Source organism: Callithrix jacchus, chromosome 2 (assembly GCF_049354715.1).
Source record: "Callithrix jacchus isolate 240 chromosome 2, calJac240_pri, whole genome shotgun sequence".
NCBI classification, from domain to species: Eukaryota; Metazoa; Chordata; class Mammalia; order Primates; family Cebidae; genus Callithrix; species Callithrix jacchus.
Window position 1 is genome coordinate 3,280,667 of NC_133503.1, and position 576,716 is coordinate 3,857,382.

At 44.0% G+C, this 576,716-nt stretch overlaps 9 protein-coding genes, 2 long non-coding RNA genes, 2 other non-coding genes and 3 pseudogenes across 90 annotated transcripts in view; 10 read left to right on the plus strand and 6 right to left on the minus strand.

Moving 5' to 3' along the window:
• The first annotated feature begins 670 nt into the window (after nt 1–670).
• On the plus strand, nt 671–39,306 carry GUSB (glucuronidase beta). Of its 22 annotated transcripts, none has more exons than XR_013528436.1 (15): nt 671–918; nt 7,985–8,170; nt 8,471–8,655; nt 8,808–8,950; nt 12,655–12,842; nt 14,184–14,336; nt 14,578–14,756; nt 14,840–14,986; nt 18,690–18,774; nt 21,365–21,541; nt 25,559–25,694; nt 27,912–28,023; nt 28,338–28,608; nt 35,620–35,706; nt 39,127–39,306. XR_013528436.1 is itself a non-coding variant. In XM_078353855.1 (14 exons), exons 1-14 carry the CDS (start codon nt 703–705, stop codon nt 39,140–39,142), a joined length of 2,010 nt encoding a protein of 669 aa, XP_078209981.1. In that variant the 5' UTR covers nt 671–702; the 3' UTR covers nt 39,143–39,306. The 22 variants fall into 22 exon arrangements, 8 of the variants coding, with proteins under 8 accessions (XP_078209981.1, XP_078209978.1, XP_078210012.1 ...); XR_013528440.1 differs by lacking the exon at nt 39,127–39,306 and adding an exon at nt 37,684–37,878 and having other exon boundaries at nt 18,690–18,878; XR_013528431.1 differs by lacking the exon at nt 39,127–39,306 and adding an exon at nt 37,684–37,878.
• VKORC1L1 (vitamin K epoxide reductase complex subunit 1L1) lies at nt 30,234–114,991 on the minus strand. 2 transcript variants are annotated; one of them, XM_054252467.2, is made up of 4 exons: nt 114,684–114,991; nt 73,958–73,997; nt 39,433–39,542; nt 30,234–34,294 (listed from the first exon to the last, which is right to left on the minus strand). In XM_054252467.2, the coding sequence occupies exons 1-4, from the start codon at nt 114,875–114,877 to the stop codon at nt 33,931–33,933; spliced, it is 708 nt and encodes a 235-aa protein (XP_054108442.2). In that variant the 5' UTR covers nt 114,878–114,991; the 3' UTR covers nt 30,234–33,930. The 2 variants fall into 2 exon arrangements, with proteins under 2 accessions (XP_054108442.2, XP_035147857.3); XM_035291966.3 differs by lacking the exon at nt 73,958–73,997.
• On the plus strand, nt 90,822–90,928 carry LOC118151775 (U6 spliceosomal RNA). Its single transcript, XR_004740185.3, has one exon. It is a non-coding gene; the product is annotated as a U6 spliceosomal RNA (small nuclear RNA).
• A 7,377-nt stretch (nt 114,992–122,368) lies between the features above and the next one.
• On the plus strand, nt 122,369–122,746 carry LOC108588770 (NADH dehydrogenase [ubiquinone] 1 alpha subcomplex subunit 1-like; annotated as a pseudogene).
• Nucleotides 122,747–126,809: 4,063 nt separating this feature from the next.
• LOC118151640 (uncharacterized) lies at nt 126,810–192,328 on the minus strand. Of its 11 annotated transcripts, XR_013528559.1 has the most exons (8): nt 191,965–192,328; nt 188,019–188,128; nt 179,457–179,511; nt 176,958–177,042; nt 166,008–166,092; nt 157,075–157,197; nt 156,150–156,337; nt 126,810–127,107 (listed from the first exon to the last, which is right to left on the minus strand). It is a non-coding gene; the product is annotated as an uncharacterized LOC118151640 (long non-coding RNA). The 11 variants fall into 11 exon arrangements; XR_013528556.1 differs by lacking the exon at nt 126,810–127,107 and having other exon boundaries at nt 155,734–156,337; nt 157,079–157,197; nt 166,008–166,070; XR_013528545.1 differs by lacking the exon at nt 126,810–127,107 and having other exon boundaries at nt 155,734–156,337; nt 166,008–166,070.
• Nucleotides 132,845–132,950, plus strand: LOC118151857 (U6 spliceosomal RNA). The gene has a single exon (XR_004740262.1). It is a non-coding gene; the product is annotated as a U6 spliceosomal RNA (small nuclear RNA).
• Nucleotides 168,583–168,682, minus strand: LOC118151893 (U6 spliceosomal RNA; annotated as a pseudogene).
• Nucleotides 192,329–192,432: 104 nt separating the features above from the next.
• On the plus strand, nt 192,433–194,028 carry NUPR2 (nuclear protein 2, transcriptional regulator). Its single transcript, XM_035291969.3, has 2 exons — nt 192,433–192,798; nt 193,814–194,028. The coding sequence occupies exon 1, from the start codon at nt 192,451–192,453 to the stop codon at nt 192,778–192,780; it is 330 nt and encodes a 109-aa protein (XP_035147860.1). The 5' UTR covers nt 192,433–192,450; the 3' UTR covers nt 192,781–192,798; nt 193,814–194,028.
• Nucleotides 194,029–201,276: 7,248 nt separating this feature from the next.
• Nucleotides 201,277–214,704, plus strand: KCTD7 (potassium channel tetramerization domain containing 7). Its single transcript, XM_002743902.7, has 4 exons — nt 201,277–201,615; nt 205,923–206,092; nt 212,473–212,651; nt 213,221–214,704. The coding sequence occupies exons 1-4, from the start codon at nt 201,472–201,474 to the stop codon at nt 213,595–213,597; spliced, it is 870 nt and encodes a 289-aa protein (XP_002743948.2). The 5' UTR covers nt 201,277–201,471; the 3' UTR covers nt 213,598–214,704.
• LOC144579899 (uncharacterized) lies at nt 206,048–231,252 on the minus strand. 3 transcript variants are annotated; one of them, XM_078354012.1, is made up of 5 exons: nt 230,489–231,252; nt 229,249–229,370; nt 220,627–220,767; nt 219,730–219,853; nt 218,914–219,498 (listed from the first exon to the last, which is right to left on the minus strand). In XM_078354012.1, the coding sequence occupies exon 1, from the start codon at nt 231,120–231,122 to the stop codon at nt 230,676–230,678; it is 447 nt and encodes a 148-aa protein (XP_078210138.1). In that variant the 5' UTR covers nt 231,123–231,252; the 3' UTR covers nt 218,914–219,498; nt 219,730–219,853; nt 220,627–220,767; nt 229,249–229,370; nt 230,489–230,675. The 3 variants fall into 3 exon arrangements, with proteins under 3 accessions (XP_078210140.1, XP_078210138.1, XP_078210139.1); XM_078354014.1 differs by lacking the exons at nt 218,914–219,498; nt 229,249–229,370 and adding an exon at nt 206,048–206,179; XM_078354013.1 differs by having other exon boundaries at nt 218,914–219,853.
• Nucleotides 219,796–220,868, plus strand: LOC144579907 (uncharacterized). Its single transcript, XR_013528569.1, has 2 exons — nt 219,796–219,929; nt 220,554–220,868. It is a non-coding gene; the product is annotated as an uncharacterized LOC144579907 (long non-coding RNA).
• On the plus strand, nt 230,866–302,365 carry RABGEF1 (RAB guanine nucleotide exchange factor 1). 19 transcript variants are annotated; one of them, XM_078353937.1, is made up of 10 exons: nt 230,866–230,989; nt 241,036–241,104; nt 259,503–259,691; nt 263,128–263,294; nt 272,275–272,444; nt 286,905–286,986; nt 288,731–288,863; nt 290,719–290,810; nt 295,728–295,984; nt 299,784–302,365. In XM_078353937.1, the coding sequence occupies exons 3-10, from the start codon at nt 259,513–259,515 to the stop codon at nt 300,180–300,182; spliced, it is 1,479 nt and encodes a 492-aa protein (XP_078210063.1). In that variant the 5' UTR covers nt 230,866–230,989; nt 241,036–241,104; nt 259,503–259,512; the 3' UTR covers nt 300,183–302,365. The 19 variants fall into 19 exon arrangements, with proteins under 19 accessions (XP_078210063.1, XP_078210079.1, XP_008979482.3 ...); XM_078353953.1 differs by having other exon boundaries at nt 272,278–272,444; XM_008981234.5 differs by having other exon boundaries at nt 259,506–259,691.
• Nucleotides 278,035–278,132, minus strand: LOC118151997 (small nucleolar RNA U13; annotated as a pseudogene).
• An 8,371-nt stretch (nt 302,366–310,736) lies between the features above and the next one.
• Nucleotides 310,737–349,165, plus strand: TMEM248 (transmembrane protein 248). Of its 14 annotated transcripts, none has more exons than XM_078354092.1 (9): nt 310,798–311,051; nt 331,138–331,245; nt 332,979–333,155; nt 336,011–336,296; nt 339,525–339,675; nt 341,335–341,518; nt 343,816–343,959; nt 345,956–346,013; nt 346,167–349,165. In XM_078354092.1, the coding sequence occupies exons 3-9, from the start codon at nt 332,997–332,999 to the stop codon at nt 346,178–346,180; spliced, it is 996 nt and encodes a 331-aa protein (XP_078210218.1). In that variant the 5' UTR covers nt 310,798–311,051; nt 331,138–331,245; nt 332,979–332,996; the 3' UTR covers nt 346,181–349,165. The 14 variants fall into 14 exon arrangements, with proteins under 14 accessions (XP_078210226.1, XP_078210209.1, XP_078210257.1 ...); XM_078354086.1 differs by lacking the exon at nt 331,138–331,245 and adding an exon at nt 330,470–330,586 and having other exon boundaries at nt 310,818–311,051; XM_078354100.1 differs by lacking the exons at nt 310,798–311,051; nt 331,138–331,245 and adding an exon at nt 310,737–310,771.
• A 7,725-nt stretch (nt 349,166–356,890) lies between these two features.
• SBDS (SBDS ribosome maturation factor) lies at nt 356,891–364,094 on the minus strand. Its single transcript, XM_002743904.6, has 5 exons — nt 363,772–364,094; nt 362,527–362,656; nt 361,214–361,414; nt 359,869–360,033; nt 356,891–357,677 (listed from the first exon to the last, which is right to left on the minus strand). Exons 1-5 carry the CDS (start codon nt 363,897–363,899, stop codon nt 357,549–357,551), a joined length of 753 nt encoding a protein of 250 aa, XP_002743950.1. The 5' UTR covers nt 363,900–364,094; the 3' UTR covers nt 356,891–357,548.
• A 1,521-nt stretch (nt 364,095–365,615) lies between these two features.
• The window catches only part of TYW1 (tRNA-yW synthesizing protein 1 homolog (S. cerevisiae)), a 249,595-nt gene continuing 38,494 nt past the window's right edge, over nt 365,616–576,716 (plus strand). Inside the window, exons 1-16 of one of the 13 annotated variants that reach the window (XM_008981274.5) lie at nt 365,616–365,760; nt 367,051–367,181; nt 368,773–368,910; nt 379,416–379,517; nt 383,011–383,205; nt 386,715–386,765; nt 386,862–387,005; nt 390,968–391,090; nt 416,513–416,630; nt 428,531–428,583; nt 459,755–459,873; nt 475,523–475,632; nt 490,693–490,870; nt 503,570–503,705; nt 556,877–556,987; nt 569,127–569,294. In XM_008981274.5, the coding sequence (XP_008979522.3) occupies nt 365,757–365,760; nt 367,051–367,181; nt 368,773–368,910; nt 379,416–379,517; nt 383,011–383,205; nt 386,715–386,765; nt 386,862–387,005; nt 390,968–391,090; nt 416,513–416,630; nt 428,531–428,583; nt 459,755–459,873; nt 475,523–475,632; nt 490,693–490,870; nt 503,570–503,705; nt 556,877–556,987; nt 569,127–569,294 (1,881 nt within the window). In that variant the 5' untranslated portion in view covers nt 365,616–365,756. Of the gene's footprint in view, nt 365,761–367,050; nt 367,182–368,097; nt 368,235–368,772; nt 368,911–379,415; nt 379,518–382,755; nt 382,889–383,010; nt 383,206–386,714; nt 387,006–390,967; nt 391,091–416,512; nt 416,631–428,530; nt 428,584–459,754; nt 459,874–475,522; nt 475,633–490,692; nt 490,871–503,569; nt 503,706–530,324; nt 530,761–556,876; nt 556,988–569,126; nt 569,295–576,716 lie in introns of those variants that run through there. The other 12 variants (XM_078354037.1, XM_008981271.5, XM_008981273.5 and 9 more) reach the window with 12 other exon arrangements.

The window sequence follows — 576,716 nt, forward strand, 5'->3', positions numbered from 1 at the left end:
GGATTACAGGCAGCCAACACCACACCCAGCTAATTTTTGTATTTTTAGTAGAGATCTGGTTTATCCGTGTTGGCCAGGATGGTCTCAAACTCCTGACCTCAAATGATCTGCCTGCCTCCGCCTCCCAAACTACTGTGATTACAGGCCTGAGCCACTGTGCCCAGCCTTTCTCCCTGAATCGTTATGTGCCTGCAGCGCCAAAAGGGAGCTCCTGGCCCCTGGCTCGGGGCCCCAGAGGCCCAGGGTCAAGGCTATGGCCGCATCCCAAGGATGTTCATCTCTGCAAGAGGCTGCAGCCAGCAGGCAGGGAAGAGGCTCCCCGGGGGCCTGCGCGGAGTCCGGCTGGGGAAAGCGAAGCGAGGTGCTCTTGAAGAAACGGGGGAATCCCGCCGATCTCAGGGGTTCAGTCCCGGCCTGCCGCGCTGGATCGTCCAGCCTGGGCCTCGCCCTTCTTGGCTGGGGCTGAGTGCGGGGGTCCGGCTTCCCCAAAGTCCTAGCCCCGCGTTCCCAGCCTTTGGCCCCCAAGGGGTAGCGCCCGGTTCCGCCCTCCCCTCCAGGCCTGGCACTCGCCCTCAACCAACATGGCGCCCGCGGGCTCAGCACGTCATGCGGAACGCCCGCCGGGCTCCTCCCTCGCTGCGCTTATCCCCGCGGGCTGCGGCCGGGCGGCAGCGCTTGAGGGGAGGCGGCGGCGCGGGAAGCATGGTCCGGGGGCCGGCGGGGGCCTGGGCGGCGCTCGGGCCGCTGCTGTGGGGCTGCGCGCTGGCGCTGGCGCTGCCGGGCGGGATGCTGTACCCCCGGGAGAGCCCGTCGCGGGAGCGCAAGTCGCTGGACGGCCTGTGGAGCTTCCGCGCCGACTTCTCCGACAACCGGCGCCGCGGCTTCGAGGAGCAGTGGTACCGGCGGCCGCTGCGGGAGGTGCGGGCCCGGGGCAGGGCGGGAGGCGCGCGGAAGCCCGGCGGAGTTGGGGGGCTCGGGCCCCCCGCAGGCTTTTCCCTTCGAGCGCCTCGGAGTTGGAGACCCGGAGGAGGTTAAAGGTCAACGGGCTTGTGGGTGCGGGGTTGGCGGACGGGGGCACCGAGGGGCCCCGGGAGGGCCGGGGCAGAGGAGGCGGGAGGAAGGCTGAGCCCGGGCAGCGTCCTTCTTTTTAATGTTTCTTTTTAATTAAAAAGATGTTTTTGAGACTGGGTTTGGCCCTGTGGCCCAGGCTGGAGCTCAGTGGCGCAACCGTAACTTAGGAGCTCACGCCGTCCTCCGGCCCCGGCCTCGCAAGCCAGCTGGGCTTAGTGACACAGAGCAAGACAAAACTAACTCCACGCCTGGCTCAGTGACACAGAGCAAGACAAAACTAACTCCACGCCTGGCTCAGTGACACAGAGCAAGACAAAACTAACTCCACGCCTGGCTTAGTGACACAGAGCAAGACAAAACTCCACGCCTGGCTTACTGACACAGAGCAAGACAAAACTCCACGCCTGGCTCAGTGACACAGAGCAAGACAAAACTCCACGCCTGGCTTAGTGACACAGAGCAAGACAAAACTCCACGCCTGGCTTACTGACACAGAGCAAGACAAAACTCCACGCCTGGCTTAGTGACACAGAGCAAGACAAAACTAACTCCACGCCTGGCTTAGTGACACAGAGCAAGACAAAACTAACTCCACGCCTGGCTTAGTGACACAGAGCAAGACAAAACTAACTCCACGCCTGGCTCAGTGACACAGAGCAAGACAAAACTAACTCCACGCCTGGCTTAGTCACACAGAGCAAGACAAAACTAACTCCACGCCTGGCTTAGTGACACAGAGCAAGACAAAACTAACTCCACGCCTGGCTTAGTGACACAGAGCAAGACAAAACTAACTCCACGCCTGGCTTAGTGACACAGAGCAAGACAAAACTAACTCCACGCCTGGCTTAGTGACACAGAGCAAGACAAAACTAACTCCACGCCTGGCTTAGTGACACAGAGCAAGACAAAACTCCACGCCTGGCTTAGTGACACAGAGCAAGACAAAACTAACTCCACGCCTGGCTTAGTGACACAGAGCAAGACAAAACTCCACGCCTGGCTTAGTGACACAGAGCAAGACAAAACTAACTCCACGCCTGGCTCAGTGACACAGAGCAAGACAAAACTCCACGCCTGGCTTAGTGACAGAGCAAGACAAAACTCCACGCCTGGCTTAGTGACACAGAGCAAGACAAAACTAACTCCATGCCTGGCTTAGTCACACAGAGCAAGACAAAACTAACTCCACGCCTGGCTTAGTGACACAGAGCAAGACAAAACTCCACGCCTGGCTTAGTGACACAGAGCAAGAGAAAACTAACTCCACGCCTGGCTTAGTGACACAGAGCAAGACAAAACTAACTCCACGCCTGGCTTAGTGACACAGAGCAAGACAAAACTCCACGCCTGGCTTACTGACACAGAGCAAGACAAAACTCCACGCCTGGCTTAGTGACACAGAGCAAGAGAAAACTAACTCCACGCCTGGCTTAGTGACACAGAGCAAGACAAAACTCCACGCCTGGCTTACTGACACAGAGCAAGACAAAACTCCACGCCTGGCTTAGTGACACAGAGCAAGACAAAACTCCACGCCTGGCTTAGTGACACAGAGCAAGAGAAAACTCCACGCCTGGCTTAGTGACACAGAGCAAGACAAAACTCCACGCCTGGCTTAGTGACAGAGCAAGACAAAACTCCACGCCTGGCTTACTGACACAGAGCAAGACAAAACTCCACGCCTGGCTTAGTGACACAGAGCAAGACAAAACTCCACGCCTGGCTTACTGACACAGAGCAAGACAAAACTCCACGCCTGGCTTAGTGACACAGAGCAAGACAAAACTCCACGCCTGGCTTAGTGACACAGAGCAAGACAAAACTCCACGCCTGGCTTAGTGACACAGAGCAAGACAAAACTCCACGCCTGGCTTAGTGACACAGAGCAAGAGAAAACTCCACGCCTGGCTCAGTGACACAGAGCAAGACAAAACTCCACGCCTGGCTTAGTGACACAGAGCAAGAGAAAACTCCACGCCTGGCTTAGTGACAGAGCAAGACAAAACTCCACGCCTGGCTTAGTGACACAGAGCAAGACAAAACTAACTCCACGCCTGGCTTAGTGACACAGAGCAAGAGAAAACTCCACGCCTGGCTTAGTGACACAGAGCAAGACAAAACTAACTCCACGCCTGGCTCAGTGACACAGAGCAAGACAAAACTCCACGCCTGGCTTAGTGACACAGAGCAAGAGAAAACTCCACGCCTGGCTTAGTGACAGAGCAAGACAAAACTCCACGCCTGGCTTAGTGACACAGAGCAAGACAAAACTAACTCCACGCCTGGCTTAGTGACACAGAGCAAGACAAAACTAACTCCACGCCTGGCTTAGTGACACAGAGCAAGACAAAACTCCACGCCTGGCTTAGTGACACAGAGCAAGACAAAACTAACTCCACGCCTGGCTTAGTGACACAGAGCAAGACAAAACTCCACGCCTGGCTTAGTGACAGAGCAAGACAAAACTCCACGCCTGGCTCAGTGACACAGAGCAAGACAAAACTAACTCCACGCCTGGCTTAGTGACACAGAGCAAGACAAAACTCCACGCCTGGCTTAGTGACACAGAGCAAGACAAAACTCCACGCCTGGCTTAGTGACACAGAGCAAGAGAAAACTAACTCCACGCCTGGCTTAGTGACACAGAGCAAGACAAAACTCCACGCCTGGCTTAGTGACACAGAGCAAGAGAAAACTAACTCCACGCCTGGCTTAGTGACACAGAGCAAGACAAAAGTAACTCCACGCCTGGCTTAGTGACACAGAGCAAGACAAAACTCCACGCCTGGCTTAGTGACACAGAGCAAGACAAAACTCCACGCCTGGCTTAGTGACACAGAGCAAGACAAAACTCCACGCCTGGCTTACTGACACAGAGCAAGACAAAACTCCACGCCTGGCTTAGTGACACAGAGCAAGACAAAACTCCACGCCTGGCTTACTGACACAGAGCAAGACAAAACTCCACGCCTGGCTTAGTGACACAGAGCAAGACAAAACTCCACGCCTGGCTTAGTGACACAGAGCAAGAGAAAACTCCACGCCTGGCTTAGTGACAGAGCAAGACAAAACTCCACGCCTGGCTTACTGACACAGAGCAAGACAAAACTCCACGCCTGGCTTAGTGACACAGAGCAAGACAAAACTCCACGCCTGGCTTACTGACACAGAGCAAGACAAAACTCCACGCCTGGCTCAGTGACACAGAGCAAGACAAAACTCCACGCCTGGCTTAGTGACACAGAGCAAGACAAAACTCCACGCCTGGCTTAGTGACAGAGCAAGACAAAACTCCACGCCTGGCTTACTGACACAGAGCAAGACAAAACTCCACGCCTGGCTTAGTGACACAGAGCAAGACAAAACTCCACGCCTGGCTTAGTGACACAGAGCAAGACAAAACTAACTCCACGCCTGGCTTAGTGACACAGAGCAAGACAAAACTAACTCCACGCCTGGCTCAGTGACACAGAGCAAGACAAAACTCCACGCCTGGCTCAGTGACACAGAGCAAGACAAAACTAACTCCACGCCTGGCTTACTGACACAGAGCAAGACAAAACTAACTCCACGCCTGGCTTAGTGACACAGAGCAAGACAAAACTCCACGCCTGGCTTACTGACACAGAGCAAGACAAAACTCCACGCCTGGCTTAGTGACACAGAGCAAGACAAAACTCCACGCCTGGCTTAGTGACACAGAGCAAGACAAAACTCCACGCCTGGCTTACTGACACAGAGCAAGACAAAACTCCACGCCTGGCTTAGTGACAGAGCAAGACAAAACTCCACGCCTGGCTTAGTGACACAGAGCAAGACAAAACTCCACGCCTGGCTTACTGACACAGAGCAAGACAAAACTCCACGCCTGGCTTAGTGACACAGAGCAAGACAAAACTCCACGCCTGGCTTAGTGACAGAGCAAGACAAAACTCCACGCCTGGCTTAGTGACACAGAGCAAAACAAAACTCCATGCCTGGCTTAGTGACACAGAGCAAGACAAAACTCCACGCCTGGCTTAGTGACACAGAGCAAAACAAAACTCCACGCCTGGCTTACTGACACAGAGCAAGACAAAACTCCACGCCTGGCTTAGTGACACAGAGCAAGACAAAACTCCACGCCTGGCTTAGTGACACAGAGCAAGACAAAACTAACTCCACGCCTGGCTTAGTGACACAGAGCAAGACAAAACTAACTCCACGCCTGGCTCAGTGACACAGAGCAAGACAAAACTCCACGCCTGGCTCAGTGACACAGAGCAAGACAAAACTAACTCCACGCCTGGCTTACTGACACAGAGCAAGACAAAACTAACTCCACGCCTGGCTTAGTGACACAGAGCAAGACAAAACTCCACGCCTGGCTTACTGACACAGAGCAAGACAAAACTCCACGCCTGGCTTAGTGACACAGAGCAAGACAAAACTCCACGCCTGGCTTACTGACACAGAGCAAGACAAAACTCCACGCCTGGCTTAGTGACACAGAGCAAGACAAAACTCCACGCCTGGCTTAGTGACAGAGCAAGACAAAACTCCACGCCTGGCTTAGTGACACAGAGCAAAACAAAACTCCATGCCTGGCTTAGTGACACAGAGCAAGACAAAACTAACTCCACGCCTGGCTTACTGACACAGAGCAAGACAAAACTCCACGCCTGGCTTAGTCACACAGAGCAAGACAAAACTAACTCCACGCCTGGCTTAGTGACACAGAGCAAGACAAAACTCCACGCCTGGCTCAGTGACACAGAGCAAGACAAAACTCCACGCCTGGCTCAGTGACACAGAGCAAGACAAAACTCCACGCCTGGCTCAGTGACACAGAGCAAGACAAAACTCCACGCCTGGCTTACTGACACAGAGCAAGACAAAACTAACTCCACGCCTGGCTTAGTGACACAGAGCAAGACAAAACTCCACGCCTGGCTTAGTGACACAGAGCAAGACAAAACTCCACGCCTGGCTTACTGACACAGAGCAAGACAAAACTCCACGCCTGGCTTACTGACACAGAGCAAGACAAAACTCCACGCCTGGCTCAGTGACACAGAGCAAGACAAAACTCCACGCCTGGCTCAGTGACACAGAGCAAGACAAAACTCCACGCCTGGCTTAGTGACACAGAGCAAGACAAAACTCCACGCCTGGCTTACTGACACAGAGCAAGACAAAACTCCACGCCTGGCTTACTGACACAGAGCAAGACAAAACTCCACGCCTGGCTCAGTGACACAGAGCAAGACAAAACTCCACGCCTGGCTTAGTGACAGAGCAAGACAAAACTCCACGCCTGGCTTAGTGACACAGAGCAAGACAAAACTCCACGCCTGGCTTAGTGACACAGAGCAAGACAAAACTAACTCCACGCCTGGCTTAGTGACACAGAGCAAGACAAAACTAACTCCACGCCTGGCTCAGTGACACAGAGCAAGACAAAACTCCACGCCTGGCTCAGTGACACAGAGCAAGACAGAACTCCACGCCTGGCTTAGTGACAGAGCAAGACAAAACTCCACGCCTGGCTTAGTGACACAGAGCAAGACAAAACTCCACGCCTGGCTTAGTGACACAGAGCAAGACAAAACTAACTCCACGCCTGGCTTAGTGACACAGAGCAAGACAAAACTAACTCCACGCCTGGCTTACTGACACAGAGCAAGACAAAACTCCACGCCTGGCTTAGTGACACAGAGCAAGACAAAACTCCACGCCTGGCTTAGTGACACAGAGCAAGACAAAACTCCACGCCTGGCTTAGTGACACAGAGCAAGACAAAACTCCACGCCTGGCTTACTGACACAGAGCAAGACAAAACTCCACGCCTGGCTTAGTGACAGAGCAAGACAAAACTCCACGCCTGGCTTACTGACACAGAGCAAGACAAAACTCCACGCCTGGCTTAGTGACACAGAGCAAGACAAAACTCCACGCCTGGCTTAGTGACAGAGCAAGACAAAACTCCACGCCTGGCTTAGTGACACAGAGCAAAACAAAACTCCATGCCTGGCTTAGTGACACAGAGCAAGACAAAACTAACTCCACGCCTGGCTTAGTGACACAGAGCAAGACAAAACTCCACGCCTGGCTTACTGACACAAAGCAAAACAAAAGAACAACGGAATTTTTCTTCTGTACATACAGTGGCTCACTACCTTGCGCAAATTGGTCTCGAACCCCTGGCCTCAAGCCATCGTCCTACGTTGACCTCCCAAGGCGCTGATTACAGGCATGAGCCACCCAGACAGACACTGTTCCGGCCAGTCCCGCCAGAGCGGCCTGCGCTGCACAGAGCTGGGCCCGGGGATCCGGAGGAGGGGGCAGTTCGGACACCGTGAGGTCAGCTCTGCTGGGCCAGAAAGGTACCTTGGTTTCCAAGGTTCAGATAGAGGACAGGATGTGACATCAGGCCAAGGACGCCACCCCTGTTCCCCTCTTGACTTGGATGTGGTCGGCAGAGAAGTGGGACCGGGTGAGGTCTGGGCCGCTTCTGCCTGGTCTACATCCTCTTTTTCTGACTTTGCAGCATTTAGTACAGGAGGAAGAGAGGGGAGGGCTGGGTGCCAGCGGGCACCGCACCCGCCATGTGCTAGGCAAAGCCCCCCAGCCCTCCAAGCGGCCTTCCTCCCTGTGACAGGCAGTGGGTCAGCTGCCTCTTAGTCACGGTTCTGAACCTTCTTTTCTGGGGCTGGGATGTGGCCCTGGGCTCACTCCTGTCTCGCTCTGAGGAGGAACTCCTGGCCACACTGGCCCAGGAACACAAACCACCCTGGCAGTTGACCTGTCGTCACCAAGAGTCCCGCTGTGTGTCAGGGTGTGTGCTAAGCCTGGCGGCACAGCTGTGAAGCACGCTGGTCTGGGATCCCTTTGGGGGCCTAGGAGCTGATCCCCGCTCTTCTCTCCACAGTCGGGCCCCACCCTGGACATGCCGGTTCCCTCCAGCTTCAACGACATTGGCCAGGACTGGCGGCTGCGGCATTTTGTCGGCTGGGTGTGGTACGAACGGGAGGTGACCCTGCCGGAGCGGTGGACCCAGGACCTGCGTACAAGAGTGGTGCTGAGAATTGGCAGTGCCCACTCCTATGCCATCGTGGTCAGTTCGGCTGGGAGCAGGCAGGGTGGGTGGTGGGCACGGCTGCTGAGCAGCATGGGACCCCCAGCTGCCACCTGCAGCCTGTCTCCTGCGGCGGGATGATGGGGGCCCTGCCCTGGGGGCTGTGCCCTATGTAGGGGGATGGGTGGCCTCATCTGCCCCATTGGGATACCATTCTTCCCGTGTGGCTGGCAGGCCTCTGAGCCCCATGCTGCAGGTTATGAGAGGGCGTGTCCAATAGCAGGACCCCTCCTCATGCCCCGGCCTGCCGCCCCTTCCCCATGTCTCCTGTGTCCACAGTGGGTAAACGGGGTCGACACACTTGAGCATGAGGGTGGCTACCTCCCGTTTGAGGCCGACATCAGCAGCCTGGTCCAGGTGGGGCCCTTGCCTGTCCACCTCCGTATCACTATTGCCATCAACAACACGCTCACCCCCTCCACCCTGCCACCAGGAGCCATCCGCTACATGACCGACACCTCCAAGTGGGTACCGTCCTGCCTCCACCGCCTGTACCCACCTTCCCGCCCCACCCCGTGGTCTTCCTGCCAGGGACAGGGTGGCCGAAGAGTGCAGGCTCTGCGTCTAGGGACGACCTGGGACACGGGCCCAGCAAACCACAGCCTTCCCACCCCAGGTACCCCAAGGGTTACTTCGTCCAGAACACAGACTTTGACTTCTTCAACTACGCGGGGCTGCAGCGGGCTGTGCTTCTGTACACGACACCCACCAGCTACATCGATGACATCACCGTCACCACCGGCGTGCAGCAAGACAGTGGTGAGGGCTTCCAGAGGGTCCTCCCTCAGCGGGGCCCAGGTGGCTCTGTTTGTTCCCTGTTTGGAAAGCACTCCCAGGAAAAGGTTCTCCCGTCTTCTCTAAACCCTGACAGGTTCCCATCCACCTACAAAGCCGAAATCCAGACTGTCTGAGCGGGCACGGGCTCCCGAAATCACCTGTGTGGTTGACCTCGCTTTTGAGAAGAGGGGTTTGGCCTAAGGTCACACAGCTCAGGGTGGCAATCCTGTCCCTTCCCATGGTGCTGCTCTCATACCAGCTCCCCTCTGCCCCCTCCCACGGTGCATCCCTCTCTCCAGCTCCCCTCTGCCCCTTCCCACCGTGCTGCCCTCACACCAGCTCCCCTCTGCCCCTTCCCACCGTGCTGCCCTCACACCAGCTCCCCTCTGCCCCTTCCCACCATGCTGCCCTCACACCAGCTCCCCTCTGCCCCCTCCCACGGTGCTACCCTCTCTCCAGCTCCCCTCTGCCCCCTCCCACGGTGCTACCCTCTCTCCAGCTCCCCTCTGCCCCCTCCCACGGTGCTACCCTCTCTCCAGCTCCCCTCTGCCCCCTCCCACGGTGCTACCCTCTCTCCAGCTCCCCTCTGCCCCCTCTCACGGTGCTGCCCTCACACCAGCTCCCCTCTGCCCCCTCCCACGGTGCTACCCTCTCTCCAGCTCCCCTCTGCCCCCTCTCACGGTGCTGCCCTCACACCAGCTCCCCCTGCCCCCTCCCACGGTGCATCCCTCTCTCCAGCTCCCCTCTGCCCCCTCCCACCGTGCTGCCCTCACACCAGCTCCCCTCTGCCCCCTCCCACGGTGCTACCCTCTCTCCAGCTCCGGTCTGCCCCCTCTCATGGTGCTGCCCTCACACCAGCTCCCCTCTGCCCCCTCCCACGGTGCTACCCTCTCTCCAGCTCCCCTCTGCCCCCTCTCACGGTGCTGCCCTCACACCAGCTCCCCTCTGCCCCCTCCCACGGTGCATCCCTCTCTCCAGCTCCCCTCTGCCCCCTCCCACCATGCTGCCCTCACACCAGCTCCCCTCTGCCCCCTCCCACGGTGCTACCCTCTCTCCAGCTCCGGTCTGCCCCCTCTCATGGTGCTGCCCTCACACCAGCTCCCCTCTGCCCCCTCCCACGGTGCTACCCTCTCTCCAGCTCCCCTCTGCCCCCTCTCACGGTGCTGCCCTCACACCAGCTCCCCTCTGCCCCCTCCCACGGTGCATCCCTCTCTCCAGCTCCCCTCTGCCCCCTCCCACCGTGCTGCCCTCACACCAGCTCCCCTCTGCCCCCTCCCACGGTGCTACCCTCTCTCCAGCTCCCCTCTGCCCCCTCCCACGGTGCTACCCTCTCTCCAGCTCCCCTCTGCCCCCTCCCACCGTGCTGCCCTCACACCAGCTCCCCTCTGCCCCCTCCCACGGTGCTACCCTCTCTCCAGCTCCCCTCTGCCCCCTCTCACGGTGCTGCCCTCACACCAGCTCCCCTCTGCCCCCTCCCACTGTGCTGCCCTCACACCAGCTCCTCTTTGCCCCCTCCCAAGGTGCTACCCTCATACCAGCTCCCCTTGTTACACATCGTGCTAAAGGGACAGGCAGTTTCAGGGGGCTGGGTTTGGCAGTTCACGCCTGTCATCCTAGCACTTTGCAAGGAGACCCTGCTAGGAGAATCACTTGAGGCCAGGAGTTCAAGACTAGCCTGGGCAACATAGCGAGACCATCACCCCCAAAATTTTAAAAATTAGCCAAGGGTGATGGTTTGTGCCAGTGGTCCCAGCTGCTGTGGCAGGAGAATCACTTGAGCCTAGGAGGTCAAGGGGTCAGGGAACGGGGACTGTGCTACTGTACTCTAGTCTGGGCAAAAGAGGGAGACCTTGTCTTTTTTTTTTTTTTTGAGACGGAGTTTTGCTCTTGTTACCCAGGCTGGAGTGCAATGGCGCGATCTCAGCTCACCGCAACCTTCGCCTCCTGGGTTCAGGCAATTCTCCTGCCTCAGCCTCCTGAGTAGCTGGGATTACAGGCACGCGCCACCATGCCCAGCTAATTTTTGTGTAGAGACGGGGTTTCACCATGTTGACCAGGCTGGTCTCGATCTCTTGACTTCGTGATCCACCCGCCTTGGCCTCCCAAAGTGCTGGGATTACAGGCTTGAGCCACCATGCCCAGCCTGAGACCTTGTCTTAAAAAAAATTTTTTTTTGACATGGAGTCTTGCTCTGTTGCCCAGGCTGGAGGACAATGGTGCAATCTCAGCTCACTGCAACCTCTGCCTCCCAGGTTCAAGTGATTCTCCTTCCTCAGTCTCCTGAGTAGCTGGGATTATAGGTGCTTGCCACCACACCTGGCTAATTTTTATATTTTTTTAGTAGAGACAGGCTTTCACCATGTTGGCCTGGCTGGTGTTGAACTCCTGGTCTCTGGTGATCTGCCCGCCTCCACCTCCCAAAGTGCAAGGATTGCAGGCGTGAGCCACCGTGCCTGGCTGGGATACCCTGGTTTTAAGAAATTTTTATAGTTCTTTTTCTTATTTTATTTTTAATTAATTTATTTTTTTGAGACAGAGTTTCACTGTGTCAACGAGGCTGGAGTCTAGTGGCTCAGTCTTGGCTCACTGCAAGCTGTGCCTCCTGGGTTCAAACGATTCTCCTGTCTCAGCCTCCTGAGTACTTGGGATTACAGGCACGCACCACCATGCCCAGCTAATTTTTTGTATTTTTAGTAGAGACGGGGTTTCACCATGTTGACCAGGACGGTCTCAATCTCTTGACCTTGTGATCCACCTGCCTCGGCCTCCCAAAGTGCTGGGATTACAGGCATTAGCCGCCATGCTCGGCCAGTTTTTTTGTATTTTTAGGAAAGGTGTGGTTTCTTTACGTTCTGCAGGCTGGTGTCGAACTCCTGGGCTCAAGCCATCCCGCTACCTCAGCCTTCCCAAGTGCTGGGATTACAGGCGTGAGCCACCGTGCCCAGCTGTCAAAAAAACCTTAAAAAAGAGTGCCAGGCATGGGAGCTCATGCCTGTAATCCCAGCACTGTGGGAGGCTGAAGTGGGTGGATCATCTGAGGTCAGGAGTTCGAGAGCAGCCTGGCCAACATGGCAAAACCTTGTCTCTACTAATAAAGTACAAAAAATTAGCAGGGCGGAGTGGTGAGGAGCACCTGTAATTCCAGGTACTTGGGAGGCTGAGGCAGGAGAATCACTTGAACCCTGGAGGTAAAGGTTGTAGTGAGCTGAGATCAAGCCACTGCAGTCCAGCCTGGGTGACAGAGCAAGACTCCATCTTAAAAAAAAAATTGCCAGCCGGGCACGGTGGCTCATGCCTGTAATCCCAGCACTTTGGGAGGCCGAGGCGGGTGGATCACGAGGTTGAGAAATCGAGACTATCCTGGTCAACATGGTGAAACCCCGTCTCTACTAAAAATACAAAAAATTAGCTGGGCACGGTGGTGCGTGCCTGTAATCCCAGCTACTCAGGAGGCTGGGGCAGGAGAATTGCCTGAACCCAGGAGGCGGAGGTTGCAGTGAGCCGAGATCGCGCCATTGCACTCCAGCCTGGGTAACGACGAAACTCCGTCTCAAAAAAAAATTTAAAAATTAAAGGAAAGCAGCAGAAACAAATGGCTGCCTGGGAGTGGAGGCTGCGGGGCGCTCCCGTTGGTGTGACGAAGGTTGTGTTCCTTCCTCAGCTCTGGTCTCTCTTGCTGCCTGCAGGGCTAGTGAATTACCAGGTCTCCGTCAAGTGCGGTAGCCAATTCAAGTTGGAAGTGCGTCTTTTGAATGCAGAAAACAAAGTCGTGGCCGAGGGGACCGGGACCCAGGGCCAGCTGAAGGTGCCGGGTGCCAACCTCTGGTGGCCATACCTGATGCACGAACGCCCCGCCTACCTGTACTCACTGGAGGTAACGGTGGTTTGGGACTTGCTTCAGGGAGGTCTTTTGCCCCCATCTGGTGGCCCTGGCTTCAGCAGGAGCCCAGGACAGGTGAATGGGCCGGTGTGGTCCTCTGAGCTTTCTGATGTTTCCCACCCTTGGTGGGAGGCCCAGTTTTTGTTTTGTTTTTTTGAGATGGTCTCACTCTGTCACCCAAGCTGGAGTGCAATGGAGTGATCACAGGTCACTGTAGCCTTGAGCTCCCAGGCTGCAGCAGTCCTCCAACGATGGCCTCCTGAGTAGCTGGGACTACAGACACATGCCATCATGACTGGCTAATTAAAAAAATTTTTTTGTGCTGGGATTACAGGCATGTTGTGGCTCATGCCTGTAATCCCAGCACTTTGGGAGGCTAAGGTGGGTGGATCACCTGAGGTCAAGAGATTGCGACCAATCTGACCAACATGGAGAAACTCCACTCTACTAAAAATACAAAAATTCACTGGGCATGGTGGGGTGTGCCTGTAATCCCAGCTACTCAGGAGGCTGAGGCAGGAGAATTGCTTTAACCTGGGAGGGGCAGAGGTTGCGGTGAGACAAGATTGCGCCATTGTATTCCAGCCTGGTCAACAAGAGTGAGACTCTGTCTCAAAAAAAAAAAAAAAAAAATGCCGGGTGTGGTGGCTCACATCTGTAGTCCCAGCACTTTGGGAGGCCAAGGTGGGCAGATCACTTGAGGTCAGGAGTTCGAGACCAGCCTGGCCAATGTGGTGAAACCCAGTCTCTACTACAAATGCGAAATTTGCTAGGCCGGGCATGGTGGCTCACGCCTGTAATCCAAGCACTTTGGAGGCCAAGGCAGGTGGATCACCTGAGGTCGGGAGTTCAAGAACAGCCTGCCAACATGGTGAAACCCCGTCTTTAAAAAAAAATAAAATTAAATAAAAATAAAAATAAAAAACTTGCTGGCCATGCTGGCACATGCCTATAATCCCAGCTAATCGGGAGACTGAGGCAGGAAAAACTTGAACCCGGGAGGCAGAGGCTGCAATGAGATTGCACCACTGCCCTCCAGCCTGGGTGACTGAGACTGCCTCCAAATAATTTTTTTTTGGGATAGAGATGGAATCTCACTCCGACACAAAGCGTGGGGATTCCAGGCTCGAGCCACCTTGTCTGCTCAAGGGGAAAGCCTAGTTTTGGAGGGCACATCCCAGGATCAACCAGGGAAGGACAAAGTCTCCGATTGCTGTGTCTCTGCTTGCAGGCCCAGAGGTGGCTGCTGGGGTGCATGGGGCCTTCCTGCCGGAGGGCAGGCCAGATGGGGCTCAGGCTGTCGGGCGCTCACCCCTGGTGCTTTGGCTGTCGTAGGTGCGGCTGACTGCACCGACGTCAGTGGGTCCTGTGTCTGACGTCTACACGCTCCCTGTGGGGATCCGAACCGTGGCCGTCACAGAGAGCCAGTTCCTCATCAATGGAAAACCTTTCTATTTCCACGGCGTCAACAAGCACGAGGATGCGGATGTGCGTTAGGGCTCCTGGGTCCTCATGGAATGCTTCTGGTCACTTTCCACGTTCGCCTTCTCTGTGTCCTGCAGCTGAGGGCAGTTGAGCTCAGGGCAGTGAGGCAAATGGGTCCAAACCGCCCGCGGTGGGGCTGGCACTGGGGCTAGAGAGGGGCTCCTGGGGTGGCTCCAGGGTTTTGACGCTCGGAGGAAGTGCAGCTTCGACAGGGACGGGGTCACTGGGCTCTGCTGTCCCCTAGATCCGAGGGAAGGGCTTCGACTGGCCGCTGCTGGTGAAGGACTTCAACCTGCTGCTCTGGCTTGGTGCCAACGCCTTCCGCACCAGCCACTACCCCTACGCGGAGGAGGTGCTACAGATGTGTGACCGCTACGGGATTGTGGTCATAGATGAGTGTCCTGCCGTGGGCCTGGTGCTGCCGTGAGTCCCCACCGTGCACCTGCTCCGCCTGCCCAGCCCGCGGGCTGCACCATGACCTCTGCCCCTTCCTTCTCGGCCCGCAGGCAGCACTTCAGCAACACGTCCATGAATCACCACATGCGGGTGATGGAGGAGCTGGTACGCAGGGACAAGAACCACCCCGCTGTGGTGATGTGGTCAGTGGCCAACGAGCCTGCGTCCTACCTGGAATCTGCCGGCTACTACTTCAAGTGAGTGCCGCCTGCCTGCCCTGGGCTGGATCCGGAATGAGACCCTGGCAGGTGGCAGGCTGGGGTGGGCATGTGCTGTCTGAGATCAGCCTCTTGTCCCAGCCCAATGGGAGTGCCATCTATACCTGGACAGTTAAATATCTACCTGCCCAAACTGTGGTTTTCTTTTTCTTTTTTATTTTTTTGAGACGGAATCTCTCACTGCCACCCAGGCTGGAGTGCAGTGGCACAATCTTGGCTCACCGCAACCTCCAGCCTCTGAGTTCAAGCAATTCTCCTGCCTCAGCCTCCTGAGTAGCTGGGACTACAGGCACACGCCACCATGCCCAGCTAATTTTTGTATTTTTAATAGAGATGAGTTTTCACCATGATGGCCAGAATGGTCTTCATCTCTTGACCTCGTGATTCGCCCGCCCCGGCCTCCCAAAGTGCTGGGATTACAGGCGTGAGCCACCGTGCCTGGCTGGTTTCTTTTTCTTTTTTTTTTTTTGAGATGGAGTCTCACTGTGCCACCAAGGCTGGAGTGCAGTGGCACCTCCGCCCCTGGGTTCAAGTGATTCTCCTGCCTCGGCCTCCTGAGTAGCAGGGATTACAGGCACGTATGAGCCACTGTGCCCAGCCTGTTTTTCTTTCAAAACGGGATCTCACTCTGGTTGCCCAGGCTGGAGTGCAGTGACACAATCTTGGCTCACTGCAGCCTCGATCTTCCAGGCTCAGGTGATCCTCCTGCCTCAGCCTTCCCAGTAGCCGGCACTACAGGTGTGCACCACCATGCCTGGCTAATTTTTGTATTTTTAATAGAGATGGCGTTTCACCATGATGGCCAGAATGGTCTCGATCTCTTGACCTCGTGATTCGCCCGCCTCAGCCTCCCAAAGTACTAGGATTACAGGTGTGAGCCACCGAGCCCGGCCCCAGTTGTGTAGTTGTAACTCAGCGTTCAGAGGTGGATTTTTCACTTGTGTTAGAGGCAGTGGAGGTTGTAGAAATGCTCCTGGAGGCAGACACCACACCCCAATTTCGTGGAGTGCTTTGGGCTGAACCAAGTCTGCAGCAGGCAGCAGGCTGTGATGAGTCATCCCAGTTCGGGCAAAAGACAGTTCAGAGCTCGGAGTCACGGGGCTGTGCTCGGCAGGACTGGGAGGACGAGAGTTTTGTTGTGAAGGTGATGGGCGCAGACTTCAGGAGCAGGTGCCTGAGGCTTCCAGACAGACTTCTTTCGGAGGTGGCCAGAGGAGATGCTGTTTTCTGGGGCAGACATTGGAGGGGCTGCCCTGGCTGGAGAGGGTCAGCCAGGCTGTCACAAGACTTTGAAGCTTCCTGTCTGAGAGCCTGGCTGTTGGAGAGTGTGGGTTTGGAACTTGAGGCTGGGGATTCTTTTCTGTCCTGTGCCAGCCACAGCCTTCAGACGAGCAGAGCAATGATGGGGGAGGCTGTGAAAGCAAAGAAATGGGCCAGGCGCGGTGGCTCACGCCTGTAATCCCAGCACTTTGGCAGGCCGAGGCCAGTGGATCACAAGGTCAAGAGATTGAGACCATCCTGGCTAACATGGTGAAACCCTGTTTCTACTAAAAAAAATTCACAAATTAGTTGGGCATGATGGGGTGGCGGGTGCCTGTAGTCCTAGGTATTTGGGAGGCTGAGGCAGGAGAATTGCCTGAATCTGGGATGTGGAGGTTGCAGTGAGCTGAGATCGCACCACTGCACTACAGCCTGGGTGGAAGACCAAGACACTCTCGGAAAAAAGAAAAAAGTCTGTACCGTGGAGGCCTCGGGTGGGTGCAGAGCTCTGATCATGGACTGGTCCCTCTGTCCGCAGCTCTTCCCTTCAGCCCTCCTGGGTATCTCAATTCCGCATAAGGGCCGTTTCTTGAAGAGGCTGTCCCTGACTCTCCAGTCCATATTCTGTTGATTGTCTTGTAGAGCCCAGTTCCTGCCACCACTTGTGATTTCTATTCACATTTCTTCCATTGTATTTCAGAGTCAGGGTCTTGCTCTGTTGCCCAGGCTGGAGTGCAGTGGTGCGATCACGGCTCATTGCAGCCTCGGCTTCCCAGGCTTAAGTGATCCTCCTGCCCCTCAACCTCCCAGATAGTTGGAACCACAGGTGTGCACTGCCAGACTAAGATTTAAGGTCCCCGCTTCCCGCCGGCCCCCAGCTGGAGTCTTGCTCTGTTGCCCAGGCTGGAGAGCAGTGGTGTAATCTTGGCTCACTGCGACCTCTGCCTCCTGGGTTCAGCAATTCTCCTGCCTCAGCCTCCTGAGTAGCTGGGATTACAGGTGTGCGCCACCATGCCCTGCTAGTTTTTTATTTTCTATTTTTAGTAAAGATGGTTTCATCATGTAGGGCAGGCTGGTCTCGAACTCTTGACCTCATATCCACCCACGTTGGCCTCCCAAAGTGCTGGGATTACAGGTGTGAGCCACCAGGCCTGTCCCTAATTTCTAAATTTATTGTAGAAACGGGGTCTTGCTGTGTTGCCCAGGCTGATCTGAAACTCCTGGTCTGAAGTAACCCTCCTAAAGTGCCGGGATTCTAGGCGTGAGCCATCTTGCCTGGCACTTGCTCCATTTCTCTGTGTACATGTCTGCATTCCCAGTGCCCAGGACCTGTGGACTCAGATTTGAGTCCCCCCTGAGCACCTAGCACCCAGCCCCGTGCCTGCCTCGCAGCTTGCACTCCGTTTGCTTGATGCATTAGTAGATATCCCATCCCAATCCGCAAGCCAGCCGCTCCTGTGCCCACGGGCTGTTTCAGGGAGTCAGCCCAGTGACTTCAGCTCTGCGTAACTGCAAGGGGGGCCACTCCTGAGGGATAGGATTTGGGGGCCGGGGGAGAGTGAGTGATGCTAGAGAGCTGGGTCTAGGACTAGAGGAACATGCGCCCTTGTTAAAATAAATCTCGTTAGGGAAGAAAGCAGAGGCTCCATGCTTCGTTTTTTCTTTATTTTTGTTTGTTTGTTTTGACACAGAGTCTCGCTCTGTCGCCCAGGCTGGACTACAGTGGGATGATATTGGCTCATTGCAGTCTTCACCTCCTGGGTTCAAGCAATTCTCCTGCCTTAGCCTCCCAAGTAGCTGTGAATTACAGGTTTGAGCCACCACGTCCAGCTAACTTTTGTATTTTTTTCTTTTGAGACGGAGTTTCGCTGTTGTTACCCAGGCTGGAGTGCAATGGCTCGATCTCGGCTCACCAAAACCTCCGCCTCCTGGGTTCAGCCAATTCTCCTGCCTCAGCCTCCTGAGTAGCTGGGATTACAGGGACGTGCCGCCATGCCCAGTTAATTTTTTGTATTTTTTAGTAGAGACAGGGTTTCACCATGTTGACCAGGATGGTCTTGATCTCTTGACTTCGTGATCCACCCGCCTTGGCCTCCCAAAGTGCTGGGATTACAGGTGTGAGCCACCGTGCCCGGCCAGTTTGCATATTTTTAATTCAAAGAATTTAAATTGTAATGATGTGCAGATATGCACCATGCCTGGGTAATTTTTGTATTTTTAGTGGAGACAGGGTTTGGCCAGGCCGGTCTTGAACTCCTGACCTCAAGCCTCAGCCTCCCAAAGTGCTAGGATTACAGGTGTGAGGCATCGTGCCTGGTCCCGTGTTGTGTTCTGGTGCTGGAAAATGCGACAGGGAGGACGGGAGGGTGTCTGAGCCCTACCTGGACCAACGGAACCTGTGTCTTCTGCCTTTTGTGGACAGGATGGTGATCACTCACACCAAAGCCTTGGACCCCTCCCGGCCTGTGACCTTCGTGACCAACGCCAACTATGCAGCAGACAAGGGGGTGAGCCTAGGGTTCCCTGCCCCACTGCTCCCTGCCTTTGCCTGGGCTTGTCCTGAAGCCTGCTCATGGGAACAGCTGGAAAGAACCATGCTCTGCCAGTCTGGGTGTTTTAATTTTGTTTTTTTACTTAAAAAGATAGAGACAGGGTCTCGCCATGTTGCCCACGTGGGTCTCGAACTCCTGGGCTCAAGCAATCCTCCTGCCTCGGCCTCCCAAGGGCTGGGGTGATAGGTGTGTACCACCATGCCCAACTGCAGCCAGTCTGTTTTCACAGATAGCCTTTGGATTAGCGACAACTCTCTCTCTGCTTACTCGCCAGGCAGTGTGGGTTTCTGAGTCCAAGGAGGCTGGGCACAGGGAGATGGGATTTATTTGCTCAATTTGGACTCAGCATTTTTTGCACCTTGAATTAATAGTCTCATGAAATGTCAAAGATTTCAGTTCATCTGGCCCAAACCTGGCTGACCAGAATCTCTAGGGGACATTGTTTTGAAATGCCAGGTCTCTGCATGCTGAGATCCTGATTTAGTAACTCCAGGGCTGGAACCTGAGTTTTTCTGTTTATTTTGTAGACGTAAGGTCTTACTCTGTTGCCCTGGCTGGAGTGCAGTGGTGTCATCACAGCTCACTGCAGCCTTGAATTCGAGGGCCCAAGCAATACTTCTGCCTCAGCCTCCCAGGTAGCTTGGATTCTGGCTAAATTTTTTTGTAGAGATGGGATCTCACTATGTTGCTCAGGCTGGTCTCAAACTCTTGAACTCAAGTGATCTTCCTGCTTTGGCCTCCCAAAGTCCTGGGATTATAGGCACGAGCTGCTGTGCCTGGCTGACCTTAGTATTTTTTTTTCTGTTGAGATGGAGTCTTGCTCTGTTGACCAGGCTGAGTGCAATGGTACAATCTCAGCTCACTGCAACCTTCTCCTGGGTTCTGGCGATTCTCCTGCCTCAGCTTTCTGAGTAGCTGGGATTACAGGCATGCACCACCACGCCCAGCTAATTTTTGTATTTTTAGTAGAGATGGGGTTTCACCCTGTTGACCAGGATGGTCTCAAACTCCTGACCTCAGGTGATCCACCCACCTCAGCCTCTCAAAGTGCTGGGATTATAAGTGTGAGCCACTGCTCCTGGCCAGCAATTTTTTTTTTTCTTTTTGAGACAGAGAGTCTCATTCTGTCGCCCAGGCTGGACTGCAGTGGTGCAATCTCAGCTCACTGCAACCTGTGCCTCCTGGATTCAAGCTGATTCTCCTGCCGCAGCCCCCCAAGTAGCTGGGATTACAGGTGCCTGCCACCACACCCAGCTGATTTTTCTGTTTTTAGTAGAGATGGGATTTCGCCATGTTGGACAGGCTGGTCTCAAACTCCTGACCTCAGGTGATCCACCTGCCTTAGCCTCCCAAAGGCTTGCAGGCCTGACCCACTGCACCTGGCCAGGATTCTTACTAGAAAGAAGTATGTTCAGGAGGTATGAGAGACTAGCCAGTTGGACACAGAAGCCGTTGCTGCCCAGCCCTGAGCACTGCTTTGCTGAAGTTCGGGGTGAGTCGTCTGCTGTGCTCCCAGGAGGGACTGTGCCGGGCCCTCTGCAGCCCACAGTGCTGCCTTGTGAATGCTGCCTCAAGATTCTCTGTGGCGGCCGGGTGTGGTGGCTCACGCCTGTAATCCCAGCTCTTTGGGAGGCCAAGGCAGGTGGACCACTTGAGGTCAGGAGTTCGAGACTAACCCAGCCAACTGGTGAAATCTCATTTCTGCCAAAAATACAAAAAAATAGCACGGTGTGGTGGCACAGGCCTGTAATCGGGAGGCTGAGGCACAAGAAGTACTTGATTGTGGGAGGCAGAGGTTGCAGTGAGCCGAGATTGCACAACTACATTCTAGCTTGGGCAAAGAGCAAGACTCTGTCTTCAAAACCAAAGATTCTCTGTGAGAATGACTGCATTGGCCCCTCGGGTGGGAGCGCTTCTCTAGGGCGAGGTGAGGGGAAGCGTGGTGATGGGAGTGCTGCCTGGGGAGGAGTCAGTTCCAGTGTGGGGGGCCCTGGGCGTTGGCTGAGGACTGCGTTGGCAGGTGCTCTGCCTCTCACGGCCCTTCCCAGCTGCACACATCGTGAGCGCCTGCTTGGAGTCGCAGGCCTGCCTCTCTTGGACCACTTTGTGACCATGTTTCCTGCTTGTGGGGCAGGGTGATTTTGGGATCTAAATCGGTGCACTTGGATGTTCTCAGCCCCGAGAGGCAGCTCTTCCCATTCTAGGATTCTTTTGTAGAATCGTGGCCTTGCGATGTTGCCCAGGCTAGTCTCCAACTCCTGGGCTCAAAAAGCCTCCTCCCTTGGCCTCCCAATGTGCTGGGATTATAGGGATGAGCCACTGTGCCCTGCTAATTTTTTTACTACATAGGTTGTAGAGCTGGGGTCTTGCTGTGTTGCCCACATGGGCCTGGAACTCCTGGCCTCAAGCCGCCCTCCTCCTTCAGCCTCCCCGAGTGCTGGGATTACATACCTGTCTCACCTCGCCTGCTGGAAGCCCCTGCAGCATGTGAGTGCTGAGTCACATGGTCTTCCGGGTGTGAACGGCTCTGCTGCTCTGGTCCTAGGCTCCCTACGTGGACGTCATCTGTGTGAACAGCTACTACTCTTGGTATCACGACTATGGGCACCTGGAGTTGATTCAGCTGCAGCTGGGCACCCAGTTTGAGAACTGGTATAAGACTTACCACAAGCCCATCATTCAGAGCGAGTACGGAGCGGAAACGATTATAGGGTTTCACCAGGTAAGCGGCGTTGAACTCCGCCTGTGTGTTCTCTCTGCGCAGAGCTGTCACTGGCCTCCCCGGGCCTGTCCTGTGCCCACAGCACCGCTTCCCTCCTGCTGCCTCGTCCACGCTCCCTCCCCACCAGCAGCCAGACCTCTGCCCCACTCTCTTGGCCCTCAGACGGCCTCCTTATCGGCCTTGTTTCCAGACGCCTCCTATGGTCCCTGTGGTCTAACAAATCCAAATTCGTGTGTGTGTTTGTGAGACCAGGTCTCTCACCTAGGCTGGAATGTGGTGGTGTGATCATGGCTCCCCGCAGCCTTAACTTCTTGGGCCTGAGCGATCCTCCCACCTCAGCCTCCTGAGTAGCTGGGACCATAGGCACATGCCAAGATGACTGGCTAAGTTTTTTACTTTTGTAGAGATGGGGATCTTGCTATGTTGCCCAGGCTGGTCTTGAACTCATGGGCTCAAGTGATCCTCCTGCCTCAGCCTCCCCAAGCGGTGGGATTACAAATGCGAGCCACTATGCCCCGCCACAAAGCAGAATTTTGGGAGTCCTGTGTGGTTTCCCAGGCCCACAGGACGAAGCGTGCCCTAACCCCTGGCCAGGACACTCCTGGGTTTTCGTCCCCTGCTTTCATCACTCCTGGCCACTGACCGGTTTCCACTGCACTCGTTTGCTCCCCTGCTCTTGCTTGAGCTGTTTTCCCTGGAACGCTCATGTTGGCACCGTAATTGCCAACTAAAAGATCATTTTTCCTTTATTATTTTTTTTAAGAGATAGGGTCTTGCTATGTTGCCCAGGCTGGTCTCAAACTCCTGGACTCAATTTATCTTCCCACCTTGGCCTGATTCCCTATGCTAGCCTTTTTTTTTTGACAGGGTCTTGTTCTGTTACCCAGGCTGGAGTGCAGTGGTGCCATCATAGCTCACTGCAGCCTTGAACTCCTGGGCTGAGGCGGTTCCCCTGCCTCAGCCTCCTGAGTAGCTGGGACTACAGGCATGCACTACCACGTGCAGCCTAGTTTTAAAATTTTTTGTAGAGATGGAATCTTGCTGTCAGGCTGGTCTTGAACTCCTGGCCTCAAGTGATTCTCCTGCCTCAGACTCGGGAGCCTTCCCCGTGCTCTGCCCCTGTTGCAGCTCAAACCTTGCCCTCCCTGCATTCTCGCCGGGCGCTGTCGCTATTTTTTTGGCTCTCTCTGACTGGACTGAGCTCAGGAGAGAGGAGTCCTATTTAATGTTGCTTCCCAGGTACTCTGCAATGTCGACACAGCATGCGCTAAATATCTATCAAGGGCATGAGTGAGATCTTAGAGCCACTTTGTCCTCTTTTTTTTTCTTTTGAGACGGAGTCTTGCTCTATCACCCAGGCTGGAGTGGTGTGATGTCAGTTCACTGCAACCTCTGCCTCCTGGGCTGAAGCGAGTCTCCTGCCTCAGCCTCCCGGTAGCTGATTACAGCGCCCAGCTAATTTTTGTAGAGGTGAGGTTTCTTCATGTTGGGCAGCCTGGTCTCAAACTCCTGACCTCAAGTGATCTGCCCGCTTCAGCCTCCCACAATGCTGGAATTACAGGCGTGAGCCACCATACCTGTTCTCATTTTTTTAAATTTATCTCATTTTTTTTTTTTGTCCTCCTCACCAAAGATCTGTTGCTTTGTCTTGGGTTTTTTTTCACGTGGTCCTGAACCCCATCCAGCCCCTCTCCTCACCCCAGCCAACTCTCACTCGTTTGTCAGAGCTCCCGGGATTCCCATCGACACACCCTTCGTAATGTGCTTATCCTTGGCACAGGGCACAGCCACCCACAGTGGACTGCACCGTTCTGTTTGCACCCTTATTAATCGTGCTTACGGAACGCCGCTTCTGTAAACTAGTCAAGTAGGGAAGTGGCTCATGGACATACACGCTTGCTCATCCTCTTTGAAAAGGTAACAGGCTCTGAATTCTGTTTTTCTTTTTGAGACGGAGTCTTGCTCTGTTGCCAGCCTGGAGTGCAGTGGTGTGATCTTGGCTCATTGCAGCCTCTGCCTCAGTGACTCTCTTGCTCCATTGAAGTGATTCTCCTGCCTCAGCCTCCTAAGTAGCTGGGACTACAGGCGCATGCCATCACACCCAGCTAATTTTTTCTATTTTTGGTAGAGAAAGTGTTTCACCATGTTGGCCAGGCTGGTCTCGATCTCTGGACCTTATGATCTGCCCACCTTCAGCCTCTGAAAGTGCTGGGATTATAGGTGTGAGCCACTGCGGCCGACCAAATTCTTTTTTTTTGAGATGGAGTTTCACTCTTGTCACCCATGCTGGAGGGCAGTGGCATGATCCCAGCCTACCGCAACCTCTGCCTGCCAGGTTCAAGTGATTCCCCTGCCTCAGCCTCCCGAGTAGCTGGCATTACAGGTGTGCACTACCATGCCCACTCACCTATCTTTCTATTTTTTAGTAGAGAGAAGGTTTCACCATGTTGGTCAGGCTGGTCTTGAACTCCTGACCTCAAGTAATCCACCCGACTTGACCTCTTAAAGTGCTGGGATTATAGGAATGAGCCACCATGTCCGGCCCCAGTCTTTTTTTTTTTTTTTGAGATGGAGTCTTGCTCTGTTGCCAGGCTGGAGTGCAGTGGCACAATCTCGGCTCACTGCAACCTCTGCCTCCCAGGTTCGAGCGTACCACCATGCCCGGCTAATTTGTATTTTAGTACAGACGGGGTTTCACCATGGTGGCCAGGATGGTCTTGATCTCCTGACTTCATGATCCGCCTCCCAAAGTGCTGGGATTACAGGTGTGAGCCACTGTGCCTGGCCCAACTCTGAATTCTTAAACTCTAGAGAGGGTCTAGGTCAGCACTGATAAACTCTGTAGTGCTGGGCGTGGTGGCTCACACTGGGAATGCCGGCACTTGGGAGGCTGAGGTCAGATAATCTATTGAGCCCCAAGAATTTGAGACCAGTCTGCGTAACACAGACCCCATCTCTACGCAGAATTTAAAATTAGTTGGGCATGGTTGTTCTTGCATGTAATCCCAGCTCCTTGGGAGGCTGAGGTAGGAGGATTGTTTGAGCCCAGTAGGTCAAGGCTGCAGACAGCCATGTCTGCACCATTGTACTCCCACCTGAGTGGCAGTGTGAGGCCTCGTTAAAAAAAAAAAAAAAAAAAAACCCTTGCAGTGATGGAAATGTTCTATAGCTGCACTGTCTGAAATGGTAGCTATACACGTGGCTATTGAGGACTTGATATATGACTAGGATGACAATTTTTAAAAAAATTATTTTTGAGACAGTCTCACACTGTTGCGCAGGCTGGAGTGCAGTGGCATAGTCACAGCTCACTGCTTGACAGTCTGGGCTCCAGCGATCCTCCCTCTTCAGCCCCCCAAGTATCTGGAACCACGGGTGTGGACCACCACACCTGCTAATATTTTGATTTTTTATAGAGACTGGGTCTCACTGTGTTGTCCAGGCTGGTTTTGAACTCCTGGGCTCAAGCAATCCTCTGCCTCAACCTCCCAAAGTGCTGGGATTATAGACCTGAGCTACCATGCCCAGCCTGGTTTAGTTTAATTTCATTTTACATGCATTACATGCATTTATTTATTTAATGACAGGGTCTCGCTCTGTCACCCAAGCTGGAGTGCAGTGCTGCAGACACAGCTCACTGCAGCTTTGACCTCCGGGGCTCAAGCAGTCCTCCCACCTCAGCCTCCCAAGTAGCTGGGATGACAGGCATTAGCCGCCATGCCTGGCCCAAAGACGGATTTTTACCTCTAGTGTGGTAGCCTTAAGACTGTACCAGCAGATAGAGATGGAAAAGTAAGATGAAGAGAATATCAAATTAGCGTTTATAAATAAAGCAGTTATAATTAAGGTGGTTTTTATAAACCTCTTTTTTTATTCTGGGTTACATCATTCCCTGGCTGTCTTTACCCCAGCAGCAGCGAGCCCCCTGCGAGGACAGATATTTTGGTCACCATCAAGTGGATGCTTATTTTTATCTGCCAGTTCTGACTCTTGCATTCTCTTTGCCGTGAATCCCAGGACCCACCTCTGATGTTCAGTGAAGAGTACCAGAGAGCGCTGCTGGAGCAGTACCATCTGGGTCTGGATCAAAAACGCGGAAAGTACGTGGTTGGAGAGCTCGTCTGGAATTTTGCCGATTTCATGACTAACCAGTGTAAGTGGCAGTTTGGCTCATGGGATAATGTACCTGTCCTCATTTTTTCAGGTTGCCTTGCCAAATTCTGGACAGTTTGGTTGTAAGAGTCCTGGAAACAGCAGGGAAGCTGGTGTAATCCACATAGGTTGGGTTGAGTTTCCTAGGAAAAGTAAGTTGTGCTTAGGAAGCAGGAAAGCGTCAAAAAGCAAACAGGAGAGTCTGCTATAGGGAGACAGAAATGGCCAGCTTGCCTTTCTCTTGTTTGTTTCATAGCCAGGGAGGAAGGAAACACTGGACCTCATCAAGGAGTTCCTTTAAGCCTGCAAAGCTTAAGGTATTTCAGTCTGAGGCCGGAGAACTGCTTGAACCTGGGAGATGGAGGTTGCAGTGAGCTGAGATCATGCCACCATACTCCAGCCTGGGCAACAGAGTAAGACAGAGTTTTTTGCCTCTTGTCGCCCAGGCTGGAGTGCAGTGGTGCAGTCTCGGCTCACTGCAACCTCTGCCTCCCAGGTTCAAGCAATTTTCCTGCCTCAGCCCCCCAAGTACCTGGGATTACAGGTGCTCGCCACCACGCTGGCTAAGTTTGTATTTTCAGTAGAGATGGGGTTTCTCCATGTTGGCCAGGCTGGTCTTGAACTCCTGACCTCAGTGATCCACCTTGGCCTCCCAAAGTGCTGGGATTACAGGCATGAGCCCACTGCGTCCGGCCAAGACTCTGTCTTGAAAAAAGAAAAAAGCAACGTGCTGCGTCATGTTGGGCAAGTCCCCTAAGCTTTTCATAAGCCTGTCGAGTGGGGATAATGCCACCACCTGGTGGGTTACTGTAGGGCTGCATTTGATGAAGTACTTGGTGGCGCCTGTGTTCACTTACGGCCGAACCTTTTGGTGGGAAAGTTCTCCTTTCCATTTAACATTTCCATTTAGTGGCGGTCTCAGGAGGGGCGGTGACAGGTTGTTGCCAGCTGTGCTCCCCAGCAGCCTCAGCTTGGGCTGAATGACCACCGGTGGTGGGCACCAAGCTGGGCGTTGGTGCCAGAGGATTTGAACTCCACGAGTAGGTCCCACGTTGGTACTTGTGGCTGGTCAGGACCCTGCCTCCCACTAGGAGCCGTCTTTGCAGAGAAAGGCCCTAGCCTTTCAAGGGTAACTGTCCTAGATACCCCCAGCCCTCTGCCTACCCACTTACCAGGCAGTTGGGTACCGAGCATGCAAACGTTATTTTGCAAGTAAAAGATAAACTTTGGGAACTTTTTTTTTTGGTTTCTGAGACCAAGTCTCTGTTTCCCAGGCCGGAGTGCAGTGGTGCCATCTAAGCTCACTGCAACCTTCACCTCCTGGGTTCAAGCGATTCTCGTGCCTGAGTCTCCCAAGTAGCTGAGACTACAGGTGCCCACCAGCACACCTGGCTGACTTTTTTTTTTTTTTTTTGAGACAGAGTCTCACTCTGTCGCCAGGTACCAGGCTGGAGTGCAGTGGCACAATCTTGGCTCACTGCAACCTCCGTCTCCTGGGTTCGAGCAATTCTGCCTCAGCCTCCTGAGTAGCCGGGATTACAGACACGTGCCACCATGCCCAGCTAATTTTTGTGTTTTTAGTAGAGACGGGGTTTCACCATGTTGGCCAGGATGGTCTCGATCTCTTGACCTTGTTGATCCTCCCGTCTCAGTGTCCCAAAGTGCTGGGATTACAGGCGTGAGCCACCACCTTTGGCCACTGTTGTGGTTTTTCCCCGTAACAGACTAGAAAACTAGAAAGTAACACACCAGGGAACCTGGGTGTTTGGGCAGAGCAGTGGTATTTAAATATTTCAACCCATAAACTGTCACTTGAGAGCAAGCATCCCGAAACTGTAAGAGGACATTTGGCTGAGCCCTGTGGCTTGTGCTTATAATCCCAGCACTTCCGGGAGGCTGAGGAGGGCAGATCGCTTGGGACCAGCCTGGGCAACATAATGAGACCTTGTCTTAACTTAAAAAGCCAGGCATGGTGGTGCATACCTGTAGTCCCAGCTACTTGAGAGGTTGAGGCAGAAGATCGCCTGAGCCCAGGAGGTTGAGGCTTGCAGTGAGCTATGAGTGTGTCACTGCACTCCAGCCTGGGTGACAGTGAGACCATCTCAAGAAGAAGAAGAATTCTATTTAGTGCCTACTTTGGCTCCAGTGTGGGTCTCACTTGACCCTCAGAAGTTGTCTGAATCGCTTTGTGTCTTTTTTTTTTTTTTTTTTTTTTTAGCACCGCAGAGAATGCTGGGGAATAAAAAGGGGATCTTCACACGGCAGAGACAACCAAAAACTGCAGCGTTCCTTCTACGAGAGAGATACTGGAAGATTGCCAACGAAACCAGGTATCCCCGTTCAGCTGCCAAGTCACAGTGTTTGGAAAACAGCCCGTTTACTTGAGCGAGAGCCACCTCTTGACTGACACCGCCTGCGTGTCCTTCCTTCCGAGTCAGGGCAACTTCCCCACAGCAGAGCACGTGCCTCCTGGACTGTCCACGGCTGGCTGGACTGTTTCTGGCCTCGGTTTTGTGGTCCATCTGTGCTAGCGGGGAACACGAGAGGTGGAAATAAGAGATTTCCTAGTATAAATAAAGAGTTAGCATGAACATGGCTGCTGAAAAGCATCTGAAATCATTTCTGTGTGTTGGGCTGTTTTCAGAGCCTTAACTATGTGGACTTTTGAGAAACTCCAACACCCACACCACATTCAGAGCAGCTGGTTCCAGACAGCATCTGCAGGGATAGCCTCATGGTCCTAGGGCCGCCGTGTTTCTGTAGCAAACCCGGCCAGCCTCCATGGAGTGAATAGAAGACTTTCACTGCTGGTGTTTGACTCCCCAGATGGGCTGAGTCCTGCATGTACCAACAAGGTCACAGAAGTGCTGTCATGCTGCAGTCCGTCACAGATCTGTGCAGCAGTTTCCACATAGGTAAGCAGAAGTCTAAACTGGAAGCTCAGAGGTGACCAGTTCTCCTAGGAGTGTTCTGATCTCAGCCATAGTCAGGTCTTGACAGGAATGGACAGATGAGCATAAAAGCACATTGGCCTTATCGTAACGGATGCCATTGAAGGTGACAAGACCTCTTCAAACAGCTGTGCCTACAAATCAGCATTCCAGGCCTTTACACCCCATAATGACACCAGCTGCCCCTCCCAGAGCACAGGCCTTCCTTAAGGAATTGCTCCTCCCTCTCCTCCCAGGCAAGGTTAGGGCAAGGATGGTACATCAATTCGAATTTAAAGTTTGATGCTTTGGAAAATATTCCTGTTGGTGTCCAGTCTTAGTTGGAAGACAGACCATGAACCAATGCAGTTTTTTTTCGTTCTCGTTTTTGGGACAGTCTTGCTCTGTGGTCCAGGCTGGAGTGCGGTGGTGCAATCTTGGCTCACTGCAACCTCCGCCTCTGGGGTTCAAACAATTCTTCAGTCTCAGCCTCCCAAGTAGCTAGAAGTACAGGTGCCCGCCACCACACCCTGCTAATTTTTTTTTGTATTTTTAGTAGAGATGGGTTTTTGCCATGTTGGCCAGGCTGGTCTCGAACTCCTGACCTCAAGTGATCCACCCACCTCAGCCTCCCCAAGTGCTGGGATTACAGGCATGAGCCACCGCGCCTGGCCTCCAATAACGGTTCTTGCCATACAACTTGATTTCCCCGGTCTTGTGGTTGACTCCCCTGTCTCCACACACAGCCCCCTTTTCAGCTTTCCTTTGCAAGCTCTGTGAAACAAAGAATAGAGATAATTTAGCCTGGTTTTATTAGGCATTATCAGTCCATTTTTTAAAAATGAGAGTGTAGTCAGTTCCAATTAGGAATCTAGGGGTTCCATTTGTTTTTGTTTTCACTGAACTTCTTTCTCTTTAGTTTTTCAAAGGAATGAAATTTTGTGTTCCAGTATGTCAAAATATAATGGGTAAAAGTTGGCAAACATCAAGAAAAATTAAATGTAGGGGGTCGCGGTGGCTCTGGCCAGTTGTCCTGGCACTTGAGGAGGCGAGGCCATGAGTTCAAGGCTAACCTGAGCAACAAGCTCTCATTGATTAACAACAACAAAAAAAATTTAAATAGACATGTTTAAATGTTGTACAAATTAGGGGCAGCCCATTTCACAGGTCTTACGCTTAAGCACAGAACACACCTGTTGCATTTCCATGAAGTATGGCTCAGCTGTATTTCCAACGGATTCATCTTTCTTGCGGATGCTACCTTTTTAGAGGCTTATACGTGGAGTATTCAAGGAAAGCTAAAGTAAAACTGTGGAAAAACGGTTCGTTGATACATTCTAAGTGTTCACAGAACTGTAGGTAGTGACACTTTTTGTCACTGATTCTTGACAATCAATCACATAGATCATAAACCCACAGGAATTCCACGAACTAGAGGTCTGAGGACTCTGAGTCTTCTGCAAGTTACATATCACTTAAGAGAAAAAGAACCCTGTATACCTTAGAAATGAGGTTCCAGCATGGACTTCAAGAATAGAAGGCTCCCACTGAGTCTAAGACTCAGCTTTTCTGGAATGCAGCCCTGCAGTTAAGAATGATGGCAGCACAACTTCCACAGGTAACTTCTACATTTATTTTATACCAAAAAAGTTATGTGCAACAAATAAACATTCTTACATATTTACATTTGGTTTTATTTACCAGTTAGCAAAATGGTGCCTTGAATCTCTGATAAAGAAGACTTCTATCTAGATTATTAATGGGGAAATCTGCCCAGTGAACTCCATTTTAAATGAATGTTTACTCTGGAGCTTAAAGCACTAGTAATGAATATTTTGGATGGAACAGATTAGACATCATACACCTAATCCTCAGGCCACGCTTAATACAGTTTTACAACTAAACATTTCACCTTTTCTGGACAAACTTGTAGTAAAAAGATGATTCAGTAGCCAGGGTTCCCACACCTGCCCCTTTTGTTTGATGGCAGAAGGGGCGTTCTCAGGATTAGAAGTCGTAATGCTGCCTCAGGTGTCTGAGATGTGTCACCAATGCTTGTGTGTTAGAGGAAAGGAAGACAGAAATTGCATATTAGGTCATTAGGTCTGTCTCCCCAAACAGGCTTCCAGAAATCACAGTGGGTCTCCTTGTTGGCATCTGTCTAATACTGATTTTCTAGACAAGCTTTCCTGTCACTCTTGGTACCGATCTAAATTATGAAGTAATTGCTAAAGATAACTCTACTTTTGCAAACAGTCTTTTCAAAAACTAAATGAAAAGCAAAAGTCAACAAGTAGTTTTTCTTTTGAGACAGTTTCGCTCGTTGCCCAGGCTGGAGTGCAGTGGTGCAATCTCTGCTCACTGCAACCTCCGCCTCCCAGGTTCAAGCCATTCTCTTGTATCAGCCTCTAGGATTACAGGCACCCGCCACCATGCCTGGCTTATTTTTGTATTTTTAATAGAGACAGGGTTTCACTATGTCAGCCACACTGGTCTTGAACTGCTGACCTCGGGTGACCCGCCCACCTTAGCCTCCCAAAGTGCTGGGATTACAGGCATGAGCCACCACGCCTAGCCAACAAATAGTTTTAATTTCACTGTGGTCTTGGTCCTCTGAATGAAACAGTCAATGCTTTGAACATTGTTTGAGAGTAATGGATTTAAGGAGAAGACACACATGAAGAACAGTGATTCTGGCCACACAGCTAGTTAAACCTGAGTTATGTCACCAGAAATCTACCTTTACACTGGGAGCAACTAAGTGTAATGCAAACCCAAATGAAACCCTCCCAACCACCTGGATTCCCTGGAATTTATCCTCTAACGCCAATGACTCCTATTTCTTCAAATGGTATTTGTGACTATCAAGTCAATAAATGGTTTCATTTGGAATGAATCACTTCAAAAAAATGAAGCATGGAATTACTGCTAGCAAGAAATGTTTCCCCTAGTCTGTCCTTTACACTGCTGGCTAGCTGCAGTCTTTAAATATTCAGTCTAAAACTGGCACGACAATCTTCCAAGTTTATAACATTGGTGATTCCCCCTCTTCTGGGCAGAACAGAAGGGACAGAAAGGAACCCAAACTCTCCAGGGCAAAAGACACCAAGTTAACACCCACCAGGGTTCTGTTGGTCACTGAGATACCGGCGTTACAATGCTGTTAGTACAGGCAGCACGTGTTCCTCTCAGTGAGAAAAAAGGGTATTTACTCGACGGGGCCATAGGAATGTGGCAAAAACTTTTACACAATGAAATAGTGGTTTCCCCAAGGCTTAGCAAAGCAAAGAAAAAACTGGAAGGGACTGGCTGACGATTTTTCTGTTTTCTCAGGTAAGAGTTGAAGACGTTTTCAAGAATGCAACATCGAGACAAGCTTTAACTATACTTTGCTTGATACAAACTAGGATGAAAACCACTGGATACTGGGACGCAAGGAACGTGTTTAGCATGACTGGTGTAAGGTATACCACAGTTTCAACCCTGAAGCCATTTCCACCGTAGCTTAGAAGAAAGAACCAGGCGACTGCCCTAGGGAGCTGGATGCGCCGCCCAAGGTGGCCTCCCGGCACAGCCTCAAACCGAGGCTTCCTCCACAGACCCCAGACGGCCAGTCGGTGCGTTCTAGAGTTCTTTCACTACTTCAGAACACCACGGCACATACAGACTCGAACGGCCGCTGAAAGATTCACATTCATGGGAAAACACAAGCCTTGATGAAACCTTGAGTTAAGCGATCTTTTAAGAAACTGGTTAAAACTGGTGAAGAGTTCATTACAATTCGGACTTGATACTTGCCTTGAGCCAAAAGACCTATGTTGCGTCCATTATGAGTTGGTTAGAAATTACTGAATTGTTGCTGACTACACATTTTAGTTCACAGAACAGAGTCTGTTCCCTCCCTTCAAGGAGAAGGCAAATAAAGCACTCAAGAGGTACCAGCCTCATTGACTATTTTTAACATAAAACGATTAATCAAATCAGAAGCAAAAACATTGCTGCTTCTCAACCAGAGGAGTAAAATTATCACACAGGACCTTCTGCAGAGAGCGGGTTTTCCACCTGACGGCAAAGAAAGGAAGGAATGAAGGACACTTCTGCCCAAGGTCAACACACAAAATATTTGGTTTGAGATTTAAGACAGAAGGCACTTTTAACATTCTGACATCAGATGTTAACCACAGAAACGTCCTGTCCCAATGTCATTTGGGCTTACTCGAATCCCCTTTCCAAACTCTTCTTACTGCATGTGTGGCATTATGAGAGCAGTGGCGACACGACTCTATTTCACCTTGAGATGTGTCTACCTGTTGCTCTTCCCCCGATGAAGCAGACTGCGCAGCATGTCAGCCCTGAAGGTCGCAAATCCAGGATTTCACTCCAAAAAAATTAGACATCCAAGGGGTTAGTGCAGAGAGAAACAATTAGCAAGAACACTGCTCCCACTCTGGAGCGACGGGACTTGGACTGCTCATTTCCGTCATAATACTGTTTGGTTGACTGGCACCAATATTAAGGAAAAATATCTGTGTGAAAAGTCAACTGGTGGAAGAAACTTTACCTAAAAATGCCATGTTTGTATTTCCAGCTTTTCTCCAAAGGAAAATACCCATCTTCCCATCCTAGTGTCCTCAAGGCCTCGGACTTACTCTGTAAGGTTAACAATTGGTCCAGTTTTACAACCGGACACAAATCTGACTTGAACGTTCCAATTCAATTTCTTCCTTTCAGAAAGAGGGAGATAAAAGGGAACCAACCACCCTATTTTTTTTTTAACCCTATAATTTTTGCAATCAATGCTGCACTCGTGGCTGCCAGCACTTTTCTCAAGATGCTGTGTATGGGCTATTTTCACTGCCTCCTCAGTTAACACTGAGCTGACAGTTCTTCAGTGCTAACTCCAACTAAACTGTACAGTAAGTTCTGCAGGGATGGAGCCAATATTTCTACTTTTATTTACAAATATCACATAAATGGATTCTAGTTGAATCTACATGTTTAAATCCTTCGGCTAAAAACATATTACATATTATAAACATGGCGATATTTAATACAGTATCTATTCTAAAATATTTTCATGTCATGATCACATTTTTATACCTGAAATTGAATTGATACACTTGAAGGAATTACTAGCAATGGTTGCTCACTTTACAATCGAGGGAAGGGGCTAGGGCTACATTTGATCATTTCAAAAGCATCTTCAAAGTAAAGTGAAAGCTTGTCTTTGATTGGCTTGGCGGCTCCTTTTTGTATCCATATTTAAAATGAAGATTGACACAAAAAATAGCGAGGGCCCCTTCTAATTTACAGGATTTTTAAAAACAGTTTTAAGATTCTTAGGGAAAGTGTCTGTTGTGAAGAATTAAAAAAAAAAAAAAAACTGCTGCAAAATAAACTTAATGGAAAAGGACTTGAGACTGTCAGGGAAGAGTCTGTGGAGGTCAGTCCTGCTTGGGCTGCAGCTGCCGTTTCCAGGCCTCGTTCAAGTAAACTAGTCGTTTGTAGTTGACGATGAGGAGAATGAAGTTCAGCACGTACGTGATGACACAGATGATGCAGAACTCCTTCAGCACAAAGTACAGAATGTAGGCCAGGTACAGGGACCCCACGACCGACACGATGGAGGACGTCATGAGGACCAACGCCGCGACGGCACTTGCTGTCATGCCTGCAAGAGAAGAGACGCAGACCCGATTAGGCCTTGACCCCAGAGAGGCTTTCTGAGTGACAAGGCCTAACACTGTGTAACTTGTGGCAGTGTTTGAATGCTGATCTTCCTGCCAAACTCTGAAAACTGAGAACAGAAATACTGGTCTGTTTTGTTAAAATTATACAGGTTGACTCTGCAGACCAAATGCCAGTTTGTTTGTTTTTGAGACGGAGTCTCACTCTATTGCCCAGGCTGGATGGAAAAAGCAGCTCAATCTCAGCTCGCTGCAACCTCTACCTCTTGAATAGCTGGGATTACAGGCATGTATCACCACGCCTGGCTAATTTCTGTATTTTTAATAGAGACAGGCTTTCTCCCTGTTGGCCAGGCTGGTCTCAAACTCCTAACCTCAGGTGATCCACCTGCCTCAGCCTCCCAAAATGCTGGGATTACTGGCATGAGCCCACTGTGCTCAGCCAAATGCCAGTTTTATAGCTGCAGTGTTTTGATTTCTCAATCTTTCAGGTGAAATATTACTTATTTCACAAACTAGCCTGCGTTGAAAATACACACACATAGAAAACATGCAATCTCACAATCACATTAAGCAATAAAGCTGACTTGTAACATCCACAGCCCCAAGTCACTGAATGAATAAAGGGACATGAGGACCACAGCCTTTTTCTTCGGAGCTGCACATATTTGGTGAGAACCTTCTCTGGCCTTTCACTATGGCCTCCCCATCTGTGGAAAGTAAAATTTGCTTTTCCATATTTAGCTCAAATTGATCAAAAATCTACAATGAGAGGTGACTATACCAACAAGCTGCAGAAGAGAAAGAGTATCTTGATAAACACTTCAGGTCACCCTGGTGGATAAGCAGAACCACATTGAGCCCATTGGCTGCATGTGGGTCAAACCTGATCAGAAAAAGAGTGGATAAGTGTGCTAAGCCAGGGCTCTCAAGACAAAAAGGCACCTGAGGCCAGGCACGGTGGCTCACGCCTGTAATGCTAACACTTTGGGAGGCCAAGGCAGGCAGATCATTTCAGGTCAGGAGTTCAAGACCAGCCTCACCAACATGGTGAAACCTATTTCTACAAAAAAAATACAAATAAATAAATAAATAAAAATTAGCTGGGCCTGGGGGTGCATGCTTATAATCCCAGCTATAAGGGAAGCTCAGGCAGGAGAATCGCTTGAACCCGGGAGGTGGAGGTTGCAGTGAGCCAAGATCACGCCACTGCACTCCAGCCTGTGTGAAAGAGTCAGACTCTGTGTTCAAAACAAACAACAAAAAAGGCACCTGAATTCTTCACTGTATTGTTTTAAATTCCCTACAGCCAACAGCATGGAAAATATGTGCATTTATTGTCAAGGACAGAGAAGGCAGAGCATGTTGAACTACGCTCCTACCCAACGACTCACAGGTAAGGATAACAGAAACAGGACAGAGTAACAGTGGGAGCAAGTTTAAAGGAGTCAATTAAAGGGCTGAAATCCCGGTGCCTGTTGGCAAAAAGAAAGGCAACAAGAAGACGCCTGTGGACTGACTGGCTGCAGCTCAGCCAAGGGACTAGATGCTTTCGCAGGCGCATCAAGACTAAGGTGCTGCTGAATTTCTTATCGCGGGACTAGCAAATCTTGGCAGCTACCTGCTTTTGTAAATAAAGTTGTACTGGCATCCAGACACACTCACGCATTTAGGTAATGTCTGTGACTGCTTCCACACTAGAAGGAAGGGCTGAGTGTCTGCGGTAGCTGGCAAAGCCTAAACTACTTTCTGCCAGGCCCTTTTCTGAAAAAGTTTGCTGACTTCACCTATGCTAAACAACTAACATTTCAAAAATTAATGTGGTCACAATTTATCTAAGAAATTTAATTTCAAAATGATACGGGCAAGTTTATTTCTTCCTCCATGCCTCTCTCTTCTCAACTGTAAAACTGGGGTAACAATCATGCCTACTTCCCAAGACTCCCAGACAATTAAATAAGCTAGATAATGCAGGATTAAAGGAGCTAATAGAAAGCACTTAGAATGCTCTATAAATACCAGCTATCCGTTAAATACTATGGTAATGCAGCTAGGTACTTGTGGCTCGGGGTGAAATTCTCTGTGGAATTTAAAATATGCTGTAACTCTAAATAAATGATGGCACAATTATGCAATGGATTATTCTGCAGCTGTGAAAAGGAATGAAGACATTTAATGTACTGATATGGAAAGATTACGATATATCCATCAAGCAAAAAAACGAAAAAAAAAAAAAAAAAAAAGCAAGCTGGAGAACAGTGGATATAGCATCTGCCTTTTATATTTTAAAAAGGAGAAAAATTAAGATTGTATATTTGTATTTTCTTTTATATGCATAAAGAAATTCTAACCAATAACAAGCTACCAGCAGGGGCTGAGGAGCAGTGGAAACTGGGCAGAAAGGGAAGAAGTGAGACAGATTTTTCATTGTGTAACATTTTATATATATATTTTTTCAAGACGGAGTCTCGCTCTATTGCCTAAGCTGAAGTGTAGTGGCTCGATCTTAGTTCACTGCAACATCCACCTCCTGGGTTCGAGCAATTTTCCTGCCTCAGCCTCCCGAGTAGCTGGGATTACAGATGTGTGCCACCACACCTGGCTAATTTTTTTATTTTTAGTGAAGATGGGGTTTCACCATGTGGGCCAGGCTGGTCTGGAACTCCTGACCTCAGGTGATCTGCTCGTCTTGGCCTCCCAAAGTGCTGGGAGCCACCGCACCTGGCCATTTTTAAAAACTCTTGAACCAGGTGAATGGATTACCTATAAAAATAATTAAATTAAAAATGTTGTATCTCAAACAGCTTAGAAGGGAGTACAGATGCCGTGCTCTGGAAACCGTTAGGTTAGTTCGAACGTGCCTCTGACGAAGACCGCAACATTAAAAAGGCACGTGAAGTGTCTAAATGCAAGTCAAAAAATGCGGATGAAAAACAACATTTGGTACATGTGATTTAAAATCTGTATACACCATGACATGAAATTAATGGCATAAACAGAAATTTGGCTGTCAAGTCTCTGTCTTCAAAAGTTAATATAGTCAAAGACTTTTCTGAGGTTCTTTTCTCTTAGGGGAGAAGGCCTTGCATTTGGGCTTATGCTTCATATTCTCTAGAAACCAACACAATGGTGACATACAGAATACAAAGTGACATTTCTCCCTCCACCCCAGCCACCAGACCCTTTTCTATGCATTTAAATGCATGCATACCTATTATACCACAATTTCCTTTTTCCACAAAATAGTGTCTTGATCTTTCCACGATATAAATATAGAGCTCCCTTTTCTTTTAATGGCTGTAGTATTTTCTAACTTATTCAACCATTACCTGTTTCTAAGGTACTTCAACTTTTTTTTTTTTTGCTATTTTAGACTGTACTGCTATGAATATCCTTGTACTTCTGCAAGATATGGAATTGGGCAAACTTGAAAGAACCACTGAGAAGAATTTAGATTGACAATTTGCCTCATAACAAATCAATTTCAGATAGAAAAGTTCCATGTATTTTTAATGAACCAAATCAGAAGAGCTGACAGATAATGAAATAAAATATTAACAATTAAAAATACAAAGGCATTGGTATGCAACTAGATTTTTTAAAAAGCAGAAAAATAAAATGCAAAGGCAAAAACGGATAGATTTAACTCAGAAAGTATAAAAACTTAATAAAATCCCAGCACTTTGGGAGGCCGAGGCGGGAGGTCCAAAGATCGAGACCATCCTGGTCAACATGGTGAAACCCCGTCTCTACTAAAAATACAAAAAATTAGCTGGGCATGATGGCGCGTGCTTGTAGTCCCAGCTACTCAGGAGGCTGAGGCAGGAGAATTGCCTGAACCCAGGAGGCAGAGTTTGCAGTGAGCCGAGATCACGCCATTGCACTCCAGCCTGGGTAACAAGAGCGAAACTCCATCTCAAAAACAAAACAAAACTTAATACAGTTTTTATAACAACAACCAGGGATAAAGAATGCATAAAATGTTTCTAATACATATGAAAATGTCAGGATCTCAATAACTAAATGGGCAATACAAGGAAATGAGAGTAAAGTTTAAAGTAATAGGTACTAATGTGTAACTATTAGCAATTTTTCCAGGTGAAGATTAGTACAGTTAAAAAAAAAATTTTACAAATCACTTTTTAAAAATGAAGACTGCTGGAGCTTCAGGGAAACCAGAGAAGCGAGAGAAAAGCAACATGGTAACACTGATTAAAATGGAAAATATCTGTGTTTTTTGATCCTATGCCTAGAAATTTATTTTGTGGAGACAATTCAAAGAAGAAAGAGCATGAGTTCTTGAAACAAGTTGATCACTGCAGCATTATTTAGAAGCAAAAAGTGTGAAACTAGATGTTAATAACACTTAGGATAAATAACACTATGTTGAAACACAGTTCACATAAAATTATTATTAGTTTTTGAGACAGGGTCTTGCTCTGTCCCCCAGGCTGGAGTGCAGTGGTGTGATCTCGCTTCCCTGCAACCTCCACCTTTTGGGGTCAAGCGATTCTCTCACCTCAGCCTCTCAAGTAGCTGGGATTACAGGTGTGTACCACCGCACTTGGCTAATTTTTGCATTTTCTGTAGAGACAGTGTCTCGCCATGTTGCCCAGGCTTGTCTCGAACTCTGGGCTCAAGTGATCTGCCCTTCTCAGCCTCCCAAAGTGCTAGGATTACAGGCGTGAGCCACTGCGCCTGGCCCAAAATTCTTTTTAAAAGCAGAAGACAATAGAAATAGTGGATATGTAAAGGTGATGGGATTATGAATACGGTTTCTTGTGAATGTTTCCTTAATATATGATGTTTTTAAAAGGCTGCAGAGTCTTTAAAAGAAGGAGAGCTTTACAGAGACGATGGGAGTGATCACTTCTTTGAATGGGACTGGTTTCTGGACATCATGAGATGCTGCTCTCCATGATGAAACAGCATTTGACATCAAGTTCAACATTAATATAATAAAAATCTTAGTGAATCAGTTTTCACAACACAAAAATGTTGTACACACTAGCGGTTCTATAAATAACACATGCTTTCATTTAACATCAAGACACTTCAGGGCAAAGACACAAAGTTCTAAATGGATTATAACAAACTTATTTCGGTATTGATAAATACTTACCAAGTAATAACTGTAGTATATAAAATATAAGTCCAAAGACACTGTTTGGCTGGTTTAATACACCATCCTTTCCAAAAATGGAACCCAAAAGACCAAATCCTCGACCCCATCTGTAAAATAAGGAAAACCAGTAACCCTCTATTTGAATGTCCCTATTTAAAAAATGTCAAATTATTTGAGAATGCTATCCAATTCTAAAATCAACTAAGTTGCCAAATGTCTTAAATGTCCTGTGTGGAAAGAGTGATTTACCCCCAAAGAGGGAGGCCAGTCACTAGATTTCTGATTAAAATGAACATATCTAAAAGTGCCAGTATACCCATCTGATTCTCTAAGTTGCCAATTTCTCTATAGTCCCTTCTCCAAAAGGTAGGGCAAATTATTCTTTTTCCAATGACATTAGTATTTGAGAAGGAGATCTCTCTATGCTTAGCCAGGGTCTCTTAACAGTGGACCACTGACATTTTGGACTAGATAATTCTTTGTGCTGGGGGGGTGTCCAGTGCATTACATAACTAACATCCCTGGCCTCCACCCCAGATATGACTACCAAAAACAGTCACAGTCATTGCCAAACATCCTCTGGGACACAATGGCCCCCAGCTCAAAGTCATAGATTAAGCTATGCTATTTATTCACTCAAAGAATGTAGATTGAAAAATTGTTTCTTCACAAATGTCACCAGGATATGCATTAAGAAATATCCTGGGAATGTATTTTTTAAATGTAGGGCTAGGTGTGGTGGCTCATGCCGGTAAACCCAGCACGTTGGGAGGCCGAGATGGGTGGATCAACTGAGGTCAAGAGTTTGAGACCAGCTTGGCTAACGGGGTGAGATCTCATCTCTACTCAAAATACAAAAAATCAGCTGGGCGTGATGGCGGGCGCCTGTAATTCCAGCTATTAGGGAGGCTGAGGCAGAACCACTTGAACCCAGGATGTGGAGGGTGCAGTGAGCCAAGATCGTGCCACTGCACCCGAGCCTGGGTAAGAGCAAAACTCCTTAAAAAAAAAAAAAAAAAAAAAAAAAAAGTAAGATAATATCAGAAACTGTAGGTCTTTCCTGGAATCCTATCTCAGAAGTAAAAACCCGGATACGTTATATGTCTTATCAGTTTTTATTTGCAATTAACTTTAAATCTTGCATTTGACTGAACATTTTTAAACCCTAATTTTTGTTCTAAATTGTTAATACTGATTTGATAAAACTTGATACAAATATCAACCTAACATTCACTTTGAATAAAAAACCTTTGAAGATAATGTTTCAATTTTGGATAGAACAAGAGTGCTTCCTAAATACTAAAACCAATAACCAGTTGTGTTCAGTCAGTAGAGAAACACTCTAAATAAAATCTAAACTGTGGTTCTGAAAAGGAACTGCCCCAAAACAAGGAGAAATAAGCTATTCAAGGACCAAGATACAGAATAAAACCCCTTCATCACGATGATGTTAGGAGATGAAAATGACCCTGATTTTACAAACGAGTAAGAGCCATGAAGATTTTTATTGTACAATTTCTTTTCTTTTCTTTTTCTTTTTTTTTTTTTTGGAGACAGGATCTTCCTCAGTTGCCCAGGCTGGAGTACAGTCGCAATCATGACTCACTGCAGCCTTGATCTCTTGGGCTCAAGTGATCCTCCTGCCTCAGCCTCTGAGAGTAGCTGAGACTGACACTCAGCTTTTTTTTTTTTTTGTATTTTTTATAGCATTGGGGCTTTGCCATGTGCCCAGGCTGGTCTCGAACTAATGGGTTCAAGCAATCCTCCCAGCCTGGCCTCCCAAAGTGCTGGAATTACAGGCTCAGCTACCATACCCAGCCTTCAGTTGCACATTTCAAGGAATATAAAATAATTTCCATTATATTCATTTATTCTTTCACTCATCTAAATACTTATTGAGCACATACTATGTGCACTGGTGCTAGGGGTTGGGGATCCAGAAGTGAACGAGCAAGACAAGATGTTGCCCTTGAGGAGCTTAAATTCTATTTAGGGAAGAGAAGACATAGACAGGTGAACAATGCCCAAGTTACCTGCAGAAATGGACACAGCTTGTAACAGATACAGGAATTTAGAAGGGGGAACTCTAGATTAGTGCTTCTGGGATTTTAAAACCGCAATCATGCTGGGCGCAGTGGCTCAAGCCTGTAATCCCAGCACTTTGGGAGGCCGAGGCAGGTGGATCACGAGGTCAAGAGATCAAGACCATCCTGGTCAACATGGTGAAACCCCATCTCTACTAAAAATACAAAAAATTAGCTGGGCATGGTGGTGCGTGCCTGTAATCCCAACTACTCGGGAAGCTGAGGCAGGAGAATTGCCTGAACCCAGGAGGTGGAGGTTGCGGTGAGCTGAGATCGTGCCATTGCACTCCAGCCTGGGTAACAAGAGCGAAACTCCGTCTCAAAAAAAAAAAAAACAACACACAATCACTTTCGGGTCTTGTTAAAATGTAGCTTTTCTTTTAGTGGTGTGTGGTGGGGCCTATTATTCTGCAATTCCAAAGAAAACATAACACAACACAAAACACATGCAGGCAATACTGATGCTTCTGGTCTGAGGACCACACTTGGAGCTCCACTGTGGACAGAGAAGGGGTGTAGGAAGCTCCTCTAGCTGGACGGTCAGGAAGGACCTTTCCCAGGAATTAAATTCTGAAGGCGATCTGAGTGATGGGAAGCAGCAAGTCAAAGGCCTTGAGGCAGGACTGAGCCGTGCGTGTGCCAAGGAGGCCATGGAGGCTGGGGCGTGGTGACTGGGGAGGGTGACAGGAGAACTAGGCACAAGTCCAATCATTGACATCACTTAGGGCCTAATGTGTAGCGAAGAGTTTGAATTTTATTCTAATTGCAATGACAGACGTTTGGTAGCTTTCAAACCCGAGAGTGAGATAAACTTACTTAGGATCACTCTTCGCTGCTGTGTAAGGAACAAAATGCTGGGGGCTGGAGTAGAGACAGGGAGAAACTACACATAATCAAACTTTTGGCCTGCTCATCCCAAGCAGGGATTCAAACGTAAGTCACCGCCTCTGGCAACAGAAATGAGTGGCATACTGCCAAAACTGTCATGGCTAAACAGACTTTTTATATATTCAAAGCACTGGTCTGTGCCTGATTATTCATGTAAGATCACATGGGCATCTTCCTTGAAAACAATGTGGTCATCCACAAATGAAGATATTATCAGTTATACATGCATAAGGTTTCAAAACAAGGCAACACCAAGGGCTTCTAATACAGAGCTGTTCCTTCCTCCAGCCCTCCCCAAGTTCGGTTCTTATCTCCAGAGGCATCCACTTTGATGACTGTTAACTGTTTTCACTCTTACTTAACTCCACATTTCTAAAAATGTTTACATTGCTTTTCCTTTTTTTTTTTTTCTCTTTTTGAGACACTCTAGCTCTGTTGCCCAGGCTGGAGTGCAGTGGCACAATCTCAGCTCAATGCAACATTTGCCTCCTGGGTACAAGCAATTCTCCTGCTTCCGACTTCTGAATAGATGGAATTACAGGCACCACCACCACCACACCTGGCTAATTTTTGTAGAGATGGGGTTTCACCATGTTGGCCAGGCTGGCCTCAGGTCATCAGTCTGCCTCTGCGCCTGGCCCTAAATATTATCTCTTGACTTTCTAATATGGTAAGACAGAATATTGTTGGTTGTTTGTTTGTTTTGAGACAGGGTCTCACTCTGTTAATCATGGAGCACAGTGGTGTGGTCTGGGCTCACTGCAACCTCTACCTCCCAGTCTCAAGCAATTTTCCCTCCTCAGCCTCTCGAGTAGCTGGGACCACAGGCAAACACCACCATGCCTGGCTAATTTTTGTATTTTTGGTAAGAGATGGGGTTTTACCATGTTGCCCAGGCTGGTCCTGAACTCCTGAGCTCAGACAACCCACCTGTCTTAGCCTCCCCAAATGCTGGGATTACAGGCATGAGTTACTGTGGCCAGCCAAATATTGCTTTTTTTTTTTTAAGTTTAGTATATAATAAAAGACTTCAAATGCATATACACAAAGTGAACAGAAGAGTGTAATAAACACCATTTATTGTTTTGCTGTGGCAAAAAAAAAAACCCAAATAAAAACAAAAACACGCAAAACAAAGAAACCCCCACATACCCATCACCCAGCTTGAATAATTATGCCTTTCTTATTGTATCTCCACCTCTACGCTCATCACTTGAGAGTTACTTTTTAGTTCTTTAATTTTATTCCTTGGGACGGAGTCTCCCTCTAGCGCCCAGGCTGGAGTGGAGTGCAGAGGCGCGATCTCAGCTCGCTGCAACCTCCACCTCCTGAATTCAAGTGATTCTCCTGCCTCAGCCTCCCAAGTAGCTGGGACCACGGGCATGTTCCACCACGTCTGGCTAATTTTTTGTATTTTTAGACTTCAAATGATCCGCCCACTCTGGCCTCCCAAAGTGCTGGGATTACGGGCACAAGCCACCATGCTCAGCCACAGGTTAAACTTCTGATTACCTTTATTTACTGATTCCTTACTGGTATTTTGGAAATCATTTGCTTTTTTTGTTTAAATTTTTGTTACAATATGCAATTATCTTGCTTTTACCACTTTAATAATAGCAACATTTACTCCTTAAAACAATAATCTTAAAATTCTCTCTACTTTTTAAAATAAATAAGTCAATTAATTTGTTTATTTATGAGACAGAGTTTCGCTCCTGTTGCCCAGGCTGGAGTGCAATGGCGCAATCTTGGCTCTTAAACTCCTGATCATTAAAAAGGGAGAATGAGCTGGGAGCAGTGGCTAACACCTGTAATCCCAGCACTTTGGGAGGCTGAGGCAGGTGCATCACCTGAGGTTGGCAGTTTGAGACCATCCTGACCAACATGGAGAAACCCCATCTCTACTACTAAAAATACAAAATTAGCCAGGAATGGTGGCTCATACTTGTAACCCCAGCTACTTGAGAGGCTGAGGTAGAAGAATTGTTTGAACCTGGAGGCGGAGGTTGCAGTGAGCCGAGATCTTGCCATTGCACTCCAGCCTGGACCACAAGAGCAAAACTCTTGTCTCCAAAAAAAAAAAGAGGAGAATTGACATTGGAAAGCCTAAAATGGTGGGAGAAACATCTGCCAGGCTTAGAAGGGTGCATATAAGGTGTTGTGAGGAGTTTCGTGGAAGATCTGTATACTTATCTGGTAAGCTGCTGTTTTGTTTTCATTATTTTCAGTGTTATTACAGTTATACATATATATAGTTGAACACAAAGCAGCATTCCTCTGACCCCTGAGGAATTCTCCTCAGAAGCAACTAATTTTTAGTGGTTTTTCTCAATATTTACTCACAAATTTCTTTTTACAAAAATGCCTTATTTTTACTTTTTAATTAAAAATTTCTTTTTTTAGAGATGAGATCTCATTATGTTGGCCAGGCTGGTCTTGAACTCCTGGGCTCAAGCAATCCTCCCACCTCAGCCTCCCTAAGTGCTGTTAATACAGGCATGAGCCGCCTGGCCACTTACTGTTTTTGGATAATCTATCACTGTATCCTAAACTAGACTATGATTTGGTAGACTTTCACTTCCCCCTCCCTCTCCCAATTACACCAGAATTTGTACTTATATCGAAACTTCTGGTTTTGTCGGTATATACTGTTTTCATGGTTGTCAGTATATTGTCTGACACAGAGCCCAAAACGGTCCATCCTAACACAAAATTCTGTATTGTGAATCAAGTCATAGGTGATCAGTAAACAGACACAACGCCACGTGGCATGGTCCAGACAAAATTTTCCTGAGCATGTTAAAAGTGTGGTGGCTCACAGCCGGATTCCCAGCACTTTGGGAGCCGAGGCATGTGGATCACTGGAGGTCAGGAGTTCGAGACCAGCATGGCCAATGTGCAAACCCCTCCCGCCACCCTGTGTCTACTCTCTACTACAAATACAAAAATCAGCTGGGCATGGTGGCACATGCCTGTAATCCCAGCTACTCAGGAGGCTGAGGCAGGAGAATCACTTGAACCTGGGAGGTGGAGGATGCGGTGAGCTGACACTGCACCACTGCATTCCAGCCTGGGCAACAAAGTGAGACCCTGTCTCAAACAAAAAAAAGAAAAAGAAAGAAAGAAAAAGAAAAAGGAAAGGAAAGAGAAAAATTCAGCCTGTGATCCCAACACTTTGGGAGGCTGAGGTGAACAGCTCACCTGAGGTCAGGAGTTCAAGACCAGCCTGGTCAACATGGTGAAACCCCATCTCTACTAAAAATACAAAAATTAGGCTGGGCGTGGTGGCTCATGCCTGTAATCCCAGCAGTTTGGGAGGCCGAGGTGGGTGGATCACCTGAGGATAGGCGTTCAAGACCAGCCTGGCCAACATGGCGAAACCTTGTCTCTACAAAAATTACCAGGGCGTAGTGGCGGGCACCTGTAATCTTAGCTACTTGGGAGGCTGAGATAGGAGAATCGCTTGAACCTGGCAGGCAGAGGTTTCAGTGAGCCAAGATTGCGCCATGGCACTCCAGCCTGGGCAACAACAGTGAAACTCTGACTTTTTTAAAAAAAAAAAAAAAAAAAAAAGAGGCTGGGTGCAGTGGCTCAGCCTATAATCCCAGCACTTTGGCAGGCCGAGGCGGGTGGATCACGAGGTCAAGAGATCGAGACCATCCTGGTCAACATGGTGAAACCCTGTCTCTACTAAAAATACAAAAAATTAGCTGGGCATGGTGGCACGTGCCTGTAATCCCAGCTACTCGGGAGGCTGAGGCAGGAGAATTGCCTGAACCCAGGAGGCGGAGGTTGCAGTGAGCCGAGATCACGCCATTGCACTCCAGCCTGGGTAACAAGAGCGAAACTCCATCTCAAAAAAAAAAAAAAAGAAAAGAAAAGAAAAGAAAAAAAAAATTCAACAAGTCTTTAAACTCTGCCAGTATTTTTACTAGGAATATCACTGCTTTTATCATCTGGTCACAAGGTTACCTGGGTTTTGAGTGGTCTGCCCTATTCCTGTCCTATAACTTCTGGTACTTTTTAAAAATACTTTTTATTGGAACATCATTACATATCATAAAGTACAAATGTATAAGCTCAGTGAATTTCTATGAGCTGAACACACCCATGCGTCAGTAGTGGGATCCAGAAACAGAGCAATACAGCTGGGCATGGGGACCATGCCTGTAATCCCAGCACTCTGGGAGGCCAAAGTGGGTGGATCAGTTGAGGCCAGGATTTCGAGACTAGACTGGCCAGCATGGTGCAACCCCATCTTTACTAAGTATGTGGCACCACATGCCTGCAGCCCCAGCTACTTGGGAGGCTGAGACAGAGAACTGGTTGAACCAGTGAGGTGGAGGTTGCAGTGAGCCGAGATCAATCATACCACTGCACTCCAGCCTGGGTGACAGAGCAAGACTGTCAAAAAAAAAAAAGAAAGAAAGAAAGAAAGACAGAAAGAAAGAAACAGAACAATATCAGCACCTCAGAGGCACCCCACTCCATACCCTTATTCCAGTTACCTCTCCTCCCCAGAAGACCACTCTTCTGGGGTCTTTCTAAAAAATATTATATTAAAATTATAATATAACAAACAATATAGTAAATATAAAATAAAATATATTTAATAATGTATTTAAAAAAATTTTTTTATAAGGCACATACCTTTATAGCCACCACCCACATTGAGAAACAGAACTTTGGCAGGACATGGCAGCTCACATGCCTGTAATCCTGCACTTTGAAAGACCAGGAGTTCAAGACCAGCCTGGGCAACATAATGAGACTCTGTTCCTACTTAAAAAAAAAAACAAAAAACACTTGTTAAGTGTGAAGGTATATGCCTGTAGTCCCAGCTACTCGGAAGGCTGATCACTTGAGCCCAGGAGCTTGAGGCTGCAAGCAGTGAGCTATGATTGCACCAGGTACTGCAGCCTGGGTGACAGAGTGAGAGCATGTCTTAAAAAAAAAAAAAAGAAAGAAAAAAGAAAAAGAAAAGAAATAGAACTTTGCTAGCCCCTTTCTATGGCCCAATGCAATTAAACACCTCTTCTTTCCTCTAAAAGCACTAACTATCCCAACTTTTATCCTTGAGTTATCTAAGGATTTAAGACAAGTGAGCATTCCTAGACACTATATAGTTTAATCCCCGCTGCCATTTTACTTGCTATGTTGTTTAGGACTCTCTTAAGCTATAGATTCTTTGCCCCGGTATTTTCAGGGCTCAATTCTGTGAAAATAAAAATTTCCAGAGACATGTTATACTGTCCATAACAAAAATATCTACAATTAACTCTCACTGTATTTCCTTTTCAGCAGAAATTGCTTTTCCTGGAGTTAAAATTTATATTTTGTTTGCTTAGTTTTCTGTGTCACCGTTATTAGTTTTCTGAACCCCTTCTGAGCAATATTTTAAAGAAGATCACCCATGTCAAGAAATGCATGATTTTCCCTGCAGGTATCTCTGCTGGAGCCCTTGGCCTTCCTGGTATACTCTGCATGACGTGGTATGGGCTGGCTGCTCTCTAGGCCTGCTGCAGCTGTCACCCTAAGACGTCCAATCTCTTCCCTACACTGAATCTCTCATTTCTTATATTTGGTGTCTTCTATTTCTCCTTGGTTTACTTTACCTGGTGGCACAATCCTCTAATAGCTTCTTTCCTTGAGAAAATACACACTGGATGTGAAATTTCTGACATACTGGAAATCTAAACATATCTTTCTTCTGCTATCATAATTGATTGATTGATTGATTGTTTGGGTATATAATTATACATTAAAAATAATTTTCTGGCCAGGTATAATGGCTCATGCCTGTTATTACAGCACTTTGGGAGGCTCAGGATTGCTTGAGGAGAGCAGTTCAAGACCAGCCTGAGCAACATGGTGAGACCCCATCTCTATAAAACATAAAAAAAATTAGCCAGGTGTGGTGGCATGCACCTGCAGCCCCAGCTTTTGGGGCAGCTGGGGTGGAATGACTGCTTGAGCCCAGCAGCTCGAGGCTGAAGTGAACTAGGATTGTGTCGCTGCATTCCAGACTGGGTGACAGTGAGACCCTGTCTCGAAAACATAAAAACTAAAAGAAGTAGTAACAATTTACCCTCAGAATGTCTTAAAGACAATTTAGTGTCATGATCAGACTATTACATTTGGCAATCAACTGCATCAGTGCAAAAACCAAAGATGTACATTAAAATTCTTTGTTGGATTGCTTTACAGAGAACAGAAACTAAAATACCTTGTTATACAACGAGTCCAAAATACAGCCCTGGAGTCTTCTGCCCATGCACATGAGCACTGCCTGAAGTACATCTCTGAAGCAGCTGGGCCCTGCCACCACTGTGCCTGGCTGAGTTTGTGAATCCCCTGTAACCTGAGGCTTCCCCGTCCCTGCTCTGGCTAAGCCTTATTTCCTGCAGTAATTAATGCCCTCTGCCTCTGCCATATCTACTGCAATCACCACAGCCATGTTGGTATCAGGGTTGGGCAAAATATTGGCTCCCACAACCATAGGGGCCAGAGCTTCTGCCTCCAAAGATTTTTCTCTTTATGGGTCCAAGATTTGAAGACTGACTGTTCTAACTATCAAAATCACTGTCGCTTCTACCACTTCCAAGACTGCTTCCACTGTTACCAAATCCATGATAGCCACCCCCACTGCCACCAATATCCACCACCACCATGGCTGCCACCAAAGCCACCACGACCAAACTTGTCACTCCCACCAAAACCACCTCCGCCAGTTTCCAGGACCCTTTGGCCTCTGGCTGGATGAGGACTAGTCATGTCCTGCTGCAACCCGGGCTTTCCTGACTTCACAGCTGTGGCCATTGACAGGACAGGACTTCTGAATGACAGTCTTATCCACGCAGTCCGGGTCGTGAAAGGTTACAAAAGCAAAGACCCTTTTCTTGCCACTGCCTCAGTCAGCTGTGATTTCAATCACTTCGGTTTTCCCATCCTGTTCAAAATGATCTCTTAGGTGATGTTCTTTGGTGTCCTGTTTACTGCTGCCAACAAGTAGCTTTTCCACAGTCACGTGGGCACCTGGTCTTTGAGAACCTTCTCTTCAGACAGCTCTTCCATCTACCTGGTATGGCCTTGATTCAGAGCTACACCCGTCTCGTCCACAGTGGCAGATGACCAACCCAAAGCCCACGGAGTGCCTGGAGTTTGGGTCTCAGGACCACACAGTTGTGAGCACTCCCCACGGCTCAGAAGGGCTCCCCAGACTCTTGGCTGTTTCAAGGCTTCCCCAGTTGTTCAGGCTCTTTAGGAGAGGGCTCAGACATGCCCACAGTGGGGAGAGAGGCCTGAACGATGCTTCCTTGGCAGCACTAAAGGCCACAAATCCTTCAACTTTTTTTTTTTGAGACGGAGTTTCGCTCGTTACCCAGGCTGGAGTGTAATGGCGCGATCTCGGCTCACGGCAACCTCCGCCTCCTGGGTTCAGGCAATTCTCCTACCTCAGCCTCCCGAGTAGCTGGGATGACAGGCACGCGCCACCACGCCCGGCCTCCAACATTTTTAAAGATACTCTTCCACCATCCTGCTTTCAGAGTTGGCCCTTGAAAAATGTGATGCTATTCTGACCTTTGAATGTGACCTGTTTCTGCTCTAAGAATCTTCTTTTTAATCTGAGTGTTATCAGTTTTCACAAAGGATGTGCCTTGTTGTGGATGTTCACTTGTTCACTGGGAAGGGATCTTTTCATGCAGAAATTCACATTCTTCAAAACGAGGACATTTTCATATATTTCTCTTTCTCTCTTTTTCTTTTTTTATAGAGATGGGATTTCACCATGTTGGCCAGATCTCCTGACCTTGGGATGCGCCCACCTCGGCCTCCAAAAGTGCTGGAATTACATGTGTGAGCCACTGCGCCTGGCCATTTTCATATATTTCTTTTCTTTTTTTTTTGAGACGGAGTTTCGCTCTTGTTACCCAGGCTGGAGTGCAATGGCGCGATCTTGGCTCACCGCAACCTCCGCCTTCTGGGTTCAGGCAGTTCTGCCTCAGCCTCCTGAGTAGCTGGGATTACAGGCATGCGCCACCATGCCCAGCTAATTTTTTGTATTTTTAGTAGAGACGGGGTTTCACCATGTTGACCAGGATGGTCTTGATCTCTTGACCTCGTGATCTACCCGCCTCAGCCTCCCAAAGTGCTGGGATTAAAGGCGTGAGCCACCACGCCTGGCCATTTTCATATATTTCTTAGCCAAATGTTGGTGCTCTAATTTTCTTTATTTCTTTTTTAAAAATTGATACTAGTGTGAAAACAGATCCTTTAATTTGCTGTGATCTTGTTTTCTCTCTTTTTCCTTTTCCTCCATTTCTAGGAGATTAGCATGACCCTCCCAAACCTGCGAAATTCCTTTATTAAACTTACTGCTACCGCACGTTTAATCTTGGTGCTCTGAGTCTCTGGTTGTTCCTGTGACAGAAACAGCATGTAGCTTTGGTGAAGGGTATCCCTTTCTCTCAGATCTGAGGAGATCCAATCATTCATGGTTTACGCTTACTTTACTTCTGGCTACTTCAATTTTTGGTTGCTCCAAGTTCCTTGGACATGTGTCCATGTGTATCTGTCTCTCATACTAGAGACTTTCCTCAAATGTCTGGGGACCATTCACTGTCTATTCATCAGTAAGACAAAAGCATTAAAAAGTGGAGTGCCAGTCAGGCACAGTGCTTGACTCCTGTAATCCCAGCACTTTGGGAGGCTGAGGGAAGGGGGATTGCTTGAACCCAGGAGTTTGAGACCAGCCTGGGCAATATGACAAACCCGTCTTTATAAAAAACAAAAAAACGATCCCAAACACACAAAACACCCCCACCCCGCAAAATATTAGTTGGGTGTGGTGGCGCATGCCTGTAGTCCCAGATACTAGCAAGGCTGAGGTGGGAGGATCTCTTGAGCCCAGAAGCTGAGGCTGCAGTGAGCCGTGTTTGTGTTACTGCACTCCAGTGTGACTGATGGAATGAGACGCTATCTCAAAAAAAAAAATCTGAATGCCAATTCCAGTGCTGGATAAAATGGACCATGCCAACTACAAGCTGCTCTTCCTGACAGATTACACCTAAAAATTGGACAACACAAAAAGCAACTGAGGATTCTGAGAGAAGTCAAAATTGGAAAACAACTAGTACAATGAAGTTTCTTGGGTTCTTCTCCCAGCTTCTCTGCATAATTGCCCAAGGGGTAAGGGGGGTTGGTCAGACAGCAAATAAACAAAACAAAACCAAAAAATCCACAAAACTTCTTTCTGGCCAGAGGATGAGGAAGACAGATCCATGTGGGCTGGAGAGTATGATGACAGCATGCTTTCACATTATTTATTTTTCCTTCCTGCCTTGCCTGAAGGCTGGCCAGCAGGCCAGGCACCTCAGGGCCTGAGAGAAAGCCTGTCTGTTTGCCTGGAAGAAGCAAGCATGTAAAAGGAATCCTGTTGTTTCTTCTCTGTTCTTTCACTGCCTCACTCTTCGGGGGATGCCAGTCACAGGGAACTCTGTGACAGTAAAGGAGGTTCAAACTGTCTGAGAGAAACCTGTCTTTCTAGCAAGAGCAACAGGGAAGGAGGTACCTGGGAGCCAGAGACTGGGAAGAAAATCCCAGCAAGAAGAGGACCAGAGACGGGAATCCCTTAATTCCATGTAGGAACTAACACTAGTCCCAGACTCACTCCTGAGTGGCACATGCATGAAATAGATCCCAAAGACACAGCAAAGTCTCTCAGAAATATACTACAATATAAACCATCACTGAAGTTGCAGACAAATCACTGAGAGGCGCACATGAGGGCAAACTCAAACGGGATAGCAGATGCTTTTAAAATGGAACTGGCGTTGGACCCATCACCCACAGAAGGAGAGACAGAGCTTGTGGTACTGGACTGCCTGTTAAAACAAAGGAAAATCATCATTCTCCAGATGTTGACAGGACCCAGACTCTTACAGCATAACCTTCAAAACACATTGGCGATGCACTCCAAGACTGTATGACATACAAAGAACCAGAAGAATGTTACCAATTCTCAAGAGAAACAAACGATGATGAACACATGTCAGCCCTGAGATGACACCGATGTTGGAATTGTCAGAATACAATTTAAAACGGTTACTACATCTGTGTTCCACAAGTGAAAGTAGAGAGAAATGACTGGAAAGATGCAGAGAAAAAGTGACCATAAAGAACAAAAACAAACAAATGGAAGCTATAGAACTAAATAATGTAAGATCTGAAATTAAAAATCCACTAGATGAGGTCAATAGCAGAATGGAGACACCAAAGGGAAGACTCAGTGAGCTGAAAGATGAACATAAATCACCAAATTTGAACAACAGAGAGGAAAACAGATTTAAAAAGAGAAGAATAGAGACTGGGAATAATCTTATATACCAAGCTTAAATCTTAAATATAGGATGCCTAAACCATATATATATTTAACAGTCTTAAACACAGGACAGTATCAAAAGGTTAAACATTTATTTCATTGGACTTACGGAAGGAGAGATTGATGCACAAAACAATATGAAGAAATAGTGACTAACTTCCCAAATTTAGACAAATATAAAAATTTATGGATTGAATAACTCAGTGAACCTGAGAGTGGATTAAACTCAAAGAACACCATACCCAGACACATCATAACCAACCTACCAAAAGCCAAAGGCAGAAAAGCTCTTGGAAAGCATCCAGAGAAAAACGACACATTATATAAGCAAACAAGAATTCAAATGCCTACCAATTTTTCTAGCTAATTTTCTGTATTTTTAGTAGAGGCAGGGTTTCACTATGTTGGCCAGGCTGGTCTTGAACTGACCTTGTGATCGGCTCGCGTAGGCCTCTCAAAGTGTTGGGACCACAGGTGTGAGCCACTGTGCCCGGCCTCGACTTTTTTTTAATCACTGAAGTGCTTTAACATTTCTAAGCTTATTCGGCCTTTAAAACAAGGGAGATTCCGTCACTAGTGACATGGATGGGATTGGAGAGCACAATGCTGAGTGAAATAAAGCCGGCACAGAAAGACGAATACTGCATGCTTTCACTTACATGTGGAAACTAAGACAACCGAACTCAAAGAAGCAGAGAGTAGAATGGTGGTTACCAAGGCTGGGCAGGAGGAATGAAGAGCTGGTGGCCAAAGGATACAACAATCTCAGATAGGAGGAATGAATTTTATTTTGAGATCTATTGCACAACATAGTAAAGATAGCAAATAATAGTGTATTCTACATTTCAAAACTGCTAAGAGAATAAATTTCTAATGTTCTCAGTCACAATAAAGGATAAGTATTTGAGGAGATGGATATGTTAATTAGCTTGAGTTGATGATTCCTTATTATACTGGTAAATTATAATATCATGTTTTACTCCATAAATATATACAAATATGAACTGTTAATTTACGATAAAATGATTTTTTTTTTTTTAAATAGATGGGGGTCTCCTGGTCTCAAGTGATCCTCTTACCTCAGCCTCCCAAAGTGCTGGGATTACAGGCATGCACCCGGCTAATTTACATTACGGTTTTTAGAAAACTGACTAAAGATGTATCAAAAGACTTTTTTTTTCAATTTCAAAGCTGTAAGATTGTTGGAAGCAAATGTAACCTTGTGGAGTGGAGTTTCCAATATATGCAGATGTAACACAAATGACAATTATAACATAAGGCGGGGGAGGATTAAGGAATCTTTATGTTAATAGCTCTAAGATTTCTATATTCTCCTTAAAGTTGTTAAACATAAAATCTAACTAGAATATGAAAGGTTATGTGTGCATGCTGTAATCTCTAGAGCTACCACCTAAAAAACAATTCACAGAGATATAAACAAAAAGTCAATAGATAAAATACCAAAAAATACCAATATCCAAAAGAAGGCATGAAACAGGGGAAAGAACAAACAGAAGTGGAGAGGCTGACCTAAATCCAAACACACTAACAAGCGTATTAAAAGTAAATGGTCTGAGAATATCAATCAAAGACAGACGTTGTCAAACTGAACGTAAAAGCAAAGAAAGTCCCAAGTATATGCTGTTTACAAAAAACTCACTTTAAAGATAATAACATAGGTTAAGAGTAAAAAGATAAAAGGAGTTACATCATATGAATACTAATCAAAAGAAATCCAGAAAATGGTCAAAATGCAAACTTCATATTGTAAAAATTTTGCACAAGAAAAGGCACAGTGGCTGTATTAATAGTAGAAAATGCAGTCCCCAGAACAAGGGAGCGTACCAGGGAATAGAGAGACACCCAATGGTCAAAGGGTCGGTTAGCCAAGAGCCCAAAACAGTCATAGATGCATAGGCATCTAAGAAGAGAACTCCCAAATCAATGAAACAAAAACTAACAGAACTGAGAGAAAGACTGCATCCATAATTATACTGAAAGACTTCAATCTCTCTCTCTCAGTAAGGGACAGAACTAGCTGGTGGGCAGAAGATCAGAAAAAATACAGAAGGCCTGAAGAGGACCATCAACCAACTTGACCTGACATTTACAGAATACCGCGCCCAACAACAGTACACACATTCTTTACAAGGTCGCATGGAACTTTCATTTAGACTACACTGTAAACAAAACATAAACATATCGCAAACAAACTTCAAGTTTAAAATAACTGAAATCGTACAAAGTATGTCCTCTGACCATAGTGTAATTAAACTAGAAGTCATACAGAAAGACATCTGCAAAATGTTCAACTATTTGGAAATTGAATAGATTTCTAAAAAAAAATTTATTCATCGAAGAGGAAGTCTCAAGGAAATAAGAAAAAATTCTGAACTGAATAAAAATATAACAAATTAAAATTAGTGTTATGCAGCATAGTGCTGAGAGAGAAATTTATAGCATTAAAATACTTATATTAGAAAAGAAGGTCTGAAATCATTAAGCTTCTGCCTTAAAACTACAAAAAGAACAGGCTCACCCTGTAATCTCAGCACTTTGAGAGGCCAAGGTGGGTGGATTACTTGAGCTCAGGAGAGTTCAAGAGCAGCCTGGCCAACATGGTGAAACCTCGTCTCTACCAAATACAAAAACTGGCTGGAGGTAGTGGCAGCTGCCTGTACTGTCAGCTGCTTGGGAGGCTGAGGCAGGAGAATCACTGGAACCTGGGAGGCAGAGGTTGCTGAGCTGAGATTGCACCACTGCACTCCAGCCTGGGCAACAGAGTGAAACCCTGCCTCAAAACAGCAAAAACAACACAAAGCTTCCTCCTTAAAAACCCACAAAAACTACCAAAAGAACAATTTAGATCTAAAGCAAGCAGAAGGAAGGAAAACAAAACAAAACTTAGATTGGAGCAGAAATAAATGAAATTTAAAACAGAAAATAATAGAGAAAATAAATGAAACCAAAGGCTTGTTCTTTGAAATGATAAAGAAAATCAATAATCAGGCTAGGCGCAGTGACTCATGCCTGTGATTCCAGCACTTTGGGAGGCTTAGGTCAATGGATCACTTCAGGTCAGGAGTTCGAGAGTTCGAGACCAGCCTAGGCAACATGGTGAAAGCTTGTCTCTACTAAAAATATAAAAAGTAGCCAGGCATGGTGGTGGGTGTCTGTAATCCCGACTACTCTGGAGACCAAGGCATGAGAATTACTTGAATTCGGGAGGCAGAGGTTGCAGTGAGCCAAGATAAGCCGACTGCACTCCAGCTCAGGATACAAAGCGAGACTCCATCTCAAAAAAGTAAAAAGAAAGTCAATAAACCTCTAGCTAACTTCTACCGAAAAACCTGTGACAAAAAAATAAAAAGATACAAAATATTAAATATCAGAAATGAAAGGGATATCACTAGAGAGAGTTATAGACATTAAGAGGATAATCGAGAACTCTATGCCTATAAATTTCACAATACTTTGAAATTCACTGACACCAAAACTCACTCATGAAATACAGAACCTGGATATTCCTATTACTAGTTAAAAATCTTACACGGAAACAAAAACTCTAGGTCCGGATGATTTCGTTGGCAAATTCTACCAAATATATACTAAATGAGACCAATTGTACACAGTCTCTTCCAGAAAACATAGGAGGAGGGAACACTTCGCAACTCATTTCTTAGGACAGCTTTACTGTGACATCAAAACCATACAAGAGCAGTAAAAGAAAAAACCACTATAGACCAATATCATTCATAAAAATAGACTCTCAAAACCCCTCAACAAAATATTATAAATCAAATCCAGCAATATACAGAAAGTATAACAGATCATGACCAAGTGGGGTTAATTTAAATGCAAAGCAGGTTCGACATTCAAAAACCTATCAGTGTAATTAATCATGTTAACAGACTGAAGAAAAACCACATGATCTTCTCAATAGATGCAGATAATATATCTGACAAAATGCAACATCTATACATGATTAAAACTCTGCAAGCTAGGAAGAGAGTCTATTTTCCTTGATTTGATAAAGGTCATCTGAAATACTCCTACAGTTAACACCACATTAAATGGGGAAAGACGAAATTCCTTCTCCCTAAGATTGGAAGACAGCAAGCAAGTCTCCTCTTACCACTCCTACTCAACACTGTACTGAAAGCCCTAGCTGGTGAAATAAAGGAAGGAAAAAAAAAAAATCAAACGCAGACACCTCAGGAAAGGAGGAATAAAACTCGATTTGCAGATGGCACGATTGTCTAGGTAGAAAATCCCAAGTGAGGCAGGGCACGGTGGCTCAAGCCTGTAATCCCAGCACTTTTGGAGGCCGAGGTGGGTGGATCACGAGGTCAAGAGATTGAGACCATCCTGGCCAACATGGTGAAACCCATCTTTACTAAAAATACAAAAAAAAAATTAGCTTGGCGTGGTGGCATATGGCATATGCCTATAGTTACAGCTACCCGGGAGGCTGAGGCAGGAGAATTGCGTGAACCCGGGAGGCGGAGGTTGCATGCAGTGAGCTGAGATCGCGCCACGGCACTCCAGCCTGGCGCCTGGTGACAAAACAAGACTCTGTCTCAAAAAAAAAGAGAAAATCCCAAGTGAGAGACTGAATACAAAAACAGACAATGCCTAAACCATATATAAATACAGAACTCTGGCCCACAACCTCTGCAGCCATCAGCCCAGGAAGCCAAATTACAGCCTCTGTAGCAATCAGTCCCAAACAGCCAAAACCTGATCAGTAAGTGCCTGCTTCCCTCATTTTTGCTGTTTCTAATTTAGGACCAAGAAGAGCAAGCCAAATAGGCTCCCCTAACCAATCACACAGGACGACTCACTTCAGTGAGCCCTGCTTCCAGTTCCTCCACGCCAACAACTTCCAGTCTATGACAAATGCAAACGGAACCCATAAGGAAACAATCTAATTTGTTTAAAGGCAAAAGATTTAAACAAACAAGTCACCAAATACATACAGATGGCATATGAGCATATGGAAAGATGTCCATCATCTTTAGTTATGAGAGAAATGCAAATGAAAATCCCAATGACACACCACTATACACCCAGCAGGATGGCAAACAAACAACAAAATAAACATACCCAAGTCCTGGTGAGGATGCGGAGCAACTCAACTCTCATTCATTGCTGGCGATCACACAAAATAGTATGGAAACCAAACTGGCAGTTTCCTGTGAAGTTAAACATCTACTTATGAGCCAACAATCCTCACCCTCTCCACCTCATTTACTCAAGAGAAGCAAAAACTTAGGCTCACAGAAAAGCCTGTTTGGAAACGTTTACAGTAGCTTTATTGATAATTGTCCCACATGGAAGCAATGCAGTTGTCCTTAGTGGGTGAGTGGATGAATAAATACACTGGAACTGTTTCATGTACTGATGCAGGAAACCACATCAATGAATCTCCAATACATTCTAAGTGACCAAAGCCAGACTCAAACGCTAGACCCTATCCAATTCCACTTAAGTGATATTCTGGAAAAGGATAGAGAATAAACGCCAGGAGTTAGGGATGGGGAAAGGCTGACTCCGAGGGGGAAATGTTCTATGCCAGGAGCACATGCCTGTAATCTCAGCTATCCGGGGGGCTGAGGTGAGAGGATCGCTTGATCTCAGGAGTTTAAAACCAGCCTGGGCATTACAGTAAGACCTCAGCTGAAAAAAAAAAGGTAGAAGGAAGGACTGTTGTGATGCTGATGGTAATAGTGGCTACATGACTATAGACATTTCTCTAAACTCAATAAACTATAAACCAAATAGTATCATTGTATAGAAACTTAAAACTTTCTTTCCATTAAAAAAAATTCAGTAGCTCTTGCGGCATATAGAAAATAACCTATATGTGGCAGTCCGTTTTCAATTCTAAGTGTCTTAGTATAGGTCTAAACAGGCTACATGGAAGTAAAGAGATAAAGAAGCAGAGTGCACTGAGCCATCACTGCTCCCCCTGCCCCCACCGCTTCTTGCCTTCCCTTTCACCCAGTGGGCAGGTGCCTATCGGTTGGGGCCCCTTTAGCTACCCTCTCTTCACCCCCCCCCCCCAAAAAATTTAGTTTAGGCTTGCTTGCAACATAAATACTTCTCAGCTAAGTGCAGTCACTAGGGCCGTAAGACATGTTTGGAGAGTCCTGAGACACTTGCAGTGCACGGTGGGCTGCAATAAAATGCAGCAGAAAGATCCTAAAGAACACACTTGAAACCTTAATCCAACTACCAACAGGTGACATCCGGGAAGACTGCAACCCCCAGTACTCAGTCAGTGAGCAACTGGGGGAGGGACCTGGGCAGCAGGGCATAAACTGCTTGCTGAAGCCAGCTGGGTGTGCTGCCAGACACCCGACCCTGCAAGGCCCTCATTAAACATCTCACTTTCGCTGGTTTCTGGGTCTCTGAGTCCATTCTTTGGGTTTGGACAGGTAGGTTTGTTTCTTACGTACAAGAGGTTACTGGTTAACATGGATGAATTATATAATATATAAAATCCCAGAATTCCCTATATATGTAGTGAATCCACATCCATCCTACATATAGTGAATTCTGGGATTTTAATGCACTTGTCACCCAAGCAGTGTACATTGTACACATTATTTTTCCTTTTTTTGAGACATGGTCTCACTCTTGTTACACAGCTGGAGTGCAGTGGCATGATCTTGGCTCACTGCAACCTCCATCTTTGGATTCAAATGATTCTCCTACCTCAGGCTCCTGAGTAGCTGGGACTACAGGCGCTCGCCACCACGTCCGGCAAATTTTTGTATTTTTAGTAGAGATGAGGTTTCACCACGTTGGCCAGGCTGGTCTCAAACTCCTGGCCTCAAGTGATCCACCCTTCTTGGCCTCTCAAGGTTCAAGGTTACAGGCATTAGCCACCATACCTGGCCACCCAATATGTTGCTTACCCCTCACCCTTCTTCCATCCTCCCACTTCTGAATCGCCAAAGTCTAGTATATCACTGTTTGCCTTTGAGTACTCAGAGAACATACTGTTTTTGGTTTGCCATTCCTGACTTACTTCACTTAGGATAATGGCCGCCACCTCCATCCAAGTAGCAGCAAAAGACATCACTCCACGCCTTTTTACGGCTGAGCAGTATTCCATGGTGTACACATACCACATTTTCTTTATTCACTCACGGGTCGACAGGCACTTAGGCTGGTGCCATGTCTTTGCACTGTGAATTGTGCTGCTACAAACATGCATGTGCAGGCGTCTTTTTCATAGAATGGCTTCTTTTCCTCTGGGCAGATACCCAGGAGTGGGGCTGCTGGATTGAATGGTAGTTCTACTTATAGTTCTCTAAGGAATCTCCAAACTGTTTTCCAAAGAGGTTTTAATTTACATTCCCACCAGCAGTGTGTAAGTGTTCCCCTGAAGCTTAAAAATTAATTAAAATTTAAAGGCAGAATAGAATTCTTATTGTTGGGTGTGGCTTTGTCAACACCCAACAGATGTTACCATAGGTTAATAATTAGGCAGAGAGTTAATTATATCATTAGCAGTCCCCAAAGGTCAATATTTGTACATATTTTTTTCTACAAAAAAAAAGTTTCTCACAGAAAAAGAAATCCCAGTACTCTCCTGCTGCTGGGGTACAGATGGGAATGAAGGTGCCTCGCTGCTACTGTTCCTGGACTCTGCCTGTTCTCGTGCTTTTTGTCCTTGTGGTTTTACAAAATTTCTTGTATTCCTTAACTCTCATTACCTTGAGGTTTCCTAAGGGTATACAAAGAAGCACGTACATTAAATCCATTCTGTTTATCTGAGAATCTAAAATGCACTTATTCAAATGTTATCCAACACCTATATAATGAGCAATAGATGTCAGAAGCAATAAGGGGTCTGAAGGTTTGTACCAACTGAACATATAGAGAATCTCAAAGCCCTTACTGCTTCTAACACCTACTGCTTGTCAATGAACCAGTCCTTACCCTCAAAAAGCTTAAACAACTGGGAGAAACATCATACTCTGAAACGTAATATTGTAATAAATATTGCAAAGCACCTATGGACTCAAACGAAGACGCTGAATTCTGCCTGAGGGAGTCAACAGTCACTATGGCATTGGTCTACAGCACAGATGGAAGGGGTCGGAACTAGAAAAGTGAGACCAACCCGGAGACTGTAACAGTTCGTAGCACTGAAGACGCAGCCAAAGACTGAAGAGGTGAGACGGACCTGAAGAGGGATCTGACAACTGGCTGAATCGAGGACGAATGACTGACTCCCAGGTGTCCAGGATGACTGAGTAGACTGTGAGGCCATTCATGGGACAAGGAACACGGGAGGAAGAACAGATGATCTGAGTTTAGTTTTGACATACCTCTGAGTCACACAGATAACTCTGTCCAATAAGCAGCCCAAAATAAAAACCTGAAGGTTTCTAGATGGGTACGAAATGCAGATTTAGAAGCATGGTTCTAAATACAACAGCCATGAAGACTGTTCAGGGAGAATATGAGGGAAAGGGAAGATTAGGATGGAGTGCTACAGAACACCAAAGTGAAGTGAAGGACCGACCAGGAGGGAAAGCGCCCACGTGTGAAGGTGACAGGAAACAGCTGGAGTGGTGCGCCAACCAGGAGAGAGAAGGTAACAGGAAGGCACAGGAGAATCTCAGGAAGACCGTGATACTCAACAGCAAACTCAGAGTACACAGAAACTCTGATTCACAGGGTACAGAGTAGCAAGTACTTACAGCCCCTATGAATAAAAACTAAGCACTCCATCATTTGTTACCACATCTGTAAAAATTACCAGATAGATTTTTACCTGATCTGAAGGCCACGTGTCACATAAAATGTTCACCATGAAGTGAACTGTCAAAGTCTAACAGTGGTTCCAGCGAAGAATACTGGAGGTTTTATTTGACCAGAGGTTGGCAAACTACAACTCATGGCCAAATCTAGCCCACTGCTTGTTTTTGTGGTAAATAAAGTTTAGTCAGAACACAGCCATTGGCATTTGTATTCCTCCGGCTGCTTTCAAACTATAGTATTATAGAACAGTCACTGAAGAGGTGAGACTGACAGGATCTGATAAGTGGCTGAATCGAGGATGAATGACTGACTCCCAGGTGTCCAGGATGACTGAGTAGACTGTGAGGCCATTCATGGGACAAGGAACAGATGATCTGACCAGGTGAAGTGGTTCATGCCTGTAACCCCAGCACTTCGGAAGGCCGATGTCACGTAGTTGGTTGGGGCAACAATCCCATGGCCCGTGAAGCCTGAATATTTGCTTCTGGCTCTTAGCAGAGGAAGCTGGCCAACTGCAGTATTATGTCATTACTGACAGATTGTGCCATCCTAGGATGAAAAGACAGCGCCCAGATGAACAGAGGGCAAAGAGGAGTTTGCTGCTAAGTGGCTGACTGGCCACTAGAGGCCTCATAATGGGTGGTTAACTTGCTGCATTCAACCTGGTCCAGGGTCTAGCTCTGGGTTTTACCGTCTCAAAACCTTGAAAACTTGGGAAGCTGCTATGTGTAGCCTCAGTGAGCCATGTATGAAGACACTAGAACATACGAATACCATATTCCTTACTGGGAAGCCTACCCAGCTAGGTCACCCTCCACTATAGGCTCTAAGTCCCAACACATTAAAACTTTAGGGTGGTATCAACTCATGCACCCTGTAGTAAGGGGAAGCCTTTGTAATCAGGGTAGAAATCCAACCACCATCCTTATCTCAGAAATTAGCAGGACCGATCTTGTTAGCCCTGCAGCATCCCTCCTACCTGTCATTGCCGGAAGGTGAGGCTTCCTAAGTCACCTATCAACACATGAACCTCACACTGCTCTGTACTTTCCATTAAAATCTAATTTCTGATTCCTCTCCTGTCCCAAACCTCTAAGCTCTGTCCTCTGAAATCCCTGCTCATCGATCAATAAGCTATTAACTTTAGAAAAACATTTCTGTCTTTTTTTTTTTTTTTTTTTGAGATGGAGTTTCGCTGTTGTTACCCAGGCTGGAGTGCAACGGCACGATCTTGGCTCACCGCAACCTCCACCTCCTGGGTTCAGGCAATTCTCCTGCCTCAGCCTCCTGAGTAGCTGGGAGTAGCTGGGATTACAGGCACGCACCACCATGCCCAGCTAATTTTTTGTATTTTTAGTAGAGACAGGGTTTCACCATGTTGACCAGGATGGTCTCGATCTCTTGACCTCGTGATCCACCCGCCTTGGCCTCCCAAAGTGCTGGGATTACAGGCGTGAGCCACCGCGCCCAGCTGCCTTCTTTTACTCTTCCCTGACACATGACTTCTCTGGCAGCCCCTTCAGCTGGAAACACTTTTTGGTCTCACACTCCTAATTTGTCAGGGCCAGGAAGGAAAATACCATCCTTCCTTTTCATTTTTGCTGCCATGAGTTTGCTCCTCTTTCCCTCTTGCAAATTGTCCTGCTCCTTGGAGGTGTGTTTCCATATAACTACACATGGTCCAGCCGCCACTCTGTGTTGCCACCTTAAAGTCCCTCTTAAAGTCATAATCACACTGAAAGTCAATCCCTCACGTGCTCTTACTCAAGAAAGCCATTTTGTTCCTGGCTCATCAGTCTTTCTTTCCTCCTCAACTACCGTCATCTTTTTTTTCTTTCTGAGACAGGGTCTCACTCTATTGCCCAGGCTGGAGAGCAGTGGTGCAATCACAACTCACTGCAGCCTCGATCTCCCCAGGCTCCAGTGATCCTCCTGCCTCAGCCTCCCATGTAGTTGCAACTACAGGTGTGTACCACCACACCCGGCTAATTTTTGGAGACAGGGTCTCGCAATGTTGCCCAAGCTGGTCTTGGATGCCGGGGCTCAAGCGATCCACCTGCCTTGGTTGGCCTCTCAGAGTGCCACTGCGCCCTGCTCTTATCCTCTTTTTAAGAGATGTCAGCATCACACAGGCGAACAAACACATTAATTACGTCCTAGATAACTCCAACTCAGTTACGTTTCCTATGATCAAATGCTCCACTTTATCATCAGCAAAAACAGAGGGAAGAATGGGACAAAAGCAAAATTTGGAGATAGAGAGCTAATGGTTAAAACTTTTCCAAAATTGAAGAAAGACACACTGAGCCATAGATTCAACAAGTGTCATTGTAAGAAAAAAAAACGTGTCAAACCCAAAGCAGAACAAATAAATACATATGCACGCAGATCAAAGTAAATGTTCTGAAAACAAAACTAGACATCTTTAAAAGCAGCCAGAGAATGGGGGAAGAACACAAAACTGAGGCTGACAGCTAACACCACCAGCAAGAAAGGAAGCCGAAAGACAGTGAACCACCAAGCCACAATTCTAGATCAAAGTCTAAATTTTGTCTGAAAATTAAGGTTCAAGAAATTTTCTTTTCCAGATGAATCAAAACTGAATTTGCTCACATCCAAGGAAGTTCATCAGGCAAAAGAAACATGATCTGACCAGGTGCAGTGGCTCATGCTGCAATCCCAGCACTTCAGGAGGCCGAGGTAGGCGGATCGCTTGAGGCCAGGAGTTTGATTCCAACGTGGCCAACATAGTAAAACCCCACCTCTACTAAAAATAGAAAAATTAGCCTGGGGTGGCGATGTTGCACATCAGTAATCCCAGCTACTTGGGAGGCTGAGGCAGGAGAACTGCAATGAGCTGAGATTACACCCTTGCACTCCAGCCCAGGCAACAGAGCAAGACTGTCTCAAAAAAAAAAAAGAAAAAAGAGGCCGAGGTGGGTGGATCACAAGGTCAAGAGATCGAAACCATCCTGGTCAACATGGTGAAATCCCGTCTCTACTAAAAATACAAAAAATTAGCTGGGCATGGTGGTGCGCCCCTGTAGTCCCAGCTACTCCGGAGGCTGAGGCAGGAGAATTGCCTGAACCCAGGAGGCGGAGGTTGCGGTGAGCCGAGATCGCGCCATTGCACTCCAGCCTCCGGGTAACAAGAACGAAACTCCGTCTCAAACAAAAAAAAGAAAAGAAAAAAGAAACATGATCCTAGACAGAGCACTGCAAAGATAGAGGGAGAATAATGATAGAAAGGAGAAATTCGAGGGAGACTAAATGAATACTGTGTAAAACAAAATGTCTTGTAGGGTCAAAAATATACAGAACTAAAATAAATGACCATAATGACACAAAAGGTATGTGAGTAGTAAATGAAGCATAAATATCCCAAGGTCCACGCATTGATAGAAAAGTGATACAACTATTAATTTATATTAGACTTCAATAAGCCAAGGATGCAAGGTATAACCAGCAGGGTAATGCTTTAAAATGAGGCAGCTCATGCCTGTCGTCCCAACATGCTGGGAGGCCAAGGTGGAAGAATCCCTGAGGCCTGGAGTCTGAAACCAGCCTGGGCATCACAGTGAGACCTGATGCTAATTTTTTTTTTTTTTTTTTTTAATTAGCTGAATATGGTGGCACGCACCTGTAGGCTCAATTACTTGGGAAAGTGAAGTGGGAGGATTGCCTGAGCCTAGGAGTTAGAGGCTGCAGTGAGCTATCATCTCACCATTGCACTCGAGCCTGGGTGACACAGCAAGACCCTGTCTCTAAAAGGTCAATGAATGTATCTGAATAAAAATGAAGAAGATAATACAGTAGGAGAAAACGGAATCAAAGATGTTTGGTTAATCCAAGAGAAGGCAAGGCAAGAGGAAAATGAACACGGCACTGGTAGGAGAAATAGAAATCCTAAGATGTTAGCTTTAAATCCAAACATATTCATAATTAAATTGAACATATAAAAAGTCTATAAAAATACCTACTAAAAATACTACTATCGACTCTTGTAGGATGTAGCTAACACTGTGCTTAGAGAGAAATTATAACCTAACTTCTAGTGTTCGTGCTAAGTATCAATCTCAAAAAAATTGCAAAAATAATAGCCAGTTAAAACCCCCCAAAGTAAAAGAAACTAATAAATGTAAGAGGAGCAGTCTATGAAAAAGGAAACAAAATTAGTACAAATCAAAGATTAATAAAAGTGGTCAATATGTAGAAAGACCCATATTTAACTTTCTTTCTTCTTTCCTTCTCCTTTTTCTTTCTCTTTCCTTTCTTCCCTCCCTCCCTCCTCTCTTTCTCATCTTCTCTTCCTTTCTAAGAAACAGGGACTCACTATGTTGCTCTGGCTGGCCTTAAACCCCTGGGCTCAAGCAATCCTCTCGCCTCAGCCTCCCAAGTAGCTGGGACTACAGATGCATGCCACCATGCCCAACCTAGCTTTAATTTTTTTTTTTTTTTTTGAAAGAGTTTCGCTCTTGTTACTCAGGCTGGAGTGCAATGGCACGATCTTGGCACACTGCAACCTCCGCTTCCTGGGTTCAAGCAATTCTCCTGCCTCAGCCTCCCAAATAGCTGGGACTACAGGCATGTGCCACTATGCCCAGCTAATTTTTGAATTTTTAGTAGAGACAGGGTTTCACCATGTTGACCAGGATGATCTTGATCTCTTCAGCTTGTGATCCACCCACCTCGGCCTCCCAAAGGGCTGGGATTATAGGCGTGAGCCACTGCATCGACCTTTAATTTTTAAGAGAGAAAAAGTAGTGTCAGGAAAGAGAAAAGACACGATACCACAGAAGCCACTTAACTCTCATCTTTCAGATCCCAGCTTTTAACACTTGGACAAGAAGGGGCCTCCCCACTCCTGCTGTTAGCTTTCTATTTTATCCTCTCCTACAACCAAAGCTGTTTTCTTCAAGAGTTTCAATCTAAAATTATGTACATGAATCTAAGTGTTAATCAATTACTGTGTCTCCTGTACCAGTCTACACTTAAGGAGGAGAATGATCATTCAGCAGTGAGTTCCCAGTGCCTAGCAGGGTCCAGCAGGTGAGAGAGACCCAATAATTTATTCAACAAATACTTACTGAGTGCCCACCATTTGCTAGGCACAATATCAGGTGCTGGTAATACAATAAACAAAATAGACAAAATTATATGCCCTCGTGGAGTTTACACTCTAATGGAGGGAGAGATGAGCAGAAAAACAAACAGAAACAAAGCAGGGAAAGGCGAGTACAGGGTTGAAGGAACTGCAATCTAAACTACATTCAAAATGTAAAGTTGGGTAGTCAGGCAGGGAGACCTCACTGAAGTCAGAAAGCAAGGCACACATGCCTGGCGGGTGTGAGGCACAGCCAGGAAGCCAGGGTGCATGGAACAGAGTGAGCAAATTAAGGGAGGGAAGAGGAACACGAGATACAAGAAAAGAGAAACAGAGTTTCGCTCTTGTTACCCAGGCTGGAGTGCAATGGCACGATCTTGGCTCACTGCAACCTCCGCCTCCATTACACTCTAATGTAATAAGAGTCTTTAGGCCATGCAGATGACTTTGACACTGAATGAAATGGGAAGCCAAGGGGTGGTTTTGGCCACTGTTTGTGTGTGTGTGTGTGTGTGTGTGTGTGTGTGTGTGTGTATAGATCGAGTTTCACTCATTGCCCAGGCTGGAGTGCAATGGCACAATCTTGGCTCACTGCAACCGCCACCTCCTGGGTTCAAGCAATTCTCCTGCCCTAGCCTCCCAAGCAGCTGGGATTACAGGCATGACCCAACATGCCCAGCTAATTTTTTTAGTAGAGACAAGGTTTCCCCATGTTGGTCAGGTTGGTCTGGAACCCCTGACCTCAGGTTATCCGCCTGCATCGGCCTCCCAAAGTGCTGGGATTACAGGCGTGAGCGCCCAGCCCACGGTTTATATTTTTAAAGGATCACTCTGGCTGTAGTATTGAAAATAAACTATGAGGAAGAAGGATGGAAATAAACTCAGTCCACTGCTGCAATGATTCCAGCAGAGACTATGGTAGCTTAGGGCAAGATGGCTGCAATAGAGGTGGTGAGAACTGGTTAGGCCGACAATATACTTTGAAGGTAGAGCCACCAAGACTTGCTCACAGATTGGGCGTGCAGTGTGAGACAAGAAAATGGTCTAAGATGATACAGAGCTGACTTCAGTAGCTGGGAAGGAAAGTTGCTATTTTCTGAGTTAGGAAAAGAAAAGGCTTCAGAGACCAGGAATTCAGGATCAGGAATTCAGTTTTGGACAAAGTTTGAACTGCCTTTTAAATAGAAATGTCAGATAGGGAAACACATAGATGAATTTGCAAATCAAGTTAGAGATAAAAATTTTGGAGTTGTCAGCATATAGCTTGGTATTTAAAGTCATGAGACTGACATCAACAAGTAACCTTTGATAAATGCATCAATCCATTAATCAATGACCAATAAACATATGACTATTAGCCAGCAGAGCTGTCAAGGATGAACAGGAGGTGAACTCTGGGGACCTGAGCTTTCCGTTGGAGTGGAACCACAGCTATGCTGTTGTTTTACTTATTATTATTTTATTTTTTTGAGACAGGGCCTTGCTGTGTCACCCAGGTTGGAGTGCAGTGGCACGATCTCAGCTCACTGCAACCTTCGTCTCCTGGGTTCAAGCAATTATCATGCCTCAGCCTCCCGAGGAGCTGGGAAGGCATGTACCACCATACTCAGCTAATTTTTGTATTTTTAGTAGAGATCAGGTTTCACCATGTTGGTCAGGCTGGGTTTGAACTCCTGACCTCAGGTGATCTTCCTGCCTCGGCCTCCCAAAGTGCTGGGATTACAGGTGGGAGTCACTGAGCCTGGCCTGTTGTGTTGATTTTTAAAGAATCTTCCTTTGCCTTCAGATATTCTCATACACCACCTTGAGAAAAAATTGCATAGCCAATATGAACACAAGATGTGTTTCCTCAGTTACCTCTTATTTGATTTCCAAATTTGGCGGCTTTCCCTTTAATTGAAACCACCTGCACTGAGGTGAGACAGCACCTTGAAATGATGCTGTGCATGTCTTATCGACACCTTGTGGAAAGTGAAGATTACCCTAACCATTCCTTTGTCTAGATTTGACTCTTAAATCAACCCAGGCCACCAGAAAGCTATGTCTTTGGACAGTGCAGTCTCTCCTAGGTCAAAGCGCTTGCAGTGAGTTTCATGTTGGCATTATCTTAGGAATTTCAAAAGGAAATGGTCATATGAGTGCCTTTGCTTCATTTGCTCTAGCAGTCTTGATGAAAATACTATCTCCCTGTCTCTGTGTCCTTTACGTGAAACCCTACAAGAGCTTTCTTTCATAATCAATGGAAAAACTTTACATTCCTTGAAGAGTTACAGGCAATGTTTCCCTTTTTTGGCAATACTGCCATGAAGTATACAGTGTTTGATCCCATTTATACGATCTTCTAGAACAGGGAAAACGGTGGTGGAAATAAAAAATCGCAATGATTATCTCTAGGAGGTTGGGGGTAGGGAACTGATTTGGCAAGAGGCATGATGAAACCTTCAGGGTTTTACTAACGTAGTAGCAAAGTATCAAGGGTCATCAACAGTTGCACTTTTGAGAAAGAACTGTCGCAGGAGCTATCCTTGGACTCTACCCGCTAGATGTCAGTACTACTAATCTATCCCTACCCTGCCTGGACACTGTCCAATGTTCCCTGGTAGGCAAAGCCACCACCCTATATAACTGGACAGAGTTTTGGCTTTCTCAGGGGTACACATTCATCAAAATTCAGAAAATACACATTTCAAATCTGTGTATTTCACTGTATATGTATTTTGGCTCAAAAGAAAATAAAATGTAAGCAAATAATGAACTCATGATAGGCATGCTAGGAGAAGGTTTTTAGCGACGGTTGGAGGATATAGGGGTAGGTATTTGTATGGCAAATAAAAATGCAAATATAAGTGAAAATGTTAACAGTAGAATCTGAGTAGTGGGTATACAGGCATTCTCTAGAAAACCCTTTAAACTTTTCTGTATGTTTTAAATTTTTCCTAACAAAATGTTGGGAAATTTTATCATGGGAGAGGAAAGAGCGTATGAGACCCAGTGAGTAAGTAGCTGAGCAAAGATGAGGAACATGAAAGGTCTGGCAAACTGCAGTTACTCCCAATGCCTGGAGTGTAGTATATCAAGGAAGACAAACCGTGGAGAGGCTTACAGGAATTCTGACTGTCCCATGCAGGCAAAAAGCACTTTACACTACACCTCATAGCCACATGCGCAGCACAACGGAAGGATATGAAACCTAGAGGGACGATGAAGCCTAAATCAGTGCACTGAGGACAGGCAGAGGGAGGGGCTGCAGACAGGAATCATTAAAGAAGCAAAATCAATAGGACTTAATCACCAATTGGATTAGAAATGTGAGGATAAAAAAAAACAACAACAGAGGTGTGAGAAAGCAACCAGGACACTTTTTTTTTGTCTGGTTGGAGCTCTTGTGTGTGTGGGGTGACGTCTCACTTTATAAAATGAGGAAATAAGTAAAGGACTAATTATGTGATATTCTAATACTGTCAACTAATATCCTTGAGACCTGAAACTCCTGGTGTAGGAGAAAAGGCATAAGATACAGCAGAGAAAATAAACACTCTGTAGTCCTGAATTTGAATAGGGACTGTTTTAAAGATAAAACATGTCCTGTTATCTTAGAAAAAAGATATTTCCTATATCTCAAACAATGACCAATCTATAGCAATAAGATCTAGCTTGTGATCTTCTAATTCCATTTATCCTAAAGAATCAATCTAGGACTCCTCAGAGAAATGGCTAGTTTCAGGCAGGAGGCAGGAAGTGCACACAGTGAACTAAGAACATCCGGTCATACCAGACAACAAGTAAGCTACTGAAGGCATCTCAAGTCAGGACTCAGAAGAAGGCAGGGAAGTCTGAGCATCAGTAAGGGTAATAAACACAGCAGACCGAAGCACATTAAACATGTTTAAATGGTCAACAAGGGAAATGCTAGGGAACCAACTCATTATTTTCAAAATTGGTAAATAAAGAGAGAAAAACCAGGCACATAACCTGCCTTTTCTATGCAAACTGTATCACTGGGTAATCAAGTAGTAGACAAAAGGAGGTTTCCATTCTTTTTTTTTTTTTTTTTTTTTTAATTTTCCATAGAGTCATGGTCTGTCACCCAGGCTGGAGTGCAGTGGCACAATCTCAGCTCACCATAACCTCTGCCTCCTGGGTTCAAGCGATCTCCTGCCTCGGCCTCCTGAGTAGCTGGGATTACATGCATGCACCACCATACCCAGGTAATTTTTGTATTTTTAGTAGAGACAGGGTTTCACCATGTTGGCCAGACTGGTCTCGAACTCCTGACCTCAAGTGATCTGCCCACCTCAGCGTCCCAAAGTGCTGGGATTATAGGTGGGAGCCACCACGCCCAGCCAGGAGGTTTTTTCTTATGCAAGTATTGCAGCTAATCCATGAAGAATGAATGATGGAATAGCACCATTTTGCAACACCTAATAAATTAGTGGATTTAGGCACTCAACATAAATAGCCTTGCCCCCAATCATGCCTCTACTATGAAACCTCTAGATCTAACTACCAATTTCCCAGATGGTGGGAAACTATTAGAACAAAAAAACTGGTTTCTTTAATAAACTGCAAGGTGTGGAAAGACAAAGGGAGAACATACAGATTAAAGGCACCATCAGGCCAGGCGTGGAGGCTCATACCTGTAATCCCAGCACCTTGGGAGGCTGAGGCAGGCGGATCACCTGAGGTCTTGAGTTCGACACTCGCTTGGCCTACCTGATGGAACCCCGTCTCTATTAAAAATACAAAAATTGGCTGGGCGCGGTGGCCCACACCTGTAATTCCAGCACTGTGGGAGGCCCAGGTCAGCAGATCACAAAGTCAGGAGATCTAGACCAGCCTGGCCAATATGGTGAAATCCTGTCTCTACTAAAAAAACAAAAATGAGCTGGGTGTGGTGGCAGGCACCTGTAATCCCAGCTACTTGGGAGGCTGAGGCAGGAGAATCACTTGAACCTGGGAGGCAGATGCTGCAGGGAGCCAGGATTGTGCCACTGCACTCCAGCCTAGGGGACAGAGCGAGACTCCAGCTCAATAATAATAATAATAACAATAATAAAAAGAAAATAAGCTCACAATCACAAATTACAAACTGAAGAAAGACAGTATTGGTGTTTTTTTTGTTTTTTGAGACAGTCTTGCTCTGTTGCCCAGGCTGGAGTGCAATAGCATGATCATGGCTCACTGCAGCCTTGAACTCCTAGGCTCAAGTGAGTTTCCCACCTCAGCCTCTCATGTAGCTGGGACCACAACGCATGTGCCACCCACACTCAGCTAATTTTTGTTATTTTTATTTATTTATTTATTTTAATTTCTTTTCTTTTCTTTCTTTTTTTTTTTTTTTTTAAATAGATGGGGTTTCACCACATTGGCCAGGCTGGTCTCAAACTCCTGACCTCAGGTGATCCACCCACCTTGGCCTCTCAAAGTGCTGGGATTACAGGCGTGAGCCACCATACCCCGCCTAATTTTTGTTTTTTGTAGAGACAGAGTCTTGCTATGTTACCCAGGCTGGTCTCAATCAATCCTACTGCTTTTGATCTCTCAAAGTGCTGGACTTACAGGCTGGAGCCACTACACCCAGCCAGAGGGAGAGTAAGCAGATAGAAACAAGAGAATCCTAAGAATGAAAATAATAAAACAATATGAGGGTGGAAAAGAATTAGCTTGAAGACAGCCAGGAGAAGCAAAAAAGAATGCTGTCACCACCCTCTTGGCCTCCATGGTGTGTGGGCTGTGAGAGAATGAGTAATTGTCATTAAAAAGCAGTGCTGGAAGAGGTGAGTTTCACTGAGGTAAGACTGCAAAGGGAAAGATGGGGAGTTAAGGATGCAGGACAATTAATTTACACAGGACTTAGAGGGAAAAGCTAGGAGAGAAAATGGCAAAAAACAAGAGCCTGGGTCGGGCATGGTGGCTCATGCCTGTACTCCCAGCACTTTGGGAAGCCAATGTGGGAGGACCACTTGAGTCCAGGAGTTTGAGACCAGCCTGGGCAACAAAGGGAGATGTCACCTCTACAAAAAATGTTATGATTAGCTGGGCATGGTGGTATGATGGTACATACTTCCATCTCAGAGGTGGGAGGATTGCTTGAGCCCAGAAGGGGGAGGCTGCAGTGCACTGGGATTGCACCACTGCACTCCAGCCTCGGTGACAGAGTGAGACCCTGTCTCAAAAAATTAAAACTCAAGTAAAGGCATCAAAGACTTTGCATATCTATATTACTACATTGTACAAAATTCAAAACACATTTTAATTTTTTTTTAATGCCTGTAAACTCAAGAAATAAGGGCTGGAGTCTAAGAAGGGTCATGGGGACACTCTAATTTCCACTTGCAGTCATTCCAGCTCTGTGTGTTGGCAGCCTTGGAAACTCTCCCATATACCTCGTATTGCAGGGAGGCCCTAATAATTTATTTTGGCACAAAAAGTCACATTAAAATAACTACCCAAAAATGTTCCTTAGTGATTTCATCCATATAATTTCAATCAGACCCTCTGAATGTTTATCCTGGTAACTGAATATTCTCATTCCCCTTCCCCCATATTTTTTTTGAGGTGGAGTCTCACTCTGTCACCCAGGATGGAGTACAGTGGCCTGGTCTCGGCTTACCACAACCTCCAACCTCCCAGGTTCAAGCAATTCTCCTGCCTCAGCCTCCTGAATAGATGGGATTATAGGTACCTATCACCACGCCCTGCTAATTTTTGTAGTTTTAGTAGAGACAGGGTTTCATCATGTTGGCCAGGCTGGTCTCAAACTCCTGACCTCAAGTGATCCACCCGCCTTGGCCTCCCAAAGTACTGGGATTAGAGGTGTGAGTCACCACACCTGGCTCTTTCCCTTCTAATGGCACAGAGTGTTCTATGTGTGAAGATCTGGGTGGAGGAACAGTCTAGCTCCTATTTGACTGCTGTAGTCTATGAACAGCAGGCCCAGATCTCCCTCCATTAGGACACATTACATGAAAAACACAAAGGGCTTATACAACAGCGCTAAAGAAGGGAACCAGGAATGTTCCTAAGACTCAGAGAAGCAACTTCCCTCTACAGAAAATCCACTATCAGAATAAAGAATATCACTTACATTTTCATGAAAATTAAAGTCTTCAGAGTTACAGCAGCCAAGATGTGCTGTGACGTGTATGTTTTGGAGTTGTGGAGGGAGCAGCCCCACAGGATGCTCCTTTGTTTGCAGTTTTGCTGCTGACAGCATCCCCAGCTCTCTGAGATACCCACACCTCCCTGCCCGATCTTGCCAGTAACTACCACAGTGCTACTCACAGTGGCTTCCATGAAGTGGTGCTGCTCCTTCCACTGTTTACTAGTCCATGATGAAAGACACACAGATATGGAAAAGAAAAATTGTCCTCTGTTGTAACATTACAAAAATGTAATTTCATGTATCGAATCTATTCATAAAACCATGGCATATACTTTTTATATTTTTGTCTTTTAAAATGAAATTTTCTAGTACTTTAATTGTATTCTACCAAGTATAGATCCCCAACTGATGGGAGGAGGATGTATTTCCTCGCCGCAATGTGAGAAGCACTGTTGTACTAGATTCTTATACACTAGGCCTCGAGTGCCCAGTTTCGAAGGGTACAGCGATGGCACACCTAGTCATGGAGCCCTCAGTCGTCTGTGGAGGAACATACTGCCTGCCACATGGGGCCTTCATGCGTGAAGATTCAACATGCAGATCCTTTATGAGGTTATTCTCACTGATCCATTACACAAATCACAAGAAAATGACATGCGATGGAGCCAGCTGAGAAACACAGGACATATGTGGACTGAAATGCATCAGCTGAATCAACACTGTGAGCTCAGAAAGAGCCACAAGCTCAGGCACACAATACATGGCTCCCGGCAGTTTCCTGGAGAAGAAACAATATAGCTCCACTAACACAAGCTACTTTTGTAAATTCACACCTCACAAACATTAACGCACAGCTCATGCATGCCTACTTTAAATGTTCTGAAATTCCAGTTAAAATAATAGACGCCTGTAAGTGAATGCACCATTAAGCTTTTGAAAATTAGAGTGCAATATGATGAAATATAAAGTTACGGCATTTCTTTTTTTTCTTCCTGAGACAGGGTCTCCCTCTCTCACCCAAGCTGCAGTACAACGGCAGAATCGCAGCTTACTGCAATCTGTCTCCCAGGCTCAATCGATCCTCCCCCAGCATTCCTTATTGTTTCTAATAAGACAAACACTTTTACCTTGATGTTATATTTTGGAATTATATGTCAATAGTGGGTAATGTGCCCTGTTGCGTGATATAATAGATATCAAATAAATTCTTTAAAAAGATGCAGTGAAATGAGCTATTTTCTACAGACTTCATGCATGTATAGCCCGTAGCTTTCTTAAGAATGATACAATCCTTCGGTCTACTGCCTATCTGGGCAAAACTACAAACCAGTGCTGGTCTATGAGTTACTTGTTAGGAATCCACGATGGGGGTCAGTTCAGAAACTGAGAGTAAGCTTTTAGAAACCTGTACAGGCGAGGCATGGTGGCTCCTGCCTGTGATCCCAACACTTTGGAATGCTGAGGTGGGAGGACTGCTTGAGCCCAGGAGTTCGAGACTAGCCTGGGCAAAATAGCAAGATGCTGCCTCTATTTAACAAACAAACAAACAAAACAAAACTTATACACATTCAACAAAGCCATAACATGCAAGTGCACAACCAATGACTTGTCTTGCTAAAGGGAGAGTAAGAACCTATCTAGGTGCTGTCAAGCTCACGTGGGGAGATGCATATGTCATGACATGTACTAGGCAGGCATGGCAAAATCAAGTTACACGGGATATGCTATGGCTATTTTACCAACTACCTAAATGTATACAAAAATCTGAGAAAATGCACAGTTTTATTCGTTTTTATAAACAGTTAATTTTGCAAACATTTTCATCTTAAGCATGGTTATAAATTTGTAATTTAACATGAGTTAAACTAGAGAAATGAAGTTGACATTCTTTTTAACCATATTTACATATGGATAAACAAGCTTCAGTGGGTTTTGCAGCATCTTTTCCGTGGAGAAGACATGCCTCTGAAAACAGTAAACCACAGGAGGGTGAAGGAAGTAAATCCAAAGAGATGAAGACCAAAAGATGCCACACCACTGACTCAGGAGTGGGACTGCGCCCTTATGTACTGAGTTCAGGACTGTAGCCATAATTAATGAAGTGTAACGTCACGGTGCGTTAACAGCAGAAATGAACCGGTTAATGGAGCAACAAAATCATCAAAACTTAAGGGGCATTTATAAACCAAACATACAGACATAAGCTCAATACAGAAGTCTTTGAAAGAGTACTAAATTTTAAAGGCTAAAAGATGGAGATGAAGAGTATTTTCTCCATAAATGTTTTAGAGGCTTCCTGCCTTAGTACTTTGGATTGCTAAAATGAAAATGCTAAATACAATTGTCAAGAAACAAGTAAATATTACTTACATCAAAGGGTAAATCTGCACTTTCCAATGATAGCACAGCTTGCTACCTCTGGAAACTAATGATACAGAAAACCAACTTATAAAACAAAATTTGCAAAGTGCTTTTTTTCTTTTTTTTTGAGACAGAGTTTCGCTCTTGTTACCCAGGCTGGAGTGCAATGGCGTGATCTCGGCTCACCGCAACCTCCGCCTCCTGGGTTCAGGCAATTCTCCTGCCTCAGCCTCCAGAGTAGCTGGGATTACAGGTACGCACCACCGTGCCCAGCTAATTTTTTGTATTTTTAGTAGAGATGGGGTTTCACCATGCTGACCAGGATGGTCTCGCTCTCTTGACCTCGTGATCCACCCGCCTCGGCCTCCCAAAGTGCTGGGATTACAGGCATGAGCCACCGCGCCCGGTCGCAAAGTGCTTTTTACTGAACCTTGACAAGTGCACAGATATTCTTAATGTGCTATCTGAAAATGATGGTGATATGAAAGAAGAATTCTTGTTCTCAGTTTCACATCCAACAAACACAACTAGTTCTGAACTGGATAAACAAGAGTTATGTTAGCAATAAAACTGGTCTGGAATTTTGTATACAAGGATGTTCTAACAGCACAGTTACAATGACAAGAAAACACTCTGGAGTAGTTCTCCAGATTAAGCCGCTTGCACCAGAAAGAAAATCACACACTGTGCTTCTTTCATTGACAAGCTCTTCATACAAAAAATGTGAGCTGAACTAAACAGTATGTGTGTAGTATCATAATAAAAGTCATGAGAATGCAAATACATAAATTATTCTCTTTATTATGTGCCAATAAAAAACGATATTGTTAGTGAATTAATGGTAAAACAATGCTCATGTTAAAATAATGCTCTGAGGAGAAATTTTAACTACTGAACAGACTCAGTGCTTCTGCAAAGTAAGAAACAAGTTTGTTTCCAATTTTTAAAAATTGTGAACTGGTAAGTCAACTTGTCTAATATCTTCAGTACTTTTAATTATCTTAATAGTTCCTTAAAAGGAAGGAAAGCAACATGCTTTTAACAACAGGTAAGAGTAAAAGGCAAAAACAAGGCCAGGTGAGGTGGTTCATGCCTGTAATCCAAGCACTTTGGGAAGCCAGGGTAAGTGGATCACGAGGTCAGGAGTTCAAGACCAGCCTGGCCAAGATGCTGAAACCCTGTCTCTACTAAAAATATATAATTAGCTGGGTGTGTAGTGGCATGTGCCTGTAATCCCAGCTACTTGGGAGGCTGAGGCAGGAGAAAAGCTTGAACCCAGGCAGAAGAGGTTGCAGTGAGCCCAGATTACACCACTGCACTCCAGCCCAGGTGACAGAGCAAGACACTGTCTCAAAAAAAAAAAAAAAAAAAAAAGAAAAGAAAAGCCACAGTTAGAAGCTTCAAAGAACAGTTTTGACAGAGTATCACCAAATACCTCGTAAATGTAACAGAACATTTTGAAATTTAATTTTCCAACCAATGAGATCCACACACAGGAAACATAATAGAACCAAATCTATTTATTTCACCTAAAGATAATCTAACTCATCATGGCATAAACTGTGAGAATTGGCTACTGTTGAAAGATAAAGAAGACTTGCTTTATTTTGGATAAAATTGGAAATGCGTATCTTGAACTTGGTGAAGTTGTTTTTAAGATCTCTTCTTCAATCCACATCAAGAAATCTTGCTAACAATAGTTCCTCTAACTTAAGAGTATTATTAAATCAAAACACAGCAAAGTTTAGCCTTATATTGTCACCTGAAAGAGGTGCTATGCCTGGGCATGGTGGCTACTGTAATCCCAGCACTTTGGGAGGCAGAGGTGGACAGACTGCTTGAGGCCAGGAGTTTGAGACCAGCCTGGTCAACATGACAAAACCCTGTCTCTACTAAAAGTATAAAAATTAGCCAGCATGGTGCTGCAGCCTGTAATCCCAGCCAGGAGGCTGAGATAACACAATCGATTGAACTCAGGAGGTGGAGGCTGCTGTGAGCAGAGGTTGCACCACTGCATTCCAGCCTGGGCAACAAAGCAAGACTGCCTCAAAAAAAAAAAAAAAAAAAAAAAAAAAAAAACGCTGGGCCGGGTGGCTCATGCCTGTAATCCCAGCACTTTGGGAGGTCGAGGTGGGTGGATCATGAAGTCAGGAGATGGAGACCACCCTGGCTAACAGGCTGAAACCTCATCACTACTAAAAATATAAAAAACTAGCCAGGGGTGGTGGTAGGTGCCTGTAGTCCCAACTACTTGGAGGGCTGAGGCAGGAGAATCACTTGAACGTTGGAGGCGGAGGTTGCAGTGAGCCAAGACTGAGCCACTGCACTCCAGCCCAGGCAACAGAGCAAGATTCTGTCTCAAAAAACATATAAACAAAAAAAAAAAAACCTGTATTTTTTTTTTTTTGGCAACAGAGTAAGACTCTGTCTCAAAAAAAAAAAAAAAAGATATTGGTACCGTCTTCAATCCATCCTAGATAAATTAGTGAGGTAAGCTCATCTATCACATTATTTCATCACTTTTAATTCAGTTATTATTGCCAAAAAACTATATATATGACTATGTCGAGTTTTTATATATTTGTATTGTATTTATTGATATTATTAACATGTAATTCAGCTGAATAAATTACTTCAACTTGTATTTGACATGTCTGATTTTTTTCTTAATACTTCATTTTGCAAACCAATAAAACCAATAGCCAATATCATACTGAATAGGCAAAAACTGGAAGCATTCCCTTTGAACTCTGGCACTAGACGAAGATGCCCTCTCTCACCACTCCTATTCAATATAGTACTGGAAGTTCTAGCCAGAGCAATCAGGCGAGAAAAAAAAAAAAATAAAAGGTATTCAAATAAGAAAGGAGGAAGCCAAATTGTCTCTATCTGCAGATGACATGATTGTATATCTAGAAGACCCCATCATCTCAGCCCAAAATCTCCTGAAACTGATAAGGAACTTCAGCAAAGTGTCAGGACATAAAATCAATGTGCAAAAATCACAAGCATTCCTATACACCCATAACAGACTTAAAGAGAGCCAAATCAAGAACGAACTGCCATTCACAATTGCTACAAAGAGAATAAAATACCTAGGAATACAACTAACAAGGAACATAAAGGACCTCTTCAAGGAGCACTACAAACCACTGCTCAACAAAATAAGAGAGGACACAAACAGATGGAGAAACATTCCATGCTCATGGTTAGAAGAATCAATATCGTGAAAATGGTCATATTGCCCAAAGTAATTTACAGATTCAATGCTATCCCCATCAAGCTACCAATGACCTTCTTCACAGAACTGGAAAAAAACACCTTAAACCTCATATGGAACCAAAAGAGAGCCAAGTCAATTCTAAGCAAAAAGAACAAAGCAGGAGGCATCACACTACCAGACTTCAAACTATACTATAAGGCTACAGTAATCAAAACAGCATGGTACTAATACCAAAAAAGATATATAGACCAATGGAACAGAACAGAGGCCTCAGAGGCACCACCACACATCTACAATCATCCGATCTTTAACAAACCTGACAAAAACAGGCAATGGGGAAAGGATTCCCAGTTTAATAAATGGTGTTGGGAAAATGGCTACCCATGTGCAGAAAGCAGAAACTGGACCCCTTCCTGACACCTTACACTAAAATTAACTCCAGATGGATTAAAGACTTAAACATAAGACCTAACACCATAAAAACCCTAGAAGAAAATCTAGGCAAAACCATTCAGGACATAGGCATAGGTAAGGACTTCATGATCAAAACACCAAAAGCACTGGCAACAAAAGCCAAAATAGACAAATGGGACCTAATCAAACTCCACAACTTCTACACGGCAAAAGAAACAATCATTAGAGTGAATAGGCAACCAACAGAATGGGAAAAAATGTTTGCAGTTTACCCATCTGACAAAGGGCTGATATCCAGAATCTACAAAGAACTAAAACAGATTTACAGGAAAAAAACAAACGAACCCATTCAAAAGTGGGGGAAAAATATAAACAGACACGTTACAAAAGAAGACATACATGAGGCCAACAAGCATATGAAAAAATGCTCAGCTTCACTGGTCATTAGAGAAATGCAAATCAAGACTACATTGAGATACCATCTCATGCCAGTTAGAATGGCGATCATTAAAAAATCTGGAGACAACAGATGCTGGAGAGGATGTGGAGAAATAGGATCACTTTTAGACTGGTGGTGGGAGTGTAAATTAGTTCAACCATTGTGGAAGACAGCGTGGCGATTCCTCAAGGACCTAGAAATAGAAACTCCATTTGACCCAGCAATCCCATTACTGAGTATATATCCAAAGGATTATAAATCGTTCCACTATAAGGACACATGCATACGAATGTTCACTGCAGCACAGTTTACAAGAGCAAAGACCTGGAACCAACCCAAATGCCCATCGATGATACACTGGACAGGGAAAATGTGACACATATATACCATGGAATACTATGCAGCGATAAAATACGATGAATTGGTGTCCTTTTTAGGTACATGGATGAACCTGGAAACCATCATTCTCAGCAAACTGACACAAGAACAGAAAATCAAACACCACATGTTCTCACTCATAGGTGGGTGTTGAACAATGAGAACACATGAACACAGGGAGGGGAGCAACACACACTGGGGTCTGTCAGGGGAAAATAGGGGAGGGACAGCAGGGGGTGTGGAGTTGGGGATAGAGAGCATGGGGAGAAATGCCAGATATAGGTGATGGGGAGGAAGGCAGCAAATCACACTGCCATGTGTGTACCTATGCAACAATCTTGCATGTTCTTCACATGTACCCCAAAACCTAAAATACAATTAAAAAAAAAAACTTCATTTTGCAAATCTCACAGTCTACAATGGTTTGAAAATTTTAAAAACTCTGCCTTCACTGGTTTGACAAATACCAGGCTAGGCTTAAGCAGCTACCTGCATTATGAGTTTGTGTCAACACACTAAATCCAGATAAATACTGAATAAATCTTTTTGTTTTTTTGAGATGGAGTCTTGGTCGCTCTGTCGCTCAAGCTGGAGTGCAGTGTCACCATCTCAGCTCACTGCAATCTCCACCTCCCAGGTTCAAGTAATTCTCCTGCCTCAGCCTCTGGAGTAGCTGGGATTACAGGCATGTGCCACCATGTCCGCTAATTTTTGTATTTTTAGTAGAGATGGGGGTTTTGTCCTATCGGCCAGACTGGTGTCAAACTTCTGACCTAGGTGATCCGCCCGCCTTGGCCTTCTAAATGCTGGGGTTACAGGTGTGAACCACCACACCCAGCCAAACAAATCTCTATCAAGTAAGATTCGGCTAATACAAATTTGAACAGTATAGGAAAACACCTTAACTGTTAATTTCCATGTGCAGAGCAGCTGTGGCCTCTACGTATCACAGGAGTTAACAGATCGGACACAGTGCTTGCTTGTTTTCCCGGTAAGTAATGAAAGCTGGGACTACAGCACATTTTCATACTTAATCCAGTGTTTGCTCCAATGGAAGTGTTGTCTTTGATAGCGGAAAAAAACTGATGAAGGAAGATCTTGAAAAAAAAACCTATCTCGCTTAGGTTAACCAGCTGAATAAAACTGTCATTGGAAATAACGAAATGTGCTGATTGTAATCTCAGACTCCCTAAAGGTCAAGTGAATTTGAACTTGAAAAATAATTAAACACCTGGCTCAAAGATCTGCAGATCATTAGCCTACCTAGTTGCAATGAAAGTATTAAAGCTTTTTCTCTATGATTTAAACAAAACGAAACAGAACAGTAGTATTCACACTGGCGTTTATTGACGTTAATCACAACTGAACACAGGGAATCATTCTGAACTAAGAAAGCAATCTACACTTCTCTTCTAACTAGAAACAAGAATGCTGGGGGCCATCAGAATTATTGCTACCATGAATACTTTTTGGTATGAGGAAATAAATTTAAATCCTCCTTTTTAATTTTTTTTGGAGACAGAGTCTTGCTCTGTCACCATAGCTGGAGTGCAATGGCGCAATCTTGGCTCACTGCAATCTCCACCTCCCGGGTTCTAAGCAATTCTACTGCCTCAGCTTCTGGAGTAGCTAGGATTATAGGTGCAAGCCACCATGCCTGGCTAACTTCGTATTTTTAGTAGAGACGGGGTTTTACCATATTGGCCAGGGTGGTCTCAAACTCCTGACCTCAGGTCATCCACCTGCCTTGGCCTCCCAAAGTGCTGGGATTACAGAAATGAGCCACCATGCCCGGCCAAAAGCCTCCATTTTTACTTAAGGTTTTACTGATTTCACATTATAATGTGAAAGTAATGAGTCTCTAGCAGTCTTATCCTGAAAACTGGGGCTGATTATAAAGCACTACTTTGCTCAGTCCCATTTTCCTTCAAATCACCTATTTTGAGTAAATACACTAGTTTCATTTTCCATCCCTGTATAGGGGCGGTAAATGCTACTAAAAAAAAAAGCATAATTAGCACCAGTACAAATTCAAGGTTTCCAACTTGAGTGTAAGCATTGCTTTGTATTTTTTTTTACCCATCTCAGGATACAGTCTCCTATTACCCCAAAATGAAATCTCAAATGTCCTCCATTCTGCATAAAACCCATGCTGGTCCATCCGTGGAAAACATCAACCATGAATTATGGTCTTTTCACTTTACCTTCACACCACGACTTCTGTTACACTGACTGTCCTTATTACCATGTATGTCTAGCATTAGACTGGACTTCTAGGGAAGACGAACTCACATTCATTTCTCAGTCCCGAGGGCCAAACTCCAAAGGTAATTAAGGAAAGAAATGACTTCAATTCTTTCCAGTTCTGAATTCGTGGTCCTCTGAAAAATGGCAGTGTGTATTCAAGCTCTGCTGGTTTTCCTGATCTGGTTCTCCACCTTTAGGGGTCTTGCAAAAGACCAGGAAGTAAAAAATGTCTAGAGATTACTCCCACATGGTAATCGTTGCAAATAAAACTCTTAAACCTAACTTTAAACTAATAAAAATTTCATGATACTTTTTTTTTAAAACAGGGTTTTCTTGTCACTCAGACTCGAGTGCAGGCTGGAGTACAATCACAGCTCACTGCAACCTCATTCTCCTGAGCTCAAGTAATCCTCCTACCTCAGCCTCCTGAGTGTTGGGGCCACAGGCACATGCCATCATGTGTGGCTAATTTTTTTGTAGAGATGGTGCTTCACCATGTTGCCCAGGTTGGTCTCAAACTTCTGGGCTCACAGGATCTGCCTGTCTCAGCCTCCCAAAGTGCTGGGATGACAGGCGTGAGCCACTGTGTCCATCACCAATACTACAATTGTGTGTTCGGGTGGCTGGATTAAAGGAAGAAATGAGTACTCCATTTTCTTTTATTTCCCAGTCCTAAGGAATTTTAAAACACACTAATATTAAAGTTTAAATGCCCTAGAGCTGAAAAAGAGATTTAAAAACTTGACAAGTCTCATAGTAACTGGTGTAAGTTGAGGAAAAATAATAAAATGCAAGGTGTGTAATATTTTAATAGATCTGAGTGAATTTTGCATCTGTAACAATGAAATCAGAGTAATCTGAGGAAAGATTACAGAGATGAAAAAATTTTCAGAGATGAAAAGCATGGTTTGCCAAATTTAAAACTGCAATAGAAGCAATAAGTAGATGAAATATTACCAAACAAAAATTAGTAACATAAAATGTTACTAATGAATTATCCCACAATTCGAATAAAAAGGACAAAATAGATTAACAAGATGAAAGAAAAAAATGTTAGAAATATACAGATCAACCTCACCAATATTGTGTAGAGAAAGAAAACAGTATTTTTTTTGACAAACTTATTGAGCATCGAGCATCTAGTATACTGCAGCCATGATACAACAGCGAATAAGAAAGACATGGAATATGTCTTCAGAACATTCATATTCTAGAACAAATGAAGCTGAAGTAGTAACCAAAGAAATGACTGAAAAAAACTATGCTTATGAAGAACGGGAGCAGGAAGAAAAGAAAAGGAAAAAAAGTATACATTTTATATTTTAGACAAATTTAAGGCAAAGAGATTCTGACAGAATTTCAAAGATTCCAGAGACAAAGTACATATCCTTCAAGCACGGTGAGGATTGGGTGTCTGGGGTCATCAAGTTTTTAAAAATCTGGGTGGCAATGTTTTAAAATAAATACCACATGTAGACAAGGATAAGATTAAATTGGCACTCCAATACATTTGAAGTGGGAACATAAATTGTTATGATTTTCTAGATGTAAATTTGACAATTCCACTTCACATGCAGCTTAAGAACCTTACTAAGGTTTCTGCCAGACACAGTAGCTTATACCTGCAATCCCAGCAGTTTGGGAGGCTGAGGAAGGTGGATCACCTGAGGTCAGGAGTTTGAGACCAGCCTGGCTAACATGGTGAAACTTCATCTCTACTAAAAATACAAAAATTAGCTGGGTATGGTGGCACATACCTGAAATTCTAGCTACTTGGGAGGCCGAGGTTGCAGTGAGCAGGGATTGTGGCACCACACTCCAGCCTCGGCAACAAAGTGATACTGTCTCAAAAATAAATAAAGGAAGGAAGGAATAAGAACCTTACTAAGGTTCCTTACATCCTTCCCATCCCCTTCCATTCTTTGTGCTACTGTCAGACCTTTTACTCCCATGTGTTGTAAAAGCTATAATGCATTCTTATTTTTGCTTTAAACAACTATCTTTTTGAAGGTACTATTTCTTTAATTCACAATGTTGTGCAACCACCACCACTAATTGCAGAACATTTCCATCACAAAAAGGGAAATCCTGTACCTGTTAACAATCACCTTCAATACAACAGTCTCTTAAAGAGATTAAAGAAGAAAAAAAAATTCTCTTACTTCCATAGTCACCATTTCCAGCACTTCTCATCCTTTGTGAAGATCTACGTTTCCATTTTAAATCATTTGCCTTCTGCCTGAGCAACTCCAACATTTCTTGCGGAGGTCTGCTGGCAACAAGTTCCAGTAGGGCTTTTTTTCCTTGAGACAGGCAGGGTCTTGCTCTCTCACGCAGGATAAAATGCAATGTGGCTCAATTACGGCTCACGGTAGCCTCTGCTTCCTGGGCTAAAGTGATCCTCTCACCTCAGTCTCTCAAGGAGCTAGGACTACAGGTGCACGCCACCATACCTGGCTGATTTTTGTATTCTTTGTAGAGATGGATGGTGTTTTGCCATGTCACCCAGGCTGGTCTCGAACTCCTGGACTTGAGCAATCCTCCTTCCTCAGCCTCCCAAACTGCTGGCATTGCAAGTGTTGGCCACTGCTTTTTAAAACATACTTTAAAGATGTCTCCCCAGGCCAGGTGCAGTGGCTCACACCTGCAATCCCAGCACCTCGGGAGGCCAAGGCAGGCAGATCACAAGGTCAGGAGTTTCAGGCCAGCGTGGCCAACACAGTGAAACCCCATCTCTACTAAAAAGATAAAAAATTAGCCAGGTGTGGTGGCATGCACCTGTAATTTCACCTACTCGGAAGGCTGAGGCAGGAGAATTGCTTGAACCTAGGAGATGAGCTGAGATCATGCCACTGCACTCTAGCCTGGGCAAGAGTGAGACTCTGTGGTGGGGCGGCAGGAGGGGGCAGGAAATTAAAGAAGTTTCTCCATTGTATTTTGATTTGCTAAATTTCTGATGAGAAGTCTGCTGTCATTCTTATCTGTTACTCTGTACATGATGTATATTTTTTCTCTGCCTGCTTTCAAGATTTTCTTTCTATTACTGGTGATCAATAATTCGATGATGATGTGCCATGGTGTGGTTACCTGTATAGTCATTCTCCTAGGGATTCTTAAATATGTGGGCTTATAGTGTTCATCAAATTCAGAAATTTTCTGGTCATTATTTTTTACAATCTTTTTTCTGTTCTCCCCTTTCCCTCTTTTCTGGGGCTCCAATTATATATATGTCAGACTGTTTTTATCTCTAACAACTGTCCTTGTTATAGTCATTGATGTGCTATCAATATTTCCATGTTTCTCTCTGTTCTCATTTTGGACCATTTCTATTGCTCTCTTCAAGGTCGCTGATGTGTAGTGCCTCAACTACTGTTAATGCCATCATTGTACTTTAAATTTTCTTTCCAACTCTAGATGGTCTGTTTAGGTCTTTTAAAAGACACCTTCTAGTTCTCTTCCCATTAATGTTAACCATTTCCTCTAATTTCTGAACTAAGACCATATTTGTAACTGGTGTTTTCATATCTTTGTTAATTCCATCATCTCTGTCATTTCTGGATCTAGTTCTGCTGTTCTCCTGATTATGTCACATTTTCCTGGTTTTTTGTATGCCTGGTCATTTTATTGAATGTCTAACATTGTGAATTTTGTGTTTTAGATTTTGCATATTTCTTTAAATAGCACTGGACTTTGTTCTCACACACAGATAAGATTCTTTAAATCAGCTGAATCTTCCAAGACTTGCTTTTTCATTGTTAGAGTAGGTCCAGAATACCCTTCAACTTAGGGCTAATTTAGCCTCGTTCCAAAAGGCCATGCCCTTTTGATGCCCTTGTATATACTCTAGCTAATGGCAACACAGACTATTCCCAGCGCTGTGTGAGTTCCAGGAATCATTTGGCCTGCTCCTTCCCAGTGGGGTTCTTTCTCTGGACTCAGGTGCTCTCCTGTCATGCATGTGTAGGTCAGAACTCAACCCGACTTCAGGAGACTCCTCCACCTGCCTCTGGAGTTCTGTGTACAACTCCCACCTCGCTGGTACTCAGCCCCACAAATTAGGACTACCTTCCCTCCCTCCCCTCCCCATCTTGTCCTCTCAATTCCGTACGACACCAGGCTTTAATTTGCGTTCCCCATCCCTGCTCTGCACAATGAAAACTCCCACCAGATAATAAATTGGAGCAACCACAGAACTCAGCAGGTTTGTTTTCCACCTTTCAGTGACCACAGTCTCATGTTGCCTGTTACCCAGTGCCTACAAATTGCTATTTCATATATTGTCCAGTTTTCTAGTTGCTTAAAATAACAAGGTAAATCCATTCCTTGTTATTTCATCACTGCTGGACAAAATGTTTATTCAAGTAACAGTTTCTCAATTTTGTATCTTGTTGTTGCTGTTTTGAAACAGGGTCTCACTCTCGCCCAACCTGGAGTGCAGTGGCTCATAACTCACTGCAGCCTCAAAATCCTGGGCTCCAGGCATCCTCCCACCTAGGCCTCCCAAAGTGCTGGGATTACAAGAATGTGCGTGCCATTATGCCCTCAATTTAGTATCTAAAGGCTTAGTCTTCATCAAGCACTACCCCCTTATACCACCAAACAATATTTTCCCTCCCTTTTTCTTGGAATTTGCTCTGCTCTTCTACGTTTGCACTAAATTCTTAATTCTCCTACCTCTTTGGTTATGATTTCTGATTCTTGAATCCTGAAAGTTTTAGGAAAGTTTAGGCAAGTTTCCAAAATCCTATTCTTGCCACATTGTCTTCTATATCTGTGTAGGACCTCACCTGTGAAATTTCAACAACTCTTACAAATTCATTCATGACCTCTTTGGGGCTAACTCTTAGAATTACTAGGCAACTGGCCTTGGACTTCATTCACAGAGGGGGGAAAAAGGTGAATACAAAATATAATTTCTATATTTTAAAGTGTGTGTGACACACACACACACACACACACACACACTCTCTCTCTCTCTCTCTCTTTTATTTTTTTTGAGCAGAGTCTTGCTCTGTTACCCAGGAAGTTCTGTGGCGCAATCTTGGCTCACTACAACTTCTGCCTCCAGGGTTGAAGCAATTCTCCTGCCTCAGCCTCCTGAGTAGCTGGGACTACAGGCACGTGACACCATGCCCGGCTCTAATTTTTTATTTTTAGTAGAGACGGGGTTTCATCATTGGCCAGGCTGTTCTCAAACTCTTGGCCTTAAGTGATGTGCTGGCCTCAGCCTCCCAAAGTGCTGAAATTACAGGTGTCAGCGCCCACACTGGCTATATGAATACTTGTATTTTCAGTACACACATACGCACAGGCACACACACACACACACCTATTTTTTAAGTCCCCATTTCCAAATCATAACTCCAAATGTTTCTGCAGGCCAGAATCTCACACCACTATTTTCAAAAGCAAGTCACTTATCCTCCACCTAGAGCCTGCCTTTCTCCCTCTTTGCCAGTTAATGATACACAGTCCTCCCATAAGCCTCAGAGTCATTTCAACTTGTTCTACTGTTCCCACATCTACTCAAAAATCCAACTGGAAACAATGAATTTCAATCCATGAGAAACAATATTATTGCAGAGGGCTCCAGAATAATGATCTCAAAGGAGCACTAAAAAGCTAGCAGAATGAAAAACCCCCCTTTTTCCAGGTCAGAGATGTGAGAAAAATCTGCAAGGAGGAAGCCATACCATTGGCATACAAGCGGCTTATTCCTGGGGTAAAGAGGTAGATTTGGAAGAGCAGGCCAAAGTTGGACAGTAAGCCAAGGGAGGAAACTGTTGAGCAGAGTCAAGAGGCTGGGGACTTGAGCCTGCATTTTGGGGGTACCCATAGATGACAGAAGGAGAAACACGTCATAAACCCAGCTTGAAATGGTGCTTTGGCATAAAGTTGTATTTCTGCCCAAACTGGCATTTAATATCGGTTGAATTGAAAAACACACCAGCCATCAACTTTTTACCATGTAATTAACCAGCTCTGAATAATGTCATGTCTTTTTACTTTAACGCTCTTTTGAAAATGGGTAATAAATGAACAAAGTACAGAATTCAAAAGTCACAAAATAGTATGACCTGGAGAACATTGTGCTAAGTGAAACAAGCCAGTTAGAAAAGGACAAATACCGTATGATTCCACTTGCAGGAGCTGTCTAGAGCAGTCCAACTGACACACTCAGAAAGCAGAATGGTGACTGCCGAGGGCAGGCGGAAGTACTAAGGAATTGTTTAATGGCTGTGAAAAAGGTTTGGAGACTGGGTGTACAATATGAATATACGTAACACTGCTGAACTGTGCCCTTAAAAATCTTAAACGTAGTAAGTTTTGGTATATGCATTTTATCACAATTAAAAATTTAAGTCACAAATTACTATAGAAAGTACCACCCAACTGTGCCTTCTGGCCATTCTGTTCCACTCTTCACAAACAGCCGGCTGCCATGCAGCCATCTTTTCAAATACATTCTATCTACACATGCTTGCAAATATATGCCTTTTGATATAAAACACGCCCATACAGAAATAGTAGCATACTACATGTACTGTTCATGCTCTTTGGTCTTTTCATTTACTATACCTTAGAGACTTTACTAAATTACTTCATATAGAACTGACTTACTCCTTTTAAGAGCTACTATTAATTCACTATATGACTATATCAGTTATTTTACCAGTTCTCTACTTACGGGTAATTAGGTTTTGTACAAACTTTTATGGTTACAAACAGAGCAATGAATACCTTCGTGCTATTTTTATCCCCATATATGCAAGAGTGTGTGTAATATATATGTTCTATGCCTAGGATAAAACTAAAAGTTATGTGCATTCTTCATGTGTGACTGCATTATGCACACTACTTTTATTTACATAAAAATGTGTACTGAAGTATGGCATACATTCAGAACAGCACATAATTCTTAAGTTCATAGCTCGAGGAATTTACCCAACATAATCCCACCTAACACAGACATAAAAAACAACAAACAAAAGATTATAACCCTCCAAAAGCCCCTCATGTCTCCATCCAGTGAGCTCCCCAAGAGTAATAATACCCTGACTTCCGACACCACAATTTTGTCTGTTTTTGAACATGTATTTCTGTCTTTGGCTCTTTCATCTAACATTATGTTTGTGAGTCATTCACATTGTGTGAATTCTAAGTCATTCATTCTTACTGCTCTATAATATCCCATTATGGCAATACATTACAACTTATCTAAACTTATCTATACTACACAACGTATGTGCATTCTTAAATTTTAATAAATATTACTCAATTGTTCTTCACAGAGTTTAGAATCATACCATTAATATATGGAAGTAGCTATTTTCCTACACTTTAGCCAACAGCTAATCAAACTTCATAATCTTGGTTAATTGGATATTTTAAAAACGCTTTCAGTAGAGTTTCAATATGCTTTTCTCTTTTAACGACTGAGACTGAGAAACATTTCATACACTTACGTACGAAAGCCACGTGTCCCTCCTTTGAACTGTCTCTGATGTGCCCACTTGTCTACTGAGTTGCTGGCCTTTTTTTATCAGCAAGGGACCCTGCTTTGTAAAGGAAATTAGCCCTTTGAACATGCTGCATGGCAACTTTTGCCCAGGTCACCACTGGAATCCCAATTTTGCTTATACTACTTTCTGCCATGCTTAGGTTGTCTGTCTTTTTTTTTTTAAGACAAGAAGTCTTGCTCCATTGCCCAGGTTGGGGTGCAAAAAACAAAAAACATAGCCAGGTGTGGTGGCAGGTGCCTGTAATCCCAGCTAGTTGGGAGGTGGACGCAGGAGAATTGCTTGAACCCGGGCAGCAGAGGTTGCAGTGAGCCAAGATCACACCACTATATTCCAGCCTGGGTGATAAGGACACTCCGTATTTAAAAAAAAAAGGTGAGGTAGCAAGCTAGTAGTTCCCTTTTCTCCCGAGTGGCCACTTAGCTCATCCAGTACTATTTGCTAAAGAATTCACTATTTAAGTGCTTGCTTTGGCAGCACATACACTAAAATTGGAATGATACAGAGAAGATTAGCATGGCCCCTGCGCAAGGATGACATGCAAATTCGTGAAGCGTTCCATATTTTTCTTAAACTTCATATGGAACCAAAAGAGAGTCCGCATAGCCAAGTCAATTCTAAGTAAAAAGAACACAGCGGGAGACATCACACTACCAGACTTCAAACTATACTACAAGGCTACAGTAATCAAAACAGCATGGTACTGGTACCAAAACAGAGATATAGACCAATGGAACAGAACAGAGACCTCAGAGGCAACACAACATATCTGCAACCATACAATCTTGGATAAACCTGACAAAAACAAGTAATGAGGAAAGGATTCCCTGTTTAATAAATGGTGTTGGGAAAACTGGCTAGCCATGTGCAGAAAGCAGAAACTGGACCCCTTCCTGACACCTTACACTAAAATTAACTCCAGATGGATTAAAGACTTAAACATAAGACCTAACACCATAAAAACCCTAGAAGAAAATCTAGGCAAAACCATTCAGGACATAGGAGTAGGCAAGGACTTCATGACCAAAACACCAAAAGTATTGGCAACAAAAGCCAAAATAGACAAATGGGACCTAATCAAACTCCAGAGCTTCTGCACAGCAAAAGAAATAGTCATTGAAGTGAATCGGCAACCAACTAAATGGGAAAAAATGTTTGTAGTTTATCCATCTGACAAAGGGCTGATATCCAGAATTTACAAAGAACTAAAACAGATTTACAAGAAAAAAATAAACAAGCCCATTCAAAAATGGGCAAAGGATATGAACAGACACTTTACAAAAGAAGACATACATGAGGCTAACAAACACATGAAAAAATGCTCATCATCACTGGTCATCAGAGAAATGCAAATCAAGACTACATTGAGATACCATCTCACGCCAGTTAGAATGGCAATCATTAAAAAATCTGGAGACAACAGATGCTGGAGAGGATGTGGAGAAACAGGAACACTTTTACACTGCTGGTGGGAGTGTAAACTAGTTCAACCATTGTGGAAGACAGTGTGGCGATTCCTCAAGGCCTTAGAAATAGAAATTCCATTTGACCCAGCAATCCCATTACTGGGTATATATCCAAAGGATTATAAATCGTTCTACTATAAAGACACATGCACACGAATATTCATTGCAGCACTGTTTACAATAGCAAAGACCTGGAACCAACCCAAATGCCCATTGATGATAGACTGGACTGGGAAAATGTGGCACATATACACCATGGAATATTATGCAGCCATCAAAAATGATGAGTTCGTGTCCTTTGTAGGGACATGGATGAACCTGGAGAACATCATTCTCAGCAAACTGACACAAGAACAGAAAATGAAATACCACATGTTCTCACTCATACGCGGGTGATGAACAATGAGAACACATGGACACAGGGAGGGGAGCACTACACACTGGGGTCTATTGGGGAAAATAGGGGAGGGACACCGTGGGGGGGGGGAGTTGGGGAGCGATAGCATGGGGAGAAATGCCAGATATAGGTGATGGGGAGGAAGGAAGCAAATCACATTGCCACATGTGTACCTATGCAACTATCTTGCATGTTCTTCACATGTACCCCAAAACCTAAAATGCAATTAAAAAAAAAAAAAGAATTCACTATTTTCATCACATATACCACTGTTGACCACACAAAACATTCCTATAAATGAGGCTACTTCAGTGCTCTCAGCTCCATGCCAGTGATCTGATGCTCAAATTGGTTTGGCTTCAACATACACTTTAACATTTGACAGCACCAATACCCGCTTCAGGAACAGAGTTTCATAACTTTTGTGAAAAATTGCATTTTTGTTCTTTCACATAAACGTATGAATCAAGTTTTGAAAAGCCTATTGAGATACTGAGATTACTTTAAAATCACAAATTATGTGTGTGTATGTACATATATTTTTACTATATATATATTATCTATATATACATATAGTGAAATATATGTACATATATTTCCCCCAGAGATGGCATCTCACTATATTGCCCAGGCTGGCCTCAAGTAATCCTCCCACCTCAGCCTCCCAAAGTGCTGGGTTATAGGCGTGAACCACTATGCCTGGCCTATTTCACTAAATTTAAGACATTTTCAATATAAGATGCACAGTTATTTTATGCTGATTGAAAGAGCTTCTTTAGACTTAAACGCTCCTGTTTTCATATCACATCCGACTTCTACTTATAATGAAAGGAAAGTTGTGTAAAATAAATTGGTTAAGATGCTCCTAACCTAACTTCATAATTACCACCTGTCCAGGAGTACCTGGAAGATATCATCAGTTTTAAGGCATATCTTAACTTTAGAAATCATAAAAGGTTAGAAACAAGTGTCCTTCTAACAAGATAAAATATGGCAACTTAGAGGGATACTGCCATCTTATCAATGTGAGAGCTGTCCTATTCAAGAACAAAATATATTTCAGCATTTATTCTTTTATCAGCTTCAGTAAAGTTCTTTACTATTTTTCAGAAGTATCTTTCACTTTCTTATTAATTCTTAAGTTTATCTTACTTTTTCTTTGTAGAGATAGGGTCTCACTGTATTGCCCAAGCTGGTCTCAGACTTCTGGGCTCCAGTGTTCCTCCTGCCTTGGCCTCTCTCTCAAAGCGCTGGGATTACAGGGATGAGCCACTATGCCTGGGCAGTTTATTTCTAAGTAGAATTTTTTCCTTCAAAAATTCTGTTTGGAAAATTTATAAAACCTTTATACAGAAAATTATGTAACAATATTGAGAAAAAAATTAAAGACCAAAACACATGGAGAAATAATGTTTATGAATCAGAAGATTCAATGGTATAAAGATTTCAAATTCCCATTACAGCAGGTGTAACTAAAAACAAAATGAAAAAATTTCAATTGTCCCAAACTGATTCAACACAATTCCAATCAAAATCCTAACAGGTTATGGAACATCACAGACGATTCTAAAACGTATGTGGAAATGCACAGGGACCAGGGCCACATATAACCAAGATTTATTAGCCACTGAATATCAAGACATAAAACTAGACGAGTGATTCTCTGACTTTTCAGTTTGACATTCCTGCAAACTATTGAGATTCTAAAATGCTTTAGTTAACATGGGTTATAGCGGTTACAGTGAGCCGAGATCGCACCACTGCACTCCAGCCTGGGTAACAAGAGCAGAACTCCATCTCAAAAAAAAAAAAAAGAAAGAAAAAAGAAAACAGGAAATTACTTTACTTATTTACTTACTTACTTACTTACTTATTTATTTATTGAGACAGTCTCTCCCTATGTCACCCAGGCTGGAGTGCAGTGGCGCGATCTCGGCTCACTGTAACCTGTCCTTCCTAGCTAGGTTCAAGCAAATCTCCTGCCTCAGCTACATGCCTGTAGCTGGGATACAGGCATGTGCCACCACATCGCGCTAATTTTGTATTTTTAGTAGAGATGGGGTTTCACCACATTGCCCAGGCTGGTCTCAACCTCCTGACCTCAGGTGATCTGCCCACCTCAACCTCCCTAAGTGCTGGGATTACAGGCATAAAGCCACCATACCTAACCAAAACACAAATGTTTTAAATATCAATTCATTCATTTAAAAATAACAAGAAATGTATTATATGCTAACATAAATAAAACTTTAATGAAAAATAACTGTTTTCCAAAACAAAAAAATGAGTGAGAAGAGTGAGTGGCACTTTTTGACATTTTTGGAAATCTCCTTGATTTGGGAGACAGCTTGGTTCTCTAATCTGCTTTTACATTCAATCTATTGCAACATTGCATTTCATGTGGTCTCTGGAAAACACTATTGTACACCTGTGAAAGAATGCGTCTCAGGCAAAAAAAATCACCAAGTGTTACTATGAAAATAGTTTTGACCTGGCTAACAGCATGCTCTAAAACGGTCTCAGGAAACCAGGAATAGAAGAGACAGGCAAAACCTTGTATACACAAATCACCTGATTTGTGACTAAGGAAGCTCTATGGAGCGGGAGGCGATGGCCTTTTCAATAAATGGAACTAATCATCATCATCATATCATCATCATGTGTCATCTAGGAAAATAAACTGACCCCATCTCACACCACACACATAAAAATTCCAGAGATTGTGGATTTATATGTGAAAGGCAAACAATAACGGAAAATAGATTATCTGCACACAGGGATACAAAATCCCCTAATTACAAAGGAAAAGTCAGAAATGTTCAACTACATTAAAATTAAGAATTTCTTTAATCAGAAATGCAAATCAAAACGACAATGAGATATCATCTCACTCCAGCTTAAATGGCTCTTATAAAAAAGACAGGCAATGACAGATGATGGCGAGGATGTGGAAAAAGGGGAACCCTTGTACACTGTTGTTGGGAATGTAAATTAGTACAATTGCTATGTGGATGTTCCTCAAAAAAACTAAAAATAGAACTACCGTGTGATCCAGCAATCCCACGGCTGGGTATACATCCCAAAGAAAGGAAATCAGTACGTCGAAGAGATTCCTGCACTCCCATGTTTACTGTAGCACTAGTCACAATAGCCAAAATATGGAAGCAACCTAAGTGTCCATCGACAGATGAATGGATAAAGAAAATGTGGTACTTATATACAATGCAGCACTATTCAGCCATCAAAACGAATGCAATCCTGCCATTTGCAACAACATGGATAAAACTGGAGGACATCATGTTAAGTGAAATAAGCCAGGCACAGAAAGACGAACATTGCATGTTCTCACTCATATGTGGGAGCTAAAGAAAAAAACTGAACCCATGTAGATAGAGTAGAGGACAGGAAGGGAAGTGGGAAATAAGAAGGGATGGGTAAATGGGTACAAAAATACAGTTAAAAAGAACGAATAAGTCTAGTGTTCAGTAGCACAATAGGGCAACAGTTAACAGTAATTTATATTTCAAAATAACTAATAGACTAGAATTGGAATATTCCTAACAGGAAGAAATGATAAATGCTTCAGGTGATGGGGTACTCTACCCTAATCTGATAATTATGCATTGTGTACTTGCATCAAAATACCACATCTACCCCATAAATATGTATGATTATGTATCTGCAATAACTAAAAATAAAAATTAAAAAAATTTCCTGTTAGAATAAAAAGGCTAGCCACTAGCTAGTAAAAGATAGCTGCAACACAGATATGGGGCAGGTAGGGGAGGGGCTCAATATATTTATCCCTTATACAAACCAATAAAACAAAGAACACCTACCAGAAATTTAGGCAAAAGACTTCAATGAGCTCTTCAAACATACGATATCCAAATGGCAAAAAAAAAAACATATAAAAGGCTGCTCAACCTTATTAGTAATCAGGGAAATGCAAATTAAAACCAAAGTGGAGTGTTAATTAGTACAACCACTTTGGGAAACTGCTCTGTCATTTCTAATAAAGTTAAACACTCACCTACCCCATGACCCAGAAATCCACTCCTAGATGTATAACCAAGAGAAATAAGTATATAAGGATTTTCATAGCAGTTTAATTCACGATATCCAAAACCTAGAAACAATCAGTAAGAAAATGAATAAACAAAGTATAACATAATCACACAACAGAACTCAGCAAGAAAAAAAGAGTAACCAACAACTTGGATAAACTGCAAAAAACAAAGGAAGCCAAACACAGTAGAGTCCATACTGTCTGAGCTCATTTATGTGAAGTTCAAAAACAAGCAAAATGCATGTATAGTGGTCGAAGTCAAAAGAGTGTGGATAGAATAGCAGCTTCTTTCTGGGAAAGGGCACGAGAGAACTTTCTAGGGTGATGGAAATATTCTGTCTCTTCATCCGGTAGTGGTTACATAGATCCATTTATACGGAAAATATTCTCTCATTTCAGGCTGTACATTTTTGCATTTTACTGTGTATGACATATAGCTCAGTTACACACAAAAACCCATTATGTACCTACCAGAATGGTTAATAAAATGTAACAGATTGGCAATTCTAGGCCTTGGCAAAGAGGTGGATAAGCAGGAATTCTCACACGTTGGTAGGAATCTAAATCAGTGTAACCACTCTGGAAAATAGTCTGGCATTACTAAGTAAAACTGAAGATACACAAAAATGTTTATAGTAGCAGTATTCATAACTGCTTTAAACTGAAGACAAATCTCCATCAGAAAGAGTGAAGGCTGGGCATGGTGGCTTATGCCTGTAATCCTAGCACTTTAGAAGGCTGAGGTGGGCGGATCACCTGAGGTCAGGAGTTTTCGATCAGCCTGGCCTACATGCTGAAACCTTATCTCTATTAAAAATACAATAATTAGCTGGGCATGGTACTGCGCACCTGTAGTCCCAGCTACTCAGGAGGCCGAGGCAGGAGAATTGCTTTAACCGGGAGGCGGCGGTTGCAGTGAGCTGAGATCGCGCCATTGCACTCCAGCCTGAGTGAAAAGAGTGAAACTCAGTCTTCAAAAAAAAAGAGAGTGAATACAATAATTGTGTCACAGTCATAGTAGAGTATTATTCAGCAATGACTAATGAACAAACTACAGCTCCATAAAACACAGGTGAATCTCACAAAATGACACTGAATGAAAGCAGTCAAGTAAAGAAAACAAACTAAATGGTTCCGTTTATATAAAGTTCAAAGAGCAGAGAAAACTAAACTACCAACTTTGGGTGCGATCTTAGAAAAGAAAATGATTCTCATAAAGTCAGGAGAGAGGTAACATTTTTGAGAAGGAGGTGGCATATAGTTGCTTAGGGAGAGTTAAGGGAGGGCTTTCAGGAGTGCTGGCATTGGAGTGAATATTGCTTACAGGGTTATGCTTTGTTGATTACAACAAAAGATGCACTACTCAATGATTTTTCTGTATTTTTTTTTTTTTTTGAGATGGAGTCTCACTGTGTTGCCCAGGCTGGAGTGCAGTGGCTCAATCTTGCTTCACTGCAACCTCTACCTCCAGGATTCCAGCGATTCTCCTGCATCAGCATCCTGAGTAATGAGCCACTTCGCCCGGCTAATTTTTGTATTTTAGTAGAGATGGAGTTTCACCATATTGGTCAGGCTGGTCTCCAACTCCTGACCTCGTGATCCACCCACACTGGTCTCCCAAAGTGCTGGGATCACAGGCATGAGCCACCACGCCCAGCCCTGTGTGTATGTGATAGTTCACAATAAAAGAAGGTAAAAACAATCAATGGGACCTGGTGATTGACTGAACTTGGTGGGGGCGGGGAAGAGAGAGAAAGAATCATAGACAAATCCCAGGTTTCTGACTTGCACAATTGCTTGGGTGGTGATGCCTTTCTTTTCTTTCTTTCTTTTTTTTTTGGAGACAGAATCTTGCTCTGTCACCCAGGCTGGAGTGTGCAGTGGCGCAATCTCGGCTCACTGCAACCTCTGCCTTCTGGATTCAAGTGATTCTCCTGCCTTGGCCTCCCAAGTGGCTGGGACTATAGGCACCCGCCACCACGCCCAGCTAATTTTTTGTGCTTTTTTTTGTTTTTTTTTTTTTTTAGTAGAGACTGTTTCACCATGTCGGCCAGGCTAGCCTCAAACTCCTGACCTCAGGCAATCCATCCACCTCCCAAAACTGCTGGGATCACAGTAGTGAGCCACCGTGCCCAGGCGGTGATGTCTTTCGTTAAGATAGGAAACAGCATTTTTGGAGGAAGAATATGAGATAAATTTTGGACATGCTGAATTTAGAATATTTATGAGACACCCAAGTAGAAATGTCCAGTAGGCAGTTAGGCATTAGCAGACAGAGTTCTCAACAGCAGAGGTTGGGGTAGAGATGAAAATGTTGGATTCGCCCATGACTGAGCCATGGACATGGCTGTGACTGCTTAGGCAAAGAAGAGTGACTGAAGGGCCTAGGGTTGATGGGTGGAACATCAACATTTAATGGCCAAATGCAGGGGAATAAACCAGCAAAAAAATAAGAGAGAGAGTCGTAGGAGGAAAATGAAGAACATGTCAGGAACCATTAAGCAGGAGGAAAGAGTGTCTCAAGAGTAAGAAGTCACTGCAGGTTGATGAATAGCTGGGGGTGGGGGGACATGGATTGTGTGTAATTCTCAGCAAGTCAGTTGTTACTTCACCTCTTTCTGGCTGATCTGACACAGGCAACAACCCAACAGAAAACCAGTGCTTCTGAGAATGGCTGCAAGTTTTTATGTGCTGTCTTTTGAGGTGAGAAACCAAGCCTGAGCTCTTCTTTCTCCTGATTCTCAGGAAGGAATAAGGCAGATGTGAGAACACTAGGTCTGTGTGTCACTGGGCAGTATCACTGTTAAAAGGTCAGCACACAGATGAGAGCTCACTTTTCTCCTTCTTCCATGTGACTGAAGTGGTTGAGAAGGTTGTCACTCCCTCCCGTATCCCGCACTGTCAGGGATTGCCGGGGCCAAACCTCCTGCTTCGGCAGAAGAGGCCAGGGCAGGTGTCCAAGGCCAAATCAGCAGTCAGCCAGGACAAATGGGCTCGCTCTGGTTACATGACCCAGGACGACTGACGGAAGGGAGTGAAATGTGGGGAAGATCTCGGTGTATTTGAGAACTGAGGAGATGAAAAGGGTTCATCTCATGGCCTGCTTGAGTTTGAAACAATTCAAACTTGCCTAGATTCCAAAAAACCAGCATTTCCACGTGAACCAGCTGGGCTCATTCCAGTCTTCTACCCTGGAGTTTGCTGCCCAAGTCCTAGTTAAGAATAAAATACCCAGTCCTTTTGTTTTCCATTTGTCAGTGCAAATATTTAATACAAATCTTCTCCCATGGAACCTACAGACTTGAAAACTGACTACAGATTGGAGACAATTCTGATATTCCAGGGATCCCTGACCAGAATAATATGAAATTACTGTAATTTCTCAATTTCTAGTACCACACACATAAATTGCATCACACACACACACACACACAGAGGAAGGCTTACCTAACTCTCAGAAAATTGCAGATTCAACAAGAAAGAACAGTAATTAATGTGTTCCTAATGGCTGAATAATAATGTTAACTAAAACAAGTTTTATTTTTAAACCCACTATTGCCCCCCCCACCAAATATTTAAATCATAAAGTCTAAACTGACAGAATAGCAAATTAATATGGTCCTTTGGGAGGGAAATCTGATGATACATATTAGAAACCAATCCTGTTATTTGTTGCTTTTTAAAAAAAAGATTAAAACAATTACAAAATGCTAAGTTTCATAAATCATAGTACATTCTTACAATGAATACTATGCAAACCCCTTAAAAATGAGATGCTTGCATGAGAACTAGCTTTGAAGGAGACACACGGTATTTACAAATTATTCTATTGAATGATAGCTAGTATTTGTGGAACACCTATGTACTAGGGCTGTGTTGCCTGATTGTACACCCGCTGTTTAATTTTATAATAACCTTACAAGGCAGGTGGCATACTAACCTCATTTAACAAATAAAATGGAAGCAGAGGCTTATGTTCATTATCTAGTACCACTGAGGGAGGACATAGCACAATCAGGATTTAAAACCATGAAACCTTGACTTCAGAACCTATATTTCTACTCACTGTGCCAGTGTGTCATAAAGTATACATACTTTTGAAAAAATTATTTAATATGCATCAATGTTATATATTTCTTAATACACAGCAATGTACATAAAACATCAATGTTACATATTTATCTAATATACATTAATGTATGAGATCACAGCTCTTATCACTAAGGATTTTTGGGTTTCTTTAGTAAATTTTTAAAAAACTGTTACAAATTAACAGTACAGATGATACAAATAAATGACAAAAGTAACAAGGAGGCACCTCAATGACTGAAAATTTGGAGAACAAAACTCTCACCTCAAAAAGCACTTTCTTCTTTATATGCTGCAATACTGTATGAAATTTTCACAACAATTACATATTACCTCAAAGAGTTTTTATAAAAAAACAAAAACAAAACCCCTCCTGAAACATTTTTCAAATAAAACAAGAGTAAAAGCACTATCTTAATGTGTGCTCTCAGAAACTGGAAACATCCTTCATATCTAACATAAGAGCTAAGTACAGTTATCAACTTGATTAAATAGTCCTTAATCATTAAATTAATGACAATAAGAAAAAGGGATCATACCACACTGCCAATTGTTGTAAGAGCCTGAGTAGACATATACCATATATCATGATAAAGACTCTTCCAACCCAAAATTAAAGGTGAAAAAAGACAACAGGGAGAGATGATATGAGGCTTTTCCTTCAACTAATTTACTCTAATACTATCTTTGTAATACATACGTTTAGAACAAAACAATGCTACAATGAGCATCTAGGTTAAAACTGTTATCAGAGCGGCAACTCCAGAGTAGACAGATACAATATACTTCTTGATGGAAAGACCTGCTAGAGAGAACTGACTCGTTCCCATATTCATCTATAAATTTAGCCCAATTCTAATCAAAATCTCAATGGAATTTGTCTTAAAACACATCAAAATAATTCTAAAATTCACTTGAAACAATAAATTCATGAGATAGCTAAGGAAAATTTGAAAATAAGCATATTTGCCCTATCAGATATCAAACTTCTATAAAAAGCCACAGGGGAGGGGAGGTAATGGAATAAACAGAGACAGACCTGTCACTGGAACAGAACTGAGAATCCTGAAAGAGGCCTCATGGATGCAGGAAGACCTTGTGGCATTTGAAATATGAACAGGTCAGTGAACTGAGAGAAGCAAAAGCATATCCATTCGGGAAAAAGTTGGATTCCTACCCTCACACTAGACACAAAAGGAAATTCCACACAAACTAAATGAGCTCCGTGTGAAAAATAAATTTTCATATAAAACATATGAAAAATTTTAAAACATAATCTTGGGATGGTAGAGATTTTGCTAAACACAAAAAAACAAAACAAAACAAAACAAAAAAACTCCAAAAGCTATAAAGAAGTAAAAGATTTTCACATTGAATAATGAAAAATTTTTTTAAGTGAAAGATCTGACCACATAAGTTAAAACTTCTATATAAAGACACCATAAACAAAATTAAAAGACAAGTAACAAATGAGGAGAAAATACGTGTAATACATACAACAAAAGAATAACCACTGTGATTTCTAAAGAACTCCTATAAAGCACTAAGAAGAAAAGATAACCCAGAAGGGGAAAAAATGGGCAAAGGTATGAACAGGCAATATCCAGAAGACTAATGTAACACCTAGTAAACTACAATCTAGGGGATTAAAGAAGCCATGTTTTTTAAAACTAACAAATTACACATATTTACATGATATCAGAATGGGAAATGCCCTTCTAAACTTCAATCTACAGACATAAATTACCAAGAAAAATCATTAAAATTTTCATAGACTTAAAAAGACCTTTGTACTAGCATTTGTCTAAATCAATATGAAAAATTCTAAGATTTATCTAAGCAGGAGAAGAAACACAGTTAATAAAAACATGAAAATCTCATTATCAAACAAGGTGATTATAAATTTAAAAATACTTTTTTAAAATGTGAAAACCATTAAACCTCACTGATGCTTGGGGAAAATGCAAATCAAAACAATGACATGATGGTTTTCATATATCATATTGAAATCATTTTGATATTTGCCAATATATCATATTGGCAGATATCTAAAAGGTAAGAATGCCCAATATTGGCATGGGTACAGGGCACCCAATATTCTCTTACATTACTGGTGGAATTTTTAACAACATGGGAAAAAAGTTGTGATATGTTCTTGTTTTTTTTTGAGACAGAGTTTCACTGTTGTTCCCCAGACTGGAGTGCAATGGCACGATCTTGGCTCACCGCAACCTCCCCCTCCTGGGTTCAAGCAATTCTCCTGTCTCAGCCTCCCGAGTAGCTGGGACTACAGGAGCACACCACCATGCCCAGCTAATTTTTGTATTTTTAGTAGAGACGAGGTTTCACCTTGTTGACCAGGATAGTCTTGATCTCTTGACCCGCCTTGGCCTCCCAAAGTGCTGGAATTATAGGCGTGAACCACCGCGCCAGTCTGTTTTTTCTTTTTTTTTTGAGACAGTCTCACTCTGTCACTCATGCTGGAGTACAACGGCACAATCTTGGCTCACTGCAACCTCTGCCTCCCCGGTTCAAGCAATTCTCCTGCCTTAGTCTCACAAGGAGCTGAAATTATGAGTGTGTGTCACCACGCCCAGCTAGTTTTTGTACTTTTAGTAGAAACAGGGTTTCACTATGTTGGCCAGGGTGGTCTCGAACTCCTGACCTCAGATGATCCACCCACCTCAGCCACCCAAAGTGCCAGGATTATGGCCATCAAGCCCAGCTGTAATATGTTAAGTGAGGAAAAGACATATTAAACATACAGTAAGATCTCAACCATGTTCTAAAATAATAACTATGTATTATGAGTACCTTTATGCCAGGGACCAGGACTGTTTACATGTACTAGTGCACTACATATTTACAATATCTTATTATTACCCTCATTTTATGGAGGAAGAAACTGAGACAAGAGATCAAGTGACAGAGCCACGACTTCAACTCAGGTTGACTCTAGAGTCCCAGATCTTAACCACCAGCACAATGTACATAAATTAATCAAACTCTTTGAACGCAGCAGAGTTGAGTATACTGCCTACTTTAATTCCCTATTTTGTCACAGTTTTCTACTACTTTATTTCTCAAATACAATGATTTTTAAAAGGATCAATAATCACAAGACAGCAACAGTGTCCCTGAAATTCCCCTAGAGATGCTAACAACAAAATAAAACTTATAAATCAGAATCCAACAGCTTTAAGAACATTTTTCAAAATGAAATGTTATGTGGATCTATAACATAAGAAACAGATTAAAGCAGTATTTTATTATATTAGTATATTTTAAAGCTCAAATGTGGCTGAGTATGGTGGCTCACGCCTTTAATCAGCACTTTGGGAGGCTGAGATGGGTGGATCATTTGAGGTCAGGAGTTTGACACCAGCATGAACAACATGGTAAAACCATGTCTCTACTAAAAATAAACAGACACACACACACACACACACACACACACACACACACACACAGCCAGGCATGGTGGCACATGCCTGTAGTCCCACCTACTCAGGAGACTGAGGAAGAATAATTGCTTGAAGCTGGGAGGAGGAGGTTGCAGTGAGCCAAGATTATGCCACTGCATTCCAGCCTGGGCGACAGAGTGAGATTCCGTCACCAAAAAAAAAAAAACCTCAAATGTAGAACATGTATAATGAGAACAATAAAACTCTTCTGATGAACACAAACTTTAAATTATGAACGATTAGGCAGTCTTATGTCAAAATTTGTTTTGTTTTGATTGCATGGTATCAAGAAAAACCTGATTCACAAAGATGAGTGATGATAAAGCATGTTTTGCAAATGATAAAGAATGTCTTGTGTGTGTTTTAAACGGCACATTAATGCTATCTAAGGATTTAATTACACTTGTGTAGAAGTTTTCAAAGTAGAACATTTTTAAATTAATTCTGTAACAGTGTTAAGGAATGTAAATACTTGGTAGTTGTAAACTTTTTGGTAAAAAAGCAAACCTTTACAATATGTACTAATGCTGATACATGCATAAAGCAGCCACGTTACTGCATAATTCAATTTGTTCTACTAGTACTGAATGTGCTTATATAATGTTACACGAGCAAACAAGCACCACCCTAAAATTGTAAAATATCAAAATAAAACTACGGTATTACTAATCAATAACATTTTTATCCTTTCTAGCTCTGAGGAGGAAAAGGAAAGAAAAATTTTTAATTAAAAAATAAAATGGCTTTTTTTTACCCCCATGAGACAGAGTCTGGCTCTGTCGCCCAGGCTAGAGTGCAATGGCATGATCTCAGCTCACTGCAACCTCTGCCTTCTGCTTTCAAGCGATTCTCCTGTCTCACCCTCCCTAGTAGTAGCTGGGACTACAGGTACCTGCCATCATGCCCAGCTAATTCTTGTATTTTTAGTAGAGAAGGGGATTTACTGTGTTGGCCAAGATGGTCTCAATCTCTTGACCTCATGAGATCCACCCAACTTGGCTTCCCAAACTGCTGGGATTACAAGCATGAGCCACCGCACCTGGCTTAAAAACAAAAATGGCATTTATAAAGTTTCAAGTCTATACACAAAGTGAGAAACTCAATTCCAAAGATTGCTGTCCTGGGTATAAGCATTATAGACAATTTACATTTTCTTCCTTTTGCTTATTTTCTCTCAAATATTCAAAATGCATTTTTTTTTTGCTTTTTTACTTATTTTATTTTATTTTGAGATGAAGTTTTACTCTGTTGCTCAAGCTGGATTGCAGTGGTGCGACCTCAGCTCACTGCAACCTCTGCCTCCTAGGTTCAAGGAATTTTCATGCCTCAGCCTCCCAAGTAGCTGAGACTACAACAGGTGCACACCCCACCATGCCGGGCTAATTTTTGCATTTTTAGTAGAGACAGGGTTTCACCATGTTGGTTAGGCTGGTCTTGAACTCCTGACCTCAGGTGATCCACCTGCCTCAGCCTCCCGAAGTGCTGGGATTACAGTCATGAGCCACCACGCCTTGCCGACTTATTTTAAAATTACTATAATTCCAAACCTACAGGAATTTGCAGAAAAGTACACAGGGAGGTCCGAAGTACCGTTGCCCAAATTCCACCAATGTTATAACTTATGTGACTAGTACACTGTCACCATATGGAAACTGACCTTGGTACAATCCCAAGTGTATTCAGGTTTCACCAGTTTTGTATGCAAAATGGGACTTGAGAATGCTAGGATTTGTATGCAGTATGTATGTGTGTGGTTGTAGGAAACTTTATCACATTTGCAGCTTTGTATAATCACACCTGAGATAGAGAACTGCTCCATCCCTACACAGCTCCCTCATGCTACCACTTTATAACCACACCACCATTCCGAACTCCTAGCAACCACTAAATCTGTTCTCCATCTCTCCAGTGTTGTTATTCAATAATGTTACATAATGCAATCATACAGTATGTAATCTTTAACTCTCTCCGGTTTTTTTTTTTTTTTTTTGAGACGGACTCTCGCTCTGTCACCCAGGCTGGAGTGCAGTGGCACAATCTCGGCTCACTGCAATCTCCACCTCCCAGGTTCAAGTCATTTTCCCGTCTCAGCCTACTGAGTAGCTGGGATTACAGGCATAAACCACCAGGCCTGGCTAATTTTTTATATTTATTGTAGAGACAGGGTTTCGTCATGTTGGTCAGGCTGGTCTTGAACTCCTTACCTCAGGTGATTCACCGGCCTCGGCCTCCCAAAGTGCTGGGATTACAGGTGAGAGCCACCATGCCTGGCCTTCACTCAGTATTACTCTCCTGAGATAACATGGCAGTACAAATCAGTTGTCCTAATATATTAAAATTTAGCATGATATGCACTTGAGCGTATATAAACATTTATAATATTTTAATGTTTAAAACATGAAAATGTGAGTCAACGGCGTATGAAATCCCTGTTTCACTGACACGGAACAAGGATTCCGAGATACAAGCTTTGAAAACTGGTAATCTAATACACATCTAGTACAATCCATTACAGGTTGAGTATTCCTTATCTGAAATGCTTTGGAGCAGAAATACGTAGGATTTGGGATTTTTTTCAGATTTGGGAATATGTGCATTATATACTGGTTGGGCATCCCAAATTTGAAAGCGCAAAATTCGAAATGTTCCAAAATCCCAAAACTGAGTACCAATATGACATTCAAAGGAAATGCTCACTGGGGCATTTCAGAGTTTGGATTCTCGGATTAGGGATCCTCAGCCTGTACAAACACTTTAAAGAAAGGCCCGGGGCTCAGTGCTATGTCTTATCAGTGTTTTTACAAGAGTATATGGTTTACAAGAACGCCTGGTTTTGCACTTTTTATGGCCAACCTCTAGATTTCAGTTCTTCCTAACCCAGTTGAGTATGTTACATTCAAATATGACCACTTGCTCTTCTTCTCAAATGACCACAGTTTGCTACGCTTTCCAGTGCTTCCTAATGATCGAGGAAATGAACTCCCCTTAAATTTCCAGATCTTTAGCTAGCACCACACCTCAGGTCCAATTCTCCCGTCTCTACATGCAGCAGGTCCACATGACAAGGCCTCCCTCAGAAAGAGCTACCCCAACCTAGGACAGATTCAAACAAACTCTGCTGCCTGTCCGTCCCTCCAGGTACCTAGATTCCCTATCTCCTTCCTCCCTAGGCTAACCAGCTAAGTCTTCCGGACAGCTCACCCCCACTGCCTATCTGTTAGCTAACTGGGTGTGACAAACCAAGTCCTCACACCGTCAGGTTTACAAGGCAAACCCTCCAGGAACTTATTTCTCGAACACCAGTACCTTCACATGCACTACCCTGCCTTTCCAGACAGTGCTCTAAACAGGTACAAGTTACAATACAAACTCTATATAGTTTTGTCATAAAGAAACCAAAAACGGCAGCTTTTTTTTTTTTTTGAAAAATCTGGTTGATATGGTTATCACTCTAGCAACATTAGATCTAAATGGAATTTAAAGTAGTGGTAAAAGGTTGGTTGTGGTGGCTCACACCTGTAATCCCAGCACTTTGGGAGGCCAAGGTGGGAAGATCGTTTGAGGCCAGGAGTTTGAGACCAGCCCAGGCAACAAAGTGAGACCTTGTCACTACAAAAAATAGAAAAAAATGAGTCAGGTATGGTGGGGTGTGTACCTGTAGACCCAGCTACTTGGGAAGCTGAGGTGGGGGGAGGAAATCACTTGATGCGGGGAGGCTGAGGCTGCAGTGAGCCATGACTGCACCACTGCACTCAGCCTGGGGAGACAGAGTGAGACAATGCCTTAAAAAATAAAGAAAGGAAAGAAAAGAAAGGAAAAAAAAAAAAAAAAGGAAAGAAGGGAAGAGAAAGAAGGGAAGGAAGGGAAGGCAGGAAAAAGGAGAGAGGAGGGGAGGGCAGAGGAGAGAAGGAAAGGAGAGGGAAGGAAAAGGAACAAGGGAGAGAGGGAGAGAAAGGAAGAAAAAAGGGAAGGGAAGACAGGAAGGCAGAAAGGGGTAAAGAGCTTGGACTCTTGAGCCAGACTGCCTGAGTCAGAATCAGGCCTCTGCCACTGTACTCTCTGGATCAAGCGTTAGTTTGTGTGGCTCAGTTTACTCACGTGTAAAATGGTGATAAAAGCTACCTGCCTCATGGGACTGTTGAGACTTCAATCATATATGTAAAGCATTTAGACCACTGCTGAGAACGTAGTAAATATTATCGGAAAGTATCAACATTCATCTCTACTAACGTCCAGATTCACTTCTTTGTGATATTTCTCTATTCCACTTGGACTCAAAATTTTCAGTTCAACCTGCTTCTAAAATTTCCTTACCAAGAAACAATGATAATGTTAAGAATTTTATTTCTTAAATTCATCTTGCTTAGTCAAAACTACTAGAACAAATTCTCATTTACGTTCTAGCAGCTATTAACATTTCACTAAATATAAATACAAGCATTTAAAGTACGGGAGTAATGGAGCAACTGCCAAGCCAAAAGCTGGCTATCTATCAGAACATATACATGACAAACCCCTGTTAAAAAAAAGGGCGGGGGAGGAATAATACGGTCATATGGATGTTTGTCTATGTGTCAAATGGCTCTGAAAAGTTTCCGGGTGGCCTACTGACAGGGAGAACTGTCTGTTTGGGGGAAGGGATATGAAAACTTTTCACCGTACATGCCTTTTTATCTTTCAAATCTGAAGCAGCAAATGCATTACCTAGATAAGATTTAATTTTTAACATGGGGGTGCAGAGGGGAGTCATTAAACAAGTACTCTGGAAGCAGGTGTCGAGCCTCAGTTTGCTACTATTTGTGTTACCTTGTGCAAGCTGCTGAACCTCGGAGTCTCAGACAAGCAAGGAGCAGGAAATACTTCTAGGTTCTATGTTTTTTTTTTTGAGACGGAGTTTCACTCTTGTTGTCCAAGTGATCCTCACATCTCGGCCTCCCAAGAAGCTGGAACAGGCATGCACCACCATGACCAGTTAATTTTTGTATTTTTTGTAAAGACAGGGTTTTGCCCTGTTTCCTGAAACTCCTGAGCACTCCAGGCTGGAGTGCAATGGTGTGATCTTGGCTCACTGTAGCTTTTGCCTTTTGGGTTCAAGTGATTCACCTGCCTCAGTCTCCCAAGCAGCTATTACAGGCGCCCACCACCATACCTGGCTGTTTTTCTTTTCTTTTCTTTTCTTTTTTTGAAGATGGAGTTTCACTCATTGCCCAGGCTGGAATGCAGTGGCGTGAACTCGGCTCACTGCGACCTCCGCGTCCAGGGTTAAAGAGATTCTCCTGCCTCAGCCTCAGGAGTAGCTGGGATTGCAGGCACACACCACCACACCCGGGTAATATTTTATATTTTTAGTAGAGACGGGGTTTCACCATATTGGCCAGGCTGGTCTTGAACTCCTGGCTTCAGGTGATCTGCCTGCCTCAGCCTCCTAAAGTGCTGGGATTACAGACGTGAACCACCACACCTAGCCCTAGGTTCTATTCTAATTCTAGAAGTTGTATTATCTCAGTGGGGTAGTAAATAGATGATACTTTTTATTTTTTAAGATATGGGAGAGGTAATAATCCAACGTTTTGTAAAACAAGGCAACTTTTTTTGGGGACTTGATTTTCAAATATAGTGGACCCTTGAACAACACAGTTTTGAGCTGCATGGGCCCATTTATATGTGGATGTTTTTCAACCAAATGCAGACCAGCATATAGAGGCCCAACTTTGTTAGTCAGGTTCTGCAGGGCCCACAGTGGAGACCTGAGTATGCCAGGATTTTCGTAGAAAGAGGTCCTGTAATCAACCTCCTACGGTATATGTCCTACACATACACTGCAGGACAACCGAACTACTTTTACAGGTTTAAGAAACACAAATTTGTCAAGCCTATTAACCTTTCCAAATCATCTGTACTATTCTTACATAGAAACCCTTCCTCTGAGGGGGTCTAATATATAGGAAATACCTACACAGATTATTCTGCATATAAGGGCTGGGGGCAGTGGCTGATGCCGGTAATCTCAGCACTTTGGGAATCCGAGGCGGGCAGATCACCTGAGGTCAGGAGTTCAAGACCAGCCTAGCCAACATGGCAGGACCCCATCTCTACTAAAAACACAAAAATTAGCCAGGCATGATGGTGGGTGCCTATAATCCCAGCTACTAGGGAGGCTGAGGCAGGAGAATCGCTTGAACCTGGAGGCGGAGGTTCCAGTGAGCCGAGATTTTACCACTGCACTCCAGGCTGGGTGACAGAGCAAGACTCCATTTCAAAAAAAAAAAAGAATATTCTGCATATCAGTTTCTCTTGCACAACTTCAAAATTGTTTTAAATGAACACATTTTTTATCCTATGCCATGAAGTCAGCAATAAAATACATTAAAATAATGTTGAAACATATAACGTCTATGTACAAGAAACTCATTACACATAAAGACATTTATTATCAAACACTGAAAAATAAATTAACATCTCCAATCAATGGTAACAGCAATAACTGAGGAAAGACTTTATTTCAGGAACATGTATGTTATCACTTTTCATCCTAACATTCATCTGGCAAAGTAGGTTTGTTTCTTGAGACAGGATCTCTCTCCACCACCCAGGCTGGAGTGCAGTGGCACCATCATGGCTCACTCCACAGTGACCTCAGCCTCCTGGGATCAAGTGATCCTCACATCTCGGCCTCCCAAGAAGCTGGAACTAAAGGCCTGCACCACCATGACCAGTTAAGTTTTGTATTTTTTGTAAAGACAGGGTTTTGCCCTGTTGCCTAGGCTGGTCTGAAACTCTTGAGCTTAAGATATCTACCAGGTGTCAGCCTCCCAAAGTGCTGGGATTACAGGTGTGAGCCAGGCCCTAAGTAGGTGAAAAAAAATCCCTATTTAAAATAAAAAATTGAGGCACCATGAAGATAAGGCCACAAGTCTAAGAACTGGGAGAGCCAGAAGCCCCCCCAAAATCCCTTAGATTTGAGCTCAGTATACCAAACCAAGGGGGCCGGGAAGGCTAACATAATGTTAGCTGGCAGGTTGGTGCAAGTTTTCAGTAGAATTTTCATCGATTTTTGGGAAAATGGGGAAAAGTAAGGAAACAAAATAAACTTTTTTTTTTCTTTTTGAGACGGGAGTTTCACTCTTCAGCCCAGGCTGGAGTGCAATGGCACTATCTCCGCTTATTGCAACTTTTGCCTCCCGGGTTCAAGTGAATCTCCTGCCTCAGCCTTCAGAGTAGCTGGGATTACAGGTGCACACCATCACGCCCAGCTAATTTTGTATTTTTAGTAGAGGCAGGGTTTCACTATGTTAGCCAGGCTGGTCTGAAAGTAAACTTCTCAATGTAACTAAATGATTCCCTGTAAAGATCTTTTATTCTGGCCAGGCATGGTGGTTCACACCTGTAATCCCAGCACTTTGGGAGACTGAGGCGGATGGATCATGAGGTCAAGAGTTTGAGACCATCCTGGCCAACACGGTGAAACCCCTGTCTCTACTAAAAATACAAAAATTAGCTGGGTGTGGTGGTACATGCCTGTAGTCCCAGCTACTCAGGAGGCTGAGGCAGGAGAATCAGTTGAAAATGGGAGGCGGAGGTTGCAGTGAGCCAAGATTGTGTCCAGCCTGCCAACAGAGCAAGACTTCATCTCAAAAAACTAAAAAATAAAATTTATTATGAGAGATTCTGTTCTTTCAAATTGAGTGGAAATATCCTTTTGTTAAATGGAATGATGGTGACAGGAGACAGTGGTGTGATATTTGTTTTTATTGGCTGTACCTGGTGGAAATAAAGTCAGGCTGGGCCTGGTGGCTCACACCTGTAATCTCAGCACTTCAGGAGGCTGAGGAGGGCGGATCATGAGGTCAAGAGATCAAAACAATCCCGGCTAACATGGTGAAACCCTGTTTCTACTAAAAATACAAAAATTAGCTGGGCGTGGTAGCACACGCCTGTAATCCCAGATACTCGGGAAGCTGATGCAGAAGAATCACTTGAACCCAGGAGGCAGAGCCTGCAGTGAGCTGAGATCACGCCACTGCACTCTAGCCTGGCGATAGGGCGAGACTCCGTCTCACACACATCAAAAAAAAAAAAAAAAAATCAGCGTTTCTATTGCAGCCTCCTAATTTGGGGGAAGTATTTCTTTAGAAATCTAAAAATCTGGCCCTTTACATCATTATGGCCCCAAAATAACAGGGGACTTTACAGACAGGTAACATATGCCCCTCAAGATTCTCTCATTAACCTCTACCTTACTCTGTTTGGATTAGGACATTTGGGGATTGTGAAATGAGAATCAAGTTGAGTGTAAGCAATCCAAAACCATGACCTGACACTGGATCCTGGAGGACTTTCTTCAGAATCTTTTTCATCTGTTAACTTTCTCTGAGATCAAACTTTCTTTTCCTAAGGGTCACATCTTTGAGTACTGCTGCTACCTGGCAATCACTACTCAAAAGAAACTAACTTGAGGTGTCCAATACTCAGCTTTCATTTGAAGGCTCTCTCAGCTTGACAAAATAAAAACTTTGTTTTGTGTACCTACTTCCAAAAAAAATTAGTCTATGTATGTATATATGTGATTATACATGTACATATACATGTGTGATTTTCATCAGCCTGTTTATAAACTATTTTCAAAATAAGTTGACCTGTAAATTCATTTGTTAAATGAGTCGTTTATAAACTACTTGGTTTTTGCAAGTAGCTTATAAACAGGCTGATCAAACCGAACAAATTTCTTAAAATAATTTCACTATATAGATAGCAAGTAAGTTATTTACTCTTGTATTTTTACCTAATCTTTAACAAGCATCTAAGTGAAACTGTTTTATGTCCACAACTACACAATGAAACGCTTTCAGTCACAACATATTAAATTCACATTTAAAGCTATAAAGATAGCCAGTTACCCTTTAGCCTTACATGTTCTTATATATACTTTTAATATACTTCTTGATGTTTTATGATGCACACTCAGCTCTTGTAGGATATATAACTATGAGAATATTTAGAATATATGCTTATTAAGTGTTTCAAAACACTCTTCAAAAAAAAGTCAATTTTAAGAACTTAAGCATAAAGTACTCCTTCCACACCCCAATATTAAAAGGTCCATTTACTTTAGACTACTTGTTTCAAAAAAAAATTTAAATTGGTAATAATTCCGCTTAAATTCCATATTAACCTAGGATCAAAAGTTATTTTTAGTTCTTGTTTCTTAAATACTTGAAATGTGCTGCTGCATGATGTTTTCCTTATATATTTATTCATTGAATTAACTTCAGGAGGAATGTACTTATGAGTTTAAAAGTCCTTTCCCAAAGTGGAAATAACACAAAAATGTTTGCATAAAAGACACTCAATGGTTCGCAAGGGGATCTGAGAGTCTCATCAGCCTATTAACTTGGTTCTGAATACCCAACAAATGTGAGCTTTTTGTCACACCTATGTACTTTCCCCTGAAAACTGCCACTTACACTTTAAATGCATTTTGAAAATGTTTCATCTGCCCATGTGATAATTATTTCCCCTGTAAGAGCAAATGAGATAGAGTATCTGGTCCATGAGAAGGCTAAGTGGAAAGATCTGCTCCCTGAAGTTTGTAACCAATAACAAGACAAACACCAATGCTACCTTGCTCACATAATCAACAATACGTGAGTTGAAATAAACTAGTGAGCTGTACATTTCTGTCTACATGCCAATTTACCAAACAGGAGGGGAAGACATTGCTCAAACGTGACTACCGTTAACAAACAACTAGATATTTAGACATCGTCTCTATTAAAACCGTAACCTATCAATTCTGAAATAATTCCTTCGACTTTTGTTAATATCCCTAAAAAAAAAAACCAACAGCAGCCACCTTTAAAATGTAAATATCTCCCTTTTTCAAAGTAACCTGCCTAGAAAAATTTAATGCATTAAAATAACAGACAAACCAATTACAACATTCAAAAAAAAAAAAAAAAAAAAAAACACTAAAATGATCAGTAACACAAACCAATCGCTCCAGTCTAGCAAAGTGTGTGTTATGGGTATGCTATTATACTAATAAGCAACTACGTTTAAAAGTCCTCCCAATGCCTAAAACACCACCATACACATAACATTTGTCCTTTACTCCAATGAAGCTTAAACTCAGACCCAAACTCAGACCATTTCCCCCTCCTGGCACACTGAAATATACGAGGGGAAATCCAAGAAATCAGGGATGTTAAGAGCCGGTATCTTCTTCCAGAGTAGGGTCAAATTCGTGTTTGCCCGCAAATGTCACCGTCCCAGGAACTCTGCAAATTCTAACTAGCGCTGGAGTACAAACAGGGCCTGACCACGGAAACACCTGTCCCGGCACCAGGAAGACGCTGGGAAACGCAAGCCCCCTGAGTCCGCGCTAGCCCCAAAGCCTCGGCTGCAGCGAGGGGGGCACAAGAGGTGGCCGCTGGCCTCGCGGGTGCGGCGGACAGGGTCCCACACACCCCGTCCGCCTCCCCAGAACCAGGAAGCCTGTCAGGCCGGCCGGGACCCACCCTCCGCAGACCCTCGCGCTCCAGCCCAGCCCGGCCCCGGCCCGCCCGCCCCGGCCTCCCGGCTGCACTCTGCCACCTCATCCCTCCCCGGCGGCCTCGCGGCCCCGCCACCTCCACCGCGCGGCCTGGGTCGGGTCGCCCCCTAAACCCCGGGCAGGAGCGCCCGGCAGCCGCCCCCCGCCCGGCCTCGGACACCGTCCGCTCCCCAGCGGCCCGGTCCCCGCAGCCCCCAGGCCCGAGCTCCCGCCGCGCGCTCCCCACCCCCAGCCTCCGCCCTCGCCCCGCGCGGCCGCTCCCGGCCCACTCCCCCACGCCGGCTACCTGGAGGCAAGGGCGGCGGAGCACTTCACCCACGGCCCCAGGTCGCAGAGGGCCCGGTGCTCGGGGTCCCGCTCCTTCTCCCGCTCCACGTGGTAGGCGTAGATGGAGAGCAGGATCCCAGCAGCGCACACGGCGTACCGGGCCACCCGCTCCCACCGCGGCACCGACACTCTCAGCAGGACGGGCGCCGCCATCTTCGCCCCTCCGTCGCCGCCGCCGCCGCCGCCGCCGCCGCCTCCCTCCGCCTCCGCCTCAGCCGCCGCCGCCCGCCGGGGCCCGACCCAGCCGCCGCCGCCGCCGCCACCGCCGCCGCCGCCGCGCCCCATTGGCTCGGTCGCCTGCTCCGGGCCCCGCCCCCACAGGCGCGCGGCCCAACCGCCCCGAAAGGAGTGAGGCGGGCGGGGCGGGGACGGCGCGCGCGGGCGCGGAGGGAGGGGGCGGAGCGCGCAACCGCCGGGGAGGCCGGATCCGCCGGCGGAGACTGAGGCGTTGCAGCCGCGGAGCGCGAGGGGGGCGGGGCCCGGGTTGATGGGCGGGGCAGGGAGGGGCGGGGCCAGGAGGGAGGGATTTAGGGGAGCCTTGCAAAGAACATGTTGCAAGGATCCCACTGTGGGTGACTGTGTGAGCCCTCGGCCCCTCCCTCTGGGGATGGCAATCAGTTGCCGTCCTTTTTCCCTTTTTCGTCGTTATCACTTGATATTTCTTATCCAATCCAATCTTCCCTGGCCAAGGCTTGGAGCTCCTGAGCCACACTCCTATGACCTGATCTTCCCACCAGCACCTCCGGACACTTTGTGTTCAACTTGTGCAAAACTGTTTTTTTTAATGTGCAAAACTATGTTTTAAATTAAAAACCTATTTTTAAAACATGATTTATGGGCCGGGCGCGATGGCTCACGCCTGCAATCCCAACACTTTGGGAGGCTGAGGCAGGTGGATAACTTGAGGTTAGGAGTCCGAGACCAGCCTGGCTTACATGGTGAAACCCCCGTCTCTACTGAAAAAAAAAAATGATAATAATAAAAATTAGCCAGGCATGGTGGTGCGCGCCTGTAATCCCAGCTACTTGAGAGTCTGAGGCACAAGAATCACATGAACCCGGGAGGCAGAGGTTGAAGTGAGCAGAGATGGCACCACTGCACTCCATCCTGGGCCATAGAGGGTAAGTCTCAAAAAAAAAAAAAAAAAAAATTTACAAATGCCTTGCTTCTCTGTAAGTTGAATTTGAGGTGGCTTATAATTCATATCATATAGAAAATATAGATGAGCTAATAAAATTAGTACGAAGAAAAGGAAAGTCAGCATCAGGCATGGTGGCTCATGCCTGTAATCCCAGCACTTTGGGAGGCTAAGGCAGGCGGATCACCTGAGGTGACCAACATGGAGAAATCCTGTCTCTAATAAAAATACAAAATTAGCCAGGTGTGGTGGCGCATGCCTGTGATCCCAGATACTACTCGGGAGGCTGAGGCAGGAGAATCCCTTGAACCTGGGAGGCAGAGTTTGCAGTGAGCTGACATCGCGCCACTGCACTCCAGTCTGGGCAACAAGAGTGAAAGTGTCTTGTTTCAAAAAAAGAAAAAAGAAAAAAAAGTCAGAATAAAATGAAAGGCCAGGAATAAGAACACAGATAAGCAGGTCATAGGGGCTTACACAGTTATAAAATTGGGTCATACATTTGGCTCTGAGCTTCCTGGTGGCCAAAACTAAAAGGAAGACACATGTATATGCTCTTCTGACTGTCTCTAAGAAGAAACACAGTGTTCTCAGAGATTCTCAGTGTTTCCCTAGTTGCAGCTTTCAATTTTTCAGGGGCTTTATATAGTGATTTTGAGTAATAAGCAATATCCTTGTATTGGTTACTTATTGGTGGGTAAAAATTGCCCCAAATTTAGAGCTTACTAAACAACAAACTTTTTTTTCCTCACAGTTTCAGTGGGCTTGTGAATCTGGGTGAGGTTAGCTGTGGCCTCTGGCTCAGGCTCTCAGGAGGATACAGTCAAGCTGTCAGCCAGGGCCGCAGCTCTCTCCGGGCTTCACCATCCTTTTTCAAACTCACATCCACGGCTGCTGGGAGGCCTCAGGTCCTCTAAGGTTGTTGGCTGGAGACCTCAGTTCCTGTCCACTTGCACCTCTTCACAAGAAGCAGCTGGCTTGCCCCAGGGCTAGGGAGGAGAAAGAGGAAGAGAGAGAAAAAGAAAATGAGAGATCACAGTCCTTTTCTGTAACCTAATCCCAGAAGTGACATCCCATCACTTCTACGTATTCTATTACTACTTAGAAAATAGCACCTAGGTCCAGCCATGCATGATGGCTCACGCCTGTGATCCCAGAATTTTACGAGGCCGAGGTGGGTGGATTACCTGAGGTCAAGAGTTCAAGACCAGCCAGGCTCGGAGGCTCAGGCCTGTAATCCTAGCACTTTGGGAGGCCGAGGTGGGTGGATCACCTGAGGTCAGGGGTTCAAGACCAGTATGGCTATCATGGTAAATCCCCATCTTTATTTTATTTTATTTATTTATTACTTTTTTGGGGGACGGAGTTTCGCTCTTGTTACCCAGGCTAGAGTGCAATGGCGCGATCTCGGCTCACCGCAACCTCCGCCTCCTGGGTTCGGGCAATTCTCCTCCCTCAGCCTCCCGAGTAGCTGGGACTACAGGCACGCGCCACCATGCCCAGCTAATTTTTGTATTTTTAGTAGAGACAGGGTTTCACCATGTTGACCAGGATGGTCCCGATCTCTTGACCTCGTGATCCACCCACCTCGGCCTCCCAAAGTGCTGGGATTACAGGCGTGAGCCACCGCGCCCGGCCCGAAACCCCATCTTTAAAAAAAAAAAAAAACAGTTCAAGACCAGCCTGACCAATATGGTGAAACACCGTCGAGACTAAAAATACAAAAATTAGCTGGATGTAGTGGAATATGCCTGTCATCCCAGCTACTTGGGAAGCTGAGGCAGGAGAATAGCTTAAACTTTGGAAGTGGAGGCTGAAGTGAGCTGAAATCACACGGTTGCACTCCAGCCTGACCTAGAAGGTGAAACTCCATCTCGAAAAAAAAAAAGAAAGAAAACAAACAAGTCTCAGTAGTCTGTAGGTCCAGCCCATCCTCAAAGGAAGAGAATTACACAGGACATGAATATGAGGAGGCTGTTTACCACAGTCCTCAAGAACATCCTCACTCTGCCTGGGTGGTGTGGCTCACAACATTTTGAGAGGCTGAGGCAGGAGGATTGCTTGAGGCCAGCAGTTCAAGACCAGCCTGAGCAACATAGGGAGCTCTGGTCTCTGCAAAAAATATACAAAATTAGCCAGGTGTGGGGGTGCTTGCCTGTTGTTCCAGCTACTTGGGAGGCTGAGGGGGAAAGACTGATTGAGCCCAGGGGTCTTGGGACAGGGGTGTGGGTTGAGGCTGCAATGAGCCAATATTGCCCCACTGCACTCCCACCTGGATGACAGTGTGAGACCCTGACCTGAAAAAAAAAAATCCTTACTTCGCATCCCTAATGATTTTCATAAATCTAAGTGGACTCCTGCAGCTTTCCTTCTTACAGATTCCTTCATTTAGTTAAGGAGATCTGTTGATCATCTTGCTTGTTTTATGTATGCGGGAGGTTTACCCATGTTATTACAGACAGTGAATTATTTTTCATTACTGTGTAATAGACCATTATATTAGATATCCATAATTTTATTTGTCCATTCTACTGCTGTTGGAAATCTGGCTCATTTTTAGCTATCACGAATTAAGTTGCTATCAACATTCTACAAATGAATTTTGGTGAACATAAGCCCTCTTTTTCTTTTTTTTTAATTGGAGAGAGAGTTTTGCTCTTGTTGCCAAGGCTGGAGTGCAATGGTATAATCACGACTCCCTGCAACCTCTGCCTTCTGGGTTCAAGCGATTCTCTTGCCTCAGTCTCCCAAGTATCTGGGATTATGGTCATTCACCACCATGCTTGGCTAATTTTTTTTTTTTTTTTAGTAGGCATAGGGTTTCACCATGTTGGTCAGGCTGGTCTTGAACTCCTGACCTCAGGTGATCCACCCGCCTTGGCCTCCCAAAGTGCTGGGGTTATAGACGTGAGCCACCCTGCCCAGCCAGCATAAGGCCTCATTTCTGTTGGGAATATATCAGGGGTGGAATTGACGAGTTCGATAGTATTGATTGCATGTGTAAATACTGCCCCTGTCAATTCAGGTGCTCCAAGTGACAAGGTGCAGCAGCCTGCAGGCCCACGCAAGCATGAACATTAAAAAAAAATCTTGAATTTCTTCAAGAAAAATTCCAGGCACTTAGCCCTGCAAAGTCATTGAGCAATATATAAGCAAGAAGGTAATAATAGCTAGCAGCACAAGCGGCAAAGTCCCACTCTGGCCAGAAAAATGTGAAAAAGGGTTTGACAAATGTTGGGAAATGATAAGAGAAAGCGTGTGTGAAAGAGACAGAGAGATGGGAAATAAAACTAAAGAAAGAAACAGTGTAAAGAGAAAAGAGAGAGAAGCTTTTTCTTTTAAAAACTCAGGCAGGGCCAGGCGCGGTGGCTCAAGCCTGTAATCCCAGCACTTTGGGAGGCCGAGGCGGGTGGATCACGAGGTCAAGAGATCGAGACCATCCTAGTCAACATGGTGAAACCCCGTCTCTACTAAAAATGCAAAAAAAATTAGCTGGGCATGGTGGCGCATGCCTGTAATCCCAGCTACTCAGGAGGCTGAGGCAGGAGAATTGCCTGAACCCAGGAGGCGGAGGTTGCAGTGAGCCGAGATCGCGCCATTGCACTCCAGACTGGGTAGCAAGAACGAAACTCCGCCTCCAAAAAAAAAAAAAAAAAAAAAAAAAAACTCAGGCAGAACAACTAAGCCTTTCAAAAGGTTTAAAAAGGAAAACTATAAAGTAAAAGTGGAGGGAATTGTGGGAAGTAGAAAAGTTCCTGTGGTCCCAGCTCCATGGGAGGTTAACTGGGAGGACTGCTTGAGCCCAGGAGTTCAAGGCTGCAGTGAGCTATGATTGTGCCACTGCACTCCAGCCTGGATAACAAATTGAGACCCTGCCTTTAACACAGAAAGTCTGGGGTCAGATACAGCGGCTTGCGCCTATATTCCCAGCACTTTGGGTGGCTGAAGCAGGAGGGTGGCTTGAGCCCAGGAGTGTGAGAACAGCCTGGGCAACAGAGTGAGACTTTGCCTCTACAAAAGAAAGAAAGAAAAAGAAGACCAGGCACGGCGGCTTATGCCTTTAATCCCAGCACTTTGGGAGGCCAAGGCAGATGGATAATTTGAGGTCAGGAGGTTGAGACCAGCCTGATGAACATGGTGAAACGCTGTCTCTACTAATTAGCTGGGCATGGTGGGTTGTGCTTGTAATCCCAGCTACAGGTGTGCCCACAATGCTTGACTAATTTTCTTCAATTTCGTAGAGATGGGGTCTTGCTACATTGCCCAGGCTGGTCTCAAACTCCTGGGCTCTGGTAGTGTTGGAAATAGATGCTCGGTGCCGCAAAGAAAAATGAGCACTGAGACAAAGGGTCTTTCGGCAACACAATTTTTACTTCCCGGACTGCAGGAAGGGCACTCCCGGTAGCCATTGTGCCAGGAGAGAACAACGAACAAAGGAGAAACCGGGCGAGCTGATCCCAGTTCCATTCCATATTTGATGTGCAAGAGATTTATAGGAAAAAAAAAAAAGCCTGTGAAGAATGAAGGAAAAGGGGAGCAAGAATAAGCATGGATGGGCCGGGTGCAGTGGCTCACGCCTGTAATCCCAGCACTTAGTGAGGCCAAGGTAGGCAAATCACCTGAGGTCCAGACTTTGAGACCAGCCTGGACAACATGGCAAAACCCCATCTCTACTAAAAATATAAAAATTAGCCTGTTGTGGTGGCAGGCATCTGTAATCCCAGCTACTTGGGAGGCTGAGGCAGGAAAATCGCTTAAACTCAGGAGGGGGAGGTTACAGTGACCGGAGATCACACCACTGCACTGCAGCCTGGGTGACAGAATGAGTGAGACTCCATCTCAAAAATAATAATAATAAAATTAAAAAAAAATTTGTAAAAGGCATGGTTGGACAGAGTGGCTCATGCCTATAATCTCAGCACTATGAGAAGCCAAGGCAGGAGGATCACTTGAAGCCAGGAGTTCAAGATCAGCCTGGGCAACATGGTGAGAGACCCTATCTCTACAAAAAAATAATATAGTTAGCTGGGCATAGTGGTATGTTTCTGCACTCCTAGCTACACGGGAGGCCAAGATGGGAGGATTGCTTGAGCCCAGAAGGTGGAGGCTGCAGTGAGCCATGATCGAGCCGCTGCACTCCAAATCCTAGCTAAAATTAAAAATAAAATGAATATTCATGGGAGTGTACTGAATACAATGCAGGTCTGACAATTGTTTGAGAGCTCTGCAGAGGGCTCAGAGCACACTGTCCACATAGGAGCTGTTTGTAAGGCAGGAATAGCCTGAATCTGGAATCCCTGGCATGCAGGTGCAGCCTGGGAAAAGCGCGCCTCAGCATGAAGCCTCTGTGGGCCCAAGTGTGTAGCTGATGGAGTGTCTTGCTGCAGTAGCCTCCTTTTTTTTTTTTTGAGACAGAGTCTCACTCTGTCGCCCAGGCTGGAGTGTGGTGGCACGATCTTGGCTCACTGCAACCTCTGCCTCCCAGGTTCAAGCGATTCTCCTGCCTCAGCCTCTCAAGTAGCTGGGACTACAGGCGCACACCACCACACTTGGTTAATTTTTGTATTTTTAGTAGAAGTGGTGTTTCACCGTGTTGGCCAGGCTGGTCTCAAACCCCTGATCTCAAGTGATCCATCTGCCTTGGCCTCTCAAAGTGCTGGGATCATAGGCATGAGCCACCATGCCTGGCCCCAATATATATTTTTAATGAATGGACACTCAAAAAATGTTAGCTATTAGTTCTTTGTGCAAACAATAGGCCCACAGCAAGTATCTTTTCCCAAATAAAAAGGAAGTCCTCACACAGAGATTATTTCACCACTCCAGAAAAAAAAAAGATGAAAGCTTTTAAAAGAGTGTTTTGTACACTGGACATGGTGGCTCATGCCTGTAATCCCAGCACTTTGGGAGGCCAAGGCAGGCAGATCACCTGGAGTCAGGAGTTCGAGACCAGCCTGACCAACATGGAGAAACCCCGTCTCTATTAAAAATGCAAAATTAGCCGGGTGGGGTGGTGCATGCCTGTAATCCCAGCTACTCAAGGGGCTGAGGCAGGAAAATTGCTTGAACCCAGGAGGCAGAGTTTTCAGTGAGCTGAGATTGTGCCACTGCACTCCAGCCTGGGCAACAAGAGGTGAAACTCCATCTCAAAAAAAAAAGAGTGTTTTGTGGTGGAGCACAGTGGCTCATGCCTGTAATCCCAATGCTTTGGGAGGCCAATGTGGGAGGATCACTTGAGGCCAGGAGTTACAAACCAGCCTGGGCAACATAGCAAGACCCTATCTCTACAAAAAATAAAAATACAAAATTAGCCAGGCATGGTGGCACACACTGTAGCCCTAGCTATTCAGGGTGCCGAGGCAGAAGGACTGCTTGAACTGAGGAGTTCAGAGCTATAGTGAGTATGATCACGCCACTGCACTCCAGCCTGGGTGACAGAGTAACACCATGTTTCTTCAAAGAAATAATGGCCGTCGCCTTTCAAGGACTCAGAAGTAGGGTTTTGGCCTAGGTAACCGGGCAGAGATGTGGTTCGAGATACTCCCCGGACTCGCCGCCATGGGCGTGTGCTTGCTTATTTCAGGACTGTCTACTGCGTACATCCACAGGTTCATAACGGCGGCAAGGAAAAAAGGGTTGCTCATGTTTAGTATCCATGGAATTTGATGGAAAGAGATAGGCGCATCTCTGGAGCTGATCTTTACTATAAGTCAAAGGGTTTGGAGAACATTGATTAAAGAAGCATTTTCCTGATTGATGAAAAAATAACTCAGTTACGGTCATCTACCCCTGCTAGAAGATTATACAGTATATTATGTAGCATGCAGCGTGTTATGTGGTGCTTATTAAAAATAAAATGAAAAAAATAATAAATTTAAAAAAAGAAATAATGAATGACATGGTGTTTTGCCCTCTGTTCTCTGAAGTCCTCCTGCTTTCCCGAGCATGTCAGCGTCCATGAGCAGGAGCATGCAGTTCACCTGACTCAGCATCCCACGTCCTCCTCAGCTCTGATGACCTTTGCTCCCACTCCCCTCAAGCTGCCACATGAACAGCTCTTGTGATCTTTTGGACGACTAGATTTCTGAAATCTTCAACATTCTTTTTACTTGCCCTCTGTGGCAGATTATATTTTCCAAGGTGGCTGCAACAAGTTCTGCCATCCCATGTGCTCTTACTTTTTTTTTTAATTTTTAATTATTTATTTATTTTTTGAGACTGGAGTCTCACTCTGTCACCCAGGCTGGAGTGCAATGGTGTGATCTCGGCTCACTGCAATCTCTGATTCCAGGGTTTAAGTGAATTTCCTGTCTCAGCCTCCTGAGTAGCTGGGATTACAGGTACCCACAACCATGCCCGGCTAATTTTTGTATTTTTAGTAGAGACGGGTTTTTGCCATGTTGCCCTGGCTGGTCTCAAACTCCTGACCTCAAGTGATCCGCTCACCTCAGCCTCCCAAAGTGCTGGGATTACAGATGTGAGCCACCATGCCTAGCCTAATTTTTACATTTAAAAAATAGGAAACAGTAGAAACTGTGGATTAGTTGATGGAGGAGGAGGGAGAAGGGATGTGGGTTGAAAACTACCTATTGTGTGCTGTGCTCACTACCTGGGTGCAAAATACCCTTATAACAAAACTCATATGTACCCCTTGTATCTAACACAACAGTTGAGAGCCGGTGCAATGGCTCACACCTGTAATCCCAGCACTTTGGGAGGCCAAGGTGGGTGGATCACTTGAGCTCAAGAGTTCAAGACCAGCCTGGGCAATGTGACAACAACTTGTCCCTACAAAAAATACAAAAATTAGCCAGGTGTGGTGTCACATGCCTGTAATCCCAGCTACTCAGAAAGCAAAGGCAGGAGAATCACTTGAACCCTGCAGACAGAGGCTTCGATGAGCCAAGATGATGCCATTGTACTGAAACTTCATCTAAAAAAAAAAAAAAAAATTAGCCAGGCATGGTGGTGAGTACCTGTAGTACCAGCTACTCAGCAGGCTGAAGTGAGGGTTGCTTGAGCCCAGGAGGTCAAGGCTACAGTGAGCCATAATCACATCACCGCACTCCAGCCTGGGTGACAGAGTGAGATCCTGTGTCAAAAATAATAATAAAAGTTAAATTTTTTTTTGAGAGAGAGTTGGCCGGGCGTGGTGGCTCACGCCTGTAATCCAAGCACTTTAGAGGCCAAGGCGGGTGGATCACCTGAGGTCAGGAGTTCAAGACCAGCCTGACCAACATGGTGAAACCCTATCTTTTTATTTAAAAAAATAATAAAAAGGGGCCGGGCATGGTGGCTCAAGCCTGTAATCCCAGCACTTTGGGAGACCAAGGCAGGTAGATCATGAGGTCAAGAGATCGAGACCATCCTGGTCAACATGCTGAAACCCCGTCTCTACTAAAGATACAAAAAATTAGCTGGGCATGGTGGTGCGTGCCTGTAATCCCAGCTACTCAGGAGGCTGAGGCAGGAGAACTGCCTGAACCCAGGAGGCGGAGGTTGCGGTGAGCCGAGATTGCGCCATTGCACTCCAGCCTGGGTAACAAGAGCGAAACTCCGTCTCAAAAAAATAATAATAATAATAATAAATAAAAAAAATAAAAAAAGAGAGAGTCTTGCTCTGCCACCCAGGCTGGAGTGCAGTGACATAATCTTGGCTCACTGCAACCTCTGCCTCCTGGGTTCAAGTGACTCTTCTGCCTTAGTCTCCTGAGTAGCTGGGATTACAGGCATGCACCACCAGGCTTGGCTAATTTTTGTATTTTTAGTGGAAACGAGTTTCATCCTGTTGGTCAGACTGATCTCAAACTCCTGACCTCAAGTGATCTGCCTGCCTCAGGCTCCCACAGTGCTGGGATTACAGGCGTGAGCCATAGTGCTTGGCCAAAAGTCGAATTTCTTTTTCTTCCCCCAAGATGGAGTCTTAGTCTATCACCCCGGCTGGAGTGCAGTGGCCCGATCCTGGCTCACTGCAACATCTGCCTCCTGGGTTCAAGTGATTCTCCTGCCTCAGCCTCCTGAGTAGCTGGGAGTACAGGTGCACATCACCACAGGCCAGCTAATTTTTGTATTTTTAGTAGAGACAAGGTTTTGCCATATTCTCAGGCTGGTCTTGAACTCCCAACCTCAGTTGATCTACCTGGCTCGGCCTCCAAAAATGTTGGGATTACAGGCGTGAGCCACCGCACCCAGCCAGTTGAATTGTTTAATAAATAAAACCGAAAAAATGATCTCTTTAGAGGGTACACGTACAGGTTTTCTTACTGTGGAGCGCCGAGGTCTGGACTTTGAGTGTATGACCAAACAGTGAACATTGTACTCAATAGGGGAATATTCGCCCCTCACCCTCTTCCCATCTTTTGGAGTCTTCAATGTCTATTTTTCCTTCTGTGTACCTATTGTTTAACCTCCACGAATGAGAACAGTATTTCGCTTTGTTTCTGAATTATTTCCTGAGTATAATGGCCTCCAGTTCTATCCACACTGCTGGAAAAGACATGATCTCATTCTTTTTGTGGCTGAGTCTCGTTCCACGGTGTATATGTGCCACATTTTCTTTATCCAGTCATCCGCTGATGGACACGTAGGTTGATTCCATATCTTTGCTACTATGAACAGTGCTGTGATAAACACATGACTACACGTGCTTTTTGACACTTTGATTTCTTTCCCTTTGGGTAGATACCCAGCAGTGAGATTGCTGGTTGAATGGCAGTTCTATTTTTAGTTCTGTGGGAAGTCTCCGTACTGTTTTTCGTAATGGTTGTACTAATTTACATTCCTACAAACGGTGTATAAGCATTCCTTTTTCTCTGCATCCTCACCAACATGTGTTGCTTTCTGACTTCTAATTTTTATTGAGATGGGGGTGGGGTGTCTCATAATGTTGCCCAGGCTGGTCTCAAAGTTCTGATCTAAGTGATCTGCCCACTTTGGCCTCCCAAAGTACAGGGTTACAGGTACAAACCAGCATATGTGTCTGTTTTCTGACTTTTTACTAATAGCATGTGCTGGCTGCAGTGGCTCATGCCTGTAATCCCAGCACTCTGGGGGGCATAGGTGGGCAGATCACCTGAGGTCAGGAGTTTGAGACCAGTCTGGGCAACATGGTGAAACCCCATCTATACTAAAACTACAAAAATTAGCTGGGCATGGTGGCAGGCACCTGTAATCCCAGCTACTTGGGAAGCTGAGGCAGGAGAATTGCTTGAACCTGGGAGGCAGAAATTGCAGTGAGTCAAGATTGTGCCATGGCCCTCCAGTGTGGGTGACAGAGCAAGACTTTCTCTCTCTCTCTTTTTTTTTGAGACAGAGTTTCCCTCTTGTTGCCCAGGCTGGAGTGCAGTGCCATGGTCTTGGCTCACCAAAACCTCTGCCTCCCAGGTTCCAGGAATTCTCCTGCCTCTCCCAAGTAGCTGGGATTAGAGGCATGGGCCACCAAGCTTAGCTAATTTTGTATTTTTTAGTAGAGATGGGGTTTCTCCATGTTGGTCAGGCTGGTCTTGAATTCCCGACCTCAGGCGATCTGCCTGCGATGGCCTCCCAAAGTGCTGCAATTACAGCGTGAGCTACCACACCTGGCCCCAAGTCTCCCTCTTTAATAATAATAATAATAATGAGGCCGGGCGCGGTGCCTCAAGCCTGTAATCCCAGCACTTTGGGAGGCCGAGGCGGGTGGATCATGAGGTCAACAGATCGAGACCATCCTGGTCAACATGGTGAAACCCCATCTCTACTAAAAATACAAAAAATTAGCTGGGCATGGTGGTGCGTGCCTGTAATCCCAGCTACTCAGGAGGCCGAGGCAGGAGAATTGCCTGAACCCAGGAGGCGGAGGTTGCGGTGAGCCGAGATCGCGCCATTGCACTCCAGCCTGGGTAACAAGAGTGAAACTCCATCTCAAAAAATAATAATAATGATAAAAATAGTATGTGCTTCTTCCAATATGACCTTAACATTGCTTCATGATGAGGTCAGGTCTGTGCTCCTTCCCTTTGAATTTGAGAAGGTCTGTGACTGGCAGAAGTGATTCAAGGTATGTCATAAGAGGTGACACCATTTGTCCGTGGTCTTCCCGGGATGCTTGCTCTTTCACCCAGTCGCCATGCTGTGTGGAAGCCCAGATCACAGGGAGAGGCCACATTTTGATCTTCCAATCCACAGTCCCAGCGCAGGTTTCAGGAGACGGTCAACATCAGTTGCCAGACAGGAGACTGAAGAAGGCTTTGCGATGACTCCAGCCCCAGCACTGCAACAGCATGAGAGACCCTGAGTGAAAATCACCTGCCTGAACCCAGTCAACTCCCAGACCACGAAAAAAAAGAAACCAGATTGTTATTTTAAGTGCCCACAGTTTTGGGGTTATAAATTATGCAGTAAGAGTAACTCCAATATCCTCCTTTCCTTCTAGCTTTTCCAATCCCTTACTCACCAAATCTAGTCTATCTTAAAAGACCTTCTCTGCCTTAATCACCATTTTCCCCATAGACCCGGCGAGAGGTAGGCTGGGTTTTCTTCTTACTCTTCGTGGCCACTCATAAACCATTTCTTCTCCTTCTTCTTCTCATTTTTCTTCTTTTTTTCTTTTTTTTTTCTCGATTCTGTCACCCAGACTGTAGTGCAGTAGTGTGATCTCAGCTCACTGCAACCTCCGCCTCCCAGGTTCAAGCAATTCTCCTGCCTCAGCCTCCTGAGTAGCTGGGATTACAGGTGCCTGTCACTGCACCTGGCTAATTTTTGTACTTTTATTAGAGACAGGGTTTTACTGTCTTGGCCCAGCTGGTCTTGAACTTCTGATTTCTGGTGATCCACCCGCCTCAGCCTCCCAAAGTGCTAGGATTACAGGCATGAACCACTGTGCTCAGCCAGATTCTTCCTCTACTTCTTCTTTCTCCTTTTCTTCCCTCTTCTTCTACTTCCCCTTCCTTCTCTTCTTCTTCTTCTTCCTCTTCCTCCTCCTCCTCCTCCTTCTGCTTCTCCTTCTTTTTCTTTTTCTTCTTCTTCCTCTTCCTCCTCCTCTTTCTCTTTGACAGGGTCTCACCTCCCCAGCTTCATGCGATTCTCCCACCTCAGCCTCCTGAGTAGATGAGACCACAGGTGCATGCCACCATACCTGTTTGGTTTCTTTTTTTTTGAGACAGAGTTTTGCTCTTGTTACCCAGGCTGGAGTGCAATGGCACGATCTTGGCTCACCGCAACCTCCGCCTTCTGGGTTCAAGCAATTCTCCTGCCTCAGCCTCCCAAATAGCTGGGACTACAGGCACGCACCACCATGTCCAGCTAATTTTTGTATTGTTAGTAGAGACGGGGTTTCACCTTGTTGACCAGGATGGTCTCGATCTCTTGACCTCGTGATCCACCCACCTCAGCCTCCCGAAGTACTGGGATTACAGGCGTGAACCACCGCGCCCGGCCCGGCTTTCCCTTGTTTTATTATTTAGTTGGTGATTTTTTTTTTTTTTTAATTTTTTTGTCCCCCACAAATCCCCCTTAGTTGGTGATCTTTTCCAATTTAATTAGTCCCACTGATAGAGAAATTTTTAGAAGAGGCCTCTTTGGGTTAAGAACAATGCTCTTTCTTTCTAGTTGCTCTAGGGAAGAGGAAGAAGAAGACAAAAAACAAAGCTCATTTTAAGAAACATTTAGCCATGAGTAGAACACAGCACAATGAAAACTTTCTCTTTAATATAAGAAATATATTTTGGGGCTGGGATCAGTGGCTTACGCCTGTAATCCCAGCACTTTGGGAGGCCGAGGCGGGTGGATCACGAGGTCAAGAAATCGAGACCATCCTGGTCAACATGGTGAAACCCCATCTCTACTAAAAATACAAAAAATTAGCTGGGCACGGTGGTGCGTGCCTGTAATCCCAGCTACTCAGGAGGCTGAGGCAGGAGAATTGCCTGAACCCAGGAGGCGGAGGTTGCGGTGAGCCGAGATCGCGCCATTGCACTCCAGCCTGGGCAACAAGAGCGAAACTCCGTCTCAAAAAAAAAAAAAAAAAAGGGAAAAGAAAAGAAATATATTTTGGCCTGTGGGGTGGCTCATGCCTATAATCCAAACATTTTGGGAGGCCAAGGCGGGCAGATCACCTGAGGTCAGGAGTTTGAGACCAGCTTGGCCAACATGATGAAACCCCGTCTCTACTGAAAATACAAAATTAGCCAGGCACTGTGATGGCTGCCTATAATCGCAGCTACTCCGGAGGCTGAGGCAGGAGAATTGCTTGAACCCTGGAGAGGTGGAGGTTGCAGTGAGCTGAGATAGCGCCACTGCACTCCAGCCTGGGTGACAGAGCAAGACTCCATCTCAGAAAAGAAATAAGTATATTTCACTAAAGCACATTTAACGCAGGCAAATTTTGAGCATCAGAGAAATTGGTCCAGATTCCAGAGACGCAGTGTTGCGTTGGTTGCAAGAGTGGTTCAGGACCCCAGCTTTACCTCATTAATAGCTGCCCATGCCTAGCAAGGTACTTAACCCCCTTTGCCTCAGTATCTTCTCCATAAAATGGGGATGGCAGTAATACAGTGGTCCATGCCTCAGAGGGTTTGACGAGGATCAAGTGGTGGGCACATAGTGCTAAGTAAATGCTCTAGCTATTATCTTTATTCTTGTCTCTATGAGTGAAAGAAAAATCCAACACTGGATCAGATTAAATTCTTCCAGAAGCAATGGCTTAAAATAAACTGCTATTCAAAACCTAAAATTATCATGTTGGGGTAAAGCTATCTAAAATTTAACTAATCTATATTCCAGTAATTCCACAAGATAAATAAATATGTGTACTTACTTAGAAGAACATTTAACAACTGCATTTAAATGTAGATTCTTGGCCAGGCATGACGGCTTACACTTGTAATACCAGAACTTTGGGAGGATGAGGCAGGTGGATCACCTGAGGTCAGGAGTTCAAGACCAGTCTGGCCAACATGGTGAAACCCGTTTCTACTAAAAATAAAAACATTAGCTGGGCATGATGACAGGCACCCTGCAATCCCAGCTACTCAAGAGGCTGAGGCCAGATAATTGCTTGAACCCAAGAAGTGGAGGGTGCGGTGAGCTGAGATTATACCACTGCACTCTGGCCTGGGCAACAGAGTGAGACTCCATCTCAAAAAAAGCAGAAAAAACATAAAAAAAAAAACCAGAAAAATAAATGTAGCTTCTTGGGCTTTGTTTAATATATGATTACCACCAGCAGAGAGACCTAAGAATTTTTTTTTTTTTTTTTTGAGACGGAGTCTTGCTCTGTCACCAGGCTGTAGTGCAGTGGCAATATCTCAGCTCACTGCATCCTGCCACCTGAGTTCAAGCAATTCCCCTACCTCAGCCTCCTGAGTAGCTGGGACTACAGGCATGAGGCACCACACCCAACTAATTTTTTAAAAAATTTTTAGATGGGGTTTCAGCATGTTGGCCAGGATGGTCTTGAACTTCTGACCTCGTGATCCACCTGCCTTGGCCTTCCAAAGTGTTAGGATTACAGGTGTGAGCCACCATGCCTGGCAAGAATGTGTATTTTTATCAAGCCCTGGAGTAACCTTTATGATAAGGCAAACTCAGGTAATAACATTGATTGAAGGGTTGCTGAGTGCATATGTTCCAGGTTAAAATGTTATTGGATATAGAGCAGCTATTCCCCCACTTTTTTTTTTTTTTTTTCTTTTTTGAGATGGAGTCTTGCTCTGTAGCCCAGGCTGGAGTGCAGTGGTGTGATCTCAGCTCACTGCAACCTCCACTTCCCAGGTCCTGATTCAAGCAATTCTCCTACCTCAGTCTCTCAAGTAGCTGGGATTATAGGCACGAACCACCATGCCAAGCTAATTTTTGTATTTTTATTTTTTTAGTAGAGATGGGGTTTCACCATGTTGGCCAGTCTGGTCTTGAACTCCTGACCTTGTGATCCTCTGCTTCGGCCTCCCAAAGTGCTGGGATTACAGGTGTGAGCCACCATGCCCAGCCTATTCTCAAATTCTAATGTGCTTAAGAATCACAAGGAAAGTTGTTAAAAATTAGATATCCAGAGATTTAGACATTCAGATTCAGAGCTCTGGGAAACACTCAAAAATCAGCGATGTTAACCAGTTTCTTCTCTCCAGGGTGAATCATTCAGAGGCACTTGTCTTCATCCATTCTGTGCTGCTGTAATTGAATTACCTCACGCTGCTGACAAAGACATACCTGAGGCTGGGTAATTTACTTAAAAAAGAGGTTTAATGGACTCACGGTTCAGCATGGCTGGGGAGGCCTCACAATCATGATGGAAGGCAAAGGAAGACCAAAGGCACATCTTACATGGTGGCAGGCAAGAAAGTGTGTGCAGGGGAACTGCCCTTTTATAAAACCATCAGATCTCATGAGACATATTCACTATCATGAGAATAGCATGGGAAAAACTAGCTCCCATGATTCATTTACCTTCTACTGGGTCTCTCCCATAACATGGGGGGATTATGGGAGCTAAAAGTTAAGATGAAATTTGGGTGGGGACACAGCCAAACCATATCATTGGTTTTTCCCGAGGTTCCCCCATATAAGTCAATATCCATGCAGATGGATACTTGTGACAAAGGGCACCACTGAGGTCCAGACACTGAGCACACTGAAGTCCCAGCTCCTACCTTGCCAGGATCCCAAGTCCCACCTGCCAGGACCTCTGCTCAACCACCTCTCTGTTCAGGAGGTGCCCGTATATTCAAGAGAGAGTTTTCTTTTTTTCTTTTTTTTTTGAGACAGAGTTTCACTCTTGTTCCCCAGGCTGGAGTGCAATGGCACGATCTCGGCTCACCGCAACCTCTGCCTCCTGGGTTCAGGCAATTCTATTGCCTCAGCCTCCTGAGTAGCTGGGACTACAGGCGCACACCACCATGACCAGCTAATTTTTTGTATTTTTAGTAGAAATGGGGTTTTACCATGTTGACCAGGATGGTCTCAATCTCTTGACCTTGTGATCCACCCGCCTTGGCCTCCCAAAGTGCTGGGATTACAGGCTTGAGCCACCACGCCTGGCCAAGAGAGAGTTTTCATATATTTTTTTTTTTTTTGAGACGGAGTCTTGCTCTGTTACCCAGGCTAGACTGCAGTGGCATGGTCTCGGCTCACTGCAACCTCCACCAACCAGGTTCAAGTAATTCTCCTGCCTCAGCCTCCTGAGTAGCTGGGATTATAGGTGCCTGCCACCATGCCTGGCTAATTTTTTGTATTTTGAGATGGGACTTTTTGCCATGTTGGCCAGGCTGATCTCGAACTCCCAACCTCAAATGATCCACCCGCCTTGGCCTCCTAAAGTGCTGAAATTACAGATGTGAGCCACCATGCCTGGCCAAGATTAGGCCTAATTTCTAAAGTAACCAGAAGGATAGAATATGTTTCTGCAATTATTAGTCTTTTTTTTTTTAGACAGGGTCTCACTCTGTCACCCAGTCTGGAGTGCCCAGGCATGGTCATGGCTCACTAAAGCCTCAACCTCTTGAGCTCAAGTGATCTTCCTGCCTCAGCCTTCCAAGAGCTGGGACTACATGTATGCACCATCATGCCCAGATAATTTTTTAGTTCTTACAGAGACAGGCTCATCCTGTTTCCCAGACTGGTTTTGAACTCTTGGTCTCAAAGAGATCCTCTGACTTTGGCTTCCCAAAATGCCGGGGTCACAGGCATGAGCCACCACACCTGGCCTCACGTGTTAGGATGTATAAAACACCAAAGATCTTTTGAAGGAGCTGAACAAACCAGTAATTCCTACAGAAAAAAGTAGTGGGAGCGTCTACTACAACCAAAACCAGGCATCGAAGTCAGCAGTTAAACATTGCAGGGTGGGCACAGTGGCTCGCAGTTGTAATCTTCACACTTTAAAGGCCCAGGCAGGAGGACCGTTTGAGCCCTGGGAAGCAGAGGTTGCAGTGAGCCATGATCATGCCGCTGTGTTCCAGCTGGAAGACACAGTGAAACCCTGTCTCAAAAATAAATAAATAAACACAGAACCAGTGCTCGCTTGGCAGCACATATACTAAAATTGGCATGACATGGAGAAGATGAGCATGGTCCCGGTGAAAGGAAGACATACAAATTCACGAAGCATTCCATATTTTAAAAAAAATTTTCAGAACCAAGAAAATAAATGTATTAAAAGAAAGGGAAGACCCTGGTGATTCCTTTGATATTAGAAAATATCGGCCAGGCCCAGTGGCTCATGCCTGTAATCCCAGCACTGTGGGAGGCCGAGGTGGGTGGATCACTTGAAGTCAGGATGTTTGAGACCAGCCTGGCTAACATAGTGAAACCCCGTATCTACTAAAAGTACAAGACTTAGGTCAGGAGTGGTGGCTCACACCTGTAATTCCAGCACTTTGGGAGGCCGAGGCAGGCAGATCACCTGAGATCAGGAGTTAAGAGACCAGCCTGGCCAACATAGTGAAACCCTGTCTCTACTAAAAATACAATTAGCCAGGTATGGTGGCAGACAGCTACTTGGAAAGGTGAGGCAGGGAGAATCACATGCACCTGGGAGGTGGAGGTTGCAGTGAGCTGAAATCATGCCAGTGCGCTCTAGCATGTGGGGCAGAATGAGACGCTATCTTAAAAAAAAAAAAAAAAAAAAAAGGACTCCTTCCCTTCTTCCCCTTCCCCTTTAAAAAAAAAAAAGTAAATAATTTTCATTTGCAATTCTGAGTTTGGCAAGAGGAGTGAACTGTGGCCCAGTGACTGGCACACACTTTTAGAGTTCACAGTAAACTGTTTTAGCCAAAATTGTGTCATCATCTCTGGCCACTCACTTTATTCAAAAGCCTTGACTCAAAATGACTATTTATAAAAATCAGCTTCAAGTCTAGCCTCAAAAGACAAAAACGCTGTAGTTCTAAAGATATTCAAAAGAAGGTAATTAAGGTTATTAAAAAACAATGAAGGTCCAGGCACCATGTCTCACACCTGTAGTCCCAGCACTTTGGGAGGCTGAGGCAGAAGGATCACTTGAGGCCAGGAGTTTGTGACCAGCCTGGGCAACATAGCGAGACCCTGTCTCTACAAAATAATTTTAAAAATTAGCTGGGCTTGGTGGTGTGTGTCTGTTGTCCCAGCTACTCCAGAGGCTGGAACTGGAGGATGACTTGAGGCCGGGAGTTTGAGGTTGCAGTGATTCAGGATTGTACCACTGCACTCCAGCCTTGGTGACAGGGAGAGATTTCAGATCTAAAAAAAAAATAAAGGAAGAAAGGAAGAGCTTCTCTTCCAAACACTCCCACATCATTTGGGGCAATTATGAGATTCCAGAAAACGTGGAATCAATTTCATGTTTCAATTTCCTACCTTGAGTACCTTTTTGGATGTATGCTTATGAGAAAACAAATCTCATTAATTAACTCATAGAACAGCTAAGAGGAGGCGGCGGGGGGGGGGGGGTGGGTGGCTCAAGCCTGTAATCCCAGCACTTTGGGAGGCCAAGATGAGTGGATCACGAGGTCAAGAGATCGAGACCATCCTGGTCAACATGGTGAAACCACGTCTCTACTAAAAATACAAAAAATTAGCTAGGCATGGTGGTGCGTGGCTATAATCCCAGCTACTCAGGAGGCTGAGGCGGGAGAATTGCTTGAACCCAGGAGGCGGAGGTTGTGGTGAGCCGAGATCATGCCATTGCACTCCAGCCTGGGTAACAAGAGTGAAACTCTGTCTCAAAAAAAAAAGAACAGCTAAGAGGAAAGGATCCTAGGGGACATATGGTTTTACTTCTCAATTTTATTTTATTTATTTATTTACACGGAGTCTCACTCTGTTGCCCAGGCTGGAGTGCAATAGTGCAATCTCAGCTCACTGCAACCTCCACCTTCCAGGTTCAAGTGATTCTCCTGCCTCAGCCTCCCAAGTAGCTGGGATTACAGGTGCCCACCACCACGCCCAGCTAATTTTCGTATTTTTAGTACAGACGGGGTTTCACCATGTTGGCCAGGATGATCTTGATCTCTTGACCTCATGATCCACTCATCTTGGCCTCCCAAAGTGCTGGGACTACAGGCATGAGCAACCATGCCTGGATCCCTAATTTTAAACATGAGAAAATTGGGTACTAAAGAGAGGAAGTAACTCACCGGGTAGAGAGGGAAGAGCCTCCCTTACCACAGGGGGTCTCTTATTGGAAAACCGGCAAAACTTGTTCCCTGCCTGCATTCTCCGAGATCTTAGCCCAACATAGAATAGAAATGTCTCCACTTTAGAGGACAACCGGTTTGTCCTTTGCCTTTTGCGCCCCTTTCAGCAAGCAGAGTTTCTCAACTTGGTGTTTGTGCAAACCCTTGGGCAGCAATAACTCCTGAGCTGAGAGACACTCCACTTTGTTTGCAGTTGAGGGCAAAGGCTGGGATCATCGGGTACAGCTCCAAACTCCTTCTTCAGAAGTCTGGGTGGCAGGAAAAAAAAAAAGCATTTATTTGTTTATTTATTTTGAGACAGAGTCTCACTCTGTCACTTAGGCTGGAGCGCAATGGTGCCGTCTCGGCTCACTGCAACCTCCACATCCTGGGTACCAGCTATTCTCCTGTCTCAGTCCCTGGAATAGCTGGGATTATAGGCATGCACTTGAGGTTAGGATTTCGAGACCAGCCTGGCCAACATGGTGAAACCCCATCTCTACTAAAAATACAAAAATTAGCCAGGCAGGTTGGCTGGTGCCTGTAATTCCAGGAACTTGGGGGAGTCTGAGACATCAGAATTGCTTGAACCCAGGAGACAGAGGTTGCGGTGAGCTGAGATCACGTCACTGCACTCCAGCCAGGGGGACAGAGCAACATTCTGTCTTCAGAAAAAAAAAAAAAAAAAGGAGGAAAATTGGAAAATTGCATCTAGAGGCATTCAACGAAATTTGATGCTAAGTGACTTATTCTTGTAATCCTAACACTTTGGGAAGCCAAGGCAGAAGGATCGCTTGAGGCCAGGAGTTCAAGACTACTCTGGGCAGCATAGCAAAACGCTATTGCTCCAAAAATGATTTTTCTTTAGATTAGTTGGGTCCAGTGGTGCACACCTGTAGTCCCAGCTACTTTGGGGACTGAGGGTTGACGGTCACTTGATCCCTGGAGGTGGAGGTTGCAGTCAGCCAAGATCTCACCACTGCATTCCAGTTTACGTGACAGAGCAAGATCCTGTCTCTAAAAAAAATTTTAAAAATTGCCCTTGGAATTAAGATTCATATGTATTCCCTATGGTTTCCAGTATATCAATTAAAAAAAAAAAAGGAGACAGTAACCGAGAGAAGAAAAGAAAAATTTGAGCAAGAATGAAAGAAGGGTGAGGTGCAGTGTCTCACACCTGTAATCCCAGCACTTTCGGAGGCTGAGAGGGGTAGAATATCTGAGATCAGGAGTTCAAGATCAGCTTGGCCAACATGGCAAAACCCCATCTTTACTAAATTTGTAACTGTCTTAAGCAGATATATGCAGAGAGACAGGTCATTACCTCCAGCATCAATGGAATTAACCAAGATGTTGATTTTGAAGAGCCGACACTTTCCCAAGAAGCCTCCACAGTGTGACCTCCCAGGGCCTCTACCAGCACTGAGGCTCAGAATTGAGGCATCTGAGGCTGGGCCACATTCTTGCAGAGACCCCGCTCACAACATGGCCTGGAGTGATTGAAAGACGTTGATGTGGCAGCTCCTCACCAGATGTCCTGCTCCCACTCTTGCCCCTCCATCTCCAGTCTCTTGACAAGAAGGTGCAATGTTCTTTTTAGTGTTTTGTTTTTTCTTTGAGACAAAGTATTGCTCTGTCTCCCAGGCTGGGGTGCAGTGGTGTGATCTCTGCTCACTGCAACTTCTGCCTCCCGGGTTCAAGCAATTCTCATGCTTCAGACTCCCAAGTAGCTGAAATTACAGGTGCCTGCCACCATGTCTGACTAATTTTTGCAATTTTTTAGTAGAGACAGGGCTTCACCATGTTGGCCAGGCTGGTCTCAAACTCCTGACTTCAAGTGATCCATCCACCTCAGCCTCCCAAAGTGCTGGTATTACAGGCATGAGCCGATGCACCTGGCATACCTGGTTGATTCAAATTTATTTTTGCAGAAACAGAGGTCTCTGTATGTTGCTGAAGCTGGTCTTAAACTCCTAGCCTCACGTGATTCTCTGCCCTTCAGCCTCCCAAAGTGCTGGGATTACAGGCATGAATCACTGTGCCTGGCCTCATTCTTTTTTAATTAGTTCAGTTTCAATTTCCTATTAGAGAAATACCATCATATAGAAAATGTCACTGTTAAGTAGGATTTCCATGTAAAGGTGGCAAATCACAAAATCTCCCTTCCTTGATACTTATTCCTTTTTTTTGAGATGGAGTCTCAATCTGTTGCCCAGGCTGGGGTGTAGTGGCACAATCTTGGCTCACTGCAACCTCTGGCTCACTGAAACCTCCACCTCCCAGGTTCAAGCAGTTTTCCTGCCTCAGCCTCCCAAGTAGCTGGGATTACAGGGTGTGCACCACCAAGCCCAGCTAATTTTTGTGGTTTTTGTTGTCATTGTTGCTTGTTTTGAGATGGAATCTCACTCTGTTGCCCAGGCTGAAGTGCAGTGGTGCAATCTTAGGTCACTGTAGCCTCCACCTCCCGGGTTCAAGTGATTCTCCTGCCTCAGCCTCCCAAGTTGCTGGGATTATAGGCATGCACCATGATGCCCAGCTAATTTTTGTATTTTTAGCATAGATGGGGTCTCACCGTGTTGGTCAGGCTGGTCTCAAACTCCTGACCTCAGGTGATCCACTGCCTTGGCCTCCCAAAGCGCTGAGATTATAGGCATTAGCCACCACACCCAGCCCCTTGATACTTATTCATTCTAATGACATTTATTGTGTGCCTACTATGTGCCAATTACTAGATTAGGTTCTGAGAATGAACAAGATGAAACTCCTGACTTAGAGAGCTTCTGTTCTGATTCCGCCTGAGTTTGAGAGGAGACCATGCAGACAAGCAATTCAGTAAATAACAAGCTGGTTTTTGAGCATGATATCTGCTTTGAGAGGACCAGGTTGGGCGAGGCAATGCAGAGGGGCATGATTTCCCCTTCACAGGATGAGGGAGGATTTCCTTGCAGAGGTGACGTGTGAGCTGAGGTCTGAAACAAGAGAAAAATCCAGCTACGACAGGAGGTGTGGGAAGGCCATTTCGGGCAGGGAAGAGCACGTGCACAGGTCCTGAAGAGGGACTCCACTTGGCATTTACAGGAGCAGAAAAGAAGCTCAGATGCTCAATGCACAGTGAGCAGGAGGAAAAGAACAGAGGTGGCAGACAGGGTCAGATCATGCTAGGAGTGGTTTGCTTTTTAAAGAGACATGATCTGACTGTCACCCAGGCTGGAGTGCAGTGGGGCAGTCATAGCTCACGGCAGCCTCAACCTCCTGGGTTCAAGGGGTCCTGTCACCGCAGCCTCCCAAGTAGCTGGGACTATTATAGGCAGAAACCCCACCAGGCATGGCTAATTTTTTTCACCGTTATTAGAGGTGGGAGTCTTGCTGTGTTGCCTAGGTGGGTCTCAAACTCGCGGACTCAGGTGATCCTCCCATTCTGACAACAAAAAGCACTGGAATTACAGGTTTGTACATTACATCTGGCCAAGATTGTGGGTATAAAAAATGCTTCACTTTCAATTTTTGTGGTTACATAGTAGGTGTATATATTTACGGGGTGCCTGAGATGTTCTGATACAGTTATGCAATGTGTAATAATCACATCAGGGTAAATGGGATACCCCTCACCTTAAGCATTTATTCTTTCTTTGTTTTACAAACAATTCAATTATGCTGTTTTCCTTTTCTTTTTTTAAGATGGAGTGTAGCTCTGTCTTCTGGGTGGGAGTGTAGTGGAACAATCTTGGCTCACTGTAACGTCTGCCCCTCCGGGTTCAGGTGATTCTCCAGCCTCAGCCTCCCGAGTAGCTGGGACTACAGGCACTCACCACTGCACATGGTGTTTTTAGCAGAGATGGTGTTTCACCATGTTGATCAGGCTGGTCTTGAACTCCTGACCTCAGGTGATCCTCCTGCCTTGGCCTCCCAAAGTGCTGGGATTACAGGCATAAGCCACCATGCCCAACCTCTTTTAGCTATTTTAAAACATACAATAAATTACTGTTTACCATTGTCACTCTGTTTTACTACCAAAGATTACATCTTATTCATTCTAACTGTATTTTTGTACCCATTAACTATTCCTGTGCACCCCCTCCAGCCCATTACCCTCCCCAACCTCTGGTAACCATCATTCTAGTCTCTATCTCCATGAGTTCAACTGTCTTAATTTTTAGCACCCACAAATGACTGTGAGCATGCAAAATTTGTCTTTCTCTGTCTGGCTTATTTTAGTTAACATAAAGATCTCCAGTTCTACCCACGTTGTGGCAAATAACAGATTCTATTCTTTTTCATGGCTGAATAATATTCCATTGTATATATGTACCACATTTTCTTTATCCATTCACCTGTTGATGGACACTTAGATTGCTTCCAAATCTTGGCTATTGTGAATAGTGTTGCCATAAATATAGAAATGTAGATATTTCTTTTTTTTTGTTAATTACATTTTATGTTTTGGGGTACATGTGAAGAACATGCAAGATTGTTGCATAGGTACAACATGGCAATGTGATTTGCTGCCTTCCTCCCCATCACCTATATCTGGCATTTCTCCCCATGCTCTCTCCCCAACCTCCCACCCCCTGCTGTCCCTTCCCTATTTTCCCCAGACAGACTCCAGTGTGTGATGATCCCCTCCTTGTGCCCATGTGTTCCCATTGTTCAACACCCACCTATGAGTGAGAACATGTGGTGTTTGATTTTCTGTTCTTGTGTCACTTTCCTGAGAATGATGGTCTCCAGGTTCATCCATGTCCCTAAAAAGGACACAAACTCATCGTTTTTTATCACTGCATAGTATTCCATGGCGTATATGTGCATTTTTCCTGTCCAGTGTATCATCGATGGGCATTTGGGTTGGTTCCAGGTCTTTGCTATTGTAAACAGTGCTGCAATGAACATTCGTGTGCATGTGTCTTTATAGTAGAACGATTTATAATCCTTTGGATATATACCCAGTAATGGGATTGCTGGGTCATATGGAATTTCCATTTCTAGGTCCTTGAGGAGTCGCCACACTTTCTTCCACAATGGTGGAACTAATTTACACTCCCACTAACAGTGTAAAAGTGTTTCTATTTCCCCACATCCTCCCCAGCATCTGTTGTCTCCAGCTTTTTTAATGATCGCCATTCTAACAGGCATGAGATGGTGTCTCGATGTAGTTTTAATTTGCATTTCTCTAATGACTAGTGATGCTGAGCATTTTTTCATATGTTTGTTGGCCTCATGTATGTCTTCTTTTGTAAAGTGTCTGTTCATATCCTTTGCCCACTTTTGAACAGGCTTGTTTTTCTCTTGTAAATCTGTTTAAGTTCTTTGTAGATTCTGGATATCAGCCCTTTGTCAGATGGGTAGATTGCAAAAATTTGTTCCCATTCTATTGGTTGCCAATTCACTCTAATGACTATTTCTTTTGCTGTGCAGAAGCTGTGGAGTTTGATTAGGTCCCATTTGTCTATTTTGGCTTTTGTTGCCAATGCTTTTGGTGTTTTGGTCATGAAGTCCTTGCCTACGCCTATGTCCTGAATGGTTTTGCCTAGATTTTCTTCTAGAGTTTTTATGGTGTTGGGTCTTATTAAGTCTTTAATCCATCTGGAGTTAATTTTAGTGTAAGGTGTCAGGAAGGGGTCCAGTTTCAGCTTTCTGCACATGGCTAGCCAGTTTTCCCAATACCATTTATTAAACAGGGAATTCTTTCCCCATTGCTTGTTTTTGTCAGGTTTGTCAAAGATCAGATGGTTGTAGATGTGCAGTGTTGTCTCCGAGGCCTCTGTTCTGTTCCATTGGTCTATAACTCTGTTTTGGTACTAGTACCATGCTGTTTTGATTACTGTAGCCTTGTAGTATAGTTTGAAGTCCGGTAGTATGATGCCTCCTGCTTTGTTCTTTTTGCTTAGCATTGACTTGGCTATGTGGGGTCTCTTTTGGTTTCATATGAAGTTTAAGGTGTTTTTTTCCAGTTCTGTGATGAAGGTCATTGGTAGTCTGATGGGGATAGTGTTGAATCTGTAAATTGCTTTGGGCAGTATGGCCATTTTCACGATATTTATTCTTCCTAACCATGAACATGGAATGTTTCTCCATCTGTTTGTGTCCTCTTTTGTTTCGTTGAGCAGTGGTTTGTAGTTCTCCTTGAAGAGGTCCTTTACATTCCTTGTTAGTTGTATTCCTAGGTATTTTATTCTCTTTGTAGTAATTGTGAATGGTAGGTCGTTCTTGATTTCATTCTCTTTAAGTCTGTTATTGGTATAGAAATGCTTGTGATTTTTGCACATTGATTTTGTATCTTGAGACGTTGCTGAGGTTGCTTATCAGTTTCAGGAGATTTTGGGCTAAGACAATGGGGTCTTGTAGATATATAATCATGTCGTCTGCAAATACAGACAATTTGACTTCCTCCTTTCCTATTCGAATACCCTTTATTTCGTTTTCTTGCCTAATTGGTCTGGCTAGAACTTCAAATAGTATATTGAATAGGAGTGGTGAGAGAGGGCATTCTCGTCTAGTGCCAGATTTCAAAGGGAATGCTTCCAGTTTTTGCCCATTCAGAATGATATTGGCTGCTGGTGTGTCATAAATAGCTTTTATTATTTTGAGATACGTTCCATCAATACCTAGTTTACTGAGGGTTTTTAGCATAAAGCGCTGTTGAATTTTGTCAAAGGCCTTCTCTGCATCAATTGAGATAATCATGTGGTTTTTGTCTTTGGTTCTGTTTACATGGTGAATTATGTTTATAGACTTGCGTATGTTGAACCAGCCTTGCTTCCCCAGAATGAAGCCTACTTGATCATGGTGGATAAGCTTTTTGATGTGCTGTTGCAATCAGTTTGCCAGTATTTTATTGAAGATTTTTGCATCTATATTCATCATGGATATTGGCCTGAAGTTTTCTTTTCTTGCTGAGTTTCTGCCGGGTTTTGGCATCAGGATGATGTTGGTTTCATAAAATGATTTTGAAAGGATTCCCTCTTTTTAGATTGTTTGGAATAGTTTCAGAAGAAACGGTACCAGCTCCTCTTTGTATGTCTGATAGAATTTGGCTGTGAACCCATCTGGACATGGGCTTTTTTTTGGGTGGTAAACTATTAATTGCTGCCTCGACTTCTGTCCTTGTTATTGGTCTATTCATGGTTTCGACGTCTTCCTGATTTAGACTTCGGAGGATGTAAGTGTCCAGAAATTTATCCATTTCTTCCAGATTTACTAGTTTATGTGTATAGAATTGTTTGTAATAGTCTCTGATAATGGTTTGTACTTCTGTGGAATCTGTGGTGATGTCCCCTTTATCGTTTTTTATTGCATCAATTTGATTCTTCTCTCTTTTCTTTTTCATTAATCTGGCTAGTGGTCTGTCTATTTTGTTGATCTTTTCAAAAAACCAGCTCCTGGATTTATTGATTTTTGAGGGGTCTTTTGTGTCTCTATATCCTTCAGTTCTGCTCTGATCTTTCTTATTTCTTGTCTTCTGCTAGGTTTTGAGTTTCTTTTTTTATCTTGCTGCTCCAGCTCTATTTTGATGATAGGTTGTCGATTTTAGATCTTTCCTTGCTTCTCACGTGGTCATTTATTGCTATATATTTTTCTCTAGACACTGCTTTAAATGTGTCCCAGAAATTCTGGTATGTTGTGTCTTCATTCTCACTGGTTTCAATGAACATCTTTATTTCTCCCTTCATTTCATTGTTTATCCATTCAACATTCAAGAGCCAGTTGTTCAGTTTCCATGAAGCTGTGTGGTTCTGAGTTCGTTTCTGAATTCTGAGTTCTAACTTGATTGCACTGTTGTCTGATAAACTGTTTGTTATGATTTCCGTTCTTTTACATTTGCTGAGGAGTGATTTACTTCCAATTATGTGGTCACTTTTAGAGTAGGTGTGATGTGGTGCTGAGAAGAAGGTATATTCTGTGGATTTGGGGTGGAGAGTTATGTAAATGTCTATTAGGTTTGCTTGGTCCAGGCTTGAGTTCAAGTCCTGGAAATCCTTGTTAATTTTCTGTCTTGTTGATCTGTCTAGTATTCACAGTGGGTGTTAGAGTCTCCCACTATTATTGTGTGGGAGTCTAAGTCTCTTTGTAAGTCATTAACAACTTGCCTTGTATATCTGGGTGCCCCTGTATTGGGTCCATATATATTTAAAATCGTTAGCTCTTCTTGTTGTATCGATCCTTTGACCATTATGTAATGTCCTCCTTTGTCTCTTTTAATCTTTCTTGGTTTAAAGTCTGTTTTATCAGAGATGAGAATTCCAACTCCTGCTTTTTTTTTTTGCTCTCCATTTGCTTGGTAAATCTTCCCCTATCCCTTTATTTTGAGCCTTTGTGTATCCTTGCATATGAGATTGGTTTCCTTGATACAGCACACTGATGGGTTTTGGTGTTTTATCCAATTTGCCAGTCTGTGCCTTTTGATTGGGGCGTTTAGCCCATTTCCATTTAGGATTAATACTGTTATGTGTGAGTTTGATCCTGACATTTTGATGCTAGCTGGCTGTTTTGCCCATTAATTGATGCAGTTTCTTCATTGTGTCGATGCTCTTTACAATTTGGTATGTTTTTGGAGTGGCTGGTACTGCTTGTTCCTTTCTATGTTTAGTGCTTCTTTCAGGAGCTCTTGTAAAGCAGGCCTGGTGGTGACAAAATCTCTGTGTACTTGCTTGTTCGTAAAGGATTTTATTTCTCTTTCACTTATGAAGCTTAGTTTGAGCCGGGCATGGTGGCTCAAGCCTGTAATCCCAGCACTTTGGGAGGCCGAGGCGGGTGGATCACGAGGTCAAGAGATCGAGACCATCCTGGTCAACGTGCTGAAACCCCATCTCTACTAAAAATACAAAAAATTAGCTGGGCACAGTGGCCCGTGCCTGTAATCCCAGCTACTTAGGAGGCTGAGGCAGGACAAATGCCTGAACCCAGGAGGCGGAGGTTGCGGTGAGCCGAAATCGTGCCATTGCACTCCAGCCTGGGTAACGGGAGCAAAACTTCGTCTCAAAAAAAAAAAAAAAAAAAAAAAAAAATGAAGCTTAGTTTGGCTGGATATGAAATTCTGGGTTGAAAGTTCTTTTCTTTAAGGATGTTGAATACTGGCCCCCACTCTCTTCTGTCTTGTAGGGTTTCTGCTGAGAGATCTGCTGTGAGTCTGATGGGCTTCCCTTTGTGGGTAACTCGAACTTTCTCTCTGGCTGCCCTTAGCATTTTCTCCTCATTGCAACCCTGGTGAATCTGACAATTATGTGCCTTGGGGTTGCTCTCCTTGAGGAATATCTTTGCAGCATTCTCTGTATTTCCTGGACTTGAACATTGGCCTGCCTTGCTAGGTTGGGGAATTTTTCCTGGATAATATCCTAAAGAATATTTTCCAGCTTGGATTCATTCTCTCCATCACATTCGGGTACACCTATCAAACGTAGATTAGGTCTTTTCACATAGTCTCATATTTCTTGGAGACTTTGTTCATTCCTTTTTACCCTTTTTTCTCTAATCTTGCCTTCTCATTTTATTTCATTTAGTTGATTTTGACCTCTGATATCCTTTCTTCTGCTTCATCAATTCAGCTTGTTGAAACTTGTGTATGCTTCGCCAAGTTCTCGTGTTGTTTTTCAACTCCATCAATTCACTTATATTGTTTAAGTTAAACATTTATTCTCTTTTTTTTTTTTTTTTTTTTGAGATGGAGTTTTGCTCTTCTTACCCAGGCTGGAGTGCAATGGTGTGATCTCAGCTCACTGAAACCTCTGCCTCCTGGGTTCAGACAATTCTCCAGCCTCAGCCTCCTGAGTAGCTGGGATTACAGGCATGCACCACCATGCCCAGGTAATTTTTTGTATTTTTAGTAGAGACGGGGTTTCACTATGTTGACCAGGATGGTCTCGATCTCTTGACCTCGTGATCCAACTGCCTCGGCCTCCCAAAGTGCTGGGATTACAGGCATGAGTCACTGCACCTGGCTAAGTTGTTTATTCTCATTAGCATTTCATCAGATCTTTTTTTCAAGGTACTTAGTTTCTTTACATTGGGTTAGAACATGTTATTTTAGCTCAGCAAAGTTTTTTATTATCCACCTTCTGAAGCCTGTTTCTGTCAATTCATCACACTCATTCTCCTTCCAGCCTTGTTCCCTTGCTGGTGAGGAGTTCTGATCCCTTGTAGGAGGAGAGGTGTTCTGGTTTGGGCGTTTTCATCCTTTTTGCGCTGGCTTCTTCCCATCTTTGTGTATTTATCCATCTGTCATCTTTGTAGTGGTTGGTTTTCAGCTTGGGTCTCTGAGTGGTCGTCTGGTTTGTTGATGATGAAGTTATTTATTTCTGTTTCTTAGTTGTCCTTCTAACATTCAGGCCCCTCTGCTGTAGGACTGCTGAGATTCTCTCCAGATCCTGCTTGCCTGGGGATAACCTACAGCAGCTGCAGAACAGTAAGGGTTGCTGCCAGTTTCTTATGCTATCTGTTTCCCAGAAGGATACCCGCCTGATGTAAGTCAGAGCTCTCCTTTATGAGGTGACTCTGGATTGAATTGGATTGGTCAGGGAGCTGCTTGAGAGACAGTCTGTCCTTTATAGGAGCTCAAGTGCTGAGCGGTGAGCTCCGTTGTTCATTCAGAGCTGCTGGACAGGTACATTTAAGTCTGCTGCAGCAGAACTCATAAACCTCCCCCTCTTTTGTTTTTCCCAGGTGCTCGTTCCGGGGACTTAGGGCTTTGTTTATAAGTTTCTGTCATGCTGCTGCCTTTTTTCAGGGCTGTCCTGCCCAGTGAGGAGGCAGCCTCTTCACTGTCTGCCTGCAGAGGCTTTGCGGAGCTGCTGTGGGCTCTGCTCAGCTGCCATGTGAACTTCCCTGCAGTCCTCTTTATATGGGTATAGTTAGAACTGCCTCAGCAATGGCAGCCCACCTCTGTAATCGTGGACTCTCTGTGTAATGGCAGGTTGCCTCAGCAATGGCAGGCTGCCTCAGCAAATGGCGGGCTGTCTCAGCAATGGTGGACTACCTCCATAGTAGTGGACTGCCTTGGTAATGGCAGATGCTCCTCCCCCACAGAGCTGGACTGTCGGGTTGATCTGTGTCTGCTGTGAAACTCTCAATCCAGAGCATTTCATATTGCTGTTTTTTTTTTTTTGTGGGGGTGGGACCAGCTGAGCCTGAACACCTGGCTCCCTGACTCAGATCCCCTTCTTTTTTTCAGTTGAAAGGGCAACTCTGTCTCCCAGGTGTTCCAGTTGCCTGTTTAAAAGGTGCCAGGATCTCTGTGATTTCCCATGCGGCAACCCACTGCACCAGCTGACACACCCTCGCTGAGATTCAGGGCGCTTTTCTGCCTGGGAATCTCCTGGCCTGGCTCCGTTTCAGTCCCATTTTTTATCAGATCAGTGGGCGACTCTGTCTCCCAGGAGCTCCAATCGTTAGCTAAAATGTCGCTAGGACCCGTATATTTTGTGCAGAGACCCATGGCACTGGGATGCTAGGGCGCTGGCCAAAACAGCTGTGCTGGCAACCCATGGGGGTCCTCTGCCTGGGAATCTCCTGGTCTGTGGGCAATAAAAAAATCTGTCTGTAAATGTGGCATCCACTCACCCTCTGCACTTTTGCTGAGAGCTGAAATCCTGAGCTGCTACTAATCAGCCATCTTTGAAATGTAGATATTTCTTTGATATAATGATTTTCTTTCTTTTGGGTATATACCCAGCAGTAGGATTACTTTGCCATAAAATATCTCTCTTTTTAGTTTTTTGTGGACCCTCCAAGCCGTTCTCCATGGTGGTTGCCCTGATTTACATTCCCACAAATAGTGTACCAGGGCTCCCTTTTCTCCACATCCTCATTAGCATTTGTTACTGCCTTTTGGATATAAGCCATTTAAACCAGGGTAGGATGATAGCTCATTGTAGTTTCAATTTGCATTTCTCTGATGATCAGTGATGTTAAGCACCTTTTCATGTACTCATTTGCTATTTGTATGTCTTTTTTTGAGAAATGTCTGTTCTGATCTTTTGCACATTTTAAATCAGATTATTAGAGATTTTTCCCCTTATTGATTTTGTTTCCCCTGAGATCCTTATATACTGTGGTTATTAATCCCTTACCAGATGGACTCAGGATTGAGTTTTTTCTTTATTTCACACCCAATTCTAAACCATTAAATGCTTTCAAGTGGAGAAGTGACATATTTATATTGGAAGATGACTTTGTATGTTTGCTATCTATTGCTGTGTAACATACCAGCCAGGCATGGTGGCTCACACCTGTAATCCCAGCACTTTGAAAGGCCGAGACAGGCAGATCATGAGGTCAGGAGTTTGAAAGCAACCTGGCCAACATGATGAATCATCATCTTTACTAAAAATGCAAAAATTGGCTAGGTGTGGTAGCACACGCCTGTAATCCTAGCTACTCAAAAGGCTGAGACAGGAGAATCACTTGAACTCTGGAGGCGGAGATTGCAATGAGCTGAGATCATGCCACTGCACTCCAGCCTGGGGGACAGAGTGAGACCCTGTCTCAGAAAACAAACAAACAAACAAACAACGAAACAAAAACCATAGTGAGGTATAAAGTTACAATGATGTTTATTAGTCTTCTCACAATTCTGGATGCTGACTAGCCTCCACTAGGCAGTTCTGGCTCAGGATGTGGTTGCCTTTTAAGAGTATGGAGTTAGAATAGTGTCGAAGGTTTCCTTGCTCAAATATTTCCTAGTTAATGTGGGCTGTCAGCCAGCGCCTCAGCTGGGACTATCTGGTGGAACACCCACACCTAACCTCCCTACATGGCCTGGGCTTCCTCACAAAATGGTGAATGGGTTCTAGGCGCACCCATCCCAGGAAGGAGAGCCAAGTGGAAACTGTCATCTTTTATGACCTGACTTTGGCAGGTCACGAGCAGCACTTCCACTGTATTCTACTTACAGAAGCAGGGGTCTAAGCTCATTTTCAAGGGAAGAGAAACTAAATTCTATCTCTTGATGACAAGTGTAAAAAAATTTACAGACAACTATTCACAATAGTGAAGACATAAAATCAACCTAAGTTTCCTCCCATAAATGAAAAAAAGAATAAAGAAAATGTTGCAGCTGGGTGCGGTGGCTCACTCCTGTAATCTCAGCAATTTGGGCGGATCAGGTGAGCAAATCACCTGAGGTCAGGAGTTTGAGGCCAGACTGGCAAACATGGCAAACCCCCATCTCTACTAAAAATACAAAAATTAGGTAGGTGTGGTGGTGCACACCTGTAATCCCAGCTATGAGGGAGGCTGAGGCAGGAAAATCACGTGAACTTGGGAGGCAAATGTTGCAGGGAGCCGAGATTGCACCACTGCACTTTAGCCTGGATGACAGAGTGATTCTCTGTCTAAAAAAAAAAAAAAAAAGTCAAAGTGAACCAGAGCATAAAGAGCTACATTAAAGCAACTGAAAAAGTGATGGAAATTAGAGATAGTAGCCTAACACTGCGTTGTCAACTGGTGACCCCGAGGTAGAGACCCTAAAAACAAGGCAGGGCTGGGTACGGGGGCTCAGGCCTATAAGCCCAGTGCTTTAGGAGGCTAAGGTGGCAGGATAGCTTGAGGCCAGGAGTTCGAGAAAAGCCTGGACAACACAGCAAAACCCCATCTCTAGAAAAGCAAAAAAATTAGCCAAGTGTGGTGGTGCACGCCTGTAGTCCCAGCTATGACGGAGGCTGAGGCAGGAAGATTTTTTGAGGCCAGGAGTTTGAGGCTGCAGTGAGTTATGATGATACCACTTTGTTCTAGAACCTGGGTGACAGAGCAAGGCATTGTCTTGAAAGAAAGGGAGAAATGTAAGAATGGAGGGAGTGAGGGAAGGAGGAAGGGAGGGAGGGAAGAAAGAAAGGAATGAATGAAGGGAGGGAGGATGGGAGGATGGGAGGGAAAGGAGAGTGAGAAGGAAAGAAGGAAGGAAGAAATGCAGAGGTAGAGAAGTACATAATCAGTAGTCAAAGGGCACAGCATATACCTGGAAAAACTAATGCAGAATGACTGGCCTAGAGCCAACCCTGGCTAAGCTATTAAAGTTCAATGAATAAAAAAAAAAGTACTGCACTGGCCTTTTGGCAGGAAAACATAACACACATGTGAGAAGAACCTCCAGCCAGTCTCAGGCCTTCCCATAGCCCCAGCCAGAACCAGATGACAATAGAGTCAGAACTCAAAGAAAGAACGAAAGAAAAGGAAAATGAATTAAGAATATTTGCCCTAGAAAGATGTCATCCAAGTATACATGGATTAAACAGAAACTCTAACACTGCACCAATTTCAAAAATAAAGCAGCTGTGGGTGAAAATAGAAACTGCAGATAAAAATAATCGTGACACTTTTATCTTTTTCATAATTTTAATGAATGTTGAATCAAAAGATATCACTTGCACATAGGCATTTATCTGAAGTTCAGAAATTCTCCACCTTTAGTTTCTGCAGCTTCTGTTGTATCAAGCAAATGAAAGTTATATATTCAAACTAAACACATACGAAATATGCAGTTATTTTAAATCAGTTTATTTATCTAACTACTTATTTGCACAAAAAGTTTTGAATTAATTCTCACTTTTTTTTTTTTTTGAGACAGAGTCTCACTCTGTTGCCTAGGCTGGAGTGGAATGGTACAATCTCAACTCCCTACAACCTCTTCCTTCCAGGCTCAAGTGATTCTTGTCCCTCAGCCTCTTGAGTAGTTGGGATGATAGGCACCCATCACAATGCCTGGATAATTTTGGAATTTTTTTTTTTTAATTTAAAAGCACAATCAGAAGAAATTTCAGAATTTCTAGTAGAGACGGAGTTTCACCATGTTGGCCAGGCTGGTCTCGAACTCCTGACTTTAAGTGATCTGCCCACTTCAGCCTCCCAAAGTGCTGGGATCGCAGGCATGAGATGTCGTGCTGGGCCATATCACATAATGTTGAGTTATTTCTTGGCAACTGAAAATTTTTTGATTTATTACCTCTCTCTCTCTCTCTCTCTACTTTTCTATAGGACTTAGATTTTATATAATAATTACAAATAATTTGTACAAAAGCCATTCTCATTCTAAACTTTTAAAAATTAAACAGTGATTAAGAATGAGCTACAGAAAGTAGGATTTATTCAGCTCCTATTATATACTAGATATTTTGCATATAGTGGATCACCTAATTGACATATCAAGGCAGGAATTATAATCTTTATTTTCCAGGAGAAAAAACTGAGAATTATAATTATTTCTTAACTCTAGAGTTCCACAGCTGCTACCAAAACAAGTGCCCCTTCCAGCAGCCTGCCCCCTTCTGGTTTTATCCAATTCAACCCCCTACTTCTACCTCCACATCTGTGTGCAAGAATGTACACACACACACACACACACACACACACACACACACTCACTCTCTCTCTCTTCTGCAATATTCTATCTGCCTAGGCCAGGAGCTTGTCATGACTAACCAAATGCCATAACTATTTCCTGACCAAAGCTGTTCTTCAACATCTCTATGATTTGGGAAATAGTTTCTAATTTTACACTGATGGGGGTCACACTGAGGTCTCGAGAAGTAATAATTACAAACCATCTTAATCTATGTGAAAGGGTGTGATGTTCAGGTATATTCAGCCCTTTGAGATGCTCTGCTGGAAGCTGGTTGAGCCGCAAAGTACTACGGACGCATGGTCCTCTTGGTCCATGGTCATTAATAATGATTCTTGGTACTTCTTTCGTGTCTGTGCCAAGGGTGGTTTCAAAAGCTGGAAGAAGCTTATCGATTTCTATGCAAGGAAATATCTCTTTCACAATGCATATGTGGGAGTGTGTGTATGCTATGAAAATACATACACACACATATTCACATATAAATACATACATATATTCACATATACATACACACATATTCACATATAAATACCTACACACATATCTACATATGTATTCATAGTGTACTAATTAAAAGGTAACTTCTTAATGATCCATGAAAAGAGAATGGCAGGCCAGGTGTAGGGGCTCACACTTGTAGTCCCAGCACAGCAGGAGGTTGATGGGGGAGGATCACTTGAGCCCAGGAGTTTGAAACAGGCCTGGGAAACATGGTGAGACCCCATCTCTACAACAAATATAAGAATTAGATGGGCATGGCGGCCCGTACCTGCGGTCCCAGCTACTCAGGAGGCTGAGGTGGGAGGATGACTTAAGCCATGAAGGTAGAGGTGTGGTGAGCCGAGATCACACCACTGCGCTTCAGCCTGAATGACGAAGCAGTAACTTGCCTCAAAAAAACAAACAAACAAACAAACAAAAAAATGGTATCCCAGAAGTTTGAAAATCTATATATTCATCAACGTATGTAATCATAGTATATCAATGGAAGAGTAAATTATCAATACTTCATGGTAAGCAAAGGACAGGCCACGGATGATGGCTCATGCCTGCAATCTCAGCACTCTGAGAGGCCCAGGCAAGAGGATTACTTGGGTCCAAAAGTTTAAGAACAGTCTAGGCTGGGCGCGGTGGCTCATGCCGGTAATCCCAGCACGTTGGGAGACCGAGGTGTGCAGATCACAAGATCGGGAGTTCAAGACCAGCTTGACCAACATGGTGAATCCTCATCTCTACTAATAATACAAAAATTAGCCGGGTGTGGTGGCCAAACCTGTAATCCAAGTTACTCAGGAGGCTGAGGCAGGAGAATCGATTGAACCCGTGAGGCTGAGGCTGCAGTGAGCTGTGATCCTGCCACTGCACTCTAGACTGGGCAACTGAGCAAGGTTCAGTCTCAAAAAAAAAAAAAAAAGGAAAGACCAGCCTAAGCAACAGAGTGAGAACCAACCTTTCAAACCAAATCAGAAATTAGTTAGAAATGGCAGCATCTGCCTGTAGTGTCAGCTACTGAAGACGCTGACTTGGGAAAATCAGTGGAGGCCAAAAGGCCAAGGCAGCAGTGGAACCATGATCACACGACGACACCCAAGCCTGGGTGACAGAGCAAGACCATAAGAAAAACCAAAGTTAACTGTAAAAAATATACACAAAGAAGACATGAAACGAGCAGCTACCATGTCCAGGGCAAAGACAAACAGCCCAAGCAGAGGCCCAGTCTGCTGCAAACCCCCAGGAGAGAAGAAAAACCATGAGACATTCAATACAGCAGACAGCACTGTAGAAAGATACAGCAGAGTTTACTACCAAGCCGGCAGAAATCCCCTCTCAAGGTAAAAGTAGACTCAGGCCTTTAGCTAAGGCTGCTGGGAAGTGAACTCATGAGAGTCCAGGGAAGCTTTGGGCTTCAGGATGCAGTTGACAATCAAACACCTGTAGAGCTGGATCCAGAAGAGACCACTGAAAGGCAAGTGCGGGACACAAAAGACCACCGTGAGAGAGGAGATGGGCCTTGAGTGTCCACTAAGAGGCAGAAGATAAGCCTGAAGAGGCCACGGCGAGGCAGGAGCTCGGCTAAAAGAGGCTGCCGTGAAACAGAAGCTGCACCTTGAGAGGCGGACATGACACAGAGGATGGGCCTGGAAAGCCCGACCTGAGGAAGGCTGGGGCCTACGGAGCTGGGCAGGAGTGGGGCCAAACGTTGTCGTTGTGAGGCAGGAGCTGGGTCTGTAGATGCAGCCGGGAGGAAGAGCTGGGCCCGGAGGATTGCCGGGAGGTAGCACCTGCGCCTGGAGGGGCCATGAAAGCAGAAGCACGATCTGGGTCCAGAGAGACCTCTAAAGGTCTTCGAGAAGTAAAGGGTGAGTGGTGCAGAGGCCTTTTTCATGCTAAAGCTGAGCCTTTACATGCCACTGAAAGAGAGAAGCTGGGTCTGGAAAGGTTGACTTAAGGACGTTTTGGGCATATATTGACCCTTGGCAAACTGTCAGGAGCTGGGCCAAAAGAAGTTGTTATGAGGCAGCAAGTGTTCCTGTATCCTCAGCCAAGACAGAGTTGGGCCTGGAAAATCTGCAGTGGAAAGAGCCTGGGTTTTCAGAGGTCAGTGGGAGGCAGGTGCTGGGCATTCAGAGGCCACTGGGGACAGTAAGTGGGTGGAAGTTTTGTGCCTGGAGACGCCGTCCAGGACCAAACCTGCAGCTGGAGATGCCATTGTGAGTTCAAAGTTTTGCACAGAGATGCCAGTATGGGCAGGACCTGGGCCTATCCAGGCTTCCAGGGAACAGACAGCCACCTAGCCAGGGAAGGTTCCCGTGAGGCAAAATCTTCATCCGGAAAGGCACCTGTGAGGCCTGATCTTGGCCTAAAGAGGCCATGGGGTGGCAGGAACTGGGTGTGTAGAGGCTGCTGAAAGGCAGGAGCTTGGCTTCTTGGGGCCATCATGAGGCAGATGCTGGATGTGAAGAGTCTGCTGTGAGGCAGAGGTTAGGCCTGTAGAGGCAGATGTTAGCCAGGACCTGGGCCTGTAGAGGCTGCCGGCATTCAGTAGCTTTGCCTGGGGAGGCTGCCAAGAGGCATAAGCTGAGCCTAAAGAGCCCAGTGTGAGGCAAGTGCTTGTCCTGGAGTTGCCAACTTGAGGAAGACTCCAGCCTGGAGAGCCTGTTTATGGGCAGGACCTGGGCCTGTCGAGGCTGCCAGGAGGCAGGTTAAAAAGTTGTTCGGGGAAGACCTCCATGAGGCAAAGCCAGGCCTGGAGAGGCCACTGTCACTCAGGAGCTGGGCCTGTCCAAGTCATTGAGAGGCTGAACCTAGACCTGGAGAGCTTGACTTGAGGTAGTTTTGGGCCTAAAAATGTCACCAGGAGCTAGGCAGGAGCTGAGATGAAAGAGGTTGTTGTGAGGCAGGTGCTGGGCCTCTAGGCACAGCTGGGAGGAAGATCTGGGACCTGAGAGGCTGACTTGTGGACACTTTGGGCCTGGATAGGCCACCCAGAGTCAGGAGCTGCAACTAGAAAGGCCATTGTAAGGGAGGAGCTGGGCTTGTGAACACTGCTGCGAGGCGGTAGCCTCAACTGCAAAGACTACCATGAGGTAGGGTATAGGCCTAAATAGGCCATTGTGAGCCATGAGCTGTGGAGGCCGACATGGAAAAAGTTCTGGGCCTGGAAAGGCTGCGAGGAGGCAGGAGCGGAGCCAAAAGATTCAAGCACATTACGTTTATTGGGCACTTTATTTCCATTAATACATTGTAATATGTGATGAAATAATTACAGAGCTCACCGTAATTTAGAATTAGTGTCCATTAAGCTTGTTTTCCTGAGCTAGACGGTCCCATCTGAGTGTGACAGGAGACAGTGACAGATCATCAGGCATTATTCTCACAGGGACCACGCAACCTTGATCCCTGGCATGCATGGTTCACAATGGGGTTCATGCTCCTAAGACAATCTAATGTTGCTGCTGATCTGAGAGAAGGCAGAGCTCAGGCAGGAATGTGAAGCTTCCCTCACTAGACATCACTCACCTCCTGCTGTGTGGCTCCTTACAGCTCCATGGCTCCGGGTTTGGGGACCTCTGCTCAAGTACATTCAAAAGGACCCTTTCCACCCCAGTCATTACAGTGGTCAAGTGCAACAACCACTTAGCTCCCAAAGCATGGGCCTCAGCTGGCATTTCATCACAATCGACAGTAAGTGGTAGCTTGAGTCATAAGGTCCCTCCTCGAAATCAGCAGTGTCCCATTTCCCATTGGCAAGGAGCTTGGCACTGCCCCTTGGATAACCAAACCTATGCCCGAATCCCATCTGTGTGGGTCTATCTCCTGGGACCCTTCCTAGAATCAGCTCTGTAATAGAGTGCAATCAGGAGACATAAACCACTCAAAAGTTTAAAGTGGTAAAATTTAATATGAGAATTATTCGTTATAACAGGGGAGCAGCATAATGAGAGATTGGCTAGCACAAAGTAAAGAGCTCTAGAGAATATAGGACTGGTCAATGCCAGGCATGGTGGCTCATGCCTGAAATTCCAGCAACTTAACAGGACAATACAGGAGGACTGCTGAGGCCAGGAGCTAGAGACCGGCCTGGGCAGCAGAGCGAGACCCTGTCTCTATCCACAAAAAGAAAAAACTTGGCTGGGTGTGGAGGTGCACACTTGTAGTCCCAGCTACTCAGGAAGCTGGAGAGAGAGGGTAGTTTGAGCCTGGGAGGTCAAGGCTGCAGTGAGTCATGATTATGCCACTACAGTCAAGCCTGGGTGACAGAGCAAGACCCTGTCTCAGAACAAAATAACAAGGACAACCATTTACAGACAGAAAAATAGAGCTAATAAGCTAAGCTAAGGAAAGGTGTTGAAATGTGACAAATAAATAAAGCAAATGAGGTTTTTATCTATTTAAAATAATAAATAACTTATTAAAGTATAATACCTTGTGCTCGGAAAGGTACGGTGAAGTGGGCACTTTCTTATACTGTGGGGGATGTTTAAATTGTACATAATCCTTCCAAGGTAAAGCTCAGCAATTGTTTTAAGTAATAGAGACAGTGTCTCACCATACTGCTGGCCTCAAGCAATCCTCCTGCCTTAGCCTCCCTCCCTCCTTAGGCTTAGTGCCGGGATTATAGCTGGGAGGCACCCAACACCTTGTCAATTTACATCAAGGGCAATGAGAATGTCCATTCACCGTGACTCACAGTACTCTCACTTCTGAAAATACCTTGGGAGACAATTCAACCTAAACCAAAAGTCATCTGCACAAACACTGAAAATCTGGGAGTAATTTCAGACAGGTTAAGTGAAATAAACAGTTATAAGAAATTGAATTAGGGTATTTTTAGGCCCCTGGTGAAAGAGCAGTTAGTGTTAGCTGCTGGTTTTTTGTTGTTTTGAGACAGGGTCTCACTCTGTCACCCAGGCTGGAGTGCAGAGGCCTGATTATGACTCACTGCAGTCTCAGCCTCCCTGGACTCAAGCAGCTGGGACTACAGGCACATGCCACCACGCTAGGCTAATTCATGTATTTTTCCACTGGGGTAGTGACTCCCTTTGTCAATGAGGCCTGTCTCAGACTCTTGGCCTCAGGCCATCCTCCTGCCTCAGCCTCCCAAAGTGTTGTGATTACCGGTGTCAGCCACCACATTTGGCCAGCTGCTTTTTAAAAATTATTATTATTCGACTCAATTAAAACATATTTGGTACTAACACTATCATTTTCAAGGCTATGGAACAATACGTGTCCTCCAGCATAACTGTAAGAACATCTACAGTCACCCCTCAGTGTAAAGACAGGATTACTTCCAGCTCCCCATCTCTGCACATACCAAACTTCATGCATACTCACATTTCAGTCAGCCCTCTGGAACCCACGTATAGGAGAAGTCGAAATACTGGTTGGGCATAATGGCAAACACCTATAGTCTCAGCCATTTGGGAAGCTGAGGTGGGAGGATCGCTTGAACCTGGGAGGTCATGGCTGCATTCAGCTGTGATAGCACCACTGCACTGTGGCATGGACAATAGAGCAAGACCCTGTCTCAGAAGAAAACATAATAATAACCAACAGGTTAGAAATTGCAATGAGGGCTGATGGGGAAAATTCCACAGAAGCAACGTACACATTAATGTAGCAGACGGTGATAAATCAGTACAACTGACTTTCTGGAGTTTCTGACAATAAAGGTAAGAAAAATGCAAAACACAGAGACGGAGCATAAAAAAAGAAATTAAGGAGGCATTTACGTGTACAATAGGGTGACCCTGGCCGTGTTTGTGCAGCAGTGTGTCACGATGTGACCTACTTGGAGACGAGTTAACAACGAGTGAGTTGATAGAAATGATCAGAGGAGCAAAATACCGAGAGCGATAGTTAAGAAGAATCTCCCTGAGCGATGTCAGAAAAGTGGGGATATTGCAGTGTGTATTGGAGCTCCTGTACAACACTGTTTATCTGCCTTTTGTCTGTAAAAACATATCTACTAAAAGTTCTTCTTGCTGTCAAAAGAGTATGTGGGAATAAATCATTAGAATTTATTCTTTTGTTTTTCACCTTTATCTTCCTGCCATCATCCCACAGCCTAACTTTAGAAATGTTTGTTTTTTTTTAGAAAATTGAACAAGTGTTCATTGTGGTGGATCATACCTCTAGGATGGGAGGTGGGGGTAGAAGGGTCACTGGAGGCCAGGAGTTTGACACCAGCCCGACCAAAAAAGTGAGAGCCCATGTCTATAAAAAAATTTTAAAATTAATCAGGTGTCATCATGTATACCTACAGTCCCAGCTACTCAGGAGGCGGAGGCAGGAGAATCCTCAGCCCAGGATTTCAAGCCTGCAGTGAGCTGTGATTGCACCACTCTACTCCAGCCAAGGTGACAGAGCGAGACCCCGTCTCCTAAAACAAAAAAGAAAGAAAGAAAATAGATCAAGTAACAAGTTGTGTGTGGCTTACTCTGAATATTTCTAAATGGAAAGTTCTAAATCTTTTGGGGTCTAGCATCCCTTTACATTTTTGAACTTTATGTAAGATCTCTAAGAAATTTTCTTTATACAGATAATTAAAGTTAAAAAATCAGAAATAAATTTAAAAATATTTGTATTCATTACATATTAATAAACCATTAAATGTTGATGTAACTAATGCAAAACAAAATTTTAAAAATATTTATTATACATTACATATTAATAACAAAATTGGCTGGGTGAGGTGGCTCATGCCTATAATCCCAGCACTTTGGGAGGCCGAGGTGGGTGGATCACCTGAGGTCAGGATATCGAGACTAGCCCTCCAACATAGTGAAACCCTGTCTCTACTAAAAATATAAAATTAGCCAGGTGTGGTGGCAGGCACCTGTAATCCCAGCTACTCGGGAGGCCGAGGCAGAAGAATTGCTTAAACCTGGCAGGTGGAGGATGCAGTGAGCCGAGATAATGCCATTGCACTCCAGCCTGGGAAACAAGAATGAAACCCTATCTTAAATAATAATAATAATAAATCCATTACATGTTGATATAAGTAACACTTTTTTTTTTTGAGACAGAGTCTCACTCTTTCACAGAGGCTAGAGTGAGGCAATGCAATCTCAGCTCAGTGCAAACTCTGCCCCCCGGGTTCAAATGATTCTCCTGCCTCAGACTCTGAAGTAGCTTGGATTACAGGCACCCACCACCATGCCCAGCTATTTTTTGTATCTTTTTAATAAAGATGGGGTTTTGCCCTGTTGGCAAAGCTGCTCTCGAACCCCTGACCTCAGGTAATCCACCCACCTTTTTCTCCCAAAGTGTTGGAATTGCAGGCATAAGCCACCTCATTCATCCCAATTAATATATTTTTTGAAACATTGATTAGTCAGGCAACAACACTGGTCAGGGGTCTCCTCATTCCCAGTGATAAAAACCCCACTGCACGGCTCCAGGGTTGCAAGAGCCAAAAGGCTCTGACTTGAGATTTCATTATTTTTCTTGTATTTCTTTTTTTTTTAGACGAAGTTTCGCTCGTTACCCAGGCTGGAGTGCAATGGCGCGATCTCGGCTCACCACAACCTCTGCCTCCTGGGTTCAGGCAAGTCTCCTGCCTCAGCCTACTGAGTAGCTGGATTACAGGCACATGCCACCATGCCCAGCTAATTTTTTGTATTTTTTTTAGTAGAGATGGGGTTTCACCATGTTGACCAGGATGATCTTGATCTCTTGACCCGGTGATCCACCCGCCTCGGCCTCCCCAAGTACTGGGATTACAGGCTTGAGCCACCGCACCTGGCCTATTTTTCTTGTATTTCTCTTTGTATTGTGAGACAAGGTCCTGCTGTCACCCAAACTGGAGTGCAGTTGTGCACTTATAGCTAACTGCCGCCTCAACCTCGAGGGATCAAGCCATTTTCCTGCCTTAGCTCCCCAGTGCTGGTACTACAGTTGAGTGCCACCATAACAGGCTTTTTAATTTTTTTTGTAGAGTGAGGAGTCTTGCTATGTTGCCCATTCTGGCTTCAAACTCCTGACCTCAAGAGATCTGCTCACCTCAACCTCCTGAGTAACTGAGACTACAAGTACGCATCACCATGCCTAGCTAATTTATTTTATTTTGTTAAATTTTGAAAAATATTTTGTAGAGGGGAAATATATTCCTATGTTGCCCCGGCTGGTCTTGAACACCTGTTTTTAAAAGATACTTTCATCTCTGCTTCCCAAAAAGCTGGGACTACAGGCATAAGCCACTGCACTAAGCCTGAAGAGATTTCTTTAATCTAGCATCCCATACTTGATAAGATTGGGAAAGGCAGTAGTGTTTTTCAAAATTAATAATTCAGTAAAACTGAAAACCAACTTTGACCTCTGCTTCTCTCAGACTGCACATTTAGTCTGTCAGGAAATCCTGTTGACTGTGTTCACCGTGTACTGAAGATCCCCACCCAGCAGCTCCCTGGCCTCCTCCTCTACTTCTCTCCTCCGACCATCTCTCACCACCGCCGTTACCCTGGTCAGGACCACTGTCATCAGGACCACTATCATCTCCCACCTGTTGTCACAGCTTGGCCCCCATCCTTCTACCCAAATCTTCCCACAGTCTTTCTCAACTCAGCAGCCAGACAGTGCTTTTCAATTAAGGGACAGATCATATCGCCTCTCTGCTCAGAACCCTCCCGCAGTTCCCATCTCTGAGTAAAAGCCAACGCCCCTCTGCCTGCAGTAACCTCCCAGGGCTGACAAGATCTCTACTGATCCCTGGCCTCCTCTCCAGTCTCTCCCTCTGTCCTGCTCCACTGGGCCTCCCTTCAGAGCCTCAGACACACCTGACACTATTCTGTGGTTTCTGCCTACAATGCTCGTCCCTCAGCACCTTGGCCAGCTCCTTCCCCCCCTTCAAGTCTTTGCTCAGTTTTCACTTAGGTGACAACCCCTGACCATTCTATTTAACACTACCACCTGTGCCCATTACTACCACATTCACTTCTTTCTCTCTTTTTTTTCTTTTGTTTTGGAGAGAAGATCTCACTCTGTCACCAAGGTTGGAGTGGAGTGGTGTAATCACAGCTCACTGCAACCTCAAATTCCCAGGCTCAAGCAATCCTCCCACCTCAGCCTCTCTAGTAGCTGAAACTATAGGTGCATGCCATCATGCCTGGCTCATTTTTCATTTTTATTTTTTGAGAGAAGGAAAGAAAAAGAAAAGAATGAGTAAAGGAGAGGAAGAAAGAGGAAGAGAAAGAGGAAGGGTGAATGGAAATATTGCTTTATTCAAAAAAAAAAAATGGGTATTAATAATGGCCAATCAATGTTTCATTTAAACCTATGAGTAGGTGTGATATGGTATTGACAAGAATGTATATTTTGTGTATTTGGAGAGCTCTATAAATATTTATTAAGTTTACTTGTTCCGGATCTGAGTTCAAGTCCTTGATATCCTTAATAATTTTCTATCTCATTGAATCTAAGTCTCTATGTATCTGGGTGTTCGGACCGTTAGCTCTTGTTGTTGCATTGATCCTTTTACCACTATCTTTGTTGCTTTAAAATCTATTTTATCCGATACGAGAATTGCAACTCCTGCTTTTTATTTATTTATTTATTTATTTATTTATTTATTTATGCTCTCCATTCGGTTGGTAAACCTTTCTCCACCCCTTCGTTTTGAGTCTTTGTATATCCTTGCATGTGAAACAGGTATGGATGTAACATGCTGTTGGGTTTTGGCTGTGTCTTTTGATTGGGGGATTTAGTCAATTTAAATTTAGGGTTACTGCCATTTGATGTTAACTGGCTGTTTGATCCATTCATTGATGTAAATTCTTCTTTATGTTGGTGCTCTTTACTTTTTGGTATATTTTTAGAAAGGCTAATACTGGTTGTTTCTTTCTGTGTGTAATGCTTCTTTCAGAAGCTCTTGTAAAGCAGGCCTGGTGGTAATAAAATCTCTGAGTACTTGCTTGTTCATAAAAGATTTTATTTTTCCTTCAGTTGTGAAGCTTAGTTTGGCTGGATATGAAATTCTGGGCTGAAGGTTCTGTTCTTTGAGGATGTTGAATATTGGCCCCCACTCTCTTCTGGTTTGTAGAGTTTCTGCTGAGTGATCTGCTGTAAGTCTGATAGGCTTGCCTTTGTGGGTAACCTGACCTTTCTCTCTGGCTACCCTTAGTATTTTCTCCTTTGTTTCAACCCTAGTGAATCTAACGATTATGTGCCTTGGGGTTGCTCTTCTTGAGGAGTATCTTTGTGGTGTTCTCTGTATTACCTGGGGTTGAATACTGACCTGCTTTGCTAGTTTAGGAAAATTTTCCTGACTAATATCCTGAAGGGTATTTTCCAGCTTAAATTCATTCTCTCCGTCACATTCAGGTACACCTATCAAACGTAAATTTGGTCTTTTCACATAGTCCCACATTTCTTGTAGACTTTGCTCATTCCTTTTTATCCTTTGTCTCTAATCTTATCTTCTTGTTTTCTTTCATTAAGTTGGACTTCGACCTCTGATATCCCTTCTTCTGCTTGAACAATTCGAGTGTTTAAACCTGTGCATACTTCTCGGAGTTCCTGTATTGTATTCTTCAGTTCCATTAATTCACTCATACTCCTCTCTAAGTTGTCTATTCTCAATAGGATTTCATCAAACCTTTTTTCAAAGTTCTTAGTTTCTTTACGTTGGGCTACAACATGGTCTTTTAACTCACCGAAGTTTCTTATTATCCATTCCTTGAAGAGTGATTCTGTAATTGGGATGCGCTCGTTCCCCATCAAGCCTTGTTCCATTGTTGACGTGGAACTGTGATCATCTTTAGAGGGAGAGGCGTTCTGATTTTGAGTATTCTCAGCTTTTTTATGCTGGTTTCTTCCCATCATTGTAAATTTATCGTCCTGTCGTCTTTGAAATTACTTTCATATTAGGTCTCTTGAGTAGACATCCAAGTTGTTAGTTCCCAGGGCCAGAACAGCGGCATTAAGACTGATGGTGCTTTTCTGCCCAGGATTCTCCTGTCTGGCTTCCTTCTTGTTTCTGAAATAGGCGACTCTGCCTTCCCGGGGCTCCAAACCTCAGTCAGAAGGGGAACCAGTCTCGTTTACTGTGCGCTGAGAGCTGCTGCGCTGAGAGCTGTTGTGCCGAGGTGCCATCAAAGCTGCTGTGCCGGCCTCAGGAGTAGTGCTGGGGACCCGCATGGGTCCTGCAAACCTCGGTCAGAAGGGGAGCCAGCCCTGTTTACTCTGCTCCGAGAGCTGCCGCGCTGAGGTGCTGGTGAAACCACTGCCCAAGGTGCCAGCGGAACCGCTGCGCCGGCCACGAGAGTCGCGCTGGCAACCCGTGTGACTCCTCCACTGGGGATCTTCTGCTCCATGAGCGACCAGAATTTGTCTGAAAGTGTGGCGTCCTCCTGTTCTCTGCGCTTTCACTGAGAGCTGAAATCCCTAGATGTTAGCGATCGGCCATCTTGGATCATTCCTATTTTTTATTTTTTAATTTAATTTTATTTTTAAATGGAGTTTAACTTTTCTTGCCCAGGCTAAAGTGCAATGGTGCAATCCCAGGTCACTGCGACCTCCACCTCATAGATTGGAGCGATTCTCCTGCCTCAGCCTCCCACGTAGCTGGGATTACAGGCATGAGCCACCATGCCTAACTAATTTTTGTATTTTTAGTAGAGGTGGGGTTTTGCCGTGTTAACCAGGCTGATCTCAAACTCCTAACCTAAGGTGATCCACCCTCCTCAACCTCCCAATGTGCTGGGATTACAGAAGTGAGGCACTGTGCCTGGTGAATTTCATTTTTGTAGAGACAGGGTCTCTCTATGTTGTCCAGGCTGGTCTTGAACTCCTGGCCTAAAGTGATCCTCCTGCCTTAATTTCTAAAGTGCTGATATTACCAGCATTGGCCACCATGCCTGGCTTCATGTTCATTTCTTTTTGCTGCTGCAACAAACTACCCTACCCTAGGGTTTAGGCAGGAAAATGGCTTGATCCCTCGAGGTTGAGGCTGCAGTTAGCTATAAGTGCACAACTGCACTCCAGCCTGGGTGGCAGCAGGACCTTGTCTCACAATAAAAATAGAAATACAAGAAAAATAGGCCAGGTGCGGTGGCTCAAGCCTGTAATCCCAGTACTTTAAGAGGCCGAGGCGGGTGGATCACGGGGTCAAGAGATCGAGACCATCCTGGTCAACATGGTGAAACCCCATCTCTACTAAAAAAATACAAAAAATTAGCTGGGCATAGTGGCGTGTTCCTATAATCCCAGCTACTCAGTAGGCTGAGGTAGGAGAATTGCCTGAACCCAGGAGGCAGAGGTTGCGGTGAGCCGAGATCGCGCCATTGCACTCCAGCCTGGGTAACAAGAGCGAACCTCCGTCTAAAAAAAAAAAGAAATACAAGAAAAATAATGAAATCTCAAGTCAGAGCCTTTTGGCTCTGCAGCCCTTGCAACCCTGAAGCCGTGCAGTGGGGTTTTTAATCACTGGGAATGAGGAGACCCCTGACCAGTGTTGTTGCCTGACTAATCAATGTTTCAAAAAATATATTAATTGCTTAATATATTAGTTGCTTAAAATATCACAAATCTACTATCTTACATTTCTGAGAGTCAGAAGCCCAAACGAGGTCTATTAAGGTAAAGTCAAGGTGTCAGCAGGCCTGCATTCCTTCTGGAGGCTCTGAAGTGTTCCCTTGGCTTTTCCAGCTTCGGGAAGCCCCCCCCCCCCCGACCGCTTCCTTGGATCATGGCCCCTGACTCCATCTTCAAAGACAGAAGTGAAGCATCTTCAAATCTCCCTCTCTGACCTCTGCTTGCATCACCCCATCTGCTGCTCCAATTCTGACTCTCCTACCCTCTTTCTTTTATAAAGACCTTTGAGATTGCTACGCATGGTGGCTTTCATCCATAAGCCCAACGCTTTGGGAGGTCAAGGTAGGAGGAACACTTGAGGCCCACAGTTTGGAACTAGCCTGGACAACATAGTGAGACCCCACCTCTACAAAAGCATAAAAACAATATTAGCCGGACATGGCAGTGAGTGCCTGTAGTCCCAGCTACTTTAGAGGCTGAGGTGAGATGATTGCTTTAGCCCAGGAAGATGAGATCAGCCTGGGTGACTTAACTAAATCTCGTCTCTACAAAAACGAGCTGGGCATGGGTGACACGCATGTGTAATCCCAGCTCCTTGGGAGGCTGAGGTGGGAAGATCGCTTGAGCTCAGGAGGTCAAAGATATAGTGAGCTACGATCACATTCCTGCACTCCAGCCTGGATGACACAATTCAGGGAGATTCTGTCTGAAAAAAAGAAAAGAAATATATATTTCATCTGGAGGGTGAGAGCATCTTCCAGATAAGGTGATGTTAAAGCCGGGCATCCCTAGGCGTCCATCTCTTTCTTTCTCCCTCCTTCCCTCCCTCCTTCCCTCCCTCCCTCCCTCCCTCCCTCCCTCCCTCCCTCCCTCTTTCGTGCTTTTTGAGACAGGGTCTGGCCCTTTTGTCCAGGATAGAGTGCAGTGGCACAATCTCAGCTCACTACAACCTAAGCTTCTTGAGTCCCCAGCTCAAGCCATCCTCACCTCAGTTTTCCTAGTAGCTGGAACTACAGGTGCATATCACCATGCCTGGTTATTTATTTTATTTTATTTTTGAGATGAAGTCTCGCTCAGTAGCCCAGGCTGGAGTGTAGTAGTGTGATCTTAGCTGCACTATGACCTCTGCATCCAGGGTTCAAGTGATTCTCCTGCCTCAGCCTCCTGAGTAGCTGGGATTACAGGCATGCATCACCACACGATTTGTAGTTTTTATAGAGACAGAGTTTCACCATGTTGTTTAGGCTGATCTGAAACTCCTGAGTTTAAGCGATCCTCCCACCTCAACCTCCCAAAGTGCTGGGATCACAGGCGTGAGCCACTGCACCCAGCATGCACATCTCCTTCACTGGCTGTTTCTGAGATGTGCCCTTTACAGTGAACCAGGAATAGGAAATGAGCTGACCAGACGTGCTCGCTCACATCTGTAATCCCGGCACGTTAAGTGATTGAGGTGGGAGAATTGCTTGGACCCAGGAATTTGTGGCCAGCCCGAGCAACAAAACACCCCATTTCAACAAAAAATAAAATAAATTAGCCAGATGTAGTGGTGCAGGCGTGTGGTCTCAGCTACTAGGGAGGCTGAGGTGGGAGGACCACTTAAACCGAGGCAGTCGAGGCTGCAGTGAGCTATGGCTGCACATGCACACCAGCCTGGGCAACGAAATGAGACCTTGTCTCTCGGAAAAAAGAAAACAGCTGATTTTCTGAGTTCTGTAAGCTGTTCTAGCAAATGACTAAATCCAAGAAGGGGTCATGGAAACCCTGATTTATAACAGGTTGGTCAAAAGTACAGGTGATGACCTAGTACTTGCCACTGGCATGTGAAGTGAGGCCAGTCTCGTGGGACTGAGCCCCTAACCTTAGGGTCTGCGCCAGCTCCAGGTAGTGTCAGAACAATATTGTGGGTACCAAGTTACTATCCAGAGCACTGGAGAATTTGGTGTAGAACCTCCACACACACGTTCAGTGAGAAATGTGTGACTAGAGAGAAACGCAGGCTTCATTTTCTCACCTGCCTCCTTAACTGCAGAGGAGACGCAGTGCGTGGTGCTCATGAACAGAGCAAGCGTTAGAGTCACACCAGGCCCTACATCCGCCTCAGTCTTAATACCATGTGAGCATGGGCAAAGCTCCGTATCCCCAAGTCTTCATCACTTCGTTCAGCAAATGGGGCTAACTGTGGCGCCTGCCTGTGATTTTGGAGAATTCATGAAACACTATGCTTGATGTTACTGTGACCATCACAGCTATTCCCAACTATTTGACAGGCACAGTGATGGATGATGACATCACAAAATTAGAAACTGTAGTGAGGTCTCTTTGGCAAAATTCCATACAAGCAAATTACTGTCTCTCCAAAGTATTCCTGCCACACTTAATTCAGCATTCCCTGAAGAACATGTGCCATCTTAATTGTCCAGGTCTTTACAGAGCTGCTTTCCCTGCCGGGAACGCTCCATCCCATCCCAGCCCACTCCCCATGCCTCCACCTCCCCCTTCCCTCCCCACTCTCATACAACTCTTCCTCATCTTTCAAACCCCGGCTTTAACGTCACCTTATCTGGAAGCTGCTCTCACTCCCAGAAGTGCTTCCCACTGCTCTTGAGGCATGCACTATTATTTGATCATTATTGAGTTATTGTCCAAGTCTTTTTGTACCTGAGTAACATGCTGCCCAGTCAGTCTCTTCCTGGACTCTGAAGTCTTTCATGGTAAATCCAGCTGGAAGTGACATAAAGACATTCTTGAAAAATAAAAGAAGGAATGACAAGGACATCAGTATTTAGAAGTTTTAAATGGCATGTGGAAAGTAAGCAAAACTCAAGAGCTTCTAGGAAAAACATAGGAGGGAAGGTGTTACTGGGAAATATGCTAAAGAGTTCATGTTTATTTTACTTTATATTTTTGAGAAAGAATCTTGCTCTATCGCCTTGGCTGGACTGCAATGGTACCATCACAGCTCACTGCAGCCTCAGCCTCCAGAGGTTCAGCCATCTTCCATCCTAATTTTTATCTTATTTAAGAAACACAGTGTTACTGTGACTAAGGCTGGAGTGCAGTGGTGTGATCACAGCTCACTGCAGCCTCAGCCTGCAGAGGGTCAGCCATCTTCCATCCTAATTTCTAACTTATTTAAGAAACGCAGTCTTACTGTGACTAAGGCTGGAGTGCAGCTTTAGTAACACTCCACAGTGGACTCCATAGTAAAGTGGATCACAGCTCACTGCAGCCTCAGCCTCCTAGGCGCAAGTGATCCTCGAGTCACACACCTCCCCAGTAGCTGGGACCACAGGTGTGCAATGCAATGTCCAGCTCATTTTACTTTTAATTTTTAGTAGAGACAGAGTGCCGCTATATTGACCAGGCTGGTGGTGATCCCCTACCCTCAAGCAGTTCTCCCACCTCAGCCTTCCAAAGTGCTGGGATTACAGGTGTGAGCTGCCATACCTGGCTGAGGGGGTTAATTTTTTTTTTTTTTTTTTAGACGGTGTTTCACTGTTGCTACCCAGACCAGAGTGCAATGGCACGATCTCGGCTCACCGCAACCTCCACCTCCTGGGTTCAAGCAATTCTCCTGCCTCAGCCTCCCGAGTAGCTGAGACTACAGGCACACACCACCATGCCCAGCTAATTTTTGTATTTTTAGTAGAGACGGAGTTTCACCTCATTGACCAGGATGGTCTCGATCTCTTGACCTCGTGATCCACCTGCCTCGGCCTCCCAAAGTGCTGGGATTATAGGCTTGAGGCACCGCGCCCGGACATTTTTAATGATATAAAGAGCTCAAAGCAAATATTGGAAGGAGCCTAAACACCTATGGCGGCTGACTGGTAAATTATAATACATCCGTATAATGAAACATTATGCAACCGTGAAAAGGATCAAGACAGATGGATAGGTATTGGCACAGATGTCCAGGAAATATGAAAATGAGAAGTGGTATCCAATTAGCCTGTAAGTGTCTTGAAGAATATAGCCAATTATTTCCTGAGATAAGATGCGTCTAAAGAGTGAAGGAAGTTTTTCACTCCTTTATTTAAAAGTATTCACTATTTTTATAATTTAATATAAGATTAAATAAATAGATCATCAAATTTGCAAAAGACACATTAACTCTATAAATAAAGATAAAACATGGACAGTGCAGCCATGGTCGCTCGCTGTTTGGGAGGGGGTGGTGGGAGGATCACTTGAGGTCAGGAATTCCAGACCAGCCTAGGAAACATAGTAAGACCTCATCTCTACTTAAAAAAAAAAAAAAAAAAAAATTAGCCAGGCATGGTAGCATATGCCTATAGTCCCAGTTACTGAGGTGGAAAGACCACCTAAACCCAGGAGGTCAAGGCTGCAGTGATTTGAGACTGTACCACTATACTCAAGCTTGGGCTACAGAGCAAGACTTGGTCTCAAAAAAAAGGGCAGGGGGCAATAAAGAAATAAAGCTAGCTGGGCATGGCTGCTCACACCGTAATCCTAGCACTTTGAGAGGCTGAGTCAGGTGGATCACTCGAGGTCTGGAGTTTGAGACCATCCTGACCAACATGGAGAAACCCTATCTCTACTGAAAATATGAAATTAGCTGAATTAGCCAGGTATGGTGGCGCATGCCTGTAATCCCACCCACTTGGGAGACTAAGGCAGGAGAATGGCTTGAATCTAAGAGAAGGAGGTTGCAGTGAGCAGAGATCGCGCCATAGCACTCTAGTCTGGACAACAAGAGTGAAACTTCATCTCAAAGAAAGCAAGCAAGCAAGCTAATAAGCTAACATAAGAAAATATATTAAAATGTGACAAAAATAAAGCAATATGAGGTCTTTTATTTATTAAAAATAATCAAACAAAAAATAACTTTTTAAGTTATAATACCCTGTGCCGGCAAAGGTGCAGTGAAATGAGCATTTTCTTATACTATTAGTGGTGTTTAAATTGTATATAAGCCTTCCAGCGTAAAGCTTGGAAATTTTACAAAAATTGATACAGTTACTCACTATAGAGCCTCCCCCAACTCCTGGCCTCAAGCAATCCTCCCACCTCAGCCTCCCAAAGTGGTGGAATTATAGGCCGACAGCCACCATGCCTGAAAGCTGGGCAATTTACATCAAGTGTAATAAGAATACTAATGCCTTGTGACTCACAGTAGTCTCATTTCTGGAAATATCAACTATGGATATAATTCAACCTGTTTCAAAAGTCACATGCACAAACACAGGAGTAATATTTTTCTCTGTTTTAAAAACATATGGAATGCTTCACAAATTTGCATGTGATTCTTGCACAGAGGCCATGCCAATTTTTCTATTGTTCCAGCTTCAGTATATGTGCTACTGAAGCAAGCATGAGTAATTTAAGATCGAGCGGGTAAGTGAAAGAAGAAAGAGTTATGGGAAATTATAAATCAATGCTATTTATAGGTACCTAGTAACAGCTCAGAATATATTAGCTGCTACTTTTATTCTTTTTATGGTAATTCCACTTCATTAAAAATTGTCATTAAAAATTACCACTGTCATGGAACATCCTGTATTTAACAGTATAATTGTAAAAACAGATAGAGGCCAGGCGCACTGGCTCACAGTTGTAATCCCATTACTGTGAGTCCAAGGTGGGTGGATCACCTGAGGTCGGGAGTTTGAGACCAGCCTGATCAACATGGAGAAACCCCATCTCTACTAAAAAATACAAAATTACTTGCTGGGAAAATCCTTTTGATTTGGGTAATTAAAAAAAAAAAAGAAAAGAAAATACAAAATTAGCCGGGCATGGTGGTGCCTGTAATCCAAGCTACTTGGGAGGCTGAGGCAGGAGAATCGCTTGAACCTGGGAGGTGGAGGTTGTGGTGAGCTGAGAGCACACCATTGCTCTCCAGTCTACGCAAAAGAGAGCAAAACTCCATCTTAAAAAAAAAAAAAAAAAAAAGGCCAGGCACAGTGGCTCACACCTGTAATCCCAACAGTTTGAGTGGCCAAGGCAGGTAGATCACCTGAGGTCAGAAGTTCAAGACTAACCTGACCAACATGGTGAAACCCTGACTCTACAAAAATTAGCTAGGCATGATGGTGGGTACCTGTAATCTTAGCCACTCAGGAAATTGAGGCGGAAGAGTCACTTGAACCCAGGAGGTGGAGGTTGCAGTGAGCTAAGATTGTGCCATTGCACTCCAGCCTGGGCAATAGAGCAAGACGGTCTCAAAAAACAAACAACAACACCAAAAAAAAAAAAAAAAACCAGATACAATTTGTTTCTTGGTGTATGGGGGGATTGGTTCCAGTTCCTCCATTTCTGTGTATACCAAAATCCATGCATATTCAAGTTTTCGAAGTCAGACCTGTGGAATCCACATATAGGAAAAATTAGAAAACTAGTAAACTGTGGTGACAAGCATCTCTAGTTGCAGCTACTTGTGAGGCAGAGGCAGGACTGCTTGAGCCCAGAAGGTTGAAGCTGCAGTGAGCCATAACTGTACCACTGCACTCCCATCTGGGCAACAGAGTGAGACAGAAGGTTGACTTTTTAATAGAATTTTTCTATTCACTTAAAGATATGGTCAGGATGGTGGCAGATGAAAATTCTTCATACAATAATTATCTAATCCAATTAATGCCGAGCACAGACCAGTGATTCAGGGATTACGGGCTCAAGTGCATCCAAAAAGACCCTTCCCACACCAGTCTTCTCAGTGGGCAAATACAGAAGTCACTTAGCTCCCAAGGCATGTGCCTCAGCTGGCATTTTATCACAATCAACAGTAAGTGGTAGCTTGAAACATTATGAGGTTCCTTCCTAAAAATCACCCGCATCCCATTTCCCATTGGCAATGACCTCAACGCTGCCCCTTGGATAATCAAACCTATGCCCAAATCCCATCTGTGTGGGTCTATCTCCTGGGACCCTTCCTAGCATCAATTCTGTATTTGTCAGAGTCCAATCAAAAGACATAAACCACCCAAAGTTTAAAGTGGTAAAATTTAAAATAAAAAATTATTAATTATAACACGGTAGCAGCATAATGAGAAATTAGCTACAAAAGTAGAGAATACTAGAGAACATAGGACTAGCAGAGGCCAGGCCAGGCATGGTGGCTCATGCTTATAATTCCCGCAATTTGGGAAGCCAAGGCAAGAAGATTGCTTGAGGCCAGCAGTTTGAGACCAGCCTGAGAAACACAGTGAGACCTTGTCTCTAAAAAAAAAAAAGGCCAGGTGGCTTATGTCTGCCTACAATCTCAGCACTTTGAGAGGCAGAGGCAGGAGAACCACTTGAGGCCAGGAGTTCGAGACCATCCTGGGCAACATAGCATACTCCCATCTCTACAACAAAAAATAAAAAATTTAGCTTTGTGTGGTGGTGTACGTCTGTAGTCCCAGCTACTTAAGAGGCTGAGGTGGGAAGACTGCATGAGCCCAGGAGCCTGAAGCTAAAGTGAGCCATGATCACACCACCGCAATGCAGCTGAATGACAAAGCGAGACCCTTTTTTAAAAAAGAAAAGAAACACAAGTTTTTATCACTTTGTCAGAGTAACCAAGTTTGAGGAGAAACACAGAACAAAAGAGCACAGAATGGTGAGGGTGGTGGCTGGTTAGCCTCAGTTGCTAGCTAACTGGCCTCTGAAAAATTTGCTGCTAAAACCCCAACTCTGGGGGTCAGCCATGCAGTGAAACGATGAATGCCAAATGCATTACAAACGCTCATCATCTTCCTTTACATGCCTTCCAGTGAAAAATTCCTAAGTGCCTAAATACCAAGTGGCCTGAAATGATAGCAGCTGCTTATTAAAGAAATAAAATCTCAGCCAGGTACAGTGGCTTATACCTTTAATCCAAGCACTTTGGGAGTCCAAGGCAGGCAAATAACCAGAGGTCAGGAGTTCAAGAACATCCTGGCCAACATGGCGAAACCCCATCTCTACTAAAAATACAAAAATTAGCTGGGCATGGTGGCACACACCTGTAATCCCAGCTACTCCAGAGGCTGAGGCAGGAGAATCGCTTGAACCCAGGAGGCAGAATTTGCAGTGACCAGAGATCATGCCATTGTACTCCAGGATGGGCAACAAGAGCAAAACTCCATCTCAGAAAAAAAATAAAATAATATTTCAATTTTTTTTCCCCATGAAGTCTCACTCTGTCACCCAGGTTGGAGTGCAGTGGCGCAATCTCGGCTCACTGCAACCTCTGCCTCCTGGGTTCAAGCGATTCTCCTGCCACAGCCTCCCAAGTAGCTGAGATTACAGGCATGTACCACTATGCCCAACTAATTTTTGTATTTTTAGTAGAGACGGGGTTTCGCCATGTTGGCCAGGATGGTCTTGATCTCTTGCCTCACGATCCACCTGCCTTGGCCTCCCAAAGTTCCAGGATTGCAAGTGTGACCCACTGTGCCCAGCCTTTAACATATCAATTTTTAAAAACCATGAGTCAAATATTATTTTCCTCTTCCCATTTTGCAGGTGCTCAACCTAAAGAACAGAAAACTTAAGGAATTGTTCTAAGTGGCAGAGCACAGAGTTAAATACTATCACTTTGGCCTCAAAGTTTGTGCTTTTTTTTTTTTTTGAGACGGAGTTTCGCTCTTGTTACCCAGGCTGGAGTGCAATGGCGCGATCTCGGTTCACCGCAACCTCCACCTCCTGGGTTCAGGCAATTCTCCTCCCTCAGCCTCCTGAGTAGCTGGGATTACAGGCACGCACCACCATGCCCAGCTAATTGTGCTTTATTACTTTAAAATTCATCTTTTTTAAAACCAAGAGACTTATGCAAAATTCCGCTAGGATTCAAAAACAGCCTCTTATTTTTCCAGACCATGGGTGTGGGCAGCATTCAAGCTGCATTTTCTTTACTTATGTATGTCCTGTTTGGATGGAGACATAACAGGAGCTCCCTCAGTCACTGTGCACCGGAAAGGAAAGTGAAGAGAAGCACAGGGAAGCCACTTATACCATCTTGCAGCTGCTGAACCAATGTATTTTTGTATTTTTTAGTAGAGACGGGGTTTCACCATGTTGGCCAGGATCTCGATCTCTTGACCTCGTGATCCACCCACCTCGGCCTCCCAAAGTACTGGATTACAGGTGTGAGCCACCATGCCTGGCCTCAATTATCAATATTTAGTGGCTCACAAGATTGATCCAGGAATAACAGAGCTGATAAAACCCAGCAAAATAAACTTAATTCAAGTGCCGAGGCATACCAAGGGCCACCACAGTGCCTCTGAACACCATGGACGCAGTGGTCACTATTCTTGTTCCAATGAAGATGACTGAGTACAGGATGGGGGACTGCAGGGACAAAGGACAGTGCCAGCTCAGAGCTAGGCATTTCCACCAGGAACTTACAGCCACACCTGTTGTCTCTAGCTAGAAAAAAATTTTTAGTAAAGTCATTTTGTTGTTTTAATTCCAGAAATGACTACATTGGCAAACAGAACTTTTTTATTATTGTTGTTACCGAGGCAGAGTTTCACCGTGCTGTCCAGGCTGGAGTGCAGTGCTGTGATCTCAGCTCACTGCAGCCTCTGCCTCTCAGCTTCAAGCCATTCTCCTGCTTCAGCCTCCAGAGGGAAGGGATTACAGCTGGGATTGCAGGCATGTGCCACCACAACTGGCTAATTTTTTGTACTTTTTTTTGTGACAGGGTTTCACCATGTTGGCTAGGATGGTCTTGAACTCCTGACCTCAGGTGATCTGAAAGCCTCAGCCTCCTAAAGTGCTGGGATTACAGACATGAGCCAGCACACCCAGCCTAAAACTTATTTTTTAACAAAAAACTTGATTTTATCACTCCCATGGACAATCCTTTCAAGTCATCGAATTCCAAACCAGGTAGGACCTCAAACTCTGGGTTTGATTCAAACACAGGATATGGTACTTTTACTGCCTCAGTAAGTCCAAGAGCTTAAGCAGAAAGTGCAGACGAACATAATCTGTGGAAGATAAAATTTGGCACAGACATTCTTTTATCTGTATCTGCATTCTCAAGTACACTATGGACAAGTTCCCTACAATCAAACAATATCCACTTCATATTGAAGGCATTTTGCTTAGGATATTGGTAAAATCCGAAGAAGAAGCCTAAAAAATAAGTACTTTTAGGAGAAACTTTTTAATACTTTCTGGCTTATTGTCTGTTTGTTTTTGAGACGGAGTCTCGCTCTGTCACCCAGGTTGGAGTGCAGAGGTGCGATCTCGGCACACTGCAATTTCCATCTCACAGGTCCAAGTGATTTTCCTGCCTCAGCCTCCAGAGTAGCTGGGACTACAGAAATGTGCTACTACACCCAGCCACTTTTTTGCGTTTTTGGATAGATATGGGCTTTCACCATGTTAGCCAGGATGGTAACAATCTCCTGACCTTGTGATCCATCCGCCTCAGCCTCCCAAAGTATTGGGAGAAACAGGAAATGTTAACACCTTGTATTGAGATAAAGGACCCAGCGAGCCTCATGTTTTCTATAAGCAGTCCCTCCCTGTTACACACTTGAATAAGGTGAAGATTAAGATAATAAAAGCCTCCCCAGCTAAGTCTGTTTACCCCACATTCCTTTGTCTCTACTCTCTTTACTCAAACTTTGTGCTAGATGGTCCTCTTGGGGGAGGCTGAAAAAGAATTACGTGTTAATGGTGTTTATTCTGGGCCCCAGAACCAAAAATTTTTATCACTCGTAAAATCACTCTTTTAACCATGTTAATTATCCACAAGCATGTTGACTTAACACCTGTGTTATTACCTCTGTACTGACTAAATGGGAGAAGGAACAAGGAGTTGTAGTCAATTAGCTGCAATCACCCTCTAAAAACAGCTGAGGACCCCCAGCCCAACTTCACACTGCATTCTGTATGTAACAGCGTATTTCATTCATCCATTGCTGAGTCAAGATCTGCAGGACAGACCTCCACAAGTAGCGATCAATGTCGCAGAGCAGCCTGGAGGCCCTTGATAAGATGACTTCTGAGCCACAATCCAAAGCAGAGAGTGAGCCATACAGACACTAGGGAAGAATGTCCCAGGCAGAGGGAACAGCAAGGCTCAGAGACAGGACAGGGTCAAGCCTGCCTGGCGTGCTAAACGAAACACCATGAGCTCAGTGTTTACAAAGAGGAGTAAGAGCAGGACAGCAGCAGGAAGCACAGTGAGACAGACAGCAGGGGGCCAGATCATGTAGAAAACAAAGCCAGTGAAGAGTTTGAACAGAGGGGTAAACATGATCTTTTTTTTTTTTTTGAGACGGAGTTTCGCTCTTGTTACCCAGGCTGGAGTGCAATGGCGTGATCTTGGCTCACTGCAACCTCCGCCTCCTGGGTTCAGGCAATTCTCCTGCCTCAGCCTCCTGAGTAGCTGGGATTACAGGCATGCGCCACCATGCCCAACTAATTTTTTTTGCATTTTTAGTAGAGACGGGGTTTCACCATGTTGACCAGGATGGTCTTGATCTCTTGACCTCGTGATCCACCCACCTCGGCCTCCCAAAGTGCTGGGATTAAAGGCGTGAGCCACCGTGCCTGGCCCGGTAAACATGATCTTAATTCCACTGTAAAAGAATTGTTCTAGCTGTTGTATTGAGAGTAGACTGGCTGGGTGCAGTGGCTCACTCCTGTAATCCCGACACATTAGAAGGCCAAGGCAGGCAGATCACTTAAGGACCGGAGTTCAAGACCAGCCTGGCCACTATGGTGAAAACCTGTTTCTAATAAAAAAAGCACCAAAAATTAGCAGGGCATGGTGGCTCATGCCTGTATCCCAGCTACTAGGGAGGCTGAGGCAGAAGAATCTCTTGAACCCGGGAGATGGAAGCTGCAGTGATCCGAGATTGCAGCACTGTGCTCCAGCCTTGGTGACACAGCAAGATTCCACTTAAAAAAAAAAGAGAGAGAGAAAGAGAGTAGACTGAAGGAAGTAAGCACGGAAAAAAGAAAACCAGTTAGGAGACTACAGAGATAATCGAGGTGAGAGATGATGGCAGATGAATTCAGGGTGGCAGCAGTGAGGCATGAAGAGGGACAGAGTCTGGGATATATTCTGAAGTTGAATCAACAGGACACTGGAAGACAGGATCATCTTGGAAAATCTTGGAACTACTGTAGAATCCAATGAAGCTAAATGGCACTAAATTCCAACATCCACTGTGAAATCATGGGAACAGGGGTTTGTTCATCTCAGCTACCTAGTGTCTCACCCAGTACTCGGCACATAATGGGGATATAAAAAGTCTTCAATTCTTAAATGAATAAATGTGGAACTGAATATATTACAAAGCCAAAAGACCTGCAGTTTGATAGGTCATTAGGAGGTCAAAAAGCATCTGGTACTAAACATATTTTACTAACAGTGGGTCCCCCTCCTCTGAGTGAATCTATTTCTTTTTTTTCTTTTTAGAGACAAAGTTTCTCTCTGTCACCCAGACTGGCAGTGGCTCAATGTCAGTTCACTGCAACCTCTGCCTCCCAGGCACAAGCAATTATCATGCCTCAGCCTCCCGAGTAGCTGGGACTACAGGCACTCACCACCATGCCCAGGTAATTTTTTTTCTTTTTTTGCATTTTAGTAGAGATGGGGTTTCACCATGTTGCCAAGGGGGGTCTCAAACTCCTAAGCTCAAACAATCCACCCACCTTGGCCTCCCAAAGTGCTAGGATTGCAGGCATGAGCCACAATGCTCAGCCTGAATCTATTTCTTTCTATTTAAAAAATTCCCTTTATAAGCTGGGCACAGTGGCTCATGCCTGTAATCCCAGCACTCTGGGAGGCGGGGCGGGTGGATCCCAAGGTCAGGAGTTCGAGACTAGCCTGGCCAAGATGGTGAAACCCTGTCTCTACTAAAGGTATAAAAATTAGCTGGGCGTGGTGGCACGTGCCTGTAGTCCCAGCTACTCGGGAGGCTGAGGCAGGAGAATCGCTTGAACCCAGGAGGCGGAGGTTGCAGTGAGCCGAGATTGTGCCATTGCACTCCAGCCTGGGTGCCAGAGTGAGACTCCATCTCAAAACAACACCACCACCAACAACAAAACTCTTTCCTTTAAAACAATTTCAAGGAGATGTTAAGAAGAAAAAAAGAGAAAAAAATTCCCTTTATTTCATGGTAGTAAGATATGAATGTGATAAACAACCTCATATAATATAGCTGAGAATCTGAACAACTAGGCAATTTCCCTGAGACGCTGGATGTAGATAGCAAACCTCATACCACCTCAGCAACTCCCATCTGAAATACTGGGATAAATGTTACACAAGTAGTAAGTTCATGTTCTTATAAATAGTGAATCATGAACTAGGCATGGTGATTAACACCTGTAATCCCAACACTTTGGGAGGCCAAGGCAGGCAGATCACCTGAGGTCAGGAGTTTGAGACCAGCGTTGGCCAACATGGTAAAACCGCATCTCTACTAAAAATACAAAAACTAGCCAGGTATGGTGGTGGGCACCTGTAGTTCTAGCCATCTGGGAGGCTGAGGCAGGAAAATCACTTGAACCCGGGTGGCAGAGGTTGCAGTGAGCCAAGATGATGCCACTGCACTCCAGCCTGGGCAACATAGTGAGATTCTGTCTCAAAAATAAAATAAAATAAATAAAATAAGAAATAAAGACATGTAGATAGAATAGAATGTCACTTACGTAAACAGGTGTTCAGGGCTGGTGTGGAGGAGTTGTAGATGAGGAGGAAAGTTGACTTGGAGACAATGGAGGCCCACTGGAGTTACTGGGTGAGGAAAGGAGGGAAAGAGAAAAAGGAAAAGGGTAAGGGGAGTGGAAGACTGGCCTCAGTGTGGAGGTCACCTCTGATTGCCGACAAAGGCAGTGGAAATGTTGGGGAAGGTCTGAAAACATTGCTAAAGGTTGGTGGTTTCAAAAATCTTCTAACATTTTCTTTATTTTAAAAGAAAAAGCATCTCAAGGGTTTAGTATGAGTTGTTTTTTTCCCATGGATTTCAGAGTAAGAGATCCATTCAGCCACAGGAAAGAACTCCAGTGTGAACCCCATTTGAATACTACCATCAGACATGAGACATCACACTCTCCTCCTCTGAGGTCAAACGCATCTATTCACTTGCAGCTTGGCCTCCTCTTCTGCTCACCCTCACCTCCTTTTCTGGCATCTGCTCCTCCCATGCAGGACTTCACACCCTCCTCACAGAGTGAGATGCCACCTCCCACTCTTCAAGGCTTGATCACATCCCTGGCTCCACGACATTCTCACTTGTGACAGCTACATTTCACCAAGCTGAGGATACACTGAACCTGTGGCGAGTTTAAGCAGACAATTCTGATGGCCACAAAATTCTTTTGACATGTGGTCTGTGACATGAATTGTTTTTGTCCAAAGACAAATGCACACCCACGGGCAGGCCAAGTAAGGTTATGCTAGAATGAGGAACCACCAAGCACCTTTAATTCCTTCCAAGATCTTTTATGAATGGGACAAAATCAAGTGCTGTTAGTGATGGCATAAGTGGAGATTCTCCTTCTGGTGACAGCTGCTGCACTCTGGTGACGATGGCAGGCCTGGGACTGCTCCAGCACCCAATTCTGTCAGTGTCTTCTATGGCACTGACATATTCTTTATATCATACGGCCTTCACATTCTCAGTTTCTGCAATCATTGTCACATCTGCCCATAAAAAAAGTGGTGACCGCACTCATCACAACCTTGAATTTCAGCTTCGTCATTAGAAATGAAGGTTTATACAGGTTTCATCACGTTCAAACTCATCCACACTGAAGCTCCACCTACAGGAATATTTTTCTTTCTCTATGACTTCCCTTAGCAAAAAACGTGTAACTCCCAATCTTCAATTCTTTACCAATACCTTGATTCTTTGGCTAAATCAAGAGCATGATGAGGGCTGGGTGCTGTGGCTCACACCTGTAATCCCAGTACTTCAGAAGGCCAAGGCGTGTAAATCACAAAGTCAGGAGTTTGAGACCAGCCTGGTCAACATAATGAAACCCCGTCTCTTCTAAAAATACAAAAATTAGCCAGGCATGGTGGTGTGCACCTGTAATCCTAGCTACTCGGGAGGCTGAGGCAGGAGAACTGCTTCAACCCAGAAGGCAAAGGTTGTGGTGAGCCAAAATCATGCTACTGCACTCCAGCCGGGGTGACAAAGCGAGACTCCAGCTCAAAAAAAAAAAGCATGCTGAGGAGACTAACTTGTAAGTTAAATATTGAGTTTTGTCTTCTCCAGTGCAGGACTACTGGACAAAGATAATTTTCTTACTCTACTACAGAATTTCTCAACCACTTTCCAAGCCATAATCTACACAAAATCTCTTTGGCACACTGACTGACCTTCACTAATTGCCCCAAGGTACTGTGAGAGCCGAAGCGGCAGTATTTTAGGACACACCCTTAACCCAATTGGAGACCATTTATTCATCTGAGTATTCATGAAAATGATTAACCGTACAAATTCGTAAACACCTAATATACACACAAAATTCATACTTGATTCCCAACACTTATTTTTTGAAAATGTAAAAGCTTACACTAAATGGCCATTTTATCGGTTCTTGGCAACTTAAGTTCCTAAGGTGGCAGATGATCTACAAACTGTGGTCACTTACTCTGACAATGCACAATGGCAAACAAAAAGATGGGAATGAAAGAAAGGCACGCTTAGAGCGCTAATAAAATAGGCCAAGCACGGTGGCTCACACCTGTAATCTCAGCACTTTGGGAGGCTCAGGCAGAAGGATCACCTGAGCCCAGGAGTTTGAGACCAGCCTGGCCAGTATGGGGAAACCTCATCTCTACACAAAATATAAATCTTAGCCAGGCACGGTGCCGCATGCCTGTAATCCCTGTTACTCAGGAGGCTGAGGCAGGAGAATTGCTTGAGCCTGGTTTCAGTGAGCCAAGATCACACCACTGCACTCCAGCCTGGGTGACACAGTGAGCCTCTGTATGAAAAAAAGGAAGAAAAAAAAAAAAGCTTGAGTTATGCCTACACTGCATCTGTCCATATTGATATATCAAGGAGTGCCTGTACTGAGCTTCTGCAAAAGGTTTTTTGGGAAGGTGAAGGAAGTAGTAGTTCTATCATTTTAAAAGATTATTTTTTAAAAACTTAAAGATTAATCTGTGCTTTTAAAAAGGATTTACAACTATTTTACCTGTTTTATTTGTTCTTGGCCAAGTAACTTCAGTTGTACTGTAAGAAATTCTGATCTGTAAAAACATAGCTGATATTAGTATTATAATAAAGCATTTAGAAGAAATTTACAGGCCTTTCTCACACAGCTATGCACTGCTAATTATTATTATTATTTGAGATGGACTCTCATTCTGTCGCTCAGGCTGGACTGCAATGGCATGATCTCAACTCACTGCAACCTCTGCCTCCCAGGTTCAAGCAATTCTCATGCCTCAGCTTCCCGAATAGCTAGGACCACAAGTGCATGCCACCACACTCGGCTAATTTTTTTATTTTTAGTAGATGTGGAGTTTTGCCAGTTGGCCAGGCTGGTCTCAAACTCCTGACCTCAGGTGATCCACCCGCCTCAGCCTCCCAAAGTGCTGGTATTATAAGCATGAGCCACTGTGCCCAGCCAATTTTTAAGCATTCTGCCTACATTTTACAGTGGAAAAAAAAAAAATTCATTTTGGTGACTTGAATTTTTTTTTTTTTTTTTTGAGACAGAGTTTTGCTGTTGTTACCCAGGCTGGAGTGCAATGGCATGATATCGGCTCACTGCAACCTCTGCCTTCTGGGTTCAAGCAATTCTCCTGCCTCAGCCTCCTGAGTAGCTGGGACTACAGGTGTGCACCACCATGCCCAGCTAATTTTTGTATTTTTAGTAGAGACAGGGTTTCACCTTGTCGACCAGGATGGTCTCGATCTCTTGACCTTGTGATCTACCTGCCTCGGCCTCCCAAAGTACTGGGATTATAGGTGTGAGCCACTGCGCCCGGCCGACTTGAATTTTTAAAATAGCAACTTTCAGACATTCAGGTGAGATCACCTGGATGTCTCCAAAGTCATCCTTTTTATAAGATAAATATGAAAAAGTCACTTTTCCCCCAAACCAGCTCAATTCTGTTTCTGAATCTCAGATGAACTGTCCCACAGCACAGTAAGAAGCAACTTGGTGTCATCTTAAACCTTTCCTCTTCATTATAACTCAGCCCCAACGAGTAGCTGAGATTACAGGTGTCTGCCACCATGCCTGGCTAATTTTGGTATTTTTTTTAGTAGAGACAGGGCTTAACCATGTTGGCCAGGTTGATCACGAACTCCTGACCTCAGGTGATCCACCTACCTCAGCCTCCCAAAATGCTAGGATTACAGGCATGAGCCACTGCACCCAGCCATAAATACTGTTTGGAAGCAGCCTTTTGCTACTATCTGCTCATGACTGTAATAATCCTCCTCCATTGGCTGCTGCACTCTAGCGCATTTCAGGCTACACTTCCATCTGCACTGCAACCACGGGACCTTGTGAGCATGCTATTTTAAAAAGAAACAACTTTCCACAAAGAATTCACAGAATAAGAAATAAAAATAGTAAGCAGAGGCTGATTTAGATTAAAAGAGGCATAACAACCAAAGTTAGTACATGAAGACTGTTTGGGTACAGATTTAAAGCAAATTTTTTTCAGATAACGAGAAATGAGATGTTTTTCATATAAGAGTGAGGAAACTTGGCCGGGCGTGGTAGCTCACGTCTGTAATCCCAGCACTTTGGGAGGCCCAGGCAGGTGGATCACGAGGTCAAGAGATCAAGACCATCCTGGTCAACATGGTGAAACCCCGTCTCTACTAAAAACACAAAAGTTAGCTGGGCATGGTGGTATGCGCCTGTAGTCCCAGCTACTTAGGAGGCTGAGGTAGGAGAATTGCTTGAACCCAGAAGGCGGAGGTTGTGGTGAGCCGAGATCACACCATTGCACTCCAGTCTGGGTAACAAGAGCAAAACTCCGTCTCAAAAAAAAAAAAAAAGAGTGAGAAAACTTGACTACATATGAGCTGACACCAAAAAATCATTGTTAATTTTGTCAGATGTGATGAGATAATGGCTGTGTAAGAAAATGTTAATACCATTTGGGGATGCACGCTGAACAGATAAAATAACATGGGGACTGCAATACACTAAGAAAATGTTAATCCCCTCTGGGGATGCACGCTGAACAGATAAAATAACATGGGGACTGCAATACACTTTACAATATTCCTGCAAAGGGAGGTAAAGGAATAGAAGAACAAAATGTGGGACAATGGGGGCAATAGGGGAGGGACAGTGGGGGGGGAGTTGGGGAGAGATAGCATGGGGAGAGATGCCAGATATAGGTGAAGGGGAAGAAGGCAGCAAATCACACTGCCACGTGTGTACCTATGCAACGATCTTGCATGTTCTTCACATGTACCCCAAAATCTAATATGCAATAAAAAAAATGTGGGACAATATTAATGATCAGAGAAATCGAGGAACGGGTATTTCAGTGTTCACTGTACTATTTTCTCTACTTTTGAATAGGTATAAAAACTGTAATTTATAAGTTAAAAAAAAAACGCCAGGAGCAGTGGCTCATGTCTGTAATCCCAGCACTCTGAGAGGCCGAGGCAGGTGGATCACATGGTCAGAGGTCAAGCCCAGCCAGGCCAACATGGTGAAGCCCTGTCTCTACGAAAAATACAAAAAAAAAAAAAAAAATTAGCCAGATGTGGAGTCAGGCACTTGTAGTCCCAGCTACTCAGGAGCCTGAGGCAAGAGAATCGCTTGAACCCAGGAGGCAGAGGCTGCAGTGAGCCAAGATCATGCCACTGCACTGCAGCCTGGGAAACAGAGTGAGAATCTGTCTCAAAAAAAAAAAAAAAAAAGTAAAAATTAATTTACTAATCTCTGCTCTGAAGCCACATCCAAACAGAACTCTAAAAAGAAAGATTCAAGAAATTTACATGGTGCTATTTATATACAGGTCTCCCTTACACCTCTGTGCATACATTTAAATACTTTGCCACCTGATGGTTGGGAGTGGTTCAAAGCTGGGCATGGTATCACATGCCTGTAGCTCCAGCCACTTAGGAGACTGAGGCAAGAGGATAACTTGAGCTCAGGAGCTGTAGTCTAGCCCACAAAACCTAACAAGATCCTGTTTCTTTAAATAGAAAAGGGGAGACGTCAGGGAGCTCACTGATGAATTACTTTGGTGACATCGACGACTGCTGTCGAAACATACCATAAAATCCAAAATTACATCTACTGCCAGATTTTTCTCTTTACTTCTGGACTCGTTTATCCAACTGCCTCCTCCACCTCCACACCTCACCTTGAATGTCAAGTTGAAACGAATTGATTACTTTGTTCTTAGATTGGCTTTCCCCTAACATCTAAAGACTTGTCTTAAATTCTTACTTTATGTTATTAGCACCAAATCTGAACGGGTCTAGTATAGGAGCTCTTTGAGATAAGAAACACATGTGTTTTTGAGAAACCACAAATGAAACAATTACCATAGCTGTAAAAAAAAAAAAAAAAAATATGCCCATAAACAAATAACAGTAAAAACTTAGAGGTTTTCAGGAAAACTGGAGAATGATGTTAAATAAAATCATTCTGTTAATTCAACAAGAAAATATATAAACCTAATTCTAACAAACTTTCTATAAAATAAAAAAGAACCAATTGTCAGAGTTGAGAGTAAAAAGTGGAAGTTTTACAAAGAGATGAAGCCAATTGCAGAATGTACTCATCACACATCATCAAGGCTGCCCAAATCACACCCATCCCTCTTATTCCACTTAATATCACCTAAGTTGAAGACCAGCCTGGCCAACACGGAAAAATCCCATCTCTACTAATAATATGAAAATTACCCTGGCATGGTGGCAGGCAACTGTGAGGCAGGAGAACTGCTTGAAGCCAGGAGACAGTGAGCCAGAATCACACCATTCCACTCTAACCTGGGCAACAAGAATGAAAACTCCATCTCAAGAAAAAGAAAACAAATTCCTTTGGGAAGTCCTTCTACATTCACATCTCAACATGAGACTGGACAAAAGGGTATGGGATCATCACCAGACCTTTGGCTTTTACAGCTTGACCTATAAGGACAAAAGAAAAAGGGATACCATTTAAACACAATTTGTAGGTAAGGATAATTGAATCTGTATTGCTCTTTAAGAATACTGAATCTAGGGCCGGGCGCGGTGGCTCATGCCTGTAATCACAGCACTTTGTCATGAGGTCAAGAGATCGAGAGCATCCTGGTCACCATGGTGAAACCCCGTCTCTACTCAAAATACAAAAAATTAGCTGGGCATGGTGGTGCGTGCCTGTAATCCCAGCTACTCGGGAGGCTGAGGGAGGAGAATTGCCTGAACCCAGGAGGCGGAGATTGCGGTGAGCTGAGATCGCGCCATTGCACTCCAGCCTGGGTAACAAGAGCAAAAGTCCATCTCAAAAAAAAAAAAAAAACAACAAAAATTAGCTGGGCATGGTGGTGCGTGCCTGTAATCCTAGCTACTTAGGAGGCTGAGGCAGGAGAATTGCCTGAACCCAGGAGGCGGAGTTTGTGGTGAGCCGAGGTCGCGCCATTGCACTCCAGCCTGAGTAACAAGAGCGAAACTCTTTCTTAAAAAAAAAAAAGAAAAAGAAAAATAGAATACTGAATCTATATTTTTCTTTAACTCTTTTTTTTTTTTTGAAATGGAGTTTTGCTCTTGTAGCCCAGGCTGGAGCGCAGTGGCGCAATCTCGACTCACTACAAGTTCTGCTTCCCAGGTTCAAGTGATTCTTCTGCCTCAGCCTCCTGAGTAGTTGGTATTACAGGTGCCTGTCACCACACCCAGCTAATTTTTGTACTTTCAGTAAAGATGGGGTTTCTCCATTTTGGCCGGGCTGGTTTCAAACTCCTGACCTCAGGTGATCCACCCACCTCTGCCTCCCAAAGTGTTGGGATTACAGGCGTGAGCCACTGCACCCGGCCTTCTCTTTAACTTTTGTAATTTGATCTTTACTGCTATGATTGTAATTGAGTCCAAAGAAAACTAGTATGAGTAAAATGAAAACACCAAAAACGCTAATATTCTGTTTATCAAAGTCAGCTGTAAAACATCCCATTACAGCCGAGTGCAGTGTCTCACACCTATGGGAGCACTTTGGGAGGCCAACACAGGTGAATCACCTGAGGTCAGGAGTTCAAGACTAGCCTGGCTGACATGGGGAAACCCCAACTTTACTAAAAATGCAAAAAGTAGTCAGGCATGGTAGCACATGCCTGGTGATCCCAGCAACTCAAGACATACTCTCCCTCTCACCAAGTTGGAATCCCTAGCTACTTTTCAGAAGAGCAGAGTGTGTACCCCAATCCCAGCTTAGTATGGTTCACATCTGCATTTAACTCATAAAACCTGGCTACTCCCCATGCCCTGGAGAAAAAAAAAAGGTCTCTCTGTGGTGGGTATCATTCAGGATGGGACTGTTCCCATTCAGGATGGGCCTGCCCTGACCCTATGAGAAGGAAGCCCAGTTTCCCACCAGGTTGGCAGGGCTAGGAAAAGGAACGTGTTATAGTAGCCCCAAGACCAAAAAGAGGCAGCAGAGAGAGTAGGACAGCACTCCTAAGGAACTTATGCTGCTGCCTGAGTGAGGTGAGGAAAGAGTGCACCTCAGTGGCATGGGGGGTCAGAGAGGTGAGGTTCCAGGCTGGCTTTCCTCCTCATTTCCTGCCATGTTCCTCTGATCCCCTCCAGGCAAGCAGTTGCCTCTGGAGCCTGTACCCAAACGCAGCCCCCGATGGCCATGGCCCCAGGAGCGGCGCAGCAGGGAAGAGTCCCGGACAGAGGAGAGGCAGGCCAGGAAACAGTGGCCTCTGACTCCAGGAGGGGGGCCCTGCTCATGGATCCTGCTTTCTGGCCTCTTCTCCCTTACTCCTGGGCTGATCACCTGGGGAAGAACTGAGGCAAGGTTTCTCACCCTCAGGTCTGAGGGGTTCAATTACCAAGCCCTTAGGGAGGTGTGAGCCCCCTGAAATGATGCAAGGTTTTGTGTGAAGAGTGTGCACATGCATTTCTGGGAAAATGGTCCACAGCTCTCATTTTTGTCAGGCTCCATATTCAAAAAAGGTTAGAACTCTTGCTACAGAGCTGTGGAAGCAGCTAGGTGAGGGACCTGCCAAGGGTGCTCTGGGGACTAGCTGGACACTCCTGAGCCCACTGTCCCCTAGGTAGGCTGTGCTGCTTGGTATTTGCAGAGGTAACAGGGTGGGGCGTGCAGGGACTGTGAAATTGCCCTGAGATGACTCACAGGCCTCAGCTGGGACGTGAGGCGTACATCTGCAGCATCCTCCATCCCTAGAGCCATGGGGCCAGGAGAACTAGCCCTTGCAGTAAGTGAAAAGCCTATTATTGACTCCCTCCCTGGCCATGCAGACAGTGAACCAAGGGCACTCATATCAAGTAAATGTCTTGGTCTCTGTGACCGAGGTGACCAGTAGGCATTCCCAGGTGCAGGGAACCTCCTGACACTAAGTTATGCACCTGGTCACCTGAGGAAAGAGAAAGGACTATCCGAGGGGATGGGGCTGAGCTGGGTGTGGAGTAGTCCTTGTGGGTCTCGGTGAGTGGGAGGGGGAGCAGCATGACCCAGGCCTCGTGGCAAAAGGACAACCAGGAGACAGTCTGGAAAAAGTGCTGAACCCATGAGGGTTCAAGGCTGGCCAGAGAGGAAGGTGGGGTCGACTGGGAAGTTCCAAGGTCTGAAGATGGGCCCTGGAAGGCAGAAACCAGTTACGGTGGGCAGTCACCCGCACCCTGGGGGCCAGATGCATCCTTAGCCCAGAGCAAACACCAAGATTTCTGGCACTGGGTGTGACCTCAGTTTGGGGAGAAGCCCCAAGCCCCACCAGGACCACCTGCCCCTCAGACTACTTCAGATAATGAGCCGAAGCCAGGGGCAGGAAGCTAGACTGATGCCTACGGCGATCCCAACAAAGTCCCTGGTTCTCCCCAGCTATGGGGCTGAAGGGGAATTACAGCCCAAACCCCCAGATGCTGGCTCTGAAACTAACCCTGAGCTCTCAGTGCCCGTAGGGAGATACAATCAGCACGCTTTCCAGATAGAGAAATGGGCTCAGAGAAGTGCAAGAGCCTTAACCCATTCCCCAGACCAGGGTCCAGGCCCAGAGTATTCTTTTGTCACTGTGTCCACAGGGCAGCAGGTGCTCTGATGTATCCATCTGAGCCTGGTGACTTTCTCCAACTTTGGAAGCCCAGGAGCATGACCCATGTCCACAGATGTACCTGGCATGAAGCACGCCCAGAGGCAGATGAGTTTTGCCTCCTCCACTGGATTGTGAGAGCCTCGAAGGGGACAAGGATCTGCATGAGAAAGCCCTTGAGACATCCCACAAAGCTGGCAGCAGACAGTGAGCAATCTGGGACAGTTTCCCTCTGGATGGATCCACAGTGCCTGGATGGGACCTGGCTCAGACAGAGGTCAGTTCTGCAGGTCACTGAGGCATGGAGAGGTCACAGCTACCAAGTGTAGGAATCTGTATTCAAGGCCCACAGCATGACTCCAAAGTCCCTGGACCACTTACCTCTCAGAATCACCCTTGCAAGCTCATCAGATGCCCAGGCCAGCAACACAGACAAGCCAGGGCCAAAGAAATGTGGGAAGCCTTGGAACACCCCCCACGTATTCCAACTTAATCCTGGCACCCTTGCGCCTCGCCACCCTTCTTCCTGCTTCAACCTCACCCCCTACACAGAGCCTGGTCCACTTAAGTTGGCATCAATTAGATGCCTTGATAAATCAGTCTGATCTTCTTGAGGAAAAAAAAAAAGACTTTACAGATACACAGTTGCAAGTCAGAATGCTAAAGAACATAAACATATAACAACCTAATGTACATATACATTCATTATATAACCAATCATTGTGACATATTAAATACTATTTTCTTTTTTTTTTTTTTTTGAGACCGAGTTTTGCTCGTTATCCAGGCTGGAGTGCAATGGCGTAATCTCAGCTCACCGCAACCTCCGCCTCCTGGGTACAGGCAATTCTCCTGCCTCGGCCTCCTGAGTAGCTGGGATTACAGGCACGCTCCACCGTGCCCAGCTAATTTTTTGTATTTTTAGTAGAGACGGGGTTTCACCATGTTGACCAGGATGGTCTCGATCTGTTGACCTCGTGATCCACCTGCCTCGGCCTCCCAAAGTGCTGGGATTACAGGCTTGAGCCACTGCGCCTGGCCTAAATACTATTTTCAAAATGTATACAAGCTTAATGTTCTATTTATTCAAAATACGAACCATCAACTTAATTTGCCACTAGTCCCTTCACAAAACACATGATCCACTGGGAGTTAACGGATTAGCAACTGACAGGCAGTGACACACAGGAATAAGGAAAACCAAGAGGCGAAACCGTTCTGAAGTAAAGAAGGTTTTAACGCAAAGAGAAATCAGAGAATTACTAAGTGATTAGCACTAATTCTGACCCAACTAACTAATTAATATGAAATGATGCAATGTCCTATGCTTTGGTAAATTCAAGCTATATTTCTAACAATGTTTGTAACGTGACTTTCGAAATGCTCCTGGCTCTACAAAGATGAGATTATAATGTAGTTAATACAGGCTAAAGCATTTCCCCCTGCTGAGCATGTTGTAACTTTCAACAGTCACATTGGGCGTCCAGAAGATGAAGGTAAAGGTTGTGGTAACTTACCGAAGTTGAATTTCTCACCCTCCGTTGCCCAGTATTGGCAGGTTCTGGAACTGGTGGCTATGGTAGCTTGTTGGTCTTTGGTCTCTTAGAAGGTGGAGAACCATCATCATCTTGAAAAAAAAAAAAATGGCCACTACTGAAGGAACCATCTTAGAGTTACAGCTAGCTCCCAGTCAATTCCCAACATTCATAAATTAGGCCAGGCACAGTGGCTCATGCCTGTAATCCCAAAATTTTGGGAGGCTGAGGCAGGCAGATCGCCTGAGGTCAGGAGTTTGAGATCAGCCTGCCTAGCACAGAGAAACCCCGTCTCTACTAAAAATGCAAAATTAGCAGGTCATGGTGGTGCCCATAATCCCAGCTACTCGGGAGGCTGACACAAGACAATCCCTTGAACCCAAGAGGTGGAGATTGCAGTGAGCCGAGATCACATAATTGCACTCCAGCCTGGAACAAGAGCAAAACTCCAGCTGAAAAAAAATTAGCCAGGCGTGGTGGTGCCTGTAATCCCAGCTACTCAGGAGGCCGAGGCAGGAGAATTGCTTGATACGGGAGGCAGAAGTTGCAGTGAGCCAAGATCACACGACTGCACTCCAGCCTGGGTAACAGAGCAAAATCCAGTCTAAAAAAAGGAAGCAAGAAGTAGGGCTACATTATTTATGAAACAGATACTGTTGACTCAGTCACCAGAAAGCCTGTGTATAAATGACCTGTGAGATATTCAAACACAGCAAACACACACAACTCAAGACAGCTGTTGTGAGAGTTCCATGCTCATTTCCTTGTGGATACGCCAGCAACTCATTCTATGATCCTCTGATAAACCTCATGTTAGAATTAGAGACATCTGGGTCAGGCACGTGACTCACAACTGTAATCCCAATAGTTTGGGAAGCCAAGGCAGGCAGAATCACCTGAGGTCAGGAGTTCAAGACCAGCCTGGCCAACATGGTGAAACCCCATCTCTATCAAAAATACAAAAAAATTAGCCTGGCATGGCTGCACATGTCTGTGCTCCCAGCTACTCGGGAGCCTGAGGCAGGAGAATTGCTTGAACCTGGAAGGTGGAGGTTGCAGTGAGCTGAGACCATGCCACTGCCTTCCAGCCTGGAAGACAGAGGAACACTCTGTCTCCACCCGCCCCCACCCCCGCAAAAAAAAATTCCAGACATCTGGATCAAATAAGCTGCCACCGTCATTTTCCAGTTCCCCAAGTGTCAGGTAATAACCTATTAAGATTGCTGCTCACACACCATCTATAAATACTGAAAATATCATTTTAAGAAATTTTATTTTTTTTGAGATGGAGTATGGCTCTTTTTGCCTAGGCTGGAGTGCAATGGTGCGATCTCAGTTCACTGCAACTTCTGCCTCCGGGTTCAAGCAATTCTCCTGCCTCAGCCTACTGAGTAGCTGGGATTAAAGGCATGCGTCACCACACCCAGCTAATTTTGTATTTTCAGTAGAGATAGGGTTTCTCCATGTTGGTCAGGCTGGTCTCAAACTACCCACCTCAGGTGATCCACCCCTCTCAGCCTCACAAAGTGCTGGGATTACAGGCGTGAACCACCACACCTGGCCAAGAAATCTTTATTTAAAAACACACTGGGGCCAGGCATGATGGCTCACACCTGTAATCCAAGCACTTTGGAGGCCAAGGTGGGCAGATCACCTGAGGTCGGGAGTTCAAGACCAGCCTGACCAACATGGTGAAACCCCGTCTTAAAAAGAAAACAACAACACTGGGCTCAGTGGCTCACACCTATAATCTCAGCACTTAGGGAGGCTGAAGTGGGTGTATCACTTGACGTCAAGAGTTTGAGACAGGCCCGGGCATCATGATGAAACCCCATCTCTACTAAAAAATACAAAAAAAGAAAAAAAATTAGCCATGTGTTGTGGTGGGCACCTGTAATCCCAGCTTCTCAGGAGGCTGAGGCAGGAGAATTGCTTCAACCTGGGTAGAGGAGATTGCAGTGAACAGAGATCATGCCACTACACTCCAGCCTGAGCAACCACAGTGAGACTCCAACTCAAAGAAAAAAGACTCCATCTAAAAAAAAATGTGGTATGGCAAAGAAAATAATTACTGTGTTAAAGACAGTTTCATAGAAAATGAAAAACCACCAAAATACAATAAGCTGTCTTTTTATATGGGTATAATTGTTATTCTTATTTTACAGCTAAAGAAACGGACTCAGAGAATGTTATTTGATTGAACCATGTTGCATCTCTGGACAGTGCAGCTGAGACAGACTTCGTGCATAACTCCACTTGTCTACCAGGGCACCTCTCATAAAGGTAAGGCATGTATATTTGGCCCAATATACAAAGCTGCTGGGGAAGCACTGGGTCAACTCTACAACAGTACTTCCAAGTTTATCAAGGGAAACCAGAAGGGAAGGTGAAAATGCTTCTAGAAGGCAACTGGACATCAGCGCCCTTGCTTGTTGCCTTTGGGCTCTTCCTCTAAGGCCAACAGTGACCTGAAATTCTTGACTGACAGTTCCAATCAACTGGAGAAAATGGTACCAAGGTCGCCAACATCAGACAGATTCACTTACGGGCCTATCTATGTGCTTTGAAAGAAAAGACAAAACTGCTTTTGTAAAGGATACTGTATTTCAGAAAAACATAATCATATTCACAACTAATAACACTGTAAAATGCTGATGTGTTGAATGCTACCTTAGAAAAAATGTTCAAATCTAGGAAAACAATTTCTGATAGAAAACTACCTATCAATTATCTAGCTAGCTATCTATCTAGAGACATGGTTTCATTCTATTGCTCAGGATGGAGAGCAGTGGGATGATCACAGCTCACTGCAGCCTTGAGCTCCTGGCCTCAAGTGATCTTCCTGCCTCAGCCTCCTAAGTAGCTGGAGTCACATGGTTACATCTGTTTTTGTTTTTTTTTTTTGGAGAGACAGGGTTTCACTACATTTCCCAGGCTGGTCTCAAACTCTGGAGTCCGTCACCCAGGCTGCAGTGCAGTGATGTGATCTCGGCTCACATCTGCCTCCCGAGTTCAAGCAATTCTCCTGTCTCAGCCTCCAGAGTCGCTGGGATTATAGGCATGCCCACCACACCCACTTAATTTTTGTATTTTTTGTAGAGACCTGGTTTCACCATGTTGGCCAGGTTGGTCTCGAACTCCTGACCTCAGGTGATCTGGCCGTCCCAGCCTCCCAAAGTGCTGGGATTACAGGTGTTAGCCACCAGGCTGGCCCAAGCATTTTTTTTTCTGTTATTAAATAGCCTAACCCAGTCGGGCGAGGTGGCTCATGCCTGTAATCCCAACGACTCTGAAGGCCAAGGTGAGAAGATTGCTTTAACCCAGGAGTTTGAGACCCGCCTGGGCAATATAGTGAGACCCCCAATCTCTACAAAAAATGCTAAAATTAGGCCAGGCATGCACCGCACCCAGCTATTTTTGGATCTTTGGTAGAGATGGGATTTCATCATGTTGCCCAGGCCAGTCTCCAACTCCTGGGTCAAAGCCATCCTCCTGCCTTGGCCTCCGGAAGTGCTGGGAATACAGGGCCCAGTCAGCCTCATGTTTATTTTCAACAGTCCCTCCCTGTTGCACACTTGGATAATTTTCTTCTTTCTTTCTTTTTTTTTTTTTTTTTTGAGATGGAGTTTCGCTCTTGTTACCCAGGCTGGAGTGCAATGGCGCGATCTCGGCTCACCGCAACCTCCGCCTCCTGGGTTCAGGCAATTCTCCTGCCTCAGCCTCCCGAGTAGCTGGGATTACAGGCACGCACCACCATGTCCAGCTAATTTTTTATATTTTTAGTAGAGACGGGGTTTCACCATGTTGACCAGGATGGTCTCGATCTCTTGACCTCGTGATCCACCCGCCTCGGCCTCCCAAAGTGCTGGGATTACAAGCTTGAGCCACCGCGCCCGGCCCCTTTTTTCTTTCTTTAGGCGGGGTTTACCTCAGTCTCGCAGGCTGGAGTGCTGTGGTAGGATCATCGCTCAGTGTAGCCTTGAACCTCGGGTTCAAGCAGCTGGGAGGCTGAGGTGGGACTACAGAGATAGGGTCGCGCCATGTTGCCCAGGATGCTCTTGAACTCCTGGCCTGAAGGGATCCTCCCCCTTCGGCGGGCCGACACAGTTTTCTGTTTTTGACCAACACAAACACTGTGCTGGTTCGGAGTTTGTCAACTGCCCTTCTTCAGCCAGCAGCACACAGGACCTGGCGGGGAGGTCGCGGCTGCCAGGGTACACTCTGAGGAGGGCGCAAATCGGCTCTAGGAACTGTATCGCCCGCCTGACGCCGCCGAAGGCGGACTCCAGTGTAGTCACCGAAGACCCGCCTCCGCGACGCCGCGAAGGCGCGCCCTTGTGACGTCAAGAGGCCCGCCCTCTATGCGGAGCCAATCGGAACTGGAGGCGGGGCTCCTGGTCTTCCAGGAGCGCGCATGCGCGGGCGGGTGGCCGCTGGCGGCCCGGGAGGTATGGACTCCGATGCTGAGCAGGTCTTTCCATGTCAGCAGGCTCCTGCCCCGCCGCCGTCACCCATAAGCTCCAAGGAGGAGCTTTACGACTGCCTGGACTACTACTACTTGCGTGATTTCCAGGCCTGCGGGGCCGGGCGCAGCAAGGGCCGGACACGGCGCGAGCAGGCGCTGCGCACCAACCGGCCGGCGCCCGCTGGCCACGAGCGTAAGGTCCTGCAGAAGCTCCTCAATGGCCAGCGCAAGCGCCGACAGCGCCAGCTGCAGCCCCGGCCGCGCACTCGCCTTGCCTGAGCCTAAGCCCGAACCTGGGTACGGGCCCCCCGCCACCTCCCTCAGCCCGGGCCCCGGGACCCCGGGAGCGACCCCCACCGCCCTGTGCGACTCGTCCTGGGCAGGATCGGTACCCTCTGAGGCTTCCCGACGTTACGGAGTTGTACCCCCCAGATTGACCTCTGACAGCCGTTACAGTAGCATTAAAGCTTTTGCAATTTTGTACGAAGGGGCTAGGAAACGAAGAAAACTTTTTTTGTGTGTGTGATAGAGTCTCGCTCTGTCACCTAGGCTGGAGTGCAGTGGCTTGATCTCGTCCCACTGCGACCTTCGCCTTCCGGGTTTAAGCGATTCTCCCGCCTCAGCCTCCTGAGTAGCTGGGTTTACAGGCGCACGCCACCACGCCAGGCTAATTTTGTTTGTTTGTTTGTTTTGTTAGTAAAGACGGAGTGTCACCTTGTTGGTCAGGCTGGTCTCGAACTCCTGACCTCGTGATCCGTCCGCCTCCGGCTCCCAAAGTGTTGGGATTACAGGCGTCAGCCACCGCACCCAGCGAAAACATCTTTTTAAAAATGTAAGCCATCCAACCCGGGAGGCTAAGGTTATGGTGAGCCGAGATGGCCACTGTACTCCAGCCTGCATGACAGAGCAAGACCCTGCCTCTAAAAATAGATGTGCAAGTGGGAGCTTTTCTTCCAGTGCTCATGCTCAGACTGAAAAAAGTAATTGGGGCCGGCGCAGTGGCTCCCAGTACTTTGGGGACTGAGGCGGATGGATCGCTTGAGCTCAAGAGTTCCAGACTAGCTAGGGCAATATGATGAAACCCCATCTCTACAAAAATACAAATATAAAAAATTAGCTGAGTGTGATGGCGTGTGTGCTTATAGTTCCCCCTCCTTGCGGGGTGAGGTGGGAGGATTGCTTGAGCCCAGGAGGTCAAGGCTGCAGTGAGCCCTGATCGCCCCTCTGCACTCCAGCCTGGGCGACAGAGTGAGACCCTGTGTCAAAAAATAGAAAGAATAACTGATCTGTGTTTTTGTCTAATTTCCTGCAGGATACCCGGAGGACGTGTTCAAAGTATTTGCTGTAACTCCAACTGTAACTCGGTTCTAAGGAGGAGAGAATCCATGTTCCGTCAACAACTTTTCACCTTTACTTAAGTTTACTGCTTCGATATCTTTTCCTTACTGATTGATTGTTAATTAAGTAGTGTCCAAGTGGGTTAGCCTTTTTAGGGGTTATTAATAAAAGAGGGCAGCAAGAATGGCATTTTAACTCTTCTGGGTTTTCTTCAGTTACTATGGTAACTCTTTTCAGGTCCACCAATGATTTGTTCTTATCTGTAAAGAAGAGGCCGGTCACAAAGATAAGTGGGGAGAGACCAAAGATAGGAATATATGTAAGATTTCTTTTGTATTTTTTTATTTTTGAGACAGAGCCTTGCTCTGTTACCAGGCATTAGGCTGCAGTGGCATAGTCTCAATTTACTGCGACCTCCGACTCCCAGGTTCAAACGATTCTCTTGCCTCAGCCTCCCAAGCAGCTGGGATTACAGGCGCCCACCTCGACGCCCAGCTAATTTCTTTGTATTTTTATTGGCCAGGCCAGGTGCGGTAGCTCACACTTGTAATCCCAGCATTTTGGGAGGCTCAGGCAGATCACCAGAAGTCAGGAGTTCGAGACCAGTCTGGCAAACATGGCAAAATTCCATCTCTACTAAAAATATAAAAATTAGCCGGGCATGGTGGTGGGCACCTGTAGTCCCAGCTAGTCGGGAGGCTGAGCAGAAGAATCACTTGAACCTGGGAGGCGGAGATTGCAGAGAGCCGAGATCATGCCACTGCACTCCAGCCTGGGCTACAGAGCAAGACTCCATCTCAAAAAACAAAACAAAAAAGATTTCTACCTAAATGGACTACTCTGAAGGTTAACATTTGCGTATCATAATGTATATTGCACAGTGTGTCAACCTCAATCAAAAGAGGCAGAATCTACTTTAAAGTTTATCCATGCACAGTGTTTAAGGAGGGCCACTTGGGAAGCACAAATTCCCAAGAGTAGAAGTCAGTGTTCCAATGCTAGAAGTTTGGGATCACTTACATAGACAAAGTTTAGGGAAGCTTCACAGAATTTCAGCATCTTTTTGTTTATGGCTTAATACATAGTTAAAACAATCTTACTCCAGGCGGTCTTTCTTTCACTGTGTCACCCAGGCTGGAGTTAAGGGGCACAATCACAGCTCACTGCAGCCTCAACCTCCCAGGCTCCAGCAATGCTCCCCGCTTGGCATCACTAGTAGCTGGGACTATAGGCGTGCACCAACATACCCGATTAATTTTTGTATTTTTTTGTAAAGATGGGGTTTCGCCACATGGCCCAGGCCTGTCTCATACTCCTGGACTTAAGCAATCTGCTCACCTCAGTTTTCTAAAGTGCTGGAATTAGAGGCATGAGCGACTGCCCAGATGAGGTAGTCTTTTTTTCGGGAAACGTGTATTTAACATTCCACATTGAAGATGTAAGTCATGGGTTCCTTGTGCCATCTGGTGTAAGTTAGGTATGGAAAAATAAAGGAGGCAGTTAATATACTGGAAGGAGAGGAGGTCTAGTCTCTGGTCTCTCATAGTCATTTACAGAATGAAAATAATAAGAATAAATTAGGGGCAGGCACGGTGGCTCAAGCCTGTAATCCCATCACTTTGGGAGGCTGAGGCGGGTGGATCACAAGGTCAAGAGATCGAGACCATCCTGGTCAACTAGGTGAACCCCGTCTCTACTAAAAATACAAAAAATTAGCTGGGCATGGTGGTGCGCGCCTGTAGTCCCAGCTACTCGGGAGGAGAATTGCCTGAACCCAGGAGGCGGAGGTTGCGGTGAGCCAAGATCGCGCCATTGCACTCCAGCCTGGGTAACAAAAGCGAGACGCCGTCTCAAAAAAAAAAAGAATAAATTATAATTTAAGAACCAGAAGTTACAAACATGCTGTGTGACTTGTCAGGGTGTAGCATCCTCCTTGGCACACTAAATTTACAGAGGGTCCTGAAATTTTATTTTTTTTGGTATGGTTGCTAGGTTCTCTGCACTATTGATCCCACAACAGTTCTTCAAGGCAGATACTGCTATCTTTTTTTCTTTTTGAGACAGTCTTGCTTTGTCATCCAGGCTAGAGTGCAATGGCAGGATCTTGACTCAATGCAACCTCTGCCTCCCTGGTTCAAGCAGTTCTCCAGCCTCAGCCTCCCGAGTTGCTGGGATTACAAGCACCCACTACCACACCTGGCTAATTTATATATTTTTTGTAGAGACCACATTTCACCATGTTGGCCAGGCTGGTCTTGAACTCCTGACCTCAGATGATCCACCCACCTCAGCCTCCCAAAGTTCTGGGATTATAGGCATGAGACAGAGTTCAAGTACCTTTCCAGAGATGATACAGCTGATTAGACAGCAGACCAGGTCGTCTCCCAGGACTTTTGCCCTTGATCACTATACTACCTTGTTGAACACAGCAGTAAATATTTCATACGTAGTTTTATCCAAAATTTTCCTGTTGGTTGTGGTAAACCATGTTCTCTTGTTTTGAGACAGGGTCTTGCTCTGTTTCCTAGGCTTCTGGTGTGCAGTGGCATAAACAGGGCTCACTGCAGCCTCCACCTCCTGGACGAGGTAATCCATTTCAGCTTCCCAAAGTGCTGAGATTACAGGTATGAGCCATCATACCTGCCCTCACACTATATTTTATTTATTTATTTTTTTGAGATGGAGTCTTGCTCTGTTGCCCAGGCTGGAGTGCAGTGGCGCAATCTTGGCTCACTGCAACCTCCACCTCCTGGGTTCAAGCGATTCTTCCGCCTCCAGCCTCCGGAGTAGCTGGGACCACAGGCGCGTGCCACCATGCCCGGCTAATTTTTGTATTTTTAGTAGAGACGGGGTTTCACCGTGACCAGGATGGTCTCGATCTCTTGACCTTGTGATCCGCCTGCCTCAGCCTCCCAAAGTGCTGAGATTACAGGCTTGAGCCACGGCACCCGGCCACACACTATATTTTAATGCTTCTTTTGAAAATGGAAATTTATAGACGATTTACTTCAAACTAATGATAAGAAAATGATGCTTTTCTGGTTTGTTTTGTTTTTGTGTGTGTTTTTTTTCTTTTCTGACACATGTTCTTGCTCTGTTTCTGTTACCCAGGCTGGAGTGAGGTGGCACAATTATGGCTCACTGCAACCTCAACCTCCTGGGCTCAAGCAATCCTTCCCCCTCAGCCTCCCAAGTAGCTAGGACTATAGGTACATGCTACCACACTTGGCTAATTTTTGTATTTTTTGTATAGACAGGGTTTCACCATGTTGCCCAGGCTGGTTTCAAACTCCTGGGCTCACATATTCTCTACCCTCAGCCTCCCAGAGTGCTGGGATTACAGGCATGACTCACTGTGCCTAGCTGATGCTCTTTTTTTCAAATGCATTTTTACCTTTTTTTTTTTTTTTTGAGATTCAGTCTGACTCTGTCTCCAGGCTGCAGTGCAGTGGTGCAATCTCTGCTCACTGCAGGCTGGTCTTGAACTCCTAACCTCAGATGATCCACCCGCGTCTGCATCCCAAAGTGCTGGGATTATAGGTGTGATCCACTGTGCCTGGCCATTTTGCTCATTTTAGGTACTAGAACTTTTTTAATTAAAAAAAATTTTTTTGAGACAGTCTCACTCTGTCACGCAAGCTGGAGTGCAGTGGGAGTGTCAAAGTTCACTGCAGCCTCGACTTCCTGGACTCAGGTGATTCTCTCACCATAGTCTTCCAAGTATCTGTGACCACAGGTGCATGCCATCACACCCGGCTAATTTTTTTTGTATTTTGTAGCGAAGGGGTTTCGCCATGTTGCCCAGGCTGGTCTCAAACTCCTGGGCTCAAGTGATCTTCCAGCCTGTGCCTCCCAAAGTGCTGGGATTACAGGCTTGAGCCACTGCACCAGGCCTTTTAAATTAAATTTAAATTATAAATGTCACTGTAGTGAATATGTGTATTATTTATCTGCTGCTATACAACAAATTACTCCAAGCCTTATGGCTTTAAATAAGTACTTAGGGTCTGGCACAGTGGCTCACACCTGTAATCTCAACAGTTTAGGAGGCTGAGGTAGACAGATTGCCTGGGTCCAGGAGTTCGAGACCAGCCTAGGCAACATAATGAGACTCTATCTCTATAGAAAATGCAAAAAGATGTGGTGATACACACCATGTATCTCACTCTGTCCCTCAGGCTGGAGTGCAGTGGTGTGATCTTGGCTCTTTGCAACCTCCATCTCCCGGTTCAAGCAGTTCTCCTGCCTCAGCCTCCCAAGTAGCTGAGAATACAGACACCGACCACCACACCCGGCTAATTTTTGTATTTTTAGTAGAGACAGGTTTTCACCATGTTGCCCAGGTTGGTCTCAAACTCCTGACCTCAACTGATCTGCTCACCTCAGCCTCCCAAAGTGCTGGGATTACAGATGTGAGCCACCACGCCTGGCCTAATTTTTAAATTTTTAAAATAGGAAACAGTAGATTCTGTGGCTAGATGGGGGACGAGGAAGAAGGGGTATGGGTTGAAAAACTATTATGTGCTGTGCTCACTGCCTGGGTGCAAAATACCCTTGTAAGAAAACTGCACGTGTACCCCCTGTATCTAACACAAAAGTCATGAGCTGGTGCAATGGCTCACACATGTAATCCCAGCACTTTGGGAGGCTGAGGTGGGTGGATCACTTGAGCTCAAGAGTTCAAGACCAGCCTGGGCAATGGGGCGACACCCTGTATTTTTTGTAGAGATAAAAAATACAAAAATTAGCCAGGCATGGTGGCAGGCACCTGTAATCCCAGCTACTTGGGAGGCTGAGGCAAGAGAATCACTTGAACCTGGGAGGCAGAGGTTGCAGTGAGCCAAGATTATGCCATTGCATTCCAGCCTAGGCAACAAGAAGAAAACTTGGTCTGAAAAAAAAAATTAGCCAGGCATGATGGTGTGTACCTATAGTCTCAGCTACTCAGGATGCTGAGTTGAAGATTGCTTGAGCCCAGGAGCTCAAGGCTGCAATGAACCATAATTACAACACTGCCCTCCAGCCTGGGTGACAGAGTGAAACCCTGTCTCAAAAATAATAACAATAAGATAAAAGTTAATTTTTTTCTGTTACCCAGGCTGGAGTGCAATGGCTCAATCTTGGCTCACTGCAAACTTTGCCTCCAGGGTTCAAGCGATTCTTCTGCCTCAGCCTCCTGAGTAGCTGGGATTACAGGTGTGCACCACCATGCCCAGCTAATTGTTGTATTTTTAGTAGAAACAGGGTTTCACCATGTTGTCCAGGCTGGTAAAATACAAAAATTAGCTGGGCGTGGTGGCTCACGCCTGTAATCCCAGCTACTCGGGAGGCTGAGTCAGGAGATTCACTTGAACCCCGGAGACAGCAGTTGCAGTGAGCTGAGATCACACCACTGCACTCCAGCCTGGGTGACAGATCAAGACTCTTAACTCAAAAAAAAAGAGGTCATTTTTATTTTGGGGGGTCTTAAGTCCTAAAAAAGCAGCTCATTATTTAAGCATTGGGGAAGGCATGTATAATCTTATTAGAAAAATAAATGACTTTTGTTCTCCCTTCGGGGTTTGTTAATAATTACTGAAAATGTAAAATTGAATAAGTTTCATAATGAAACTATTTTGTAAAATTCTATACTGTAGAAATGGCCTCACGGCCCTGCGGTGAGAAGGAAAGCTTAAAATGCCCTCTGATGGCCAAACATGGAATGACTGCTAAACCTATGAAAAAGTTTTAAAGTTAAAATAAGGAAACAGATCATAAACAGGTTGAAAGCTTTCTCTACAAACCTGTTCGTGGCAATGCAGTTTATAAAAGCAAATCATTGCCGGGCGCGGTGGCGCGTGCCTGTAGTTCCAGCTACTCGGGAGGCTGAGGTGGGAGGACTGCTGGAACCCAGGAGTTCTCGGCTGTGGTGCGCTATGCTGATCGGGTGTCCCCACCAAGTTTGGCATCAACATGGTGACCTCCCGGAAGCAGGGGACCACCAGGTTGTCTAAGGAGGGGTGAACTGGCCCAGGTCGGAAACGGAGCCGGTCAAAACCCCCGTGCTGATCAGTAGTGGGATCGCACCTGTGAATAGCCAGCCTGGGCAACATAGCGAGACCCCGTCTCTTAAAAAAAAAAAAATTATATATATATATAAAGCAAACCATTTTCCCAACTAGCTGGGATTACAACCACGTGCCAACACGTCCAGCTAATTTTTTGTGTTTTTAGTAGAGATGGGGTTTCTCCATGTTGGTCAGGCTGGTGTCGAACTCCTGAACTTTTGATTCGCCCGCCTCGGCCTCCCAAAGTGCTGGGATTACAGACTTGAGCCACTACGTCAGGCCAACACTGTCTTTTTTTTTTTTTTTTGAGACAGAGTCTCGTTCCGTCGCCAGGCTGGAGTGCAATGGTGCGATCTCGGCTCACCGCAACCTCCGCCTCCTGGGTTCAGGCAATTCTCCTGTCTCAGCCTCCCGAGTAGCTGGGATTACAGACACACGCCACCATGCCCAGCTAATTTTTGTATTTTTAGTAGAGACGGGGTTTCACCATGTTGACCAGGATGGTCTCGATCTCTTGACCTCGTGATCCACCCGCCTCGGCCTCCCAAAGTGCTGGGATTACAGGCGTGAGCCACCGCGCCCGCCCCGTCCCTGTCTTAAGAAAATGAAAATGAAAAACAACAACAACAACAAAAAAAAAACCGGGGGGTGGGTCCGGGGGGAAATTGGGAACGTCTCTGTAGTCAAAAAAAAAAAAAAAAAAAAAGGCTTGAACGGGCTGAGAACCTTGATTCCCAGGGGAGTCCCTGCGCTGGGCCAGCCTCTGGGGCCGGACTCCGCCTCCCAGCCCAGGAGCATCTTGGGGAAGGGCCTGTCTCCATCTGTGTGTCCCGGTGGAAAAACCGTCACGGTGGGGAGTCACTGTCATTATTCACTGAGCTCAAGTGCTCCTATTTTGGGGTTCTCCCGTTCGAATTCCTGCGTTAAGTGAATGGGGAAGGGCTGGATACCCGGGCGGTGCCCTGCGGCTCGGGGCGGGGCCAGCCGCGGTCGCGGGGCCGCAGCCACCCCAGCCCTCCTCCCGCCACGTCCTCCAGGAAACGCTGCTCAGGCCCTCCATTGAGGAGACAAGGACCCGCTGTCTTTAGACACAGGAGTAAGTCGTGAGCCCTCGTGTGAGGGGATAAGGCGTGGAGCCGGACGCGGGCGGGGTCGTTCTCACTCAGACGCTGAGGCCCCGTTATCCGGAGGCGGCGGCACCGCCCGGGCTCCCGGAGAGGGCGCGCCCACTGGCCAGAGAGCCAATCAGAGCACGGGAGGCTTGGAGGCCACCGCCCAGCGACCACTCAGGCGCGGGCCGCACGCGCTGCCTGCTCTTCCACTGGCCGAGCTTCTGCCCATCAGGGCGGAACCAGCGCGGTCTCGGCCAATAGCGGGAGGCGGCCGGGTCAGGCCAGCGGCCTGGCGCGAGCCGGTCGGCTGTGGGGGAGCCACCGCCTCCCGCCTGCGCGCTGCCTCTCGGCCCCCTCAGGCCCGCCCGCAGCCGGCCGCGTCATGCCAGGCGCTGCTCAGCGGTAGGGAGTGCCCGGGGCTACAGCCGCCGCCCTCCCGCCCGAAGCCGCGCCCACTGCCCAGAGCCAGAGGGATGGTGGTAGTCACGGGGCGGGAGCCAGACAGCCGTCGTCAGGACGGTGCCATGTCCAGCTCCGACGCCGAAGACGACTTTCTGGAGCCGGCCACGCCTACGGCCACGCAGGCGGGGCATGCGCTGCCCCTGCTGCCCCAGGAGGTACCCGGGGCGATCGCGGGCTGGGGGACACGGGGGAGAAGCAGGCGCCAGGCTGAGCTGACCTTGGCGGACGGGCGGCGCCGGGCTGGGGGGCGGGACCCGCGGGCCTGCGCCCTTTCCCTGCCCACCTGCAACCCCCGCCCACCTGCACCCCTCCCCGCCCACCTGCAACCCCCACCCACCTGCAACCCCCGACCACCTACGCCCCTCCCCGCCCACCTGTAACCCCCACCCTCCCGCGCCCCTCCCCGCCCACCTGCAACCCCGCCCACCTGCGCCCCTCCCCCGCCCACCTGCAACCCCCACCCTCCTGCGCCCCTCCCCGCCCACCTGCAACCCCCACCCACCTGCAACCCCGCCCACCTGCGCCCCTCCCCGCCCACCTGCAACCCCCACCCACCTGCAACCCCGCCCACCTGCGCCCCTCCCCGCCCACCTGCAACCCCCACCCTCCTGCGCCCCTCCCCGCCCACCTGCAACCCCGCCCACCTGCGCCCCTCCCCGCCCACCTGCAACCCCCACCCTCCTGCGCCCCTCCTCGCCCACCTGCCAGCCCCGCCCACCTGCACACCTGTCAGTTGCACCCGCGCCCCCCACCCCTCCTCCCAGTACTCACTGTCCCTGTAAAGGTGATTTAATCTCATCCGCACGTCCCACCTTTACCGAAGACAAGAGGGAAGGTGGGTCGTGGGAGAGCTACGCTGGAGACCCCAGAGCGGGCACGGTAGCTCGCGCCTGTAATCTTAGCACTTTGGGAGGGAGGATCGCTTCAGAGCGTTGGAGGCCAGCCTGGGCAACGTAGGGAGGTCCCCGTTCCTACTACGACTGGGAAAAAAAAAAAAGCCATTTAGGGTTGGATGAATACAAAAAAGAAAAGAAAAAGATGTCTTCTAGAGAAGCCAGCAGGATGCCTTAGTGGATGCCCACACCTACTCTTCCGCTGCCTACAGAACAGGGCAAGGAGCTGTCTGCAGACAAGGGGCAGGCCAGTTCGTAGATGTGACCACGGTCAGCTGGCATCCCATGGCTTCCACTGACGGGCTGCTGTGCTCTGACGCACCAGGGCTTCCACTGGTCTTAATGTGTGATACTATAATGTCAGCACCTGAAATGACACTCAAGAGACAGATGGTGGCTCACGTTTGTAATGTCAGCACTTCGGGATGCTGAGATGGGAGGACTGCTTGAGCCCAGCCAGGGCAACAGCGAGACCCTGCCTCTACAGAAATAGAAGTAAACATTAGCCAGGCATGCAGGGGTGCGCCTGTAGTCCCAGGTGCTCAGGAAGGTGAGATGGGAGGACTGCTTGAGCCCAGCCAGGGCAACAGCGAGACCCTGCCTCTACAGAAATAGAAGTAAAGATTAGCCAGGCATGCTGGGGTGCGCCTGTAGTCCCAGGTGCTCAGGAAGGTGAGTTGGGAGGACTGCTTGAGCCCAGCCAGGGCAACAGCGAGACCCTGCCTCTACAGAAATAAAAGTAAAGATTAGCCAGGCATGCTGGGGTGTGCCTGTAGTCCCAGGTGCTCAGGAAGGTGAGTTGGGAGGATCGCTTGAGCGCTGGAGGTGGAGGCTGCAGTGAGCCATGATTATGCCACTGCACTCCAGCCTGGGTGACACAGTAAGACCGTGCCTCCAAACAAACAAACAGTAAAAGCAAGATAAGGGAGAAAATGCTGGGTGTGGTGGCTTACACTTGTTATCCCAGCACTTTGGGAGGCTAAGATGGGAGGATCGCTTGAGGCCAGGAGTCTGGGACCAGCCCGGGCAACACAGTGAGACTCCATCTCTACAAATAAAAAATAAACATGAGGGAGGAAAGGTGAAGCATTACTGGACACTGAAGATGGCTCCTAGGAGGCAGGGACTAAGGTAGTGCCAGATCCAGGAGCATGTGGTATGTGGAGTCCCGGGACAATGGATAGAAGCCCTCTCGGGCTGGGCTCGGTGATGCTCTTGGGAAGCAGGCAGTGTCTGCTAGGATTGCAAGCCCGAACACACACTGTCATGTGAAAATGAGCAAAAGTCTACAAGTGATCTCTGCAATTGAAAACAAAGTCACCAGTCACAGTGGTGCTATTTTTTGTGCACTGTCATTGGGGAAATGATGTGGTGTGAGGGAAAGAGCACAGGACCGTAGACTGCAGAGCAGGGCCCCACTGCCAGCTCCCCCACTGATTCCATTGCTCCATGTGAGCTCTGAAACTGTTTTCCATGGCTTTTGTCCTCTCTGCTTCAATCCTCTCATCTCTAATACGGAGCAAACACCTGGATTGGGATCAGGTATTTTGGAAAAGATTTTAAAAGCTCCAGAAATGTTAAGTATTACTACTCCAAAATGATATTTGAGCCCTTTATAGACACATAAAATGATTTAGACACCTACAGAGTAAGCACAAGGCCATTTTTATGTCCTATGCGTGCAGAAGAATAACAGTACATATACACACAGAAGTGTAAATACCTGTCTGTTCGTTCATTCATTCATTCAGTAAATTTTGGGTCTTTACATGAGCCAGGCACTGCACAAGGTCCTGAGTCAGCATGATTTAAGGTATTTGTATCTTATTTTATTTCACAAATGATTTAAAGCTGGGAAAGGGACTGTGTAGATAAGTAGACCTTCACTGGAGCAAGAGAGATGTAATTTTGAAAAGGATGCATGGCTGTAATCCCAGCACTTTGGGAGGCCATGGCGGTCAGATCACTTGAGGTTAGGAGTTTGAGACCAGCCCGGCCAACATGGTGAAACCCCCTCTCTACTAAAAATAGATTTAGCCGGTGTGGTTGTGCGCGCCTGTAGTCCCAGCTATTCAGGAGGCTGGGGCAGCAGAATCACTTGAACCCGGGAGGCAGAGGTTGCAGTGAACCGAGATCATGCCACTGCCCTCCAGCCTGGGCAATGCAGTGAGACTCCGTCTCAAAAAAGGAAAAAAAAAATGATGCATGGGGATGAAATTTGAATTGATCTGGAGGAAGTTTGTGGGAAGATTAGAGAGAACTTAAACTGACCTCATTTCTTTCAAATGCAGTTTGGTAGAAACCACAAGCAGTGAAAAACATCAGAAAAAAAAAAAGCTTTGCATTTTAATGGAAACCTTGAGCTTCTTAGGGCATATTTACACCATCATGTTCTTTTCTTTTTTTTTTCTTTTTTTTTTTTTTTTTTGAGATGGGAGTCTCTCTCTGTCGCCCAGGCTGGAGTGCAGTGGCAGGATCTTGGCTCACTGCAACCTCTGCCTCCCAGGTTCAAGCAATTCTCCTGCCTCAGCCTCTTGAGTAGCTGGGATTACAGGCACCTGCCAGCATGCCAGCTAATTTTTGTATTTTTAGTAGAGATGGGGTTTCACCATGTTGGTCACGCTGGGCTTGAACTGACCTTGTGATCCACCTACCTCAGCCTCCCAAAGTGCTGGGATTACAGGTATGAGCCACTGCACCAGGCCTGTACCATCATTTTCATGTTCCTCACTCAGCTCTTGCCTCTAGAACTTAAGCTGGACTGGAGACCAGTCTCTACAGATTAGGAGAGGAGTAGATGCCTGGAAGCATTCAACACACAACTACTGAGCTTTGCTGTGGATAGCCCAATGATTGGTGACCAACATGCTTTCCTTGTCTCTGGGAAGCTTGGGTCTAGTGGAGTGAATTGACAGAGGAAAATAATTGGCAATGTATTGTGCTAGGAGCTATTTTAGAGGAGAGTGTGGCACATGGTAAAGGCACAGTGTCATTTACTCTATCTTGCGGGCAGGTGAGGAACAGTAGAGCAGAAATGCTCACAGAGAGGGGAACTTGCATAGAAAATTCTAGAATGAGTAGATGCCGCTAACTTGTACGATGCCTTGGTGTGAATTAGAAAAAGGGCACATAGCAGTTTACTCCCATCTAGGTGCTTTTTTGCAGTGAACAACCTATACCACTATATGGGGCCATTTAGTTTGACATATAGACAGAAGAAGGAGTGTGGTAAGAGCATTTTGGGCAAAGAAGATGATGTGAGCAAGAGCACAAAGCTGGTAAATTCTGGAAGTGAAAGGACACTGAAAGCTTGAGCTCTAGGGCAGTGATAATGGGGTTGAGGTGGAGAGACCTGATTTAAGAGCTCTGAGGGTTGGAATGGGTAGGACTCAGCAGGTGATGAGGGTGGGGCCGAGGGAGGAGAGAGAAGAAAGTGATCAGATGGACTCTGGGGCTTGAGTGACTGAGTGAATGGTGTGGCACCAATCAGACCCGAGGGACTGAAGATGGAGCAGCCCCACCCAGCTCTCATTCCCCACTGCCTGAGAGCCCTGGTGATTTCTTTCCAGTTTCCTGAGGTTGTCCCCCTTAACATCGGAGGGGCTTACTTCACTACACGCCTGTCCACACTGCGACGCTACGAAGACACCATGTTGGCAGCCATGTTCAGTGGACGGCACTACATCCCCACGGACTCCGAGGGCCGGTATTTCATCGACCGAGATGGCACACACTTTGGGTATGTCTCTCCCTCTACAGTCAACTTTGTAGTCCTAGCAAGTGTGTAGCCCAGTTGAGTATGGGACCTTGGTATCTTCCATAGTACCTGGAAGAGATAACATATTGATGGCATTTAATAAATGGGCGTACTGAATTAGATAAAATTTATTTATTTATTTAGTCAAAGGAGACAAAGAGAGACAAATCCCGAATAACACACACTGGCTGTAGGAAATTGCTTCAATCCTAGACAATTTAAAATGTTTTATTTTTGTCCCAGCACAGTGGGTCACACCTGTAATCCCAGCACACTGGGAGGCCAAGACAGGTGGATCACGAGGTCAAGAGAGCAAGACCATCCTGGCTGACATGGTGAAACCCTGTCTCTACTAAAAATACAAAAATTAGCTGGGTGTGGTGGCAGGTGCCTATAGTCCCAACTATTCAGGAGGCTGAGGTAGGAGAATTGCTTGAACCCAGGAGGTAGTGGTTGCAGTGAGCCGAAATCACGCCACTGCACTCCAGCCTGGGCGACAGAGCGAGACTCCATCTCCAAATATAAAACAGGCTGGGCGTGGTGGCTCACGCCTGTAATCCAAGCACTTTGGAGGCCAAGGTGGGTGGATCACCTGAGGCTGGGAGTTCAAGACCAGCCTGACCAACATGGTGAAACCCCATCGTTAAAAAAAAAAAAATTAAAAAAAATACAAAACAGAACAAAATGTTATCATTTATCTAATTATACACACACATACACATATGTATAAACACACACAAGTATAAATATAAGTGTGTGTGTGTGTGTGTGTGTGTGTGTGTATGTATGTAAAAATAGAGATGGGATCTTGCTATATTGCCCAGGCTGGTCTCAAGCTACTGGTCTTAGGCAATCCTCCCACCTTGGCCTCCCAAACTCTGGTATTCCAGTATTTATTTAATTTTTGTTTGTTTGTTTGTTTTTTGAGACGGAGTTACCCAGGCTGGAGTGCAATGGCGCGATCTCGGCTCACTGCAACCTCCGCCTTCTGGGTTCAAGCACTTCTCCTGCCTCAGCCTCCCGAGTAGCTGGGACTACAGGGACGCGCCACCATGCCCAGCTAATTTTTGTATTTTTAGTAGAGACGGGGTTTCACCTTGTTGACCATGATGGTCTTGATCTCTTGATCTCGTGATCTGCCCTCCTCGGCCTCCCAAAGTGCTGGGATTATAGGCGTGAGCCATTGCGCCCGGCCTAATTTTTTTTTTTTTAATGGAGTTTCACTTTTGTTGGCCAGGCTGGAGTGCAATGGCACAATCTTGGCTCACTGCAACCCCCACCTCACCCTGGGTTCAAGCGATTCTCCTGCCTCAGCGTCCTGAATAGCTGGGATTACAGGCATACATCACCACTCCCTGCTAATTGTTTTTTCTATTTTTAGTAGAGACAGGGTTTCTCCATGTTGGTCAGGCTGGTCTCAAACTCCTGACCTCAGGTGATCCTCCTGCCTTGCTAGGTCTTCCAAAGTTGTGGAATTACATGCATGAGCCACCGTGCCCAGCCATGTTTTTTAGTTTTTCATTCTTTGGTTGGGGGGGGGGCTGTGTTTTTGGATATAGGGTCTTGCTTTGTTGCCCAGTGTGGAATGTAGTGGCTATTCACCAGTGTCATCATAGGTCATGGCATACTTAAGCTCCTGACTCAAGCAGTCTTCTCACCTCAGCCTCCCAAATAGCTGAGATGACAGGCATGTGCCACCACACCTGACTATCCTAGGCAATATGAGACCAGGAAGTTGTCACGTGTGTGGAGGGGAATAAGTATAATCTCAGGTGGAGGGTGTAAACGAAAACAACTTGGAGAGTACATTTAGATCCAGATTATTGGGCTCAGCATTGCTATGGGAAGGAAGGATGGTGTGTAGCAGTTGTTCCCAGTAGTTTAAAACAATAACAAAATAGCTATATAGCCAGTACAAAAAAAAAAAGAAAAAGAAAATTTTTCTACAATAAAAAAATTTAAAAAACCAAAAAACAAACAAAAACAAAAAAGCCGAAAGACTGACACAGGGTTGTTCTCTAATTTTGCCAAGAAAAGTCTTTTAAAAAAACAAAAACCTGTTGTTCCTGTCACTTAACACTAAAATGTGCAAATCTCAACAACAAAATAGCAGCCAGGCGTGGTGGCACTTGCCTGTATTCCAGCTACTTGTGAGGCTGAGGTGGGAGGATTGCTGGAGCCCAGGAGTTGGAGGCTGCAGTGAGCCGTGATCCTACCACTCTGCTCCAGCCTGGGCAGCAGAGTGAGACTTTTGTTGTTGTGGTGGTGGTGGTGGTTTGTTTTTGAGACAGTGTCTTGCTCAGTTGCCCAAGCTGAGTACAGTGGCATGAGCACGGCTCACTCAGCCTTGACCTCCCAGGTGCAAGCAATTCTCCTGCCTCAGCTTCCCAAGCAGCTGGGACTAGAGGTGCGCACCATCATGCCTGGCTAATTTTTGATGTTTTGTAGAGATGAGGTCTCACTGTGTTTCCCAGGATGTTCTCAAACTCCTAGACTCAAGTGATCCTCCTGCCTCAGATTCCCAAATTGCTGGGATTACAGGCTGCACCGGCTAAGACTCTGTCTCTTAAAAAAGAAAAACCTTTTCCAAGGACTTCTGACAACCTTACACCCAAACAATGTAAAGACTTTATGCCTCAGGTTGCGTGTTTGTGAAATGAGAAATAATTATAGCTGCTGCATAGGCTTGTCAGTGGGGATTACGTAAAGAGCCTTGGTGTGACCCCCTAGCCATGTCCTTTTCAGAGTGTGTGGCAGGAACTCTCAGCTCCTTCAGTCTGACATTGGAGATAACTAGAGACCTTGAACCAAACGCCCAAGGAGGCAGAAACTCTCCAATCACATCTCTGTGCTGGCCTCCAAGTAGGACTGCCCACGTTGTGGGAAAGGTCATTTTTATTCTCAGAAAGGAGGCCCTGGTCAGATAACTTGCTTGGAAGCATCTAGGTTTCCCCAGTGGGCTATCAGCTGCCTCAGTGCTGAGAAAACAAAGTGTCACATCGCTCTGCGTTTAGAACTATAAAAAGATGTTTGTTTGCAGGCTGCTTGGGGAGGAAAGTGCTGGCTCCAGCTGGTGGCTCCCACAGCGCTCTTAGCCGGGTCTTGCCCCAGGGTTTTGTTTTGCAGAGCTCACCAAGGTTTGCTGAAGGTCTGGAAGGGATTTTGGGGAGGGGGATCCAAGTTTCACTTGAGGTGGAATTGCCCATGCCCGGGCGGCCACAGCTAGAGAGTGACAGCGCCAGGCAAGGGCATGGCAGAAAGCAGGAGATGGCGACATTCATACTTTGGCTGATGAGCTCCTGTGACCTGTGATTCATCAGCGCAGACGAAGCTGTTGAATGACCCAGATAAAATAGGGGGTTCAGGGCATTTCGCAGGGTGCATTTCTTGCTGTGAAGCTTATGTACCCCCAGAACCCAACATGAAGCCTGCTTGGGCCTCCACCTGTCTTGTCATTGGCTTGCCACACTCTGGTTTAAATGCCTCTGCTGAAGCTGGACCAGTGTGGATGTGGGTGTAGAGTCAGCCACGACTGGATCTGAGCCTCTGGCAATTATGGCTACTTGAGCAAAAGTGTTCATGAACCTCTCTGAGCACTACTTGAGCCTCATTTATGACATAGAGATAAGATAGCACACACCCCCAATGTCATTGAGAGGATTACATAGGATAACCCATGAATAGTGGCTGGCACCAAGTAATACTTAGTGAGTGTTAGCTGGTGTTGTATTAGGTCGCAGACTAAGCTCTTATTGAGGTAGCAGCATAATCTTGAGGTTTATCACTCTCTTCCACACATACCAGTGAAGTATCTGATTATTCTTAGCACTAAAGAATCTAAAAAGCTGGTGGCTTGCACTTATGGTCCCTGCTATTCGGGAGGTTGAACCAAGAGGATTGCTTGAGCCTAGGAGTCAGAGGCTGCAGTGAGCTATGATCGTTGGGTGACAGAACAAGACCCTATCTCTTAAAAAAGAAAATAAAAAGAATCTGAAAAATGAATTAGAAGGACTGAAATTTAAGAAAATAAAAATGATTTTATTCAGCCTTGGAACCAGTTTGTTCAGACATTAGGGGTAGGCATTTTACCTGCTCTGCATAGCTACAGAATAATACTACTGGCAAGGATGGGGAACACCTAGAACTCTTCTGCATTGCTAGTGGAAATGTGATATGCTGCTGCCACGTTGTTAGCCACATGCTTACACTATGACTGAACAATTCCACTCCCAATACTTACTCAAAACAAATTTGTGCCGTGTCCACTAAAGGTCTTTTTTTTTTTTTTTTTTTTTTGAGATGGACTCTTACTCTTGTCACCCAGGCTGGAGTGCAGTGGCATGATCTCAGCTCACTGTAACCTCTGCTTTTCAGGTTCAAGCAGTTCCCCTGCCTCAGCCTGCTGAGTAACTGGGATTACAGGTGTCTGCCACTACATCCAGCTAATTTTTTTTTTTTTTGAGACAGAGTTTTGCTCTTTTTATTTATTTATTTCAAGAGAGTTTTGCCCAGGCTGAAGTGTAATGCACAATCTCGGCTCCCTGAAACCTTCGCCTCCTGGGTTCAAGCAATTCTCCTGCCTCAGCCTCCCAAGTAGCTGGGATGACAGGCATGCACCACCATGCCTGGCTAATTTTGTATTTTTAATAGAGACAGGGTTTCTCCATGTTGGTCAGGCTGGTCTCGAACTGCCAACCTCAGGTGATCCACCACGTTTGCCTCCCAAAGTGCTGGGATTACAGGCGTGAGCCACCGCACCCGGCTAATTTTTGTATAATTAGTAGAAATGGAGTTACACTGTTCTGGCCAGGCTGGTCTCAAACTCCTGGCCTCAGGTGATCTACCCACCTCGGCCTCCCAAAGTGCTAGGATCACAGGCGTGAACCACCGCGCCCAGCCTAAAGGTCTTATCTAGGAATGTTCATCCCAGCTTTACTCATAGTAGCCAAAAACTGGAAACAACTCAAATGTTCATCAACAAGACAACAGGGTAAATAAATTATAGTATGCAAGAGTATACTTACATAAATAATAATAATAAATAATAGCAAACTACTGGTACACACAATATAGTGGATACATTTCAAAAACATTATGTTGAAGGAAAGAAGCCAGGTACAAAAGAACATACTATGTAATTATATGAATTTCAAGAAAAGGGAAACGAATCTTTACTGATGGAAGGAGAACTTAGAGTAGTTGCTTCTATAGGGATTAATGGAAGTGGCACAAGGAACTTTAAGGAATGGAATTTATTTTTTTGAGACAGTCTCACTCTCGTCGCCCAGGCTGGAGTGCCGTGGTGTAACCTTGGCTCGCTGCAACCTCTGCCTCCTGGGTTCAAGTGATTCTCCTGCCTCAGCCTCCTGAGTATTTGGGATTACAAATGTTCACCACCCCGCCAATTTTTTTTTTTTTTTTTTTTTTTTGAGACAGAGTCTTGCTTTCTCACCAGACTGGAGTGCAGTGGCGGAATCTTGGCTCACTGAAACCTCTGCCTCCCAGGCTCAAGCAATTCCCCTTCCTCAGCCACCCAAGTAGCTGGGCCACCACACCTGGGTAATTTTTTTTATATTTGAGACAGGGTTTCACCATGTTGGCAGGCTGGTCTCAAACTCCTGGCCTAGAGTGATCTACCTGCCTCGGCCTCCCAAAATGTTGGGATTACAGGCGTGAGCCACTGTGCCTGGCCTTTTTTGTATTTCTAATAGAGACGGGGTTTCACCATATTGGTCACGCTGGTCTTGAACTCCTGACCTCATGATCTGCCCACCTTGGCCTCCCGAAATGCTGGGATTACAGTCACCAGCCACCACGCCCAGCGGAAATGTTTTATCTTGATCTAGGTGTTGGTTGGATGGGTGTATTCATACATAAACTGAACTGTACAGTTAATATTTGTACATTTAATGAATATTTATTTCACCTCAGTTTTAAAACTATATATATGTATATGTGTGTATATATGTATGTGTGTGTGTATATATGTGTGTGTGTGTATATATATATTATATGGGGCTAGATGTCATATCTTTCCATTATACTTACATGTACATAATAATACCTAATATTATACCTAATAATAGTAATTATAGTTGCCTCCTGATAACAGCAACTAATAACACTTATTGAGGCCTTACTCTGTGCCAGGGATTTTCTAAGCATTTAATTCCCTAATACATTATGAGGTTTTATTGTTTTCTCCAGTTTTACAGACAGGAAAACTGAGGCATGGAGAGGTTAAGTTCACTTACCCAGTGTAACACCGTTGGCAGTCTGGTTTTAGATTCTGTCCAACCACAGTGTGGCACTGCCCAGGAGCATGAGCTCCTTTTCACCGACGCTCTTTCCTTCCTGCTCAGAGATGTGCTGAATTTTCTGCGCTCAGGGGACCTGCCACCCAGGGAGCGTGTTCGGGCTGTGTACAAAGAAGCCCAGTACTATGCTGTTGGGCCCCTCCTGGAGCAGCTGGAGAACATGCAGCCTCTGAAGGGCGAGAAAGTGCGCCAGGCGTTTCTGGGACTCATGCCCTATTACAAAGGTGAGGATCAGCTGCCCAGGACGGTGGGTATGAGGAAGGAGGTGTACAAGGCATCTGTGAGTGTTTAGGTCTCTACCAGAACACCGAGGGCAGCGTTCATCCAGATTCCTCAAGATGGGAGGGAGTGTCCTTTCCTCCCAGTCAGGCTGGGGTGATTCAGGTTAAACTGTGCCTACCTGGCCTATGAGTCAGGCTGGAGAGATTCAGGTTAAGGTGGGCCTACCTGGCCCTTGACAGGCTGGAGAGATTCAGGTTAAGGTGGGCCTACCTCACCTATGGCAGTCAGGCTGGAGAGGTTAAGGTAAAGGTGGGCCTACCTGGCCCATCCCTCCCAGTCAGCAAATTGTGTTTCAGAAGGACAGCCCTTGTCCCATTGGTTTCCCTCTGCTGTGCAGAACCATGACCTTTGTTTAAGTTTGTGCCTCTAACGGGCCCCCTCAGTCCCTCCCCCGGGAAATCTGTCTTTCCCCTCCTGCATCCTGCCATCTTCAGGACTGTTTCTCTGTGTATCTCTGCCGGCCTGTTCTGCCCCTTCACCCCTGTGATGGATGTTGTGTTCACCCTCATAGACCACTTGGAACGGATTGTGGAGATTGCCCGGCTGCGTGCAGTCCAGCGGAAGGCCCGCTTTGCCAAGCTCAAGGTCTGTGTCTTCAAGGAGGAGATGCCCATCACCCCCTATGAGTGTCCGCTCCTCAACTCCCTGCGCTTTGAGCGGAGTGAGAGTGACGGGCAGCTCTTTGAGCACCACTGTGAAGTGGACGTGTCTTTTGGACCCTGGGAGGCTGTGGCTGATGTTTATGACCTGCTGCACTGCCTGGTCACGGACCTCTCGGCCCAGGGCCTCACCGTAGACCACCAGTGCATCGGGGTGTGTGACAAGCACCTCGTGAACCACTACTACTGCAAGCGCCCCATCTATGAGTTCAAGATCACATGGTGGTGAGCAGTCCTGGTAGGCAAGCGTCCCATCAGGGAGGATGTCCACCCTGCTTGATGGCGCTGGGAGCAAGATCCCCGAAGGGGCTGCTGACTGCCCCAGAATCTGCCGAGGTGAGGACCGAGTCCTGAGGCACAGCTCCCAGGGGACAGAGGTGCAGCTCCAGTCTCCCTGGCTGCACCTCAGGGTTGGGCTCAGGGCTTGCAGCCTGCAGGGACTCGGGCCTGCACTCACCTGGCCTTTCCTCAAGGCCTGGTAGTCTTTCCTTGAGGCTGACGGCTATGGCTTGACCAGGAAGTCTTGAGAGGTTTTGTCAACTTCGTGACCTTACAAGAGAGTTCCTGCCCATTTTAGAGCCACGTTACCAAATCGATGTAGGCCTGATCACTTTCTCAACCCTGTTGAAGCGTGTTGGTGTGAACATGGAACATGATGGGGGATTTACCTGACTAGCCACCCCATAGCCCCTGGCTGGAGAAGAGCGTCTTCTCTCCCAGTGCAACCCTTCTCCTCCAGCAATAGTCCCCCACATTCTTAAAATGAGGAAAGACTTTTGTTTCTGGAACATGTTCTTCCCCACCTTCTGGAGATTTCATCGCAGCTGCCAAAGCTGTGCACAGAGTTGGCCTTAGACAACCACAACGTTTACAGCCCCGTCTGTGCACTGAGTTGCCCTTAGACAACCACAACGTTTACAGCTCCGTCTTAGGGCCACAGCTTCTCCCAGCTTCCGCCACCTTCCTTGCTTGCCGGGTCATCCTCTCACAGGGCTGGAATGCAAATTTCAAAGGCTTCGTTTGAAGATTCCCTAAGTCAAGCAGGCAAGATGCCTAGATCTTCTGCTACCTTTGACATGTAACATCCTTTTTAGAGGCTCAGAACACCTCCTTGGCTGCTGTCTCATTTGTTAGAATCCAATTTGTGGAGAACCTCTTTGGAAGGGGACCCCCTCTTTAAACCCTGTTGCTTTCCTGCTAACATTCTCCTAGAAGAGTGTCTATTCTGAGAAGGTAACGGAAGGGCTAGATGAGAGGCACAGCTATCCTAGGAGCTGTAGGAAGACAGAGAAAGCTTCCCTTTTGTTTTACTCCTCACATTTCAGAAATAGAAAAAGATTCCCAAGGATCTGTTACTACTGCATTTCCTTCTTGCTCTGTCTACATCGTGGGTCAACAAGTCAGGGTCTGGACATGCATCTCCTAAAGGAAGAGCTATACAGCACCACTGATCACAACATTTCCGTGCTGCGTCAAGGGTGTCGCTCTGTGATATCTCTTCTTCCTGGGTATTCTTGAAGGGAGACTTTTTAAAAAAAAAAAAAAAAAGTAAAGAATTATGTGAGCCAGGCAAATGCCTTTAGTTCCAGCTACTCAGGATGCTGAGGCAGGAGGATCACTTGAGCCCAGGAGATTAAGACTATAGTCACTATGATCATGCCTATGACTAGTCACTTTGCTCCAGCCTGGGCAACATAGTGAGACCCAATCAAAAAAAAAAAAAGACCAGGTGTGGTGGCTCACACCTGTAATCCCAGCACTTTGGGAGAAGAAGGTGGGCAGATAACGAAGTCAGGAGGTTGAGACCATCCTGGCCAACATGGTGAAACACAGTCTTTACTAAAAACACAAAAAATTAGCCAGGCATGGTGGCGCGTACCTGTAGACCCAGCTACTCAGGAGGCTGAGGCAGGGGAATCACTTGAACCCAGGAGGTGGAGGTTGCAGTGAGCTGAGATTGCGCCAGTGCACTCTAGTCTGGCAATAGAGCAAGATTCTGTCTCAAAAAGAAAAAAACCAAACAATAACAAAAAACACAAACTGAGGAGGACAGCCTCACTGGTCTCAGACTTATAGGAGCAGAATATATGAGATGGGCATATGGAGAGCTAAAGTCTGTGTCCATATGAGGAAGACAAGGTCAAGCCCTGGGACTTTGACTGAATTCCTCTATGGGGCTGGAATGCAGTGACCTTCTGTTCCCTGTGTGGAAACAGATTCCAGGGCATGGTTTTGCATTCCTGTTGTACTTTCTTTTTTTAAAAAAAAAAGGTGGAGTCTTGCCCTGTTGCCTAGGCTGAAGTACAATGGCACGATCTCAGCTCACTGCAACCTCTGCCTCCCAGGTTCAAGCAATTCTCCTGCCTCAGCCTCCTGAGTAGCTGGGATTACAGAGGCGCACCACCACACATGGCTAATTTTTTGTATCTTCAGTAGAGATGAGGTTTCACCATGTTGGCCAGGCTGGTCTTGAACTCCTGACCTTGTGATCCGCCCACCTCAGTCTCCCAGAGTGCTGGGATTACAGGCATGAGCCACCACTCCCGGCCCCCGTTGTACTCTTTTAGAGGTGGAACAGAGGTGGATACTGAGCTCTAAGGGGAAAGGATATTCATGTTCTGAGATCTGTGTTCTCTCCATTGTTCTCATACAGAAAAGGATGGTCTCTTTTCTGGAGCTGATGTCTCTGCTTAGCCCAAAAACATGCCTCTTGCCTTGTTCTAAGAGAAAGGTCTTTCATTTCTGTTCTTCTGATTGGTGTTACCTACTGCCTATTATGTGCTCATTTTTTTTTTAACAGATAAAGAGGTGAGAAAGTCTGTGAATAGAGAACAGTTCATTAAGGCCAGTGCTTTCAGCAATCTGGCCTTGACCCCTTCTTCTTCCCCCCTCTGCCATGGAGCATCGCAGGGCTTGGTTATTTAGAGTCCATGCATGCAAGCCAGGGAGAAACTTGTTTGCTCAAATGCACGTTTGCTCGAGAACGGGTCCTGAAGGCTTGCTTAGGGTCACAGGGATGCTGAGTAAGAGCACCGGTCCTGTGTCACTTGCTGGAGGAACCCGTTTCTCTGACTCCCTGTTGGATCTTCACAGCAGTGTATTCTGTGTCAACGTAGGACACAAGGCTCTGGGCCAGTATAGTAGGTAGAGAGGTGACACTGGGCAGCAAGCTGAGTGAAGATTTCTTAATGGAGTGAAAATTCAGTGGCCTAGTTTAGCTATTCTGATGAGAAACCAAGGCCAGGTTGAAAAGTACAGTTAGATGTGGTGGGTTCTGGTAATGGCCTCCAAATAAAGGGGTTAGCCCTGTGGAAATGACTTCTACCCATTTGATCCCTTTTCAACTCTAAATGGCCAGGCCCAGAACAGAAGAAGGGTTGGGTCTGGAAGGAAGGCTGCAAAGGATGAAAGCGTCTCCCTAGTCAGAAGGAAGTGCGTCTTTATGAATTGTAAACCGCTCTCACTAGACAAGGGACTGGATTCATCTTGCCTGGAGACAGGCCAGTAGTTATCGGTGAGTCAAACCAAAGTGAAAGTTTCAGGAGTTGGGACCACATGGTGCGATGCTCGCCAGAACAAAATTCCTGAAAGCTGAAAAAGCTAATGCTACAGCAACAAAAAAGACTGAAGCAAACCACACTGAAACACGTGCACTGCAGGGGAGGCGCTCTGTGCTAACACTGTAAATAGATGAAAGGGAATGACCCTCACCTTCCTTATCCTACCTTTGCCGTGTGCACCCGGCTGCCCAGTGCTTACCATGCAGAAAGCAGTCGGCTGTACTCTGCAAGTTTCTGTTCTTCTTTGCTGGGTCTTAGGGTATTCTGGGAGCTGTCTGAGCCTTGTGCCTCAGGCTTATTAGGTGACATACTCTTCCTGTTATGGGCTGCTTGCTGGACAACTAGAAGTCGACATTTGTAAGACACAGGGCAGAGTGAGCGTCCATGTGTGGTCTTGGCCTAAGCCGGGTCCTGAAGAGGTTAAAGCAGACAGCAATAACAAAACAAAAACTACCCCACTGAGCACTCTGATCCCAGCAAGATTTCAAACACTGCCCTTCTGCATACGTTCCATCCGTATTTCATCCCAATAAGCATTATGAAGCTTTCTTGAGTACTGTTGTGCCGGGGCTCTTGCATGAAGGTGGTGCCCGTCTCACGATCCTTCAAAGAGAGAGGCTCTTCATTCTAAGCTGGAGTGTTGGGAACTGGGGTGGGAGAGGCGCTTGTGGAATTCTGACAGAATCCTCATCTGTGTATACACATATTGAGTGGGGAAGGATGGGGGTTGGCAAGGGGTGAGGGAGGCGGGAGCAAACATTGGGTGTGGGAACAGGCAGTCACCTTGAGTGTGGGAGGTCACCTGGGTCCGTTGTCTTCCTTCTGTACGGTGTTGCGTTTATGTACACAGTATAACACTTCCTGTGTGAGTTCATATACCTGTCTGAGTGCTTTGGTGGATGGAGCCTCAGTACTCTCCAAGGGCATTAAAGTCAAGAACTAGAACCTGGGTGCTGTGCCTTTCTTTTTTGGAGATGTGCGCTCATCCGTTCTCTGACCCCCACTTTGCCGGCAAATATTTTTTATTTCTGCTTAAAATGTAGCATGTTTGGGGATTCCCCACACAACAACACAGGCTCTTCTCTGAGACAAGCAGCTGAACTCCTGCCCTGAAAGGGAGGTGGGCCTCTTGAGGACCATTCCAGAATTACTCTAGCTTCATCTATGTTTCAGGAGGGTGTGAGCCCACCTCAGCCTCGGTAAATCTCTGTCCTCTTCTGTTGGGAGTTCTCCAAGGAAAGAAGAGACTACAGGTGCCGTCACATGTGTGGCTCACAACCACGTCAGGTAGTTCTGAAATAAGTTCCTACTGTCATTCATCACTTCTTTTTCAGTGGGGAAATAGGCAGCTCTAAATTTATGTGAGCCTTTGTGGGTGGTTAAGACCCTTTCTTGAGGAAAATGGACATAAGTTGCCCTTCCTCTTGAAAGCACAGCTTGACACCTTCCTGGCTACTGAGTGTCCTCATCAAGATGCCCCTTGCAGTCACATCACAGATTAACTCAGAAAGGTGAGTTCTGAAGCACTGAGTAGCTTCATATCCTCCAACTGCTTCCCTTAAAGCTCTGATTATTCTGGCTTTTAAACAAAACCACTGCATCATCTGTGCCAAATGTATTCCCTGACCTAATCACTGAGCAGTCACATAATAATAGTACACTGATAATACAGGTTGAAAACAAGTTCACACAGGTATAGTTTCCCCAAGAGAGCTGAGCTAATAAGTGGAAGAGTCAGGATTCAAACCCAGAGCCCCTTTCTGAAACCCTCAGGGGTGTTCAACAGCAGGATCCTCCCTTCCTTTTGGCAGCTCAGTATCCTATCTCTGAGGTCCAGGGCTTCACTCTACCTGACCTTTGGAAAATTTGGAAAGCACATACTCTAGAACAAGTATTAGAAAGTCTTTGTATTTCAGGAAGGGATTCTAGGGGAAAAAAAAAAAAGTTCGTTTTCACACTGCTATAAAGAACTACCTGAGACTGGGTAATTTATAAAGACAAAGGTTTAATTGACTCACAGTTCACATGGCTGGGGAGGCCTCAGGAAAGTTATAATCATGGCAGAAGGCAAAGGAGAAGCAAGTCATGTCTTACATGGTGGCAGGAGAGACAGAGAAAGAGTGGGGAAATGCCACACTTTTAAACTATCAGATCACATGAGAACTGGCCCACTCTCATGAGAACAGCATAGGGGAAATCTGCCTGCGTGATCCAATCACCTCCCTGCTGACGTGGGGATTACGGTTCGACATGAGATTTAGATGGGACAGAGAGCCAAACCACATCAGATGTATAGTCCTTATGTAGCCCCTACGTTCAGTCAGCTATGTGCCCCTCCACTGAAAAGGACCTGATCCTGGCAGATGGCACAGCCCCAGCAGATTTTTGTAATGGTGGTATCCATACTTCTCTCAGTCATTATTAAAACCAAGAAACAGAATCATATAGCAACACAAAACTTGGTCTGACCCTCATTAAAAGAAACTTACAGGTTCAGAGTCCAGTTGAAGAAATCTTTATATCTTCAGTATTTTTGTAGAGATCAGGGTATCCTGAGTAGGCTTAAATCCCTACAATGTGTGAATTTTTATAAATGCCTTGTGGTTCAAGTTTCTCAGCATAGCATCTTCATAACCAACTGTACCTCAGCTGACTCTGCCCCAAGGGCCCATCTGTGTGTGCACACGTTGCAGGTGTTTTACTGTCCCTCTCACCATGTCCTCTCTACCTCTCCCCTCTGTTCGTAACTGTCCTGTCTTTGGCATTTAAAAGCTGGTTGGCCGCTTCAGGCCATGCCTTACCTGGTACCTGTTAGCCAGCTATGACAGTGATGCAGTGCCCAGGACTGTCTGCTTATTCTCTGGCAGGTAGGTATGCTCAGCAGTGATGTTCCTTGTTTTCCAAGTCAGCTTTTACATCTGGCTGCTAGGAAATGGAAAGCATTTTCAGTCTCTACAGCAGAAGCAGCGGAGGGTGCCTGCAGGCTCTACATCCACTTAAGGTAAGGGGGATACACATCCTGAAAGTTCTGTATCTACCTCCACAGCAGCTGCAGAGGGTGCCTGCAGGATCCCACTGAGCACACACACTAGCTCCATCTGTACCAGGAAGGAAGAATCTAATTATTTTGCCTGCCCAGGCACGGTAGTTCACAACTGTTATCCTACAGCACTTTGGGAGGCAGGGCCAGGAACCCATGCCCAGCCTGGGCAACATAGCAAGACCCTGTGTCTAAAAAAAAAAAAAGGTAAAAATATCAGTCAGGCATGGTGGCGTGCACCTGCAGTTCTAGCTACTTGGGAGTCTGAGGTGGGAGGCTCACCTGAGCCCATGAGGTTGAGGTTGCAGTGGGACATGACTGCACCACTGCAGTCCAGCCTTGGTGATAGAGCAAGACCCTGTCTCTAAAATAAAAAGTAAAATAAATAAATATCTTGCCTGGAAACCGAGTTCACCACAAGTGTCCTAACAAAACTACGAACTTCACTCATGAGCTGACCACATCACTGTTAGATGAAATGAGGGTGGCATTATTCATTCAGCCCTCCCAGGAGTCAAGGCAGAATGAAATTGCTTCCAGACATTCAGGGGATATTCCACTCAATTATCTAAGTTTATTCTTCAGAGGCAGCTGTATTTGGAAACTCCCATTGGTCCAGAGAGGCAGAAGAATGAGAAGAAATCCCTCGTCCAGTTACCTGCAGGAATATTCCACCACTTCCACGGGCCAGAGGATTCCACTGGGCTGGGGTTTATGACTTGCTTTTGAACATCCGTCAGCACTATTCTGTTTGCATGGCAATTCTGACCCTTGTACGGCGACAGCACCCCGGGACGACCTGGATTTGCGGATTGAGATCCAAAGGTAGAATTTCCAGACGGTCCAACCAAGGTGTCAGTCAGCATGATAATGGGAAATAAAGTGATGGTTCCAGGCCAAGTGTGATGCCTCATGCCTGTCATCCTAGCAGTTTGGGAGGCTGAGGTGGGGGGATCATGAGGTCAAGAGATTGAGACCATCCTGGCCAACATGGTGAAACCCCGTCTCCACTAATAATACTAAAATTAGCCAGGTGTGGTGGCACATGCCTGTGATCCCGGCTACTTGGGAGGCCGAGGCAGGAGAACTGTATGAACCTGGGAGGCGGAGGTTGCGGTGAGCTAAGATCACGCCACTGCACTCCAGCCTCACAGAGCTGGTTTGTCTCAAAAAAAAAAGAAAAAGAAAAAGAAGGGATGTTTCCAGAGTGGAAGGCTCTCACTGGGGTTTATAAGCAATACTGGCCATTTGTGACCCTATTTCTTTGCCTAATCATCCTGTCTTTTTTGGACATGGGTTTACCTGATCCCTGGCTAAGGATCTAGCATTCCAATAGCTGAAAACCCTGTCTATCTTTTCTCCTATCCTGCTTTACCCCAAGACACACTTAAAGCCCTCGGTAAGGCTATAGAGGGGCGTGAGCATGAGCAGCTGTGAGCAGCCGTCCCTTGTTTCTGTAGCTCCATGATGAGGGGTTGGCTGAGGCTAGCAGTCCTTCTAGGTGTGACAGTTGCAATATAATCAACAGTTTCAAGGTCTAGAGGCACCACCTGAAAGAACCCCTTCAGGGATGTCTATCCACAGCAGCCTGCAGCAGTCGAGTGCACCTGAGATTCTGACCCACACAATGAGGGTAAGTCATTGTTTTTCAAATATTTTGGCTTCAGAAGACACTTCATTACATATGCAAATATTGAGAGATTAACAGAAATTCCAGCTCTTATGCCTGACTGCGAAAAGCCACAGCAAATTGCAGTTAGGTACCCACCTGTAGTGGAGGCCAGCTGACACCCAGAGCACTTCCCCATGTGGACACCAGAGGAGACTATTTCTAATGTCCCAAGAGAGGAAGATGAACTCAGGGGCTGCTCCTCTGCCCAAATGCCATCCCATGTGCAGTCACATGTCACCCATTCAAAATAAAAAAAAATAACATAGAATACTAGGAACCTTGTATCTGACATGTAAGACCAGCCTACACACTGGGCTGGGTGCAGGGGCTCACACCTGTAATCCTAGCACTTTGGAAGGCTGAGGGGGGCCAATTGTTTGATCACAGGAGTTCCAGATCAGCCTGACCAACATGGTGAAATCCTGTCTCTTCAAGAAATACAAAATAAATTAGTTGGGTGTGCTGGCACACACCTGTAGTCCCAGCTACTCAGGAGGCTAAGGTGGGAGGAATGCCTGTGCTCAGGAGGTAGAGGCTGAGTTGTAATCAGGCCGATATACTCCAGGCTGGACAAGAATGAGACCCAGTCTCAAAAAAAAACAGTCTACACCGTCATTATCTCCTTGGGTCATCTGGCCTGTATTGTATTTAGGGTCATTTGTATTAGGTGAAAGAAATCACAGATTAATTTGAATAATTTATTTTATTTTTTTTGAGACAAAGTCTCACACTATCACCCAGTGTAGTGCAGTGGTGCGATCTTGGCTTATTGAAACCTCTGCTTCCCAGGTTCAAGTGATTCTCCTACCTCGGCCTCTCAAGTAGCTGGGATTACAGGCGCCCACCACCATGCCTGGCTAATTTTTTTGTATGTTTAGTAGAGATGGAGTTTCACTACGTTGGCCAGGCTGGTCTCGAACTCCTGACCTCATGATCCTCCCACCTTGGCTTCCCAAAGTGCTAGGATTACAGGCATGGGCCACCGCACCTGCCTATATCTTTAATTAGAGAAGTGAGGATCAGCAAACAAAGGTAGTTATAAAGAAACAGGCAGGTCAAGAAAGGGGCTGGATCAGCCAGGCGCAGTGACTCATGCCCGTAATCCCAGCACTTTGGGAGGCCGAGGTGGGTGGATCACGAGGTCGGGAGATCAGGACCATCCTGGCCAACATGGTGAAACCCCATCTCTACTAAAAATACAAAAATTAGCTGGGCTTGGTGGCATGCACCTGTAGTCCCAGCTACTTGGGAGGCTGACGCAGGAGAATTGCTTGAACCCAGAAGGCAGAGGTTGCAGTGATCCGAGATTGCGCCATTGCACTCCAGCCTGGTGACAGAGTGAGATTCCATCTCAAAAAAAAAAGGGGGGGTGGGCAGGAGCAAAGTGGTGACATTTTGGGCTAGCCATTGTGGGAGAGAGGAAACTGCATGAGGACAAGCAGGAGAATTCCCAAGCAGCACTGAGGACCTAGTTGAAGTGAGAAAACCAGCTCTGATGAGTTGTGGTAACCTTTTCATTTGTCTCACAAGGCCCAACGATCAGCATGGAAAAGAGAGAAAGCCAGATAGCTGGGGGGTCCTGGCAGGATGACAAGTAGAGGCAGTGCTTGAGCAGTGAGCATCAGCGATGGGCTAAGCTGTGGGAGTGTGGCTGGAATGATGGGAGCTGAATGAAGTAAAGAAGAAAGAAGACGGGAGCCAGTTTCCGGACTCTGCAACTGGGAAAGGTCCACAGGTCCAAAGCCTGATCTGAAAGCAAGCTTATGACCAGGTATTAAGGCAGTGAGATGATGGCCATCAGATGGGGATTCCATAAGACTAGATTTTGGACAGGATCAAGTCTACCTAACTCTATGATGGGAGGTGGCAGTTAGAAGCCAGAAGGTGAGAATATCCAAGGACGGTTAGGTGGGCGTGGTGGTGCATGCCTGTAATGCCAGCTACTTGGGAGGCTGAGACAGGAGAATCTCTTGAACTAGCGGCCAGAGGCTGCAGTGAGCCGAGATCATGCCACTGCATTCTAGCCTGGGCAACAGAGCGAGCCTTTGTCTCAGAAAACAAAACAAAGCAAAACAAATCAAATGGGCCGTTGTCATGGATGTCCAGCATAGACCCCACTATGTGCCAAGTGCCCACATACTGTTGGATTTAAGGAGCAACCTGGAGATTCATAGGTGACCAAAATGAGGAAAGGAATGGCTGGACCATGCCACTACATTGGCTAGAAATGGCCAAGGAGCAATTGTGAACTTTATAGTGAACTTGAGTCCAAGCTGCTATTTAACTGTGCAAAAAATGAACAGCATCATGAACTGAAATATAATGTAAAGAAAAATAAGAGGCAGAAATCGGACTTTGATTTCAGCACTATTGCTAGTTTAGGCTCCAAAGCTTGAGAGAAGTACAGAGGATTTAATTTTTAGAAAACCTTTCGGCGCTAAGTTTAACCGGAATCTAACACTGTTTCTCTGATGAAGCGTCTGACAAAGCTGACTACCTAGCCCAGCTGAGTCCTTAGGCTGGTGGGGAGCAGAGTGGGGGCATGTCTGTGTCCTGAGCCTTGGTGTGTCCCTGCCTGGAAGCCCAGGGCCTGGCTCTGCACTCCCAGGTTACCGAGATCCAGTTACAGAAAAAAGCCAGAACAACTTGCAGAAAATAAGTCTGCAGAAAAGATAAATAATAGTATTCTAATAAATAAACAGACTTGTGACAGCTCTTGCCCGGGGACAGAACAGGAGGATACAGGTTTACATCACAGCAAGGGGGATTCTACATCAAATACAAAGAAAACTTTCTAACTGGGAGATATGATATGAGCTACATGAGAAGCAGCCACGCTTCTGCACTGGTGCTGCATTTCTGCTTCGTCCGGGTGTTTTCTGAGTCCCGAGAGCTTCCGCATTTGGATGAGTTGCTAGTCCGAGAATCACTTAAGTCCTGCCCTACCTCCAGAACTGTCTGGCATCTTTCTTCTCTCCCTTCCCACGTGGCTTCACCCTGAGTCCCTTATGGTCTCAACTTAATGTCATCATCTTATCAGGGTCTCCCTAGGCTTCCAAACCCTCACTTCTGCCTGCTTACTCTATATCACCATGCTATTTAGTTTTTAAGTAATTTATGATTATGTTACACACTTAATTGGGATCCCTGCCAAATTCATATGTTGAAGTCCTAACCTCAGTACCTCAGAATGTGGCTGTAGTTAGAAAGAGGAGAGGTGAATTTAAGTGATGCCACTAGGATGGGCCCTAATCCAATTTGACTGGTGACTTTATAATAAGAGGAAATTTGGACACTAGCAGAGACAGCAAGGATGCATGCTCACAGAGAAAAGGCGACCATCTATAAGGAGAAAGGCCTCAGCAGAAACAAAACCTGCCAGTACTGTGATCTTATCTTGGATTTCTAGACTTCATAACCAACAGAAATAAACTGTTATTTAAGCAAAAAAAAAAAAAAAGAAAGAAAGAAAAACGTAGGCTATGAGTGGCGGCATGTGCCTGTAGTCCAGGCTACTGAGGCAGCTGAGGTGGGAGGATCACCCGAGCCCAGGAGAGACTGGTGGAATGTATTAAATAAAAAGGTGGATGACGGAGCCTTGGGAGATGTAAAAAAATAAATAAAATAAAACATGATCCATCTATATACTGTGTATAAGAGACTCACTTTAGATACAGACACAAAGTGATTGAAAACAAAACAATGGAAAAATAAATTCCATGCAAAAAGTAACCAAATGAGACCAGGAGTGGCCATATGTTAGGCAAAATAGGTTTTAAGCCAAAAATGGTTATGAGAAACAAGGGAATTCTATACTGATAAAAAGTTTAATCCAACAAGAAGATATCATAATTTAAAACGTATATACACCTTACAACAGAGCTCCAAAACATGAAGCAAAAAAGGATAGAATTGAAGGGAGAAATAGTTTCACAGTGATCACTGGAGACCTCACTAACTCATTTTTAATAATACAACCACCAGAGACCAGATGAATAGGAAAGAGAGCACTTTAACAACAAGATACTCCAATTAGATCTAATGGACACATAGACACCCACCCAACAACAGCAAAATGCACATTCTTTTCAAGATCACGTGGGACATTGTCCAGAGTGTACAGGGTATTAGGCTGCAAAACAAGTATTAATGTTTTAAAATACTGAAAGTATGCAAAGTGCTAAGTATTTTATAATCACGATGGACTTAAACTAGAAATCAATAACAAGCAAAACTCAAAAACTCACAAGTATGTGGAAAGTAAACACACTCTTAATCAGTGACTGAAGATGAAATTATACAGGAAATTAGAAAACACTTTGGATGAATAAAAATGAAAACACAACATACCAAACTTATGGGATTCAGTTGAAGCAGTGCTCAGAGGGAAATGTATGGCTGTAAGCATCTATATTTAAAAATAGAAAGCCAGGAGCAGTGGCTCACACCTATAATACCAGCAGCATTTTGGGAGGCTGAGGCAAGAGGATCACCTGAGGTCAGGAGTTCAAGACCAGCCTGACCAACACGGCAAAAGCCCATCACCACTAAAAATACAAATATTAGCCAAGTGTGGTGGTGCAGGCCTGTAATCCCAGCTACTTGGGAGGCTAAGGTAGGAGAATTGCTTGAACCTGGGAGAGGGAGTTTGCAGTGCACCACGGCACTCCTGTGCTGGGGCAAGACTGTAGTCCCAGATACTCCTGAGGCTGAGGCAGGAGAATCGTCTGACCCCAGGAGGCAGAGGTTGCAGTGAGCTGAGATCAAACCACTGCACTCCAGCCTGGCGACAGAGGAAAAAAAAAAAAGTTTTATCACAGGTCAGCAAAATTGAAACTTTTTAGCTAGATTGACTAAGAAAAAAAGAAGACTCAAATAGCCAAAATCAGAAATGAAAACAAGGCCGTTACTGTGACTTTATAGCAATTAAAGTAATTATAAGAGAATACTATAAATATATGTACACCAGCAAACTGAATAGCCAAATGAAATGAAAAATCTCTAGAAAGACAAAACCTATGAAGACTGAATTACAAAGAAACTGAAAATATGGGTAAACCTATAACTAGTAAGAAAATTAAAGTACTAATTAAAATCCTCCCAACAAAGAAATGCCCTTGACTAGATGGCTTTCCCAGTGAATTCTACCAGACATTTAAAGGAAAATTGATGCCAGTCCTTTGCAAACTCTAAAACTTGAAGACAAGGAAATATTTTCTAACTCATTCTACGAGGCCAGCATTGCCTTCATACTAGAGCCAGACAAAGGCACTAGAAGAAAACAACCAACCAATGTTGCTTATGAGTATTGATTAAAAAATTTATCAAGAAAACACTGCCAAGGCCAGGCATGGTGGCTCACGCCTCGCCTATAATCTCAGCACTTTGGTGGATCACCTGAGGTTGGGAGTTTGAGACAGGCCTGATCAACATGGAAAAACCCTGTCTCTACTAAAAATACAAAATTAGCTGGGTGTGGTGGGGCATACCTGTAATCGCAGCTACTCCGGAGGCTGAAGCAGGAGAATAGTTTGAATCTGGGAGGCAGAGATTGCGATGAGCCAAGATCGCACCATTGCACTCCAGCCTGGGCAACAAGGGTGAAACTCCAGCCAAAAAAAAAAGAAAAGAAAAAAAAACACTGCCAAACTGACTGGGGCACAGTGGCTCATGCCTGTAATCCCAGCACTTAGGGAGGCCAAGGCAGGTGGATGACTTGAGCTCAGGAGTTTGAGACCAGCCTGGGCAACGTGGGAAAACACTCTGTCCTAAAAAAAAATAAAATAAAATAAATTAGCTGGGTGTGGTGGTGGGCACTTGTAATCCCAGCTACTTGGGAGGCTGAGACAGGAGAATTGCTTGAACCTGGGAGGCGGAGGTTGTAGTGAGCCATGATCATGCCACTGAACTCCAGCCTTGGCAACAGAGCAGAACTGTTTCAAAAAAGAAAAGGTTTACAGACTGTGACCAAGTGGGATATATTCCTGGAATGCAAAGATAGTTTACCATATGGTGTGTTGCCTGCTGGATTCTGTAATCACAAGAGTCAGTTGAGATCTTTAAAGCAAACGTTATTCTGTCTTTTGGGAATGGTGATGATCACCATCTAATGTACTACTGTAATTTATTGTTTATTAGCTACTCCACCTGCTAAGAATGGGTAGTAGACAGTAACCTCTTCAGCACAGGTACATGTGTGTGTGTTTTGAGATGGAGTTTTTTGTTTTTCGAGATGAAGTTTCGCTCTTGTTGCCCAAGCTGAAGTGTAATGGCTTGGCTCACTGCAGTCTCCACCTCCCAGGTTCAAGCAATTCTCCTGTCTCAGCCTCCCAAGTAGCTGGGATTACAAGTGCCCACCACCACACCCAGCTAATTTTTTTAATTTTTTTATTTTTTTTAGGACAGAGAGTGTTTCACCACATTGACCAGGCTGGTCTCAAACTCTTGACCTCAAGTGATCCACCTGCCTCAGCCTCCCAAAGTGCTGTGATTTCAGGCATCAGCCTCCACACCTGGCCTTGTATAATCCTTTTAATAACATTCTGTTAAATTCAATTTGGCAGTGTTCTCTCTCTTAATTTTTAAAAATACTTATTTGTTTTCTGAGACGGGCTCTTACTCTGTCACCCAGGCTGGAGTGCAGTGGTGCAGCTGTGGCTCACTGCAGCCTCACCGTTTGGTTCCAGTGATCCTTGCACCTCAGCCTGCCAAGTAGCTGGGACCACAGGTGTGTAACAACACACCCAGCTAATTTTTGTATTTTAGCTAGAGATGGGTTTTTGCTATGTTGCCCAGGCTGGTCTCAAACTCCTGAGCTCAAGTCATCCACCTGCCTTGGCCTCCCTAAGTGCTGGGATTACAGGCATGAGCCACTGTGCCCCAGTCAGTTTGGCAGTGTTTTTTTTTCTTTTCTTTTTTTTTTGGCTGGAGTTTCACCCTTGTTGCCCAGGCTGGAGTGCGATGGTGCGATCTTGGCTCACCGCAATCTCTGCCTCCCAGATTCAAGCTATTCTCCTGCTTCAGCCTCCGGAGTAGCCGCAATTACAGGTATGCCCCACCACACCCAGCTAATTTTGTATTTTTAGTAGAGACAGGGTTTCTCCATGTTGATCAGGCTGGTCTCAAACTCCCAACCTCAGGTGATCCACTGCCTCAGCCTCCCAAAGTGCTGGGAATACAGGCGTGAGCCACTGTGCCCAGTCATACTTTTGTTTTATACTCTGTTGTACACTCAGCCTAGCATACACAGGCACTCGGGAAGAATTTGAGAAAAAAATAATTTAATCCTCACTTTACCAATAATGAACAAAGACTGAGAAATTAGGGCTGGTTGCAGTAGCTCACGTCTGTAATCCCAGCATTTTGGGAGACCAAGGAGGGTGGATCACTTGAGGTCAGGAATTTGAGACTAGTGGTGAAACTCTGTCTCTACTAAAAATACAAAAATGTAGCCAAGCACGGTGGCTCAAGCCTGTCATCCTAGCATTTTGTGAGGCCAACGTTAGGGGATCACTTGAGGTCAGGATTTTGAAACCGGCCTGGTCAACATAGTGAAACCCTGTCTCTACTTAAAATACAAAAAAATTAGCCCGGCGTGGTGGTGGGTACCTGTAATCCCTGCTATTCAGGAGGCTGAGGCAGGAGAATCACTTGAATCCAGGAGGTGGAGGTTGCAGTGAGCCAAGATCGTGCCACTGCACTCTGGTCTGGGTGACAGAGTGAGACTCCATCTAAAAAAAAAAAGACTGAAAAATTAGGCAACCTGTCCAAGAACACACCTGCAGTGACGATTAGCAAAGCTGGGATTCCAGCCCAGGTCTATCTCACAGTCACACTATAGTATTTTTTTTTTCTTTCTGCGACTGCACCTTATGCTATAGATAGCATCCAGAACACAGAGCAGTCAGTATTTAGCTACTGTTTTTAACATTCGTTACACGGGAATCGTAAGGAATCACATAAAGAATCCTGTAGGCCGAGCACAGTGGCTCACACATGTATCCCAGCACTTTGGGAGGCTGAGGCGGGCGGATCACGAAGGCAGGAGTTCGAGACTAGCCTGGCCAACAGGGTGAAACCCACCTCTACTAAAAATACAAAAAAATAAAAATAAAAAAGCTGGGCGTGGTGGTGGGTACCTGTAATCCCAGCTTTCTTGGGAGGCTAAGGCAGGAGAATCGTTTGAACCCGGGAGGCAAAGGTTGCAGTGAGCAGAGATCTCGCCATTGCACTCCAGCCTGGGAGATAGGGCAAGACTCCGTCTCAAAAAAACAAAGAAAAAAAATCATGTAGCTGGGCATGGTGGCGCGTGCCTGTAATCCCAGCTACTCAGGAGGCTGAGGCAGGAGAATTGCCTGAACCCAGAAGGCGGAGGCTGCGGTGAGCCGAGATCGCGCCATTGCACTCCAGCCTGGGTAACGAGCGAAACTCCGTCTCAAAAAAAAAAAAAAAAAAATCATGTAAACAGGACTTTGTGACTCAACCATTACTACTTTGTGATACTGGCTAATTTAACTTCTGGGTCTCGGTTATGGTGGGTTTTTTTGGGGGGGACAGAGTCTTGCTCTGCTGTCACCGGGCTGCAGTTCAGTGGAGGGATGTCCGCTGCCTCAACTTCCTGGGCTCTCAAGCGATCCTCCCAAGTCAGCCTCCCAGGTAGCTAGGAGTACAAGTGCGAGCCATCATGCTCCGCTGATTTTTAAAATTTCTTTTGTCGAGATGAGATCTCGCTCTGTTGCACAGGCTGGTCTCGAACTCATGGCCTCAAGCGATTCTCCTGCCTGAGCCTCCCAAAGACTCAGCTGCTTTTGGATCAACCGATCCCCTTAAGATCCTTTAACTCGAACACCTGTCACAATCCTAGGATCCGGGAAGGCTGAAAGTCAGAGTCTTCGAAGCGTCCCTTGGCGTAGCGGCTCCGCTCAACCTCCCATTCCGGTGACCACCGCGGCCGCAGCCCAGATGACGCCGCGGTCCCAGCGTCGCCCTCGGGTTGCTGCGCGTCGGAAGCCGGAAGCGCGGGACTGAGCCACAGACTAGGAAACGCCGGCTTCTACGGGGCTCCCCAACGCCCCAACTTCAGCCTGGATGCCGCCCCCTTCTCTTTGTTCGCGGGCGTCAGGGCGGCGTCCCACTCCGCGCCGCACTTCCGCCCGTAACGAGCCGAAGGCACCGGAAGTGACGTTTTCGCGCCGTGCGTAACGTGCGTGCGGTGGCGGTGGCGGCGACGGTGCCGGGGGCGGGGCGAGCGGGAGGGTGGGTGTGAGGCGGGAGCGGACCCGGGAACCCAGATCTACCTGAGAGACGCTGGGCGAGCTGTGGTGTGGACGCCGGCGGAGCCGCGGGCGAGGTACGGAGCGGACGGACGGGGGCGGAGGGCGGCGGGGCGTCTCGGGCCGGGGGCGGCGGGTCACTTGGTCCGTGCCGTCCGCGCGGCCGGGGCAGTTGCGCGTTGGTGCCTCCCGCTGCCCTTCGTCCCACATTCCGAGCCCGTCAGCGCTGCCCTCCCCGTTCCGGGCCGCCCTCGGCTCCTTAATCCTCACAGCGCACGGCCTCCCTGTCCCAGACGCTAGTTGCCGGGATCTGCAGCGCCCGGCTGATCCCCGACGGCCTGACGCGGAGCGTTTCCGGGCCCCCTCCCTCCCCGGAGGCTCCCCTCCGCCCGGCTCCCACCTCCCGGTCCAGGACGCGGGCTCCGAGGCAATACCTTGTTCGCCCGCGGCCCCTCCCGGGACCGCCCCGGAACGCGCCGGGATGGGACGCTCGCACCCAGGCTACAGCTACCCCGATGGCGACGGGGGCGCCGGGACTTGATCCGGCGTCGCGCTGGGGGGGGGGGAAGGGAGCGTCCCGGAGTTGGGAGGGGATTTGAAGCCTGTGGTCCTCATTTCCACCCCGTGGCTGAGGGCGAGGCTGCGGGGCCGGGGTTAGGAGCAGACGGCTTCCGAACCGTCTGGGAGACTGATGCCCATCGCGGAAGTTTAGGGAGACGAGAGGGAGGGACTCAGCCGCTTTGGAGACTAGGTCACAGGCAGCTGGCGGTGTCTCAGCGCGGGTGACCAATCCCTGTGGTTGGGAAATGTGTCACGGGCGCCGGTAGGCTCCTTTTGCCTTTGCGATTAGATAGGGAATTTTCCCAGGATGCGTGTATGGCAGCAGCACCTTGGGAGTTGGTTTTTGGCTTGGAGAGATACTTTTCCTCCTCTAAACCTAAAACTGCTTGTTAATTAATTAATTAATTAATTAGAGATGAGGTCTCGCCCTGTTGCCCAGGCTGGTCTCAAACTCCTGGCCTTAAGTCATCCTCCCTTCTCGGCCTCTCACAGTGCTGGGATTACAGGCATGAGCCACCGTGCGGCTTTAACTGCTGTTAAAGTCTGTTCCTTAAAGCTGCTGTACCAAGAAACTTGCCAGAGATGCAAGAAAATTTGATTATGTTGTTAATATTTAATGATAAATAACATTTTGCTTTTAAGAGTTACTGATTCATATCCGCGGGATTAAAAAATGTTCAGGACTTGAATTTTTAATGTCCTTCTAAGCAGTCATGTTTCTGCTCTCTAGAAGTTAGCCAGCTGAGGAGAAGGGACAGTCAAGATACTTTCAAAACATTGTGGTAAGGAGTGTGAGCTAAGATGGAGCACCAAGGAAGGAGCTGGGCATTTAGGCCAGGCTGTTGGGTGTGGAGCCTGGAAGGGATCAGGGAATACTTTATGCAGGTGTCTTGAAGAATGAGTACAGGGTTCATTGAGGGAGAGGAGGGAACCAAAGGAGAGAAGGCCAGTGACTGCAAGGAGGTGCTTGCTTACTTTCTTGCTTGCTTATGTATTTATTAATTTAGAGACAGAGTCTCATTTTGTCACTGTACTCCAGTGACATGATCGTGAGTCTGTGAAATCTCAACTGCCTTCAGCTGAAACTTCTACTGAAACTATGAAAAAGCCCTAAGGAGACTGAGGCAGGAGAATTGCCTGAACCCAGGAGGCGGAGGTTGCGGTGAGCCGACATCGCGCCATGGCACTCCAGCCTGGGTAACAAGACTGAAACTCCGTCTCAAAAAAAAAAAAAAAAAGAAAAAGAAAAAGCCCTTAGGCCTTCCAAAAGAGTTTGAGACTATATACTATAACCCTCTCTACTATTTTTCCTTAATATTTTTGCTACCGTCCTGAGTGAATTCCCACAGTGATGTCTACATGTAGAACTAAGATCCTGGCCAGGTGTGGGGGCTCATGCCTGTAATCTCAGCACTTTGGGAGGCCGAGGCAGGCAGATCGCCTAAGGTCAGGAGTTTGAGACCAGCCTGGCCAACATGGTGAAACTCAATCTCTACTAAAAATACAAAAATTAGCCAGGTGTGGTGGCAGGCACCTGCAATCCCAGCTACTGGAGAGGTTGAGGCAGGAGAATTGCTTGAACCCGGGAGGCAGAGGTTGCAGTGAGCTGAGATTGCGCCATTGTACTCCAGCCTGGGTGACAGAGCAAGACTTGCCTCAAAAAAAAAACAACTAAGATCCTGATTACTTAATCGGTGTTTGGCTAGAGGCATAGAATTTCAGTCTTGACTGTGTGAATTTAATTTCTGGTTTTATTGGCTGCAGAGCAAACATCTCCAGCAGAGATGACCTATCCCTAAAATGTAGGAAATACCTGTGTAACCTAACACCCGCCATAAAAAGTTTCATAGTAGAGGCCAAACATTTTGAAAGTCTTATTAAATACATACATCTATCATAAAGCACTGTAGGTTTATGATAGATGTGTGTTATTTCACCTGGCTGAAGTGAGTTGAAATAATCTGGACTATTGTGCAATATATAAACATGTGAAAAACAGTTAACGTCTTTTTATTTTACTTAATACTATTTAACTTACGTTTGTTTGTTTGATGTTTGGATAAAGCTCCTAAAATGCTTTAGGAACAGATTATACTTTTCTGGTGCCGTTTTCAAGTTTTCTGTGAAAGTTCTGTTTTCTATGAAGTTGCCGTCAGGAGGATAGGAAGTAAATATTTATTTATAGTAGAACTTTTTTTTTTTTCTGTTTTTGAGAGAAGTGTCATTCTGTCGCCCAGGCTGGAGTGCAGTGGCGCGATCTCAACTCACTGCAACTTCCGCCTCCCAGGTTCAAGCGATTCTTGTGCCTTAGCCACCTGAGTAGCTTGGACTACAGGCACCTGCCACCACACCCAGCTAATTTTTATTTTGGCGGGGGGAACGGAGTTTCACTCTTCTCATTGCACACAGGCTGGAGTGCAATGATGTGATCTCAGCTTACCTGCAACGGAGTTTCACTCTTGTCACCCAGGCGGCAGTGCAATGGCTCTATCTCAGCTTACTGCAACCTCCACCTCCTGGGTTCAGGTGATTCTCCTTCCTCAGTCTCCTGAGTAGCTGGGATTGCAGGCATTTGTCACCTCGCCCAGCTAATTTTTGCATTTTCAGTAGAGACAGGGTTTCACCACCTTGGCCAGGCTGGTCTCAAACTCCTGACCTCAGTTGATGCGTCCACCTCGGCTTCTCAGTGTGCTGGGATTACAAGCGTGAGCCAATGCACCCGGCCCTAATGGAATATTTATTTGTTTCTGGTAGCATAGTTCTCTTGGTAATGGTTACTAGGAGGGCCAAGAACCATGATTATAATCAATTAATCAGGTTAAAATCAGAAGTTACAATCAGAATTCTAAGTATGTGTTCATGAACTAGTAAAATGTTACCCACTTAGGGAGTGTTAAGCTTTTTATTTTCTCCCTGTAACGGTGAGGAGATTGCTGAAAATCTCTGAAGCAGGAATATAACAAGACGTTTGAGAGCTCTAAATTCTCTGCTGTCTCACCCTAAGGAATGATTGGCAGCATCCTCTATGCTAGGCACAGAACAATTCAGGAGGAATTGTAAAAAGAGCTTATGAACCACATTCGAAGCTAGTCTATTCAGTTCCCATTCAAAATAAATATGCAACTGTAATTGAATTTATGGTGATTTGGTCTGTATTCTAAAATTAAAAATGGCTTCTGGGGGATTTTCACATAGGGGTATATTTATAATTTTCTTCGTGCTTTGCAGTTAAAAATACGTAATGAAAATGTTTTATTTTTGTAGTTCCTCTGTTAGAATTTTCTAATTTTAAGCACTTTCATTTTTCCTAAAGAAGGCACTTTGGAGCACATAAAAGAAAATGCATTTAGAAATAGAACATAGAAAATATTTATTAATCAAATAAAATGTTTTCTTAGTGTGCTGTATTTTTTTTTAAGTGGAATGTATCATTTACTTGTTACACATCTTGTTCCAGAAAGGATTTGTAATGCCTTACAAAGATACATATGATGTACTGTTGGTAACAGAGATAAGTGGGTGAAGAATTCAGGACTGAGGGGAAATGAAAATGGAAACAGGAATGAGCTGTTTATACAGAGCACTTGGACTGAAGTCTTACATTAGAGGGCCACAAATTTGGCTTTGCTTTTGAGTAGCCAATTCAGAGAGAAATACAATCAGTTACATGGTTCAGTGACCATAAGAGATCAGTTTCTCCTTTGGATTCCCAGAGACACTTTACAATATGCGTTTCAAAGGGCCATGTGTTGAGTTGTACTTTATGTTTTAGTAAAACTCCTCATTGCCTTATTGTATAAGACAGTGACATACATCAAAACATTCTGTAAAAGCATTTCTCTTACCTGCAAAATACCGTGATCCGAGAACTTAGATCTCTAGACTGATTAAAGGATCTGTTTTAGATTATCTAGGTAAGTAGGTGGGTTGCACATTCCTCAGCTCCCTTCCATACTTTCTCTGTGGATCTTTTGTAACGAATGTATCAGCAGTCGGGTCTGTGTTTGTGCCTCCTGACAAGCTCCTTGAGTACATCTGTTTTCTGTTGTTGGTGAATCGTGGAGTCATATGTTTTAACAGGTGTGCTTTGTCATAGGGGTGTCACTGTGGAAGAATCTGACAAGGGCGCATCTTTGTTTGTTTGTTTGGAAGAAAATCACTTTAATTAACGCAAAGAATAAATTCATAACAGCTAGTTTAAGGATGCCACACAAACATCTACCCAGCTCCAAATTTGGTACCATCTTAATGAAACTGCAACTGAAATACCCTGTTCAGTTGCAGTTCTGAAGCAGGAAAGCTATGACAGAGGAGAGGTTTACTTGGTGATCACACTTCTTATGCTAAATAACTGGTTATGAGAGCTGATTTTCCAGTTCTCTAATTTGAACTTCCTGATTAGACCAATCTGTTTGCAAGTCTGCACTGTTTCAGCACCTCATTGAAACCCTCACAGAGCTTCTGTCACCCCGCTTCTGGGCACACCCCAAAATATTTTATATCGTATGAGCAAGGCCACTATTGTGGTGCCGGCTGGGCTCCTTGAGGCTCCTGGTAAGTGATATCAGGCCTTGAGGCTCAGCATGACTTCCTCCACTGAAGCCGCGCTGGTGGCATGACCCAGTGTATGTCTGACAGGGGAACATATTTGAATGAAATCCACCTCACCTCTATACAGAGATGGGCTGAGGGAATACCAGACAGAAGATTCATTTCTAGAAGTAGGTTGTGGGATGTGAGTGCCAGCACAGAGAGCATTGGCTTAGAAAGCCCAGGCCTATGATTTATTTTTAACGTGGGAACAGACCCACTCATCTGAGATGAAATGTCCAGTAAGTTGTTTTATCTGTATTTTGCTCCAGCTGAAGAGTTGCACTTTCAAAAAGTAATAATGGTTCAAATTTATCAAATGCTAGCAGGAGCCAGGCATCGTGCTAATGGAGAGAGACCATCCCTATCCACCCCTACTCGGTAAACAGTGGGTAAAGCTGTTCTTGCCTAAATATAGTTATTGTAATGCTGTGTTTCCTTAATTGTATATCCATAAAGCTTTTGACATTGTTACCTAAATGTGTTTCTAAAAAAGGAGTTGTGCTGGTGACCAAAGTTTTGAATAGAATATTGTAAGAAAGTAAATACAAAGTATGAAAACAAAAAACAGAACCAGGCGAGGTGTTGAACACCTGTAGTACCAGCTACTTGGGAGGCTGAGGCAGGAGGATTGCTGGAGATCAGGTGTTAGAGGCTGTAGTGTGCTATGATTGTGTCTGTAAAGAGCCACAACACTGTATCCTGGGCAACAAAGCAAGACTCTGTCTCTTTGAAAAAAAAAACAAAAACAAAAAAACGGGGCCAGGCGCGGTGGCTCACGACTGTAATCCCAGCACTTTTGGAGGACGAGGCGGGTGGATCATGAGATCAGATCGAGACCCTCCTGGTCAACATGGTTAAACCCCGTCTCTACTAAAAATGCAAAAAATTAGCTGGGCATGGTGTTGCGTGCCTGTAATTTCAGCTACTCAGGAGGCTGAAGCAGGCGAATTGCCTGAACCCAGGAGGCAGAGGTTGCGGTGAGCCGAGATCGCGCCATTGCACTCCAGCCTGGGTAACAAGAGTAAAACTCCGTCTCAAAAAAAAAAACTTAAAAAAAAAAAAAAGAAAAACAAAATATAAGCTAATAAAATAGAATGTCTAAAATTTATAACTGATGCCTGACGAGATAATATGCTTGGCTCCTGTTTAGCACGTTGGATTATATTTTTATTTGTGTAAATTGTTTGGCCATTGCAGTTGAGGTTGTAGTGAGATAAGCATGTAGATTTTATTTGTCTAGGATTTTAAGTGTTGTATAGTCATGAATGGACACTTTTTAATACCATTTATGAGAACTCCAGTGGCAAAGTGCTTTCATACCCATATGCCAACTGCTGATGCTTCTTTAAAACATTGTTATGATGTTGCCTGGAAATACAATGTCTCATGACAGAAACAGTACTGAAATTCAGTATTTAAGTTCTTTAAATATCAGCTATATTGAGTAGACACTACTTTCTCTCAAGAGCCTAGTTTTGGTTTTTGACATATTAGGAAACAAATTGCAGACACAGTTTTTTCATTACCTGTAAGAGCACTTAAAGGATGTAAGCTGTTTCCTTAAAGAGAAATTTTTGCCTTTTCAATACTTCTGTCTAGTAACTCAGTGCATCAAAAGATATACATTTTTTTTTGCTGGGTGTGGTGGCTCACGCCTGTAATCCCAGCACTTTGGGTGGCCAAGGTGGGCAGATCACCTGAGGTCGGGAGTTTGAGACTAGCCTGGCCAACATGGAGAAACCTTGTCTCTACTAAAAATATAAAATTAGCCGGGCGTGGTGGCGCATGCCTGTCATCCTGGCTACTCGGGAGGCTGAGGCAGGAGAATCACTTAAACCCGGTAAGTGGAGGTTGCAGGGAGCCAAGATCACCCATTGCACCCCAGCCTGGGCAACAAGAGTGAAACTCCGTCTCAAAATAAATAAATAAATAATCAATGATATACTTTGTTCTAGTGCTGTAAATATATTGGTACATTTAAGTATACTATACACATAAAATGGTGCTTGAGAAATAAGTTGAAATTGTTTTGAGGTTCTTCAGATTCTGACAGAAAAACTGGTTAGCTGGTTGGACTACAGGTCCAACCAGTTCCAGCCCCAAACGTAGGCAGTAGTGATTTTGATAGCCATTCTGCCATTTAGTTCATTGAAACAGAAAGATTTCAGTTTCATTCTTCAGTGAATGCTTTACGCATATTTGGAGAAGAATCTGACATAAAAAGACGACTCTTCTGTGTGTGTTCTGCTGTTAAATACACCCTTTGAATTCTTTTAGTAATACTTTTCGGATCTAGAATTTCAGTTTGACCCTTATAAATTCTAATTCGCAGTTGAAATTCTTATTCATTTGGTTTTTTTTTTTGAGACAGAGTCTCTGTCTCCCAGGCTGGAGTGCAGTGGTGCCGTCTCAGCTCATTGCAACCTCTGCCTCCCATCCCAAGTTCAAGCAATTCTCTGCCTTAGCCTCGCAAGTAACTGGGATTACAGGTGCCTGCCACCATACCCAACTAATTTTGTATTTTTAGTCAAAACGGGGTTTCACCATATTGTCCAGGCTATTCTTGAACTCCTGACCTCGTGATCCACACACCTCAGCCACCCAAAGTGCTGGGATTACAGGCGTGAGCCACTGAACCTGGCCGAAATTCTTAATCTTTTTATATGTTTTCTCTCTTTCTTTTTTCTTTTTTGAGAAAGAGTCTCGCTTTGTCGCCAAGGCGGGAGTGCAGTGGTGTGAACTTGGCTCACTGCAACCTCCACCTCCCAGGTCAAGCAATTCTCCCGCCTTAGCCTCATGAGTAGCTGGGACTACAGACATTCGCCACCACACCTGGCTAACTTTTTTATTTTTAGTAGAGACAGGGTTTCACCATGTTAGGCTGGCTGGTCTCAAACTCTGACCTCAAGTGATGCGCCCACTCTAGCCTTCCAAAGTGTTGGTATTACAGGCATGAGCCACTGTGCCTGGCCTTTCCTCTTTTTTCTATTTTTAAAAACATACTTACCATTAAATAAGTCTTCCTGGTAAAATCAAGCATAAATCATGTGAGCCTCTGTTTCTGTTATCTGCTTTTCCTGTTGGTTTTTAGTTATCTGAATGTGAGGCACTGTGAATACAGTAAGGGTCTGGATGTATTCTGGATGTATTTTAGGGAAGAAATTACTCTTCCTTTTGCTAGGCAGGTAGTGTGAGGGCTGATCACCTAATACTGCTAGGGACTGAGCTGAGGGTTGAGGCTGTGTTGCAGGTTGGATGAGGCTGCGTTTTGTTCTGATTTGCCCTTACTCCTAGCAGGTACCCACCTAAGGCTTTCAGTGATAGCCAGTCTTGTGAGTTTATAGGAGTTCCTCCCCAACAAGCGGGGAGTCATATTTGTCTCTTGAGGACAGTTCACTCTTGATTTTCAGAGGCTTGCAGTTTTGTTTTGAAGCCTTCCCTATGTGGGTGCAGAATTTGGGCTGTGTCTTCAGGGGAAAACCAGCCTCGTGTTAAGCCCAACCAGCCTTGCGTTAAGCCCAGATTTTGACTCATTTGACTGGGCCCTTGAGCCACAAAAGTCATAATCTTGGGCTGGGCACATTGGCTCACACCTGTGATCCCAGCACTATGGGAGGCCAAGGTGGGAGGATCACTTGAGCCCAGGAGTTCAAGACCAGCCTGGGCAACAAAGACCCCATCTATCTTTAAAAATAAACAAACAAACAAAAAAAATCAGCCAAGTGTGGTGACATGAACTAATGGTACCAGCTCCTCAGGAGGCTGAGGCTCAAGGTTACTTGAGCCCAGGTGTTCAAGGAGTGCAGTGAACCATGATTGTGCCACTGCACTCCAGCCTGGGTGACAGTGAGACTCTGTCTTAGTTAAAAAAAAAAAGTCTTGATTTTTATCTCTTCCAGAAGCTCTCTCATGGTTCCTCTGCCTCAGCAAAATCTGGTTTCTTGGCCTTTGATCTGAGAATAAGCAAATGCACTAGGGAAACAAGTGTTTGTAGAATGTCATCTCATCTCTGAAGTTTCTCTTTTTCTAGAATCTAGATGCTTCTAGTATAGTGTGTCTTGTTCCCTGCAGGAGTGTTGGTCAGCCACAAGCTACTCTGTCATATTCAGAAAAGGGAGTCTCCCATTAGGAATGAAGTTGTGAGAAGAAACAGACCTTTTCACAATTGTGGTGTTTTCTTTATAGCAGTGGTTCTCAAAGGTAGTTCCTAGCAGTATTACCTGGAAACTTATTAAATTCGAACTCTCAGGCCCTATCCCAGCTGAATCAGAAACTCTGGGGTGGGACCCAGCACTCTGTGTTTTAACTAGTCTTCCAAGTGATACTGATGTGCACTAGAATCTGAGAACCGCTGCTTCTCAAGTTACTTGTTTGCTATTTAATTTTTTACTCCCACCTTTACTGGGCCCTGGAGATTGTGTAAGGGACACAAGTGAAAGAACGCTGTCTCTGCAGGTACTTTGTCAGTTTTCTGATGAATCATTGGAGAAACTTAGAAAATATCTGTTGAGTACCTGCTCAGTTCCTGGCACTGTGGTAAGAGCATGGGGTGGACATGTAAGCAAGTCATTGTAATAGGATGTGAGTATTATAATGGCTGTATTTATAAAAAGCTACAGGAACGGGAGAGAGAGTTATCCTGTCAGTGGGGAAGATGGAGTCAGATGTCACTCGATCTTTGAACAGGGTATGATTTGAAGGTGAACAGACAGAATGGTATTCTAAGTGGGTTCATAAATAGGATAACCATGCAATTTATTACCCAAAGGAGGTCACTTTTGAGACTCAAAGGGGTTGCTTTTAGGCCAGGACTGTTACTTGCTAACTGGGGTGTATGATTGCCCTATTTGTAAAGAACAAGTAATGCTATGAACCCACAGTTCGATGTCAATTTGTGGAAAACTCATTTCTTCTAATTATTTGTAGAGTTTACAGCAATTCTTACTGGATGGTATATGTTTTTTCCTAGGGCTGCTGTAAAATATTACAGGCATACTTTGGAGATATTACAAGTTTGGTTCTACACCACTGCAATAAAGTGAGTCAACTCATTTTTGGGTTACCCAGTACATGTAAAAGTTGTATTTTGGGCCAGACTCCCTCTGCATCTGTGTTTCAGTTGGGGTTGGGTAATCTTCCTTACAGTTTGAAGAGCTCCCTCTGCTATTTCTTCCAGTGTATGCCTTCCCATAACAGTTTTTTCCTCATCTGAAAATGTATATTTTGCCATCTTTTTTTTTTTGGAGACAGAGTCTTGTTTTGTTGCCCAGGCTGGAGTGCAATGGCACAGTCTCAGCTCACCGCAACCTCTGCCTCCCAGGTTCAAGTGATTTTCCTGCCTTAGCCTCCGAGTAGCTGGGACTACAGGCGTGTGCCACCACGCCTGGCTGATTTTTTGTATTTTTAGTAGAGATGGCGTTTGACCATGTTAGCTAGGATAGTGTTGGTCTCCTGACTTCGTGATCCGCCCACCTTGGCCTCCCAAAGTTCTGGGATTATAGACATGAGCCACCGCGCCCAGCCTTTATCATCATGTTTTTTTTTTTTGAGATGGAGTTTTGCTTTTGTTGCCCAGGCTGGAGTGCAATGGTGCAATCTTGGCTCACTACAACCTCCATTTCCCAGATTCAAGTGGTTCTCTTGCCTTAGCCTCCTGAGTAGCTGGGATTATAGGCATGTGCTACCATGCCCAGCTGATTTTGTATTTTTAGTAGAAATGGGGTTTCACCATGTTGGTCAGGCTAGTCTCAAACTCCTGACCTCATGTGATGCACCGACCTCGGCCTCCCAAAGTGCTGGGATTACAGGCGTGAGCCCCTGCACCCGGCCTGCCATCATTTTTTTAAAGGAAATGGTCACTGAGCACTGATGCTAGGTGGGCAGGTTTTTTCTTTCAGCTTTTTTTTTTTTAAGCCATCATACTTTAGAACCTTGAGCACTGTTATCTTCTGGCTTTTATTATTTCTGTTGAGAATTTAGGCCGGGTGTGGTGGCTTACACCTGTAATCCCGTACTTTGGAAGGCCACAGCAGGTGGATCACATGAGCCCAGGAGTTCCAGACCAGCCTGGCCAACAGGGTGAGGCCCTGTCGTAACATATGGTAGCCCTTTTCAGTACAGTTGCCAGTCCAGCTCAGTTGGATTTCATTTATATATGTATCTTATATTTTAGATACAAGAGTCTTCTTAAAAGCTTAAAGCATAACATGAATATTTATTTGATTGCACCATCTAATAAATCTGAATAAATACATTTCAAGTCTAGGCATTGCCTTTTGTATTTCTCTAAACTAGTGGGCGCGTGTGTGTACGTGCGTATCACTTTACCAACATATAACCGCAGCAAGTGATTATGAATGAAATGGCTGCAACAAATCTAAAACTATGATGTGTTTTTGAGAAAAACAATACTGGGCTGAGTGAATTGGCTCATGTCAGTAATCTCAACTCTTTGGGAGGATTGCTTGAGGTTAGGAGTTCAAGACCAGCCTGAGCAATATAGTGAGATTCTGTGTCTACAAAAAAATTTCATTTTAAATTTAGCCAGGGATGGTGGTGTGCACCTGTAGTTCCAGCTACTTGGGAAGCTGAATAGGAGGATCACTTGAGCTTGGGAGGTCATTGTGATCACGTCCTTGCACTCCAGCTAGGGTTATAGAGCAAGACCCTATGTCAAAATAAAAGAAAAGAAGTGCCTTTAACAGAGACCACCTTATGTATTACAGTTTGCTGTTACTTTAGGTGGAGTTAAGAGAAATATTTTTTGGTCAGTGACTCATTGAATAAATTGACCATTTGTGTTGCTTCCCTGAGCAAGGGCATAGAGAATGGTACAAAGTAGGCTACGGCAGCCAGATTATCTTGTATGTAATTCTGAGCTATTAGTCTGAAGAATGGCATGCTCGGATTAGGGTTATAATTTGCTTAACCAAGGAGGGTGTGATTTAGTACAAAAGAAGGCTGTTGTCTAGACCTCATTCCTTAAGAATGCTGCCCTGCTCGCTCTGCACATTCCAGCAGCAATCAACTCTACATTATGTGCCAGGGACTTGATTATCATTTGGAATTATTTGTCCAGGCTAATGTTTAGTTACTTTGTTTTGTTATATTTAACATTAAAACTCTGACATTGATTCCGTGTGACATTCACATTCATTTTGGAAGCCTTGTATTTAATCATATGAAACTTGTAATCCAAGTTTCACAGATTGCAACTTCTACTAAGTGTTTTATTAGAATTATGGCGTCTTCGTACTATGAAGCTGAGGACTAGAAAGATTTATAAGAAGAGTCCAGGCGCGGTGGCTTACGCCTGTAGTTCCAACACTGGGAGGCTGAGGCGGTCAGATCACCTGAGGTCAGGAGTTCGAGACCAGCATGTTTAACATGGCAAAACCCCATCTCTACTGAAAATACAAAAATTAGCCAGGCATAGGGGCGGGCACCTGCAACCCCAGCACTCGGAAGGCTGAGGCAGGAGAATTGCTTGAACCAGGAAGGCGCAGGTGACATTGAGCGAAGATTGCACCATTGCACTCCGGCTGGGTGGCAGAGCGAGACTCCATCTCAAAAAAAAAAAAAAAATAGAATACCTGTAAATCAAAAATATAGTAATGACATAGAAAAATGAGCAAAAAACAGTTCATTTCTTCAAAGAAACTATACTAGTGCCAATAAATATCTGTAAAGATGGCTAACCTTAGGGAAATGCACATTAAAATAAATGATTTTTTTTGCCTGTCAGATTGACAAAAATTAAAGTTCAATAATGGTATATTATGAGAGCATGGGAAACCAGATTCTCATACGCTGTAGGTGGGAATGTAAATAGTATAGCCTTTTTGTCAGACCAGTTTGGTAGCATATGTCCAAATTTTAAATGTACATACCCTTTGACATTCCATTTCATTTTCTAGGAAACATTTTGCAGTCTGCTCAAGGTCATGGTCTGCCTATAACCTTGTCCTGCTTGGTCATCAAAGATTTACAAATTTTGTTAGTACTATTTCTGAATATAATAAAATACCTCATTGTCCTGTGTACTTTAGATTTTTTTTCTAGTCTCTTATTTATGTTTTGGCTACAGATAGCCTATTAAAAACTAGCTAGATGTTTGTTTATGTATTTTAAGTTTTGTTTCCTTTTTGACTTTTCCTGCTGTTTGAAACTTAGGTAACCCTCACTTCTTTAGAACTTTCATGAATAATTTTAGTTCTTTCCATTTTCTGTTTTTCTCTAAAAACTTTATTTAAGTACGCCTGTAGTTAATGTAGGGGGTATCAGATTGCTGACCAGTTACGGCGCAACACTGTTTATTGAAAATTTCCTCTTCCCTTCCTCCTTCTAACATTAAATTACTTTATATGTCATATTAGATTCATTTTTGAATTAGTCTATCCTGTAGTGGTTCGTTTGACAGGTCTTGAGTTCACACTCTTCTAACTAGTTTGCAAATAAAAATTCAGAAAATCAATCTAGAAAATAAAAAAATAATTGAGTCTGTTTATTTTTGCTGACAGAATCATTTTGTTTAGTTCCAAAAAAGCCTTGTGGGATTTTTATTGCCCTTCATAATAAACTTACACGTTTTGGAATGTGTGACATGGTTGTAACATTTTATTTTCCCTGGAGTGTGGTGCTGTGATCTTGGCTCACTGCGACCTCCACCTCCTGGGTTCAAGTGATCCTCATGCCTCAGCCTCCCAAGTAGCTGGGACTACAGGCACATGCCACCATAGCTGGCTACTTTTTTTTTTTGTATTTGTAGTAGAGATGGGGTTTCACCGTTTTAGCCAGGATGGTCTCAATCTCCTGACCTCATGATCTGCCCACCTTGGCCTCCCAAAGTCCTGGGATTATAGGCGTGAGCCACTGTGCCGGCTTGTATAACTTAGTATTTTTGTGTAGATTATAATTTTCTCACTAAAGTATTTCCTTTAAGTCTTTACATATTGATGCTATTGTGACTGAGGTCTCTTTTTATACTTTCTAACTTATTATTGTTTGGCTGTTACAAGAGTTCCACAGATTCCATGTACGTGTTTAGCTTATTTCAGAAATGTGAATTCTTTTGTGAAAGCCATTTTAAAGTTAGTTTCTCAGCATTAATAGTGTTTTAGTTTCTTGCTTTAGGCCTTCCAGATGTATAGTCATGTTTCTAATGTTACCCAGTAAACTCCACAATGACTGAAATGATTTATTTTCACTTCCATTTGTATCCCAAGTGCCTGTCATACAGTATCAATCAGTATATAAATATTTGTTGAATGAGTTTAGAGGGAACACTGTAAGAATATGTACCATATACAGCAACTGTCTCTGGATGACGACTTAAAATGTTTTTTTCTACTTGTCTAGATATATCAGGTTTTGTAAATAATGAGTCTCCTTCTCTAAAAAAAAAAGTTAAGAAAAAAAAAAAACACCCATTAAGTTTTATTTCTTAAGTGAAGTCAAAGGATAGCTTACTGTTTTGCTAGAATTGACTAGATGTTTCCTGTAAGTCCCAGATAAGTTGCCTGGAGAGAGGAATGACCTGTGAGGGCATGACACTGAACCCAGGAATAGGAAGCAAGACCCTTTTAAGAAGGATAGCAGAAAACTACTCACCTCTGCAGAGTGTTTTGGTTTTGCTTTTCTGAGACAAAACTGGTTTGCATCCAGAGCCTTAAGAAAGAACACCAATAGTTCTGCGAGCTTTATAAATACGCTTTTTACCTCTCTGGCCTTTTTAGGGTACCTGGAACTGGAGTATACCCTAGCCCTGGGACATAATTTACAGAATCCTAACTGTCCCAGCGGTAGAGATCATTTTTACTGTATCTTTTCCGATGCAAGTGGGACCAACTGAATTGTGCATTCTTTATGCCCGGGTTGCTCAATCAAGCTGCTGTTTATTGGAGTGCAGTGCTCAAACAGGAGCTGTGTGGAGTTGCTCGGCATGTGCTTACTTCCCCAGCAGTAAACTATAGCAACACGTGTGAAGTATTTTCTATTGTGAAAGCTCATGTAACCCTCAGAATCCAGGGTTTATATTGGAGGCTGGTCACATATTATATTAGTTTGTTCATTCTTACATTGCTACAAAGAAATACCTGAGACTGAGTAATTTATAAAGAAAGGAGGTTTAATTGACTCATAGTTCTGTAGGCTGTACAGGAAGTATTGTAGTTTCTGCTTCCGGGGAGGCCTCAGAAAGCTTCCAGTCATAGTGGAAAGCAAAGTGGGGGAGCAAAGCGTCTCCCATGGTGGGAGCAGGAGTAAGAAAAAAGGTGCTACACACTTATAAACAACCAGATCTCACGAGAACAGAACCACAGGTGGTGGTGCGAAACCATTCATGAGTAACTGCCCCACCTTTCACAGGCCCCACTTCCAACATTGGGAATTACAATTCAACATGAGATTTGGGTGGGGACACAGATCCAAACCATGTCACATAGGCATATATAGTCCCTTTGCAACTGACCACTGTTACAGCAACTCCAGAAGGAAAGCAGGTGTTTATCATAAATCATACGGTTTGTGCAAAATATCTAGACAAACTGGTACAGTGTGGTTCAGTACTGTAACCATATAAAACACCCTTATCATTTAGGGCATACAGCCAGTAGTACAAGACATCAGTTTCTAGGAGCTGACCAAGGACCAGTTGCAGAAGCAGGTCCATCTGAGAATAACATGTCATTTGAGCAACTCAGGCCTGCTAAGTTAACTCTGCTTACACCATTTTCCTTCCTCTCCTCTCCCTTACCTTTACCACTCTTAACCTGGAAAAAGCACTGATTTGTCCTCCATATCTATAGTTTTGTCATTTGGAAAGTTTGCATAAATCCTAGCATATGTAACCTATTAAGATGGACTTTTTTTTTTTTTTAAGATGGAGTTTTACTCTTGTTACCCAGACTGGAGTGCAGTGGCGTGATCCAACGTTTGCCTCCCGGGTTCAAGTGATTCTCCTGCCTCAGCTGGGATTACAGGCATGTGCCACCATTCCCAGCTGATTTTGTATTTTTAGTGGAGATGGGGTTTCTCCATGTTGGTTAGGCTGGTCTTAACCTCTTGACCTCAGTTGATCCTCCTGCCTCAGCCTCCCAAAGTTCTGGGATTACAGGTGTGACCCACTGTGCCCAGCCAAGATGGACTTTTTAAAAGCCTCGGCATGTTGTTTTTGAGCTTCCAGCTTTTTGCGTGTGTTACTAGTTTGTTCTTTTTAGTGTTAGGTATTCTCTTGTGTGGTCATGCCCCAGTTTGTTTAACCATGCCATAGATGCTTATTTTCCTTGTAAAGGTGGTTAGGATGTATAATTTTAACATAATGGCTAATCATTCATGGAGGAAGATACTTTAAACATTTTTAAATTAATAGAGACCCTGTCTCTTGATACTGCCCGGGTGGTCTTGAACATTTGGCTTCAAGCCATCCTCCCACCTTTGCCTCCCAAAGTGTTGAGATTGTAGGTGTGAACCATTGTGCCTGGCCCAGGGGAAGGGTTTTTGTATTTATTAAGCATTTAGTATGTATCATTGCTTTATAGCCGTGTTATTCTGTGGTCTCTACAATAACCTTATTCATTCAGTTACTGTTCTTTCAACAAAGATTTAAGAACATATGCCTGATGGTATAGGGAAAAAAATTCCTCAAACTGTGCTTTTCCTCGCACCACAGCAGTCGTCAACACTGCTGTGACCATATGTGTGGGGATTCTTCTTCCAGACACCACACCAGCTGGGTGTCTTCTAGTCCACTTCCAACATTATCTACCTGGAGATAGTGTCAGATCCCACAGGGTGAGGACTCAGTCCCCATGACTGCCCCTCCCAACCCCCACCAGGTACAACTCCGGGCCTTCAGAACTTCCGACCCGACCAGCTTCAAGTTGGAGTTCCCATGGCTCCCTTTTTACGTTCGATTAGTTTGCTGTGGGGGTTTATGGAACTCAGGGAGACACCGATTTATTACGATGAATATTGCAAAGTATCCAGATGAAGGAGAAGCTGGGAGCGAGGAATGGGGGAAGGTGCAGAGCTGCCATCCCTTCCTGGGCGAACGCCCTCTAAGAACCTCCACTGTGTTCAGTTATATGAAAGCTTCCTGGGTCCAGTTCTTGGGTTTTTATGGAGGCTTCTGACATCAGCATTCCTCCCTCAGAGCGAGGACCCTCTCTGGGGAGAGTTTAAGACCCATCATCAGAAAGGCATGATGGGGGATGGTAGGGAGTTTAATCCTGTCTTGGGGCAGGTGAGAGCAGGGCAGGAGAAAGAAAGGCTGCCCATGAGGCCTAACACACCCAATCTTATAACAAAAGCCTGGGCTGGGCGTGGTGGATCACTGGTGATCAGAAGTTGGAGACCAGTCTGGCCAACATGGTGAAACCCTGTCTCTACAAAAAATACAAAAATTAGCCGGGCATGGTGGCAGGCATCTGTAGTACCAGCTATTTGGGAGGCTGAGGCAGGAGAATTGCTTGAATCCAGGAGGCAGAGGTTGCAGTAAGCCAAGATCTCACCACCAGCTTGGGCAACAGAGCGAGACCCTGTCTCAAAAAAAGAAAAAGCCTGGGACAAGGGCTATGATAGTTACCAGCCAGGAACCGTGGACGCAAACCAATATATATATTATAACACCACACTGGTACTATTTGAGTCACTGGAAATACAACAGTGAAGGAAAACAAGGTCTCTGTCCTCAGCAAATTGCATTCTGGCAGTGAGGGAGACAGACAGCTGGGTACAGTGGCTTACGCCTGTAATCTCAGCACTTTGAGAGGCCAAGGTGAATGGATCACTTGAGGCCAGGAACTTGAGATCAGCCTGGTCAATATGGCAAAACCCCGTCTCTACAAAAAATATAAAAATTAGCCAGGCGTGGTGCTGATAAGGAAAGAGATCTTATTTTCTTCTCCATTGTTATATTTCTAGTGACTCAAAATAGTACCAGTGTGGTGTTATATATTGGTTTTTGTCCACAGTTCCTGGCTGGTAACTACCATAGCTCTTGTCCTAGGCTTTTCTTTTTCTTTTCTTTTTTTGAGTGGCCTGTAGTCTCAGCTACTCAAGAGGCTGAGGCAAGAGGATCCCTTGAGCCTGGGGAGGTTGAGTGCAGTGAGCCAAGATTGCACCACTACACTCCAGCATGGACGATAGAGCTAGACCCTGTCTGGAAAAATAAAAGAGAAAAGAAAGAAAAAGAAATAGGACAAGAAGGCCAGGCATGGTGGCTCACACCTGTAAGAAGTTCAAGACCAGCCTGAGCCACGTGGCAAGACCCCGCCTCTACCCTCTCCCCGCCAAAGAAAAATAGGAAATAGAACATGGAGAAATGACACTGGGCCCAGGATAGAGGTGAGAGGTAGGTAGGTTGGGGTAGGTCGTGTTTCGGATAGGCTAGGGAACGCCTCTGAGTCTCTGACTTGAAAGCTGAGACCTAAACAGTGAGAAGGAAACCACCATCTGGGCAGCAAGAAGCACAGCATTCCTCACACTGGAATAGCATGTGCAGAGGCGCTCCCCATGAAGGAGGGAGTGGAAAGGAGACCTATATTAGTTTTCTTTTGCTACTGTAAAGCACTGCAAGTTTAGCGGTTTAAAACAACACTCATTTATTTTTTATTTTTGTTTTTTTAAGAGACAAGGTCTCTGTTGCCCATGCTGGAGTGCTGTGGTGCAGTCATAGCTCGCTGCAGGCTCAAATTCCAGCCTCTCTAAGTTGTCCTACTTCAGCCTTCCAAAGTGCTGGGATTACAGACTTGAGCCATTGCCGCTGGTTCACAGCCCTCATTTATTATCTCAAAGTTCTGTAGATTAGAAGTCCAAGCAGGCCGGGCGCAGTGGCTCACGCCTGTAATCCCAGCACTTTGGGAGGCAGAGGTGGGTGGATCACGAGGTCAAGAGATCGACACCATCCTGGTCAACATGGTGAAACCCTGTCTCTACTAAATATACAAAAAAATTAGCTGGGCGTGGTGGCGCATGCCTGTAATCCCAGCTACTCAGGAGGCTGAGGCAGGAGAATTGCCTGAACCCAGGAGGCGGAGGTTGCGGTGAGCCGAGATCATGCCATTGCACTCCAGCCTGGGTAACGAGTGAAACTCCGTCTCAAAAAAAAAAAAAAGTCCAAACAAGCTCTGCCGAGTATTCTGAGGACCTCAGGAGGTCAGAATTAAAGTGTCGGCCAGCCTGGGTTTTTATTTGGCAGTGAGAGGGAGAATCTCCTCCCAGACACCCTCATGTTGGCAGAATTCATTTTCATGTGGTGAAGGTCTGAGATCCTAATTTCTTTGCTGGCAGTCAGCCAGAAGTCATTCTCATCTTCTAGAAGCCACTCAAATTTCTTGGCTTTTAGACTCCTCCAGCTTCAAAACCAACAATAGGGCTTTGACTCTCTCCAACTTCACATTCTGACCCTTGTTTTTTAAAAAGACAGCTTTATTGAAGTATAATTCACATACCATACAATTCTCCCTTTTAGAGTGCACAATTGACAACCATTACCACAGCCAACTTTAGAGCATTTCCATCATCTCAAAAAGAAACCCATGTGCGTTCTCTATCCCCTGTATTCCCATCCTCTCCTCCCTCAGTGCTAAGTGACCACCAGTCTATTGTCTGTCTCTCTAGATTTCCCTGGCATGGATGTTCAGATGAATGGAATCATATAATGTGTCGTCTTCTGTAACTGGCTTCTCTCACTTAGCATGTTTTCAAGGTTCACCATGTTGTAGCATATATCAATACTTCATTCCTTTTTATTACCAAAGATTCCATTTTATGGATATGCCACATTTTGTTCATTAATTCATCAGTTGATAGACATTTGGGTTGTTTCTACTCTTGGATTATTATGGATGATGCTGATATAAACATTCATATACAGGTTTCTCTGTGGACATATGTTTTTATTTATTTTAGTCTAGGAATGTAATTGCTAGGTTCTATGGTAATATTGTTTAATCATTTGAGAAACTGCCAGACCTCTCCACAATCACTGTACCATTTTACATTCCTACAAGCAGTGTATGAGGGTTCCAGTTTCCCCACATCCTTCCCAACACTTACTATTTCTGACTGTTTGGTTCAAGTCTTCCTACTGGATGTGAAGTGGCATCTTGTTGTGGTTTCGTTTTGCATTTCCTTGATGACTGATGATGTGGAACATCTTTTCACATACTCATGACTGTTTGCATGTCTTTCTGGAGAAACCTCCAGATCTTTTACCCGTTTAAAAAGTTGTTATTTTAATTACTGATTTATAAGAATTCCTCATATATTCCTGATATAAGTTCCTTATTACATAAATGACTTGTAAATATTTTCTCCCATTCTGTGGGTTCTATTTTCACTTGATAAGGTCCTCTGAAGCACAAACATTAAAATGTTGTTTTGAGTACAATTCATCTGTCTTTTGTTGCTTTTGGTGCCATATCTAAAAATCCTTTGTCAAATCCAGTATCATGAAAATTTTACCTCTGTGTTTTCTTCTCAGAGCTTTAGCTTTAGCTTTTACGTGTAGGTCTTTGATTCACTGAGTTAATTTTTATATGTGGTATGAGACGAGCATCTAACATCATTCTTTTGCATCTGGCTGTGCAGTTTTCCCAGGACTATTTGTTGAAAAAGCTCTTTTTTCTCCATTGAATGGTCTTGGTACTTTTGTGGAAAATCAGTTGACCATAGACATGTGGGTTTATTTCTGGACTCTGAATTGTATTCCGTTGATTTATGTGACTGTCCTTGTGCCAGTACCACACTGTAGTAATTAACATGGCTTTGTAGTAAATTTTGAAATCAGGAAATTAAGTTTTCTTACATTCTTTTTCAAGATTGTTTTGGTCATTCTGGGTCCTTGTTCTCTTCTGCATTTTAGGGTTCATGTGCTTTTATCAGGCCCATCTGGATAATCTCCTTATTTTCACGATTAGTAAACTTAATTATATCTGCAAAGTCTTTTTTGCAGTGTAAGGTAACATTAATCACAGGTGTAGCACCAGCGTGTGAAGGTCGTGGGGGCACAGGTCCTATGATGCTTCGTTTGGTGAAAGGTGGAAGAATATAGAAGTTGGAGAGGGAAATAGGAAAGGGAGTTGCAGAAATATTACATAGTTTGCCTAAAGTCACACTTTAGTACATGGCAGAGCTGGGGTTTAAGTGTGGATTTGACTGATCTCTGTGATTTCATGGTCCACACCAAATCAGTCTTCTTAGACTCACAGCTATTGTTATTGTTTCTGTCTAGTACATACTGAGCTTTTAATGTATGACAAGTAATTCACAACGCACTCCTTTATGTTTTTCTAGCTCTTAAAGAGCATGTGTGCAAGTCTTTTGGCATAGATAATAGGCTCTACTGTAACCAGCTTAAGAAAAAAATACCAGTTAGGGGACCAACGGGTATGACTCAGAATCTGAGGGCAGGCATGCAGCTAAACCTTAGCCAGGGATTGGAACTGGGAGATTGAAATCACTCAGGACCTGCAGGACCACCTACTTTTCTCTGCTTCTTGGTGTATGTCTATTTCACCATGTAGACTGTCCTGATACTCAGACCACTTGATGGAAGATGATTATGTCACATAGCTCCATCATGCAAGACAACAGCCCAAACTTAGTCCCATTTCCAAAACTCCAAGCAAAAGACTCTAACAGTTGGGGCAATCAGCTATGACCCTGACTTTGGGGACCATTCACCTTATACAAACATAGATGCTGCCAGCTTCTCTTTGTGGATTGAGAGGACAGTTTCCTGGGGAGGTATTTGCACATGTGCTAGGCAGACTCCCCAAACTATGTTCATGTCAGTGACATCGACTTGTACTATCATATTTATAGTACTAAATTTTCAAAAACTTAATTGATCTATGTGAAAAAATAGATATTTTCTTTTGCCCATTTCTCTTGGAAAGGAAGAAAAGGGACATCAGGATGATAATGGCAGGATTAGCTCAGACTTTCAAAATAATTTGAAAACCAGGACTTGACATACTAAATGTAGGCTTACTTGAGCCTAGTAGTTCAAGACCAGCCTGGGTAACATGGCAAAGCACTGCCTCTACCAAAAAAAAAAAAAAAAAAAAAAGGCAAAAATTAGCCAGGCGTGTTGTCTGAGTGGTGGGAGTGTTGCTTGAGCTCAGGAAGTCAGGTCTACAGTGAGCCATGATCACACCACTGCACTCCAGCCTAGATGACAGACCCTGTCTCCAAAAAAAAAAAAAAAAAGGTTTAGTGATGTTTCTGCCACTTAGTGTTTTTTTTGATGGAGTAAGTCATGATTTCTTAATGTGAGTATCTTTATCTGTTACAATAGACGTAGTAGGTGGTCTTTAAAGTTTCTGCAGCTTAACGTTCTAGACTCTATTCTTCTTTTTTTTCTACTTCTTATTTTCTTCCTTCCTTTTTACCTCAGCCTCATATGCTATTTATAAATGGCTGGTGTCTTAGATCTAAATCCTGACCTTGGAGGGCTTTAACCTTGTAAAGGAGGTAAACAGTAAACTTGAGAGTTCTTTCTAATTAGATTTCCCTCTCCCTGCCAAGTCTTATTAAATAACTCTTACAGCTCTGAGGTAGATTACCGTCCGTCTTCTTTCCATTCCCACTGTGTTACCTCTTATTTATTTATTTATTTTTGAGACAGGATTTCACTCTGTTGCTCAGGCTGGAGTGCAGTGGTGTGATCTCGGCTCACTACAGCCTCTGCCTCCTGGTTCCAAGTAATTCTTGTGCCTCAGCCTCCTGAGTAGCTGTGATTACGGGCAAGCGCAACCATACCTCGCTACCCACTGTGTTACCTCTAGTCCTCTAATTGTAGTTCTTGGTCAGTATCTGTGTCTTCTGTTCTGTCTTCTCTCTGATCCAACCTAGAAATTGCCTCTCAAGTTGTTTTGTTTTTGTCTTGAAGACGGCGTCTCTCTCTGTTGCCCAGGCTGGAGTCCAGTGGTGTGATCCTGGCTTACTGCAACCTCCATCTCCCAGATTCATGCAATTCTCGTGTCTAAGCTTCCCGAATAGCTGAGATTACTGGTGTCTGCCACCACACCCAGCTAATTTTTGTAGTTTTAGTAGAGACAGCGTTTTGCTATGTTGGCCAGGCTGATCTCAAATTCCTGACCTCAGGTGATCCACCCACCTTGGCCTCCCAAAGTGCTGGGATTACAGGTATGAGCCACCACTCCTGGCTAAGGTTTTTTTTTTTTTTTAAATTATAGGGTAAAATTGATTTGGAAGGATTATAATGTTCTGTGAATCTTAAAATTTTAATAGATTTATGTAAACACCTCCATAATCAGAATACAGAACAGTTTCATTACCCCAAGAAACTTTCTTGAGCTAATTCCTTATATCATTCCCTACCCCTAGTTTCTAAATGGAATCATACAGTATGTAAACTTTTAAGATTGGCTGCTATGTTCTGAATCTTTGTGTCTCCCCCAGATTCATATGTTGAAATTGTAAACTGCCAGGTGATGCTACTAGAAGGTGAAGCCTTTGGGAGGTGATTAGTTCTTGAAAGTGGAACCCTCATAGTTGACATTAGAGCCCTTATAATAGACTGCAGAGAGCTAGCCAGTCTCCCCCTCCCAGCACGTGAGGACACAGGGAGAAGGTGCCTTCAGTGAACCACCGGACACCAACATCTGTTGACTTTTTGATCTTTAACTTGCCAGCCTCCTGAACCGTGAGAAATAAATTTACTTTTTATGACCTACCCAGTTTGTGGTATTTTGTTACTACAGCCAGAAGGAACTAAGATGCTGGCTTCTTTCAGCACAAAGCTTTTGAGATTCATCAGCATTGTTGGGTGTATTAATACTTGTCGTCGTCATTGTTTTCCTGGGTGACATTCTGTTGTATGGATGTACCATAGTTTATTTGTTCACCCATTGAAGGATATTTTAGTTGTCAATTTTTGTCATTACAAATAATGCTACTATAACTGTTTGTATACAGAATTTTGAGTAAATAGCAGTTTTTATTTCACTAGAGGAAATACCCAGGAGAGGGACTGCATGGTTGGATGGTCATTGTATGTATACATTTCTAAGAAACTGTAAAACTCTTTTCTGTAGTATCTGTACTATTTTGCATTCCACTAGGAATGTATGAGTTTGGTAGTTGCTCTGCATCCCTGCTACCACTTGGTATTGTTAGTACTTATGTTTTTTCTGAGGTGGAGTCTTGCTCTGTCACCCAGGCTGTAGCAGTGCTGTGCTCTTGGCTTGCTGTAGCTTCCGCCTCCCAGTATCAGATGATCCTCCCACCCCAGCCTACTGAGTAGCTGGGACCACAGGGATGTACCACCATGCCTGCCTTTTTTTTTTTTTTTTTTTTTTTTTTGGTAGAGACAGGGTTTTGCCATTTTGCCAGGCTGTGTCACTGTTTTTCATTTTAGTCATTCTAATAGGTTTGGGTGATATCTCATGGTGGTTTTAATTTGCATTTCTCTAATGACCGAACAGCATTCAACAAACTATTCATGTGCTTATTTGCCACCACGTCAGTAGCTGCAAGGGACCGGAGTTTTAAGTCTTCCCTATTTAAAGATACCAAATTTGTCTTGTTAGTTTCATGGATATTGGCCCAAGACATGAAATTCCTGGGTCAGGGGCAAAAGAGGAGGACCCAGGTCACAGGACATCAGCAGAAGCAGCTTCACGTCCACATGGACTAACTTTGCTGTCAGTTCCTTGTGGGCAATGTCACAAGTAGGAAATCCAAGCTCAGGGAACTCAAATCTCTTGAGGGGTGGCAATCAAACCTTTGATGTGAAGGGGGACATTATATTTACTGTACTGGACAACTAACGTGCTTGTCTTCTGCTATGGAAGGAGCTATCATCTTTGTCTTGTAAGGATGTTCAATATAAAAACACCCTTGACTGGGCGATACACAGCAAAGGCCTCTCATGGAAATGGGGGACACCAGTGTGTATATCTGCTTTACTAAAGTACCTGTTTAGGTTTTTTGCCCATTTCTAAATTGGATGGTTTGTTTTCTTACAACTGAATTTTGAGAGTGCTTTATACATTCTGGACATATGAGTTCTTTGCCAAATATGTGATTTGCAATATTTTCTCCCAAACTGTAGCTTGTCTTTTCATTTTATAAACAGTCATTCCCAGAGCAAAAGTTTTTTGTTTTGTTGCCAAGTTTGGGATACATACAGGTTCTGTGGGCTGTGACTTTAATGTCAGTTCATTGTTCAGAGCTTTTGTAGTGTTGCTTGCATCTGTTTCATGCATGTGCTGATCTGAGACCTGCAGAGTGGTCTCTCCCTTAGTTCCAATTTAAAAACCTTTGGTACTGAATAGCATCAGATCTATATGTATGCAGCCTAGGGGTGAGTGTAGATAATGCTTTCTTGAATTCTCCTCAGCAATTTTCCCCATACTTTTTCTTCCCTAGGAGTTCATATTTTCTTTCTTTTGTACAGAAAACTGCATTTAGTTACCCCACTCTGCCAAGTCCTTCCACCACTGCATGCACATTCGAGGCCAAGGATAGAGCGTGGGGAAAATCAATAGTTCTCCTGCTTCAGAGTTTGGCTCCTGTAGTCTCTCAGTTCAGCCATAGCTGCAGGCAAAGCACATGATTCCGGGGCACTGTGGCTCACGAGAAGGGGGAGATGGCAAATGGGGGGATTCCCATATTGTCTCTGACTGTTAGGACTTCCCTTTCTTGTGCCTGGAGCCCAAATTGGAGGAGCTTTCTCTGTGCTGTGGGGTCCATTTCCAGGTTGGCTTGGTGGTATTGGATGGGAGAACGTGGTACTCTCTTAGACAGCTGGGTGATACTTTGAATTCTGGTCTTCCCCACTTCTCCATTTTGCTTTTCAGAATCTTCAAAAGCAGTGCACAGTGCATTCTGTCCAGGGTCTGTGAGGTCTCTCTCCCCAGCAACTGCAGTCACTGTGCTGTTTTTCTTTGTTTTCATTTATGCCTGACTTCCTTCTCAGGGTTACCCCTGTGTCTGCATGCCTTCATGTTCAGCCAGAGATTGTTGTTTGTTCAGACAAAGATTCAGATTGGACTAAACATCTCAATCTTTAGTTAAGCTTCCACTTTGATCAACAGATCCTGGGCCTACACAGAGGAGATACTGGAGAACCCTGCAAAAATAAGAGCAAGGTTAGAGGGGACGGCTTGAGATTTGAGTGCATTCCTTGGCCCAGACATAGATGCATCACAAAAAGTAGAAGTTTTGTCCATCTTTACAGTTGCTTTTGCAGAAGAGGATTTATTTTCCTCCTCACTTGGTCGTGCTAGAAGACAGAACTCCACATCTCAAGTTTTATGTCTTAAGATAGAGATCTTAGCATGCTTTCCCCTTTACAGGAGCTTTTAGTGGTGTGACTTTGAATCCAGACTCTGTAGCCTGGATTTAAAAAGCCATCATGATCTGACTTCCCACCTAACTTCTTCAGTTTACCTTCTGTCTATACTACATCATTCATATTTTACATTTGCCTTCCTACTTCTGAGCGCTTTGTGAAGGGCATTCTTCCTGTCCAGAGTGTCCTCTGTCTTTATGTCATCTTTCTAAGACCCTTTTAACTCAAGTCTCCTTAAGGTCTATCACCAGCATCCCCAAGTGGTTTCTCCATCCTCCCTAAGTCAGCATTGGTATGTCTGCTGCTCCCCAACAGTTTCCTGATACTTTCTGTTTTTCCACATTTTTCAGTCTGTCTTTACTTACAATTAGGAGGCTCATGAGGGCAATGACTGTTCTATCACTTGCATCACCAGTAGCATCTAGCTCAATTCTTTGCACACAGTTGGCACTTAGTAAATGTTTGAGTTAAATTAATGATAAGATCCTCAAGATATAGGGCGTGAGTCCCTTGAATGAATGCTATCAAGTGCCGCTTTTTTTCTGTGCTTGTTTGGCAGTTTGTTTATGTGGAGAAGAATGAGCACAGGTGGTTCAGTTTGAGTGGATATTGTTGCATGACAATTTACCATATAGCTGTGAGGCTCTGAGTAAATGAGTTTAAATAGTAGACAGAGAAAAACTGACTTTGGAACTTAAGATATTATTTTAATTTTTTCTCTTCTCTGTTCTCTTTTTCTCTTTTCTTTCTAGACAAGGCCTCACTCTGTCACCCAGGCTGGTGTGCAGTGGTGTGATCATATCTCACTGCAGCCTCTAACTCCTGGGCTTAAACAGGCCTCTTATCTCAGCCTCCGGCGTAGCTGGGACTACAGGCATATACCATCACACCCCACTAATTTTGTTGTGTGTTTTGGGTTTTTTTTTTTGAGACAGAGTCTTGCTCTGCTGCCAGGCTGGAATGCCAGGCTGGAACGCAATCTCGGCTCACTGCAACCTCCGCCTCCCAGGTTCAAGTGATTCCCCTGCCTCAGCCTCCCGAGTAGCTGGGATTACAGGCACATACCACTATGACTGGGTAATTTTTTGTATTTTAGTAGAGATGGGGGTTTCTTCATGTTGGCAAGGATGGTCTTGATCTCCTGACCTGTGATTCACCCACCTTGGTCTCCGAAGGTGCTGAGATTACAGGAGTGAGCCACCGTGCCCGGCCACACCCAGGTAGTTTTTGTAACTTTTGTACAGATGGGGTCTTGCTGTGTTGCCCAGGCTGGTCCCGAACTCCTAGTCTCAAGTGATCCTCCTACCTTGACCTCCCAAAGTACTGGGATTATAGGCATGAGCCGCTATCCCCAGCCAGGGTTTGTTTGTTTTTCTATAGTAGCCATCCTAACAGGTGTGAAGTGATATCTCATTGTGGTTTTTATTTGCATTTCCCTGATGATTAGTGATGTTGAGCATTTTTTCACATTTGTTGACTGTTCATGTTTTCTTTGGAAAATTGATTATTGATGTCGTTTTCCCATGAGTTAGTCAGATTATTTGGGGTTGTTGTTGTTATTGAGTTGTGGGAATTCCTTTGTATTCTGGATATTAGCCCCTTATTAGATATGTGGTTTGCAGATGTGTCCTCCCATTCTGTGTTGTTCCTTTTCCTCTGTCAGCTGACTCTTGTGTTGTGCAGACATTTTAAAGTTTGATGTGATGTATTTGTTTGGTTTTGCTTTTGTTGCCTGTGCTTTTGGTATTGCATCCAGGAAGTCACTGCAAAGTCCAGTGTCAGGAAGCTTTCCCCTAAGTTTCCTCTAGGGGTTTTCTAGTTTCCTGCCTTTACATTCAGGTCTTTAATCCAATGTTAGCCCTTTTTTAATGGGTTCTTTGTATTTTGGGCAGAGAATAAGTCTTTCTTTAATATGTCTGTGTCAGTAATTTATTATATTTAACTTTTCTTTTTTCTCCCCTTTCCCTCCATCCCGCCTTCATTCCCTCCTTCCCTCTCTTACAGCTTGAAAATAATGGAATCATTCACTTTTTGTTCATAATTGCTCAGATTTGAGTTAGTAGAATGATAATTAATTTTCAACATCACTTTCTTGTTTGTTTATTGGTTAGCAGGAAGAAGATGAGCCTTAAGTCTGAACGCCGAGGAATTCATGTGGATCAGTCAGAGCTCCTGTGCAAGAAAGGATGTGGTTACTACGGCAACCCTGCCTGGCAGGGTTTCTGCTCCAAGTGCTGGAGGGAAGAGTACCACAAAGCCAGGCAGAAGCAGATTCAGGAGGACTGGGAGCTGGCGGAGCGGTAAAAGAACTTAACTAGAGGAGGTGGAACAGTGACCATTTAGATGGTGACATAGTCCTGTCACCATTCAGATACATTTTTCTCTTCTGCTTTGAGCTATCAGCAAATCAGTTTAATATTAAAGAAAAGGATTTTTTCCCCCTCTTCTTTTTAGTCAACATTTAATGAACAGCTTTCCGTAGCTTCTTCATTGTGTTTGTCTTAACTTCTGATTATCTTCTTTGGGTTGTATTTGTCTTAGTTCTCAAATTTAGACAATAAGTTCCTTGGAGTGGAAGAATGGGAATAGGCATATTTCGTGGTGAAGATTAAATGAGCTAATAAATGTGATGTACCCAGTGCAGGGCTTGCAAATGGCACTCATCAAGCATTATTTCCCTCATTCTTTTAATATAATATATTCAGCATGGCATCTAGCTCAGTGACAAAGTACAGTAGTAGAAATCTGTCGACTTGTACACATCACATAGTCCTCGCATTATAGAAATTTATCTTTTCCTTTAAAATGAGGTTAGTCAAAGGCAGTTTGTATTATCTGGAAATGCAGTGATGTTAAAAATTAAACAATGGGCCAGGCGCAGTGGCTCACACCTGTAATCCTAGCACTTTGGGAGGCTGAGGTGGGAGGATCACCTGAGGTCAGAAGTTCGAGACCAGCCTGACCAACATGGTGAAATCCCATCTCTACTAAAAGTATTTAAAAAATTAGCCAGGTTTGGTGGTGCGTGCTTGTAATTCCAACTACTTGGGAGGCTGAGGCAGGATAATTGCTCGAACCCAGGAATCGGAGGTTGCAGTGAGCCGAGATCGTGCCCCTGCACTCAGCCTGGGTGACAGAGTGAGACTCTTGTCTCAAAAAAAAAAAAAAAAAAGTTAAATGATGAGTTGGCTAGTGAGCATAGACACTAATAAAATGCCATGAATAATGTTAATTCTTTGCCAGAGCATTCTAGAAATTCTAAAACTGCTTCAACAGAAGAAAGTCAAATGGAACTCTGCCAACTCTTCTTGGTAGTTTTTTTTTTTTTCCATCCAGTCAGCCAATATTTATTGAGTGACTACTTTGCTGGCATCTGTGGCGAACTCAGAGAATTAGAAATTACATATTGCTTTCAGGGACTGTGGTCAAAAAGAGAAAATTTTAGCCCAGAACATGAATGATCTCCTCAGGCTTTCCACTGCATGCCTGATACTGTCAGTAGCAGATTCCGTTTGAGAAACAGAGTAGGGGCCACTAGGCATGAACTCCCTCAGCTTCCTTCCCTCTCCACATAAAAATGTACTAATATTTTTATAGTAACTTCTCGTCTGTCCCAGAGAAAGATGTCTCTCTCTTCCACCCTCAGACTTAACACCTGCACGTGTGATTTTTGTTTCTGTTTCTTACTGCTTTTAATTGTGACCCTGCTGAATCATTTGGAAAGCTTGTAAAAGCAGTGATTGCTGGACCTCACCCTTAGAGTCTCTGATTTTAGTCGCTTGGGAGTAAGACTAGAGAAATTGCACTTTTCATAAGTTGCCTGGTGATGCGGCGGCTGCTGTCCGGGGATCACACTTGCAGAACCAGTGTCTTATAGATTGTGCTGGAGGGTTTTTATTTTTATGTTTATTTTTTTGAGATGGAGTCTTGCTCGGTTGCCAGGCTGGAGTGCAGTGGCACGATCTCGGCTCACTGCAACGTCTGTCTCCTGGGTTCAAGCGATTCCCCTGCCTCTGCCTCCTGAGTAGCTGGCACTACAGATGCGCACCACCACACTTGGCTAATTTTTTGTATTTTAGTAGAGACAGGGGTCTCACCATGGCCAGGATAGTCTAGATCTCCTGACCTCGTGATTCACCCACCTCAGCCTCGCAAAGTGCTGGGATTACAGGTGTGAGCCACCGCGCCCAGCCAAGTTTTGTTAGTTTGTTTTTGAGACTGGGTCTTGCTCTGCCACCCAGGCTGGAGTGCAGTGATGCAGTCTCGACTCACTGCAACCTCTGCTTCCTGAGCTCAAGTGATCCTCCTGCTTCAGCCTCCCAAGTAGCTAGGACTACAGGAGCATGTCATCACTTCCGGCTAATTTTTGTATTTCACGTAGCGACAGGGTTTCACCGTATTGCCCAGGCTGGTCTCAAACTCCTGAGCTCAATTGATCTGGACGCCTTGGCCTCCCAAAGTGCTGGGATTACACGTGTGAACCACCACACCTGGCCTGTGTGTGGGAATTATTAAAGATGGTTCATATACAGCTAGCTAATCCAAAGCTAAATTTATTGCTTTTATTTTTTATTCTCCTCATTCTGAACATTTTTCTCCTAAGCCTTCTCCTGAGTCAATTAATGGCATCACTGTTTACCAAGTTAGCTACAAAACCTTGGTTTCATTCTGGATTTCTCTTTCGCCTCCCTTGCCACCTACAACTTGACCAAGAAGTGTTTGTTCCAACTCAGAAAAGTCTTTTGAATTTTACCTTTTCTACTCCTATTTTCCAGGTACTTATTTTCTTTTACTTAAACCTTTGTAGTATACTCTTACTTCTTGTCCCTGACTCTAATTTCTCTACCTTTCAAGTTGTTCACATAGCTACCCACATTATCTTTCTAAAGCACAGATCTGACAGTGAGAACTTCTTGGATTTACAGTCTTTCTTGCTTCCCCACCACATGATGAAATCCGGAAGAGTGGGCTTAGCAATCAAGATTCCTTTCCCTCTGTGGCTTCCTGTATATCCAGTATCGCAGTTCATTACACCCCCAGTGCTCTGGTACATTCAGCTCGTTGTGAGCAAACCGCAGGCTTGCACATTTGTAGTTCCTTCTTCCTGGAATGTCCTTTCGTTTAGAATCCTATTCATCCTTATTAGTTGCCACTGCAGTCCCAGTGACTTGGGGTGCTGAAGCATGGGAATTGCTTGAACTTGGGAGGCAGAGTTTGCAGGGAGCTGAGATCATGCCATTGCACTGTAGCCTGGGTGATGGAGTGACACTCTGTCTCCAGAAAAAAAAAGGATCCTATTCATACTGTAAGACCCTGCCCGATCACTGTTGTAAAGCCTTGTCAGACTCTTCCAGCAGATTGAGTTCTTCCCTGTGTTCTCATAGCACTCAGTTTTTACCCTCTGCTGTGGCAGCTGTCCTGTTATGTAGCAGTTGTTTACTTACCTTTTCCTCTGTTCACACCTTGAGCTTGTTAGGGAGAAGGACTGGACTTGATTTCTTCCATGTAACCCTACAGTAGTTGTCCAATGAGCATGAGAAGGTCTCATTTGAAATCTGTAGTGCGTGAAGGGCAGTCCATCCCATCCAGAAGCTGTCTGAGACTTCAGACTGATTTGGTATATTTGGTTTCCAGTTTTGAAATCTTTAGATCCTCCTGAATTAAGAGTAATAACCTTCAGATACAGAGAAACCTTGGAGAGTATCTAGATCATTCTAATTCTCCCTTGAATTGCAGACTCCAACGGGAGGAGGAAGAGGCCTTTGCCAGCAGTCAGAGCAGTCAAGGGGCCCAATCCCTCACATTCTCCAAGTTTGAAGAAAAGAAAACCAATGAGAAGACCCGCAAGGTTACCACAGTGAAGAAATTCTTCAGTGCGTCTTCCAGGGCCGGATCAAAGAAGGGTAATGCTGTGATGCTCGTTTTTTCTTGTCTTCCTGAGTGAGGCACAGAGTAGATGCACTATGGTCGTAGACTCAGCTTTGTAATTTCTGTCAACTTTCTGAGAACATCAGCTCAGATTTGAGATGGAAATTGGGTTTGAGGGTCAGACAATATATGAAACCAATTCTCTCTTTGATCGAAAGAAACTGTGTTTTAGAGAAATTTGTTTACTCCATAGGAGGAATAAAAAGAATTGAAATAGGCAGTTTTGTTTATGAAATTCATCCCCATCCAAATGACTATCCCTTTGGCTGTTTTGTTTTGTGTGCCCTTTTATTGGATCCTGGTTTGTTCTGTTGTATAATACCCTCACTGTACATAGCTTGTCAGAAATGGTGATTTCTAGGCTTAAAAGCCATCTGAGAGAGAGATTTTTTTTTGTCTAAGAGCTTATTTGAGAGACAACTTGTATCTTGAGGAAGTATATTGAGAACATACAGGAAAAGGCCCATGTTGGGCTCTTAGGGGAACAAAAGTAACCCATAGTAGCTATTTTCTAGTGCATGGAGTTTTGTGTAGATGATCATATTCACCCTGCTTCTTAAAATGCCATATAACCAGCAAGAGGATTGTCACTTAAGTTACAGTTTTTCTACCAGTGTGAGCAGACAAGCCAGTTGAAGTGGCCCAGCATGAAGCAGAAGAGTCTGTTGTAAGGCCTCAGTCTCTGAAAATTTATGTTGGTACTCAGAGTTATGTAGTCAATGTGAAATGGTCAGGGAGACTGATGCTGTCAGAAGACCTGTTCTCTGGGAGCCTCTCTCTTGTTCCCCAGTTCCTACCCTGGGGTAATTGTGATGAGGTCTCCACTGAAGGCAGGGGAATGAATCATAACAGTGTTACCCCTCAGGATCCTTGCCGGCCTTCTAGGTTTTATGACTTTTGCTGTTTCGTTTGTTTTATTAAAAGGAAATATTGCTTATAACCAAAAACACACTTCTCTTTAAGAAATGGATAGCAGACCTGATGTGGTGGCTCACGCCTATAATCTCAGCACTTTGAGAGGCCAAGACGGGTGGATCACCTGAGCTCAGAAGTTTGAGATCAGCCTGGGCAACATGGTGAAACCTCGTCTCTACAAAAAATACAAGAATTATTTGGGCACAGTGGCATGCGCCTGTAGTTTCAGCTACTCAGGAGGCTGAGGCAGGAGAATGACTTGAACCCAGGAGGCGGAGGTTGCGTGAGCCAAAATCATGCCATTGCACTCCAGCCTGGTGACAGCAAGACCCTGTCTCAAAAAAAAAAAAAAAAGAGAGAGAAAAGAAAAAAAATTAATTACTCTGGCCAGGCGTGGTGGCTCACGCCTGTAATCCAGGCACTTTGGAAACCAAGGTGGGCATATCACCTGAGGTTGGGAGTTCAAGACCAGCCTGGCCAACATGGTGAACCCCTGTCTTTAAAAAAAAAGAAAAAAGTGGGCTGGGCGTGGTGGCTCACGCCTGTAATCCCAGCACTTTGGGAGGCCGAGGAGGGTAGATCACCAGGTCAAGAGATTGAGACCATCCTGGTCAACATGGTGAAGCCCCATCTCTACTAAAAAAAGAAATACAAAAACTTAGCTGGGCATGGTGGCACGTGCCTGTAATCCCAGCTACTCAGGAGGCTGAGGCAGGAGAATTGCCTGAACCCAGGAGGCGGAGGTTGTGGTGAGCCAGGATCGCGCCATTGCACTCCAGCCTGGGTAACGGGCGAGACTCAGTCTCAAAAAAAAAAAAATACAAAAACTTAGCTGGGCATGGTGGCACGTGCCTGTAATCCCAGCTACTCAGGAGGCTGAGGCAGGAGAATTGCCTGAACCCAGGAGGCAGAGGTTGAGGTGAGCCGAGATCGCGCCATTGCACTCCAGCCTGGGGAACAAGAGCAAAACTCCATATCAAAAAAAAAAGTAAAGAATTGCAAAAAAAAAGATTAATTACTTAAAGGTAGTCAATTGATTACCTTTCATATGACAGATTTGAAGTTGTTTCTTGGTTGACTGACAATTGTACCAATTTGTCTCTACTAAAAAGCAGAAAAAAATTAGTACTTGCCAGAGATTAAATAAGAATGTGTTGGGCTCATGATTTATTTATTAGGAAGTGGAATAGCTGGGTGGTTGGTAAGGTGACTTTAGAGTCAGTCACTCCTGGTTTGAGTCCTAGCTTTGTCATTTGCCAGCTGTGTGACCCTCTCTGAGTCCTGTCCACACCGAGGGACAGTAATACCTATCAGAGACATGTGATGAGGATTAAATGACTTGATGTATGTAAAGAGCTTAGCACAGTGCCGGACGCACACGGTACATTTCCAGTAAGTGTTAGCTATTTTAAAATGCAAGTTACTCTTCTGATAGAATAATCTTGCAGGAGCTCAAGGGCATTTATTATGAAGATCATTCATTCCTATTTAGCTTAAAGTCTGTTTCCTGCTTTGGGAAAGTTTCATTAACCATGTGAATTTATGATGATATGTAGTGAAATTATAAGTATTTATAGCAGATGAAATAGTAAAAAAAAATGATAAAATTATCAGCTCTAATATCCTGTTTTCCAGATGACAACATGAAAGTCCATAAAAGTTAACTAATTTGCCCAAGGTCGTACAATGGGTTTGTGTATAATAATAACTCAGGTTTCCTAACTCCTGGTTCAGTGTTTTTCTATTACATCCCTTTATCAAATGTGTATACTTCAGGAACTCAGCTGATTTAATATATGTAATATTAAGTATATATATGGAATTAAGTTTCTGTTACTTAAGTACATAATTGTCTATTATATTCTCTGACTCTCCTGGGTTTTAAAAACCTGTGTCCTAAAAGCCTCTGTACAGTGTACATTATACTATGGAAAGAAGATTTACAATTTAGTGCAGAGTCTATACTTTAGAAAGAAACAATTCTGGAGCCAGGTGCAGTGGCTTGTACCTACATATAATCCCAGCTACTTGAAAGACTAAGGTAGGAGGATTACATGAACCTGGGAGTTAGTGACTGCGGTGAGCTATGGTTGTGCCACTGCACTCCAGCCTGGACAGCAGAGCAGAGTGAGATACCATCTCTAAAATAATTAATTAGTTAAAAAAAGAAACAATCCAAGTGACTTTTCATTTAAAAATATGTATGCAAAATGGTTTTTACCTTTGTTCTTTTCCCTCCATCCCCTGTCTTTTTGAGTGATAGATTTGTACTTTAGATTTTTTTGTTCTTTAGTTGTTTTTTGTCTGTAGAAAGCTTTTGGGGATAGACACCTTAAACTATTTCATAAATGCATGTTAGAAAAGAATATTCCATTGTATCTTTGTTTCACAGATCACCTAATATAAGTTAGTCAGGTAAATTTCGCATTTCACACTGATAATTTTTTTGGCCATTGTGTGTGGATAAGGTTAGCCTAAGTGCAGTTTTAATGTATTGGGTCTAGACTAGAAACAGACTTTTATATTCTGTATTCTTTATCTTCTTTAGTATGTGATGCTCTTGGTATTTTACTTGTTTCTATTAGCAGCGTAAAGGAAAGCTTTTATGCCAAACGTAGCAGCTTGGTAGCAGACAAAATACAAATAACTTTCTAAGGAATTTGAAGAATGTGTTCACATTCTGTTAGAGTTGTATACCCCTTCAGAGAAAGTGAATGGAATATCTTGACAGTAAAGACTCAGGTGAAGTGTTTTAGTCTCCACCGTAAGGGAGGGTGAGCTGTATAGAGGTGTAGCGGCTGGCCAAGCTGAGGTACTTGCTCATACATTCCAAAATGCCCTTTTCTTTAGAACTCCTCTAATCTTTTCATCCCAGGTAGAACCTTGTGTACCTCTTTCACAAACAGATCTGAAGACAGTGATCCTACAAAGACGCTTTTTTCTTTTTTAGTGTTAAATACCAATACCACCCATACCTTAGATTCTAAATAGTATTCATTAAAGTGAACCAGGGTTTCTTGGAGAAATGACTAATTCTGGGACTGGAGCAGGGAAAAAAGGGCCCCTTCTGTATTTTGGGGACATGTCAGAGGATCCAGAAGCCAGCTTAGAGGGGTTTCCACTGGCCAGGTCTGGGATAATTTGAGTGTCAAAATAAGGACAATAAGGCTGGGTGCAGTGGCTCACACTTGTAATCCCAGGATTTTGGGAGGATGAGGCAGGCGTTATCACCTGAGGTCGGGAGTTGGAGACTAGCCTGGCCAACATGACGAAACTCTGTCTCTACTAAAAATGCAAAATTAGTCTGGTGTGGAGGTACACACTTGTAATCCCAGCTACTTGGAGGCTGTTTCAGAAGAATTGCTTGAACCTGGGAGACGGAGGTTGCAGTGAGTCGAGATCGTGCCGCTGCACTCCAGCCTGGGCAATAAGAGTGAAACTCCATCTCAAAAAAAAAAAAAAAACGAGAGAGAGAGGTTGGGGAATGGAAGTCTTGCTAATCATGGTCTGCTTGCTATAACTGAAATATTAGCATTGTTTCTGTATTACAAACATAAGGTACATTCAGGTGCAATGGCTCATGCTTGTAATCCCAGAACTTTGGAGGCCAAGACCAGGAAGGTTTTTTGATCTCAGGAGTTGAAGACCAGCCTGGGCAATATAGTGAGACCCCCATCTCTTAAAAAACAAAAACTAAAAAATTAGCCAGTCTAGTGCCTGTAGGGTCAGCTACCCAGGAGGCTGAGGTGGAGGATCATTTGAACCTGGGAAGTTGAGGCTGCAGTGAGCTGTGATCATGTCACCACACTACAGTCTGAGTGACAGGGTGAGACTCTGATTCAAAAATACCAAACTACAAGGTGACTTTAAGTTGAAGACCAAGCACTTGCCATTTGAGCCCTACCTAGCCAAAACTATAAACTGTAATGTGGGTGAAGTTGTTCTTTTCCATATTTCCTCCCTCTTCACTTCTTTCATCTTACACACTGATTCCCTATTGACTGTTGAAACGTAACTCACCTCCTCCCTGCATACCAAACTCCTGAATTGTGTCTCACTTTCCACTCTCTAAGCCGAACTTGTAGCCTCTTAGTAGGGGTTGATTTTTAGGAATCTTAGAGAAAAACAACCAAGTGTTGATTTTAGTAACTTGTATGTTCATAACTAGTTAATTGAATTCATCCTCATTTACATTTTTAAAGGGGATTTTTTTTTTTTAAAGCAGAAGTGTCTCTTTGGAAAAGTATGTGTGTGAGGGAAGCATGTCGTAAGCAAAGCAATAAAGGAAATGAGTAGGGTTTTCCTGTCCTTGATTGTCCTACAGACCTCCCAAGTCAGAGGAATTGGCGTTCTTCTGAAGAGTCTTCAATCCTGTTTGACTTACTGAGGTAGTTGTAGCATAGTCAACAGCTCAGGCTTTGGATTTAAGCGCATAGACCTGGGTTCAAATTCCAGTCTTTGCTATGTAAATGACAGCAACATTATTCAAGTTACTTAACATATTCAAGCCTGAGCTTCCTCATTTGTAAATATCATGTGTACTGCCTGATAGACTTGTGAGGATTATACAAAGTAGCATTGTAAAAGTACTTAGTGTTGAATAGGCATTATCTATATGTAAGTTACTAACATATTATTATTTTGTCAGATGGAACATGTATTATGTTTTTATTGGGTTGAGTGTTTTATCAGTGTCAGGTAGGGCAAGTTGGTTGATAGCACTGTTCAAGTATTCTGTCTTTACTGACTTTTTAAAAATCACCTCTCTGTCAATTACTAAGTGAGGAATATTGTAATCTCCAAATATCATTGTGAATTTATTTCTCCTTTCAGTTCTATCAAATTTTGTTTTATGTGTTTTGAAGCTGTATGATTAGTATAAACATATTTAGTATTGCTGTATCTTCTTGAGGAATTAACCCCTTTTTTATTATGAGATACACCTCTTTGTTCTTGGTAATATGGTCCATGGTTCTTAAGTTTACTTTGTCTTAACATTGATTTAACAACTTAAGCTTTTTTTCATTGTTTCAGAGTATCCTTTTCCTTTCATTAGTTTTTAACATGTTTGTATCTTTATATTTAGTTAATTTCTTACAGACAGCATAAAGTGGGTTTTTGTTTTTTAATCTAATCTGGTAGTCTCTGACATTTAGTCAAACTGTTTATACCACTTATATTTGATGTGGTTTTTGATAAGGGAAGGTTTACCCCTGCCATCTCGCTCTTTATGTTTATCCCATCGTGTCTTAGTTCCTTTTAACTTCTTTTCTTGCCTACTTTATGACCACACCTTTGTCTCCACTCTCAGCTTGTTAGCTATAGCTCTTTGTTCTGTTTCATTTTGTTTTTGTTACTGGTTGTTCTGGAGTTTACAGAATACGTCTTTTTTTTTTTTCTTATGCTTTCCCTCTGGAGATACAGAATACATCTTTAACTTACCTTCAAATAGTATTATACCACTTTAAAGAAAAAAGAAAAATATGTAAATTAATAGTATTAACCACTTTACGTATAAGAATCTTAAACAGAATTCTTATAGTTCTTCCTCTCACCCTTTGCGTCATTGTTCTACATGTTACTTGGCGATTCTTTCTCTCATCTTGGGTAATTTCCTCATATGCGTGTGCCATACTCAGCCACACTCAAGGGAACCCTCTGCAGATACCTGGAGCTTCTTCTGCGCAGCCCTCTCCCCTCTGTAGCATTTGCATGATACTTTGCCATGCAAATTCTAGTCATATTGGCCTCCCTGAACTCCAAATGCTGTTTCCTCAATTCAGCAAGTCAGCTAGGCTCTGTTTGAGTGGCCACTCCCTGTGCCACTCAAACTTTAAAACTCTCCCAGCAATGAGCCGGGACTCTGGGACAGACTGGATTTCATTCCCTTCTTTCAAGAGTTAGTCTATTGTTTGCCTGTTGTCCAGTGTCTGAAAACCTTTAGTTTATATATTTGTCTGATCTTTCAGTTGTTAAGATAGTGGGGTAAACCTGATCCCATCATTACTAGAAGTGGAATTATCAGACAGAGAAGGATTCAATTCCAAATAATGAAGAAATTTTTCCTAATTATACAGATGTCAGCACAATCTTTGGTTTTCCATTTAGATAAAAAAATATTCTAGAAAAGATGTTGACTTTGTGGTTTTGAATTAGATTGTACCTGATTTATTTATGTCTTAAAAAAAAAAATAGGTAGTATGTCCAAATGGCTAAAACATAAAAGATATGGTCAGAAGTCTCTTTTCCACTTTGTCTCTCACCCATCTAGTTCCTAAGCACCACTGCTATCCTTCCCCCATTTTCAGTCTTCTGTTACTAGTTTCCTGTATATCCTTCTGTGCCTTTATACTGATTTATAAAAACATATATCCTTATACCACTACCCCCCATTTAACATAAAACACAGCACAGTGTACACACCTTCTTTATTTATTTAAGAGACAAGTTCTCACTCTGTCGCCTAGGCTGGAGTGCAGTGGGGTGATCGTAGCTCACTGCAGTGTCAGACTCCTGGGCTCAAGTGATCCTCCTGCCTCAGACCCCCCCAAAATAGCTGGCACTGTAGGCACACACCACCATGCCTGGCTAATGTTTTTACTTTTTGTAGAGACAGCATGTCACTATGTTGCTAATTTACTTGTTTTCTTCCAGTACATTTGTGAGCTCTTTCCATATTAGTACATAAGAAGGATACTTTGTAGTTTTAAAACTCTATGGTATTTTATTTTATGGATTAAAGGATAATTTAATTAGTTCCTCAGTGGTGGCCAGTTATTTCTAGTGTTTTGCTATTACAAGTAATGCTAAAATATACATATTTCATTTTGTACATGTAAGATTTCATCAGTAGAAAATTTGGGGGAAATACAAATGTTGGGATGGGTGCAGTGGCTTGTGCCTGTAGTTCCAGCACTTTAAGAGGTGGAGGTGGGCGGATCACCCGAGGTCAGGAGTTCAAGACCAGTCTGACCAGCATGATAAAACCCCATCTCTACTAAAAATACAAAAATTTGCTGGGTGTGGTGGCTCATGCCTGTAATCGCAGCTACTTGACTGAGGCAGGAGAAGTGCTTAAACCTGGGAGGTGGAGGTTTCAGTGAGCCGAGATCATGCCACTCCAGCCTGGGCGAAAGAGCAAGACTTCGTCTCAAAAATAAAATAAAGCATACTTTTTAAAAAAAGTATATTTCTTTTTAGGAAATTATTGGGATATGGGGAACTTAAATTCCTTATAAACATTAAAGAGTATAGTTCAAAATCAGAAGGCTTAGAATGTGATCAGAGACCAAGTGGTAGTTCATACTTTGAAAGCGCTTAACTGCCTCTTACAACATCCTTATCTCTCTTCTGTAAATGTCCAATTTTCCTTTGAGTGTATTTATTTGAAGAGGGGAAAGAATTGTGTGTCCAGCTGATCAGATAGTGTACTATGTGTTTCTCTTTCATCTTCATTGATGCTGTGTTGTGTTCATCATGCTGTTAGTGCTCTGGGTGCGTTCTTTCACTTTGATCCCCAGCTAAACGGTGGGTAAATAATTGTGAGTCTCCACAAAAGCACATTAACCTTTGCCTTTTTGTCAAGTAAAATGGGATTTGGAAAGGTTGTCTAACATTTATAAGTCTTCTAACATTTCAGTGCTTCTGTTGATTGTTATTCTATTTGTTGACTAGTTTTATAAACTCAAGCAGTCTTTGTGAAGGTTGCTCAAAACAGTGGTGCCATTTCAGTGTTCATGATTGAATATATAGATCACAAAGCATCATGTATCTTGGCAAAGAAATAATAATAGAACAACATTCATTTCAGTAGGAGTATCTTTTAGGGTATGTAGTTTTGTGTACTCATGCTAGATTTTACTTAGAAAACAGATTTAGTTTACTTGAAGGAAGGTTGTCCAACCATTCAAACATAAAATGATTTAAATTCAAGTTTAACTTTGATTAAATGTAATTTAAATAAACTTAAGTTACATACGTAAACTAATTCCATGCATGGATCTTTTATGTAATGAAACTTACTATGTTTAATTTTCCCAGCAGAAATTCAGGAAGCAAAAGCTCCCAGTCCTTCCATAAACCGGCAAACCAGCATTGAAACGGATAGAGTGTCTAAGGAGTTCATAGAATTTCTCAAGACCTTCCACAAGACAGGCCAAGAAATCTATAAACAGACCAAGCTGTTTTTGGAAGGAATGCATTACAAAAGGGTAGGTTGAGAATAACCACTTAGAAACATAAAGTTTTGGTTTTAGGAAAGGTCTTAGAGATAACATAGTGCAACCTTTTCATTTTACACCTGAGAAAATCAAGACCGAGAGATGTTAAATTACTTACCTAAGAAAAGCCTCTGAACCAAGCAAAAACCCAACTTTCAGGCTAGTACTTTTCCCCTGCAACTCAGTGGCATTTGGATCAGCTTTGTGTGGAAATTCTGACCTTGCAGCCACTTGAATTATGTGCTTTAGTAGCAGGCCTTCCTAACTTGTGACCTTGTAAATAGTATAAACTGCCATAGTAGACCTTTAACCCTGTGCAGCAATTATTAGCCAGTGGCAATAATTTCAACGGTTGTTGTTGTTGCATTCTGTTTTGTTTTTTGTATTTTGATTTTGAATTTTTCTCATTCGGTTAGAGAAAGGAAAGTTAGAGTTTAGACATTGAAAGGAACTTTACTGTAAACTATCAAGTTTCAGTCCCTTTATTTTATACATGAGGAAGTTGAGAGCCAAAGAGGATAAGTGACTTGTCCAAGGTTACACGGCTAGATTTTGCCAGTGTCAGGTAGAACTTACGACTTCCACACCTGTTTCTTTTACCCTTAATTTCTCACCCATAATTTCAGTGGCAGTAATTCGTAAGACTGCCTGTAAAGGAATGCATTTTGTAAATAGGGATTAATTCTGTTGTAACATTCTGTAACCATTAAGCTCAGAATTAGCTCTAAAATTTCCTTCTGTGAAGTAAGGAAGTGTTAAAAAGAAAAAGGAAATTAGAAAAGCAGCAGGGTGTTTAACTTTAGTTATATTCTAGCTATGGTCAGAAATCACAGTGGACTGTGTCAAAATAATTTTTAAACACTGAACTATATAATAGTAAGCAGTGGACTTGTGTTGAAATAATTTTTAAACACTGAATTCAGTTTGTAAAGGAGAAAAGTTGCTTTCTCACCTTTCTGAAGTATGATTAGACTGTGTAAATAAGTAGCTCTCTTTAGGTATTTTTTCTCTCTAGAGTAAAATGTTTAGAGTTAAAACAAGTGGGCTGTCATTGATTTTTTTTTTTTTTTTAAATTAGGATCCATGATATCCTTATTATGGAAAAACTCAGAGTTCATGTGACACACCTTTCATTTTAATGAGATCTAAAAATTGAGGCTTCGTATTTTTTTCTTGACCACACATGAAATGTTCATAGGATATCTATACTAAGTTAGCATATGTATACTCTAGTATATATAGCATATATGCTGATTAATAATATGTTTTAGAAAATTGTTCAACTCAGATTTGATGTTTTCTTTTGCTCAGAAGTGTGATGTGTTCTTGTTCTGTAATAATTAAGTAGACTTCTAAATGAGTATACTAAAGAGGTAATAACGGGTACAAATATCACCATGCCTATTTGTAAGACATCACTAGTTTATTCAGAGACCTGGATATGGCCTCAGATTTCTCCTGTGTTAAGAGCCACTAAGCCACCTATTTTCCATTTCTACACTACGTGTTTCATGGCTAGGTGGCCAAATCCTGCGCATGTGTCTTAGTGTCTACATGACGTCTGCACATATCTGATATGAAAAAGGTGTTTTTTAAACCGAATGTCCCTAGAGAAGCCCTTTTGACCTTTGGCTGCAACTTACTGTCCTTTCAAATAAATAAACAGTCTTTACACCTGAACTAACCTAACTAGCTTCACATCACTAATCATGTAAATGTCTTGGGGAAGTTCCTCTGAAGTTGTGAAGAACAGATTAGTATAAAATAGCCTTTGTACTCAGTTAATCAAAACTGCTCAAAAACTTTAAATGACTGTGATTCCCACCAACTAAACTTTCTAGATCGTATCCTAAGGGCCTATGCAATATGAAAATTCATTCTTACCTGTTTAAAAACTGTCTAGTCGGCATTGCCGTAAGCAGAGGATTGTTCCTACTGCATCCCACCAGTATTACTCTTCCTAAAATTTCTGAGATCCGGAAGAGTGATCCACTCTTGCCCACATTTTCCCAGCATCATTTCTGTTTTCTCAATTCTAGTATATGCCTGTGGTGAGCAGCCTTTGCAGCGTAATGTCAAGTCTAGAAAATTAAATCTTTTCCAAACTGCATTAAATTTTTAAGACATTTTATCTTTATCAAGAAACACTTTATCTACACTTAGATGTTTTTTGTTTTTAGAATTTAAATTTCAACACCTACTTAATTTTCATACCCACTGCAGTATTGCAGGTTAATACTTTACTATACAATCCATTTCTTTCTTTCTTTCCTTTCCTTCATTTCTTTTTTTGAAGCTGGGTGTGGCTGTGTCTTCTAGACTGGAGCACAATGGCACAGTCACTGCTCACTGCAGCCTTGAACTCCCAGACTCAAGTGATCCTCCTACCTTAGTCTCCTGGGTAGCTGGGACTATAGGTGCATACCACCATGTCTGGCTGAGTTTTTTATTTTTTGTAGCAATGGGGTCTCCCTTTGTTGCCCAGGCTGGACTTGAACTCCTGAATTCAAGTGATCCTCCGAACTTGGCCTCCCAAAGAGCTGGGATTACAGGTGTGAGCCACCGCACCCAGTGCTATTCAGCAAATAGTATTGTTTGTGAGCGCTTTTCTTAAGCTTGTCTATTTTGCTCTTTTTTCTTTCTTACTGTTTTTACTAGCTACTTAATATTAAAGCATGTATATTCTTATAGTACTTCTATACGCTCTTTAAAACAAGATGTTTCTATTGCAAATAAGACAGGTAGCTATGTCATTAAGACAAAATCCTTTTATGTTGAACATACAATTGTCATCAGCTACTTTTCTGTTCTAATCATCATAGCAAGAATTTAAATTGTTGAGACAAATTAATAAAGCTTAATTTTAAAATCTTAATCTGTACAACATCACTTGAATTTTTTTTTTTTTGAGATTAGAGTCTTGCTCTGTGTCCCAGGCTTGAGTGCTGCAGTGGCGTGATCTCAGCTCACTGCAACTTCCACCCTCTAGGGCCACGTGGTACTCCTGCCTCTGCCTCCCGAGTAGCTGGGATTACACGCATGTGCCCACATGCCCAGCCAATTTCTGCATTTTGGTTTTTTTTAAGTGGAAATGGGATTTCACTATGTTGGTCAGGCTGGTCTTGAAGTCCTGACCTCAAGTGATCCGCCCGCCTCAGCCTCCCAAAGTTCTGGGATTACAGGAGTGAGCTACCATGCCCTACCTGATTTTTTTTTTTTTTTTTGAGATAGAGTCTTGCTCTGTTGCCCAGGCTGTAGTTCAGTGGCACCATCTTGGCTCACTGCAACCTCTGCCTCCTGGGTTCAAGCAGTTCTTATGCCTCAGCCTCCCAAATAGCTGGGATTACAAGTGTGTACCACCATGCCCAGCTAATTTTTTGTATGTTTAGTAGAGATGGGGTTTGGCTGTGTTGGTCAGGCTGGTCATGAACTCCTAGCCTCATGTGATCCGCCCATCGGCGTCCCAAAGTGCTGGGATTACAGGATTGAGCCACCAGGCCTGGCCTAACTTGAATTTAAGAACCTCACCTTAAGAACCAAGCTTCTTGCAGGTCTGAGAGTGATCATGATTCAGGGATATATATGGTCACTCATGAAATGAAGAACATACAACTCTTTGTCTTCTAGACAGAGCTTTATGTGGCGAGGGCAATTTTAAAACATTATGTAGACCCAATTAAATGTTAACCTTTTCCATCATGACTAGAAAACCGTATTACCCAACTGAATGAGGACTGTGGCTTTTTAAATAACTTTTTACAGTGAATTATTTATATGAAAACATTTTCACAGCACATCTTTGGACTATAATTAAATAAAAGTAAATAAAACTTATGGGAAAACTCTTGCTGCTCAAACTATTTAAATCCTGCCCTTGCAAAGTGTTAATAATCCCTCAGATACATTTTTTCCTATTATGAAAGTGTAGCTTGTTCTACTGTTAAAGGGGGCAGGCTTTACTTTTTCAAAATACTGACCCTTTATTTTGCTGGATATTGCATTAATGCTTTTTTTCTTTTTTTTGAGACAGTCTCATTCCATCACCTAGGCTGGAGTGCAGTGGCATGATACCTGCTCACTGCAACCTCCACCTCCCTGGTTCAAGCAGTTCCCTTGCCTCAGCCTCCCAAGTAGCTGGGATTATAGGCACATGCCATTATGCCTGGCTAATTTTTTCGCATTCTTAGTAGAGATGGGGTTTCGCCATGTTAGTCAGGCTGGTCTCGAACGCCTGACCTCATGATCCACCCACCTCAGCCTCCCAAAGTGCTGGGATTACAAGAATGAACCACCATGCCTGGCCGCATTAATGCTTTTTAGTAAACTCATTTCTTTTGGTTTCTCAATTTAGTTATTTTTATTTTTGTTAATCCCTTAATACTCCATTCATGGCAATCAATTCAGTTTCTAAAAGATTTCTTAATAGTCATTCTGATAAGCTCTTTTTTCTAAGGAAGCAGTTAAATACAACATAATACCTTTTGTTTCTTTCATTGTTCTTTTTCTAGCCAGTCCTGTAAAATTCTGAGACTGATTATAGTATATGGACTTAAAACTTTGTACCTAAATGAGGAGAAAAAATAATATAGTTTTTAAGACATGGCTATATCTTCATTCTCATGATCTTTCCCAGAATAAGTAGAAAGATAAGTGCCCTCCTATCCCTTAAAATGACTCCACTGTTCTAAACTATGTATTTGTGCAAGGAGTAGTTTGCCCTGCTATGTAATTACTTTCAAAAGAGCAGAAGTATGTATCAAAACAAAGAAATTTTAACCAGCAAATAGGCTTTAATTATTGTGAGAACTTCAATAGGGGTAACCAGGGCCCAGCTTTAAAATTAGAAGCAGTGAGGATGAGAAGTGAGGCAGTGGGAAGAGTTCCAAGCTGTCAGAATCTATAAGTCATAAGGAACAAAAGTAGATAAAAGATGTGTTTGATAATTATGTTGAAGGACATGAATGAATAAAAATATTTAAAAATGCGTCACGGAAGCATATAGTGATAGGCGAGGGGAAACTTAAAACATCATCTCAAGGCAGCCATGATAGCTCCGTGTGTGATGCTGGTGCCACGCAGTCTCCCGGTGTTGGCATTGTCTTCAGGCCTTCTCAGTTCTGCACGCAGCTGCAAAACAAAAGAACAGTTGGCAGCACTTGGAAGAGGATGTGGATCCAAACCAAATGGAGGACAGATACTCCCTCTACAGACAAGATATTCATGGAAGAAGTCAAGTTAGAAAAGAGCCGAAGGAGGCTGGGGAATAAGATAAAAAAGCATTGGAAGAAACTGAGAGCTCGCAGCACAGCAGCCAAAAATTGGTGGAGGAGGTAAAAATGTATAGCATTCAGGGCTTCTACAAGGACTTGTTAGAGGTTGCTGAGGTTTTGAAGAAGGCAACACAGTGTGTTTCAAAAGAAGAAATTAAAGACAATAACCCTCACCTGAAGAAACTCTGTGAGACTCTCACAGTAAGTGAAGTCCAGATTCAGGAAGTATTCAGGAAGCACTGCCAAGCTGAACCCTGTCAGAGCCAAGTTCCACCCTTACGAGCATGACGTCTTTTTTTCCTCTTTCTTCACATCCGACAGGCAATATGCCAGTGTCGTAACAAGGCTTGAGGGAGGCTTACCCCACACGTGAAAACCCAGCAGTCACACTTATGAACCACAGAAACACCTAGCGTGAGGTCATGTTCCACATGCTCGTTTAGGGGAAAGGGCTGAGCACAGTGGTTCGAGTTACTAAAGTGAGGTTCAAGCTGCGTGGGCAGCCCCTGAGATCCGCCCATGTTGTAGTGGTGAAGGAGGCTTAGCTGCCTCTTACAAGACTTTTTTCTATTTAAGTTACTTGTCATAATTCATGAAAAGCTAGTTCATCTTTTCTCATCTGTGAATACTTTGACCTTCCCAAGCCTGTTGGAAAGCTGAAGTAACCAGTAGGTAAACAGAAAAGTGAGCTTATCTCACAGTTACATTAATGAACTCCTATTCAGGAATGTGTTCCCTGATTTTTAGTACCACGTGGGTAATAACTCCACACACTTAGTAAAGAAGGCCACCAGGACACTGCGGGTCCTCTAGAGTTTCATGAATAACGCTGCATCTGCTCAGACCCTAGTGACATCAGAGTATTTTAAAGGAACAGAATGTCCTTGGGAGTTCTGCTCTTTGGCAGTCTGGACGCTGCTGTCTGCCCTTTGTGTCTCTGTGCAGGCTGTAGCGTGGAGGTAACTGGGTTACTCGGCCCACTGCACTTGTCATTCAGGAAAGAAACATTCTTAACGCTAAAAACAATTTTATGGTGACCTTTTGAAGAAGACGTGAGTTCCTTAGACACTGTCTAGCTGCTAAAAATGATGGGTTTCTGGCTTTTCCTTTTTTGAGTTGCAAAATGAGCATACGTACCATAACAGTTCCCACTACCTTCATTTTGCCAGTAAATGAATTTGACAAAGTCAGTTACTTTTGCCCTGTTTTCTTCATCTAAATGTGGAAATGTTTAAATCTGTGTTTTACTAGTTACTAATGACCTCAAGATATATTCCCTGGTGACGTGGACTTTCTCAGAATATGAAGACTGCATGCTTGGCACACTTTAAATGTCAATGTTTCGTTTTTAAAGAGGATTCAAACCCTAATATGTTTCTTTTCCTTTAAAAAATTACTGAAGACAGCACAGTTCGTAATACATAAAAATACGGACATCAAAGCTAAAACCTGTAGATTAAACAGTTAACAGCAGTACAGACAAAAGTTAATGAATCCAGAAAGTAGATCATAGCTATTCAAATTCTAATGATGGGAGTTCTTGATGAAATGCACAGAAAACAGAGTTAAGGAAAATAGTCAAAAGTTTTCAAAACTGGAGATGGAAACAAAGATGTCAGCCAGGCTGTTAAGAAAGTACACAGAGTGCCTCTCAGCATAATATTCAAAGAAAGATATCCACTTGTCAGTGTTTTCATCACAAAGAAAAAAATTATTTTAGAAAAGTAAAATGACAGTTTTTCTCCGATGATATAGAAAAGATGATTCCATACAATGATTAGAGAATATTTGAGGATAGGGTTTACTTTCACTACTGTCTTTTTTTTCTTGGAAAACTATGACAAACTTTTTGGAGTTTTGTAGAACCTAAAAGAACTTACCAACACAAACCTGCTCTCACTTTGCTCCTTTGTCAAATACTGTGAGGGGTCTGAGAGGTACCGTATTTGCAGGCTAACAAATTCACCTGCCACAGTATACCAGCAAAAGACACAAGTCTCCTGGGTCAGAGACAAAGGCCGGTTCCTTACAGCAGTAGCAGTAGCCAGAGCATTTGCATTTGTGCTTATCCCCTGAGTGTCTCTTCCTATGGGATGATGCAGAGAAGACCAGGGAAAGCCTGTGCATGCAGTGAGTTGCATTAGACGAGAGGAAGTTTGGACTTAGGGATCCATATTATACTAGAGAGTAAGCAGTCTACCGTTTTTTCTTGAAGGAGGTACTCTCTCTGTCTCCCAAAGCTATTTGCTATACAGATATCCTTGCAAAACAAGGCAGTCATTGCCTCTGCTCACAGATAGGTAGAAAGAGATCTATGGAGGATTGTCTTTTTAGCATATTATAAAGGGAGGAATGGTAATAAAAGGCCACATTTAGTCGTTCAACCCATACTGAGCATTAACCATATGCCTGGCTCTGTTCTAGGCATGAGGATATTGTGGAGCTAACATTTTAGTGGGGGAAATGCACAATAAGCAGATCTGTAACATAGTGGTAAGTCCTACAAGAATGAAAAGCAGGATGAGAGACAGAGTGGCAAGTTTCTTTACATACTGTACTAGAGCGTAAACTGCAGTAGAGATAGAACAGGAGTCTTCTGAACTGTAATGTAAAGTTACACGGGTTGTGCGGAACTGGGGGAGGAGAACATGATCCCCTGACACCGGTAAGACAGGCCCCTCAGGTCTCTAAAAGGAGCGCAGAGGGTTTCCAGTTGCAAGCAAGCGGTGCAGATTGAATATCCCTTATCCGAAAGCCTTGGGACCACAAGTGTCTCAGATTTTAGGTTTTCTCAGGTGTTAGAATATCTACACATACGTAAGATAATTTGGGACCAGGCCACGTCTAAATACAGAATTCATTTGTGTTTTTATATCCCTTACTGCATACATAGCCTGGAGGTCATGTTAAACCACATTTTAAGCAGCTTTGTACCTGAAACAGTTCTGGCTGCTTTTTGACTACAGCCCCTCACATGAAACCAGGTGTGGAATTTCCCACCTGTGGTATCATGTTGACATTCAAGAATTTGGGATTTTTAAGCATTTCAGGTTTTGAATTTTGGGTTAGGAAAGCTCAAACCTTTAATAATAATCACAAGAATGAGTATAGTTTGTTCTAAGTTAAGTGCTGAAATTTGGTGCAATTGAAAGGTGTAAAGCCGTGTGTAAACTGCCTAAGAACTTTAAATGGATAAGATTTGCAGAAGATACATGAACTAAAAGCATAGATTTGGGCACCACCGTGTGTACCTGTAGTCCTAGCTACCCAGGAGGAGGCTGAGGCAGGAGGATTACTTGAGCCTAGGAATGTAAGGCTGCAGTGAGCTATAGTTACATCTGTGAATAGCTACTACACTCCATCCTGGGCAATGTAGTTAAATGCCATTTCTAAAAGAAATAATAAATAACAAGTTAAATTATAGCACTATAAAGAAAAAGTCAAATATCAGTTAAAATGTTGTCCTCCATATTAAAGTTAGACTTAAGGGTTTAATAGTGAAAAAAAGAAAAAAAAAAACTCCTCTTGGCTGTTTTTTTTTAATGGTGGCTCACACCTGTTATCCCAGCACTTTGGGACGCCAAGGCAGGTGGATCACTTGAGGCCAGGAGTTTGAGAGCAGCCTTACCAACACGGTGAAGCCCTGTCTCTACTAAGAATACAAATATTAGCTCCGTGTGGTGGCAGGTACCGGTAATCCCAGCCACAAGAGAGGCTGAGGAACTTGAACCTGGGAAGCAGAGGTTGCAGTGAGCCAAGAATGGCACCCCTGCACTCTAGCCTGGGCAACACAGCAAGACCCTTGTCTAAAATGGTAAAAAGTCTAGGCTTAAAACTAAAACTAGTTCTCTGAAAAAATGTCTCCAGCAGACCTAAAGTGTAGTCCATGGATATATTTGTCTGGTGATCTAACTTAGTAACAGAGATAAAACTTAGAGAATTTATAATGGAAATGTATTTCATCAATTTATAGATGAGGGCTAGATAGAAGTCTCCTTCGAGAACTGGAAATAGAGGTGTCAGATGGTGGTAATGAAAAGCCATGCATTTCACCTACGGAGCATGCTCAGATTGAGGCCCATCCTGCCTGCTTTTTCACGGTCAACAGTTGGGGGTGGGGTGGGTAGCATCAGGACTTTTCTCATAGAGTAGTTCAGGATCTACTTGGGTTCACACCACAGAGCAGGAAGGGGACAGCTTTTCTCACGAGCATCACTGGAAAGATCTGGTCACCACCATTTCACAACAGGCTTTAGTATGGAATAAGCACAGTTACTGCTGCTACCACCATACCTATCTAGAGAAGGGGACAGCTCCAGTAGAAAAAGTGAGACTTGGTCGGGCACAGTGGCTCATGCCTGTAATCCCAGCACTTTGAGAGGCTGAGGCAGGTGGATCACAAGGTTAGGAGTTCGAGACCAGCCTGAGCAACATGGCAAAACTCCATTTCTACTAAAAATACAAAAATTAGCTGGGCGTAGTGGCACACACTTACAATCCCAGCTACTCAGGCGGCTGAGTCAGGAAAATCATTTGAACCCGGAGGCAGAGATTGCGGTGAGCCGAGATTGTGCCACTGCACTCCAGCCTGGGCGACAGAGCGAGATTCTGTCTCAAAAAAAAAGTGAGACTTACAGTATGCTCCACAGTACTTTGTCCTTCTTTTTTGTAGTTACAGAATATTATAATGATTGCATTTAGTCTTCCCACCTTTTTATGTAATTAGTACAGTGGCTTGAGTTCTACGAATCATGTAATGATTGCTTTTAAAAAGAATACAAATGTAATTTTTAGGAAAAAGATAATCTTATCAAGAAAATCCAAGGGAAAACGGAACAGTAATAGAAATACAAATACAGCGACATGGCAAGATAAGTCCACAAAATTTACTTACAGTGTACATACGAGTGATAAAAAAATTAAACAGCCTAGCATATTTTTTTAAAATAGTAATTTTTAAAGATGACAGCAATAAAGAATGTTAAAGATTGATAATTTAACGTAGCAAATTAGAAGTTCATTCAAAGAATTAAAAGACAGTTTGATGGTGACCGGTCATGGTGGGTCACACCTGTGATCTCAGCACCTTGGGAGGCGGGCGGATCACTTGAGGTTAGGCATTTGAGACCAGCCTGGCCAACATGGCGAAACCTCATGTCTACTAAAAATACAAAAATTTGCCAGGGGTGGTGGCGCACTCCTGTAGTCCCAGCTACTCAGGAGGCTGAAGCTAGAGAATCGCTTGAACCTGGGAGGTGGAGGTTTCAGTGAGTCAAGATTGTGCCACTGCACTGCAGCCTGGGTGACATCGCAAGGCTGTCTCAAAAAAAAAAAAAACTTTGCAAGTCAGTATAAACACTTAAAATATCATTTAGATTACAGTGTTATATTATTTATTCTAGAAAAACAAGGAAACGAAATACCATATAATTTTTTTGTGAGGGGGTAAGAAGCAGGAATTTGTGAAGCGGGGAGGCTTCTAAATCCAGCAGACTTTTAAATATGTTCTGAAATGAAAGTCATAACACTTAGATGAGATCTGGGTAAAAAATGAAAATATTCAACAGTGAAATAAACCAGAGATTTCAGAAATAGATATAGTTTCTCAGAAGCAAATTATTTGACAACTGAGAAGACGAGGGGGAACGAGGTCATGCTTTACTAACTTTCAGTGATGATGACAAATGTATAGAGTTAATTTTAATTTTGTGTTTCTCATACCATGTACCTTACATTCCAGCCACATCAAAGAACTAAACATGAAAATATTGGAAAGAAAGTAGATTAGGATATGGGCTGCGTATGGTGGTTCATGCCTATAATCCCAGCACTTTGGGAGGCCAAGGCAGCTGGATCACTTGAGGCCAGGAGTTCAAGACCAGCCTCGCCAACATGGTGAAACTCCATCTGCACTAAAAATACAAAAATTAGCTAGACGTAGTGGTAGGTGCCTGTAATCCTAGCTACTCGGGAGGCTGAGGCCGGAGGATTGCTTCAACCCAGGAGGCAGAGGTTGCAGTGAGATCACACCACTGTACTCCAGCCTGGGTGAGAGAGAGAGATTGCATCTCGGGGTGGGGGGCGAGGGGGGAAGTAGATTAGGATACTATTTCAGGTGTGGAGAGGAGCTAAAATTGAACTATTAAAAAACTGTTTTGCCTAAGCAGGTTGACTCACACCTGTAATCTTAGCACTTTGGGAGGTCAAGGCAGGAGGATCACTTGAGCCCAGGAGTGTGAGACCAGCCTGGACAACACAGGGAGATGTTGTCTTTATATACTTTTGAAAAAAATAAAAACAGAAAAAAACTAAAAAACCAAAAAAAAAAACTTTTTTTTTTAAGGCAGAGTCTGTCTCTCTCTTGTTGCACAGACCGGAATGCAATGGTGTGATATCGGCTCACTGCAACCTCTTCCTCCTGGGGTCAAGTGATTCTTCTGCCTTAGCCTCCTGAGTAGCTGGGACTACAGGTGTGCACTACCATGTCCGGCTAATTTTTGTGTTATTAGTAGAGAGAGAGTTTCACCATGTTGGCCAGGCTGGTGTCGAACTCCTGACGTCAGGTGATCCACCCGCCTTGGCCTCCCAAAGTGCTGGGATTACAGGCGTGAGCCACTGCGCCTTGCCGAAAGAATTGTTTTTAACGACCAGGTAAAAGGATTAATAGTATTAACTTTTTAAAAATCTGTGCAATAAAAAATAAAACTCAGGCAAAGTGAAGGCAAAAGTGGGAAGTCCTGAATATAAGTCAGAGTTTAATATAGTGAAATAGATGAACTTTACTAAAGATAGTACCTAGGCTTTTATAGATGAGGGATCAATTTTAATTCATCCAAATGGCACATATGTGGGTAACCAGTTGACAAGTAGCGAGGGCTTCAGTCAAGGTGATCACAAAGTGCCATGAGTACTTGACCATTTTAACTGAGGAAACGAGGTGATTGCCCTTGACCCCACGTTTCCTGCCATCCTTTCAGAGTGCAGCCAGCCTGTTAGACTGCTGCACGCTTCCACACCCTTGGTGTGTGACGTCGTTGGCCTGCGTAGATGAGGTCTGTGGCAGCCAATCCTTGGGTTTGTTCTCAGCCTCACTCATGGACTTCTGCTGTGACATCCTTAGGAGAACCCTTGGGAGAAATTTCCGATGTTAGTGTCAGAATTTCACCTCAAGAATGAGTGTGCTTTCATCTTTTGAACCCTGAATTATATAACTGTTTTCATCTTAGTGTTGATTGCTGAAAAGTTTAGAGATAGATGTATGCCCTGACTCCTGACTCATTTAGACATCTTCTAGGAAAACATTTCTGTCTTGTCATCTGTGACTCTACTTTTGGTCTCTTTCCATGTTTAATTTTTTTGTTTTACTTATTATTGTTAATTTTTTTTTTTATTTTCTAATATATATCTCTATATATTTACTAGAGATGAGGTCTCACTATGTTGCCGAGGCTGGTCTTGAACTCCTACGCTCAATCGATCCTCTCACCTCTGCCTCCCAGAGCACTGGGATTACAGTTACTTGTTATTCTTTTTCTTTTCTAGTCTGTTGTGCTGAACTGCATTTATCTTTTACATAGACTTTAAATATTCTTTGGCAGAAAGTGAGGAATAAATACATATATTAAACCTATAGAATCAGTAAAACCAAATACAAATTATCAAGCCCAAGGTTGTCAGGGCCATAGGGAAATAAGCACATATGTGTGGTTAATGGCAGTGTACACTGAGCTTCTGAGGAGTGTGACTAGCAACAGGTACCTAGAGCTATACAGTTGTTTATTCTTATTAAGCGGTTAATGCCACTTTTGGAAATGTCGCACAGAAAAGTAACCCAAAAGGATATAGTCTTTACAAAATTATTTATAGCTGCAGTGCACAATAGTGAATGAGGGGAAGCAACCCAAATGCACAGTAGTATAGGGTAGTCGAATAAGTCAGTTAATATAATCAGATGTCAGTTAATGTTTGGAATGTACCAAAAATGATTCAGTAGATTAATGAGAAATGTCCATAAAATACGTAAATTATCAAAATAGGCATTCAATCTATGTAAGAATATGTAGATACAGCAAAAAAAATGAGATGCTCATGGTGAGACAGCCACGTGGAAAGTGGTCCCCAGAAAAACTACAACCAGCCTGCCCACTAGGGTAGAGCTTCAGAAAGTTCACCCATTTGTAGCAAGGAGGAGTGTGACCTTTATTCTTTCTGTGTGGAACCAGAGATTCTAGCTGCTAGTGGGAAGCACTCTAGCAGGGACTCTGGACTTATAAGTGTTTCTGTTTTCTTTCTTTTTGTCCAATAAAACCGTCTTACCAATCAAACTGTCTTGCGAGCCTAAATTTTTGAGGCCATGAGAGGCCCCATCTATTTTTTTTTTTTTTTCTCATTCTGTGGCCCAGGTTGTACTGCAGTGGTATGATCTCGGTGCACTGCAACCTCTACTGCCCAGGTTCAAGCAATTCTCCTGCCTCAGCCTCCCAAGTAGCTGAGATTACAGACGCCCACCACTACTCCTGGCTAATTTTTGTAGTTTTAGTAGAGACAGGATTTCACCATCTTGGCCAGGCTGGTCTTGAACTCCTGACCTTGTGATCCACCCTCCTAGGCCTCCCAAAGTGCTGGGATTACAGTCATGATCCACTGCGCCCAGCAGGACCCCAACTTTAGCTGAACTAAGGAAAAGCCCTGCCACAGTGGATATTGTAAATAATAATAGTGGATAGGTTTTACTTCCCTGCAGGGTTAATATAATCAGTGAGTACTTATAGGCTTACTATGGGTACAAGGAGTGGCTTTTGGAAACTTCTTTTTTTTTTTTTTTGAGATGGAGTTTCGCTCTTGTTACCCAGGCTGGAGTGCAATGGCGTGATCTCGGCTCACCACAACCTCTGCCTCCTGGGTTCAGGCAATTCTGCCTCAGCCTCCTGAGTAGCTGGGATTACAGGCACGCACCACCATGCCCAGCTAATTTTTTGTATTTTTAGTAGAGACGGGGTTTCACCATGTTGCCCAGGATGGTCTCGATCTCTTGACCTTGTGATCCAGCCGCCTCGGCCTCCCAAAGTGCTGGGATTACAGGCGTGAGCCACCACGCCCGGCCCTTGGAAACTTCTTAGAATGTAGAGCTGTACTTCTGCACTTTCTTCAGCTACAAGCGGTCTCTTTCTTTCTGTTTCAGGACCTAAGCATTGAAGAACAGTCAGAGTGTGCTCAGGATTTCTACCACAATGTGGCTGAAAGGATGCAGACTCGCGGAAAAGGTAAACACCATTAGCCATTGAGAGACTGCGGGTATTGCACAGGAAAGAAAGAATTTCTTTCTCTGATGGTCTGGCTGGTTTGTAGACTTCATCCTATAACCTCACTGACATCCTGGGAACTGATCTTATACTTAGCAGTGCCTTTGAACTGTACCGTGCATATCAAACGGAGCAATTGGATAATTTATTGAGTAGTGTTTAGTAACTCCATTAGGGGCAGGGGTGGAGGAGACAAAAACCTCTTGAGGCCGGGCGCAGTGGTTCACGCCTGTAATCCCAGCACTTTGGGAGACTAAAATGGGCAATCAGCTTAGGCCAGGAACTTGAGACCAGCCTGGTCAACATGATGAAACACCATCTCTACTAAAAATATGAAAAGTAGCTGGGTGTTATGGCGCACCCCTGTAATCCCAGCTACTTGGGAGGCTGAGGCACAAGAATCACTTGAACCAGGAAGGCAGAGGTTGCAGTGAGCTGAGTTTGCACCACGGCACTACAGCTTGGGCGACAGAGTAAGACTCTGTCTCAGAAAAAAAGAAAGAGAGAAAAAAACTTCTTGGAAGGATTTTCTAAATGAATTTCCCATCTTGGAATCACCATTTTGGTGAGTCATTGCATTAATAGTTAAAAAAATAAGTCAGGGGAGGGTGCTTCAGGTTTTTATGGATTCTTTGTGAATTCACCCTCCACTGATAATAGACTTTAGGATGTCCTTAGCACATGTGTGCATCTGAGAAGTCTGCCCCATATGTATACCTCAGAGAGCTCTAAGGTGTATGGCAAACCTCAGAGAAATGAAAGGATACGTTTCATCAGCATTCGGCAGTCTTGGGAGTTGCAAATACCTTTGTAATGTAGTACAGGGAGTAACCTTGCTGAGGTCTCCCCATTTGGCAGGGTGCACACTGTTAGGTCCTGCCAGATGACTTCAGTGAGAACTGAGGTTGCTGTGGAGGGCAGCCAAACAGTTGAAGTAAGGTTTTTTGTTTGTTTGTTGTTGTTGCTGAGACGGAATCTCACTCTGTCACCCAAGCTGGAGTACAGTGGTCTGATCTCGGCTCACTGCAACCTCTGCCTTCCGGGTTCAAATGATTCTCCCATCTCAGCCACTGAGTAGCTGGGACTACAGGTGCACCCCACCATACCCAGCTAATTTTTTATATTTTTAGTAGAGACAGGGTTTCACCTTGTTGGTGAGGCTGGTCTTGAACTTCCGATCTCAGGCGATCCACCCACCTTGGCCTCCCAAAGTGCTGGGATTACAGGTATGAGCCACCATGCCCTGCCAGTTTTTTTTAAAGCATATTTTAAAATATAACATTCTTATACTTAAGTTCTGAGTGTGTTTAATGTATTTCTAGTATATTAGTTTTTTGCTTTGTAGAAAGTACTATGAAAATATACTCTTGGCTGGGCATAGTGGCTCACGCCTATAATCTCAGTACTTTGGGAGGCTAAGGCAGGTAGGTTGCTTGAGCCCAGGAGTTTGAGTTGAGTTGCCCATCCTGGGCAACGTGGTGAAACCCCTACAAAAAAAAAGTACAAAAATTAAGCATGGTGGCATGTGCCTGTGGTCCCAGCTACTTGGGAGGCTGAGGTAGGAGGATAGCTCAAGCCCAGGAAATGGAAGTTGCCGTGAGATGGCGCCACTGCACTCCAACCTGGGTGACAGAGCTAGGCCCTGTCTCAAAAAAATAACATATATATACTCTCTTGAGCTTTTCTGTGTGTTTGATTATTTCAGTGCCTCCAGAAAGGGTTGAGAAGATAATGGATCAGATTGAAAAGTACATCATGACTCGTCTCTATAAATATGTGTTCTGTCCAGAAACTACTGATGATGAGAAGAAAGATCTTGCCATTCAAAAGAGGATCAGGTAGTTGCTTATTTTGTTTTGCTTTATACTTACTACCTACTAGTAGAAGAACTCATTGGGGGAAAATAAGGCACCTGAGTTTCAAACCTTAAGAGAAAGGAACAGCTCATGTTCCTGCCTCCTTAGAGTGGAAGCTGCTCTGTGGTGTCACAAAGATGAGGAATGTGGTGACCTCTCTTACCCATCTGCTTCAAGGCAGCTTTTGGTAAGAGTTGTGTTTGGTGTTGGAGATTGTTTTAAATCTCTGAAATCTCCAAGAAATAGAAGGACTTGTTTTCTTGGTCCATTATCATCTTCTCAGGCAGGAAGCTGTGAATATCCCTATCAAGGCAGTGGATGTTGGCTGGGCATGGTGGCTCACACCTGTAATCCCAGCACTTTGGGAGGCTGAGGTGGGTGGATCACTTGAGGCCAGGAGTTCAAGACCAGCCTGGGGAACATGGGAAAACCCTGTCTGTACTAAAAACGCAAAAATTAGCCAGGCATGGTGGCACACGCCTGTCATCCCAGCTACTTGGGAGGCTAAGGCACGAGAATAGCTTGAATCCAGGAGGTGGAGGTTGCAGTGAGCCAAGATTGCACCACTGCACTCCAGCCTGGGCAACAGAGCGAGACTTCATCTCAAAAAAATAAAAGATCAGGGCCGGGTGCGGTGGCTCACGCCTGTAATCCCAGCACGTTGGGATGCCGAGGCGGGCAGATCACGAAGTCAGGAGTTCAAGACCAGACTGGCCAACATGGTGAAACCCCGTCTCTACTGAAAAATAGAAAAATTAGCTGGGCATGGTGGCTCATGCCTATAATCCCAGCTACTTGGGAGGCTGAGGTAGGAGAATTGCTTGAACCAGGACCCAGGAGGCGGAGGTTGCAGTGAGCCGAGATCGCACCACTACACTCCAGCCTGGGCTACAGAGCAAGACTCCATCTCAAAAAATAAATAAATAAATAAAAATTCAAAGCAGGCCGGGCGTGGTGGCTCACACCTATAATCCCAGCACTTTGGGAGGCCGAGTCGGGTGAATCACGAGGTCAAGAGATCGAGACCATCCTGGCCAACATGGTGAAACCCCGTCTCAACTAAAAAAACACAAAAATTAGCTGGGCATGGTGGTGCACACCTGTAGTCTCAGCTACTCAGGAGGCTGAGGCAGGCGAATTGCTTGAACCAGGGAGCCAGAGGTTGCAGTGAGCCGAGATGACGCCACTGCACTTTAGTCTGGGTGACAAAGTGGTACTCTATCTCCAAAAAAAAAAAAAAGAAAAAATATGGCTTTTTTAGCAGTTATATATCTTAGAATGAATTTTATTTGGAAGAAATATTTAATATTTTTCTCTTTGATAAAAGGTCTTGCTCTGTTACCAAGCCTGGTGTGCAGTGGAGCAATAACAGTTCAATTCAGCCAGGAGGCAGAGGCTGCAGTGAGCTGAGATCATGCCACTGCACTCCAGCCTGGGCAACAGAGTGAGACTTCATCTGAAAAAAAAAAAAAAAGTTGAGAGCTGAGTGTAAAAGGACATGAACACCTGGGCAGTGAGAACAGGCAGCAGCCAATCCTGAAATGGTCACTTTCCAGTACCGAGTGCATTTCAGTCTTGGTAATACTGCACAATGTAATTTCAGTTCGTAAGATGGTCTTCCATTCTCGTGATAAGTGAGGAAGAGAAGTCTCATTTTAGGATCCTCGGTGCTTTGTCATGTCATTTGAGCTCCTGGTACTTGCAAGGGTGTTATGTGTGGGCTTGCGATGGTCTGAGTGGTCGGCGACACCTCCAGCTTTCCCTGAACTGAGGAGGTAACAGGACACATGACTACGGTTTGTCCTCAGAGCTCTTGTTTACTGCCTTTTCTCTTTAGAGCCCTGCGCTGGGTTACACCTCAGATGCTGTGTGTCCCTGTGAATGAAGACATTCCAGAAGTGTCTGATATGGTGGTGAAGGCAATCACAGGTCAGTGAAACCAAGAGGCTTTTTATTGGGATGTTTTCCTCTTAGGGCTAACATTTTGCTATAATATTAGTCTACACATTTCTAAAATGCAGATTGTTGATCAATTAGTAAAAGTGATTTGTAAGATTGTTCGTTTTATGAATTTGATGGCGTTCAGAATAGCAGGTTAACTCTTCTTCCTTTATTTTCACGGATTATAGAATAAATTTTTTCTCTTTTTTTGTACTACTTTTTTAATATAGTTTTTATTCAGTTGATTGTTCCCATGATAGAATAAGTTTCTTAAGATTCAGTTGCATTTACATATTTAAAATAATTCTGGATAGAGGATGGGAACGGGTAGTCCTCACACTGGAGTAACATGAAAATGACGCCTCTGATTGGTTGTTGATTAGCGATGCTCTGTGAGCTATTTCTGGTTTGATCAGGAAGTAAATGCAGTGCCCCAAACTGAGTGGTGCTGCCATTCTAGACAGGTGCAGCCTCCTCCTAAGGTTCGTTTCTCATTCATGGGAATGACCCAGCAAGAGTAGGCAACACAAAAGTTTAAATTAAAAAAAAAGTTCTTGGCCGGGCTAACGCCTGTAATCCAAGCACTTTGGAGGCCAAGGTGCAAGGATCTTCTGAGGTCGGGAGTTCAAGACCAGTCTGACGAACATATATGTATATTATACATTATATATATTATATTATATGTATATATCTTAATGGAGGGATGTTCACCTTTGGCCAGTGTCTCCTTTATTAGAAAGAGGACTTGGAAAAACTTGTTTATGTAGACATTGTTAATGAAATTCTCCTGGAAAAGAAGTGGGTCATCTGATATTAGCAGTGTTAGAGGCTGGCCATTGAGTAGGCTTTTTTAGTTATAGGGACCAGAGACTCACTCAAGCTACAGAAAGAAATGCAAGTTTGCTTAAGCTGTTATCAGGATTAAAAGGAGATGGGGTCTTTCAGGACCCTAGCCCCAAGGGTCCTCTAAGCAGTGGGTTATCTCACTGCCTCTGCAGTTGCAAGAGGGTCTGCTCCAGGCAATCCCTGCTGATGTGATTCTTTGACCTTCTCAGGTTCTGCTTCTCTTTGTGTATCTTCACATGTCAACTCCTGTTATTAAGTAAATTACTGTTTTGTGTAATTTCCTGTGCAAGTTCTGGAGGTAGAATCCAAGTGGCCCAGATAAACACTATTGTGTTTTTTTTCTTCCAAGCCTTTCTGCTAGGCTCTGGCATAGGTATCATGAATTTTGACTCCTTTGGGTCAATTCATGACTGGTTGTGACTACTCCAACCCCTCACCTTTGGCTCAGGGAACCTCATAAGAGGTTGAAGGTGGAGGCCTTCTGAAAGCCTGAATATGGACCTGGGACTTGTGTTTTTCCTCACTCTTATTAGAAAGTTCAAGATCAGCTGGTTTATGGTTAGAGTGTTCCATGAGAGTTTTGTCCCAGCCAACGCCACGTAGCCTTTATGGCCTGTGGTAATAGGGAAGTCCCTGGGCTTCCTGGCCTCTTCCACCCAGGTAGAATGGTTCACTGGGGCGTCAGCTGGTGGCGAGTGTTTGTGTGACCTACCAGTGGTGAAAGTGGAGGTGGGTGGCTCGAGGGATCAGGGAAGTGTAGCTGTGTTCCACGAATAGAGGGACTCTATAGGAAGGCATTCTTCTAGGGCAGGGCACTCATGTTCCAAGCTGACAAGTAACAAATAGGAGACCTGTTAAAGAGAACTGCATAAAATTTAGAGAGTCATCAAGGCCTCTGCCCTGACGTCAAACAAGTACACTCCAGGACTTCTGAAAGGAAGAGTGTGTCACCCCAGGAAGGCGATCAGAGAGTCCATCATCAGTTCCTCTTGGCTCCAAGATTTTAGGACAAGGAGAGTGTCAGGGCCTGTGGCTGATGGTGGAAGTTTCCCTTTCTCTCTGTTTTGTTTTTTTAAATTTTTGTGTGTACATTAATAGGTGTATATATTTATGAGTTCCATGAGCTATTTTGATCCAGGCACGTAATGAGTCATAATTGCATTAGGGAGAATGGGGTCCATCCTGTGAGGCATTTAGCCTTTGTGTTACAGACAATCCAGTTATATTATCTTAATTACTTTTAAATGTACAATTAATTCACTTTTGCCTGTAGTTCCCTTGTTGTGCTAGCAAATACTAGGTCTTACTCATTCTTTCTGTTTTCGTACCCCTTAGCCATCCCCACTGTCCCCCGTGTTCCTCACTACCCTTCCCAGCCCCGGTAACCACCGGTCTGGTAAAACATCCTTCAGTTACTTTAATTTTTTAGCTCCTACCAATTAGTAAGAACATGGCGATGATTGTCTTTCTGTGCCTGGCTTATTTCACTTAACATAATATCCTCTTTCATCCATGTTGTTGCAAATGACTGTATCCCATGCTTTTACGTGGCTGGATAGTTCCCCTGTGTATGTGTGCCACGTTTTCTTTATCCGTTCATGCTGACAGACACCGTTTCCCATTTGGCGCCACCTGCATGACTTCTGTGTGGCTATGGGGGCAGTGGTTCTTGGCCAGGCACTAATGGTGCCCGGAGACATTTGACAACATCTGAAAATGTTTATTTTTATTTACTTATTTATGTTTGAGACAGGAGCTCTCTGTCATCCAGGCTGGAGTACAGTGGCATGATCATGGCTCACTGCAGCCTTGACCTCACAGGCTCAAGCGATCCTCCCACTTCAGCCTCCCTAGCAGCTGGGACCACAGGCAGGACCCAGCACGCCCAGCTGATTTTTGTTTACATTGTGTAGAGACAGTTTCACTGTGTTGCCTAGGCTATTCCTGAAGTCCTAGACTCAAGGGATCCTCCCACCTCTACCTCCCAAAGTACTGGGTTTCAAGTGTGAGCCCACCGAGCTAGGTCTGGAGACAATTGAAACTGTCAAAGCTGTGGGGGTGCTACTAACATAACATTGTGCAGTGTGCAGCATGGTTCCCTACAGCAAAGAACTATCCAGCTCCAAATATCATGAGTGTCCATGTTGAGAAACCATGACCTGGAGGTATAGCCTTTGTTTTCACAACTCCGTTAAAGATCAGCCTGGACACCTGGACCCAGCGGGGATGGTACAGACACACACTCAGCCCTGTGCTTCCTGCTCATAACAAGGCAGATCCCTGGGAGAAGACATAGAGCAGTTCTTCAGGGCTCTGAAGGGTAAACCCTAGCAGGCAGGCTGGGGAGGCAAATTCTTAGACAGCAGTGAGTTTCCTGTGTGTTGCCTTCTCCTCCTGTATCTCCTGGTGGAGATTTTAAAGCAGTGCAAATGATGAAATCACACACGAGGAGTCCAAAGAGTTCCATGAAAACTACTTTCAGGCCAGAGGATGCTAGGAAGGGGTCTCCGCAGGATAAAGCATGTGGAAGAGATCCCTGGGGTGTTTTCCCTTATTCTCCTTCCCTTCTTTCCCTCTTTCCACCCCAGCCTGGCGTCATGGCAATGGCAGCCACACACACATCCAGATAAAACATAATTTACTTTTACTTGCTTTCAAAATGTCAGCAATAAAGATGAACAGGATGCAAGATGAAAGAACACTGAAAAATAAAGATTAACAAGAAAGTGGTTTAAAGTTTAAAAGAGGGAATAGAAATCATCAATGAAACGTAGAAGGCTAAAGATAAATGAAGGCAGTAAAAATGGCTTTAAAAAATCGTACGCAATCTTACCCAATTCTTATTTGTATTAAGTTCCATTTAAGTAGAAAAAAATAAATAGATCAAGACAAGGTAGCAATAATTATAACCCAGAATTAAAGGAACCAAACAGTAAAATAGGCAAAAGTTATATAATTCACAAAGTAGCCTCACAAGTAAGGAAATAAAGCACTCATAAGTTAAAATAAGGCCTGTGAATTTGCCCAGCACATCTGTCTCCCACAGGTTGTCTTTCATGGCAGGTGGGCCTAGGAAGACTGACCCTCAGAGATGATGACCTAAGAGCAGAAAGAACCCTTTGGTACACACCACCACATGACCCGAGTCCGAAACTTTTATTCCTGCTAGTGGCAAGAATTTCGTGTAAAATTAAGCTGCCTTGGCTATTTTCTTTTATGGTGTCCCAAGTTGCTGGCAGATGTGCACCCCCAGAGGCACGCTCCCACTCCAGCAGTGCTGTCACTGTGTGCCTCAGCACCCTTCTCTGTCCCCTAGGCTTGTTGGAAGAGGATACGCATTCATGAGAGCCCATTAAATGGACTTAGTGGTAGCCATGGGAAATGAAATTTTTCTCTGGGAAAAGTAAAATGTTATTTCGAGATTAAATTTATCCTTGAGATCGGCCTGGTCAACATGGCGAAACCCATCTTTACTAAAAATAGAATAATTAGCTGGGCATGGTGGCAGGTGCCTGTAATCCCAGCTACTTGGAAGGCTGAGGCAGGAGAATTGCTTGAACCTGGGAGGCAGAGGTTGCAGTGAGCAGAGATCGCACCACGGCACTCCAGCCTGGGCAACAAGAGTGAAACTCTGTGTCCAAAAAAAAAAAAAAGAAAGAAAAGAAATGTGGGCTTTACAGTCAGATAGACATGATTTCAAATTCCCACCCTGCTACCTGCTGTCTGTATGATCTTGGGAAAATCATTTAACCTCTCTGTACCTCAGCCCCCTCATCCATAATATGGATATTATTAATAGTATCCATCACATAATCTGAGGATTAGAGAAATGTGCTTGTAAGGCACACTGTGTAGTACCTGGCTCATGGTTCTGTTTTCTGTGAGTATGAGCACATGTTTACTGTTTTGGGAGGGTCTAAGTCATTTATACATTAAGTGCTGGAGGAGGGGTTAGGGTTTCTTTGTAACTTTAGGATAAAAAATGATTTTCCTATTGCTTCTTTTTTTTTTTAATGTGATTCTTTTCTCATGGGAGATAGTGTCTTTTCTGCTTTGTAGATATCATTGAAATGGATTCCAAGCGTGTGCCTCGAGATAAGTTGGCCTGTATCACCAAGTGCAGCAAGCACATCTTCAATGCCATTAAGATCACCAAGAACGAGCCAGCGTCGGCGGATGACTTCCTCCCCACCCTCATCTACATTGTTTTGAAGGGCAACCCCCCACGCCTTCAGTCCAATATCCAGTATATCACGCGCTTCTGCAATCCAAGCCGACTGATGACTGGGGAGGATGGCTACTATTTCACCAATCTGGTGAGTGAGTTCTTGTGTGATGGAGAACTAGGAGAGCTGGTGGTTTCAGGGAGGTCACAGGTCTCGCAGGCCTATGACTAGTGAATCCTCCTGTGTGAGAAGGCAGGGTGCCTGAGGCAGCTCACCTTCTGTCACAGAGCACAAGGACCATACCATACAGACACTCCACCTCCCGGGACTTGATCAGAGATTGTGTTCGTCCTGCGGGAAACAGATGACATGTGTTGGGCATCACTCCCCAGGGTCCTGGGAAGAGTCTTTTACTTGCCTGGGCTTTTTCAACTGTGAATAAGGCAAATATTGGACAGTAATTCATTTTGAGAGGATTTAAGTTTGATTTCTTTTTTTGTTCATTTTATTCCCCAAGTTACTTCTAAGAATTGAATACTGAGATTTTTTTTTCTTTAAAAAAGGTGAGTTCAGAGGATGTGAAATGATTTTCAAGTATAGTTTTGTTGCAGTGGTTATTGATTCTAGGCAAGATAGTATTTAATTATATATATATATATATAAAAGTTAATAAGGCTGAGTACTTCCCCACCCCCCCACCCCACCCCCTTTTTTTTCTGGCTGCAGGGTCTCACTCTGCCAACCAGGCTGGAGTACAGTGGTACAGTCATAGCTCACTGCAGCCTCAGCCTCTCAGGCTCAAGCAATCCTGCCACCTCGGCCTCCTGTGTAGCTGGTACCACAGGCATGTACCACCACACAGGCTAATCTTTTTTTTGAGAGAGAGATGGGGTCTTGCTCTGTTGTCCAGGCTGGTCTCATACTCCTGGGCTCAGGCAGTCCTCCTGCCTTGACCTCCCTTAGAGCTGAATTGCAGGCATGAACCACCGCTTCTGACCTGAATACTTCCTTTTTCTTCCTGCTAAACTCTGCTTGTTTGCTTTCAACTGAATGTACTGTGAAGCTAATGAATTTGGAGCCTTGGGGCAGCTTATGGTCTTGGTTTTCTGTGCTGAGAGCCGGGTAACTAAGAGGTGGGGAGGGGAAGCCAGGATGCATAGGGAGCATTTCTGATAAATTACCTAAAAAGATCTCAAAAAAGATACTTGAATCTCCACGACTCTAGAAATATGTTGTGATTTATTTCTGTATTCTAGATATGTATTCATAGTTATACCTACTTCCATATTCTAGGTATGTATTTGCCACTTTTTTTCCATTTCTCGTAAGTAGGTTCCCAAAATTGTATAAGCAGCCTCAGGTTTCCTCCAAACCTGGACCTGCCCCGTCACTCGTTACCCTCCACAGTTGTGTTTAGCTGCGTGTTGCTGTCGTCACCAGCATCTTGAGAGTGTGGTTTGCAGGTGGAGGAACTTGGGGATGCTCTTGATCAACATGATGCTCGCTCCCTTAGTCACAGTGTTTTCTGTCTTCCCAGGCACATGATGGTTTAAACTGTAGTACTGAAAAAAAGTTCAGTGGCCCAAATAGAATGAGATTATAAGTACTGATATATATATATATATATATATATATATATATATATATAGAGAGAGAGAGAGAGAGAGAGAGAGAGAGAGAGAGAGAGAGAGAGGGCGGGGGGTCTCACTCTGTCACCTAGGCTGGAATGCAGTGGTGTGATCTCAGTGCACTGCAACCTCCACTTCCTGGGTTCAAGCAATTCTCGTGCCTCAGCCTCTCAAGTAGCTAGGATTACAGGCATGTGCCACCTGTAATATTTGTATTTTTAGTACAGACAGGGTTTCACCTTGTTGGCCAGGCTGGTCTTGAACTCCTCTCAAACCACACTCCCAAGGTGCTCAAGCAATACGCCCACTTCAGTTTCCCACAGTGCTGGGATTACAGACATGAGCCACTGCATCTGGCCTCATATTTATTAATATAAATGAAACATACACTTGCCTTTTGAATTCAGCTCTTTATCCAGAGCAGGTCAGACAGTTTGGAAGTCTGAGAAGTGTGAAGGTGGAGATGTGGTAGGTCCTGGGGAAAGTGAAGGAGGACCAGGATGTGTGTGAGCGTAGCCACTGTCGCCAACAGTAGAGGCGGCTGGCTCACATACTCAGCAGCTTATAGTGCTCTTGGCCTGCAGCCTTAAGTGTTTGTGCCTTCCCTCTGTATCCTCTCCCTGCCTGACTCAGAGTCTGTCTCCCACACCCACTGCTTCATTGAAACTGCTTTGGCAAAAGTAAAGCCTGCCAGCTGCCAGACCCCACGGGCGCTCGCAGTCTTCATCTTCCTTCACTTCTCATGGCACTCTCGATTGTTCCTTTGTTCCGCAACTTCTGCTGTTCCTTGGCTTCCACAATTCCACTACTTCCTATCTGTTTGTAAAGTCTGTGTCTTCTGCTTCCCCCCTGAATTGTGTCATTCCCTGGGACCCCATACTCTCTGCATCTCTTGCTGCACCATCTGCTCTGTCACAGAGCTGTCACTCACCTGTGCAGTGATGACTCACAGCTCTGTGTCACCTGTCTTGACCTCACACTTCTATTGCACCTTAGATATAATTTGTTCAGAACTACTTCCCCTTCCGATGTTCATTTCTTTTCCAGTATTTCCTATTCCTGTTAGTGGCAATGCCAGGTCTTCATTCACCTAAGCGAGGAGTTAAAATCACCTCCTTTTTCTGGGTCACAGAGGGGCCACAGCAACTCCACACACACCCTGAGCCAGATGGGCATGTGCTTCCGTTCTCCTCAGATGAATCAGTTTTTCCTTTTTCTTTTTTTGTTTTTTTTTCTAGAGACAGGGTTTCTACCTCAACTGTTGCCCAGGCTGGTCTCGAACTCCTGGTCTCAAGCAGTCCTCCCGCCTCAGCCTCCCAAAGTGCTGGGATTATAAGCATGAGCCAACTCGCCTGGCTCAGATGTCTCTTGAATTGGGCATTTGCAGTGGCATTTCTGTACTAATAATTGCTACCATGTATTCATTGCTCACTGCAGGGCTCTTGGAAGCACGTGGCATATGCTGTGTTAATTCTCACAATAAATGTGGGTGGTATTTCCCCCCACTTACAGGTGCAGAAACCTCAGAGAGCTTAAGTAACTTTCCCAGGGCCACTTGCTGTTGCTGTTAAGTCAAAGAGGTGACAGTTAACTCAGGTTCTGTCATTTCAGAGCTGTTCTTGTTTTCTGTTTGTTTTTGAGATGGTCTCACTCTGTTGCCAGGCTGGAGTGCAGTGGCATGATTTCGGCTTACTGCAACCTCCACCTCCCAAGTTTAAGTGATTCTCTTGCCTCAGCCTCCCAAGTATCTGGGACTACAGGCGGCCACCACCATGCCCGACTAATTTTTATATTTTTAGTAGAGACAGGGTTTCATTGTGTTGGCTAGGATGATCTCGATCTCTTGACCTTGTGATCTACCTGCCCCGGCCTCCCAAAGTGCTGAGATTACAGGCATGAGCTACCGCGCCCGGCCCGGAGCTGTTCTTTTAACCACTTGATGTTAAAATATTTCTTTGAGGATCAGAGGTCCGTGTGCTACAGCAGTGTCTTGAGGACCTGTGCTCACTTGGGGCTTGTATCCTGGGTAGGGATAGCAGGCCTGGGAAGACTCAAACAGAATGGCTTCATGCACAATGACTTTGTGGTGCACCGGGGAGGCTGCACCTAGACACTGACTTCGGAGCTCCTGGGAGCATACAGGAAGCATGAGCGGGTATAGGAATAGGTAATTTCTGACACTGAAGTACCTGGATGTCCATTAGTTTGTTTTGTTTGCTTTTGCTTCTCTTTTAAATTCTCCGTGATAAAAAGATTTTTACAAATTGATTCGAGTATGTGTACTTTCCTAATATGACTGTATTAACGTCCTCTTCTTATAGTGCTGTGCCGTGGCTTTTATTGAGAAGCTAGACGCCCAGTCTTTGAATTTAAGTCAGGAGGATTTTGATCGCTATATGTCCGGCCAGACCTCTCCCAGGAAGCAAGAAGCTGAGAGTTGGTCTCCTGATGCTTGCTTAGGTGTCAAGCAGATGTACAAGAACTTGGATCTCCTGTCTCAGCTGAATGAACGACAAGAAAGGATCATGAATGAAGCCAAGAAACTGGAAAAAGACCTAATAGATTGGACAGATGGAATTGCAAGGGAAGTTCAAGACATTGTCGAGAAATACCCGCTGGAAATTAAGCCTCCGAATCAACCATTAGCAGCTATTGACTCTGAAAACGTTGAAAATGATAAACTTCCTCCACCACTGCAACCTCAAGTTTATGCAGGATGATCACAATTTACGTGGAGAGTATTTATTTGAGCCTAAATTGTAGGTAGCCCTTACTACTTTCAGCTGATTGGAATCTAGAATATAACTAAATTGCTTATAAATATCAGAGCATTTTTAAAGGTACAGTGGATGGGGATTGTTTTTATTGTTTTTCCCAGCAGGGGAAGCTTAGTTAATAATAAAATACTATTTATTTGAGTTACTGATACAGATTCACATAAGACTTGTGTGCAAATTTCGTCTGAATCTTTTTTTCCCTCCATGATTTTCCTATTTGCTTCCTCTGTGGCATTCACTGTGGTTTGGTTTTGGTAAATAGCTGCCTTTTAAAGGTGAAACAAATGAATGCTACAAAGTGTATGTTTAAAGAAATTAAATGGTACCACTCTTCCACAGTTTGAAATAATTTTATAATTGTAAAGATAGAAATTATATTGATAAGTAAATATGTAAAATTGTAAATATGTAAAAAAAAAAAGAATGGTGTCTGCTATGCATGGCATTTTATATGTGAATTTTTTAGTTTAAAATGAAGTATATTGAATGTTTGCCTTTAGCACCATTTTATTTGGTTTGTCCCACTAAAATGACTCGAGAAGTGTTTAAACAAACTTTCCTGAAGATGTGCACTCATCCTTAACAACACGTTAGCCCTAACTTTGAGGTTCTACATAGTCAGAGACTATGACACCACTAAGTTTCAGAATACATTTTAGGTCACATAAAATACTGTTTCATGTAGTCGATAGAAGACTTTAAACCATGCTTTTAGCTTATTTTCCCCTTATTCATTCAGCAAATCTCTATTGGGTCGTTTGGTTAGAACAAGCAGGCTCTGGGTCTGGAATGGAAGGCAGGAATGAACAGGCCTCTGATGGTGGGAGGTGATGGGTTCCTTAGCTGTAAGATGCAGGGGGCTGTCTTGCAGCCTCCACAATGTACTTTTGGCTTTATGGTCAGGGCAGACACGCTTTCTGATCCTCTTTCAGGACATTTCAACCTCGGGACTGTTAACATTAGTGGCCTGAGAGGTGTTTGTTGTGAGGGGCCACCCTGTGCATGGTAGAATGTTCAGCAGCATTCCTGCTCTCCATACCCACTAGAGGCAGTAGCACCCCACAGAGCTGTGAACAATTCTCTCCAGACATAGTCAGATGTCTCCTGGGGCCATATCTCCCCCCACCCCTGCTCCCTTAAGAACCACTGACGTGTTTTACAAACCAGGAGTTACCCTCCTGGTGGTTAATACTGTGTAACCAAAGAATCTTGCACTGAATGCACAGTGTGATGTTAACTACATGAGTCAGACAGGAGGCTGGACAGCTGCCTGCATTGTAGAACCTTGTCTCATGGCAGCGGAACCTTCCATAACCCACATATACCACTGAGGATGATTCTTCCACTCAGTGACTTCCACAGATCGTGCAGTCGTGCATGAGGCCCCAGGGCACTGTATTCTGGGCAGCATCACGTCACACAAGCAACTGGGAAGGGTTCTCTTGCTTTTCCATCATCTTCCTAAGAACGGAGCCCAAAACTGCAGAGCAGTGATTTTGGAATAAAATCAAGATGGATGTAAAACTTCTTATTCTTAAATCTACATGTAAGATCTATCCAGCTTGACACATCTGTGTCTTCACGCACTGAAGACGGGAAGCAGTTCACTGAGTCAGCTGGTTCCCAGGCTCGCATAGAAGGTGGTGAGTTACTACCAAAAGCCGGTGAGAATCTTCTCATAGAATAACTGGGGTCCGAGTGATGTCAGTAGAAAACTTCCCTGCCTTTGTTTTAATTTTCTATGTGCTTTTTAGGTGCGGATCCAGATATGTAGTCTTCATTCCCATAGAAAATACACCGTTCTTTTAGTTATTGTACGTTCTGTTTGTTAAATAAACTGCAAATCACCTTCCCACAAAAGCTGACTTCTTTGGGTCTCAACATATCTTTAAAGTAGATCATTGGATTGATTTTTTGGAGGTGGCTCATGCTGGTCTAATTCTTCATGTATGGACTCTTGCCTTGCAGGCTTCTGTTTCTCAAGTCAGCATCAGTACAGCGGCCAGAGTTTCTGTTTTTGCAACAAGAAGGTGTTGGTATTTTATGCACGGTAAATGTGATTGGAATAAACCTTTGGACAGAACTCTTTCTTAATAAAGTTTCACAATCCATCCCTCTTCCAAAAATTGCTTTGGTTCTTTCTTAGGAAAATATACATTATTATTAATATTCTGTGCTACAGCGGTTTTCTGGGTAAGCTACAGCCATCATCATACCTAAAAATGAAACATTAGAGACATTTGCCAGTTTTAGAAGACAGGAATATTTGCTGTCACCACAATTAACATTGTTCTGGTAGTTCTACCAAGGTACTCAGTCTTCAAAAAGAAATAAAAATAGAGAAAAAAAATGAGTTAACGTAATCAATATAGAGCTATTATTGTCTGGTGGTAGGGGCATGAACTCCGGAGCTGGAAGGCTTGGGTTTGGTTTTGAACTTTTAATCTGCTACTTTTTTTTTTGAGACAGAGTTTCACTCTTGTTGCCCAGGCTGGAGTGCAATGGCGCAATCTTGGCTCACCACAACCTCCGTCTCGCAGGTTCAAGCGATTCTCCTGCCTCAGCCTCCTGAGTAGCTGGGATTACAGGCACGCGCCACCATGCCCAGCTAATTTTTTGTATGTTTAGTAGAGACGGGGTTTCACCATGTTGACCAGGATGGTCTCGATCTCTTGGCCTCGTGATCCACCCGACTCGGCCTCCCAAAGTGCTGGGATTACAGGCTTGAGCCACCATGGCTGGCACTTTTTTGTACTTTTAGTAGAGATGGGGTTTCTCCATGTTGGTCAGGCTGGTCTTGAACTCCCGACCTTGGGTAATCCACCCACCTCGGCCTCCCAAAGTTCTGGGATTACAGGTGTGAGCCACTGCACCCGGCCTTGATTCTGCTACTTACTTAGCTCATTGGACCTTAACAAATCTCATGTTTCAGATCCCGCAGCTATGAAATGGGGATAATAATATTACTGCTCCAAGGCCGGGCACGGTGGCTCAAGCCTGTAATCTCAGCTACTCAGGAGGCCGAGGCACAGGAATCACTACTTGAACAGGGAAGTGGAGGTCTCAGTGAGCTGAGATTGTGCCACTGCACTCCAGCCTAGGCAACAGAGCAAGACTCCATCTTAAAAAAATAATCATCATCATATTAGAATTGCAGTGTGGGAAGTAAAAATTTCCTCTTCAAAGTTTCCTTGTTTTAAAAAAATTCATTAGTGTTAGAAATCATAGTTTGTTTTAAACACTCTTTAAAAGCCTTTTTGCTAGAAGCCCTACACAATGTAGATGCTCACAGGCACGTAGAACATTCTATGTCCTTGTACTTTAACCAAGATGTCTGTACTAGACCTGCTCACAGGTGTGTCCCACCTCGCAGCCTATCCCACTTCCTTATTTGAACTTCCCCTTTTTGCTCTCCATTGCTTTTACCTATTTAGAAAAGTTTTAAGTTGGCCGGGTGTGGTGGCTCAAGCCTGTAATCCCAGCACTTTGGGAGGCCGAGGCGGGTGGATCAGGAGGTCAAGAGATCGCGACCATACTGGTCAACATGGTGAAACCCCGTCTCTACTAAAAATACAAAAAAAAATTTAGCTGGGCATGGTGGCGCGTGCCTGTAATTTGAGCTACTCGGGAGGCTGAGGCAGGAGAATTGCTTGAACCCAGGAGGCGGAGGTTGCGGTGAGCTGAGATTGCGCCATTGCACTCCACCCTGGGTAACAAGAGTGAAAACTCCGTCTCAAAATAAATAAATAAAAGTTATGTTTAGGCTGGGCACAGTGGCCCATGCCCAGCGCTTAGAAGGCAAGCACAGGAGGATAGCTTGAGGCCAGGAGTTTGAGACCAACCTGGGAAACACAGCAAGACTCTCTTTCTGGCCAGGTGCAATGGCTCAAGCCTGTAGTCCCAGCACTTTGGGAGGCCGAGACGGGTGGATCACAAGGTCAAGAGATCGAGACCATCCTGGTCAACATGGTGAAACCCCGTCTCTACTAAAAATACAAAAAATTAGCTGGGCATGGTGGCGCGTGCCTGTAATCCCAGCTACTCAGGAGGCTGAGGCAGGAGAATTGCCTGAACCCAGGAGGCGGAGGGTGCGGTGAGCCGAGATCGCGCCATTGCACTCCAGCCTGGGTAACAAGAGCTAAACTCCGTCTCAAAAAAAAAATGCCAAAAATATTTAGACATGAAGATGAAATAAAGACATTCCATAGGACTTTTCACCAGACTGCCCCTAAAAAATGTCTAAAGGAAATTGTTCAACGAAAAGGTAATGACGGATGAAGAAACTTGGCCATTCCAAACGAAGAAACGTGTGTTTAAATATAATACACTACCCTTCTGCTCTTGAGGTTTTTGGTTTTTTTTTTTGAAACAGGGTCTGACTCTGTCACTCAGGCTGGAGTACAGTAATGCGATCACAGCTCATTGCAGTGTTGACCACCTGACCTCAAGGGATCCTTCCACCTCAGCCTCCTGAGTAGTTGGGAACACAGGTCCACACCACCACTCCTGGCTAACTTTTTTATTATTTGTAGAGATAGTATCTTCCTGTATTGCCCAGACTGGTCTCAAACTGCCTGGGCTCAAGTGACCCTTTCATCATGGCCTCCCAATGCGTTGGAAGTATAGGCACAAGCCAGTGCACTCAGCCCATATTCTCTCTCTCTCTCTCTCTCTCTCTTTTTTTGAGACGGAGTTTCACTCTTGTTACCCAGGCTGGAGTGCAATGGCGCGATCTCGGCTCACCGCAACCTCGGCCTCCTGGGTTCAGGCAATTCTCCTGCCTCAGCCTCCTGAATAGCTGGGATTACAGGCACGCGCCACCATGCCCAGCTAATTTTTGTATTTTTAGTAGAGACGGGGTTTCACCATGTTGCCCAGGATGGTCTCGATCTCTTGACCTCGTGATCCACCCACCTCGGCCTCCCAAAGTGCTGGGATTACAGGCGTGAGCCACCGCGCCCGGCCGCCATATTCTCTTATGAGAAAAAAATCATGTTACAAAGTGTGTGCTTGGGAACACTCTACTGAGCATTAAACTGACAACTTTATTTTTTTAAGGAGCCAATTAGCTTGAAAATAGGACCAAAAAAATATTGGGAATTTTATATGGTACTCTAAAGAAAAAATCAATGGCATAAACAAATGACATATTTTCACTGATATTTTTTTTTTAATAACCTTAGGCAGTAATTTATAAAGTATACAAATGAATATGACGTTGTATCTATTACTTGAACAAGTTTCCCTTTTAAATACTGATGGACATCTAACTTTCTTTTTTTTTTTGAGATGAAGTTTCACTCTTGTCACCCAGGCTGGAGTGCAATGGTGGGATCTTGTCACCCAGGCTGGAGTGCAATGGTGGGATCTTGTCACCCAGGCTGGAGTGCAATGGTGCGATCTTGTCACCCAGGCTGGAGTGCAATGGTGGGATCTTGTCACCCAGGCTGGAGTGCAATGGTGGGATCTTGTCACCCAGGCTGGAGTGCAATGGTGCGATCTTGTCACCCAGGCTGGAGTGCAATGGTGGGATCTTGTCACCCAGGCTGGAGTGCAATGGTGGGATCTTGTCACCCAGGCTGGAGTGCAATGGTGGGATCTTGGCTCACTGCAACCTCTACCTCCCTGGTTCAAGTAATTGTCCTGCCTCAGGCTCCCAAGTAACTGAGATTACAGGTACATTCTACTACGCCCAGATAATTCTTTATATGTTTAGGAGAGATGGATGGGGTATCTCCACATTGGTCAGGCTGGTCTCGAAGTCCCAACCTTCACCTGCCTCAGCCTCCCAAAGTGCCGGGATTACAAGCCTGAGCCACTGCGTCCGGCCATGTCTTTTTTTTTTCTTTCTTTTTTTTCTTTTTTTTTCTTTGAGACAGGGCCCCACTCCGTCACTGAGGCTGGAGTACACTGGTGCCGTCATGGCTCACTGCAGTGTCAACCTCCCTGGGCTCAGGCCGTGCTCCCACTTTAGTTCTTCAAGTAGCTGGGATTACATGCACCCTGCCACCACGCCTGGCTAATTTTTGTATTTTTTATAGAGATGGGTTTTCGCCATGTTGCCCAGGCTGGTCTTGAACTCCTGACCTCAAGAGACCCTCCTGCCTCAGCCTCCCAAAGCGCTGGGATTACAGGCTTGAACTGCTGTGCCTGGCACAGGTCTCTGACATGGTTTCAGATGGACTATGTGAATTGGTTTGGTTAATGGTAAAGGCTCTCATTTTTGCGTGTCTATTTGGAGAAAGATGTACTTGTCATTCCTCATTTCGTTTTACTCAGTAGGGAAAGAAATTTCCATTCAGACATTATTATCCATTCCCTTATTGGCATTCAGGTCAGGAAGACACTGTCACGATATACATTATACATGTGTAAAAATCACACATTCCAACTTTGAACCAGACCTTCCCTGTGATCCCTCTCGCAGCAGTGTCTCCGTTCAGCCCTGTATCTATTCTGCTGCCCCTAAGGAGCTCATTAGTAGGCCTCAGCAACACTCTTCACTGGGTTCCTGTCGTAGTGAACTGTTTAAAGAGTTTCTTCTCAGTCCTGACCATTTCCCATACACGTTTGTGAAAGGCCTTTCAAACCCCGCTGGGAACTGGATCAAGAGGTACTGTCCTTCTTGTGGATCTTCTTTCTCTATTACTGCCTTGATTCTTTTTTTGATAAGGAATGTCACTTAATTTTTTATTGTTTATTATTTATTTTTGAAACAGAGTTTCATGCTGTCACCCTAGCTGGAGTGCAATGTCGCGATCTCAGCTCACTGCAACCTCCACCTCTGGGGTTCAAGAGATTCTCCTGTACTCAGCCTCCTGAGTACCTTGGGTTATAGGTGCCCCCCACCATGCCTGGCTATTTTTTATATCTGTAGTAGAGACAGTGTTTCACCATGTTGGCCAGGCTGGTCTTGAACTCCTGACCTAAGGTGATCCTCTGGCTTTAGCCTCCCAAAGTGCTGGGATTAGAGGTGTGAGCCACCATGCTCTGCCTTATTTTTTAATTTCAAAACCATCTCAGTGTTAAAAAAATATTTGCAAGTATGGGACAAGGAACTACTGCCTTAATTTTACAAGTGGGGGCTGTGTGCAATGACTCATACCTGTAATCCCAGCATTTTGGGAGGCTGAGATGGGAGGATTGCTTGAGCCTGGGAGTTTGAGACCAGCCTGGGCAATGGACACTCTGTTTCTGTAAAGCATAAAATAAAAGCATTAGCTGGGAGTGGTGGCACACACCTGTAGTCCCAGCTACTTGGGAGGCTGAGACAGGAGGATTGCTTGAGCCTGAGAGGCTGAGGCTACAGTGAGCTATGATTGCGACACTGCACTCCAGCCTGGGCAACAGAACAAGACCCAGTACAAGACCCTGTCTCAAAATGAACAAATAAATAAGCAAAAAAATGTGGATATTATGGCATTCAATGCTGTAGGTTCGTTGGAAGCATTTTCTCTCTGAAATTTCTCTAAGCCTCAGAATCATACATGCTAAGGAGTTTGAGAAGACTTCACAGTGGGAACCCCAGATTTCCAGAAACTTATCTCAAGGTTTTGCTGGCTCTTTGTCAGTTTCTTTCTTTCTCATGCCATTTAAAAGTTAACTGTCCGCCGGGCGCGGTGGCCCAAGCCTGTAATCCCAGCACTTTGGGAGGCCGAGGCGGGTGGATCACGAGGTCAACAGATCGAGAACATCTTGGTCAACATGGTGAAACCCCGTCTCTACTAAAATTACAAAAAATTAGCTGGGCACAGTGGTGCGTGCCTGTAATCCCAGCTACTCAGGAGGCTGAGGCAGGAGAATTGCCTGAACCCAGGAGGCGGAGGTTGCAGTGAGCCGAGATCGCGCCATTGCACTCCAGCCTGGGTAACAAGAGCGAAACTCCGTCTCAAAAAAAAAAAAAAAAAAGAAAAACAAAAATTTGCCGGGCGCGGTGGCTCACGCCTGTAATCCCCGCACTTTGGGAGGCTGAGGCGGGTGGATCACGAGGTCAAGAGATCGAGACCATCCTGGTCAACATGGTGAAACCCCGTCTCTACTAAAAATACAAAAAATTAGCTGGGCATGGTGGCGCGTGCCTGTAATCCCAGCTACTCAGGAGGCTGAGGCAGGAGAATTGCCTGAACCCAGGAGGCGGAGGTTGCGGTGAGCCGAGATCGCGCCATTGCTCTCCAGCCTGGGTGACAACAGCGAAACTCCGTCTCAATAAATAAATAAATAAATAAATAATATTTTTTTTTTTTTGAGACGGAGTCTCACTCTGTCGCCCAGGCTGGAGTACAATGGTGCGATCTCGGCTCACTGCAGCCTCTGCCTCCTGGGTTCAAGCGATTCTCCTGCCTCAGCCTCCCGAGTAGCTGGGACTACAGGTACGCACCACCACACCTGGCTACCTTTTGTAGTTTTACTAGAGATGGGGTTTCACCATACTGGCCGTGACGGCATCTTTCACTTGACACAATATGTTTAAGATTCGTACATGCTGTAGTTTGTATCAGTTCTTCATTCCTTTTCATGGCTGACTACCATTCTGCTGCGTGGATCTGCCACATTTTGTTTATCCATTAATCAGCTGATGAACTTTTGAGTTGCTTCCACTTTTTGGCTATTATATGCTGCTATGAACACTCCTGTACAGCCGTTTAGTTGGAATTTTTGTTTGCAATTCTCATGGGTCTCCAGAAGCGGAATTGTGAGGTCAAATGGTAACTGTTTTTGTTTTGTGTTTTTGTTTTTCGACAAAGTCTGGCTCTGTCGACCAGGCTGAAGTGGAGTGGTGTGATCTCGGCTCACTGCAACCTCTGCTTCCTGCCCTCAAGCCATTCTCCATCTCAACACCCCCAAGTAGCTAGGATTACAGGTATCTGCCACCACACCTGGCTAATTTTTGTTTTGTTTTTGAGACGAAGTTTCGCTGTTGTTACCCAGGCTGGAGTGCAATGGTGCAATCTCAGCTCACTGCAAACTCTGCCTCCTGGGTTCAAGCAATTCTCCTGCCTCAGCCTCCTGAGTAGCTGGGACTACAGGCACGCGCCACCATGCCCAGCTAATTTTTTGTATTTTTTTTAGTAGAGATGGGGTTTCACCATGTTGACCAGGATGGTCTCGATCTCTTGACCTTGTGATCCACCCGCCTCGGCCTCCCAAAGTGCTGGGATTACAGGCGTGAGCCACCGCGCCCGGCTTTCACTGGTCTTTTGTATCTGATTAAACATGCAGGTGGCCCACGGGTGGTGGCTCACACCTGTAATCCCAGAACTTTGGGAGGCTGAGGCGGGAGGATCACTTGGGCCCAGTAGCTCAAGACCAGCTTGGATAAAGTGGGGAGATGCTGTCTGTAGAAAAACAAACCACACCGTAAATATATCATAGTTGATTTTTACATTTGACTGCATGGACAGCTGCTTTTTCTCCCCAGTTTTTAGGGAACCATACTGCTGCTATAAACAGTGCAGCTATGAGCATTATTTTGTTTACTGGTGCATAAGTGCAACTGTTTCTCCAGGGTAGTATATTCTCAAGAGAGGATACATATGTCTTTAAGTGTACTGTTTCTCCAGGATAATATATTCTCAAGAGAGGATGTGTACATCTTTAAGTGTACTGCATAATGCAAATTACTTTGCAAAGTGATTGTACAAAAATACACTTTTTAAATTTTCATTTTCCATTTTATTTTTAATTTACTTTTTTGAGACGGAATGTCCCTCTGTTGCCCAGGCTGGAGTGCAGTGGCCTGATCTTGGCTCACTGCAACCTCCGCCTCCCGGGTTCAAGTGATTCTTCTGCCTCAGCCTCCCAAGTAGCTGGGACTACAGGCGCCCGCCACCACGGCCAGCTAATTTTTGTATTTTTAGTAGAGATGGGGTTTTACCATATTGGCTAGGCCGGTCTCCAACTCCTGACCTCGTGATCCGTACACTTTGGCCTCCCAAAGTGCTGGGATTACAGGCGTGAGCCACCGCACCCGGCCTTCATTTTGTTTTTATTTATAAGTAGAGACAGTCTCCCTATGTCTCCCAGGCTGGTCTCGAACTCCTGGACTCAACTGATCCTCCTGCTTCGGCGTCCCGAAGAGCTGGGAGTACAAGCGTGAGCCACCGCTCCCAGCCCCAAATCATACGTTTATCAGCAGTGATTAATATTCCAGCACATCAACAGACACACGCACGGAGCACACAGAAGGACACACTGTGTGCACTAACGTGTGCACACTCCCTACACATCCGCCCTGCACACACACACCCGTCACACACGCGCGCACCGACACACACACAGGCACCGCACACACCTTTGTACACGACGCACACTGACCACGAGCCGCACATACGCACCACGCACACACGCACGCGCACAGCACCAAACCCGCACGCAGACCCACAAACCTCCATCACGCACTCCACGCACGTCCGCCACGCACGCCACCCGGCCCGGAAGCGCGTTTCCGCCGCCTGCTTCTGACGAAGCTTGTCCTGGCCGCGCCGCCGTCGGACGCCCGGGGTCGGAGGTCACAGCCGCGTTAGAGGTGGCGTGTGCGTGTGCGTGTGTGTGTGTGTGTGTGTGTTTTTTTTTTCACCCGGAAACCGCGGCTGCCGGCGCCAGAGCTGAGGCGGCGGCTGGAGCCCCGTTGGCGTCTGGTACTCGCTTCGGCCCCGCGGAGCCGGACACTGCCCCCAGCGAGGCGGGGAGGATGGTGCCGAGCGGCCCCGGGCCCGCAGCGCGCTGCCAGGAGTGAGCCCAGCGCGTCCGCGGGCGTCCGCCGAGCAGCTGGCCCGGCCGGGCCCGGGGCGCGCCGCTGCCCGCCGGGGCGGGGTGAGCCGGGTCTGGCGGGCGGGCGGGCGGGCGGGCGGGCTGGGGTCGGGTCTGTCCGGGATGCTCGCGGGGCCGGGAGCGGGGGGGGCGTGCTGGCCGGGAGTGGTTCCTCCGCCGGCTTCTTTCCCGGTTTCTCGGGGTGCAGCCCCTTCCCCAGCTGCTGGCGGGGGTCGCCCAGGATCGGCCGACCTCGGCCTGGTCCGTCTACACCGCTGTTGGCCCGCCCGCGTCCCCGGAGCCAGGGTTCCCCGCCGGCCTTGGAGACGGCTGGAATTACCGCGTCTGGAGCCGAGGCCTGGATAATTGGGATTTGGCACCGGGAACCTTTCGGTCGTTGGCCATTTTCCGCCTTTGGGGAGTGTTTGCGTTTCTCCTCCGTTTGCCGGTGGGACCCATCGCGCAAAGGTGGGAGGGAGAGACGTACGCGCAGAAAGTTAAATGGCCTGGCGGTGCTCCGCGTGTGAAGCTTGGTAAATAGCCAGAATGAGGCGCGTTCTTTGTTCGTGTTTTATGTCAAATACGGAGCGATCGCAAGGTGATTGAGAGGCATGTGGTTTCGGTTCCCTGGACGGCACCGTCAGGAATAAAACCAGGCCCGTTGTGCAGTTTTGAGTCGTCCCAACGCTGTGCCCATTGGACAGCTGGTGAGGAGGCCTTTGTGGACGAATCTGCTGTCTGAGTTTATAGTTCTCAGCCGGCAGATTACAGCTGTCACTGGCTGATGAGTGCTGAGCTGCTCTGAAGCCTGCTTTGTAAGGATTGTGGCTTCCCCCTGAACTGCTCCTTTCCTGCCTCAAAGGTGCGCCGCTATGGGAGGGAGTGGGAGGAGGAACTCCGAGGCTGCTGCTGAATGTGGGATCCCGTGGTTTGTCTCCATAGCACCGTCAGCTTAGGGTCAGCTTGGGGGTCTGGGCATGTGTATCTCATTTGTAGATGAATGTTTCGCCAGCGCTTGACCGATCTTGGTGTCCACCTACTTCCTCTTTTCGTCTAGGAATTCTGATGGGAAATAGACCCGTTGCGCACCTGTGGTATACTTAGGTGTGCATTTACTCTCTAGGACTCAGAGTTTCAACTTGCAGTGAAGATGCTGGGGGGATTCCTGTGGCCTGATTGAGGTGGACTGGAATCACCAAACACTGGTTGACTGGCACCGACTCCATTTAGACTCTAGCTGCGGCTGTAGAGCTAATTGCAAATATGTATATATTATTTTAAAAAAAAAGTATGTATAATGTATTATATATATATTTGAGGTGGAGTCTCACTCTTGTCTCCCAGGCTGGAATGCAGTGGCGGGATCTCTGCTCACTGCAACCTCCACCTCCCGGGTTCAAGCGATTCTCCTGCCTCAGCCCCCCTCGTAGGGATTACAGGTGTGAGTCACCACGCCCAGCCAATTTTTTTATTTTCAGTAGAAATGGGGTTTCACCATGTTGGCCAGGCTGGTCTCAAACTCCTGACCTCAGGTGATTCATCCACCTCGGCCTCCCAAAGTGCTGGGATTACAGGCATGAACCACTGTGCTCAGCCTAAGTGCAAATATATTAATAGTTTCTGCCTGCAAGGAACATGCTTGGAGGAAGCAATAGGCTGGAAGATGTGGCAGGACAGAATTGCCACAGTGGCATACCAACTGTTAGGAATTTTGTTATGGTTACTATTAAACATTTTCTTTCTTTTTTTATTTTTATATTTTTTTGGAGAAGGAGTCTTGCTCTGTCCCCAAGCTGGAGTGCAGTGGCTCAATTTTGGCTCACTGCAACCTCTGCATCTCAGGTTTAAGTAATTACCCCGCCTCAGCCTCCCCAGTAGCTGGGATTACAGGCACCCGCCATCACACCCGGCTACTTTTTTCTGTTTTTGGTAGAGATGGGGTTTCATTATGTTGGCCAGGTTGGTCTCAAATTCAGGTGATCTGTCCGCCTTGGCCTCCCAAAGTGCTGGGTTTTTCGGTGTGAGCCACTTCACTCGGCCTGAAACTCATAAAGGAAATGACCTTTGAGGTGGATCTAGAAAGATTGGGAGGATTTGGGCTACTCAGAATTAGCTGGAAAGTGAAAAAACTAGGGCCAGTTGGTGGACAAACACCGAGGCTAGGTAGCTGCGCCATAGGTGCCTAGAAGTACTGGCAGAAGCAGCTGGGGAGGGTTAAATAAGCTATCCAATCTACCCTCTGGTAGATTTTTGTTTTGTTTTTGTTTTTGTTTTGAGATGGAGTCTTGCTCTGTCGCTCAGACTGGAGTCCAGTGGCACCATCAGCAGCCTCTACATCCTGGGTTCAAGCAGTTCCTTGGCCTCCTGAGTAGCTGGGACTACAGGTGCATGCCCGGGTAATTATGCCTGGGTAATTTTTGTATTTTTATTGAAGACGGGGCTTTACCGTGTTGGCCAGGCTGGTCTCAAACTCTTGGCATCAAGTGATCCACCCACCTTCGCCTCCCAAAGTGCTGGGATTATAGGCGTGAGCCACTAGGCCCAGCCTTTGATTTCTAAAGAATTGTTTTCATTTAATGGATTTGTCTTGTTCTGTAGAAAGCCGGTGGCATGAAACAGTGCCTAACTTATTTTATTAGGGACAGTGAAGAAGATGCTGATTGTCATCCCTGTCTGGTATCGACAATCAGGAAATTACATTTGAGGTCTGCGAGTTGTCTCAGTGCCTGTCATCAGTTTACAGGAGCACAGCTCCAGTCTGCTTTCTGCAGCTCCAGCTCCAGCTCCAGCCAAAGGATGAATGACAAGCCCTTCTGTCCTCTCCAGAGGCTTCTAATGACATCGGGTCCATGTCACGGAGACTGTGTGTTTCCCTTGCCCAGTACTGAAGAACCTTTGAAGCCATTCAAAATTACATTGCATGTAATTGCTCTATATTTTATGACTAATCTGAGGTCCTCACTGGCCTCAGCCTTAGCCTTTATTTTATTTTATTTATTGTTTTTTGGAGATGGAGTCTTCTCTGTCACCTGGGCTGTGTAGTACAGTGGCAGAATCTCATTTCACTGCTGCCTCCCCTCCCAGGTTCAAGTGTTTCTCCTGCCTCAGCCTCTTGAGGTGCTGGGATAACAAGCACCCACCACCATGCACAGCTAATATTTGAATTTTTAGTAGAGACGAGAGTTTCACCATTTTGGCCAGACTGGTCTTGAACTCCTGACCTTAGGTGATCCACCCACCTTGACCTCCCAAAGTGCTGGGATTACAGGCATGAGCCACCATACCAGGCCTTATTTTTTAATTAAAAAAAATTATTACAAGACAGAGTCCTGCTCTGTTGTCCTGGCTGGAGTGCAGTGGGTGATTACAGCTCACTGCACCTTCGACCTCCTGGGCTCAAGTTATACTCCTGCCTCAGTCTCCTGAGTAGCTGGGAGCACACGTGCACCACCACACCTGACATTTAGATTTTTTTGTTGCTCAGGCTTCTCTTGAACTCCTGGGCTCAAGTGATCCTCCTGTCTCGGCCTCTCGGAGTGCTGGGATTAAAGATGTGAGCCATCAAAAAATAACTGTATTAACTATATTCACCACACTGTGCAATATAATGCAAACAAGAAAAAATACGTTCCTTTTGTCTGACAGACTTTGTACCCTTTGACCGTCGTCTCCCTGTGCCCTGCTCCCCGCTTCTGTAACCATGGTTCTGCTCTCTGCTGCGAACAGTTCCACTGTCTTTTAGATTCCGCATGTAAGTGGAATCCTATATTGTGCTTCTGTGCCTGGCTTATTTCTCTAGTATAACGTTCATCACTTCTGTCCATGCTGTTGCAAATGACAGAATTTTTCTGGTTTAAGGCTGAATAGTATTCTATTGCGCATATTTCCCACATTCTGTTGATCTCTTCACGTGTTAATGGACACTTAGCTTGATTCTATAACTTGGGTATTGTGAATAGTGCTGCAGTGAGCTACAGACCTCTCTTTGACAATCTGATTTCAGTTTTTGGGGGTAAATATCCAGTAGTGGGATTGCTGGATCATAAAGTAATTCTAGTTTCCAAGAACTAAAACTAGATCTCAAAGCAAAGGAAAATTAATGAAACATTCTAAGCTTCAAAAAAGTTGGTGTCTTAAGTGTGCCTTTGTTAAAGTCAGTGACTAAAATACACTTTCTATGTCTATGGCATGTGAGATTGTTTTCTTCTCCCTCCAGTTTGGTATTTGACTTGAAACCGACTTATCAACCTTGCCATTGTGATTGATGACATGGCTTTTGTGCAGATGAATTAAGTCAGAATCCATTTCTGACATTTATTTGCAGTGTGACCTAGTACAAATTAGTTTACCTCATTTGATTATGTTTTCTCATCTGCGAAATGGAAATAGCAGTATCTACCTTGCAGTATTGCAAGGATTAAAAACTTTGATGCTATGTGAGGCACTTGGCACGGTGCCTGCGAATGGCATGTTCTAAGTGGTAACTGTTAAGAATGCTCTCTTCTCTCTCCTTTGTCCTCCTCATTTGGTTTTTGCCTCTATCTAGTGAAAGGGGTTTTGCTTACATCACTATTGATGTCTTGATTGCAAAACTATACGGATGCTTTTCTGCCTTTATCCCATTTGATGGGATTGACTTTTTTTCCTTTCCTTTTTAATTTTTTATTTTTATTATTGCTATATTTTGAGATGGAGTTTCGTTCTTGTTGCCTAGGCTGGAGTGCAATGGTGTGATCTCAGCTCACCACAACCTCCGCCTTCCGGGTTCAAGTGATTCTCCTGCCTCAGCCTCCTGTGTAGCTGGGATTACAGACATGTGCCACCATGCCCAGCTAATTTTGTATTTTTAGTAGAGATGTGGTTTCTCCATGTTGGTCAGGCTGGTTTTGAACTCTTGACCTCAGATGATTCCCCTGCCTTACCTCCTACTAAAAGTGCTGGGATTACAGGCTTGAGCCACCACACCTGGCCTATTTTTATTTTCTGAGATAGAGTTTTGCTCTGTCTCCCAGGCTGGAGTGCTGTGATGTACTCACAGCTCACTGCAGCCTCAACCGCCTGGGTTCAGGTGATTGCTCCACCTCAGCCTTCCAAGTAGCTGGAACTGTAGGTATGTACCACCACACCCAGCTAAATTTTGTATTCTTTATAGAGACAGGGTCTTGTGTTGCCCAGGCTGGTCTCAAACTCCTGGGCTCAAGCGATTGGCTGATCTCAGCCGCTCAAAGTGCTGGGATTACAGGCATGAGTCACTGTGCCCTGCCAGATTGACTCAATTATTCAAACCTATACCATTTATTGGACCGCAGTAGAACTTAGTGGTTAATGCATGAGCTCTGGAGGCCAGCTGGTTTTGAATCCAGGTTCACTTCCCTTGTGATCATGGGCATATTAGCGGACTTCTATATGCCTTAATTTCCCCATCTGTAAAATAGAGATATGGCAAGGATCATACATAATAGGTACAAGACTCTTAAAGCTGTGCCTTTCTCAAAAAATAGGCAGTGGTGGTAGACATTATTATTGTTAAGCACCTTGCTGGTGTCCGGCACTGTTGAAGGTAGGAGGAGTGCAGAAGCAACATCATGGAAATAAGACAATGGTTGTTATTTTTTGTTTGTTTGTTTTGAGGCAGAGGCTTGTTCTGTCACCAGGGGCCAGGCTGAACTGCAGTGGCGTGATCTCGGCTCAGTGCAATCTCCGCCTCCCCTGGTTCAAGCAATTCTCCTGCCTCAGCCTCCTGAGTCGCTGGGACTACAGGTGCATGCCACCATGCCCAGCTAATTTTCGTATTTTTTAGTAGAGATGGGGTTTTACCATGTTGGCCAGGATGGTCTCAATCTCTTGACCTTGTGATCCACCTGCCTCAGCCTCCCAAAGTGTTGGGATTACAGGCGTGAGCCACCGCGCCTGGCCTTTTGTTTTTTTTTTTAAGACGGAGTCTTGTTCTGTCGCCCAGGCTGGAGTGCAGTGGCGCCTCCGGGGTTCAAACTTGAACTGCCTCCGGGGTTCAAACAGTTTTCCTGTCTCAGCCTCTGGAGTAGCTGGGATCGTAGACACGCGCCACCAGGCCCAGCTAACTTTTGTATTTTTATTAGAGACGGGAATTCACTACTTTGGCCAGGCTGCTCTCAAACTCCTAGCCTCAGGTGATCCGCCTGCCTCGGCCTCCAAAAGTGCTGGGATTACAGGTGTGAGCACCCAGCCCAGACAACAATTCAGTTTGGCTGAGGAAGGCAGTGTCAGTGGGGATGGAGTGAGAGCTGCTTTTGAGAGACACTTAAAACATGGAAACGATAGGACTTGGTAACTGGTTGTAGGAGAGCGAGAGTGTCAAGGATGATTGGCGGGAGCTGGGCACAGTGGCTCACATCTGTAATCCCAGCATTTGGGGGGCTGACGTGGGAGAATTGCTTGAGCCCAGGAGTTCGAGACCAGCCTGGGCTGGTTTGAGACCAAAATCTCATCTCTACAAAAAATTAAAAAAATTAGCTGGGAGTGGTGGCATGTACTTATAGTCCCAGCTACTTGGAAGGTGAAGTGGGAGGACCACTTCCACTTCCAGCTGGGTGCTGGAGCTTGCACAGGGCTACTTTGATACCAGCAAGTGTCTTTAGCTCTATGTATTGGATAATCTGGATCGAGTTGATGACTTGTTTATCAGGCTAAGGGTCTGTAACCCCCAGCCTTGAAGCTCTTTGTGGGTCTCAGACATCACAGGATATTTGAGAAATGCTACTTTCTGCTTTGTGAAGGTGAGTTTCTGTCATTCTCTCTTAGCACGAGTCTGATGTATTTCCTTTAGAGAGCGGGGTTGCTTCTCCCATCCTCCCTTCCTCACCTTTCCGAAACTTCCCATTTAACCTAAGGTAGAAAATCTCGTTTAAGATGAGTGGTGGGCCTGGCATGGTGGCTCACGCCTGGAATCTCAACACTTTGGGAGGGCAAGGCAGGTAGATCACTTGAAGTCAGGAGTTTGAGACCAGCCTGGCCAACATGGTGAAACCCCGTCTCTACTAAAAATACCAAGATTAGCCGGGTGTGGTGGCAGACGCTTGTAGTCTCAGGTATTCAGGAGGCTGAGGCATAAGAATTGCTTGAATCTAGGAGGTAGAGGTTGCAGTGAACTGAGATCGAGCCACTGCACACCAGCCAGGATGGTGGTTTGAGACAACATCTCAAAAAAAAAAAAAGATGAACGATGGTTTTGTTCTTCACGCGAAGTGACTTTTGTGATCACTAGACTACCGTCTGAGTTCACAGGTAGTTTAGTGCACCTGTGCACTTAAAAACAAGTTTGGTAAAATAATGAAACTATTTAGAAAATATTATCTGGTAGTATAGAATCCCTCTCTAAACCAGAGATTCTAGTGTAAAACAACAGTAAATCTGGTTTATAATAAAGCTAGTGTAAAACTTGGACAGGTAGCCATGTGGCATACATGCGTGGACTTTGGAGAGAGGAAGAAACTGTGAAGGGCTTCCTGTGTCTGGCATAGTGAGTGTAATTTACTTCCTTTCTGATGAAATGTTATTATCAAGTTGCAAAATTACTCTTTTTTTTTTTTCCACCATGTTGCTTGCCAGGCTGGATCGCAGTGGCATGATCATAACTCTCTATAGCTTTGACCTCTTGGGCTGAGGCAGTCTTCCCACCTCAGACTCCCAAGTAGCTGGGCCATTGGTGTGCACCACCATGCCTAGCTAATTTATTAAAAAATTATTTTTTAGGGCCGGGCGCGGTGGCTGAAGCCTGTAATCCCAACACTTTGGGAGGCCGAGGTGGGTGGATCACGAGGTCAAGAGATCAAGACTATCCTGGTCAATATGGTGAAACCCTGCCTCTACTAAAAATACAAAAAATTAGCTGGGCATGGTGGCACATGCCTGTAATCCCAGCTACTCAGGAGGCTGAGGCAGGAGAATTGCCTGAACCCAGGAGGCGGAGGTTGTGATGAGCCAAGATCACACCATTGCACTCCAGCCTGGGCAACAAGAGCGAAACTCCGTCTCAAAAAAAAAAAAAAATATTTTTTGTAGAGACAAGGGCTGGTTGTGTTGGCCAGGCTGGTCTTGAACTCTTGGCCTTAGGCGGTCCTTCTACCTCAGCCTCCCAAAGTGCTGGGATTACAGGTGTGAGTTACTGTGCCCAGCCAGAAGGCCTTCCTCCGTTACTATCTCCTTTCCTCCCCTTATATTAGGTTGGTACAAAAGTAATTGCGGTTTTCAACGTTATGTGTTGGTGAAAACTGTGATTCCTTTTGCACCAACCCAGTTAACTGTGTTTTTGTTAACTCATTTAATAAAAAGTCAGCATCCACTCCCCCACCCCGTCCCTTTGACCTGAACCAGTGGTATTTTGAAAGTTTATAACACAGCCTTCTCCTACTACCTTTAAGGAACTTATGTTCTTGCAATCTGTGAGTTGCTTGAGATATCATTAGGGTAAACTTGGTATTGCCTTTTGCTTACCTAAAGCGCCATTTGATGTTTACTTGTTGCCTCAGTTTCCCCATCCCTGTTATTATCACCTGAGAACTTATTATTTGTTTATTTTTTTGGAAACAGAGCCTCACTCTGTTGCCCAGGCTGGAGTGCAGTGGCAAAATCTTGGCTCACTGCAACCTCTGCCTCCTAGGTTCAAGTGATTCTCCTGCCTCAGACTCCCGATTAGCTGGGATTACAGGAATGTACCAGCTCGCCTGGCTAATTTTTATATTTTTAGTAGAGATGGTGTTTCGCTGTGTTGGTTGCGCTGGTCTTGAACTCCTGACCTCAGGTGATCTGCCCGCCTCAGCTTCTCAAAGTGCTGGGATTACAGGCATGAGTCACCATGGCTGGCTGAGGACTTTTTATTTTCTTTTTGTGAGACGGAGTCTCTGTCGCCAGGCTGGAGTGCAGTGGCACAGTCTCGGCTCACTCCAACCTCTGCCTCCAGGGTTCAAGCTATTCTCCTACCTCAGCCTACCAAGTAGCTGGGACTACAGGTGCATGCCACCACACCCAGCTAATTTTTGTATTTTTAGTAGAGATGGGGTTTCACTATGTTGGTCAGGCTGGTCTCGATCTCTTGACCTCATGATCCTCCCACCTCAGGCTCCCAAAGTGCTGGGATTACAGCCATGAGCCACTGTGCACAGCTGAGAACTTTTTAAAGAACAGATGGAAACAGAGATCTGTCCTTTTGTTCTTAAGACTTGTTCAGCTCTCAGCAAAGCTGGCTGATAACTTCTTCTTTCTTGAATTTCTTCTCTCCCGCCTTGCCAGATACCTCCCCATCCTGGGCACGCTTTCACCTCATGGCCACCCCTAACTCCCCACCCCATGTCATCCACTGGCCTGTCATCCTCTACCCTAAAGGAGGAGCCCGTGCTTCTCTGGAGAACACCAGGCAGCGCCTGCCCCAGGACCACACAGTGCCCAGTTATCTGGAGAAGCCACCTCTAAATGTTCTTTCTCATTTGCTCTTTGGTTTCTCACAGAGCCCTCTTATACAGATCCCTGCAAATTAACGATTACCTTTCTTAGCTCCAGAATAGATCAGAGGACAGTCCTGTTTTCTATTTTCTTTTCTCTAGGTTAAGAAGTTACTCTTAAATTCCTGTTTTTTTTTCTACTCATTGCTTTGATTACTGAAGAAAATGAATGGAATTAAAATTTAATGAAGTTTTATTCTAACCACTAGACTGTCAGGATCAATTGAGGATTATTTGTGTTTTTAAGTTTTACTATTCAAAATTATTAGAGCTAAGCATGGTGGCTCACGCCTGTAATCCCAGCACTTTGGGAGGCTGAGGTGAGTGGATCACTTGAGGTCAGGAGTTTAAGACCAGCCTGGCATGGCAAAACCCCACCTCAACTAAAAATTACAAAAAATTAGCCAGGTGTGGTGGCGTACACCTGTAATCCCAGCTAATTGGGACATGTAGGCAGCAGAATCACTTGAACCTGGGAGGTGTACGTTGCAGTAAGCTGAGATCGTGCCACTGAACTCCAGCCTGGGCAACAAAGTGAGACCCTATCTCAAAAAAGAAAATTATTATTATTAGTGCTAGGCACAGTGAGCCATACCTGTAATCCCAGCACCTTAGGAGGCTGAAGCTGGAGAATTGCTTGAGCCCAGGAGTTCGAGCCCAGCCTGGGCAACATAGTGAGACCTCAACTCTACTGGAAAAAAAAAAAAATTAGCCAAGTTTGGTGGCTGTGCCTGTGGTCCCAGCTACTTGGTGGGCTGAAGTGGGAGGATCACTTGATCCTGGGAAGTCAAGGCTGCAGTGAGGTATGATCAAGTCACTGCACTCCAGCCTGGGCAACAGAGCAAGACCCTGTCTCAAAAAAATAATTATTCGAAAGGCAATACATATTCATGATCAGAAAAAAAAGACCCAGAAATTGGTAGTTTGACCAGCTAGAGAGCTAGAGATCATCACTGTGCACCTTTGAAGGCGTGCTCTTTTTCCCATGTGGGTGCCTGTGTGTGCATACACAAGCACTTAATCTGAAGTTGTCTGACTGTGTGTGGCTTTGTTTGTTTGTTAATTGGTGTCTGACCGTTGTCCACGCTGGAGTGCAGTGGCGCTATCTCAGCTCACTGCAACCTCTGTCTCCTGGCTTCAAGCGATTCTTCTGCCTCAGCTTCCCGAGTAGCTGGGATTACAGGCATGCATCACCATGCCTGGCTAATTTTTGTATTTTTAGTAAAGATGGTGTTTCACCATATTGGCCAGGCTGGTCTTGAACTCCTGACAAGTGATCCACCACCTGCCTCGGCCTCCCAGACTGCTGAGGTTACAGGCGTGAGCCACTGTGCCCAGTTTATTTTTAAATTTTACTCTATTTTAGATTCAGGAGTTACACATGCATGTTTGTTACATGTACATACTGCGTATTGGTGGGGTTGGACTTCTAGTGTACCCATTACCCAAATAGTGAACATTGTGCCTGATGAGTGATGTTTCAGCTCCCACCTTAGTCTTGGAGTCACTAGTGTTTACGGTTTCCATCGTACCCATGTATACCCATTATTTAGCTCTCACTTATAAGTAAGAACATGGGTATTAGATTTTGTTTCTCGCTTCACTGAGGGTAATGGCATCTAACTCTATCCATGTTGCTGCAGGCAACATGACTTTATTCTTTTTTTTTTTTTTTTTTTGAGATGGAGTCTCTGTCACCCAGGCTGGAGTGCAGTGGCCAGTGGCGCAATCTTGGCTCAATGCAACCTCCGCTTTCCAGGTTCAAGTGATTCTTCTGTCTCAGCTTCCCGAGTAGCTGGGTTTACAAGTGCACACCACCATGCCTGGCTAATTTTTTGTATTTTTAGTAGACACAGGGCTTCACTGTGTTTCCTAGGCTGGTCTCGAACTCCTGAGCTCAGGCAATCCACCTGCCTTGGCCTCCCAAAGTGTTAGGATTACAGGTATGAACCACCGTGCCCGATCAACTTTATTCTTTTTTATGGCCACTGTATGTGATATTTTAGATCCTGTGGGTATTGTTTTTTATTTTATTTATTTTTTTGAGACAGAGAGTCTCTCTATCACCCAGGGTGGAGTGTAGTGGCACAATCTCAGCTCACTGCAGCCTCTGCCTCCCAGGTTCAAACAGTATGTATGTGCCTCAGCCTCCCAAGTAGCTGGGACTGTAGGCACGTGCACCACACCCAGCTAATTTTTTGTATTTTTAGTAGAGGTAAAGTTTCACCGTGTTGGGCAGGCTGGTCTCGAACTGCTGACCTCAGGTGATCTGCCCACCTCGGCTTCCCCAAGTGCTGGGATTATAGGTGCGAGCCACTGTGCCCAGCTTCCCCTTTTTTGGGGGGTTGGGGACACGATCTCAGTCTGTTACCCAGGCTAAATTGCAGTGGTGTAATCATAGCTCACTGCAGCCTCAAACTCCCGGGTTCAAGCCATCCTCCTGCCTCAGCCCCAAAGTAGCTGGAACTACAGGTGTGTGGCACCACGTCCAGATCTTGTGTTTTTTTTTGTTTTGTTTTGTTTTTGAGATGGAGTCTTGCTCTTGTTGCCCAGGCTGGAGTGCAATGGCGGGATCTCAGCTCACCGTAATCTCTGCCTCCTGGGTTCAAGTGATTCTCCTGCCTCAGCCTCCTGAGTAGCTGGGATTACAGGTGCCCGCCACTACGCCTGGCTAATGTTTTGTATTTTTAGTAGAGGCGGAGTTTTGCTATGTTGGTCAGGCTAGTCTTGAACTCCAGACCCCAGGTGATCCACCTGCCTTGGCCTCTTAAAGTGCTTGGATTACAGGTGTGAGCCACTGCGCCCGGCTGCAGGTCTTGTGTTTTTAACGGGTGTGATGCTGGGGAGAAATCCTACTTTTATTCAGTTGTTCCTTGCTGTTACTGGATATGTGGTTTTCCCTTTTATTTTATTTTATTTTTTTTAACAGTTGCGAATACTCCAAAAATAACTCTCAGTAGTTAAATCTTCGGAGCAATGGGTGTTTCCTTAGGTTTAGTTCTGAGAAGTAGAATGTTGGACATAAAATATGCCAGATTGTATCACTATTGGTACGTATGGCCAAGTTGGTCTCCAGGAAGTTTATAACACAGCCCTTTCTCGCCCCTTTTTAAGGAACTTGTGGTTGCTAGAGATAGCTTTGGGATAATCTTGGTATTGCCTTTTGCTTACTTAAAGTGCCATCTGATGTTTAGGGTCTTGGTTGAGTTAGTCTCGGAGATAAAAGGCACTGTGCTGATAGATTTTAATCACATCCTCTCACGTGCTTGTGAAATTGCCTTTTGGCTGTGTTTTGTGTACCTTAAATCCCTGGACTTTTCAGAGGCAGCTTCCCAGTGATGGTCATTTGTTTCTTTATCTTGGTCAACACCAGGATGCCCTAATTGGAGTTGGAATGAATTTAGGGGGAGGGGTCAGATAATGTGCTTTCTTTTATCTCCTTTTCTTTTCCCTAAACAGAACTTAATTTATTCATTAATTAAGACTAACATTTGCCACTGATTCGCTTACAGAAACTTTGCTGTGACTCTTTGCAGAGGGAATACATTTATTTAGTCTTCATTAATTTCCTATTTAAAAATGCTTGTGAATGGTAGAAAGAAATTTTAAGTTTGTAAAATGTTTGGAATCTTAATAGTTTTATTCAAACATTCTTTTACTTTTTTTTTTGTTGAGATGGAGTCTCTCTTGTTGCACAGGCTGGAGTGCAAATGCAATAGCATGATATCGGCTCAGTGCAACCTCTGCCTCCCAGGTTCAAGCAATTCTCCTGCCTCAACCTCCTGAGTAGCTAGGATTAGAGGCACACACCACCATGGCCAGCAAATTTTTGTATTTTTAGTAGGGATGGATTTCACCATGTTGGTCAGGCTGGTCTTGAACTCCTGACCTCAGGTGATCCACCTGCTTTGGCTTCCTGAAGTGCTGGGATTACAGGCGTGAGCCGTTGAGCCCAGCCCATTCTTCTGCTTTCTTAATGACTATAATTACTCTGTACTGGATGTTTCTCATATTAAATTGGCTTATGTTGGCAATATTTGACATTTTGTGGGTGTATATGTTAATGTAACTGTTTAAATTCTTGTGATGTGGTTTTATTGACTGTTTTCCTTGAAGCGAATGAATTCTAATTCAGATTTTTCTATTATTTTTCTGAATGTTTTGTAATTGTAGTTCCAGATAGAAAATGAGTCTTACGACCGGGCACAGTGGCTCACACCTGTAATCCCAGCACTTTGGGAGGCCGAGGCGGGTGGATCACAAGGTTAAGAGATCGAGACCATCCTGGCCAACATGGTGAAACCCCATCTCTACTAAAAATACAAAAATTAGCTGGGTGTGGTGGCATGCGCCTGTAGTCCCAGCTACTCGGGAGGCTGAGACAGAATTGCTTGAACCCGGGAGGCGGAGGTTGCAGTGAGCTGAGATTGTGCCACTGCACTCCAGCCTGGTGCCTGGTGACAAAGCGAGACTCTGTCTCAAAAAAAAAAAAAAAAAAAAGAAAGTGAGCCTTACCCATTTTTGTATCAGATTAAAGTTTTGGGCTGGGTGCAGTGGTTCACACCTCTAATTCTAATTCCAACACTTTGGGAGGCCTAGGCGGGTGGATCACTTAGGACAGGAGTTTGAGACCAGCCTAGTCAACCCTGTCTCTACTAAAAAAAAAAAAAAATTAGCCAGGCATGGTAGCATGTGCCTGTAATTCTAGCTACTCAGGAGGCTGAGGCAGGAGAATCGCTTAACCCAGGAGGCGGAGGTTGCAGTGAGCAGAGATTGCGCCACTGTACTCCAGCACAGGCAACAGAGTAAGACTCTGTGTCCAAAGAAAAGATTAAGGTTTTGTTCTTGCTTAATAAATAGAACTCTAATTTACTGTTGATGTTTTTATTTATGAAATAATTTTTTTTTTTTTGAGACATGAGTCTTACTCTGTTGCCCAGGCTGGAGTACAGTGGCATAATCTCGGCTCACTGCAAACTTCGCTTCCCAGGTTCAAGTGATTCTCCTGCCTCAGCCTCCGGAGCATCTGGACTACACATGCTACCATGCCCAGCTAATTTTTTGTAATTTTAGTAGAGACAAGGTTTCACCGTATTGGATGGGATGATCTCGATTTCCCAACCTGGTGATCCGCCTGCCTAGGCCTCCCAGAGTGCTGGGATTACCGGTGTGAGCCACCATGCCCGGCTGAATCCTATTAATCTTAACCTAACAAGTGTTGTTTCTAGATTGTTATTGTTGTTATTATTTTTGAGATGGAGTGTTGCTCTGTCACCCAGGCTGGAGTGCAGTGGTGCGATCTCCAGTCACTGCATCCTCTGCCTCCTTGGTTCCAGACTTTCACTTGCCTCAACCTCCAAAGTAGCTGGGATTACAGGTGCACGCTACCATATCTGACTGACTTTTGTATTTTTAGTAGAGATGGGGTTTCACCATGTTGGCCATGCTGGCCTCGAACTAGTGATCTCAGGTGATCCACCTACCTTGGCCTCCCAAAGTGCTGGGATTACAGATGTGAGCCGCCTACCTGCCTGGCTCCATTTTCTTTAAATCATCACTAGATTATTTACAGTACCTAATACAATGCAAGTATTATGTAAATAGTTTTTATACTTTTTTTTTTTTGCGACAGAGTCTCACTCTGTTGTCCAGACTGGAGTGGGAATGCAGTGGCGCAGTTTTAGCTCACTGCAACCTCCACCTCCTGGGTTCAAGCGATTCTCCTGCCTCAGCCTCCCGAGTAGCTGGGACTACACATGGCGCGTGTCATCACACCCGGCTAATTTTTGTATTTTTAGTAGAGATGGGGTTTCGCTGTGTTGGCCAGGCTAGTCTCGAACTCCTGACCTTGTGATCTGCCCACCTTGGCCTCCCAAAGTGCTGGAATTACAGGTGTGAGCCACTGTGCCCAGTGTATTGTATTATTATTTTTTAATGTGTATTTTTTATTGTTTTTAAATGTATTTTAAATGTTTTTTGCTTGCTTGTTTTTTGAGACAGTGTTTTGCTTTTGTCACCCACGTACCACCATGCTCAGCTAATTTTTGTGTTTTGAGTAGAGACAGGGTTTCATCATGTTGGTCAGGCTGGTATCAAACTTCAGACCTCCAGTGATCCTCCCACCTGGGCCTCCCAAAGTGCTGGGATTACAGGCATGAGCGACTGTGCTCAGCCTTACTTTATTTTTTGAATATTTTTAGTCTGCAGTTGGTTGAATCTGTGGATGTGGATCCCGCATAGATGGGGAGGGCTGATGTACAGTCACGGAGAAGAGAGTATGATAGTGGTTTATACTTTTCTTATCTCACTTATGAATAGATGTAAAAATTCATAATACAGTTTAGCATATGTGTACCAGCAGTGTAGTCTTTTAAAAATTGTGATTAAACTTTTCCAAGGAGCGCAAATATGAGTTAACATGAAAAAAATCAACATGGTTTATGTTAACAGATTAAAGGAGAAAAACTGATTGGTTAGAGGTTGCAGGTGAAGCATTCATTAAACTGTAACACTTATAATGAAAATCTCTTTGCAGACTTGAAATAGAAGTGTGCTGCTTTTTTTTTTTGAGGCAGAGTCTCACTCTGTCACCAGGCTGGAATGCAATGGCATCACCTTGGCTCACTGCAACCTCCGCTTCCCAGTTTCAACGGATTCTCGTGCCTCATCCTCCCCAGTAACTGGGATTACAGACGTACACCATCATGCCCGGCTAATTTCTGTTTTTTTTTTTTTAGTAGAGATGGGGTTCCACCATGTTTACCAGGCTGGTCTTGAACTCCTGGCCTCAAGTGATCCACCTGCCTCGGCCTCCCAAAGTGCTGGGATTATAGGCATGAGCACACGTACCTGGCTTCTGGATTTCTTTTTTAGATTGCTCTCTGTTGGCACATAGAAATGCTACTGATATTTGTGGTTGATTTTGTATCCTGCAACTGTACTGAATTTGTCCATCAGTTCTACTAGTTTTTTGATTGAGTATTTAGGTTTTTCCAAATATAAGATCATACCATCTGCAAAGAAGGGAAGTTTATCTTCTTCCTTTCCAGTTTGGATTTTCTGTATTTCTTGTCTGATTGCTGTAGTTAGGACTTCCAGTACTATGTCGAATAACAGTGAGGACAGTGGGCATCCTTGTTGTGTTCCAGATCTTAGAGGAAAGGCTTTCAGTTTTTCCCCATTCAGTGTGATACTAGTTGTGGGCCTGTTGGATATAGCTTTTATTGTGTGAGCTATGTTCCTTCTAAGCCCAGTTTTTTGAGGGTTTGTATCATGAAGGTAAGTTTAATTTTATCAGATGCTTTTTTGGCATCAGTTGAAATGCTCGTATGGTTTTTGTCCTTTATTCCGCTGATATGCTAGATCACTTTGATTTGTTTGCATATGTTGAACCATCCTTGCTTCCCAGGGATAAATCCACCTGGTCGTGACGAATGATCTTTTTAATGTTTTGTTGAATTTGGTTTTCCTTTGTTGAGGAGATTTGCAGCAGTCTTCATCAGGGATATTGCTCTGTCATTTTCTGTTTTTTGGTGTATATTTGGTTTTGGTATCAGGGTAATATTGGCCTCCTAGAATGAGTTTGGAAGTACTCCCTCTTTCTCTGTTTTTTGAGATAGTTTTAGTAGGATTGGTATTACTTCTTCTTTTAGTGTTTGGTAGAACTCAGCAGTGAAACCATCAGGTCTTGGTAGGTGGTATGTGTGTAGGAATTCATCCATGTCTTGTAGGCTTTCCACTTGGTATACAGTTGCTCACAGTAGCCTGAATGATCCTTTGAATTCCTGTGATGTTGGTTTAATGTCTCCCTTTTCATGTTTGATACTGTTTATTTGGATCTTGTCTTACTTTTTTCTGAGTTAGTCTGGTTCAGAACAGCAGCTCTTTGTTTCATTGATCTTCTGTATATTTTTTTGTTTCAAATTTATTTCTGCTCTAATCTTTATTATTCTTCTAATTTTGTGTTGTTAGGTTGCTTATTTGATGTTCTTCTACTTTTTTTAACGTAGGTGCTTATAGCTATAAACTTTCCTTTAGTACTGTTTCACTGGATCCCATGGGTTTTGCTGTTTTCATTTTCATTTGTTTTCAAGACGCTTTAGGTTTTCTGCTGTTGACAATGTGCATTTTGATCAAGACACTTTTTAATTTCCTTCTTAATTTCTTCATTGACCCACACTGACCATCCAGGAGCATCTTGTTTGTATAGTTTCCAGAATTCCTCTTGTAATTGATTTCTGGTTTTATTCCATTGTGGTCAAATCACATACTTGATACAATTTCTTTCTTTCTTTTTTTTTTTTTTTGGGAGAGGAGAGATACAATTTCATATTTTTTGAATGTTTTAAGACTTATTTTGTGGCCTAATATACAGTCTATTTTGGGGAATGATCCCTGTGATCTAATTAGGTCCATTTGGTCTGTAGTGCAGATGAAGTCATTTCTTTGTTGGTTTTCTGTCTGGGTGATCTGTCCAGTGCTGAAAGTGGAGTCTCCAGCTGTGATTGCACTGGGGTCTGTCTTTCCCTTTAGTTCCCATATTTGCTTTATGTATCTTTATTTTCATTTGATGTGTGTCTTCGTAGGTGAGGTGTGTTTCTTGTAGATCGTTTGGTCTGGTTTTTTCATTCAGCCACTCTGTCTTTTGATTGGAGAGTTTAGTCCATTTACATTCAGTGTTGTTACTCATAAGTAAGGATTTGCTCCTGCCATTTTGTTACTTGTTTTTTGGTTGTTTTGGGGTCTTTTCTTCCCTCCCTCCCTCCTTCCCTCTTTCCCTCCTTCCCTCCTTCCTTCCGTCCATCCGTCCATCCATCTTTTAGTGAAGGTGATTTTTTTCTGATGGTATGTTTTAATTTCTTTTTATTTTTTGATTATCTGTTGTATGTTGGGCTTGCTTTATGGGGCAATGAAAACATTTGAAAATTGGAGATTGTCGTTCAATTCGGTTGAATATACCAAAAATCACTGAATTGTGTACTTTAAATGGGTGAATTGTATGGTATGTGAATTATTTCTTAATAATACCATTAAAAATACCAAAACCTTTCATATGGCAAAAGATACCATAAACCATATTAGAGAAAATCCAGACTTGGATTAATTACGTGTAACATATTAAACTGTTAAAGGCTTTGTCAGAATGTTCCCAGAAAAGATAGATAAATAAATAAATAATGAAATAAAAGTGTTAAAGGCTTAGTGCCCGAAACACAAAAGGAATTTCTAAATATCAATAAGAAATAGACTAACACTGTATTAGTAAATTACTAGAGGATTCAGGCAGTTCATTTAAGAATGGGCCTAAATGGCTGATTAAAAAAGTGAAAACATGCTGTTTCAGGGAGATACAATTTAAAACAGTAGAGATATAATTTCACATCTGTCTTTTTGGATCAAATTAATATGCCTTAGGAGATGAAGTGTTGGCACAAAGCTCACGAAGTGGAGCAGGCTCCTTCGTTGCTGGGGAAGTGTAAACTGGTTGGTCTCCTCGGAGAGTGGTCTGACCCTATCAAGTTGACAACGGGCCCTACTCTGTGACCTTGTACTAGAGCCACTCTTGTACCTGTTGCAGTGTGCTTTGTGGGTGAAACAGTAACAGGAACCCAGCTGGGCCCCTCAGACTGGGATAGCTCAACCACAGAACAATTGCATATACACAGCAGTGAGATTCAGCAAAGCAGATCAGCAGAGATCAACACAGATGTCAGAAAAACAGAGTGTTGAGTCAAATGGCATGGAAAATGATGCAGACAGATACCATCTCTCCCAAATGTTTAGATGCGTAACAGTCATCCTATTGGTTTGTGTATACTCTTAGTACACAAAATGTGCATGGATTGTGGTACTTGCCAACATAAGAACTGAGTTTGCTTCTGGGGAGCGGGGAGGGGATGCTACTTTCCATCTCAAGTTTCTCTAGTGAGGACACATATACACAGCCTGGCGTGCTGCAGGTGGTTGATACTAGTTCTACCCTTTTTTTCTTTCTTTTGAGACTAGGTCTTACTCTGTCATCCAGGCTAAAGTGCAGTGGGATGACCATGACTCATTGCAGCTTTGACCTCCTGGGGGCAAGTGATCCTCCTGCCTCAGCCTCCTGAGTAGGTGGGATGACAGGTATGCACCCTATGCCCAGCTGTGATTTTTAAATTTTTCATAGAGAGGCTGTCACTATTGCCCAGGCTGGTCTTGAACTCCTGGGCTCAAGCAATCCTCCCAGCTCGCTGTGCCTCCCTCAGTGCTGGGATTATAGGCATGAGCCACCGCACCTGGCTGTTGCTGTTGGTTTTTCGGACTGTTGATGCATCTTTTTGTCTCTAAAATTTAAACGCTGATACAAATGTTTTTTCAAAATTGCTTTTTGCTAATGTTGTTACAGACTTCTCATAGTTGTAAGTGCTCATGTGTGCCAGCTGCTGTTCTAGGGGCCAGGGGCCAGGGCTGCGGCTGTGAATAAGATGAGCAAAATCTCCGCTCTCATGGGGCTCACAAATTTGGGGTAACAGACAATAAACAAGCAGAAAAATAACTGTGCTCTTGATTGACACTAAGCAATATGAAGGAAACAAAGCGGGCTGAAAGTGATCGGGGAAGGTGTGCCCTGAGGAGCTGGCTATTCAGCAGAGGCTTGCTTTTTTTTTTTTTTTTTTTTTTTTTAATTGAGACAGAGTCTTACTCTGTCACTCAGGCTGGAGTGCAGTGGTGCGATCTTGGTTGGCTCCTTCCGGTTTCAAGCGATTCTCCTGCCTCAGTCTCTCAAGTAGCTGGGAATACAGGTGTGTACCATGACACCCGGCTAATTTTTGTATTTTTAGTAGAGATGGGGTTTTGCCATGTTGGCCAGGCTGGTCTCGAACTCATAACCTCAAGTGATCCATCTGCCTCAGCCTCCCAAAGTGCTGGGATTACAAGCGTAAGCCACCATGCCCAAACGCAGACTTGAGTTTTAAGAAGAGAAAGCATGCAGAAATGTTTGGGAAAAGCATCCAGACAGGTGAAAAAGTCTTCAGCTAGATCATGGTAAAAAATGGCCAGAAGCATTAAATACTTAAGAATAATCTTAATAAAAGAAGTGCAACCTTAACACTGTGAAAACAGAAAACATTGTTAAAATAAAGAACCTAAATAAATGGAAAGGCATCGCAGGCTGTCGGACTAGCAAAAGAACATTATTGAGAGAGCAGTACTCCCCAAAGCGCTCTGCAGATTGGGTGCAATTCCAGTCAGTGTCCCAGCTGCTTTCCTCACAGAATTGACCAGACCATCCTGAAGAATAGGCCAGTGTGGCCAGAGCCCAGGAGGGAGGAGGAGGAGTAAATACAGTCAGGGAGACTGGCAGGGTTTCTGAGTCCCGAAACCCTGTGGGCCATGACAGGGAGCTATCACCAACCTCCTCTAGGTCTAGCCTTAGGAGGCTTTGAAGTAGGGCTGGGATGGCCATTAGCCCTATGGCAGGGAACAGGACAGAATGTTGAATCCAATTCAGCTTTTCAGTGGCAGGAAATGAGAGCATCCTCAGTGTCTTTCTGTATGTGTTGTATTTGTGTCATATTACTGACCCACCTAAACCTTTTCTTAAGTGATATGGAAGTAACACAATTTATCATAGAATATTTGGAAGATTGAGGCTGGATATGGTGAGTTACACCTGTAATCCCAAAACTTTTATGGAGGCTGAGGCAGGAGGATTGCTTAAGGCCAGGAGTTTAAGACCAGCCTGGGCAACATAGCAAGACCCCCCCCCCCCCGCCATCTCTTAATAAATTAGCAGGGCATAGTGGTATGCACCTTTAATCCTAGCTACTCGGGAGGTTGAAGTGGGAGAATCACTTTAGCTTAGGGGTTCAGAGCTGCAGTGAGCTATGATCATATCACTGTACTCCAGCCTGGGTGACAGAGTGAGAAATCCTGGTTTGGTTTTGTTTGCTTATTTTTGAGATGGAGTCTCGCTCTGTCGCCCAGGCTGGAGTGCAGTGGCGTGATCTCAGCTCACTGCAACCTCTGCCTCCCAGGTTTGAGCGATTCTTCTGCCTCAGCCTCCCGATAGCTGGGAATTACAGGTCTGCACCACCACACCTGTCTAACTTTTGTGTTTTTAGTAGAGATACGGATTCACCTTGTTGGTCAGGCTGGTCTTGAATCCCTGACCTTGTGATCCGCCCACCTCAGCCTCCCAAAGTGCTGGGATTACAGGCGTGAGCCACTGCACCCTGCCCAAAAACCCTGTTTTAAAAACAAACAAACAAAAATACCCACAAACCATATTTAGAAGATACAAACTGAAAGAGAATATGTGTCTTTCAGGATCCTACCACTTTGAGGTAATGGCAGTTCACTTTTAGTGTTTTTTCCTTCTCGTCTTTTCAATGAGGTTATAATAAAATATTTCTAAAATTCAGTAATGAGTGCCCCACCCAGCTCACCCCTCAATGCCAGGAAAAGAAACAAAAGAATCATAGCTTTCCTTTTGGCAAGTCAGTCAATGAGGTTTCTGATGAATTTCTTTCAGGTGGAGCTGATCAGAATAATGTTTAGCATCAACCCCCTGGAGAACCTGAAGGTATACATCAGCAGTCGGCCTCCCCTGGTGGTCTTCATGATCAGCGTGAGCGCCATGGCCATAGCTTTCCTGACCCTGGGCTATTTCTTCAAAATCAAGGAGATTAAATCACCAGAAATGGCGGAGGTACAGTATGTTCTGACTTTTCCTGGGCTGGCTGGTCCTTGTGGAGTAGGGCAACACCCTGTGGCTTGCCATATAGCTTTCTTGGGTTTTGGCCTTTCTCTCCTAGTGAGAAAGGTCAGTATTTATTCAGAATTTTCTGTTTTCCATCTCCTCAGGACTCACTTTGTTAGGAAATACCTCGTTAAGTATTGTTCGATTTAAATAATTCTGCTGGTTTCCTGTAGACTATTTCAGCAGTGAAACAGATGGATTTTGGAGAGTACGTTTGTAAAATGATCCGTGTCAAAAAGCTAGAGAACTCACTTCTTTGATATTCCATCTCAAATGGGTTCATTGCTGTTTTAGCAAACTGAATATTTCGTATTTTGAAGCCACATATCATCATGGAGTTTTATCAGCTGTACTGATGGTTTTTTTCATGAGATAAGAAGGAATCCTAAAGAAATTCAAAAACAAGATCTGATTTCCAGATATATTTGTGTGTTGTTGTTTCTTTTTGAGACAGAGTCTTGCTCTGTCACCCAGTCTGGAGTGCAGTGGTGTAATCTCAGCTCACTGTAACCTCTACGTCCTGGGTTCAAGCGATTCTCCTGCCTCAGCCTCCCAAGTAGCGGGATTATAGGCATTTGCCACCACACCCAGCTAATTTTTGTCTTTTTAGTAGAGGCAGGGTTTTGCTATGTTGGCCAGGCTGGTCTCGAACGCCTCACCTCAGGTGATCTGCCTGCCTTGGCCTCCCAAAGTGCGGGGATTGCAGGTGTGAGCCACCGCTCCTGGCCTAATTCCTGTCTTTTAATAGATTCCTCGGGGGCCTTCTCTTGCTCTTTTTTCTTGCAGAGTTTGTTGGTGGGTGGAGGTGGGGTGGGACTGGTAGTGTGTGGTTGCCCCATTGAGTTTGCCTTACCAGGAGAGAAGAGGGCTGTTCCGTGTACCTGAGATTGTAGCTTTCTCTTGTGTCCCAGGGCATTGTGCGTCTTAAGGGATCTTGGCAGGAGACAGCCTGTACATGTGAACTCTTTCTAGCACAGTTCATGTAACAAGTTTTAACTATTTCTGCCAGAGAGTTTCTTAGTAAGAGACATACTGGCTGGCTTAATTCTCCCTCTTTTCTGATCCTACCTGAATCTTTAAACTGCCTCCACATTCTATTCAGAACCAAAGCTCTGCTGTTTCTTTCCCACAGAGGTTGAGTCCATGTTGAGCGCTTGGCCAAGGCCAATGGTTACGATGCAGCCTGGATAATTAGCCCTTAATAATCCAAATGAGGCCTGGCATTGGCTTTAGCTGGCTATTCAACGTGGACGCCAGCTCTGTAGGAGCTCATTGCTGAGATGCTGCAGAGCTTTGGTTATGATTAATTTTGTGATTTTTATTTTCATATGAGGATCCTAGGTTGTGGGAAAGCCAGTGGTGTATGGGAAACATTTGGGGCTGTGAATCGGAACTTAATGCTGATTCTACCTTGAACTAGAATTGGAGAGTCCCTAATTTGCCCTGGGCCTCAGTTTCTTCATGTCTTGGACTATGAAGGACTGAGAATAGAATGTTCATTTTCAACCCTAATGTACTAGAATGGCCAGCTGAGTTTGTAGATGTTAGGGAAAATGTAATTTGATAGATTCAGTTGCAGTCTTACTAAATGTCACATACAGTTAAACTGATGGTGTAAACTGCCTCCAGATCAGTTTAACTGTATGTGACTTACTGGGCTGGTTAGGGGTTGCTCAAATGACTTTTTTTTTTTTTTTTTTGAGATAGAGGATCATTCTGACACCCAGGCTGAGGCCAGAGTGCAATAGTGCGATCTCGGCTCACTGCAGCCTCCACCTCCCTTCCAATGATTCTCGTGCTCAGCCTCCCAAGCAGCTGGGATTACAGGCATGTGCCACCACACCTAATTTTTTTTTTTTTTTTTGAGACAGAGTCTTTCTCTGTCACCCAGGCTGGATTGCAATGGCATAATCTCAGCTCACTGCAACCTCCACCTCCTAGATTCAAGCAATTCTCCTGGCTCAGCCTCCTGAGTAGCTGGGATTATAGGCATGTGCCACCATGCCCTGCTACTTTTTGTATTTTTAGTAGAGACAGGGGTTTCAACATTTTGGCCAGGCTGGTCTTAAACTCCTGACCTCATGATCCACCTACCTTGGCCTCCCAAAATGCTGGCTGGGATTACAAGTGTGAGCCATTGCGCCTGGCCTAATATTTGTATTTTTAGTAGAGATGGGTTTTCACCACATTGCTCAGGCTGGTCTCAAACTCCTGATTTCAAATGATCTGCCTGCCTTAGCCTCCCGAAGTGCTGGGATTTTAGGCACCACACCTGTCCCCTTTCTTTTTGAAATTGTTGTTGCTTTAAGCTGTCATCAAAATCCATAAGAAGAAGGGAAATGTCCCAAATGAGTATTGGTATTCACTGCTGTTTTATGTTCTGGAGAAGGAGAGAGAGCAAGGTGTATGGAATTCAGCTTTTGGGAAATTATTTAAGGTGACCTTATTTAAAAAAAAAAGAATTGTAATTGCAAAATGAATTTGGATTAATGCTTCTATTCAAGCTTTCTTTTCAAGTTTGGTTCTCAGGCTAGATCATTTTCTCTATGTGTAATATATGGAATTTTTAAGAAAACATTTTCTTGAATGAATTGGTTTGATTTCACAGTTGACTATCTTGTGCCAATGCAGAGTTCATATTTTAGGTTATGAATATACAGGTGATTGGGAAAGCCACAGCCTGTGCAGAGGGTGGTGTCATGATATTAAATGACGGGTTCTGAATTGCAGTTGGCTTATCTCACCTGTGCAGTGGGAGACAGGCGCTGCTCATGCTCGTTTCTCTTTATTTCACTTTCCCAAAGGATTGGAATACTTTTCTGCTACGGTTCAATGATTTGGACTTGTGTGTATCAGAGAATGAAACGCTAAAGCATCTCACAAACGACTCCACAACTCCGGAAAGCACCATGACCAGCGGGCAGGCCCGAGCTTCCACCCAGTCGCCCCAGGCCCTGGAGGACTCAGGCCCGGTGAACATCTCAGTCGCAATCACCCTCACCTTGGACCCACTGAAACCCTTCGGAGGGTATTCCCGGAACGTCACCCATCTGTACTCAACAATCTTAGGGCATCAGATTGGACTTTCAGGTATGCGGTAGCCCCTCTCCATTTAGACTCCTCAGGCAACCACTGTGACCAAGACGGGGTGCACCGTGTATGCTTTTACTATGTTGTACTGTATTGTCGTCTTGCACATGTGCCTTTTTGGGTTGGGTTTTGACTATGCGAACCATTTCTACTACATCTTTCCATGGTGAAGCACTTGGCCTGAAGTACTGTCTCCAAAGCCTGTAGGAACAAGAAACCGTGAACACACTGTAAGGCCTCATATTTACAAAGTTGTAACTTTTAGTCAGGCTTATCCTGTTGGAGTTTTCATTGCTTACTTCACATCTTCTATTGCTACTAGTTTACAGATGTTTTCAGTGGCCATTGTTAGTCCAGCATTGTGCTAAACTGTTGGGAAGAACTAGAAAATGACCAAGATGGCTGGGTGCAGTGGCTCATGCATGTAATACCAGCAGTTTGGGAGGCTGAGGTGGGTGGATTGCCTGAGCTCAGGAGTTCAAGACTAGCTTGGGCAAAATGGTGAAATTCTATCGCTACAGAAATACAAAAAAATTAGCCATAGTGGTGCGTACTTGTAGTCCCAGCTACTCAGGAGGCTGAGGAGTGAGAATTGTTTGAATCCGAGAGGTGGAGGTTGCAGTGAGCTGCGATCGTGCCACTGCACTCCAGCCTGGGTGACAGAGCGAGACTCTGTCTCAAGAAAAAAGAAAAGAACATGCCTAAGATGGGCCTGGTGTGGTGGCTCACACCTGTAATCCCAGCACTTTGGGAGGCCAAGGCTGGTGGATCACTTGAGGTCAGGAGTTTGAGACCAGTCTGGCCAACATGGTGAAATCCCATCTCTACTAAAAATACAAAAACATTAGCTGGACATGGTGGCGGGCACCTGTGATCCCAGCAACTCGGGAGGCTGAGGCAGGAGAATCGCTTGAATCCTGGAGATGGAGCCTGCAGTGAGCCAAGATTACGGCACTGCACTCCAGTCTGGGCAACAAAGTGAGACTTTGCTTAAAAAAAAAAAGGCCGAAGATTTGGTCTCTTCCCTTTGGAATTTTGGGGTTATGGAAGAGACAGAGATAAAAAAGAGTTGATGTTTATCAAGCACTTATAATAGTTCCTGCCACAAAGGAGATGCTACATAAGTGCTTGATAAGGGATGTGAAAAATACACACTTACAAAACGTGGAGCATTGCCCTTTGACCAGTACTAAACCCATGATAGACTGTAAGTGACTCAGCAGAAGGGCTAGGAGTGCAAGCTGGAATAACCAGGAGAGGCTTCATACAGGAGGCCTGGGCCTTAGAAAAATAACCTTTGGTTCTTTGGTTACCAGAAGGCTTTTTAAAAAATTCTTTGGCTGGGTGCAGTGGCTCACACCTGTAATCTCAGCACACCAGGCTGAGGCAGGAGCATCGAATGAGCTCAGGTGTTGAAAACCAGCCTGGGGCTATAACAAACACCTGTCTTTATGAAAAATTAGGAAAATTAGCCAGGCATTGTGGCATGCACCTGTAGTCCCAGATACTTGCAAGGCTTAGGTGAGAGGATTGCTAGAACCTGGGAGGTCGAGGCTACAGTGAGCTAAGATTGTACCACTGCCTTCCAGCCTGGGCAATAGAGTGAGATCCTGTCTCAGAAAAAAAGCAAGAAACACATAAAAAGTTCTTGACGGAATTTAAGTGCCCACCAGCCTCCTATTGGCTGTTAGAGGTGAGAATATTCCCATGATAATCAAGGTATGGCTAACTTCTGGGTTTTCCATATAGCAAGTGGACCTGTTTCTTAGGCAGGTCATTAGGACACCTTTGGGTTTTTAAAAAACGTTTTTATTATTATTGTTATTTTGAGACTGAGCCTCGCTCTTGCCCAGGCTGGAGTGCAGTGGCACAATCTTGGCTCACTGCAACCTCCGTCTCACAGGTTCAAGTGATTCTTCTGCCTCAGCCTCCCGAGTAGCTGGGATTACATGCTCGCGGCGCCATGCCCAGCTGATTTTGTATTTTTAGTAGAGACAGGATTTTACCATGTTGGCCAGGCTGGTCTTGAACTCCTGACTTCAAATGATCTGCCTGCCTTGTCCTCCCAAAATGTTGAGATTTCAGGCATGAGCCACTACACCCAGCTGGGTTTTTTAATTTTAATTTGTAAAATTTATTTTTTGAGACAGGGTCTTGATCTGTCCCCAGGCTAGAGTGCAGTGGTGTGGTCATAGCTCACTGCAGCCTCAAACTCCCGGGCTCAAGTGATCCTACCTCAACTGCCCTAATAGCTGGGACCACAGGTGTGCACTAGCACACCTGGCTGATTTTTAAACATTTTTTTATAGAGACAGGCTCTTGCTGTGGCGTTCAGGCGGGTTATGAATTCCTGGCCTCAAGCAATCCTCCTGCTTCGGCCTTCTAAAGTCAAAGTACTGGGACTGCAGATGTGAACCACTGCCTGGCAGTACGTTGGTTTTAGTTTAAGCTTCATGATTTGCCTTTCTTAATGCTGAAATGCTCTGACCTCTTTTTGATCATGTGTGAAAGGACAAGGGCCATACTTCTTTGGTCATGTTCGTGGGAGAGTAGTAAATTTTAAGTGAAGTAATATATATAGGAGGCTGGGTGCTCCATGCCTATAATCTCAGCACTTTGGGAGGCCAAAGCGGGTGGATTACCTAAGGTTGGGAGTTCAAAACTAGCCTGGCCAACATGGTTAAACCCCGTCCCTACAAAAAATACAAAATTAGCCAGGCGTGGTGGCGCGTGCCTGTAATCCAAGCTACTTGGGAGGCTGAGGCAAGAGAATCACGTGAACATGGGGGGCGAGGGTTGAGGTGAGCTGAGATGGTTCCACTGCGCTCCAGCCTTGGGCAACAAGAGCAAAACTCCATCTCAAAAAAAAAAAAGAAACACTACATGTAAGAGGTGTTTGAAAATGGTTAGATAGCTGTGCAGAAACGGTGGGGATAACTCATCCAGCCTGAGCTTTTCACCTTGGATCTGCCTAAGGTCTGACTTAGCGTCTCCAGGCCACGACTGGAAAGCAGCCACCTCCTTTGCTGTTTCGTGGCTCTGCTAGTTGAGCAGGCTTCACGGTTAGGGTCAGGACTGCTCTTACTCCTCACATCCCACAGAGGCAGATGCCTGGGCTGCTAGATGGTTCCTGTGTGTGTTTGAGTTCAGGATTTATTCAAATCCCAGAGAATAACAAATATGTGGTTTTTGCCTTTAAGTACCAAAAAACTGATTTCTCTTTCATAGGCAGGGAAGCCCACGAGGAGATAAACATCACCTTCACCCTGCCTACAGCTTGGAGCTCAGACGACTGTGCCCTCCACGGTCACTGTGAGCAGGTGGTATTTACAGCCTGCATGACCCTCACAGCCAGCCCTGGGGTGTTCCCCGTCACTGTGTAAGTGTTCTGAGCGCCCGGTGGAGAGTGCACGTGGTGAGCTCCACTTGCCGTGAGTGCGGCTGCGTTGCTTCTCCAGTGAACTCTCGTGACTCTCGCTTCACATTTCTTATACAATTGTCTCTACTCAGACCTCTCTAACGGATGATTTAATTTGGAAATCTAAAGCTAGAACTTCCGCATATAAAATCAGAAAGTTAGTGCCCCTCGAACTACCAATTTGAAAAGTAGTTTTAAAACTGAGTATAAATTGAACTTTATTTTCCTTTAAACATTTACGGTTTTCGAAGCATTTGTTTCAGTTTTTTTTTTTTTTTTTTTTTTTAGCAACATTCAGTGAGCAGCTTTGACTTTTAGGTTTTTTTTTTTTTTTTTTTTTTTTTTTTTTTGTGGTGGGGAGGTTTCTCCTTTCTCTGTAAAGGAGATATTTATCTATAAATAAATAGGTGCAGTACATAAGATATAGCCTATTTAAAAGAATTCTGTGGTTAATCCTTTTTGAATAAGAATTATCCTGGGATTTGTCTATTTTGGACATTTTGAGGTTTGTAGGCCAAGAGCAGATTAAGTTAAACATTCTGTTACAGTAACTGATACAGAATTTTGTAGGTAAAGCTTTCATTTGTAACTAAGTGATATGCTTTGGGCTGGGCACAATGGCTCACACCTGTAATCCCAGCACTTTTGGAGGCTGAGATGGACAGATCACTTGAGGTCAGGAGTTCAAGACCAGCCTGGCCAAAATGGTGAAACCCTGTCTTTACAAAAAATACAAAAACCAGCTAGGTGTTGTGGCAGGCGCCTGTAATCCCAGCTACTTGGGAGGCTGAGGCAGGAGAATCACTTCAACTTGGGAGGTGGAGATTTCAGTGAGCTGAGGTCACACCAGGTTGGGCAACAAGAGTGAGACTGTCTCAAAAAAAAGGATGATGTGCTTTGGTTGTGTCCCCACCCAAATCTACCTGGGATTTGGGAACTACAATTCAAAATAATCCCCATGTGTCATGGGAGGGACCCAGTGGGAGGTAATTGAATTATGGGGGTGGTTACCGACATGCTGCTGTTGTCATGGTAGAGAATGAGTTTTCACAAGATCTGATGATTTTAGAAGGGGTTTTCCCTTTTATTGGGTGCTTCTCCTTGCTGCCGCCATGTGAAGAAGGATGTGTTTGCTTCCCCTTCTGCCATGATTGTAAGTTTCCTGAGGCTTCCCCAACCACGCTGAACTGTGAGTCAGTTAAGCTTCTTTCCTTTATAAATTACCCAGTCCCAGGTATGTCTTCATTAGCAGCGTAAGAACAAACTAATATACTAAGAGTTTAACTAATTTGAGGAGATAGGTGTAAAAGGGGCTTATGTCCATTGCATCCCATGTGAGAGGACTATAGGTTGAATTCTGAAGGCGAAAGTTCTACACCCAGACTCCTAAATGTCAGGCACCTATTTCTTTTTCTATGTGTTTATTTTTTTTTAGAAGACCCTCAAACTAAAATATAATGGTATTTATCTCAAAGAAGCATGAGCGTGTGAGTTACATTTCTCCTTTCCACATGTGTTGCCGTGTTCACTGTTTTGCCAGCTGCTGTGGGGGTGACACAGGTGAATGACTCAGGCCACTGAGCATGTGTCTTTCCTCCTCCTCCTCCTCCTCCCTTACAGACAGCCACCACACTGTGTTCCCGACACGTACAGCAACGCCACGCTCTGGTACAAGATCTTCACAACTGCCCGAGATGCCAACACAAAATACGCTCAAGATTACAATCCTTTCTGGTGTTATAAGGGGGCCATTGGAAAAGTCTATCATGCTTTAAATCCCAAGCTTACAGTGATTGTTCCAGATGTAAGTGAGAAAAACCGTGTGTGTGTGTGTGTGTGTGTGTGCGTGTGTGTATGTGTGTATGTGTACGTGCGCACACGGGCACATGTGTCTGTCTGTGCTGCAACTGTTGGTGTAGGTCCTGCCCATTTCCCTGGGTAAGCGTATCCTCTGCCACTCTAGATTTCCAGCTGGGTTGGGACACTTGGCGGAGAGGTGCGTGCTTGGAAAAACATGCCACCCATTGGTTAAGGAAAATCTGGTTCTTCTCTTTGTTTTCTCTGTTGTTTGGCAGCAGTTATTTCTTGAGCAACTGCCTGACCCCTCGGGGTTGCAAGAGATGCTTGTGTCCCTCTGTCTTAGAGGGATGTTCACAGATATGCATAGAAGACTATCTAGTTAGTCTCCATTTGAACAAGAAATAGTGCTGCTTGGAGTTCTGAAAGGTAGAAGTGAGTAGAAGGAGATGAATCTTCAGCTAGAGTGAGCCTGAATAGGATTTAACGGAACCAAGAGGCAAGGAGAAGAAAACACCTATTTTGTCTAGCAGCTATGCACTAGAAGCTTCCTACTTAGACTTGAGCCTACTTTTTTTCTTACAGACAGTATCTTGCTCTATCGCCCAGATTGGGGTCTAGTGGCACATTCATAGCTCACTGCAGCTTCAGATTCTGGGCTCAGGCTTCCCGAGTAGCTAGGACTACAGGTGCATGTCACCATGCCGGGATAATTTTTAAATTTTTTGTAGAGATGGGGTCTTGCTGTATTGCCCAGGCTGGTCTTGAACCCCTGACCTCAAGCGATCCTCCTGCCTTGGCCTACCAAGTGGCTGGGTTGACAGGTGTTAGCCACTGCACCTGGCCCAAGCCCACTTTTTTTTTTTTTTGAGAAGGAGTTTCTCTATTGTTACCCAGACTGGAGTGCAATGGCTCAATCTCAGCTCACAGCAACCTCCACCTTCTGGGTTCAAGCAATTCTCGTGCCTCAGCCTCCCGAGAAGCTGGGACTACAGGCACATGCCACCATGCCCAGCTAATTTTTTTGTATTTTTAGTAGAGATGGGGTTTCACCATGTTGACCAGGATGGTCTCGATCTCTTGATCTTGTGATCCACCTGCCTCGGCCTTCCAAAGTGCTAGGATTATAGGTGCGAGCCACCGCGCCCAGCCATCCCACTTTTTTATTTTTTTCGAAATGGGGTCTTGCTGTGTTGCCCAGGCTGGAGTCCAGTGGAACAATCTCGGTTCACTGCAACCTCCACCTCCTGGGTTGAAGCGATTCTCCTGCCTTAGCCTCCCAAGTAGCTGGGATTACAGGCACCTGCCACCACATCAAGCTAATTTTTGTATTTTGAGTAGAGGTAAGGTTTCACCATATTGTCCAGGTTGGTCATGAACTCCTGACCTCACGTGATCCTCCCACTTCAGCCTCTCAAAGTGCTGAGATTACAGGCATGAGCCACTGCACCTGGCATTTGCCCTTTTCTGAGGCTCATTTGTAGGCCAGAGTCCTGCAGGAGCCAGCCATGGAGGTCAGGCTGGATGGTGGGCTAAGGTCCTTCGTGCCTGGCCGAGGGCAATCCCTGCCTGTGTTTGGGCCATGGGGATTGGTCAAGCAATGTGCTGAGGAGACTGGGCTGCCCCACTATGTGGTAAATGAGCGGGGGTGGAGCCCAGGCTGACCTGCGACCTGGAGATATGAGAGGGAAAAGGAATGGAAGTGTGTCTGGGGTCTCTCTAGTAACTCGAAGGCCCTGGGGATTGACTGCATGTGGGAGGTCAAAGGGCAGTGAATCAAAGATGACGTCAGCATTTTCATCCAGGGACTTAGAGAAGTAGGGAAATGCAGGCACACGGAGGAGATTCTGAGGAGAGGTGAGGTGCTAAGGCCTTCCTTGTGGGGGCATAGCCAGGAGTTAGGAATGCATCCTTGGCTGTCAGCCATGCAACCCGAGGGCAATTCCATGATGAGGATGTGTCCAGAAAGGGCTTAAAGTCAGAGTCTCTGCAGCCTTTGCAGGGGAGGAAGCCTGCCGGAGGGGCAGGGTGCAGGCAGTGCGGGGGTGCAGAAGGCAGGGGTAGATGACAGCGCTGGGAAGGAATGGTTGCTCTCCACCAGAGATTGCTTGGAAACACCTTATCTTCACTTAATGAGATCCAGCTTTGGTAATTTAGGAGCCAGAAGGAGAAACCTCCTCTCCCAGCCTGAGAATAAAAGTTGTGGCAAGTCTGGAGTTTGTAAAGCCTGTCTCTCAAAACCCAGCATTAAAACCTTTTGGTCACTCAGAGCACGTTTCTGATTTTTTTCTCTTCTTTCTTTAGGATGACCGTTCATTAATTAATTTGCATCTCATGCACACCAGTTACTTCCTCTTTGTGATGGTGATAACGATGTTTTGCTATGCTGTTATCAAGGGCAGACCCAGCAAATTGCGTCAGAGCAATCCTGAATTTTGTCCTGAGAAGGTGAGCAGTGGGTGGGGCCCAGGCTAGCATTTTGCTAGAGGTCTCTGTATATAGAAAGTCACAGTTATTTTTACTCCATTTATTGTGGGGGGCACCTTTCCTCCAAAGAAATGACAACCATCCCTCAGAATCCTAGGAGGATTGGTTCCAGGACCCTGGTGGATACCGAAATTCATGAATGCCCAAATCCCTCTGGGGGTACATTATTTGCATATGACCTCTGCACATCCTCTGTAACTTTAAATCATCTCTAGATTACTTTTTATTTTGAGATGGAGTTTTGCTCTGTCACCTAGGCTGGAGTGCAGTGGCGTGATCTCCACTCACTGCAACCTCCGCCTCCCAAGCTCAAGTGATTCTCCTGCCTCAGTCTCCCGAGTAGCTGGGATTATAGGCATGTGCCACCATGCTCAGCTAATTTTTGTATTTTTAGTAGAGACAGGGTTTCACTATGTTGGCCAGGCTAGTCTCGATCTCCTGATGTCAAGTGATCCACCTGCCTCGGTCTCCCAAAGTGTTGGGATCACAGGTGTGAGCCACTGTGCCCAGCATCTAGGTTACTTACAATACCTAATACAGTGTAAGTGCTATGTAAATCGTTGTTACAGTGTATTTTTAAAACTTGTGGCCGGTCACGGTGGCTCAAGCCTGTAATACCAGCACTTCGGGAGGCCGAGGCAGGTGGATCACGAGGTCAAGAGATCGAGACCATCCTGGTCAACATGGTGAAACCCCATCTCTACTAAAAATACAAAAAATTAGCTGGGCATGGTGGTGCGTGTCTGTAATCCCAGCTACTCAGGAGGCTGAGGCAGGAGAATTGCCTGAACCCAGGAGGTGGAGGTTGCGGTGAGCCGAGATCGCGCCATTGCACTCCAGCCTGGGTAACAAGAGTGAAACTCCATCTCAAAAAAAAAAAAAAAACAACTTGTATTCTTTTTGTTGTTGTATTCTTATGTTTTGGTTTTTTTCTTTTGAGTAGTTTTGCTTTTTTTAGTTTTTTTGAGACGGAGATTAGCTTTTGTTGCCGAGGCTGGAGAGCAATGGCACGATCTCGTCTTACCACAACCTCTCCCTCCTGGGTTCAAGCAATTCTCCTGCCTCAGCCTCCCGGGGAGCTGGGATCACAGGCAGGTGCCACCATGCCCAGCTAATTTTGTATTTTTAGTAGAGACAGTGTTTCTCCATGTTGGTCGAGCTGGTCTCAAACTCCCGACCTCAGGTGATCTGCCCATCTCAGCCTCCCAAAGTGCTGGGATTACAGGTGTGAGCCACTGCGCCCAGCTTTATTTTATTTATTTATTTATTTATTTTTGGGACAGGGTCGAGCTCTGTCACCCAGGCTGGAATGGAGTGGTGTGATCGTGGCTCACAGTACAATCATAGTTCACTGCAGCCTTGACCTCCCAGGCTCAGGCAGTCCTCAGCTTCCCAAGTAGCTGGGACTGTAGGCATGCATCCGCACACCTGGTTAACTTTTGTAGTTTTTGAAAGAACCACTGCCAGGTCACTCCCTGTAACAGTGATGATGGCTTGGGTAATGATTAAAAATCCACCACCACAATTTAGGCTGAGGGTAAAGACACTTCTAAGGAAGACAGAAACCACAGCTGGCCTTCTATAATTGTAGGTTCCACATCCACAGATTGAACAAAAAATACTCAAAAGAGGGCTGGGCATGGTGGCTCATGCCTGTAATCTCAGTACTTTGGAAAGCCAAAGTAGGTGGATCACTTCAGCCCAGGAATTCAAGACCAGCTTGGGCAACATAGTGAGACCCCATCTCTACTAAAAGTTAAAAAATTAGCCAGCTGTGGTGGTGCGTGCCTGTATTCCCAGCTACTGGGGAGGCTGAGGTGGGAGGACTGCTTGAGCCCAGGAGTTGGAAACTATAGTAACCTATGACTGTGCCATTGCACTGCAGCCTGGATGACAGAGTGAGACCCTGTTTCAAAAAGAAAAAACAAAAAAACCACTTCATTCTGTCTCTGCACAGTGGTTCCAGATGGGCTGCATCTTGCAGGAGGCTGGGATTTCTAGTCATTTCTTCCTAGGTGAGATTTTCTTCTTAGGGGTTTAATAACTTTCCTGCCTGGTCGATATGTGCCATCAGAGTCGCGCGCTGGTCTTTGGGTAGGCGCTGGCACCTGGGCTGAGTTACCTGGGCTTCCCTCTTTGACTGGTTTCCCTGGCTTGCTCTCTTCCAGGTGGCTTTGGCTGAAGCCTAATCCCACAGCTCCTGCTTTCTGAGAGGAACTGAGAGAACCATAATCCTTGCCCGCTGAGCCCAGCCTGGGCCTGGACGCTGTGTGAATGCGTTATCTTGCGAAGTTGGGTTATTCCAGCCAAAGACATTTCAAGTGCCTGTAACTGATTTGTACATATTTATAAAAATCTATTCAGAAATCGGTCCAGTGATGCACGTGCTTTGCACCGGGTGCAGCCAGAGCCCTTCATCCCTGCCCTGGACTTGAGACCTGGTGATTGTGTCTCTAGAGAAGGATTCCTGGGTCTAGCTGCATGGGAGCTGGTCATGACGTTTTCACCAAGGTCACGGGCGCGTTGCGTCGCCGGTGGGGTTGAAGTTTGGTTTGGTTCTTGTTTCAGCCGGCTATGTAGAGAACGTTTGAAACAGTCTGCACCTTTGATATGATACTGCATTTCCAAAGCCACCAATCCATTTTGTGGATTTGATGTGTCTGTGGCTTGATAATCATAGTAACAACAATAATACCTTCTTCATTTTGCTTGCAAGGAAACATACCTAAGTTTTTTTTTTTCTTTTCAAAGATAAAATAGTCACATTTTAATATTAAGCTAGTTAGGACAGACTTGTGCTTTTATCCTGAGTAGAAAGTTAAATATTGAAGTCACGTACATGGTAAAGATGTAAGATTCATTTTCCACAAGGATGACAAGGAACCTGGTCTTGTTGGAGTTGGCACGGAAGGTTCTACTGTCTTTTCCTCCACTCTTACCCCTCCCTTCTGTTACCAGAGTTAATGCAGCCTCTTCACTCAAAGGGGCTTCACAATGTAAGTGGCTCTGGAGGTGGAGTGACCATTCACTGTTCTGCTTTCTGGAATGCAGCTGACAGTGTGGAGAGAAAGAATGATGATTCGGTCTCACAGTAAAGGGTTTCTTTTTCTTTTTTTTTTAAAGAGTGGGTGGATTTTCTCCTTTTTGTTTTGCTTTTATTTTAATGCCACTAACATCTTCAGAAGGAAAGCAGCTAGTAGATTAGTAACATGAAAACGATGCCTATGAAGTTTGAAGGAATGCAGTTCTGATTTGCCATTTGTCAGGGAAGACCAAAAGCGTTTTTCTTAGAACTCTTTTTCTTGTTTTTTGTTTTGTTTTCTTTTTTGAGGCAGGGTCTTGCTCTGTCCGCTGGGCTGGGGTGCAGTGGTGCAGTCACAGCACACTGCAGCCTCCAACCCCAGGGCTCAAGCACTCCTCCCACTTTAGCCTCCTGAGTAGCTGTGACTACAGGCATGTGCCATCATGCCTGGCTGATATTTAAATGTTTTGTAGAGACAGGGTCTCACTCTGTTGCCCAGGCTCATCTGGAACCTCTGGCTTCACATGGTCCTCTCGCCTCAACCTCCCAAAATCCTGGGATTCCGGGCATCAGCCACCAAGCTCAGCCCTCTTAAAACAGTTTGTTTCATTGTCTAGTTCCTCTCGTCTCTTTTTCCTCGTAATCCTTGTTCATTTAAGCAGAATTGTGTGTTATCTTTTTCAGTCCTTTCTTGTTAGTTGCATTCTTACCGTTTTTTCTTACTTTTTTCCGTAGTAGCTCATTGTCATTGACTTCTTGTTCTCCAGGCAGTGTTAGAACAGAAGGGCAGTGAAAACCTCGGACGTGACCATCAGTACTTCCTTTCCTCACTCTAGGTTTGTAGTCTGTTCTCAATCAGGATTCGTTCCTGTAGTTGGAAGTACATTGGCCTAGAACCTTTTATCCAGGCATTTTTGAATGGAAAACAGTTGCGGGCTTTTATTGAAGATTGGTAAGAGAATCACTGCAGTAACTTGAAATGTTAGTGTTCCTTTTTTTCCTTTTAGGATGTGTCAAGCACAGTGATTGTACTGTCTGTCCAGTTTCTTTGTACGATACGAGTTGCTTACACGATGCATGGCTCACTTGTTAACTTAGTTTTCTCCTTAGAGACTTTGAGACCCTTAGGAGACGAGACTGAGAGAGAGCCATGTGGCTTAGCTCTAGGAACGGCATTATCAGTAGGACTGTCAGATTCTAGATTAAGCTGCTGTTGAAGTAGTAAAATCCCAGTGAAGCAGAGTTACAGGGATAGGTTTATAGTTGGCAGAGCCGTATCAAAGGAGACAGTGAGAAAGCCAGTTTCTCTGGTTCGCTCAATCCAGCTTGTTGCTCATGTTAGTTACCCTTGTTTTAATGATAGGGAGGGGCTGGAATCTGTAGCCAGGGGAGGAGTGACACTGTTAGGTATGAGGAAAGGAAGTGCCAAAAATGCCTGGACAGATGGCTTGTCCCAAGGCCAGGACACACACTTTAAAATCCAACATTCACCTCAGCAAGTGATTCTCAAAGATCTTACAGAAACGCCGAGTCAATCAGGTTTGTAAAGGAGTGCTGTGGGGAGAGAAGAGGCCTGGGGGCCTGGGTGAAGAGGCCTAGGACCTGAAGAGACTCCCACCGAGTCTCAGGAAGCTCAGGGGACCTGTCACCACCTGGGCACTTCCCAGGCTCAGCACTCAGCCGGAGTTTGCTGGTGGACCTCAGGATTCCAAGAGTGCGCTTGCCTGCCGTTCAGGGCAGCCGCCCGCAGGAGCGCCGGCTCCCCCTCAGCATCTCGGACTGGAGGGCCAGCAGAAGGTCAGCAACTTACCCCTATAACGACTGTTTCAGATCATATTGATCTCTTTCCCTTTTCCTTTTGTCCTTTCACTGTATGACTTGAATCAGTTTTGATTCTCTTTGTAAGTGTTTCTTGTCGGGCACCTGCCATGTCTGTTGCATTTTCCTCGGCAGCGTGTAGGGCTTCAGCTTCCTGGGTTTTCACCCTCCTGCAGGCACTGTGGGGTCCTGAGGGCCAGCGGGCCCATTTCACCTCTTGCTGCATGATGGTCGGTAGCTGATCTGTTACGGCATTCACTTCCAGATTAATTTTCCGTGTTTGAAGTATGTGCATATGTGCTTTACAGAATAAAACATCTGAATTTATTTGCTGTGTGTCCTCTTCCGCCAGCCAGGTGGGGATTTTCTTTTTTTTGTTTTGAGACAGAGTCTTGCTCTATCGCCAGGCTGGAGTGCAGTGGCGCGATTCTGGCTCACTGCAACTTCCGTTTTCTGGTTTCAGGCAATCCTGCCTCAGCTTCCTGAGTAGCTGGGACTACAAGCATGTACCACCACGCCCAGCTAATTTTTTTTACTTTCAGTAGAGATGGGCTTTCACCATTTTGACCAGGATGGTCTCGATCTCTTGATCTTGTGATCCGCCCGCCTCAGCCTCCTAAAGTGCTGGGATTACAGGCGTGAGCCACTGTGCCAGGCCCAGATGGGGGTTTTCTAAGGGAATAACATGCGCAGTCAGCAGTTGAGGGTTTTTTGCAAGCTGCTACTTTGAAATGTCACCTGTCATCTGGAGGAGGGGTGGGCATTGTTTCCAATGAAGGTGGCCTCACCAGACACACTCGTCTTCCCCCGAGAGTAGAGGACCCTCTGTAGCTCTCTAGACCAACAAGAACTGCTTGCAGGCCTGACCCTAACCCTACCCAAGGAATTAAGTCATAAATACCAGCAGGGAGCATTGAATAGATGTGGGAGTTCCAAGATACCCTTCTCAGTGACATGAGCCTGCCTGCCCAGCCTCAGGCTCCCAGCTTGCTCTGCGGGCTCCTGTTGCAGAGCTCCAACCCGCCCTAGACCTCCTTTGCCAGGATAGAGCATCCTCTGCAGTTTCTATAGCTAAAGGGAGATGACGTTCACTAACGCGAATCCTTCCCCTGTTCGGAAGCCAGAGGCTGCGTGTCCCTTCCCTTCCCTCCCCAGCAGGCGCCGGGGTCGCAAGCTCAGCCTCATGGTTGAGGAAGGTGCTACTCAATAAGCTCTCTGTTCTTTCCGCTTCCACCTTTCCCTGCCCTCTGCCTGGAACAGGCGAACTCTGCGTGGAGCCCGGTGTTATTCCCTGCCCTCTCCTTGGACTCGTGTTTGTGTGCGGTGATTCACCTCCATCCCAGTACAGAATGTGCCTTGGAGGAGAAGAGCTCACCTCTCCCTGCTGTGGTAGCCTGGTAAAACCTGACACGTGCCGGGGTCTCAGGTCAGGTCAGTTTTTGCTTTGAAACCATTTCATTTTCCCAGTGGTCCCCCTGTGCTTCCATTTCCCTCATACTCATGTCTGTTCAAGGATTCCCCCAAAAAGTAGAATGAATGCACACACCACAGCACTCCGGAGCCTAGTCAAGGAGTTTAGTTGCAGTCTCAAAGAAACATCTCTCTGCTCAGAATTTGAGACCAGCCTGGCCAACATAGTGAAACCCCATCTCTACTGAAAATACAAAAATCAGCTGGGCGTGGTTGCAGGCACGTATAGTCCCAGCTACTCAGGAGGCTGAGGCAGGAGAATCATTTGAACCCGGGAGGCAGACGTTGTAGTGAGCTGAGATCGCACCACTGCACTCTAGCCTGAGGGACAGAGCAAGACTTCATCTACAAAATAAAAATTTAAAAATAAGCGTATCCCTGCCCATTTGAGAGCCCATATTCTTTCCAACTATGAAGACAACACACACGAGAGTTGATGATGGGGGAACTAGGGCAGTTTGAAAAATTGCAGGAAGAGGCTGGCGTGGTGCTCACACCTAGAATCCCAGCGCTTGGGGAGGCCAAGGTGGGAAGATCACTTGAGCTAAGTAGTTTGAGACCACCCTGGGCAGCCCCGGCTCTACAAAAATATAAAAATTAGCCAGGTGGTGGCACGTGACTAGTCCCAGCTACTTGGGAGGCTGAAGTGGGAGGACCACTTGAACTTGGGAAGTCAAGGCTGCAGTGAGTTACGATCACACCCCTGCACTCCAGCATGGGCAACAGAGTGCGACCCTGTCTCAAGAAAAAACAAAAGCATTGCTAGAAGAGTTGAGAGTGTTTTTTGGTAGAGATGCAGTTTCAAAGGCTGTTCTCAAACTCCTGGCCTCACACCATCTTCTCAGCTAAGCCTCCCAAACTGCTGGAATTATAGGAGGCGGTAAGTGGAGGTATCTGAGGATGCAGCTGGTGTGTCACCCTTGGTCACCCTTTGGGAGAAGAGAGTTCGCCAAGCAAAGAGCACCTTCCCCAAGCCCTAGTCCTTTATCACCACGATGCTAACTGCGTGGCTTCTTAACACTCGCTGGGGTAGGAGAACCAGTCTCTGAAAGGATGCATGTGTAACAGAAATAAGTTTCCTGACATGATAATCACCCTCACTGCATAGGACACACACCAGTGTTTCCATTTAGTCTCTATTCTTGTAACTAAAACACCAGAGGTGACCACTACATTGATTGTATGGCCCACAAACGGAAGGCAGCCTATAGTTTCAAGAACACTGATAGAGAAAAAATCTTTTACAATTGGGAGCATTCTGACTCTGAATGCCAACATTCTAGCTATCAAGAATTTTGGTTTTTAATTTTATTTTTTCGAGACAGAGTCTGTTGCCTGGGCTGGAGTGCAGTGGTGCGATCTTGGCTCACTGCAACCTCCGCCTCCCAGGTTCAAGTGATTCTTATGCTTCAGCCTCTTGAGTAGCTGGGATTACAGGCGTGCACCATCACGCTGGCTAATTTTTGTATTTTTAGTAGAGACAGGGTTTCTCCATTGTTGGCCAGGCTGGTCTTGAACTCCTGACCTCAATGACCCTCCTGCCTCAGCCTCCCAAAGTGCTGGGATTACAGACGTGTGCTGCCATACCTGGCCAAGAATTTTGTCTTCTTAGGAAGTTGCAATCTCTCCCGTTTTCAGAACCCTGGAGGCTGACAACTAGCAATCACGTTGAGCAGACCTTCGTTTTTAAGCAGAAGAGGAAATTGTTCTCATTAATCTTGAGAAACAGCTACGTGGTAGATGCTAGGGAAGAGGCTCCTACCTAAAACCTTGGTGCCTTTTTTATTTTATTTTCAGTTTTTGAGATTGAGTTTTGCTCTTGTTACCCAAATTGGACTGCAATGGCGTGATCTCAGCTCACTGTAACCTCTGCCTCCTGGGTTCAAGCGATTCTCCTACCTCAGCCTCCCGAGTAGCTGGGATTACAGGCATGTGCCACCATGCTCACCTAATTTTTTGTAATTTTTGTAGAGACAGGGTTTCTCTATGTTGGTCAGGCTGGTCTTGAACTCCCGGCCTCAGATGATCCACGCCTCAGCCTCCCAAAGTGCTGGGATTACAGGCATGAGGCACTGTGCCTGTCCGGTGCCTTTACTTATTTATTTTTGAGACGGAGTTTCGCTCTTGTTACCCAGGCTGGAGTGCAATGGCGTGATCTCGGCTCACCGCAACCTCCACCTCCGGGGTTCAGGCAATTCTCCTGCATCAGCCTCCTGAGTAGCTGGGATTACAGGCACGTGCCACCATGCCCAGCTAATTTTTTGTATTTTTAGTAGAGATGGGGTTTCACCATGTTGACCAGGATGGTCTCAATCTGTTGACCTCGTGATCCACCCACCTCGGCCTCCCAAAGTGCTGGGACTACAGGCTTGAGCCACTGTGCCTGGCCTGGTGCCTTTATTTTTAAGCGGCAGGAGTCCTGCCGTGTTGCCCAGGCTGATCTCGAACTCCTGGGCTCAAGCAGTCCCCCCGCCTCGGCCTCCTGAGTAGCTGGGACTACAGGTATGAGCCGGCAGGTGCATTTCTGCAGCCCAGAGCTCATCACTCCCAGACCTGTGTGTCTCCAGCCCACTCTCAGAACACACCTAGGATCTGGAGAACCCTTCTCAGGCTCCTGGCCCTTTATCTTCTGTCCTTGTCCTTCAGTCAGGTGTCTGGTGTCTCCGTGGCAACATTCCATGGCCGTGGCACTAGCTCCCGTCTCATCTGCAGAAGCTGCATAATCCGCCTCCTGTGCCTCAAGCACCCGGGTTTTCGCCATGGTACTTCCCACCATTTCCCACTCCAGCACACATGGTGGGCACTGCGGGGGTCTGCTCCCTGAAACCCAACCCTCCCGTTCCTTCAGGTCTGGCCTCTGGCCTGGCCGCTGTCCCAGGGGCTACTGGTGCTGGCCACTGTGGGCACACCTAGGGCATCAGGGATCTGGCCTTCTGTTTCTTCTCACCATATCCACAACTGGGATCACCCAAGAGCAAGAGAGTTTCCAGAAGGGAGGAAGGACCCCAGTCTGCCCTGAGAATTGGGATTATTTTTTTTTTTAACTCTTGAATTTATCCCCAGGAATTTTTGTTTTTCTTTTTTTGAGACGGAGTCTCACTGTTACCCAGGCTGGAGTGCAGTGGTGCAATCTCGGCTCACTGCAGCCTCTGCCCCATCAGGTTCAAGAGATTCTTGTGCCTCAGCCTCCTGAGTAGCTGGGATTATTACAGGCACCTGCCACCATACCCGGCTAGTTTTTTGTATTTTTAGTAGAAACAGGGTTTCACTGTGTTGGCCAGGCTGGTCTCCAATTCCTGACCTCGTGATCCGCCTGCCTAGGCCTCCCAAAGTGCTGGGATTACAGGCATGAGCCACTCCGTCCGGCCCATATAGTGAGCCATTGAGGCAGCGGGGCTGGTTGGGATTCTAAAGAAAGAAGCACTAGTCGGGTGTGGTGGCTCAGGCCTATAATCCCAGCCTATAATCCTATAAAACCAAATACTGCATGTTCTCAATTATAAGTGGGAGTTAAATGATGAGAACACATGGACACATAGAGGGGAACGACACCCACTGGGACCCATCAGAGAGTGGAGGGTGGAGGAGGGAGAGGATCAGGAGCAATAATTCATGGGTATCAGGCTTCATACCTGAGTGATGAAATAAGCTGCAGCAAACCCCCATGACACAAGGTTACCTGTGTAACAAACCTGCACATGTACCCTTGACCTTCAAAGTTAGAAAATTTTTTTTCAAAACACATCCCAGCCTGAGCAACATAGCAAGACCCCCATCTCCACAAAAATATCAAAAAATTAGCCGGGTGTGGCAGCATACACCTGTAGTCCCAGCTACTTAGGAGGCTGAGGTGGGAGGATGGCTTGAGTCTAGCAGTTTGAGGCTGCAGTGAGCTATGAGAGTAGTCCCAATCTTTTTGGAACCAGGGGCTGGATTTGTGGAAGAGAGTTTTTCCATGGATAGGGTGTAAAGGATAGTTTTGGGATGAAACTTCCACCTCAGATCATCTGGCATTAGATTCTCATAAGCACAGTTCACAATAGGTTTTGCACTATTTTTTTTTTTTTTTTTTTTGAGACAGTCTTGCTCTGTCGCCAGGCTGGAGTGCAGTTGCTCGATCCTGGCTCACTGCAAACTCCGACTCCCTGATTCAATCGATTCTCCTGCCTCAGCCTCCCGAGTAGCTGAGATCACAGGCGTGTGCCACCACGCCCAGCTAATTTTTGTATTTTTAGTAGAGACGGGGTGTCACCATGTTGGCCAGGATGGTCTAGATCTCGTTAACTTGTGATCCACCCACCTCCGCCTCCCAAAGTGTTGGGATTACAGGTGTGAGCCACTGTGCCTGGTCTGTATTTTTTTTTTTTTTTTTTTTTTTTTGAGATGAAGTCTTGTTCTGTTCACAGGCTGGAGTGCAGTGGTACAATCTTGGCTCATGGCAACGTCTGCCTCCCGGGTTCAAGTGATTCTCTTGCCTCAGCCTCCTGAGTAGCTGGGACTTGTAGTGTCACATGCCACCACGCCCAGCTAATTTTTGTACTTTTTTTTTTTTTTGAGACGGAGTCTTGGTTTGTCGCCCAGGCTGTAGTGTAGTGGCACGATCTCGGCTCACAGCATCTTCTGCTACCTGGGTTTAAGTGATTCCCCTGCCTCAGCCTCCTGAGTAGCTGGGACTACAGGTAGGTGTGTGCCACTACGCCCGGCTAATTTTTGTTTTTTAGTGGACAGGGTTTTACCATGTTGGCCAGAATGGTCTTAATCTCCTGACCTCATGCATGATCCGCCTGCCTTGGTCTCCCAAACTGATGGGATTACGGGCATAAGCCACGGCGTCCGGCCAGCACGTTTATTATTTCAGACATTTATTACACAGCTACGAGGACCAAAGCATGGTGGGACACACACACATTGCTAGGTCCCTTGCCCTTAAGGAGCTCACGGTCTAGCATGAAGACAGATAATTAAGCAGCTCTCTCTCATACAAAGTGGAATAAATCCAGGCCTATGAAGGAATTTAAGTACAATACAGGGCTCCAGCAACTGGAGCAAATCATTGTGTTATGAGGTACGAGGGAAGCGTCACAGAAAAGAACTGTGCTGAAAGAAGAGGGCTAACTCTGAAACGTCATTGTGACCAAATGCACACACCATCAGCTCGCATTGAGAAAAATCAAATACATCTTTAGAATAATCCATCATGACTGTGGGTCTGGGAAGATGATCATATCCAAAAAATGTTAAGTTCTTTGAGTAATGAGATTAGTATAAAATTTAAGAAATAAGTTTAGATGACGACTCAGCGGTGATCTACATTTGACATTTCCTGAAGTTCCAGCTTTTTAGAAAAAATGAACCATCGGAATCAGGAAATCTTTGAGATGGGGTCTGGCTGTGTCACCCAGGCTGGAGTGCAGTAGGGTCATTTTAACTCGCTGCAACCTCCAGCTCCCAGGCTTGTGATCCTCCCGAGTAGCTGGGATCACAGATGCACACCACCACGCCTGGCTAATTTTTTGTATTTTTGGTAGAGATGGGGTTTCACTATGTGCCTGGGGCTGTCTGCCTTGGCCTCCCAAAGTGCTGAGATTACAGGTGTGAGCCATGGCACCAGGCCCCAGAAAATCTTAAGGAAACTTTATATTAAATGTGCATATTTTCACTTATTATGCTAGAAATCAAGTGTAAACTTTATTAGATAAAATGATCTCCTGGGGCTGAGTTTGGATCAACTTCTGAAGCAAGTGAAATCACGGCAGAAGTGTTACCTTAAGGAGTCTATCAAAACAGTAGGCCAGCTTCAGCCGTAACAGAAAAAGGGTTCATTTCCATAGTAACACTCTAAGTAAAAATTTTGGCTTCATAATCTCCAAGTTATTTTAAACTAAAGGGACATTTCTGAGAGGTTATATTAGCAGGGAGTTCTGTGTGCTTATAAAACCAATCATTACTTTTTCAGGTTAAGAAGTCTGTTTTCAGTTAAAATAAAAACTGCTGTCCAGAAATAAATCTGTATGTTTATTGAGTGAATCTAATTTATATTCTAGAATGTATCTCTTTTAAAAGTTTTTGAGACCGAGTTTTATTCTGTCACCCAGGCTGGAGTACAGTGGCACATTCTAATCTTATTACAACCTCTGCCTCCTGGGTTTGAGTGATTCTTCTGTCTCAGCCTCCTCCCAAGTAGCTGGGAGTACAGGTGTGTACCACCATGCCTGGCTAATTTTTGTATTTTTAGTAGAGACGGGTTTTCACCACATTGGCCAGGCTGGTCTCAAACTCCTAACCTCAGGTGATCCATCTGCCTCGGTGTCCCAAGTGCTGATATGAGTCACTGCCCCTGGCCTTGAAGCAGATTTTTAAAAGCTTGCACCTTGTCCATTTAAGTGTTTAAATACCAAAATAATTCTTCAGTTACATCCCAAATGTTAGCCAAGATTTTTTCAGGTGTTTACCAGAACAGGCCGTGTTCTAAGCACTCTTCATATTGTCTTATTTAATTCTAACAACTCCCTAACCCTCCCACAGACACAGGCAGAGAAAAGAAAGGGAATTAGGAAGCTGTCTAGAAACACAAGCCAGAGGTTAATAAAAATAAGAGTGGTTTTATTGATTACATACCGTTTTAGCTATATTAATATATATTATACACTTTAAGAATTAGAAAGAAGTGACTTGTATTTTTAACCAAGGATAATCTGTTATGGCAAAACGTTCAGTGAATATCATTTAAGTCCTATACGGTTTTTCTGTATCTGTTTCTCAGATAATCAGGGAGTCATCCAGACTTCACATTATGACACCATAATGACCCTCATAACACAAGTTCCATTAAGTGGAAATGAAGCATCGTGTTTATGTTTTAGTAAAGACTCCCCCTGTTGTTGTATAGATATACCCCTCAAATAATCTTAGTCTACCGTACAAGTAATTTTTTCCCACAAGCGTTGCCTTAAATCACTTTCATTTTGGAAAGCTATCAAGGGATAAGACAGTAGCAAAATGCTACTCTGGACTCTGCATCCTGGAGTTTCAGTTTTGCTTTAGGATTCAGACCCCAGCTTCTAATTAAAACGTAATCATTCCCACGTTATTATGCTGTAGGAAAGCCTTGCTGTGTCCACTGTTAACACAAAGATAGAAAATGTCCAATAGTTTGAGCATGTATTTGGCAGACACACATGAAACAGTGCTGTGGGAAACGAAAACACGTTAGTGTTAGAGGTGAAGAGACTGATGGACGTCATTCAAATTTCTCATCTCCTTCTTCCACATCTTTCAAACTGAGCACTTCCAAAGAACCTTTGCCTTTGGTTTCCTTTTTTATTAGCTCATCGACTTCTCTGAAGCAACCCGGGTCAATGAGACAGACCTGAAACATTTAACATAGCAATTTACCACAGGAAGATGAGCAAGAAACAGAACAAACTCAGCTTTTACTTCCTTTAAGGCAAACGATGATTACAGAGATCACTCATAATACCACAGTTCTACGGTGCAATAGGTAAGACAACGGGGTAGGCAGCGGACTGGGCTCTAGCTCAGCGTCGGCCCTGAGTGCCCGTGTAGGCCCCGTGACGACACATTCATTCCTATGTTTAAAAACTTACTCAGAGTCTCCAGCTGTATAGAAAACTGATTCTTCTCCACTAAAATTTAACAGTAACTTTCATAGCTCAATAAAGTCATCTCCACGTATGAAAGAGAAAAACCAACATGAAGACCTATTTAGAGACCATGTGTACAGTTTTTTTTTTGATAGCACATTTATTTATTTACTTTTAAAATATATTTATTTATTTTGAGATGGAGTTTTGCTCTTGTCCCCCAGGCTGGAGTGCAGTGGTGCAATCTCGGCTCACTGAAGCCTCTGCCTCCTGGGTTCAAATGATTCTCCTGCCTTAGCCTCCCAGGAAGCTTGGATTATAGGTGCCCACCACCACGCCTGGCTAATGTTTCGTATTTTTAGTAGAGACAGGGTTTCACCATGTTCCCCAGGCTGGTTTTGAACTCCTGGCCCAGGTTATCTGCCTGCCTCAGCCTCCCAAGAAGCTGGGATTACAGGCGCCCGCCACCATACCCAGCTAATGTTTTGTGTTTGTAGTAGAGATGGGGTTTCACCATGTTCCCCAGGCTGGTCTCAAACTCCTGGCCTCAGGTTATCTGCTTGCCTTAGTCTCCTAAAGTGCCGGGATTATAGGTATAATCCACTGTGCCCGGCACATGTGTACAGTTTTGAAAAGATTTTAGAACTTCAAATAGTGTCAGATGGGTTAGTTCACATCTACAGTGACTAGTCACATACTCTGCATTCCGCTATAGCTCATGTATTTTTAAAAAGAACCTGCAAAGCCCTGAAAACACCAATTTGCAGACAGCTGAACTGACATTGTGTTTGAAGCTCTGCGGTAAGGACATAATGGTTTTGCTGCTCCTTTAAAATGTTCTGCGGTTCGTGTCATCAAGTTCACACACTGATATCCTCTGGAAACAGCCTCAAAGACACACCCCAAATAATGCTTTATCCGGCTTCTAGGGATTCCTTAATCAGTCAAGTTGGCACCTAAAATTACATCTGGAATTCCACCCCTTGTCAACTTTGTACCCATACACCTGTAAGCCATACTTAATTTCCCAATGAAGACAGTAACAAGGTCCTAGTTTTGCCCAAATGATGCAATTACCACGTCAAGACTACCCTGCGTAGAACTGAGAGTGTGCTAATCCTTTTGCCAGAATTATTCAGCCCATTCAGGATTCAATCTTGTTTTTTTTTTTTTTTGAGATGGAGTTTTGCTGTTGTTGGCCAGGCTGGAGTGCAATGGCGCGATCTCAGCTCACTGCAACCTCCGCCGCCTGGGTTCGAGCAATTCTCCTGGCACAGCCTCCCAAGTAGCTGGGATTACAGGCATGTGCCACCATGCCCAGCTAATTTTGTAGTTTTAGTAGAGACTGGGTTTCTCTATGTTGGCCAGGCTGGTCTCGAACTCCTGACCTCAGGTAATCTGCCAGCCTTGGCCTCCCAAAGTGCTGGGATTACAGGTGTGAGCCACCGCGCCTGGCCAGGATTCAATCAGTCTTTTGAACTGTGAATTTCAAGTTCAGGCTTTGGACTTTAGGGATTTTGATCTTATCATTTAAACATAAATCATAAAGGATTGTGGCACTTGGGATTATGCTCAACACTGGAGTGAAGCATGCAATTGAGCTATCTCTGAAAACTCAATATAAATTTCCATAGTGTGCTCTGTAGTAGTTTTTGCAAAATTTTTAAGGTAATTGGAATTATTAATCTTTCACTAAAATAGTGATTTTTAAATGGCCTATTTTAAATGGTTGGTAAATATGCTACAAGAATGTATCTAAAACACTGGGCATAATGTTTGACAAAAATAATGCTGGGAAAAAAAGAAAATGTTTTGTGGTAAACAAGGATGACCAATTTTTAGTCCTATGAAAATATCTGACTGACTGTCTACAACTTCTAAACGTTTGCTCCAAATTTCTCAGTAGAGAATACACTATTTAGGTCACATGAAGCAAAGAACATGTTTTACTCTTACGATTTCTAACTGTTGGCCATAGTCTTCACTTTCTATGACCTTGATCAGCGGCTTGAGCTTTTCTTTCAGCTTCTTGCCTTCATTCACTGGAAGGATGAACCGAAGTCTCATGTGAGCTCGCTCTATCTTCATTTTCTCTTTCAGCTGCTTTATGACTTCCAGCGCCTACAGAGACAAGAGAGCACGACATCTCTTTACTTCTTCCAGTACGCTGCTTCGTAAGGTTTCGAAAACAAAGCAGTTTCCATGTAGTTGGACTAGGTAATGGTTTCTTATGTATATCATTAAGAACTTAGGTGACCATTAAAAAAAAAAAAGAAAAATAGGACTTATTAAAATGAAAAGCTTTTGTGTCTCAAGAAATTTTCAAGAAAGTTAAGACAACCCAGAGAATAGGAAAATATATTAGCAAATCATAAATGTGGTAAGGGACTATCCAGAATATAGAGACAAGTCTTACAACTCAGCAGTGAAAAGACCATCAATTTAAAAAGGGGCAAAGAACCTAACAGTGATTTCTGCAATGCAGACAGACAAAGCATCAGTAAGCACATGGAAATATGCTCACACCGTTATTAAAGAAACGCAATCAAAGCCACAGCAGGATACCACCAGCATGGCGATCATAAACAAGGCAGAGATGATGACAAGTATCACTCAGGGTGTGGCGGAACTGGCCTTCAGCACCGATGGCAGTCATGTCAAATGGTGCAGCTGTTTTGGAAAAAGGTTTGGTAGTTCCCAGGTATACAGAAACGAAAACATATGTCTACACAAAAACATGCAACAAATCTTACAGTAGCACTGTTCATAATAGCTCAAAAGTGAATGCAAACCAATGTCTACCATACAATGGGCTATCCAGGAATAAACAGGAAATGACATACTGATCCAGGCTACAACACATATGAACCAAGAAAAGCCCATATACTGTATGATTCCTGTATATGAAATGTCCCGAATTGACAAGTCCATAATGAGAGATTAGTGGTTGCGAGGGGCCTGTCAGAGGAGGGAAATGGGAGATGGCAATTAATGGGTACTGAGTTTCTTTTTGGGGTGATGAAAATGTTCTCAAACTAGGTAGCAGGGAAGGACCAAAAACTTTTTTTTTTTTTTGAGCCGGAGTTTCGCTTTTGTTACCCAGGCTGGAGTGCAATGGCGCGATCTCGGCTCACCGCAACCTCCGCCTCCTGGGTTCAGGCAATTCTCCTGCCTCAGCCTCCCGAGTAGCTGGGATTACAGGCGTGAGCTACCGCGCCCAGCCACAGCCCACAGTTTGGATGATTTCTTCAAGAAAACCGACTTCCATGGACAAGTTTCGATGACATAAGAAAGCACTCACCTGCTGTTTTGTACTCTTGTTGGTTTTCACTGAGTAGTGAATGTCCTTCATGGCCCTCTCGATGAGGATCACGGTGTATGGTCTCTTTGTTTCCGGATTCACACATTTGTCTGCCACGATAGTTGCAATGTCCCTAAACATCTGCTCCAGTTGTGTGTGTCTTTCTTTATCTGATACTTGAACCTCTCCTTTAGTCAAAATCTAAAAAAAAAACCAACACATTTTAGAAATCACTAGCTTTCCCTATCAAACACTATTTGTTAACTAACCACAAAAAACAAGTGACTTGGGAGAAAATCACATTTCATCCTTTCCAGCTATTAATATATAAGTAGTGGTTTGAGCTTTGCCCAAAAGACAAAAGAATCTTTTAGCTGGGTGTGGTGGCTAACGCCTGTAATCCCAGCACTTTCAGAGGACAGGGTAGGCATATCACCTGAAGTCAGGAGTTTGAGACCAGCCTGGCCAACATAGTAAAACCCCATCTCTACTAAAAATACAAAAATTAGCTGGGCATGGTGGTGGGCACCTGTAATCCCAGCTACTTGGGAGGCTGAGGCAGGAGAACCCCTTGAACCTGGGAGGGAGAGGTTGCAGTGAGCCAGAATTGCACCACTGCACTCCAGCCTGGGTGCCAGAGCAAGCCTGTGTCAAAAAAAAAAAAAAATGCAAGAGGCTGGGCACGGTGGCTCAAGCATGTAATCCCAGCACTTTGGGAGGCCGAGGCGGGTGGATCACGAGGTCAAGAGATCGAGACCATCCTGGTCAACATGGTGAAACCCCGACTCTACTAAAAATACAAAAAATTAGCTGGGCATGGTGGCGCGTGCCTGTAATCCCAGCTACTCAGGAGGCTGAGGCAGGAAAATTGCCTGAACCCAGGAGGCGGAGGTCACAGTGAACCGAGATCACGCCATTGCACTCCAGCCTGGGTAACGAGCGAAAACTCCCGTTTCAAAAAAAAAAAAAAAGGCAAGAGATTTTGTTGTTGCTCCCAAATTTCTCTTACTGAGAATTGGGTGGGGTAAGGGGAAAAGGCGATCTCAAAAGAGTCTGAAAGATGAAATACTTGAAAACAAATTCAGTTTTCAGGTATACAACATTCTATACTAGAAAAAGGAGGAAATTTAGTAGAAAATCTGATTTCAGGTTTTGGCAAAACAAAACCCATGTTCTTTATTATCAGAAGTGACACTGTATAGCTCACATTATTGCTTTTTCTTCCCTCCAAAAAAACGGCCTTTAATGTTTGATATGACCGAAGTATGTTATAAATGGCTATTAGGGTTAGTTACGCTGCAGCTGTTACCCACCTGCTTACAGATTTCAGTTTGGTCATCTGTTCCAAACGCAGTGATGAGATCCTCCTTCTTTGCAACCTGACCTTTAGAAACATTTACAAACACTGAGTGCGTCTGCAGGACTTCATCAAGGTCTTTTTCCCTTGTGAGGGCAGGAGAGAAAGTCCCATGTGAATATACTTGAAACCTGGACATGCATTTACATTTAAATACAAGAGGGCAACAACATAATCCCTAAGACCCAACAAATTCCCCGATGGAACATTTTCTTTTTCTTTCTTTCTTTTTTATCCCTCTGCCCCCAGCCCGCAAGACGGAGGAGTTTTTGCCCAAGCTGGAGTGCAATGGCCCGATGTGGGCTCACTGCAACCTCCGCCTCCCAGGTTCATGGTGATTCTCTTGCCTCAGCTTCCCGAGTAGCTGGGATTACAGGCAGGCGCCACCACACCCGGCTAATTTTGTACTTTTAGTAGAGACGAGGTTACACTATGTTCTATGTTGGCCAGGCTGGTATCGAACGCCCGACCTCAGGTGATCCGCTCGCCTCGGCCAGAGGGAACATTTTCAAAACTCAGAACGGTATTTGCCTTACCAGTTGCTCACTGGAGAAATATGTCATGGGAGGACATAAGAAACACAAGGGTGGGGTGGGGTGGGGTGTGGACGGCTGCTGCCACGGAATGCCAGCCCCTAGATGGCAGCAGTGAAGACACTACGCACTTTGATGAAACTACCAGGGCTGAGATCCGTGACACCAGCTGTACCACAACTACGACGGGATTTAGAAGACTAGGTTCTTGGCCATCATTATTCTGGGTAAAGCACCATAATTATGAGATTTCTTGGCTGTAGGTTTTATGACACCAACGAAACCAAACTCCAAACCAACAACCCAATCCGAACCAACCAAATAAAAAAAGGAACCTTTAGGCCGGGCGTAGTGGCTCACGCCTGTAATCCAAGCACTTTGGAGGCCAAGGCGGGCAGATCACCGGCGGTCAGGAGTTCAAGACCAGCCTGACCAACATGGTGAAACCCCGTCTATTAAAAAAAGAAAAAAAGGGACCCTTGGCGTAGGCGCCAAAGCTCGGACAGTGTCGTCTCATAATCACAGCAGGAGTGTTTTCCATTTCCTCCCCCGCCAAGACCCCAGCTTGGTCCGTTCACTCGACTTGGGCAGAGACCGGCCGCCTCGGAGGCGACGGCTCCGGCCCAGGTCCAGGTCCAGGTCTAGGCCCAAGGGTGGGGGCTACTTACACGCCGCTCCGCCAGCCGACGACCTTGTTTTTGTAGCAGGCGATTTCGAAGCGCTTCCCGGCGCGCTTCATCCGTACCACGGCCACGTTGGTTAGGCGGATCTGGTTGGTGGGGGTGAAGATCGACATCGCGGCTGCTCAAAGACCTAGGAGCCGGCAAACCAGGGTGGACTCGCGCCGCCCGGCCTCAGGGTCCTCAGCGCCTCGCTGTAACAACCGAGCGGCGCGAGGCACTGACCACCCGCCGTTCCGCGGCGCCGCAACTGCTTCCCTAACTTCGGGCAGCTGCCACAGTGCACCCGGCTGCTTTATCGAGCGGGCGTCAGGTGGGGCGGAAGCCGGACGTGGAAAAGTGAGAGACGACGCATGCGCATTGTGGCTTTTTACGACGTCCACGCCCGAAAAGGGAGGTGTTTTTCCTTGATGTAATTTACTTTCGCCAATGAGCTAAGAGCTTTGACAGGATGCTCGCGGAGGTTTAGTGACCGGGTTGAAACGCAGCATTGACACCGGATCATTCCGCGGAATTCAAGGGCCACACCCAATGTATGATAGAAATATTTTTTATAATAGAAGTATTTTAAATAAAAGAAGTATAATAATAAAATATTTTTATTTACTCACCCTTTTATAATAGAAAAAATTTTCAAATCCTAGTATTTTGGGAGGCTTGCCGGAGTTCAGGAGTTCGAGACCAGCCTGGCGACACAGTGCCCCGTCTCCATTAAAAAATACAAAAAAATCAGCTGGGCGTGGCGACGGGCACCTGTAATCCCAGCTAATAGGGAGGTTGAGACAGGAGGATCACTTCAACCCGGAATGCGGAGGTTGCAGTGAGCCAATATCGCGCCATTGCATTACAGCCTGGGCGACACAGCAAGACTCCGTCTCAAAAAAAAAACCAGAACAACAAAAAACACAACGAAATATTTTAAGATAAAATGTAGACAAAAAAGTGTAATGAACCCTCCATGTACCCATCACCCCGCTTCAACATATTATCATTTTGCTACTTCTATTTTATTCCTTTCTCATTTTTTTTGGTCGGTTTTTTATTTACACTTTTTTTTTTTTTTAAGTCAGTGTCACCCAGGCTGGAGTGCAGTGGCAGGGTCATGGCCGACTGCAGCTTTGACCCCCTGGGCTTGGAGAGGTCTTCCAGCGTTAGCTTCCCACGTAGCTGGGTCTATAAGTGTGGGGGACCATGCCCAGCTAACTTAATTAGATAATTAAAAAAAATTATTTTGTACAGAATAAGCCTCTCTATGTTGCTCAGACAGGCATCGAACTCCTGGTCTCAAGCGATCCTCCCGCTTCGGCCTCCCAAAGTGCTGGGATTAAAGGTGTGAGCCACCCGGCCGACCTGTTATGGGTATTTTAAAGAAACCATCAATTGGTGTAGGCATTAAATACTTGAGCCTATATACCTTAATAGATACACCCAACGAGATTAAGTACAATTCCTTAATATCATCTAATGGCGAGTCCATCGTCAGTTTCCCCAAAAATAATGCCTTTTTACAGTCCGTTTGTTCCAACGGAGATCCAAACCCACCCACGTAGAAATTCCCCGGCTTCCCACTCCTTACCCCTATTTTCCCATGCCAATCATTTCTCTCTGGACCCGCCCCTTCCCAGTCTGTGCCAATCCAAACGGAGCCGGAAGCGCTCCTGCTTCGTAGCCCGGAACTCTGGGCGGTGCCTATTTCTTGCCACGCCCCTTTTCCTCTGAGCCAATCGGAGCAGGGCTGAGAGCGCATTGGGCACTGGCTTCGTTTCCCAGAGCTCCGGGCTTTCCTGTGGGCCCACCTCTTCGTTCTCTAAACCTATCGGGACCGGCCCGCCAGTGTCATGGCTGCCCCCAGCTCTGCGAGCAAGTGCTAAGCCGCTGACTCGGCGAGGTAGTTCCACCTGTCTCGCGGTACCTGAGCGAAACACCCAGCTTTCCAGGTCCGAGATCCTAGTCTCCTGTTTGCTCTGAGGAGGATGGGTAAGGGCCCCCGGCGAGCAAGGACCCTGAGGCGGCGGGGGAGGAAACCTTTTTACTGGGACCCTCTCCCGGCTGAGTGGCGTCCTGGGTCCCCTTTCTTCGGAGTTTGTTGCCTTTGACAGCACCGGATAGGCGCCGCTGAGAGTAACGAGGACTGATCACTACTTTTGACCTGGCTTTTGCCTTTTGAGGCTAGGGGGCTACTATAGAAGGAACCCGAAATGAAAACAGAAAACTACCCCTCCCACTTCACCCGCTTGTATTAGAACTTTTGCGCCCGTAAAAAGCTCTAATAAAAGTGAGCCTTTGAAAGTACAATTAGTCGCCGGGCGCGGTGGCTGAAGCCTGTAATCCCAGCACTCTGGGAGGTCGAGGCGGGTGGATCACGAGGTCAAGAGATCGAGACCATCCTGGTCAACAAGGTGAAACCCCGTCTGTATTAAAAATATATATATATACAAAAATTAGCTGGGCATGGTGGTGCGCGCCTGTAATCCCAGCTACTCGGGAGGCTGAGGCAGGAGAATTGCTTGAACCCAGAAGGCGGAGGCTGCGGTGAGGCGAGATGGTGCCATTGCACGCCAGTCTGGGTAACAAGAGCGAAACTCCGACTCAAAAAAAAGAAAGTACAATTAGTCAAAAGAGCACTTTTACGCCTTAAGCTTTTTTTATGGAGCAAGCACAACAAAACAAAATTAACTCAATTCCACATGAAGTGTTTTTACTGTATGTTACCTACTCTTGCTCCTAAATGCTCATTACGAGGTCAAGATACAAGTTTACCTTCTGCTTTTTCTTTGAGTTAGTATTAACAGTATGATAATATTATCACGTTACTACATAACGTGTTTTATTATTATTATTAGTTTTTGAGACGGAGTTTCGCTGTTGTTACCCAGGCTGGAGTGCAGTGGCGCCATCTCGGCTCACTGCAGCCTCCGCCTCCCGGGTTCATGCAGTTCTACCTCAGCCTCCCGAGTAGCTGGGATTACAGGCACACGCCACCACGCCCGGCTAATTTTTGATTTTTAGTGTAGAGGGGGTTTCATCATGTTGGCCAGGCTCGGCTCAAATTCATGACCTCAGGTGATCCGCCGTGCTCGGTCACCTGAAGTGCTGGGATTACAAGCGTAAGCCACTGCGCCCAGCCAATAGTTGATTTTTAAAATAGATTTCTTAGCTGGGTTGTTGAATGTAAGGTTGGTTTTATTTTCTTATTAAAGTTGGGATGGATATCTTTGTATGTGTATCTTTAAATAAAATTACCTGTGTGTGTTATTTTAAATTTAGATCCTTCTATGGATACATGGGACCTCTCCTCACCTTTAATATCATTATGGATAAACAGGTTTTACATTTATTTGGGCTTTGCCTTTAGCATTAGCCTTTGGATTTGTGTCCAGATTGTCATCAAGAAGCAGGTAAGTGGAGTGTTTTTTTTTGTTTTGTTTTTAATAGGAGAGTATTTAGGCTTCAGATTTTATAGAGGATTTAAAAACTAAAAGGAAGTTTTAATTACTTTTATGTTTGGTCTTTAGACATTTTAATGAAATGCCTAAAATAAATTTCTTCCCTAAGTTTTTAGAGACTAAGTTATCTTGGATTAAGTTATTTACTTTTTCTTTGATAGCTGTGTCTTATTTTTAAGAGACAGGAGGATATTTGTAATGAAAAGTGAACCTTTTATATGAAAAACAAATTTGTGCCGGGCACGGTGGCTCGTGCCTATAATACCAGCATTCTGGGAGACTGAAGCGGGTGGATCACCAGAGGTCAGGAGCTCCAGACCAGCCTGACCAACACAGAGAAACCCTGTCACTACTAAAAATACAAAATTAGCCTGGCACGGTGGCACATGCCTGTAATCCCAGCTACTTGGGTAGCTGAGGCTGGTGAATTGCTTGAATCCAGGAGGCAGAGGTTGCGGTTAGCCAAGAACGTACCATCGTGCGATCTTGGGTAACAAGAGCGAAACTACGTCTCAAAAAAAAAAAAAAAGAAAAACCAATTTGTTTTACACCTTGAAGGATCAGTAGCCCTCTCTTTCTTTTCCATTAATTAAAGATAAGAAAATAAGTTCCTATTGTTATTCTACTAAAATATTCCTTCTTGGAGGGAATGGAAATAATGAGCCTTAAAAAATGTGGGTCCGGACACGCGATGGCTTGTGTGTGCGTGCGTGCGTGCGTGCGTGCATGCGTGCTGGCGTGTGTACGTGCGTGCGTGTATGCGTGCTGGCGTGTGTACGTGCGTGCGTGCGTGTATGCGTGCTGGCGTGTGTACGTGCGTGCGTGCCTGCGTGTGTGTGCGCGTGCGTGCGTGTATGCGTGCTGGCGTGTGTACGTGTGTGCATGCGTGCGGGCGGGCGGCTGCATCGGGCTGAAGGAGCAGATGGCGGTCTCCACAGAAGTTAAAAGTTCCCCGTGGTTTTCGCTTGTGGGAAGAACTTGAAGGACAAAAAGGAGTAGGCGATGGTACGGTTATCTGGGGCCTTGACGATGATGAAGATATGACACTTACCATGGACAGGCGTGATTATTGGGCCACCAAGGGCAAATTATGAAAACAAAATAGATAACCTGAAAGTAGAATGTGGACCTAAATACCCAGAAGCTCCTCCGTCAGTTAGATTTGTAACAAAAATTAATATGAATGGAGCAAGTAATTCCCTGGATCCCCGGAGCATTCCAGTGTTAGCAAAATGGCAAAATTCATACAGCATTAAAGTTGTACTTTAAGAGCTAAGCTTCCACATCCAGCAGAAGGACAAACATACAACAGTTAATGTTAGTGGATCTCAAACTTGTCTTAGATTAACAACCTTCTACTCATGTTAATGTCTTGATTACATAGCACAATTCAAAATACCCACGTATTAAGTAAAAGGATTCCAGCTCGTAAATATGACCTGGACATTTGTAAGAATATATTGAATATATGTACACCCATTATGTTTTCAGGTAACAGGAAGAAAAATGCAGCACAATTTTTTTTCTCTTGTTTGTCTTCAAGGACAGGAACATACAGGAAAACTCTTTTCCAAAAACAACTCAAGATTTGATGAGAAATGGTTATGTTTCCCTTCAAAAGAAAGACATCTTTGTGCCTGGAGTGAAAATTTTCTATGGATCTCAGACTGGTACAGCAAAGGTAAGAACTTTATATGATGCTTTTGAACTTCAGTTGGTCATCTAACCTTCTTTAGTTTTTCTCCCGACCTTTTCCCCTCAAATATTTTTCCTTCCTGCGACGGTAGGTGGCCTTCATCTCCTGTGCCCAGTTACAGCTGATTGGCACTGTCTGGTGGTCACTGTCTTGAGGGGTCTTTGTCCTGAAGCTGGCTTCTGCCTCAGCAGGATGGGGAAAGTTATGTGTCCCTTATTGATCCCCATGGGTATGGGAGTAGGGAATAGGGAAAAAAGGATGCACCAATAGTTCCAATATGGGCCCGACTTTCATGTCACACATCTATGTTTATTTTTTATTATTATTATTATTTTTGAGACAGAGTCTCACTCTTGTCACTCAGGCTGGAGTGCAGTGGCACAGCCTCCATCTCCTGGGTTCAAGTGATTCTCCTGCCTCAGCCTCTTGAGTAGCTGGGAGTATTAGGTGCCTGCTACCACTGCCAGCTAATTTTGGTATTTTTAGTAGAGACCGGGTTTCGCCATGTTGACTTGGCTGGTCTCAAACTCCTAGGATCAGGTGATCCTCCTGCCTTGGTCTCCAAAAGTGCTGGGATTACAGGTGTGAGCCACTGTGCCTGGCCTCACGTCACTCATCTGTAATGAAACTTGTTTTGATTTTTAATAGTGCTAAAAGTGTTAAAGACAGACACTAAAGTAGATACACACAGCAGATATCTAGTTGAAAGATGCTTCCCATTCTCTCTCTTTTTTTGGGGGGACAGGGTCTGTGGCTCTCTTGCACTGGCTGGAGTGCTGTGATGCCTTCTAAGCCTCAGTTGCTTATCTGTGAAATGGTAGATTGCAAATGACAGTAGTATGGTTATCTCAGGGTCACTGTGAGGATTGAGTGAGGTAATCCAATATGTACTTTCATTTCTCTTTTTTTTTGAGGCAGGGTTTTGTTCTGTTGGCCAGGCTAGACTGCAGTTGTGCTATCTTGGCTTACTGCAATGTCTGCCTCCTGGGCTCAAGGCATCCCCCCACCTCAGCCTTCTGAGTGTCTGGGACTATAGGGGCATGCCGCCATGCCTGGCTAATTTTTGTATTTTTTTGTAGAGATTGGGTTTTGGCATGTTGCCCAGGCTGGTCCTAACCTCTTGGACTCAAGCAATCTGCCTGCCTCAGCTTCCCAGTGTTGGGACTACAGTCATGAGCCACCATGCCCAGCGGTGCTCACCTGTTTCTGTGTTACAGAGGTCACAACTCCTTAAAAAAATAAAATTTATTTATTTTTTGTAGAGACGAGATCTTGCTATCTTGTTCAGGCCGGTCTTGAACTCCTGGCTTAAAGATATTCACCCACCTTGACCCTCAAAGTGCTGAGATTATACGCACAAGTCACCAAGCCTGGCCAGGTCACAGCTATTTAGTGCTTTCTAGGAAAAGATTTTAAGGAAGGCTGGAATGAAAATAAATCAGAGAAAAAATCAAGGTCTATTATTTTTGTCGACTATTTCAGAGGGTTCTACTGCCCTCTTGTGGAAGTTGCGCAGAATAGTACTTCTTAGGTTTTCACTACTGTGCGGATACTTTGTTTTACAGTGGAAGGTCCCTTAAGCCTTAAGCAATGCAGGTGGGAAACCTGAAAAAAAGCAAAAAGGTGTCTGAGCAGCCAAAACAAAGTCCTTTTTATGTTACTGATAAAAGACCTTATTCAGAGCCTCTTTATGTGCGTTTTTACCTTTAAAAAAATGATCAAAAAGATCAAATGAATGCTTGCAGATGGTAACAAATCCAGGAGTACGGAAAGTTCATAATGAAAAGTACTCTCCAGAAACCTTTTAACTTTCTGTTTTTAGTTCCTCTGATGGTTAGGCTGTGTTTCTAGATGTATCAACATTACACAAAAGTTAGTGACTCCTTAATATTAGTTCATACAAATAGCCTTCAAGTCTCAGTGGCTTAATATTGCTGCCCACATCATAGTTGATTTTGGGGTAGATAGCCATCTTCCATCTTAAAGCTGTGCCATCTGCATGTATTTTTATTTATTTATTTATTTTTTGAGATGAAATCTTGCTCTGTTGCCCTGGCTAGAGTGCAGTGGCATGATCTTGGCTCACTACAACCTCCACCTTCTGGGTTCAAGTGATTCTCCTATCTCAGCCTCCCGAGTAGCTGTGATTACAGGTGTGCGCCACCACACTCAGCTATTTTTGTATCTTTGGTAGAGATGGGGTTTCACCATGTTGGTCAGGCTGGCCTTGAACTCCTGACCTCAAGGGATCCACCCACCTTGGCCTCCCAAAGTGTTGAGATTACAGTGATGAGCCACCGTACCCTGATCTGTGGTTTTCTGTTCATAGTTCATAGATGGGGTAGCTGGTGTGTAGTTTTTCTTCTTTTGTGAACAGCCTTGACCTGTGGCCTTGGCCTCCTGGGCTCAAGTGATCATCCCACCAGCCTCCCTAGCAGCTGGGACTACAAGTGTATGCCACCATGCCTGGCTACTTTTGTTTTGTTTTGTTTTTTGAGACGAAGTCTCTCTCTGTTGCCCAAGCTGGCGTACAGTGGCGCGGTCTCGGCTTGCAATCTCCGCCTCTCGGGTTCAAACTATTCTATTGCCTCAACCTCCTGAGTAGCTGGGATTACAGGCACCTGCCACAACGCCCAGCTAACCCGGCTACTTTTTAAAAATGTTTTTGTGGAAATGGGGTCTGGCCGTGTTTCCCAGGCTGAGGATATAGTTTTTGCTAATTGTTATTTCTCATGGAATGCTGTGTGCTGCGTGGGTCAAGGCATGCCATGTTACTTTTTGGCCCCACAGTCCCCTCTACCACCCCAATTTTGTACCGTATTTTATAGTAAAACATTTTCAATCTATTGTCTATGCTTGTTCTTTTTTTTTTTTTTTTTTGAGATAGGGTCTCATTCTGGAGTGCAGTGGTGCGATCTTGGCTCACTGCAACCTCCGCCTCCCGGGTTCAATCGATTCTCCTGTCTCCTGAGTAGCTGGGACTGCAGGTGTGCACCACCATGCTCTATGCTTATTATCTCCAATTTGTCTGCGGTTTATCTGGAACTACTCCAGAGAAGCTTGCATTCCCATACATGCCCCAGTGAGTTCCATGTTGCTAATTGATTCTCAGTCTTTGTCTTACTTGGCTGGCCTTTTAGCTGTATGACCACCCTTTTTTTTTTTTTATTTGTGATGGAGTCTCACTCTGACACCAGGCTGGAGTGCAGTGGTGCGATCTTGGCTTGCTACAACCTCCACCTCCCAGTTCAAGTGATTCTTCCACCTTAGCCTCCTCCTGAGTAGCTGCAATTACAAGTGTGCACCACTAGCCCAGCTAATTTTTGTATTTTTAGTAGACATGGGATTTTACCATGTTGGCCAGGATAGTCTGGATCTTTTGACCTCGTGATGTGCCCACCTTGGCCTCCCAAAGTACTGGGATTACAGGTATGAGCCACTGTGCCTGGCCTTTTCTTTTTTTGAGTGGAGTTTTGCTCTTTGCTGATGCTGAAGTGCAATGGCGTGATCTCAGCTCGCTGCAATCTCCGCCTTTCAGGTTCAAGCAATTCTTTGACCTCAGCCTCCCAAAGTGCTGGGATTACAGGCGCCACCACCACGCCTGGCTAATTTTGTATTTTTAGTAGAGACGGGGTTTCACCACGTTTGCCATGCTGGTCTGGAACTCCCGACCTCAGGTGATTCACCTGCCTCGGCCTCCCTAAGTGCTGGGATTATAGGCGTGAGCTGCTGTGCCAGGTTTGAAATACTTTCTTCATGTAACTTGAGGTATGCCATTCTCTTGGTTCTTTTTCTGCTTTACTAAGGCTCATTTTCCTTGCTGTCATTTGCTGGTTTAATCTTCTTGGCCTCCAAAGACAGGAGGTTTTCAGGGCACAGTCCTTGAGATTGTACCTTTATCTACACTCACTTTTCTCCCTAAGGGATCTCATTCTTTTTTTTTGAGACGGAGTTTCGCTCTTGTTACCCAGGCTGGAGTGCAATGGCGCGATCTTGGCCCACTGCAACCTCCGCCTCCTGGGTTCAGGCAATTCTCCTGCCTCAGCCTCCCGAGTTGCTGGGACTACAGGCGCGCACCACCATGCCCAGCTAATTTTTGTATTTTTAGTAGAGATGGGGTTTCATCATGTTGACCAGGATGGTCTCGATCTCTTGACCTCGTGATCCACCTGCCTCAGCCTCCCAAAGTGCTGGGATTATAGGCATAGCCACCAGGCCCGTCCCCTAATTTTTTTTTTTTATTTTACTTCCCAATAAACTTTTCTTTTCTTATTTTTTATGGATTTTTTTTTTTTTTAGAGACAAGATCTCGCTCTGTCACTCAGGCTGGAGTGCAGTGGTACAGCCATGGCTCACTGCAGCCTTGAACTTCTGGGCGCACACAGTCCTCCTACCTCAGTCTCCTGAGTAGCTGGGAATACAGGTGTGAAGCAACACTCTTGGCTAATTTTTTAATTTTCTGGCAGATACGGGGGTCTTATCATGTTGCCCAGGCTGGTCTCAGTCCTCCAGCCTCAGCCTCCCAAAGTGCTGGGATTGTAGGTGTGAGCCACTGTGCCTGGCCCTTAAAGGGTCTTATTTTCTGGGGCTTTAAATTCTGTATATTAGATCATGAGTTAGCAGGGCCAGGTATTTTGTATCATATATCTTTTTCAGGTTTTGCAGCTGATAGGGTCTTTCTCGTAACTACCCAACTCTGCAGATGCAGTGTGGAAGCAGTCGTAGACGGTGTGTAAATAAATGGGCATGGCCGTGTTCTGAGAAAGTCTAGTCATAGGACACACTGAGGTGCTTGGCCTGCGGGCCTTAGTTCACTGACATCTGATGATGACTTGTGAATTTGTTTTTTTGTTTGTATTTTGAGATAGGGTCTTACTCTGTCACCCAGGCTGGAATGAAGCAGCGTGATGTTGGCTCACCGCAGCCTCCACCTCCCGGGTTCAAGGGATTCTTGTGCCTCAACCTCCTGAGTGGCTGTGATTACAGGTGCACACCACTATGTCTGGCTAATTTTTGTATTTTTAGTAGAGATGGGTTTCTCCATGTTGGCCAGGCTGGTCTTGAACTCCTAGCCTCAAGTGATTTGCCTGCCTTGGCCTCCCAGAGTGTTGGAATTACTGGCGTGAGCCACCAGGCCCGGTCTGTACTTCTTTTTATACAACCCATGTCCAGTCTGTCAGCAAACCCTGTATGTTCTGCTTTAAGAATAGATTTAGTTTCCAATGACTTCTTACCACCTTCACTGCTACTGCCCTGGTCCACGCCATTGTCGACCTAAATCCCATAGCGAGGCTCTCTGAAAGAAAAGATGTTTCTTTGGGAATAGCATGTTCACTGCAATGGAGATACAGGTGCCATAGTAAACTGCATGTATTCAGGGAGGTACAGGAAGGCAAAGGGGAAAAGATGAGGAGGATTGCAAAATTGTTTTGAAACAATTGTTCTTGCCTAGAAAGGTTAATAGCAAAGGCGACACAGTCCAAGGTTGGACATGCAGTTTGGGCAGATGTCCTTGCACTAGTAGTTTTTGTGTAATGTTGAGGTGGGTTTTGTGCAAGGCTGTGTTTGTTGTAGAATCTTTCTCATTATCAGGAATCTAAGTGTGAGGCCAGGAGTGGGGCTCATACCTACAATCCCAGCACTTTGGGAGGTTGAGGCAGATGCGTCACTTGAGGTCAGGAGTTCAAGATCAGCCTGGTCAACATGGCAAAACTCCATCTGTACTACAAAATACAAAAGTTGGCTGGGCAAGGTGGCTCACGCCTGTAATCCCTGCACTTTGGGAGGCTGAGGAATGAATCCCCGTCTCTATTAAAAATACAGAAAATTAGCTGAGCGTGGTGGCACGTGCCTTTAATCCCAGTTACCCTGGAGGCTGAGGCAGGAGAATTGCTTGAACCCAGGTTGCAGTCAGCCGGGATCGCACCACTGCACTCCAGCCTGGGCAACAAGAGCAAAACTCCAACTGAAGACAACAAGAGAATTAGCCTGGTGTGGTGGCACATGCCTGTAATCCCAGCCGCTCAGGAGGCTGAGGCACGAGAATCATTTGAACCGGGGAGGCAGACGTTGCAGTGAGCCAAGATTGCGCCACTGCACTCCAGTGTGGGTGACAGAGTCAAACCTTGTCTCAAAAAAGAAAAAAGGAATCTTAAGCGTGAGAATGCTTTGTCTTCCCTAGCTGTTATTGTCAGGGATTTTTAACATGAGTAACTCCATGTTGTTGATTCTGGCAGCTTTGACACTGCCGTGACATTTTGTCTGGATTAGGACAGTCATCTCACCATTGGTTTCTGCTGTCATTTGTTGCTTGTTTTCCCAAAACTCATGTTCAAATGTGATCCCGGTGTTGGTGATGGGGCTCATAGGAGGCGTCTGAGTACTGGGGGCAGATCCTCCTGAATAAATGAATCCTCTGCCGGAGTGGGTGGGTGAGTTCCTGCTCTCCTAGTTCCCAAGAGAGCTTGTTGGGAAAAAGAGCCTTGGCCCTCTCCCGGACTCTTGCTTCCTCTCTTGCTATGTGGTCTTTGCACACTGCAGCTCTCTTGCTTTCTGCCAGGAGTAGAAGCAGCCTGGAGCTCTCATCAGATGTAGATATCCAATCCTGAACTTTTCCAGACATCAGAATTGCAAACCAAATAAACCTTTTTATGGTGGCCCATAATGGTTTTTCCTTTACGTATTTAGCACTTCCTTAAGGACCTCTTGTAAGGCAGGTCTGGTTATAATAAATTCCCTTAGCATTTGTTTGTCTAAATGGATCCTGTTTTTCCTTCGCTTATGAAGCTTAATTTGGCTAGATATGAAATTCTTGGTTGAAATTTCTTGTTCTCTTTTTTTTTTGTTTTGAGACAGAGTCTTGCTTTGTCACCCAGGCTGGAGTGCAGTGGTGCAATCTTGGATTAGCAAAATGGAATGCTGCTATGCTTCCTGTACAAATCTGCAGGACTGTGAGCCAATTAAACCTCTTTTCTTTATAAATTTTCCAGTCTCAGGCATTTCTTTTTTAAATTTTGAAATGGAGTCTTGCTCTGTTGCCCAGGCTGGAGTGTGGTGTCACAATCTCAGCTCATTGCAACCTTTGCCTCCCAGGCTCAAGTGATCCTCCCACCTCAGCCTCCCAAGTAGCTGGACCACAGGCGCATGCCACCATGCCCAGCTAATTTTTTGTATTTTTGGTAGAGATGGATTTCACCATGTTGCCCAGGCTGGTCTCAAACTCCTGAGCTCAGGCAATCCACCTGCCTTGGCTTCCCAAAGTGCTGGGATTACGGGTGTGAGCCACCACGCCCGGCCAGGTATTTTTTTATAGCAATGCAAGACTGGACTAATACTGTAATATATAAAGAAAAGAAGTTTATTTGGTTCATGGTTCTGCAGGCTGTACAAGCATGGTGCCAATATCAACTTGGCTTCTGGTGAAGCTTCAGGAAGCTTCCACCCATGGAGAAATAGGTACCACATGGCGAGAGAGGGAGCAAAAGAGTAGGGAGAGATGTGAAGCTTCTTTTTTTTAACAGGCAGCTATGAACTAATAGTGCAAGAACTCATCACCAAGGGGAGGCCACCAAGCTGAGGTAGGAGAATAGTGTCTGGAGACAGAGAGCCTAAGGCCAACCTGTGGCTGACTTCTTTGAATTAAACTGCAAGGAAAACTTCAGCCTTTGATTGGCTGTGGGCTAATCCTTTGTTTGCATAGGATGTAACTCCACTTCAGCCTCTGATTGGCCATAGGCCAATTCTTTATTTACATAGGGTGTATCCAAGGGGTACCTGGGGGTGTTAGCAAATTCTTCTAGCCTAATAAGAACCCGAGAAACATTTCAGTTGGAGCTCCAAGCATTATGGTTGAGCACTTGCTCTAGCCTGCTTCTGCTCTGTAGAGTGTACTTTTGCTTCAGTAAATCTGTGCGTTTGTTGCTTTGCTTGTACATTTTTTAAAATCCTTTGTTCAACATGAGAAGAACCTGGACAACTCCTAGTCAAGATCCTCCACTGGTAACGAAGCCATCATGAGGGACCTGCCCCCATGACCCAAATACCTCCTATTGGAGCTCACCTCCAACATTGGAGGTTACATGTTAATGATATTTGGAGGGGACAAATATCCAAACCATATCAGTCCTTGAGGCCTGCTGCAGTAGTGTTTTCTGACCCCTAATACCTGTCCTTTTTCTGTTTTTCTTGACAAAGAGTCTTGCTCTGTCATCCAGGCTGGAGTGCAGTGGTGTGATCTCGGCTCACTGCAACCTCCACCTCCTGGGTTCAAGCAGTTCTCCTGCCTCTGCCTCCTGAGTAGTGGGGAATTACACGCGCCCACTACCACGCCTGGCTGATTTTTGTATTTTTTTTTTTTTTGAGACAGTTTCGCTCTTGTTACCCAGGCTGGAGTGCAATGGCGCAATCTCGGCTCACTGCAACCTCCGCCTCCTGGGTTCAGGCAATTCTCCTGCCTCAGCCTCCTGAGTAGCTGGGATTACAGGATGATTTTTATATCTTTAATAGAGATGGGGGTTCACCATGTTGGCCAACCTGGTCTTGAACTCCTGACCTCAGGTGATGTGCCTACCTCGGCCCCCCAAAGTGCAGGGATTACACACATGAGCCACCACGCCTGGCTGACCTGTCTTTTTTCTATACCAGTTCTCATGCTTACTATTGAGAGTTATTAGTCCATAGGACTGTCCTCACTGCAGACACCAGTCGCAAGTCCTAGCTTTAAATTTAGGGTTCCGCACCACTGCCTCCTCGGGTTCCATAGCATGACTCACAGACCTCAGGAAGTTGCTTTACTTATGTTTACCGGTTTATTATAAAGGATGCAAGTCAGGAACCACCAAATGGAAAAGCTGCACAGGGCCACCTACGGAGGGGTAGGGGCTGAGCAGAGCTACCAGGCTGTCTCTGGCCTTGTCTTCTCCCCAGCACATTGGTTTGTTCACGAACCCAACAGTCCCCATTGTTCAGGGGTTTTTCTTGGTGGCTCTATTACATAGGCACGATTGATAAAATCATAGGCCTTGGTGATGAAGCTCAATCTCCAACCCCTCTTCTGTCCCTAGTGTTCTGTGTTGGGACCGGGGTAGGAGGTACTGAGTTCAAACTCTAGTGGGTTTCTTGGCAACCAGCCTCTATCCTGAAGCTATCTGAGGCTCTGCCCAGTAAGTCATCTCATTAGCATACGAAAGGCAGTCAGCTCTGAGTTTTCTTTCCATCTTTTGTTGCAGTGGCTGCTGCCAGCCCAGAGCTGCTCTGTGGTTCTGTCAGGCCGGTGCATTCTTCCCTAGGGCTTTTTCCTGTCTGTCAACTGCTTCCTGGCAGGATCGGGGCTCACTGCAGCCTCCGCCTCCTGGATTCAAGGGATTCTCCTGCCTCAGACTCCCAAGCAGTTGGGATTACAGGCATGTGCCACCACACCTGGGCTAGTTTTGTATTTTTAGTAGAGACAGGGTTTCACCAGGTTGGTCATGCTGGTCTTGAATTCCTGACCTCAAGTGATCCACCTGCCTCGGCCTGCCAAAGTGCTGGGATTACAGGCATGCGCCCCTGCGCCCAGCCTGTTCTTTACCATTTCTTTTTGCACTTCTCTGTGTTTACTTTTTTTCTTTTTTGAGACGGAGTTTCGCTCTTGTTACCCAGGCTGGAGTGCAATGGCACGATCTCGGCTCACCGCAACCTCCGCCTCCTGGGTTCAGGCAATTCTCCTGCCTCAGCCTCCCAATTAGCTGGGATTACAGGCATGCACCACCATGCCCAGCTAATTTTTTGTATTTTTAGTAGAGATGGGGTTTCACCATGTTGACCAGGATGGTCTCGATCTGTTGGCCTCGTGATCCACCTGCCTCGGCCTCCCAAAGTGCTGGGATTACAGGCTTGAGCCACTGCGCCTGGCCTACTCTTTTTCAATATGTTATTTTCTTCATGAGACAGGATCTCACTCTGTGGCCCAGGCTAGAATGCATTGGTGTGATCATAGCTCATTGGATCCTCTAATTCCTGGGCTCGAGGGATCCTCCTGTCTCGGCTTCTTGGGTAGCTGGGACTACAGCTGTGTGCCATCACTTAATACCTGGCTAATTTTTAAATTTTTTTTGTAGAGTTGAGGTCTCACTTTGTTGCCCAGCCTTGACCTCAAGTGATCCTCCCACCTTGGCCTCCAAAAGTGCTGGGATTACAGACATGAGCTATCTTGCCTGGCTGATACATTTATTCTAGTAGGGCAAGGCAGATTGATCATCCAAAAGCTAAATTAGATTCAGTTTGATGTAAACCCTTATCAGGTGAGAACAGCACAATTGAATGGATGATCTCTGTAATGGTACCCAAGAAGATGGTAAGAGTGAGAATAGAATTTGAGTTCATGAAGATACATGTCAGTCACTGAAAACATTTTTCATGAGGAGTGTCACATTCTTGTGCCAGTAGACGGTAATGAGGGCTGCATTTTGCTTATTTGGCTCATTGAAGACTTCTCTTTTTTGTCCTTTTAGGGATTTGCAACAGTTCTTGCTGAAGCAGTTGTGTCCCTGGATCTGCCTGTGGCAATTATTAATCTAAAAGAATATGATCCGGATGATTGTCTGATAGAAGAGGTTGGTAATTGTCTTGTTTTTTCATCAGTCAGAGCTCTCAAATTTAACTGACCTGCAGTCTGCAGAATAATTTTAATTAGATAACTAGAATCTTTAGAAACATTTAGTCTTCTTGCTCAGGGATTTCCGTTTGTTGAATTTCAGTGTGATTCAGAGCATTGAATGTGGGTGTGGCTCACTGATTCTTAGGTGGTGTGGGGCTTGTCCTTCAGGTGTGTTAGATTCTCCTGGGGGTGGAGGTGAGAAAGCTTGGATGGTTGGAAGTTCACTCCTTCCCACTATTTTTTTTTTTTTTGAGACGGAGTTTTGCTCTTGTTGCCCAGGCTGGAGTGCAGTGATGTGTTCTTGGCTCACTGTAACCTCCGCCTCCTGGGATGAAGTGATTCTCTTGCCTCAGCCTTCGGAGTAGCTGGGATTACAGGTGCCTGCCATCACACCTGGCTAATTTTTGTATTTTTAGTAGAAATAGGGTTTTACTGTGTTGGTCAGGCTGGTCTCGAACTCCTGATCTCAGGTGATCCACCCACCTTGGCCTCCAAAAGTGCTGGGATTACAGTCACGAGCCATAGCGCTCAGCTTCTGTTTTTTTTTTTTTTTTTTTAACTCTGCCTATGTCAGCAACACCAGGAACCAATAACTGTTCAAGCTCCACAGTGTGGCCAGGCTAAGACCTGAGATTCTGTGTTTCTTTTTTTTTTTTTTTTTTTTTTGAGATGGAGTTTCGCTCTTGTTACCCAGGCTGGAGTGCAATGGCGCGATCTTGGCTCACCGCAACCTCCGCCTCCTGGGTTCAGGCAGTTCTGCCTCAGCCTCCTGAGTAGCTGGGATTACAGGCATGCGCCACCATGCCCAGCTAATTTTTGTATTTTTAGTAGAGATGGGTTTCACCATGTTGACCAGGATGGTCTCCATCTCTTGACCTCGTGAGCCACTGCGCCCAGCCTGATTCTGTGTTTCTGACAAATTCAGAGGAGATGCTGATGCTGCTGGCTTAGGGTTCACACTTTGAGAACCAACACTGTCGGGTGGGGGAGGGACCTTTTTCAGATGAAGAAAGTAAACCCTCATAGATATTAAGTAATGCAGCCGGGTGTGATGGTCATGCCTGTAATCCCAGCAGTATGGGAGGCGGAGGCAAATAAGTCACCTGACATGAGAAGTTCAAGACCAGCCTGGCAGCATGGTGAAACCCTGTCTCTATTAAAAATACAAAGTTAGCTGGGCGTGGTGGCAGGCACCTTGTAATCCCAGCTACTGGGGAGGCTGAGGCAGGAGAGTCGCTTGATCCCAGGAGGCAGAGGTTACAGTGAGCTGAGATCACACCACTGCGCTCCAGCCTGGGCAACAAGAGCAAAACTCCGTCTCCAAAAAAGAAAGAAGCACGTAGAGCTGGGGTTGACACACTTTCATGCAAAGGGCCAGGTAGTAAGTATCTTCACCTCTGTGGGCCAGACAGCTACTCTGTTTGCCACTGAACCACAAACCACCCATAGGTAATATGTAAGTGAATAAGCATGGGGGTGTTCCACTAAAACTTTCTTTAATAAAAAAGTATAGGCCAGGTGTGGTATCTCTCGCCTGTAATCTTGGCAGTTTGAGAGGTCAGGGCAGGTGGATCGCCTGAGCTCAGGCCTGTGAAAGCAGCCTGGACAACGTGGTGAAACCCTGTCTCTGTTAAAAATAGAAACATTAGCCATGGTGGTCACCTGTAGTCCCAGCTACTCGGAGGCTGAGGGATGAGAATTGCTTGAACCTGGGAGGTGGAGGTTGCAGTGAGCTGAGATCACACCATTGTGCTCCAACCTGGGTGACAGAGCAGACTCAGTCTCAAAAAACAAGAACAGCAAAGGCAGCAGATAAATGTAGTTTTAACCCTGTCCATTTATTTGTCCCCCAAGAAAACATGCTGGAGTGCACATGAGTGAGCTTGAATGTACTCTAAATTATTTGTAAAAGATTATTCTCAAACTTTGATACTTACAGCTAAGAGATTACTTATAACTTACCTTGTGACCGGAACTGTTAAGATGTATTCAAACACCAGGCTATCAAGACTAAGGATACACAGGTTGAGAATCCCTGAACCGCAATTTGGAAATGCTGTAAAATCCAAACTTCTTGAGCACAGATGTGAGGCCACAAGTGGAAAATTCCACACCTGACCTCCTGTGATGGGTCAAGGTAAAAAAGCAGTCAAAACCTTGTTTCATGTATGAAACTGTCAAACGTCATGTATAAAGTTGACCACAGGCAGGTGTGTGAGGTATACATGAGACAATGGAGTTTGTGTTTAGACTTGATACATCCCCAAGATACATCATTATGTATATGTGGTTTTTTTTAAAAACCAGAAAGCGCCTCTAAAATCCGAAACACTTCCGATCCCAAACATTTTGGATAAGGGATACTCAACCTGTATTTTGTTTCCCTGGGATTTGCAACAGTTCTGTTTAGATAATGGTGACAAGTGTTAAATTACTTTATGTTTAAAAACTTTTATTGCTTTGAATTTTAGAGATCTCTCTGTATCTTTTCTTTTCCTTTTCTTTTTTTTTTGAGATAGAATCTTGCTGTGTTGCCCAGGCTGGAGTGCATGGTGCAGTGGTGCGATTGTGGCTCAATACAGCCTCCAGTTTTTAGGCTCAGGCAATTCTCCTGCCTCAGCCTCCTGAGTAGCTGGGGCTACAGGAACCCACCACCATGCCTGGCTAATTTTTGTATTTTTAGTAGAGATGGGGTTTCACCATGTTGACCAGGCTGGTCTTGAATTCCTTACCTCTTGATCCACCCGCCTCAGCCTCCCCTGGGATTACAGGTGTGAGCCATGGGCCCAGCCGACATCCACTGCCTTGATATGGATATTCACAGCTTCCTGCCTGAGGAGATGGTAATGGACCAAGAACCAACTCCCCATTCCTTGAAGATTTCAGAGATTTAAAACAATCTCCAACACCAAACACAACTCTTAGCAAAAGCTGCCTTGAAGCAGATGGGTAAGAGAGGTCACCACATTCCTCGTCTTTGTGACACCACAGAGCAGCTTCCACTCTAAGGAGGCAGGAACATGAGCTGTTGCTTTCTCTTAAGGTTTGAAACTCAGGTGCCTTATTTTCCCCCATGTGTTCTTCCATTAGTAGCCACCATGCCTGGCCATCTCTCTGTATTTTTTCTTCATCGATTTAGATTTGTTTCCACTGTGGCAAATCAGCGATGATAGAATGTAGTGTAATCTGGAAAATGGAATGGCAATGTGGTGAAATACACCAGACAGTATATTGGCAGGCGCAGGAGTCTGGGTCTTCTCCCCCCAAGAACACAGCAAGGTGTTCTTGCTTCGTTTCTCAGTGATGCCCCTCACTTTTGAAAATGAGGTGTGTTGATGAAAGTGCCCTCTGTCCTTAGAGATGAGTATGCATTTTTTCAAAGGATTTTCTTCATTGAGATAATATTTATGCCTTGAGTATTCTACTGAAACAATTACTCTATTGGTTAGGTTACTGGTAAACATGTCTGTGTCTTCCTGGTGGCGACATACACTGATGGCCGACCAACCGAAAGCGCAGAGTGGTTTTGCAGCTGGTTAGAGGACGCGTCCCGTGATTTTCGATTTGGCAAAACTTACCTGAAGGGTATGAGATACGCGGTGTTTGGCCTGGGAAATTCTGCCTATGCCAGCCACTTCAACAAGGTAGGTCTGTTTTGAATTACAGGAATAAATTCTCCCTACACGCAAGCACGCGCGCGCGCACACACACACACACACACCCCTACCCACATACCCATATGTGAAATAATCCACAGACTTTGGTAGCTAGTTAGAAACACGTTTCTTTGTTATTTTATTAATTGATTGATTGAGACAGAGTATTGCTTTATCGCCAGGCTGGAGTGCAGTGGCACCATCTCAGCTCATTGCAATCTCCACCTCCCAGGCTCCAGTGATTCTCCTGCCTCAGCCTCCTGAGTAACTGATATTACAGGCATGTGCCACCATACCTGGCTCATTTTTGTAGTTTTACTAGAGACAGGGTTTCGCCGTGTTGGCCAGGCTGGTTGTGAACTCCTGGCCTCATGTGATCTGCCTGCCTTGGCCTCCCAAAGTGCTGGGATTACAGGTGTGAGCCACTGTGCCCAGCCTCTTCTCTTCTGCTATTCCTTTTTTTTTTTTTTTTTTTCTGGAGACACAGTCTCCCTCTATCCCTTAGCTGGAGTGCAGTGGTGTAGTCTTGGCTCACTACAACCTCTGCTTCCTGGGTTCAAGCGATTCTCATTTCTCCTGCCTCAGCCTCCTGGAGTAGCTGGGCTTATAGGCACCTAATTTTTGTATTTTTAGTAGAGACAGGGTTTCTCCATGTTGGCCAGGCTGGTCTCCATCTCCTGGCCTCATGTGATCTGCCTGCCTTAGCCTCCTAAAGTGCTGGGATTACAGAAGTGAGCCACTCTGTCTGGCCCTCTTCTGTTATTCTTTAAGCTGCGTACTGCTACACATACTATTCAAACTTGGCATACAGTAGATTCTCAATACTTTTTTCTTGAATAAAATGAATGAGTGTTCCTCATTAGTGTTTTAGTGGGCTGGATTCATGATGCTCAGGCAGGACCTTGTAGATGGAACATCACTGTGTGTTTGGATTTGCTCAATTGCCTTTTCTGTTGTTGATTGACCTTTATTGCCCAAGCTCTGTTGTTTTTTTTGAGACGGAGTCTTGCTCTGTTATCCAGGCTGGAATGCAGTGGTGCCATCTTGACTCACTGCCTCCCGGGTTCAAGGGATTCTCCTGCCTCATCCTCCTGAGTAGCTGGCATTACAGGCGGCCATCACCATGTCTGGCTAATTTTTTTTGTATTTTTAGTAGAGATAGAGTTTTGCCAGGTTGGCCAGGCTGGTCTCAAACTCCTGACTTCTGGTGGTTCACTTGCCTCAGCCTCCCAAAGTACTGGGATTACAGGTGTGAGCCGTTGTACCCGGCCTGCCCAAGCTATTAATGCAGGTGAAGTCTTAATTTAAAAAAAATTTTTTTTTCAAGACAGGGTCTTGCTTTGTCACCCAGGTTGGAATGCAGTGGCCTGATCAGAATCCTCAGAACCTTGAAGTCCTAGGCTTGAAGGATCCTCCCAACTCAGCCTCCCTAGTAGCTGGAACTATAGGCATGCACCACCAGCCCTGGCTAATTTTTTAATTTTTTGTAGAGATGAAGGTCTCACGGTGTTGCCCAGGCTGGTCTCAAACTCCTGGCCTCAAGCAGTACTTACCCACCTCTGCCTCCCGGATTACTGGGATTACAGGTGTGAGTGTGTCCAGCCTGTACTCAGTTTGTAAAAATCATGAATTTTTTCAAGGGAAATGAAGGGAAAAACGTTCACTGCACTTAAAATAAAACATTAAAATTTGGTTAGCTTTCCTGGGCTCTTTTTCTAAATGAAATTAACATGGCTCCTTTTGCATCCTTTTCTTTACACTTGAAAAAAATGAAACGACGGAGGCTCTCAGTTTCTTGGTCATATGCATTGCGTACCTCTACCTAGGGTTGGGCCCTGCCTGACTGTCTGTCTCTGGTGGAATGTGAGTGGTGGTGGAGGTGGGCAGCTTTCTTTAAAAGCTGGTTTCAACTGGGCGAAGTGACTCATGCCTGTAATCCCAGCACTTGGGAGGCCAAGGCGGGCCGATCACCCAAGGTTGGGAGTCTGAGACCAGCCTGACCAACGTGGAAAAACTCTGTCTCTACTAAAAATACAAAATTAGCGGGGCCTGGTGGCGCTTACCTATAATCCCAGCTACATGGGAGGCTGAGGCAGGACAATCACTTGAACCTGGGAGGCAGAGGTTGCTGTGAGCCAAGATCATGCCATTGCACTACAGCCTGGGCATAAAGAGCGAAACTCCATCCCAAAAAATAAAATAAAATAAGATAAATAAAATAAAAGCTGTTTTCATTCTGTTGTCATATCACAATGTAGATTTTGCCCCAGGTTTCCATTGAAAACATTTTTGATTATGTTTTTTTTTGAGACAGGGTTTCACTGTGTTGCCTAGGCTGGAGTTCAGTGGCATGATCATAGCTTACTGCAGCCTCGACCTCCCTGGGCTCAGGTGATCCTCTCACCATAGCCTACTGAGTAGCGGGGACCACAGGTGCCCACCACCACACCCAGTTAGTGTTTGTATTTTTTGTAGAGACAGGGTCTTGCTCTGTTGCCCAGGCTGGTCTTAAACTTGGGCTTGAACATTCTTCCAAAGTGCTGGGATTACAGGCGTGAGCCACTGTGCCTTGCCTCTCCCCATACTTTCGAATAAATTAGACTATATGAATGGAAAATTCAGATATGTAAATTTTTTTCTTTTCCCGAAACAGAGTCTCACTTTGTTGCCTAGCCTAGAGTGCAATGGTGCTATCTTGGCTCATTGCAACCTCTGCCTCCTGTGTTCAAGCAATTCTCATGCCTCAGCCTTCCAAGTAGCATGAATTAGAGGTGTGTGCCACCATGCTGAGCTAATTTTTGTATTTTTAGTACTAGAGACAGGGTCTCTCACCATGTTGTCCAGGCTGGTCTTGAACTCGTGACCTCAAGCAATCTGCCTGCTTTGGCCTCCCAAAGTGCTGGGATTACAGACATGAGACACTGCGCCTGGCCTAGATACGTAAATATTTTGTCTAATGCCTTGCCACTCAGGAAGCTTAAGTTTTTGAACTCTTAACTGTGCCTCTGATAACCCCTGGGGCTCAGTTAATTGATTCATATCACAGTGAAAGAAATTATTGAGTTTAGGAAGTCATGAGTCTTACCAAATTGATTACATTTTCAATTTATAACTGAATAGGATTAGGCTTCATAAGCTTTGTTACGTTTTTGGAACCCATTTATTTGGTTAACACCTGTTTTGTCCTTATCATGATATAGAATGGTAGGTTTCAAATTTTTTTTTAGTCATTAACTCTTCGTTTGTTAAAGGGGGGTTGTTTGTCCCTTTGTTTAAAAAAAAAAATCTAACGCCGAAAAGTGGAATATGTAAAATGCAGCTCTTCTGGGTCAAGGCTGGAGATTGAAGACCTGAAGGTCATTTTGCTGAGCAATTTCCTCTTCCTCAGCAGCAGCTGGTGACCAGGGGCCCCAGAAGGACTTAGGGCTTTTGCACAGCAGTCTGGAAAACCTGATTTAGAGGACTGTGCTTTCAGCCCATCTGTCTTTTCCTCACAGGTTGGCAAAAACGTTGACAAGTGGCTCTGGATGCTTGGTGCGCATCGCGTGGTGAGTCGAGGGGAGGGTGACTGCGATGTGGTTAAAAGCAAGCATGGCAGCATCGAGGCCGACTTCAGAGCCTGGAAGGCCATGTTCATCTCCCAGCTGCAGGCACTTCAGAAAGGGGAGAGAAAGAAGTCCTGTGGCGGCCACTGCAAGAAAGGCAAATGTAAATCTCAGCAACATGGCTCAGAGGAGAGGGAGGAAGGCTCTCTCGAGCAGGATGAATTACATCACAGAGATACCGAGGTACACCGCCTGTGTGTTCATCTCTGGCTGCTTTCCCCCTCTGCTTGGAGATCCCGAGCTTGACCTCTTCTCCAATAAACTATCTTGTTGGCTTCCAGTTAGAAGGAAGATCTGGCTGGGCGCAGTGGCTCACATCTGTAATCCCTGCACTTTGGGAGGCCAAGGGAGGAGTACTGCTCGAGCCTAGAAGTTTAAGACCAGCCTGGGCAACATAACAAGACCCTACTTCTACCACAATCATTTTAAGTTTAGCTAGGCATGGTGGTGCAGGCCTGTCGTCTCAGCTGCTTAGGAGATGGAGTTGGGAGAATGGCTTAAGCCAGGCACTCTAGGCTGCAGTGAGCTGTGATCGTGGCACTGCCTTCCAGCCTGCGCAACAGAGTGAGGGCCCTGCCTCAAAAACAAAAACAACAAGAAAAGAAGAAAGATGTGAATCTCGTGGTGATGTTTCAGAGAAAGAGAGTGAGGCCTTACGAGTTAAGCCATATCGTGCTAGATGCTTTCCAAAATCTCCTCTTTATACTGGGCACAGTGGCACACGCTTGTAATCCCAGCACGTTCCTAGGCCAAGGAAGGTGGATCACTTGAGGTTGGGAGTTTGAGACCAGCCTGGCCAACGTGGTGAAATCCCGTCTCTACTAAAAATACAAAAATTAGCTGGGCATGGTGGTGGGTGCCGGTAATCCCAGCTACTGGGGAGGCTGAGGCATGAAAATTGCTTGAACCTGGGAGGTGGAGGTTGCAGTGAGCTGAGATCACGCCACTGCACTCCAGCCTGGATGATAGAGTGAGACTCGGTCTCAAAAATAAGCAACAACAACAATAAAACCAAAATCTCTGCTTTAATCCTTGCAGTGTTAGAGTCAAATAGATTTTTACCACATTTTGCAAGTTGTAAAACAGAGCCATCGAGAAGTTAAATTTGTCCCAGTCTGAGCTCACGTCTCATTATCCCCAGATCATACGTACCTCCTGAGTTCAGTGACTCTGTTAGTCACTCAAACCGAAGGCTGCAAGTCATCCTAGATTAGGCTCTTTTCTCCCCCTCACATTCTGAGCATTTCTCTTGCTTCCTTCTTTAAATACCCCAGTTCCTTTCAAGCTCCTGTCTTCAGGCTGTAACACTGCTGTCATCTTCACAGCTGTTATCTTTAGGCCACCTGGTCAGCTGCATAACTCAGCAGCAGCTTTACATTCTGACTCATGGTTTCTCTCACCACCCTGTTCCTGTCATTATTCTTTGAGGCTGTGACACCCTTGTGGATGATCTGTCTACCACCCTGGCCTGCCAATTTCCCGGCCTTCACACCTCCAGCAGCCATTTCTCCACTGACCTTGGTCTCTCGCTCACATGGGCACATCTGAAATTCAGGTTCCTCTCATGCTTACCATGACCTCATTCTGTGACCTCTACTTTAACAACATTGGTTTTTTTGTTTTTTTTGAGACAGAGTCTCACTCTGTCACACCCAGTCTGCAGTACATGGTGTGATCATGGCTCACTGCAGCCTCAACCTCCCTGGGCAGTGGTGATCCTCCCACCGCAGCCTCCCAAGTAGCTGGGACTATAGGCGTGTGCCACCACACCTAGCCAATTGGTCTGTTTTTTGCAGAGATAGGATTTCACCATGTTGCCCAGACTTGTTTCGCACACTTGGGCTCCAGTGATCCGCTTGATCTGGCCTCCCAGAGTGCGGGGATTGTAGGATGAGCCACTGTACCTGGCCTTTAATATTCTTTTGACCCCATCTGAACCTATACCTTTTTTATTGGGTAGCAGAAACTGCTCACTTCATTTCCCTTCGTAAACTCAGTTTTGAGTTTTATCCTCACTCTGTTATAAACCTCTTCAATTCTTTTTTTTTGGTTTGAGACGGAGTCTTGCTCTGTTGCCCAGGCTGGAGTGAAGTGGCACATCTTGGCTCACTGCAACCTCTGCCTCCTGGATTCAAGGATTCTCCCGCCTCAGCCTCCTGAGTAACTGGAATTACAGGTCCATTCCACCACGCCTGGCTAATTTTTGTACTTTTTTTTTTTTTTTTTTTTTAGAAAGACGGGGTTTCACCATGTTGGTCAGGCTGGTCTTGAACTCCCGACAGGTGATCCGTCCACCTTGGGCTCCAAATTGCTTTGATTACAGGCTTGAGCCACCACGCCTCGCCAATTTTTGTATTCTTAGTAGAGATGGGGATTTCGCCATGTTGGCCAGTCTGGTCTCGAACTCTTGACCTTCTGTATTATTCATTTCTTCTCTCTACTAGATTGTTCCCATAAATTTATAAACACACTCTAGAATTGTTTGTATTTAAAGGAACTTAAAAAACAAACTGGTTGGGTACGATGGCTTACGCCTCTTATTCCAGCGCTTTCAGAGGCTGAGGTAAGAGGATTGCTTGAGCCCTGGTGGGCAAGGTTGCAGTGAGTTATGATCACACCACTGCACTACAGCATGGGTGACAGAGTGAGATCCTGTCTAAAAAAAAAAAAAATATCAGACCGGGTGCAAGTGGCTTGCGCCTGTAATCCCAGAACTTTACGAGGCCAAGGTATGCGGATCACCTGAGATCAAGAGTCTGAGACCAGCCTAGCCAACGTGGTGAAACTCCGTCTCTACTAAAATACAAAGAAATTAACTGGGCATGGTGGTGCCTGGCCAATGTGCTGAAACTCCGTCTCTACTAAAAATATAAATATTAGCTGGGTGTGATGGTGCGCGCCTGTAGTCCCAGCTACTTGGGAGGCTGAGACACGGTAATTGAATCGCTTGAACACAGGAGGTAGAGGTTGCAGTACGCCGAGATCACGCCACTGTACTCCAGCCTGGGCGGCAGAGCAAGATTCTTTCTCAAAAAAAAAAAAAAAAAAAAGAAAAACAAAAAAACAAAACCAAAATACTGTAGCCTTTGATTCTGGCTTATCCTCCACTGGAGAAAGGGATGAAGGCTGCCACATATTAGCCATGATTTCTTAACTTCTCTAGCTTTGATTTTCTCGTCTATGAGATGATGTTGAACCTATCCACATCGTAAGTAGTTAAGGATGAAGTGAATGGTAAATGAACATGGGCACATAGTAGATACTCAGCAAATGTGTCTCCCTATTGATGCCACATTTCCTATACGTCTGCCTGGCATGTGTCTCATTCTCCTGAGCCCAGCTCATGTCATTTTGACGTGGGAGGGCAGGTGAAGTGTTAGTTGTTCTCATTGCATCATACCCTTTCACAGTGATTAGTCTGATGCCAAAGACCTAAGATTGATTTCTTCTTTTTTTGTTTTTTTGTAGAGATGGGGGTTTCATTATGTTACCCAGGCTGGTCTTGAACTTCTGGCTTCAAGTGACACTCCTGCATCAGCCTCCTAAGTAATTGGGACTATAGGCATGTGTACTACCACGTCTGGCTAATTGTAGCAATGTGGCCTCACTATGTTCCCCAGGCTGGTTTCAAACTGTTGGCCTCAAGCAATCCTCCTGTCCTATCCTCCCAAAGTGCTGGGATTATGGGAGTGAGCCACCATGCCCAGCCTAGATTTTATTTTTAAATCAAGAATTTAGAGACAGCTGGCCTTGGTGGCTCACACCTGTAATCCCAGCACTTTGGGAGCTGAGGTGGGTGGATCACGTGAGGTCAGGAGTTCGAGACCAGTCTGGTTAACATGGTAAAACCCTGTCTCTACTAAAAATACAGAAACTAGCCAGGCATAGTGGTGGGGGCCTATGATCCCAGCTACTTGGCAGGCTGAGGCAGGAGAATTGCTTGAACCCAGGAGGAGGAGGTTGCAGGGAGCTGAGATCACGCTAATGCACTCCAGCCTGGGCGAAAGAGCAAACGAGAGTCCATCTCAAAAAAAAAAAAAAAAAAGAATCTAGAGATACAGTGAATTCTCAGTATGGGAGGGAGTATAAGACAACTTTGCCTTTACCTCTTGGAACAATGTATTTCTGAAGCATTTCTGTTCCAGGAGGAAGAACCCTCCGAGGACTCCAGTGAAGAAGAGTTTGGTGGTGAGGACCAGCAGAGTGTAAATTCCATTGTTGATGTTGAAGATCTTGGCAAAATAATGGATCATATGAAGAAAGAAAAGGTACCATTACTTTGGGAAATGTTGGACTTGGCTCCTGCAGTTGGTTAACATTTAGTATTTTTGTATTGCTGTGTAGTCCATCTGAGCTCACAAGAAGAGTTTCATTTCTCTAGCTCCTGTCTTGAGAGCTTTATAAGTTTTTTTGCCATTTTTTCATGAGCACGGTGAACATCTTCCTCTCAGCCCTGTGAAAGTCGGCCCATCAGAGGATAAGCAGATTTGAGATTTGAGAGCAAGGACTGAGGACAGTGTAGATCGGGGGCGTCCAATCTTTTTGCTTTCCTGGGCCACATTGGAAGAAAAATTGTCTTGGGCCACACATAAAATACACTAATGATAGCTGATGACCTGAAAAAAAAATCTCATAATGTTTTAAAGTTTACAAATTTGTATTGGGCCAGTGGGCCGTGGGTTGGACAAGCCTGGTGTGTAGATGGTTAGAGAGATTTTTATTCAGGGCTGTTTGAAGATGAACAGCATGATAGGATTTATCATGGTTGAGATTCCAAGTGGAACTGTGGTGTAAATTTGCTTCCCTGCTGTATGGACTGAGTGGTGTTAGGGCTTAAGGATGGCACCCTGGTCTGTGTGTGTTGAGATCGGCATGATTGGGGCCCCAACAAATCCAGGAAATGTTGGTCTGGGATGTGACTGTTTGAGTGACTAGATGGATGTGAGAAAGTACGGTGCAGTAGGGTTTCATGCACCGAGTCAATTTTAGATTCCAGTGATCTAAAATTGAAATAATATTATATGTACTGTACTATAAAAACAGCAGCCTCAATTTAAGTGTGAGTTTTGGAAAATGAGAATTCCCTAAATTAAAATTATATTTAGTCCATAAGCCTTAGAATAAAAAGAAGTAAAGCTAGTAGAAAATCAATGCTAAAACCTATACAAATTCAGATGAACTCAGTAAGGCTAGCCAGATATCATAATGTAAAAAATACACTTTATATTTCCAAACAACAACCAGTTAGAAGCTATAGTAAATGAGAAGACCTCATTTAGACTAGCTACATAAAAGGCAAATAATTACGCATTGATTTATTTTTTAATTTTTTGTTTTTTAGAGGTGGTGTCTCATTCCGTCACCCAGGCTAGAGTGCAGTCAGTGGTACAGTCTCAGCTCACTGCAACCTCTGGCTTCTGGGTTCAAGTGATTTTCCTGCCTCAGTCTCCTAAGTAGCTGGGACTAACAGGTGTGTACCACCACGCCCGGCCAATTTTTGCATTTTTAGTAGAGACAGGGTTTTGCCATGTTGACCAGGCTGGTCTTGGACTCCTGCCCTCATGTGGGAGGGTTAGTCCTCTTCATCACTACTTTCACTGGGGTTTTCGTAACTATGGCTCCGTGTTTACTTTTTCCACATAAATAGAGCAGTCTAGATCTAGGAGGCTGGAGGACCTACCGGATCCATCTGCCTTGGCCTCCCACAGTGCAGGGATTACAGGTGTGAGTCACCGCACCTGGCCTACATACAAATTAATTAAACAAAATGTCTTAAATCTGTGTTGGAAAACTTTAAGACATTCCTGAGTGATATCAAAGTGGACCCAAACAAATGGAAAGACATTCCTTGTTTTAGGTAGAGTGGCTCAGAATGGCAAAGATGTCAGTTCTCTTAACATACAAGTTTGGTGCAATCCCAGTAAAAATTCCGGTAGGCCCTCCAGCCTCCTAGATCTAGACTGCTCTATTTATGTGGAGAAAGTAAACACGGAGCCATAGTTACGAAAACCCCGGTGAAAGTAGTGATGAGGAGGACTAACCCTCCCACATTGAAACATACCACAAGGCATCTCTAATTAAAATGCTAGTACTGGCTCATGATGACACAGAAAGACCGTTGCAACAGAATAAAATTCTCAGAATATGTAGGAATTTCATATATGTTAAAGGTAGACTCTGAAGACCTCGAGTTTAAAAGGGAATCTAAAAATAAATTATGTTGGCTGAGTGCGGTGGCTCACCCTGTAATACCAGCACTTTGGGAGGCTGAGGTGATGGGAGGATTTCTCGAGGCCAGAAGTTTGAGATCATGATAGTGAAACCCCATCTCTATAAGAAATAAAAAAAGCTGGATATGGTGGCATGTGCTCATATTCCCAGCTTCTTGGAGGGTAAGGTGGGAGGATTGCTTGAACCTGGGAGTTGGAGGCTGCAGTGAGCTGTGGTCATGTCACTGTACCCTGGCCTGCATGACATTGCCAGACCTTGTTTCAAAAAAAAAAAAAGAGATGTTGTGAAACATCTGTTAGCTTTGTTAGCTCATATATATATATATATATATATATATATATATATATATCAGAACAATTTCCAAATGGATGAGGGACTAAATGTTGAAAAACCTGGAGAAAGCTTCCTCTGTGATTGAAAATCACGAAGCAGTAAAAGAATATTAAATTGAAGAATGACTTTAAAGAGTTTTACATGGCTATAAAAACCAAAAGACAAAAGAAAATCAAAAGGCAAATAACACAGGAGAAAATATTTGCCCCTTATATCTCAGAGAAAGTATTAATCTTTTTACTATACAGTGAGCTTTTAAAAAAAGGCAGACCGGGCCAGGTGTGGTGGCCCACGCCTGTAATCCCAGAACTTTGGGAGTCTGAGGCGGGCGGACCACGAGATCAGGAGATCAAGACCATCCTGACCAACATGGTGACACCCTGTCTCTACTAAAATACAAAAAAAATTAGCTGGGCCTGGTGGCATGTGCCTGTAGTCCCAACTACTCGGGAGGCTGAGGCAGGAGAATTGCTTGAACCCAGGAGGTGGAGATTGTGGTGAGCCAAGATTGCATCACTGTGCTACAGGCTGGGCGACAGTGCTAGACTCTGTCTCAAGAAAAAAAAGAAAAGGCATACCTGGCCAGGTATAGTGGCTCATGTTTGTAATCCCAGCACTTTGGGAGGCTGAGGCAGGCAGATCACTTGAGGTCAGGAGTTGAAGATCAGCCTGACCAACATGACAAAATCCCCATCTCTACTAAAAAATACAAAAAAAATTAGCTGGGCATGGTGGTACACAGCTGTAGTCCCAGCTACTTGGGAGGCTGAGGCATGAGACTCACTTGAACCCAGGTGGCAGAGGTTGCAGTGAGCTGAGATTTTGCCACTGCACTCCAGCCTGGACAACAGAGTGAGACTCCATCTCAAAAAAAAAAAAAAAAAAAAGGCAGGTCCTGCCAGATCTGCCATGGCTCACACCTGTAATCCCAGCACTTTGAGAGGCTGAGGCAGGTGGATCACCTGAGGTCAGGAGTTTGAGACCAGCTTGACCAACATGATGAAACCCCATCTTTACTAAAAATATACAATTAGCTGTGCATGGTGACACACACCTGTAATCCCAGCTACTTAGCACACTGAGGCAGGAGAATCACTTCGCTTGAGTCCAAGAGACTGAGGTTGCAGTGAGCCAAGATTGTGCTATTGCACTTCAGCCTGGGCAACAAGAGTGAAACTCCATCTCAAAAAAAAAAAAAATAGGCTAGACCAAAAACCTAGTAGAAAAAGTTGGCAAAACATGTGAATAAGAATTTCTCAGAAATGGCTCTACAAAGAAATTTAAACATGATAAGATGCTTAACTTTACTTATAATAAGAGAGAAGCAAATGAAAACTACACTGGTAAACATTCTCACCTCTCAACATAACAGCAAAAACTCAAAAGCTGGGTGACATGCTCAGCGGGCAGGCTGTGAGTAAACAGGCACTCACACCTTGCAGGGGGGAGACTAGGGTGCTCTAGCCTGTAGGGAAGGGCTTTTGGCAGTTTTTGCCAAAATCACATATGCATTTATCCATGAACCAGCAGGCCTAGTTGTATGAGTTTGCCTTAAAGATACAGCTTCACTAATGCAAAACAGCATTTGCAGAGGCTTATGGGTTTCAGCATATGTAGCAAACAACTCTGCTGAACACTGGTTGAAAAAGCATGGTATATCCATGCAATGGACTGTTGTTGTGTGGCTCTGAAAAATACTATGGTGGATTCACATGCATTAATGTGACTTCCAAGTGGTGTTGGATTTCATGTGGAGGCTGATATGGGCTTAAGATTTTTAAAAATGTGCATTTGTAGCTGCAAACTTAGTTTAAATATGCATATATGTGTATGTGTGTGTGTTTATAGATAGTATTTTCTAGCTATGTTCACTGACAGGACTTTGCATGTTCTAACATCGATTCTCTGGCACCAAATGGATACCCTGTAGTTCAGTTCAATTCTGACGTGTCCTATCCAGGGTTACTGTCTACCTGCACTGGTTTAGGGCAGAGGCCTATAGACGACTGCCTTGGCTTGAGACATCAGCTGGAAATCTCATGGCTACCTACTCTTGCCGGAATGACTCACAGAACTCCCCGAAAGCTCTATACTTAAGATTGCAGATTTGTTTTCACTTTTTGTTGTTTTTGAGACATGGTCTCACTCCCTCATCCAGGCCAGAGTGCAGTGGTGTGATCACGGCTCACTGCAGTGTTGAACTCCTGGGCTCAAGGGATCTTCCTATCTCGGCCTCCTGAGTAGCTGGGACTACAGACATGCACCACCACACCAAGCTCATTTTGAATTTTTTATATAGACAAGGTCTCATTCTGTTGTCCAGGCAGATCTAGATTGCTGTTTTATTATAAAGGCCACAGATGAGAAATGGAAGAGGTAGTTTTGGGCAAGGTCCAGGGAGTGTGCATGAGGAAGAGACACAGAGCTTCTGTGTCTTCTCCTCTTGGAATCCAGGCACATCAGTGTGTTCCTCAACCAGGAAGCCCCACTGAACTTCAGTGTCCAGGGTTTTTATTGGTGTCCCATCATGCAAGCATGATTGGTTAAACCATTGGGTGGCTGATGAAGTTCAATCTCCAGTGAACTTTCTTTTCTCAAAGGTCAGGCTGGCCCTAAATTCTAATCCTCTAATCATGTGGTTTCTTTCTGGTGATCAGCCTTCATCCTGAATCTATTACTTAGGAAATGCCCAGGTTTTTTGAAGCTGTGTAGCAAGAACCAGGATCAAAGACTGGATACATATGGCTGGGCATGGTGGCTCACACCTGTAATCCCAACACTTTGTGAGGCTGAGGCGAATGGATTACCTGAGGTCAGGACTTTGAGACCAGCATGACCAACATGGTGAAACTCTGACTCTACCAAAAAAAATACAAAAATTGACCAGGCATGGTGGTGTGTGCCTGTAATCTCCTGTCTCGAGGCTGAGACAGGAGAACTGCTTGAACCCAGGAGGTAGAGGTTTCAGTGAGCTGAGATCACACCATTGCAGTCCAGCTTGGGAAACAAGAGTGAAACTCTAGCTCAAAAACATAGAAAAAGACCAGATATATTCTTTTTTTTTTAACCTAAAAAATTGTTTTTTAAAGCTCAGGAGTGACTTACAGATAGATTCTTTGTAATGCCACAGACCCATAAATAATGAATGTAATAAGCACTCAGATCTTGTTTTTGTGAACACCACTCCTCAAACGCTGGTTTCAGGATTGGGGAAAGGAGCGTCACAGATGAGCCCTGGAACATCTTAGTGAACAAGTAGAGCCTCAAAGACCGATGGAGACCTGCCAAAAAGACACAGGAACCAACTTGAAGGGTTTCTTAAATACCTAATTTGGGACAGTTTGAGCTTCAAAAAGATTAATGAACATAATAGATTACATGACATCAAATAAAAATAAATCAGTGTGTGTGCTGCTCAAACAGGAGGCGGGTTGTGTAGGAGAAGACTCCCTGATAGCAACTACCTAGGGATGAGAGAATTAGAAAATCAGCTGTTTGCAATTCCTAGTGTAATAACTCCTTTAAGCAAAGATTCAGCTGGGTGCTCATACCTATAATCCCAGTACTTTGGGAGGCCGAGGTGGGTGAATCACCTGAGGTTAGGAGTTCGAGACCAGCCTGGCCAACATAGTGAAACCCCATCTCTAGTAAAAATGCAAAAATTAGCCAGGCATGGTGGCGCATGCCTGTAGTCCCAGCTACTGAGGGAGGCTGAGGTAGGAGAGTCACTTGAACCTGAAAGACTGAGGTTGCAGTGAACTGAGATTGCTCCATTGTACTCCAGCCTGGGTAACAGAGCAAGATTCCATCTCAAAAAAAAAAAAAAAAGAAAAAGAAAAACAAAACAAAAAATTGATTTAAGCAAGGACTGTGTGAAGTGTCTTAGGGGAATACTCAGTGTCTCAAGATCCCACAAACTAAACCAACTAGAAATGATGAATGAGGGGGAAAACCCCATAGATTAGTTTCTAATTACAGAGGGAACAATGTACCTTTACAAATGGAGAGATCAGGTGATTCTCACGTACACTAGGCAATGAAATTTAGCATCATCATTTCCAGTAAAATTTGACCCCTGTTCCTCCCAATTTGATGTATAGCAAGACACACACAGATCATCATCTGTGTGGTTTCATGTCAAAAAATGGGGAAGCCATCAGACAAATCCAGTATTTGGCAGAAGCCTTTTAGACTCTGTAAATGTCAATGTCATAAACAATAACAACAACAACAACAAAATGCCAAGGTGATAACCATTCTTGAATTAAAAGAGACAATGAGAAAACCCCAAATGCATTTTGAAAGTTTTGGTCTTGGATCAAAGAGAAAAGACCATTGTCTGGACATTTGGGGACATTTGAAGTGGACTTTTATTTTTTATTTTTTGTTTTTTTTTGGTGACAGGGTCTCACTCTGTCACCTATGTTTTAGCAGCTGTTTTGGATCTCCATAGGGTTTGGGAGCAGCTGGGGGCAGGCAGGACAGACAAGGAGAAGTAGAAGGCCGGGCGTGCTGGGTCATGCATGTAATCCCAGCACTTTGGGAGGCCAAGATGATGGATCACTTGAGCCCAGGAGTTTGAGACCAGCCTGGTCAACATGGGGAAACCTCATCTCTGCCAAAATTACAAAAACAAAAATTAGCCAGGTGTGATGGCGCTTGTAATCCCAGCTACTTGGGAGGCTCAGGCAGGAGAATTGCTTGAGCCTGGGAAGCAGAGGTTGCAGTGAGCTGCACCCTACACTCCAGTCTGGGTAATGGGAGTTAGTTAGACCCTGTCTCAAAAAAAAAAAAAAAAAAAAGAAAAAAAAGAGAAAGTTCTGACTTGATCTCTGCTCTCATAGATGTCTTTGTGTTCTCTTCTACTCCTGTGTTTGGAGTTGACTATTTCCATGGAGTGTTTTCATGGCATCTTTGGAGATATTTTCTATGACTGTCTCCCTGGCAAGCCCCTTGCACTGAGCAAGCTGTACTTTGAAAAGCTGAAAAGTATACTTCTCTCTTTTTTTTTGAGCCCATCTTCTGGCAGTAGAGAAGTATACTTTTTTTTTTTTAAGATGGAGTCTTATTATCTTGTCCAGGCTGGAGTGCAGCGGCAAAATCTCAGCTCACTGCAACCTCTGCCTCCCAGGTTCAAGCGATTCTCCTGCCTCACCCTCCTGAGTAGCTGGAATTATAAGTGCGCACCACCATGCCTGGCTAATTTTTGTATTTTTTAGTATAGACATGATTTTGCTGTGTTGGCCAGACTGATCTCAAACTCCTGGCCTCAAGTAATCCACCTGCCTTGGCCTTCCAAAGTGGTGGGATTACAGGCGTGAGCCACCGTCCCCAGCCTCCTGTAATTTAAAACCCTGTTTACATGTGTCTAAAAATTTCACAGACTGCAGTCCTCTGTCCCTGTTTTTCCTGGATCCACTTTTCATAGTAACCAGTGTTCCTCCAGGTATTTTATTGCCTTTTATAACCATATTTATGTTTTGGTATAATTTTGTTTTCTGGCTGCACAAATGGGATCATTTTGCACTCCCCTAGTCAGCAGACTGCTTTTCTTTCCCTTTAACATGACAGCTTTCCGGTCCTGCCATGTCAGGTGAATTCACAGTAAAGTTCATTTTAAGGTGGCCCATAATGATGTCCCACAATTCATTCAGCTCTTGTTCATTAATATTGAGGTGTTTTCTCATTTTTGTAATGGACTCACTCTTGCTCATATTTTTTCTGGCTGATATAAACTTATCTGAAGAATAAATTCCTGAAATTGAAATTCCAGAATCAAAAGGAATTTGTAGTTTTGATGTTTCCAAATTGCCTTATAAAAGTAGAAGAAAGTTTCCCTTCTGCTTCCATTGTGGAAGAGAAGTGAGAGTACCTATTTCTCTTCACTCTAGGTGTTATCAGTCTTTCAAATCTTGCCAATCTGAAAAATAGTAACTTTGTTTTAATTTGCATTTTTAAGATTTTGAGATTGGATGCATTTTGTGTTTATTGTCCATTTGCCTCCCCCGCCAACCTTTTTTTTTTTTCTGTGAAGCATTCTTTCTCTTTTTTGAGACAGAATCTTGCTTGCTCTGTCGCCCAGGCTGGAGTATGGTGGTGTAATCTCGGATCACTGCAACCTCTGCCTTCCAGGTTCAAGTGATTCTCCTGCCTCATTCTCCCGAGTAGCTGGGATTACAGGCATGCACCACCACACCTAACTCATTTGTATTTTTAGTAGGGTCGGGGTTTCACCGTATTGGGCAGTTTGGTCCTGAACTCCTGGCCTCAAGCGATCCACTCGCCTTGGCCTCCCAAAGTGTTGGGATTACAGGCGTGAGCCACCTCGCCCGGCCTGAATCATTTCTTTCTCTCTGCCTTCCTGGAATTAGACAGACTGCACGGTCTGAGAACACAGTCTCTAAGACTTCTCCCACTTTTGACACCAGCTACCATCCTCAGGTTGATAATTTGCTAGAAAAATGCACAGAGCTCCCTGAAAGCTTTTATACTCAAGGTTATAGTTTATTGTGAGGAAAGGATACAGAAAATCAGCTATGGGAAGACATACACAAGGCACAGTCTGGAAAGGTTCCATTGTTTTTAAATCCAAGGCTCCCACTGTCCTCAGGTCAGTGTAGTTTTGATATTTCCATTTTTATTTTCTTGAGGTTTAGCTTCAGTCTATAATGCTGTCGTGCTGCTTTGACAAGTCACATACTTTGGTCTTACCTTGGCAGTGGCAACTTAAAATGAGTCTAAAGGTCTGAGCACTAGACTGGCCTCCAGGGAACAGACATTTGTTCTGTCTCCCCCTCCATCCCCAAGGTTTCTTTGGAATTTCATTATGGCTCTATACAGAGAGCAGCAGGTGCTGGGGACTGGTTTTATTTGAGTGCACACCAACTATATGTGGAATCATAAAAACATATTTACAGACGTTCCATGGTGCTCCTATAGTCAGAAGCAAAGACCCTTTTATCAAAAATGGATTATATTTAGGGCTGTGCAAAATTAAAAAGGATCAGATCCTTTTGAAAGAGTCCATAGTCCATGAAACAAAACTTAACCTGGGCCACTGGTAAGCCCCAGTTGTGCCGAGATTGCCTTACAGAAATGGAAGGAGTGTAACCCAGAGTGAGGACATTCAGATTGAGTAGAGCCAGAGGTCAGGAGAGCCCCTTGCTACGGCCAGGCTCCCAGACCCTCAAGGGAAAGGTGACTGTACTTACTGGAGTCACTCGCTGGAGACTGGCCCCCTTGGTCCTGTTGGAACCAGAGCTATTGCTTGTGGGCGCCATCCAGGCAGTTCTGCAGGAATAGTTTTGGTTCTCAATTTGAGATGGCCAAAGAGGAGACAGGATTCTTCAGGGGAAGAGGAAGGACCACAAATGGATCACACAACAGAGATTGAGGAGTGTACAGGGTCCGGCAACCAAGGCAGCAGCTTGATGTTCTACTAGTCAGAAGCAAAGGGACAGAGGGAAGTGCAGCCACTGATCTGCCTCTTGTCCCTGGAGGAGGAGAGTGTGGGCCCATCCCACGAGGGCTGCGGGATCTAGTGGGACAGACCAGCAGCTCGTGACAGGCATTAGCCACGGCACCTGGCTCAGAGTTTTTATTGAGACTTTATTAGCTAGGCATGATTGATTAATTGCCTCTGTGGTAAGATTCAGCCTTTTTATTTATTTATTTATTTATTGCATTTTAGGTTTTGGGATACATGTGAAGAACATGCAAGATTGTTGCATAGGTACACACATGGCAGTGTGATTTTCTGCCTTCCTCCCCATCACCTATATCTGGCATTTCTCCCCATGCTATCTTTCCCCAACTCCCCACCCCTGCTGTTCCTCCCGTTTCCCCCCAACAGACCCCAGCATGTGATGCTCCCCTCCCTTTGTCCATGTGTTCTCATTGTTCAATACCCACCTATGAGTGAGAACATGTGGTGTTTGATTTTCTGTTCTTGTGTCAGTTTGCTGAGAATGATGGTTGCCAGGTTCATCCATGTGCCTACAAAGGACAAAAACTCATCATTTTTGATGGCTGCATAATATTTCATGGTGTATATGTGTCACATTTTCCCTGTCCAGTCTATCATCGACGGGCATTTGGGTTGGTTCCAGGTCTTTGCTATTGTAAACAGTGCTGCACAAGCACACATTTGTGTGCAAGTGTCCTTATAAGTAGAACGATTTATAATTCTTTGGACATATACCCAGTAATAGGATTGCTGGGTCAAATGGAATTTCTATTTCTAGGTCCTTGAGGAATCGCCACACTGTCTTCCACAATGGTTGAACTAATTTACACTCCCACCAACAGTGTAAAAGTGTTCCTATTTCTCCACATCCTCTCCAGCATCTGTTGTCTCCAGATTTTTTAATGATCACCATTCTAACTGTCCTGAGATTTTATCTCAATGTAGTTTTGATTTGCATTTCTCTAAGGACCGATGATGATGTGCATTTTTTCATGTTTCTTGGCCTCATGTATGTCTTCTTTTGTAAAGTGTCTCTTCATATCCTTTGCCCACTTTTGAACAGGCTTGTTTTTCTCTTAGACGTTTAGCCCATTTACATTTAGGGTTAATATTGTTATGTGTGAATTTGATCATGCCATTTTGATGCTAGCTGGCTGTTTTGCCCGTTAGTTGATGCAGTTTCTTCATTGCATTGATGCTCTTCACCATTTGGTATGTTTTTGGAATGGCTGGTACTGGTTGTTCCTTTCTATGTTTAATGTCTCTTTCAGAAGCTCTTATAAAGCAGGCCTGTTGGTGATGAAATCTCTCAGTACTTGCTTGTTCGCAAAGGATTTTATTTTTCCTTCACTTACGAAACTTAGTTTGGCTGGATATGAAATTCTGGGTTGAAAGTTCTTTTCTTTAAGGATGTTGAATATTGGCCCCCATTCTCTTCTGGCTTGTAGAGTTTCTGCTGAGAGATCTGCTGTGAGTCTGACAGGCTTCCTTTTGTGGGTAAACGGACTTATCTCTCTGGCTGCTCTTAGCATTTTCTCCTTCATTTCAACCCTGGTGAATCTGACGATTATGTGCCTTTGGTTGTTCTTCTTGAGGAATTTCTTTGTGGTGTTCTCTGTATTTCCTGGGCTTGAATATTGGCTTATCTTGCTAGGTTGGGGAAGTTTTCCTGGATAATATCCTGAAGAGTATTTTCCAGCTTGGATTCATTTTCTCTGTCACATTCAGGTACCCCTATCAAACGTAGATTAGGTCTTTTCACATAGTCCCATATTTCTTGGAGACTTTGTTCATTCCTTTTTACCCTTTTTTCTCTGATCTTGCCTTCTCATTTTATTTCATTGAGTTGATCTTTGACCTCTGGTATCCTTTCTTCTGCTTGGTCAATTCAGCTGTTGAAACTTGTATATGCTTTATGAAGTTCTCGTGTTGTGTTTTCCAGCTCCATCAATTCACTTATATTCCTCTCTAAGTTGTTTATTCTCGTTAGCATTTCATCAAATCTTCTTTCAAGGTTCTTAGTTTCTTTGCATCGGGTTAGAACATGTTCTTTTAGCTCACAGAAGTTTCTCATTACTCACCTTCTGAAGCCTGTTTCTGTCAATTCATCACACTCATTCTCCTTCCAGCCTTGTTCCCTTGCTGGTGAGGAGTTGTGATACCTTGTAGGAGGAGAGGCGTTCTGGTTTCGGGTGTTTTCATACTTTCTGTGCTGGTTTCTTCCCATCTTTGTGGATTTGTCCACCTGTAGTCTTTGTAGTTGTTGAGTTTCAGATTGGGTCTCTGAGTGGACGTCCAGTTTGTTGATGGTGAAGTTATTTCTTTATGTTTTTTAGTGTTCCTTCTAACATTCAGGCCCCTCTGCTTTAGGACTGCTGAGGTCCACTCCAGACCCTGCTTGCCTGGGGATAACCTGCAGCGGCTGTAGAACAGTAAGGGTTGCTCTCAGTTCCTTCTGCTATCTTTGTCCCTGAAGGATACCCACCAGATGTCAGTGTGAACTCTGTTCTATGAGGTGACTCTTTGGATATACAGGGGTCAGGGAGCTGCTTGAGGAGACAGTCTGTCCTTTATAGGAGCTCAAGTGCTGAGCTGTGACCTCCGTTGTTCATTCAGAGCTACTGGGAAGGTACGTTTAAGTCTATTGCAGCAGAACTCATAAACCTCCCCCACCTTTTTTTTTTCCCAGGTGCTCTGTCCCGGGTAGTTAGGGCTTTATTTATGAGTTTCTGTTGTGCTGCTCCGTTTTTTCAGGGCTGCTCTGCCCAGCGGGGAGGTAGCCTAGTCACTGTCTGCCTGCAGAGGCTTTGCTGAGCTGCTGTGGGCTCCACCCAGCTGCCGTGTGAACTTCCCTGGAGTCCTGTTTATACGGGTGTAGTTAGAACTGCCTCAGCAGTGGCAGCCCACCTCTGTAATGGCGGACTCTCTCTGTAATGGCGGGCTGCCTTGCAATGGCCGTGTGCCCTGGCAATGGCAGGGTGCCTCAGCAATGACAAACTGCCTTTGTAGTGGTGGACTGCCTCGGTAATTGTGGACACCCCTCCCCCACAGAGCTGGACCATCCTGGGTTCAGCTGTGCTTGCTGTGGAACTCTCAATGCAGAGCGTTTCTGATTGCTGTTTTTTTGTGGGGGTGTGACTAGCTGAGCCTGATCACCTGGTTCCCTGCCTCAGAGCCCTTTTTTTTTTTTTTTTCTTTAGTTGAATGTTTGACTCTGTCTCCCAGGTGTTTCAGTCGCCTGTTGAAAAGGCTCTGGGATCTGTGTGATTTCCTGTGTGGCAACCCACTGCGGCAGGCGGCGCTGAGATTTGTGGTGCTTTTTTGCCTGGGAATCTTGTGGCCTGGCTCCGTATTTTAGTCCCCTTTGTTATCAGTCTTCCCAGCATAGAATGGGTGCCTCTGTCTTTTAGGAGTTTTAATCCTCAGCTAAACTGACGCCCGGACCTGTGTATTTTGTACAGAGAACCGTCATGCCGGCCTAAACAGCTGCACTGGCCAGAACAGCCACGCTGGCCAAAACACCCATGCTGGCAACCTGTGGGGCTCCTCCGCCTGGGAATCTCCTGATCCATGGGCAATAAAAATCCGTCTGGAAATGCGGTGGTCCCTCACCCTCTGCGTTTTTGCTGGGAGCTGCAATCCTAAGCTGTTCCTAATTGGCCCTCTTGGATCCGTCTAAGATTCAGTCTTGACCACCCCCGCTTCCTCCTGAATTTTGGGCTGATCCCACATGGCCTTAGGGGTCTGCCATGAGATAACTCATTAACATAAACTATCAGATGTAGTCTGAGGGGCTCATGATGAATTATGAAGATACTCCTGGCCAGGTGCAGTGGCTCACACCTGTCTTCCCAGCATTTTGGGAGGATTAGTCAGGTATGGTGGTGCATGCCTGTAATCCCTGCTGCTTGCGGGGCTGAGGCAGGAGAATCTTTTGAACTTAGGAGGCAGAGGTTGCAGTGAACCAAGATTGTTGCAGTGAGCCAAGATTGTGCCACTGCACTCCAGCCTGAGCAAGCAGAGTGAAACTCTGTCTCAAAAAAAAAGAAAGAAAAAAGGAAAAGTGAGAACATACTCCTATCAGTTGACCATGTTCAAGGAGTTAGAGGTTAATTTTCCAGGAGCTGGGGTCAAAGGCTAGACATCCCTTTCTTTATTATACACTTATTTATTTTCATTTATTTTTATATTGGTTTATTTGGTTTCTTTTGTAAAGCTTATCATAAAAAAAATTCCAGGTTGGATGCGGTGGCTCATGCCTATAATCCCAGCACTTTGGGAGTGTGAGGTGGGAGGATTGCTTGATCCTGGGAATTTGAGACCAGCCTGGGCAACATAGCAACATTCTGTCTGTATTAATAAAAAAAAAAATTGAAAATACTGTGATGAATTTAATACTCTAAATTTAACATTATAATTATTTTTCAAGTTTAGAATTAGAATCTATCTCTTGTAGCATTTTATAACTTCCTAATACAGGTCAAGTGTTCTTAATCCAAAAATCTGAAATCCAAAATGCTTCAAAATACGAAAGTTTTTGAGTCCTGATTTGACGTTCAAAGGAAATGCTCGGGCTTGGTGCCGTGGCTCATGCCTGTAATCCCAGCACTTTGGGAAGCTGAGGCAGGTGGATCACTTGAGCTCAGGAGTTTGAGACCAGCCTGGGCAACATGGTGAAATCCCGTCTCGACAAAATACAAAAATTAGCTGGGCATGATGGTGTTTGCCTGTAATCCCAGCTACTGGGAGGCTGAAGTGGGAGGATCACTTGAGCCAAGGAGGTGGAGGTTGTAATGAGCCAAGATCACGCCACTGCACTTCAGCCTGGGTGATGGAGGGAGACCCTATGTCAAAAAAACAGAATATCAAAAAAGCTTCGTTTATAGTGGATGAAGTGGTTGAGATTATTGTGTGTGCAGATTGTTCTTTGCTTATTCATCTTATGGCCATTAGATGGCACTGGAGAAAACACTAATGAAGATTTTGGACATCCATGTACATTACTTTTTGAAATGAAATTATTTTGGACTTAATGAGCTTTAAGCAGGTGGTTTATGATATTTCAGCTTTCTCACAAAAATCTCTCATAAAATCATCAGATCTGTATGAAAAGTACCTATTGTTTTTACAACTTTATTATGACACGAAAATAAGATAGCAGTTTTTGTTTTTCGTGATTGTTAGGTTACAGCAGAGTATTCAAATACATCTTTTGTTTGCCAAGTGTAGATTGATGCTACACTTGGCAGTGGAGATTTTTACTGCTTGGCTTTTCTTTTTCTGGTATTTATTTTCTTTTACTGTCTTTCTTTCTTTTTTTTTTGAGACAGTCTCTGTTGCCCAGGCTGGAGTGCATTGGCACAGTATCGGGTCACTGCAGCCTCTGCTCCCTTGTTCACATGGTCCTTCTGCCTCAGTCTCCCAAGTAGCTGGGATTATGGGCACCTGCTACCAGGCCCAGCTAATTTTTGTATTTTTAGTACAGACAGGGTCTCGCCTTCTTGGCCAGGCTGGTCTTGAACTCCTTACCTCAGGTGATCCACCTGCCTTGGCCTCCAAAAGTGCTGGCATTACAGGTGTGAAGCACTGTGCCCACCTTTTTCTGCCATTTTCTTTGGAGCTGGTTCACGCCTGTTCCCCAAGTACTTTGCCCATGATCATCTATGACACACCACATGAAATTGCCTTAATTGTTACTGTCAAGGGAAGTAGTATGTGCCAGTGCTTCAGAGCTGGGCTGAAGTGGCGGGGTATGGTGCCTCATGCCTGTAATCCCAGCACTTTGGTAGGCTGAGGCAGGTGGATCACAGGTTCAAGACCAGCCTGGCCAAGATGGTAGAAACCCCATCTCTATGAAAAATAGAAAAAAAGTTAGCCAGGTTTGATTGTGGGCACCTGTAATCCCAGGTACTCAGGAGGCTCAAGAATTGCTTGAACACGGGAGGTGGAGGTTGCAGTGAGCTTAGAACGCATCATTGCACTCTAGCCTGGTTGACAGCGTGACTCTGTCTCACAAAAAAAAGACAAAAAAAGAGTTATGCTGAAGTACTCTTATTGTAGGACCAGTTTTTGAGTAATGCTAACTTTCAGCCAGGCGTGGTGGGTGGATCACGAGGTCAGGAGTTTAAGACCAGACTGGCCAACATGGTGAAACCCCCTGTCTACTAAAAAATACAAAAATTAGCTGGGCGTGGTGGCTTGTGCATGTAATCTCGGCTACTTGGGAGGCTGAGGTAGGAGAATTGCTTGAACTGGGACCCGGGAGGTGGAGGTTGCAGTGAGCCGAGATCGCGGCACTGCACTCCAGCCTGGTCTACAGAGCAAGGCTCCGTCTCAAAAAAAAAAAAAAAAAAAAAAATTCACTAACTTTCATGGAGTCCTACGTCTCAGGTGTGTATATGGGCTAATTATTTCACCCCTCTGTGCCTCCATTTTCTCATTTGTAATGTGGGAGATAACAGTAGCTGCCTTACAAACTTGTTATATCAATTAAAAAAGTTAATCCAGCCACATTGTATTTTCTTGTTAATAGTTAATAGTAGTTAATAGTAATACTAATAGTTAATAGTAGTTATATATTTTCTTGTATAATAATATTCTAATTCTAATACTATTAGAATAATATATTAGAATTGTAATTCTAATACTATTAGAATATAGAATATAATTAGAATTATATAATTAATTATGTAATTAGAATTAGATTAGAATATTAACTAATTATTTCAATATATTTAGAATTAACATACTATTAACTGTAATGATTATAAATTAGAATATAGTATTAATGGTTATATAAGAATATGTCTTTGAATAGGATAGATTTGCTCCTACTAGAAACCACCATGGTATTCTTCCTCCCTCCCTCTATAGTAATACCTAAGACTTCTAGAACTGAAGATAATTTGAAGCACAGGAGTGATTTCTGAGAACTAGAGCACTGAAGTTTGAAATATTGGAATGTTAGGGAGATAGATGCAGATTGAGGGGAATGGGGTGTTCGGGGTGGTGTGTTCGGGGAACCCTGAGCAGTTGGGTGTGGCTGGAGTTGAGCAGGGGTGGGGTGTTTGGAGAGCTGTGACATGGAGAAAGGACGGGGGAGGATCCTGGAGGCTTCTGCAGACCTGTAGTGACGTCTGCGCTTTCTCCTAACGGCAATGGGAGGCAATGTGATTTGATTGAATAGGAAAATGGGTTGGGGGTGTGGGGAGAGAGGAGAGTTCCAGTGTAGGTTTAAAATACTAGGAGGCCGGGCGTGGTGGCTCACGCCTGTAATCCCTGCACTTTGGGAGGCTGAGGCTGGCAGATCACCTGAGGGCAGGAGTTTGAGATCAGCCTGGTAAGCATGGTGAACGAAACCCTGTCTCTACTAAAAATACAAAAGTTAGCTGAATGTGGTGGCCTACACCTGTAATCCCAGCTACTTGGGAGGCTGAGGCAAGAGAATCAATCGTTTGAACTTGAGAGACTAGCTGAAATCACACCACTACACTCCATCCTAGGTAACAGCCTGAGACAACCCTGTCTCAAGAAATAACGTCAAAAAGGAGAAATCAAAATACATACTGGATTATCTTACTCAGTCCTCACAGGGACCCTGAGATAACCATACTAATACCGTCTGCAATTCACCATTTCACAGTTAAGCAACTGAGGCTTAGGTAAGCAATTTGCCCATCGTCAGATGGCTGGTAAGTTGTCGGGCTCAGGCCTACACTCCATCTGTTTGTGTCACTCCCCTTGGCTGCCTCCCCAGGGAGGAGTGGTTCCCAGAAGAGAAGCTCCAGTGTTTAGAGAACTACCAGTCAGGAGGAGCCTGATAATTTTTATTGTTTATTTTCTTTCTCTTATGTTGTGATTTGTAAATGTAGAGCCTACTGCTACAGTTTTTTTTCTTCCTGCAGTAAATAAATGATGCTAAATACTCCCTGCAGAAATGTTCTGGCTAAGCAGACAAGCACTAGCATCAGCATCATTAATTTTGGAAATAAATGGCAAATGCTTGAGGGTTACTCACTGGAGAAACATTTCAATTTACCAGCTATTGAAATTGCAGGAGGCTCTCAGTATGTCCAGTTCTGATTACAAAGTTCTATTGGTATTACAGTAGAAGAACAGGAAGCTAGTTTCATAATTATTTTTAAGGCTTTGGAGTGTATACTTCACCTAGAAACAAGAGGTGATGTGATCCAAAACAGAATCACTGTGTCACAGTAAAGCTATTCACACGCTTGGTCAAACTGCTTTTCCATAAGTGAAGGCATTGTTAGAACTTAGTATATACAATAGCTTTGAGTCACAGTGAAAATTGGTCAATTGAAAACTGCACCGTATCCTGGGGGAAGTACATTGATTAATTTAAAAATAAAAAAAAATGAAGGAAATACTGCACCATGACCAGTGAGTAATGGATTTGAGATTCGTTTATTAAGAAATAGAAATCTAAAAGTAGGGTTAAATTGCAGCAAAAGTTATTAAATATTAATAATTTATTATTTTTTTAACTGTGACTCGTTTTTGGTGATATAATTAATTTTATTGGTTTAAATTAATATGAAAACTCTGCTTCATGTATAATTACACATGAAGAAGAGGTTTTGTTTTTTTTCTTTTGAGATGGAGTCTTGCTTTGTTGCTCAGGTGTTACCCCAGCTCACTGCAGCCTCCACCTCCCAGCTTCAAGCGATTCTCCTGCCTCAGCCTCCTGAGTAACTGGGACTACAGGCATGCACCACCGTACTTGGCTAACTTCTGCATTTTTATCAGAAATGGGGTTTTACCATGTTGGCCAGGCTGGTCTCGAATGCCTGACCTCAAGTGATCCACCTGCCTTGGTCTCCCAAAGTGCTGGGATTATAGGTGGGAGCCACCATGTCAGGCCTGAGTTTTTAATATTGAAAATTGCCAGGTTTAGAATTAGTGAAAGAAGTGGGTCTATATTTCCAAGTCTAGAAATAGCTGTCTGGTAGTTTTGAGGCATTTCTTCATTTGTTCAGCCAAGATTTGCTGATTTCCCACCCTGGGCTGGCATGGCTCCAGGCCTAGCCAGGTTGACTGTCTAGAAAAATGATCTCTAGAGAATTTGGGCATTCTATAGCCAATCTTACCTTTTTCTTTCTTTCTTTTTTTTTGAGATAGACTTTGTTGCCCACACTGGAGCACTGTGGCACCATCTCGAGTCACTGCAGCCTCTGCCTGCCGGGTTCCAGTGATTCTTGTGCCTCAGCCTCCCCAGTGTCTGGGATTACAAGCGTTTGCCACCCACGCCTGGCTAGTTTTTGTATTTTTAGTAGAGATGGGGTTTCACCATGTTTGCCAGGCTGGTCTTGATCTCCTGTCCTCAGGTGATCTGCCCACCTTGGCCTCCCAAAGTGCTGAGAATGCAGGAATGAGCCACCACACCTGACCTAGCCAACCTTTTGTACAGGAATTGATTAGAAAAAGAATCACCTGATGGTAAAAACAGATCAGACAACCAGAAAGACTGTTTCTCAGGAGAAATGTATGTTTGGTAAGAAAAGCCCTGTTTGTTGTGAAACTCATGTTTGGCGGTTTCCAACTATATGGCATTTTACCTTTAGCAAATCAGTGTTTGGCCTTGTTTTTATCCTAGGCAAAATTAGGTGGTACTGTGGTTTCTGGGATGATGGTGTGAAAACGAGTTGGATAGTATTGTGTGATTTGTTTGCTTTTATTTATTTTAGAGACAGAGTCTTGCTTTGTAACCCAGGCTAGAGTGCAGTTGTATGATCTTAGCTTACCGCAGCCGTGAACTCCTGGGCTCAAGATTATTCTGCCTCCTCAGGCTCCCAAGTAGCTCAGAAAACAGGCATGTGCCACCATACCTGGCTAATTAAAAAAATATTTTTTTGTAGGGAGGGGAATCTCATTATGTTGCCCAGGCTGGTTCCAACTCCTTGGCTCAACCAGTCTTCCTGCCTTGGCGTCCGAAAGTCCTGGGTTTACAGGCATGAGCTACTGCACCCAGCCAGTATTGCATGATATCTTAAAAAAAGAAAGGCGCATCAGTCATTAGTACCACTGCTTTCTTCCCATTATTACATAAGATTCATGTAGTCCTGTCGGTTTATAAAGAATGTTTTATGTATTCATTGCCATTTTTGTAAGTGCTTAGGAAGTTAGCTCATAATTGGCTTTCCTGTTTGCTTGTTGGGCCACTGGGGAGGACATGAGTTTTCTTTCAAGGCAAGTGGGATGGGTATGGGAGATGGGAGGGCTGGAAGTAGAGGTGGGAGACAGTGAGACCATTTAGTTTGGCTTTTGCAGTTGCCCCTTAGGAGAAATCAAGGCCATTGACAAGAGCTATGGCATTGTAGATGGAGAAAACCCTCATGTCGGGAAATCCAACCCTAGAACTGTTTTACTGCGCCGTGGACTCACTGCTGGATGTATATAGAAGCCAGTACTACGGCACTGGCTTTTGAGAAATGGGAGCTGACTGGCAAAGAGATAGGAGAAAACACTCAAATGTGTAACCCTGAGCTGGAGGCTGGGGCAGGTTTTATAGGCAGAGGGATTACCATGAGGCAGTACAATATAAGGAAGCATGATCTAATTGGATCTTGCAACAGAATGATGCCAGGAGGTGTGATCTGATTGGAGCATGCCCTGAGGTGATGCCGAGGCGTGATCCGATTGGAGCACGCCCTTGAGGTGATGCCGAGGCGTGATCCGATTGGAGCACGCCCTGAGGTGATGCCGAGGCGGGATCCGATTGGAGCACGCCCTGAGGTGATGCCGAGGCGGGATCCGATTGGAGCACGCCCTGAGGTGATGCCGAGGCGGGATCCGATTGGAGCACGCCCTGAGGTGATGCCGAGGCGGGATCCGATTGGAGCACGCCCTGAGGTGATGCCGAGACGTGATCCGATTGGAGCACGCCCTGAGGTGATGCCGAGGCTTGCTTCTTAATTCTCCCTTTTCCCTGATCCGAGCCCTTTGGTTCTGCCTGTGGTTGACTTCTGAGTTCTGATTGCCTCTGGTGTCACTCACTGGGCACACTCGGTTCATCTGTGCTCGAGTTACCTGACGTACAACCTGGGGATTCATGGCAACTGAAATAAAACTTACTGTTTTACTACACATAAGTGAACCAGATCGGGCTGGTTATGTGGTTACAGAACTTGACCGGCCATCTTTGAATGGGGTGGTGCAGGAGAGGAAGAAGTCAAGGTGAGCTGATTCTGGGATCTCATTAATTTCTGCGTAGCCCATGTAACAGCTATGAATGGATAAATACGTGAAAAGACACGGGTCTTACGTGGTTGCCCTGTTGTTACATTCTGGGCAGAGAGTAAACAACGTCTGCACCTGCAGATTAGTTAGCATTTGAATCGTGCGTTAAAGCCCCTCGTGCAGTGTTCGGAGCCGCTGCATTCCTTTTCAGAAGCGCGGTCACCGCGGCACGTGGAAGGTGGGACTGAGCCGCCCTCCAGGGAAGGAGTGATGAATGTCTTAGTCCTGAGCGCCCCAGACCTTTGATCCTCGCCTTTATGGCCGACTGCAGGGTTGCAGCACTCACGTTTTATAACCCGTCCTTTCTCTGCTGACGACGCAGGGACACCTTTAGAATCTGTTCCTTTCGTCGGGGCCACAAGTCTGTTTAAAACCCCAAGAGGGTGTCTGGAGTCTTGGGCATAGTGGTCAGAGGCCAGTTTCGGATTTACATGGCCCTTGGGTTTAGCAAATAAGCTGGTGGTGTTTTGTGGTGACAGAGGCTTTTGAGGGCATACACTGCCATCTCTTACCAGTTTTTTACATGGTTAGCAGCTTGCTATAGGGTTGCTTCAGAGAACTGAAATGTTTTCAAGGTTGGGATTTCTTCATGTCGTTTCACCACGAGACTTCTTTTCTTTTTTTTTTTGAGTCGGAGTCTCGCTCTGTCTCCTGGGCTGGAGTGCAATGGCACGATCTCGGATTGCTGCCACCTCCACCTCCTGGGTTCAAGTGACTCTCCTGCCTCAGCCTCCCAAGTAGCTGGGACTTCAGGCGCACGCCACCTCACCTGGCTAATTTTTTGTATTTTTAGTAGAAATGGCGTTTCACTGTGGTGCTAGCCGGGATGGTCTCGATCTCCTGACCTGGTGATTCACCCGCCTTGGCCTGCCAAAGAGCTGGGATTATAGGCGTGAGACACAAGTCTTCTTTATCATGCTCACACCTTTGCTTTCAGACTAAAGAAAACAAAACAAAACAAAGAACACTTGGGTAGCTGAGGTGGGAGGCTCGCTTGAGCCCAGGAGTTTGAGACCATCCTGAGCAACATAGCAAGAGCTCATCTCAGAAAACAAAAGGCAGAGGGTTCCTTCTGTTCTAAACTATCTTAACAAAATAATAACTGGAGCCTTTTTATTTGTATAAAAGGCCTAGCATTAAGCTAATTACATTTATTATGAGAACAAATGATTGATGTTTGTTTATGAATTTTTTTCAGCTCCATCCAGTAATACGTAATTAAGAACCCTATTACTGGAAGCAAAAATGTTCATTTGCCTTGCATTTTGATTATATTTAGTAATTTGGAATGCCAGCTTTTAGGACAGATAGAACTTAATGTGTTTTTTTTTTTTCTCATTTGGTACATTTTACTTTCTAAAGTACTTTTTCACTGATTTCCTATTTCAGAGCATGTCCTTGAAGTAATCTGGAATGTAGAGATATTGACGCCAAATTTCATTTGCTGTCTGTGTATGCTAAAAATTTTTTTTTTTCAGATGGAGTCTCGCTCTGTCACCAGGCTGGAGTGCAGTGGCGCCATCTCAGCTCATTACAACCTCTGCCTCCCGGGTTCAGGCGATTCTCCTACCTCAGCCTCCCGAGTGGCTGGGATTACAGGCACACGCCACCATGCCCAGCTAATTTTTGTATTTTTAGTAGAGACGGGGTTTCACCATGTTGGCCAGGATGGTCTCGATCTCTTGACCTCGTGATCCACCCGCCTTGGCCTCCCAAAATGCTGGGATTACAGGTGTGAGCCACCTCATCTGAACTTTTTTATTTTTTGAGGCAGAGTCTCTCTCTGTTGCCCAGGCTGGAGTACAGTGGCGCAATCTCTGCTCACTGCAACCTCCGCCTCCAGGGTTCAAGCAGTTCTCCTGCCTCAGCCTCACTGGTAGCTGGGATTCTAGGCGCTTGCCACCATGCCTGGCTAATTTTTGTATTTTTAGTAGACACTGGGTTTCACCATGTTGGCCAGGCTGGTGTCGAACTCCAGACCTCATGTAATCTACCCTCCTCAGTCTCTGAAATCTCATGCCTGGGATTACAGGCTGAGCCACTGCATAGGCCGAGTGTCAAAATTTTTAATCTTGTTTTACATTTTATATACTGGGGACACTGAATGTTCTCAAAAGTACACAGAGTGACATAGTGAAATCTTATTACCTATTTCCTGGCCTCATCAACCAGCATCATATGGGCCATTCTTTCTCACGTAACCTTTGTATGTCCCCTTCTGTTTTGTTTTTTTATTTGTATTTATTTATTTTTAAGACAGAGTTTCGCTCTTGTTTCCCAGGCTGGAGTGCAGTGGTGCGATCTTGGCTCACTGCAACCTCTGCTTCTCAGATTCAAGCGATTCTCCTGCCTCAGCCTCCCAAGTATGTGGGATTACAGGCATGCGCCACCACACCCATCTGATTTTTGTATTTTTAGTAGAGATGGGGTTTCACCATGTTGATCTGGCTGGATGGTCTTGAACTCTTTGCCCCAGGTGATCCATCCACCTTGGCCTCCCAAAGTGCTGGGATTACAGACGTGAGCCAGCACACCCAGTCAGTGCCACATACTTGCCTTTTTTTTTTTTTTTTTTTTTTTTTTTGAGACGGTGTCTCACTCTGTTTCTAGGCTGGAGTGCAGTGGCATGATCTTGGCTCTCTGCAACCTCTGCCTCCCAGTTCAAGCTATTCTTCTGCTTCAGCCTCCCAAGTAGCTGGGACTACAGGCGTGGACAACCACGCCCAACTAATTTTTGTACTTTTAGTAGAGGTGGGGATTCACCATGTTGGCTGGGGTGGTCTAGATCTCTTGACCTCATGATCTGCCTACCTCGACCTCCCAAATTGCTGGGATTATAGGCATGAGCCACTGCACCCAGCCTCTGTTGTAGTTTGACGTAGATCTCAGACCTCATATCATCTGTGAGGTATTCTCATGTTTAGGTAGAAAGGGTGTTTCCCCTATTCACCTGGGGCTGGTTGGCCAGGCATTTAAAGTAGGCAGGCACCAGGGTGGTCAGGGGCTCATGATAGGGCCACTGCTAAGATGAGTTATTGTGGATCTCGGCAGCTGTCAGCAAGATTTGATGAGTATCTCCTCTAAAGTATAACACAGACTTTGTGTGTTGTCTCTGAAGTTAATACTGAGCACTCTGCCATTCCCAAAAAGATGTGGAGATATAATTAAAATATATGCAAATAAACTTTTGGCTGGGTGCAGTGGCTCACCTTTGTAATCCCAGCCCTTTGGGAGGCTGAGGTGGGCAGATCATGAGGTCAGGAGTTGGAGACCAGCCTGGCCAACACAGTGAAGCCCTGTCTTTACTAAAAATACAAAAATTAGCTGGGCGTGGTGGTGGTTGCCTATAGTCCCAGCTACTCCAGAGGCTGAGGCAGGAGAATCGCTTGAACCCGGGGGGTGGAGGTTGTGATGAGCCAAGATCACACCACTGCACTCTAGCCTGGGCGACAAAGTGACATGCTGTTTCAAAAGATAAAATAGAAGCAGCTATTGGGATGGCTGTTGGTGGTGGCAGGGTCACTTGGTCTCTGTGCTGATGGCTCTCAGGGTGGCTTACGGTCCTGTTTTCACTTGTTTTTGGGGCTTAGCGATGTAATACCAACAGCAGCTATAATTTATTGAACACCTTTTATGCATCAGGGGTTGTGTTGTGATTTTTTTTCATTTAACCTTCAACATATTTCTTCTCTATTGGTATTATTTTTCTTCCTTTTCAGGTGAGGGAATTGAAATCCAGAGAAAATAAAGAACTTGCTCAAGTTAGGTAGCTGTGTGTACTCAGATTGCTGAAAATGTTTGACACTTAGATAAGTGAATTGTAGATTTATGTTTTTGGGTGTGTACGTTTGAGTATATAGTTACTTAAAGAACATCCTGGCATGTCTTTAGATTGTTGTCTGGTTGGGAATCTGTTCACTTTGGAGAGGACAGGCTTTGTGAGCCATGGTTCATAACACACCTTAAAAAATTTTTTTTGAAAGTTATTTATAATTATTTATTTTTTGAGACAGAGTCTCTCTCTGTTGCCAAGGCTGGAGTGCAGTAGCAAGATCTTGGTTCACTGTACCTTTTGCCTCCTGGGTTCAAGTAATTCTCCTGCCCCAGCCTCCTGAGTTGCTGGGATTAGGTGTGAGCCACCATGCCTGGCTCATTTTTGTATTTTTAGTAGACATGGGTTTCACCATGTTTGCAAGGATGGTCTCCATTTCCTGACCTCAGGTGATCCACCTGCCTCAGCCCCCCAGATGCTGGGATTATAGGCATGAGCCACCCCTCCCAGCCTCATAGCGGACCTTTTTATTGATGCTAGGTGTTCATGATTGATGCTGGGTGTTCATGATTGTGCTGTTATTTGCATTGCACATTGCCAATTCTGGATTTCATTCTTTTAATTTTAATGCAGAGAGAAAAGGAACAGCAGGAAGCGAAGACTAGTTTGTTGGTGAACATGGGGAGGAACGAAGATGGTGAAGGAAGAGCTATGATAACTCCTGCTCTCCGAGAAGCCCTTACTAAACAAGGTGAAAACCTTCAAGAATCGTTGTGTGTCTACACTCTTAGGCATTCTAATCTACTACCTAGAATGAAGTCTCTCTCTAGTCAGCTTGGCAGCTATTCATAGTGGCAGATACAGCAGCCTGAAGATTCCCCTTCTTCTTTCTGCGGATCGCTTGTGCTGGCTGCCTGGACCAGCGAGTTTCTTTTCTGCTTGGTTAACGGGGACTTTACTATCAGTGTGGGTCAAGTACGCAGATCAAAAATGCTGTCATTGGGAAAGCTATTAAAAATGCATTGAAAAGCTTATATAATACGAGACTGGGTTAATTAGAAGTGTTTTATGTAGCGGTGTCATATCTGGATTTTTGTGGCCTTACCTTATTAAAGAGGTCATAGTTGCATGAATGAGTAATAATATTACTTTCCTGTGGAATAAAGAGTAGTAAAATGGGAGTCAGCAGACTGACCGTCTTTCCTCCTTTCCCCTCCCCTCTTCCTCTATATTTATGAGAGACCTTTTATATGACAGTTCTGGCAATGCAGAGAAACACAGGAAACTGTATCTGCTTCCAGGAACCGTCAGTCTGGTAGGATAGACAAATATATATATTTATTTGTATTTTAATATCTATATCTGTATTTTAATTAGAGTAGAAATTAATGTGGTTTCATTATAGATATAAATTTATATTGCTTTTTTCTGTTTATTTCATCTGCTTTTTGATTTCCCTTTTCCTGTTTTTCTGTGTTCTTCCAGATTAATTGAATTTTTTTAAATGGCTCTATTTTATGTTTTTTTTTTTGTTTATTTGCTGATAGTTGCTCAAGGTTTTACACTATACCTCTTTTTTTTTGGTTTTTTTTTTGAGACAGAGTCTGTCACCCAGTCTGGAGTGCAATGGTATGATCTTGGCTCACTGCAACCTCTGCCTCGTGGGTTCAAGCAGTTCTCCTGCTACAGCCTCCTGAGCAGCTGGGACTAGAGACACATGCCACCGTGCCCAGCTAATTTTTTGACATGTTGGCCATGCTGGTCTTGAACTCCTGGCCTCAAGTGATCCACCGCCTCAGCCTCCCAAAGTACTGGGATTACAGGCGTGAGCCATTGCACCTGGCCTACATTATATTTCTTTATTATTTTATACTATATCTTTGAGTAATGTTATCCTATTTAATGTGTAGAAGAGCCTTACAAATTATACTTCCGTTATTCCTTTCTTAAACTTGGTGTAATTTTTATCACACATTTTACTTTCACTTTTTAATTTTTTTGGTTGAGTCAGTTCTTGATCTTTTTCCTAGTCTGGGGTCCAGTGGTGTGATCATGACTCACTGCGGCCCTGAACTCTTGGGCTCAAGGAATCCTCCTGCCTCAGCCTCCTGAATAGCTGAGACTACAGATGTAAGCCACCACACTGTTTTACGTGTGCTCTAAAGCCTACACTTTATTATTATTTTTTTCTTCAACAGAAATATCTATTTTTATATCTAATTTAATCAAAACATCTATTCATTTCTGTGCTAAAGATTTATATGCTTAGAATCTTAGAATCTCACATATTTACTAACGTAGTTACCATTTTCGGCACTCCTGTAGGTACCATGTGCTATTCATGTAAGTCTGTGTTCTGTCCAGTATCCTTTTCTGTCCACCTGAAGGACTAGTTGTTTTTGTTTTTTTTTTTTCTAATTTAAATTTACCTGGGGCGACTCCAAGGACTTTTTAAACATCTCTCTTACAGTATAGGCTTACTGGTGATCGATTCTTTCAGCTTTCATATATCTGAAAATGGCTTTACTTTGCCTTCATTTTTAAAGGACATTTTTTGCTGGAGTTAGAATTGTAGATTGACAGCTTTTTTTTCTGTCAGTACTTTACTGACGTTACTTCACTGTCCTCTTGCTCACTTTGCTGCTGGTAAGAGTTCAGCAATCAGTCATCCTTTTGTTTGTGCCTTTAAATAGGATCATCCTTTTCCAACCCCCTGGTACTTCTAAGATTGTTCACTTAATGCTGATTTTGAGCAATTTAATTGTAATGTGTCTCAGTATAGTTTTCTTCATTTTTCTTTTATTTGGTTTTGTTGGGTGTGTTGGTTTTGTGGATTATTGGTCTTCTTGAAATTCAGACCAACTTTTGCAATAATTTCTTCAAATATTCCACCCTCCGCTTCCTAGAAAACTACAATTACATTACATGTGTAATAGCCTGCTTGAATTTGACCCACAACTCACTCATGTTCTATTCATTTAAAAAAATTTTTCTGTTCCACTTTTCATTTTTGATAGTTTCTACCACTATATTTTCCAGTTGTGTAATCTTTTCTTCTCTAATGTCTCATCTTCCATTAATCCTATTTAATGTATTTTGTTTTTTAAATATGTATTATATTATAGATTTTTTATTATACTTTATGTTCTGGGGTATATGTGCAGATCATGCAGGATTGTTGCAAAGGAATATACATGGCTATGTGGTTTGCTTCCTCCATCCCCACCATCACTTATAGCTGGCATTTCTCCCCATGTTATCCCTCCCCAACCCCCCTACCCCCACTATCCCTCTTCTAGTCCCCCTCAGCAAACCCCAGTGTGTGATGCTCCCCTTCCTGTGTCCATGTGTTCTCATTGTTCAACACCCACCTATGAGTGAGAACATGCAGTGTTTGATTTTCTGTTCTTATGTCAGTTTGCTGAGAATGATGGTTTCCAGATTCATCCATGTCCCTACAAAGGACACAAACTCATCATTTTTGATGGCTGCATAGTATTCCGTGGTGTAGATGTGCCACATTTTCCTTGTCCAGTCTATCATCAATGGGTATTTGAGTTGGCTCCAGGTCTTTGCTATTGTAAACATTGCTGCATTAAACATATGTGTGCATGTGTCTTCATAAGAGAATGATTTTATAATCCTTTGGATTTATACCCGGTAATGGGATTGCTGGGTCAAATGGAATTTCTATTTCTAGGTCCTTGAGGAATCGCCACACTGTCTTCCACAATGGTTGAACTAGTTTACACTCCCACCAACAGTGTAAACGTGTTCCTGTTTCTCCACATCTTCTCCATCATCTGTTGTCTCCAGATTTTTTTAATGATTGCCATTCTAACTGGCATGAGATGATCTCAATGTGGTTTTGATTTGCATTTCTCTAATGACCAGTGATGATGAGCATTTACCATATGTTTGTTGGCTTCATATATGTCTTCTTTTAAAAAGTGCCTATTCATGTCCTTCCCCCACTTTTGAATGGGTTTGTTTGTTTCTTGTAAATCTGTTTTAGTTCTTTGTAGATTCTGGATATTAGCCCTTTGTCAGATGGGTAGATAGCAAAAAATTTTTCTCATTCTGTTGGTTGCCGATTCACTCTAATGATTATTTCTTTTGCTATGCAGAAGCTCTGGAGTTTAATTAGATCCCATTTGTCTATTTTGGCTTTTGTTGCCAATGCTTTTGGTGTTTTTTTAATTTTTTTATTTTTTATTTGTATCTTTTGAGACGGAGTTTCGCTCTTCGTACCCAGGCTGGAGTGCAATGGTGTGATCTCGGCTCACCGCAACCTCCACCTCCTGGGTTCAGGCAATTCTCCTGCCTCAGCCTCCTGAGTAGCTGGTATTACAGGCACACGCCACCATATCCAGCTAATTTTTTTTTTGTATTTTTAGTAGAGACGGTGTTTCATCATGTTGACCAGGATGGTCTCGATCTCTTGACCTCGTGATCCACCCGCCTTGGCCTCCCAAAGTGCTGGGATTACAGGCTTCCCAACACCATTTATTAAACAGGGAATCCTTTCCCCATTGCTTGTTTATGTAAGGTTTGTCAAAGATCAGATGGTTGTAGATATGTGGCGTTGCCTCTGAAGGCTCTGTTCTGTTCCATTGGTCTACATCTCTGTTTTGGTACCAATACTGTGCTGTTTTGATTACTGTAGCCTTGTAGTATAATTTGAAGTTGGGTAGCATAATGCCCCCGGCTTTGTTCTTTTTGCTTAGGATTGTCTTGGCTATGTGGGTTTTCTTTTGGTTCCATATGAAGTTTAAGTTGTTTTTTTCCAGTTTAGTGAAGAAGGTCTTAGGTAGCTTGATGGGGTTAGTGTTGAATCTGTACATTACTTTAAGTGGTGTGGCCATTTTCACGATATTGATTGTTCCTAACCATGAGCATGGAATGTTTCTCCATCTGTTTGTGTCCTCTCTTATTTCCTTGAGCTATGTTAGTTGTATTCCCAGGTATTTTATCCTATTTGTAGCAATTGTGAATGGCAGTACATTCTTGATTTGGCTCTCTTTAAGTCTTGTTATTGGTGTATAGGAATGCTTGTGATTTTTGCACATTGATTTTGTTTCCTGAGACTTTGCTGAAGTTGCTTATCAGTTTAAGGAGATTTTGGACTGAGACAATGTTGGGGGTCTTCTAAATATACAATCATGTCATCTGCAAATAGAGACAATTTGACTGCCTCCTTTCCTAATTGAATACCCTTTATTTCTTTTTCTTGCCTGATTGCTCTGGCTAGAACTTCCAATAATATATTGAATAGGAGCAGTGAGAGAGGGCATCCTTGTCTATGCCAGATTTCAAAGGGAATGCTTCCAGTTTTTGCCCATTCAGTATAATATTGGCTGTAGGTTTGTCGTAAATAGCTTTTATTGTTTTGAGATACGTTTTATCGATACCTAGTTTATTGAGAGTTTTTGGCATAAAGTGTTGTTGAATTTTGTCGAAGGCCTTCTCTGCATCTATTGAAATAATCATGGTTTTTATCTTTGGTTTTGTTTATGTGGTCGATTACATTTATAGACTTACATATGTTGAACCAGCCTGGCATCCCCAGGATGAAGCCTACTTGATCGTGGTGGATATGCTTTTTGATATGCTCTTGCAGTCGGTTTGCCAGCATTTTATTGAAGATTTTTGCATCTGTTTTCATCATGGATATTGGCCTGAAGTTTTCTTTTTTTGTTGAGTCTCTGCTGGGTTTTGGGATCAGGATGATGTTGGTCTCATAAAATGATTTGGGAAGGATTCCCTCTTTTTGGAGTGTTTGGAATAGTTTCAGAAGGAGTGGGACTAGCTCCTCTTTGTGTGTCTGGTAGAATTCGGATGTGAACCCATCTGGACCTGGGCTTTTTTTGGTTGCTAGGCTATTAATTGCTGCCTAAACTTCAGCCCTTGTTATTGGTCTATTCAGGGTTTCAGCTTCTTCCTGGTTTAATCTTGAGAGGGTGCAAGTGTCCAGGAATTTATCCATTTCTTCCAGGTTTATTGGTTTATGTCCATAGAGTTGTAATCTCTGATGATGGTTTGTATTTCTTGGAATCGGTGGTGATATCCCCTTTCTCATTTTTTATTGCATCTATTTGATTCTTCTCTCTTTTCATTTTTATTAATCTGGCTAGCAGTCTATTTTGTTGATCTTTTAAAGAAAACCAGCTCCTGGATTTATTGATTTTTTTGAAGGGTTTTTCTGTCTCTCTCTCCTTCAGTTCTGCTCTGATCTTAGTTATTTCTTGTCTTCTGCTAGCTTTTGAATTTTTTTTGATCTTGCTCCTCTAGCTCTTTCAATTTTGATGATACGGTGTCAATTTTAGATCTTTCCTTGCTTCTTATGTGGGCATTTATTGCTATAATTTTCCCTGTAGACACTGCTTTAAATGTCCCAGAGATTCTGGTATGTTGTATATTCGTTCTTGTTGGTTTTGAAGAACATCTTTATTTCTGCCTTCATTTCATTGTTTATCCAGTCAACATTCAAGAGCCAGTTGTTCAGTTTCCATGAAGCTGTGTAGTTCTGAGTTAGTTTCTGAATTCTGAGTTCTAATTTGATTGCACTGTGGTCTGAGGTTTGTTATGATTTCCGTTCTTTTGCATTTGTTGAGGAGTGATTTGTTTTCAATTATGTGATCAATTTTAGAGTGGGTGTGATGTGGTGCTAAGAAGAATGTATATTCTGTGGATTTGGGGTGGAGAATTCTGTAAATGTCTATTAAGTTTGCTTGGTCCAGGTCTGAGTTCAAGTCCTGGATATCCTTGTTAATTTTCTGTCTCGTTGATCTAACATTGACAATGGGGTGTTAAAGTCTCCCACTATTATTGTGTGTGAGTCTACATCTCTTTGTAATTCATTAAGAACTTGCCTTATGTATCTGGGTGAGCACCCAGGATTTAGGATCGTTAGTTCTTCTTGTTGCTTTGATCCTTTTACCATTATGTAATGTCCTTCTTTGTCTCTTTTGATCTTTGTTGGTTTAATGTCTATTTTATCAGAGACGAGAATTGCAACTCCTGCTTTTTTTTGCCCTCTATTTGCTTGGTAAAGCTTTCTCGATCCCTTTATTTTTAGCCTTTGTGTATCCTTGCATGTGAGATGGGTTTCCTGGATACAGCACATCGATGGGTTTTGGCTTTTTATCCAATTTGCCAGTCTGTGTCTTTTGATTGAGACGTTTAGCCCATTTATATTTAGGGTTAATATTGTTATGTGTGAATTTGATCATGCCATTTTGATGCTAGCTGGCTGTTTTGCCCATTAGTTGATGCAGTTTCTTCATTGCGTTGATGCTCTTCACCATTTGGTATTTTTTTGGAATGGCTGGTACTGGTTGTTCCTTTCTATGTTTAATGTCTCTTTCAGACGCTCTTGTAAAGCAGACCTGTTGGTGATGAAACCTCTCAGTACTTGCTTGTTTGCAAAGGATTTTATTTTTCCTTCACTTACAAAACTTAGTTTGGCTGGATATCTAATTCTAGGTTGAAAGTTCTTTTCATTTAGGATGTTGAATATTGGCCCCCACTCTCTTCTGGTTTGTAGGGTTTCTGCTGAGAGATCTGCTGTGAGTCTGATGGGCTTCCTTTTGTGGGTAACTGGACCTTTCTCTCTGGCTGCTCTTAGCATTTTTTTTCTTCATTTCAACCCTGGTGAATAGAAGAGGAATATCTTTGTGGTGGTCTCTGTATTTCCTGGACTTGAATGGTGGCCTGCCTTGCTAGGTTGGGGAAGTTTTCCTGGATAATAACCGGAAGAGTGTTTTCCAGCTTGGATTCATTCTCTCTGTCACATTCCGGTACATCTATTGAACATAGATTGTTGAGTCTTTTCACATAATTGCACATTTCTTGGAGGCTGTTCATTTCTTTTCACTCTTTTTTTCTCTAATCTTACCTTCTTATTTTATTTCGTTGAGTTGATCTTTGATCTCTGATATCCTTTCTTCTGCTTGGTCGATTTGGCTATTGAAATGTGTGTATGCTTTGCGAAATTCTCATGCTGTTTTTTCAGCTCCAGCCAGTCATTTATATTCTTCTTTAAGCTGTTTGTTCTTGTTAGCACATTGTCTAACTATTTTCAAGGAGCTTAGTTTCTTTGCACTGGGTGAGAATATGTTCTTTTAGCTCTGAGAAGTTTGTTATTACTCACCTTCTGAAGCCTGTTTCTGTCAATTCGTCAGACTCGTTCTCCATCCAGCTTTGTTCCCTTGCTGATGAGGAGTTGTGTTCCCTTGGAGGAGGAGAGGTGTTCTGGTTTTTGGTGTTTTCATCCTTTTTGTGCTGGTTTCTTCCCATCTTCATGTATTTATCTATGTGTGGTCTTTGTAGTTGGTGACTTTCAGATTGGGTCTCTGAGTGGGCGTCCTTTTTGTTGATGTTGATGTTATTTCTTTTTGTTTTTTCAGTTTTCCTTCTAACAATCAGGCTCTTCTGTTGTAGGACTGCTGGAGGTCCACTCCAGACCCTGCTTGCCTGGGGATCACCTGTGGTGGTTGCAGAATAATAAGGGTTGCTGCTACTTTCTTCTTCTGTAATCTTTGTCAGATGTCAGCCTGAGCTCTCCTTTATGAGGTGACTCTTTGGATATATGGGGATCAGGGACCTGCTTGAGGAGACAGTCTGTCCCTTATAGCAGCTCAAGTGCTGTGCTGTGAGCTCCACTGTTCTCTTCAGAGCTTCTGGGCAGGTACGTTTAAGTCTGCTGCAGCATAACTCAACTGCCTTTTTCCCCAGGTGCTCTGTCTTGGGAAGGTGGGGCTTTATTTATAAATTCCTGGTGTGCTGAACTTTTTTTAGAGATGCCCTGCCCAGCAAGGGGTAGTCTTTTCACAGTTTGCCTATAGAGGCATTGCTGAGCTGCTGTGGGCTCTGCCCAGCTGCTGAGTGAACTTCCTTGTGGTTTGTTTACAGAGGTACAGTTGGAACTGTCTTGGTAGCAGTGGACTGCCTTGGTAGTGGTGGGTTGCTTCAGTAGTGGTGGACTGCCTCGGTAATGGCGGATGCCTCCCCCCACCGAACTGGACCAGCCCATGTCCAGCTGCACTTGCTGCAAAACTCTCAATCCAGAGGGTTTCAGATTGCTGGTCTTTGTGGGAGTGGGACCTGCTGAGCCAGATCACTTGGCTCCCTGTTTCAGTCCCCCCTTGTTTTCCAGTTGAATGGGTGGCTCTGTCTCTTAGGCATTCCAGGTGCCACTTGAAACGGCTGCTGAGATTTGTGTGAGTTTTTGTGTGGAGATCTGCGGCGCCGGCTGAAATAGCCATGCTGGAAACTCGTGGTACTTTTCAGCCCAGGAATCTCCTGGTCTGTGGGCAGTAGAAACTCATTTTTAAATGCGGTGATCGCTCGCCCTCTGTGTTGTTCTCTCTAGGAACTGCACTCCAGAGCTGTTCCTATTTGACCATCTTTGATCTGCACCTTAATGTATTTTTCAACTTAGACATTATAGGTCTCATTTCTAGAAGTTCAGTTTGGGTCTTTTTGTATTTTCCACATCTCTTACCTTTGTGAGCCTACAGAATACAGTTATAACTGTTTTAATGTCCCAGTCTGGTAATATCTTTGCCATTTCTGGGTCAGCTTTGGTTGATGGATTATTTTCCTTGTTGGTCATGTTTTTCTATCTGTTTGCCTGCTTCATATTTTTGATTGGATGTCAGATCTAATTTTTCCTTATTGGGTGCTGGATTTTTTTATATAAACACCCTAATAAACACTTTTAAGCTTTTTTTTTTTTTTTTTTTTTGAGATGGAGTCTCGCTCTGTTGCACAGCCTGGAATGCAGTGGCACAATCTCAGCTCACTGCAACCTCTGCCTCCCGGGTTCAAGCAGTTCTCCTGCCTCAGCCTCCTGAGTAGCTGGGAATACAGGTGCATGCCACCATGCCTGGCTAATATTTTGTATTTTTTAGTAGAGACTGGGTTTCACCATGCTAGCCATGATGGTCTCGATCTCGTGACCTCATGATCTGTCCACGTGGGCCGCTTTTCCCCCCCAAGGACAAGATTAAGTTAAGAAATAACTTGAGTTTTATATCCTTTTTTTTTTTTTTATATGACAGAGTCTTGCTCTGTTTCCAGGCTGGAGTGCAGTGGTGCAATCTCGGCTCACTGCAGCCTCCACTCCCCAGGTTCAAGCGATTCTTCTGCCTCAGTCTCTTGAGTAGCTGGGACTAGAGGCATGTGCCACCATGCCTGGCTAATTTTTTTATGTTTAGTAGAGACAGGGTTTCACCATGTTGGCCAGGATGGTCTCGATCTCTTGACCTCATGATCCGCCTACCTTGGCTTCCCAAAGTGTTGGGATTACAGGTGTGAGCCACCGCACCCGGCACTTTTACGTCTTCTTAGATGAGAATAGAGGCAGCTCAGTACAGGGCTAATTATTCCTCACCATTGAGGTAAAACACTTCTATGTAGTCTACCTAATGCCTTGTGCATCTTTAGATTTCTAGTCTGACTGGCAGAAACAGGTATACTTCTTAGCTTGTTGTAATCATCAGGCATCACCCCCAGTCCTTTCCTTATTCTCTCCCTCTTTTCATTTGGGGTAATTTCTATCACTGTGTCTTCCAGTTCAGTAATTGTTTCTTCTCTAATTTCTAGTCTTCCAAAAATGATTCTTTCCCATCCTGGGTAGTATTTCTTTGTGAATGTGCTACACAGTACTTTGGCAAATACTTGAGAGAAATCCTCTGTAGACTCTTGGAGTAGTTTGTAGGTTTCATCTCTCTAGTGTTCAATCCTGCAAACTGTAGCCACCTTTGTCTCCCCAGGCTCTGTTCCGTTTTCCAAACTCAAGAGTCCGTTGGGCTTCGCTTGCATAGTCTGTCTTTGCTACATGGCCTGGAAGGTTTCTAGACGGTAATCTGAGGTAATAAAGAGAAGGCTCCTCTTTATTGTTTCCCATCTCTGTGGGATCACCATCTTTTGTTGCCTGAGAAAACGGTTGCTTCATATATTTTGTTGATTTTTTGGTATTCCAGGTTAGGATTGTAAATCCTGTTCCTCTGTCTTCGCCAGATGCAGAATTCCACACTGTGATTTTCAGCAGCTGCACACTATTGGCTTCTGTTTGTGCCATGGTCAACTACAGATCTTCCATCCTATAATGTACAGTTGTTTTCCTTACCTAAATGCTGAATGTTATAGAAACCTGTTTATCTTGGGAGATAAAAATATAGAGCTAATGTAATAGAGGATGGTTTCTATGATAGTATGAACAGTGTCATGTAGAATGCTAAGAGAAGAACTAGAATTTCCTCTGGGGATCTTGTAAATGCATATTTGGTATCAGAGATTAGTTATTCCATTGGACTCAATTCCGCCTTCGAGTATATAAGCAGTGCTTTGTTTATTTATATGCAAGATGTTTACATAAATGTAGGCGAGGATAAAAGACAAAGCCCCGTAAATGTCGCCACTAGAGACTTGCAATCCAGATTGACATTGTTCCAGTGATCACCACAGTGCGAATACTGATCCGCTGACGCTGTCACCCAGACGGTATTTCTCCATTTGCCTTATTTGCCTGCAAGAGTCTTTTTGTGTGAATGACTCATGATAATTGTGGCTTATTACCTGAAGCCTCATGAGAAACGGTATTGAATGCTTTCTGAAATCAAAATGTACTGCTAGTTTGTACTACCAGTTTGTTCAAAAAGGAAATGAGATTACTTTGGCCTGGCTTTTTCCATGCTTTTCATGACCTAGGTAGCTCAAAAATTTGAAACAATAGGTTGTGGTGCTACTGAGAATTCACATTGAAGATATTAATTTTGATTTTAATTTGATTTTTCTCTCTTTGGGTCAGCATTACTTTGTTTTAATCTCTCATTGATACCTGATTCTTCATCTTCTCTTTCAAAGATTACTAATGATAGCGCCCCATTCATTCACTTGAAATATATCATTATTTTTGTTTTATGGCTCAGCATACAGTTCATTTTTATAAATGTTTCACTGATCTGTGAAGAGAATATGAATTCAGTAGTTGGTGAGTACAGGGCTCTGTAGGTTTTTGGTCAAGTTTATGTGTTGTGTTGTTTAAATCTTTTAGAGCGTTACTGAGTTTTCACCTATGAGATCTGTTAGATATAGAGAGGTTAAAATCTCCTCATATAATTTTTGGATAAATTTATTGTTTCTTGGTTGGGTGCGGTGGCTCATGCCTATAATCCCAGCACTTTGGGAGGCCGAGGTAGATGGATCACTTGAGGCCAGGAGTTCAAGACCAGCCTGGCCAACATGATGAAATCCCATTTCTGCTGAAAATACAAAAAAATTAGCCTGGCCGGGTGAAGCGCAACTGCAGTCCCAATTATTTGGTATGAGTGTCGATGAAACCCGGGTGGCAGAGGTTGCAATGGGCTGAGATTGCGACACTGCACTCCAGCCTGGGTGATAGAGCGTGACTGTCTTAAAAGAAAAGAAAAAGATGATTTCTTTATTTATTTTGAGTCTATGTTATTAGATACATATACATTTTAAATTGTTTTCTCATCTTGCTGAATTAAATCTTTAATGTTTTTTGCCATGGGTTGGTTAACTACAATAATTTAGTGAAAAAAAATTGCTAAATTTTAATGTCACTTTTTGGTATGATGCTTTGGATTGGTTCAACTTTGTGTTCCCTGCTTTTCTCTCCAGGTTATCAGTTGATTGGGAGCCACTCTGGGGTGAAGCTTTGCAGGTGGACAAAGGTATTTTTTTTGTTTTTATTCAATATGTCTATCATATGCAACTTTTAAATAGCTATTACACAGTGTCAATAAATTTACTATTTAGAGGTATAATTTACATTTAATAAAATGCGCATATTTTTAAATGATTCTTCAAAATGAGTTCAGCAAATTTTGATAGATGTAGAACCTATATTCACCAACTACAGTGAAGATATAAGCTGTTTTCCCTACCCCAATAAATTTATTGTGCCCATTTCTAGTCAATAACTCTCTGTCCCTAGGGAATTATTGTTCTAATTGCTATTAGTCTTATTTAGTTTTGCCTTTTTAGAATTTCATATTGAGTGGCCAGGTGCGCTGGCTAACACCTGTAATCCCTTCACTTTGGGAGGCAGGTGGGTGGACTACTTTAGGTTAGGAGTATGAGACCAGTCTGGCCAAAATGGTGAAACCCCGTTCCTATGAAAAATACAAAAATAAGTCAGGTGTGGTGGTGGGTGCCTGCAGTCCCAGCTACTTGGGAGACTGAGGCAGGATAATCACTTCAACCCAGGAGGCAGAGGTTGCAGTGAGCCCAGATCGCATCACTGCACTCCAGTTTGGGTGATAAGAGTGAGACTCCATCTCAAAAAAAAAAATAGAAAAGAAAAGAATTTCATATGAGTGGGATCATGTAATGTGCAGTCTTTTGCAACTGGCTTCTTAAACTCGACATATTTTTGAGATGTATCCGTGTTGTATCATGTAACATGTATTAGTAGTTCCTTCAGTTTCATTTCTCAGTAGTATGCCATTGTATGAATATACCAGTTTTAAAAATCTATACATAGATATTTGGCCAGTTTTTAGTTTTTGACGATAATGAAAAAAAGTGCTGTGAAGTTCTTTGACAAGACTTTGTGAATGTAACGTTCAGTTTTCCTTGGGTAAATACCTCGAAGCGCAATTGTTAAGTCATAGAGTGGGTGTATATTTAACTGTGGAAGAAGCTCCCAGACTGTTGTCAGTGTGGTTGTACTACTCTGTACTTGCTCAGCAATTTATGAAAGTTCTGTTTCTTATACATTCTCACCATCGTGTGCTATTGTGTAATTTTTGGCATTCTCATGGTTGTGAAGTAGGACCTCATTGTGGTTTTAATTTACATTTTGTTGGCGATGGTTGATGATTAGGAACATTTGTGTTTTATTTTTTTGAGACAGAGTCTCACTCTGTTGCCCAGGCTGGAGTGCAGTGGTGCCGTCTCCAACCACTGTGCCTCCCGGGTTCGAGTAATTCTCATGTCTCAGTCTCCTGAGTAGCTGGGGTTATAAGCGTGTCCCAACATACCCAGCTAATTTTTGTGTTTTTAGTAGAGATGGGGGTTTCACCATGTTGGCCAGGCTAGTCTCAAACTCCTGACCTCACGTGATCCACCTGCCTTGGCCTCCCAACGTGCTGGGATTACAGGTGTGAGCCACTGTGCCCAGCCAGGAACATCTTGTGTTGTGCGTATTGGCTGTTTATACTTGTGAAATGTCTGTTCACATCTTTGTTCAAACTGGTTGTTTGACTGTATTATTGATTTCTAGAAATTCTTTATATGTTGTAAATGTGAATCTTTTGTCAAATGTGCATTGTGAATATTTCTCTAGTCTGTGGTTTTTCTATTTCCATAAATGTATCTTTTGAAAGTTTTATTTTGGATACAGTTCAGTATATCATATTTTTATTTTATGGTTAGTGTTTTTCATATTTTTGTTTGTTTGTTTGTTTGTTTTGAGATGGAGTTTTGCTCTTGTTACCCAGGCTGGATTGCAATGGTGCGATCTCGGCTCACCGCAACCTCCGCCTCCTCGGTTCAGACAATTCTCCTGCCTTGGCCTCCTCAGTAGCTGGGATTACAGGCACGTGCCACCATGCCCAGCTAATTTTTTTGTATTTTTAGTAGAGACGGGGTTTCACCATGTTGACCAGGATGGTCTCAATATCTTGACCTCATGATCCACCCGCCTCGGCCTCCCAAAGTGCTGGGATTACAGGCTTGAGCCACCACGCCCAGCTGTGTTTTTCGTATTTTAAGAAATTTTTGCCAACCATGGCATCACAAAGATATTTTAGATTTACTTCTAGAAGCTTTGTATGTAGTCTTAATTTTTTTAAAGCAGTTTTCTATACTTTTAATTATAGTCTCTTACTCTTATATGTGTTAGATATATATTTTCATATTCCAGCTTGTAGTCTACACTGTTGCATGGTTGTGTGTTTAATGGAAACTAATGTCTCTGGGAAAACTCATTTTAAGGAAGAACATGCATATGCACGATGCATGCAAACAGGTAACAGGGAATAGTAAATATCACTTCTATCATATTTTTCAGTGTCTTCTTAATCAATAAAATGGAATCAATAAAACTGTTCCCATGCTGCACACACGAATGGCAGTGCCTTGCTCACCATGCCACACTGCTGCATGTCCATCCCACAGAGTTGCCACCATTTTTTTTGTACCTTCCCATCATTTATGACACTAGGCTTCTTCTAACACGTTCTTTCTTATAAATGTGTAAGAAAATAATAGTAAGGTAGAGAAGAAAGATTGTAAAGTAAGGAAGTATTAAAAGTATTGGCCAGGTGCGGTGGCTCACACTTGTAATCCCAGTGCTTCGGGAAGCGGGCAGATCATGAGGTCAAGAGATCAAGACCAGACTGGCCAACAAGGCAAAACCCCATCTCTACTAAAAATAGAAAAATTAGCTGGGCGTTGGCGCGTGCCTGTAATCCCAGCTACTCAAGAGGCTGAGGCAGGAGAATCCCTTCAACCTTGGAGGAGGAGGTTGCAGTGAGCCAAGAACCTGAGGTTGTGCTACTGCACTCCAGCCTGGCGGCGGAGCGAGACTCCGTCTCAAAAAAAAAAAAAAAATCCCCACAAGATATAGTTTGCAAAATTCAAATAGTCTTCCAGCTGCTCCACACCAAATCACTCTTTGAGTATGTGCATCAGAAAAATCTTATAGGAGGAAGAATCCTGTCCTGCACCACAGGTTTGATTTTTGTCTTATCATTTTTCCTTAGGTGAAAATAACGAATTCAGTTTCTTTTTTTCACTGCCATAGCAGGTCTTTAATGTAGATACAGAATCTTTGAGGGCTCAGTGGCTGAGGGGGCGGACAGATTTGTATGGTGAATTCCTCCTAAGCAACCTGTTTGAAATAAGCCAGTTATTTTTTATTTTTTTGAGGTAGGATCTTATTCTGTCATCCAGGGTAGAGTCCAGTGATGCAATCTTGGCTCACTGCAGCCTCCCACCTTCTGGGCTGAAGCGATCCTCCTACCTCAGCCTCCCAAGTAGTGTGCCACCATGCCTGGCAAAAATTTGTTTTTGTATTTTTTGTAAAGACAGGGTTTCACCATGTTGCCCATGCTGGTTTTGAGCTCCTGGACTCAAGTGACCTGCCTTGGCCTCTGAAAATACTGGGATTGCAGGTGTGAGGTTCCGCGCCTGGCCCCATATACAATCTCTGCTCACTGCAACCTCTGCGTCCCAGGTTCAAGCGATTCCCCGGCCTCAGCCTCTCGAGTAGCTGGAACTACAGGCACGAACCACCACCCCTGGCTAATTTTTTGTATTTTAGTAGAGACAGGGTTTCACCATGTTGGCAAGGATGGTCTCAATCTCCTGACCTGGTGATCTGCCTGCCTCGGCACCCCGAAGTGCTGGATTATAGGCGTGAGCCACTGTGCTGGCCCAGTTTTAACTTTTATGTTTGGGCTTATGATTCGTCTTGAATTAATTTTTATGAATGGTATGAGGTAAAGGTCAAGATTTATCCCACCTCCGCCAATATGGATATCCAGTTGTTTTGGCACCATTTGTTGAAGACTTGTCAACCTAAATAACGAAGAGGGGCTCTCCGGAAGAAGAAGGTGCTTCTTTCAGAATAGACCATTGCAATGGGAGTACATGAGCCACATTAAACTGTTATTGGGGAGGTACAGGAAGACACAGTTTACTTTTTAATTGTTTCATGAGTTATTATAAGTCAGATAACAGGGAAGACAAAAGAAGACAAAGAATTTTAGAGGAAAAAATGAGGGGGATTATGTAATTGTTTTGAAATAATTATCCTTGGCTACAAAGATGAATAACAAGGGTGACGGAGTCCGAGGTTAGACTGGCAGTTGCTGGGCAGATGACGCCATCAGAGAAGCATTTTTTTGTGTGTGCAAGGTTGTGGTTTTTGTAGAGCCTTTTTCATTACCTGGGATACAAGATAACTCTCTTCCTGGGCTTCTCTGCCTCTGTTTTTCTTAATATTAGTGACTCCATTTTGATGCTGACAACTTTTACAGTTCTTCCTTTCGATCAAGATCTTTCTCAGAGAGCATGACTGATCAGTCATCTGGTTATTTTTATTTATTTATTTATTTATTTATTTATTGAGACGAAGCTGAAGTGTAGTGGCGTGATCTTGGCTCCCTGCAACCTGTGCCTCCCAGGCTGAAGTGATTCTCGTGCCTCAGCCTCCCGGGTAGCTGGGACTACAAGTACTTGCCACCACGCCTGGGTAATTTTTATATTTTTAGTAGAGACAGGGTTTCACCATGTTGGCTAGGCTGGTCTCAAACTCTTGATTTCAAGTGATCCACCTCAAAGTTCTGGGATTACAGGTGTGAGCCACTGTGCCTGGCCTTTAGTTAAGTTTTGTTGTTGCCTAGTGTCTGGATGGCCCTGTCGTGGTTGCTGGTCACATCCCACATTGCGATTAGTGATTGGTGACTACGAGCCAGTTTCAAAACCCTTTTAGCCACGTTTGAGCAGCAAAGGAGGTTTGAAAGGAGTTGCTCTCAGACTAAGTCTACCTGGAGTCTCGTGTTAAGTTCAGTTTTGTCTGTTCTGTAGTCCTTTGTTACCATCTCAAAGTGTTGGACCAACATTATTTTGTTAAGAGTTATACTTCTGTAAAAATTTAAGAAGTAGGGAGGCCAAGGTGGGTGGATTACGAGGTCAAGAGATCGAGATCATCCTGGTCAACATGGTGAAACCCCGTCTCTACTAAAAATACAAAAAATATTAGCTGGGCATGGTGGTGCGTGCCTGTAATCCCAGCTACTCAGGAGGCTGAGGCAGGAGAATTGCCTGAACCCAGGAGGCAGAGGTTGCAGTGAGCCGAGATGGCGCCATTGCACTCCAGCCTGGGTAACAAGAGTGAAACTCTGTCTCAAAAAAAAAAAAAAAAAAATTTAAGAAGTAACAGATACAAAATTTCCTTTTTTTTCCCCGAAGACAGAGTCTCACTCTGTTGCCCAGGCTGGAATGCAGTGGCACAATCTCAGCTCACTGTAACCTACACCTCTCGGGTTCAAGCGATTCCTGCCTCAGCTTCCCAAGTAGCTGGGACTACAGGCTTTGGCCATGTTGGCCAGGCTGGTTTCAAATTCCAGACCTCAAGTGATCCACCTGCCTCGGCCTCCCAAAGTGTTAGGATTACAAGTGTGAATCACTGTGCCTGGCCCAGATACAAAGTTTAAAAAGGAAAAATAAAAACTAAACTTAATAGTAATATGACACTGTCAGTTTGCATAATGGCTTTGAGTCGTGAATCTAGGCTTAAAGAAAAGCAATTGAATAAATCAAGTCACCATAGGGAATTAGGCGACACCTGTTGTCACCGTATGACCTGTTTTGTTTTGTATACGTGGGTTTCAGCTTTCCCAGAGGAATTTATCCACACACAGCTTCTAATATTAGAAATAGCATAGACATTTTCCTAATGAATCGATATAAAAGTATTTCTTAAGTTAGGTTTTGTTAAGTTATAAGCAGAGGCTATTGATTGTAAAACTTCAATTACACTGTTAGTCTGCCAAGTGAAAAAAGTAATATTAAGAGGGGTAAAAGTCTCATTACGATGTGGAGTCTTATTCCAGCTACTTGGGAAAAGCTATTTACAGTAAAAAAAATATCAACTTTTTCTTCTGGTTCGTAGTTTGAATATCCTTGGTCATGACATTGGGGCAGTTTGGTGAATCTTTTTGTGGTTCATAAATCAGACATAGGTTTATTTCTTAAATTTACCTAGTTTCAGCTGGGTCCCAGTGGCTCACACCTGCAATCCTAGCACTTTGGGAGGCTAAGGCTGGCAGATCACTTGCGGTCAGGAGTTCAAGACCAGCCTGGCCAACATGATGAAACCCTGTCTCTACTAAAAATACAAAAGTTAGACAGGTGTGGTGGCATGTGCCTGTAGTCCCAGGTACTCGGGAGGCTGAGGTAGGAGAATCACTTGAACCCGGGAGACGGAGGCTGTAGTGAGTCATGATGATACCACTGTACTTCAGCCTGGGCAACAGAGTGAGATTCCGTCTCAAAAAAAAATTATCTAGTTTCAGCTTATAAGGCTTTGTAAGCCAGCTAGAGAGTTGTGACCAAATATTGGAGGAAATTAGGAGAATTCAGAATCTAGTCCAGTCTACAGGTAGGTAAGAACTTTAAAACACTGCACAGGGCTACAACATATAATAACAGGTATATTATATTATAGTTTTTCTATAGCGATACAACCTTTTTCCCCACATTGATCACACAGGAATCTCAGATTTAGAAACCTCTTAGGCTAGGAAGTCAAGCCAGGGCTAAGATTTTACATCTTACTTACAGTCTTAAGGATCTTAGTCCTGCCAGGAAGTGGCAGTTTTTACGGACTCACTGTAAGTCTAGGAACTCTGGAAGCCAGGCATTCAATGCACATTTTAAAATAAGACATTTCAGTCAAAGCCCCAGTAGTATAACCAACGTTTATATTTCCAGTTGTATCCTGCTTGAGAGCAGATTTTTATTGACTTTATGCAAAGAAAAATAAGAATACAAATAGTTTGCAGAGCTTGGGAGGCAGCCAACAGGGAGAAAAAGCAAATGGTTCCATCTTTGTTCGCGAAAGTATACGTTACCAAATTGTTGTATGTTATAAATAGCGCATGCGAGAAAAATTTCCTAAAATCTGTAAGACACATGTTTAAGTAAAGAACCAAAAGTGAAAAATCACAAATATATTATTGTCATCAATTACTTAATTTTAAGCCATTAAATCTTAGCTTTGATTGATCTTGATTAGCAATTTTGTGGAGTCAGACACAGCACCTTTACACTACAAGACTGGCCATTAGCAGTTTTATGAGCCCGTCAGGTTCTTTAATATATTAGAGTTCTGTAAGTGGTTATTTAGTCCGTTGATCTTAAAGTTATCAGAAATGTGTTTAAGAGTACTTGTTGGGCCAGGCGCGGTGGCTCATGCCTGTAATCCCAGCACTTTGGGTGGCCGAGGCTAGGGGATCATAAGGTCAGGAGTTTGAGACCAGCCTGGCCAATATGGTGAGCTCCTGTCTTTACTAAAAATGCAAAAATTAGCTGGGTGTGATGGCACCCACCTGTAGTCCCAGCTACTCGGGAGGCTGAGGCAGAAGAATCACTTGAACTCGGGAGGTGGAGGTTGCAGTGAGCTGAGATCTCACCACTACTCTCCAGCCTGGGCGACAGAGTGAGACCCCATCTCAAGAAAACAAAAAGTACTTGTTGGAGTCATTTTAATAGAAAGTGGTTTTGGAATGTAGCTGATTGCAGATGTTTTCAGAGAATAATTCAGAACAGTAACAGTGACTGACAACAACTTAGGACACCTATGGTTAAGATCCAGTGACATTTCCCAGCTGACAAGGAGTTAGTTATTTCTTCCATGCAGCGTTTTAAGTTAACAACCAGGATCATAGGGCCATGAGACTTCTATAAATTTCATATAATCTTTAGAATATTCACATTAACAACATACCAAACAAATATAACTTTAGAAAAGAATCAGTTATGACTGATAATTGTATTTTAATGAGTTGACATATTTTTAGGATATTTATATCAATAACATACCCATAAATATAACTGAAAGAAGATCTAATGCACTTATAATTTGTCAATGCATTCCATATAATTTTCCAAATAAGACGAATCATTTAGTATCTCTATAAGATGTAACATTCAGTCTCTGAAGGTTTTCAGGAGCCTAAACAGAAAATCCTAAGGTTAATTTTAGGTCAGAAACAACTTTGGATTTTGATTCTGTGCAAACCTGCCAGAGATGCCGAAAGGTTCAAAACACTTGATCAAAACAGAATCATCACAGGTCACTCATAAGTAATAGTTATTCATTTAATCAGAGTGATAATTAAAAGACTTCAAAAGCAATATGGAAAGTCAGATGGATAGAAAAACCTTAACCTTTTAAAGCTCAGTTTTCCCAAGTAATTGAAAATCTAATTAAGACAACATAGGGGATTTCCTTGATAAAATGTAAAATCTTTGTTTTTTCTTAAGGCCAGTCACCAGAAATGCAAAGAAGAACCTTTTGTAGTGTGACTGCATCTCCTTATGGGAAACTCATTTAGATAACCTGGAGGTCAAACCTGTTTAAAAGGGTATTTGAATTTAATCAGAAACAAAGTGTATATCTAGGGTCATGAGCGTATAGAGGAATGTAAAGACGAAAACTAGGACCTTGTCACTGGGCACGGTGGCTCACGCCTGTAATCTCAGCTTTTTGGAAGGCTGAGGCAGGTGGATTGACTTGAGTTCAGGAGTTCAAGACCAGCGTGGCCCAACATGGTGAAATGCCATCTTGACTAAAAATGTAAAAGTTAGTGGGGGATGGTGGTGTGCACCTGTAATCCCAGCTATTCAGGAGGCTGAGGCAGGAGAAATGCTTGAACCAGGGAGGCAGAGGTTGCAGTGAGCCGAGATTGAGCCACTGCCTTCCATCCTACGTGACAGAATGAGACACTGTCTAAAAAGAAAAACAACAACAGCAAAAACCCTAGTACCTTGAGTAGGGGAATACGATTCTTAGTAACAGCATGGGAAGTTTCCTCATTATAGGAAACAATTTAGACACGTCAGGAAAAGCCAAGAGTACGGAATCAAATTATACTGTAGGAAAACATTACTTTCTAGGCAACTGCAGAGTTTCCTGTGGTTTTCCTCAGAATTGAATGCTCTCACAGGACATACCTGCCTCTCCTCTCCTGGTCTGGTGGATATTCTCTAGCAGGGCAAATAGAGTCTCTGGCCAGTTTTTAGAAATTGTGTTTGTGCTTCCTAGAGGGCAGAGAGTTTGGAAGTGTAGGCAGCTCCAAGCTTTGCCAACCCAGACAACACTCAGTTACAGAGGGTGGGGCAGGGGGCAGACGCCCGTGGTGGTGGAGCTGAGACCACCTGGACGAGGTGTTGGCCTTCCCCTAAAGTCAGGCTGGTCTCAAACTCCTGACCTCTAGTGATCCAGTTGCTGGGATTACAGGCGTGAGCCACCATACCTGGCCTGTTTTGGCTTTTTCTTTTTGGCCTCTGTTTGCCAGAAAAAGCAAGATATTTTTGTGTGTTTATGCTGGATAGACATACCGTTTATCCCTGTTCTGAGCTCAAGATTTTGACATGTTCGACCTGAGTGCCTAGCATTATGAACATCTATCTAGTTCTTTTTCTTTTAGAGATTAATTTTTCAATTAAGTGTTCCATCACCATACACAGTTGCTAGTTAGGCAAACCTAAATTTATATTTCTAAAAGATGTCAAAGTTTTTGGTTACCATGGAGCTGTTGTAATTTGTAAAGGCATTAATTTGAAAGCCCTTTAAGACTTCTCTCTCTTTTTAAAAAATATCCTGGCTGGAATGCCAAAAGCAGTGAGTTTCATCTCAACACCAGTAGAAAAGTCAGCGGATTTAAAGTAGGCAGAAAAACAAATAGCCGGATAGTGAATTACAAGATTCTACATGTTAACTCTAGAGCTGAAGGTCTTTTTGAATAATGATCCTTAGTGCTCTGAATTTTTCTTGTAATTTGCCCATCAGTTAAAAAATGTGTAGAAGAATGGGCCATAATATATAGCCTTCTATAGTCCCAGAAAACCTAGGATGCCTAAATGTTTGAGAATCTTGTTCCATTTCTTATTAATCTCTTGAGAGCAAAGGAAATTATATAAATCCCATGGGGGAATGTCAGGGATTTAGACTGTTGTTTTAGATGGTGGCAACCACCCTGGTAGCTTTTTTTTTTTTTTTGAGATTGAGTCTCACTCTGTCACCAGGCTGGAGTGCAGTGGTGCAATCTTGGCTCACTGCAACCCCCAACCTCCTGGGCTCAAGTGATCTTCCCACCTGAGCCTCCTGAGTAGTTGGGACGACAGGTGTGCGTACCACTACGCCTGGCTAATTGTTTGTATATTTTGGTAGATACAGGGTTTTGCCACATCGCTTAGGCTGGTCTTGAACTCCTGAGCTGTAGTGACCTGGCTGCCTTGGCCTCCTATGGTGCTGGGATTACAGTGTGAGCCACTGCACCTGGCAGCCTAGTGGCTTTTTCTTTTCTTTTTTATTTTTTTGAGATGGAGTCTTGCTCTGTCTCCAGGCTGCTGGAGTGCAGTGGTGCAATCTCGGCTCACTGCAACCTCTGCCTCCTGGGTTCAAGTGATTTCCCCTGCCTCAGCCTTCTGAGTAGCTGGGACTACAGGGTGCATACCACCATGCCCAGCTAATTTAAAAAATATATATTTTTAGTAGAGGTGGGGTTTCACCATGTTGGCCAGAATGGTCTCAATCTCCTGACCTCCCGATCCACCTGCCTTGGCTTCCCAAAGTGCTGTGATTACAGGTGTGAGCCGCCGTGCCCGGCCACCTAGTGGCTTTTAATTATTCATCCTGTGCCCACTATCCAGAACATTTATTTTGGTCTCAGAAAGTTTTCAGAAACAAGCCTGGGAAGAGTCAAACCAAATGAAAAGAAGCCAAGATAAGGGTGTTTAAAAACATGTTAATGTAGGCATGCAGATCAAATACGATACCAAATGCGGCACACAAGCCAGAGAAGTCACGCCTCCCGGAGAGTGTCAGTTTTTTAGAAATCGAGAGTACTCAGTCCAGAAAGACACTTTTCTTTATGTTAGAAAATGCTTACCAGAAAAGGTAAAAAGTCTGTCATCCCAAGAGGGATGTGTGAACGATTCTTAAGGTGGTCTTATCCAAACCGCATTCCCAATAAAGTAAAAGAGCCTCTGCTTAAAGGAAGGAAGCTCAGACTGAGAGAAGACTCACTAGGGCAGCAAAAGAGAACCGCAGAGGTGAGGGCTGAGGACTCAGGCGAGTGCTGCACAGTGGGGCTGAGTCACCCGTTCTCCTGGTGCTCTTTCTGACACCAGTAATGGGAACCAGATAACAAACTGAGGCCTTTTTCTAAAAGAAATGATGTTTACTTGGGAATAGAACCTAGCAGTGGGAATATGTATCCTGTAATAAACTACGTCCATTTTCAGGGAGGCAAAGAGTTGGTTTTTACTCCCCCCCCACAAGAGAGAGGTTTTGCTATGTTGTCCAGGCTGCACTTGAGCTCCTGGGTTCAAGTGATCCTCCTAACTTGGTCCCTCAAATAGCTGGAACTATTGTACCCACGACACCCAGCCTTTTTTTTTTGAGAGGGAGTATTGCTCTGTTGCCTAGGCTGGTGTACAGTGACACACTCTCAGCTCACTGCAACCTTCGCCTCTTGGGTTCAAGCGATTTTCCTGCCTCACCCTCCCTAGTTGTTGGGATTACAGCACACACCACCACGCCTGGCTAATTTCTTTAGTACTTCTAGTAGAGACAGGGTTTTGCCATTGTTGACCAGGCTGGTCTCAAGCTCCTAATCTCAGCTGATCCACCCGCCTTGGCCTCCTAAAGTGCTGGGACTATAGGCATCAGCCACCATGCCCAGCGTACATCCAGCTTCAAAGGAAAAGATGAGGAGTGTTACAGAATTGTTTTAAAGTCATTGTTCTTTCCTACAAGGATCAGTTCCAAGGGTGATGCTCTCAAAGGTTGGACAGGCAGTTGCTGGGCTGATGTCCTTACAGAAGTGTTTCTGTGTAAGGTTGTGATGGCCTTAGTTCAAGTTGTGACTTTCGTAAACTCTTTTCTTGTTCTCAGGCACACAAGCGTGAGAGCCCTCTCTTCATGACCTTCCCCAGCTGTGTCTGCCGGGGCTTTCTTAACATCAGCACCTCCGTGCTGATTCTGGGAACTTCACACTCTCCTCTCTCCATTGAATTACTTTTTAGGCCATTGTGGATGGTCAGTCCATCATACGGGCAGGCCTATTTCTGGCCTATTTGAAGAGTTAAATTCTGTGCCACTGATAGATTTGTCTGTCCTGTGCCAGTACCACATTGTCTTGATTATGTGAGCTTTTGTAGTCAGTCTGAAATTATGTAGTTTAAGTTCTCCAGCCTGGTTTTGTTTTATGGCCAAGATTGCTTCCACCCTTCTTTTGCATTTCTTTTTTTAAAAAATTTTTCTAGATGAAGTGTCGCTCTGTAGCCCAGGCTGGAGTGCAGTGGTCTGATCTCAGCTCACTGCAACTTCTGCCTCCAGGGTTTAACGATTCTCCTGCCTCAGCCTTCTCAGTAGCTGGGATTACAGACATGTGCCACCACACCCAGCTAATTTTTGTATTTTTAGTAGAGATGGGGTTTCACCATGTTGGCCAGAGAGGTCTTAAACTGGAGACCTCAAATGATCTGGCTGCCTTGGCCTCCCCAAGGGCTGGGATGACAGGCGTCAACGATGCCGCCCTGCCAGTTCTTTGCATTTCTATATAAATTAGAATCAACTTGTGAATTTCTTCTGTATGCCATTTGAATAACTTTATGGAGATAAAATTTACATACAGTTCACCCATTTAAAGTGCATAGTTTCATGGTTTTTAGTAATGTCACAGGCTCTGCATCCATAATCATAATTATTGTAGAACATTTTTGTCCCCTCTAGAAAAATCCTGCTCTCATAAGCAGTCAATCCCGTACCCCTTTCTCCCCTAAGCCCCAAGGAACCATTAATCTACCTTCTATCTGTATAAATTTGCCTAATCTGGGCACTTCATGTAAATGGAGTTGTATAGTATGTATCCTTCTGTGCCTGGTTTCTTTCTAAAGTGTTTTCATGGTACATCCGTGTTGTATTATGTATCAGTACTTCATTCCTTTTCATGTCTAATAATAATTTGTGTATGGATATACCACATTTTATTTATTTATCAGTTGACGGACATTTGGGTTGCTTTTTCTTTTTGGATGTTATGAATAATGCTTCAGCCTGGGCAATATAGAGAGATCTCTGTCCCTACAAAAAAATGAGTTGAGTGTATGCCTGTAGCCCTAGCTACTTGGAAAGCTGAGGCAGGAGGATTGCCTGAGCCTGGGAGGCTGAGGCTGCAGTGAGCTGTGATTGTACTACTGCACTCTAGCCCAGGCAATGGAGTGAGACCCTGTCTCAAAAAATAAATCAGTGGGTAAATAGTGCTGCTATAGACATTATTATTATTATTATTTTGAGACAGAGTCTTGCTCTGTCACCCAGGCAGGAGTGCAGTGGCGTGATCTTGGCTCACTGCAACCTCCACCTTGTGGGTTCAAGCAATTCTCTTGTTTCAGCCTCCTGAGTAGCTGGGATTATAGGAGCCCACCACCACATCCAGCTGATCTTTATAATTGTAGTAGAGATGGGGTTTCACCATGTTGGCCATGGTGATCCTCGAACTCCTGACCTCATGTGATCCGCCTGCCTCAACCTCCCAAAGTGCTGAGATTATGGGCATGAGCCACTGCGCCCGCCCGACATTATCATATGTACATGTTTTTGCATGGAAATATGTTTTCATTCATTTCCTACCTGTGTCTTTGAGGGTTCCGGTTTCTCCTCAGTCTTGCCGGCATTTGTTATTGTTCGTATTTTTGATTATTGCCATCCTGGGGGGTGTCAGGTGGTATCTCTTAGAGGTTTGCATTTTCCTGCAGACCGTGATGTTGAGCATCTTCTCATTTGCGAATTGGATGTTTGTATATCTTCCTTGGAGAAATGTCCCTTCAAATCCTTTGCCCATTTTTACATCGGACTATGTGTCTCTTGTTGGATTGTAAAAGTTCTTTTATATTCTGGATAAGGGCTCTTTATCAGGTACCTGATTTTCGTCTCTTGCCGCTGTTTGTGGCTGTATCTCCAGGAGCAGTTACTGCAGGCCTCCAGTAACTCCGTTCCTGGTGATGTGCAGCTCCAGGCGTGTCTGCCAGAACTTTTCTCAGCCTGTTCTGCCCTAGCAAAGTTCTCCATATAAAACTCATTCTCATTACTGTTATTGGTTAGTTCAACTCTGACAGCACTAGGTCGGGTGTTGCGGCTCACTTTGGGTGGCTGAGACATGTGGATCACCTGAGGTCAGGAGTTGGAGACCACCTGGCCAACCAACATGGTGAAACCCTGTCTCTACTAAAAAAAAAAAAAAAAAATTAGCTGGGGAGGGTGGCACTTGGCTGTAATCCCACCTACTCTGGAGGTTGAGGTGGGAGAGTCACTTGAATCTGGAGGCAGAGGTTGCAGTGAGCCAAGATTGTGCCACTGCACTCTAGCCTGGGCGACAGAGCCAGGCCTCTTCTCAGAAATCATCATCACCATCATCATCATCATCAACATCTGGCAGTTCTAATGAAACCAAAAATCTCCAACAATGCTTGACTTTTACATCCCTTATTACTATTTAAAAACATTTCTATCCTGGGTTTGTGATTATGATCCCTCCCACTGACATTCTACGTGCTCCTTCCACTGTGAGCCCCGCCTCTCCCTCAGCCATCCTTTTCCATTGTGCTCTCTTGGGCTCTGCAGGGAACACCCCTTTGTCTTCCTTTTTCTCCTGGACTGCCCTCGGCTTTTTTCACGGTCTGCACTAGACCTTTGCTTGATACTTCAGTTACCCTGCTGGTCCTTCTCCATAAAGAACCTGGTTCTTAGCCTCTGCTGTTGTCAGAATAACATTCTCCAGATTTCTCTGTTGAATCTTTTTAGTACCATCTGCTCCACAACCTGTTGCTATTATTTGTGGATACTTGAGAAACTCTTCTTCCTGTTTTTCATTCCTTTTCCTCTGGCTTTATCCTAAGGTGCAGGAATAGTCCAACAGATGACACTTCCCTTTTTTTAAAATTTGAGACCGGCTCTTTCTGTCGCCCAGGCTGGAGTGCAGTGGCACAATCGCGACTCCCTGCAGCCTCACCCTCCCAGGCTTAAGTGATCCACCTGGAGTATCTGGGATTATAGATGTACACCACCATGCCCAGCTAACTTTGATATTTCTTAGAGAGATTGGGTTTCACCATGTCTCCTAGGCTGGTCTTGAACTCCTGGACTCTTGTGATCTGTCTACCTTCGCCTCCCAAAATACTGGGATTACGGGCATGAGCCACCATGCCTGGCCAGGCTGGAGTACAGTAATGTAGTCATGGTTCATTGCAGCCTTAACACCCCTAGCTCAAGTGATATCCCACCTCAGCCTCCTGAGGAGCTGGGACTATAGGTGCACACCACAATGCCTGCCTAATTTTTAAAGTTTTCTTTAGAGACAGGATCTCCTTATGTTGCCCAGGCTGGACTTGAACTCCTACACTCAAGTGATCCACCCGCCTTGGTCTCTCTAAGTGCTGGGATTACAGGTGTGAGCCACTGTGCCCAGCCAGATGACACTTCTGTTATTCCATCTAAGCCCTGTCATTTTATTTATTTTTAATACTTTTCATATCCCAAGTTTCTTCTTTCCAATCCAGTGATTTTCAGTTATATCAGACTCAGTGCCTTTTGTTTATACTCTATACTATTGTTAAAAGTAAATTTATGGATAATATAATATTGCCCAAACTATAAGATAATGAGAGAAAAAGGGAAATCCTTTATATTAAATATTACATATTTCTGTCCAAACGTAGTCTGGCACTACTACATTAGAAGGTGTCATGAAGCAGTTAGCTACTTGCACCTACTTATAATGGATACGTTTAGCTTTAACAGAGGTAAAGTGGCCAGGTGCAGTGGCTCACTCCTGTAATCCCAGCACTTTGGGAGGTCAAGGTGAGAGGATTACCTGAGGTCAGGAGTTTGAGACCGGCCTGGCCAACATGATGAAACCTCATTTCTTCAAAAAATATAAAAATTAGCCAGACATGGTGGCATGTGCCTGTAGTTCCAGCTACTTGGGAAGCTGAGGCACAAGAATCGCTTGACCTGGGAGGCGGAGATTGCAGTGAGCCGAGAAGGCATCACTGCACTCCAGCCTGGGCAACATCGCAAGACTCTGTCTCAAAAAAAAAAAAACAAAACCAAACCAAAAACCAAAACATAAACAACAGAAGTAAGGAGACTAGAGGTTTTTGTTGTTGTTGTTTTACAAGAATATCAAGACATGCTTGTTTATATGTGGTAGGAGAGGGAAATCGCCATTATTGAAGTAGGGCTAGCATGCCCGCAAATGACCGGCATACCTTGGAGATATTTCAGGTTTTGCTCCAGACCACTGCAATGAAGCAGATGTCACAATAAGGCGAGCCACACAAATGTTTTGGTTTCCCATTCCCTATAAAAGTCACGTTTACACTATACTGTGGTCTGTTAAGTTTGCAGGAGCATGAGGCCTAAAAATGTAATGTTAAAAATCATAATTAATTAAAGTATATTTTGTTTCTAAAATTGCTGATGATCATCTGAGCCTCCAGGGAGTCATAGTGTTTTTGCTGGTGGATGACTGCTTCCTGGCGAGGATGGCAGTTGCTGCAGGTTGGGGCGGCTGTGGCAGCTTTTTACAAGAAGACGGTGGAGTTTGCTGCGTCAGTTCACTCTTCCCTTCACAAAGGTCTCTCTGTAGCTTGCAGTGCTGTTGGGTGGCCTTTTACTCACAGTAGCACTTCCTTCAAAACTGGAGTCAGTCATCTCAAATGGTGCCACTGCTTTATTAACTAAGCATATGGAGTATTCCAAATCTTTTGTATTTCATCAGTGTTCACAGCATTTTCACCAGTAGTAGATTCCATCTCAGGAAACTACTCCCATTGTTCATCTGTAAGAAGTGACACATTGGCTGGGCATGGTGACTTACGCCTATAATCCCAGCACTTTGGGAAGCCAAGGTGGGCAGATCACCTGAGGTCAGGAGTTTGAAAGCAGCCTGGCCAACATGGCAAAACCCCATCTCTACTAAAAATACAAAAATTGGCCGGGCACGGTGGCTCACGCCTGTAATCCCAGCACTTTGGGAGGCCGAGGCGGGTGGATCACGAGGTCAAGAGATAGAGACCATCCTGGTCAACAAGGTGAAAGCCCATCTCTACTAAAAATACAAAAATTAGCTGGGCATGGTGGCGCGTGCCTGTAATCCCAGCTACTCGGGAGGCTGAGGCAGGAGAATTGCCTGAACCCAGGAGGCAGAGGTTGCGGTGAGCCGAGATCGTGCCATTGCACTCCAGCCTGGGTAACGAGAGCGAAACTCCGTCTCAAAAAAAAAAATACAAAAATTAGCTGGTGCGGTGATGGGTGCCTGTAATCCCAGCTACTTGGGAGGCTGAGGCAAGAGGATCACTTGAGGCCAGGAGTTAAAGACCAGCTTGATCAACATAATGAGTCCCTGTCTCTAACAAAATTAAAAAACAATTAGCTGGACCCAATTGTTTGTTAGGTGGCACCTGCTGCCTCCTCTTTGGGAGGCTGAGGCGGAAGTATTCCTTGAGTCTGGGACTTTGAGCCTGCAGTGAACTATGATCACACCACTGCATTCCAGTCTGGGAGACAGAGCAAGACCCTGTCTCTCTACAAAATCAAAAAGATTTAGGATAATTTGTAAGGCCCCTTGAATTTTCAGAGTGATATATGAACATTAAGTTCAACTTAAAGTCACCAGCCACATTGGCTCCTAGCAAGAGAGGGAACCAATCCTTTGAAAATTTGAAGGCATTGACTCCTCCTCTCTAGCTATGAAAGTCCTAGATGGCATCTTCTTCCAACAGAGGGTAGTTCTGTCTACACTGAAAATCTATTTTTGGGTGTACTCACTTTCATCAATGATCTCAGCTAGACCTCCTTCCCTCTTCTTCTTTCCCTCCCCTTTTCCCTCCCCTCCCCTCCCCTCCCCTTCCCTCCCCTCACCTCCCTCCCTTCCTTCCCCATCCCCATCCCCATCCCCTTCCCCCTTCCCCTCCCATTCCCTCCACCAGCCCCCCTTCCTCCCTTCTCCATTCACCCCTCCCCCCCTCATCCTCTCCCTCCATCCCCTGCCCTCCCCCTCTCATCCCCTCCTCCCCTCCTCCCATCCCCTCCCTCATCCTCTCCCTCCATCCCCTGCCCTCCCCCTCTCATCCCCTCCTCCTCTCCTCCCCTCCTCGCCTCCTCCCCTCCTCACCTCCTGCCATCCTCCCCTCCTCCCCTCCTCCTCTCCTCCCCTCCTCCCCTTCTCCCCTCCTCCCTTCCTCCCTTCCTCCCTTCCTCCCTTCCTCTCTTCCTCCCTTCCTCCCTTCCTTCCTTCCTCTCTTTCTCTTTCTTTTGTTTGCTTCTTTTAAGAGTAAAAGTTTGATTATGTTGTCTAGACTGGAGTGCAGTGGCACATTCATAGCTCACTGTAAACTCAAACTCCTGGGCTCAAGCAATCTTCCTGCCCCCAGCCTCCCAAGTAGCTAGGACTATAGGTGCATGTCACTGTGCTCAGTTAACTAAAAAAAAACAAAAAAACCCCACAAAACTCCTTTGTAGCAGTGGGCGACTATGTTGCCCAAGCTGGTCTTGAACTCATGGCCTCAAGTGATCCTTCTGCCTCCACCTCCCAAAGAACTGGGATTACGGGGCGAGCTGCCACTCCTGGCCTGGTTACTTTTTCGTGGTAGTCTGCTTTTGAGTGTTTGTTTTTATCACCAGTATTTTCTGTAAAGAGGAAGTTAGAATGGAAAGACTTGATTCATATTTTAGACTTTTGTATTACCAGATAGCACAGGTTATATTGATTACATTCACGTGAAATGCATTACATCAGTAGACCTAACATTTGGTCAACCCGCTGTTTGTGATGCTAATACTGAAAATTGAAACACGGTAATCATGCTCTCCTCCCTCCTTTGTTCAGTTATGTTTTCTTCTGTGTCTGTAGAGCTTTATTTTGGCATTATTATAACGTCTAGTTTTCTGTCAACCATTAAGTGAATGTTCGCTTTAAAAAAACCCACCAGTTGTTAATATTAATCCTTCCCTGAAATAGTGTCTAATTAGAGTTGTAGAAGCATATTTTTAATGCTGTCATTTCTTCTGCATTATTAGCCAGCATTACTCTGTAAAGGAGAGCTTTCATTCCTTTTTTTTAATCAACCAAAGATACTTAGTTACTCTGAAATACTGTTCCTATTGACAATGCATGATAAATGCCTGATTTTTTTTCTCTTAAATTACTAATTTTCAAAGTAGGAGTTGTTTTAATTGCCACCTAAAGTGGTGACTTTTTCCATTGTTTTTGAATATTACTACGTAATGATGCATTTTCATCAACTTTACCCATTACAGTTATCTTCTGGTTTGATCATCAAATTTTCACACTTTGGCTGGTGGGAAATTTTTCAGTGGACACCTGTATCTTATTTTTAAATTTTAGGGTGTTTTCAATTTTGTTGCTGTAAAATTGACAGCAATATGAGAAATTGTACATACTTAAAGTGTACATTTTGATTTTTTTTTTCTCCGAGTTGGAATCTCATTCTGTTGCCCAGGCTGGAGTGCAGAGGTGTGACCTCTGCTCATTGCAACCCCTGCTTCCTGGGTTTAAGCTATTCTTCTGCCTCAGCCTCCTGAGTAGCTGGGATTACATGTGCCCACCACCTTGCCTGGCTAATTTTTGTATTTTTATTAAATACAGGGTTTCACCATGTTGGCCAGAGTGGTCTCAAACTTCTCACCTCAAGTGGTCCACCTGCCTTGGCCTCCCAAGTGCTGGGATTCCAGGCATGAGCCATCCTGCTCTGCCTGATGAGTTTGTATATGTATATATGCCCGTGAAGCTATCACCATAGTGAAGATAGTATTTCCTTGATGTATTTCCAAAATATAAAAGTTTCCTTGTGCTTCTTTATAATCTATTTTTCTCTTTACTTCCTGGAAACCACTGATTTGCTTCCTGTCACTGTATATTAATTAGAGAGACTCTACCCTTCTCCCCAGCCCGCAGCCCTCTCAAGTGGCCTGGACTATGATTCTGTCGATCCTTGCTGGGCCTGAGATTCTCTTCCCCGACCAACAGATATGATGTTGGCTGGATGGTGCTACCAAGAGGGACCCTACCACCATAATTGACCCAGCTGGGGGACCCTCTTTGTCCTGGTGGGTCTGAGACTTCCCTCTCTACCCAGAGATACTGGGGCTGCCAGAGGGCATAGACCAGAGAAGCTGCCATAGAAGCAGCCTGGCCTTGGAATTCTGCTGGCCTGACATTCTCTTTCTCCACTGAGAGACTCCCAGTGGGCCAGGCTGGAGGAGTCCCTCCCTCCCCGTCAGACAGCTCCAGCAGGGATCAGTGGGAGTCTAAGAAAAATTACACTGCATAGACTCTGAAAATTAAACTGCCATTGCAGCCACAGCACACAGAAGTAGGGCAGGACCTGCATACTAAGTGGAAATAATGTACTAAACGAAAAGAATGAATGAACTAGGGTCTGGAATTTCCAACATAATAGAATGTCTAGCATGCAACAGAAACATCTCTTGCCATTCCGAGAAACAAGAAAATCACACCTTGAATAAGAATAATCAGCTGACACCAACACTAGATAAATCAAGTGATGGAATTAACTGACAAGGATTTTAAAGTAGCTGTCATAAAAATGCCTCAGCCCTCAGTTTCAAATTGTCTTGAAACAAATGAAAAGAAGTCTCAGCAAAGAAGGAGAGGTTATAAAAGAACCAAGAGGGAATTCTAAAATTGAGAAATACGGGAAGAGCAATAAAGAAATCTCTGATTGATGGGCGCAGTAGTTAAGTGGAGATGACAAGACAGAATCAGTGACCTTAACAGATCAATAGAATGATTGGCGAACAGGACAGAACGATAGAATTTATGCAGTCTGTGCCCGCTGCGGTGGCTCACGTCTGTAATCCTAGCACTTTGGGAGGCCAGGGCGGGTGGATCATCTGAGGGCAGGAGTTTGAGATTGGCGCTGGCCAACATGGTGAAACCCTGTCTCCACTAAAAATACAAAAATTAGCTGGGCGTGGTGACGCATCCCCGTAGTCCCAGCTACTTGGGAGGCTGAGGTAGGAGAATTGCTTGAGCCCAGGAGGCGGAGGTTGCAGTGAGCTGAGATCACGCCATTGCACCTCAGTCTGGGTGACAGAGCCAGACTCTGTCTTAAAAAAAAAAAAAAAAAGATTTTTACCCAATCTGAAAAATGTAGACAAAAGTAGACTGGAAAAGAACTTTTGGTATAGCCTTAGAGACTGCAGGGCAGTGTAGGCTGAGAATCCCTAATTTAAATATGTGAAATCAGAAATGCTTCAGAATTCAAAACGTTTTCAGCACTGACGTGATGATCAAAGGAAATACTCATTGGAACATTTTGGGTGTCCGATTTTTTGATTAAACATGCACGTCCAGTATGTATATTGCAAATATTCCAAAATCTGAAAAAATTAGAAATCTGAAACACTATTGGTACCAAGCATTTTGGATAAGGGAGGCTTAATTTGTGGCAAGCGATCCAACATTTATGTCATTGGTGTCGCGGAAGGAGAGTGAAATTTAATAAGTAGTGCTGAAAGAGTATTTGAAGAAATAATTGGTTGAAGGTGGCCCAAATTTGATGAAAGACATCAACCAACAGCTTCATGAATTTGAGGGGTCCCCAAACTGGATAAAACGAAAGGAATCCATACCGATACTTTAAATAACGAATGATCTAAAAACTGAAAAAGGAAAAAGTATGAAAAGCAGCTTGAGAGAAACAGTGTATTACCTAGAGGGTAGCACCAATTTGAATGACAGCAGATTTCTCATCTGAAACCATGGAAGCAAGAAGAGGAGTAGCACAATAGGATTTCAAGTGTTGAAAGAAAACATGAACTTTGAGTTTCATGTGTAGCAAAACTGCTCTTTAAGGATGAAGGATCAATAATGGCATTATCAGATGAAGGAAAATGGAAAGAATTTGTTGCTAGCAGACATGCCCTTAAATGTTGGCAAAAGAAAGTTCTTCAAATTGAATTCAGGGCTTGGTGTGGTGGCTCACGCCTGTAATCCCAGCACTTTGGAAGGCTGAGGTGGGCAGATCACTGGAGGTCAGGAGTTTGAGACCAGTCAGGCCAATATGGTGAAACCTTGTCTCTACTAAAAATACAAAAATTAACCAGGCATGGTGGTGCATGCCTGTTATCCCAGCTAAGCAGGTGGCTGAGGCAGGAGAATCACTTGAACCCCGGGAGGCGGAGGTTGCAGTGAGCTGAGATTGCATCACTGCACTCTAGCCTGGGTGATAGAGCAAGACTCTGTTTCTAAAAACAAAACAAAACAAAAACCTGAATTCAATGATGAAAGATTCTTGTAGCATCCAAAGGAAAAAAGAACAATGGAAAGAGCAGAAATACGAGTACATACTATAGATGATCATTTTCCTCAGGAATTTTATAATTCATATTTGATGATTGAAGCAAAAATTGCAACACTATTAAATAAGACAATGATATTTAAAAAGAGGAAAATTAAAGGAGTCTTAGTGGAAGTGATATTTGCACACTTCACTTGAAGTGGTAAAATGTTGATAGCAGCAGCCTGATAAGTCATGTATGTATGTATGTTGTAATTAATACCTAGAACAAGCACTACAGTAACTGTTGAAAGAGATGAACTCAGAAATGCAACATAAATTACAATGGAATCCTAAAGTTGTTTAAATAACCTGTAGGAAGTCAAGGAAAGGGTAACGATTGAGACACAGGGGAAAGAAACAAAACAACAACAACAAAAATTAGTAGACTTTTTAAGTGCTAATACATTAGTAAGTACTGTAAATGTAAATATTCCAAATTCTCTAATCAAATATTAGAGATTGGTAGAATGGGTAAAAAAAAAACGACCTAAATATATTATGTTTACAAGAACTTTCACTTCAAATTCAATGACATAGGCAGGTTTAGTAAATTGATAGATAAAATTGAACATACAAACAGTAACCCAAAAAACAGGAGTGCCTGTGCTAATATCAGACTATGTACACTTCAGAGCAAAGATAATTACTAGAAACAAAGAGGGACATTTCATAATGATGAAATGAGTGCACACCAAACAGTAGAGCCTCAAAATATATCAAAGAAAAATGAACAGAGTTGAATAGAGAAGTTTCAAAAAGAGCCATAGTTTTATGGTTATGGGCTTAAAAGGCTCATCTCAGTAAATGCTAGAACGAGTAGACTGCAAATCAGCAAGAATATAGAAAATCTGAACAATACTTAACCAACAGTATTTATGTGGCATATTTAGGACATACCACTCAACAGCAGTAGAATACATGCTTTGTAAAGTGCCAGTGGTGCATTCACTGAGCTAGACTGCGCCTAGGCCAGAGAACAAACCAACCTAAGAAATTTTAAAGAATCTATATCACATACTGTGTTTTCTGATCTTAATGGATTCAAGCTAGAAATCAATAACAGAAAGAAAGAAGGAAGGTCTTTAAGCTTGCATATGTTAAGCACTATATGCCTAAATAAGCCATGGGTCTAAGAGGAAGTCTTAAAGGATACCTTAAAAAATACATAGGGACTGTCCATGGTGGCTCATGCCTGTAATTCTAGCACTTTGGGAGACCAGGGCAGGAGGGACCACTTGAAGCCAGGAGTTCAAGACTAGCCTGGGCAATATAGCAAGACCCCATCTCTAACACACACACACACACACACACACACACACACACACACCAGGTGTTCTGGCATGGGTCTTGTAGTCCCAGCTACTTGGGAGGCTGAGGTGGGAGGATCATTTGAGTCCAAGAGTTTGAGGCTACAGTGAGTTATGATGGGTGACAGAGTGACACCTTGTCAAATAAATAAATAATGAAAATAAAACATATCTGTGGGATGCAGCTCAAGCAGTTCTCAGAAGAAAATTTACAACATTAAATTCTTACATTAGATACCAGCCCAAAATCTCCGGAAACTGATAAGCAACTTCAGCAAAACCTCAGGATACAAAATCAATTTGCAGAAATCACAAGCACTCCTATATACCAGTAACAGACTTAAACAGAGCCAAATCAAGAACGAACTGCCATTCACAATTGCTACAAAGAGAATGAAAAACCTAGGAATACAACTAACAAGGAAGGTAAAGGACCTCTTCAAGGAGAACTACAAACCACTGCTCAAAGAAATAAGAGAGGACACAAACAGATGGAGAAACTTTCCATGCTCATGGTTAGGAGGAATCAGTATTGTGAAAATGGTCATACTGCCCAAAGTAATTTATAGATTCAGCACTATCCCTGTCAAGCTACCTATGATCCTCTTCACAGAACTGGAAAAAACCACTTTAAACTTCATATGGAACCAAAAGAGAGCCCGCATAGTGAAGTCAATTCTAAGGAAAAAGAACAAAGCCGGAGGCATCACCGCTACCTGACTTCAAACTATACTACAAGGCTACAGTAATCGAAACAGCATGGTACTGGTACCAAAACAGGGATATAGACCAGTGGACCAGAACAAAGGCCTCAGAGGCAACACCAGACATCTACAACCATCTGATCTTTGACAAACCTAACAAAAACAAGCAATGGGGAAAGGATTCCCTGTTTAATAAATGGTGTTGGGAAAACTGGCTAAACATATGCAAAAAAACAGAAACTGGACCCCTTCCTGACACCTTATACTAAAATTAACTCCAAATGGATTAAAGACTTAAACATAAGACCTAACACCATAAAAACCCTAGAAGAAAACCTAGGTAAAACCATTCAGGACATAGGCGAAGGCAAGGACTTCATGACCAAAACACAAAAAGCATTGGCAACAAAAGCCAAAATAGACAAATCGTATCTAATTAAACTCCAGAGCTTCTGCACAGCAAAAGAAACAGTCACTAGAGTGAACTGGCAACCAACAGAATGGGAAAAAATTTTTGCAGTCTACCCATCTGACAAAGGGCTGATATCCAGAATCTACAAAGAACTAAGACAGATTTACAAGAAAAAAACAAGCCCATTCAAAAGTGGGTGAAGGATATGAACAGACACTTTTCAAAAGAAGACATACATGAGACCAACAAACATATGAAAAAATGCTCAGCATCACTGGTCATTAGAGAAATGCAAATCAAAACCACATTGAGATACCATCTCACGCCAGTTAGAATGGCGATCATGAAAAAATCAGGAGATAACAGCTGCTGGAGAGGATGTGGAGAAATAGGAACACTTTTACACTGCTGGTGGGAGTGTAAATTAGTTCAACCATTGTGGAAGACAGTGTGGCAATTCCTCAAGGACCTAGAAATAGAAATTCCATTTGACCTAGCAATCCCATTACTGGGCATATATCCAAAGGATTATAAAATTGTTCTATTATAAAGAAACATGCACACGTATGTTCATTGGGGCACTGTTTGCAATAGCAAAGACCTGGAACCAACCCAAATGCCCACTGATGATAGACTGGACAAGGAAATTGTGGCACATATACACCATGGAATACTATGCAGCCATAAAAAACTATGAGTTCGTGTCCTTCATAGGGACATGGATGAATCTGGAAACCATCATTCTCAGCAAACTGACAAACAGAAAATCAAACACCGCATGTTCTGGGTGTTGAACAATGAGAACACATGGACATAGTGAGGGGAACATCACACACTGGGGTCTGTTATTGGGGGACTAGGAGAGGGACAACAGAGGGTGGGAGTTGGGGAGGGATAACACAGGGAGAAATACCAGATACAGGTGATGGGGATGGAGGCAGCAAACCAGACTGCCATGTATGTACCTATGCAACAATCCTGCATGTTCTTCACATGTACCCCAGAACCTAAAGTGCAATAAAATATACATATATATATATTTTAAGAAATTCTTACATTAGAAATGAGGGAAGGTCTCAAATCAGCAATCTAAGTTCCTACTCAAGAAACAGAAAAAAAGAGCCAAGTAAAAAGAAAGAAAATGGAAAGAAGTAAGAATAGAAATCAGTGAAACTGAAAATAGCATAGTAAAAAAGTGTTATGAAACCGAAAGCTAATTCTTTGTAAATGTCAATATAATTGATAAGTCTTTAGTTAAGACTTAAAAAATACAAAAGAGAACACAAGTCATCAATATCAGGAATGAAACATATATTATTACAGGTCCTGTAGCCATTGAAATGATAATAAGGGAGTGCTACAATTTTATGTTGATAAATTTGGCAACTTAGGTGAAATGCATGTGTTCCTCAAAAACCACAGTTTATCAAAACTCAACCAAAATACATAATCTGAATAATCCTCTAAATTATCAAAGAAACTCATTTTGTAATTAAAAGGCTCCCCAAAGTGAAATAATAGGTTTCAGTGTTTTTTCTGAAGAATTCTACCAAATATTTAATAAAGATTAATTCCAGTTTTACTTCATATCTTCCCTGAAATACATGAGGTGGGAAACATTTCTTAACTTATTTTTTGAGGCCAACATTAACCCGATAAAACCTGACAAAGACCATGCAGTAAAAGAGAACTAAAGACCAATCTCTCAGAAATTTAGATGTAGAAATTCTCAGTAAGATATTAGCAAATAGAGGCCAGACCCGATGGCTCACACCTGTAATGCCAGCCCTTTGGGAGGCTGAGGTGAGTGGATCATGAGGTCAGGAGTTCAAGACCAGCCTGGCTAACATGGTGAAACCTTGTCTCTACTAAAATTACAAAAATTAGCCAGGCATGGTGGCGTATGCTTGTAATCCCAGCTACTCAGGAGTCTGAGGCAGGAGAATTGCTTGAACTCAAGAGGCAGAGGTTGCACCACTGCACTCCAGCCTGGATAACAGAGCAAGACTGTCTCAGGAAAAAAAAACAAAACAAAACCCTCACCATATTAGCAAATAGAATTCAGCCAAGTATAAAAAGAATTATATACCATAACCAAGTAGATTTTTCCTAGGTATGCAAGGCAGGTTCAACATTCAAAAACCAAAGCAATCCATCATATCAAACATGTTAAGAAGAAAAAAAATCAGTCAGTCATATCAATTGATTCTGAAAAAACATTTGGCAGAGTCTAACCCTTAATTATCAAAAACTCTTAGCAAGTTGGAAATAGAAGAATACTAACTTAATAAAGAAAGAGTATCTACAAAATTCCTACAGCTAACATCATACCCAATATGAAAGTAAATGCTTTTCTCATAAGATTGGGAACAGGACAAGTATGTCTGTGTTCACCACTCCTGTTTGACATAGTACTGTAAATTCTAGCCACTGGAAGGAGGCAACAGAAAGAAAATGCTTACAGGTTGCAAAGGCAGAAATAAAGCTGTCTTGTTTTGCAGATGACATGATTGTTACATAGAAAAGCTCAAGGATATGACAGAAAAAACATTTCCTAGAACTTGAGTTCAGCAAGGTCAGAGGACACAATATCAAAGCACAAAAATCAGTTTTATTCTGTATATTAACAGTGAACATATGAAAACCAAAATTAAAAAGTTCATTTACAATCACTCCAGTGAAAGTAATATGTGTACATTTACATTTAACAAAACATGCACAAGACTGCATGCTGAAGATTTAAAAAATACTGATGAAAGAAATGAAAATCTAAACAAATAGACATGCCATGTTTGTGGATTAGAAAACTCAGTATAATAAACTGTCAGTTCTCCCCAAATTGATTCTATAGATTGAATGTAATTCTTATAAAAATACCAGTAAGATTTTTATAGAAATAGGCAAACTTAATCTAAGACTTGAAAGTCACAGACCCTAGAATAGCAAAACCAATGTTGACGAAGAAGAAAGGGCTGGGAGGAATAGTTCACTCTGATCTTGTAGCTTACTATGTTGTCACAGTTATCAAGGCAGGGGGGTACTGCTGGCAGAGGGACAGACTTACAAATCAAAGACTAGAGACCCCAGAAGTAGACTGACAAAATAGGTTTAACTGGTTTTTTACAAAAATGCAAATCAGTTCTGTATTATTCCATTTTCATGCTGCTGATAAAGACATACCTGAGACTGGGAAGGAAAAGGGGTTCAATTGCACTTTCAGTTCCACATGGCTGGGAGGCCTCAGAATCATGGCAGGAGGCAAAAGGCACTTTTTACATGGTGTGGTGGCAAGAGAAAATGAAGAAGCAAAAGTGTAAACACCTTGAGAAACCCGTCGGATCTTGTGAGACTTGTTCCCTATCATGAGACTAGTACAGGAAAGACTGGCCCCCATGTTTCAGTTCCCTCCTTGGGTCCCTCCCACAATATGTGGGAATTCTAGGAGATACAATTCAAGTTGAGATTTGGGTGGGGACACAGCCAAACTGTATCAAGTTCCATGGTGGAATTTTCGGGAGTGATTAGATATCCATAGGCCAAACCCACAGAAAAAGATAAAAGACCCAAGTGCTGCTCCCCGCAGCCAATCTCAAAAAAGAGTTGTCTTAAACCTCACGCCTTATATAAAAATCAATTCAAAATGGATCACAGACTTAAGTCAACATTTGGAGAAATAATTTTTTTAAATGAAAAACATTCCATCCTCTTCTCACATGCTTCTATGCTGTTGTCTTACAGAGTTTTGTTGAAAAATCCTTTTAGTCTTTCAGTATTGGATTTGGACTGCACACCTCTGGGAAGCTCTCACTGGTCCTTTGGCGAAGCTTCCTTGGTTGCTCTTCCATCTTTTTTTTTTTTTTTTTTTTGAGATGGTGTCTTGCTCTGTGGTCAGGCTGTAGTGCAGTGGCATGATCTCAGCTCACTGCAACCTACGCCTTCCGGGTTCAAGTGATTCTGCCTCAGCCTCCTGAGTAGCTGGAACTACAAGTGCACACCACCATGCCCGGCTAATTTTTTGTATTTTAGTAGAGATGGGGTTTTACCATGTTGGCCAGGATGGTCTTGATCTGACCTCGTGATCTGCCTGCCTTGGCCTCCCAAAATGCTGGGATTACAGGCATGAGCCACTGCTCCTGGACACTCTTCCAACTTATGGGCTCTCGTCCTTACATGATTGGTCCTCTGTGCACGTGCAGAGAGATCTCTGGTCTCTCTTCCTCTTCATAGGACAGTAATTCTGGCAGATTCGCGCCCCACACACCTGACCTCACTTAACCTTGGTTACCTCATTAAAGGCCCTGTATCCGAATGTTGCATTGGGGGTTATGACTTCAACCTGAGTGGGAGGGGGAAGCACAGGGCAGTTTATAACCAAGCGTGTTAACTTCTTAACAGTGAATGAAGTGTACAGTTCTTCAACTTTGTTTCTCTAGTGGCATGAGATTTTGTGGAAATTACTCTGTGATTCTGGCATTTGTTGGACATTTTGGTTTTCAGTGCTGTTTGCAAGATTTGAATGCTTTGTTTGCTGCCTTGTACATTTTATTAGGAACTTGGAAGAGGTTTGTAGGCACAGGTATCTGGAACAATATTTTCCCTTTACTCCTTTTTTTTCAGATGCAAGTACTGAGATGGACAGGGAAACTTTTTAAAAAAAAATTAGAACAAAAATTAGTTAAAAGGCTTCATGGTCAACTGGCAGTAATTAAGCTAGGAAAATTTTATGGAATGTTCTTTCATTGTGGACAGGCTTATATTAATAACAGTACTTTGGGAGGTTAAGGTGGGTGGATCACTTGAGGTCGTGAGTTCGGAACCAGCCTGACCAATATGGTGAAAGCCTGTATCTACTAAAAATACAAATATTAGCCAGGCGTGGTGGCGCATGCCTGTAATCCCAGCTACTTGAGAGGCTGAGGCAGGAGGATCCTTGAACCGGGAGGCAGAGGGTCCAGTTAGTTGAGATTGCACCACTTCAATCTCCACTCCACTCTAGCCTGGGCAACAGAGCGAAACTCCGTCAAAAAAAGTAGTCCACTGATACATACACACACCCCCCATATATGTGTAAAGGCTACTCACTCGTGTCTCCACTTTCCATCTCCTTGTTCATTGTTGGTATTGTTAATTCCATATTATTTCAGTCACTTGGCTCAAAATCAGTTATTTTGGGTGACTTCCTGTGTTCTGCCCCTCAGTGGGGAATGACATTGATTTTACTTCTTTAGTAACCTACCCTTCCACTGATCTTAGGAGCAAGTCATCATTCTCTGCCTGCATCACCTTCTCCCAGGCTTCACTGCTTTCACTTGCACTGAATTCAAGCTCGTCTTACCCAGAGATCTGATTTTACCTTTTAAGCTTGACATTATCTTGATTCCAGCCCTAGTTGATCTAGATACTTCTTTAGATTACCTTCTTACTACAGGTACCAATTTATGTGTCTCATGTGATATATGGTTTTATCCCTTGCATCAAATGGTGATCTTTTCGGTAATAATCTATTTCTTATACCTGTGACTTGCCCCCATAATGTCTCAAATATTTATACTTCAGGGCTGGGCACAATGGCTCACTCACAACTATAATCTTAGCATTTGGGGAGACTGAGGTGGGAGGAAATCGCTTGAAGCCAGGAGTTTGAGACCAGCCTGGACAATGTTGTGAGACCTCATCTCTACAAAAAATTAAAAAATAACCAGGCATGGTGGCTCACACCCATAGTCCCAGCTACGTGAGAAGTTGAGGTGGGAGGATTGCTTTAGTCCAGGAGTCGGAGGTTGCAGTGAGCTATGATTGCAACACTGCCCTTCAGCCTGAGGAACAGAGCAAGATCTTGTCTCAGCAAACAAAAACAAAACAAAAAAAACCCACTCCTGTATGCATTCCCTTACCTATCCTCCTTTATTCAGAGCAGGGATATGCTTACATATGCAGACCGCCCCCATGTTTTAGGTGTCTGTTTTATCTGTTTCCTAGCCTTGTATATTATTGTACTAATATTATTTGAAGGAGTCTGATGGATTTTAAAATGAAAGCGTTAGTGTTTCTCCCTATAGAGTTTTCAGAGTTAATGAATCATAGGTTTATTTCACTGGGCTTTAATAAAAACCCAGAGCACTGCCAAAACCCTAAAATGGTCTAATGCTAATTTCCTGCATCATGCAGATACCAGTAGGAGTATTCGTGGTTATGAAACACATGGTATCTTCTTAAAAATGATGCCTTGGTGGTTTGTTTCTGTGCTTTGACGATTTTATTCAAATTGTGATTTGTTTACCTGTCATAGTCGATGCTCCGGGGGAGAGGAGGTTGTTACAAACACACATTCTATGGAATTGAGAGCCATCGCTGCATGGAAACCACTCCGAGCTTGGCGTGTGCTAATAAATGTGTCTTCTGTTGGCGGTAAGTAAAAATGAAGGGTCATGGTGATCGAATATGTAATGAGTTGTGGTCATCCATCTGCCCAGCTCACACTTGGACTTTCCTAAGAGCTCTACTGTCTTGGTGATTAATCTCCTTTTTATTTCGAATATTATAAGTTTATGCATTTGGTTGTTTTCTTGACCAATTTTGTCAGGAGGTTGTTAATTTTTTAGTCTTTTAAGAACAAGATTTTAGCTTGTGGAGCTCTTTATTATATCTTTGTTTTGTATTTCAGTAATTTTTTTTCTATTTTTCTTTCTTCTTCTTTTTTTTTTCTTTTTGATTTGGAGTTTCATTCCTGTTGCCCACGCTAGAGTGCAGTGGCATGATTTTGGCTAACTGCAACTTCCGCCTCCCAGATTCAAGTGATTCTACTGCCTCAGCTTCCCGAGTAGGTGGGACTACAGGCGCCTGCCACCATGCGCAGATGATTTTTGTATTTTTAGTAGAGATGGAGTTTCACAATGTTGGCCAGGCTGGTCTCGAACTCCTGACCTCAGGTGATCCGCCTGCGTCGGCCTCCCAAAGTGCTGGAATTACGGGTGTGAGCCACTGTGCCCAATCCTCTATTCTTTTTCTGTTTTAAGTTGGATTGGTAGCTCACTGATATTCAGTGTTCTATAATTAATTAAAATGTACCTCTAAGTACTTTCTTAGCAGCATTCCGTAGATTTTCTTTAGTAACATGTTAATTATGATTCACTTACAAACATTTCTAATAGTAATGTGACTTCTGTGTAACTCGTGGATTAGAAAATTACTTATTTTTAGTATTGTGCTTATTTTAGATTTGGGGGGTTATGTCTTTGTTATTCATTTTCACCCAAATTGTATTACTGTTAGAGAACGTGGACTTTATAAAACAAATTACTTGAAATTTATTGAGAAGTACTGTGTGCCTAGTATGGTGTGTAGCCAGTTTAAAAAAAATCTAGTGTATGTACATGAAAAGCGTATGTATCTTTATTGTTGAGTAATAAAACCACAGCAAAATCTATTCTCTGTTACTGATTACATGTTTATTTTATATTATTCTGTGGTCCTCTTTATCCATAATAATGCCTTTTGGCTTAAGGGCTGTGTTGTCCTATATTAATATAGCTATACTAGATTTCCTTTGGTTGTTAATGCTTACCAGGATTTTTTTTCCCCTCTTCCTTTATTTACCCTCAGCTTTGTACTTAAGTATGTTGTTTTTATAAACAAGAGTTTGGCTGGCTTAATTTTTTAGTTTTTTGAAGTTTAATTTACATACAATAAAATGTACGTATTTAAAATATACAGCTGAATGGATTTTGCTAAATATGTATACTGTGTAAGGATTACCGCAGTTGAGATATAGAACATTTAATCACTCCTAGAGGTTTACTTGTAACGGTTTACAGTCAGTTTATCTTACTTCACCCAGCCCCAGGCAGACTGATTTGCTTTCTGACAATGTATATATTAGTTTGCTTTTTCTAGGCTTGCATAAAAATAGAATCATGTAGTATCCATCTTTGTGCAGGGATTCCTTTGTAAAATGGTTTGAGATTCATCCACATCATGGTGTAAATGAGTAGCGTGTTCCTTTTCATTGCTGGGTAGTATGGTCTGTTGTGTGGTTATGCCGTAGTTCATTTGTCTACTCACCTCTAGGTGAGCATTTGAGTTATGGGCAGGTTTTAACTGGATTATGAATAAAGCTGCTGTGAACGTTAGTGTATAAAAATTTGTTAGACAAATGGTTTTGTTTCTCTTGAACAAACACTGTGAGGAATTGCTGGATTTGTAAACGTCCATTTGGACAATTTTTCTTTTTTAACTGGTTAGTTTCACCTGTCTTATTTATAGTGATTATCAATAAATGGTGATACATTATTGATAAAAATTTATTTTTGTTCTGTCCTTTTGTGCTTTCTGTTTATCTTGCTCTCCTGCATTGTTTTCTTTTTTTCTGTCTGTGACTAGTTTTATGCTATGGTGTCTGCCTGGGTTCTTGTTGTTGGAGGTTTCTCAGTTTATACTGCTGGAAGTACAGGCCGTGAATGTTGTGTTGCAGCTTGTTACAGCCCATTATATGTGGAATTGAGTCTTTTACGAAAATGGGAATAGTTTAAGTGAAAGGAAATGGCTAAATTGCACAATCTATCTCTCTTTTTTGGGGGGTGGTGGTGCTTGCTACTAACCCATTTCTTTTCCTTTTTCCTTTTTTTTTTTTGAGATGCAGTCTCACTCTGTCACCCAGGCTGGAGTGCAGTGGCACAGTCTCAGCTCACTGCAACCTCTGCCTCCTGGGTTCAAGTGATTCTCTTGCCTCGGCCTCCCAAGTAGCTGAGACTCCAGGTGTGCACATCATGTCAGGCTAATCTTTGTATCTTTAGTAGAGGTAGTGTTTCACCATATTAGCCAGGCTGGTCTTGAACTCCTGACCTCAGGTGAGCTGGCCACCTTGGCCTCTCAAAGTGCTGGGGTTACAGCTGTGAGCCACCGTGCCCAGCCTCCTAACCCATTTCTTTCCTTCACTGACAACTGCTTCCTGTTCAACTCCTAGTTCTCTAATCCAACTTAGTCTCCATAGCAGCTCGTTTTACTGTGGTCACTAATGACTTCCTTACTATCTGAGCTAATAGAAGCTACTTAGTTCTTATCTTAGTTGAGCGCTAACAGAGCATGCTGGGAAAGAAGAGGAAAGGCCATTCCTTTTGCTGGATTCAGAGACATCAGTCTCTTGTAGGACCCTACCCAGTTTCTTTTCGGTTGCCCCTGTTAGGTCTTCTTTCTGTTTCTGTCCTTTAGCTTTCTTTTATGACTCTATGTTATGATGGTGGAGAAGTAAACCATTTCCGTGGCTTCATTTCCCATCTGTAGTTTGACACCTTTAAATACTTTGTCTCCCGTCTCATTCTCTTTTCTGAGTTTTCATTCTCCATTTCTAATTGCCTGTTGCCTGTCTTCTCTTGGATCATCCAAAGTCATTTCAAGCTTAATATATTTAGTATGGAATTGATTATGCTTGTGTTAACTTGTTCTGTTTTGGGTAATGGCACCATTAGCCATCTGATGGCCCATGCTGGACATTTCTTCTCTTTTTCTCTAACTCACTATATCCATTTGATTATCTAATTCTATTGATTATGTTTTCGATTCTCACTGTTTAACAATCAAGGTGAATTAATACTTTCTAGTCAGTGTCATCGCTTAATTTATCTCCATATTGGCACAAGAGTTGTATTTCTTTTTTTTTTTTCCAAAGTTATTCTTAAAAATATTATTGTGATTATTATAAACACTTATAAGTAGACAGTGTTACAAATTTGAATTGGTAGCACTAGTTTGAATTTGATACTTTGAATTGGTAACACTGTTTTGACTCAATAGTAGTCAAAACCTTGGCTCATACACAGCTCCCTTCCTCCTCTTTTATGTCACTGTCACAAATTACAACTTTATATACTGTATGCCCATTAACATAGACTCATAATTGCTGTTTTATAATCTACAAGACAAGATCTATTATCTCTTGCTTTTTAAATCATCAAGAGAAAAAATAGAGGAGTTACAATCCAAAAATACTGGCTGGGTATAGTGGCTTATGCCTAGCACTTTAGGATGCCAAGGTGGGTGGATCGCTTGAGCCCAGGGGTTCAAGACCAGTTTGAATATCATGGCGAAACCTTCTCTCTACAAAACATGCAAAAATTAGCCAGGCAGGGTGGTGCATGTCTGCAGTCCCAGCCACTCCAGGAGGCTGAGGTGGGAGGGATCATAAGCCTGGGAGGTGGAGGTTGCTGTAAGCCTTGATTGTGCCATCGCACTCCAGCCTGGGTGACAGAGAGAGACCCTGTCTCAAAACAAACAAACGAAAAGCAAACCCAAATAAATAAAAATCCAAAATACAACGATGCTGGCTTTTGTATTTACCTATGTATTTCACCTTTATGATGTTGTTCTTTGTGTATTTGTATAAGTCTGTCCAGTGTCCTTACATTTTTTTCTGAAGGACTCCCTTTGGCATATATTGTAGAGCACGTCTTCTAGCAGTGAACTCTCTTAGTCTTTATTTGTCCGTGTCTTAATGTCGCCTTCATTTTTGAAGAGTCATTTTGCTAGATACAGAAATCTGGAATGACAGTTTTGTTCTTGTAGCAGTTTAAATATATTCTCCCATTGACTTCTGGCCTGCATGGTTTCTGCTGAGAAATTGGTGGTTAATTTTACTAAGGATCTTTTGTATGTGATGAGCATCTTCTCTCTTGCTTCTCTCGAGTTTCTTTCTTTGTCTTATTCTTCCAACAGTTTGATTATAACGTCCCTTGGTGTGGATCTCTTTGCTTTTGTACTAGGTAGAGTTTGTTGAGCTTCTTAGTTCTGTGAATTCCTGTCTTTACCAAATTTGGGACTTTTTCAATAATTATTTCTTTACATGGTCTTTCTGTTTCTTTTTATCTCCTTCTGGAAATTTTATTATGCATATGTTGGTATGCTTAATGGTGTCCCCAGCTCTTTTCAATTTGATGGTGTCCCAAGGCTCTGTTCAGTTTTCTTCACACTTATTTTTCCTCCTTAGACAAGTGAATTCCAAATTGATTTGTCTTCTACTTTACTGAATTTTTTCTTCTGCCTGTTCAAATCTCCTGTTGACACCCTGTAGTGAAGTCTTCATTTCAGTTATTCTTTTACATTTTCTGTTTGGTTCCTTCTTTTTTTTTTTTTATTCCTGTGTGGTTTCTTCTTATCATTTGTATCTCTTCCTTGATATTCTGTATTTGTTTAGACATTGTTTTATGAGTACCCCGTACCTCTTTGTCCATGGTTTCCATGAGCTTTTGAGCATGTGCAAGATAGTTGACTTGAAGTCTTATTTTAGTTGGTCTAATGTCTCTGCTTCCTCAGGGAGAGTTTTTGCTAATATCTGCTGTGCATGGGCCATACTTGTTTCTTTGCATGCTTTATGTCTCAAGCTCAGGGGATAGCTCATGATTTCCGAGATTTCCTTGAACTCCTGGAGCCAAAGAAAAAAGTGGAAGAAAAAAAAGTTTTAGTCTTTGCAGATTGACTCTCTGTTGGCATGTTTAACATTCTTTTTCTTTTTTTGTTTTCTTTTGAGACAGGGTCTTGCCGTCACCCAGTCTGGAGTGTAGTGGTGGGATCTCTCTGCTCACTACAACCTCTGCCTCCTGGGTTCAGGCAATTCTCATGTTGCAGCCTCCCAAGTACTAGGATTACAGGCGTGTGCCACCACACCTGGCCAATTTTTGTATTTTTAGTAGAGACAGGGTTTCACCATGTTGACCACCCTGGTCTGAAACTCCTGGCCTCACGTGACCCACCTGCCTCGGCCTCCCGAAGTGCTGGGATTACAGACTTGAGCCAACGTGTCCAGCCTGAAATACTCTTTCAATGTTTAGCCAGGCAATTTACAACTCTGCCTCAACCTTTGCTTCCTGCTTGGCTAAGCCTAAGGATCGGGCATAGGTGGATGTTTAGGGTCTTCCTAGGCCGCTTCTTATCATGTATCCTGTCCAGTGTGTCTTTCTAAACCCCAGCACATGCAGGTGCTTTTCAGTGCTCTGGTTCACCAGATTAGCTTTGGTGCCCAGCTGTTCTTCCTGGGCATTCAGCTGTTTATTGTTTGCCTCAAACATAATGTTTTGCTTAACAGCAAGTTGTTCATGTACCTATTAAGACCTATGTTAGCCCTTCTACCCACTTCTAAAAAATTCTTCTAGAGTTTTTTGAACATAAGCAGAGAGTGAATGGTATAACAAACCTCTGTGAACATTTATCATCATATAGATAATCATATTCCATTCACCTATTTTGAGACAAATCCTAGCCATCATATTGTTTTATCAGTAGGTACTTCAACTGACAGATCATGTAAAATGTAAGTAAAAGGTCTGTTAAAAATAATGTAGCCACAATACCATCATCCCATATAAAGCTCTGTCACCTAGGTTGGAGTACAGTGGTACAGTCATAGCTCACTGGAACCTTGAACCCCTGGGATCTAGTGATCCTACTGCCTTGGCCACTTCAGTAGCTCCAGCTTCTGGCTTGTGCCACAGTGGCTATCCAATTTATTATTACTTTGTTTTTGGTAGAGACAGGGTCTTGCTATGTTTCTCAGTCTGTTCTCGAACTTTTGGCCTCAAGCAATCCTTCCCCCGAGCCTCCTAAAGTGTTGAGATGACAGGCGTGAGCTACCATGCCAGCCAGTTCTTTTACATGTATTTCTTCTTTTAGTAATCTAGGGAGCTGGTTAAAAAATAAGACACTGAAAGTATGTCTTAGGTCATCCTATTAAATTATTGGTTCTCAGCTGGGGGCAAAATTGCTATTTCTTGTCCCATGCGGAGACTTGGAACATTTGACAATGTCTTGAGATATTTTTGATTGTTAGAACCAGGGAGAGTGCTACTGGTATCTAGTGGGTAGAAGCCAGGGATGTTGCTAGACGTTGCCTAACGCATAGGACAGCTCTCCACAACCAAGAAACAGCTAGCCCAAAATGGCACTTGTCCTGAGGTTGAAGTGACCTGTCTACCGTGGTCTACAGTTACTATTCCAATGAAGGGGATTGCTGGAACATGGCAGCATTGAAATAAAATGTGACAAAAAATGTACTTTTTAGGGATAGAATAGTGCTTACAGGGTTCCAAATATTACAGGGTGAGCGCTTGCAAGACAAAAGTATGTCAGCCATGTGATTTCGTGGGCTGTGGTATTTGGATCACATTATACTTAGGTTGTAGGACAAATAAGCAAGTATTTTGTGTCCTGGTTTTTCCTGTTTCACAGTTTACAGTCAGTATAAATCCTAATCTCTTCCTAAGATTGCTTGCATAAGTAGTTGGTTTTTTCCAGGTCAAGATGCAAAAGAAATAACAGAATCTAAAGGGTAGTGCTCCTCAGTCTTGGTTTCTTGTTCGCAGCCAACAGTGCAGTCTTTCAGTTTCTTGAGCAATACATTCAGTCAGAGTTTTAGAAAGTAAACAGTATGATTAACAAATTTCTTAATAAGATTTTAGAAAGATCTAAGTAAGTGGAGATATTTCATTTGCTATGGCTTCTGGTAAAGAAGGACTAATATACAAGCTTTTAAATTTAGAATTTGCCATCTGTTTCAATGAAATATATAACAAAAATGTCAGAAAAAGTTCATTAAAAATTGATTTAAATGTTACATAATTGCTTTTATTATTGTCCTTTTCTTTTAGCAGATTCTTAAAATAGCCTCCAAGCCTCAGTTTTTCAACTATAAAACCCTGAACCTTCTTTACAGGGTTGCTGTAAGGCTTAATTGCTTGAGTGAGATTCTGTATATGACAGTGGGGTTTTTTTCTATTCTTTTGAGATGGAGTCTCACTCTGTCACCCAGGCTGGAGTGCAGTGGCACGATCTTGGCTCACTACAACTTCTGTTTTTCAGGTTCAAGCAATTCTCCTGCTTCAGCCCCCCAAGTAGCTGATACTACAGATGTGTGCTACCACGCCGGCTAATTTTTGTGTTTTAAGTAGAGATGGGGGTTTCACCATGTTGGTCAGGCTGGTCTTGAACGCTTGGCCTCAAGCATTCTGCCCGTCTTGGCCTCCTAGAGTGCTGGGATTACAGACATGAGCCACCGGACCTGGCTGATGACAGTGTTTTTAAACTACAACATGATGTACATAGATGTGATTTTTTTCAAAGTAGAAAATATGAAGTAGACTGTTAAGGATAGATAAAATTGTTATACCAATTTTCAGAAGGATATATTGGTTATTTATATGTATATATAGATACCACACATTCATTATTATGTGCCTCTTATTTCTGTTTTTAAAATTTTGTTTGAAAGTTTTATTTTTTGAAATTTTGAATTGAGAATTCTATCTGTTTTTCTTTCTCATGGTTAGCCTGAGAGGTGGGGGAAGGGTGGAGGAAAAGAGTTATATCTGTCTTGAAGAAGTAACCCAAAAAATCTTGATAGGCAGTTCTCCAAAGAAGATATACAAATGACCAGTAAGCACATGAAAAGATATTCGAATATCCAAAAAGTAGAAATACTTCAGATGTCCATTAACCGATGAACAGAGAAACAACATGTGGTGTATCCCTTCAAAGGAGTGTCACTGGCAGTAAAAAGAAATTAAGCACTGACACAAGCTGCAGCATGGACTAATGTTGAGAATATCACACTAAGTGAAAGAAGCCAGTCACCACAGACTGCATCTATAGTAAGACTGCATTTCTGTGCATTGCCTAGAACTGAAAAATCTGTAGAGACAGAAAGTAAATTAGTAGTTGCCTAGGTCCAGAGGGGATACAGGGATTGAAGAGTGACACCCAAAGGGACAGGGTTTCTTTCTGGGAATGAAAAAAAATGTTTAAAATGGATTTAGGTGATGGATGTACAACTCTATAACTATACCAAAAGCTAATGATGTATAAATTTTATTTAAATTTATGGGGGATTTGATAGTATGTGAAATTCTATTTTTTTTTTTGAGACAGAGTCTCGCTCTTTTGCCCGGACTGGAGTGCAGTGGCATGATCTCGGCTTATTGCAACCTCCGCCCCCCAGGTTCAAGTGATTCTGGTGCCTTAGCCTCCCAAGTAGCTGGGATTACAGATGTGTGCCACACACCTGGCTGATTTTTGTATTTTTAGTAGAGATGAGGTTTCCCCATGTTGGCCACGCTGGTTTGGAACTCCTGACCTCAGATGCCCTACCTTTCTTGTCCTCCCAAATTCCTGGGATTACAGGCTTGAGCCGCTGTGCTCAGCATTTTTTTTTTTTTTTTTGTAGAGTCTCACTGTCACCCAGGCTGGAGTACAGTGACATAGTCTTGGCTCACTGCAACCTTCACTTCCTGGGTTCCAGAGATTTTCCTGCCTCAGCCTCCTGAATAACTGGAATTACAGGTGGATGCCATCAGACCGGGCTAATTTTTTATATTTTTATTAGAGACGGGGTTTCACTAAGTTGGTCAGGCTGGTCTTGAACCACTGACCTCAACTACTTTACCAGCCTCAGCCTCCCAAAGTGCTGGGATTACAGGCGTGAGCCACCATGCCCAGCCGCATTATTTTTCATTGGGCTAAATAATATTCCATTGTGAATATTTATCACATTTCCTTTATCCATTCATCTGTTGATGGACACTTAGGTTGATTGCTGATCTTGGCGATTGTGAATAGCTCTGCGGTAAGCGTGAGAGTGCAGACATCTCTTCAACATACTGATTTCCTTTCCTGTGGGTGTATATTCCGTAGTGGGGTTGCTGGATCATATGGTAGTTCTAGTGTTCGTATTTTGAGGAATCTACATATTGATTTCCATACTGACTGTAGTAGTTTACATTGCCAACAACAGAGTATAAGAGTTCCCTTTCTCCACACCCTGGTCAGCGTTTTTTATTATTGGATAACAGTCATTCTGACTTGGGTGAGACGGAAGGTCACTGTGGGTTTGATTTGTATTTCTCTGATGATTAGTGATGTTGAGCATTTAAAAATATATGTTAGCCATTTGTATATGTTCTTTTGAGAAATTTGCCCTTTTTAAAATCAGACTGTGGGTTTTTTTTTTTTTGCTGTTGGATTGTTTAAATGTTTTGTATATTCTGAATATTAGTTATAAGGATACATGTGGAAATATTATTGGTGAATAGTTTGGAAATACTTCTGTCATTCTTTAGGTTGTCTCTTCACCCTGTTGATAGTTTTTTTTGTTTTTCTTTTGCTGTGCAGCAGCTTTTTAGTTTGATATCATCCTGTCTATTTATTTTTACTTTTGTTGCCTCTACTTTTGAGGTTTTATTCATAAAAGCATTGCCCAGACCAATGTCTTCAAGTGTTTCCTCTATGTTTTCTCCTGCTAATTTCACAGTTTCGGGTCTTATGTTTATGTCATTAATCTATTTTGAGTTGATTTTTGTATTTGATGAGAGATGAATGTCTAGTTCCATTTTTCTGTGTATGAAAATCCCATTTTCCCAGCACCATGTTGAAGAGATTGCCTTTCCCCAGTGTATTACCTGGGTGCTTTTGTTGTAAGTTGGTTTCCTGTAAATATTTGGGTTTATTTCTGGGTTCTCTATTTCGTTCCATGAGTCTGTGTGTTCGTTCGTATATCAATACCATGGTCCTTTGGTTACAATAGGTTTATAGTATTTTGTTTTTTAAGACAGAGTCTTGCAATGTTGCCCGGGCTGGAATGCAGTGACATGATCTTGGCTCATTACAACCTCCGCCTCCCAAGTTCAAGTGATTCTCCTACCTCAGCCTCCTGAGTAGCTGGGATTACAGTCGCCCGCCACTGCGCCTGGCTAATTTTTTGTATTTTTAGTAGAGACCGGGTTTCACTATGTTGGCCAGGCTGATCTTGAACTCCTGACCTTTTGATTTGCCTGCCTCAGCCTCCCAAAGTCCTGGGATTACAGGTATGAGCCACTGCACCTGGCCTAATTTTTTGAAATAGTTTGAAAAGAATTAATGTTAGGGGTGTGTGTGTGTGTGTGTAAGTTTGGTGGAATTTAGCAGGGAAGCCATGTGACCATGTACTTTTCTTTACCGGAAGACGTTTTATTATTGTTTTAATTTTGTTAATGATCTGTTAAGGTTTTCTCTTTTTTCCTGGTTTGTTCTTGGTAGATTGTGTGTCTACAGTTATTTCTACATTTCCTTTAGGTTTGTCAATTTTTGGTATACAGTTGGTTATAATAATCTTTAGTGATTTTTTTGTATTTCCATGGTATTGGTTGTAATATCTGTTGGGGTCTGGCATGTCTGCCGGGGGGCTGCCAACCTGTGGGAGTCCCTGAGACCGCCAATGTAGATGTCTTGTTCAACCTGAGGGAGAGAGTGTGCGGAAGTGAAAGAAGAAAGGAAAGCGGAGTCTGGAGGTCTGCATGACCCTAAGTCAGGCAGCAGCTTTATTTCTGTTGGTTACAGCTTTTATACCTTTTTTCTTGTTACATTTACTTTAGCTCAGCATTTACTTTAGCTCAGCAGAAAAGGGGGTAAACAGAAAAGGGAACAGAAACCACGTAAGAATAGTTATCAGGGGCTTGAGATAACAGCTTACAAAGCAGTTTAAAGGTTAATGTATGTTTTTTAAGAGTACACCGTGCGATCAAACAATGGTGTCCTCATGGTGGCTTGTTAATTATGTTTTCCATCAGGAGGTAGAGCAAAGGCTCAGCTCCTGAGAAAATATGGGCAGGGGTCCTTGCCCCTCTCAGGCATCTCAATTGCAGCAAGTCCGTTGCTTACACAGAGATTAAAGGGGATATGAAAGCAGTCAGCACAATGCCCTCGTAAACCGCAGGCCCTTGCTCTGTATCTTGTTTTTGCCTCAGTGGCTCAGCCTACGACCCTTGCCTCAACTTGACAGCCATCGAGAGCGGGGGAAGAGAGCAGACAGGTCCAGCAGCCAAAATGGGGCGAGTCATGCTACTGTCTCAAGCCTTTGGCGCGAACACTGCAGATATCCACTTTTTGTTTCTGATTATATTTATTCGGCTCTTCTCTTGTTTTTCTCGGTTAGTCAAATGGTTTGTCGATGTTTATCTTTTCAGAAAAGTAACTTTGTTTTGTTGATTTGTGTGTGTGTTTTCTTTGTTAGTCTGAATTTCATTTATTGTTGTGCTGATTATTGTTTTTTTCTGTTCTAGTAATTCTGGGTTTGGTTTGTTCTTACTTTTCTAGTTCCCTGAAGTGCATTGTTAGATTATTATTTGAAATCGTTCTACACTTTTGGTATATTTATTGTTATAAACTTCCCTCTTAGTGCTTTTGCTCTGTCCCTTAAGTTTTGATGTTTGCTGCTACTTTGATTTGTTTCAGTAAATTTGTAAATTTTCTTCGGCCTTCTTCCTTGACTCGCTGGCTGTTTGTGAGTGAGCTGTTTGGTTTCCATGTCTGTGTAGGCTCCAAAGTTCCTTTTATGACCGTTTCTTGTTTTATTCCATTGTCCAAAACGATACTTGATAGGATTTTGATTTTTTTAACATGTTTTTGAGACTAGTTTCATGGCCTAAAGTTTGGTCTACCCTGGAGAATATTTTATGTATGGATGAGGAGAATGTGTATTCTGCAACTGTAGTGTGAAATATTTTGTCAGTGTCTGTTAGGTTAGTTTAGCCAGTGGTTTAAATCTGGTGTTTCTTCATTGATTTTCTGCCTAGGTGATCTGTCCAATGCTGAGAGTGTGATGTTGATGCCCCAACGGTTATGGTAGTGGAATCTATCTTTCCCACTAGACTTAATGTCTGCTTTCTAGCTCAGTGCTCCAGTGGTGGGCACATAATATTTACAATTGTTATATCCTCTTTCTTAAGTGATTCCTTTATCAATATACAATGACCTTTTTTTTTGGTCTCATTTTACATTTTGTGACTTGGTCTGTTTTGTCTTATACAAGGATAGCTACTTTTGCCTTCTTTTGGTTTTGGTTTGTGTGGAATATACTTTCCCATCCCATTCACTTTCAGTCTATGTATATCTTTAGAGGAGAAGTGAGTTTCTTGTAGTCAGCAAATAGTTGGGGTTTTTTTTAAAATTCATTCAGCCAATTTATATCTTTTAACAGGGGAATTTAATCCATTTACATTCAAGTTATTAATGATAACTGATAACTTATTCGTGTTGTTTTATATATTCTTTGTTGCTTTCTTACTCTCTTACTTATTTTTGCAGTTTGGTGATCCTCTGTAGTGGTAACATTCGAGTCCCTTGGTGTATCTGCCTTACCAGTGAGTGTATACTTTTGCGTGTTTTCATGATGGTAGTTATCATTCTTTCATCTCCTGATTTAGGACTTCTCTAAGCTTTTGTCTTAAGGCCAGTCTAGTGGTGATGAATTCCCTCAGTTTTTACCTGTCTGTGACGTACTTTATTTCTGCTTCATTTCCAGAGATAGCTTTGCTTGGTGGTCTTTTTTTTCTTCTTTAGCATTTAGAATAATATATCGTCCCATTCTCTCCTGGCCTGTGAGGTTTCTGCTAAGAAATCTGCTGTTATTTTTATGGCACTTTCCTTACATGTGACATGATGCTTTTCAATTGCTGATTTTAGAATCTCTTTGTCATTGTCTTTTGACAGTTTGACTATAATGTGTCTCAAGGAGGTTTTTTTTTTTTTTTGACGTTTAATCCATTTGAGGGATGTTGAGTTTGCTTGATCTCTCCCCAAACGTGGGAAGTTTTCAGCTGTTATTTCATTAAAATCGATTTAGTTTTCCATGTCTTTCCCCCTGTTCTCCTTCTGGAATTTCTAAATGCAAACATTTGTTCATGTATTGGTGTTCCATCATTCCTGTAGGGTTTTTTCCTCCTGCTCCTGCTCCTCCTTCTCTTGCTCTTCCTTCTCCTTTCCCTTCTTTTCTTCTTTCTCCTTCTCTTTCTTCTTCTCTTCTTCTTCCTCCTCCTCCTTCTTTCTTCTTCCTTTTTTTTTCTTTTTTGGTCTGATTGGATTACTTTAAAAGTTCCATCTTCAAGTTCAGGCATTCTTTGTTCTCTTTGATCTGTTATGTTGTTGAAGCTCTCAGTTGTATTTATTTCATTCATTAAATTCTTCAGCTTCAAGTTTTTTGTTTGGCTCTTTTTTGCGATATCTATCTCTGTTGAATTTCTCATTTAGATCATCACTTCTTTTCCTGATTTCATTGAATTCCCTATGCATCTTCTCTCATCTTCTCTCTGAGTTTCCTTAAGATCATTATTTTGAATTCTATTACAGGCCTAGATTTTCCTTTTTTTCAGGTCTGTTACTGGAGAATTATTATGTTTCTTCGGGAGTGTCATGTGTTCTCGCTATTTCATGTTTTTGTTTTTTTCTACATTGATATCTGCACATCTGGTATAACAGCCACCTCTTCTACTTTTGCGGAGCAGTTTTCATAGGGAAACACTCTGTCCTGGCGAAGTATTCTGTAGTGTTGGTTGAGTGTGTTGCTTTGACTTGTCTTCTAGACAGGCACAGTAGTATAGTCTCCGTGTGATTTCTTTGGCTGTAATCGGTGCCTGTAGTTCCTGTGAGTGCCTCACTGGCCTGGACTTTGGGTGTTTGTTGGGGCAGTGGCTTGGCTTTGCTAGGGGCAGTATTGCTGGGCTTTCTGGTCCATAGATCCTAGGGGAGCTTGTGCTATTTCTGGCAGCTCCACTGCTTACGGTAGTAGTGCTGGTTTCTGGGCAGGATGTCTTGGGCTCTGGGGGGACTGTGGGGCACACGGTGGTTCTTCCTGTCAGGAGGGTGAGATGGGTGGCAGTGGTGGACACTGGAGAGCTGGTCCCTGGGCTCTGGCATTGTGTCTGTCTTGGGAGTGGTCTCCTTGCTGTGCTGCCTGTTTTTTTGGATTTCAGGGTTCTTGGTTATGGTTATATCACTAGGTATAGCTTGGGTTGTGGCTACCCAAAAAAAAAAAAAATTTTTTTTTTGTTTGAGACAGAGTCTTGCTCTGTCGCCAGGGGCCAGGATGGAGTGCAGTGGTGCGATCTTGGCTTACCACAATCTCGGCCTCCTGCGTTCAAGCAATTCTCCTGCCTCAGCTTCTTAAGTTGCTGGGACTACAGGTACGTGCCACCATGCCCAGCGAATTTTTGTATTTTTTGGTAGAGACGGGGTTTCGCCATGTTTGCCAGGATGGTCTCGATCTCTTGACCTCGTGATCCGCCCACCTTGGCCTCCCAAAGTGTTGGGATTACAGGCGTGAGCCACCATTCCTGGCCCAGAAGATTTTATCTAACCCAAAAGATTACAGAAGATTGTAATTTTCTGTATGGCCATGGAGTGATGACGGTGGGACCTCAGGAATATGGAGATACAGGGGCTTTGGCTCCCGGGGCAAGATACACTCTGGCAGTGGTTTTGGTCCCATAATGGCATTTGTGTTGTAGCTGCTTAGGTCCCAGGTGGCGTTTCTTGTCCTTTTCCCAGGCCTGCATCAAGAGAAACACATTCTCAGGTCCATTCAGTGTGATTTCCAAGCAAGCATCTCAGCTGTCCTCACTCACTTCATGAAGTTGACCTCGATGATAGTAACATGTGGTGACAGTTTGCCTTGTCTGTGTACGCCACCACAGTTTTTGTTTTGTTTTGTGATGGAGTCTCACACTGTTGCCTGGGCTGGAGTGCAGTGGTGTGATCTCAGTTCACTGCAACTCCGCCTCCAGGGTTCAAGTGATTCTCCTGTGTCAGCCTTCTGAGTAGCTGGGATTACAGTTGCCCACCACCACGTCCAGCTAATTTTTTATATTCTTAGTAGAGATGGGGTTTCACTATGCTGGCCATGGTGATCTCAAACTCCTGACCTCAAATGATCTGCCCGTCTCTGTCTCCCAAAGTGCTGGGATTACAGGCGTGAGCCACCGTTCCCACCATGTATGTCCTTGGTTACGATGGTTAAAGCAGCAGAGAGTGTTCTGTCAACCTGTCATTGGAGTTGAGTCAGTTAGATGACCAATATCTCTGGAAAGAGTTGAGTGATTTCTCTATCCACCCCTCTCTGTTAGGTGTCATGATTTAAAATAAGTTGGAGAATACCACTATAAATGGTTGAACTCTTAGGAGGAAACCAGTCCTGATCTTGTGATTTTTAAAAATGGATCACTTCATCATTAATGCCTCGTTCAGATCTTAGAACTTTGCCTCTTGTTCCTAGGCACCACACCAACCCAGTGGGCACTGCATGGCGGTGGAAGATGGACCAGCCTGAAATGATCTTGAAGGAAGCCATCGAAAACCATCAGAACATGATTAAGCAGTTTAAAGGTATTTATCTTCCTCCTACAGCAGAATGCTAATGCCTGCTAATAGTCTGAATCAGATTGGCAGAATTGCCTCTTTGATAGGATTTTGTCCCCGTTGGCAGATTTTCCTATCAGGAAGTGAAAACTTTGTGGAAGTATTGTGTATATTTTGCCTTTTTAGCTTTGACATCCAACATGATGGAAGAACTAAATATTTACAGTGTAATAACTTGGCCAGACGCAGTGGCTGACGCCTGTAATCCCAGCACTTTGGGAGGCTGAGGCGGGCAGATCACCTGAGGTCAGGAGCTCAAGACCAGCCTGGCCAACATGGCAAAACCCCATCTCTACTAAAAATACAAAAATCAGCTGGACGTGATGGTGGGCGCCTGTAATCCTGGCTACTTGGGCGGCTGAGGCGGGAGAATTGCTGGAATCCAGGAGGGGAGGTTGCAGTGAGCCGAGATTGTGCCACTACACTGCAGCCTGGGTGCCAAGAGTGAAACTCCATCTTAAAAATAGATAAATAAACAAATACAGTTTAGCAACTTAAAATATGGTGCATTCCACTTGAAAGCTTTACCTGAGAATGTACCATCAACTTTCTTATAAACATTTACTGTTGTTCTGTTTTGCTGAGCTGAGCAGCCTTTGGAATGGATTGTAAATTTTAGGTTAGTGGAAAGTTTTAACTAATGCTAGTGATGGGAAAAAATTTTTTTATGAATGCCTTATTCAAAAAAGGAGGGATAATATAAAAAGCAGTTTCTTCCACATAATGCATAGTGATGTGGTCAAAATTCAGCCACTGCATTTTTTGAATTTCCTAACTTATTTCTGCCTTGTATTAACAAATATTTGACTTTACTAGAGGTCACTGGTTCTCAAACTTTATCATGCATCAGAATCATTTGGAGGGCTTGTTGAGACAGCTTGTTGGTCTCCTTTCCCAGAGACTGGACAGGTAAGCCCAAGAGTATGCTTTTTTTTGTTTTGGACAGGATCTCACTCTGTTACCCAGGCTGGAGTGTGGTGGTGCCATCTTGGTTCACTGCAGCCTTCACTTCCGAAGCTCAGATGATCCTCCGGCCTCAGCCTCAGTCCCTGAGTAGCTGGTGCTACAGGCACAGGCCACCACCCACCCCTGGCTAATTTTATGTAAAGATGGGGTCTAGCTATATTGCCCAGTCTGGTCTCGAACTCCTGGACTCAAGCCATCCACCCGCCTTGGCCTCCCAAAGTGCTGGGATTACAGGTGTGAGCCACCCGAGAATGTGCATTTCTAACAGGTTTCTGGTTGGTGTTGGTGACATGGGACCGCACTTTGAGAACCACTACTCTACCTGTGATGGCTTCATAAAGCAACAGCTGGAGGCGATGAATCGAGATTGGTTAGGTTCCCTGTTGAATCTGTATGCTCAGGTCTCTGCCTACCGCTGGTGACTCCTTCTCTCCTGTCATATGCAACCGTTAAAAAATAGTTACAGCCAAGGCTGTTTTGATATAGGCACTTGTAGGGCATTAACAGCACATCTGAGAGTCTTTAGAAACCCTAGTAATTAGCATTCTGAAGATCGAGTGATTCTTTTATGTAAGGAAATTTGTTCTGTTCTGGCCACTCATTCCTAATATTACAATACTCCTTACCGCCTGATATGGCTGGACTTACTGCCCATCACCCAAATCTCATCTTGAATTGTAATCTCTGTCATCCCTATATGTCAAGGGAGAGACCAGGTGGAGGTAATTAATCATAGGGGCCCTTTCCCCTTTGGTGTTCTCACGAGATCTGATGGTTTTATGAGGGGCTCTTCCCCCTCTGCTCTGCACTTCTCCTTCCTGCTGCCTTGTGAAGAAGGTACCTTGCTTCCCCTTTACCTTCTGATGGGATCGTAAATTTACTGAGGCCTCCCCAGCCATACTGAACTGCGAGTTAATTAGACCTTTTTCCTTTATAAATTACTCCGTCTCGGGTAGTTCTTTGTAGTAGTGTGAAAATGGACTCACACTTATTTCTCATTATTATGAGAATAATATGAGAAATTATGTGAGAAATGGAGAAAAGCCATGCAAATAATGGTTCCAGATCAATAGTTATTTATTACAAGATAATAATAAGTCAGTAGGTCGAGTGCGGTGCCTCACGCCTGTAATCCCAGGACTTTGGGAGGCCAATGCAGGCGGATCACCTGATGTCGGGAGTTCGAGACCAGTCTGGCCAATGTGCTGACACCCCATCTCTACTAAAAATACAAAAATTAGCAAGGCAGGTGGCATGTACCTTTAATTCCAGCTACTTGGGAGGCTAAGGCAGGAGAATCACCTAAACCTGGGATGGAGGTTGTAGTGAGCTGAGTTCATGTGCCACTGCATTCCAGCCTGGGTGACAAAGCAAGACTCCATCTCCTAAAAAAAGATAATTAATAATTACACTTTTATTCTTTATGAATTTTCTAGGGAAAGTTGACTTGTACATATTTGTGTCTATCTGTGTGTGGGCTGAATTTTTTTTTGTACATTTACAAAGATGCTAATGATTATTTTAATTTCTCATCTTGATTTTTAGTTTCAAGCATTTTTTTTGTTGGCAGGAGATAGGGAACAGATTTCTCTCTCTGACTTGGATAAAGCAGTGTCTTCTACCAGTGTTTTGGAAAGTTAAATGAAACTTTTGGTAAAGAACGAGGAAGCCCTACATCTGGAATTTGACTGGCTTTTCCTAGACTCATTGTTGGTTTAGTTAATAATTGATTGTTGATCTTCGGATAAGCTATGGGTCTTTTTAATAAATTTCAAGGCAAAGTCTTATTTTCCTTTGGATAGTGTGTTAGAGTTCTCCAGAAAAATAGAACCAATGGGTATGTATGTGTTTGTGTGCGTGTGTGTGTGTGTGCATGTGTGTGGAGAGTGAAACAGAGACTGAGATTGGGATTCATTCATTCATTTTTAGGAGTTGGCTCATGCATTTGTCAAGGCTCAGCAAATTCAGCATCTCATAGGGTGACTGGCAGGTTGGAGACCAAGGAAGTGTGGGAGTTCAAGTTCAAAGGCATTCTCTTGGCAGAATGCCTTCTTGCTTGGAACAGGTCAATCTTTTTATATTAAAGCCTTCGAGTGATTGGATGAGGTCCATCCACTGCACATTATGACGGGCAGTCTACTTTACTGAAAGCCCACCAATTTAAATGTTAATCTCATCCAAAAAACACCATAGAAACATCCAAAATAATGGCTGAACAAATATCTGGGTGCCGTGGCCCAGACAGGTTGACACACAGAATTAATCATCACAGATAGTAATATCAGAAGCAGGAAATGCCAGTATTTTTATTTTTATATGAAGTTGATTTTTTGATTGAGTGCTTAAGGAGCTAATGGGATGACGATCGAGGAAGTGTGTTTCCTGGACATCCTGGAATCTCCCTGAAAGAACTGTGTCTCGGGCCGTTTTTGTGGGGAGGAAGCAGCCTTCCCCTGAAGAATAGACGTTCCTTTCTTTATGCTGAGATGTCCTTTTGGTGATCTGAGTTTTGATAATAATTTTTCTGACAGGAGCATTTTTGCAAATGCAATTTAAATGGATATTTGTAATGAATAAACCATGAGGTAGACTTTATTGATGTTAATAAAATGCATTAGGTGAGTTCCATGACGGTGTGTTTTTCGTTGTCTGCTGGTCCTGGTGAGGGGCTTGTCCTGTGCAGAAAGGGATGTCCAGTAACCTAAGGCTTACGTTAATCAGCAGGTATCTCAAATGGTTTGTCTTTGGGTTCTTAAGGTGTAAGGAAAATAAAAGAGTTTGAACACGTAGATTCTCTTGAGGGATGAAGATGCAGGATAGCAGAGAGAAAGAATAGAGCATGTCTATGGCTGCCAAGTAGGCATTAGGATGCATAAGATGGACGGAATTCAACAACTGCCACGGATTTCATTCTTAACAGCGATATTTATGTAGTATCTATTTTACCCTGGTAATTCCTACCACGATTTTTTTTTTCTTATCTGAATTGATTGACTTGGTAACATGTTACGTGTCTGTGTATTTAATCAGCAGCAAATTTGCTGGAAGGGTTTTCAGAGTGGAACTAGTTGATATTTGTGCATTGCTGCTCTTCAGGTTAGTAGATCAATTTTTCTTTAAGCTAGTAGAAAGCAGGTGCATGTCTAAAGGTGTTTGGGTGTAGACAGGCCAGCACATAGGCATAAGAAGCTTCATTTGTTTTATTTTTATTTTACTTTATTTATTTTGAGACAGGGTCTCGCTCTGTTGCCCAGGCTGGAGTGCAGTGGCAGCATCTTGGCTCACTGCAACCTCTGCCTCTTGGGCTCAAGTGATCTTCCCACCTCAGCCTCCCAAGTAGCTGAAACTACAGGTGAACGCCACCACGCTCAGCTAATTTTAAAATTTTTTCTGGAAATGTGTTCCCCGCCTGTATTGCCCAGGCTGGTCTTGAACTCTTGGGCTCACATGATTCTTCTGCCTGGGCCTCCAAGAGTGCTGGGGTTACAGGCATAAGCCACCATGCCTGGCTCTCATTTTGTTTTACATTTTCACAATGAATGAGAGATCCCTGATTTGCAATTTTTGGACCCTGGTGACTGTTTGTTTAATGCTCTTTTCTGTGTTCTAAGTTAGATTAAACAAGCCATTACTTTTTGAAAATCTATCTTATTGCTGTTAATAGTCATAGTGAATCTTGCTGTGAAACTATATGATAATAGAAAAGAAAACCTAATTATAAAAGGGTAAAGTACATAATATGTAAGAATCCAGAGCCCTTCTAGAAAACTGGTGGTAGTCTGTAACATTTCAAAGAAAAAAATGTTATGTAATTTCTTTTAAAATGATAACTGACAGCATTATAGAATTTTATCACTTCAGAATATTCATTGTATTTTCTGTTTTCTTGGCAGCAAGTAATTTCAACTGAAAAAGACCCTAAAGGGATAGGGCCTTATTCTGTTGCTCAGGCTGGAATGCAATGGCATGCATAGCTCACTGCAGCCTCAAACTACTGGGTTCAAGCAATCCTCCTGCCTCAGCCTCTCAAATAGCTGAGATTACAGCCACATGCTACCACACCCAGCTAATATTTTTAAAAAATTTTTTGTACAGATGGGGGTCTCACTATGTTTCCCAGTCTGATCTCCAACTCCAGGACTCAAGCAGTCCTTCAGCCTCAGCCTCCCAAAGTGCTGGTGTTAGAGGTGTGTACCACTGCACCCGGCCTTAATTTTTATTTTAATAATTATCGTATCTGTGGGAATACAAATTTCAGGCTTAAACAGAAATGCTTGCAAACAGAATTGTTGTATAAATTGGCAATTATAGGCAATTTTCAGAGGCTTGAAAGCATTTCTCTCGTAGTTGGTGATACTCTGGGTATCTCCACTTTGGTCTCTTTTTGGAGATCCACTCTTAGCTCATTAATCATTTCCCTCACTCTGGCTTGGAGTTCTTTGCTTTCTACTGTGAGTTCCTGCCCTATTAGGAAGAACACCTGCTGTCTCTCCTGGGTCTGGTTCAGTTGGGTGTAAGGTGGAACTGGCTATGGATATCTTTGCTTATTGTCGCAGTTCCCCACCTGTAGCTAAGTGGCCAGTCCTGAGCAGCTTTGGAAGATAATCCCTGATGTTTTCAATGCTTCTTTGTTTTGTTTTGTTTCTTTTTTGAGATGGAGTTTCGCTCTTGTTATCCAGGCTGGAGTGCAGTGGCACAATCAGCTCACTGCAACCTCCGCCTCCTGGTTGTAAGTGACTCTCCTGCCTCAGCCTGAGAGCTGGGATTACAGGCATGCGCCACCATGTCCGGCTAATTTTGTATTTTTAGTAGAGACAGGGTTTTTCCATGTTATTTAGGCTGGTCTTGAACTCCCGACCTCAGATGATCCACTCACCTTGGCCTCCCAGTGTGCTGAGATTACAGGCATGAGCCACCGTGCCCGGCCTTGTGTTCCTAATTCTGAGGGCAATCATTGTCTTTTCAGTTATTTCACTGGTTTATAAAAATATCTTTCTTTTCATGACCTTTATTAGCTTTCCTTTTATATACATACAAAATTAACTTTATATTGATTAAAAGTGGGTCAGAATTCCAGTGCCACTCAGTATCTATTCAAAATGCTGCCTGCCCTCTTCTAAGTACTACCATGGCAGGGAGAAATTGTTCCCAGAAAATAGGGCTGAGGTTTCTTTAGCTCAGTTTTCCATCCGTTCAGGAAATATCAAGTGATTGCACATTCTTTTTTTTTTTTTTTAATATGTATTTTATTGCGTTTTAGGTTCTGGGGTACATGTGAAGAACATGCAGGATTGTTGCATAGGTGCATACACGGCAATGTAGTTTGCTGCCTTCCTCCCCATCACCTATATCTGGCATTTCTCCCCATGTTATCCCTCTCGAACTCCCCACCCCTTGCTGTCCTCCCCTTGTTCCCCTCAACAGACCCCAGTGTGTGATGCTCCCCTTCCTGTGTCCATGTGTTCTCATTGTTCAACACCCGCCTATGAGTGAGAACATGCAGTGTTTGATTTTCTGTTCTTGTGTCAGTTTGCTGAGAATGATGATTTCCAGATTCATCCATGTCCCTACAAAGGATACGAATTCATCGTTTTTGCATGGCTGCATAGTATTCCATGGTGTATATGTGCCACATTTTCCCTGTCCAGTCTATCATCGATGGGCATTTGGGTTGGTTCCAGGTCTTTGCTATGGTAAACAGTGCTGCAATGAGCATTCGTGTGCATGTGTCTTTATAGTAGAACGATTTATAGTCCTTTGGATATATACCCAGTAATGGGATTGCTGGGTCAAACAGAATTTCTATTTCTAGGCCCTTGAGGAATCGCCACACTGTCTTCCACAATGGTTGAACTAATTTACACTCCCACCAACAGTGTAAAAGTGTTCCTGTTTCTCCACATACTCTCCAGCATCTGTTGTCTCCAGATTTTTTGATGATCACCATTCTAACTGGCGTTGCACAGTCTTTATTAGGATTGTCCTCGGTACTGAAGTTGCAAAGACGAAACAGACATCATTTATTACTAGGTGTTTTTATCTATACTATAGGCTAGAAGCGAAGTATTGCAAGAAATGAAAGATCTCCAACAGGTGGTTTCACAAACTAGGTATGCTAACATACACATCATAAAGAAAATGCAGAGGCAGGGAAGAGAACAACACCTGTTAATTGTTTTCTGAAACTTATTTATGAAAACCTCAAATGGAGTATCTATATCAAACATATTATCTATGACTCTTAGCCAGGATGGGTTGTTGGGAAGATTTTTGGCCAGGAACTGCATTGTTATGAGAAGAAAGAAGAGAATGTTTTATTTCTGTTCGGCCCAAACTTTAGAAATAGTAATAATACATAGTGAGCATTACATCATGTTTATTTGTGTCTTATTTGGTATATCGCTATGGCATTAGGATGAAAATTTTGGGATCTTAAGTTCTGGTCTTGTCATCTTTCAGTGAGATGAAGTATGCTTGTTAGTTAATCTGCTGAGTGTAATTGTGATTATCCAAGATGAGGAAGCTATTCAGGATAAGAGAAATGTCAGATAAACTTGCTTATCCAAAAAATCCAAAGAATTACAATAAAAAAGCAGACTTTAGTTGTGAAAGGGTTAAGATTTGGGCACCATGAAGAGAACAGATTGTGTGTGTGTGTGTGTGTGTGTGAGAGAGAGAGAGAGACAATGAGAAACAGCACCATAGATTTGTGTTGAAATGTACTGTGTCTCTTGTTCCCTGGACTGTCTTTTCTCCAGGAACACTTCCCAGTAGAAATTTAGAGGCTGTTTCAATTTCTGTCGTGTTTCCATTAGGACAGTGCAAGAAGACATGACGTTCAGCCCTTGTTTTTGGAAGGGTCACTGGAATAGCCTCTGGTGGAGAGCAGGAAATAGAAACGTGCTCTTAGGAAGGGGGCAACCAAGGCTTGATGTGTGCTTCTCAATGCCTTAGTCGTGAGACAATCAGAATAACTTAAAAAAGTTCATCATCAAGGATTTTTGTTTTGTTTTGTTTTTGTGATTGTCTAAATGTGCGAATATGATTATGATATTTTTATTTCTGGTTTCTGGAAAAGATGGCATTGGTGTCTTTGCTCTTGGGTTTCCTCCCTTCCTCCCTGGCTGCTCTGTGGTGTAGTGTCCATTTTGATCCCTGTTCCTCTCCCTAGAACTCTTGAGTGTCATGGGACTCGGTCGGTGGTCCTCCTCCCTGTCTTATTACTCCCAAGGCTTTCTTTGTCTGAGCTGACGGCAGTTATGTTGCTTGGGCCAAGAACTTTGCAGGAATCATCGACCCCTCTTGCTCTCTCATACCCTACATCCAATCCATTTGAAAATCCGTCTTGGCGATACTGAGGGACTATGTTCACTTCTCTTCCCAGGTCCGCAAGGGGCTGGTTTCAAAGGCAAGAACTTCCCAGTGCCATGCCTCCATCCACCTCCCCATCCAGAAACCTAGAGTTCTTTGTTTAACTTTGCCATGCGCAGGCTGGGTAGAAAGTCCATGTGAACTTCCTTTGTTTAGAAAGCCCGCCATAAGCTCTGAGGGAGGAGGCTTTGATTGCGAGCCAGGCAGCCAATCCAATATCAGAGTTGAAGATCAGTCACTCCAGAGGAAGTGTGGAAAGGCTCCTCCCACTGGGCAAGAACTTGAATGGGGTGGGAGTAACTCCAGGGTTAAAATCCCCCTACTCCCTTACCTATAGGGACTCCATCTCTGGATCCCCTCTCACGGCAGCGTGGGTGCGTGCTCGTGCTCTCTCTCTCTCCCTCTCTCCCTCTCCCCCGCCTTCTCTCCCCCTCTCCTCTCTCTGCCTAATAAATCGCCTTTCTTCAAAGCTCTTTCTGTTCGATACTTACTTGAACGATATTACCAAGCCGCCAGGGTCCTCTTCCCTCTTCTTGTGTGAGTGACAGCCCAAGAACCTCAGGGCACATCCCATCAGGGAGGGAGCTAAGCCTCCCCCATGTCCCACGACCCCAGTTACAATACCTTCATAGTAGAGCCAGCTGATCGACTTTGCCACTTCCCCTATCATGCCACTCCACTGTCCACCTTGGTCCAGGCCACAGTTTCCTTTTTATATTGTATTATAGTCTGTTGGCCAATTATCCTCCCTCCTTGCCCCTCTGTTCTCAATGCAGAACCCGATGTGATCTACTTGAAACAAAGGTCAGTTTATGCCGCCCTCTTCTCAGAATGCTGCATTGGCTACCCACGTCACTCAGGTTCCCTGCATGTAATCAGGAAGGCTCCCACCTCGGAGTCTTTCCTCCGTCTGGAGTGCTCTTCTCTCTTTGCCCTCTTGGTTCACTCCGTCACCTCCTCCAACTCGACTTTCCTTTTTGTCCTGACCAGCCTGAGTGACAGGGCAGCCTGCCTCTTTTTCCTCTTGCCACCCCGCATCTTCATTGCCCTGCCCTTCCTCTTGTTCTCCATGTTCTTAGCACTTTCTATCATATTATGGAAATACGTATCCAACGTGGCAGCCATTAGCCACATGTGGCCCATTTAAATTAGTGAACATTAAATGAAATTAAAAATTCACTTTCCCATTCACATTAGCCACATTTCAAGTGCTCAGTAGTCACATGTGGCTAGTGGCTTCTGTATTAGCGAGGAAAGAGAACATTTCCATCATTTTGGAAAATTCTGTTGGACTCTTCTGTTACAGAATTGATTGATTTGTTATGTTTGAATTTTAATCTTCGTATCTCACTTGCTGGAATGTAAACTCCACAGGGACACATACCTGTCTCTGTTTTATTTATTGAGAGAAAGTTCTCCTTAAGTGGTAGTTGCCACATAGGAGGTGATCCATAAATACACGTTTAATGGTATGGAATTACCATTTTATTTAAATTAGTTAAAATAATTTGCTGGGTGTAGTGGCTCAGGCCTGTAATCCCAGCACTTTGGGAGGCAGAGCTGGGAGGATTGCTTGAGCTCAGGAGTGTGAGACCAGCCTGAGCAATATGGCAAAACTTCTTATTTACCAAAAATTAAAAAGAAATTAGCCGAGTGTGGTGGCACATGCCTGTGCTACTGAGGAGGGGGAGGTGGGAGGATCATGTGAGCCCAGGAGATTGAGGCTGCAGTCAGCTTGACCATATCACTGTACTTCAGCCTGGGTGACAGGAACACCCTGTCTAAAAAATAATAATAATTGAATTTATTTTTCAGGTCACAAAATAAAAACATTTGCAGCAAGCACAGTTTGAATGTTTATATGCTTGGCCTGGCACCCCATTAAGTATTTCATGTAGCTTATTTCATTTAATTGTTGTAATTGCTGTATGTGTATGTGTAAAACCCCCGTTTTAAAGATCAGGGAATGGGGCTTGGAGAGGCTTGACCAGCATACAGACTAGCTTCGTGGTGGAGCTAGAGTGTGAACCCAGGGCATCTGAATCCCAGTGGCCAGGGCCTGGCGGATACTCCTTCCACTTTCTGCGTTTTAGGTTGGTTTTGGAGTTCAGGTTCAAGCTGCCTTTCTTTCTACTCAGCTGCTCATGGGGGTGGTATGATTATAGTTAATGGTATGCATTTGAAAAGCAAATGTTATGCTTAATGCTGAGTTGTCTTGACAACATAGAATGAGCTTAAGGATCAAATTTTATTTAAAAACTTTGTTTCACTCGAGTTAAGATCTTAGATTTCAGTAATCTAAAAAATTATTCATCCATCCAAAAATACCAACATGAAATACATTCTTACAGTTGCAGTTAGATAGTCATAAAAGAAGACGTCAGCTGTCACATTGAGACGGTTTTCATTTTGGTCTGTACTGTGTTGGTTTGATCTCTCGGGTATTTACTTGCATTTACTATTTTACATTGGGGGTACGTGTGCATGTTTTTTACATTGGTGTATTGTGTACTGCTGGGAATCGGGCTTCTCGTGTACCCTTTACTCAGATAGTGAGCATTGTACCTGGTAGGTATTTTTTCAACTCTCCCCCTGTCCCCATCCCCTTTTGGAGTCTCTAGTGTCTGTTATTTCCATCTTTATGTCCATGTGTACCCATTGGTTAGCTCCCACTTAAAAGCGAGAACACATGATATCTAATGTTCTCTCTTTTAGTTTGCCTAGCTCCACCCCTGTTCCTGCAAATGAATGCATTCTTTTATGGCTGCATAGTATTCCACGGTGTACTCGTACCACGTTTTCTTATCCAGTCACCCATTGATGGACACTTAGGTTGGTTTCATGACTTTTAGCTCGTCAGTAGTGCTGTGATGAACTTACGAGTGAGTACAGGTGCTTTTTTAAATGTGAGTTCTTTTCCAGTAGCAGGATTGGTGGGTTGAATGGTAGTTCTGTTTTTACTTCTTTGAGAAGTCTCTCTATAGAGGCTGAACTAATTTCCAGCAATAGTGTGTAAGCGTTCCCTCTTCTCTGCATCTGCGCCAATATCTGCTGTTGTTTTGCTTTTTAATAGTAGCTATTCTGACTGGTATAAGATGACATCCCATTGTAGTTTTAATTTGCATTCTTCTGCAAATGATGATTAGGGATGTTGAGTGTTTTTTCATGTTACTTGCACTTTCTTATTTCTAAGATGGAGGGGAGAGAGAGAAAGTGTGTGTGTGTGTGTGTGTGTGTGTGTGTCACACCTGACACCAATAACTTAACTTAAGCATACCCTGGGAATGACTGTATGTTCTGAGAAGAATGTGTGTTCCGAGCTCCGAGCTTGGGAGATCCATAAGTGGCCAACCCAGGGATTCATTCTCTTAGTTTTTTCTGTGAAGGTTTTATTTTGGCTGTGAGGAACATCTGAATCCCTAGTCCTTCCTGTGGATTGCAGGTCGTAGAGGGGATCAGGGCCCTTTGTTTTGGGTTAAATAAAGGGATGCCAGTGGAGATTGCTGGGGGAAGGTACTAAGTGAAAATGCTGTATAAACTGGCTGGTTATTTTTTTTTGGAGACAAGGTCTCGCTCTGTCACCCAGGCTGGAGTGCAGTGGTGGAATCTTGGCTCACTGCAACCTCCGCTTTCTGGGTTCAAGTGATTCTTCTGCCTCAGCCTCCCGAGTAGCTGGGACTATGGGTGCCCACCACCATGCCTGGCTAATTTTTGTATTTTCAGTAGAGATGGGGGCTTCACCATGTTGGCCAACCTGGTCTTGAACCTGACCTCAAGTGATCTGCCTGCCTGAGCTACTGCACCTGACTGAACTGTGTGCATTTTACAAGCAACTGTGGTTCTCCTGCACAGCACACTGCCACTGGACTGTCCTGTTTCTGAGTCCCTTCAGTAAACCCTATGTCTCGGCTAAGTGCAGTGGCTCAAACCTGTAATCCCACATTTGGGGAGGGTGAGGCGGGCCAATGATGAGGTCAAGAGTTCGAGACCAGTCTGGTCAACATGGTGAAACCCTGTCTTTACAAAAAAAAAAAAAAAAATTAGCCGGGTGTGGTGGTGTGCCCCTGTAATCCCAGCTACTCGGGAGACTGAGGCAGGAGAATCGCATGAACCTGGGATGCAGAGGTTGCAGTGAGCCGAGATTGCGCCATTGCACTCCTTCCCTGGGTGACAGTGCGATATTCCATCTCAAAACAACAACAAAAACCCTGTGTCTTGTTCATTGACTCTGAATCTCTTTGCCAGCCTCTCACTCATGGTGCTATCCCTATGAAGTCAATAGGGGTCTGGCGGAACACTGTGTGTAAAATAAAATCACTTTCTGAACACTGAGGCACAACTGAGCAGTGAAATTTAACTTTATTTCGCCTGCATTCTTTGTTGTTGTTAAGGTGACAGTGACTGGGATCTAATCCGTTTCATAAACCAGGATGAAGGTGATAATACCAAGTCCTTAATGAGCATTTCTTGTGTGCCAGACAATTTGCTAAGGCCTTTACATGCATTATCTCATTTAATCCCAACAAAAATTCTTCAAGGTAGTTACTGTTCGCAGCTAACAAAATTACGTTTCAAAGATGGCCAATGAGAGACGGAGAAGACGGATGAACACGCTTGTCCCCAAGGCCCAAGCTTCATGAGGAGTCTCTGTCCTGCAGAGAGAATATATTCTTCAAAAGGAACCTAGAAATAATTGATTTGGAACTATCAGGAGTTAAGGAGATACATATTTTTTTATTTGTTTTTTAACTTCCATTTTAAGTTCAGGGGTACAAGTGCAGGTTTGTTACACAGGTAACCTTGTGTCATGGGGGTTTGCTGTACAGATGATTTCATCACCCGGGTGTGACGCCTGATACCCATGAGTTATTTCTCCTGATCCTCTCCCTCCTCCACGCTCCACTCTCTGATAGGCCCCAGAGTGTGTTGTTCCCGTCTACGTGTCCATGTGTTCTCAGGAGATGTATTTTTGCCTACTTAAACTCTTTCCAAGTCTCACATTCTGTTAGACTGAAGGACTTTTAGGACACTGTGTCTCTGAATGCCTTCTACGTTCAGTCAAGAGCAGTGCCTGTCAAACCAAGCTGCATGCTGGAATTACATGGAGATCCCTTTAGAAATCCTGATGCCTGAGGCCCCTCCCCAGAGACTGATTTAATACGTTTGGGACACAGCCTGGACATTGAGATTTTTTAAAGTTCTTTGGGTCATTCCAGTGTTCAGCTAAGATTCAGCATGAGTAGTGTGTGACAGTAGCACTAAATGTGGCTGCTGAACTTGTCTGCTCAGTGGAATCACCTGGGGAGCTTCAGAAACTGTGTATTGCCTGTGCCCTCCACTAGAGATTGGCGTTTAGTCTGTCTGTGCTGTGGCCTGGATTTTGGGAATTTTAAGATTCCAGAGTGATTCCAATGCGCAGACAGGTTTGGGGCCCTCTGGTTTTATGCAGTGGCTTCCAGCCTTGGCTATACGTAACAACCATCTGAGAAGCTTTAATAAAACCCATTGTCCAGGCTTGCACCCACTCTGATGAAACGGCCTCTTTGGAGGTGGACCTAGGGGGCAGTATTTTTTTTTTTTTGAGACAGAGTCTCACTCTGTGGCCCAGGCTGGAGTGCAGTGGTGCAATCTTGGCTCACTGCAACCTCCACCTCCCAGGTTCAAGCAATTCTCCTGCTTCAGCCTCCCAAGTAGCTGGAATTTGAAGCGTCCACCACCACACCTAGCTAATTTTTGTAATTTTTTAGTAAAGACGAGGTTTCACCATGCTGCCAGGCTGGTCTGGAACTCCTGACCTCAAGTGATCTGCCTGCCTCAGCCTCCCAAAGTGCTGGGTGTGAGGCACCGTGCCCAGCCTATTTTTGTTTTTTGAGACAGTCTCTCTGTCATCCAGGCTGGAGTATAGTGGCATAATTGTGGTTCACTGTAGCCTCAACCTCCCAGAGTCAATCGATATCCTCCTACCTCAGCCTCCCAAGCAGTTGGGACCACAGTCAAACGCCACCATGCCCAGCTAATTTTTGTTGTTGTTGTTGTTTTTGTTTTTTAAATTTTTAGTTGAGACAAGGTCTCATTATATTGCCCAGGCTAGTTTTGAACTCCTGGTCTCAAGCAGTCCTCCTGCCTTGGCCTCCCAAAGTGCTGGGATCACAGGTGTGAGCCACTGCGCCTGGTCTGCGGCAGCATTATTTGAAGCTCCTCACGACTCCAGTATGAAGCCAAAGATGAGAATGATAGGGGTCGTCTTTTTCTCTCCTATACAGCTTTGGACCAACTACATTTACTTTCCCATCTCTGGATACTTGAGGAATGCTTGGGGCAATGATTGGTCTAGAACAGGCTTGTTCTTATGCAGATATACTGAGTTCATTTTCTTAGATCTACAGGAAAGAATGCAAAGCTAAGCAAATTATTTAAAGGGACCTACTCTGCGCTCCAAATAATTGGCTAACAGAGCTAGTTTTGCCTGCTTGTATTGATGTCGCTTCACTAGTACCAAAACTAAGAATGAGGCTACTGACTGATTTTTCTGACTTAGTAATTCTAGTCCCACCCTGCCCTTTGGCCTTTGTTTTGTATTCTTTGACTTATATCAAAAATGAATTTGCCCTATAAAATCATCTTTGGAGAAATGTAAGTGACATCCTCTATCTGCCGTATGTAGCTGGGTCCTTTCACTGTCTTCTTCAGGAGTCCCTGGTGTCAAAGCAGAGCGCTTTGAAGAAGGAATGGCGGTAAAGCACTGCGCGTTGTCCCTCGTGGGAGAGCCAATTATGTACCCAGAGATCAACAGCTTTTTGAAGTTACTCCACCAGCGTAGAATCTCCAGTTTCTTGGTGACAAATGCACAGTTCCCTGCAGAAATCAGGTGAGTTGTCCAGCCTGTGCAGAGATGCTGCTTGAATCTGTGTTTCACTGCAAAGTAAAACTAATAGGCATTAATCCATTCGAACAGGATTAATTACTTACTACATACAGATGTTGGGCTTTGGGAGGTGAAGATGGTCCTGCCCTTCAAAATCTGTTCTGTTAGGGACAACAACATTAGTAAAAAGAATAGAGGCACAGGTAACTCACAAGGGGAATTCAAAAAGAGAATGAATATTTTTTCCCAAATGAGAGAGGCAGGGTAAAACTTTCCAGAGAAGCTGTCATTTAATTTTTTTTTTTTTTAGTTAGAGTCTCACTCTTTCTCCCAGGCTGGAGTGCAGTGGTGCAGTCGTGGCTCACTGCAACCTCCGCCTCTCGGGTTTAAGTGATTCTCCTTCCTCAGCCTCCTGAGTAGCTGGGACTACAGATGCCTGGCACCACGTCTGGCTAATTTTTTTCTTTTCTTTTTTTTTGGATTGTTAATAGAGATGAGCTTTCACCTTGTTGGTCAATCTGGTCTCCAACTCCTGACCTCAAGTGATCCTCCTGCCTCAGCCTCTCAAAGTGCTGGGATTACAGGCGTAAGCTACTGTGCCTAGCCTAATGTTTATCTTTGTTTGGGATTGCTCCTTGAGAAAGTAGGAAACTATGTTTTGCTAATAAGGAACTTCCCAAGAAAGATGTGGAGTTGGGGTATTTGTGATAACCGTTACATACATGTAGTTTATTCAGACCACAGAGTGTGTGAAAGAGAGTGGCAGGTGGAAGTCCAGTTGGGAAGGTTGGGACTAGATGGTCTGGGACTTCAAATGCAGTTCTTTAGAAAGATGTTGCTTCCTGCAGAGCAGTCTGCCAGCATGGTATACAATGAGAGAGACAAGAAGCATCAGGAACCTGGATAGGAGATTATTGTGTTTGCTTAGGTCAGAGTTACAAGGGAGGAAGTAAGTCAGTGCAAATGAGGGAGTCTTAGAAAAAGATGCTGTTGAAGGATTGCTAGGTATGGTTGACGACCTGCTTGTGTGGCTCTGAGAGGCTAGCAGAGAAGAAGACTAGGTAATGACACTGAAAGTTCTAGCCGTGTTGATTGCTGGGATTATGGGGTCCCATAATTGCAGAGAGCTCTCACGAGGAAGGGTCAGGTTTAGGTGGTAGGATGAGGTTGGGTTGGATGTCTTAAGGGAGGGCTCTCCTGATAGGGATGATCAAAGGCATCTCCTGGGCCTCTGGGGAAATGATCTGTTGTTGTGTCATACTGGGACTAGGCACACACTGTTGTGCCAAAAGTATTATTAAATTTTATTTTCTGTGAGTGCCATCATGGGTTGAGGTAATGCCTCATGGATTGAGGAAAATTAGGAAATAAGATATTTACCTGAAAATGTCCAGCAAAATGCTGGGCACATTTGTTAGATGTTACTGAGTCTTTCCCTCTCTTGCTGGTGAGTGTTCTCAGGCCTGCAGAGGGACCATGGAAAATGACAAGACGTTAGCACTAGTCTTGACTGCCGTCTTCAACAGACAAATGAGATATGATGGTGTATGATTCCAAATAAATGTTTCCTCATTTACTAAACCTGATTGGTAAACGGGGAGGGAGACAAAAAGGAAGAAGTGAGGTGGCAGGATTGGAGGAACAGGAAGATTGGCAAACGTCTCAGATCCTGAAAGTGAGTTTAAAAAGTGGATGGGCTTACTCTCTCAGGAATCATCAAGAAGGAAGGAATGCTGGGGAAATGCAGGTTATGTTACTGAAGCTCCTAATACGAAGCGTGGAATTGGCATGGAAATTGTGTTGTATCTTTTATGTTATGTCCTTCCCTGGCACAAGACAGAATATGTAGAAAGTAGCCATTCTAGATTCAGATCTGAAAAGGGGGGCATGTCTTTGTTATCAATTGAAATAGCTATTCAGAAAGAGAACAAAACCAGGTCAGAGATCTACAGATTACTGCTCGGATATGGGAAGAACTTCCTCCAATGGGAGTCTGGTAGACATGGGTTGAGGACGTAATCTTTCACTTTACCTTTTTCTGAAACAGAGCAGTCCTCCTGGCTTGGGAATAATGTGTGTGCCCAAATGTTAGGAGGTTCTAAGTATGAGACAGCCTCCTGCCCCTACATTTTCCCAATGAAAGATACGAATTATTCAGAAAAAAGCATCAAAAACAGAATGATGAGAATTACCATGCTGGATACTATGACATGTCATAAGACCACAAGTTTCAAACACTCTGGATTATAGAGCAGTGAAACAAGATAGTCTTGAGATAGCCTTTATTTTTAAACGAATACTTTCAGGACTTGAGGCCTCTCTGAATTAAACTAAAGACTCTCCCCGCCAACCCCCACATCACAAGAGAAAATAGAAAGAAAAAGTTCTCTAAGTGGAGATAATCTTCCTTATTTCTGTGAATTAGTAGGAAACAAAATACCAGTTGTCTCTGGTGTCTTAATTTCTTTTAGGAAAATAAGGCTGTAGATGAGCTAATAGAACACAGGCCATGTATTTTGGAAGTTTCCTTTAATGCTGATAATGCTAATTCTATACAGCAAGTCAGCTCATACAGTTCAGCTATTAGCTGAGTCTCTTTCAAGCATTTCATCTTTGAGCACACTATAAGAATTAAAGACAGAGGAGAGCAACAAGTAGGGCAGCTCAACACTCAACAGGTTTACTTTAAACCCGGGAGGGGCTTCTGGCCTTATACACACAGCAGGAGGTGATAATGCCCTCTGGGTGGTTGAGTGGCCTATTTTTTTTTTTAATTAAAAAATAATTTTTTTCTAAGTAACTGCAATACCACCTATACTCTGGTATCTTTTGAGGGGAGTCTTGACTCTGTCAATTGGTCTGCATTATATTCAGGCTAGTGGCTTTTTCAGGGTAGTAAGCCTTTCCCTAGAAGAGTTTCAGTCTTCCCTCCAGCTCCAAAGCATATATGACTGTGTGTTAGTCTGCTAACTGAGACTGGGTAATTTGTGATGAAAGAGGTTTAATTGGCTCACAGTTCTGCAGGTTGTTTAGGAAGCATGGCAAGGGAGATCTCAGCAAACTTACAATCATGGTGGAAGGCAAAGGGGAAACAGGCACATCTTCACACAGTGGAGCAGGAGGAGTTACACACTTTTAAACAGCCAGGCCTCATGAGAACTCACTCATTATCACGAGAATAGCAAGGGGCAAGTCCCCATCATCCAACCACCTCCCACCAGGCCCCTTCTCCAACATTGAGGATTACAATTCAACATGAGATTTGGGTGGGGACAGAGCCAAATTATATGAGACTCTTTACTGACAGTTCTGCCCCTGAGAGTGCTCCTCCAGGATTTATGAGAGAGCCAGATATTGGTTGTGGTTGCTGTGTAGAAGCAAACACCTTAGGCAAATGAGAAAGCTTTTGCCTTCTGAGTAGCTTTATGCTTTTGTTTGTCAAAACAGAGGTTAATAAAAGTGACAAGAATGTGTAACAAACTTCATGTTAATAGGCCTGGTGGTGATTATACAGGAGAAAAGCCACATCTTCATAGGAACGTACAGATATATATTAACATGTGTCAGTTCTCTTTTGCTGCAGCCACCCACCTCAAAATGTGTGGCTCTAACTAACATCATTTATTTAGCTCATATCTCTGCAGAGCAGCTTGAAAGTCTTTTGGCCTTGGGTGAATTTGTTTGTCTCAGTATTGCTCAGCGGATATATCTGCCAGGGCTTGGTGGTTGATGATGGGCTGGGCTGGGACTCCAGGGCCTCTATTCATGTGGCCTCTCATCCCTCAGCAGCTATGCTGCACTTTCTCACAGGGTGCCAGGGTTTCAAAGAGCAGAGAGGCGGGCAAGCCTCATTGCACGAGTGGCTTTCAAGCCTTTGCTTGTATCACATCTACTTACTTCACATGGTGGAGCTTCAGGTCAATGAGAAGCATGCAAATCTATAGGCAGGGGCACGTGGGTGCTGGGACGGGAGGAGTCGATGGCCGTATTTGCAGTCTACATGCAGCACGACAGACCACACTTGTCAGGGAGTATGACCTTGAACCTACTGGGGCTCAGTGTTCTTCAGGAACTCAGTTGATGATTATAATTATGTGAATAGCCCAGGAGATATACAATTCATTTTCTCCTTAAGCCCAAAGGTCTCAAACCCGCAGTTGATAAGAAGTAGGTTTTGCTTTTCCTACAGCATGTCTAACACTTTTTTTGGAGCCAACATTGAAAAATCAAGAGGTTTGACATAAAATCCGGACTTTGGACTTTTGAAAAGCAGATCATCTGGCAGAAGTTGTCAAGGGCCAAGGAGTGGTTATGTTCTCCTTGAAGCCCTGTTCTTTTCAGCTTCCTACACGCCTCCCATCTTGCTCTTTCCTCAGCCCTGAGGCTGAGTGTCATCTGCCACCTGTCAGAGGAATTGCACGGTTGATTTTCTTACAGCAGAGAAATTCTTGTCACTATTTCTGACAAAGTGAAATAATGAAAGGTAGACTGAGAGGCCACATAGTCCCAGAAAAATGCAAGAAAGCCTATCACTTTGAGTAAGGAGAGAAGATTCTTGTGTGTTTCATATGCAGTCTGCATTTTGATACACAAAGCATTTCCCCTCCCCTTAAAAGTGGTGTATCTGACTCACATTATTTCCTTGGTCCCTGTAGACCTATGGGTTTAGAACTTTGTTCTAGAACACTGTACAGTCTGTGCATTCAGCTTTGCAGTCAGAGAGGAGTCTCACAGCTGCTGTCATTGCTGCGACAGAAGCCTCCATGGAGTCCTTTCTCTGTGTGGTGATGCCGACGAGACACCTCCTGCCCCCAAATTTCAACCGTGTGTCCCTTTACTTTTGAACACCTTCTTCCTTGAAACTATGCAGGAAGTTTATTCTCTTTTCTGCTGCTTCTATGTTTCTGTTATTTTGTTTGCTTTGTGTTTTGTTTTCTTTAGTTTTTGCTGAGACATTCACCCACATCTTTTAGAGAACCTCTATAAACCGGATTTAACCTATATCACAGAAATAGAGCATTCCAACCAGAAACTTTTAGAGTACAGATTTTTTTTTTCTTTTCTTTTTGAGACAGGATCTCAGCTTACTGCAGCCTCTGCCTCCCGAGTTCAAGCAGTTCTCCCAACTCAGCCTCCACAGTAGCTGGGACTGCAGGCGCACGCCACCACACCAGCTATTTTTTTTTTTTTTTTTTTTTTTTTTTACTTTTGGGAGGAAATGGCTGACCAGGCTGGTCTCAAACTACTGACCTCAGTCGATGTGTCCGCCTTGGCCTCCCAAAGTGCTGGGATTACAAGCCTAAGCCACTGTGCCTGGCCTGGATAGTTTCAAGAGCACAGAACTTGGTCACAGAAAAATTTCCAAATGGCCATTTGCTGAACATTATAGGCATTTCAAAAAAGTGTTGAAATTACATAGAGCATAATATCTGAACACAATGGAATTAAACTCGAAATCAATACCAAAAACTAATTAAAATATCCTGGAATTTAAGCAGTATGCAGTACACTTCTTATTTACTTGTGGGTCACAAAGAAGTTACAGTGGAAATAGAAAATACATTGATGAATGATGATAGGTAAGAAAACAAAATATGTGGGTTGGCTGGCAGCAGAAACAGCAGAGCACAGACCTTAAAAAGCCTGTTTCTCTGGGAAAGCAATGACAACAGTGGCAAAAATGGTCAAAAGAGCCTTTTTCTTACCTTTGGAAATTAACCAAAGGCATACAACAATGTGAGGAGCATCTATTTATGAAAAAGTGGCTGCATCTCAGTAAGAACAGTGAGCTTTGTGATGTTAACTTGTTCTATTCTGTTCTCACTTTCCTAGCTCTTATAGCAGCCTTGAAAACCAGCAGCTCACAACCACAGTGAAAACCAGCAGCCTGGCAGCCGTGGGAGGGGGCAAAACAGAGTGGGGGCCCCTTCAAAGTCTCATTCCGGGAAAACTGTCATTCTATATGAGTCGTACGGCATACCTGGAAACTTTCTCTCACAGCGTTGTCTTTGTTTGAAGTGACTCACGTTTGTCTGGGGCAAGTTTCATGTAAACAATTACAGACGATTGTTCAGCTTCGCAAAGCTGCCTGAAGTGGTAGTAACAGCTAGGGCCAACAAGAAGCTCACCAACAAATGTAAAAGGGAAAGCTGGGCCATGAGATGTCACAGGGGACCTTGAAAGGCTCCATCGTATTCCTGGGAATCTCTGACACCAATCACGTGATCGGGGCAATGGGCATGCCAGAGAAGACTTGAGAAGTGCTCTTAGCTCTTCCTGAGCAAGCAGGCAGTGCAAGCCAAGCCAGAGTTGCAGACCACCTGCCCGAGTGGTGAAAGCGTTCACCCACAAACACAGAGCCCCTGGACAAAGGCTGGGAGGCTTACCGGCTGGCAGCGCTTCAGGACCTCTCTCCATTCATGAGCTGACCAAACACAATGAATATTGAAGCTACCAGATTATTTCAGTGACAACAAGCACAGCAGCAAAAGAAAACCGAGAAACAACCAAAACAATATCCCCAAAACCAAACTAAACAAACCTGGTTTGAGAGGTATCTGATTTCCAGAGTTGCCACTAATATTGTTTAAAATAATGGCCAGGCATGGTGGCTCATGTCTGTCATCCCAGCACTTAGGATGGCCGAGGCAGGAGGATTGTTTGAGGCTGGGAGTTTGAGACTGGCCTGGGCAACATAGCAAGACCCTGTCTCTACAAAAAATTAAAAAATTAGCCAAGTCTTTTGGTGCATGCCTGTAGTCCCAGCTACTGAGGGTGCTGAGGCAGGAGGATTGCCTGAGCTCAGGAATTCAAGATTGCAGTGTGCCATGATCATGCCACTGCACTCTAGCCTGGGAGACAGAGTGAGACTTTGCCTCAAAAAATAAATTTTTAAAAAAAGTCTAGTTTTGGCCGGGCGTGGTGGCTCACACCTGTAATCCTAGCACTTTGGGAGGCTGAGGCAGGTGGATCACAAGGTCAGGAATTCCAGACCAGCCTGGCCAATATGGTGAAACTCTCTACTAAAAAAAAAAAGAAATAATAATAATAATAATAATTAGCCAGGCATGGTGACGGACACCTGTATTCCCAGCTGTTCGGGAGGCTGAGGCAGATGTTTCATAAAATACCCGGTTGTAGAGCCACACATGTGTAATTAGTTCTGCAATAAAGTATGCTTCTTCACAGGAACGGAAAAATTAGGCCAGGCACGGTGGCTCACACCTGTAATAGCAGCACTTTGGGAGGCTGAGGCAGGCAGGTCACCTGAGGTCAGGAGTTTAAGACCAGCCTGGCCAGCAAGGCAAAACTCCATCTCTACCAAAAATACAAAAATTAGCTGGGCTTGGTGGTGCATGTCTGTAGAGCCAGCTACTTTGGAGGCTGAGATGGGAGAATCACTTGAACCCGGGAGGTGGAGGTTGTGGTGAGCTGAGATCGTGCCTCCGTACTCCAGCCTGGGTGACAGAGCAAGACTGTCTTAAAAAAAAGAAAGAAAGAAAGAAAAGTGAAGAAGACAAACAGCCTTGTAAGTCGGAGTTTACTTCTAAGTGAGTTTGTCTCCAAACTTAGAGAAACAACCTTTCGGGTTTTAGAGCTTTTTGGATGTTATAATTGTGGTTAAGAGTTTGTTGTATTGGTGATAAGGGGCACAGGGGAGCCAGATGCAGAGCAGCGCACTGGCCACCTTAATCCATCCATCACACTGGAGCCATTTGGTGAGCACTGATCTGAGTGTGTCACTGGCTCCATAAATCTTCAGTAAGCCAGACCTAGCTGTGGTGAGACGTGAGACCTGGCTGCAGGCATTCCGCAGTTCCGTTTGCCATGTCAGAGCCTTGGGGGATAGTCTGTGATTCCTTTGTCCTGCTGCATCTCACAGCTGCAGGCCTCACTCTTCCGCTTTGGACATCCTGGAAATGATCTCATTGTCTTCCTAATGACCTCTGTGTACTTCAGAGATCAGCTTGACTTTGACCTTGTTACATCTTTTCTGTGATTTTGCCAAGCAAAACCAGCTCACTGCTCCATTTATTCCCTTTGCATCTTCCCCACCTTAGTCATGGCGCTGAGCACGTGGTGAGACTCTCACCCATCTTCTATTCCCTCCAGAATGTAAGTATTGAGGGCTGAGCCTCTTGGACCCAGTGTTCAGTTCATAGTAGTCCCTGAAATAACTTGAGTGAAATAGATAAGCCCATGTGTGAAAGGGATTTTCAGAATTTCTTCCTGAGGATTTGTTGTTTTGGCTTCTCTTAGGACTTTGCAGTCAGAATCTGCATGTCACAGATCATCTGTATTCTCTTGGATTTTTCATTGTATGGAATACTGTTTGTTACATGTACCTGCTGGGACTTGAACACAGCCACACTGGATTTCGCCATTATGGCGCAGGGTTAGGAGAAAGGCTCTGGAGTCATCTCTGGGCTTGAATCTCCTTGATGCTTATTCTTTTTCTTTTCCCTCCCTCCCTCCGTCCCTCCCTCCTTCCCTCCTTCCCTCCTTCCCTCCTTCCTTCCTTCCTTCCTTCCTTCCTTCCTTCCTTCCTTCCTTCCTTCCTTCCTTCCCTCCTTCCCTCCCTCCTTCCCCTCCTCCCTCTCTCCCTCCCTCCCTTCTTTCTTCCGCTCCTCCCTCTCTCCCTCCCTCCTTCCTTCCCCTCCTCCCTCCCTCCCCTTCCTTCCCTTCCTTCCTCCCTCCCTCCCTTCTCCCCTTCCTCCCCCAACCTTCCTTCCTCCCTCCCTCCTTCCCTCCTTCCTTCCTTCCCTCCTTCTCTCCTTCCCTCCTTCCCTCCTTCCCTCCTTCCCTCCTTCCCTCCTTCCCTCCTTCCCTCCTTCCCTTCCTTCCCTTCCTTCCCTTCCTTCCTTCTTTTCAGATGGAGTCTCGCTTTGTTGCCCAGGCTGGAATGCAGTGGTGTGATCTCAGCTCACTTCAACCTCTGCCTCCTGTGTTCAAGCGATTCTTGTGCCTTCAGCCTTTTGAGTAGCTGGAATTATAGGCACCTGCCATCATGCTGGGCTAATTTTTGTATTTTTAGTAGAGACAGGGTTTCACCATGTTGGCCAGGCTGGTCTCGAACTCCTGACCTCAGATGATCCGCACACCTCAGCCTCTCAAAGTGCTGGGGATTATAGGTGTGAGCCGCTGTGCCTGCCTTGATGCTTATTATTTATAGACCCTTGCACACATTACTTAGCCTCTTGAACCTCAGCTTCATCATCTCTAAAATGGGCCTCAGTAGCAACTGCGTGGTTGTCTTACTGTGATGGTTCAGTTCACTGAACCGATGAAGAAGAGTAAAGCACAGCAGTGTGTGCCTGGCCCAGTGAGTGGTGATAACTCTGCGCCTGGCCCAGTGAGTGGTGACAGCTCTTTCCTCCTGACTCACTCTCCTCCTCACTTCCTCCTGAGCTGTTCGGCTGCTCTGATAGCCCCAGATTGTCTTAGAGATTCAGGTTTTCATATCACTGGATGTTTGGGTCACTCTGGTTATTATTTATTTATCCCAAGGAGGAGCTTCAAAGTCACTGTTTACTTGGATTTCTAACAAACATAAATGTCTCTTTTTTTTTCTTTCTGCAGATATTGTCAGGCCTCATTTTACCTTCCAAGGTTCAGAAGATAAAGTGAGGCCTGAAGGTGTCTACAGAAAGGAAACACGGGAGGGAGTTTTATGTTCGTCAGCACGTTTTTATATATGATAATTCTTAACTCAGAGACTTAAAATTAAGATGAAGGGCCCTTACAATACTCACATCAAGAATCCTTGGGCATTTTTACAGAGGATTGGGCTTAAGATTGTCTGTCTTAAATATTGTCTCTTTTTCTGGGGAGCGGAGGATATCCTTTTTAATGACTCCCGGCAGTACCATGAGATCCTCGGATACAGGAAGAATTATGATGATTTTGATGATGTAAGACTCTTGCTTTTGGGGAACGTTTGTTATCTTTGTGTAGAATAGAGACAGGTAAGTGACCCTCCTGGGACCCTCATTGTCTTTTCTGGGTGAATAGAGACCAGTGCTAGACAGAAATCAGGTCCCTAAAGCTCTGAAAATATCTCTGAAGGTCTCTTTGCTAATTTTGAGCCTCTTCAAAATGAGCTCTGCAGTTCCTAGGGACCTTTTCCTCCTCTCCATTCTTCCTCTGCTCCTTAGCAAGAGATCTCTAGACTTCCTTGGGGGTAGCGTCTCAGGCATCCAGTATTGACTAGAATTCCTTATTGGTAGTGTCAGTGTCCAGGGCTTCCGATTTTGTAAATGACAGAGGTTTATAAAAGAAGTATGGCCTTTGGAAGGCACTGCTCATAATCTGAAGCAGTTATGGAAGCACAGAAAAGGTCAGGACAGTTTTCATTTTGCATCAGGAAGCTTTTGACAAAGTCCTGTTCAGTCGGATGATGATAGCCAGTAGTAACCATTAAGATAGTCTTTTTTTTTTTGTAAAAGAAAGATCCAGTTAAGGAAGCATAGCTTCTCTTATTAAAGAGGCGCCCAGCAAAGGAGTGATGAGACAGAATGCTGTGGTCACTGATGCTTTTGTTTCACATTTTCAGTGATTAATGTGCTGCGCTCAGTGGTGACCCGTTACCTGCGCTTTGAAGGGTTCCCCTAGTACATCGGGGCTGCAGGGACGGTAAAGCACGAGAGCCTGCCAGCACCTTCAACACCTCTTTCCGGTATTTGGTCAGAGCCTCTCCGCTTTTAATGAAAGTGAACAGAAGTCTAGACGCTTCTGATTTCTCTACATGTCACTAAGCCACATCATTGCAAGCATCTGTTTGGCCTATATTCCCTTAAAAATTTTGTCTGCTGAAATTGACAATATCTCCTAAAAAGTAGCTTTAGTGTCTGCCTGTGTGGCTGGATAAAAAGAAAAATAGGATTCTTTCTCTTCAAGATCTTATACTCAAAGATTGATAAGGCTGCTGCTGATACATATATAAAGCACATAAACCAACCGTCTTAAAGTGGTGAATTGTATGGCATGTGAACGATATCTTCATTTTTTAAAATGCATGGACTTTGAAAAAAAAAGTGCATACATTTCAAGGGGGCAATGTGGAAAAAATGTGGAGTCGTTATAGAAAAAGAATACTGGGAGAATTTGATCAGAGGATTATTAAGGGGGCATTTCTTTCTTCTAGTTCTAAATTTACTGAAGAGAATGAATTATGAGACCCATTTGAAGGGAGAAGGGGAGAGGCTTTAGAAAAAGTACAGTCTAGGCTGGGCACAATGGCTCACACCTGTAATCCCAGCACTTTGGGAGGCCAAAGCAGGCTGATCACTTGAGGTCAGGAGTTTGAGACCAGCCTGGGTAACATGGTGAAACCCCATCTCTACTAAAAATACAAAAATTAGCCAGGCGTGGTGGGGCATGCCTGTAATCCCAGCTACGTGAGAGGCTGAGGCAGGAGAATCTTGAATCCTGGGAGGTTTCAGTGAGCTGAGATCACACCACTGTACTCCAGCCTGGGTGACAGAGTGAGACCCTGCCTCAAAAAAGAAAAAGTGCAGTCTAGGTTTAATGTATAACTTGTGAGAAATCTAGTAGGGTCAGGCACAGTGGCTCACACTGCTAATTTCAGCACTTTGGGAGGCTGAGGTAGGTGGATCACCTGAGCCTGGGAGTTCCAGACCAGGCTGGGTAACATAGTGGGGCCCTTGTCTCTACAGAAAAATTTAAAAAATTAGCCAGGTGCGGCAGCGCATGTGTGTGGTCCCATTGAGACACTGAGATAGGAAGGTCGCTTGAGACCGGTAGGTTGAGACTGCAGTGAGCTGTGATTGTGCCACTGCACTGCAGCCTGGTGAGAATGAGACCCTGTCTGGGGACTGGGGCCAGGGGAAAGACCTACTAGAAGGACCTACTAGAAATCGAGTAGGTAGGAATGAAATGAAGCGAAGCAGTGAATTTGAGAGAAGCGGAGAGTGAATGGTGTTCATGGAAACTGCATTTTTTTTCTTCTGTGTAATTACGAGGTTGCTGCTGTTTTAGGTCTGCACTGCTTAAAGTTCCCCAAATGGGTCATTGTTTGCCACTCAGGGCTTGACATGAAACCCATTCCCACCTTTGGAAGCATAGGTGTGACTCTGTGTCCTTTGAATCAGGCCTGAGCTTTTGGGATTCTTTCTTGCTCCTTAGAGGATTTCTGTCAGTGAATGCATGGAGGGAGGTGGCCTAGCTGTGCAGACCCAGTGTGGTTGGCAGAATGTGTGGGTGGGAAAGTGAGACCAGAGAGCCCCTGTAATTGTGCTGGGCTGATGTTGTCAGACCTGAACCTAGATCATATTTTATTTTACATTGAATTTTAAGTAATTCAATGTTTTCAATGTATTAGGGATTGTTTTCAGTCATTTAAAAAATAACCAGAGGCTGGTTGGGCATGGTGGCTCACGCCTGTAATCCCAGTCACTTTGGGAGGCTGAGGTGGGCAGATCACCTGAGGTTGGGAGTTCGAAACCAGGCTGACCAACGTGGAGAAACTCGGCTCAAAAAAAAAAATAAAATAAAATAACCAGAGGCCATCCCATCTTGCCATATTATTAAATCATTAGTTCAGTCTTTTGGGGAGAAGTGGAAGTCTCTAGACCCAGTGAAATGTTTAATCCCTATATCTATTATAGATTGCAAGTTGTACATCATGGAAAGCCTGATAGAGGAATATGTTTTCTTTCTTCCTTTTTTTTTAAATTTACTAAGGAACCTCAAGCCAGTTACTCAGCTGTATGTCAGTGTGGATGCCAGCACCAAAGAAAGTCTGAAGAAAATCGACCGCCCACTCTTCAAGGATTTCTGGCAGAGATTCCTTGACAGTTTAAAAGCCTTGGCAGCCAAGGTAAGAATTATGACATCTTAAAAATAAATAACCTCAGGTGTGTACTGAAGTTAAAAGAAAAGAATGAAAGAAGGAAAGATGAAAGAAAAGAACTGAGGTACTTTCTCTTTAAAATAAAAAAAAGTGAAATATATAACCTTCAACTTTTTAAAGACTTCCTTCTTCAAGGAACTTTGAATATTTACTATTTGATAAATATTTATTGAGTTCCTCTTAAGTTTGTAGCACCATGCTTAACATAGATCATTTGCCTTTAAGTCAGGAGTTCAAGATCAGCCTGACCAACGTGGTCAAACCCCATTTCTACTAAAAACACCAAAAGATGAGCTGGTGGTGATGGCATGTGCCTATAATCCCAGCTACTCGGGAGGCTCAGGCAGGAGAATCATTTGAACCTGGGAGGTGGAAGCTGCAGAGTCAAGATCATGCCTCTGCACTCCAGCCTGGGTGACAGAGTGAGACTCAATTTCAAAAAAACAAATAAAAAATAAAAATAGGCCGGGCGTGGTGGCTCACGCCTGTAATCCCAGCACTTTGGGAGGCCAAGGCGGGTGGATCACGAGGTCAAGAGATCGAGACCATCCTGGTCAACATGGTGAAACCCCGTCTCTACTAAAAATACAAAAAATTAGCTGGGCATGGTGGCGCGTGCCTGTAATCCCAGCTACTTAGGAGGCTGAGGCAGGAGAATTGCCTGAACCCAGGAGGCGGAGGTTGCGGTGAGCCGAGATCATGCCATTGCACTCCAGCCTGGGTAACAAGAGCGAAACTCCGTCTCAAAAAAAAAATAAATAAAAATAAAATAAAATGGCAGCATTTGCAAATAACCTACACACATCCTCCTATATACTTTATATCATCTCTAGATTACTTATAATATGTCATAGAATGTAAATACCACGTAAGTAGTTGTTATACTGCATTTTAAATATTTGTGTGATTTTTAATTGTTTTATTGTTTCCAAATATTTTTCATCTGTGGTTGATTGAATGTGTGGAAGTGGAACCCACAGATATGGAGGACAGACTGTACATAGCCATCTTAAAAGAGGCTCGGTGTAATCTGAGGCTCACACCTGTAATCCCAGGACTTTGGGAAGCCAAGATGGGTAGATCACTTGAAGTTAGGAGTTTGAGACCAGCCGGGCAGCATGGCAAAAAAAAAAAAAATACACACACACACACACACACACACACACAAATTAGCCATGCGCGGTGGCACATACCTGTGGTCTCAGCTACTCACGAGGCTAAGGTGGGAAGATTGCTTGAGCCTGGGAGGCAGAGGTTGCAGTGAGCCAAGGTCACTCCATTGCACTCCAGCCTGGGCCACAGAGCGAGACCCCGTCTCAGAAAAAAAAAAAAAAAAAAAGCCTGCAAATAGTATATGTTTAAATATGAAGTTAATTTTCGTGAATTTCTAGAACCAAATTTCCGAAGCCATCAATAGCCATAGAATGTTCACATTGAATATCTTTTTCTGCAGACATTTGGCCCTTCTTGTGTGTTTTCATATGGCAAGCTTACCTTCCTTTTCTTTTTAATCTAAAGTAACCTCCTGGCTCTGTTCTTCCATCAATCCTCCTTCCTTCCTTGCTTCCTTTCTGTCACTTTTCTGAGCATTCTTTGTGCACTCCTGACATCTGACTGATAATGAGAATCACCCCAGGAGCTTAAAAAAAATGACAGTTTCCTGGTCCTCATGGCATCTGAGCATCTGCCTGTTAGACATCCCAGGTGTCATTTGGTATGCAGCCAGATCCGGGAGTCACTGTCCCAGAAAACTTCCCGTCTCTCCTGTGCCCAGCGCTTGCCTTGACATCCCTGACCCCTCGCTGTCTGGCGTCAATGTGCCTTTCCGGACTCCTTTTTCGCCGTATTCCCCAGAGGGGCCACGCTTCCCTGCTTACGTGGCCACTACCTTCTCCTTTCTGAGTCTTTGATTTGATTACTGTCTCCCCAGATTTGGGAAGGAATGTCCTTTCTTTCCGTCGTTTGACTTGCAGAAATTATGCGTACCTCCTAGACCCAGTGTTGTTATTACCTTTACTGCAAAGTCTTTTCTCATTACAATTAGCTGCACCTTTCTAAGTTTTATATCTGTTAAAAAACACTATTTTCTTCTGTTTTGTCTTAGCTGCTCTCTCCTGATCTGTATTCCTTACTTATGTCTGAATTCTGCACAATGTCAAGCACAGCACAGTATTTCATAAATGTTTCCATTTTTTTCCTGGAGACTGGGTCTTGCTCTGTCACCAAAGCTATAACACAGTGGCACCATCAGAGCTCACCACAGCCTCCAACTCCTGGGCTTAAATGATCCTCTTACCTCAGCCTCCCAAGTATCTGGGATCACAGGCACATACTGCCATGCCCAAATAATTTTTTGCAGAGACGGTCTTGAACTCCTGGCCTCAAACAGTCTTCCTGCTTTGGAAGTGTTGGGATTATAGGCATGAGCCACTGCTCCAGTCCTGATAAATATTTCTTTTTTTTCTTTTTTTTTTTTTTTTAATTTTTTTGAGATGGAGTCTCGTTCTGTTGCCCAGGCTGGAGTGCAGTAGCATGAACTTGGCTCACTGCAACCTCCACCTCCTGGGTTCAAGCGATTCTTCTGCCTCAGCCTCCCAAGTAGCTAGGATTACAGGTGCATGCCACCATGCCTGGCTAATTTTTGTATTTTAATATAGACGGGGCTTTCACCATGACGTCCAGGCTGATCTTGAACTCCTGACCTCAGGTGATCCACCTGCCTCGGCCTCCCAAAATGCTGGCATTACACGTGTGAGCCACCTCGCCCTGCCAAAATGTTTCTTAAAAGAATGAATGGGGCCGGGTGCGGTGGCTCAAGCCTGTAATCCCAGCACTTTGGGAGGCCGAGGTAGGTGGATCACGAGGTCAAGAGATCGAGACCATCCTGGTCAACATGGTGAAACCCCGTCCCTACTAAAAATACAAAAAATTAGCTGGGCATGGTGGTGCGTGCCTGTAATCCCAGCTACTCAGGAGGCTGAGGCAGGAGAATTGCCTGAACCCAGGAGGTGGAGGTTGCAGTGAGCCGAGATCGCGCCATTGCATTCCAACCTGGGTAACAAGAACGAAACTCCGTCTCAAAAAAAAAAAAAAGAATAAATGGGTGGAAGCTCGATAGAGATTTGTGACATGCCATATGTGTTTTAGCAACTCTCCAGCTATTTAAATCTTTGTCGGTTTTTTGTTGTTTTATGCTCGAGAAGTTCAATCTATGCCTTTATTTGTTATTAATAGTGATGTTATTTAAGAAATGAAAAGAGGCCTTACTTTGATCTCCAAGCTGTCTTGCATTTACATAGCATAAAAATCAGAATGGATTTATTTATTTATTTTGAGGCAGAGTGTCGCTCTTGTTGCCCAGGCTGGAGTGCAGTGGTGCGATCTTGGCTCACCACAAACTCTGCCTCCCAGGTTTGAGCGATTCTCCTGCCTCAGCCTCCTAAGTAGCTGGGACTACAGGCATGCACCACCACGCCCGGCTAATTGTTTGTATTTTCAGTAGAGACGGGGTTTCTCCATGTTGGCCAGGCTGATCTCGCACTCCTGACCTCGGGTGATCCGCCCACCTCGACCTCTCAAAGTGTTGGGATTACAGACGTGAGCCGCTGTGCCCAGCCTCAGAGTGGATTTAAATGGGAATAAACAGCAGGATCTGGCAAAGTCAGGCCCAAGATGACAAGGAAACATTAGCACAATAGCTTAATAATAGTTTCCTTCTTTTCTTTGGTCAAAATGTTCCACAAACTGATTTCTTACCTTGACATTACCAGCCTGTGGATGCCAAATTCAATTTAATTACCCTGGGTTTGCTCATGATAGTAATACAGTAACTTAAAGCTAGAAAATAATCTCAACCCAGTAGCATCTTAAATAGAAGTCATTATTGTTCCTGTATAATTCTTGTTGGAAAGTTTCCTTGGGTAAACTGCCCACACATTAGGGCAATTGCTTTCTGAGTATTTTGTAGCAATTATAGTTTTTGTTCCTTGTTCTTGTGTCGTTTTTGTTGCCTTGTAGGAGAAGATCTGTGGCAGGAGGCTGCTCTTCACAATTTTCCTTTAAATTGACTTAAGCTGTTATTTCCTTCTGAATGTCTTATCTTATAAGACACAGTAGATACTATTAAGCAAGATTTGTTTTACTGTTGCTTAACACGTGAAACATATATTTTGTAGTATATATATTAGCTAGGGTTGAAGACATAAAAACTCAAATACTGGCTGGGGGTGGTGGCTCAGGCCTGTAATCCCAGCACTTTGGGAGACTAAGGCAGGCAGATCACTTGAGGCCAGGAGTTCGAGACCAGCCAGGCTAACATGGTGAAACCCCTTCTCTACTTTTAAAAGTACAAAAAAAAAAAAAAAAAAAAATTAGCTGGGCATGGTGGCAGGTACCTCTAATCCCAGCTACTCCAGAGGCGGAGGTAGGAGAATTGCTTCAACACAGGAGGTCAAGTTTGCAGTTAGCCAAGTATACACTGCTGTACTCTAGCCTGGGTAACAAGAGTGAGACTCTGTCTCAAAATAAATATATTAAAATAAAAATAAAAACTCATATCAGATTACTACAAATGAAAGTGCTGTTTCAGATATTTTAATTAGAACATCCATACTGTTAATCTTCTGGTATTTGATTAGGCTTTTATAATATGCCTGGGGAAGGAAAGGCATTTGAAGAGTGTTTTTTGAACTTTGTAAACAAAAAAATTTGATTTGTCCCAAGATTTTCAGCCCATTTCTGATCTAGTACTACCCAAAGTAGAAGGCAGCATATTTTGTTTGTAACTCTTGGCAAGTATAATGTTTACATTTCCAGATTTTTATCCTTTGTCAAAATGTTCCTTTTCAATATGAGGAGAGAAATATATTGGTTCTTGAGTATGTGGGCTAAAAACCAATTCCATCAAGATACCAGAGGAAAAAAATGTGTTAGCTTCAATTTCCGTCTGCGATAGCTACTTGTCAAATAGTTCTTTTTTAAAAAAAGAGAAATACGTCTTATACAAGAAAATACTGCCAGCTTTTAGCAGTAAACTTTTATCAGCAATGTGACCAGATGTGTTTCTGCTGGACTATGATTATGCCAAGGTCAAGATCCAGTAGTAAGTTGAACTATTTAATCCTTTTCTGTGTTATATATAGCATTGAGATTCTTGAAAACTCATATTTAAAAAGAAAAATGGCCAACGTAGTTTCTTGCATTACACAATTAACAATGAACATTGGCCCTCTTTCTGCAGATGTTAGGGTGCTCTGACCTGACATCATTTGAATAGTGTGTGTTCCATTGTGAAGAAGGGCTTATGATACATCAATGAGATAGCCCTATATCAAATATTTAAATAAACCCTATCGTGTATATGGCCCACAATTTGCAAATGAAGAAACAAACATTTTATATTTGGCCTTCTGTTGGGTTATAAAAATATTATATGCTGATTATGGAAATTTGGGGGAAATATAAAGAGACATGGAAAGAAATTACCTATAATTCCAGGACCTTAATGCAGTAATTAACATTTGAATTACTTCTACTTAATCCACCGTGGGAGGGCATGCTTTTTTTGCAAATTTGATTCCATCTTTTTTTTTTTTTTTTGGAGACGGAGTTTCGCTCTCGTTACCCAGGCTGGAGTGCAATGGTGTGATCTCGGCTCACTGCAACCTCCGCCTCCTGGGTTCAGGCAATTCTCCTGCCTCAGCCTCCTGAGTAGCTGGGATTACAGGCACGCGCCGCCATGCGCAGCTAAGTTTTTGTATTTTTAGTAGAGACGGGGTTTCACCATGTTGACCAGGATGGTCTCGATCTCTTGACCTCGTGATCCACCCGCCTCGGCCTCCCAAAGTGCTGGGATTACAGGCTTGAGCCACCACGCCCGGCCAGGATTACATCTTATATGTTACTCTCGTTTTTGTTTAACATCGTGTCATCAGCATTTTTCCTTGTCGTTACACTTCTGTGACTGTCATGTTAAGGACAGCGCTGTCATTCATCTGCCCCATTTCCTGCTTGTTGGCCAGTATCGGGAGCAGCAGGAGTGCGTGATGTCCCTGCGCCCTTCTTCCCACCCTAGAGGCCTGACAGTCAGATTTTCTGTCCTTCCCACACTGAGGACAAAGTCTCAGCACCTCTGCTCACATTTAAGGCAAAGTCTCAGCACCTCTGCTCACACCGAGGACAAAGTCTCAGCACCTCTGCTCACACTGAAGGCAAAGTCTCAGCACCTCTGCTACTCCCGAGCTGTAGCATGCGTGTTTCATCACTTTTAAACATTTCTAAAATTGAATGCAGCCAGAGAGGATGTGTTATATATTTAACTGGTAGCATTGAGACTTTCCCAAAGGAGAAGCATAAGATAATGGTACATTAAATTGTGGCATGGATTTTATCCTAGAGTTTCTTGTAGTCAGTGAAATGTATCTTCTTCCTTTCCTTCTTTTAGGATGAGCTCATGAGCTCATCTCTCTTCCATGGTTCTGACAAGTTTCCCTTCTTGTTGACCTATTTTGTTTATTTCTGTCTCTCATCATCGATGCCAAAGTCTGTTCTTGAGCCCCAACCCATCTACCTGCCTCGGCCTCCCATAGTACTGAGATTACAGGCCTGAGCCAGCATGCCCAGCTGGGGTGTTTTTTTTTTTTTTTTTAAACAGAGTGTCACATCTTTCTATAGAAGTAATTATAGGCCAGGAATAGTGGCTCATGCCTGTAATCCTAGCACTTTGGGAAGCTGAGACCCGTGGATCACCTGAGGTCAGGAGTTTGAGACCATGCTGCCAACATGATGAAACCCTGTCTCTACTAAAAATACAAAAATTAGCTGGGTGTGGTGGCGAGCATCTGTAATCCCAGCTACTTGGGAGGCTGAGGCAGGAGAATCACTTGAACCTGGGAGGTGGAGGTTCCAGTGAGCCAAGATCATGCCTCTGCACTCCAGCTTAGAGCTTGGGAGACAGAGAGATTACATCTCAAAAAAAAAAAAAAAAAAAGAAGTAAATATAACACTTCGACATTGTTCTTACTGTCTGGATAATTTTTTTTTTAAATGGATTTAACAAATAGCCTTACAAGTCTTGTCTTATGGCAGTCTTCCCCAACTCCTTCCCTCCCCTCCCATGGTCTGCATTTGGGACTTCTGCGTGAAGGGTACTTGTGCTTTCTGTTACCACCCAGCACAGCAGGGGTTGGTGTGACTGCTTATTTAATTGTCCTTGCTGTGAACTGAAAGCTCCCCTAGGGAAGGCACCATATGTGTTATGCCTTTTTGTTCACTGCGGTATTCAAAGCTGTTAACGCGGTGACTGACACATAATTGCTCCCTAAGTACCTGGTCAGTGAGCAAATTGCATGTATCCACTCTCCTCTCGGTGTGTATTCCACTGTTCCCTGCTTGGTTTAGTCACTGAAAGCTTGGCTCTCTGAAACAAGACCACCAAGGTTTGGATACTGGCTCTGCCACCTACTGTGTGTGTGTAATTTGGGGCAAGGCACTCATTTTTCTCACCTGTGAAATGGGGCAAATAACAGTGCCTACCTTATAGGGCCTGGACGAAACATTATAGGAAGTAATTTTGTTTAAATTTTTAAAGATGATGCCCTCTGTCATTTGTATGTGTGTGATGAAATATTTATACATAGAAAGGATACAGTGAATAAGATAGTTAGTGTCACTATAACTGTAGTCTAGCTGAAGAAGTAAATCTAAATTCATTTGCAGGCCTGTGGACCTCTTTCCTGCCATGCTTCTTTTCCTTTCCTTTCTCTCAGAGGGAGTCCGTATCCTGTGACTGGTGTTTATCATTCCATATATATTCTTTAAAGAGACAGGGTGTCTTAGGGTTCTCTGGAGGGACAGAACTAACAGGGAAGATGCATACATGAAGGGGAGTTTATTCGGGAGAATTGACTCACGCGATCCAAGGTGGAGTCCCACAATAGGCCGTCTGCAAGCTGAGAGCAGGATAGCCAGTCCAAATCCCAAAACCTCAAAAGAGGGAAGCCAACAGTGCATCCTTCAGTCTGTGGCTGAAGGCCTGAGAGCCCCTGGCGAACCACTGGTGTGAGTCTGAGAGTTCAAAATTCGTCCTCTCATAGAGTGTCTCCCTATGCACATATGCAGTATTTTCTGTGGGAACTAACCTGTGGTTGGAAGTTGCTGGATCATAGAAAATATACATCTTAAACTTGAACTTGATTAAATTTTTGTCATTCTACCCTGTCCTACGTGATTATACTTAGGAGACTAGTGCATTAGAATTTCTACTTTCTATCCTCATGAACACTTGGTCTTGTTAGTTGTTTATTTTATTTTGTTTATTTTCTGAGACAGGGTCTTGCTCTGTTGGCATGTAGTGCAGTGGTGCCATCACGGCTCACTGCAGTCTCAACCTCCTGGGCTCAAATGATCTTCCCATCTCAGTCCCCCAAGAAGCTGGGACTACAGGCGTGCACCACCACGCCCAGCTAGTTTTTTGATTCTCTAACTTGTTCAGATGGAGTTTCACTATGTTGCCCAGCTGGTCTCAAACTCCCGGCCTCAATGATTCTCCAACCTCGGCGTTCAAAATGCTGGGATTACAGGCGTGAGGCACCGTGCCCGGCCGGTGTCAGGGTTTTAAGTTTTGCCAGTCTGGTTTGAGGTGTTGTTATGTATTCCTCTCAGGAGTGGGTGAGCATTTTGTTGTGTTTTGGCCACGTCTTTAATAGCCTTTCCATACCTTGCCCATTTCTCCCCGGGCTGTTTGCCTTTGTCTAGACTCTTAGAATTTATTCTTTCTCTCTGCAGTGGGCTTCTCTTAACGTTCATATGGTTCGCTTTCTCGTTTCCTTCAGGACTCCACTCAAATATCACCTTCTCAGAGAGTTGGTCCCTGCTCATCCTGTGGAAAATAATTTCCCTCCTCAGCAGCACTGCCTGTTCCTCTTCCCTGCTTGTTTTTTTCCATAGCAGCAGCAGCACCAGACTTTCATAGTTAATGTTCTTTCAACTGTGAAAGCAGGGACATTCTTTTATTTAATAATCCTAGCTCTAATAGCTAACATCTGTTAAACACTCTCTTACTAACTTCTGATATTGCTAATCCTGAGCATGTATCATTTCATCTTCATACCTTTTATGTGAGGTGTAGATACTGTAGTTCACCTTATTTTACCGACGAGGAAGTTGAAGGTCACCGAGCTGTTTGGCTTCATGGTATATTTTTATTATCTGTAGCACTTGTTTACTCTACATAGCTCGAGGCGGAGGCGATCGTGTCTGGGATCCTGAATACCAGCCACTAAAGCCAAACTGGTGTTTGAACCCCTGTTTAGCCCCAGAGTGCTTCAGCTTGTTAACTGTAGCTGTTTCCAGAACACAGAAGTTAGTCCTGCTACCTAGTTATCCTTTTTCCTTCTCTTATTTATTCTTTGATCCAGAACAGCCCAGTACGTTTCCATGTTACGTAGTGCGATGTTAAGATTTTCATGGGTTAGCATAACTTTATGAACCAATTACAGTTATGTCATTCTGTAATGAGCTATTGCCAAGATATTATAAGGACCACAGGAAGATTTCATCTGATCTGAACAATCTCTTCTATTATAAATCGGGTTTTTTTTCACATGAGAAGAAAATTGTTTTGTATTTAATCATTGTAATTAATAATGTGACATTTAAAGTGCTAGCAGATGAACTATGATGACTGTGGAGTAGTGTTTGTAATTTGATGAAACGTGGGTCTACATACCATACATTAGTGTATGTGTGTGTATATATATACACACTGTGTACACACAGTATCTATATGAATATGTATATACACACACTGACATCTTTCTATTAATGAGGGCAACATACAATCCTAAGACTGTTGACTGTCAGAACTAATAATATGTAGTTGTCCTTTTCCAGTTGACTTAGTGATTGTCAGAAATGGCAAATTTTCCTGTTTTCTTTCTTTCTTTTTTCTTTTTTTTTGAGACGGAGTCTCGCTCTGTCACCCAGGCTGGAGTGCAGTGGCACAATCTTGGCTCACTGCAACCTGTGCCTCCCAGGTTCAAGCGATTCTCCTGCCTCAGCCTCCCAAGTAGCTGGGATTACAGGCGTGTGCCACCATGCCTGGCTAATTTTTGTGTTTTTAGTAGAGGCGGGGTTTCACCATGTGGGCCAGGCTGCTCTCAAACTCCTGACCTCAGGTGACCCACCCACCTCAGCCTCCCAAAGTGTTGGGATAACAGGTGTGAGCCACCACGCCCGGCCTTTGTTTTCATATTTTCCTCCAGGATTTCTGGTTGTGAATCAGTTGATTGAAGCAGACCCCTTCCTCCAGCAGTCTCTAGAAAGACAGGTGTAGAACAGAAGCCATTCTAAGTAGGTCCTCGAATTCCCACTTACTCGCAAATCATTCCTTATTTGTTGGTACTCTTTTTATTCTAAGGTTAAAAACCCCTTTCTAAGGACAAGTATAGAAAATTTTAAGCCAGGCATGGTGGCTCACACTTGTAATCCCAGCGCTTTGGGAGTCCGAGGTGGGAGAAACTCTTGAGCCCAGGAGTTTCTGACTAGCCTGGGCAACATGGCAAGATCCCATCTCTTAAACAAACAAAAAAAAAAAAAAAAAAAAAGAGAGAGAAAAGGAAAATTTGAAACTGTGCCTTTTAAAAGATTATATTTGATAGCCCTACCTAATAGGAAAGAGTTCCATTGGGTGAAATGCTCTTAAACACAGGAATCAACCTTAGCTGGAGTGGAATGATTCAACACTATGTGGCCAGTTTAAACAAGGCCTCTCTCTGGGAGATGTGGTTGGGTGACGTGGTCTGCATGGCTGAGCATTACAGCTTCCCTGTGTGGAAAGATTGGAGTGCGTGGAGGTGTGGATTAAGACTTAATTAAAACACAAAAACTTTTGAGGCGCAATCTATAGGAGGAATCTATGAGGACGCCCAGCATCAGACGTCTCGTCGGAGGGGCCTGGCTTTCTCATCTCTGTGGTGCCTAGGAAGTGTTTCCCTAAGGAGGCATCACATCCACTGCCAGAAACAGCCTGTCTAGGCACCAGAGTGAGGCCCAAACTCTCACACCATGCACCTCCTCCTCTTGATTTCAGGGTACTGAGAAAGACTTTCGGACTAAGAAATATGGGAGATGGCTGCTGATCTGGACTAGGTTTTGTGCTTTTGTTAAATGCTGAAAATGACTTTCTGAGAATGTGCTGGCCAGCTACCTCCTTGTGTCTAATGGCTTGCTTTGCTGTCACTCCATATTTTCCAGAGAGGAGCAAGGGGTTCCATCCCATATGAAGCCTAGGCAGTGTCCTAGCAAGCAGTCTGTATGATGGGAAACAAGGAATGGGGAGTATTGAACTGGTAGCCCTCTTGATTTCTCTGCTTCAAATGTCTGTTCTCAAGACCAGAAATTACCTTTTTTTTTTTAAACAACGACAACAAAAAGCTCTACACAGGAGGAAGTTTCTAAAGACAGTTTTGTTTTGAAATTTAAGTTTTGTGGGTACATAGTAGGTGTATTTATTTATAAGGCACCTGAGGTACTTTGATACAGGCATGTAACATGTAATTATTATATCATGGAAAATGTGGTATCTATCTCCTCAAGCATTAATCCTTTGTGTTATAAACAATCCAATTATACTCCTTTAGTCACCTTTAAATGTACAATTAAATTATGTCTGAGTATATAGTCAACCCATTGTGCTGTCAAATACTAGGTCTTATTTATTCTTTCTGTTTTTTGTACCTATTAACCTTCTTCCCCTCAAAGCCTCCACTACCCTTCCCAGCTTCTGGTAACCATCCTTCTACTCTCTATTGCCACGAATTCAATTGTTTTGATTTTTTGATCCCACAATTAAGTGAGAACATGTGATGTTTGTCTTTCTGTGCCTGGTTTATACCACTCAGCATAATGACCTCCAGTTCATCCATGTTGTTACAAATGACAGGACCTCATTCTTTTTTATGGCTGAATAGTACTCCATTGTGGACAAGTACCACATTTTCTTTATCCATTCATCTGCTGTTGGACACTTAGGTTGCTTCCAAATCTTGGCCAATGTGACTAGTGCTGTAATAAACATGGGAGTGTAAGTGTCTCTTCCGTGTTAAATATATGCAGATCTGAAAAGAATTTTGATACAAATATATGTAATAGATAAACTTCTCTAATGCTATACTTCAAAACATGTTATTTGTAGATCATTTTATTTTATTTATTTATTTTTTTCTCCTGCCTCAGCCAGAGTCTCTTGTGAATGAGTCTTTTTTTTACGCTGCTAATAAAGACACACTGAGACTCAGCAATTCACAAAACAAAGAGGTTTAATTGGACTTATAGTTCCACATGGTTGGGGATGCCTCACAGTCATGGTGGAAGGTGGGGAGGAGCAGGCAAGAAATGAGAGGGCTTGTGCAGGGGGATGCCTCTTTTTCAAACCGTCAGAGCTCATGAGACTCTGATTCACTGTCATGAGGACAGTTTGGGAAATACTTGCCCCCATGATTCATTTTCCTCCCACCAGGTCCCTCCCACAACATGTGGGAATTCAAGGTGGGATTTGGGTGGGGACATAGCCAAACCTTAATACCTTGTTCTTTGCCTTTAGACTTTATAAAATATTCTTCCAGCCTCCTATTCTTTCCTTGAATTTTTCTCACTTACATAATGGTGTGTTTTGAGACTGGAATAGTTCTGAAAGAAGAAAAAAAAACTTTTAAAATAAAATTTTTTAAAGTTGGTAAATTTTAAAAAAGTTTAAAGTTGGTACTAAAATGTCTTAAACGTACTGAAAATACTACTGCCAACGATTAAATAAAGATGTATAAGCCAACAGAAAATAAGAAAATAGAAAAATAAGGAAAAGAAACAAATCCTTTAATGAAATCCACACAGCCCTTAAATATAAATATAAATATTAGTGAGGAAATGTGTAGTCTCATACACCTCTGGTGAGAATATAAATTGCTTCAGCTCATCTTTGAAGGTCACTTTTGTGGTACCTGTTAAAATAAAAAATGTGCACTCTGGGTGAACAGTTCATATCTAGTAATTTACCCTGAGACTACATTCATGTGAAGAAAAATATATACAGAATCATTTACTGTGACATTTATAATAGTGGAAGATTGGAAGCAAACTAAATATCCATCAGTCAGCAGCCAGTTAAATAAGTTAAGGTACAACCACACATTGAATTAGTTTTGACCCAGGTGTCTGGGGGTGGAGGGAGACCTTTGGCTGTATTCTTCCTTATACCTTTTCTGAGTATTACTTATTTTTAAAAAGGACACCTGTCAGAAGCCACCCCTAAGAAGATCATTTTTCTAAGGAATAATAACCTAGAAAGCTAGTATTTTCTATTTTGTAGGTTATTTTTCTGGGGAAAAATGGCCTCTAAGTGTTTATCTTTATTCACTTATTTTCTGTCTCTCTGACCAGACAACAGGGCCCTTAGTCACTGGTCCCCAGAAGCTAGAAGAATCTTTACTGCATATTAAACACTCAATAAGTATTTGTTGAGTGAATCAATGTAGTTTGTACAGTTTCATTCTTTTTAGCATTTATTTACAGACTAGAAATATTAAACTTTATGCAAACGTGAAAGGGCATCACAAAAATAAAAATATATCATGTATATTTATTTTACCTAAATATTCTAACCAACACAAAAATAGTTTTCCAAGTCGTATGTGAGTAATTGTTCAACTTGAATATGTTGTTTGAGCACCGTTTGGTACAGTGGCTTCTGAAAACACTGAGTTTGCTTTTCATGCCCTATTTATTCCCCTGCCTTTTTGAGGCTTTCGGACAGAGATTGCTTTTACAGTTAGTGTTTGTCTAGTCAACATACTTCACTGGAACCCCATGGGGGTCTTTCTACTCTTCAGAAAGTGAGCATAGTGCAAGTATTTGACTCCCATGGCACCATACTGTAATAGCTGTGCAACCTTGGCCAGGCTACTGAACCTCTGTGAAGTGGGGTTAAGAGTACTTCCTAGTTGGAATTAAATGATAACATATGAGGCCTGGCGTGGTGGCTCACACCTGTAATCCAAGCACTTTGGGAGGCCAAGGAAGGTGGATCACTTGAGGTCAGGAGTTTGAGACCAGCCTGACCAACATTGGGAAACCCCCCTCTCTCCTAAAAATACAAAATTAGCTGGGCATGGTGGTGTGCACCTGTAATCCGAGCGACTCAGGATCCTGAGGCAGGAGAATGGCTTGAACCCAAGAGGCAGAGGTTGCAGTGAGCCAAGAATGTGCCATTGCACGCCAGCCTGGGCAACAAGAGGGAAACTGTCTCAAAAAAAAAAAAAAAAAAATGGAGATGACACATGAAAACTCTTAATACATTGCTTGGCATATGGGCTCAGTAATGTCAGTGCTATTATTATTTGGAGACAGGGTTTTATTCTGTCACCCAGGCTGAAATGCAGCAGCATAATCATGGTTCGATGCAGCCTCGAACCCCTGGGCTCCAGTGACACTCCCAGCTCAGCTGCCTGAGTAGCTGGGACTACAGGCGTATGCCACCATATGCAGCCAATTTTTTTTTTTTTTTTTTAATAGAAATGGGGTCTTACTCTGTTGCCCAGGCTGGTCTCCAACTCCTGGCCTCAAGCAGTTTTCCCATCATGGCCTCCCAAAGGACTGGGATTACAGATGTGAGCTACCACATCCAGCCAGTGCTGCTATTATTATGATTTAATTCATGATTATTATTTTTTTTAGACAGAGCCTTGCTCTTTCGCCCAGGTTGGAGTGTAGTAGTGTGCTCTCAGCTCACTGTAGCCTCTGCCTCCCAGGTTCAAGCAATTCTCCTACCTCAGCCTCCCAAGTAGCTGGAACTACAAGCACAAGTCACCATGCCTGGCTGACTTTTTTTAGAGACAGGGTTTCACTATATTGACCAGGCTAGTCTTGAACTCCTGGCCTCAGTGATCTGCCAGTCTTGGCCTCCCAAAGTGCTGGAATTACAGGCAAGAGCCACTGCACCTGCCCAGCCAGTGCTATTATCAATAAAATTAGTTCAGAATTAGGCCAGGTGCAGTGGCTCACGTCTGTAATCCCAACATTTTGGGAGGCTGAGGTGGGTGGATCACCTGAGGTTAGGAGTTCGAGACTTACCTGGCCAACGTGGTGAAACCCTATGTCTACTAAAAATACAAAAAATTAGCTGGGCGTGGTGGTGCGTGCCTGTAATCCCAGCTACTCAGGAGGCTGAGGCAGGAGAATTGCCTGAACCCAGGAGGCGGAGGTTGCGGTGAGCCGAGATCGCGCCATTGCACTCCAGCCTGGGTAACAAGAGCGAAACTCCGTCTCAAAAAAAAAAAAAAGTTCAGAATTAAATAGTGGTTGTTTGCCTCTGAGAATAACTTTTGCATGTAAATGTCAATATTTTGGAGGCTTTGTTTATACTATAGTCTTTTCCACCAACTCTTACTTTGAGCCTAGCATATTTTAAGTTCTGTGCTAGGCAGGTGGATGTAATTACAACTAGGATGTGGTCTTTGCCTTAGAGGAGTTGTATGTGTGGGAGACAAATAGTTTCAGGACTTGGTGACAAGTGCTGGGGTATGTGTATGTACCAGGGGTACAAAGAGCATGAGGAGACATGGTGACATCAGAAAAGGCATTCTGCAAGAGGTGATAGTGGAACTGAGACTTAAGATACAGTGTTATTTAATGCATGCGTTATTAATCTGGTATAAACTGAAAGTGTCACAGACTGATAGGAGTTAGAAGCAAGCTTTCCCTCCACTCTGACCCCCAGCTGCTCTGTGTTCCTTAGGAGTCACCACTGATTACTAAAGAGCCTTCCCATTTGCGGAAGCAGGCAGAGCTTGGTGATTTGGGCATGCACGTGTAGCTGCTGAAGCAGTTCAGTTCCACTGGAATCCAAGAGCATAGGGTTGTGTGGGGAGTGGAATGACAGTGGATAAGCGGGGGTGTTGAGAAGGAATTTTCTCAGCTTTCCTGTTAAAAAACAAATCTACACTACTCCAAAAATGGGAAATGGTCTTAATGATCCAGCCGTCCGCGAGCTAATCATGCCCAGCACACCAAGAGAGCTTTCACAAGGCTGTTAAAATAATCCTGTGATTCCAAAACATTCAAGTAATCATTTGACAGAAGCTGAGAAAGGGTTTTTTTATGTATATACTAATGAGGTAATTTTTTTATTTAAAAACGTTTGAACAAAACCATTTATAATAGTGTATAACTGGTCAGGCATGGTGGCTTATGCCTGTAATCCCAGCACTTTGGGAGGCTGAGGCGGATGGATCACGAAGTCAGGAGTTCGAGACCAGCCCTGACCAACATGGTGAAACCCTGTCTCTACTAAAAATACAAAAATTAGCCAGGCGTGGTGGCGCGTGCCTGTAGTCCCAGCTACTCAGGAGGCGGAGGTTGCAGTGAGCTGAGATCGCGCCATTGCACTCCAGCCAGGGCGACAGACAAGACTCTGTCTCAAAAACAACCCAACAAAAAAAATGGTGTATAACTTTTGAGTTATGGATGACATTTTCTCATGTTTTCCAGTTTCCACTAAAAGCAAAATCTATGATAACATTACAGAAAAATGATTTGTATTTTATCTTTAAAAATTTGATGAAATTTTATATGTCATTAGTGTAGCAGTGGATCATTAATTCCGTAGACATTTCTAGAACTCAGTGGCTTAGATGAGCAAACACCCATGTAGTGTGTGTCATGGGAGGGTGACTTTCATGACCAAAGGCTTTTCCCATTTGAGAAGGTATCTGTTGTGTGAAGCCAGCTGTATATTAAGGTCAGCCTTGAGTAGATTATGGCTTGAATAGTAGTGACACACAGCTACCTAAAAAATAAGAGAAATGGGTTTACAGATCTGACTAGCCGCAAGGGAGTAGAATTTTCTCTCCCCTTTGACTTTTGATTCATACATCATCAGATTGTCTAAAGAGTATAGGAACAGACGTCTCTTCCAAATACAGGCATGCTCTACGGTCACCTCTCTGTAGGTTGCTGGTTTTCCAATACAAAATCCCTTTGGGTTTTTTTGTTTTTTTTTTTTGAGGTGGAGTCTTGCTCTGTCGCCCAGGCTGAAGTGCAGTGGCATGATCTTAGCTCACTTCAGCCTTCACCTCCCAACTCAAGCAATCATCCTGCCTCAGCCTCCCAAGTAGCTGGGACTACAGGCGTGTGTCACCACGCCTGACTAATTTTTTTATTTTTTATAGAGACAGGGTTTTGCCATGTTGTCCAGCCTTGTCTCAAACTCCTAAGCTCAAGCAATCCTCCCCGCTCGACCTTCCAAAGTGCTGAGATCACAGGCATGCGCCTGGCCTCCTCTTTGTTTTTAATATCTGAACTTCCTACAGCACAGAAGTCTTTCAGTGCAACATTTTAAATTGATGTTTACAAAGGCAACATTTGTATTTATTTTCCAAAAAAAACGAATACAGCATTTTAAACAAAACCATATGCAGGAAAAATCCAGAAGGCCAGCTCCAAATACAATCCGCGGATGATGAGAGTCAGATGTGAGTGATTTGAAAGGCCTACTTGTTTGCTTCCTGCTGCTGCTGGCACTGAGGCCACTTTCCCGTCCTGAGCAGTTGATGTGAACCTTGTTTTTTTGTTTTCAGCTGTTAGCAGTATTTTGCAGATTTTACAGACCAGTACAATGCTTATTATACATGTGGGCATTCTGCCATTTTAGTTTCGTTTTTAAAAACTCTGGAGATTTTGAATTAATGTGTAATACATTTTAATTTTTCCCAATTAAAAGAATGTGAGATATACTTCATTTTGCATTTTTATGTATAATGTTGGATTTTAGGAACAGATTGGTGCTGTCAGCCAGGAGATGCCTGTGTCACTATTGTTTTGTCACCTTAGATCAGCCAATGATGTGATGGTGCTTGACATGTATTGGGCATATGCTTCCCATGGTCCTTTTTTTCTGAATGTCTTCCTGCTGCCCACTGTATTTCGAATAGCATTTTTCAAATTTATAGCATTTAGTTTATCATTTTTATGTTTTGTTTGGTTGGGTTTTTTTTTTGAGACGTTTTTGCTCTGTTGCCCAGGCTGGAACACAGTTGCATGATCATGGCTCACTGCAGCCTCCACCTCCTGGGCTTAAGCAGTCCTCCCATTTCAGCCTCCCAAGTAGCTGGGACTACAGTCCTGTGCCACCATGCTCAGCTAGTTTTTAAAATTTATTTTATTTATTTCTTTATTTTTTTTAGAGACAGAGTTTCACCACGTTGCCCAGACTGGCCTTGAACTCCTGGGCTCAAGCAATCTGCCCACCTCAACCTCCCAGAGTGCTGGGATTATAGGCGTGAGCCAGTGTGCCCAGCCGTTGTTCTTTTTCAGTTATTTTATGGGACTTATTTAGATACACGTTTAAGTTTGGGGTCCATAGTTATAGTCATACTATGCATATAACTTTATCTCCTTTGCGACATAAGTACTTTCCCATCCTGTGAGAGACTCTAGCTCTCTTTCTTCATGATGATAGATTGCCTTCCTCCAACACTTACCCATTTTCCCTCGTGTTTTTATTTTTATGATGCCTTCTTATGTCTGCACAACATATACTAGATTATAAACAAATGTTAAAAAGATCTGAACTGTCCAAACTGTACTCATTCACTCAACAGATATTTATTTGAGTGCTTAATATCTGGTAAAGATTCTTCTAACTTCTGAGGACAAGCAAATAGGCAGATAAGGCCAGTGTTTTCTGATAGGAGAGACAAAATATAAACAAAAATATAACATAGGCTACTGCACTGAATACAGTATAGCAAGACCAACAAAAGTCTAAATAACAAACAAAGCCCAACCACTTAGAATTTAGAAGTTACTTTTAATTTTCATTAAGTGAAAGGAGATCAAAACTATAGTTAGAGATACTTGTAAAATAGTGAAAACAAGAATATTGTATAACAATACTCAGAATGGGACCAAAGGTCAATTGTATCACTTGGGATTCAGATTAGCTGCATATAACGGAGATCCCCAAATAGTGAGGGAGTTAATCAAGTTAGATATATCTTTTCTCGTAATGTCATAGAAGCCTGAACATAGGTGAACCAGAGGCTGATACAAAGGCTTTACATGTCATCAGAGACTCTGAGTACTATCTTCTTTGACATTCAACAGATGACTTTCATTCTGCAGTTGACTTCATGGTTCATAATGGTTGCTAGAGCTCTAGCCATTACGTTGGCATTCCAGCCTTCATTTTGAGTAGATAGTACAATGATGGATACAAGAAGAGCACATCTTCTTTCTTTTAAAATGATTTGCATAACTCTTCCATTTACATCTTGTTAGCCAGAAATAGGTGTCTTAGCCAACCCTTTGCTAGAGGGAGACTGGGAAATAGGTTCTTACAGCAGAGTCGGCTCTCTGTATCCACAGGTATTATCCTTGCAGATTCAACCAACCACACACTGAAAATATTTAGAAAAATATAACAATACAACAATAAAAAAATACAGTGTAAGGACTACCTAGCATTTACATTCTATTAGCTATTGTAAGTAATCTAGAGTTATTTAAAGTACATTGGAGAATGTGCATAGGTAAAATTCAAATATGACATCATTTTATATAAGAAACTGGAGCATCCATGGATTTTGGTATCCATGTGGGTCCTGGAGCCAGTCCCCCACAGATCATATATTGCTGTGGCCAGATAGCTCAGGTGCGCTCTTTTTTTTTTTTTTTAAAGTTCAAAGGTAGACATGCACGTTGTTGACATAGATAAATCTGTGTCATAGGGGTTTGTTGTATACATTATTTCATCACCCAGGTATTAAGCCTGGTACTCATTCATTTTTCTCCTGCTCCTCTCCCTCCTCCCACTCTCCTCTCTGATAGGTCCCGGAGTGTGTCGTTCCCCTCTGTGTGTCCATGTGTTCTCATCATTTAGCTCTGTCCTATAAGTGAGAGCATGCGGTAATCGGTTTTCTGTTCCTGTGTTAGTTTGCTGAGGACAATGGCCTCCAGCTCCATCCATGTCCCTGCAGAGGACTTGAGTTTGTTCTGTTTTATGTCTGCAAGGTACTCTGCTTATAAGGACAAAGGGGAGAGTAGGGTTTGGGGGCATGTAGTCATCTACTAGTTAGCTCAATCAGCTAAGCAGTAAATCTAAGAAATGGCAGAATAAGCCTATGGAAATTAGAAAGAAAGAATCAAGATACAAGAAAAAATCAGTTAATTTGGGAAAAAAAGAAACCCAAGTATTTGACAAACCGGCGATTATTGAGGCCTGTTACCTAAGTAATCTCAATGGTTTGGTGGAGATGGACGGCAGACTGTCATAACGTTTGGCAAGAGAGAACAGATACCATGTTGGGATTAAGGGACACGGAGGCTTTGGGGTTTGGGGGAGCGTTTAGGGGAGGGTTATTGGTCTGTTGGTTTGAAAGGGGGAGACTTGAACATGGACAAGTAGGTAGAGAAGAAAAATGTAAGAGATAGTTGATCTCTATATGTCTCAGTAGAGATATGATGTATTTCTAATTTCTATTATAGTGGTTTCACCAGTTTCTCAGGATTCCTGAGTTATTGTGATATATTTGTAAATGGTTTGTACTCATTCAACAGAGTGTTGTAAGAAGATTAAAAATAAATTTAATGTGAGTTTGAGACTCCACGTTGGAACTAAGGTCAGTTAACAAGGTTTGCTTGAGAGGTAAAGTGACTTTTATGGTCATGGATTTTCACCTGGCAGAGAATTGGGGGAAGGGGCACTCCAAGAGCACCCAGGTGGTTTGAACTGACATTTTAAAAAACAACCATTGCTTTCAATTTGTTTTTAAAGATATTTACTTCGAAATTTCAAATAGCATTGAGGGAACGTTTTCATGTTTATCGAAAGTGTTTGGGATTTTAAATGATTGTGTCCACTGCCACAGATAGATAACAGAAGTCATCGGCCTCCCCTCCCCTTGACTAAGAGACCAGTGGCATTTTACCCCACTACCAAGCAGATTTCATCCTCCTTAATTTCTTCTAAATGGAATCGTTCACGGCCATTCATCTCATGGTTTATTCAAAAATGTTTAGCCTAGCTACTGCCATTTTGGAGATTAGAGTTGAACCTTCATATGAGAATCATTGTGTTTGATTTATGACCAAAAGCATTTACAGGAAAGGGAAATTAAAAAGAATGATCAGAAGCTAATTTCTTTTGCTCAGTGAAACTAGAAAGAAGGAAGCACTTTCTCAAGTTGACATTTGAAAACCTTTATTAGTGCATTTGGGAAATGAAGATAATAGAAACTATATGGGTTTATTTGATTTATGGCAGTGTGAAGAGGGCTTGCTCTTCTTATGTGAGCCCATAAGAAACTCATATTCACATGGCAAAAACTCATTTGCCACCTTCATAGGAATGAAAAAAAAATCATGCCATTATAGTTCCTTCATAGTCTGAGATATTGGACTGAAACAAATGCCATTTATATTCAGCCATTTGCACCTCCCCTTCATCCAGCCACACTGGGGGAAAATGTGTTTTGCCTGTTGGAAATGTTAACAATCATGTAAATGAAATTTGAGCAGCTCTTGGAGTTGGTTAGCTTCTTCTCTACCAGTTTCAGAATCTTTCTGATGTGATATTTTTCTAGCTTTGTAGCTTGTCAAAAAAGGGGGAAAAAATCTCTATATTAAAAACCTGAAGGATAGATCATCATTCATTCCTCCACCTAATGTGTGAACCACATCGTGAGGTGTGGGCAGACCCGACCTGGTCCAGTGACTTAAGAGACTCCATTTTATTTTTGCACATCCTTACCTGTTGACTCCATTGACTTTCGAAGCTAACTATTTAAAGATTTATGTCGCCGTAAAGCACATTTCTCTTTTCTGTTCTTGGCTCATGAAAGCAAATTACCATCTTTCGCCTTTATGTTCTTTGAAAATATCTGGTAGGCCTGAAAAACACCATTTGTGTATTTAAACCCATTATGACATGAGCATGCGCGCACCGTTTCTCCTGGGGTAAAGGCAGTGGTTCTTTTTGGACTCCTGGTTGCCATTTTCTGGGTGTGGTGGGACTGAGGACAGGGATTAGAGAAAAGCTAAAGACCCTCAGTTTGCTGCAACTTCCCCGTAATCTCTGGAAGGGAATTTGGGAAGTAGAAAAGCAGAGTCCACAAACAAACACAAACCCACCCTTTGGTGTCATTCTTAGCTCCTGAAAACAAAACAAAACACAAAACCGAAAAACTACCATCTGCCCATCTCTTAGTAGAGGTGCGGTTTGAATAGAGTCGTTTCATCATCAAAGATGATGTCCTACAACACCTGCATGACAGGGGAACTCAGGTTTGAACGATTGAGCTCTTTAAAGCAAAATTTAGATCAAAGTTGGGAATTGCAGCAAGTCACTGAAAACTCCTCTAAATATTACTTTCATTAAGTGAAAGGACCAAGGAAACCACGTGAAATAGAGAATTACTGGTAACATTTTATACATCTTTAATTAGGAATGGGTACTATTTGATGATTCTCTACTCTTCTGTTTCTTTCTTATAACTAAACTTTCAGATTCTCCTACAGTATCCACGAGATAACTGTAAATTTGCTTTGTTCTGTTAGTTTGTTTTGTTCTGTGTTTGTGCATAGTAAATAAAGGCTTTGCCTTTTCCCCCGTCTGGCCCATAACCGACTTGTTGACTTTCAGGGTCCACTGGGCTCAAGAAACCCAGAGAATTTTATGCTTGAAATTAAAAACTTATGGGTATTATTTAATCCATTTAATGTATCCTATTTCAAACTTACTTTCTAACACATTTGTTACCTGTAGTGCACCCATGATAACCACACCAGACCTCCCCAGAATTTGGCAGAGCTGCCCTAATTCAGCTGATTCTTTCTCTCCCATTAGGTTCTTCTTGTTGTTATTCTTCTTCTTTTTTTTTTTTTTTTGAGACAGAGTCTTATTCTGATGCCTAGGCTGGAGTGTAATGGCACGATCTCAGCTCACTGCAACCTCCGCCTCACAGGTTTAAGTGACTCTCCTGCCTTAGCCTCCTGAGTAGCTAGGATTATAGGTGTGTGAGCCACCGTACCCGGCTACTTTTTTGTATTTTTAGTAGAGATAGGGTTTCAGGTTGGCCAGGCTGGTCTTGAACTCCTGACCTCAGGTGATCCACCCGCTTTGGCCTCCCAAAGTGCTGGGATTATAGGCATGAGGCACTGCGCCCGGCTCACCAATTATAACCTAATTCTGAAGTACATTTTTACAGCCTGGGTTTGTTTTATCTTTTGTTACTTGTGACTGTAATCCAGAAACTTCTACTGCTCTACCTTTTATTTTGTAGCCCTTTCTCTCTTACCAATACCTAGGTCTTTCTTCTTCCTAATATCTCCATTAGGGGTGATTCAGAATTCTTATATATTTTCATTTAAATCTTCACAGTTAAGAAAAATACACAGAGGAATATAGCTACAAGCAGTAGCAGCATTTTGCAAACAGGAAACCGGTATTCAAACAAGAATTACTGTGAGTGATGGCAGAATCTGAAAGCAGTCATTTCCCATCAGAAATAGCAGAGACTGGTGAGGGGTTGGGGAACTGCAGCTCAGGGTCCCAAATGTGACGTGGCCTGTTTTTGTAAATAAAATTTTATTGGGACACAGCCATGTCCCCCCTCCCCACCTTTTCTTTTTTCTTCTTCTTTCTTCTTCTTCCCTTTTTTTTTGAGACAGGGACTTGCTGTGTTGACCAGGCTGGAGTGCAGTGGTCTAATCATAGCAGCCTTGGCCTCCTGGGCTCAAGCAATCCTCCCATCTCAGCCTTCTCGGTAGCTGGGACGACAGGCGTGTACGGTAACACCTGGCTAATTTTTAAAATTTATTTTTAGTAAAGACCAGGTCTTGCTATGTTGCCCAGACTGGTCTGGAACTCCTAGCTCAAGTGATCTTCCCACTGTGGCTTCTTAAAGTGCTGGGATTGCAGGCATGAGCTGCCACGCCTGGCCACCATGATTCTTGATTGCATATTGTCTGTGGTGCTTTCCTGCTACACTGGCAGAGTGGGGTAGCTGCCACAGAGACCGTTTGGTTCTCAAAGCCTAAAATATGTACTATATGGTTCTTTATAGAAAAGGTTAGCTGACGCCTGGATTACTCACCGTTAGGGTGCTCGGAAACTGCTCTAAGACTTTCTTCGTGAATGGCCACCTCTGCAACGGCTTCCCAGTTCATCCTCCTGAATGCAGTCCTGTTTCACCTTGCTCTCCATCAGTTTCCTCTTGAAACCTTCTCCTTCTTTGTGGTCTTAGAACATTTTGCTCTTTTTTTTTTTTGTCTTCTTTGCTAGCACTTTCCCCTTCTCTTTTGACACTCTTGCTTGAGCATGTCATTCTGTCCACCCTCACCCCACTGCCCTGTTTGAGCACCTAAGTTCTGTTTCCATATTTTGAACTCAGCGCGCCTCTTACACATACTGAACAGTTTTTTTTTTTTCTTCGAGATGGTCTCTCCTTCAGTCACCCAGGCTGGAGTACAGTGGCACGATCTTGGCTCACTGCAACCTCAGCCTCCTGGATTCAAGCGATTCTCCTGCCTCAGCCTCCTGAGTAGCTGGGATTACAGGCATGCACCACCATGCCTGGCTAATTTTTGTATTTTTAGTAGAGACAGCATTTTACCATGTTGGCCAAGGATGGTCTCAAACTCCTGGCCTCCCTTTGGGAGGCCAAGGTATGCAGATCACTTCAGGTCAAGAGTTCAAGACCGGCCTGGCCAACACCGCAAAGCCCCATCTCTACTAAAAATACAAAAATTAGCTGAGTGTTGTGGTGCATGTCTATAATCCCAGCTACTTGGGAGGCCAAGACGGGAATCATTTGAACATGGGAGGTGGAGGTTGCAGTGAGCCAAGACTGTGCCACTGCACTCCAGTCTGGGTGACAAAGCAAGACTCGGCCTCAAAAAACAATACAAAATAATCTTATGTTTATATATGTAGATGTAGATGTACATTTGTGCCTACATATCCATATTGTTTTAACGTATTATACTATATGTATAATGTAGTCTCTTTTTAAAGAAAATAATTACTTTATCAAATTTGCTCTCATAAAACATACAGAAGTATAAAAATGAAAACCACTGTGGCTGGGTCTCCATTTTCTTCCTGCTTAAGTTTCACTCCCTAGAAGAAATATCTATTTATAATTTAGGAACTATCTTTATTGACGTGTTTAGCTTATACTAACTATACTTGAATCTTTTAAAGTACAAGTTGGATCATGCTTTGCATACTGCCTACAAGTTGCTTTTTGTGTTTGTTTAACAATATGGTTAATGTGTTTTACCTCTGTGTATACAAGGAGCTTTACCTCCCTGTTTAATTAGTTGCATTCTGTTCCATGGATATGTCATTTATTTAATGACTTTCTGATGGTTACTCCCATTTGTCTGTGATTATAAACAGCTGAGCATACTTTTATTTTTCAATAAGCTTGCATTTTAGAAGAGTTTTATGATGATAGGTATCATTCTTCTACTTCCCGATGTAGGACTCCCTTAAACATTTCTTGTAGGGTTAGTCTCGTGGTGAGGAATGCTCCGTTTGTACTTGTCTGGGAAAGACTTTGTTTCGCCTTCATTTCTGAAGGATCGTTTTGTTGGGTGTAGCGGTTTTGATAAGCAGTTTTTTTCTTTCGGTACTTTGATTATATCCTCCCATTCTCTCCTGTTTTATAAGGGTTCTGCTAAGAAATTTGCCCTTAGTCTCATGGAGATTCCCTTATGTATGACTTGACTCTCTTGCTGTTTTTGGAATTCTCCGTCTTTCACTTTGACAGCCTGACTACAGTGTGCCTTAGAGAAGACCGTTATGGATTGAATATATGTAGGAATCTTTGAGCCTGCTGTATCCGATTGTCTATCTCTCTCTCTCAAGACTAGGAGAAATTTTCAACTATTATTTTATTAAATAGGTTTTATGCCTTTGCCCATTTCTTCTCTTTCTGGAACTCCCGAAATTCAAATATATGTTTGCTTTATGCTGTCATATGTCACATAGGCTTTCTACATCCTTTTAAATTCTCTTTTTTAAAAATCTGAGTTGTTTCAAAAGACTTGTCTTCAAGTTCAGAAGTTCTTTCTTCTGCTCTAACTAGACTCTGATTGAATCTCTTGATTTTTTAAAATTTCATTCATTGAATTATTTTGTTCCAAGATTTCTGATTTGGTTCTATTTTAGGATATCTGTTTCTTCGTATTGTTTATCTGTGTTATATTTCATTAAGTTTCTCACTAAGATCATTATTTTGAATTCTTTTCAGACATTTCATAAATTTCCCTTTCTTTTAAGATCTTTTACCGGAGAATTATGATTTTCCTTTGGAAGAGATACAGTTTAGATGTTTATACTCTCCAAATCTCATGTTGAAATGTAATCCCCAATTTTGGAGGTAGGGCCTCGTGGAAGGTGTTTAGGTCATGGAGATACTCTGATGGGATGAGTTGGTGCTGTCCTTATAATAGTGAGTTCTTGCAAGATCTGGTTGTGTGAAACTGTGTGGCACCTTTCTCCTCCTTTGCTCTTGCTCCCATTCTCACCAGGTGATGCACCTGCTCCCCGCTTCACCTTCTAGCATGAGTGTATGCTTCCTGAGGCCTCACCAGAAGCAGACGGCAGTACCATGCTTCCTGTACACCCTGCAGAACTGTGAGCTAATTAAATCTCTTTTCTTTATAAATTACCCAGCTTTAGGTATCTTTTTTTTGAGACAGAGTTGCTCTGTCACCCAGTCTGGAGTGCAGTGGTACGATCTCAATCTTGGCTCACTGCAACCTCCGCCTCCCAGGTTCAAGCAATTCTTGTGCCTCAGCCTCCCGAGTAGCTGGGATTACAGGTGCCTGCCACCACACCTGACTAATTTTTGTATTTTTAATAGAGATAGGGTTTCACCATGTTGGCCAGGCTGGCCTCGAACTCCTGACCTCAAGTGATCTGCCTGCCTCAGCCTCCCAAAGTGCTGGGATTACAGGCCTGAGCCACTGTGCCCGGCTAAGGATTCTTTTATAGTAGTGCAAATGGATTAACACAAGAGGAGTCATGCTTTCTTGCTTTTTCATGGTTCTTGTGTCCTTATCATTGATACCTTGCATCTGGTTTAATGGTCACTTCTTCCAGTTTTATAGATTAGCTTTCACAGGGAAAGACTTTTTCCCATAGGTGTATTTATAGTGTTGGTTGTGTAGTGGTTCTGGATGGGGGCAGCAGTGGAGTCCCTTGATGACTTTTTGACTGAAAGCAATGTCAGTGGTGTCTGACAGTTTCTCTCAGTGGTTTAGGCTGCAGGTAGTGGAGGCTGTGGTAAGGTTTTGCTGGGAAGGGGATATCAGCCCAATCAGTTGTAAGGTACCAGTCATTGGTGGTTGGCAGCATGCCCTTGGGTGGCAGACACAGATACCAGTGGTGGCCGTGGGGTCCTGCTCAGGCCAGTCTTTGGGTCTCCAGGTGGCCTGCTCATGCAGTGGTAGTGGCAGTCGTGGGCTGGGCGTGTGAGTTCGTAGGCTCCTAGGCAGTGTGCATGGCAGTGGACCAATCCTCAGGCCCCTGGGAGGCACGCAAGTGGGTAGCGACAGGTGGAGCCGGCTGATCCCCAGGCTCCTACACGGTGTATGCAGATGGGCAGACATGTCTTTATGCACGGAGAAGCCACGCTTTCAAGGAGTCTGAGTGTGTGTGTGCAGGCACGTTGGCAGCCCTGCCACTGGCAGGGAGAGGTTGCTACTGCTGGCTGTGGCCCTAGGCATGTAGCTCCCAGGCTTTGGGGAGCACATGCTTCAGTTCTTTTTGTCCTAGGAGTAGTCATCCTGGTGTACCGTTTGTTTCCCAAGGTGTAGGACATGGGGTGGATTAGAGTGCTAGGGACATGGCCATGCCACTGGGTCTGGCTGGTGTTGTGCTGCTGCAGCCTTCTGGGAGAACATGAGGGATGTCGCAGGGCTCCAGGGATGTGGAGGTGCAGGTGCTGTTGGGCCCAGGGCTGGATGCAGTCTGGTGGGGGTTGAGCTCAATACGGTGCTGTGATGTGGTTGCTTGGGGCTTCTGGTATGAGTGGAACCCAGTGTGAATCCTCTCTCTGGAACAGTTAGTCGTGTGGTTTCCAGAAAGCCTCCTGTACCAGGCTCAGGGCTTGTGAGGGCTGAGGGCTCTTCTGGGAGTAGGGTTGCAGGTGTCAGTGGTGGGGATGTGGGCCACTGGGAACCTCTCACTCACCTTTCCCTTCTCCTTCTGTGCCTCAGACATTCCCGGTCACTTCCCTGCCAAAAATCCCATATTGTCTCTTAGATGCTCTTTTCGAGGTGTTGTTCTCTACATGCTATTCTGGTCCTTCTTTGTGGAGGAGGTGAGTACCAAGTGCCTCTAGTCAACCATATTGGTGACATCTCCTGCAACAGTTTTAGATTTACAGAAAAATTGTAAAGATAGCACAGAATTCCTATGTACACCCCCTTTCCCAGCATACACCACTTCTGTTGTTATTAACATGTTACACTACTATGGTATATTTGTTACAATTTATGAACCAGTATTTTTGTTGTTTATTTTTTGAGACATAGTCTTGCTCTGTTGCCCATGCTGGTGTGCAGTGGTACGATCTTGGCTCACTGCAACCTCTGCCTTCTAGGTTCAAGTGATTCTCCTGCCTCAACCTCCCGAGTAGCTGGGATTTACAGGTGCCAGCCACCACGCCTGGCTAAAGTTCGTATTCTTAGTAGAGATGGGGTTCCACTGTATTGGCCAGGTTCGTCTCAAACTCCTGACCTCAGGCGATCTGCCAGCCTTGACCTCCTCGACCTGTAATTGGATTACAGGTGTGAGTCACTGCATCCGGCCTATGACCAATATTAATATATAAAATGCATATTTTGATTTAGATTTCTTTAGGTTTTACCAAAGGGATGCCCCTTTTCTATTCCAGGATCCCATTCAGGATAGCATGTTACATTTAATGCACTTACTCCCCTAGGCTTCTCTCGGCTGGACAGTTTCTCAGACTTCCCTTGTCTTTGATACATTGACAGTTTTGAGCAGGACTGGTCAGGTATTTTGTAGAATGTCCCTTGATTAGGATTTGTCTGATGTTTTTCTTATGATTAAAATTTGCTTATGTGTTTTGGGGAGGAAGACTAGAGAGCTCTAATAAAATTTGTATATATTAGGACTCATTCCTTGTACTATAAAATTCTGTGATTTTGATTAGTCAAGAGTGTTGTATTTTAGGGGGAAAGTTTGCAGTGTCCCACTATTAAGTTTGCTGTTAGCTATAGGTTCTCTATGGATATTCTTTATCATGTTGGAGGAGTTCCCCTTAATTCCTTATTTGCCAAGGATTTTTTTTTTTTTTTTTGAGAGGGAGTCTTGCTCTGTCACCCAGGTTGGAGTGCAGTGGCATGATCTTGGCTCACTGCAACCTCCACCTCTCCCGGGTTCAAGCTATTCTTCTGCCTCAGCCTCCAGTAGCTGGGATTATAGGCACTTACCACTATAATCCCAGCTGGCTAATTTTTGTAATTTTAGTAGAGACAAGGTTTCACTATGTTGGCCAGGCTGGTCTCAAACTCCTGACCTCATGATCTGCCCACCGTGGCCTCCCAAAGTGCTGGGATTACAGGCATGAGCAACCAAATCCAGCCTGCTGAGGATTTTGTCATGAATAGATGTTGGCTTTTGTCAAATGCTTTTCATCATTAATTGAAATGATCATATGATTTTTCTCTACTACCGTGCCAATGTGTGATGCTGAGTGAATTTTGAATGTTGAACCAGCCTTGCATACCTGGAATAAATCCCAGCTGGTCAGCAGGTATATCATTATTTTTATACATTGTTAGATTCAATTGCTAATATTTTGTTGAGGATTTTTCTATTGTGTTTATGAGAGATACTGTTCTCTAATTTCCCTTTTGAAAAAAATGCTTTTATCTGGCTTTGGTGTTAGGGCAATTGTAACCTCATAGAATGAACTGGGAAGGGCTCACTCTGCTTTTATTTCCTGGAAGAGATTGTGGTGTATTGGTATCATTTCTTTCCTAAATGTTTGGTAGAATTCATCAATGTACCCATCAGGGCCTGGTGTTTTCTGTTGTGGAAGGTTATTAATTCTTGATTCATCTTCTTTAATCTAGATAGGCCTATTCAGATTTCTTCCTGTGTTTTGGTAATTTGTCTTCAAGGAATCTGTTCATTTCATGTATGTTACGAAATTTGTAGATGTAGTGTCTGCAGTCCCTCAATAAATTGTTCATGAGATCAATAGTCATGATTCATCTTTTCATTTTTTATATTGATAATTTGTGTCTTCTCTCCTTTTTTCTTGATTAGCATGGCTAGAAGTTTGTTAATTTTTTCCAGAATCAAATTTTTGTTTTGTTGATTATTCTCTTTTGGTTTTCTCTTACCAATTTTATTAATTTCTGCCCTGATTTTTATCATTTCTTTTCCTCTGCTTGCTTTAACTTAAATTGCTTTTCTTGTTTTTTTGAGACGGAGTTTCGCTCTTGTTACCCAGTCTGGAGTGCAATGGCACAATCTTGGCTCACAGCAACCTCCGCCTCCTGCCTCAGCCTCCCGAGTATCTGGGATTACAGGCACATGCCACCATGCCCAGCTAGTTCGTTCCCCCTCATCCCCTGCCTCCAAAGGTAGCCACTATTCTGAATCATTTAATATCCTCTTTTATTTTGCCTAGCTTCTTTAGTAGCATGTGTCTATCATTTAGCCACGTTGTATGTAGCAATAGTTAACTTTTTTCATTGCTTTGAAAAATGTTGTTGTAACAATGTCACAAAAAAATTTTAAGTTGAGCCAGAGGTGGTGGCTAGTAACTGTAGTCTTACTGGGAGACTGAGGTGGGAGGATCTCTTGACCCCAGGAGTTTGAGGCTGCGGTGAGCTGTGATTGCACCAACGTACTCCATCCTGAGCCACAGAGCACGACCCGAAGTATCTGTTTTGGTTCTTTGCCAGTTTTTTCTTTTGAGGTGTATGTTATTTTTTATGATTTGCAAACACATTTTATTAAGGACTTAAGAACTTAAGATACGTGTATGTATATACTATACATATATTATCTGTCTATCTATATCTATCTACATATTTCTTAATTTTTAATTTTTTTTGAGACAAAATCTCGCTCTATTGCCCAGGCTGGAATGCAGTGGCATTACTACAGCTCACTGCCACCTCTGCCTCCCAGGTTCAAGTAATTCTCCTGCCTCAGCCTCCTGTGTAGCTGGGATTAAAGGTACCTGCCACCATGCCCAGCTAATTTTTGTATTTTTAGTAGAGATGGGGTTTCACCATGTTGGCCAGGCTGGTCTCAAACTCCTGAACTCAAGTGATCTGCCCACCTTGGCCTCCCAGAGTGATGGGATTACAGGTGTGAGCCACTGTGCGTGGCCTGTATATTTATTTTTTAAGATATGATGGGACACACGGATATTTCATCCTCCCAAGTGGGTAAATGATTAAACCAACATAATTTCTTGAATAATTCATTCTCTACCTCCGTGATTTGTACGTTTCCATATATACATGTATCTATTTCTGAGCTTTCTACTGTGTTATATTGGCTAGTTTTTCTCTCTTGTCACATTACCACACTCAGTTAGAATAGCTTTGTAGTAAGTCTGTTACCTAGCATAAAAGACACACAGTTTTCTTCAAAATTGTTTTTTTTCCAAAGTGGTCTTGCCTGTTCTTAGTCTTTTATTACATGTTCATATTTATTTTAGAATCAGTTTTTGTTTTCACACACGTACAACTTTGGGATATTGATTAGAATGCATTGAATTTATAGGTTAATTTGAAAAAGTTGCCATCTTTATGAAGTCATGTTTTCCGTTTATTTTAAAGTTGCCTGTCCTGTCACTTTAATTTTCTCTCACTAAGGTTTATGTTCTAATTGTAGATTAGGTTGGCTCTCTTTCTGAAATGTTAGCTTACCACGTGTCTTTTGGAATTTTGGTTTGCAGGCTCATCTTGAGTAGGTGTTATTTTTGCGTACATGTGTGCTCTGACAGCAGCTATGTCCAATTCCTGGCCAGGAGGTTGTTTCTTTGTATGTTTTGTCCAGCTTTATTTGATTTTCATTTTTGAAATCTTGTCTGTGGGGATGCCTCAGGACATGAATTTATAGCACTTATCTGGCCAATTTGTAGCACTTATTTGGCCATTATATATATAAAAAATATTATTTAGTAAATAATATAAAGAAGGACTTTGGTTGGAAGACTTAATTTTTGTCACTTAATGTTTGTACAAGGAGTGTTGTCTCCTCTTCTTTTGGGCTCATCTTCCTGTCATTCCAGATTCACTTTCTTTGTGTCAGACATAAAGTAGAGTGCCGTACCCACTAATAAGCTCTCCAGGGAGGAGGCTTGATAGGCTTACTTCACAGACCGAGTCGCCTTCTAATGAGGCTGCTTTCTGGCTTTGTTGTCTTGCAAGACCAAGCTTCGGCACAGGGCGGTTACTTGATGGGTTAAAACATTCTGAACATCCCTGGACTGTAGAGCTCTTGCATTTGAACAACTGATTCCACAGGAAGGGAGTATTTACTATAATACTGGGGACTTTGGGAGTCTGTAGATTGGTACAAGGAATATTTCTGGAGAAACAGAGAAGGATATTTAAGACAGCCAATCCATAAGTCACAAAATGCCTGAGACAAAGTAAATTTTAAAGGAATATATGTCACCTTCAAACTATACATCCCTAAAATCAATAATCTTTTCTAGATTCATGTGTCTCAGCCTCCCGAGTAGCTGAGATGACAGGCATATACCACCACACCCAGCTAATTTTTGTATTTTTAGTAGAGATGGGGCTTTGCCACATTGGCCAGGCAGGTCTCAAACTCCTGACCTCAGGGGATCACCTCTCCTCAGCCTCCCAAAGTGCTGGGATTACAGGTGTGAACCACCACACCTGGCCAAACAGGAGAGTTTTAACTGTCTACTGCTGTAATGGGAAGTGGAGCTCAGGCATATCAAGAGACTGGTAAACCCAACAAATCTCATCTCAAGAATCAATACTATTAAAAAGTATGTGGGGTACACATTTTCGGATCCCAAACTTGTGTTGTATTTCCTTCTAAGCCTTATTTTTGTGGCGTAGATAGGTCTGTATTATTAACGTCATGCTGCATGTATAATTTTGTTTTCAGCTTTTAAAAAAATTCATCATTGTAACATGAAAATTACCCTTTGCAGCTGGGTGCAGTGGATCACTTGAGGTCAGGAATTCGAGACCAGCCTAGGCAACATGGTGAAACATCTCTGCTAAAAAGTACCAAAAAGTTAGCTGGTCGTGATGGCATGTGCCTGTAGTCCCAGCTACTCAGGAGGCTGAGGTAGGGGGATGGCTTGAGCCTGTAAAGTTGAAGCTGCAGTGAACTATGATGGCACCGTTGCATTGTAGCATGGGCGACAGAGCAGAACTCTGTCTCAAAAAAAAAAAAGTTACTCCTTGTCAACAAATACTCTTCTGAAACAGTTATTCTCACTGGGAACAAGGTACAAAAACATATGTCTCCCTCTCTTTTTCCTCCTGCTTTCTGAGCGTTGCATTAAGATTGAACCCTGCTGTTGTGAGGGGATGATCCTCAGATGTGTTGGGGCTCGTGACCATTGTTCTGAAGTAACATCTTTTTTTCTTTTTTTTGAGACATGAGTCTCACCCTGTCTCCAGGCTGGAGTGCAGTGGCACAATCTCGGATCACTACAACCTCCACCTCCTGGGTTCGAGTGATTCTCCTGCCTCAGCCTCCCCCAACTAGCTGGGACTACAGGCGCATGCCACCATGCCCGGTTAATTTTTTGTGTTTTTAGTAGAGACGGGGTTTCACCATGTTAGCCAGGATGGTCTTAATCTCCTGACCTTGTGATCTGTCCACCTCAGCATCCCAAAGTGCTGGTATTACAGGCACAAGCCACTGTATGTCGCCCTGAAGTAACCTCTTTAGTGTTAGCTACAAGGCGATACCATAAATCATCCAGCCATTCCTTGGGATTGAACATCTTGTCATCATCCTGGGTTTGGAATGTCTCATTATTATAAAGCTGGAGTGAACGTTCTTATTCATCAGTCTTTGTTCATAATTTTTATCATGTCCACAGGCTGCATTTTTAGATATGTGATTACTGGGTCAATCGATTGGAATATTTTTCAGATTTTTTAATCACCTTGCCTTGTGACTTTTCCAAACCTTGGTACTGAATTGCACTCCCACCACAGTGAACAAATATGCCTGTCTTGCTACACTCTAGGCAGCATTGAATGTTGCTGTTTAAAAAGAAATCCTTGCAATGCGATAAGCCCAAATAGTACCTTATTACTGCTTCAATTTGCATGTCTTTGGTTACTAGTAAGTCAGTGCCATATTTTAGGAGACCGTTTTATCTTGTTTTGATACAGCCTCAGCTAGAGGAGATCTTGAATTGCAACTGTCAAGATAAATCGTGGAAATTAAGAGCTGTAGCCCTGGGTTACAGTAACCTCACCCAGACTGTGCTGCACGGAAAGCTGCCTAATTAGAAGCAACAGAACTCTAACTCATGACTAGATATTTTTAAACTTTTTACTGTGGATTTTTATAATACTCAAGAGCAGAGAGAATAATATAACCAATTCCTTGTAATCATCATCTTAGCTTTGACAGCTATCAGCATTCCACAGTTCTGGTTCTGTCTATCTTCCCAATTTTGGCAGTAGGGGAGGCATTAGAATATTTTAAATCTAATAACAGACGTAATATCCTTTTGTCCATAAATACTTCTGTATACAACATACAAAGACTTTTTAGGGCCAGGCATGGTGGCTCACATGTATAATCCCAGCACTCTGGGAGGCCGAGGCGGGCAGATCGCTTGAGCTCAGGAATTTGAGACCAGCCTGGGCAACATAGTGAAACCTCGTTTCTACAAAAAAATTACAAAAATGAGCCAGGTGCCGTGGCACAGGCCTGTAGTCCCAGCTACCTGTGGGGCTGAGGCAGGAGGATCACTTGAGCCAGGGAGGTGAAGGCTGCGGTGAGTCAAGATCGTGCTGCTGCAGTCCAGCCTGAGCGACAGAGTGAGACCCTATCTCAAAAATAAAATAAAATAAAGACTTTTTAGGTCAGGCACAGTGACCCATGCCTGTAATCCCAACACTTTGGGAGATCACTTGAGACCAGGAATTTGAGACCAGTCTCTAAACATAGCGAGACCCCATCTCGCTATAAAAAATCAAAAATAGAAAAGTAAGCTGGACATGGTGATGTGCACCTGTAGTCCCAGCTACTCAAGAAGCTGAAGTAAGAGAATTCTTTTGAGGACCCCAGGAGTTTGAATTCCAGGTACAGTGAGCTATGATTGTGCCACTGCACTCCGGCCTGAGTGACAGAGTGTGACCCTGTCTCTCAACAAAAAACAAACAAAAAGACTTAAAAATTTGAATGTCTCTTTCTAGTACTTTATATATATAGTTTGTGTATGTGTGTGTATACACACACACAGACACACACACACCCACACAAGGTTTTTAATAGGCTTTGTAATTGGAGTATACTGTATATACTATAGATTTTTAATAGGCTTTGTAATTTGAATATACTGTATATACCACACACACACACACACACACAATTTTTAATAGGCTTTGTAATTGGAGTATACCATACACACAGAAAAGGGCACAGATCCTACATGAACTGCTGGATGAATTAGTACAAAATGAACACAGCCAGCAAACAGCTCAAGAAATAGAATGTTAATAGGACCCTCAAAGTCCTCTCCTGGTAATCAGCCCCTCCCCTCTCTAAAAATAATTACAATTTTGATCAGTAACACCGTCAGGTAGCTTTGCCTGGTTTTGAACATTGCGGAATCCTAACAGTTTGAATTCTTTTGTGAATATATGTGTTTTTTCCTTTGTGTGTGTTTGTTAGATTCATCCATGCTGTTGCAGCTGTAATCATTCATTTTCGTTGCTGCATGTCAATATATGAGTGTACCACGATTTATTCCTTGCACTCTCGAAGAATATTCACATTGCGTCCTGTTTGGGGCTGTGATGAATAACTGTACTAATAACCTTTCTGTGCATGTTTTCTGGTGTACACGTGGGCTAACTGATGTTTGCGCTGTATCTGGGAGTGGAATTGCTGCCTCATTGAGTGTGCTTGATTCACTCATCATTAGACAATTCCAAGGCCATGTAAGAACATTCAAGGCTTTGGTCAGTGCTTCTTTTGCACTTTTTCTTATTGGTTTGTAGGATTTTTAAATGTATTCTAGATAGGAGCATATCCCCCCTTCTGTTCTGTGCCTTCTCTCTCAATTGCCTCATATCTTTTGATAAGAAGTAGTCAATTTACCAGGTGTCCTTATCTTTGAGTTCATTTTATCCTGTTTAAGAAAGTCATGAAGAGAGTTTCTTATGTAATTTCCTAGACATTGTGTTGTTTTTCCTTCCTTTCACATTTGAAAGTAAAGTGGGGATTTTTTGCCCCTTCATGGGTATCCATTTGACTCAACACTATTATTATTTTTTTAAACAATCCTTTCCTGCTCTGTTCTGAGGTGTCCATTTTGTCATAAATTAAGTATCCTTGCATGTTTGGGCCTATTTTTATTTTTTTATGTATATTTATATTTATTGAGACTGTCTCAAAAAAGAAAAAAACACTTATATACAGTTTTTTTAATCATATATCATCTTTCATTTTTTTATGTGATACCACTGGCTTTGACATCTCATGGCATGTTGAAGAAAACTTGTGAGAGCTGGCATTCTTGTCTTTTTTCTTAAGATCTGGGGAACATTTTTAGTATTTCACCATTAAGTATGAATTTTACCGTTTTTTTTTGAGACAGAGTTTGAGTCATTTTATGTGTGGATTTTTTTTTTTTTTGAGATGGGGTCTTGCTCTGTCACCCAGGCTGGAGTGCAGGGGCGCTATCTCGGCTCACCGCGCCTTCACCTCCCAGGTTCAAGCTATTCTCCTGCCTCAGACTCCCGAGTAGCTGGGATTACAGGCACTTGCCACCACGCCCAACTCATTATTGTATTTTTAGTAGAGATGGGGTTTCACCGTGTTGGCCAGGCTAGTCTCAAACTCCTGACCCCTGATCTGCCCACCTTGGCTTCCCAAAGTGCTGGGATTACAGGCATGAGCGACTGCGCCTAGCCTACTGTTCATTTTTTATAAATACTCCACTGAGTAAAAGGAAATACTGAAGAAATTTCCTTTTATTCCCAGCTTTATGTGACTATCTATTGTCAGTTGCTGTGGGGTTTTTATCATATCATTTTTTGCATCTATTGAGATTATATGATTTTCTTTATTTTGGTGATATGGTGAATCGCATTGATTTTCAAATAACAAACGAAATTCTATTCATGCAATAAACCCATCTCGGTCATTATTATCTTTTTTATGTATCATGGGATTCTTTTGTATATTATTGTTTTTTTTTTTTTTTTTTTTTTTTTGTCAATCAATGAGAGCATGTAACGTTGCTCAGGTTGGCCTTGAACTCATGGCCTCGCCTCCTCAAGCGCCAGGACATCTGGCCGGAGCCACCGTGGCCCCCTATTATTGTTTAAAAGATTCCCATCTCTGTTCATAAGAGATGCTGAACTGTCATTTTCTTTCTTTTAATGACTTTATGTATTAATATTGGTACTATGGTGACTTCATAAAATGAGTAAGGGGAATAGGCTCTCTTTTTCTGTTCTCTGGAAGAGTTTAATATTTCAGATCAAACTCCATAAATAATTATAGGACCATCTAGATTTTCTGTTTATCACTTTTATTAAGTATTTCTTTAGGACTTTGTCCATTTCATTTAAATTTTCAAAATGACTTTGTGTAACTGCCCATAATATTCTCTATCATCTCTGTTATTTCTGCAGGACTTGTACGTTGTTCTCTCTTCATTCCTAATAATAGTATGCATACTTTTATTTGTTATCATTCTTTTTTTTTCTTTTAAGATGGAGTCCCACTCTGTTGCCCAGGCTGGAGTGCAGTGTTGGAATCTTGGCTTACTAGGAGCTCCACCTCCCAGGTTCAAGTAGTTCTCCTGTCTCAGCCTCCCAAGTACCTAGACATGAAACACCACACCAGCTAATTTTTGTATTTTTAGTAGAGACAGGGTTTCACCACATCGGTCAGGCTGGTCTCCAACTCCTGACTTCAGGTGATCCACCCACCTCAGCCCCCCAAAGTGTTGGGATTACAGGCATGAGCACCTCGCCTGGCCTATTTCTTACCATTCTTTTTATTAATTTGTCACTCTTATTAAATTTTTCTACAAATAGTTTTTGGAATACTTGCTCATCCTTATTTTATGGTATTTCTTCTGTTAATTTCTGCTCTTTTATTTCCTTTTTTCTTACATTTATTGTTTACCTTTTAACATCTTGAGGCACATATTGAATTGTAGATGTTCATCCTTTATTTCCTTTTTAAAATTAAGAAATAATTTACATAGCATTAAAATTACTTTTTAAAGTATATGGTTCAGTGGCTTTTAGTTTATTTACAAAACAGTGTGACCATGTGGATTATCTAATTTCAGAACTTTAATAGCATCTGGCTTCTTACAGTTAGCATAATGTTTTAAAAGTGAGTGCATGTTACAGCAAGAATCAGAACCTCATCGTTTTTGCTGAGTACTACTCTCGGATGGATATATACTACATGTTCTCTATCTTTTCTTCATCTGATGAACAGTGGCATTGCTTCCATATTGTGGCTATTGAGAGTAATACTGCTGGAAATATTCATGTACAGGTTTTAGTGTGATTATATGTTTCAGTTCTCTCAGGTATACACTTAAAAGTAAAATTGCTGGGTTATGTAGTAATTCTTATATATAACTTTCGCAGGAGCTGCCAACCTGAAGCACAGAAAGTTTTAACTTTGAAAAAGTCCAGTGTATCTTTTTTTCCCCTCCTTCTGTTGCTTACGTTTTTGATGTTATATCTAATAGCCTAATACAAGGTGACAAAGATTTACCTTATGTTTTCTTCCAAGAGTTTTTTTATTTTGGCTCTTTGGGCAGTGTTGACTTAATTTTTGTGAATAATGTGAGACATTCATTTGCATGTGAATAACTAGTTGTCTCAGTACCATGTTGAAAAGACTATTTCTTTCCCCACTGAATTGTCTTTGCACCCTTGTGAAACTCAGTTGTCCATAAATGTGTGGGTTTTATTTGTGGACTGCACAGTTCTGTTCCATTGATCTACACTTTTATCCTTATGCTAGTACCACACAGTCTTGATTAACATAGCTTTGAGCAAATTTTGAAATCAGAGTGTTTGAATTTTCATTCTTCTTTTTCAAATTCTTTTGGCTCCCCGGGCCCCTATGCATTTCCATGTGCATTTTGGGATCAGCTTTTAAAGCCTGCAAAACAGGCAGCTGGAATTTTAACAGAGATTAAAATTTTTTTATTGAGGTAGCATTCTAGTAGCGAACAACTAAGTGACATTTCATACATTTACCGTCTTGTGCAGTTACTCCAAAATAAAATCCTGTGCCTGTTAAACAGGTACTCCCATACCTCCGTCATCTAGTCCCTGACAACCACCAATCTGTTTTCTGTTTCTATGGGTATATTTATTCCGGAAATTTCATGTAAGTGGATTCATGTAGTATGTGTCCTTTTCGATTCCTGGAATAAATCCCACTTGGTAATAATGTAAAATATTTTATTATGATGTTGGATTTGGTTTGGTGGTATTCTGTGGAGAATTTCTATATCATAAGGGATCGGATTATAGTTTTCCTTTCTGGTGATGTCTTTTTCTGGTTTGTTATGAAGATAATGCTGGCCTCAGAGAAGGAGGTGTGAAGTGTTTGCTCTTCTATTTTTTTTGGAAGAGTTTGAGAATATTCTTCTTGAAATGTTTGTCAATGAAGGCATCTGTTCTTAAGCTTTTATTTGTTGGGAGTTTTTGATTGTTCAGTCTCTTGACTTGTTGAAGGTCTGTTCTGATTGCCCATTTCTCCTTGAGACATTTTGGTAATTTACATATTTCTAAGAATTTGTCCATTTAGTTTAGGTTATCTACTTTTTTTGGTATATAGTTGTTCAGAGTATTTCTTATAATTCCCTTTATTTCTGTGAGGTTAGTTCTGTTTCATGTCTGATTTTAGTTATCTGTGTCTTCTCTCTGTTTTTCTTAGTCTAGCTAAAGGTCCATGGAACATACTTTTGGTATCTTTGTTCTCCCCAGTTGTTTTTCTGTTCTCTATTTGTTTTACCTCTGTTCTAGTCTCTGTTTTTCTTTCCTAATCCTAACTGCTGGTTTAATTTACTCTCCTTTTGCTAGATCCTGGAGGAGAGTTAAGTTAATCACGTCATTCATGTGTTCTGTGCTTTTACTCTTTTGTCTTTAATTATTAGTTACTGAGAGAGTTCTTTTGTCTTCTTGTATGACTGGTTCCCTAGAGAGATGTGTACAAGTGTTCCATTGTGACTATGGCTATGTTCATTTCTCCTTTTCATTATGTCAACTGTTACTTAATATTGATGCTATATATGTTAGGTACTAGTATATTGTTATACTAGCTAAGAATTGTTACATATTTTTGGTGGATTGGCCTTTTTATAATTTGAAATGCCCTTCTCATCTTAAACTCTGTTTGTCTAATACTAGTATAGCATTAATTTTTTTTATGGTCAGTGTTTGCATCCTACAGCTTTCTTCTTTTTGTTTTTATTTTCAGCTTGTTTTGTTTCTTTATACTGAAGTTCTGTCTCCACAAGATATTACCATTTTTGTTTCATGCTGTCAGCATTCATGATTTACCCACAAATTTTCTCTCTATTCTTTCCAATGTCTCTGCTTCCATCTGAAGGACTTTTTAATAGCATGTAATTGGTTCGTTTTCTTATACATTTGGAAAATCTTTGTATTTTTGAGTGCTTATCTGTTTGGAGTAAATACATTAATTGACATATTTGAATTTAAATTCAGCATCTAATTATTTGCATTATTTTCCTCTCCCTTTTTAAACTGTCTTTTTCTCTATTTTCTTGCTTTCTTTTGTTTTTAACTAAGGAATTTTATAAGTTTTTTATTCTGTTGCTTTTGAATATTTATTTTTCTATTATTGTTCTTTTAGTTGTTGCCCTGGTGATTGAAGCAGGCATCCTTGACTTACTGAAGTCAATGTAAATTAACATTTATATCATTTTATAAGTCATAGCACTTAGCATGCTTACCTCCGTTACCTCCTTCCCAACTTTTATGCTATTTTTGTTGTACATTTTACTTTCACATAGTTTTTGAACTCCACAAGACCTTACCATTGTTTTTTCTTTCTTTCTTTTTTTTTTTTTTTTTTTGAGACAGAATCTCTCTCTGTTGCCCAGGCTGGAGTGCAGCAGCCCAGTCTTGGCTCACTGTAGCCCCGGCCTCCTGAGTTCAAGCAATTCTCCTGCCTCAGCCTCTGAGTAGCTGGGACTACAGATTCACACCACCGAGCCTGGCTTCTTTTTTTTTTTTCATTTTTAATAGAAACTGGGTTTTGCCATGTTGGCCAGGCTGGTCTTGAACTTCCGACCTCAGGTGATCCACCCATCTCAGCCTCCCAGAGTGCTAGGGATATAGGCGTGAGCCACCATGCCCAGCTAAAACAGTAATCATACAGTCAGTAGTAATGATTTACCCACAAATTTTCCCTTCAATCTTTCCTATGTCTCTTCTTCTGTCTGAAGGACTTTTTAAAAAACAAACAAGCTGGATGTGGTGGCTCACCTCTGTAATCCCAGCACTTGGGGAGTTCTAGGCAGGAAGATCACCTGAGTCCAGGAGTTCAAGACCAGCCTGGGCAACATAATGAGACACTGTCTCTACAAAAAGTATAAAATGAACCAGGCATGGTGATGCACCAGTGCACTCCAGCCTTAGTGACAGAGTGAAACCCTGTCTCAAAAAAAACCAAAAAATTAAAAACAAAATATAAACACAATACCATTATCACACCTCATACAATTAACAATGCATCTTAATAACTTTTTTCCAAACAAGATTCTCACATTGTACTTTATTTATACTTCTTGTAATGTAATTTGTGGAAGAAGATGTGTCATTTGTCATTCAGATTTGCAATATCCCGAATTTGGCTGATTGAGTCCTTTTGATACCTTTTAATAGAGTCTGTATTTCTTTGTAATTCCTGTAAAATGGGAGTTGTATCTAAAGGCTCCACTGATGATCTTGTCAGTTTTGGCAAAAGTACTTAATAGCTGTTGCTGTACTGTTTCCTAATGCACCAGTCAAGCGGCACACAACATCTGGTTGTTGAGATTGATGAGTGGATTTTCTGTGTAAATGATCGTGTTATCTCTAAACAAAGACAGTTTTATTTCTTCCAAATCTGTCTTTTTATTCCCTTGTCTTGTCTTACTGCACTGATTAGGACTTCCAGTTCTCTGTGTAAAAGCAGTGGGGAGAGAAGACATCCTCGCTGTCTTCCTCATCTCAGTGGGAACGCTTCCATGTTCTTGCCGTTAAGTACGATCTTAACTGTATGTTTTTTGTAGATATCCTTATTAAGTTGAGAACATTTTCCTCTATTCCTAGTCTGCTGAGAGTTTTCATTACAAATGGCTGTTGAATGTTGTCATATGCTTTTTTTGCGTCTGTCGATATAAGCATGTGATTTTCCTTCTTTATCTTGTTGATGGGATGGATTACAATCACTGATTTTCAAATGTTGAATGAGCCTTGCCTACATGGCTTGCATCAAACAACCCATTTTGTTTGCTTACATACAAATGGCAGATGGGTTTTCTGCGAGTATTTTAGTGGAGAATTGTGAGATCTGTTGCATGGTGCTGGTCTTCTGTTTGGTAACCAAGATGTCTGTAGTTAGATTCTTTGGGACATTTGTCACATTAGGACTCACCTCCCCATGCTCTTGGGATATCCTGAACTTACCATTATGCTGCTTATCAGATGAACATTTCTGCATGTCTTTTTCCCCTATTACAAAAGTTGTAGTCATTTATTGTAGAAATTTGGAGCAATACAGGAAAACATAAGAAACCCAAAGAGGATAAATGAACATTTTATGAATGTTTTTTTTGAGACCAAGTCTCGGCTCACCTTCTGCTTTCCGGGTTCAAGTGATTGTCTGGCCTCAGCCTCCCGAATAGCTGGGATTATAGGTGTACACCAACACACCTGGCTAATTTTTGTATTTTTAGTACAGCCGGGGTTTTGCCATGTTGGTCAGGATGGTCTTGATCTCTTGACCTTGTGATCTGCTTGCCTTGACCTCCCAAAGTGCTGGGATTACAGGCATGAGCCACCGTGCCTGGCCCATTGCATAAAACTTTTAAAAGCAGGCAGAGAAAAAGAGAGATTACTTTATTTTCTTTTTTTTTGAGACAGAGTTTTGCTCTTGTTACCCAGCTGGAGTGCAATGGCGCGATCTCGGCTCACCGCAACCTCCACCTCCTGGGTTCAGGCAATTCTCCTGCCTCAGCCTCTTGAGTAGCTGGGATTACAGGCACGCACCACGATGCCCAGCTAATTTTTTGTATTTTTAGTAGAGACGGGTTTCACCATGTTGACCAGGATGGTCTTGCTCTCTTGACCTCGTGATCCTCCCACCTCGGCCTCCCAAAGTGCTAGGATTACAGGCTTGAGCCACCGCACCCGGCCGGAGATTACTTTCAAAAGAGCAACAATAGGCCAGTACTTGATTTCACAACAGAGATGAAGGCACAATACATGGAGCCTCAGAAGGCTGAAATTTGCCAAGAGCTGCCAATCTAGAAGTCTGTTCCCAATGAAAATATTTACAAGAGTGAAGGAGAAAAAAATGTTTTGAAGAAAACAAAATCCTACTTAGTAAATAGGCCAAAAAGCAATAAACTAAATGCATATATTAAGAAGTTAATTCATACCAACAGTTTTTAAAAAAAGAACAGTAAATAGAGAAGAGAGTACTTCGAAGGAATAAAAAGAACAGAAATTAAGGAAATAAAAAAAATCCATAAAATAGGATTATAAAGAAACCAAAAGTTGATTATTCAAAAAATCTTAGAAAACTGATGATTACCTGGCAAGTTTAATCAATAAAATGAGAGATGATACAAGTAAGTAATGTTAGAAATGAAAATGAAACATCACTGTAGATCCTATAGACATTAAAAAGATACGAGGATATTTTGAATCACTTTATGTCTGTTAATGTGGGATTTAGATGAAATATACGACTTCCTGAAGCTTCTTAAGAAAACTAACACTTGGTGTAATGATCTAAATGCATTAATAATTGCTAAATAAATTGCTTTTTAAAATTTAAACCCTCATCCAATGGAAACTCCAGGCCCAGGTGGTTTCCCTGTTGAATTATACCAGTCATTCTTGATACCAGTCATCAGGAGAACTAACACCAACCCTGCACAAGTATTACAGAGGGGAATCATAGCACTCTCTGTCTCATTTTATCAGCCCAGCGTTATCTTTATACTAAATTCTGGGAAGAATGAGACAAAAGCATAGAAGCAAGTGTCTAAGTACAGCAGTCCATAAAACCATGCAAAATTGACTTCACGAGTGCAAGTTTTTTTAGTGTGTAAACATCAACCAGCCTATTTATGATGCCAAAATAAAAAAAAAAGAGGTCAGGTGCAGTGGCTCATGCCTGTAATCCCAGCACTTTGGGAGGCCGAGGCGGGTGGATCACGAGGTCAAGAGATCGGGACCATCCTGGTCAACATGGTGAAACTTCATCTCTACTAAAAATACAAAAATTAGCTGGGCATGGTGGTGCGTGCCTGTAATTCCAGCTACTCAGGAGGCTGAGGCAGGAGAATTGCCTGAACCCAGGAGGCGAAGGTTGCGGTGAGCCGAGATCGCGCCATTGCACTCCAGCCTGGGTAACAAGAGCGAAACTCCATCTCAAAAAAAAAAAAAAAAAAAAAAAAAAGATGGTAGGATAAGCCTAATAGATGCATAAAAAGAATTTGAGAGACATCAACATGTATTTATGATTAAAATCTCATAGCAAACTAGGATTAGAAGGAAACTTCCTCATCTGATAAAGATGTTTACCCATAAAAGTCATACTTCATGAGTAAATGTTTAAAACCTTACTGTGCAGAGTAAGGCAAGCTTACCCACTGTCTTTATCACCACTTCCGTTTAACATGGAGTCAAAGTCCTGGCTAGTCTAAAAAACAAGAAAAAGGGGGGAAAGTTATGATTGGAAAGGAAGATGTCATTTTTCATAAATAAATATGTACATAGTCCCTTTCAAAATTTGTAATTATTCACATTAATAAATGTATTTTACAAGACCGCTATATCAATACACAGCCAGTTTACAAAAATCAGTTATATTTCTGTATGCCAGCTATTAAAATATCAGTTAAATATTAGTTAAAAGAGGAAAAATAGAAAAGATACTACCATAACAAATTCTGAAAAATATATTACCTAGGAATAAATCTGTGGAAAGAAGTTTGAGACCTTTATATTGAAAACTATAAAATATTGAGAAATTTTAAAGGACCTAAATAAAGGCAATTATTTTGGCAGATTCGGGGTTGTAAAAGTATCATTTCTCCGCACACTGATTCTATTTAAATATGGTAGCCGCTAGCTACTGTGGCTGTTGAGTACTTGAAATGTGGCCACCCTGAACTCAGCTACACTGTGTGTTGAAATTCAAAGACTGCACTTGATCTTAGCCAAAGGCCGAGAAGCGATGGAATTCAAAGACTTGGTCTGGTAAAAAGACTGTCAGGTATCCCAGTATGTAAATACTGATTGCTTCTTGAGTTGATAATTTTGGGGATTTATTAAGTTAAAATACATTAAAAGAATAATTTCGCCTGTGAACTTACATTTCTGTTGAACAGCACTGGCTTATAGATTCAGTGCCACATCAGGCAGAATCATAAAGGGTTGTATATCTTTGTGGAAATTAATAAACTGATTCTAAAATGTGCCTGGATGTGCAAAGGTCTGAGAATAGCCAAGACACTGTTCCAGAAGGACGACATAAGAGAACTTGCTCCACCGTTGGGCTTTTCAATGTTGGCACCATTGACATTTTAGACTGGATAATTCTTTGTAGGCAAAGGGCTGGGGGGTGTGACTGTCCCATGCACTGTAGGATATTCAGCAGCAGCCTGGCCTTTACCCACTAGATGTCAGTAGCAGCCCCCAGTTGTGGAAACCAACAGATTTTTCTCCAAATGTTACTGATTGTCCCCTGCGGTGCAGAATGGCTCCCGTTGGGAACCATCTCTCCTAGATATCAAGTCTTAGTATAAAGCAACAGTGCGTGATTAAAAATGTGCTGTTGGGGCAATGAGAAACAATTTGATGACTGGAACAGAACAGAAAAAAGCAGAAGCAGACCCTCACATGCACAGACACTGATTCTATTTTAGTTATTACAACGCAATATCCATATGTTACATAAGTTTATCCTCTCAACACCACACACAAAAGTCAGTTTTGGTGGATTTTTGACACAAATGTGAATGGCAATATGATAAAACTTCCCAAAAAAAATGTAAGAGCTTATCTTCATGCTCTCGATAGCATGGAATGATCCTTTCAAGAGACATAAGAAACACTAATATGAAATAAACGCTAATAAGAAAAGAAAGTGGAAATGTAGGAAAATTAGGAATTCTTGTTGATCAGAAGGCATTGTGAAAAAGAAAGCTGTAAAGTGGATGAAAATATTTCTAATACATTTATGACACAGCTTTTCTTTCCAGAAAATGCTAATGATTTGTTGAAAATCAGCAGGAAAAAAGATATTCCAATAGAGAAATACTCAAGACGTTTGAACCAGTACTTCACAAAAACAGAGATACAGATAGCCAGAAAACATAGGAACTCAGCTTGCTTACATCCACAGGCAGACACAGAACAAAAGCAATGCAAGAGTGGTGAAAACTAGCAATAATATTAAGTGTTGTTGAAGATAACGGCCAACCAAAACTCTGATACAAAGCAGGTGAAAGTGTGGCAAAGTGACTTTGGCAATCAGATCGCCAGTATCTGCTCAAGTTGAATGTATACATATCCCATGACCCAGCATTTCCATATTTAGGTGGATCCTAGAAAATATGTGCTCTTGTGCATCAAGAACAAGTACAGCCAGGTACGCTGGCTCATGCCTGTAATCCTAGCAATTTGGGAGGCTAAGGATTGCTTGAACCCAAGAGTTTGAGACCAGCCTGGACAACAAAGTGAGAGACCATCTCTACCAAAAAAAAAAAAAAAAAAATAGCCAGGAGCAGCAACATGTGCCCGTAGTCCCAGCTACTCTGGAGGCTGAGGCAGGGGATCCCTTGAGCCTGGGAGGTTGACACTGCAGTGAGCTGTACTTGTGACACTACACTCCAGCGTGAGTGATAGAGCAAGATCCTATCTCAAGCCAGAAAAAAAAGGGAGGTGGGGAGAGGGAGAGAGAGATGGGTACAGTAGCACTAATAGCAGCAGTAGTTTTTTTTTTGTTTTTTTTTTTTAAGATGGAGTCTTGCTCCGTCACCCAGGCTGGATGGAGTGCAGTGGTGTGATCTCGGCTCACTGCAACCTCCGTCTCCCAGGTTCAGGCGATTCTCCTGCCTCAGCCACCCAAGTAGCTGGGATTACAGGTGTCTACCACCACACCTGGCTAATTTTTTTGTATTGTTAGTAGAGGTGGGGTTTCATCATATTGGCCAAGCTGGTCTCAAACTTCTGACCTTGTGATCCGCCTGCCCTGGCCTATAGAAGTGCTGGGATTACAAGCATGAGCCACCGTGCCAGCCAGCAGCAGCAGTATTTTTTAAGAAACCCGAAGTAGGGGTTAAAATCATTCACTAGTAGTATATTCATACAGCGTGACCGTAAAGCTGTGTCTTTGGCTACACATAAGTACCATGCACTCTGCCGGGCCACTGGAGCTCCAGTTTCATAGAACAGCATGAATGGATCTTGCAGACATCAAATTCAGTGAAAGAAGCCAGACACAAAAGAAATATGTCACAGTAGCATTTTATATAATTCCTTTAAACAGGCACAACTGAACTCTGACGTTCAAAGAGATAACTGCATTATTTTTAATAGCTAAAACCTGGAAATAATGCAAATGTCTAGGGTGTGGTTGAATAACTTGTATATTCAGGCAACCCAATACTAGATAATGAAAGTGAACAAACCTAAACATGCAGCAACTTTGGAGAATTTTATTTTTTATTTTTATTCTTTTGAGATGGAGTCTCGCTCTGTCACCTAGGCTGGAGTGGAGTGGCACAATCTCGGCTCACTGCACCCTCCACCTCCCAGGTTCAAGCAGTTCTCTGTCTTAGCCTCCCAAGTAGCTGGGATTATAGGTGCCTGGCACTACACCCAACTAATTTTTATATTTTTAGTAGAGATGGGGTTACACTATCTTAGGAGTCTGGTCTTGAACTCCTGACCTCAGGATCCACCTGCCTTGGCCTCCCAAAGTGCTGGGATTACAGGTGAGAGCCACCGCACCCGGTGGGTGAATTTTATAGACCCATTGTTGAGTGACAGACACCAGACACAAAATAATGTATCATCATTCCACTGACATAAATTCCAAACACAAGCAAAACTAGACTATCATATTAAAGTCAGGATATATGATATTAGTGAGGTGAAGGGAGAAGATAGTGACTGGGAGGAGCAGAAGAGTGTCTGGGTGATGCAGATTTTGTGATAACCCCTTGAGTTATACATTCATGCTTTGTGTACATTTCTCTTTGTGTGTTTCATGTCACAGTTTTAAAAGATATAGCAAAGTGAAAGAGAGCCTGTTCTGGTTTCTACTGTTGCATGACAGGTGAACCCCAAAACTGGGGCTTAGCATGAGAGGGTTTTGGCTTCATCCAGGAAGGAATTTAAGGGCAAGCTGGTGGTGTTAGACAGAACTCTTTTATTGAAGGGTAGGGCTCCTTGCAGAGCAGGGCTAACTCACAGGCAGTGCACCCAGAATGGACATTGTATGGGCTCTTGGCAACTGTGTTTATATGCATGTAAATGCATTTTTAATTACATGCAAATTAAGGAGCAGGCCAATGCAGATAGAGGGGGCATTATTTAGAACGTTCTAGGAAAGGGGCAGTAACTCTGGGTTGTTGCCATGGCATTTGTAACTGTCATGGTCCTGGTGGGAGTGTCTTATGCTAATGAGCAAGAAGGACATCTTGGGATCACTTAGTGGCCTTTGGCTGGTTCCTGCTGGTTTCTTCACTTCATCCTGTCTGGACCCGTTTTGGTCAGCAGGGTTGTGACCAGAAAAAAAGTCCTGCCAGTCTCCCACGTCACTACTGCTTGGGTTCACACCCCAGCTTTGCTGTTCTCCAGCTGTGTAACTTCAGGCAATTTCCTTAATAGCTGTCAGCCTCACCTTCATCTATGTAAAGTGGAGGTAGTAATCCAATCTATTTTGTGAGATTTGTTGTAAAGCTTGGACAAATATTGTAATCTTTGCCAAGCTCCAAAGCACTTTACAACAACAGCTGGCACACAGTAAGGGCTGAGTAATTGCAAACTCCTGCTATTATTTTTACAGTTACCGTGGCCAGTTTATTGGTTCAGCTGAATTGTAAACTTTCATTGGAATTACATTATGTTTATAAATCCATCCTGGCTCTCCATGTAGATGAGTTTTTGTTTAGGTCTCTTAGAAAAGTATATTTTATTCACTGCCCTCCATGCTATTTCATAATTTAATCATTAGGCATTTATAATTTTATGTTTTATTTATTTATATATGTTTTTGAGACACAGTCTTGCTCTGTCACTCAGGCTGGAGGCAGTGGTTCGATCATGGTTCACTGCAGTCTCCGCCTCCCAAGCTCAAGCAATCCTCCTGCTTTGGCCATGCCTACCTATTGTAGTTTTTGTAGTGTTGGGGGTCTCTTTATGTTGCCCAGGCTGATCTCCTGGGCACAAGCAATCCTCCCACCTTGGCCTTCCAATGTGCTGGGATTACAGGCATGAGTCACTACACCTGGGCATTTTATAGATGCATTTCATAGTTGTGAGCAGAATATGCTTTCTCTTGAATTTTGCAATTGCTGATTGCTGGCATGTAATAGCTAATGCTTGGTGATATGCTACACTGCTATCAAGCTTGCTTCTAGATTTCACGTGCTAAATGTGACATTCAGGTAGAAACTAAGAACAGAGAGGAAGCGATATCTAAAACATGACTTGCGATTCATTCTGGCCCCAGCGTTCACGTTTAACTCACTACTGTGTGCTTGGAAAGCTGTTGATTTTTGTATTTCTCTTTGGTAACTGGCCACTTTCCCCTAATCTCATGTTTAGTTGATTCTCTTCAGTTTCCAGGAAGCCAATTTTATTATTTACTATAATTATTTTTTGTATATTCTCCAGCAATTCTTACCCTGGCCTTGTTGCTTTGATTATAACTTGTAGGAAAACTTTTTTTTTTTAAGAAAGGGTAGGAATTATTCTGTTAGTCCAACTAAATAGTAATGCATTAATTAATTAATTATACAGTCTCACTCTGTTGCCCAGGCTAGAGCGCACTGGCACAATCTTGGCTCATTGCAACCTTCACCTCCTGGGTTCAAGCAGTTCTTTTGCCTCAGCCTCCCAAATAGCTGGGATTACAGGTGCCTGCCATCACTCCCTGCTAATTTTTGTGTTTTTTAGTAGAGACAGGGTTTCAAGACATTGGCCAGGCTGGTCTCAAACTCCTGACCTCAAGTGAGCCACCCACCTCGGCCTCCCAAAGTGCTGGGATTACAGGCGTTAGCCACTGCGCCCAGCCCCTGTTTTTTTAACCAGTAAAAATAGCATTGACTATTGACTGGAGAGTATCGTAGATTTTTTTTTTTTTTAATGTTAAGGTAGTGTTTTTTTAATTACTGAATTTACCAAATGGCATTTGATTGGCTCATTCTGGTTTGTTTTAAAAGCAGGGATGGTTTTTAAACTATATCAAATAACTTTGGGTGTCTATGAAGATGATCATGTGGTTTTCTGTGTTGAACTACTAGTATAATGAATTACATTACTGTATAGCCTAAGACTGAATTGTCTTTGCATTCCCAGAATTTTTAACAGAATGCTGAATTTTACTTGCTAAAATTTCTGTAAGATTTTTACGTATGTAAGTATGAGTGAGATTGGTCTGCAGTTTTCTGCTATTTTTGTTAGCTTTTGGCATTGGAAGAATTCTAAGTTTATGAAGGATATCTGGAAGGTTTCTGTCTTTCCTTGCATTGTATGCTTCATTTTAGAAGGAACTTTTGAGTATGTATGAGTAAATATGCTTGGAAAACATTAATTTCTGGTGTGGCTGTCCAATATTCCTTATTAATGATCTCTCAGTTTTCTTCAATGAAGATTTCAAGTGTTTCTTCTTTTTTGTTTATGTTGGAAGTTTTCAAACATCGATTAAAGTAATGAGATTGGTGTCATTTTGTGCATCCTTTTCACTTCATTTTTTCTCTTGAGTATTTTGATCCCTGCTACTTAAGGTATGGTTTGAAGGTTAGCAGCCTGGGTGTTACCTGGGCGTTTGCTACAGATGCATGTAATCATGTACGCAGAGCCACATATATCTCATCACCTCTGCCATAGCTTGTTGGTTACAGGCAAGTTACAGGTCCTATACCTACTCAAGGGGTGGGTGTCACTTTAGATTTTAAGCTATTATTACTGAGACAGAGTCTTGCTCTGTCGCCCAAGCTGGAGTACAGTGGCATGATCTTGGCTCACTGCAACCTCCACCTCCCAAGTTCAAATGATTCTCCTGGCTCAGCCTCCCAAGTAGCTGGGATTACAGGTGTGAGCCCCCACACCTAGCTAATTTTTGTATTTTTAGTAGAGACGGGGTTTCACCATGTTGGCAGGGTGGTCTCAAACTCCTGACCTCAGTTGATCCGCCTGCCTTAGCGTCCCGAAGTGCTGGCATTACAGGTGTGAGCCACCACATTCAGCCTAAAGCCATTATTAATAATGTTGTCCTGAGATTTTTTTATTGTGTTTGAATTTTTAATCATTTGTTTTGGGTTCTAGAATGGAGCTACAAAGTCAGAGTGTAAGCTTTTTAAAGGCTTTAATGCCTATTGTCTAATTACGTTTTCAGAAATCTAGCTTGGCACAGTGGTGTGCGCCTGTAATCCCAGCACTTCGGAAGCCTGAGGTAGAAGGGTCACTTAAGATCAGCCTGGATAACATAGCAAGACCTCATCTCTAAAATTTTTTTTAAAACTTTTAAAAAAGTTGGCATGTGCCTGTAGTCCCAGCTACTTGGGTGGCTGAGGCAGGAGGATCACTTGTGCCCAGGAGACTGAGGCTGTGATGAGCTATGATTGCATCACTGAACTCCAGCCTGGATAACAGAGCCAGACCCTTGTCTCTAAAAAAAAACAAAAAAGAGGCCGGGCGTGGTGGCTCACGCCTGTAATACAAGCACTTTGGAGGCCAAGGTGGGCGGATCACCTGAGGTCAGGAGTTCAAGACCAGCCTGACCAACATGGTGAAACCCCGTCTTTATTAAAAAATTAAAAAATGAAAAAAAGAAAACCAGTTCCTCTTGTGTTGATGTGGCACACAAATGGCAGCATTGACAGTCCGTCCATGTGCCATTTCTGCCAACAAGAAATACCAAGTGATGATTAAATAATGTGAGAATGGGAACGAGGACAGGACTTAACAACAATTCTTGTCACTAACAACTTGGGTGATGATTACCTGAACGCCTAAAGGGTATTTGAATTAATTTTTTATAGCCTACCACTGTTTGGTCAGTTTATCATTCCTTACTAAACGAAATTCAGTGTGTCTGTGTCGAGAAACCTTTGGATGCCTGGCATGGTGCTAGATGTGGGTGAGAGCAAAGAAATATATCAGTATCTCATGTGCCTTCCATAAAGCATGTTAGGATCATACTATAGCATTTATTTTTGTTTCATCTTTCCTCAAAATATAGCTTCAGTTGACAAAAGTTCGTAATGAGTTTTGCCTGCCCTGGGTTCCCTGGGTTGAAAAAGCTTGAGAAACCCTCTAGGCTGTAGATGGTGTCCACCAAGATAACAACGGAGTTGGCTTTTCCTTTGTTTTAGCAACAACGAACTGTCTACAGACTGACGCTTGTGAAAGCGTGGAACGTGGACGAGCTCCAGGCCTACGCGCAGCTCGTGTCCCTGGGGAATCCTGACTTCATCGAAGTGAAGGTAGGCCCCTGCTGGCTCTGCTGGCCATGGTGGAGTGAAAAAAAGAATCGTGGTTAAAACCCTGTAGAACTCTGAAGGAGGTCCCAGGAATTGTATTCATGTATCCACGTAGTGATCAGTGTTCATCAAGAACCTGGCGTTGTTCTAGGCCTTGGGGATAACAGCAGTCAAGAAGACTAAGCTCTTGCTCTTATAAAGCTAGTGTTTCAATGGGAGGATAGACACTTGACACAAATGAGTAATTAAAAGCCAGGGAGTGTCACGAATATGCTGAGAAATAGAATAGTGTGGTGGTGAGTAATTGGTTGGCTTTTACATAAACCTTTATTTCAGACATATACAGAAGTAAAGAGATTGGTCTAATGAGCCCCCACACACCCATCACTCACCTTCAGAAGTGAGCAACTCATGACCCAGAGTTGTCTCAATTATACCTTTACCCATTTTCTATGCTCTTAGCCCAGATTATTTTAAAGCAAACCACCAAAATTATACCATTTAATTGTTTCGTTTCATTATATCGTTTGTTTTGTTTTCATAATTGTTTCAGCATATATTCCTAAAAGATACGTACTCTTATTTGCTTTATTTTTAAATTTAGTTTAATTTAATTTTGAGACAGGGACTCGCTCTGTCACCAGGCTAGAGTTCAGTGGTATGATCATAGCTCACCGCAGCCTCTAACTCCTGGGCTTCAGCAATCCTCCTGCCTCAGCCTCCCAAGTAACTGGGACTAGAGGTACACGCGATTATGCCTGGGTATTTTTTGTAGAGAGAAAGCCTCACTGTATTACCCAGGCTGCTCTCGAACTCCTGGCCTCAAGGGACCCTCTTGCCTCAGCTTCTCAAAGTGCTGGGATTATAGCTGTGAGCTGATGTGTATTCTTTTTTGTGGGGGAGGGGCGGGCGGAGTCTCACTGTGTTGCCAGGCTGGAGTGCAGTGGTTCAATCTCGGCTTGCTGCAACCTCCACCTCCTGGGTTCAAGCAATTCTCCTGCCTCAGCCTCCGGAGTAGCTGGGATGACAGGCACCCACCACCATGTCCAGCTAATTTTTGTAGTTTTAGTAGAGACAGGGTTTCACAATGATGGCCAGGATGGACTCAATCTTTTGACCTCGTCATCTGCCCGTCTCGGCTTCCTGAAGTCTTGGGATTACAATTGTGAGCCACCGCACCCGGCCCCAGCTGATGTGTGTTCTGCTTAAACAGTTATTGAGAGTGCTGGGCTCATATCTAAAAATTTTCATTTCCTCTTCCATGTGTTTTTTTCCTCTTATAAATCATTTTTGCTGTAGAAAATGGATCGTGCATCTTGGCTAATTCCCTGTATTTATATTTTAGGTTTGTTGATTGCATGTTCCTCTGCTTCCTGTATTTCTTGTGGATTGGTGCCTATAGTTAGATCAAGAGAGGACTGATTAAATTCGGGGGTGCATGTGTGTGTGGGTTTGTTTGCATTTGGTTGGTGGTCTTGTATACTCCAATCAGGAGTCATGTAATGTCTACTTGGCTCTCATATTTTCCCAAGTGTTTCTTTGTGATACATTCCTATGAGTGTATTGCTGGGTCAAAGGGTAAATGCATCTATTATTTTACTACATACGGTGGTGCACTGTTTTAGGTAAGCTTTGTAAGATGACATTTTATTTTATTTTTTGTTTTTTGAGATGGAGTCTTGCTCTGTCACCCAGGCTTTAGTGCAGTGGAGCAATCTCTGCTCATTGCCATCTCTGCCTCCCAGGTTCAAGCAATTCTCCTCCCTCAACCTCCCAAGTATCTGGTGCTATAGGGATCTGCCACTGCACCCGGCTAATTTTTGTATTTTTTAGTAGAGATGGGGTTTCACCATGTTGGCCAGGCTGGTCTCAAACTCCTGACCTCGAGTGCTTCACCCACCTCAGCCTCCCAAAGTGCGGGGATTGCAGGGATTAGTGCCACCGGGCCCAGCCTGAGATGAAAACTGATACGTAAGTGGTAAGATGTAGCCCCGTAAGCAGAAGCCTGGGGTGAGAGCTCTAGTGCACAGAGGTCCTGCGCTATCCTAGCGGAGTGGCTGAGGTTGGCAGTGGTACAGGAAGAATCAGAGCAGTGGGCTGGGGCAGCTTGTAAGAGGCCTTTCAAGAAAAGATAAGGGGATTGGATTTTAAACCATTAAACCAAGTTTGATGGTAAGCTTTTTAAATATGGGTGCACTAGGAAAGGGCATGAAGCTGGGGAGAGATGCAGTCTGATTCGTGGTTGTAAAAGATCACCCCACTGCTGCTGCGTGACTTGGTTATAGAGGGCAGTGGAGTAGACAGGACAGCCACGAACTGAGTGGTTAGTCCAAGCAAGAGATGGTGTGGGGAGTCAGTGGGACCAGGGCTGGAGAGCAGTGGGTACATTTAGGATTCGTTTTGGAAGCAGAACCAATAAAACTTTTTGCCTGATTTGAGGTACAGGCTGAAAGAAAAAGGAATCAACAACACTTGGGTTTTTGGCTCAAGCCATTGCATGAACGGTGGAACTGTTTGCTGACATAGAGAAAACCAGCAGGGAAAAGGGGACACATTTGGGGAGAAATTTTGAGCTCCCTGGTGGCCATGTTAAATTTGAGATAGCTTTTAAATATCCAAGTAGAAGATTAAATAGGTCGTGTGTTTTACAAGCTCGAAGTCTCAGGGATAAGACAGGGTTGGAAATAATGATTTGGAAGTAGTGGCTTTTTTGGGCAACTAACAGTCCACAACACGGGAACTGTCTGCTTTTTTCCGTTGATGGTTTTGAAACCGAATGCTCTCTGTGTCATATCAGGGCTGCTTTAGAGTTTTACAGCTGTCTTTTTTTCTCTTAGCTTTTGGTGTTACTCTGGAGGGTGGGCAGGTGGGGACAGATGAAATACTGCTGTCTGGGCATGTAACATTTTCCCTCTGGTCAGGCCAAAGACACCTTAAAATTGCTCTTAATTTCAAAAGGCTACTCTTGGCAGGAGCTCTAATGATGCAAAGATACAAACTGCAGCTGAAAATATATGTGTCAGCTTAAGCCAACCTTGCCAACATCAGAAATTAGTGTTGTTTTAATTTATGATTTAGCTATTAAAGATACTGCCTCAAGTTATGTTGCCGTAAAACCTCTATCATGATAAAGAAGCTTGGCTGGATCTCCCTTTTTTCACTTCCTCCTTTCTTCCTCTCCACTCCGCCTCTCCCCGCTCCTTCCTCACTTTCACAGTCATGTTTCTCTATAAAGGACATGGTATTTTAAATCTGAAAAAAAAATCAGTCAACATTATTTTTTAAAGAAAGATAGCTACTTGGTAAACAGTACAATTCTCTGCTGGGTATTATTTGGTTCACCAAACTGTGAGCATCACTAGGAAGTAGATAAAGCCTTCTGTCTACAGCTGAGATGTTTTGTTTTATTTTTCTGAGACAGTCAGAAAAAAAAAGCCTGCTTGGTTGCCCAGGCTGGAGTGCAGTGGTGCAATCGTGGCTCACAGCAGCCTCCAACTCCTGGGCTCAAATGATCCTCCCACCTCAACCTCCCAAGTAGCTGGGACAATAGGTGCACACCACCATGCCTGGCTAAGTTTTATAATTTTTGTATTTAAGAGATCGGATCTCACTATGTTGCCCATGCTGGTCTTGAACTCCTGGCATCAAGCAATCATCCTATGTTAGCCTCCCAAAGTGGTGGGATTACAGACAGGAGCCACTGCACCTAGCCTAGCTAAGATGCTATAAACAGCAAAGTTTTCTTTCAAAATTTCCATTTTACTGTTTTGTCCCTGCATTCAACAAGTTTCTCAGCTCTCTCCATGTGATAAGCCCTGTTAAAGCACTAGAGATGAAAAACTTTATGTAAATGTGCTATTTAGGAAATGAATGTCTTATTGAAAATAGACAAAAATATGTAAAAGTAAAATAACCTACTCTGAGAGATTTTATAGGTAAAAACTCGTGGAGAAATGATCGCACAGGCTGGAGGTGCAGTGGTACGATCTTGGCTCACTGCAACCTCTGCCTCCCAGGTTCAAGCAAGTCTCATGCCTCAGCCTCCCAAATAACTGGGATTGCAGGTGTACACTACCACGCTTGGCCAATTTTTGTACTTTTTGTAGAGACACGCTCTCTTGCCATGTTGCCCAGGCTGGTCTTGAACTCCTAAACTCAAGCAACCTGCCCACCTTGGCCTCCCAAAGTGCTGGGATTACAGGTGTGAGCCACTCTGCCCAGCTTAAAATAAATTTTGTGATGATAAAATATAATGTAATAAATAACAGTTGATGTTACATCAGAGGAAGGCACAGTCAGTCATGTCTGATCTTTCGTAGAAGACCCCAGGGAGAAATGTCGTGCAGTAAATGTCAAATGCCTGGTCACTGGAGGGTTCCGTCTCGTGCTTTGTTAACTTACCTGTCATTTGTCCAGCAAGTTAATGAAGTGTCTTCCTTTGACGTTGTAGTAGCAAAAGGGATGTTTACAGAATAGAGCATACTGCTACTCAGAGGCAAAACAAATTACAGAATAATGTTTATTATGCAATTCCATTTTCTTTTTAAAAATGTTTTATTTTTAAGTTCTTGATTGCATTTTCAATGTTGTATGTTCAAATGTATTTATGTAAGAAAAATATGGAAGGATATATGCCAGATTGTTAACAGTGTTCTGTTTGGGAGAAGGGGAAGGAAAGGTTTATTTTACTTTTTATAACTATGTATTGTGTGGATTATTACAATAAGCATGCATTGGTTTGTAATTCAAAAGACAAATGAAATCAGTAAATGGAGAAGGCATGCTTTTCCTGTTCAAAAGGATTAAACTACAGAATATCTGAAAAGACATCTTTCTGTTGTTATTGTCTTATTAATTAAAGTTGAAATTTCGAAAGTAGAGGAGCTTTAAAAATTATTGGTTGGGCACAGTAGCTCGTGCCTATAATCCCAGCACTTTGGAAGACCGAGGCAAGTGGACCACTTGCTGTTAGGAGTTTGAGACCAGCCTGGCCAACATGGTGAAACCCTGTCTCTACTAAAAATACGTAAATTAGCTGGGTGTCGTGGCAGGTGCCTGTAATCTCAGCTACTTGGGAGGTTGAGGCATGAGAATTGCTTGAACCCAGAAGGATAATAAGGCCTCTCCGTAAAACGTTTGATAAGAACTAGCAACATGGTAGGCTATAACCTCAAACCTCTCAAAGGATAAACATTTAGAAGCGAACCTGTTATGAAAACCATTCATTTGAGAAGGTACATATCTGTCAGGGCCGTAAGGGAGACACTCTTGGAGCTAGAAGGAAAGAGACCATTCTGGAGGCACTCCATGGTTCCAGACGACAGGACTTGGGATTAAGTCCCAAGAACAGAAGACTAGGCCCTTTCACAAAAACTTCAGCAAAAGGATGGATTAGGGAAAAACTCACCACAGACACAGTAACACATGGAAGGCTTTTTCCTTACCCTCAAAGAACAAGCCTCTCCAGGGCCTTACCCTCACTCAAAGGGCCTTGGAGTTCAAATTTAATATTATAGTACGCCCCCAAGATGTGAAATCAGTAATACAAATTGGCCCTAGATTCGTGGATAAGCCTGGAGCTCCCTGCAGACACAAACCCAATGCTGTTCATACCCTTTGTATTTCAATTGAGTTGCTTATCTTTTTGTTATTAGGTTCCTGGACTTTAAAATGGAAACACACACTCATGTGCATGTGCGTGCATTCAGGGTATTGTACCGAACTGTTTACACATTTCTAAACCTACTTTGAGGAAAGTTCCTGACATGTATGTGTCTCCATATTCAACTTGCTTTTCTCATTTTGCTTGTAGCACCAATCTAATTGGATTTAGGAAAGTCTGCCTTCCTTTTTCTGTCTACCCTGCGCATACGTTCTCATTTATTTGTGAGTCAAGGGAAAAATCATCTTAAATTTGGTCATGTAAGTGGTTGCATTAACACCCTTGGGTCAGGAAGGGCGATTGTAAATGCGGGAGTGGCGTCATGGACAGACATGCCCTTGGCATCTTTTCTCCCTGACGTGTGTGTGTGCATGTGTGCTTGTGCCTGTGTGTGCACCGATGTGCATGTATATGTTGTGTGCATGTGCACGCCCGTGTGTGTGTTGTGTGTATGTGTGTGTTGTGTGCATGTGTGTGCGTCCGTGTGTGTGTTGTGTGCATGTGTGAATGTGTGTGTGTGCATGTCAAGTCTGGGGTCTCCCATAGTCTGCACACACTGGAGTCTCATGAGGGTCGAGAGGCAGTGCACAATTTTGATACCTACCTGAAATGTACCAGTGTAGCCTGGAATGGGTTATTCATCCTCCTTGAGCCTAAATTCTGTCAATATTAAATTAGAATAAGAATATCTCTTTAGTAAGTGTGTTTGAGAATTCAATGCAGTCATGTAGGCCCGTATTCAGTAAGTGTTCAGATCACTTTCCATGAAGCACATTTGTTTACAGTAAATCAATAGCGGCTATTTCTTTGTTTTATGGATTTCCTCTATTCTTTCATTACCAGTCTTGTACCATATTTTTCTGTGATATTTCTTGTAAATTAGCATGTATTTTAGCCTCGTTAGGCTTAAAGAGGCCTTTATTTGCTAGCCGGAGAATCTTCCTTGTCATTATCTGCTTGCTTGCTTGCTTGTGAAAAGTTTTCATATTACAACCATCTGTCTTGCTGAAAACTTTTGTAACACAACACTGTGTATTCTCTGCCTAGCATTACACCTTGAGAATAGGAAGTGCTTAGTAATTATTTGTTGTCAAATAATTTAAAGCACCTGAGCTGTGGATAGTGCTCAATCCTTGCAGAATGCACCCTGCAAAATGATTGTCTTAGCATAGCCTCACTCTCCCCCACAAAGCTGAGGAATACAGTCAGTTTTTCTTGTACGTAGCAGTCCCTAACCGGTGTTTATCAGCTGGTTCGTAACTGTTACAGAGTAGAAAACTCCTGAATAATGCGAATGAAATTTTGTATTGGATTAGAAAAGAGTTGTGGAGTTTAATGTCATAGAAGAATGTCTGACTTGGTTTTTCATTCATTTAGCATAGATTGATTTGGGGTGCCAAGAAGAGCAAGGCACAGCCCTTGCCCTTGAAGGGCTCAGAGTTTAATGCCTCGTTTTACCAGTTACCTGGTCACAGATAACTGCACAGGATGTGGTCGGATCAGGGTCAGAAAGGGCGGAGGTTAAAGAATGATGGGTCATTTTGGCCAGGTGCAGACAGGATGCTGAGTGGGCAGTCCATCTCTAGAGTTGCTTGTGCATAAGACCAAAGACCGGCTTGAATGGCCGATGATTTATTGTTAGCACAAGCTACAGATGCAGGTGAAGAAGGCCTCGTGCCATGGTGAGAAGCTTGGGCTGCTCTAAAGGGAGTTATCGAAGCATTTATAGGATAAAGGAATGGAGTGTTTGGGGTACATTGTGGGAAAAAATCGTAAAGTCATGATTTCTTTTCTCATCAAACTCTAGGGGACAAAAAGCAGTATGAGAAAGACATAAAACTCTAGAGGACAAAAAACAAAGTGAGAAAAGCAAGTTGAATATGGAGACACATACATGTCAGGAACTTTCCTCAAAGTAGGTTTAGAAATGTGTAAACAGTTCGGTACAATACCCTGAATGCACGCACATGCACATGCGTGTGTGTTTCCATTTTAAAGTCCAGGAACCTAATAACAAAAAGATAAGCAACTCAATTGAAATACAAAGGGTATGAACAGCATTGGGTTTGTGTCTGCAGGGAGCTCCAGGCTTATCCACGAATCTAGGGCCAATTTGTATTACTGATTTCACATCTTGGGGGCGTACTATAATATTAAATTTGAACTCCAAGGCCCTTTGAGTGAGGGTAAGGCCCTGGAGAGGCTTGCTTTGACACCCAGTTGGTTGAATTAGAATATTAAGTAGTCAGACCAATACTGCTCTTTCCACAGACCATGAATCCCAAGGCAAACGCTCCAGGCAGCCAGTGAGGAAGACCTTATGGCCCCGTCTTATCTTAGTCTGTTTGCTTTGCTATAAAGGAGTACCTGAGGCTGTGTAACATATAAGGAGGTTTACTTGGCTCAGGGTTCTGCAGGCTCTGCAAGAAGCCTGGTGCCAGCAGCTGCTTGTGGTGTGGGGGCCTCAGGCTGCTTTCAGTCAGGGCAGAAGGCAGAGAGACAGACAGACAGACAGACAGACAGATGGATGGACACTGCCCTTATGACTCAAACGCCTCCCATTAGGCTCCACCCAGCACTGGGGATCCCATTTCAGCATGCATTTTGAAAGCTCAGATATCCACAGCGTAGCAGCCCCCATCTCCTAGGGCAGTGTGGCGGGGGGTCTGAAAGCCACCAGGGTGTGAAAGTGAGGTTACGCTTTTCACTGCAAATTCAAAGATGCATAAATGATCTCGTTCTGCTTGTTGCTCCTCAGCCTGCAGATTCTGGCGTGAATAACTTGGCTTTTCCATCGCCACGCCGTACCCATCTGTTTTCCTCAGACTGTTCTTTACTCAAAGTTTTGGGTGAAGAACATGCTGCTTCTGATAAGTGGAGTTGGGGCTGAGGGTGAGAGTGGCTGAGAAGGTGGCAGGCAGCCGTGGTGCGAAGGGAAAGCTTTTTAGATGCCGCTGTGCTCAGGAATGAAGTCAGGGCAAGCCTCGGGGAGACTAGACTAGACGAGTGTGGGGTGAAGTGGGGCAGTCACAGCAGAGAGAACACCAGACAGATGCACCGGGCGCCCAAGTGAGGGCTCGGGGTCCTGGAGGTGACCCCTGGTCCAAGTCAGCAAGACCATTTCTGTCACGGTGCAGGTTTCGGCTCTATAGTTGGCTCAGGATGTTACCCGGGATGCTTGCCTCAGAAGGGTGTTGTTTGTTTTGAGACAGATTCACTCTCTGTTACCCAGGCTGGAGTGCAGTGGTGCGATCTCAGCTCACTGCAACTGCTGCCTCCAGGGTTCAAGCGATTCTCCTGCCTCAGCCTCCTGAGTAGCTGGGATTACAGGCGTGCACCACCAAGCCCAGCTTATTTTTGTATTTTTAGTAGAGACGGGGTTTCACTATGTTGGCCCGGATGGTCTCGAATTCCTGACCTCAAGTGATTGATCTGCCCAGCTTGGCCTCCCAGATAGCTGGGATTACAGGCATGAGCCACCATGGCTAGCCTCCTCAAGGGTTTTATCTGGCTAAAATGAGAACTTTTATGTGAAAACACCATAAAGCATCACAGAGTTGTAAGGAATGTTGAAGTCATGATAATGAGCTGCAGCAGGCATCCTCTCATTCCATTCCCAAAACAAATCTCCCCTCAATGTTTCATGACTGTTTTTACTGAGTAATAAAATATTAAAATATTTTCAAAAGCTGTTGTCATGAAGACAAGATATTATTTAAAAACTCTGATTCAGTGGACTAACTTTTTAAATATTAAAAAGAAAGTCCTTTGAAGTGGCTGCTGCATACATGGTTGTGTAATTCACACATCATAAGCAGTATTTAAACTGAGGTAAAGTACCCTTTTATGATTAACGTGGCTTATCAAGAAATCATCTCCGTGTTGTTTATGTACTTGGGTAAAGTTAGCAGTTTTTCAGCCATGCTTTTGTAATGATTTTTTGAACCATATCATTATTTGTCTTTTTTATTCACCTTAAGCTCTGTGACTGAGCGAAAGAGGCTTGCTGCCTAATGCTCTAGAAGCCAGTGTTAGGAAGAAAAAAGCTTTTTCATTGCAAGTCAACTAATGAGACATTAGTCCAGCTCAAATTTGTCTCCCCGTGCGGTCTTTAAGGCAGTGATTTTATTAGAAAAGGTGTAGGGGATAGATTCTCAGATTAGTTAATGAATGGTGGAAGGAAGGGGAGATCTGGACAGTCCTCGGACAGTGCAGTTGTCTGTTTCATCATGCTTCCTCGTGGATTGCATGTGCAGATTCACGGGGAGTTAGTATGAAGCATGGTGGAAATTGGGGCTCTGACGTCAGCAAGCTCTTTCTATGCAGACTCCTTTGGCCATGTTGGGTCCAACCAATTTCAGCCAGTTTTTTTTTTTTTAATCTCACAGGCAGAGGGAGTTTTAGTGTTTTACTAAGTTGTTTCTTTTCTTATACTGCCATCCAGCAAATGCAGAAATTTCTGTTAGTCATTGGTTTCTTTAACTCTCTAGGGCGCAGTTTCAGCTCCAACTCGGTTTAATGAATTCTCTAAATCACTGGGCAAACGGAGAAGACGCTCTGGTTTAGTGTAATTAAACTGGGTACTGTGGTTTATATTCCACAAAGGCCATCGCACTTTAGTGCACCAGTAATCTTTTTGAACAGCTGTCTTGAGTCAAGTGTTTGGCAAAGCTCATTTGAGTCTTCATCCAAATCCCAACTCTGCCATCAGGGTCAGGGTCACTCTGCTCATTTGTGGGTTTTTAAAAATTCAGTGTCAGCCGGGTGGGTGTGGTAGCTCACACCTGTAATCCCAGTACACGGGAAGGCTAGATGGGCAGATTATTTGAGGTCAGGAGTTCAAGACCAGCCTGGTCAACATGGCGAAACCCCGTCTCTACTAAAAATACAAAGATTAGCCTAGTGTGGTGACATGTGCCTGTGTTCCCAGCTACTTGGGAGGCTGAAGTACGAGAATCACTTAAACCTAGGAGGTGGAGGCTGCTGTGAGCCAAGATCATGCCACTGCACTCCAGGCTGGGTAATAAGAGCCAGACTGTCTCAAAAAACAAAACAACAACATATGTCAATTTGTTGACGTAACAAATGTCATTCTGCATTCTCCAATTTGTCTGTGGGGTGTGTGTGTGTGTCTGTGTGTGCGTGTGTGTGTGTGTGAGAGAGAGAGAGAAAGAGAGAGAATGTGTATGAGGGGTACACATGCCTTTCTCCCCACTCCCTCCTCCTCAGTTATTTCCCACTTAGTGGAATCTATCTGCGGTATTCAAAGAACCTGTTGAGAAAAGTTTGATTTGGGGCATTTGAAGAGTCTACAGAGTTAAGATTTATTTCAAGAAATAAGATAAATCTTTTATTATTAGAAAATTAATCATTTATCATTATGTAATTTACCAAATAGATAGTTATGAAATTTTGGGTCTTGTATGCCTGGGCTGTCAGGTGAAGTCCAAAAGAGTTATATAGTTTATCTTTCTGCAGTTGTACTTACGAGGAATTTCTGTGTTGGTGAAATACGTATGTGCATATGGAGTTGTGTGGAAAGGTATGTAGGTACATAGGCAAATATATTTCCCATTCAGCGTGATTGTTTATACAACCACATCCAAAGTGCACTACAAAATGAACTTCTTAAAGAATAATTTTAGGCCAGGTGTAGTGGCTCACACCTGTGATCCCAGCACCTTGGGAGGCTGAGGCAGGTGAATTGCCTGAGGCCAGGAATTCAAGACCAGCCTGACCAACATGGCGAAACCCCATCTCTATTAAAAATACAAAAATTAGCCCGGCATGGTGGCAGGTGCCTGTAATCCCAGCTACTCGGGAGGCTGAGGCAATAGACGATCTTGAACCCCGGGGTCGGAGGTTGTGGTGAGCTGAGACCATGCCACTATACTCCACTATACTGGGTGACAGAGCAAGACTCTGTCTCAAAATAATAATAATAATAATAATAATTTTAAAGGGATCGTCATTTGGCACTTTAAGGAAAACGTTTGCCAGCCTCAATCTCAATAATACTGGAAAATGGAACTTCAGCTTATTTTACCAGTGAATCAATTACTTGGTCAGTGAATTTTTATGAGTGTCCACTGTGCTCCTGTTATTGTCCTAGAGGTTGATAAATCCTTCAGAATTCCTCAGTTATAGTGCACAGATGAATCTGAATCAAAAGACATGCTATTGATTCAAATACGTTATTGTGACCAGACAGCACAGACTGTGACATGGTGGAAAGCACAGGTGCTTAAGCCCTAGCAGTGTTGTAGAGTAGCAAGAGCATCAGCCTGCTGTCCTTGTCAGTAGCTACTTTACGGTCTCCTAAGCAGGTGTTATCATGGCTTCATCCACTTCCTTCACTTTAAAATACGGACTGGATTGCATCGGATGACCTCAAGAAGGCTTTCTGGCTCTGGAAGCCTTCCTCTATGAAGTGTATGGAGGTCTGTAGTCTTCTCTCTGACGGTTGTACTGTTTCCACAGGGTGTTACCTACTGTGGAGAAAGTTCAGCAAGCAGTCTTACCATGGCCCACGTGCCCTGGCATGAGGAAGTGGTGCAGTTTGTCCTTGAGCTGGTGGATCTGATCCCTGACTATGAGATTGCATGTGAACACGAACACTCTAACTGCCTCCTGATAGCGCACAAAAAGGTAAGCCTAACTCAAACATGCGTTCTTCTGTCCCTCCAGCCCGCTGTTCTTTCCTTCTCTCTTTATTTTCTTCTTACTTTGCTATGGGGATTATCTGCTTGTTTGCTACCTTTTATAAAACAAACATTAAGAAAGTCCTAAATTCTGTCTGCTGGGCTCATAAACTCTTTTCTGTGTGAAATTGCTTCTGTTTAGCCCTCATCTGGATATCTTGAGGTACTTTCGGGTTTGCAATTTTTAGAAGGTGCATTCGTACAAAACAAAAGCAGGATATCCTGCTTTTGTAATAACGTCTAGTCGTTTCCTGGAATGACAGGGAAAAGCTAAAAAAGTTAATAGTCCCCATATGAGTTTCTAGCTGCCAGAAGCAATATAGAGGTATCTATCAAATTTTAGATTGCTTTGAATCTTGGCATCTGGAGAATTTTGTGTAAAATTTTAGTTTGTAACACTATTTCCATTTTTCCCCTTCAGTCCTTTTATTAGATAGGACAAGTACACAAATCTATTTTTCTTAACTAAATAAGTCCTACTAAAGGAAAAATCCAGTTCTTCATAGATGTAGGCCACTAAAATAATTTGTTAATTTTCTGGAGAAGTTCTAGAAATTTTCTTAGTCTTTATTTCTTTAAATACTTATTCTTTCTCATTATTTTTTCTCCTCTGGGACTCCAATTAAACACATGTTAGATTTCACTATATTTTTTATATCTCTTGCCTTCTCATTTGTGTTTTTTGTGCTTTTGTCTCTCCGTCTCTCCATAGTTCATTTTGGATGGTTTCTATTGATTCATATTCCAGTTCACTAAGTCTTGTTTCAGCCGCGTCTCCTGTGCTATTAAACTCAGCCATTAATTTTTGATGTTACATTTCATGTTTTTTAATTGTATAATTTCTGCTTGGTTTGTTTATTTCAAATCTCCTATTTTGTAAAATTTCTGTTTCACTGCTGAAGTTTTCAAGCTTGGCTTTTATCTTCTTGAGTACTGGAAGCGAGTTGTTTTATGGTTTGTGTCTGATAACTCCAATGTCTAAAGTTCCTGTGGGATTGCTTCTGGTGTCTGTCATTTCTGCAAGTTCTCATTCATGTTGCCTTGTCTTCTCCTGTGCCTTGTTACCTGTGATTGCGTTCTGTACGTTGCATTTAAAAGAGTACTTCTAGAAATCCAGTCAAGCCTAGGAACAGAAGGTCTCTTCTGAGGTGTTCGAAATGTGTGATTTAACCCTCTCACTTTTTCCATGTGGAAACTGAGGTCCGAATGAAGAGACTGGCTTAAATGGCTGGTCAAACTGGAACCACAATCTTCCCTCCCTGTAGTCCACTGACCTGTTTTATGCTACAAGGCGTCTTTCCAAACCATTGGCAATATTCAAAGGAACATTTAAAACAAGACAATTTAATGTTAGTCCAATACTTTACTTCACTCTGTAAGATTTCTCCTCTCTTCCCATGAGGATAGAGGAAATAGACAGCAAACCATCTAATTCAAGCCGATTCCGTTCTCTTGGTGTTTACTGAATGCCTGCTGAGTTCTGGACACCAGGCCATGCAGCAAGGCACACAGTGCTCAGACATGAATAATGAAAGCCACAGGGTTAATTGGAAAGTAGACTTGGCACAAATCTCACACCACCACTTGTTAACTTGGTGACTGTGCAGGTTCTTCCATCTTTCTGTAGTGGACTGAACAAGAAGAGATTATGCATGGAGTCAGATTGAGTAGAGCCTCAGTCTTGACACGTCTCTTTTTAGCTTTTCATCTGGAAAATGGGCATATTGCTAGCTAAGGCCATTGCCTTGAAACACTTCACATTACCTGCCTTACAGCGTGATTCAGTTGTTGCTGCTTCCATTATTTTTATTTTTAGAAAACCAGCTAATTTGGTGCATGCTTAATATGTGACACACACTGTCAAGTATATTTTTAAATCCTCACAGCTTCCCTGTAAGGTCGGTACTATTGAGATCTTGGTCTTTTTTGTTGTTGTTGTTGTTGTTGCCCAGGCTGAAGTGTAATGGTATGATCTTGGCTCCCTGCAACCTACACCTCCCGGGTTCAAGAGGTTCTCCTGCCTCACCCTCCTGGGTAGCTGGGATTACAGGCATGTGCCACCACACCTGGCTAATTTTTGTATTTTTAGTAGAGACGTGGTTTCACCGTGTTGGCCAGGCTGGTCTCGAACTCCTGACCTCAAGTGATCCACCCACTTCAGTCTCCCAGAGTTCTGGAATTACAGGTGTGAGTCACCAAGCCCGGCCTGACCTCTGTCTGTGAATGAGAAACAGGCATATAAAGGGGTTCAGTAACTTGCCCAAGCAGAAACAGCCAGTAAGGAGTAGAAATGGGATGTAAGCCCTGGCGTAACTCCAGAGCCTATATTCCCTTCTTTCCTTCCTTCTTTCTTTTTCTTTTGTTTTAAACTTGGAAATTATTTCAAATATACAAAAAAGTGCAATGAAAAAAATAGAACAAAGGACCCAGATTTGCAGAATCACCTGTACAATTTTTCTGCCATTTACTTGTTTGCACGCGTGCACTCTCTCTGTCTCTCTGTCTGTCTCTGTCTCTCTCATGCTCTTGCTCTCTCCCTCTCCCTCCCTCCCTTCCCCTCTGCCCCCTGCATGTACGTGCACACATCTGCTGTCTTTTCTGAGCCATTTGAAGAATTGTTGCATTGGTCATGGTCCTTTGCCTCTAAATGTTTCAGTGTGAATTTCTTGAGACTAGGAGTATTCTCTCTTAGAACCACAGTGCAGTTCTCAACTTCTGCATGACTTTCCTCTACCATCCATATTCAGATTCTGTCCGTTCAGCTTGTAATTCAGCTTGTAATGTCCTTTATAGCACTTCCCCCTCCAGTTAATTCAGGATCTACTCTGCAGGAGTCAGCAAACTTTTTTTATAAAGAAAATGTGGGCTGGGTGCGGTGGCTCATGCCTGTAATCCCAGCACTTTGGGAGGGAGACTGAGGTGGGTGCATCATTTGAGGTTAGGAGTTCAAGACCAGCTTGGCCAATGTGGTGAAACCCCATCTCTACTAAAAATACAAAAATTAGCCAGGCGTGGTGGCGGGCACCAGTAATCCCAGCTACTCGGGAGACTGAGGAAGGAGAATGTCTTGAACCCAGGAGGTGTAGGTTGCAGTGAGCCGAGATCATGTCACTGCACTCCAGCCTGGGCGACAGAGTGACTCCATCTCAAAAAAAAAAGGTGATATAAAATAAATATTTGAGGTTTGCAAGCCATATGTAGTGTGCGTCAGATATGTTTAATATTTTTAGTATTTAGTAAAAAATAATTAATATTTTTTATATTTTGTATTTTGTGTCTTTGCTTGTTTACTCATTTTACAACCTTTTAAAAATGCAAAGACTGTCCATAAAAGAGGTTTGTGAGCTAAGTGTAGCCAGATTGGGCCTACCAGCCCAGTTAACCAACCCCTAATCTAGGCCACATACTACATTTTGTTCTCATGTCTCTCTAGTCACCTTAAATTTGGAACATTTCCACAGTCTTTGTCTTTTATGATGTTGGTATTTTAAAAGAATACAGTTTCATCCCTTCCCTTTCTTTTAATAGAAATGTTTCTTGGTGAGACGCAATGGTTTACACCTCTAATCTCAGAATTTTGGTAGGCTGAGGCAGGTGGATACCTTGAGCCCAGGAGTTCAAGACCAGTCTGGGCAACATAGTGAGACCCCATCTCTATTTAAAAGTAGGAAAATTACCTAGGTGCTGTGGCACGAACCTGTAGTCCCAGCTACTTGTGGGGCTGAGGTGGGAGTATCATGTGAGCCCAGGAGGTCAAGGCTGCAGTGAGCCATTCATCATGCCGTTGCACTTTGGTCTGGGCAACAGAGCGAGACCATCTCAAAAAAAAAAAAAAAAAAAAGAAATGTTTTTTGTTATATATTTGCCTGATTTTTCCTTTGGTTAGATGGAGGCTGTGCATCTTCAGGTGGAATGCTGTGTTGGCGATGTGTCTGTTCCAGAGTGTCATGCCTGGTGCCTGGCGTCCATGTCTCCCACATTGGTGGGAATAATTTTGTTCACCCAACTACTTTAGCCCGGTTCTTCTGTTTCTCTCCTTTGCAACCAATAAGCTGTCTATTAAAAGGTACTTTAAGATAATGCAGTATCTCACTTCTTACCAAAATTTCCCCATAGATTTTAGCACTTATTGATGGTTCCTGCCTGATAAAATGTTTTATCGATTGTAAAATATTGATTTTTTGTAACTGTACCACTCCTTCCACATTTACCTTCAGCATTCTACTGTAAACAAAAGCCCTCCCTTTCCTCCCATTTATGTATTTATCTGTTTTCTGCGTGGACTCGGGAATTCTATTTTCTGTCCCAGTGATTCATTAGTCATCACTGTACTTACTTTAAACCACTGTCCTAGACTCCCTGTTCCTTTCTCTCTGTCTCTCTATCACTCTAATTAAATCTCTTGTATCCTTATTCAAAATTGGTACTAATAGTATTGCTTTCAAGGTCATTATCAAGATTAAAACTAACATATTTAAAGTACCTAGAAGGACTCCAGCCTGAGTGACAGACTGAGACCCCATCAAGAAAGAAAGAAAGGCAGGGGAAGAAAAGAGAGAGGGGGAAGAGAGAGGAGAGAAGAGAGAGAAAGAGAGAGAGGAAAGAGAAAGAAAGAGAGAAAGAGAGAGAGAGAGGAAGGGGAAGGGAGGGAGGGAGGGAGGGAGGAAAGAAGGAAGGAAAAAGAAGGAAGAAAGAGAGAAGAACCTAGAAGGGAACCCAAAGTGAAATAGGCAGTTAACAAATAGTTGTTACGACTGCTTTTATTGGTCTTCCCCTGCCCACAAGGAGCTCACTCACATTTAGAGGGGAGAACGACTGAAAATCAGTGTGATCATTGCAAAACCAGACATGGCACCAAGTATGCACCAGGAAAGAGGAGAGAGTCTGAGATAGACCCTCATTGTTCTCTTTAATGTTTGTTAAATACCATGTGTGTCAGCACATGGGTATTCTACGAATACAGAGGGCTGGGTACTGTAAGAATACAAAGATGAGTAAGCAGTGGGCCTTGTATTAGGCCATTTTCTTGCTGCTGATAAAGACATACCTGAGGCCAGGTGTGGTGGCTCATGCCTGTAATCTCAGCACTTTGGGAGGCCAAGGTGGGCAGATCACCTGAGGTCAGGAGTTCAAGACCAGCCTAACCAATATGGTGAAACCCCATCTCTACTAAAAATACAAGAATTAGCTGGGCATGGTGGTGGGTGCTTGTAGTCCCAGCTACTCAGGAGGCTGAGGCAGGAGAATCACTTGAACCTGGGAGCCGACGGTTGCAGTGAGCAGAGATTGTGCCACTGTACTTCAGCCTAGGTGACAGAGCGAGACTCTGTCTCAAAAAAAGAGAGAGGGACTGGGTAATTTATGAAGGAAAAGAGGTTTAATGGACTCACAGTTCCACGCGGCTGGGAAGGCCTCACAATCATGGTGTAAGGCACGTCTTACATGGTGGTAGACGAGAGAAAAGAACACCAAATGAAAGAGGAAACTCCTTATAAAACCATCAGATCTTGTGAGACTTACTCACTACCACGAGAGCAGCATGGGGAAACCAGCCCCATGATTCAGTTACCTCCCACCAGGTCCCTCCCACAACACGTGAGAATTATGGGAGCTACAATTCAAAATGAGACTTGGGTGGGGAGACAGTCAAACCATATCCTGTCTTCAAGAATGGCCTAACAGAAAAAGACAAATATCTAAACAAGAAAATGCTGAGAGGTGTAATCAGAGCTATGGTGGAAGAACGGAATGGAGCTCAGTGGGCGCATGCTGAGGACTGCTTGGTCCCGTCGGGAGAGGCTTTGCAGAGGGGGCACCATTTCACTAGATCTGAAATGATGGCGTTTAAGAGGAAACAGTACAAGCAGAGGTCGAAGGAGAAGTGGGGAGGCATGGGACATTGAGAGCCACAGGTAGTGTGGGATGGCTGGAGGCCAAGAGAAGGGTGGCAGGGGGAGGAGATTATTAGGCAGGGCTAAGATCACAGATAGCACTGAATGGCATTTTCCCTATAGGGCATGGGGAGGCACTGAAGAGTTTTAAGTGGGGAAGTGCCACAATTAGATTTGTGTTTCAGAAAAAATTGTCTAACAGCATTACAGGAGATAGATTGAAAAGCTGTAGAGAGAGAAACCAGTTAAACAGGGTTGTGATAGCCAGCTGTGGTGTCGCATGTCTGTAGTCTCAGCTACTTGGGTGGCTCAGGCAGGAGACTCACTTGAGCCCAGGAATTCTATCTAGCTCTGCCTGGACAACATAGTGAGACCCTCCTCCACCTCTAAGAACAATAGCAAGAAACCTGTTATAACCCTCAGGTCCAGCAACCCGAAGGTGAAATGGGGTCTGAGACAAAGGCCGTGTTGAGTGAGAGTGGTGAGTGGTAGACCTGGCACAGTATTAAACGAGGAACACTAACGAGCGCATGGGTTCATGCGTGACTCCCTGGCCTCTAGCCTGGGAAATGGGTTTTGTGATGGTGTCTTCCACGGCGATGATGTTCCTTGCATATTTATGTTTCATGTAGGTAGAGAGTGAATGGTTGACTCTGTGAAAATCCCAGCAAAGATACAGATCAAATGATGGACTTCAGATTATAAGAAGTTGTCCTTAGAATGCCCAGAGTGAGACAGATGGTCCGTGACCATGAGAAGGCTGTGAAATTAACTGCTTAACCATCCAGGCGTACCCTAACGCAGAGGCTTCCCACTTTCACCCTCATCCTGCTCTAGTGCCTCAGCAGCTTTTTCACCAGACCTGTAGGTCAAGAGAAATACCTAGCAGTTCCGTTTGTTATGACATCATCTGTGACACAGCCTAACATTGAAACTGGGAACTCTCTCAAGCTAGTAGCTGATGGAATGTCCAACAGATGTCCAGTGTCACTGCATTCCGGGACCCTGCGGTGTCCTGGTGAGTAAGTACCCTGCTTGGAAACCAGGGCTATAAGGAAGTAATAGAGAAACTCATCCAGAAAGTAAAACCAGTCTCATTTACATTTCCTCCAATTATGTGTTTTCTGGCGCTGCCTTTCCTCTGCCTTGTTGATGTCAAAGTATGCAGACCTTGTCGTTTTCCACTCGTGTCCTCTCTATTCTTATACTAGTGTCTAGTGAAAGAATTGAAAATGTGGTACAGCTTCTTAGGAAGTAGTCACTTCTCAGGCCTGGTCCATTGGCTCTTTATTTAAGCTCATGAGCTGGGTCAGGTGACCTAAAACCAGAGAGGCGCGAATCATCAAAGAACCTGTTTATCATTCTCTGCTTTTTCAGGAGATTGCCCAATTTATTTTTTTATTTTGGAGACAGGGTCTCATCTCATTCTGTCAGCCAGGCTGGAGTGCAGTGGCATGAACATGGTTCATTGCAACCCC

What these genes read in the sequence shown, in the direction of transcription:
- GUSB (XM_078353852.1), top strand. Translation starts at nt 703, where the DNA reads ATGGTCCGGGGGCCGGCGGGGGCCTGGGCGGCGCTCGGGCCGCTGCTG. An exon ending in CCTACCTGTACTCACTGGAG is followed by an intron (nt 12,843 to 14,183) that starts GTAACGGTGGTT and finishes TGGCTGTCGTAG; the next exon opens with GTGCGGCTGACTGCACCGAC. An exon ending in TCTGCCGGCTACTACTTCAA is followed by an intron (nt 14,987 to 18,689) that starts GTGAGTGCCGCC and finishes TTTTGTGGACAG; the next exon opens with GATGGTGATCACTCACACCA.
- TMEM248 (XM_078354100.1), top strand. Translation starts at nt 332,997, where the DNA reads ATGTTTAGCATCAACCCCCTGGAGAACCTGAAGGTATACATCAGCAGT. An exon ending in GCATCAGATTGGACTTTCAG is followed by an intron (nt 336,297 to 339,524) that starts GTATGCGGTAGC and finishes TCTCTTTCATAG; the next exon opens with GCAGGGAAGCCCACGAGGAG. An exon ending in TTACAGTGATTGTTCCAGAT is followed by an intron (nt 341,519 to 343,815) that starts GTAAGTGAGAAA and finishes TTCTTTCTTTAG; the next exon opens with GATGACCGTTCATTAATTAA.
- KCTD7 (XM_002743902.7), top strand. Translation starts at nt 201,472, where the DNA reads ATGGTGGTAGTCACGGGGCGGGAGCCAGACAGCCGTCGTCAGGACGGT. An exon ending in TGCCCCTGCTGCCCCAGGAG is followed by an intron (nt 201,616 to 205,922) that starts GTACCCGGGGCG and finishes ATTTCTTTCCAG; the next exon opens with TTTCCTGAGGTTGTCCCCCT. An exon ending in ACTCATGCCCTATTACAAAG is followed by an intron (nt 212,652 to 213,220) that starts GTGAGGATCAGC and finishes TCACCCTCATAG; the next exon opens with ACCACTTGGAACGGATTGTG.
- NUPR2 (XM_035291969.3), top strand. Translation starts at nt 192,451, where the DNA reads ATGCGCGGGCGGGTGGCCGCTGGCGGCCCGGGAGGTATGGACTCCGAT.
- VKORC1L1 (XM_054252467.2), bottom strand. Translation starts at nt 114,877, where the DNA reads ATGGCGGCGCCCGTCCTGCTGAGAGTGTCGGTGCCGCGGTGGGAGCGG. An exon ending in TCCGCCGCCCTTGCCTCCAG is followed by an intron (nt 73,998 to 114,683) that starts GTAGCCGGCGTG and finishes ATCATGGACTAG; the next exon opens with TAAACAGTGGAAGGAGCAGC. An exon ending in ACCACTTCATGGAAGCCACT is followed by an intron (nt 39,543 to 73,957) that starts GTGAGTAGCACT and finishes CTTATTTTACAG; the next exon opens with ATGGGGTCGAGGATTTGGTC.
- RABGEF1 (XM_078353913.1), top strand. An exon ending in TTCTACACCACTGCAATAAA is followed by an intron (nt 241,105 to 259,502) that starts GTGAGTCAACTC and finishes TTTATTGGTTAG; the next exon opens with CAGGAAGAAGATGAGCCTTA. An exon ending in GACTGGGAGCTGGCGGAGCG is followed by an intron (nt 259,692 to 263,127) that starts GTAAAAGAACTT and finishes CTTGAATTGCAG; the next exon opens with ACTCCAACGGGAGGAGGAAG.
- LOC144579899 (XM_078354014.1), bottom strand. Translation starts at nt 231,122, where the DNA reads ATGTGGGACGAAGGGCAGCGGGAGGCACCAACGCGCAACTGCCCCGGC.
- SBDS (XM_002743904.6), bottom strand. Translation starts at nt 363,899, where the DNA reads ATGTCGATCTTCACCCCCACCAACCAGATCCGCCTAACCAACGTGGCC. An exon ending in GTCGGCTGGCGGAGCGGCGT is followed by an intron (nt 362,657 to 363,771) that starts GTAAGTAGCCCC and finishes TGCCCTCACAAG; the next exon opens with GGAAAAAGACCTTGATGAAG. An exon ending in ACAAGAGTACAAAACAGCAG is followed by an intron (nt 360,034 to 361,213) that starts GTGAGTGCTTTC and finishes TTGTCTCTGTAG; the next exon opens with GCGCTGGAAGTCATAAAGCA.